Raw genomic sequence first — 572,199 nt, 5'->3', positions numbered from 1 at the left:
CCCTTCAGGTAGTTGTAGACAGCAATGAGGTCAGCCCTGAGCCTCCTCTTCTCCAGGCTAAACAACCCCAGCTCCCTCAGCCTCTCCTCATAGGGTTTGTATACTCTGATCCTGTCATTTTTTCAGGCTCCTCTCGCAGTGTGGAAGCCTCCTGGCCTTTGCTTCCCCTTCTTTCTAGCTCTGCCAGGATGCTTCATTTTATAGTGCATTTCTTTAGACCTTACTGCATGAATATTGTTCTACATAAAATCATAGAATCAACCAGGTTGGAAGAGACCTCCAAGATTATCCAGTCCAACCTAGCACCCAGCCCTCTGCAGAGCACCTGGCAGGCAAGGATAGCCCTGACATTAACTTGACCAGAGGAATCAAGACAGCAAGTCAAAGGAGCAGAGCAAGCAATTTACACTGTAAATCTCAATCTTCACAAAGCATGCAAGTGAGATTCAAATTTAACCCTCTTTGCAATACGAGCAGTCATCACTCATGCTCTCTGTCCTTCCTCCTGCTTCTTAGTGAGGTAGAGAGGCCAGTTATAAAACATTGCTGTCCCTGATCCCATCCTGATGGCTCCCAATGCAACACCGCATTCCTTCTAGCCGCTGCCTGAGCTTCTCTGGCTCAAGGGACGGGAATCCGGAAGGCTGATGCATGCCTGTGTTTATTTTTTACACACTCTTGCTGTTTTATGGTGTTTTTTGTGGTTGAGGGGTCAGCTGGGAGCAGAAATAATTTGCCTGCCTTGGGAAAAGAAACCTATCCATTAGTTTTCTTGGCTCTGATTGGAAGTGCTCTGCTCCTCCCTCCTCCCTGCCAAACAGCCGCAGGGACAGCAGACTGCTCACTGCATCCAAGTTGTGTCTGGCAGGATCAGACACCACCTCTGGGTTACGCTGTCAGAACAGCTCTTGGTGGGTCACTAACAGATACAAGTCTGGGAAATTTAGTCTGGGAAATTGGGAGGAAAGATGCTGCTGCCCTAGAAGGGAAGGGCAGCATCTCAAAAGGTCTGTTTCCTAAGTGGTAAGCTGAGAGGGGTTCTTTCATTTCCCTTGCCAGACCTCTGGAAATTGAACTAGCAATGGCCACACTCTGCAGGCTTCATTCATTTCCTCTCTCTGCTGTGCTGGGCATAGGTAACCAGAAAACTGCCTGAAACTCCTTCTGGTTTTTGTGAATTTAAACCTTGCCAGGTTACCTTCCCAGGGAATCCTTCCAAGTCATTCTAGCCTCTCTCTCCCTCTTGCCAGCATGACCAGTAGCAGTCTTCATAGCTGTTGATGAAGAGAACGCAGGGACCATAAGCCTGACCAGGCATTAGGATTCATTTGTTTAGCAGCCAAGAAAGTATCTATGGAGGAGGCACTTGAAGCATCAAGGTCCACCTTTAATAAGCTGGAGGCCACCCCATGATCTTGTATTTCAAAAAAGTATGTCCCAGCCCTAGAAGCCTGAGCCCTGCACCAGGACTTAGCCTTGTTACCTCCTAGGTCCTGAGAATCACTGTCTATGTTTTTCTGGCAGCCACAGGGCACAACAAAGGGTGAGACAAGGTCTCTCTGCAACTTCAGCACAGGGCAGAGGAGAGCCAGTTCTGAGCTGAGTCCTGAAGAGAAATTGCTTTAGACCAGCTGTTTTGGCCAAAGGTATCTTTCTGATCTGCTGCTTAGATGTTGTGCTACCTCTCCAGCCCCTTACCTTAAAGACTGCTTGGCTGTCAACCAGGCAGAGGGCCTGATAAGCTGGAAAATGCACAGGATGGAGAGGCGAGCCATGTGGAGAAGTTAGAGCAGAGATAAAAGATGAATCCTCCCCATGACATGACTTAGCTTTTTCTCTGTGGCTTCCAGTAACATGCTGACAGATGCTTTACTATCTTCATGCTCCTCCCTCTCTTAGAGTAAATTTTATGTCTGTGTATAGTCTCAGTTTGACAGTCTTGGAGAGTAAAATTCTCTCTTGCCCTTTAGAGGAAGGGAATGGGCAACATCTTCCCATACTGAGATTCTTGGGATACAGGCATGTGAGATCAGTGGAGTCCAGACTGTGCTCCACAGAGGGCCCACTGCAATCTGTGCTTGGTTGTCTTTTTTTTTTTTGGCAACATGATCTTGTCTCCTGTGAGCATTTCCACAGGTTTGAGGATAGTCTCTAGAGTGCACGCAGTCCTGTTTGACAGCTGAGCTGCTGAGGTTGTAAACTCTCACCATGGGACTGGTAACCATAAGATCACCATGGGACATCTTCCCAAAATGGAGATATTTTACTGCTGCCAGATTGCTAGCACACCTTGCTGAGAAATGTAGGAGTTTGATAATGCATCTCTTAACATTGCAAGGAGGATGTCTGAGCAGCCACATGTGCCTCTGACAACACTGACATTCATGGAGATGATGGATGTGACACTGAACACCTTGAGTGTACTTCTGATTCAAGAAGTTTGGGGATTTCCATGTATCATAGAGAGGAAATGATCCTTCAGTAATTAATCAAGGTAGTGATTAATGCATTTTTACCTCAGCTGAGATTTAGCAACATTATTTCTCAGTCACAGCTGGAGGGAAGGAAGATAATAAATCCTGAGTGGCAAGGGGGAGTGAGCACAGAGAAAAGTTGTTCGTTGTCCTTTCCAACATGAGTACTGGGGAACAATTAGTGAAATTAGGAGGTAGTGGATTGTAGGATGTTGTGGGTGATAAAGGATTTAATGGGTTAAAAAAAAAAAAGCTCCTAGAGACATCAATGGAAGCCCCATTTATTGCAGAAAGTCCCAAGATACAAGTCACAAGGCAGAGAAAAATATCAATTAGATATGCTGGCTCATGCTCCTGCTCCTCTCTTGGCATCTGCTGTTGGCTACTTTTGGATGCTGAGCTAAGGGGACCTTTGGGATGATCAGAAAAACTATGCTGCTTTCATGCAGCAGTTGATTGCAAGCTTGGTTAAATTCCAGATCTTTTGCCTTCTCCCCAACCTGAGCTGTGAGGGCAGCTCACACAGCTCCAGCTCTGATGCTGCTGCCGAGCAGCTCCCAGCTTTCTCCATCCCTTGGGTGTCTCTGGGTGATCATCTGCGGTAGCACAGACTGCAGAAAAGACAATCTTGCTCGTTAAGCGAAATGAGTCCAAGAAGGTTTGTCATTTGCATCACTGAGACTAAACAATACCCTTTATTTAAGAACATAATAAAATAAAATTAAATCATTACTAGAGCTCTTTCTTCAAACTTGCAGTGATAAACACCCAGGCAGAGCTCTGCTAAACAATCTTGCAGCCGCCCTTCTGCAGCAGGCGATAAAGCAGGAATAACAAACTACCTGGAACTGGCTGTGCACCAGCCGCCAGTCCGTCAGAACAGATAGGAGTTAATTGTTTCCTATCAGCTGACTAGGTCTGGGGAATAAGGAGCAGTGATTTCAAGGCTCTTCTTGTTAAGTAACAGTGGCAAAGGAAAAAAAATAAAGGGAAAAAAAACAGAGGATGTTAGGATTATTGTCAGCCTTTTTCTTGAAGAGTAACCAGGATGTTTAGAGCAAGGCAATTAAGGAAGAGGGAATTTCATCTCCTGCACCTGAGTTAATGAAATAAGAGATATGTCTCTGAGAGGGTTCCTTGAAAATACTGAGGATGATGCAGTTTTTCATGGAGAGGGTATTTGAATAACAAAGATTTCCAGCCCTTGTTGTAGTCAGATGGTGGATATGCATAGTAGTGAGAAAAACATGCTCAGACCTTGAGCTGAGCATGACCTGCAGGGAATCATTATACCATAGGGGCTACCATCACCACCACCTTTTCGCTTTACATCTTTCTCATCACACACTGCCCTGTCCCTCCAATGGCAATCCCCTTTTTAGGAGCCTTGAAAGTTTTGTCCTCTGTTTGATGGGTTACTCACAAAGGACTTGGTCTTCAGACTTCATGTGTTTCCCCACATGGTGATGGAGTGGAAAATGCATTGGGGGTTTGGTTCTGGGCAGCTCCTCTGCCCTAAGCTAACATGGGACACCCAGACCAGGGCCCTCCTCTTCCCATGATGACATACCAGCACTGAGAGCAAATGGGTCTACTTATTTTATTCCCACAATCCAGACCTGAGGCGAAGTATCTTCTCCATTGCTATTTCACTATGATGATCAAAGCAGACCAGTATACTTCACTACAATATTGGTGGGAAACTACAGGCAGGGATCTTAAAACTCTTTTCCTATACAGATGGCCTGCACATCAGGAGTTTCTCTCTCTAGACCAAGAATTCTTTCCCTGTTTCAGCCATGGCTCCATTAGCAGTGTGATTTTTACCAGTTAAAGCTGTGCCACTAAAAGGCCTTTGATTTATAGTTTTGGAGTTATTCCTCTTCACACATGGAAATAGTTATAGAGGCATAAGGCACCTTTATCCTGAGATAACCAAGTCCATGCAAAGGCAGGTTGCACCACTTTTAACAATACCAGCACTGTTAGAGAGCTAGCTATCACTTGCTAAATGCAGACAAGCCCTGTGTTAGGAACTGCCTTTTAAGACTGCTGGTTTTTATAAAAATGGTGCTCCATTCTTCCCTAAGACTAATGAAATATGATACAGGAAATCAACATGGCATCAGATATTTATTAGAAAGGTAACCTAAACCTGAGAAACATGTCAATGCAATAAAAATACAGATTTGAAAAGACAACAGAACATGACCAAATGCATCAAGAGAAATAAATCAGAGACTGCCTTCAGCTTTTATTCAGAAAGATGACTGCTCTTTATTCACTTTAATAATAAATTCCTCAAAAATAAGAACTCGTTCATACCAGGAATGAGCTGCCAAGGGTTATATTGCATTAACCTTCTAGGGATTTCTTCAGATATGATAGTCTAGGTTTCCTGGCTGAGTACGAGCTGCCAGACTCATTACCGGATGTCTGGACAGGTTGCAGTGAGGGGTTACGCTGCCTGAACCATCACCTGCCCCTTCTGGCCACACAATCCTTGACACAGCAAGTGCAGGAGCCCTCAGCTCTTATCCTAGCGATGGTGCTGCTGCAAAAAGAAATACGGACGTGTTCAGATAATTATTTATAACCCAGTTCACAAAGGTCCTAGTGTCAGGCATGGATTTATGGGAAGTCACACACATACATACTCACAGGCGTGTTACATCTGCCCTGGGACTGTGCCAATCGCACATTACCTACTATGCAGCCACCGATGGTGTTTATCATCTAAGACGGCAAAGCTTTATCATCCCCCTCTAATATCACTGCCTTGAAGTTTTGTTTGTGTGATCTGCACTCTATGTGTGTGTCTCTGAACAGCTTCGCTGTGAACTCGGGCACTCTTGTCCAGCAGGTTTTGCACGGTCATCCTGAGGGTCTTCTTTGTTGCCACTAGAAAACTGGGAAATCCAAGTGCAATCTGTGAGCACTGTTTGTTGAGGAGCAGCAATCCATGATCACTGTTTGTTGAGGAGCAGCTTTGTCTGTCAATTGTCTCCTGCTCTGTGCAAGGGCAGCCATGCTTGTGGTTAGAGTGGACTTCCATTGGATAGGTGTATGCATAGGATGATCACAGGAACTGCTGCAAATAGAATGCCAGTGTCCTTTGAGTAAGGGCTATGTGACTATCTTTAGCTGCTTGTGTCCAGGTGGACTTATTGGCTTTTGCACTGGTATTTGTGTTTAGTGGACCAATACCCCACTGAAGAAGTTGGCTGTGGATTTATACATCAGGATATTGACAGAAGTCCCTTGCCAGGCAAGGGGAAACCTGTGTGGCTGAAGTCAGTTTTCAATCTCAGGCAAAGAGAACATTTTTGGGGCTTAGCAATCACTTCAAGAAGTTGAAATTCCTCTTCAGTGTTTCCCCAGCCTCACGGACAGGCACAGACCTCTGCCAACCTTCCCAGTGATCCCCAAAGCTGATAATGCCAGGTCTCTCTTATCTACACTGCTCTCCAGCAGGTCAGACCCCAACCTGCGTTGGTAGATGCTCTTTCCCAGATTCAAGTCTCTGCACTTGCCCTTGTATATCAAACAAAGCACAATGCCACCTCCTGCTTTGGGAAAGCTGGCCAATGAGCTTAGAGAGGTCTATCCTTCTAAGAGTTCCACTGTGAAAATAGCAATCTGGTAGGCTTTGGGCATGACAGGAAGCAACAAAACTAATATCTAAACCACATCCAGAAGTAGACATGGCACATAAAATGCAGCACTATCCTCTGGGTTCCCAGGCAACCAGCAACAGAACAAGGGGCCACAGTCTCAAGTTGTATCGGGGGAAGTCTAGGCTGGATGTTAGGTGGAAGTTCTTCCCAGAGAGAGTGATTGGCATTGGAATGGGCTGCCCAGGGAGGTGGTGGAGTCACCATCCCTGGAGGTGTTGAAGCAAAGCCTGGCTGAGGCACTTAGTGCCATAGTCTAGTTGACTGGATAGGGTCAACTGGGTGCTAGGTTGGACTGGCTGATCTTGGAGGTCTCTTTCAACCTGGTTGATTCTGTGATTCTATGATTCTATGTAGCTGCCAATGTTCACAAGAGACTGCTCTACCTACACTAGGAATAGACACCTATGCACCAGTATTTTTAAGATGGTTTAGAAAATAAAATCCCATCAGGTCCAGCATCAGAATCTTTCAGAGGACTTGTCCTCCCACTTCATCTTTGGGATCTGTGCCATCACTAGCAATTGATAGTTTTGCTTACTGTCAGGAATCGTCTGTGACCAATAGTCCTGCTGGGCTGTCTGCCACTGCAGTGTAAATGCCTTCAGCATTGCAGGCTTTGGTGTTGCTCCTGATAACTGTGGTTTCTCTTCTAAGCACGTCAGATTTCCATATTGCGACCAATGTCTCTAAAAAGAACAACATGAAGTTTCTTACTCTTCAGCAGGTTAAGGGTCTCCTGAGCACGCTGTCCACTGTTTAATCTCTTCTCCACAGTGTCTGCTGCTTATCTGCCTCAGTTATTTGTGCCTGGCATTGAGACTGATCGGTCCAGCTGGGAGTGCTCAGATATGCACCTGTAAGCTTAGCTTTGCTATTATGGTGGGGTGTTTTGTTTTTTGTTTTGTTTTGTTTTGTTTTGAGAATAATATTTACATTTTAATTATTTTTCTTTTTAAACTGGTAGGCTGAAAAGCTGAAACACAAACTTCTGTTGTGGCTGTTACTTACAGATGCAACAGTTCTTACTTTGCACAGCTTCGAGGCTATACAGGCCAGACAGACAAAAGCGTGGAGGAAAACAACAGGAACAGCCTCCCAGCAGCGATCTGGCATTCCTCTCGGCCACGAGGTAACAGAAATGTTGCATGCCTTTCTAGCCCATCCCCATAAGGTAGTTTTCCCTGGAATACAACTGCTTGCAGAACAATACAGACCGTGCTTGAGCCCACCTTCCTGCAAAATTACATGGAAAGTTGGAAGCTGCTTCCTTCTCCAGCTTGATTTTTTTCCCTAGAAGATCTATTTAGGCTTGTTCTGTCATGTTGCAAATCAGTTATTTGTATGTCAGATTTTGATACGGCTGTATTGAACCATGAGGTCTGTTTTGTACCTGTACTGAAAGGTTGGCGCTGCAGCAGCATTTGTTCAAACTTGCCTGCAGGCAGCCTGTTATGCTGGAAGACAGCAAGGCTTCAGTCTGGGGCTGTTGGCTTGGATTTGGCTCTGAATTGCTGGCTCATCTCCAGTAGCTTAATGGTCTTCCTGCAAAGGTACCAAAGCAAGCAGAAGAGGCACAGAACAGAGGCTTTATTTACTATCGAGGCTCTTATCCATGCAGGGACCGAATGTCTGCAAAATAAGAGCTCACAGAAAGGCCAGACTTAGGCAGTGCTGACCCCAGGCAAGATTTCAGCTCCGGCCAGAACAACAACAATTTTGTTATGAAGCAACTTCTACATGCAGAGTGCAGCGTTGCTCCTCAGATTACATATCTGTAGCAGGAATTTCCCATAGGATAGCTCTAGTTGGAGGTCACCCCTCACCACAACCACATCAACACGTCTGCAGCAGCAGAAGTTTGCAGCCTATACTTAGCACTTGCTTTTAAGGCCTGGGCTGGAGGCTCAGCCTATGAAAGGTCGTTCAAGGTCTCTGATGCCTCTTTGAGAAAAAGAACATGCTACATCATCTGCACTATGAGAATTAAGTCTTGGCACAGAGGTTCTATAGAAAAGCTACTGAATGATGAAGGGCAGTAGGATGTCCCTGGAGTATGGGTGCTGCCAGCTATGGCTTAGAGCAGATACTCTGTGTGGCTTACTGCCATATCAAGAAACCCTATAAACCCAGAGAAAAGGTGTGTGGCACCCACTGAGGCTCATGACTGAGTCAAATCAGCGTATGCTTTGAGGGTAAATGTGCAATATTGGCATTGTTCCTGATATCTCCACTCAGGAACATGCAGCCTGATGACAGCACACCCATAGGTGAGTGCAAATGAGAGGCAAGTTGTAGTAGCAGCATCTTTGGTCACCACACATTGGGTAACTTGCTGAGAGAGGAGGGTTGTTGTAGCACGTCTGAGACCTTGGAGGGTTAGCATGTCCTAGCATGTTCTTCCAAATGCAGGATGAGTGGAGAACAATATTTTTGGTTTAGTATCCACCCTTTTGAAAAAATCTCCACATCTTCACTCCCCAGAACAATAACCAGTAGCTATGGCTGGTAATCCTTTGGCTTTGCACATCACACCTAGGTGATGCCCCAGGGCAGGGTCCCATTTTGCAAAGGAGACATGTCTGCCAAATACCAGCCTTTCAAGGATCATTATTCTTTGTCTGCTTTTCACAAAGCTTCCTGTAACTTGTGACACTGTGTTAGGAAGAGGGAACTAGTGAGCTACTCATTTTTTCTTCCATTCAGAAAGCACTGAACGTATGTTGCTGGTATTCCTCTTTCTTGGCAGGACTATTTCTCATATGTGCTTGTGACTGGCTTCAGTACCAGCAAAAGAAGCCATATCAACAGCCAGCTGCAGGGAATAACAGTCTCTTACCCTGTAGAAGAAATGTCAACAAAGACAAACCTCTTTCCCCACACAGTCTGTCCCATTTTGGACTTGGTTGCTCCCTCCTGAAACAAAAGTGCTTGTATGGATCTGAAAAGGGCAAACCGAAAAATCCCAACAAACCTCAGATACCATGGTGGAAGCATAGAGCAAACTTCTGTGGAAGCAAAAGCTTGCACTAGCTGTGCATCCCATCCCCAGCCAGGATGCATTAGTGACTAATCTTCAAAAAGCCCCAGGTAGGGGTCAATAAGAAAATGTTATCACCCAAGAGTGTGGCAGAGAAATTGAGCCTTTGTGACTCATTCAGCCATTGGCCTCACTGCTGAGACTGCAGCTTGCGGAGATTTCTGTGATGGAAATGCTTCAGGAGAGCATCTGAAGCAGGAGTTTCTCAAGTGAGGCACTTAAATGTAGGCTTTGGGCCCCAGGTATGTGGTCTGATTGGAAGCCAAGGGGAGCTGCAGTGGCAAATTGCTATTCTGCTCTGCCTCATGCAGACTGGTTGTTGCACAGCTAATGAAGCACGACTTGCACTGCCAAGGGTAAAATTTGACTTTGAAGTGATCTTTCCCTCCACAGTGCACATTTGGGGCAGCCTGACCCCATCCTTTGGACTGTCTGCTCATAGCACTGCCAGGTGAAGCCATGATACTGGTAGTCAGCAGGGATGCAGAGCTGTGTGTGCAATTCCCCTCCTGACGCAGCTGGATCCACAGGGCTGCTGGAGACAGCATTGTGCAGCCAAAATAAATGGTGCTCCTGTCAATACAGAAAACTTTCCAGCTGAGCTGAGTAGCCCTGAGAGAGAATTGAATTGCTCAGCAATGCTGGAGCTTTGGCGACTTCCATCCCGTTCGCCCTCTCTCATTGGACTCACATGTGGGCAGAGTTCAAGCTATCCAAGGCAGCATTCACCTGGGAATTTCTTGACTCTTCAGCTGCAACTTTTATCTGAATGACACATTTGGATTTTTTTTTTTTTTTTTTGAGCTATTAAAGCTACAGAAAAGACATTACTGTATCAGGCTGCCAGCTGCAGGCTGTAAATCCATGTGTGGTGGAGGGGCAGCAGCCCCAAAACTGAGGCTTTTCTATGCCTCTGCATGCCCAGACATGTCCCTCTGCCAGGACCCACGAAGCAGCAAACAAGTTGCATAACACACACACGCCCAGCCCGTGTACCCCTGAGGTCTGGGCAGATAATCCCCTACTGGGAGGATCCAGGCATATCTCTATTGCCTATTGGGGCAAGGTTTGGCTTACTGCCAACCTGATTGTCATTTTAGATGTCCAACGAGCCACGAATCTCGGCCCCAGAGCCTATAAAGAGGGGTGCACAGCAGCACCATGTGGTCAGTCAGTCAGTCCAGTCAGACGATCCAGACTGTTTATCAGTTCAGAAGCTTGGAGCTCTGATCCACAACAGCATCCTGCTGCCCTGACCCACTTGCATTGGCCTAGACACAGGATCTGGCCTTGCTCACTTGCAAGCATTACAGAGGCTTAGACCTCATTCATTGATCTCAAGGTGCAGCTAAGCTATCTGCAAGCCCTCTGAGAAGCAGAGCACATTCATGCCTGCACCATACATATTTGGGGAGCTGAGAACCCCCTGCCCAAAGCCTAGAGCTATCTTGATTCTTCTAAGGAGTTAAATCTCCCTGCAGCCCGGCATAGATATTGCTTGCCAGCTATCCTGTAACTCTGGAAAGACCCAGAGCTCAGCAGACCCTCAGACAGTCTGCAAACCTGCAAACGCAGCCTGCTAGCTGCCCAGACCGTGTCAGAGGCTACACGGACCAAATCCTCCTCCTGCACTGGGAAAAAACCTGCCAGCTGATCACCCCTGGACACTCACGGCTTCCAGAAGAAAGGCAGCACTGAGGCAGAGCCTACCTTCACCCCAGGAGAGAAAGTTAGAGAAATACTGTTACCCCAGAGACTGGGAAAACCCTTATCAATTCCCCTTGCAAGCTGGGACAAACCTCCAGCTCCATCAAGTCCCCAGAGACTGAGGTACATAGTATCATAGTATCATAGTATGAGGCAGACTCCTGGAAGGGTGATTTAATGATTGATACTCAAGAGCATAACACCTAAATAAGCTTTAATACCTTTGTAATATAAGTTGTCTCTATGTGAAGAGCACACACAGTTTCAGCCCTTGCTGGGCAAACACTAGAGTTGTTAAGAGGCATTAAGCCTAAGAATCTTTCTCTCTGTCAATAATTGTTGATAACTTGATATTTCCACTTAATAATCAATCCCTGTAAATATATATATATATATATCCCAAAGCTATTTTCATCAGCTTGCAAACGAACCCTGGATTTCATAGTGGTTGGGGGTGGTGTAAATTTGTAAATATAAAATTTAATAAATAATTTTATAAAAAATCAAAACCACCTCAAATTAATTTCTCACCTCCCCCTAACAGGGAAGGAATGGAGAAAACCACTCCATGACACCATGCGGGGCATTTTTCTGGACTTACACAAGGTGCCATTTGGAAAAGTGGGACTCATTGTTTAGGCTTTCTATGAGCAACACCACAGAGATTCATTTGTGTTTATAGTGTGTGAGGGTCTTGCAGCAACAAGTGGAAGTGGAAACTGTCCTTGTGCATGCAGCAATGGTGTCTGTGATTGAGTAACAAATCCTGCACTAAGGTTGACAAGGAGCAGTGGCTACAAACTGGAACATAGAAGCTTTCACCTCAACATAAGGACAAATTTCTTCATAGTGAAGGTGATGGAGCACTGGAACAGGCTGCCTAGAGAGGTTGTGGAGTCTCCTCCTCTGGAGACTTTTGGAACCTGCCTGGATGTGTTCCTGTGCTCTAGGGCATCCTACCTCAGCGTGGGAGTCGGACTTGGTGATCTCTGGAGGTACCCTCAAACCTCTAAGGTTCTGTAATTCTGTGTACTTCCTGAACCAGCAAAACTGGAGATGTTCTGTGCATCCCCTGGACACGTTAGAGTGCATATGTACATTTGTGTGTACCTACTCATATGTGTCATGCTATAAAGTATTTATTGTATGTGTGCAATGTGCAAGGGTGTGGGACTGCATATGCAAGTGCACCTGCTGTCTGTCTGCAAGTGCGCCACCTGTGCACACAAATGGTCAGCTCACAGGCATTGCCTCCTCCTGTACAGCTGCAATGACTGTTGCTGCATGGTTGGGGATAAGCATGTGTGTATTTGTGCGTCTTCATGGGATGTGCAGGCATCCTGCTCATCTCTGCCTGTTGCCCTGGTAAATTAGTGTTTGCATGTGCGGTGCTCTGGGCACTGGAGCAGATTGAGCTCCCCCTCCATGCACTGCATGTGTTTCCTTGTGAGCTGTTCATTCCTCCTCTCATCTCCCACTCGTTTCCAACCACCACTGCTCTACGCCTGAGTGGGGAATGCTGAATAAATGGTGTAAGCATCTCTCAGTCCCTGAAAGATACCTGCATGGCTTTTCGGTGTGTGCTAGTTTGAAGCAGGGTAGAATGTCTTGGTGAGAAAAAGTAGATAATTGGCTGTGAAAAGGAAAACAATGGTGATGTCTCCTTCCCTCAGAGTCTCCCAGAAGAAGAATGTAAACATTAGGTAACACTCTGGCCATTTTGCCTTCACTCTCGGGCTGGGCTCTGGCTGAGCTGCATCTCCCTAACCTCTCCTGCCACTCACCTTTGCTTTTTAACCTCTTGGCTGAACCTCTATACTTCCTTGGGACTGGGGTAAGGTTGAGAGGGGCAGGGGGAAGGTGCAGGGGTGGTTGAGAGCCCCTCCTGGGAACTCAGGTTTCTGGGAGGGGAGTTGTGTTTCTGTATTACTTTTTACCTGTCGCGGAATGCAGTTTCACGAGAAATTCATGGGGAAAACACGCGAGGCTGACTTGTAAAGAACAAGTGATTTATTGCTAAAATGTGAAGATTCCCCTCCTGAGAACTAAGTCACCCACGTGAATTCTTTGATGAGGCTAGAGTAACATTTCAGAAAATGGTAAATAAAAGAGAGTCTATGATTTTCTTAAAGAGTTCTTTGAGTCTTTGAAGTTGTTCAGTCTTGATTTTAAGAGTTCATCAGTCTACTCACAGTCAGGAGCTTAGCAGAGTTTTGGAGCACCACTAGGGTGTTGTATAGGGTTAACACTCCTGGGGGAGTAACCCTGAACCTGACCCTAGGGGTCTTGGCCCCTCCCCAGGGGTGGGCCACACTCCAGGTGATGGTTAGCCCACTCCCCCCACTTCCTGTGGTATAAAAGAGGAGCACTTCCTGCTCCTCATCCTCTTTTCCTGCGCTACCTCTTGACCACACACACTGATACTGCATACCAGCACACCATGTGGCAGCCACGAGGCAGAGACGCTATCACATTACTCGGGTTGTATCCATCCCTTGTTGTATTTTGCTGTTTTTCCCTTCCTTAGCCTTTGTAAACTTCCCTACCTCCAATACCTTTTCTAAGTTATTGTTAAACTTTTCCTTTTTAACTTCCAAATCGAGTGAGATTGATTTATTTGGGTGTCCCTACCTTTCTCTCTCTCCCTGTCTTTTGGGAAAAGGAGGGGGAAGAGGGGAGGGCACTCTATAAATTCTATAAATTGTCATTGGGTCTATTAAATTTATTAGAGTCTCTGGGAACCTGCATTTAAACCCAAGACAGGCATTGTCCCTTTTCTCCGGCCAGGATTGGGTCCAATCTGGCCCTCGGCCTCTGAGGATCGGGCGTCAGCAGTCTTACACCAAGCTGAGGCCGAAACAGGCAAGCATGCTGGAGCAGGCTGATCAGCTGGAATGGGCCGCAGGCAGGTAGCTGGCTTGGTAGCTGGTAGGTAGGTGTTGCGGAGAGCAGGAATTAATACGTGGCCGAGTCGGGAATTTATCAAAAATAGTTATTTTTATTTTCCCAAAAACCCGCCCCCACAACTATATATACAAAGATTAATTTAGTTTAATAAGCAGATTCAGTTGCATGAGAATTAGCCTACAAGGATACCATCAATAATCTGACTATTTTGGAAGTCAGAAGTTGGAAAATGTGTTAGCTATTAATTAATAGCGGTTTCTTACTAAATTAAGCTGAGCCAAATAACTCACTCAGGCTGACTCCTGCGGTCTGTCTTCCTCTTCTTTTCAACGGCTGCAGGTGAATCGTTAAGAGGTCGTTAAGGGTCGTTAGGCACACAAAGGTGTCAATAGGAAAGCAAATTCCTGAAGGTCTCTCTGCAGTCCAGGCACAGGGGAGTGTGTGAGCTCAGGCAGACACATACGCCCAGGCACAGACAAACTCCAAAGTGGGAACCCCAAAGGCGGGAAGACCCCCAATATTTATAACCTTCGCTAGACAAAGGGCAGAGTTACCACACCTTAGGCGTGAAAGCGCACGGCCAATCCCAGCCTGGCTCCAGCGCGGGAACTCACAGGGCAGTCCTCCCCCCCTTCACGGGGCAGTCCTCCCCCCCTTCACAGCTTCAGGGCAGGCGAGGGGGGAGGGAAACCAGGCGGCTTTTCCCCTTTTCCCCCGAAGTCCGGGCAGGAGAGGAATTTAGGGGTACAGGACTCCAGGACAGGTGGTAACAGCAGCGACAACAGCATACAGCAGCGTACCCCGATCCAGACAGACACACCATTTTTATAATGTTCAAGAGAGCTGTGCTCACCAGTTCTGACAGTTTTTACGATATTTTTACAGATTGGTACAAAGTTATAATCAACCTGTATAATTGGGCAGTTCTTACCAAAACAACCTGTAGAACCACCCAAAGTTCATCCCATCAGCAGGTGGTCAGTGTGCATGAGAACCAAGGCAGAAAGCTGGAAAACATTGGCTGATGTTTACCTTTTATCTTCCCTAGGGAGGAAACTTCTCATGGGACTAGAAGATTGTTTTGGTTTTACGATGCTTCTGGCTTAAAATGTGAGACACTGTAACTTACATGACATAGGGACCTTTCAGGGGCTTTGCCACCCTCCATGACATTACCTTGTGTATTTCTGTATATAACTGTATATACTGTAAATATCTGCTTGTATATTGTGCTAGCTGTAAATAAATAGCTTCATTTGTATTACCAGCGCCCGGCTGAGTCTAACTGGGGACTTCTAAAGTGTGGGGGGGCGGGGAACACCCAAGCCACTACACTGTGCTTTTGCTGGCTGCAGCAACTGCACACTGAATGCAACTGGATTTTGGCTGGAGGCTCCAGCACCTATTAGGAAAGCAACATCCAGCACACCCCTTGGCCTCATTTCCAGGCTTTCACCACACAGATTTCTACCCCTGATGTGTGCAATGGAGAAAGACAACTTAGGCAGGCTGGTGTCGGTAGTGTCCCAGCTTTGGGTCAAAAAATGGTCATCCGTAAGGATACACAGACCTGATTTTGCTCTTGCTTAACAGCCCTAATTCTTCTCACACTTGTTGCTTGTGTATGTCCCATTGCAGGCTGATAGTGCCTAATACAAGGCTGGAACCAGGCAGCTGCAAACGTTCAGGATCCTGAAGCTTCCAGGACTTACGGTCAACAAGCTAAGCCCTGGTGCAATCTCTGCTTGTGGGCTGTCCCTCAGGCCAGGCCACCCCAGGCACTTCCTGGTGGAAAGGATCCAGTCCTGGACACAAAAGTAATTGCTGTGGCAAAATCATGCAAGGGAGAGGACTGCCAATAATAACGCCACTGCCTGGCTAGAGGCATTTCTTTTAGGAAACCATGGTTTCTCAGTTCATTGCAGAGTTAGATAATACCAAGTATGCTCTCCCTGCTGAGGCAGGATTGTCTCCCTCCTGGACAGGTATGTGTTTAACCTTTATGTAGATGCCTCAAGAAACAAAGACTTCAGTTCTTTCCCACATAACTTGTCCTACCACTTCATTATTCCTAGTGTTAGAGGTTTCCTACCATTAAATCTGAACCTCCCTCATAGACCAGGACTTCTTGTCCCTTCCCCAGTGTCCACAGAGAATTCCTTTCTGATTTGAAACAGCTTTTTAAACCTTTAAAATACATGCTCATGTCTTGGGCTTCTCTTTTCAAGACTAAAAAGCTTCGATGTCTTTGATCTTTTCTTACATTGTTTTCACTGCTTTCCTCTGGACAGCTGCCAAAAAGTCTGCGTGTCTCTCTCTCTCTCCTGAAATACTGCACACACCTTGGACACAATTTTGCTCATATCTGGAAGTCCAGGTTTCTGGACCATTGCATCTGTTTCAAATTCAGGTCACATTTAGAGCAGTTTAGGTCTGCAGAAATGACTGGTAGAGATGAGCAGAGGAATGTCCTGAGAGAAATCCTGAATCTGTGCACCTGGGTGCATTTCTCTTCTCAGTAAAGGATGAGAGCTCAACAGATGGGAGCTATTCGTGAGGTGTACTGCTGGTTCCCAAGCACGTGGAACTGCTCTGACTGCTGCTGAATTTCATTCCCTGTTCATCATCGCAGCCAGGGCAAGTTCAGCACACTCAACATCTTGTCTGGCATATCTCCAGGCTCTCCAGCAGATGGAGGGGCACTGCCCTTCTCCATCCCCTGGTGCCTGCACGGCAGAGCAACCGGTGGCCTTCTGAGGCATCAGGATTGAATGCCAAGCTGGCAGGCATTCAGAAGACTCACGTGAGAGCAAAGCTCCATTATTCAGTGGGCATTCTGAAACATTTGACTGCCTCCTCGGGGCAGTCTGAGATACCATGACAAGGCATTAGGGATGTGATTTCCAAGGGATTCACACTTGTGGTTTCTTGCGAGACCCATTTTCATACCACATCCTCAGCAGGGCAATCCAGAAGCCATAAAATCCTTGTGAAATACAAAGTGCTGTCTATACTGCGCTCTTTTGAAGTATGAAGGATGAGAAATGCCTCTGGTTCACAAACTCCAATCAGATCAGAAAAAAACACAGTAACAGCACAACCCCATGCCTTCATGGCACATTACTTACCCGTGGGATGCACTTTCTCCCATGGAAAGCAGAGTGACTGCTGCAGCATCTCTGAAATCTCTTGTCCACTCACTAGTAGGTGCTTCATTGAGATGTTTCTTTTGATGAGAGCAAACCAACTCCACTGGGAACTGCCATGGCAGGAATTTCCCCCTGTATCAGTAAGGTGTTCAGCTGTTGGGTTGGGGTTTGTTTATTTGGTTGATTGGTTGGTCTTTTCATGTTTGTAGGAGTTTGTTTGTTTGTTATTTGGGGGGAGGGTGTTGCTGTTTGTTTGCTTTTTTTCTCTCCTTTTCTCTCTCTCTCTCTCTCTCTCTCCTTTTTTCCCTTCCTTCCTTCTCCCTGTTCATTCATGGACATTTTTCTTTAAAATGAGAAGGGGGAAAGAAAGCGAATGAATGAAAATCCATTAAATCTAACTGGTAGCTTAGATGTTGATGCCATGTCTAACTGCCTGATCCCACCATTACTTTCTTCTGCATCCTGCTGTACCTGCAATTCAAGAAAATTGCCTCCCAAATTGCTGTCTTTAGTTTGAGATCCACGTACAACTTGGCTGTAAGCAGTGGATAGAAATAAAATGGACTGAAAATTCAATCCAGACAGGATTTCCTTGCATTTTTCAATAGTCCTTGCTGTCAAGTCGTAAAGTCCTGCTTATTAAAGGTCAAGTATATTAGAGAATGAGGCAGGGAGAATTACAGAAACTGACATCTTTAGCAGTGCAAGTAAATAAAAAAAAAATTGATCTTTGTTTGCATCTGCACATTTGCCTCTGTATACAGACAGAGAGACCTACAGGAAGTTGTTTTTGTCACAGTGACATGCACATGCAGAAAGCTTTGGTGGAAAGCCTCAATATTCAGTCTGTACTGAGATGTGCCCTTAGAACTGGCTAAAATCCCCCTGCTTCACACTTTAGTGCTAGGATTTCACCTCTTAATTTGGCCTAACCATCTCCAGAAATTAATGAAAATTTCCCTGTAGGTGTTTTGGCTCTTTTTTTTTCCTCAAATGAAGTAGGCTTCCATGCAGAGAAGGGCGATGAGGCTGGTGAGAGGTCTGGAAAACATGACCTATGAGGAGCGTCTGAGGGAGCTGGGGTTGTTTAGTCTGGAGAAGAGGAGGCTGAGAGGGGACCTTATTGCCCTCTACAACTACCTAAAAGGAGGTTGTAGTGTGGCTGGAGCTGGTCTCTTCTCCTGAATTCCTAATGATAGGAGAAGAGGAAATGGCCTCAAGTTGTGTCAGGGGAGGTTTAGGTTGGATTCTCAGAGGACGTTCTTTACAGAGCAGGTGGTCAGGCACTGGAAGAGGCTGCCCAGGGAGGTGGTGGAGTCACTGCCCCTGGTGGTGTTTAAAAGGAGAGTGGATGTATCACTTGAGTCTATGGTCTAGTGATTAAGGATGCTGGGATGAAGGTTGGACTGGATGATCCTGGTGGTCCTTTCCAACCATAGAGATTAATTCATAGTGATTAGATGTTGTGCTGAGGGATTAGGTTTAGTCAAGGACTTGTCAGTGTGAAACTAATGATTGGATTTGATGATCTTGAAGGTCTTTTCCAACCTAAGAAATTCTGTGATTCTGTTGTTAAAAATACTCCTCATGGAAGCATGGTTCTAGTTATTACCCCTTTATTAGGGATTTTCTAGCTAAGCCACCACTGTCCTAGTTTCTAGTAAATCCACAACTTCACATAGAGTTGCATACACTGATGCCTTGACCTGTTAAACTGGCCTTCTTATCATCTGCACTGAGTTCTCTAGTTCCTAAAGGGCAACTTCTTTTTGCTAACTCTCTTTGTCTTTCTTTCCATCTTTTCTGCTCTTATCTTCCATTCAATATTCACTTATTTTCAGGACCATTACTTTGAAGCTTCCAAAACTTGAAGGCATAAAATACAAATGTAAATAAATCCCACCAAACCAAACTCCTCATTGCTTTGGAGGGTGGTAGTGAGCCTAGGGAGAGATGAAGAATAAGGAAGGAAAAGAAGGAAGGAGGAAATTCGTGGAAGAATGGTTCTGCAGAGAATCCTTATTTTCCAATGTATCATCAGTGGCTCAGGGTCTCCCTCCCTCACAGGTTGCTTATGTGACTAGGACAGTAAGATTGGCTTGCTCTTCTAATCTTGTCCAGGTATCTGCTGATGACCATCTTTAGTAATGGGACATGAGATTTTTGGTCAGACCCACTTGTAATGAGAGCTGGAGCCAAAGAACTGAACAATTTTGGGATGCTCCTAAGAGGAGTCATACCTGCAGACTTCTAGCTGAGGAGATAACACCAGGGCTATGCTTCATCTCAATAAGACCTTAGGGAGATACCTCCAGATCCTCAGTCCTCTGGAGTCTCAATCATGTGCTGGAGTTAACCACCACTCTGAGTGCAGGAAGGACAATGGGTTTCCTACCAGTAAGTGGGCTATGTCACCTTCTTGGGTACAGTTTGCAGAGCTGATTGAGTGTCTGGTGAGGCAGCCCCCATTTGCTGACATCAAACAGCAATCACCTTGTGGACAAGGGCATGCATTTCTGAATGACCCTGCTCACTGTCTTGTTCCACATCTGCTTGCTACCTCATCATGCTTCCACAGAAAAGATGGGCATGATAAATATTCATAGTGCACTTATGGGTCTATTAAAAGCTACAGCTTCTTTTTCTTTTCTCCAAGTTAGGTTCATCTATTCTGATTATGCTAAGGGCCTAACCAAATCACTCTCTCTAAATACGCAGTCGCCCTAGTAATAAATGCAGCTGCTGGAGTGGGTCCTTTCTGACGTTAATCGAAACCATTAATGAAGTCAGTGTACTGTTCATATGCATTAAAATGCTTGGTCCCAGCCTGAGGAGAAGCGATACCACTCTGGACTCTGCACCAGACATAAATAAAGCACTTGAAGCCCATGTTGGGAAGGGATGAATATCTATTTATTGCTGCTCGTCCTTTTAGGCATGGCCTCTGTTTTTTATTTCACATAGGAATGTGACGTGCGCCTCTGGTAATACCCATCCTAGGATTACACAGGGAAGTGGCACGGATGTGCTCTAAGGACTATGGGCTATTTGTTTTCTCTCGCTCCAAATGGTGTACTCCAGCCTCCCAACTCCCATTACAGACCGTTGTCTTCCCAGTCATGAAAGGATGTGGCCAGTAGGACGAGGGAGGTTATTCTTCCCCTGTAGTCAGCGCTGGTCAGGACACACCTTGAGTGCTGTGTCCAGTTCTGGGCTCCTCAATTCAAGAGAGATGTTGAGGTGCTGGAAAGTGTCCAGAGAAGGGCAACAAAGCTGGTGAGGGGCCTGGAACACAAACCCTATGTGGAGAGGCTGAGGGAGCTGGGGGTGTTTAGCCTGGAGAAGAGGAGGCTCAGGGGGTGACCTCATTGCTGTCTACAGCTACCTGAAGGGATATTGTAGCCAGGTGGGGGTCGGTCTCTTCTGCCAGGCAACCAGCAACAGAACAAGGGGATACAGTCTCAAGTTGTGCTGGGGGAGGTCTAGGCTGGATGTTAGAAGGAAATTGTTGCCAGAGAGAGTGATTGGCATTGGAATGGGCTGCCCAGGGAGGTGGTGGAATCACCATCCCTGGAGGTGTTCAAGCAAAGTCTGACTGAGGCACTTAGTGCCATGGTCTAGTTGACTGGCTAGGGCTGGGTGCTAGGTTGGCCTGGCTGATCTTGGAGGTCTCTTCCAACCTGGTTGATTCTATGATCCTATAAAAGTTGGATATCTTGGGCCATGGTGCCTGAGAACTACTTACAGCATTATATGATTGTGATGGGTCAGGAACTTTAGCCCCTGCCACTACTGAAATTTACCAGAACAGCTCAGATGGGTTGGAAGTAAGATGAAGCTGTATTTACAGCAAAGCTAAATTTACAAGCATATATACACAAGATATTTACAAGTATTTACCACCATGCACAAATTAGAAATAACACAGAAATCTAAACACCCTCCTGGACAAAGAAAACACTGCCCAGAAAGGGCTCAAAGCTACCCCCTATTTCTCCCTCCATTTTCCCAGACAGACAAACAGTATAAGCAGCAAAGATTATGTTGTTTCCTATTGGCCAAGCTTAGTAGAAAATATAATAGAGCTGAGGGAGGGAGGAAGCAACCCAGCATCATAGACCCTGAGTGGGGCAAATTGTTGACATTTTGGCTTTTTATCCCTCTCCATAAAACGATGATTGACACAGACTTCATCATTATTTTCTTTTTTACAACCAACGATCTACTTTCTCTCATTAAAGTGTTCCAGTGAGCCTCAAACCAACACAATGCTGCCTCCAGAAAACAGAGAACTGGAGGGAAAGTCAGAGTTTGTAATGAGCAAGCAATTCCCTCTTTTGATGATAGAGGTCTTATATGATATTTTGGTAGACAGACAAGACCCAAAGGTGTAACAAGCAGAAGCCAGAATTAGAGCAGGGAAGGTGTTTTTAACTGTAGGAACAGTCAGTGAAACTGCTCCTCTAATGCTGCACACAAGAATTACACCAGAGTGGAAGACAACAAAATTTTCTTTGAGGCTCAGAGCTAGGCAGAGAGGATGAATATTGAATGTCTGCTTTGGCATGTAGATAGTGGGATATTTTCCAAGGGTGGTTGAAGCAGAAGTTTTCTGAATTGCTGGCTACAGTGTAAGGACATGAATTCTGTTTACTTTCCTTGTCACCTACTTGTGCTGGTTTGAGGCTAATTCATAGAATCATAGAATCAACCGGGGAACAACTTCAGACTGTGTCCCCTTGTTCTGTTGCTGGTTGCCTGGCAGAAGAGACCAACCCCCTCCTGGCTACAACCTCCCTTCAGATAGTTGTAGACAGAAGTGAGGTCACCCCTGAGCCTCCTCTTCTCCAGGCTAAACACCCCCAGCTCCCTCATTCTCTCCTTATGAGGTTTGTGCTCCAGGACCTTCACCAGCTTTGTTGCCCTTCTCTGGACATGTTCCAGCACCTCAACATCTCTCTTGAATTGAGGGGTCCAGAACTGGACACAGCACTCAAGGTGTGGCCTGACCAGTGCTGAGGACAGGGCAAGAATAACTTCCCTTGTCCTACTGGCCACACTGTTCCTGATGCAGGCCAGGATGCCATTGGCTCTCTTGGTCACCTGGGCACACTGCTGACTCATCTTCAGCCTACTATCTGCCAGTACCCCCAGATCCCTTTCCTCCTGGCTGCTCTCCAGACACTCTGTCCCCAGCCTGTCATGCTGCTTGGGGTTGTTGTGGCCAAAGTGCAGAACCCTGCACTTGGCCTTGTTAAATCTCATCCCATTGGCCTCTGCCCACCCATCCAGCCTGTCCAGATCCCTCTGCAGGGCTCTCCTACCTTCCAACAGATCAACACCTGCTTCTAGCTTTTTGTCATCCTGTTGCTGCAACCTCTTCTAAACAATCTCTCCCCAGCCGTCCTACAGATCCACTTCAGATATTGGAATGATCTTAGAATCATCGAATCATAGAATCAACCAGGTTGGAAGAGACCTCCAAGATCATCCAGTCCAACCTAGCACCCAGCCCTAGCCAATCAACTAGACCATGGCACCAAGTGCCTCATCCAGTCTTTTCTTGAACACCTCCAGGGACAGTGACTCCACCACCTCCTTGGGCAGCCCATTCCAATGTCAATCACTCTCTCTGGCAACAACTTCCTCCTAACATCCAGCCTTGACCTCCCCCGGCACAACTTGAGACTGTCCCCCCTTGTTCTGTTGCTGCTTGCCTGGCAGAAGAGAACTTTTCTTCTCGCTGTGTGAAGACTGTCTTTAACTTGGACTACCTGTCCTGTCCTTCCAAGCGCTGAGCATCTCGCTAATCTTTATATCAACCACTAACTTGATTAGTAGCAATTTTGTTTTCCCTCCTAGATCATGGATGACAAGACATAGTCATGCCTGACTTCCTACCAACTCCTTACAGACCTTACCTCCTCAGAAACACCCACACCTGCCCTTGATGCTTCATAAACAACTACTTTTGAGCAGCCCTCTTAGTAGCTCTTAATCCGTTTAAGGAGCTCTTTATGGATGTTGCACCAGACTAATTTTTTAATCAAACTGTCATGAGCTGAAAAGTCAAAGCTTTATAAAAGTCTAAACATATTATACCTGGATAGTCACCTTTATCTTCCCAACTTTTTTATCTCATCAAAGTGTGTTTGACAAGTCCTATTTTATATTACTCTGTGTTAATTGGCCCTAATTATGCTCCCATGTGTTAATTCTGTACCGGTTGACTGCAGTATTATTTTTTGCCTTACTGTGATGGGATTATGTCAGACTTGTCACTTCAGAGCTGCTTGGGTCAGACCACTTTCTCTTTTCCAATACTGGCAAGTTATGAGAGCTCTGACTCTTCTGGAATTTCCCTAGTGCTCCAGGAGTTATCCAAGACTGATGTCAAGAGGTCAGAAATTTCCTCAGCCAGTTCTAGGAAGACTCTTGGCTGCAAATTTGTAGATCCTGCTTGTATAATATGTGTTTATCCCTAGAAGAAGTTGCTTAACTTCCTTCTTGGTTGCTAGTAGAGTGGAAAGTATTTCAACATCCTTGTGTGATATAAACATAGCCTCTTCTTTCTTTCCAAAATCAGACCAAACACATTTATTGAACATTTCTGCTGTTTCTAAATCATTGTTCACGTGGTTGGTCCGTGACATCTCTAGTATTTATTTTTCCTAATTAGCAAAAAAAGCTTTCCCTAATTAGCTAAAAAATAAATCTATTCAATAATTTGGATCTTTCCTTGTCAATTTTATCTTCTTTTTGCTCTCTGTACTTTCTATCTTAGCATTTATACTGATTTGCATTTCTGTTTCATGTCCTTTTTCTTTGCTGTTCAAGGGCTAATGCATCAATATCAATGCTGAACTAAAATGTGTGGTTGCCCCAAACTGCACTGTTCTTTTTCTTATAAATCCATAGCTAATAAGCTCTCATAAATGGCCATTTCACCACTTCTGATAGATATACTTATATATCTTACATACTTATCTGTATCTATATAGATATGTATGTATGCACATTGTTCCCCATGTTAGTTAAGCTCATGCTTTCTCTCAGCCTTGAGAAATTGTTCTCTGAAGACACAGCACACATCTTTCAGAGGTAAATTGTTTTCATTATGTGTCATGAACAAGAGTCTAAAGAACCAATCACTTGAACAGTTCATGCATTGGAGAGGGTGTTTTGGTGTAACTCCTCTATACTTTGTAGACATATGTATAGGTGAACATAGAATCATAGAATAGGTTGGGCTGGAAGGGATCTTCAAAGGTCATCTAGTCCAGCCTCCTCTGCAGCAAGCAGGGGCATCCTCAACTAGATTAGGCAGCTCAGAGCTCACTTTGAATATCTCCAGGGATGGGGCCCCAACCACCTACCTGGGCAACCTGTTCCAGTCTCACCAGAGTAAAGTGGCTGAATCACCTCTCAGGATCTGCTGCAAATGTATCTTCTGGTGAAGTTCAGGGTGTGATTTGTAAGCTCACCCTGTCAGCTTCTTGTCCATCAGCAACCCCAAGCCCTTTTCCACGTGGATGCTTTCTATCACATCATCCCCCAGCCTGTATTGATAATGAGAATTGTTCTGGCCCAGGTGCAGAACCCTGCACTTCCTCTTGTTGAGCCTCATGAGGTTCACCTGGGCCCACCACTCCAGCTTGCCCAGGTCCCTCTGGATGACATCCTATGCCTCTGGTGTATCAACAGCATTACACAGCTTGGTGTCATCTGCACACTTGCTGATGGTGCACTCAATGCTACTGTCTATATCATTAATAAGAACACTAAACAGCACAGGTCCCAGTATGGACCCCTGAGGCACAGCACTTGTCACTGCTCTCCATCTGGACTTCAAGCTATTGAACACTACCCTCTGGATGTGACCATCCAGCCAATCCCTTATCCACTGAACAGTCCACACATCAAATCCATATCTCTCCAACTTGGTGAGCAGGATGTTGTGGGAGACTGCATCAAAGGCCTTGCAGAAGTCCATACAGATCGCATACATAGGTTGTCCCTTGTCCACTGGCATAGTCACTTCATGATAGAGAGCCACTAGGTTAGTTAGGCACGATGCTCCTGGTAAAGCCATGCTGGATGTCTTGAATCACCTCCTGTCCTTCATGTACCTTAGCATGGCATCTGGGAGGATCTGTTCCATGATCTTCCCAGGCACAGAGGTGAGGTTAACAGGATGGTGGCTCCCAGGGTCCTCCTTTCTGCCCTTTTAAAAACTGGCTGTTTTGTTTTCTTTCTTCCAGTCCATGGGGGCTTCATCTGACTGCCAGGACTTTTCAGATATCATGAAAAGTGACCTGGAAACTGCATCAGCTAATTCCCTCAGGACTCTGGGATACATTTTGTCAGGTCCTATGGACTTGTGTATCTTCAGGTTCCTCAGATGATCGTGCACCTAATCTTCACTTACAGTGGGAAGGACTGTGCGCTGGGGTGCATCAGGAGATGTGTGTCCAGCAGGTCTAGGAAGGTTCTTCTCCCCCTCTACTCTGTGAAACCACACCTCGAATGCTGTGCCCAGTTTTGGGCTCCCCAGTTCAGGAGAGACAGGGACATGCTGGAAAGACTCCAGCAGAGAGCCATAACTAGGGGACTTGAGCATCTCCCCTACAAAGAGAGACTGAGAGCCCTGGGGCTGTTTAGTCTGGAGAAGAGAAGACTGAGAGGAGATCTGATCAATGTCTACAAATACCTGAAGAGTGGGTGTCAAGTGGATGAGTCCAATCTCTTTTTGCTGGTCAGCAGCAATAAGACAAGAATAAATGGCTACAAATTGGAACATGAGGAGAAACTTCTTTACAGTGAGGGTGACACAACACTGAAACAGGCTGCCCAGAGAGATTATGGAGTCTCCTTCTTTGGAGGCTTTCCAAATCTGCTTGGATGTGTTCCTGTATGAGCTACCCTGGGGGATCCTGCCTTGGCCACAGGGTTGGACTGGATGACCTCTGGAGGTCTCCTCCAACCCCTAAAGTTCTGTGATTCTGTGACTTTGTCTTCCTGGTCTCCATCTTATGTGACATAGAATCACAGAATCAACCAGGTTGGAAGAGACCTCAAAGATCATCCAGTCCAACCTAGCACCCAGCCCTATCCAATCAACTAGACCATGGCACTAAGTGCCTCATCCAGGCTTTTCTTGAAGACCCCCAGGGATGGTGACTCCACCACCTCCCTGGGCAGCCCATTCCAATGCCAATCACTCTCTCTGTGAAGGACTTCCTCCTAATATCCAGCCTATACCTACCCTTGCACAACTTGAGACTGTGTCCCCTTGTTCTATTGCTGGTTGCGTGGGAGAAGAGACCAACCCCCACCTGGCTACAATGCCCCTTCAGGTAGTTCTAGACATCAACATGAGAGCCATGAGGAGAGGGGTTGCCAGTGAGACTGAGGCAAAAAGGTTGTTGAGAATTTCAGCCTTCTCCTCATCCATTGTTAGTAGTTCACCATTATTGCACAGATCACAGAAGAGCACATCCAGACAGGCCTTGAAAGTCTCCAGAGAAGGAGTCTCCACAGCCTCTCTGGGGAGCCTGTTCCAGTGCTCTGTAACCCTTAAGTAAAGAAGTTGTCCCTTGTGTTGAGGTGGAACCTTTTGTGCTGCAACTTACATTCACTGCTCCTTGTCCTATCACAGGGAGCAAGTGAGCAGAGCCTGTCCCCCATTTCTGACCCCCATCCCTCAGATGCTTATAAACATTTATTAAATCCCCTGTCAGTCTTCTCTTCTCCAGACTAAAAAGCCTCAGGTCCCTCATCCTCTCCTCATTAGGCAGTGCCTTTCTGTCTCCTAATCATCCTTGTAGCTCTCTACTGGACCCTCTCCAGCAGATCCCTCTCCCTCTTAAACCAGGGGGCCCAAAACAGAATACAGTACTCAAGATGAGGTCTCACCAGGACAGAGTAGAGAGGGAGGAGAACCTCCCTTGATCTGCTGGACACACTCTTCCTCATACACCCCAGGATCCCATTGGCCTTCTTGGCCACAAGGGCACATTGATGTGCCATTATTAACTTGTTATCCACCAGCACCCCCAGGTCCCTCTCCACAGGATTGCTTTCCAGCAGATCACCTCCCAGCCTGTACTGGTGCAGTTTGTTATTCCCCCCCAGATGCAGGACTCTGCACTTGTTGAACCTCATCTGGTTCCTCTGTTCCCAGCTCTCAGTCTGTCCAGGTCTCAATGGATGGCTGCATGCTTTTTTTAACATCCCACCTCCCTCAAAAAGACCCCCAGGATTACAGTAAGTCTTGAGTCTAAAGAACTCCTACAAGGATCACAGATATTTTATACCTGTTCTCAGGACATTTTTTCTGACATGTAACATTTGCAGTTGACTGAATGTCAACATGTCCTTTTCATAAGATTCACTTGTAGTTCAGATATGTGTGACCAGGAATTCCACAAGTTTGAATATCATAGAATCATAGAATCAACCAGGTTGGAAGAGACCTCCAAGATCACCCAGTCCAACCTAGCACCCAGCGATATCCAGTCAACCAGACCATGGCACTAAGTGCCTCATCCAGGCTTTGCTTCAACACCTCCAGGGACGGTGACTCCACCACCTCCCTGGGCAGCCCATTCCAATGCCAATCACTCTCTCTGGCAAGAACTTCCTCCTAACATCCAGCCTAGACCTCCCCCAGCACAACTTGAGACTGTGTCCCTTTGTTCTATTGCTGGTTGCCTGGCAGAAGAGGACGACCTCCACCTGGCTACAACCTCCCTTTAGGTAGTTGTAGACAGCAACGAGGTCACCCCTGAGCCTCCTCATTATCATTCCAAGGAGAGGAGACAGCTTAGGTAGCTGGAGGGAAAAGCTCTTTCACGCTAGCAACACGTGAAGGACAAGATGGATTTTGTTAATCTGAGTCCTTTTTGAAGGTTGCTGGACTTGATTTGTTGAATGAGTCAAAATGGTTTAGTGGTGAACCTGGTAGAGTGGGGTTAAATGGTTAGACCTGATGATCTTAAGGGTCTTTTCCAACCTGAGTGGTTTAATGATTCCATTCCATGAAAATGACCCTAGGTGTTGGTAATACTCTCTGCTGGATGATCTTGGAGGTCTCTTCCAACCTGGTTGATTCTATGATTCTATGATTTGCTGGGAATTCAAACTTTGTACAGCTAATATGTCTTTTCCCTAGTTATGAATCAGAGGACTGCTTACTGGTGACAGTTTGCAGTCTCCATGTGTTCTCTAAGGTCTGTAAGGATGCCAGAAGATGCTTGATGAGGTTTCAAGCTGAAGGAATACGAGGAACCTTTGGCAAAGCGAGATGAAACCGCAGGTGAAACAACTGGCGTAAAGCAGGTTGCGGTTGACAGGCACAGTCTTTGAATCATTACAGGCAGATTTCAGTCCATGGAAGGAGTAAAACTCAGTCAGCTCAGCAGTAGTCAATGAGTCTGAAGTGGATGGCTCAAGTCATGGTTAATTTATTCAAATTGGCTTTCTCTCTTGGTGTGATAGACAGGTAAGATATGCCTATCCCACTCCAACATTTTAAAGAGTTCTCACAACGATGCGTCAAATTGAGTTTCACCACCAGCAATCATGCAGAACTTTGACCTGTGACATTTGAAAACGAGTGATGGGAGCACAAATGCACTCCTCAAGCAGTCACGCTTTTCACATAGGTGGAACATTTTTGTTCCAACAGCCGTTTTGTTCCAGCCATAGCACCCAAGTCATGTCAATCACACGGAGGATTCGAAGAGCTTCACTTGTTCAAAACAAACAGAAGGGAGCAGTTCCTCTCGAACATGTAATTAAGCTGCCAAACAATTTGCTTCAGGTTGATGTGGGTGATGAGAGTTCATGTGGGTTTAAAAGGCGGCCGGACAAATTCATGGAGGAGTATGCTAGCAGGGGGTATTTAGCATGATGTCCTGACCTGCCTCAGAGTGTCTGTGTGATGGAAGTTGCTGGAGTACACACGGGAAATGTCACTAAGCCCTTGCCTATTTCCCATGTAGGCACCTGCTGCTGGCCACTGCCAGAGATAAGATGATGTTCTAATGGACTTTTTTGTTTGAGTAAGTGCTCCCATCCTTATATTCTTAGTCAAATCCACCTGAAATGCCTGGCCATGATGGGCTTGGTATTGGGCTGAGGGTACCTAGAAGTTTGATGTGGCAGCTCTTCATCTGAAAGTATGTCACAAGAGCTGATGTATAGCTTGGTGCAGCACCGCATCAACAACAAAACAAATGTCCTTCTTGGACTGGGATTTCGTAGCTGAGCTTGCACTCTCCTTGGCAAACACGATCTTAATGGTGAATGAACTTCAGGGTAGACTGAATTTGATGCAGGATAGCAGTCATTATTCAGGCTAACATTGACAAAATGACAGAGTGGTAAAATAATGGCACATTCCTTGATACTGCCTTCAGGGTCACAATACTCACTGTTACAGGATGGCTTATCCATTGGACTTGCCACTTTTAGAACCCAGACAAGATGTCAGGAGGAAGCTGCAGCTGGAGAATAGCAGCAATTAAAGGATTTTGCATTGGTCTGTGGACAGACAGGTTTCTTATGGTCTCTGAACAAATGATCTGAAACCAGTGCACCTCCCAGATGATGATACCATGGATAGAAGGTACTTTCATAGCCAGCAGCTTTCTTGTGGCTGATCTCATAATTTTATTCCTGTGGGCTTCTAAGAATACCACATAGAGGGATGGATTTCATTTTGGAGCCCACAGTGACACAAAAGAGCAGCTCTGATTTCATAGCTGCATGCATTCCTCTAAAGAATGAAGGTTTATGCAAAGTCTTGGTGCACAAGGAAAGATGCCAAGCCAAATGTATTTTTAGCTGTTTGGCCAGCTGGGTTTCTTGTGTCTGTACAAATTCACTGCTTTTCCCCACAAGGATGATCAGAAACATTGCTCTTGCAAAAGTTCTCAGTGAAACATCTGTAAAAGTTGCTGAAGCCAAAGGTGCTGTGAACCTCCCAGACTTTTCTCTGTGGCCCATCCAGCAATGGTTGAGGTGCTGGAATGTGTCCAGAGAAGGGAGACAAAGCTGGTGAGGGGCCTGGAACAGAAACCCTATGAGGAGAGTCTGAGGGAGCTGGGGGTGTTTAGCCTGGAGAAGAGGAGGCTCAGGGGGTGACCTCATTGCTGTCTACAACTACCTGAAGGGAGGCTGTAGCCAGGTGGGGGTTGGTCTCTTCTCCCACACAACCAGCAATAGAACAAGGGGACACAGTCTCAAGTTGTTCTGGGGGAAGTATAGGCTGGATGTTAGGAGGAAGTTATTGGCAGAGAGAGTGATTGGCATTGGAATGGGCTGCCCAGGGAGGTGGTGGTGGAATCACCATGCCTGGAGGTGTTCAAGAAGAGACTGTCTGAGGCACTTAGTGCCATGGTCTAGTTGACTGGATATGGCTGGGTGCTAGGTCGGACTGGCTGATCTTGGAGGTCTCTTCCAACCTGATTGATCCTATGGTACAAATGCTTTAGTTCTATGGCTATTCTCTCTGAGGAGATGATGTATCCAAGGTGTTGCACTTCAGTGAACTTTCAGTGCTTTCTCTGCAGCCCATCTTCTCAAGAACCAGCTAGCAAAGACCAGCATTGCCCATGCAGCCAGACAGGTCTAAGCCTAATATATCCACCAAGAGATTAGTGATGTAAGACACCAACAGGAAGAGGCTGAGTGCCCCAGCTAAATATGCAAAGTAAATGTGTTACAGATAGACTAAAACGTTCTAGTCAACACCCTCACAAATACAAAACAAATTGCAAGCTCTATTTAAGGCGAACTCCATAAACATCCTGGCACTCTATGTCCTTTTCAACAGTTCATTAATTAAAGACAGATGACATTTGGTTTTGATTATTATTTATTTTTCACAGTTTGATGCAATCAACAACAAGACATGAAGAGCTGTCCTTTTTTTAACAAACAGGACAGAGGTACCAGAGAGAGAGATAAATGAGTGAATCAACTTGTTAGACATTTTTAAAGATACCCCTGTGGAGCTTGAAATCTAATCTGGAGAAGAAGTAAATTGCTTCAGCTGAGGTGCTGGTTTGAAAGTTCATGGTTTAGATACCAAAAGATTGAAGCTGAATTGAAGTACCAGGCAGCTTTCACCCAGGTATTCTTCAGAGATCTGAGGGAGAGTTTCACAAGGACTTCCTGAACACAGGTGTGGTCAGGGTGACCACATTATTTCCAGAACTTCATCAGCATCTAAAAAAAGCCTAAACAAATAAACAAACAGATTTTAACAAACAAACAAATGTTAACAAACAAATATATATATATATATATATATGCATATATATATATATATCAGAAAGCAGCTACTTGCACAAACTGTGTCTGTGCTAGTTTGAGCCTAACTGGGATATTTTAGTGAGAAGAATTAGAGTATAGGCTGTGAAAAGCAAACAGTGGTGATGTCTGCTCCTCTCATGGGCTTGCTGAGATGTGTAAAAAGAAGAACACAAAACACAGATAAGGGAGTTGTTCTCTCTGGCTCTGGCTGCATGGCACTTCTCTCTGTAACTTGCTGCCTAAGTAATCTGTCTGCTTCCTAACTGCCATGGCCGATCCTCCAAACTCACCTTGAATGTAAGGCAAAGTCTGGGGTAAGGTAGAGGGGTGGGAAGAAGGTGGAAGGGTGGTTGAGAGCCCCTCCTGGGGACTCAGGTTTCTGGGAGAGCTGTTGTGTTTCTGTATTACTTTTTAACTTGTCTGTTTCTGTATATAGCTGTAACTACTGTAAATACCTGCTTGTATGTTGTGCTAAGCTGTAAATATAAGCTTCATTTCTTTAATGTCCAGCCACTGAGTCTAGTCTGGGTGATTTTCTTAAGTGGGGAGGCGGTGGGTAACACCCAAACCATCATAGTGTCCATACGGATAACACTTCTGTGAACTGCAGAGGTGATGCATTGCAATGAAGAGATGCTGAAGAGCAGGCGAATGTGTCAGTGGAATCAAACTGTGTGTTCATAGGGTGATCAGGGATCAGGACACAAGGGCCTCACTCTGATGCAGCACCCAGCAAGGTCAGGATGGGCCCTGGCTCTGCTGGACCAGAAAAATCGATATTCAGATTAGCCATGAGGTTCCCAGATGTGACAAAGTTCCTCAAAGAAACCGTGAGGCATAGCAAGCAGGGTTGACTTTCTGTGTGCATGGAAAAACCATCTTAGCAGAACTATTAACTTTCAAGTCTTGCTAAGGCTGGGTGTTTTGCACATTTTCTTGGCTGAACAACCAGTAAGAAAACGGATTTTACGAGAGTGATATAAACAAAGCCCAAAGAAAACTGTCCTGGATAGTCCATCTGGTGTCTTTTTTGGTGCCTTTCCATCATAAAAGGCAGCACTGGTGTAAATACAGCTTCTGTGCGAGGAAAGTAAGGATGATCTGAGCAGGAAAAAGCTTTATTTGCCTTTGATTCTACACATTTTTCCTGCCTGCCTGCAGAGTTCAAGCAGGGCTGTATACTGTTCTGGAGTGTTGACTTCAGATAGCTTAATCCTTTGCTTTATTGTGTCAGTTTTGGCAGGAAAAGGCTATCTGAGGCGCTTCAGCCTACTCCTGGTCAAAATCTGTGCACGGCAGATCAAAGCAGGACAGACACTGCCTGTCGTTTGCCAAGATGTCCAGGTGGCAGAAAGCAGCTCACATGGCAGCAGGCACTAGGAGAAGTTTGGGAAATGGTTATAGGCAGCTGACATCTTCATGGAGAGCTCAGGCATCAGCTGTCAGGGGTTCACTGCACTTCCAAGCGCGGCTGCTGTGGAGCTGGGGTACATGCAGCTGGGTGGGATGCGCGCTTGAGCAGCAACACACACATTTTCCTGGAGTGGGCCAATGCAGAGATGACAACCAAGGGCTGGTTAGGAGCAGAGGCAGATGGCAAGACAGAAAGAAATATGTGTTCTCGTACCCAAGATAATATTTTTTTCTTTCTTCAGATCACAAATAAGTGTTTAGAATGAAGTTCATCCTCTTCCCTGGGTTGCTTTGGTGGTCTGGAAGAGGTTCCAGGAATTGCCTCTAGTCAGCTGTCTGTTCCTATACTCAGCTCAGTAGATGATGCCCCAAATCTTAGTGGAATTTAAATGGAAAAAGGGCAAAAAGGCTAATCCAGAGAGGGAGTCAGGAAGACATTTAGAAGCAGGAACAGAGTAATGCAAAATTACTGTTCCTAACAAGCACTTTCAGACTCCTCCCTACAATCAAGAATTAAATGGGACAGAGAGCTGCTGTGATTTGGCTTCTGCTCTTCATATGTTGAATTTTATTTTTGTGTTCAATTTTTTTTTTTAATTGTCTCTCTCTCTTCTTTTTTTCCCCCTTTTCATTTGGGAAGTGACCCAAGAAACTGTGTTTCCCACATAGTCATTTCAAAGGAAATTTGATGCTGCAACAAGGGCCCTGGGGGAAACACTTTGGGAAAACAGCTCTAGCTCTGTGCTTCCTCTCTGTTTTTCTTTTGTTTTGGGTTTGCATTTGTTTATTTGTTTGTATTTTTGTTCTGCTTTGTTTTCTTTCTTAGGAAGGGAAAAAAAAGAGAAACAAAAAAGATGGAGAAAGGGAGAGGAGGGGAGCCCTCGTTGTAGTGAGATGTGAAGTTGGGGAAGATTTGGTTTCAGAAAAGCAGGCAGTGTAGCTGTTTTATCCCATTTCTTGAGCCAAGGACTCTCAGCCACAGAAATGTCTCACTCTTCAATGATCTTAAAGGTCTTTTCCAGCTGTAATGATCTGATGATTCTAAAGCTGGCATTCTTGTGATCCTTTGTTTTATCCCTTTACCTTCCTATCTCTACTGGAAGGATCCATAAGAACTCTCCTGATTTGGCACTGTCCACCACAAAGCTTTCTGGACATTTCAACATGGTGACATGGTCCCTTATTTCCTTGCCTAGGAGATGGACATTTTGATGGGGAGAAATTTATGCTTCATGGTATGGGCAGGCACACTTTGGCAGCCTCCTCGGGGTTCAGAGGCTGAACAGTTTATGCCAAGGGGTGTAAGTATCCTGCAACATTTAAGGTATCCCTAATGTCTGCCCGCAGAGCAAAGATCTGAGTGTTTTCCAGGTTCACAGTGTGGTTGCCCAGCACAGAAGCAATGGGAGCCACGAGGACACCTCAGGGACTGATCTAAACTTTCAGTATCCTAAAGAGAGGGATCTCACTCCCCATAAAGTCTCAGTTTTGCAAAATGACCTCTCCCAGCCATGATAAAGTTGTCTGAGCTCAAAGAAAGGAGAAAAGAGGCTTTCTCCAGTAGGACCACGTCCTGCTGTTTACATTGTCCTGGATAACTAAAGGGCTTTGAATGAGATTTCATTGGCATGAGCACCCATCCCTGCCTCTCAAATGCAGCTTTCCAGCTCAGAGAGACATAGTGTTGGTGGCTGGAAGGTGTCAGTGCAGTCTATGAGGATGCCTTTCCTCCATGCTGTATGGTTAGCAGAGGACCAGGCATTAGGCATTCTCACCTCAGTTTCTTGAGCCACCTCAGCTCCTAGACAGCCTAGGCTCAGGGAGCTCAGGGACCACCAACTCTAGCAGTGGCAAAAGGATTTGTGGATATCAACCTCCAAAGGCTGAAGGGACAGATCTTGTCTCACAGCCTGAAAGAGACTCTGACCTGACAGGTCAAGCAGAACTAGAGAAATGTTGGTATTCTGCCAGCCCATTCTGTCATTCTGCTGTGTAGGATGGGAGTGGAAAGAATGGCAGCACATGCCTGGGTCAAACACAAATGCCCCAATGCAACCAACAGTTGCCTAAATATTTGCCTCAACTTGAGCCACGGGAGGTTTAGATTGGATATTGGGAAATATTTTTTTGCTGTCAGAGTGGTCAAGCATCGAAATGGTCTGCCCAGGGGAGGTGGAGGAGTCAGTACCTGAAAATGTCCAAATAAAAGAACAGAAATGGCATTTCAGAACATGGTCTAATGGCCATGGTGGTATTAGGTCACCAGTTAGACTCCATGATCTTTGAGGACTTTCCCAATAAAGAGAGATATGATTCTGTGATGAATCTTCAGGATCCTCTCCACCCATCCTTCACACTCATGATGACTCACAGAGCATTGCTGACTGATGCTGTGAGCCTTGGTGGATCTAACGCCTTCAGACAATGAAAGCAGAAGTCCATTTGTCCCACCCTGAGGATGCAGAGAAGGCAGAGTTGCTCAATGCCTTCTTTGCTTCAGTCTTTATACCTAAGGCTGAACTCCCCTACGGACTCCAGACCCTGGATAAAGGAGAGGAAGCCTGCAGGAGACAATGCTCCCCACTGCTCAGTACAGACTGGGTTAGGGATCAATTGTGCAAACTGAACATTCACAAGCCCATGGGCCCTAATGGGATGCACCCAAGGGTGCTGAGAGAACTGCCCGAGGTTAGTGGATTATTGCTCTGCCCCTCACCAGCAATGTTGCCAAATGGTGGCAGACAGGAGATGTGCCTGAGGACTGGAGGAGAGCCAATGGCACTCCAGCCTTCAATAAGGGCAAGAAAGAGGTTCCAGGGAACGATAGACCAGTCAGCCTCACTTCCATCCCTGGAAAAATGATGGAGCAGCTCCTGTTGGAGAGCATTTCAAGGCACTTGGAAGAGATGGTTATCAGGAGTAGTCAGCATGGTCTCACTTGCTCCCTGTGATAGGACAAGGAGAAATGGGTGTAAGTTGCAGCACAAGAGGACCCATCTCAATACAAGGGGGAAGTTCTCTACTGTAAGGGTCACAGAGCACTGGAACAGGCTCCCCAGAGAGGTTGTAGAGTCTCCTCTGGAGACTTTCAAGGCCTGTCTGGATGCATTCCTCTGTGATCTGTGATAGATTGTGTGGTCTTGTTCTGGCAGGGGGGTTGGACTTGATGACCTCCTTGGGTTCCTTCCAACTCCTAATATCTTGTGATCCTGTGTGAGAATTGTGCTGCAGCAGGAGTGTCTTCCATAACTTATTTTCAGGAGCATCCTGGAGTCTCCTGGAGTCACTGAGTGGAAAGGGTGTTGGATGCCTGCTCCCCAGCTGTTCCTCATTATGCCATAATGATATGGCACACAAGGGTGCACAGATCTGCCACTCACAAAGCCCTGCAGGTCAGACTGATGTCAGAGCAGGTGGGCAGCTGTGCCCTGATCAAGCTGATGAAGTCCCTAATGAGACATGCAAAAGAGTTCCTCCCCATTAGCTCTCTCCTTGTCCTCTCGGCCTGAATTCACGCAGCTCTAGAGAGCTGCTGTAACCCCTTACAGGTCTGTTTGAGCTCTGAAATTCCTGCAGGCTGACAGCCTGCCCCAGTACACTGCCAAGTACTGAACATCTGTAGCTGCTGTTAGAATAATAAGATTCATAAGACTAGAAACATTCAATGGTTTGGGCTGGAAGGGACCTTTGCAGATTGTTAGGTTCAACCTTTCCACAGTGAGCAAGGACACCTCCAAATCACAGAATCATAGAATTACCAGGTTGGAAAAGACCTTTGAGAGTCCAATCTATCACCTAACCCTTCTAATTAACTAAACCATGACACTGAGTGCCTCATTCAGCCTCCTTTTAAGCACCTCCAGGGATGGAGACTCCACCACCTCCCCAGGCAGCCTATTCTAACACCAATCACTCTTGCTGTGAAGAACTTCTTCCTAACATCCAGCCTAAACCTGCCCTCCTGCAGCATAAGACTGTATCTTCTTGTTCTGTCACTGGCTGCCTGGGAGAAAAGACCAACCCCCACCTGGCTACCTCCTTTCAGGTAGTTGCAGACAGCAATGAGGTCACCCCTGAGCCTCTTCCTCTCCACCCTGAACACCCTCAGCTCTCTCAGCCTCTCTTCACAGAGCTGTACTCTCTTCCCCTCACCAGCCTTTGTGCCCTTCTCTGGACACATTCAACCACCTCAACATCTTTCTTAAATTGAGGGGCCCAGAACTGGACACAGTACTCAAAGTGTGGTCTGACCAGTGCTGAGTACAGGGGCAGAGGGACTACCCTTGTCTTGCTGGCTATGCTATTCCTGATACAGGGCAGGATGCCATTGGCCTTCTTGGCCACCTGGGCACACTGCTGGCTCATCTTCAGCTACTGTCTACCAGCACCCCCAGATCCCTCTCTGCCTGGCTGCTCTCCAGCTACTCTGTCCCCAGCCTGTCTCCTTTTCTCCATGATAAATAACCCCAGTTTCTTCAATCTGCTTCTCATAGAATCATAGAATCAAGCAGGTTGGAAGAGACCTCCAAGATCATCCAGTCCAACCTAACACCCAGCCCTATCCAGTCAACCAGACCATGGCACTAAGTGCCTCATCCAGACTTTTCTTGAACATCTCCAGGGACGGTGCCTCTACCACCTCCCTGGGCAGCCCATTCCAATGTCAATCACTCTCTCTGGGAAGAACTTCTTCCTAACATCCAGGTTATGCCTCCCCTGGCACAACTTGAGACTGTGTCCCCTTGTTCTGTTGCTGGTTGCCTGGCAGAAGAGACCAACCCCCACCTGGCTACAACCTCCCTTCAGGTAGTTGTAGACAGCAATGAGGTCAGCCCTGAGCCTCTTCTTCTCCAGACTAAACCACCTCAGCTCCCTCAGCCTCTCCTCAGAGGATTTGTGTTCCAGTGTTGTGGTAGGCCTCATAGGCCCAAAATAGGCTTATACATCTCCTGCCTTGCCTAGACATATTTTTCTGCTCCAGGAACCTGGAGACACTGAGTCTGGTGTGCCCAGCGGCCTGTGGTAAACAAGGTACATACACTTAGCTTGTGCCTGCCTAGTGCAAGGCTCGTGTTTTTCCCAAATCAGTGAAAAGTGAGCCTATGGTTTTGCTTAATACAGCATGGTTTGGCTAACTGCTATTCTGATTGGCTATTCTTGTGTCTAAAGGACAATTAATCTCAGCTCACATTGATAAAAGGAGATATGCAGGTGAACAACCTGCTTTTGCTTCCCTGCTCTTTGCCTGCTCTTTGCTGTGCTCTCTCTGCTGTGCCCAGCCCTGCTGCTATTGCACACTGCCTTAATGCTTGCCTGGTAAACTCCACTGCTGTGAGCTACCAGCAGCAGACCCTGGATGTCTGCATGGGATCAGCCTGTGTGGCCAGCGTGACATGGTGCTGAGACTGCACAACATCCTGCCTCTGCACCTGAAGGTCCTGCCCAGAATCCCTGCACACATACACAGAGCATCCAGAAGAAGCCAGGAGAACAAGGTCAGAGATTGTCTGCCTCCTTTCCCAAAAGCTGGGAAGATTCAAGCCTCAATGTCCAACAAGACAGAGACCCCTGAAAGCATTTGGGCACTGTCTGGGCTATGGCTAATCCCCACAAGTGGGTAATAACAATCTGTGAGTAAATGCTCAATGCCTCTTTGTAATTCTCTATTGCCTTCTACCACAGAGCAGAAAGAGTTTGGGCCCAGCTACTGGGCAAGTGGTGCATTGCCCACAAGCCAGTTCTTAACCCAGCAAAGCATCCTCTCATTCAAGCCATGAGCAGCCAGTTTCTTCAGGAGGGTGCTGTAGAAGACAGTACGAAAGGCTTTGCTGAAGTCCAAATAATCATCCACATTCTTTCCCTCATCCACTAAGCAGGTCACCTTGCCATAAGACTTCAAGTTCATTAAACAGGACCTGCCTTTCATGACCTTGCTCTGACTGGGCCTGATCACCTGGTTGCCCTGCACGTGCTGCACGATGGCACTCAGGGTGATCTTTCCTGGCACTGAGGTCAGACTGATAGGTCTGTAGTTCCCAGGGTCCTCCTTCCGGCCCTTCTTGTAGATGATCATCACTCTTGCCAATCTTCAGTTAACTGAGACCTCCCCAGTTATCCAAGTCTACTGGTAAAAGACAGAAAGTGGCTTTCTAAGCACTTCTGCCAGCTCTCTCACTACTCTCAGGTGTATGTCATACAGTCCCATAGAACTGTGTTGCCTAAGTGGCATAGCGGATCACTGTTTCCTCTTGGATCATGGGAGCTTTGTTCCTCTCCCCATGCTTACTAGCACACCTTCCTATTCATGGGGATGGGTATCCAGCCAACAACTAGTCCCACTAATAAAGATTCAGGTGAAGAAGGTATCGAGTACTTTAGTCTTTTCCTCATCCTTGACCACTATGTTCCGCCATGCATCCAATAAAGGACAGTCTACCAGATGAAGCCAGATAGACTTTTTATCTGGGCTTTCTTTTTTTTTGACAAGGTCTGCCACAAGAAGCTCCTGGCCAAGCTGGCAGCTCATGGTTTGGACAGATTCACTCTGTGCTGGATCAAGAACTGGCTGGATGGCAGAGCCCAGAGAGTGGTGGTGAATGGCGCCACATCCAGTTGGCAGCTGCCACTAGTGGTGTTCCCCAAGGATCAGTGCTGGGCCCAGTCCTGTTCAATATCTTTATTGATGACCTGAACGAGGGGATTGAGTCCAGCATCAGTAAGTTTGCAGATGACACCAAGCCCTGCAGAGGGACCTGGACAGGCTGCATAGGTGGGCAGAGGCCAATGGGATGAGACTGAACAAGGCCAAGTGCAGGTTTCTGCACTTTGGCCACAACAACCCCAAGCAGCAACACAGGCTGGGGACTGAGTGGCTGGAGAGCAGCCAGGAGGAAAGAGACCTGGGGGTACTGGTAGATAGTAGGCTGAAGATGAGTCAGCAGTGTGCCCAGGTGGCCAAGAGAGCCAATGGCATCCTGGCCTGCATCAGGAACAGTGTGGCCAGTAGGACAAGGGAGGTTATTCTTGCCCTGTACTCAGCACTGGTCAGGCCACACCTTGAGTACTGTGTCCAGTTCTGAGCCCCTCAATTCAAGAGAGATGTTGAGGTGCTGGAACATGTCCAGAGAAGGGCAACAAAGCTGGTGAGGGGCCTGGAGCACAAACCCTCTGAGGAGAGGCTGAGGGAGCTGGGGGTGTTTAGGCTGGAGAAGAGGAGGCTCAGGGGGGACCTTATTACTGTCTACCTGAAGGGACATTGTAGCCAGGTGGGGAGTGGCCTCTTCTCCCAGGTAACTAGCAATAGAACAAGGGGACACAGTCTCAAGTTGTGCCAGGGTAGGTATAGGCTGGATATTAGGAAGAAATTCTTCACAGAGAGAGTGATTGGCATTGGAATGGGCTGCCCAGGGAGGTGGTGGAGGCACCGTCCCTGGAGGTGTTCAAGCAAAGCCTGTCTGAGGCACTTAGTGCCATGGTCTAGTTGATTGGTTAGGGCTGGGTGCTAGGTTGGACTGGGTGATCTTGGAGGTCTCTTCCAACCTGATTGATTCTATGATTCTAATTTTTCCACTGCATAGTTTTTCCACAACTTCATAGTTCTCCTGTGTGCTCTGCCCCTTTTTCCAATGACCACAAGATCTCCCTTTCTCCTTAAGCAGCAATCAAACCTCTCTATTTATCTGTGCCAGCTTTCTTCCTCACTGACTTATCATTCAGCACATGGGGATGGCCTCTTCCTGTGCCTTTGAGACTTCATTCTTGGGCAGTGTCCAGCCTTCCTGGAATCCTTGGCCTTTCAGGACTGCCTTCTAATGAACTCTGTTTTGCATCAGGAATGGTGTGGTCAGCAGGAGCAGGGAGGTCATTCTGCCCCTGTACTCTGCACTGGTTAGACCACACCTTGAGTGCTGTGTTCAGTTCTGGGCCCCCAGTTTAGGAGGGACATTCAGATGCTTGAGCGTGTCCAGAGAAGGGCGATGAGGCTGGTGAGAGGCCTTGAGCACAGCCCTACGAGGAGAGGCTGAGGGAGCTGGGATTGTTTAGCCTGGAGAAGAGGAGGCTCAGGGGTGACCTTATTGCTGTCTACAACTACCTGAGGGGTGGTTGTGGCCAGGAGGAGGTTGCTCTCTTCTCTCAGGTGGCCAGCACCAGAACGAGAGGACACAGCCTCAGGCTGTGCCAGGGGAGATTTAGGCTGGAAGTGAGGAGAAAGTTCTTCACTGAGAGAGTCATTGGACACTGGAATGGGCTGCCCGGGGAGGTGGTGGAGTCGCCGTCCCTGGAGCTGTTCAAGGCAGGATTGGACGTGGCACTTGGTGCCATGGTCTAGCCTTGAGCTCTGTGGTAAAGGGTTGGACTTGATGATCTCTGAGGTCTCTTCCAACCCTGATGATACTGTGATACTGTGACCAGTCTCAGCAGCAGGCCAACACCATGTTGGTGTCCAGAAGATCTGACTGTGCATTTCCACACTTCCATTGATCCCATAGGTTGAACCTGGCTGAGCAACCTATAGTGCGTGCAGGAGGCTGGAGATGGCAGATCAGGGGACTGCAGGCACCATGCTCATAGCCACAGAGACATAAGACATTTCTTCAACAAGTGTGAGCTTGTTCTCAGTGTACATAGATGTGTGCATATACACAGGAGGAAATTCTTTGTTTATGCTGGGAGTCAACTCAGCCACATCAAGCAGTGTGGACTGACAAGCTCCATCTGCTTTGCCCTTCACCATCCAGTTGGTGAACCACAGAGTTAGGGACATCTTTCAGAGCAGGAGAAGGCTTGGCAGCATCCTGCATGCTCTCTTGCCCTCACACAGTGCTCCAGGCAAAGGGTTTTAGAGAAGATATGCCTTTTAGGAGATGTGTCTTTTTTTTTTTTTTGGTAGAGATTTGCTCATCAGTGATGGGCAGAGATTAATTTCAAGAGTGGCTCTGAAGAGCCATGACACAGAAACAACTTTCAAGTGATCTCAGCCTGGCTGTATCTAAGCAAATGTCATGCAGGCCTGATTTAATTTCTAATTCATCCACCTAGGTATTTCAAACACATCGCCACTGCCACATCTCAGTCTCAGTTTATCACCTTATCCCATTGCATATTCCCAAAGGATGTTAAATAATGTGTCTCAGATATTACTTTTTAAGCAACTTTAATTGCCTGATTTTTTTGACATGTTTAAATTGCATTTTCCCCTGAAACCTGAGAGGCATCAGAATTATACAGGTAGGATTTCACTGGGAAGTATTTTTGCCTGCTCATTTGGCGACCTCCCCTATTGGAGGGCTTATGCACAAGGGGGCAGAGCTAAAGCTTCTAGGGGAAGAGCAACTTCTGAATTTCCTGAGGTTTATGAAATTAAAACCTCACATTTAATGCTGCATTAAAAGAGAACTGGCAGGTTCTATTTCACAGAAGATGCTGGTTTTGTGAAAAGTGCTTTTTACAAAACATATGTCCAAGGTAATTGTTTGGGGAGGGGGAGGAGGAGGAAGAGGGAGTTATTCCAAGGAAAGTAATGTCTTTTGAACAGCTCTGTCCTGAAGAATTTGGAGCCCTCAGTTAATGTATGAAAATGAAGCAGACCTCACAGACCAGTGAGCGTTAGCTTTCCTGTTTTCTTCGCTGGGTGAGAAAGAAGCAAAAGCAAGCAGGCTACCTGGAGAACAGTGCAATGAGGTACCTCAGCACGAGGCTTGAACACCTTTCATAGAATCATAGAATCATAGAATCAACCAGGTTGGAAGAGACCTCCAAGATCATCCAGTCCAACCTAGCACCCAGCCCTAGCCAGTCAACTAGACCATGGCACCGAGTGCCTCATCCAGGCTTTGCTTCAACACCTCCAGGGACGGTGACTCCACCACCTCCCTGGGCAGCCCATTCCAATGCCAATCACTCTCTCTGCCAACAACTTCCTCCTAATATCCAGCCTACACTTCCCCCGGCACAACTTGAGACTGTGTCCCCTTGTTCTATTGCTGGTTGCCTGGCAGAAGAGATCACCCTCCACCTGGCTACAATGTCCCTTCAGGTAGTTGTAGACAGCAATGAGGTCACCCCTGAGCCTCCTCTTCTCCAGCCTAAACCACCCCAGCTCCCTCAGCCTCTCCTCATAGGGTTTGTGTTCCAGGCCCCTCACCAGCTTTGTTGCCCTTTTCTGGACATGTTCCAGCACCTCAACATCTCTCTTGAATTGAGGGGCCCAGAATTGGACACAGCACTCAAGGTGTGGCCTGACCAGTGCTGAGGACAGGGGAAGAATAACCTCCCTTGTCCTACTGGCCACACTCTTCCTGATGCAGGCCAGGATGTCATTGGCTCTCTTGGCCACCTGGGCACACTGCTGCCTCATCTTCAGCCTACTATCTACCAGTACCCCCAGGTCCCTTTCCTCCTGGCTGCTCTCCAGCCACTCAGTCCCCAGCCTGTAGTGCTGCTTGGGGCTGTTGTGGCCAAAGTGCAGAACCCTGCACTTGGCCTTGTTCAATCTCATCCCATTGGCCTCTGCCCACCCATCCAGTCTGTCAAGGTCCTTCTGCAGGGCTCTTCATGGCTGGAGACGCACCTGAAGCTGGGCTGAAACATCACAACACAACCGGCGAAGGCCAGTTTGCGCATGGATGCGTTTAATAAGCAGCACACTGCTCATTACACGCCTTCACTTTACATTATGGAGGATTTCATGAAGGCTTTCCCTTTCCGAACATATGTACACTGGTTGCTCCCCTTTTAGGTGGCTTTTGTGTTCACAACAGAGAGAAATGCTCAGTCAGGCTGAAGCTTCAGGCTGACATCAGTGGGAGCTTTGGCTAATTGAATTACTGTTTTGTGGCAGAAATGTTTTAAAAATAAGCGGAAATGTCCCACATACTTTTTTTGGCTGAGAGATCAAATGTATCCAAAGGAATTCAATAATATTCCTACATCTGTGAGTCCTGCCTGTCCCTGGAGGAAGGGAAAAAAAAAACACCCCAGCAAACCCCCTCAAATACAGTCTCTACCATTGTTTGTGTTCATTATATTCCCTTATCGCCTTTTTGGCTTGTGGGCAACAGCAGGGAACTAGCAGAGTTCCTCGGGCCTCAAATGGAAGCCTATAGAGTCATATGCATATCACAAGAGCAGGAAGGACAGTATCAGAACAAAAGACTCCTCCACTATCCATCTGAATGAGAGCCATGATTTGCTTTGAAGGCGTTTATCCCCATTCCCTCCCACCCCCCAAGCTGCTTTCTTTTCTTGTGAGTACTTACTGCAGCCAAATTCAATCCGAAAAGGTATACTTAAACAAAACAAAACTTGAGGTGAGATTCTTTGAACCTGCATTTGCGTGCAGAGCCACACGTGGACATGGACTTTCAGGCAAGTGTATCTTCAGTGATGTATTGGCAGGCCAGCCCCAAAGCAAGTACTTGGTCTTGTGTGAACTGATGAGGATTTATCTGAGAATTTGCAGGCAAAAGCATACTCATGTGAGCACTTACTCAGAGATAGCCTAGCAGGGAAGTACTTGTTCACAGGCTTGTCCACAAGTGCACCAGCTACAAATTCATAGTTTGATAGAATGGGTTGGGTTGGAAGGGACCTTCAAGATCACCTAGTTCCAACCTTCCCCACCCATGGGCAAGGACACCTCCTGCTAGAGCAGGTTGCTTGAAGCCTCATCCAGCCTGGCCTTGAACACCTCCTCCAGGGAGGTTGTAGATCACAGAATCACAGAATGTAAGTACTCATGCTACAATCCCGCCATGCATCCTGAGCAAGGGAACGTGTGTGCATGGACTGATGAGCAGGACAAGCAACAAGCAAAGTCTGAGAGGAAAAAACTGAGAGGAAAATGGTGTTGAACACTTGTATAAATGAGACTGGGTACTCATGCAATGGCTGTGTAAGTGTGCAACCTGGGATGCTGATGCTGTTGCCTGTGCAAGCATATTTGGACATGGCTTTCCTATGACACATGTTCATGCATATTGGCAGTGCAGCTAAACATTAATGCATATCCATTTTCCTGGCCACTATTCAGGCAATCAGGTATTAACTTTTGATATTATGATGGCACAGGAAATCAAGAACTGGAAGGGCTGGAGTGACTAACCCTTGACTGGCTGCTTGGGAATCTTTCAGGGGTCCTCTTTGACAAAAGAAGGGGCAAAGCCACACAGCTCACATCCAGAAGAGAAACAGCCTCACAGAACTCACAGAGAAAGAATCCAGGTGTAACCAGCCTGCCAAGTCTTGATGTTGAGATGTCAAAACAGAAAACATGAATGACATCAAATACTTCTTGATACAATTGATCTCTTCCACCATCAAAATTATGTTGGACATCTCAGCTTAAAACATTCTGCCCATAAACAGCTAAAATCTCCCTCTGACATCAGCTCTCAGCTTCAGCATCAGGTCGAGTTTCATTTAAGCTGCCTTAAATGGACATTGCCAAGCTGGAAAGAAAAATAATTCCATAACACATCTGATACTTAAAAAGCAAAGAGTTGTTTCTGACAAAGGCAGTGCTCACTCCATCCCCCAAGAGCAAACTATTCTGCACCACTGTCTTGTGGGTGGAATTTGTCAAGGGAAATAAGGAGTTGAATCTCCTCTGTCAGAAGGCTGCATTGCAGGAAGGTCACACTAGTCACTGGCAGGCTTTCCATTGATCATAACAGGCTTCAGGCAGCTGCAGATAGTTCAGCACTGAGTACTATTTGTTGATGATTTAAAGCCTATCATGCCCTGTGTACCCACAGAGGGAAGTGAGCCATACAGCTCCAGAGGAACTGTTATGGCCCTGACTGCTCACACTGCCACCGTGACCACAGAGACCTGCTGGAGATACGTGCTGCAGGCTGTGCCCACATCAGTGCTGTGGGCTTAGGAGAGTTGCTAGTGGTCAGACTGGATAGAAGAGCAAGAGGGCAGTGGGGACAAGAACGAATACTCCATGGATCTGACTTTGGAAAAACTCTCCTGCTCACATGCTGCCTTTATCTATCTCCCTCCTTTCGTGTAGCTCTGCTTTCCATTTCTTTCCAGTACGTGCATGCCCTTGTGGCCAGCTCACCTTTCCCCACACGCCTGCAGGAGTGCAGAATGCAAGCACATATTTCTGATCATCGAACATGGGCATGGAACCTTTCCACACACCCTGTGCAGAACCAGCCAGCCAGGCTCTCTGAATGTGAACTTGGGGAGTTACAAAAAGGTAGATGTGTTTTTCAGGAACACAAGCAGCCCAACTGAGCAGAACTTCAAGGGGGCCACTTTTTGCTCCCTTTCGTTTCCACTCCAAAGAGTGCTTGAATGATGTCTGATGGGAGCAAGCTTGCCAAGAGAAATGCAGCTGAGCTGCTGTCGTAAGGGCTGTGTGCTTCACGCCATAAAACCAGAGTGTGAGAGCCGTGTGAGAAGCTAAGACCCTCACGCACAGACTGTAATGTTCTTTTCTGCTTTGAAGTGGATTTAGGGCTGGCTCAGTCTCTCTAGGGGCTGAAGGCTGCTGCTTATGCATGCAGCCTAGCAGCAGCAATAAGCAGCAGAAGGTCCTCAAGCCTCCTCTGTAAAGAGAGCAGAGAAAGCTTCACATCCCTCTTCCTCCAAAGCATTAACTGCAACCAAAAAGTCACAGGATGGATTCTCACAAAACGTCCACTCACTTTTGTCTGGCATGTTTCAGACCTGAACTTTCCCCCTCAGAGGTCTGTTAGCATGTCCTCGTTTTGATCCCCTTGTCATGGCAAGGAATGTGTTGCAGGGCACCCTGGATGGGACCTGGGTCCTCTGAGACCACCCCACAACCTATCTGCAGACAGAGATCCTCTGGAGAGCATGCCTCAGGTTCTTGTTTGGGGCTGAAGGGAGGCTGGTGCTGCCAGGTTCTCTTGGCATTTGCTGGCTTCACTTGGCATACACTTCCCCTACATTTTTCCTATATATAGGAAGATCCTGGGCATTTTCCTGCTTTCTCCTTCCCGATTAAGACATGGATGTTCAGCTGGAGATGGACTCAGGGCAATTCTTTTCTCCAGGGTCCAAATTACCAAGGTCTGTCAGCAGTTGCCAAATGATCACACTCATACAGCTAGCCTGGGGACTCATGGCAGAAAGGAACAGCTCTGGGCAGGACAGGCACTGCTCACAACAACTCTTCCAAACTCTCTGCTCTAACTAGTGGGTGTGCTTGCTGCGATAGTCCATAGAAGCTGGTCACTGGGCAAGAAAGCCCAACAAGAGGATGGCTAAGTTCTGTGGCAGAACTTATCTGTTGAGATGTTCCTTCCTGACCCCTTGTCTCTCCTCATCAGTGGCTGCCTATTCCTGGCCAGGGCAGAAGTATAAACCCCATGTTATCTGAAAGCTTGCCTATGGGAAGAGGAGATTTTAGAGGAAATGCCACTTTAGATGTTTGGGTTACTTGCTTCACTGTGAGCTAGTGCTCCACAGCTGCACAGGGTGGTGACCACAGCACACACATACACAATAGAAAAAAGACCATCCAGGGCTCAGATTCCAAATCCTGTTTTGGTCCTAGAAGCTAGCTACATCTTCCTACAGCCTTCTTGGCAATGAAGCTGATGAGAGGCCTGGAACACAAGCCCTGTGAGAAGAGGCTGAGGGAGCTGGGGGTGTTTAGCCTAGAGAAAAGGATACTCAGGGGTGATCTCATTGCTGCCTGCAACTACTTGAAGGGAAGTTGTAGCCAGGTGGGTGTTGGTCTCTCCTCCCAGACAACCAGCAACAGAACAAGAGGACACAGTCTCAAGTTGTGCTGGGGGAGGTATAGGCTGGATGTTAGGAGGAAGTTCTTGCCAGAGAGAGTAATTGGCATTGGAATGGGCTGCCCAGGGAGGTGGTGGAGTCACCGTCCCTGGAGGTGTTGAAGCAAAGCCTAGCTGAGGCACTTAGTGTCATGGTCTAGTTGACTGGCTAGGGCTGGGTGCTAGGTTGGACTGGCTGATCTTGGAGGTCTCTTCCAACCTGGTTGATTCTATGATTCTAAGAAGAAGTAGCTACTAATGTGTGTCTTCACTTCACTAGATGCAGCCACCTGAAAGGTCAGCATCTGATTTGCACTTGTCATTTGGGATACCTCTTGTTTGTAGAACACCTTTTGATACAAATTCACCCTGTCTGTTGAGCACCCTTGTATGAAGAAGGACTTCTTTCTCTCATTACCTGGAGGTATCTGTGTCTCTCCACTGGCTGTGAAAGGAACAGACAGCAGCTACAGTGCAGATCAGGAGAACAGTATTAGCACATCCAAAAATATGTGGGATAAGCCCTCTGTGTCATGTAGGAGGTCATCTCTGTATCTTGCTGCACATCCTTTCTCACAATTTGTCTATAAAAAGAAATTTCTAGCAGTTCTGGCACTCACAGATTTCAGGAGTTACGCTTTGGCATTTCGAGTATAAACCTCCAGATGCCTGGGAGTGGCAGAGGAAGAGAAGACGAAACTGAGATTTTTTTTTCCCCCCAACAACCTTCCTAGGATATAAGGTTGTAAATTATGTGTCCAGCCTCAGAGCTCCCCAATCCCCCATGTGTGCCCTGATGATCCCTCCTGCCATAGGGATGGTTAGGTGTCAATAATGCCCACCCCAGAGCTGCCACGGTTTGCAGCTTACCACTTCATCAATGTCTGTGCAGGGTCACTTCAGCTAGTACTAACGTGGTTTGCTACTATGGTTCAGGAGACCTGTAAAAAAATAACCTGCTGTAACCACCGAAGCTAAATGCACTGCCAGTACTTGAGTGCTGTGTCCAGTTCTGGGCCCCTCAATTCAAGAGAGATGTTGAGGTGCTGGAACATGTCCAGAGAAGGGCAACAAAGCTGGTGAGGGGCCTGGAGCACTAATCCTATGAGGAGAGGCTGAGGGAGCTGGGGGTGTTTAGCCTGGAGAAGAGGAGGCTCAGGGGTGATCTTATTACTCTCTACAACTACCTGAAGGGGCATTGTAGCCAGGTGGGGGGTGGCTTCTTCTGCCAGGCAACCAGCAACAGAACAAGGGGACACAGTCTCAAGTTGTGCCAGGGTAGGTATAGGCTGGATGTTAGGAGGAAGTTCTTCACAGAGAGAGTGATTTCCCATTGGAATGGGCTGCCCAGGGAGGTGGTGGAGGCACCGTCCCTGGAGGTGTTGAAGCAAAGCCTGGATGAGGCACTTAGTGCCATGGTCTGGTTGATTGGTTAGGGCTGGGTGCTAGGTTGGACTGGCTGATCTTGGAGGTCTCTTCCAACCTGGTTGATTCTATGATTCTATGATTCAGAGGAGTCTTCATGTGTGCTTCATGACCTTTGCAACAACAACAACAACAAAACCCCTCGGTGCTCCTCTCAGCACGGCAAGCGCAGGCTGGCTGCCTTCAAGCCAGGCATCTGCAGCAGGAGTGCCAGTAGTAATGACCTTCCTCCCAGTCAGCTCTGCTGCAGAGTTCTTGTTGTGTTAATGAGAGCAGGGATTCCTGAGGACAATTAAAAGAGTTGCTGCTGGCAGAGGCAGCGCATGTGCGGATGCACAGCCGTCCTTCAGAGGTTAGGGAAAGGCTGATAAAGCCAGCGCCAAAGAAACACTTTTTCACTCAATTACAGTAGTTCAGAGTAAGGTTGAAATCTAGGTTCACCACTATTCCCCAAACACGCCTACCATAGTTCATGTCTGAAACGCATGCATTCGATACGTTCAGATGGGCTGTCGAGGCTGATAGCAGGCTTGGGGAATGACCTCGGGTTGAACTGCAGGGAAAAGGAATTGTTTCCTCATTAATATTTCTGCAAAATAAATGTCAACTGGAAAAAAACAGTTTCTGTGTAATCAATCTTGGTTCACAGACACTAGGCTCTGACAATTCCTCTTGTGGAAAGGAATATATTTCCCATACCTCTGTAGTGTTTCATACATTATAGCTTTCATAACAGCAAAAGCCAGTGCTTGGGTTACATCGAGCTTCTCTTTCTAACCCTTGGTTTCACATGATCATAATTCTCTGAAAAATTTCTTTTCTCAGGCTAAAACTTTCACACTTTGTATAGGGCAAGAAATGATGATTTTTCTTTTACTGAAGAAAATCCTTTTAGCTATCTTTGATTTATTGGAATGTGTGTAGGGGAGAATTACACTTTTATGGCTTTTTAAAATGTATTTTTCTTCTTGGCAACTAACAAGACAAGAAAAGCCCTTTTGCTAACCCACCTGGCATCTTCCTTCCCAAGGAGCTGAGGTTTTGTCGGGGGTGGGCTGGGGAAATCATCTACAAGAAAAACAGCATTTGAAGAATCACCTCTGAGCATTCCTAAATGAGATATACTGAGAATTTAAGGGGAAGGGGAAGAGAAGTATTTAGATCTATTTCTTGCAAGACATTATCATGGTCAGAACTGGACTCCTGAAGTGGCAGATGGACCCAGGGACCAGTATAATCCCCCTGTAATCCACGAGGAAGAAGTAAGGGACCTGCTGAGCCACTTAGATCCTCACAAGTCCACGGGACTGGATGGGATCCATCCTAGGGTGCTGAGAGAGCTGGCAGCTGAGCTGGCCAAGCCACTCTCCATCATTTATCAGCAGTCCTGGATCACTGGAGAGGTTCCCAAAGACTGGAAGCTGCCAATGTGATGCACATCCACAAGAAGGGTCAAAAGGATGAGCCAGAAAACTACAGAGCTGTCAGCCTGACCTCAGTGCCAGGCAAGGTCATGGAACAGGTCATCTTGAGTGCCATCACAAAGCACCTCCAGGATGGCCAAGGGATCAGGCCCAGCCAGCATGGGTTTAGGAAGAGCAGGTCCTGTCTCACCAACCTGATCTCCTTTTATGATCAGGTTCCTGCCTGGTGAATGTGGGGCAGGCTGTGGATGGAGTCTACCTGGACTGCAGCAAAGCCTTTGACACTGTCTGCCGCAAGCTCCTGGCCAAGCTGGCAGCTCCTGGCTTGGACAGATTCACTCTGATATGGGTCAAGAACTGCATGGATGGCAGAGCCCAGAGTGGTGGTGAATGGTGCCACATCCAGTTGGCAGCTGGCACTAGAGGTGTTCCCCAAGGATTAGTGCTGGGCCCAGTCCTGTTCAATATCTTTATTGATGATCTGGATGAAGGGATTGAGTCCAGCATCAGTAAGTTTGAGGATGACACCAACCTAGGAGCAGGTGTGGATCTGCTGGAAGGTAGAAGAGCCCTGCAGAAGGACCTGGACAGACTGGATGGGTGGGCAGAGGCCAATGGGATGAGATTGAATAAGCCCAAGTGCAGAGTTCTGCCCTTTGGCTACAACAACCCCAAGTAGTGCTACAGGCTGGGGACAGAGTGGCTGGAGGGCAGCCAGGAGGAAAGGGACCTGGGGGTACTGATAGACAGTAAGCTGAAGATGAGGCAGCAGTATGCCCAGGTGGCCAAGAGAGCCAATGGCATACTGGCCTGCATCAAGAACAGTGTGGCCAGCAGGCTGAGGGAGGTTATTCTTGCCCTGTACTCAGCACTGGTCAGGCCACACCTTGAGTGCTGTGTCCAATTCTGGGCCCCTCAATTCAAGAGAGATGTTGAGGTGCTGGAATGTGTCCAGAGAAGGGCAACAAAGCTGGTGAGGGGCCTGGAACACAAACCCTATGAGGAGAGGCTGAGAGAGCTGGGGGTGTTTAGCCTGGAGAAGAGGAGGCTCAGGGGGGACCTCATTGTTGTCTACATCTCCCTGAAGGGAGGTTGTAGATAGGTGGGGTTGGCCTCTTCTGCCAGGTGGCCAGCTACAGAACAAGGGGACACAGTCTCAAGCTGTGCTGGGGGAGGCTGGATGTTAGGAGGAAGTTGTTGGCAGAGAGAGTGATTGGCATTGGAATGGGCTGCCCAGGGAGGTGGTGGAGTCACTGTCCCTGGGGGTGTCCAAGAAAAGCCTGGCTGAGGCACTTAGTGCCATGGTCTAGTTGACTGGCTAGGGCTGGGTGCTAGGTTGGACTGGGTGATCTTGGAGGTGTCTTCCAACCTGGTTGATTGTATGATTCTATGATTCAACCTGCAGGAATGTGTGAAAGCACAACCTGGCAACACACTAACGTTTCTCCAATCTCACTGCACAAGACTGATTCCCACCATTCTCTTCAATCTTTTGTAGCCACTCAAGGCAGAGGCAAGTGATTGTTAAGTCACTGGTCAAGTGGCCCTTGAGGAGGGGTCCTTCCCTGCTGAACCCTGTGCCACAGCACCACCAGTGTCACATGCATGCTACTCCTGTTACTTACGCACCACAACGGATATTTGGAGTCAGGAACATTGAGAAAAAAATGTCTGCAAGACCTGCAATGTATCAAGGTGAATGAAAGAACCTCAGGTTTTTGATAAGCAGCTATATTTAACCAATAATGTGTCATTCATGCAGACTGGCCAGTGGATTTGAATGCCAGACATTGACAGCTTGAAGAGCTTGCTTGTTTTTGAGGGACAGTAGGACACAAGAGAAAAGCAAACCACTGCACAGTGCTTTCTTCTCCTCATTTTTTTTTCCTTCCTAGCAGAAGGTAAGATAATGTCATGCAAAATTACTCCATTAATGTGACAGTGGGATTATACATCCATTCAGTGAAGGATGGCTGGAAGTTGAGAGGCTGATCGCATCTCAGCCACATTAATTTACAGCCCTTATTTGCTGTGCTGTCTGCCTCCAGTCCCAATGACTCTGGCAGGTAATTCTAGCAGAATTTCAGCAAAACTCCAGGAATCTTAGCTGAAAAGCAATTTTTTTTTACCACCACTGGAATTTTAAAGCACATGGGAAATTGGGGTCAACATATTGCCTTGCTTTCTGACCTGTGCAGTGCAGCTTCTTCTGTTGATCTAGTCCTTTTGCCCATTTCTTGCATACCTCCTACATCCTGTATTCCTTGCATCCATAGTATCATAGTATCATAGTATCATCAGGGTTGGAAGAGACCTCACAGATCATCAAGTCCAACCCTTTACCACAGAGCTCAAGGCTAGACCATGGCAGAGACTGGATTCATCCTGCTACCTCGCAGCCCTTCTCTATGAGATGTCTACTTTCTATGAAGAAAATTCTGGGTGACAATTGCAACTAGATCCCAGCATTGTCCCAGTCCATGCAGTTGACCACCTCACAGAGTGCCCTTCACATTGTAATGTCTCTCTTCAGAAATCTTAGATGTAGACCTGTTATCATTACCTATTGCTATTTGAGTTTAAACTGAAGCTGGCAGAAATTGCTTGCTCTCAACCTGCTTTCTGCAACATGTTATTTCACAAAACTGGGAAGAAATATAATGAAATAAAAGAGGGACAATTGTAGAGTCTTGCATATGAAAAAGAACAACCTCAGGTACTGGTATAGGCTGGGGCCTGTCGGAGAGCAAGTCTGTGGCAAAAAGACCTGGGAATCCTGGTAGACAGAATCATAGAATCATAGAATCAAACAGGTTGGAAGAGACCTCCAAGATCAGCCAGTCCAACCTAGCACCCAGCCCTAGCCAGTCAACTAGACCATGGCACTGAGTGCCTCAGCCAGGCTTTTCTTGAAGACCTCAAGGGACAGTGGCTCCACCACCTCCCTGGGCAGCCCATTCCAATGCCAATCACTCTCTCTGCCAACAACTTCCTCCTAACATCCAGCCTATACTTCCCCCAGCACAACTTGAGACTGTCTCCCCTTGTTCTGTTGCTGGTTGTCTGGCAGAAGAGACTAACCCCCACCTGGCTACAGCCTCCCTTCAGGTAGTTGTAGACAGCAATGAGGTCCCCCCTGAGCCTCCTCTTCTCCAGGCTAAACACCCCCAGCTCCCTCATCCTCTCCTCATAGGGTTTGTGTTCCAGGCCCCTCACCAGCCTTGTTGCCCTTCTCTGGACACATTCCAGCACCTCAACATCTCTCTTGAATTGAGGGGCCCAGAACTGGACACAGCACTCAAAGTGCTCAAGGTGTGAAGGATGACCATGAGACAGCAATGTACTCTTATGGCCAAGAAGGCCAATGGCATCCTAGGGTGCATTAGAAGTATGTGGCTAATAGGTCAACAGAATTTCTCCTGCCCCTCTACTCTGCTCTGGTGAGGCTACATCTGGAATGTTGTGTCCAGTTCTGGGCTGCTCAATTCAAGAAAAACATACAACTGCTTGAGAGAATCCAGCACAGAGCCACAAAAATTGTTAAAGGAGTGGAACATTTCCCTTGTAAGAAAAGGCTGAGGGAGATGGGGCTGTTTAGCTTGGAGAGAAGAAACTGAGGAGTGACTTCTTTAATGCTTATAAATACATGAAGGGCAAGTGTCAGGAGGATGGAGCCAGGCTCTGCTCGGTAATGCCCAATGACAGGACAGTGGGCAAAGGGTGCAAGATGAAGCATAGCTTCCATGTAAACACAAGGCAAAACTTTTTTACTGTTGGAGTGACAGAACACTGGAACAGGCTGCCCGGAGAGGTTGTGGAGTCTTCTTCTCTGGAGACATTAAAAACCCAACTTGACACATTCCTATGTGACTTGTTCTGGATGAGTCTTCTCTGTCAGGGGCATTGGACTAGACTGTTTTTTGAGATCCCTTCCAAACCCTAACAATCTGTGATTCTGTGACATCTGTGGTCTCTGATACCTCACTAATGTCTCCAAGTATTTGGGAGGAAGTCTGCCTTCTCTCTGTTCTCAGCAATCTTGACTGACTATAGTAATTGAACTGGGAAAAATCTATTGGAAGGATTGCCAGTGATATGGACAGAGGAATCAAGTGCACCCTCAACAAGTGTGCAGATGACACCAAGCTGTGTGGCACAATCGACTTGCTAGAGGGAAAGGATCCATCCAGAGGGACCTGGACAGGCTGGAGAGGTGTGCTCAGGCCAACCTCATGACATTCAACAAGGCCAAGTGTAAGGTCCTGCACCTGGGTTGGTGCAATCCCAAGCACAGATCCAGGCTGGGTGGCAAATGGCTGGAGAGCAGCCCTGAGGAAAAGGACCTGAGAGTCTGGGTTGATGAAAAGCTCTACATGAGCCAGTAGTGTGCACAGACAGCAACCCTGTGCTGGGCTGCAGCAAGAGCAGTGTGGCCAGCAGCGCAAGGGAGGGGATTCTGTCCCTTCACTGCTCTCCTGAGACACCATCTGGAGTCTTGTGTGCAGTTCTGGAGCCCCCAGCACAAGAAGGACATGGAACTGTCAGAGTGAGTCCAGAGGAGAGCCATGAAGATGCTCAGAGGGCTGCAGCAGCTCTGCTATGAGGACAGGCTACAAGAGCTGGGGCTCTGCAGCCCGGAGAAAGAGATCTTTTAGTGGCCTTCAAGTATCTGAAGGGAGCTTACAGAAAGGCTGTGGAGGGACTATTTACAAGGTCTTGTAATGACAGGATGAGAAGTAATGAGTTTAAACTGGCAGAAGGAAGATTCAAACTAGATGTTAGGAAGAACTTTTTTCCAGTGAGGGTGGTGAGACACTGGCACAGGTTGCCCAGGGAGGTTGTGGATGCTCCCTCCCTGGAGGTGTGCAATGCCAGGTTGGATGAGGCAACCTGTTCTAGTGGAAGGTGTCCCTGCCTATTGAAGGGGTTTGGAACTGGATGATTTTTGAGGTCCCTTCCAACCTAAACCATTCTATGATTCTATGGTTCTATGAAGAGATGCATTATTCACAAACTGTCAGATGGATTCCTCCAGCCTTGAGGTTCTTTATCACATCAACTCAAACTAGAGGAGAGCCTGGTGTTTTATGGGCAGTAGCAGACATTTTGGAGGGAAATAGGAGATGACTGTGGTGGAGGGGCAGCAGCCCCAAAACTGAGGCTTCACCATGCCTCTACATGCCCAGACATGCTCTTCTGCCAGGACCCACGAGGCAGCAAACAAATTGTGTAACACACACACGCCCAGACCGTGTGCCCCTGGGGTCTGCCCAAGTAATCCCCTATTTGGGAGGGTCCAGGCATGTCTCTACTGCCTATTGGGGCAAGGTTTGGCTTATGGCCAATCTGATTGATCATTTTAAATGTCCAACGAGCCACGAATCTCGGCCCAGAGCCTTTAAAGAGGGGTGCACAGCAGCACCACGTGTTTGTTCAGTCTGCTCAGACGGTCCAGACTGTTTACCAGTTCAGAAGCTTAGAGCATTTAGACTCAGCTCTGATCCACAGCAGCACTCTGCCCTGACCCAGCTTGCATTGGCCTAGACAAAGGATCAGGCCTCACTCACCTGCAAGCATTACAGAGGCTCAGACCTCATGCATTGATCTCAAGGCGCAGTCAAGCTACCTGCGAGCCCTTTGAGAAGCAGCAGAGCACATTCATGCCTGCACCATACATATAGGGGGAGCAGAGAACCCCTACCTAAGCCTAGAGCTATCTTGATTCAGCTACAGAGTTAAATCTCCTTGCAGCACGGCATAGACCCTGCAGCCTAGCATAAATACTGCTTGCCAGTTAATCCTGTAACTCTGGAAAGACCCAGAGCCAGCAAACTCCTTTCCACATGGTTTGCAACCCTGCAAACACAGCCTACTAGCTACCAGATCATATCAGGGGTTACACGGACAAATCCTTCTCCTGCACCTGGAATCCTGCCAGCTGATCATCCCTGGACACACACAGCATCCAGAAGCTGCAGCACCAAGGCAGAGCCCACTTCACCCCAGGAGACCTGCTGCTCACAAATAGAGAGGGGCTGGTAGGGGATGTGGTGGTTGGAGGCTGCCTGGGGTCCAGTGACCATGAGATTATAGAGTTTTCAATACATGGAGAAACCAGGAGGGGCATCAACAGAACCTCCACGCTGGACTGCCCAAGGGCAGACTTCAGCCTATTTAAGGAACTAATTCAGAAAGTTCCCTGGGAAATAGCCCTTAGAAACAAAGGGGTCCAGGAAGGTTGGACCTGCTTCAAGAAAGAACTCCTGAAGGCACAGGAGCAGGCAGTGCCACTGAGCCAGAAGATGAGCCGACGAGGGAGGCAGCCAGACTGGATGGGCAGGGAGCTGCTGAAGGAATTAAAGATTAAAAAGAGAGTGTATCACCTTTGGAAAAGAGGGGAGGTGTCCCAGGAGAAGTTCAAGGAAGTTGTTAGGTCTTGTAGAGGGAAAATTAGAGAGGCAAAAGCCCACTTGGAGCTCAGGCTGGACACGGCTGCCAAGGAAAATAAAAAGTGTTTCTTTAAATATATGAATGGCAAGAGAAGGGCCAAGGGCAACCTCCAGTCCTTACTAGATAGAGAGGGGAACATAGTGACAAAGGATGAGGAAAAGGCAGAGGTGCTTAACACCTTCTTTGCCTCAATCTTCACTAGTAGGACAGGTTGTCTCCAGGACAGCTGGACTCCTGAAGTGGTGGATGGAGTCAGGGACCAGTACAGTCCCCCTCTAATCCATGAGGAAGCAGTAAGGGACCTGCTGTGTCATTTGGATCATCACAAGTCCATGGGACCGGATGGGATCCACCCTAGGGTGCTGAGAGAGCTGGCAGCTGAGCTGGCCAAGCCACTCTCCATCATTTATCAGCAGTCCTGGCTCACTGGAGAGGTCCCTGAAGACTGGAAGCTGGCCAATGTGATACCCATTCACAAGAAGGGTCTTAAGGATGAGCCAGAAAACTACAGAAGCTGTCAGCCTGACCTCAGTGCCAGGCAAGGTCATGGAACAGGTCATCTTGGGTGCCATCACAAAGCACCTCCAGGATGGCCAAGGGATCAGGCCCAGCCAACATGGGTTTAGGAAGGGCAGGTCCTGTCTCACCAACCTGATCTCCTTTTATGATCAGGTTACCTGCCTGCTGAATGTGGGGCAGGCTGTGGATGTAGTCTGCTTGGACTTCAGCAAAGCCTTTGACACAATCTGCCACAAGAAGCTCCTGGCCAAGCTGGCAGCTCATGGTTTCGACTGCCACATCCAGTTGGCAGCTGTCACTAGAGGTGTGCCCCAAGGATCAGTGCTGGGCCCAGTCCTGTTCAATATCTTTACTGATGATCCGGACGAGGGCATTGAGTCCATCATCAGTAAGTTTGCAGATGACACCAAGCTAGGAGCAGGTGTTGATCTGTTGGAAGGTAGGAGAGCCCTGCAGAAGGACCTGGACAGCCTGGATGGGTGGGCAGAGGCCAATGGGATGAGATTGAACAAGGCCAAGTGCAAGGTTCTGCACTTTGGCCACAACAACCCCAAGCAGTGCTATAGGCTGGGGACTGAGTGGCTGGAGAGCAGCTAGGAGGAAAGGGACCTGGGGGTACTGATAGATAGTAAGCTGAAGATGAGTCAGCAGTGTGCCCAGGTGGCCAAGAGAGCCAGTGGCATCCTGGCCTGCATCAGGAATAGTGTGGCCAGTAGGCTGAGGGAGGTTATTCTTGCCTTGTCCTCAGCACTGGTCAGGCCACACCTTGAGTGCTGTGTCCAGTTCTGGGCCCCTCAATTCAAGAGAGATGTTGAGGTGCTGGAACATGTCCAGAGAAGGGCAACAAAGCTGGTGAGGGGCCTGGAGCACAAATCCTATGAGGAGAGGTTGAGGGAGCTGGGGGTGTTTAGCCTGGAGAAGAGGAGGCTCAGGGGTGATCTTATTACTGTCTACAACTACCTGAAGGGGCATTGTAGCCAGGTGGGGGGTGGCCTCTTCTCCCAGGCAAGCAGCAACAGAACAAGGGGACACAGTCTCAAGTTGTGCCAGGGTAGGTATAGGCTGGATATTAGGAAGAAGTTCTTCAGAGAGAGAGTGATTTCCCATTGGAATGGGCTGCCCAGGGAGGTGGTGGAGGCACCGTCCCTTGAGGTCTTCAAGCAAAGCCTGGATGAGGCACTTAGTGCCATGGTCTAGTTGATTGGTTAGGGCTGGGTGATAGGTTGGACTGGCTGATCTTGGAGGTCTCTTCCAACCTGGTTGATTCTATGATTCTATGATTCTATTTACCCCAGAGACTGGGAAGACTGGGAAAACCTTTATCATCCCTGCAAGCTGGGACAGACTCCAGCTATACCAAGACCCCAGGTACTGGGCACATGCTGAGACAGATTCCTGGGAGGGTGATTAATGATTAATACTCAAGAGTAGCACACCTAAGTAAGCTTTAAACCTTTGTAATATAAGTAATCTCTACCTAAAGAGCACACACAGTTACAGCCCTTGCTGGGCAAACACTAGAATGGTTAAGAGGCATTAAGCCTAAGAAATTCTTTCTCTGTCTATAATTGTTCATAATTTGATATTTTCATTTAATAATCAATCCCTGTAAATATATCTCAAAGCTATTTTCATAATCTCGCATAAGAACTTGATTTCACAGTGGTTCGGGGTGGTGTACATTTGTAAATATTAATTTCAATAAATAATTTTATAAACAATCAAAACCACCTCAAATTAATTTCTCATGATTCTATGAATAGAGAAATCCCCTCCACGACAATGATGGCTGCCAGATAAGTCCTGTGGTTCTTCCACTGATGCCTAAGGCATGAAGAACAACGACCTTCCTAAAATGTCTTGTCCCTAAGATTGGGAACTCTTGGTATTATATTACCTGTAGAAATAACCCTGGACAAGAGCAAACATCCATGAGCTGTACTTTGGATCTTGCTGAGCTGCTCCTCTCAGGATCTTCTTTTGGCAGGGAGCTGCATCGCTTGATGCCCTTGTCCTGCAGCCCATGCTGCATCCAACTCTAAATTCGTGGGACAATTTACAGGGTTTTAATGGTGTACTGACCTGGGACTGCACATTGTACATTTAAAATACAGCCAAAGAGGCTGATTGTGAGGAATTGTAGACTCCACAGCCAGGTAGGAACATATTTTAAGACTACAACACTGCTTATTAAAAGTGTATTTACAACATAATAAGCCAGGCTGTATATTTCAAAGATCAATGAGAAGGGGCCAGCTTTGGTGACGTTTGAAGTCTATCTCCTGGGCTGTCATATATATTCAAGAAATGCCTGCTATACATTTAGATCAACCCTCATCCCAAATGGAGGGGAATGTGGCTCTCTCTCTCCATATGGGGCTAATCTCCGGGAAGGCGGCGCGAGCACATGGTACCAATTCCTGCACAGTCCCTTAACTCAGTCCTGAAGGCAGGGAGCTGAGATGGGGGTAGGGGTAAGAGCCTGGCGTCACTCTTTCATCCTTCCAGGAAGGGGTGCCTGCTGCTCACAGGTGATCAGTTTCTCTTTGCTGCCATAGCAGGGGAGAAATACGAGCGGTCTAATCCCAGGGAGGGACAGCTTGGGGCACGAACGGCTCCTGATGGAAATGCAGAAATTTCAACTCCCTCTCACATTCTGGGGCAACAGCAAAAAGAAAACCGAACCCAGAATGAGCTGCCACCTCTACCTGCAGTTCCTTTGTAGCTGAGTCCTGCAAACCCCACCACATTGCTAAATAAGTATGTTGCACACAAACAGCAAGTTAGTAGAGAGAATTTAGATTTCGGGGTAGTGGGTCACCTACCATCAGAGCTGCTCTTCAGCTGCAGAGGAACTGGACTGAGCCCACAGGAGCCATGGGCAGCAGTACGCTATACACACAGGGTGCAGGTGTGGGAAGCAGCCAGTTAGTGCTTGTGTTAGAGGATGTGTAAAGAAACGTCCCTTCTGGCAGGGGGGAAACTGCAGTGGTGATTGCACTGGGAGGCCTGAGTGAGACCATAAAACACTGTGTGGAAGGAAAGAAATACCCAGGCTTTACAAAAACACATTTTGCCCTGTAAGACTCCAAAAGTTGTTGCAGCAATATTTTCTTCTCAATGGCATATTAAGTAAAGTGCATCCTCGTTTTGTCAGTCATGAAGCATTTTCTGTTTCTTCATCTCCATTTCTTTCACATGGAAGAAAAAAAATTACAAAGAGGGAATGAGTAATAACATGAAGGAAAGTTGCAAGAAGCAGCAATGCTAATGTCCTTAAACCTAGAAAACTACCATTTTCAAGGGAACACAATACTAGGGGAGTGGGTGGGAGGAGGGTCTTGCTTAAAATCTGGAACCAATAAATACTGATATATTTTTACTGATTTTTCCAAATTTTGTTGATTTTTACTCTTGTAGATGTACTGGAGAAAAACAGGTCCTAGCAAAATCCACGACGAGACAAGAGAATCAGGGCTGTGAAGCGTAGGAGAATTGCTCACCTTCCTTAAGAGGCGAACATTAAGTGCCTAAGCCGTTTGCATGAGGATTGGCATAAGCTGATCTGTACCATGATCATCAGACCCTTGGAGAAAAGTCTGTGCCTCCAGGCAAGGGGCTGGAATCCACTGAGAGAAAACCAGCTCAGCCCTCCTTCTGCTACAAAGTGGGCTTTGCCGCAGGGACGCATATTTTTGGTGCAGAGATTTCTATCTGTTTCAGGTGTTTTGCCCATGCCTTTCAGAAGGAAACGAGTTATTTCTTAGCAGTCCTACCTCCCTTTAGGCATCAAAAAGTGGGTTTTCTTACTTAAAGCTCGTGTCCCCTACCCAGCAAAAGCAGAAGTGTTGAGAGGATGCTCCACCACCCTTGGAGAAGTTGACACTTCAGCTGGAGGAGCTGCTGGACCTCAGATCTGGAGGACAGCTCACTTTCACGTCAGTAATTTTCGTGTACGTGGCAGGAGAAAAGACTCTTAGCCTGTTGTTAATGGTTGCTGTACAGTCTCAAGGATGTGAAATGAGTTCTGTCAGCAAAAATGAGAGTTGTTCACTTCCATGTCCTGTCATTCTACATCTCTGGAGGATCAGAGCTATCTTGGGGTGGTCCTGTTTCTTTTTCTGGATATTAGGAAGAAGTTCTTCACAGAGAGAGTGATTTCCCATTGGAATGGGCTGCCCAGGGAGGTGGTGGAGGCACCGTCCCTGGGGGTCTTCAAGAAAAGCCTGGATGAGGCACTTAGTGCCATGGTCTAGTTGAGTGGCTAGGGCTGGGTGCTAGGTTGGACTGGCTGATCTTGGAGGTCTCTTCCAACCTGGTTGATTCTATGATTCTATGATTCTATGATTCTTTTTCCATTCCTTCCAGAATCTGTTGGCTCCCTGCAGCAAAAAATGACTCAAAGACAGACTCCACTTTCTATCCGAGACCCAGCAACTGCTGTCAGGCCTCAAACTCTTCAAGCAGTTTTGTCAAACTTTAATTATGCAAGTACAATCTATCCAAGAATTTTATGACATTAATAGGAATGTTCCTAATTAGCATTTATTGTTTATATTATTGAAATTCCAAATTACACGACCAATTGATTTTCCCCCATTACTCTCATTAAGTTGCAGAGAAATGCATTTTAAAATAGATTGGCATTTAATTCCTTCAGAAAACACTGATTAGATCAAGTGCCTATTTCACTGCCTTTGGTTGCATGAAGTTGCATTAGAGTTTAATTTCTCCTTGTTAGTGCAAAGCTGAGTCACCAACTGAGTTCCTCTTCCCCTGCCATACAAGCACCTGCTGGAAAGAAAATCCCCCTCTTGTGTCTCAGAGCAGGACTTTGGAATAAATGAAAAGCAAAACAAATGTCTGCAGACAGTGGATTCAACGTGAGATGAAACACAACGCTCAGCTGGGTTTTGAGATTGTTCAACTTGATTCATGAGTCAACAGGATAGGGAAGGAAACTTGGAATTATGAAGGGGTGTTCGGCTAAATACTCAGATGCTGATCTTTTCCTGTCTTCTTCAGGAAGAGTATGTCACAGAATCATAGAATCAACCAGGTTGGAAGAGACCTCCAAGATCAGCCAGCCCAACCTATCACCCAGTCCTATCCAGTCAACTAGACCATGGCACCAAGTGCCTCATCCAGGCTTTGTTTCAACACCTCCAGGGATGGTGACTCCACCACCTCCCTGGGCAGCCCATTCCAATGCTAATCACTCTCTCTGGGAAGAACTTCTCCTAACATCCAGCCTAGACTTCCCCTGGCACAACTTGAGACTGTGTCCCCTTGTTCTGTTGCTCATTGCCTGGGAGAAGAGGCCAACCCCCACCTGGCTACAGTGTCCCTTCAGGTAGTTGTAGACAGCAATGAGGTCACCCCTGAGCTTCCCTGCTGACTGTCTTCTGCCTTCTTCTCCCCACCACTTAGACATGTCTCTGGTTCATCCTGCAGACCTGTGAAAACTCAGGGTATAGAAGGAGAGGAAGGGTAGATCTGTGCCTGCTGACTGTCCTCTCATTCTCCCCACCACTTAGACATATCTCTGGTTTGCCACACAGACCTGTGAATATTCAAGGCATAGATGGAGAGGAAGTCAGCCAAACAGAATGCATCTCTGGTTGAAACAGAAGATCCTTGCTTAGCTTCATGAAATTGTTTGGTCCTCATTAATATTCACTTCCATATAATGACATAACAGTGTCTCCATGTCCCATGTGTTTAACATGAGGACCTCCACACTTTCATAAATATTAAAGCCAGCTTTCCTCTCAGCTTGTTGAATCCCACAAGGACAACTTGCATGTTCTTGGAAGTGCACCTTCTTGACCTCCTTGCAAATCCTGAAACATGGTCACAATAATGTCACACTGTGGCAACTACAAACAGGAATTGCTGGTTTTCATTACATTTCCTGGGTGACACTCAAGTACCTCTGCAGGCAGTGAAGTGCACAGCAGATTGGACACTGTGCTGTGGCAGGAGATGATGTCTTCCATCCTGCCTAGCACTTGGCCAGCAAGATGCTAAATGTTGGGGTGGGATGATAAATTTTGGGGTAGGATGCTAAATTTTGGGGTGAGATATAAAATGGAGATAAGATGCTAAATGTTGGGATGGGATGCTAATTTTTGGGATAAGATGCTAAATGTTGGGGTAAGATACAAAATGCAGATAAGATGTTAAATTTTGGGGTAAGATATCAAATGGAGATAAGATGCAAATTGAGGTGAGATGCTAAATTTTGGGGTGAGATGCTAAATTTTGGGGCAAGATGCTAAATTGATGTAAGATGTGTCCCTGCCCATGGCAGGGGGTTTGGAACTAGATGATGCTTGTGGTCCCTTCCATCCCTGACCGATTCTGTCCTAAATTCTATGCTAAGTTCAACACAATCCTGTCTATGTAATATGAGTTTTCTTCCAGATCAGCAGTATAGCCATGTATATCAGTATAATCATGGCAAAGCACATTCTTCAAAGGCCTTCCTCTTTCATTGCCCATCATATCTCTCTGTATCAAACATGTCAAGATCAATAAATCATAATTTATCCAAACTAATGTGCTGAGTGGGGATGGCTTACTTCTTCCCAGCTGATGACCAGATCTTCTATCCTTGTTATGTATTACATTTATCATAGTCCTGTGCTGGGCTGTGCTTGTGCCACTGCTGGAGTAGCTCTGTGTAGGGGTTGGTGGCAGTACGTAGCAGGGTGCTGATGTGGATGTGTTTGCACAGATGCAGCACTGCATGAGGCATAGATGTGCATGTACATGCAATGACAAGGGGAGAAACATGGAGGATGAAAGTGGGCCTGTCTGTGGCTGAAGAGGGATGCTGAAGGGACACTTTCTTCTGTATTCTATTTTACAGAATGCAACTTTGCTCCCAAGTACAACTGAAGGCACTGCCCAAGTCCTCTTGCTCCTGCAAGGGGATACGATCTTGCCCTCAGGAGCAGCTCTTCTCAGAGGTCCTGTCAGAGGTTTTCCGTCCCTTGTGCAGGGCTGATTCACTCTTTTGTCTTTATAAAATCAGAATTTGAAGGTCTCAAGTTGTCTTTCAGGCAATGCCACTTGCTGATTTCAGATTGTGCCTGCAGCTGCATGTGCTGAGGGTGTGCATGGGGCTGGCAATGCAAAGTGGCTTGTCCCAGGACAGTGTCACCATCAGCTCCTGCAAAAGCAGCACTGAGAACACAAGCAGTAATAAAACCACCTGATGCTGAGATTCCTTTCATGTTGGTTTAACATGTGAAACTAAACAAAGGACAATATTTATCATTGTTTTTATGCAAATTTTATTTTTTTTTTTGTATGAAAAAGAGGTTTCTTTCCTATTTTTTTTCCAGGGGTGTCTTTCCCCAGACTGCACAACTGCTCCAAACAAAACAAGGAATTGTCTGCTTAAAACCCTACCAAAAGCAAAAAAAACTACCCTCGTTTGCACATACAGAAAGAAAGCAACACTGCTCTCTCCTCTATCAGTGACACTCAGCTACCAGTAGAATCTGTGAGTAAAAGCAGAGTTTCCCTCCCCACCCCCACCCCCCAACATTGGCAATGCCAGCAAAACCAGCCGAGTTAGTTTGGCATACATACTCTGTTTTGCTACCTAGTTAGCTCAAATCTGGCTGAGGCACTTGGTGCCATGGTCTAATTGACTGGCTAGGGCTGGGTGCTAGGTTGGACTGGCTGATCTTGGAGGTCTCTTCCAACCTGGTTGATTCTATGATTCAAAGCAGGTTCTGAAAGGCCAGCTTACCTGTGTGACGAGCTACTCTTGCATCTCCATCCCTGCCCCAGGCTGCACCCAGGAAGTCCTGAGTTTGCAATGGACTGCTCTGAGTCCTTGAGCAGAGGTATTTTACAGCACAAATTTCCCTGGGCTGGAGCTGCAGAGGTCAGTACTGCAAGGAAGGTGTTGTAGTGCTTAGCAGGTCGTGAGATGCAGGGGTGATTGATAGTAGCAGTGACTGTTTTCAGCTCTCTGATAGAGGAGGATAATAGGTTGGACTGGGTGATCCTGAGGGTCTTTTCCAACCTGTGTGTTTCTGTGATAGCATTTTGTGCTGTCAAGGCACACAAAAATGTAAGTTCAGTATCTTGCTTTGTAGTAGGGGAAACTGAGTCACAGAGCAAAAGAGTATTTACTCTGGAGCTGTGCCAGAGCTGGGAAGGAATCCAAGCATCCTGATCGTCAAGGCTTCAGCCCAGACACCGCCCCATGCTGCCTCTTTATTAAGCATCCTCTAAGATGTCTTTTAAAAAGGTCTTACAAAAAGGCTCTCTTGTTCTTTTGCAAGCTCTATATTAGCATTTGAAACACCCGTGCTAAATTTGAGGAGGGGAGGGGGAGAAGAAAACGCATGAGTAACTACTTTGATTAGGTAATAAAGTATCAATTTATTTTTTATAAATACAGAGAAAATTCAAACCAGCTGGAACTTACAGTACCTCTTTGCACGCCACATTTCTAGCAAAACTTCCTCTGATTCCCTGGAATCTACCCTGTGCATTATCATGCCTGAGAATGCGCGGCCACTCTCTTTGCTGCGTCTCCCCTGCCCAGCCAGCCACATGCAAAGGCAAGGAATAGGGAGACTTTTTTACAACTGTTATCACTGAATTTCACTGCTCTTGAATGCTAAGGGGATTTTCCACAAGGACTGCACAGCACACGGCAGCTGAGGCTTTGGGAGAGCTGGTTATTTCTCTGACAGCTCAAGAGACTCGTGTCGCTGCCAGCACCTTCAGTACTGGCAGATAAAAGGGCTGGACGCAGTGCGTGCAGGCGTGGAGCAGCACATAGAATTTCATAGAATCAACCAGGTTGGAAGAGACCTCCAAGATCAGCCAGTCCAACCTAGCACCCAGCCCTAGCCAGTCAACTAGACCATGGCACTAAGTGCCTCAGACAGGCTTTGCTTCAACACCTCCAGGGACGATGCCTCCACCACCTCCCTGGGCAGCCCATTCCAATGCCAATCACTCCCTCTGCCAACAACTTCCTCCTAACATCCAGCCTATACCTACCCTGGCACAACTTGAGACTGTGTCCCCTTGTTCTCTTGCTGGTTGCCTGGCAGAAGAGAACAACCCTCACCTGGCTACAACCTCCCTTCAGGGAGTTATAGACAGCAATGAGGTCAGCCCTGAGCCTCCTCTTCTCCAGGCTAAACACCCCCAGCTCCCTCAGCCTCTCCTCATAGGGTTTATGTTCCAGGCCCCTCACCAGCTTTGTTGCCCTTCTCTGGACACCTTCCAGCACCTCAACATCTCTCTTGAATTGAGGGGCCCAAAACTGGACACAGCACTCAAGGTGTGGCTTGACCAGTGCTGAGTACAGGGCAAGAATAACCTCCCTTGTCCTACTGGCCACACTGTTCCTGATGCAGGCCAGGATGCCATTGGCTCTCTTGGCCACCTGGGCACACTGCTGGCTCATACTATCCACCAGTACCCCCAGCTCCCTTTCCTCCTGGCTGCTCTCCAGCCACTCTGTCCCCAGCCTGTAGCGCTGCTTGTGGTTGTTGTGGCCAAAGTGCAGAACCCTGCCCTTGGCCTTGTTCAATCTCATCCCATTGGCCTCTGCCCACCCATCCAGCCTGTCCAGGTCCCTCTGCAGGGCTCTCCTACCTTCCAACATGCAAGGGCATGAAACCCCATGTGCACATGTCTCTGGGGTGTTCACTTCTCTGTGTCTGAATATCTACCTGTGTTACCCCAACACAGGGAGAAATAGAAAGCATGGAGCTGAGAGGAATAAAAGGCTGTGTAGAGACAGGAGAGTAGTCATGGGGCTACAGGGAGGGTGGGAGAGACTCGCAGCCATTGGACAGGAAAGAAGAAACAGGTTTAAACGGCAGGAAGGGGATTTCAAGTAAGATACGAGTAAATCAAAGTGACAAGAATTAAGTGTTTGCTGACTGTCTGGAGAGAGGGAGGCTTGCTATTTTAGGGAATCTTTGAGAACATGTCTGCCAGGAAGGGCTGCAGAAAGACTACTTCTGCAGAGGGAAATGACCGATGGCTCTCTGCATCCTTTCCGATCCTTTCAGCTGTGACCCTGTGTTCCATAAACTACGGCAGGAACTGAGCTGTTGTGGTGCTGGTGGGAAGAAAAACTTCTGAGAGCAGCCCAAAGGCAATCCCCACTGTCCTCTTTCCCCAGCTCCTCACAGCTTGTACTGAATTAGGCAAAAAACCGTTGATCCAGGACCTCCTAAAATGCCCTTTCTGCCATTCTAATCCAAAGAGATTACATCTTCTGATAAAGCTTGTTTTAATCATGACACTTAAAAGCAACTATGGCTAAAGGAATATACAGGCCCCCATCTTCATGCTGATAAAAAACGAGGGTGGAACAGCACAGAGTGGGAAGATTCTAACAGTGGAGGGTATTTCTTGTGGAGTATGACTTCTTGGGCCTGATCCTGTGGAGGGGAGGCAGAGGTGGGGCTCAGTTCTGCAGTTCTCCAGCTCAGGTTGCACATTACCTCACATTCATAAGATCTTGTCTGAATCTTTCCCTTTCCACATTTTCCCCCTCCTACCTAGGAGAGCTATGTTTTGTAACATACTGAATCCACAATCAAACTGGGATTCTATTTTGGACTCCAAATTGAGGTATTCATCTGGTAAGGAAATTAGCATGGATTAATTAGAGGGAAGATGAGAGACTTCAGTGAGCAGTGTTATGAATAACAGCCTTTAGTAAAGCTTCACAATATATTTTCCTCTTACCGTAGGATATAGCATGAAATTCATATTAGATGGGAGCAAACCACTGGCTGGGGCTGACAGGATGGTAGTGGTGCTTAACTACCAGATGCCTTGCTTAGGAAAGTGCTCTTTGGTTGCCAGAGGTAGTTTTGTACCCTGACACCCTCTTCCAGGCATCCTCTCCTCCATGGCTCCAATCAGCTCTGTAGCCTCTCACAAAACGTCAGCCTCATATAAACAAGTCCCTGTTCAGCTTAGCTGACAGAGGCTAATAAGCAATCTGATAAGCAATAGCTTAGCTGGCAAACAATTAATCACAGCAGCAAAAGTGTTTAAGGGGGAGAAAAGGGAGGCAGCCAGTAACCCAAAGCTCAAGAGTTTAGCTGCTGTGAGTTGTTAGTAAGGGCAACACAGGGAATTCACAAGGGTCTCTACCTCCTTCTCCACCTTCTTGTGCAGCTCAGGCATTGGACTCTGCGCTTCCCAGAGTTTCAGCTGAGACTGGCAACCTGTGTCACTTCAGAGCTCTGACTTCTGGCTGTTTTTCAACACTCTGGAAGGGCATAAGGACACACCTGCTGAGTTAATGAAGTTTGGGGCAGTTAATTAAAGTAGATCTGACTGCCCTATAACCCTGCCCTCAGCTCACGTTGTCGTTTCTACAAGGTAGACAAAGTTCATGTTACACTCAGGCCCTGCAGGACAGCAGATGATTTTAATGAGAGATCATGTATTTTTACCCACATACATTTAAGGGACTCACTTTGCTCCTCAACAATACCCTCTTTCACCTCCTCTTCCTCCTCCTGCTCTTTAATTGCTCATTTCTACCCCCTGCTGCTCCCTCAGACCAATCAACTTCCTTCGGTTTTCTGATGCATGTTATATCTTTCTGGTTATTTGGGTTTAAGCTGCTAACTATTTGCTGTTTGAATTCCCTCCTGGCCTTCAAGTTTCCACCATAAATGTGATAAGTTACAACATCTGTTCTGCCGGGGCTGGACTTCCACTCTCAAAAGTCTGTTGCTTTGCTTTAGAAAAACCCAAAGCAGTGCAAATCCCAGCTCTTGGTGGTTTTTAACTCCCTTTTCAAGGCAGCACCACAACTCCCTGCGTGGCACCTCTGTGGGCACGGGAACGCAAGGACACAACACCCTTTGGGTGCAGCTTTCTGCAGTTGAGTGTGATTAGCACATCTGGAAGCTTTGTGTCAATTTTTTCAGTTAACCTGGGTGAGAAAAGATGCTGCTTCAGTCATAAATAAGACCTTCAACAAGCACTGAAACTGCACTAAAATTGCATCCTGACTTTTCCCACATGAAAGCTGGAAATTTCAGTGTTTGGTTTTGTTTGGTTTGGGGTTTTTTTTTTGTTTGGTTTTGTTTTTTCCTTTACAGAGATTAAATTAGGGAATGTTGGGAAACTCTAAAATGAAACAATTCAGTTTCCTTGAGCCTGGAGTATGATTTTCACCTTTCAAATTCACCCAGTTTTACTTCTGTGGCAAAAAAAAAACCAAACCAACCCCAAACAAAAACAACAAAACTTTTCAACTATGTTCTCCAAGCAGGCTTTTAAAAAATGGAAACATCTTGGTTTATACTCCAGTAATGAGCCTAACATCTCTTAAGGGGTTGTTTATTTGCTGGCTGGGATTTTGTATGCTAACCAGCAGCAGAGCCTTGCAGGGTGAGGTGCTGCAGGACTTCTGTATACCGGGAGACACCTCAAGGAATGAGGCAAGTCAAAGTGGAAAACGTTGCCCTCTAAAGGGCTCCCAAATGCTGTAGAAAAGATGAGGCAAGGAAAAAAAAATATCTTCCTTCAGGGTGGCAGCAAAAAGCACGGTCCTTTGCTTGCCTGCCATCAGAACAGAATCACGGAGTTGCAGAACCTTAGAGGTTGGAAGGAACCTCCAGAGATTGTCCAGTCCAATCCCCCCTGCCAAGGCAGGTTCCCCTAGGGTAGTTCGCACAGAAATGCTTTCAGACAGGTTGTGAAAGTCTCCAGAGAAGGAGACTCCACAACCTCTCTGGACAGCCTGTTCTAGTGCTCTGACACCCTCACTGTAAAGAAGTTTCTCCTCATAATGAGGTGAAACCTTCTATGTTCCAGTTTGCAGATGCTGCTCCTTGTCCTATTGCTGCTGATGAGTGAAAAGAGGTTGATGCCAGCCACTTGATACCCACCCCTCAGGTATTTGTAGACGTTGATCAGATCTCCTCTCAGTCTTCTCCAGACTAAACAGCCTCAGGGCTCTCAGTCTCTCTTTGTAGAGGTGATGCTCGAGTCTCCCAGTCACCCTCCTGGCTTTCTGATGGACTATTTCCAGTAGGTCCCTGTCTCTCTTGAACTGAGGAGCCCAAGACTGGGCACAGTATTCTAGGTGTGGCCTCACCAGGGCAGAATAGAGAGGGAGAAGAACCTCCTTAGACCTGCTGGACACACTTTTCTTGATGCACCCCAGGATGTCATAGACCAACATATTTGACCCCGGGTTTGGAACAATACACAGGCTGATGGTAGCAAAATAAGTTGGAAGACAATCATAGAGTCATAGAATCAGTCAAGGTTGGAAGGGAACACAAGGATCATCTAGTTCCAATCCCCCTGCATGGGCAGGGACATCCTACACTAGATCAGGCTGGCCAGAAGCTCATCCAGCCTGGCCTTAAACAGAATGCTAGGAGTGACAGAGAGCTGGTCCCAATCAGTGCTGCTGTCCTGGTAGAGTGGATATATGTGATGCAGGCTTTGCGACGTGGGCTCTCTGCTTGTTCCCTGTGCTGCTCCTGAGCTTGCAGAGCTGGCATGGCTGCTGTTGCCCATTGTGTCTTCAGTAGCAAAACTCAGAGCTTATCTTCAGGATAATTTGTGGAGCCCAGCATTTTCTCCTTCTGCTTAGTAAAGGATGGGCAAGTTTTTTATCATCTCTGTCTTTTTTTAGCAGAGCTCAGCATGGGCCAAAAGAATTATCTAGGGCAGCTGGAGAGCCAGAAGATAACCTTGGTTCAATATGTTGGCCCTTAGCACAGAAATTATCCCCAAGAGCAGGGAAGCAGTTGTGTGGGAACCTGGGGAAAGTTTGATGATATTAAGAGGTTTTCCATTCCAGAATGGAACAAAAACCAGGGAGATTTAACCATCTTCTTGAAGGAAAACAGCAGGGGAAAAAGAAAAGATGTGGGGATAACTCAAGGGTTCTGCTTCAGTTTCTGCTTTTTTCATTCTTCATTTGGTTTTACAAGGCACTTCCCTTTTTGAAACAGGGGAAGAAGTCATCTTGAAACACTGCACTGCAGGAAGACCCAAATGAAGCATTTCAACCATATCAAAGTGTTCATTCTCCTTTTTTCCCCCTCTTTTTTTCTTTCTTTTTTTTTTCTTTTCTTATTTTTTTTTTCTCCTCAAAATGAGTTTTGTCCCAAAGGCAACACTTCTAAATGAAACACTTTGCTTTGGATGAAATGACCTTTTCCACTGAAACACTGTTCCAGCAGAAGAAGGTTACACAGTCTGGCAGGACGTCTGGCAGGCTATCAGTGCCCACACCACTGAGAAGGGGACTCAAATACCACCACAGCCCTTTCCCATTGGGTGAGAATCACCTGAGACAGTACCATGAGATCACAGGCAGTCAGGTGTTAAATTCATCTAAATAATCTTTCCCAGGGCAAGCAAGGTCCTCAAGTGTATGCATCAAATCAGGACCAGCACATCATGATTTTTCCTGGGGATGATTGTCAGGCTTGCAAGGAAATATTCCAGGATTAAGCAGTTTTTTATTAGTTATGCTCCCTATGAAATAATGGGAGTGTTTTCATATAACACTTAACAACTTGCACCACCTACAGCATCCTTTGTCAAGAAGTTACACAAATTAACCTTCACATATGAAGAGCTAAACCCTTTTGCATCCCTTGAACATGGTTCCTTCTAGGTTCATGTGCTGCTGTCTTAGAGCCAAAAAAGCATCCATCTCCAGCTATCTTTTCTATGCTGTTCAGACTTGCTGGACTCCTATCGTACCTTTAACTAGCTCTAGAGAGGTAATAGTGAAAATAAAACATAGATGAAAGCTGCATTAGCTCTCTCAGCCACACCAGTTTCTAAGCGCAGAATAGAAAGTGATGGAAAATACAATTCCATAGAATATAGAATCATCCAGGTTGGAAGAGACCTCCAAGATCAGCCAGTCCAACCTAGCACCCAGCCCTAGCCAGTCAACTAGACCATGGCACTAAGTGCCTCATCCAGGCTTTCCTTGAACACCTCCAGGGACGGTGCCTCCACCACCTCCCTGGGCAGCCCATTCCAATGCCAATCACTCTCTCTGCCAACAACTTCCTCCTAACATCCAGCCTAGACCTCCCCCCAGCACAACTTGAGACTGTGTCCCCTTGTTCTGTTGCTGGTTGCCTGGGAGAAGAGACCAACCCCCACCTGGCTACAGCCTCCCTTCAGGTAGTTGTAGACAGCAATGAGGTCAGCCCTGAGTCTCCTCTTCTCCAGGCTAAACACCCCCAGCTCCCTCATCCTCTCCTCATAGGGTTTGTGTTCCAGACCTCTCACCAGCTTTGTTGCCCTTCTCTGAACATGTTCCAGCACCTCAACATCTCTCTTGAATTGAGGGGCCCAGAACTGGACACAGCATTCAAGGTGTGGCCTGACCAGTGCTGAGGACAAGGCAAGAATAACCTCCCTCAGCCTACTGGCCACACTATTCCTGATGCAGGCCAGGATGCCATTGGTTCTCTTGGCCAGCTGAGCACATTGCTGGCTCATCTTCAGCCTACTATCTGCCAGTACCCCCAGATCCCTTTCCTCCTGGCTGCTTTCCAGCCACTCTGTCCCCAGCCTGTAGTGCTGCTTGGGGTTGTTGTGGCCAAAGTGCAGAACCCTGCCCTTGGCCTTGTTCAGTCTCATCCCATTGGTCTCTGCCCACCCATCCAGCCTGTCCAGGTCCCTCTGCAGGGCTCTCCTACCTTCCAACAGCTCCACACCTGCTCCTAGCTTGGTGTCATCTGCAAACTCAATCCTCTCGTCCAGATCATCAATAAAGATATTGAACAGGACAGGGCCCAGCACTGATCCCTGGGGAACACCACTAGTGACAGCTGCCACCTGGATGTGGCACCATTCACCACCACTCTGGGCTCTGCCATCCAGCCAGTTCCTGACCCAGCGCAGAGTGAATCTGTCCAAGCCATGAGCTGCCAGCTTGGCCAGGAGCTTGTTGTGGCAGACAGTGTCAAAGGCTTTGCTGCAGTCCAGGTAGACTCCATCCACAGCCTGCCCCACATTCACCAGGCAGGGAACCTGATCATAAAAGGAGTTCAGGTTGGTGAGGCAGGACCTACCCTTCCTAAACCCATGCTGGCTGGGCCTGATCCCTTGGCCATCCTGTAGGTGCTTTGTGATGGCACCCAAGATTATCTGTTCCATTACCTTATCCGTCCTTAATCATTAACCAGACTTTACACAGACTGAAGAGTCCAAATCATAGAATCATAGAATGGTTTAGGTAGAAAGGGACCTCAAAGATCATCCAGTTCCAACCCTCTGCCATAGGCAGGGACACCTCCCACTAGAACAGGTTGCTTAAGGCCTCATCTAACCTTGTCTTGAACACCTCCTGGGAGGGAGCATCCACAGCCTTCCTGGGCAACCTGTGCCAGTGTCTCACCACTGAAAAGAACTTTTTCCTAACATCTAGTTTAAATCTCCCCTCTGTCAGTTTAAACCCATTATCCCTCATTCTGTCGTTACAGGACCTTGTAAGTAGTCCCTCCCCAGCCTTTCTGTAGGCTCCCTTCAGATACTGGAATGCCACTACCAGGTCTCCTGGAAGCCTTCTCTTCTCCAGGCTGCAGAGCCCCAACTCTCATAGCCTGTCCTCATAGCAGAGCTGCTGCAGCACTTTGAGCATCTTCATGGCTCTCCTCTGGACTCACTCCAAGAGTTCCATGTCCCTCTTGTTGTTAGGGGCTCCAGAGCTTCACACAGTACTCCAGGTGGGGTCTGACTAGAGCAAAGGATGAGAATCACCTTGATAGTAGTTGCAGCACTGCTTCTATTTCCACAGGCAGAGTTGTGGCTCCTTGCCCTCAGCTACTCTTGAGTTTGACAAAGTCCCACCTAGCCCTAATCCTCATGTTTCAGGAAGGAAAAAGGGGGGGAAAAGTAAAAAGGGAATTAGAAGAGGTTCTACATCTCTCTACCTCTGATCTTGCTGGTAGTTTTTCCTTCCTTATTTAGGAGAACACATATCTTGAGAGTTTTTTACACAGAATGCCAAAAATGTCTCCATTCTGAGTTCAAGCAAGTGCGTGGGCTTTTATTTATTTGTATTTTAAATGAATGAATGAAACTTTCCCTCTTTTTCTTCCAGAAACACACTCTGGACTGGTAGAGGTAGTTCTAATATTTGTGTTGATTTTAACCAAATGCCTTCAGTCTGAAAAGACACTGAAGGGTATTTCTGAAGGGTTGGAACAGCCTTGGTTATTCCTTTTCAAGCTGAAAGCTTTGGATTCTTCTTTAAAATGGTATTTCATTTAAATTCAGTAGGGAGAGCAAGTGATTTCCTGTTTGCTTAAGGAGGACTTATGCCTCCTTGCCATAAAGAGAAAGTAGTGTAAGAAATTTGCTCTTTTGCAGCATTGGAGGGGATTTGTCAGGCTGAAGCAAAGGATCCATAGGCTGGAAATGAACAAAATGTCAATGTGATGCAATTTGCCATCCAGTTTCCAACTGACCAAACTGTCTGCACTGAAGTTCTTTCTTTCTTTCTGAAAAAAAAAAAAAGCTCTCATCCCCCCCAGTCTCAGTCTGACAGGCTAAAATGACCGAGCTCCCTGCAGGACGCTGGTGACATTCTGTGCGCTGCAGCTTTTACATACCTTCCCACTCAGAAATTACTGCTCTTAGGAGAAGTGGTCAGGCTGCAATTACAGGTTCTTCAATAAGTGCCCAACAACCTGTTGGCTCTCCTCAAATGAATCACACTCTGAAATGTCAGCTCCTCTCTCTGGGCTGGTCTTTCTTCAGAGGATGTGATCCTCAGACTCTGGAGCGCTCCTGGTCACGGTGCAGGCAGCAGAGCGAAGAGGTAAAGAACAGGGAGAGATTCTTGTTCCCAGCATTTCTGAGCCACTGTTTAAATCATCTGATGATGAATAAATTATGATGTAATTTATCTGCACAGCATTTCATGCTCAATTAGTGCCACTTTAGAAGGAAGCAGTTCTCTATGGAGGGTGAAACTTGGGAATTTCACTCTGCATTGGTGTATATGGGGAAAGTATCTTTTAAAGATAAAGGAGTAGCCATGGCAACAACACAATTCTGGGAGAAGCTAGGAGGAGAAGAGCGGCTGCAGAGGAGGAGAAGGTAGATAAGAGACAGGCCATTAATAGGTCTTATTTGAGAAACAGATATATCTGCTGGAGAAATGGTACTACCAGCTGCTGCAAACAGCATTTCTGTAGGAACCCACCAGTTGTCACTCCCAGCCAAATCAAGCCCAAAAAGTGATCAAGGGAAGGTGAAGAAAAGACAGGAAGCCAACATGCCACAGGAGAAACCTGGTGTGGAAAGCAGAGTGGGCTAATGGTCATAGCAGAGCTTGGAGACCACTGCTGGCCAGAGGTTTGCATCTATGGAGGTGCACCAAACAGCAGTGACTATATATCCATCATACTCACCAAGAACTCAGGAGCAGTCCTGTGGGAAACAGTATAAGATGTCCAGGATCCCTGGTGAGCCCATCCCACTTCCTCCTGCTCATCTGCCTCACCACTCAGACCTGAGGCATGGGAAAATAGAGCCATCCAAGAGTCCTGTAGGGTGAAGCAGCTTGGGACTGAAGACCACAAGAAGGGTTCATCTCCTTCCCAGCCTACAAGAACCGAGTACCTTGAGGTCCTAGGGATAAACAGAGCACCCAGAAACATCCTCTGAATGATGCCAAATAGTGGAACAGTGGCAGCAGTGCTGGGACAGTCCTGATTTTGCACAGCTTGAGACATTGGTTCCTCAAAGGGACATTTCTCCTTGAACTCAGAGGCTCACCAAGTGCATCTTAAGCAACCATGTCCTCATTCAATGCCTAAGGAGGCTATTCCCTAGAATAATACATCTATGTGACAGAAAACATTTCCTGATGTTCAGATACAAATTTTCTTGCTTGATTTCACTCCCTTCCTCTCAGGGAAACCGCCAGGGGACCCTTAATAACCTTCCCCCTCCTCACAAGTTCTTACAGGCAGGCAAGGCCCGCTTTTACTCCTCCTCCTTCAGGCCTTTCCCCACAGACCTTTCATCACTCCTGCCCATTTCTGAAATGCCTTCATGTTTCCAGCAACTTTATGGTGTCCAGGAAGTCACACAAGCAGTGTCCCCAGGAGAGAGGTCTGATCCAGATGGGTCCTGTCTCCAGATGTCTCCTTGCACAAGACCTGTGTGCAAGCAGCAGCCCATTCAGACAGTTCCTCTATGAAGTGCAGAATCAAACCTACCCATGCTCTTGGCCTTACCTTTGTTGTTAATTTAAATATTAGCTGAAAAAAAAAAAAAAAAAAACAAACCCTCAGCCTTTTTTCCTTCACCTTGGCTTCCTCCTGGAGTACCAGCCCCTGAAGTTCACTTCTTCTGCCTCCCACTGCATTTGAGTCCCTCCTGCAATTTCAAGTCATGGTGTATTTAGCTGCGGTTTGAGTCAGGAAGAACCTCTCAAGAGGTGTACTCAATGCACCTCATAGTCTGTCTCGCTGAGGAGAAGGTGAGGCTGTGCTGCAGAAGATGATCATGGCTGGGAAGAAGTTAAACGAGCACACAGCAAAATAAAGCTTTCCTAAAAGGGAGCACAGCATAACTCTCCTTCTTTAACAGACTCCAGCAGCTCTGGGAATAAAACAGGAGCTGTCCTACAGAGATTTTAACCACAGCTATGGAAAATGCATGGGGAGCAAGAGGCTGTGCTTTGAAATGACAGGCAGCAGTGTGGGGTGAGTGCAGTCACTTGAGTAGCAAACACGAGAAAGCCAAGTACGCCACAGTATCGAGATAGGACAAAGGAAAAGGAATGCATATGTGGAGTTAGGGCTGTAGAGAGGATATAATAAACTGCTCAGTGAATATGCCAGCAGTTATGGAATTAAAAAGAATGAGATGCAGCATAAGGTATTCAAACATCCTCTTCCAGCCAAGTAATTTTGGAAGAAAGCCACAGGTCATCTGTCATGACCTCCTTTATAGCACAACCCTCTTATGTGGAACTGGGACTTGCATCTGGTTTCTACTGAAGAGCATCCAGCAACATGTACTTGACTGGAGCATCTTACAGAAAATCATCCTCTGCTTTAAAGATGTGAAGAAATCACCACATCCCAGAAGTTACCACATCTCTGGGATTTTGTCTGAGTGTCTGGTCACTTTTTTTTTTTTTCTTTTTTTCTTTTTTTTTTTCTTCAAATCAGGGCCTTAAGTCTTACTGGAATTCGTCTGACCTTAATTTCCAGCTGTTGGCTCTTTTGTTCCTTTCCCCATGTGACCCAAGAGCCTTTCACACCTTGTATTTTCTTCCTGGGAAGGTACTTACACACTGCAATCAGTTAAAACTCAATCTTCTTTTTGATGAGCTAAACAGATCACGATTTTCTCAGTCTCTCATTGTAAGGTTGCTTTATTTCCAGCTCCTCAGCCATTTTTACAGCTCCTTCCTGCACCCTGGTTCAACATTCGGCATCTCATTTTCCTGCCCTCATCTTCCTCCCCAACAGTTTCACTTGAGACATTGAAAATTAGTTTCTCTGAAGCATGGAGCGTGCATGTATATGTGTTTCCCAGGTCAGGATTGTCCTCCCAAAGGTGCAATAAATAACATTAAATTACCATTGCTGATTCCAAGCAATCATCAGTTTCCAAAAGCGGTGATGTTACTGATGACTCTGTGCTTACTTAATCTGTCCTTTTTACTCACACAGTGCTCAGTGAAATACCTTTAGAACTGGGTAAGGCAGCACCTCTAATTTTAAGCACTTGCCTGAAGCTTCCTTGGAGGAGTACAACATCTCCGAGGGAACATCTAGCCGTGGAGGAATAGGCTACTTTGTACAGCCTTTCATGAGTTGAAATGCAGGCTCTCAGAGGGCTGTGCCATGTGATTGCCCCCACTTTTCTGCCTCTCACTGTTTCATGGCATTCATCTCATGTTTCCTGGGTGGCTTCGACATCTAGACCCCTGTCTACAGTTCATCTCTTGACCTTGATAACAAAAAGCAAGCAGTTTTGCAGGGTCAGCCCTTGCTCTGCAAATTCCTCCTCATGGCTCCTCTTGGCTCTGTCTAGGGAGTTGCACTGTTTAGTATCATCCCAAGTTGTTATTAATGTGTTGTTTACTTCTCCCTCACTGTCATTAATAAAGATGTTAAACTAAGCCAGCGCTAACATTGATCCCTGTAGCACCTTCTGGACACCTCCCTACCCACGCAGCCCCCCGCACTTTATCATGGCTCTGTGTTTGCACACCTTAAGCCAATTTTCCATCAGGTGTCTCAGCTTGTATCCACTCCAATTGGAATTCATTTGCTAGGTACGATTTTGCAAGGCACTGCATCACATACTTTATTAAAGGTGGCCTCTAGATACTTGCATTTTTCTTCTCTTAATACAAATGGCTCCATCTGAAGAGATAACTCACAGGTTTGAACAGGCATTCAGAAGAAGATAGGCCCAGTGTTCACATACAGGCAGTGGTTATCAGTGGGGCTGTTATCAGTTTGGAGGCGTTAGGGAATGTTAATTAGAATTGCCCATGCTTCCTGCTGCCAGGTGTTCAATCCTGGTCACCATTCCTTGGTGTGAATGGTTCTATTTCTTTCTGACCAAAATGCAACTACCTTTTTTTTAACAGCTTGCCACATCACACATCTGATGTGAGAGGTCTCCAAAGTACAGACAGACACTCAGCATGGTGCATATCCTGGAAAGCATCAGTTTTCCAAAAAGCTCTGGTTTGAGGTGTCTGACATCACTTGCAAATGTGGACCAAACTTAGCAAAGAAGGGCATAGGAGGGGATGTCTGTCCAAGGTAGTGCTACATCCTGCCTGCTTTCAGTGTGAAATGTTTGATTTCCAGGACAGAGCACCTGTGTGAATGGTGGAATAAAGCCAAAGGATGGACTTGCCATATGGACAGGCTTGAGACATCATTGTCTCTCCATGCTCTTCTTCTGGGAACAGGGAGCCCTGCTTCCTTCCACTGGAGACAGCTGTGAGGGCTGGCTCCTGGCCCACATTAACCCCCTCTGTGCTGCTGAAGGAGGCTGGCAGCTCTCACAGCCTGCAGACCTGGGAAAGGGTAGCCAAATCTGGCTGACCTTCGCCTAACACTGCAGAAAGGTGCCCTTTAGAGTATGTAGGTGGCACAGGGACTAGTGCCAGGACAAATGTTGATGTGCTGCAGGCCGGGTCTGCAGTCAATAAGCATCACAGTAGGTCAGAGAGGGATCACATTCCCTTTGCTCTACTTCATCTTTTCCTCCTCCTTCTAGTGAGGCTCTACATTACACAATGTACGAGCCAGGCAGAATGTCCCATCTCCCCGCATTCGTGTACATCTGTCCGTGTGTGTGTGTGTGTGTGTACAATCATTTTTCTCCTCTGTCAGAAGGCAAAGCCAGCTTGTGAAGAAGCCATTAATCTGAGTCCATGCCTTGTGCTCCGTTTCTGCTGTGCAGGACTCTGGAGGACGTGCTGGAACAAGCCATTCTGCTGTGCTAATGCCTCCTAATCTTCCCCTCTACCCTGATAGTCTCCAGCAAACTCTTGCTGAGCTCTGGGGCTGTATGTCTTCACGGCTGCTCACCAGGGGCATCATTAGGAAGGGGCTCTTAAATGTCTTGACATTCATGGCTTCCCAGAGGAATGGAGCCGCTGACAGATTTCTCCATTTGGAATATGAAATCTATTTGTTCAGATGCATAATGACCGATTTGTCTTCTCAGAGGAGCTGCTGCTGAGTCCTGGGACAACTAGCTACAGTGCTGCAGGCCAGCAGCTACGTGCTGAAACCACAGCAGGGCCAGCCCTAAGTGACACTGACTAGAGAAGAGGGTAAAAAAAATGGCAGGAAAAGGTGGGAAATGATAGGCCTTGTGTAGAGCTGAGAAAGTCTGGAAAAAGAGAGAGACTCTCAAGACATCCAAGTGAGACTGTGTGCTGGTACCCACTGAAGCTAAAGAGCACAAAAGACAGCAGAGCCAGCCTGGAGGAGATGCTAGGTCATGGTGCTATTTCCCATAAAGAACCTTGACCATGGTCACATTTTGTTGTTTGCAAGCAGCACCTGAGTACTCCTCCTGAACTGCACCAATTCTGACACCAAATGGCAATGGGCACTGCTGGTTTCTTTGCTGCTAGTCAGAGTAGTGTGGACAGTGAGGTGGCACATGAACTTTCACAGTGCACTGCTAGAGACACAGTGCTTCAACATTTCAGGCTTGGACAGGAAAGGTGTGGGGGTAGGTACCACTGCACCTCCCTCTTTCATACCATCAAAAGCTGTGAGCAGCAGCAGAGCAATGAAGGAGACTTTGCAAGCAAGGAAAGGGCAGAGAGCCCTAGTGAGGAAGCAAAGAAGAGATAGGAGACCCCAGAGGGGACTGAGGAGAAAAAAAAGGTCATCATATTTAGAGTGATGTGGTCAAGAGTAAAAGGAGGACACAAAAGGGTAAATGTCAGAAAAGCTGCTCCTCTACTCTGTCCTGGTGAGGCCACATCTGGAGTGCTGTGTCCAGCTCTGGGCTCCCCAGTTCAAGAGGGACATAGAACTGTTTGAGACAGTCCTGCACAGAGCCACAAAGGCAATGAAGGGAATGGAACATCTCTCTTACGAGGAGAGACTGAGGGAGTTGGGACTCTTTAGCTTGGAGGAGACTGAGAGGTGACCTAATCAGTGTTTATAAATATGTAAAAGGTGAGTGCCAGGAGGATGGAGCAGAAGCATAGGAAGTTTCATGTAAACCTGAGGAGGATTTTTTTTCACTGTGAGGGTGATAGAACAAAGGAACAGGCTGCCAGGCAGGTTGTGGAGTCTCTCTCTCTCTCTGGAGATATTAAGAACCTGTCTGCACCTGTTCCAGTGTGATCTGGCCTAGGCAATTCTGCTCTGGCAGGGAGGTGGACTGGATGATCTTTCGAGGTCCCTTCCAGCCCCTGACATTCTGTGGTTCTGTGATCTGAAACAGCAGACAACTTTCCGAGCCCTGGAAAAGAAACCTGGAGACAGAGCTTATTCTGCAAGTGAATTGCACAGAGCCAGCATGCTGACTGCCTTATATTGCCAGCACTGGGAACTGCTGGCAGGGGGCAGGCTCTGTCTCCCGAGCAATAAGAGCAGGAGATGCCTAGGCCACTGAAGGCTTCCTCACAGTCTTTGCCAAAGGGCCCAGCTATGTCTTAGGAACCCCATCCCCTGGCACTATCCTGCTGCAGCCGAATCTAGGCACTGACCTCTCCCACTGAGACATGGGATTTTCGCTCCAAGGAGAATCCCAACATTTCAGTGTCTGCTTGGTTTTTTTTTCCCCCAAAAAAAGGAACAGAACAGTTGCCATTTCGAAATTTTCCACAGAGAGATAATTAAACAAACAAACAGGAACAACAGAGAGCTTGGGCTCAAGCAAAATGTTTTGATGCTGTGAGAAGGTCCAGCAGAGACAGGCTTATAGGGTGTAAAAAAAGGCAGGCTGGGGGAATATGAAAAGCTGATGAGAAATTATTCTCAGACCTGAACTCCCCTCCAACCCTGTGGTTTGGGATCCTCAGGTCAGAAGAGAAAAAGGCATCTCAGGACAGTGCTGTACCTGCCACTTCAATGCCAAAGCATCTGTACTTGGTCTGCCTCCCACCTTCCACCACGGATGAATTCATTTTCACAGCAGAAAACAGCCGAAGATGCCTGGGCTTGTCCTACACTGATGAGAGAGCTTCCCAGGAACACAGAATCCTGACTGCCATGAATATTCTCCATCCCTGCTGCCTGCTAAATCAGAAACACGTTAACTGAATCAGAAGAACAGGAGGAAAGAGACACTTCTCTGCTCTTCTGTGCTCCATCAACAGACCAATTGGCTATTTGGGGCTTTTCCAGGCAGGCTTTGGCAGCACTGAGTGCAGGATTGTTTTCCTCTGTCATTACAAACAACACCAAGGAGATGCCCGATGAGATCAGGGCCACCTTTCATATCAGGATTTCTCTGTTTGCATTGAGTTCAGTGTACCATGAATTTCTGGGTGTGTGAATTAGGGCAGATGCCAGCTGGGGACCAAAGCAGGGGAAAGCTGCTGGGAATGCCAGTCTCCCTGAGTTTCACAGCAGACAAGCCCACGCCAAGCACTTGCCTTGGCCACTGTGGCTAGATGAAGAGTCTGCTAGGGACATGGTTTTGGCTTTTGTGCAGCTCACTGAGGCACTGCCGGATGCGGAGATGCTGAGCATTCAGGGTTGAGGCAGGATTGGGTTTCTGATTGGGTTTAAAATCAAAACAGCCTGGAATACGTAGCCTCCACCACTATCTTATGACCTGCAGACACAGCTTGTACCTTAGGCAGCCTTCTGGGCTTCTGCTTTGCTTCTCATCCTGTCAGGGAAGCTAAAACGAGGATGGTAGTGTTGATTGACATGCAATGCCCTAATCGCTGCCCTGTTGCTGTGAGAACAGCTTGGGAGGAGGCAACAAAATATCACGTAGTAGGGGCAGAAGCACCAACAGGGAGGAGGAAAAGGAGGGGAGCAGGCAGCAGAGCTCAGCCAGGGCACCTGGAATACCTATATATCAGTTGAAATAGCTCTTGGATGGGAAGATTTTCAGGATGTTGAGACATGGCCAGCAAACAGCCTACATGTCTGTTCTTGGCTAGAGGGAAGAGAGAAGGAGGTCTGCACCACCCAGACCCAAACTCTGAATGAGTGTCACATCCATTCCAAGCTGAGGCACCACGACTGTAATGAGGTACAGATAAGGGCAACAAAGCTGGTGAGGGGCCTGGAGCACAAATCCTATGAGGAGAGGTTGAGGGAGCTGGGCTTGTTTAGCCTGGAGAAGAGGAGGCTCAGGGGTGATCTTATTACTGTCTACAACTACCTGAAGAGGCATTGTAGCCAGGTGGGGGGTGGCCTCTTCTGCCAGGCAAGCAGCAACAGAACAAGGGGACACAGTCTCAAGTTGTGCCAGGGTAGGTATAGGCTGGATATTAGGAAGAAGTTCTTCACAGAGAGAGTGATTGGCATTGGAATGGGCTGCCCAGGGAGGTGGTGGAGGCACCGTCCCTGGAGGTGTTCAAGGAAAGCCTGGATGAGGCACTTAGTGCCATGGTCTAGTTGGCTGGCTAGGGCTGGGTGCTAGGTTGGACTGGATGATCTTGGAGGTCTCTTCCAACCTGGTTGATTCGATTCTATTCTATTCTATTCTATTCTATTCTATTCTATTCTATTCTATTCTATTCTATTCTATTCTATTCTATTCTATAACAGAGGAGCATGAAAGTGGCTTTCTCAGACTGTACAGAGAAGTAACAGTCTCAATACATGGGCAGAAACCTGAAGGACCATGGGTTGAGATGCCACCCATGTGGATGAACAAGGATGCAGCCTTGTGGTATCCTGAAGCTGGTGGAGCAGTCCTCTGAGACATAACACAGTTCTCACACACTGTTCTCTGAGGACTTGTGCCTTAGCTCTCTGTCTGTGTAAAAGCACAGGCATCCCAACAGGGAGGCTGCCTCCTCTGCCAGCACAGAGGAAAAACGACCCAACACCCTCTCCTCCTCTCCAAAACAAACCAAACCCGACAAGCACAGCCTTCCTTACCAGGCTTTTCCTTGTTGCAAGAGGGTGAGAAAACAAACATCGTGTCAGGCAGATGTTAGCTAATGAGCTGGAAGGCGTCCAGGGTGCAGCATCCGGCTGGAGTCACACCAGAAGGTCTGTACAAGTGTGATAAACCCCGGGTGTGGGCATTAAGCGAGCAGGCTGTGAAATGCAACTGCGAGGCATTTCAAAACCCAGCGATCCTGCTATGCTTTACACACAACATCTCCACGCCTCATTGTGAGAGGAATTTATTTCCTTCCTAGTGGTCCCTTGCAGGGTGCTAAGGCGTTACAATCTCAGCCCAGCTGGTGCCAGTTTATTCTGGGGCAGTTTACTTGAGGAGGGAGGTTTGGGGATTGTGTTGGCTTTGTTTCTGTTTTCTTCCTGCAGTTCTGCTTCTCAGCAGCACAACAGCTACGTCTTTTTGGTAAGCTGTGTCCTGAGCTCTTGTGTCAGGGGTGAGCAGAGCTTTCCATAGGGTTTGTGTTCCTGCCAGGTAACCCTGAAGGAGATGATCTGGCTTTACGGCAAGGGCTCTGTTGCCTTCCCACTTTCAATCCAACCTGCTGGGTGGTTTCAGACATGGCTGGCATTGCCACCCCAGTTTGCAGTGCCTCTCTCAAAGGTAAGATTTAAAGGTAACTGCTGGATTTTTTACTCAGAACTTAGAAATTTTCCATTGAATTCTTAATGTAATTACAGGAAGAGAAGTAACAATGAAGAGATGCCTGTGTCTGCACTGTTCAATGTCCTGACTGTATACAGTTTAGGCCAGTCTGAGGTCTCTCTCTGAGACCAGACCAGCCATGTCCCTGCTAGAGGTGTGTCACCCCTGACCAAACATAGAATGCTGTAGGTCCCTGGCTACTCTAGCATCCCTTTGTGTCACTGCCACAAGACTGACAAGGACAAGTCCCACTAGCTTGGTTTTGCTGTTCACTCTGTATTCTTGAGGACACCCCTTGGGTGAGAGAGGGTTGAGGAATGCCAGGAGCAGAACAGAGCCAAGAGCCGGATGGGATCTGCTCTATTCCATGTGCTGGAGGTCTGCATTGCCTGCTAACTCCAGCTTCCAGTTGGGGGTGCAGAGTGACTGTAGAGTCTGAGCTGAGATGCTAAGTTGATACGAGAGGCTCCTACCTGTGCCTGAGATTTCTCCACAGACAGGTGAGTCAAGGGAACACCTCAACGACACCACTGACCTTCAGCTATAAAATCACTATAGAACTATTTTGTCCTTCAGCTCCACAAAACCCAGCTGCCACAGTGGTACAGACACCTTGCTATTACCGCAGGCGTGCACTAATGCATTCGTCTTGTCTCACTCTCCCTATCACTGTCAATCAGGACTCTTCCAGGTGCTTAAAGCATCAGTACCCCAGGGCCACCTTGTGGTATGCCTCCCTGCTCCTGCAGAGCCATAGAGTGTACTGCAGACGTGGCTCCACATTGTGCATTTGACCCAGCACCATTTACTTCTCAAGGACCAGAACCAACCTGCTAAATAAATGCCTTTAGAGCTGGTTTCTAGTGTTGGGAACCTTTTGGAAACTTCCAGCTGCAATGTAAAAGGATGTATTTGCTATACTTTTTTTATTTCTCCTCTTTATTATGGGATTTTGTTTCCCCTTTAACTGTGGTACAAGTGCATCTGCATGAAAGATTACTCTTTCCCCCTCCCCCCCCCCTTTGCTTTCCTTTGGCATCTTTACGACAATTCTCCAGCTGAGCTCCCTGTGTGGAATGATTTGTTACCAGGATGATAGTCATAGTACCACAGGGAAGAGTCTGATGGAGGACCTGTGTGACTGAAGTGAGCTGGGCATCTGCTGCCTGCCAGATACTATGTCTGGCTCCACTCCCTTGAAGGGACAGGTAATGTTGTGTGAAACACAGTTTCTTCTGCAGGTTGTAGAAGCAGATGTGTCACACACATTAAGAGACAAAGCCCACCTCTAGTCACTGTAGTCATTGAAGACCCCTGAGTTCAGGGCTCTAGTTTGCAGCTTGGTAGTGATAGCAGCTAGGCAGAGGGAGTAGTGTAATGCTGGTTGGGATGGATGACCCTGCAGCTGCACTTGCTCTCCAAAGCTGAGCTTTGTTTGTGTATCCTTTAGTTACAGAGTTATGCACCTGGGCAGGAACAATCTTCACTATCAATACAGGCTGGGGGATGAGAGCATAGAAAGCAGCCCTGTGGGAAAGGACCTAGGGGTGCTGATAGATGAGAAGCTGGACATGGGCAGACAGTGTGAGCTTGCAGCCCAGAAAGAGAATCACACCCTGGGCTGCATCAGAAGATGCATTGGCAGCACATCCTGAGGGGTGATTCTGCCACTATGCTCTGGTGAGACCTCATCTGGAGTACCTAGTCCAGCTCTGGAGCCCTAAATATAGGGAGGGCACGGTCCTGATGGAGTGGGTCCAGAAGAGGGTCACAAAAAAGACCAGGAGCTTAGAGCACCTCTGCTATGAGGACAGGCTGATTGAGCAGTGTGCCCAGGTGGCCAAGAGAGCCAGTGGCATCCTGGCCTGCATCAGGAATGGTGTGGTCAGCAGGAGCAGGGAGGTCATTCTGCCCCTGTACTCTGCACTGGTTAGACCACACCTTGAGTACTGTGTTCAGTTCTGGGCCCCCCAGTTTAGGAGGGACATTGAGATGCTTGAGCGTGTCCAGAGAAGGGCGACGAGGCTGGTGAGAGGCCTTGAGCACAGCCCTACGAGGAGAGGCTGAGGGAGCTGGGATTGTTTAGCCTGGAGAAGAGGAGGCTCAGGGGTGACCTTATTGCTGTCTGCAACTACCTGAGGGGAGGTTGTGGCCAGGAGGAGGTTGCTCTCTTCTCTCAGGTGGCCAGCACCAGAACAAGAGGACACAGCCTCAGGCTGTGCCAGGGGAGATTTAGGCTGGAGGTGAGGAGAAAGTTCTTCACTGAGAGAGTCATTGGACACTGGAATGGGCTGCCCGGGGAGGTGGTGGAGTCGCCGTCCCTGGGGCTGTTCAAGGCAGGATTGGACGTGGCACTTGGTGCCATGGTCTAGCCTTGAGCTCTGTGGTAAAGGGTTGGACTTGATGATCTCTGAGGTTTCTTCCAACCTTGGTGATACTGTGATACTGAGCTGGGTTTGTTTGGCCTGGAGAAGAGAAGGCTCCAGGAAGACCTAATAGCAACCTTCTGATACCGAAGGGAGGAGTACAAGAATCACAGAACACAGAATTAACCAGGTTGGAAGAGACCTCTAGGATCATGGAGTCCAACCTGTCACCTAATCCTTCTAATTAACTGAACCATGGCACTAAGTGCCTCATCCAGCCTCCTTTTAAGCACCTCCAGGGATGGCAACAGACTGTTTACAAAGACCTGCAGTGACAGGATGAGGGGCAATGGCTTCAAACTAGAGGAGAACAGATTTTGATTGAGTTTTAGGAACAAGTTGTTTATATTAGGGTGGTGGAACACTGGAACAGGTTGCCCAGGGAGGTGGTTGGGAACTCATACCTGGAGATAATCAGGGTGAGGCTTAACAGGGTTCTGAGCACACCTGATCTAGTTTTGAGGATGTCCCTGCTGACTGCAGGGAGTGTTGGACTAGATGACCTTTGAAGGTCCCTTCCAGCCTGGACCTTTCTGTGATGCTATATATAGCACCAGCTCAGGCTCCCATGCACCATAAGCAGTGATTGATGGCTCTGTATCATTGCCCTCACATTTCCTCCCTAGCTCACCCAACAGTTGCACAGACAGAGCTGTGCCAAGCCTCCACAGCCATCAGGGTTGCTGCCCTGGCTACACAGGGCCAAATACCATTTTATCTATGTTCATTCAGTTGCTTAACATGATGAAGCCCAAAGGGCAATCACAAGTAATGATCCTCTTCCAGGTGCTTCTCAAACACTATCACCCGCTTCCCTAGCTGCACCAAGGCTGCTGATGAATGTAGGCAATGCACAGATGTGCAAGGGAACCACCATCTGAAGTCGCTTGTGTTTTAAAACATCACTCCAATGAGCCCCTGGAACAAAAGGTCTTGGATGCTCACAGTATTCTGGACACAATGGGAGCCTCCAGGATGGAGTTTATGTATAGCTCAAACATCATGTCTCTATGTAGAGTGACCTCACAAGCTTTGGGAGAACAGTTAAGTGAAGGGGGACACTTTTCACCTTGATAAAGAAATATCAGTGCACAACCTGCCCTTCTGCTACCCCTGCAGGCAGCAGGAGATCACTCAGATAGAGCCAGGCACACATGTAAGGATGCTCTCCTGTGATTTTTGTGTTGGTTTTGGTCCTCCCCTCACAGTGCTTTTTGATGTCTCACCTGCTTTTGTTCTCCGGGATCCACATACTGCTGAGGCTCCTTTTGTTCACTCAGTGCTTGTTCTCCTCCTCCCTCCCCGGACTTACCATGGCAAATGGATTTTGTCTGCCTTTACCCAGAGATCAAGAGCTGCTCTCTCTCATTAGATGCAGTATTTGTTGTACTAGGACTCGAATGACCCCTGTGCAGAGAACTATGGAAGAATCCCTTTAACTGCTGTGCTGAAGACAAATATTTGCTGGCACAGAACACTTTGGATAATTTTATAGGGAAGATGTCTCCACACATCAGATGTACAGTAAAACTGTCATGCCTTTACACCAAGCCACAACTACTCTGTCACCTCCTCTGTTGGAAAAGATGGAAAATAACAGTTTTAATTTTACAGGGGAAAATATACTTGTTAAAAGCCTGCTGCCTTTCAACTTTTTTCTTCCTGAAGTGGAATGAAACCAAGGTTCTTAATTTTATTTTTAATGGTTGTGAGAAATTAAATGAAAAGAGCAGTACTTGAGACTGGCCAACAGCCCACAACCACTTCTTGGTGTAGAGAAGCTGAAATGAGTCTCAGCCAGGTCAATTCCCCCTTGCCCACACCGAGTTCTCTGGCTCCTCTGCTGCTGGCTACTTTGCATCTTTTGATTTTCATTACAGCTCTAGTCAAGGACCTGTTGAATTTTCCCATTAAGAATATGATCACACTTGGTTCATTACCATTGCAAGTTTCAGTCTCAAAAGTTTATTTTCTCTTTTTTTGAATGTCCTTCACAAGTAAAAAGAAAATTAATGACTTTTTTTTCAAACTGAGAAGCACACGTAGAAGGGGCACTTTTAGTGTGTTTTTTTCCTCTCACTCCAAATCTTGGCAGGAAACAGCAAGAGGTGAAATCAAGTTAACATTCCAACTGCAGAGACTGTGAGCTGAGCAAGCTGGGTTCTGAGCTTTGAGGGAAGGATCAAGGTTCTTTTCTAAAGCACCACATCCTGCAAAACAGCATTTCTGTGTGTAACCACGCAGAGAGGGAGAACCAGAGCATGGATGCTTTCCAGGCTGCAGTTAGCAGGGGGCCAGATTTTTCAAAGAGATGGCCACAGGTTGCTTGTATGTCAAGAGCTGGAGCAGATTTCGTTTCCCAGACAATCTGGCCTGCGCTGTGGATGCTGAAGACAGAGAAAGCTGTCTTCTGCAGCTGGGAGCAGGTGGGATGGGGAGGTCCCTTATCACAGCTGGCTTCTTCCAGGGCTGCTTTCCTTTTTGGGATGCTCATTTTTAAAGGCTAACGAGACATGCTGACTCCACAGTTGGGAAACTCTTCCGTAATAATGATTGTCATCCTTGCCCTTCTCTATCTAGCTGATTCTAGTCCAACACCACAATGTCTCCATCCAGTAATAGATCTTGTCTTGCCAACCCTTCAGCAGGCAGATAGGTGATCTGCATTTCACAGACAGGGGAAAAGAAGCCTGGATAAAAATAATGGAGGTTTATTCTCCTCACCAACATCTTCCCCAGATCCTCCTCTTAACAGACTGGTATTTCTGAGTGATGGATGCTCGCTCGTGGTGAGGTGTGCTAGTTTGAAGCAGGGTAGAATGTTTTACAGTATCACAGTATCACCAAGGTTGGAAGAGACCTCACAGATCATCGAGTCCAACCCTTTACCACAGAGCTCAAGGCTAGACCATGGCACCAAGTGCCACATCCAATCCTGCCTTGAACAGCCCCAGGGACGGCGACTCCACCACCTCCCCGGGCAGCCCATTCCAGTGTCCAATGACTCTCTCAGTGAAGAACTTTCTCCTCAACTCAAGCCCAAATTTCCCCTGGAGTAGCTTGAGGCTGTGTCCTCTTGTTCTGGTGCTGGCCACCTGAGAGAAGAGAGCAACCTCCCCCTGGCCACAACCTCCCCGCAGGTAGTTGTAGAGAGCAATAAGGTCTCCCCTGAGCCTCCTCTTCTCCAGGCTAAGAGTGAGAACTAGATTACAGGATGTGAAAGAAAAACAATGGTGATGTCTACTTCCCTCAGAGTCTTGCTAAGGAGTATGGAAAGAAGAAATGAAAACATTAGATAACACTCTCGCCCTTTTCACTCACTCTTGCTTGGGCTGCTGACTGAGCTGCATCTCTCTAGCACACCCTTCCATTTGGCCTAACTCACTTTGCTTCCTAACCCCCTGGCTGAACCTCAGTTCTTCACTGGGACTGGGGTAAGGTTGAGAGGGGCAGGGGAAAGGTGCAGGGGTGGTTGAGAGCCCCTCCTGGGGACTCAGATTTCTGGGAGGGGAGTTGTGTTTCTGTATTACCTTTTACCTTCTATATTTCTGTATATAACTGTATATACTGTAAATATCTGCTTGTATATTGTGCTAGCTGCAAATAAATAGCTTCATTGATATTCCCAGAGCCTGCTGAGTCGAGTCTGGGTGATTTCTAAAGTGTGGGGGGTTGGGGAACATCCAAACCATCACATGAGGTGAGTGTAACTCATCACTTGTTCATGGTGAGGTGAGAGTTGGCTGATGCATGCCAGGTTGATTTCCCCACTGCAGTGTGGAATTCTGAGTTTCATAGCATGGATTAAGGTATCCAGCTGTTAGGCTGAGTCCTCCTACTGGGAAGCAGATCCCTCTCTTTTGGGACTGGTTATGCTGCATACAAGGTCCTGAAGTGCCCATGCTGATACTTGCCAGGGCAGAAGCATAACAGCACACTGCAGCTGATTCTCACACCAGCCCTGCTGGGTGACATGAACAAGCATGGTCTAGCAAAGAAAAGAGAAGAAATGCACCACTCCAGACTCAGAAATCCTGCCAGGAAGAAGGAACAAAAAAACCCCAGATGAACCTGGTGCCCAAGTGAGTTGGGCACAAAAAGAGCTTTACTGCAACATGTTGGGGCATGTCACAGGCAGTGTGAGTGAGGAACAACTGAGCAGCTGCCGGCCCCATGTTTGGAAATGAGCTGTGTCAGGGGAACTGAGCCCTTCTTGCCTGGGATAGAGCAAATCAGCTGCTCCTCTGGGCTTCCTCCTCTACCTTCAACCAGGCAGGAAAAGGAAGAATTTTCCTGTATTCTTTCCCTCTTACCCCAGGTCTCACACAAATGTCCAGGTGTGAATATCATCTCATGAGTCTTAAGGGACCACACTGTGCCACTCTCTTAATGCAGCAGCAAGGGTATGGAGACCAAGTTATGGGAAAGTATTTACCCTTCTTGTGTCACCTTCCAGATGCACTGACTCTTAGTGATCTCATCCCTGGCACCTTCTCATCCCCATTATTTGCTAGGCAAAGGGTTTAAAGAGAATCTGAAAGCTTCTGGTTAACATTCTTAGTTGCTGGGTTGACATTACTAACAAGGTAGTTTAGCCAATGTAAGACTTTTGGAATACAGGAAAGGTCTAAAAATAAGTAAGATAATCCTCAAAGACAGAAACCCCAATCTCCCTCTTAGATACCACTGTGCTCAATTTGCTGAGCATCAAGAGGTTTTGGGAGGTCTTTGCCAGAGCCCTGCTGTTACCAGCATTACTGAATTAGCACTCTCAGGGTTCCAAACCCTGCTCCATTCATCACGCAGTGCCTAACCCAAGAGTACTGAGAGCCAGAGAGAAGAAAATGCGATTTGATTTTCCATCTATCCACTCTCTGATACCTCTCTTAAAGCTACATTCTGCCCTTTGCCACTAAGCAGATGAAACTGTGACTATAATGGGTAACTCCTTTTCCCATCCAGCTGCTTGGGATCTCATAATGACACTATGAAGTGTCTCCTGCTCTGCAAATTCTCCTTTCAAGATACATTAGGGTCAATTTTTTTTTTTTTTTTTTTTTTTTTTTTTTTTTTTTTTTTTTTTTTTAGTGGAAAGAAGCAGAGAAAGCAGGAGAGAATGATCCTGAGGGAAAGAGATAAATAATCTTCAAAGAGAACAATTAACAATCAATTGTAGCACCCCTGCAGAGCAGAGATAGACACCTTTTTCTGGCTTTTATCTCTGTTTAATGAAAGAAAGAGACCTGGCATCCTCCCCCCTCGGTCCTGAGAAACTGGTCTCCTGATTATGTCACAAGTGATCTGCAATTGTTTTCTCTGAAGATTATTTATCGCTTTCCTTCACGATTGTCTGCTCTGAGACCTTAATAAATTGGATCCAGCCAGCAGCATTGCTTGCTAATTTGTCCCTGAAGAGGATTTGAGTTTTTGTCAAGCTCCTAGGACATCTGCTCGCTTGGTTTCTGTTGCCTTTTAAATGGTTGTGTTTAAAACATCGTTTTCCAGCGCTGCAGCATCAAGGTTGCTGGTAGTTATGTGTTAGTACTGGAGGAAATCATGAGCAGGGCTCAGCACTGGTTTCAGCCCACTCCTAGATGCTGTATGTAGGTGACTTTGACAAATCAGTTTTGTAGGGTCCTATTACCATATGCTATGGAGAATCATAGGATCAACCAGGTTGGAAGAGACCTCCAAGATCACCCAATCCAAACTAGCACCCAGCCCTAGCCACTCAACTAGACCATGGCACTAAGTGCCTCAGCCAGGCTTTGCTTCAACACCTCCAGGGACAGTGACTCCACCACCTCCCTGGGCAGCCCATTCCAATGCCAATCACTCTCTCTGACAACAACTTCCTCCTAACATCCACCCTAGACCTCTGCCAGCACAACCTGAGACTGTGTTTCTGGTTGCCTGGGAGAAGAGACCAACCTCCACCTGGCTACAACCTCCCTTCAGGTAGTTGTAGACAGCAATGAGGTCCCCCCTGAGCCTCCTCTTCTCCAGGCTAAACACCCCCAGCTCCCTCAGCCTCTCCTCAGAGGGTTTGTGTTCCAGGCCCCTCACCAGCTTTGTTGCCCCTTTCTGGACACATTCCAGCACCTCAACATCTCTCTTGAATTGAGGAGCCCAGAACTGGACACAGTACTCAAGGTGTGGCCTGACCAGGGTTGAGAATGCCTTGCTCTGTTCCCCAGCTGTCAGAAAAGAGGTGAGATGGGGCAAGACTGACAACATCTTGAAAAAACTCTAGAGGCTGAGCCTGCTGGGTCCCAGATAAAGTCACAGGATTAATATCAAGCAGTGGATTTTGGGGTGGTAAAGGAAGGCAGTGCATCAACTGATAGAGAAAAGCTGCTCCAAGCCAAACCTATGGCACAGCCAAATACTTGCTTTCAGGAGTCTATGGCTGTGGCTTCAGGGATGGCTAAGTAAAGGCAGAGCCACTCCAGCCACACAGGTTTGCAGCCCTGAAATTCCAAGGAGGTTGGCTATGCTGTCCTGGGGCTTGCAATGCCTGTAGCATCCTTACAGACTTTCTCAGTATGCCAGGCAAACTGAGGGCCAGGTCTGCAACAGATTTCTCTTACTACCACCCTGCAAGATACTTTCCGTGCTGAATTCAAACTGTTGTATGGACACGCGGAGAGAGTCCTTTCCTAGCGGAGCCATTCTTCTTCAGGAGGAGAAGGAGGGGGAAAATGGATAGTGTCCATTTTTGTGGGCAGCACAGAGGTGTCAACACACTTGTTTATTGCTCTGCAAGTGTAGATTAAAGATTTCTTGCCTTGTTCCCTTCTCATTCTCAAGGCAAGCCTTCATGTGCACGTGGCTCTGTCTGCACGGCTTCTCTGTTACTGCCTGCACCCACACAAGAGTCTATCTTGCATTAATGCAGTCAGATAAGGAGGTCTCCTCAGGGAATCATTCCTCACTGTTTTTATTTTAATATGACAAACACTGCGTGCTTGAGTGGTAAATGAGGTGGTGTTATTTCCCTGGCTTCCTTTATGTTCTTGTCCTAATCTTCCCTCTTCTTTCAAGTTGTTGCTACAATCTCTTTCCTTCTACTCCCTTTTCTCTGGAATCCTCATCCTTCAGATGTTTAGGCTAAGTCCCTAGGTGGGGTCTGATGGGATCAGCTTCATAAACCTTCCTGCTCTTAGGTTTCTGAGGAGAAAGGCCATGGGAAGGAGCGTTACCAAAGGCCACGCTATCCCCAGGGCCGTATACTGTAGCCTGCTTTGTGATCTGTCCATTTCCTCTTGGTTGGAGTGATGAAAGCTACAACCTCTAAAAAACCTGCATAAATATTTCAACTTGAAAAAAAAATAAATGGGGGGGTGGGGGTGGAAAAATGATGAGAACGGAGAGCCTACTCAACACCAGCTCCGCTGGAGACGGTGAACCGGGACATGGGCTTTCTAAAGGTCACCCTGAGCCAGAGAAAGCCTCCACTGAATTCAAAATACTTCCCCTCTTTATTGGCAGCAGCACATGTGCTTGCAGATAGGAGGGTTTTTTTTTTTCCTTCTTTTTTTTTTTTTTCTTTTTCTTCCTGACCAGGGTCAGTCCTCAGCTTGCACAGTGATGGAAGCTCTCTCTGGTTTCGGGCTGACACAGCCTGATGTGGTTGGATGCAAATAAAGTTCACAGAGTCAGTCAGGGTTGGAAGGGAACACAAGGATCATTCAATTCCAACCCCTCTGCCATGGACAGGGACACTCTACTCTAGATCAGGCTGGCCACAGCCTCATCCAGCCTGGCCTTAAACACCTTCAGGGATGGGGCATCAACTATCTCCCTGGGCAACCCATTCCAGCCTCTCACCGCTCTCATGCTCAATAAATTCTTCCTCACATCCAGTCTGAATCTCCCAACCTCCAGCTTTGCTCCATTCCCCCTAGTCCTGTCACTCCCTGATAGCCTAAAATGTCCCTCCCCAGCTTTTTTGTAGGCCTTCTTCAGGTATTGGAAGGCCACAATAAGTTGTGCTTTCTCAGACCCATGCAGCTAGACCTGACAGCAGGAAACCCAGTTGGTCTCACTCTCTGCAACACCAGCCATGCCAGCAGTCAGGCAAAGTAGCTGCTGTGATAATTTCCAGTTAAGAAATTCAACATTCATTGAATAAATCCCACCCCTGCCCTGCTCAGGTGGGGAGATGTCTTCCCATCAACTCACTGCAAAATCCTGCAGAGGTGCAAAGCCACCCAGCCCCTTTGGCCACCAGTGTGGTCCCAAGGCTGTGAGGAATGTCTGGCTGTCTGTTCTTACCAGCATCAGGAGAGGGTATCTGAGGGTAAAGCAGCCAGTTTTGTCTTGAAATGGGATATGGTTATTAGTGAGGCTGCAGCACCCTGTGGGTTTTAAACACCTTGATTTAGGATTAAGTTGGTATTTAATTCCAAACCTAGATGGTATCATCATTAAGGGAAAGTGCTGCTCACACAGCCTTGACCAGTGCTTGGAAAACTGTCAGGGGTAGAAGAGTTGTACTTCAGGGATAAAGTAAACCCTGAGTTATTGACAATTCCTCAGCTGGCAGAGGTCAGCTTACCTCCTGTGTCCAGTTCTGGGCCCCTCAATTCAAGAGAGATGTTGAGGTGCTGTCTGGAGCTTCCACGGGCACAGTCACGCTGGGAACGGCAGCTGGGGCGGCGGCTGGCCGGCAGCGCCTTGGTCAGTTCCCTGGGCTGGTGCCTTGGGCTGGAGTCATGCAGCAGTGGTGGTCCCCAAAGGCGGCTGGAAGCGGCTGGCAGCAGCAGGTGGAAGAGGGTGGCAGGATAGGAGCGAGGTGCGAGATAGAGCAGGGACACTGAGTTGTCCCCTTTATGAGTTTTGACCCCGCGATTGATGGTCCTTGGCCACAATTCTGCCCAATGGGGACTTGGCAACAGGCCAAAACATACCAAATAAGGTGAAGTCCAGGGGTCTGGAACTCCCAAATATGGAGAGGGCTCAGGTGGATTCCCCACCCTAGGTGCGTGAGCTTACACAACGTGTTTACTTCAACCTTCGAGGAGGCAACCCAGACTGGAAGGCACCAAGGCTATTGTGTCCCTTTGTCCCCTTTAATTTGTTTACCCCAAGTTTAGGCAGGGAAACACCCTTTGGGGGGACAACATGTCCGGGCATGAATAGGTCTGTAAACATAGTCATTTGAGGCCTGTGCAACCCTCCACCACATCCTGTGGACTCCATGTCAGTCTTGGTAGAGTAGAAAAGAAACAATCATACTAGGGTTGAGAGTGAAAACTTAAGCCCAGGTCGCAAGTGACAGATGTCTCATCTTCCAGCTCTGTCCTCCTAGCCCTAAAAGACTGCATGGCAACCTATCTCAGGCACGGGCATACTGGCCTGGAGGCCCACACAGGTTTTGGCCATGTGTGATGTTTTGAGGGTTCCCCACCCCCCCCACACTTTGGAAATCACCTAGACTGGACTCAGCTGGCTCTGGAAATTGATTGAAGCTTATATTTACAGCTAGCACAATATACAAGCAGATATTTACAGTATATACAGTTATATACAGAAATATACAAGGTAAAAATGTAATACAGACACACAACAGCCCCCCCCGAAACCTGAGTCCCCAGGAGGGACTCCAACTGCCCCTTACCCTTCCTTCTCCCCCTCTCAACCTTACCCCAGTCCCAAGGAAGAATGGAGGTTCAGCCAGGGGGGTTAGGAAGCAAAGTGGATTAGCCAGAGAAACAGAGGGTGAGGTTAGAGGGAGAGAGAGATGCATCTCAGAGCAAACCAGCAGCAGAAGTGCCTTTATCTATGTTTTGTTTCTTATTTGTATATCTCTCAGCAAGCCTATGAGTGAAGCAGAGATCACCACTGTTTTCCTTTCACAGCCTGTAGTCTAGTTCTTCTCACCAAAACATTCTAGCCTGCTTCAAACTAGCACACAGTGCTTTCCTACTCTAGGCACCAGCACTGAAATGCCAGCTTCTAGGTACTGAAACTTGAGCTGTCATCACAGGTTCTTCTTCACATCTGTGGAGAGAAATTAGGTTTTTATGTCCCACGATCAGCCTCACCTTAGAGCAGGGAGCTCACACAAGACTTGCAATCCATGCATAGGAAAGGGAGGTGAAGATGGTTTGCTTAGCATTAAATATCTTGGTTTTTTTTTTTTTTCAGTGTCCAACTCTGGGAAGGTGGGATCTGGTGACCCTGGCATCTCTTGGCATCCTAGGGTTGTTCTACTGGAAGCAGCTCCATGGAGAAAGACTTTGAGTCCTAGTGGGCAGCAAGTTCTCCACGAGACAGCAATGTGCCCTTGCAGCCAAAAGAGCCAACAGCATCCTGGATTGCTTTAAGAAGATTGTGTCCAGAAAGTCCAGAGAGGTTGTCCTCCTCACTTGCCCTGGTGAGACCACACTTGGAATATTATGCCCAGTTTTGGGCTCCCCAGGTCAAGAGAGACAGGGATCTGCTGGAGAGAATCCAACAGAGAACTATGAGGATTATTGCTGGACTTGAACATCTTTCCTAAGAAGGAAGACTGAGTGAACTGCAGCTGTTAAGGGAAGGGAAGGGAAGGGAAGGGAAGGGAAGGGAAGGGAAGGGAAGGGAAGGGAAGGGAAGGGAAGGGAAGGGAAGGGAAGGGAAGGGAAGGGAAGGGAAGGGAAGGGAAGGGAAGGGAAGGGAAGGGAAGGGAAGGGAAGGGAAGGGAAGGGAAGGGAAGGGAAGGGAAGGGAAGGGAAGGGAAGGGAAGGGAAGGGAAGGGAAGGGAAGGGAAGGGAAGGGAAGGGAAGGGAAGGGAAGGGAAGGGAAGGGAAGGGAAGGGAAGGGAAGGGAAGGGAAGGGAAGGGAAGGGAAGGGAAGGGAAGGGAAGGGAAGGGAAGGGAAGGGAAGGGAAGGGAAGGGAAGGGAAGGGAAGGGAAGGGAAGGGAAGGGAAGGGAAGGGAAGGGAAGGGAAGGGAAGAGAAGAGAAGAGAAGAGAAGAGAAGAGAAGAGAAGAGAAGAGAAGAGAAGAGAAGAGAAGAGAAGAGAAGAGAAGAGAAGAGAAGAGAAGAGAAGAGAAGAGAAGAGAAGAGAAGAGAAGAGAAGAGAAGAGAAGAGAAGGTTGAGAGGGCATCTTAACAATCTCTATGAATATCTGAGAGGTGGGTGTCTAGATGAAGATGCCAGTCTCTTTTTTGGTGGTGCCCAGCAATAGGAAACAGCAGGTGCAAGATAGAACACAGGAGGTTCCATCTTGAAGAGTTACTTCTTTATGGTAAGCGCTGGAAAAGGCTACCCAGAGAATTTGTGGAGTCCCCTTCACTGGAGACTTTCAAAGCCCACCTGGATGTGTTCTTGTGCAGCCTACCCTAGGTCATCCTGCTTTGGCAAGGGTTGGACTCAAACTTTGATGGTCCCTTCCAACCCCTAACATTATGTGATTCTGTGACACTCCTGTCACAGTATCACAGTGTCACAGTATCACCAAGGTTGGAAGAGACCTCACAGATCATCAAGTCCAACCCTTCACCACAGTGCCCAAGGCTAGACCATGGCACCAAGTGCCACATCCAACCTTGCCTTGAACTGCCCCAGGGACGACGACTCCACCACCTCCCCGGGCAGCCCATTCCAGTGTCCAATGACTCTCTCAGGGAAGAACTTTCTCCTCACCTCCAGCCGAAATTTCCCCTGGCACAGCCTGAGGCTGTGTCCTCTTGTTCTGGTGCTGGCCACCTGAGAGAAGAGAGCAACCTCCTCCTGGCCACAACCACCCCTCAGGTAGTTGTAGACAGCAATAAGATCCCCCCTGAGCCTCCTCCTCTCCAGGCTAAACAATCCCAGCTCCCTCAGCCTCTCCTCGTAGGGCTGTGCTCGAGGCCTCTCACCAGCCTCGTCGCCCTTCTCTGGACATGCTCAAGCATCTCAGTGTCCTTCCTAAACTGGGGGGCCCAGAACTGAACGCAGTACTCAAGGTGTGGTCAGACCAGTGCAGAGTACAGGGGTAGAATGACCTCCCTGCTCCTGCTGACCACACCATTCCTGATGCAGGCCAGGATGCCACTGGCTCTCTTGGCCACCTGGGCACACTGCTGGCTCATGTTCAGGCGGGTATCAATCAGTACCCCCAGATCCCTCTCTGTCTGGCTGCTCTCCAGCCACTCTGACCCCAGCCTGTATCTCTGCATGGGGTTGTTGTGGCCAAAGTGCAGCATCCTGCACTTGGAGCTATTGAACTCCATCCCATTGGACTCTGCCCATCTGTCCAGGTGGTCAAGGTCCCGCTGCAGAGCCCTTCTGCCCTCCAGCTCAGTCACATCTGCCCCCAGCTTGGTGTCATCTGCAAACTTGCTGATGACTGACTCCATGCCCTCATCCAGATCATCTATGAAGATGTTAAAGAGGATGGGGCCCAGCACTGATCCCTGAGGGACACCACTAGTGACAGCCGCCAGCTGGATGTGGCACCATTCACCACCACTCTCTGGGTCCGGCCCTCCAGCCAGTTCCTAATCCAGCACAAAGTGTTGCCATCCAAGCCATGGGCTGACAGCTTAGCCAGCAGTTTGCTGTGGGGGACAGTGTCAAAGGCCTTGCTGAAGTCCAGATAGATCACATCCACAGGCCTCCCCACATCCACCAAGCAGGTCACCTGATCATAGAAGGAGATCAGGTTAGAAAGGCAGGATCTGCCCTTCCTATACCCATGCTGGCTGGACCTGAGCTCTTTGCCATCCCTCAGGTGCACAGTTATTGGCCCCAAGAGAACCTGCTCCATCAGTTTCCCTGGCACTGAGGTCAGGCTGACGGGTCTGTAGTTCCCAGGTTCCTCCATCCGACCCTTCTTGTGAATGGGGACCACGTTGGCCATTTTCCAGTCTCCTGGGACCCCTCCGGTGAGCCAGGACTGCTGGAAAATGATGGAGAGTGGCTTGGCCAGCTCAGCTGCCAGCTCTCTCTGCACCCTGGGATGGATCCCATCTGGTCCCATGGACTTGTGGGTGTCCAGATGACTCAGCAGGTCCTGAACTAATTCCTCATGAATTTCCAGGGGAACACACTGCTCCCCGACCCCATCCCCCAGTTCAAGAGGCCACTTGCCTCCTCCTCCTCCCTCCTTACTGTTGAAAACTGAGGCGAAGAAGGCATTCAGGACCTCTGCCTTTGCTTCATCATCAGTTATAGTGTTCCCCTCCTGGTCCAGTAAGGAGTGGAGGCTCTTCTTGCCCTTCCTTTTAGCATTGATAAATTTATAAAAGTGTTTTTTGTTAACTTTCATGGAAGTGGCAGCCTAAGCTCTAGCTGAGCCTTAGCCTCTCTAATTTTTCTCCTACATAGTCTGGCTACCTCCTTAAACACATCAGGAGAAGCCTTCCCCTCCTTCCAGAGGTGGTACACCCTCTTTTTCTCCCCCACTTCCTTCAGGAGCTCTTTGCTCATCCAGGCTGGTCGCCTCCCCCTGCGGCTCATCTTTCGGCACGTGGGAACTGCCAGTTCCTGTGCCTCCAAGAGCTCCTGTTTAAAGTATGTCCAACCATCCTGGACCCCTTTGTTCTCAAGGACTGCTGCCCAGGGGACATTGGAAATAAGTTCCTTGAGCAAAATGAAGTTTGCCCTCCTAAAGTCCAAGGTGTAGGTTTTGTTGAAGTGCCTCCCTACCTCCCTGCATATTTAAAACTCCACTAACTCGTGATCACTACACCCCAGGCAGCCTCCCACTATCACATCTGTCATGATGTTGATCTGGAGTTGCCCCTCTGAGGGAAATGCATATGACCATCCAAGTGGCTGAACTATTAAATCTTGCCATCAGCATTCCAACAAATGGACAAGGAGGGCATCTCCTCAGTTCAAGAGACATGTTGAGGTGCTGGAATGTGTCCAGAGAAGGGCAACAACACTGGTGAAAGGCCTGGAACACAAACCCTATGAAGAGAGGCTGAGGGAGCTGGGGGTGTTTAGCCTGGAGAAGAGGAGACTCAGGGGGGACCTCATTGCTGTCAACAATTACATGAAGGGAGGTTGTAGCCAGGTGGGGGTTGGTCTCTTCTCCCAGACAACCAGCAACAGAACAAGGGGACACAGTCTCAAGTTGTGCTGGGGGAGGTCTAGGCTGGATGTTAGGAGGAAGTTGTTGGCAGAGAGAGTGATTGGCATTGGAATGGGCTGCCCAGGGAGGTGGTGGAGGCACCGTCCCTGGAGGTGTTGAAGAAAAGCCTGGATGAGGCACTTAGTGCCATGGTCTAGTTGGCTGGCTAGGGCTGGGTGCTAGGTTGGAGTGGATGATCTTGGAGGTCTCTTCCAACCTGGATGATTCTATGATATGAAATCCGTAGCTGCCCCGGAATCTCCACATCGGCTAGTCCAGCCCAATGTGTTTGAACTGAGGAGGAACTTTAAGGGCAACCTTTGCTCAGGAGAGATGTGATGTCTTGCACTCCCTCCCTTCTGCTGCACATCTCCATCAGACAGGGTGATTTGCCCACAGAAAGCAGAAGGCTGGAGAAATAATTCTCTCCATGGTGGGTAGCAGCCATTAGTTGGAGCAAATGCCTGGAAACACCAGGGCTGTGTAGCCTTGCTCACTAATGGGGAGATCTGGCCTGGAGACTGCAAAATACATTATTTTTGGAACTTCCATCCCCGCAACTACCAGGAGTATAACAGAGAAGATTATCTTGACAACACTCTAACCTTATCCTCTCATTACAGCTCACCCAGCAAGGATGTGGGGGGGTGGCGGATAGTGAAGCGGTTTTAGGAGCCTGTGCATTTTTTATGGTTATGTCTTATGATGTGTTAATTTGCCAAATCAAATATATGTCTCAGCACTTCCACCTTTACCTCCTGCATGCCTGCAAAATAAATAGTCATATTAATCACACTTTGCCGTTCACTCCGGGGATTAGAAAGCAATTTGCGAGGAATGGTTAGAGCAGCCTCACTGGATCGCTGTGAGCATGTACCACAGCCACCCTGCAGCCACCCTGCAAGCTGAGCCACAGGGAAAGCAGAGCAGCTTGCCTGGGGTCAGACAAGATGTGAATGGTCTAATTCAATTTCCCCAGCCCCATGTCCCCTACATGGAATGAAAGTGGCCAAGGGCAGCCTGGAAAGGACCCAACAAGGGTTTTAAATTGAGCACTTGCTCAATGGCATAGCCCAGCACTGGGTGACGGAGGGAGAACGGTTGAGGGGCACCAGAGAAATGAAAAGGAGCAATGAGGGAAAACAATCTCCCTGTAAATCCAAATGAGAGCAGAACGTGAAGTAATTGTTCTGATGCAAGCAGCTGAGGCTGAAGCCAAGTGGCAGCTGGGTATTCAGGAGAGAGGCTTTGGTGCTTTTATAAGGAATCTGTCCTTCTTCCCCTTCTCTCCCCTCTCACCTGCCTGACAAAATAATCTTCCCCCCACCCCTTGCAGCCCTGGCTTTGCCTGCTTTTACTCTTTCTTAGTCTTTGATGACTTCATTTAGACTGGTTCCCTGTCTGCTGACACCTGCCATCAGCTCTAAGCCTCTGTCTGCTGGAGCAGGCTGTGACCCATGGGCTCCAGCACGGTAGAATATGTTATTAATAAAAATAATGTCATCCAGCAGTGTTGCAAGCCAGAAAAAAAAATTTGCTGTCAACTGTTCCCATTAGTGAAGATGTTCCTGGGGATCTGCAATCAGAAAAGTCACTCTATGTTCATGCTGATCTGAGGTGGCCACGTTTCTGGACTGACTTCCTAGGAAGAAACCAGTGTTGCGCACTACAGCCCATGTTTTTGGGAGTGTGTGGGCTGTGGGACTGCAATGCTGAAGACAATTTCCAAGAATTTAAAATGTGGTAAACATGAGCTGGAAGGAACATCTCTCTGGATGTCCTGCCTTAGAGTCATTCTTATGTTGGTTGCCTGGTAGAAGAGACCAACCCCCCACCTTCAGGTAGTTCATAGAATCATAGAATCAACCAGGTTGGAAGAGACCTCCAAGATCAGCCAGGCCAGCCTATCACCCAGTCCTGTCCAATTAACTAGACCATGGCACCAAGTGCCTCATCCAGGCTTTGCTTCAACACCTCCAGGGACGGTGACTCCACCACCTCCCTGGGCAGCCTATTCCAATGTCAATCACTCTCTCTGTGAAGAACTTCCTCCTAATATCCAGCCTATACTTCCCCTGGCACAACTTGAGGCTGTGTAGTGCTTACTACCAGCATACTGTTGCACATCCAAGATGTAGCCAGAAAACCTATGTATGCATCAAATCTGAACAGCCTTTCAAATGAGGGAGCATTCTAGATGCTAGAGGGAAGATCAGAGAGGTTTGGATGGTGTCATGTGCGTTGTCATCTCTCTTGTAAAGGACCATGTACATCCAACACCTTGACTTCTCTGGAAGCATGGCAGGTACATCCTTCCCTGGAGCAATCCCACTGAGTTGCCTGGTGAAGAAAGGACTGCACCAGGGTGTAGCTGGCAGGGGATATTTTTGCAGGACACCTCACTTTCTATTCCAGAATATTTCCAAGTGTAATTGACTGTAATTGGTCCTCTTGGTGGCACTGGTTTGTCATCTCTGTGTGCAGTCATGGAGGACATCCAGATGAGATTAGGCTGAGCAGGAGAGGAGTGGGAGGGAATTAAATGAGTAACCCTTACACAATGCATAGGAAACCTATGTTTTTTGACTGGAGGTGAAAAGACATAAATAGTGCCAAGGATGGAGGTGAACTCTTCAGTTACAGGCAAAATACCACTGCCTTGGCTTATCTTTCAGGCATTCAGGGGTGCTGGCTGCTCTCCAGATGCTCTGCTCTCTCCATCCCAACATAACCATTGCAGCTGTTGGACAACTGTCCACAGATATATATGGAGAAACACTGGTCTCCTGCTCCCTGGGATGATGCATCAAGTTTCCTTAATGAAAACAGGTTGATGAATCACTACCAGCAAAATCTGCCAAAGAACTCCTGGTTCATACTGCAGAGGAGACCCAGTATAGTGAAAGTGGTGTGCCTTCTGGGTTCTGATGGGTGGGTCAAGAACCAAGGCCATACAGTATAAGATCAATGTGCTTTATTATTTTTCTGAGGCACAACCTCTCCCAGTGCTGGCAGCAACGTGGAAGATGGGTCATGTTTGTTCTGGGTGCCCTATCATGTCTTCCACAATGAATAGCACTTTCTCATACCCCTTGTCCAGGCTCTTAGCAGGCCACCCGGTTCCTAGCACCTCTCTGGTACCTTGTTTCAGTGTCCTGTGTAAAGGACAAGATATAACTGCAAAAACCTGACAAGCCACCTACCCTTACAGCATGGCTGAGTTCCCAGCTTTTTTCCTATTATGTCCTTTGTCTCAAGCAATTTGCATCAAGGTCTTGGGATGAGAACATGTAAGATCAGAGGCTCATATATCCCACAGTGGTTCAGAGAGAGAAAGTGGCTAAGGCAGTTGAGGACTCCATCGGGTGCTTTACATTCAGGGGAGAGCAGAAACCAGCTGCCTGCACCACAAGGGGCAGAAAATGCTGGAGATGTCTGCTTCCCTGCCTGTGCTTGAAATTGCAGTTGCTCACCAGCATTGTTCTGCAGCAGTTCTGGGAGGGAGGGTGGCACCTTGCAGCTCCACATCCCCTTGGATGCCCAGGGAGGCAGAGCAGGTGTTTTGCAAATGTGCTTCCCTGGAGGCACTGATGGGCTGAGACCAGCTGAATGCTGATGCAGCTCATGTAGACACTGTCATCTGAATGGCTTGTGCAGAGCGGCATGGCTGGGGATGGAAAGTCTCACAGGAATTAAAATGACTGTCTCTGGATTATTTGTGAGCTGGGGATGGAGGTATCCATCAGTAAGTTTCTCTGTAGAGTACAGCTCCCCAACTGCTCTGCGTTTTCTGCTGTAATGAGTGCACATGTCTTACTGCAATGGGAGGCATGGCCCTCAGTGCCCTTAGGGGCACTCCCAGAGACCCAAGACATCTGCACAGGGCTGACAGATACAATGGAAGGATCAGTACCTTGCACCCATATGAAGGCCTGGAAGGTTCTGGACATCTTTCTGGGAGGCTGGAAACCTCCACTGGATATATGAACTGCTCTCTTGAGGTCACAGAGTGGGAAAGCAACTGAACCTGGTGGGGTTTTTTTTTGTTGTTGTTGGTGGTGGTGGTTTTTTGTTGTTTGTTTGTTTGTTTTAAACAAAATTCCTTTTCCTAATTACATCCTAGATACTGTTTTCAAGAATTCCATCTGGAAGGAAAAGATTATTTTCATTTCAGGAAACATTTTCTTAATGTTCTCAATTGCCATGTACACCAACAGCCAGGACATCCTCAAGCCCTCCATACATTAACTTTTTTTTTTTTTTTTAATGAAAGACAATTTGTTAGCTAATGTATTAAGTACAAAATGTAAACATCTTCTGAAAACTGATTAGCATTTTTGCAAGCAGTTGCAATGGTTACATGGTCCTGGGCTCCGTGCTGGCACAATTGGATGCAACTCTTGTTGTCCCCGTGCTTACTGCTGGTTTGAATAACTGATGCCATGTTCCCATTTGGTCTTAAGATGTTAAAACTTCTGTCAGTGCTCTAAAGCAGCTCTACCACTGTTAAAATGCCAGCACAATGTGAGAGGCTGCAAAGTCTGAGCCTGGGTGTCCAAAAAACCCCCAAAAACTAAACTAAATCTCTCCCCCCCCCCCCCCCCAAAAAAAAAAAAGCTCTAAGCAACCCACAAACCATCAGAATTTCTGCTTGATCCTCAAATCAGGAGTCAGGGGAGAGAAAGGAGTTTTGAATGCCCCAAGCCCTGACAGCACACCTGAAGAGTGGGGAGTTAGGGCTTAAATAATCTCATTACTGCTTGTTTCCAGTTATCACATTGTTGTGGAGGGTCTGGAGGCCCTAAAATAGGCTTATTTATGCCTTGCCTTGCCTGGACATGTGTTTCTGCCAGGAACCCTGGTTGTAAACAGGTTGTGTAAGCCCCCACACACCCAGCTTGTGTCTCCCTGGTGTAAACCCATGTAATCCCTATATTTGGGAATGTCCAGGCAAGTGCTTTTGCCTATTATGGTAAGGTTTGGCTAACTGCCAACCTGATTGGTCATTCTAGTGGCCAAGGAGTCATTAATCTCGGCCCACAGTCTATAAATAGGAGTACAAAGGTAAACAAAGTGCTCAGACCCCTGCATAGCTCAGACACTGAGACACTCAGAAGCTCAGACCCCTGCTGGGACACCATTGCTCACATTCGGAGCCTCACTTGCAGCTCAGCCCCTCATGCTCTGACTCACTTGCAGCTGCCTGCCTGTGTACCTTAGTTGCAGAGCTCACTTAAGCCTGCCTATATATATATATATATATATTTTTATATATATATATATATATATATGGAGTCTATAGTCTCCTAGCCAGCTGTGCACATCTGCATGCCACAGTGTTATCAGGACCAGATCCTGTATTGCCTGTCTTTACCTGCAGAGCTCAGGCTCCTAAGCAACGCACACACTTTGCATGCCTGCTGCCTATCATTGCCTGGTAAGCGCCGTTGCCACTGAGATAACCAGAAAGCAGACTCTGAATCGTCTGCACATGCTATCGACCTGCTAGCCATGTGAGATCATGCTCAGCCTGCACGATATCCTCCTCCTGCACCTGAGATCCTGCCTGCTAAGAATCCCTGGACAAAGCATCCAGAAGAAGCCAGCAGCACAAAGGCAGAGATTGCATCCTTTGCCAGGAGAACCAGGTCAGAGACCACCATTTCCCTTTGAGCCGGGAAGATTCATCCTTTCCCCTCAAGCTGGGAGGATTCCAGCCTCAAAGACCACGGGCAGAGATCCCCTGAAGTTTGGACACTGGCATAGGCTGTGACATAACCCTGGAGGGTGATTTATAATTAATAAGAATTGTGAGTAATTGTTTTGATGCCTCTGTAAATATCTGTTGCCTCTGCCACAGAGCAGAATCAGTTTCCAGCCCGCTCTGCTGGACGAATAGTGTATAGACCCCAAACAGGATTGCTGAGGGGAAAACTCCTCTCTCTGTTTATAGTTTGAATGTTTGCTAGTTTATTAGTAAGTCACTGTAAATATTTTATCCTAGAATGTTTCCATGACCATGTAGAACATATATTAATATTAATATACAGTGGTTAGGGGTGACAAGAGTTCAGAATATTGAGTTTAATAAATATATATGTTTATATAATATTATCTCACCCCAATTAATTTCTCCTCTCTGCCAAAAATCAGCGTAGGCAGCAGAATACCCCTCCATGACACACATCCTGCAGCTAAACCTGGAGAGCCATTGCTCCAGTGATCTGCCATGGAAGAAATGGATTCTTCTGAGGACACTGTAGAGGCTTTTTGAGGATAGGGAACAAGACTGATGCAACTTATTAAAGCAGCTACAGGAGAGCCAGAATGCTGTTGAAATGAGAACTCTCTATATCTCGCTGGAGACAAAAAGCCATCTGCTTTGACTGCCAACATGCTTCTGCTGCCGTTGGGGAGAAATGCTTCTCACCCCTGACCCTGGCTGGAATTTCTCACAGAAATAGTGTCAAGCAGCAAAATGCAGGAGTTATCTATGTGTTTTCCAGTGTAGCAGCTGGAATATTTTTGTTATCAGCATTAAGAAAAACGTTTAAAATACTGTAACTTGAATGAAGAGGAGTTTAAGAAGTAAGAAGGGATAAGTCCCTACTCGGCCAGTTTTGTTGATGTCCATAAGCAAAGCACTTTGTGTTTGAGAGGGGCTAAGCTCCCCATCAAGGTCAGTTGCATTTGTCTGCTTTGCAGGGACATTGTAGGGATAAGTACTCAGAAGTGGTGAGGTACTATAGCAATCCCGCATGCATTTGAACTAGATGGGTTTTGTGTTGCCCAGAGGTATTAGTTGGCCAGTTGGAAACTCAATGCATCAAGAGGTTTTGCTTCAAAGCAAACTCAACAACAACAGCAAATGACATCCCAGCAGGTCTGGAAGTGAGGAGCTCTAATGTCAGGCTTTGAACACCTTTGAAAGTCTTGGTAGTCATGCTGGTGAGTGGAGAGCACTGCTGAATGCCTGGAAAAGGTTGTTATTTGCTGCTTGTGATGTGTTTGTTGGAAAGCAGGCTCTGCCCATGAGACAACACAGGCATCCCAGACCTTTAGCTTAGATAGCAATAAGGGATACTTTTTTCCCTGGTTTCTCTCAGCATATATTTGAATGAACTTAAAAATATGAAGGATGATGAACAGCAGCAGGAAACATGTGAAAAGTGAAGGCTATGGGAAAGAGACCGCATGTTTGAGAGAGCCTTGGACACTCAGAAGCAAATGATGGCTCCCTTCCAGTCAGGCATTGTCAAGAAAATTTGTCAACTTTCAAAGGCAGTGCAGAACCCAAAGTGTTAAATGTTGGCAAACTTAATTTAGAAAAGCTGAGTCAGGGGGAAAAAAATCAGGAAAAATTTATTTCAGATTTTATTTCATTTGCCCTGGTTGTGGATAAAATATTATTGTAGCCTTTGACTTCAGACTTTTGCAAGCTTTGAAGTTACTGCTCTGTGCCTTGCCATCAGGGCAACTCAGGCTTTATGGTCATCCTCTGGCCAGATGAAGGGCACTTCATCTTGGGAAGAGTGCCACCAGTTTGTGACAGGGCAGGTTGGACCCTTGCGTGCATACAGAATGTGCAGCAGTGTGGCATGCAAAACACCAGCCCAGCAATGCCAGTTTTTGGCCCTTGCTGCAGCCTGACAACACACTGTGGCCAGCAGACAGAAACATAGCCAGGAACACACCATGGCCAGAAGATATATCATTGCCAGAATGCAGACAGCAGTGTGCGCTTGCAGCCAAGCAGGAAAATGGGATCCTGGGGAGCATTAAGAGGAGTGTGGCCAGCAGATTGAGGGAGGTTCTCCTCCCCCTCTACCCTGCCCTCGTGAGACCTCACCTGAAATATTGCATTCTGTTCTGGGCTGCCCAGTTCAAGAGGTACAGAGATCTACTTTAGAGGGCCCAAGGGAGGGCTGCAAAGATGATTAAGGAGCTGGTGCACTGCCCTGTGAGGAGAGGCTGAGGGACCTGGGGATTTTTGGTCTGGTAAAGAGAAGACTGAGAGGGGATCTAATCAATGTTTCAGTGTTTATAAATATCTGAGGGCTGGGGGTCAAGAGGGAGGGGACAGACTCTTCTCAGTTGTGCCCTATGATAGGGCAAGGGACAATGGAAGTAACCTACAGCACAGGAAGTTCCACCTTAACATGAGGAGGAACTTTACTGTAAGTGCCACAGAGCACTGGAACAGGCTGTCGAGAGAGGTTGTGGAGTTTCATTCTCTGGAGACTTTCAAGACCTGACTGGATGCATTTCTGTGTGACCTGCACCAGAGTCTATGGTCCTGTTCTGGCAAGGGGGTTGGATTTGATGATTTATGGAGGTCTCTTCCAACCCATAATATCCTACGATCCTGTGACATGCTGCAGCCAGGCTACAAACTCTGTTCAGGAAACAGCTATGTCCACACTATCTAACACTACCTGAAGATAAATCTTCTAGGCTTTTTGGTTGTTTTCTTACTCTGCAACCTTCTTCCTCACTAGTGAAAAGACTCAAGTTCTGACTGTTACCATGGTGTCTGGGGCAGCAGGGTCATCTTCCCAGCTCTATCAAAGCCCTTCGTACAGCAGACTGCTAAAATCACTGGGAACCTCTGAGCATACAGCAAAATGAGGGTTACAGCTCTCCTTTGTCCCTAGGACAGATACATCAAAATATCTAAGTGTTTTATGAGTCCAGCCTCAGACCACTTTTTGAATGACTTGTGCAACTTGGAAGCAGGACTGTCCTTATTCTGATGCCCCTTAGTGAGCTCTCCTTGTGTCTGTGGTGGCATGAGGGATCCGCTCCCATGTGATCCTCACAGTTGCTCATCTCACACCCTTAGGAGGGGTACAGAATGGCAGCAATGTGCATTACAGCAAAATTCTTTTACACCTCTAGGTGTTTCTCTCCTATCCTCTCCCATATCTGGCGGCACAATGAAGCAAGACTCACTCTTGGATTAAGAGTGGGTTAAGATCTTCACTTTCCAGTTTGGACATGAGTTTTTCAGAGATTGCTTTTAATTTGCCTTTTTCTCAGCTCTAGCAGCTGCTGGTCAGTGCTGGTCCCTCCTTTTACCATATGCTGTGGAAGAAATCTTTTTCTCTCTGCTAGCTCAAGTTCATGGCTGCAGAGTCTGCGTATAGTAGAGGCAGGCTTCCGTGGATGCTCAGTTTTGTATTTATCTGACCTTAACAATTCTCCAGGTGCTCCATCACCCAGTTTGAGCAAAACCTTCTAGGCTTTCTCACACTCCTTCATATTTCTTACCTCCTTTCATTGACTTCTTTCCTTCTCACATTTACAAATAAAACCCTGAACAGTTTGATGTCACCTGGGCAGATTTCAGCTCCTGAGCTGTTCTTTGCTTCTCTGAACCATTAATAAGTATTTTTCAGTTATACCCTTCTCAAAGCCAGTCAGAGTCCCTCTAGCCTCTCTCATTTGACCTCCCTCTGCTCCAAGGATCGTTTATTCACCCCAGCCCTTCGTATCTCATTGTCAAGCAGTTTTTGACCCACAACAGGATGCTGCCCCTTACCCTGTAGATATTTATTTTCCTTAAAAGTCTCCGGAGTGACTCCATCAAAAAGCCCTTAGAAAAATCCAAGTAAATTATGTCCAGAAGTGCCCTTTATGCTATTAGCTGTATTAACTCTTTCCCAGGTTTTGGGAGGCTCAGAAGTTGCAGTTTTCTGGGTCTGCTCTGTTCATGCTTTTCCCTGTATGCTGACTGCCAAGAAATGACCTGATTTCTGCAGGGCTGTGATGCTGCAAGGGCTTCACCCAGCACTACATTCCTCAAAATCCTGCCAAACTAAAGACGCAAAGGACCTCAGAACATGTGTGGTCAGTAGGACAGAGGAGGTTATTCTTCCCTTGTACTCAGCACTGGTCATGCCACACCTTGAGTACTGTGTCCAGTTCTGGGCTCCTCAATTCAAGAGAGATGTTGAGGTGCTGGAATGTGTCCAGAAAAGGGCAACAACACTGGTGAAAGGCCTGGAACACAAACCCTCTGAGGAGAGGCTGACGGAGCTGGGGGTGTGCAGCCTGGAGAAGAGGAGGCTCTGGGATGACCTCATTGCTGTCTACAACTACCTGAAGGGAGGCTGTAGCCAGGTGGGGATTGGTTTCTTCTGCCAGGCAAGCAGCAACAGAACAAGGGGACACAGTCTCAAGTTTGCTGGGGGGAGGTCTAGGCTGGATGTTAGGAGGAAGTTGTTGGTAGGGAGAGTGATTGGCATTGGAATGGGCTGCCGAGGGAGGTGGTGAGTTGCCATCCCGGGAGGTGTTCAAGAAAAGCCTGGCTGAGGCACTTAGTGCCATGGTCTAGTTGACTGGCTAGGACTGGGTGCTAGGTTGGCCTGGCTGATCTGGAGGTCTCTTCCAACCTGATTGTATCTATGATTCTATGCTACCACCTTAACACAGGGAGGATTTTTGTGATATAGACAAAACTACAAAGACCAGATTAAAGTTCCTGCTCTCATTAGCTTTATTTCCCCAATGGAAAGAGTACAAGGAAGAAGACAAAAATCACTTCCTTGCATATTTTCAGATTAATTCTTTGTATTTTTCCTTGGTTTTGTTTTAACATATCTGTTTATTTAGGACTTTGTTAACTTCACGTCTTTGTTATGGGATCTTTTTAGGCAATCATAAAGTCTCCTTGAAAAAGAAGAAAATCTTTTCTAAACAGGACAAAAAAACCCATCCTTTTCCAGCATTACAGTTTCAGAAACAAGTATATGTGAACTTCAAGGAAAAGAGGAAAATATATTATCATTTTTCAAACCAGCCGATGATTATATTTTCCTGCCTGGGATGGGTTTGCATTAAGATTGAGACAAAACATAGTTTCTTGGCATATAAAGCCAAGATCTTTGATTGAATGTTGCCTTTAAGTTCAGTGCTCAGCTTTTAGACAGATGTTAAAAACTGAATGAGTGAACAAAAGAGCTGTAAAAATGATGGGAGGCCTAGGGGAAAAAAAAAACCCCACCACCAAACCCTTGGAAATGAGTGTGAAGGAAGTTATTCTACTTAGCCTACCAGAGTGAAGGGTAAAAAGCAATCTGACCTGTAGGTATCTACATAAGAAGATGATATTTGATATTACAGCATTTTTAATTGAGCAGACAAAGGAAATGAGGCCCAATGGCTAGAAGTCAAAGCTGAAAAAATTAAAGGTGGAAATAAGGTGCAGTTTTTCTTCTCTCTCTCTCTCTCTTTTTTTTTAATAGACAGAGCAATTAACCACTGGAGCAATTTGCAAGAACGGAAAATATTATCCATCATTTGAGGTCTTGAAGTCAAGACAGGATGGCTTTCTGAAAGTGCATATCCCACGTCAGTGCCTGGTCGTGTGTGCTGTGTGGGACCACTGTAATTCCATGGATCAGGTCCTGCAGGAGGTCAAACTCAATTACCATAATTGGACTGTCTGACTCAAATTCCCTGAATCAAAATGGCCCTTTCTTCACTGTGCTTCTAAAACATGGTTATTAAGAGCTGCACAGTGTAAACTCCTTTTTAGGCTGAAAATATATGCAGAATGAAAAAATACCATGATGTCCTTTTCCTTTGCCCTCTGCAGATGGCCTTTGGGGATGCAGAAGCAGCACTGCACCTCATAGCATCTTTCATCACCATTCTTGTCTCAGTTGCATACATATGGAAGGGATGCTGGAGGCTGATCCCTCTCTGCCCATCACCATCTAAAGCAGGACCATGAATTCCCACCCAGCATCCTTTATCCATCCTGGGCAGTCCCTCAATGGAGGTTGTCTTTCTCAATTCCCTTCACCATGCTGGATTTTGCTGAGGTATGTACCCAAATATTGGTAAACCACAGCTTCCTCTGCCCTAAGGCCACTCTCTGGATCTGGTCTCACTGTTTTCATGCATTTTCCTTAAAAGTCTGCCACTTCCCAGTGTTTCATACCTTGTGTCAGGAAAGCAAAGTTTCCATGCAGACCTGAAGCTGGTCCTTCTAGTCCCGCTGCCTACTTCTGACGGTAGCTGAAAGCCAAAGCAAAGGATGAGAAGAGGAATTGGATCCCATTTCTAGGAAACTCCCTTTGTTGTGTGTTTATAGAGCACTTCACATAACTGGCCTGAAATGTGAGTTCCCCAGGAGCATGACAAGAGGAGTCATTACTATCAATTACTGCAATTATTGCGATTATCATAATTATTATTCTGTCACTTAAATTTCAGCAATTAATTTCCGGAGTCTTCTGTAAGCCCTGTTCTCTCTGCCAGATGCTGATCACAGCAAGAGCAAGGTGTAGAACTTGCTGCTGGTCAGAACCTGCTTTAACTCATGAGGCACCACAGAGGAAGGTGTGTGGTAAAGTGTGACTAGTCGTGGGTCTCCTTGACAGGCTCAGAAAGTAGCAGCTGGGTGTGCAGTGCAATCTTCATGCTGCAGATCAGGTATGACATTAAGCTGAGAACTTGAAGGGAGGTTGTAGCCAGGTCGGGGTTGGTCTCTTCTCTCAGGCAACCACCAACAGATCAAGAGGACACAGTCTCAAGTTGTGCCAGGGGGCATACAGGCTGGATGTTAGGAGGAAGGTCTTCACAAAGAGAGTGATTTACCATTGGAATGGGCTGCCCAGGAAAGTGGTGGAGTCACCATCCCTGGAGGTGTCAAGAAATGCCTGAATGCTGCACTTAGTGCCGTGGTCCAGTTGACTGGATAGGACTGGGTGCTAGGTTGGACTGGATGGTCTTGGAGGTCTCTTCCAACCTGGGTGATTCTGTGTGTGATTCTGTGTGTGTGATTGCAGGCTAGAATAAGACTACAGTAAAGTGGACCAGTCTTACTCAAAGTTGAGATGCCCAGGACACCAGCTTAACAGTTTATCAGACTAATGTGAAGGGTGAGACATGTTATTCATCTGTAGGCAGCTAGAGGTTGTGTCTCTCTGAGCTACATTAGTTGTCCAGCAAAGCAAGAAGAGAGACTGCCCCTGCTGAGTGTACAATTCAACACTTCCCTGTAGAAGTGCTTCTGAAGAGTGCATCACCTCATTCTTTGGAGATGCCTGGAAAAAAAAATCTTCATTGACATCAGTGAAGCCCAAATGATGTGTATAGATAAGACACCTAACTGAAGTTGGAGGGGGTGAATCCTACTTTTCGTGTTCTCAGTGTTAGGTTTGGTGATGAGAAACCTTCACATGTGAGAGTGATCCTTCAGTCCAGAAGTTTGAGAAACATCAATTCAACTGTAGCAAAGGAAAATCCAGTAACTGTTCCCCTTCTTGTGAAATCACCCAGACTAGACTCAGCCAAGCTGGAAGTCAAAGAATGAAGCTTTATATTTACAGCTTAGCACAATATACAAGCAGATATTTACAACATATACAGCTATATATAGAAATATACAAGGTAAAAGCAATACAGAAACACCATACCCCTCCCAGAAACCAGAATCACCAAGAAGGCCTCCCAACCACCCTTCCACCTTCTTTCCATCTCTCTACCTTATCCCAGACTTTGCCTTACATATGAGCTGAGTTTGAAGGATTTGCAAGGGGGTTAGAAAGCAGAAGGATTAGTTACACAGAAAGCAGGCCAGCAAGAAAAGCTAAGTACAGACACCCAGAAACACACACTGACTGTGTTATCAATGTTTATGTTCTTGTTTTTGTAGATCTCAGCAAGCCTATGAGTGAAGTAGACATCGCCATTGTTTCCTTTCCACAGCCTATAATCTAATTTCACAGGTTCACAGGGTATTAGGGCTTGGAAGGGACCCGAGGAGATCATCGAGTCCAACCCCCCTGCCAGAGCAGGACAATCCTATCTAACACAGATCACAAAGGAACACATGCAGACAGGCCTTGAAAGGCTCCAGAGAAGGAGACTCCACAACCTCGCCAGGGAGCCTGTTCCAGTGCTCTGTGCCCCTTACAGTAAAGAAATTCTCCCTTGTGTTGAGGTAGAACCTCTTTTGCTGCAACTTATACCCATTGCTCCTTGTCCTATCCCAGGGAGCAGTGAGCACAGCCTGTCTCCCACTCCTGGCAGCCTTCAGATACTTAGAAACGTTTACCAAATCCCCTCTAATTCTTCTCGAGACTAAGCAGCCCCAGGTCCCTCAGTCTCTCCTCATAAGCCATGCCCTCCAGTCCCCTCATCATCCTTGTAGCCCTCCACTGGACCCTCTCTAGCAGATCTCTGTCCCTCTGAAACTGGGGAGCCCAAAACTGACACAGTATTCAAGATGAGGTCTCACCAGGGCAGAGTAGAGAGGGAGGAGAACCTCTCTTGATCTGCTGGACACACTCCTCCTAATACACCCCAGGATCCCAGCACAAGCAGTTTTCTCTCATCTCCCAGTGTCAAGTGACACTAGTAGCACACTGCTCTGGCACAAATGAATGCACAGTGCCCAGGTCATCTCACTGAGTGACAGCTCTGTGACTTAAAATGAGTTTCACTTGGACAGGTCGATTGAGAAGTATTTAGCCATTTCCATTTGCATCAGCTCAGAGCTGGCTTAGCCCATATTCAGGATGTAACATTAATCTCATACAATGAAATACTCTTTCCTCAGGCGTCTCGGCTGCTACCATTAATAAGCCCTCTCTTCTATTGCAAACTCTGTTGAGGAATTTCACATCCAGGCCAGCAAATCTTAAAATGAAGGCAAGGAACTATATCTCAGAAGGCAGTCACTCTTGAAATGACTGAAAGTTCATAATAGATATTCAGTTCACTGAAGGCTGCCTTTGCACTACTATAAGGAAGGAAGTGAATGATATCTTCTAATCTTTCAGCCACAAGACAGCAGGCAGGATTGCTGCTGTCTTCTTACTTAATATGTGTCCAATTCTGGGTTTCCACTTTAAAAAAAAAAAAGAGTTTTAATTAATTGGAAGAGGATGAGAAAATTGCTGCTGTAATGACTTGATTTTGGTGAAGGTTGTCTTCTGGTGAGAAATTCACTTATGTTATTTATCCAAGGGAAGATTAAGAGGCAATTTGGTCATGGCCTATGGGTCTGAGCACTGAAAAAAAAAAAAAAGTCTAAGGAAATAAATGGCACTTTAATCTATTGTAGAAAAGGCAGATAAAAATCCAGTGGTAGGAAGCAGAAATGCAGTTCACACTAGGAAAAGTGCAGAAACTGAGCAGATAACCTGAACAGGGCTTTACAAGATGTCCCTTACTCATCTTGAAGTCAAAACTGGGATGTGGCTCTGGCTCACACAGATATTATGTGCCTGATGCAGAAATTAGGAGGGCTGTTCTTTGCTCTCTTTTCTGTGGTGCGCTGTGCTGGATTCTCTGGTTGGATACCCAGGGCTACAAACTCTTGCATTAGTTCTGATACAGACACAAAGCCTTTCTCACACACCACAGAATGAGTTAACAGCATAGCAAATAATCTGCTGGTTAGGCACCAGGGACAATATCTGGTCTTTAAAAGATGATGCTTCATTTATGTGCTTGCTTCAGTGTTTCTTGGTGAACCATGGAAAGACATCTGGAGAAAAATTAAACTAAATGGACCAGAAAGCAGACATGAAATGTCTTCCTTTCAAATAAAGAAAAAGACTTTTAAAAAGGGCCAGCTTCTTCAGGATGGAGCAGTAAAGGACAGGTTTAGGGCCATGTAATCTAGGGCAAAGCTTTCTATCACTTCAGTATCTTTTAAAGTGAAACTTGCTTTAGTGAATGCGAATTTCCCTTTAAAATTACATGGTTCATGGCAGAGAACAAAAGGCTTCAGGCTGAAACCCAGGGCTGTGAGTGGGGTTCCCAGGGTGGCCCTAGGGAGAGGCTGGACTCTTGCTCTGCTCTCACTGCATGTGTTTGAAAGGCTGTGGAAGAGCAAGGCGGGGGAGCTGGTAATAACAGATCTCATTACATGAAGGTAAATCACCCAAGAGATAGAGATGTGTGGTAAATCCATCATGCAAACACCTTCACAAAGAGAAAATACCTTTTCTTTAATATAGACAAGGATGGTACCAGCTAGAACCAACAGCTAGGATTCAGTTCAGGAAGGCAACATTCAATTCAGGAGCAAAGCACAGTTTTTTTCACTGTGAGGCTGATTAACCACTGAAATGAGCAATGAAGGAGTTGGTGGTTTATTTTCCAACCCTGCTCCCTTATTAGCCTGGTTGCGATCCAAATGGGGGATTAGCCACATGTGGATCCCAAGTGGGCTATGTAAGTGTGGTGGAGGGGCAGCAGCCCCAAAACTGAGGCTTCTCTATGCCTCTAAATGCCTGGACATGTTTTTCTGCCAGGACCCACGAGGCAGTAAACAGATTGTGTAACACACATATGCCCAGTCTGTGTACCCCGGGGTCCGCCCAGGTAATCTCCTATTGGGCGGTCCAGGCATGTCTCTACTGCCTATTGAGGCAAGGTTTGGCTTATGGCCAACCTGATTGGTTATTTTAGGTGTCCAGATGAGCCACGAATCTCGGCCAGAGTCTATAAAGAGGGGTGCACAGCAGCACCACGTAGTCAGACGATCCAGACCGTTCAAACCATTCAGAAGCTTAGAACATTCAGACTCAGCTCTGATCCACAGCAGCACCCTGCTGCCCTGACCTGCTTGCATGGCCTAGACACAGGATCAGGTCTTACTCACTTGCAAGCATTACTGAGGCACAGCCCTCCTGCATTGATCTCAAGGTGCAGTTAAGCTGTCTGCGAACCCTTTGAGAAGCAGAGCACATGCACACCTGCACTTCATACATATATGGGGAGCCGAGAGCCCCCTGCTTAAGCTCAAGAGCAGCCATACATACTGGCTTGCTGCCTTACATTTATCTATGGAGATTGTCTCCCTGCAACACGGCATAGACCCTGCTTGCCAGCTGTTCTGTAAGTCTGGAAAGATCCAGGCCCAGCAGACCCACAGACTGTCTGCAAACCTGCAAACACAGCCTGCTAGCTGTGAGACTGTGTCAGAAGCTGCACAGACAGATCCTTCTCCTGCATTGGGAAAACCTGCCAGCTGATCATCCCTGGACTCGCACAGCATCCAGAAGCTGCAGCACCAAGGCAGAGAACACCCCAGGAGAGAAGGTTAGAGAAACTTTATTTAACTCAGAGATTGGGAACCCTTATCATCCCTGCAAGCCGGGACAGATTTCAGCTTCACCAAGACCCCCATACTGGGCACACGCTGTGATAGAATCCTGGGAGGGTGATTAATGATTAATACTTAAAGCAACACATCTAAGCAAGCTATAAATCTTTTGTAATATAAGTTATCTCTATCTGAAGAGCACACACAGTTTCAGCCCTTTCTGGGCAGACACTAGAGTTGTTAAGAGGCATTAAGACTAAGGGAATTTCTCTCTACCTATAGTTGTTAATAATTTGATATTTTCATTTAATATTCAATCCCTGTAAATATATCCCAAAGCTATTTTCATAAACTTGCAATACGAACCTGATTTCATAGTGGTTGGGGTGGTACAATTTTGTAAATATTAATTTTAATAAATAATTTTATAAAAAATCAAAACCACCTCAAATTAATTTCTCACCTCCCCCTAACAGGGGAGGAATAGAGAAATCCCCTCCACAACAGTAAGGTGAGGGAACAAACTCCCAGGAATGATAACCAGATTAACCTGTGTCCTTTGTGTTACCACTGGCCAGGGAGAGTGATTGTGTGGTCAGTACCTTTGTCCAAACACAGATTTGACTTTCTAACTAGGAACATGCAGAGAAGCATTCCAGCAGGTTCTGCTTAGCTACAATTGCATAACGATGTGTTTCTGTTTAGTTCAATAACAGGGCTTCATTAAGAGCCATTATAAACCAAAACAGTAACCAACCAAAGGTTCCTGACAAAAAGAAAACAGCAAAGTAGGAAAATGAGATTTTTTTTTACATAGCAGGAATGTGTGAGTCCATTTCTATTCCAGTGAACAAAGATTCAGCTTTTTCCTCTACTTACAAGGACATTTAGTGCTTATTTGCATAATAATAGCATATGCATGAAGCAGTGTAAACCCAGGGAGGTGTCAGCATTTCCAGAGTTCAGTCCTGGCTGGGATGGAGCACATCCAGCTTGTTTTACAGACTGCAGTGAGGTAGATGTGAAGGCCTGGGGGGTGATGGATGCATCTGTAGCATGGGGTATAGAAGAGTGAGAGAAACTGCAGTGTGATACTGCAAAAGCGCAAGATCCAGCCTTGGCTACCTGAGAGGAGCCCATTTTGAATTCTCTGTAGCATGAGCCACATAGGTGAATGGTCCCAGAGGCAAGCCTGAGGTGGATGGTGCCTCAGCTGCAGGTGATTCACCCAGAAACATGTGCACAGCTACTGAGCCATTACTCCTTCTACATTCCTAATCAAAAAGGTGGAGGCACCATGCAAAACATCCCAATCCCCCTGGTGCTTCTCTTATTGGAAGGCAAAGGTCATTGTCAGAGTCTAAGACTTGGCACAACTGCTCACCAGGAGGAGCCCTCAGCTGTGCTTGGTCTTGGTCCTTTTTACTGATTGCATCTGCTAGTGGAGAATCACAGAACTTCAGAGTTTGGAAGGGACCTCCAGAGATCATCTTGTCCAACCCCCTGCCAAGGCAGCATCTAATCTACTCTCAGTCTCCTCTTCTCCAGGATAAACAGCCCCAGGGCCCTCAGTCTCTCTCTGCAGGGGAGATGCTCAAGTCCCCCATTCACCCTTGTGTCTCTCTGCTGGACTATTTCCAGCAGGTCCCTGTCTCTCTTGAACTGGGGAGCCCAAAACTGGGCGCAGTATTCCAGGTGTGGTCTCACCAAGGCAAAGTAGAGGGGAAGAAGAACCTGCCTAGACCTGCTGGCCACACTTTCCTGATGCCCCCCAGGATGCCATTGTCTCTCTTGGGCACAAGGGCACATTGCTGCCCCATGCAGAACTTGCTGTCCATCAGGACTCTAACATCTTCCTCCACAGAGCTGCTTTCCAGCAGGGCAGCCCCTAACCTGTACTGGTGCCTGTTCCTCCTCAGGTGCAGAACCCTGCACTTGTCCTTATTGATCTTCATATGGTTCATGAGAAGGGAGGCTGGCGAAGCCTTGTTACAGAGGGGGTTTCTCTATGCCTCCCTTATTTAGGGGAGGTGAAAAATTAATTTGAGGTGGTATTAATGTTTTATAAAAATATATTTATTAAAATTAATATTTGCAAACTCTTGCCACCCCCAACCACTGTGTAATAATATGTAGCTCTAGTGCAAAGTTATGAAAACAATTAGGATATGATATATATACAGGGATTTGGTCAATAACTGGAAATATCAACTATAGACAGAGAAAGAGATTTCCTTTTGGCTTAATGCCACTTAGGAGCTATGCTGTTTGCCCAGCAGGGGCTGAAAACTGTCTTCTCTGAGGCAGAGGTAACTTATATCATAAAAGATTTGAAGCTTACTTAGAAGTGTTGCTCTTAATTATTAATCACCCTCCCGGGGTTGTGTCACAGCCTGTGCCCAGTGTCCGGACTCTGTGGGCTGGAATCTTCCCAGCTTGAGGGGGAAACTAGGTGAATCCTCCCAGCTTGAGGGGGGATGATAAATCTTCCCAGTCTCTGGGGTAAACAGGTTTCTCTAACCTTTTGTTCTCCTGGCATGGGATGGTCTCTGCCTCGACGCTGCTGCTTCTTCTGGATACTGCAAGTCCAGTAGATGATCAGCTGGCAGTATTCCAGGAACAGGAGAAGGATGTTGTCCGTGCACCTTCTGGCATGGTCTTTCACAGCTAGCAGGCTGTGTGTGTATGTGTGTTGGCAGACAATCCAAAAGGTCTGCCTTCCTGGTCCTCTTACTAGGCAAAGCTGGGAGTCTGAGCTCTATAGATAAATGCCAGATAGGTGGCTGGTATGCACGCTGGCTCTTGGCTTAGGGGGCTATTGGCTCCCCATATATGTATCAGGTGCAGGCTTGAATGTGCTCTGCTTCTAAGGTATGCAGACAGATTAACTGCAAGTTGAAATCAAAGTAAGAGGTCTGAGCCTCAGAAAGCATGCAAGTGAGGGCAAGACTCTGTGTCTGGGCCTTTGCAAGTAAGTCAGGGCAGCAGGACACTGCAATGTGGATCAGAGAGCTGAGCTGCGCTGCAGGCAGGGTCAGAGAGCTGAATCTGAACCTGAACACATCTGAATCTGAACATGTGGTGCACCTCTGCACCCCTCTTTATAGACTGTGGGCCGAGATTCATGGCCCTTTGGCCACCCAGAGTGACCAATCAGGTTGGCAGTAAGCCACACTTTACCTTAATAGGTAGGAGCTGTTTGCTTGGACTCTCCCAAATATGGGGATCACATGGGCGGACCCCAGGGATACACGGGCTGGGGGTGTGTGTGTTACACAATCCTATTCACTACCAGGGGTCCTGGCAGGAAAACATGTCCAGGCATAGGGAGGCCTCTGTTTTTGGGCCTATGGCCCCTCCACCACAAGTCTGTAAAGGGATCCTTGCAGTCACAGTGGTCTCTGTAGTTTAACTTCTGCTGGCCATCAGAAATGTGCAGTCCCAATTCTCCCCAAAGAACAACATCTCGAGGCAGCCCACACCAGGACTTGGAAGTTCTAGGAAGTTCTAGGGCCACTCTCTCATATGAGAGAACAGAGTGCAATTAAAACATGCCCAACAGTGAAATGTTTCTATCACAGTAACTTGTGCGACAAAATATGCCATTGGGAAAGATCTGTTAGGCTACTGCAGTCACTCATCCACAAGAACCAAACCCTCAAATCCCATTAAGAAACTTATCTTTCCTGATGGACCAAAAAAAAAAAACCAACCAAAAAGCTTTCTTCCAACAAAAGTCTATTCTGATGGAAATCTTTATACCAGAACTCCTTCTGTTTCACAAAGGGCCAGGGTGCAATCCGAGCCTTTGATGTTGTGTTTGGAGTGTAATGAAAGGCATTAATTTGAATAGAATTATTGAAATGGCATGTCTGTTTCTGCTATTAATAGAAATGAGTCTTAAAACAATGAGCAGCAGAGATGGGGTCTACTGCAGCGAACAGAAACGAAGGCAAAACATTTTGCTTTGGTGGTTATATTATGGGAATGGCCTGAGGTCTCTAATGCGCTGTCCTCTGTACAAAGCAGAAATTACAAACCTTGCAGGAGGTTTTAAGAGAAAAATCTTGGGACCTGGGTTCTGTCTGCAGATCTCTCACGACTCAAGAGCTGCAGGGCATTAAACAAAGCTGGCACTGAACAGATTCAAGAGAAATCAAGGTGACAGGTCTTCATTTAGATGTGGAACTCTTTGCCAGAGGATGCTGTGACTGCTGAAAGTTTACCTGGGTCCAAGGAGAGATTGAATGAGTTCATGAAAGAAAGTGCCACCGAGGATCAAGCCTGTAAGTCTCTAATATTTGCAGCCTGAGAACAGTGCAGGAGCAAGGCATCTTACCTGCTTGCCATGATTTTATGTCTTCCCTACACATCAGCTTTGATGAGGATGCTGAGCTATCTGGGCTTTGATCTGACTTAATAAAGATGCTCTGATGGTCTTGAGTTTTTCTGATCCCTGTGTGTAAAGAAGTATTTGTGTTTTTATATCTGTGCAGCACTGCATAATAAGCTGAAAAATCGTAGAAGTGAGTGGATTCTGCAGTGAAATAGAAGCCAAACAACCCTTCCCATGGGCTTGAATTTCTAATGAATTGTCTCTTTGCTATTCGTGACTGCTTTCCAGCAACTGGCTGGCAAAGTAACTCCACCATTCCTGCTCGTATGATGGCGATGGTGGAGCTGAATGTTTACTATTAATAATCAGGGCAAAGCCAAAAAGACAGATATCTTGGTGGGAATCTGTTATAGGCCACCCCACCGGTGTGAAGAGACAGGTGAAATATCTTTAAGGCACCTGGCAAAAATCTCACAGTAGCTGGCCCTCGTTCTTGTGGGAGACTTCAGCTTCCCTGATGTCTGCATCAGGGAACACAGCAGAAAGGAAACAGCCCCAGAGCTTCCCACGGAGTGTAGGGAATAACTTCCTGACACAGCTGTTGAAGGAGTCAACTAGGGAAGGTGACCTGATGTTTGTGAACAAAGAAGAATCTGTGGGCCGTGTGGGCAGCTGGGGGTCATCTTGGGCGCTGCAATAGATAAGAGTTCTTAGTTGGTAGAGAAGTAAAGAGGATAATCAGCAGAGCTGCCACCTGGGGCTGCTGGCAGGCAGACTTTGGCCTGTTTCAGAGACTGGTGGACAAAGTCCTTTGGGAGACAGCCCTGAGGGGCCAGGGATCTAGACAGGCTGGATCAATGGGCTGATGATAATTGTATGAGATGTAAAAAAGCCAAGTGGTGAGTTCTGCACTTAGGTCACACTAACCCCATGCAATGCTACAGGTTTGGGGCAGAGGCTGGAAAGTTGCCTCTTGGAGAAGGACCTGAGGGTATTGGTTGACAGCCATCTGGACATGAGTCAACAATGTGCTCAGGTGACCAAGAAGGCCAGCAGCATCCTGGCCTGGAACAGGAATACTGTAGCCAGGAGGAGTAGGGAAGTGGTTGTGTCCCTGTTATCAGCACTGGTGAGGCCACACCTAGAATACTGTGTTCAATTTTAGGCCACTCACTGCAAGTAAGACACTGATTTGATGGATTATGTCCAGAGGAGGGCCACAAAACTGGTGGAGGGTCTAGAGAACAAATCTTTTGAGGATCAACTAAGAGAACTGGGATTGTTTAGTCTGAAGAAGAGGAGGCTGAGGGGAGACCTCATTGATCACAGAATCACAGAATTAAACAGGTTGGAAAGGACCTCTAAGTCCAATCTATCACCAACATCTTCTAATTAACTAAATCATGGCACTAAGTGTCTCATCCAATCTCCCTTTAAACACCTTCAGGGATGGTGACTCCACCACCTCCCCAGGCCACCCATTCCAGTGCCAATCACTCTTTCTGTGAAGAACTTCTTCCTAACTGTGATGGTTTGGGTGTTCCCCACACTCCCACACTTTGGAAACCAAACAGACTAGACTCAGCTGGCTCTGGAAATCGAATGAAGTTTGTATTTACAGCTGGCACAATATACAAGCAGATATTTACAGTATATACAGTTATAGACAGAAATATACAAGGTAAAAGGTAATACAGAAACACAGCAGCCCTCCCAGAAACCTGAGTCCCCAGAAGGGGCTCCCAACCACCCCTTCACCTTCCCCCCTGCCCCTCTCAACCTTACCCCAGTCCAAGGAAGAATGGAGGTTCGGCCAGGGGGGTTAGGAAGCAAAGTGGATTAGCCAGAGAGACAGCAGAGAGGCTAGAGTGAAGTGCAGCTCAGGCAATGCCCCAAGAAGAAGAAGTAGTGTCTTATCTATGCTTGGGTTCTTGTTCTTATACCTCTTAGCAAGCCTATGAGTGAAGTAGACATCAGCCTTGTCTCCCTTTCACAGCCTGTAATCTAGTTCTTCTCACCAAAACGTTCTATCTAGCTTCAAACTAGCACACTAACATCCAACATAAACCTGCCCTGGTGCAGCTTGAGGCTGTATCACCTTGTTCTGTCACTGGTTGCCTGGGAGAAGAGATAGCCCCCACATGGCTAAAATCTCCCTTCAGGTAGTTGTAGACAGCAATGAAGTCTCCCCTGAGCCTCCTCTTCTCCAGAATGAACACCCCCAGCTCCCTCAGTCTCTCTTCAGAGAGCTGTGCTCCAGCCCCTCACCAACCTTGGTGCCCTTCTCTGGTCACATTCAACCACCTCAACATCTTTCTTAATTTGAGGGGTCCAGAACTGGACGCAGTGCTCAAGGTGTGGCCTGACCCGTGCTGAGCACAGGGGCAGAAGGACTTCCCTGGTTCTGCTGGCCACACTCTTCCAGATACAGGCCAGGAGACCATTTGCCTTCTTGGCCACCTGGGCACACTGCTGGCTCATGTTCAGTAGCTATTGACCAGTACCCCCATATCCATCTCTGCCTGGCTCCTCTCGAGCCACTTTGTCCCCAGCCTGTAGCACTGCATGGGGTTGTTGTGGCCAGGGTGCAGAACCTGGCTCTTGGCCTTGTTAAAACTCATAGCACTGGACTGCAGCCATGTATCCAGCCTGTTCAGGTTCCTCTTCAGATCTCTGCAACTACCTGAAAGATGGTTCCAGAGAGGTGAAAGTTTGACTCTTCTCCCCAGTATCAAGTGAAGAAATAGACTGAAACGGTGCCAAGGGAGGTTTACATCAGATATTAAGACAAAAATTCTTTACTGAAAGAGTGGTCAGGCATTGGAACAGTTTACCCAGGGAGTCACCATCCCTGGAGACATTCCAGACATGTGTGAGCATGGCACTTTGGGATGTGGTTTAATGGCTGTGGTGGTGTTAGGTTGATGGCTGGATTCAGTAACCTTTGAGGTCTTTTCCAACCAAAACAGTTCTATGTTTCTATGCTTCCATGATATTCTGGTGTAACTTGGGACCAGAGCCAGGGAGGAGCATGGGCTTACTTATACCAGTTCCTCAAGAAGTTCACAAAGAGAAACATCTTGAGGAAAGCTGTGTGCATGGACTGAAGTAAGATGCCTGCTCCATGGTCCAAGAGGAGATCTGACTTTACCACAGGATGTGACATTGCAGCGAGTGCAAGAGCATAAGAAGTATTCTCAAGAAGAAAATTCCTAGTGGCAGATGCTACAAATCCCACTAATTTTCTCAGTAGCTGTTTCCAGGAGGGAATAATCACAGAATCATCCAGGTCGGAGGAGACCTCCAAGATCAGCCAGTCCAACCTAGCACCCAGCCCTAGCCTGTCAACTAGACCATGGCACTAAGTGCCTCAGCCAGGCTTTTCTTCAATACCTCCAGAGACAGTGACTCCACCACCTCCCTGGGCAGCCCATTCCAATGCCAATCACTCTCTCTGACAACAACTTCCTCCTAACATCCAGCCTAGACCTTCCCCCAGCACAACTTGAGACTGTGTCCCCTTCTTCTGTTGCTGGTTGCCTGGCAGAAGAGACCAACTCCCACCTGGCTACAACCTCCCTTCAGGGACATGTAGACAGCAATGAGGTCACTCCTGAGCCTCCTCTTCTCCAGGCTAAACAACCCCAACTCCCTCAGCCTCTCCTCATAGGGTTTGTGTTCCAGGCCCCTCACCAGCTTCATCACCCTTCTCTGGACACGTTCCAGCACCTCAACATCTCTCTTGAATTGAGGGGCCCAGAACTGGACACAGCACTCAAGGTATGGCCTGACCAGTGCTGAGGACAGGGCAAGAATAACCTCCCTTGTCCTACTGGCCACACTGTTCCTGATGCAGGCCAGGATGCCATTGGCTCTCTTGGCCACCTGGGCACACTGCTGGCTCATCTTCAGCTACTATCTACCAGCACCCCCAGGTCCCTTTCCTCCTGGCTGCTCTCAGCCACTCAGTCTCCAGCCTGTAGCACTGCTTGGGGTTGTTGTGGCCAAAGTGCAGAACCCTGCACTTGGCCTTGTTCAGTCTCATCCCGTTGGCCTCTGCCCACCCATCCAGCCTGTCTAGGTCCCTCTGCAGGGCTCTCCTATCTTCCAACAGATCCACACCTGCTCCTAGCTTGGTGTCATCTGCAAACTTACTGATGCTGGACTCAATGCCCTTGTCCAGATCATCAATAAGGATATTGAACAGGACTGGGCCCAGCACTGATCCCTGGGGAACACCACTAGTGACAGCTGCCAACTGGATGTGGCACCATTCACCACCACTCTCTGGGCTCTGTCACCCAGCCAGTTCCTGACCCATATCAGAGTGAATCTGTCCAAGCCATGAGCTGCCAGCTTGGCCAGGAGCTTGTTGTGGCAGACAGTGCCAAAGGCTTTGCTGCAGTCCAGGTAGACTCCATCTACAGCCTGCCCCACATTCACCAGGCAGGGAACCTGATCATAAAAGGAGATCAGGTTGGTGAGACAGGACCTGCCCTTCCTCAGCCCATGCTGGCTGGGTCTGATCAAGGAAGGATCAAAGAAGGATCACAGGGAAGTATGTGAGTTTATTCCCTGCCTTATCAGGGGCTTTTTACAGCTCTTTGACCAGGATAAACTCTTTGCTTCTATCCACTAACTCCACTTACGGAGCAGGGTCAATGGGCACAGGTTGATGCTAGTCCTAGACACAGTTTTGGTAAGAGGATAAGAGCATCACTTGTGGCATGCAGCATTGGGACCAGCTGCACGAGGACTGTGGACAAAGTCCATCCACTTTAAAATGCCTCTTCCCATTGTTTCCCCCTGTTCCCCATCACATGTGATGCAAGAAGACCTGCATGTCACAGCTCCTAAGAAGCCCTCACACAGTGTTGCTTGTGACCCAAAGCACCAAAGGCCAGACTAGCAATTGCCTCCCTTCTTTCGCTCCTAGGTGCCCCTGACTTGCAGTGCACACTGTTAGGGTTTGAAAACGTGTATGCACAGGTCCTGGCAAGCTTTGGCTAAAACTAATCAAGGGTAGGAACAACCCAGGGGACATCTGGAAAGGAGAGAAACTTGCAATGGGTTCACAGGGCAGAGGAGCAAGAGACAGGGGTGGGAGGCTATTTAAAAGGAAATCTGTGAAACAGGGGAGACCAGAAGCAGCTGAGATCAGAAAGTTCAATAGCTCCAAGTGCAGGGTGCTGCACTTTGCTACAACAACCCCATGGAGAGATACAGGCTAGGGTTGGAGTGGCTGAAGAGCAGCCAGACAGAGAGGGTTCTGGGGGTACTGATTGATACCCGCCTGAACATGAGCCAGCAGTGTGCCCAGGTGGCCAAGAGAGCCAGTGGCATCCTGGCCTGCATCAGGAATGGTGTGGTCAGCAGGAGCAGGGAGGTCATTCTGCCCCTGTACTCTGCACTGGTTAGACCACACCTTGAGTCCTGTGTTCAGTTCTGGGCCCCCCAGTTTAGGAGGGACATTGAGATGCTTGAGCGTGTCCAGGGAAGGGCAACGAGGCTGGGGAGAGGCCTTGAGCACAGCCCTACGAGGAGAGGCTGAGGGAGCTGGGATTGTTTAGTCTGGAGAAGAGGAGGCTCAGGGGTGACCTTATTGCTGTCTACAACTACCTGAGGGGAGGTTGTGGCCAGGAGGAGGTTGCTCTCTTCTCTCAGGTGGCCAGCTCCAGAACGAGGGGACACAGCCTCAGGCTATGCCAGGGGAGATTTAGGCTGGAGGTGAGGAGAAAGTTCTTCCCTGAGAGAGTCATTGGACACTGGAATGGGCTGCCCGGGGAGGTGGTGGAGTCGCCGTCCCTGGGGCTGTTCAAGGCAGGATTGGACGTGGCACTTGGTGCCATGGTCTAGCCTTGAGCTCTGTGGTAAAGGGTTGGACTTGATGATTTGTGAGGTCTCTTCCACCCCTGATGATACTGCGATACTGTGAAGGTAATAATGCAAATTCTCATCTTTGTTGCTCTGGTTTTAATTATGTGGCAAAGCCTCCTGTAACTTTCCCATCCTTCTCATTCATTGTGCTGGGGTTTCTTTCCACTAATTACAGCAGCTGAAGCCAGTGCAATGCTTTACCTTCCCTGTCTTGGGAGAACAAGACTGAAGATTTTCATCTGGGCTATGAAGGGAATGGGCAGCTTGGCAGACAGTACTGTAGTGTGCTGCTGCTGTTATGTGTGTGTACCACAACAAGGAGTCTGCTCTGTATCAGTCTGCTTCTGCTGGGCAGGCCAAGCAGCCATCCCACCAGCCATGCTCTGTGAGCTAATGCAGCCACTCTGGTCCCTGCAGGAAGGTGCTGGATCTGTCTGTAGGCCAGAAACCAGCAGCTGGTGGCTGCCTTATAGCATTTACTGCCTGGGCAGATGTTGCAGTGGCAGAATGTATTTCTTCACCACTCTTCAGCAGTGACACAGCCCAGACTCCTTGCTTGAAAACCCTGAGCCACTACCAATGCTGAATTGCTACTTTCGCATGCTACTGAGGAGTGATGCTAGACAGACTAACTATCAGTGTGAGCAACTTACAGCATGCCTCTGTGTCCTCAAGAGCATAAAACAAACTTCAATGTACAGGAAGATCAGCTAGATCACCTGGGAAGCTGGAAGAATAATACAATCATAGAATCAACCAGGTTGGAAGAGACCTCCAAGATCACCCAATCCGACCTAGCACCCAGTCCTAGCCTGTCAACCAGACCATGGCACTAAGTGTCTCATCCAGGCTTTGCTTGAACACCTCCAGGGATGGTGACTCCACCACCTCCCTGGGCAGCCCATTCCAATGCCAATCACTCTCTCTGACAACAACTTCCTCCTAACATCCAGCCTAGACTTCCCCCAGCACAACTTGAGACTGTGTCCCCTTCTTCTGTTGCTGGTTGTCTGGCAGAAGAGACCAACTCCCACCTGGCTACATCCTCCCTTCATGTAGTTGTAGGCAGCAATGAGGTCACCCCTGAGCCTCCTCTTCTTCAGGCTGCACACCCCCAGCTCCCTCAGACTCTCCTCATAGGGTTTGTGTTCCAGGCCCCTCACCAGCTTCATCACCCTTCTCTGGACACGTTCCAGCACCTCAACATCTCTCTTGAATTGAGGAGCCCAGAACTGGACACAGCACTCAAGGTGTGGCCTGACCAGTGCTGAGTACAGGGCAAGAATAACCTCCCTTGTCCTGCTGGCCACACTGTTCCTGATGCAGGCCAGGATGCCATTGGCTCTCTTGGCCACCTGGGTACATTGCTGCCTCATCTTCAACTACTATCTACCAGTACCCCCAGGTCCCTTTCCTCCTGGCTGCTCTCAGCCACTCTGTCCCCAGCCTGTAGTGCTGCTTGGGGTTGTTGTAGCCAAAGTGCAGAACCCTGCCCTTGGCCTTGTTCAGTCTCATCCCATTGGCCTCTGCCCACCCATCCAGCCTGTCCAGGTCCCTCTGCAGGGCTCTCCTACCTTCCAACAGATCAACACCTGCTCCTAGCTTGGTGTCATCTGCAAACTTACTGATGCTGGACTCAATGCCCTTGTCCAGATCATCAATAAAGATGTTGAACAGGACTGGGCCTAGCACTGATCCTTGGGGAACACCACTAGTGCCAGCTGCCAACTGGATGTGGCACCATTCACCACCACTCTCTGAGCTCTGTCATCCAGCCACTTCCTGACCCAGCACAGAGTGAATCTGTCCAAACCATGAGCTGCCAGCTTGGCCAGGAGCTTCTTGTGGCAGACAGTGCCAAAGGCTTTGCTGCAGTCCAGGTAGACTCCATCCACAGCCTGCCCCACATTCACCAGGCAGGGAACCTGATCATAAAAGGAGATCAGGTTGGTGAGACAGGACCTGCCCTTCCTAAGCCCATGCTGGCTGGGCCTGATCCCTTGGCCATCCTGTAGGTGCTTTGTGATGGCACTCAAGATGACCTGTTCCATGCCCTTGCCTGGCACTGAGGTCAGGCTGACAGCTCTGTAGTTTTCTGGCTCCTCCTTACGACCCTTCTTGTGGAAGAAGGACACCTGCCTTAAGTTGCTGTGACATGAAGCTGGTTAGTCCTGTGATGTATCTCCTGCAGGAATGCAGCTTTCTACTCCAGAATAAGCCCTGCTGCTTGATCATGGGTAGGAATGAGAAAGTTATTCCTGACATGGACATGCCTGAGAAGTGGGCCTATGTGAACCTTATGAGGTTTAACAAGGCCGAGTGGTCCTGTACCTAGGTTGTGGCAATCCTCAGGATCAGTAGAGGCTGGAAGATGATGTGACTGAGAGAAGCCCAGTGGAGAAGGACTTGGGGGTACTGGCAGATGAGAAGCTGCACATGAACCAAAAATGTGTGCTCACAGCCCAGTGTGCTAGTTTAAAGCAGGCTAAAATGTTTTGGTGAGAAGAACTAGATTACAGGCTGTGAAAGGAAAACAGTGGTGATGTCTACTTCACTCATAGGCTTGCTGAGATGTATAGGAACAAGAAATAAAAACCTTAGATACTCACTCTCACTTGGGCTGCTGGCTGAGCTGCATCTCTCTAACCTCACCCTCCATTTTGGGCTAATCCACTTTGCTTCCTAACCCCCTGGCCGAACCTCCATTCTTCCTTGGGACTGAGGTAAGGTTGAGAGGGGCAGGGGGAAGGTGCAGGAGGGGTTGAGAGCCCCTCCTGGGAACTCAGGTTTCTGGGAGGGCTGTTGTGTTTCTGTATTACCTTTGTACCTTGTGTATTTCTGTCTATAACTGTATATACTGTATACATCTGCTTGTATATTGTGCTAGTTGTAAATATAAGCTTCATTCATATTTTCAGAGCTGGTTGAGTCTAGTCTGGGTGATTTCTAAAGTGTGAGGGGGCAGGGAACACCCAAACCATCACACCCAGAAAGCAAACTTTATCCTGGGCATCACTAAAAGCAAGATGAGGGAGATGACTTTGCTGTTCAAGCCTGCTCTGGTGAGACCCCACCTGGAGTACTGTGCACAGGTCTGGAGTCCTCAGCGCAAGATGGGCATGGACTTTTTGGAATGGATGCACAAGAGGACCACAAAAAGTGTCAGAGAGATGAACACCTCTCCCATGAGTAAAGCTGCAGAAGAGAAAGCTCAGGAAAGACCTTATTGTGGCCTTTCAGTACTTAAAGGACACCTGTAAGATAGAAACAGTCTTATTACCAGGGCTTGTTGCAATCAGACAAGGGGAAATATTTTAATCTAAAAGAGGGTAGATCCAGACAAGGAGGACTCTTAGGACAATGAAGCTGGTGAGAGGCCTGGAACACAAACCCTATGAGGATAGGCTGAGGGAGCTGAGGTTGTTTAGCCTGCAGAAGAGGAGGCTCAGGGGGGACCTCGTTGCTGTCTACAACTACCTGAAGAGAAGTTGTAGCCAGGTGGGGGTTGGTCTCTTCTGCCAGACAACCAGCAACAGAACAAGGGGACACAGTCTCAAGTTGTGCTGGGGGAGGTCTAGGCTGGATGTTAGGAGGAAGTTGTTGTCAGAGAGAGTGATTGGCATTGGAATGGGCTGCCCAGGGAGATGGTGGAGTCACCGTCCCTGGAGGTGTTGAAGCAAAGCCTGGATGAGGCACTTAGTGCCATGGTCTGGTTGACTGGCTAGGGCCGGGTGCTAGGTTGGACTGGCTGATCTTGGAGGTCTCTTCCAACCTGGTTGATTCTATGATTCTATGATTTTTCACATGGGAACAGTGAAACACTGGCACAGCTTGCCCAGTGAGGTGGTAGATACCCCGTCCCTGGAAGTATTCAAGGTCATGTTGGACAGGGCTTTAAGTAACTTGATGTAGTTGAAGATAACTCTTCTCATTGCACAGAGATTGGACTAGGTGACCTTTAAAGGTTCCTTGCAAGCCAAACCTTCCCATGACTCTGTGATCCCTGGGGCTTGCTGCGTGCAAGAGATGTTTCATCCCTGAGGCACTTTGCAGCCAAACCTGCCCCTAGCATGCATTTTCTTTAATGCTGTGTTTAATTAATCCCCCAGGCACTGTGCTATCCCCTCCGTCTCACAAGGCTGCCTTTGAAGCAGAGCTCTGCAACGCTGTTTTGTTGGTTGACATAAAACAGATATTGATGCTTGCTGCACCTGAGGAGCTTGCAAGCTCTAAACCTTTCTCTGTTTACTAGCCTGGGTGGCTGATTGCTAGGTTTTCACACACACTTTCAGAAGCCTGGTCTCCAATGAACACTAGTAAAAGGAACTGAAAACCCACGTAAAATGGCAATGGAGTCAAACTGAGCATCTGCAACAAAGGTAGGCACAAATGTGATACCAAGGATGCATTTTAAGGGGTACCCCTTTACTCAGAATCAAAGGGAATTGCAATGAGCTTTCTGAAGCCTTCTTTCTTCTTCTTACTCTTCCCTGGAACCTCTGTTGAAGAAATGACAACACCTGCAGCAGATGGGAGGACAAGAGCATATCACAGTATCACAGTATCACAGTACCACCAAGGTTGGAAGAGACCTCACAGATCATCAAGTCCAACCCTTTACCACAGAGCTCAAGGCCAGACCATGGCACCAAGTGCCACGTCCAATCCTGCCTTGAACAGTCCCAGGGACGGCGACTCCACCTCCCCGGGCAGCCCATTCCAGTGTCCAATGACTCTCTCAGTGAAGAACTTTCTCCTCACCTCCAGCCTAAATCTCCCCTGGCATAGCCTGAGGCTGTGTCCTCTTGTTCTGGTGCTGGCCACCTGAGAGAAGAGAGCAACCTCCCCCTGGCCACAACCACCCCTCAGGTAGTTGTAGACAGCAATAAGGTCACCCCTGAGCCTCCTCTTCTCCAGGCTAAACAATCCCAGCTCCCTCAGCCTCTCCTCGTAGGGCTGTGCTCAAGGCCTCTCCCCAGCCTCGTCGCCCTTCTCTGGACATGCTCAAGCATCTCAATGTCCCTCCTAAACTGGGGGGCCCAGAACTGAACACAGGACTCAAGGTGTGGTCTAACCAGTGCAGAGTACAGGGGCAGAATGACCTCCCTGCTCCTGCTGACCACACCATTCCTGATGCAGGCCAGGATGCCACTGGCTCTCTTAGCCACCTGGGCACACTGCTGGCTCATGTTCAGGCGGGTATCAATCAGCACCCCCAGATCCCTCTCTGTCTGGCTGCTCTCCAGCCACTCCCACCCCAGCCTGTATCTCTGCATGGGGTTGTTATGGCCAAAGTGCAGCACCCAGCACTTGGAGCTGTTGAACTCCATTCCATTGGACTATGCCCATCTGTGCAGGTGGTCAAGGTCCTGCTCCAGAGCCCTTCTGCCCTCCAACCCAGCCACATCTGCCCCCAGCTTGGTGTCATCTGCAAACTTGCTGATGACTGACTCCATGCCCCCTCACACAGTGCCTGGGAGAGGATCAACAGCAGGCGATGGTTCCATGTTATAACCCAGGTACAGGTTCACTAGAGACTGGCAACTTGCCTATATGGTAACTGCTGCTGCCCAGATCATCTCTGTGTTAGTATCAATGCAGTCCCACTGTAACTCCACCTCTCCTTTAGCATTGCTCACCACCTCACTCCTTTCTGCCCTTTTGTAAATCTGTCCTGCACGTTTGAAAATGATGAGAGAAAGCTCCCAAAACACAGAGGCTTTGAGCAGGTGTTGGATCTATTGATTTGTCTGCTGGCCTTTCAGTTGGCAGGGTTTGCATCTTCAAGTTCAGCCGTGAAATCGCAAGGGTTATAAATAAAACAAACAGGTTGAGGTTTTTCACATGGCTCCAGCCACGAGCAGCTTTAAGAAAATAAAGCACCAAGCAGTACAAAAGTCCCCAGGATGCGAGTCAGACTACAGCCCATGAACACTTCTCTTATCAGCCAAGTAGAAGAGCACATCTCTCATCATCTCCTCTGTCTCCAGTGGCCTTTCTCCCCTCTACACCAGTTTCCCAGACCAATTGTGAGGCCAGACACTGAAATGGAGCTGATATGGCTTAAACATGGCTATACGTGAGCATATCTCTGTTATGATACATACATCTATAGAGACAGTTTGCTTTCTTCCAGTTCCCTGACTGGGCTTGTCAGGTGGCTTCAGAAAAAAAGGGTTATTTCCCATCAGTTCCATTATTTGCCATGAGCAGCCATTGTGATCTGTCTACCCTGACTTTAAATCATTTAAGCAGTGCATCCTCTGACACTTTCCCATGGAGAGGGCTCAATAGCTAAAACCAGCTCTCATCCAGAGCACTCATCCATAACCTTCAACATGAGTTTCCTTTGCCCTCTATTTTATGCAAGATAGCTGTGGCACAGTTGGTGGTTTACTTGTGGCAGATATTTTAGACAAACCCCTCTGGTGCTAAATACAGCAGCTGCTGTGCAAAAGTGGCTTGTTGCAGGAGCAGAAGCTGAAAGAGGAAATCTAGGGTGGGCTTCTCATGGTGGCCCAGGGTTGCCAATCCAGGAGAGATGGCAGTGCCTGGTGGAGGAGAAACCTGGCATCCTCAAAAGATTCTTATGATAAGATTAAAGACAAATGAGTGCAAGGAGACAAAGCTCAGCAAAATGATCTGTGGCAAGGCTGTAAAGTGATGTCAATGTCACGGAACATAATTTCATGAAAGGAGTTGAAGACAACAAGGATTCACCAATAGGTGCTGAAAGTCATAGAACCATAGAATCATAGAATGAACCAGGTTGGAAGAGACCTCCAAGATCATCCACTCCAACCTAGCACCCAGCCCTAGCCACTCAACTAGACCATGGCACTAAGTGCCTCAGCCAGGCTTTGCTTCAACACCTCCAGGGATGGTGACTCCACCACCTCCCTGGGCTGCCCATTCCAATGCCATTCACTCTCTCTGCCAACAACTTCCTCCTAACATCCAGCCTAGACTTCCCCCGGCACAACTTGAGACTGTGTCCCCTTGTTCTGTTGCTGGTTGCCTGGGAGAAGAGACCAACCCCCACCTGGCTGCATCATCCCTTCAGGAAGTTGTACACAGTAATAAGATCACCCCTGAGCCTCCTCCAGGCTAAACACCCCCAGCTCCCTCAGCCTCTCCTCATAGGGTTTGTGTTCCAGGCCCCTCACCAGCTTTGTTGCCCTTCTCTGGACACGTTCCAGCACCTCAACATCTCTCTTGAATTGAGGGGCCCAGAACTGGACACAGCACTTGAGGTGTGGCCTGACCAGTGCTGAGTACAAGGCAAGAATAACCTCCCTTGTCCTACTGGCCACACTGTTCCTGATGCAGGCCAGGATGCCATTGGCTCTCTTGGCCACCTGGGCACACTGCTGCCTCATCTTCAGCCTACTATCTGCTGGTACCCCCAGGTCCCTTTCTGCCTGGCTGCTCTCCAGACACTCTGTCCCCAGCCTGTAGCACTACTTGGGGTTGTTGTGGCCAAAGTGCAGAACCCTGCACTTGGCCTTGTTCAGTCTCATCCCATTGGCCTCTGCCCACCCATCCAGGCTGTCCAGGTCCTTCTGCAGGGCTCTCCTATCTTCCAACAGATCAACACCTGCTCCTAGCTTGGTGTCATCTGCAAACTTACTGATGCTGGACTCAATCCCCTTGTCCAGATCATCAATAAAGATGTTGAACAGGACTGGGCCTAGCACTGATCCTTGGGGAACACCACTAGTGCCAGCTGCCAACTGGATGTGGCACCATTCACCACCACTCTCTGGGCCTGGCCTTCCAGCCAGTTCTTGACCCACATCACAGTGAATCTGTCCAAGCCACAAGATGCCAGCTTGGCCAGGAGCTTTTTGTGGCAGACAGTTGTCAAGGTCCAGAGGACAGAGATTAACAGTATCTCTGTCCAGAGGAGCAAAATCTGTTCTTATGGATTTCCACATTGTTAAATTTAGGTGCAAACGAGACCATAGATCACCACAGAACTATTTATTAAAGGATACGGTTGGAAAAAACAGAGGGAGAGAGGGGGAAGGGGGAGAGAGATAAAGAGAACGATGGAGAAGGGAAGAAGCAGGGAAGGAAAAGAGCTGTGATCATATTACCCTTAGTCACAGGTGGAGGGGAGAGGGAGAGATGGGTGCATGGCCCAGGGATGAGCTTCTGTGGAGTCTGTCAGAGGTTCTTAGGGTGGTGTGCAGCTTTGGTGGTCTGGTGGAGGTGCCACTGGTGGTCTGCTGGGAGTGCCACCCTTTGACAGGCATTCCTCCTGCCTTTTTATACAGTTGTCTGCTCAGTGTGCAGCTGCAGCTCCCCAGGAAATATTCCTGTGTATCCTCCTGCATTCGCAGGGGTGCGGCGCCACTGGGGAGAGGGCCTCCGCCCCCTCCCTGGCTGTACCTGTCCATACCCTGAATGCACAGAAGCCTTTTCTCTTTGGGGTAGCTGAGGTAAGATGTAGGCATCCTGGGCATTCCAACCAGGCTGAGGTGCAGGAGTTTCCAAGGCTTTGAATCCTCATGGATTACAGGGTGGCTATACTGGTCCCTGCCTCCATCCACCACTTCAGGAGTCCAACTGTCCTGGAGACAACCTGTCCCACTATTGAAGATTGAGGCAAAGAAGGTGTTAAGCACCTCTGCCTTTTCCTCATCCTTTGTCACTCTATTCCCCTCTCTATCTAATAAGGACTGGAGGTTGTCCTTGCCCCTTCTCTTGCCATTCATATATTTATAGAAACATTTTTTATTCGCCTTAACAGCAATGGCCTTATCTCCAAATGGGCTTTTGCCTCTCTCATTTTTTCCTACAAGACCTAGCAACATTCTTGAACTCTTCCTGGGATACCTCCCCTCCTTTCCAAAAGTGGTACACTCTCTTGTTTATCTTTAATTCCTTCAGCAGCTCCTTGCCCATCCAGTCTGGCTGCCTCCCTCGTTGGCTCATCTTCTTCCGGCTCAATGGCACAGCTGCTCCTGTGCCTTCAGGAGTTCTTTCTTCAAGTAGGTCCAACCTTCCTGGGACCCTTTGTTTTTGAGGGCTGTTTCCCAAGGAACTTTCTGATTTAGTTCCTTAAATAGGCTGAAGTCTCCCCTTTGGGAGTCCAGTGTGGAGGTTCTGTTGATGCCCCTCCTGGTTTCAAAGGTTGCTTTGCCTCACCCAGGCACTGCGTCCCAGTTGAGCTGCCTTAAGGTGGGTTGGTGCAGCCAAAGCTAACAGATGAGCCAGAAGCCTCTGTTCATCTGCAAGTGAGGGTGTTGCACACCTGACCTGACAGCAAAACATCCTCCTACCTCCTGTCACTGACAGTCCACCCTGTGAAAGCTGCCCTATGACAGAAGTGTTTATGCTAAAATTGCCTGCATAGGTCAGGGTGACATAAGATGGGGTCAGTATGCTGTGAACAGTGCATGTCAGTGCTTGGTGTTTTACTGCCACCTGGGACTCCATCTCCCTTCTGGATAATCACATAATTGTCAGGGTTGGAAGGCATCTCAAGCATCTTCCAGTTCCAATCTCCCTGCCATAGGCAAAGACAGCTTACACTGGATTGGGTTGTTCAGAGCCCCATCCAGCCTGGGCTTAAAGATCTATGATTCTATGTTGATTGGATAGGGCTGGGTGATAGGTTGGACTGGATGATCTTGGAGGTCTCTTCCAATCTGGTCGATTCTACGATTCTATGATCTCCTGGGATGGGGTTTCCACTACCTCTTTGTCAACCCATTCCATGGTCTTGGCACTCTTATGCTGAGGAACTTCTTCCTGACATCCAATCTGAATCTACTCACTCCTAGTTTTGTCCCATTCCCCCTAGTCCTATCACTACCTGATATACTAAAAAGTCCCTCATCAGCTTTCTTGTAGGGCCCTTCAGATACTGGAAGGACACAATAGGGTCTCCTCAAAGGCTTCTCTTCTGCAAATTGAATAGCTCCACCTCTCTCTGGCTCCAAAGGAGAGCAGCTCCAGCTCTCTGATCATCCTTGTGGACCTTCTCTGGACACACTCTGGCATGTCCATATCATTCTTGTAACTGGGGCTCCAGAAGTGGACACAGTACTCAAGGTGGGGGTCTCACCAGAGTGGATTAGAGGGGGAGTATCACCTCCCTCAACCTGCTGGTCACACTTCTCTTGATGCGGCCCAGGATATGGCTGCCTTTCTGGGCTGCAAGTGTACACTGGTGGCTCATGTTGAGCTTGTCATCCATCAGTACCCTGCCCCCAAGTTCAGGGCTGCTCTCAAGCCAGTCACTGTCCAGCCTATATCAGTGCCTGGGGATTACCTTGACCCAGGTGTAGGAATCATAGAATCATAGAATCAACCAGGTTGGAAGAGACCTCCAGGATCATCCAGTCCAACCTAGCACCCAGCCCTAGCCAGTCAACTAGACCATGGCACTAAGTGCCTCATTCAGTCTTTTCTTGAAGACCTCCAGGGATGGTGCCTCCACCACCTCCCTGGGCAGCCCATTCCAATGCCAATCACTCTCTCTGTGAAGAACTTCCTCCTAACATCCAGCCTAGACCTCCCCTGGCACAACTTGAGACTGTGTCCCCTTGTTCTGTTGCTGGTTGCCCGGGAGAAGAGGCCAACCCCCACTTGGCTACGATGTCCCTTCAGTTAGTTGTAGACAGCAAAGAGGACTTTGCACTTGGTCTTTTTGAACCTCACTAGATCACCTTGGGCCCACCTCTGCAGCCTGTCAACGTCCCTCTGGATGGCATCCCTTCCCTCCAACATGTCAACTGCACCATGCAGCTTGGTATCATTGGCAACCTTGCGGAGGGTGGACTCAATGCCATTGCCCATGTCACCAACATAGATGTTAAACGAGGTTGATCCCAGTATTGATCCTTGAGGGAATTCACTTGTCACTGCTCCACTTGGACATGGACCCATTGGCAGCGATTCTTTTGGTGTGGCCATCAAGTCAGTTCTTTATCCACTGACTTGTACATTCATCGATGCTATATTTTACCAGCTTGAAGACCAGGATGCTGTGCAGGACAGTGTCAAAAGCTTGAGAGCTTGTAATTGAGCTTCCTCCTCCACAGCCTTTGCAAGCAGCACTACAGGCTGGGGACAGAGTGGCTGGAGAGCAGCCAGGAGGAAAGGGACCTGGGGGTACTGATAGATAGTAGGCTGAAGATGAGGCAGCAGTGTGCCCAGGTGGCCAAGAGAGCCAATGGCATCCTGGCCTGCATCAGGAACAATGTGGCCAGTAGGACAAGGGAGGTTATTCTTGCCCTGTACTCAGCACTGGTCAGGCCACACCTTGAGTGCTGTGTCCAGTTCTGGGCCCCTCAGTTTAAGAGAGATGTTGAGGTGCTGGAACATGTCCAGAGAAGGGCAATGAAGCTGGTGAGGGGCCTGGAACACAAACCCTCTGAGGAGAGTCTGAGGGAGCTGGGGTTGTTTAGCCTGGATAAGAGGAGGCTCAGGGGGGACCTCATTGCTGTCTACAACTCCCTGAAGGGAGGCTGTAGCCAGGTGGGGGTTGGTCTCTTCTGCCAGGCAAGCAGCAACAGAACAAGGGGACACAGTCTCAAGTTGTGCCGGGGTAGGTCTGGGCTGGATGTTAGGAGGAAGTTGTTGTCAGAGAGAGTGATTGGCATTGGAATGGGCTGCCTAGGGAGGTGGTGGAGTTGCCATCCCTGGAGGTGTTCAGGCAAAGCCTGGATGAGGCACTTAGTGTCATGGTCTAGTTGACAGGCTTGGGCTGGGTGCTAGGTTGGACTGGCTGATCTTGGAGGTCTCTTCCAACCTGGCTGATTCTATGATTCTATGAATGCTTTGTACGTGATTGATACAGAGGTTCTGCATTATGTTGGGGCAACTCTTCTGGTATTTTCATTGGGCTGGAGGCTGGAGGGCTTGGTGCTGAAGCTGGGTAGATTCTCCTTTGGCTAGTAAACTGTAAGCACCACCATCACCCCGCAAGGCCTTTCTGTCAACAGGACTACTAACAGGACTTCATCTGAACTAGCTGATTACAAGATTACAGAAGCGTCTTGCTCTTCACATCCCCTCCCTTCTGTTGAATAGGTCGAAACTAGTCTTTATCCTCCAAAATGAAGAGGGTAGACACAGCAGCAATGCACAGGTTCAGTACCTGAGCCTGTTCCTGAGTAAAATGGAAAAGGAGAGCGTTGGTTGCCTCACATTGAGGAGCTGGTGTCCACTGGAGGGATGAAAATTGTCCAGGAAGGTATAAGGACAACTCAACAAGGCAGGTGGTAAAATGTAATTTTGGATTCTGTGCAGGCAAATGAAAAGAGAAAAGAGACTGAGAAGACAATTATTTGCTGGTTTGGAATGCTTACTTTTTTAATCTTCTCTGAGTCATTTGCATAATCTTTTTTTTTTTTTTTTGGTGTGTGTTCAATTTTGTTTGTTGTTGTTTTGTTCTGTTTCAGGGATTTTTTTTTTTTTTAGTATTTCATTTTAGGTTTTGCTTGGTTGGGGTTTTTTGTTGTTGTTGTTGTTTGTTTGCTTGTTTTTTAAACACAACCTGTCCGTGCTACTTTGCCAGCCTCTGTTTGAACACCAACAAAACATTCTGTGTTTATTGCCATTAGAAAGCTCCAGCTCTGGGAGTCTTTCAGTGCAAATAACCAAAGTCTTGAAACAGGGAGAAGCTGAGGACAGAGAGGTCACCACTCTGTCTGGTGTCACCACCAACATGGAGCATATCCTTCCTGCATCCAGCTCCAGCTCTCAGTGCAGTAGCCTGCATATACCTGAAACCTGTTTCCTCTCTAATGGACCATCCTGAGCCCTGCTGGCTTTAAAGCTCATGGCTCTGGGTGCCCAGTGGAGGTGTTCCAGGCAGAGCCAAATCCTGCTGATTTGATTCATTCAGCATTTCTCCTGATCAAAAAGTACTAAAGCCCAAAAGCTGTGAATGAAGGATCTGCCAGACTGTTTCAGCCAGTTGCTGAGACCCCTTGCTAGGCTCTTTCAGCACTTTTTGAGGCTGAGAAACATTAAAAAATGGAGACATTTCATTTAATTATTTTTTTGCTGAAACACAACATTCATCCTCCTCTGCAAGAAGATGAGATTAAACATCTCCACTTGGCTTGGAAACACTTGGCCAAGTTTAATCTGAAAGTTCATTACACCCTCACCCCACATACATTTTCCAGTGAATAAACAATTTATTTCCCTCTCATTAAAATAAAAATAAATAAACAATTAAATCTGTCTCATTGTCTCCTGCTGTAACTCCAGACCTTGGCACCTGTGTTTGGGTACAGAGACAAATTTGCCCTGAATCTTTCCTCTTCCCTGCATGTCCACAACTGGGCTTGAAATCTCCAGAAAATGAGGTTTCAATCTTCTCCTGGATAATAGGGAGACCATTCCAACAGGGAAAAAAAGTAAGGAAAAAAAGGTTTAGTCATTAAAAGCCACAATCTAGCCCAAAAACTCAAAAAAAAAAGAGAGAGACAACAGTCTATTATCTCTCTGGTTGTCTTGATGCAGCAGGGAAGTGATGACTAGCACAGAGCTATCCAAGCACTTCAAGTTCTGATCTCCCCAACCCTTCTCCTGACGGGGAATACTTATTCTGTGTTGACAGAAGTGTGCTCCAGGGTGGGAGCTAATATTAATTATGTGACAAGCACATCCTTGGGCAGTGATATCCACACAGCCTTACATCAAACAACTCAAGGTCCTACAAAAGCGAAGTTGAGCCTGTTCCCGCTCCCTGATGCATATTGAATGAATCCAGGCATGATATTAGTCTGCTGTGACCTTCAGTAAGGTCTGAGCCTGTTCTGAGCCCCTGCACACCCACACAGGTGATTGGCTTTGTGGATGTGGCTGGCATGGACCCGGCAGACTGTCCTGCTGAAGCTGTTTAAGCAATTTGGAGAACCTGTTGTGAAATACTCATGGGGGGTGCAAAGGCACGTGGTGTTGCAACCCACAGGCCGCCTCCTTAAACTGGCTTTATATTTACAGCTTTATCATCTGCAAAGAGCAGCTGGTGCATCATCCCACTGCATGTTCTGCAGTGTGACTCTCTGAATTGTAGGCTAATTTATGGAGCATGTCTTGCTTTCCTCGGTGAAAATTATGAACTCAACCCACAGAAAATCAAAAAGTTGCTGGATCTGTACTCTGGCATTGCAACTGACATGGAGAGCCAGCCAGATCCTGGGCTGCACTGGGAGAAGTGTGGCCAGCAGAATGAGGGAGGGGATTCTCCCCCTCTGCTCTGCTCTGGTGAGACCCCACCTGCAGTACTGCATCCAGTTCTGCAGCCCCCATTACAAGAAGGATGTGGATGTGCTGGAGCATGTCCAGAGAAGGGCCACTGGGATGCTCAGTGGGCTGGAGCAGCTCTGCTATGAGGACAGACTGAAAGAGTTGGGGCTGTTCAGTATGGAGATGAGGAGGCTCCCAGGTGACCTTCTTGTGGCCTTTCAATATCTGAAGGGGGCCTACAAAAAAGCTGGGGAAGGACTTTTCAGGATATCAAGGAGTGACAGGACTAGGGGGAATGGAGCAAAGCTGGAGATGGGCAGGTTCAGACTGGATGTGAGGAGGAAGTTGTTGAGCATGAGAGTGCTGAGCCTGGAATGGGTTGCCCAGGGAGGTGGTTGAGGCCCCATCCCTGGAGGTGTTTAAGGCCAGGCTGGATGAGGCTCTGGCCAGTCTGATCTAGGGTAAGGTGTCCCTGCCCATGGCAGGGGAGTTGGAACTGGATGATCTTTGTGGTGCCTTCCAACCCTGACTGATTCTATGATTCTGTGTAAAAGGACAGATGGGAAAATACCTGATGAGAATGAAGGAAGATTCTGCTACATGGAGGTCTGTTTCAAATCCCCATGAAGCTATCAATGCCTTGGTGAGCCAAGTGTGAAAGTAACATGTTTCCAAAGCCAGGTGCCAGCAGAGGAATAGCCCAGCTACACAGGGCCTCATACCGAAACAAATCTGACGTGTTTGGAGTGGCCCAGACAAGTGATATCTGATCCCAGAGCTGACTCTTACTTTGCTTATCCATTTCATTAGCCATGGTTGCTTTTAACTGACAGAAGACAAGGAAAAGGCACCATGAAATCCTCTGGCTCAAAGAGATGGGTTTGGAGATGTTTGGGAAATCTTGTGAGTTTGTCCCTCATCCAAAAAAATAAATAAACTCTGTTCTCTCAGAACCAAAATTTGCCTTGGGATATGTTTGGGATTGATGAATTTCCCAACTCTAAATGTAATTGTTCCAAATACCTTTCAGAATTCTAAAACTAAAGGTCTCTGAATCCTTTCAGTGCTCACTTAGAAATGCAACCCCAGGGTAACAGAAATGTTTGAGGCAAGAGCAGAGCAGTCAGCAGCAAGAGGAGGAAAATACTTTGATTGTGCCAAACCAGTCTCAAAGAATTATTGTTCCTGATCTAGGCCAATATTGAATAGACATTTTGTTTGTTTTATATTTTCCTTTATTTTTCTCCCTGTCTTAAAAATATTCATGGGAAAATAGCTCTGGACTAGGCTCCTGTTCTGCCACAATCTCATCATCTCTGTGGGGACTGCATGGACATGCCACTGGTAGGAAATAATTGTAGGTAAAGGATGGAGGTATAAAGAGTGGCCTTAAGGACAGTGTAGATTATCAATAAGGAGTGGTTTTAGAGAACAATTCCCCATGCCCCAAGGGCATAAAACTTGGGAAACTCCTGGCTGAAGCTGGAGAGAAGGAAAACCATCACACATATTAAACCAATCTTTTTCTGAGTGGCTCCACAGAGGGATGAAAACTGTGACAAGAAGATAAGTATGAACCATTTGTGTGGCATGTCTGAGGGAAATTCCTTTCAAATGTCCATCACCCATAAATGAGACCTTTGTGGTTTCTCATACCTCTATTTTACTTAAACTCTTTTCTTCCACAACCAGTAGTTGCTGATCTTTTGTTTTGCTTTGAAGTTTCAACCTTCATCTCCATCCCACTGGAAGAATTTGGATTTTTCAATGAAATTGTGCAGTTCTTGCTAGTGCTCAGACCTATCCCTCTGTTAGAAACATCAAATCATGGAATCAACCAGGTTGGAAGAGAACTCCAAAATCACCCAGTCCAACCTAGCACCCAGCCCTAGCCAGTCAACTAGACCATGGCACTAAGTGCCTCAGCCAGGCTTTGCTTGAACACCTCCAGGGACGGTGCCTCCACCACCTCCCTGGGCAGCCCATTCCAATGCCAATCACTCTGTCTGACAACAACTTCCTCCTAACATCCAGCCTAGACCTCCCCCAGCACAACTTGAGACTGTGTCCCCATGTTCTGTTGCTGCTTGCCTGGCAGAAGAGACCAAACTCCACCTGGCTACAGCCTCCCTTCAGGTAGTTGCAGACAGCAATGAGGTCCCCCCCGAGCCTCCTCTTCTCCAGGCTAAACACCCCCAGCTCCCTCAGCCTATCCTCATAGGGTTTGTGTTCCAGGCCTTTCACCTGCTTTGTTGCCCTTCTCTTGGGCACATTCCAGCACCTCAACATCACATCAAGGTCACAGTCCTGGCAATGTTGGGAACACCATAGGGCAAGGTGGAGGGTGGACTTTAGCTGCAGATGATGGAAACCTCTCCATCAGTTACAGACAGATGTAAAGCTTGTCCAGGCACAATCATCAGAGCTCTCTCCCAGTAAGGGCTGCATAAAGAAGTCCTCAGGACATGGGGACTTTGTCATTCCTTGTTGATGTAGAAAACCTCACGATAGATGCTTCTGAGACAGAGTCCACTAAGGATGGACCAATTTAAGGGAGACTGAAGAACAAAAAGGAGGGAATGAGGGGGAGATGTTGTCTGATGGTATGAGCATCCACTATCAGGTAGTAGAATAGAAAGGGAAGACTGAAATACAGAGAGCAGAAAGAGAGTACTCTGAAGATGAAAGAGAGCAGCAGCTGCCAACACAAAATGGTTTTGAAGGAGGGAGGACATACACAGCTGCCAAGTTGTGGTTTGTTGGAGGGTTTTTTTTGGGGGGGAGAGCTATTTTTGTTTGTTTGTTTTAATTTCATGTGTGGCAATTCATGTGAATTATTTAATGAGCAAATTTACATATTTTCAAGTAATTTGCAGCTTCCTTTCCCATTCCTTCTTACACATTTGCTGTTGCTGAAAGCTGCTGCTACTGCTGCTAATCTTCAAGCTCTTTTTGTGTAAAGTTGTATAATAGATGCTCACTGAGACAGAGTTGCTCCTTCCAGAAACACACCAGGATGGGAAAAGGCTCAGGAAAGGGATGAGATTTCTCTTAGGACCCACATCAAAATCCCATTTCCCAGGGAAATCACAATCTTTTATGGACTTCATACTCCTGTCCACCCAGGGTAGAAGAAACTGAAGGTGAGCTTGCTATGGTGTGATGGCCAGAGGCATTAAAGTGGGGGGAGCAGACAGGAGTCAGTATCATAGAATAGACTGCAGAATAACAGTAAAAAAAAAAAATAGTTGTGGTATATTGATGAAGGTCAGGCATGACTTTCTATAAACACATCTGAGGAGTAAGCACCATGGAAGGAGGAGAGCTGTTTCAGTCAAAGGACAGCACTGGCATGAGAACAAATACATATAAATTGGCCATGGATAAACTGGAATGGAAAGTAGCAAGGCCTTCAAACCATTAGAGCAATTGGGTTTGGAGTAGTTGCCCAGTAGGAGCCAGAAGGGGCAGAAATCCAAACAGCTTTCAAGACAGAGCAAACTCCAGCTCCAAAAGGGCGTTGTAATGTGCTGCTGCAGCAGCAGGGATTGAATTTGGCAAGTCTAGAGGGCCCTGCCAGCCCCACGTTCCTGTATTCCAAGAGCTTGGGAGGTTTGACTTCTTTTTTTTTTTTTTGTAGACAAACATGTCTTTGAGAGCAAAAGCAAATAAATTGCTTGAAAAAAAAAAACAACTGAGTATTTTTCAAGGTATTTTAAGACAAAAAGATTTGAAAACAGAAGTTGAAAAGCCAGCTTTTACCTGGAGTGCTGTGATAGCCTGGGGTGTCTGTCCAGATGGAAGAAGCTGAGAGGAAGACAGAGAGAATCTCATCGATTTATATAAATATCTGAGGGGAGGATGTAAAGAAGTCAGAGCCAGGCTCTTTCCAGCAGTGTACAGTGACAGAACCACAGGCAATGGGCACAAACAAACACACAGAGTTGCCTCTAAATATTAGGAAACACCTTTTTAACGTGAGTGTGACCAAGTGGTGGAATATGTTGTACAGAGAGGAAACCCTATCCATTGAGATATCCAAAAGCCATCTGGACGCAGCCCCCGGGTAGCCTGCTCTACGTTGTCCTGCATGGACAGAGAGATTAGACAAGACGAGCTGCAGACATCCCTGCCAGTCTTAGGCAGATTGTGCTCTGTGCAAGGAGTTCTGCAGGCAAATGATGCCCTGTAGGGAAGCATCTACTTTATTTCTAATCTGCCACATACAGTTTTCATTTGATGTCTCCTTATCCTTTCACAGTTTAAAGACCAGAAAACTCTGCATCCCTTCCTTCCACATCACAATCTTGCAGGCCTTACTCACACCTTGGCTATGAATTCACCAGATCTTAGTGTTAGCTTGCTTGGTTGTCTTCACACAGCTGCTATTCTAGTGCTTCACTTGTTTTATTTTTTTTTCCTTTCTCCAATTCTTTCCTGAAAGTATTCACACTGGAGAAGCATCATGGTGCTAGGAATTCATAGAATCATAGAATCAACCAGGTTGGAAGAGACCTCCAAGATGACCCAGCCCTAGCCAGTCAACTAGACCACAGAATCATAGAATCATAGAATCATAGAATCATAGAATCATAGAATCATAGAATCATAGAATCAACCAGGTTGGAAGAGACCTCCAAGATCAGCCAGTCCAACCTAGCACCCAGCCCTAGCCAGTCAACTAGACCATGACACTAAGTGCCTCAGCCAGGCTTTGCTTGAACACCTCCAGGGACGGTGACTCCACCATCTCCCTGGGCAGCCCATTCCAATGCCAATCACTCTCTCTGGCAACAACTTCCTCCTAACATCCAGCCTAGACCTCTCCTGGCACAACTTGAGTCTGTGTCCCCTCATTCTGTTGCTGGTCACCTGGGAGAAAAGATCGACCCTCACCTGGCTACAACCTCCCTTCAGTTAGTTGTAGACAGTAATGAGGTCCCCCCTGAGCCTCCTCTTCTCCAGGCTAAACACCCCCAGTTCCCTTAGCCTCTCCTCACAAGGCTGTGTCCCAGGCCTCTCACCAGCTTTGTCACCCTTCACAGGCTATAAGCAGTAGAGGACAGACACAATGAATTTATAGAAGATAAATTTTAAGTCACAAGACTAGACAGGAGCAACATTTACTGGCAAGCTGATGAACCAACAGAAAGATTTTAGATACTGACTCGACTCTACTTTTTTCCACAAAAAGGATCACTCCTATGAAGAAGTCGAGGGAGGCACAGGCAATGGCTGGATATTGGGAAGAAGTTCTTCATAGAGAGAGTGATTTCCCATTGGAATGGGCTGCCCAGGGAGGTGGTGGAGGCACCGTCCCTGGGGGTCTTCAAGAAAAGCCTGGATGAGGCACTTAGTGCCATGGTCTGGTTGATTGGATGGAGCAGGGTGATAGGTTGGACTGGATGATCTTGGAGGTCTCTTCCAACCTGGTTGATTCTATAATTCTATGATTCTAAGAAGCTTCAAGTGGACCTCCTAAACTAGATGGCTAAGCCCCATTAAACTGCTTCCTTTGGGACAAGTGATGAACCTCTCTGAATTCACTTCTAAGAGACTCTGGATTGGTATCATTGAGATTCAGCAGCCATTCCTTAGAGTAAGAAAGTTAGAGTCTTTCCATGGCTCTCCTACACACCTCCTCTCCTTCTATCAGTGAAGCTCTCTTTGTTTAGACCCATCAGTTCCTGGCATGTGAATGGGCAAACAGCAATTGCCAGGAGTGCTGAAGCACTGTAATTTAGCTCCTGGTTGCTGGGCAGCAATTTAAACCACTGTAATTTCAGGGCACCCTTAGAAGAACCCCTCTCTAATTGAGCCTTTTTGCTCCAGTCACTCAGGGATACTTAGACAGATGACAAGAAGTGACTATAGGAAACATCAATATGAGAAGTCACTGGGAAGCGACAAGGCAGAGTCTTAGCTGCCCAGAAACGAACTGTAAATTTCAGTTCAGCAACATCATTTCATAAAATCAACCTCCTTTAACACATTTTTGATAGTTGCTGGTTAAAAAAAGTCAGATGGTGACACACAAGAAAATTGGCAATAGCAGTTCCGTTGTCTTCCTTGGAAGGTGTTTTCTGGTTCATGGAGACGTGGGAAAGAAATTATGAGGCAGTCAAAGAGGACTAGGAGCTTCTTTCACTAGTGGTGTTCCCCCAAGGATCAGTGCTGGGCCCATCCTGTTCAATATCTTTATTGATGACCTGGACGAGGGGATCGAGTCCATCAGTAAGTTTGCAGATGACACCAAGCTAGGAGCAGGTGTGGAGCTGTTGGAAGGTAGGAGAGCCCTGCAGAGGGACTTGGACAGGCTGGATGGGTGGGCAGAGGCCAATGGGATGAGATTGAACAAGGCCAAGTGCAGGGTTCTGCACTTTGGCCACAACAACCCCAAGCAGCACTACAGGCTGGGGACAGAGTGGCTGGAGAGCAGCCAGGAGGAAAGGGACCTGGGGGTACTGGTAGATAGTAGGCTGAAGATGAGGCAGCAGTGTGCCCAGGTGGCCAAGAGAGCCAATGGCATCCTGGCCTGCATCAGGAACAATGTGGCCAGTAGGACAAGGGAGGTTATTCTTGCCTTGTACTCAGCACTGGTCAGGCCACACCTTGAGTCCTGTGTGCAGTTCTGGGCCCCTCAATTCAAGAGAGATGTTGAGGTGCTGGAATGTGTCCAGAGAAGGGCAACAAAGCTGGTGAGGGGCCTGGAGCACAAACCCTATCAGGAGAGGCTGAGGGAGCTGGGGGTGTTTAGCCTGGAGAAGAGGAGGCTCAGGGGGGACCTCATTGATGTCTACAACTACCTGAGGGGAGGTTGTGGCCAGGTGGGGGGTGGCCTCTTCTCCCAGGCAACCAGCAACAGAAGAAGGGGACACAGTCTCAAGTTGTGCCAGGAGAGGTCTAGGCTGGATGTTAGGAGGAAGTTGTTGTCAGAGAGAGTGATTGGCATTGGAATGGGCTGCCCAGGGAGGTGATGGAGTCACCATCCCTGGAGGTGTTGAAGCAAAGCCTGGCTGAGGCACTTAGTGTCATGGTCTAGTTGACTGGCTAGGGCTGGGTGCTAAGTTGGACTGACTGATCTTGGAGGTCTCCTCCAACCCGGTTGATTCTATGACTCTATGTTTCTTGCCTCTGACAAGTCACAGAGTGAAGCCACAGCTCCTCACCTAAACTCCTGGTTAGAGCAGGAAGCCTAGAAGGGTGGCTTTGAGGCAGGGCTATAGAATCACAGAATGGTTTAGTTTGGAAGAGACCTCAAGGATCATCCAGTTCCAGCCCCCCACCATAGGCAGGGACAACTCCTGCTAGAACAGGTCACTCAAGGCCTCATCTAACCTAGCCTTGAACACCTCCAGGGAGGGAGCATCCACAACCTCCCTGGCGCATCTGTGCCAGTGTCTCACCACCCTCACTCTAAAGAAACCTTTCCTAACATCTAGTTTGAATCTCTCCTTTTACAAGTTAAACCCTTTACCCCTTCTCCTGTCATTCAAAGACCTTGTAAATAGACTCTCCTCAGCCTTCCTGTAGGTCCCCTTCACATATTGGAAGGTCACTATAAGGTCTCCTCAAAGCCTTACTCCGAGACCATCTTTGCTTTGAATCTGTGATAGCAAATTACAGAATATTAGGGGTTGGAAAGGACCTCAAAATCTCATCCAGTCCAACCAGTCTGCCAGAGCAGGATCACCTACACAAGATCACACAGGAACGTATCCAGGTGGGTCTTGAATATCTCCAGAGAGAAACTTCACAACCCCCATGAGCAGCCTGTTCTAGTGTTCTGTCACCCTCACAGTGAAAAAGTTTTTCCTCATGTTCATGGAACTTCCTATGCCTCAACTTTCACCCACTGCCCCTTCTCCTGCCCTTGGGCATCATCAAGCAGAGGCTGGCTCCATCCTCCTGGCACTTACCCTTTACATATTTATAAACATTCATGAATCTGAGTCTCCTCTTCTCCAAGCTAAAGAGCCCCAGCTCCCTCAGTCTCTCCTAAGGAAGATCTTCCACTCCCTTAATCATCTTTGTGGCTCTGTGCTGGACTCTCTCAAGCAGTTTTATGTCCTTCTTGTACTGAGAGGGACACAGCACTCCAGCAGCAGCCTGACCAGGGCAGAGTAGAGAAGGAGGAGAACCTCTCTCCACCTACTAACCACAGCCATTCTAATACACCCCAGAATGACACTGGCCTTCTTGGCCACAAGAGCACACTGCAGACTAATGGTCATCCTCTCATCCACTAGGACCTCCAAGTCCTTTTCCCCTTCACTGCTCTCCTGCAGGTCAGTCCCCAAACCTATACTGATCCCTGGGATAGTTCCTTCCCAGGTGCAAGACTCTACACTTGCCCTTGCTGAAGTGCATTCAATTTCTCCCTGCTCAACTCTTCAGCCTGTCTAAGCCTTGCTGAATGGCAGCATAACCCTCCTATGTGTCAGCCACTGCACCCAGCTTTGTGTCATCAGCAAATCTGCTGACACTGCACTCTGTGCCCTCATCCAGGTAATTGATGAATACACTGAATAGTACTGGTCCCAGTACTGGCACCTGAGGGATTTCACTAGATATAGCCCTCCAGCTAGACTTCATCCCATTGACCACAACTCTCTGACTTCTTTTCTTCAACCAGTTCCAAATCCATCTGTGATGGTTTGGGTGTTCTCCTTCCCCTCCACACTTTGTAAATCACCCAGACTAGACTCAGCTGGCTCTGGAAATTGAATGAAGCTTTATATTTACAGCTTAGCACAATATACAAGCAGGTATTTACAGTATATACAGTTATAGACAGAAATGTACAAGGTAAAAGGTAATACAGAAACACAACAGCCCTCCCAGAAACCTGAGTCCTCAGGAGGGGCTCTCAACCACCCTTCTCCTTCCCCTCTCTACCTTACCCCAGATGTTGTCTTGTTCTCAAGGAAGAATGGAGGGTCAGCCAGGGGGTTTAGGAAACAGGTGGATTAATCAGGTTAGGTTAGAGAGAGAGATGCAGCTCAAAGCCCAGACAAAGAGGGGCTCCCTTATCTATGTTTGGATTCTTGCTCTTCAACCTCTCAGCAAGCCTATGAGTGAAGTAGACATCACCACTGTTTTCCTTTCACAGCCTATAATCTAGTTCTTCTCACCAAAAAAAAGCTTCAAACTAGCACACCACCTCACTACCCAACCATCCAGACCACACTGCCTCAGTTTACCTGCAAGAATATTGTGGGAGAAGGTGTCAAATGTTTTACTGAGATCAAGACAAACCACATCCACTGCTCTACCGTCATCTATCCACCCAGTTGTGTCCTCATAAAAGACTATCAGATTGGTCAAAGATGACTGCCCCTTCTTAAAGCCACATTGAGTGCTCCTAATGGCCCTCTTGTCCTTGATATGCCTAATGACAGCACCAGGCATAGATTGCTCCATTACCTTTCTGGGGATGGAGGTGAGACTGACCAGTCTATAGTAACCTGGACTCTCCTTCTTACCCTTTCTGGAGACTGGAGTGACATTTGTCTTCCTCTACTGCCCAGGTACCTCCTCTGTCCACCATGGCTTACCAAAGATGTTGGAGAGTGATCTGGCGATGACCTGTGCCAGCTTTCCCACGCATTCACAGGTGCCATCAGGAGTCATGGATTTATGGATGTCCAGATTATTGAACTGTTCCTTAACACAGTTCTTATCAACTAAGGAAAACTCCTTTGTCATGTCTTCTTCTGGGACCTCAGCAATATGGGGCTCCTGAGGACAGTCTCCAGCAGTATAGATGGAGGCAAAGAAGTAATTTAGTAACTGTGCCTTCTTTGCATCCTCTGTCACCAAGACACTGAGCCTACACTGCCTCTAGTGTTAGTTTTTCCTGCAGTGTGTTTGAAGAAACCCCTTATGCTGTCCTTGGTCTCTGTTGCAAGGTTCAATTCCAAGGAGGCCTTAGCCTTCCTGGTTGCCTCCCTACATCCTCTGACAACAACTCTGAGCTCTGCAAATCTAAAACTCTGCAAATCTAAAACAGTCAGGTTCATCCATGTGTGAATATAATGAAGTTTTGAATTAACATAAGCCTTTGTGAAACTCATAAATCATAGAATCAGCCAGGTTGGAAGAGACCTCCAAGATCATCCAGTCCAACCTAGCACCCAGCCCTAGCCAGTCAGCTAGACCATGGCACTAAGTGCCTCATCCAGGCTTTGCTTGAAGACCTCAAGGGATGGTGCCTCCACCACCTCCCTGAGCAGCCCATTCCAATGGCAAATCACTCTCTCTCTGAAGAAGAGTAGGAAGTATGCCAGCCAGTAGGACATGTGGCCTCAGCTCAGATTGTACCATTTGTCCTTCCTCATTAATGCTAGCCCTATTTCCTTGCACTGCCCTCAAAGCTCTGACCCCTTCTCTCCCAGGCTGCTGAAAACGCTATTTAAAAGCGATCGCCCATCAGTCCCTCTACGGGACCAGTCCAGCCCAGTTAGCAGGTGAATGTCTGTTCAGTATTCATCAAGTTTCACTCTCTGTGCTTGGTGACAATTTTATCTCCCTCTGGGGACACAAAAGAAGGGAAGATGATGTTGCTGTAAAGAGATGCTAATCGTGCCGTGGGGATCTCCTGAAGAAATCGCAGAGCTCTTTGTTGCGGGATGCTGGGTCTCGTTGTCCCAGCCTCTTTGTTTCTCCTCTGATTTCTGTAAGATACTGTGTGGGCAGGAAGGGAGGGTAGAATTGATAAAGAAACTGAAGGGCAAGGGAAGGGCAGTGCTTGCATTGCGGAGACTGCTACAAGCTGGTTTGAATTTGAACTGCCTTCTTGCTGTAAGTGTGCTGTGTCAAGGTGATGGGGACAGGTACCTTCTCTCACCTCACGTCAGTGGGATGACTGGTTTTGTTACTGTTATGATTTCTGGTATCCTTATGGCTTGCCAAGAGGTGTAAATGGATGGTACCAGTCTCTGAATGTCTGGGAGGCTCTGGTCACACATCTGCATTTCCTCTTCTGGAGTTTGAGAGGAGTTTTTGGAAGAACTTTGTGGAGAGAGGTGTGAAAGGAAGATGCATCTGGACTGACAGTGACGAGCAGCTTCAGGCGAGTGTGTTTGCTGCAACTCTGCCAGCAGCACACACTATTTCCTAACAACAAAACCCACAGGCCACAGGCTCCTCCAATGCAGCATGTACAGCCTGAGATCACAGTCTGTATCCAGGTACGTCCAAGATCTGCTTCTCTGCTCCCAGATGTCTGCTCATGCCTTGATTGCAGAGGACAACAACCAGCTAGACTATAGGTTGCTGCTGGAAACCAAGTGCTATGCTTGCAGTTCCTTTGGGTGTTGCTTTGCTGTGTCAATTAACAGTGACTTCAGGTCATTCATCACTCCCATAAATGAAGCTCCACATGCCTTGTTTGGCTTGCAACTCGGGTCCATGCCTGAGTGGGTCTCTTACCTCTTAGCCAGCCTGGCATGTCCTGACAGTGCCAGCCCTCTGTAAAACCTTTTACCTGTGATGACCAAGTATTGCAAGACAAATCCCAGGGGCGTCCCCAGTATGCTCCATGGACTGATATTTTCAATACCTGAGTAGGTCTTTAAAGAGTTAAGATCCCTCCAGATATTCTCAGCAGCTCCCTGAGATGGGAGACTTGAAACAGGGTCCATCTATACCACAAAAGAGCAATGAGTGGAATAAACCATATGCTTCTGCATATGAATAACAGCATCATTAAAATCCTGAACCAAGAACTCAAAGGAGCATTTGAAGAGTACATAGCAGCAGGTCCTGAATCCTAACTATTAGTTTCTCTTCCCTTTGAATCCTTTGCATGGGCTGAATGTGACAGCAAAATGTATACTCAATCACAACAACCCACTTCGCTCCTCTTCAAAGGACTCTCCAGGCTTATGCTCACCTCAGGAGCTAGCTATAGTCTGTAACAGCAGGGAAACAACAGAGAGTGAAATAGTACAAAAGAAAGAGGGTGAGGGAGAGAGGGAGAGGGACCTTGGTCACCGCTTAAACTTTGCTTATTTACAGCAGCAGCATACATATGAAGATCTATAGCACTTACACCCAAATAAATTCTCCCCTGGAGACAGGTGGCAGATTTCTCCCTCCATTATTTACAACCACTTCTCAGTGAAAACTGCAAGCTGTAAAATGCCCATACAGTGCTGGAGAGATTTATAGTCCTCCTGTATTTCACACACTACCTTGCCCCACTGTGCTGCCTTTGGGGAGACATGGCAAATGGACTCCAAGGTGTTTGACAAAGATGAAAACTCATTTATTACTTGATGCTTTGGAGAGAAATATTTGTAAGCAGCAGCCTACATGGGTGGCAAAGGTTAATCCTCTCCTCTCCTGTCAATTCAGCTTTTTATGAGTGAGGGGAAAGCAATGTGTTGGAGAGGAGAGGAGCAAGGCAGGAGAGCCACTGAGCAGCACTGGTGACCTGTGACACCCTGGGCCCATAATCAGTGACAAAGGAGGCAAAAGGCTTCACTGTGCCACTGACCCATCATCCAACCAAACTTGATCTAGGCTTTTTCTTGCACAGAACTTGTTCCTAGAGGAGGACGACTGACATCCTCACTTCCCTGCAGCAGATGGGTTTTCCTGAACCTTGCTATTAGAGGAGACTTTTGGCTTGTAGATGACCCACCATCCTGAAATCCCAGTGTGATGTGCCTGACTCCCTCTGTCATGACAAGGCACAAAACATAAGAGCTTTTGGACCATTTGGCTTCAGAGTATCTGAGTCTAGGTTGGGGCACTGGAAATATATCCTTTGTTCTTTTCTGTTGGCAGTGCCAACAATTCTGCTCCCTCATCTCTAAAGGTGATCCCTGTGAGTGGAGTTGAGGAAGAGAGCCAGCATGTTGCCAGCAGGCTACTAACATGCTGCCATCTCTGGATACAGACACAGATTTCCATCTCTAAGGCTGTCAATGGAATGCTTTTCAGCAGCACTAAATTCTGACAGAAATTCAGACATGAAAACATAAAAATAAAAACACAGTGTAAAATACACACAATAAAAAAATATAATACCAATGTATCACTTAACTAAAACTGCTGACCTAGCTGCTCTGATGTTAATGCATTGTCTGTACCAACACAGCATTTCAGCTGAATACTAACTGGTTGCAGAGCCTCAGCCCAGCCTTGCCTCAGAGGTTTCTGATTTTACCGCTCTGATTTCTGCAGTCAGTCTTCCTCTCCTGGGGTTTGTTAGGTCTTCTACCCTGTCTCAACCAACTAAGAGATGTTTTCACTTTCTCCCTGATGTTAATTAAAGCTGGGGTGGAGCAATCCCCAGAAGACTCCTCAGAGGAGGAGGAAGAGGGAAATTGAGCGCAGCATGGTGGTAGGGTTCGATCAGTGAAGAGCTGTGTTAACAAGAGCCCTATGGATGTGTGAGGGATGAACAGTCGGTGGGGAAGATGGGAACAGATGGTACCCAGCTACACAGAGCACGGCTTCAGAGGTCTGCAGGAGATATAGAAGCTCATACTCACTTCACAAGCTGCCTCATGCCTAACGACAGCATCAGCCACAGCTTCTGCAGAGCCATCTCTAACTGTTCCTGCATGCAAGACAAGAAGATACATCATCAGGGAACTGCCCTGCTCCAGCTATTGCATGCTGGTTGCACAGAGTCACTCAGAAGTCGCAGATACCTCTTTGACAGCAAGATATAGGGATCTCCCTGTGCAGGCCTGATGTAAGAGTGGCAGATATACACAGTTATTCGGTGTCTGGGTGCCAGAGAAAGGCTGAGTCTGAGTGAACGCCTAGTAGGAAGCAAGACAGAAAAGGGACAGTACTGAACTGCTGTACCTGAAGGCAAAGCCTGTGGAAGATGCATCAGTCACTCCAAAAGATTCAGGATGGAGAGCCTGCACAGAGTTTCAGTCTCATCTGCTGAGGTGGCTGCCAGATACAGAATGCAGGAAAGAGGTAAGAATGTCCTCTTTACTGATTAGTCAGGTCACTCCACTGTGGCAGCAGCCAGGGACCAGAAATTGGGGCAGGACACAAACTGAAGGGCTTCATCCTGGAGACTTTCACAGAGTACAGTCTAAAGATGCTGTCTCAACTGCAGTCAAAAATGCCATTCCCAGAGGGTGATGGTCCTGGTTGATTCTGACCCAGCTCAAGTCCCTTGCTTGAGACAGCAATTGTCAAACAGACAGCTGAGCACAGCTATGCAGAGCCTGTAAATCCATAACATGAGCAGCTCCAGCCACACTCTGTCCTTGCACTTCAACAAGTGAAGCCACACAGAGCAAAGTGATCCAAATTTTTCATGCCTGCAAGGTCATGGTGACCACTGTCTCTTCAAAGGATAGCAGCCCATCTGTGCACGGCTGCTTCATGATGCAGAAGGCAGGTGGTCCCCCTACTGTCCCTGGCTTAGCCAACATTTTCATTCATGCCCAATCCTCTTCCAAAATACATTTTAATTCTCTATCAGAAATCTGAAATCAAGCATCAAATAAAGCTGCCACTATGCTCTGTGCCTCCATGGAGCTTCTCTCTTGGCCACCTCCCTACTGCTGGAAGTATATTCCTGTCCTTTCTTTCAGTCTTCCATCTTTTTCCTGCCTTAGTACAGACAGTAGTGCTGGGCAGAGGTCATAGTGGACAAGTGGATATGTGCTTGCTGCCCTCAGTCATGCAGCAGCAGAAAAGAGTAAAGCTGCAGCTGGGTCATGCACTGACAGCAGTGGAGCCTCTTCACAACTCTGAATTTGGATGCCTAGGATGGTTGGCCAGCGTGGAGAGGAAGGCACTCATTAGCTGAAGATAAAAACAATCTACTGTGATTTGGTAGAGAAAGTGTCTCACCTGATCCACCATAATGATTAAGTTTTGCAACTTATTCATCATTTCTGGTTGTTATTTGCTCTTGCTTTAACCTAGATCTTGGCCTTAAGTGACTCACTCACAGCAAGCTTCACTCCCACATTATGACACATTATGGGCTTGAAAAGCTGTGTAAAACTCTTTTGTTCCTCTAGGTCCTCCAAAGTGTCTAGTGATGATGCCTCTTGATAGCAAGGGATATGATTTGGGGTCAAGAGGAGGAGAAATGTTTCCCAGTAATGTGTTGAGTAGGGAAATTCCTCTAGTAAGTGCATCTATCTGCCCACTGGTGTCAGAGAGTAGGAGAGAGACACCAACACATAGAATCATAGAATCACAGAATCATAGAATCAACCAGGTTGGAAGAGACCTCCAAGATCAGCCAGTCCAACCTAGCACCCAGCCCTAGCCAGTCAACTAGGCCATGGCACCAAGTGCCTCATCCAGGCTTTTCTTGAACACCTCCAGGGATGGTGACTCCACTACCTCCCTGGGCAGCCTATTCCAACTCCCACTTGGCTACAGCCTCCCTTCAGGTAGTTGTAGACAGCAATGAGATCAGCCCTGAACCTCTTCTTCTCCAAGCTAACCAACCTCAGCTCTCTCAGCCTCCCTTTACAAGGCTGTGTTTCAGGCCTCTCACCAGCTTTATCACCCTTCTCTGGACACATTCCAATGTATCAACATCTCTCTTGAATTGAGGAGCCCAGAACTGGACATAGTACCTGAAGTGTGGCCTGACCAGTGCTGAGTACAGGGGAAGAATAACCTCTCCTGTCCTCGCATTGAGGGTGTGGTGCTTGTCTGCCTGCCTCTCTTACTCATTCCTGGATTCAGCACTGTTTCCTGCAGCAGCTCCTGAAAATATTGTCCCATGCCATAGCCCATGTATGTCCTGCACCTTCAGAGGACTGAGATGACCATCTCCCATCTACTCTGTCATGCTCCTTACTCCCATGAGAAATCCCAGAGGAGCATGACACTCTGTGGAGGGCTCCAGCTTGTCTTGCGTTGTGTTGTTTGCAGTGTCTTGCATTGGAAGTGCTCCCTAGTTTTAATTAAGGCTTTGAGGACCCAAGTCAGGCAGAAAGAGGAAAAATGCTAAGAACAGCTAATTTCTTAAACTGCTCTCTGGCACCTTTTGAAACTTACCTCATGTAGCAAATTAAAAATGCTAATAGATGGCCAATAAAAAAGAAAAAAACCTAAACCTCTTTCTTCTCTGTAATTTCAGTGAGCTGAGTGGCTCTGTGCATCAATTAGTGGTGGGAAATGAGATTTTGTCTATTGGGTAAGGAGCAGAGTGGAGGCACAGACCCACAGGCTTGCTTCTGAAATAGTTGACTCCCCAGGATGTCTTTAGTGAAGGCACATGGAGCCACGCTGAGATGCTCCTCCTGTTACTGAAGAAACACAGATGTAGTACTTGCTGCTTTTTGTCTCAGGGCAGGCTGCAAGTCTGAGCCTTTAAACAGAGACTTGGAGCAAGCACTGTGGCTTGTTTTACAGAGGCCTTGATGTCATCTGTGTATTGCTTTAACTGCAGTAATTAATACAAAATTAGAACAAGCACAGGTAGGCACTACCCTTGTGCTGCCTTAAGCTGTTCTTGCAGAGATGCTCTCTGTTAGGCTTCACAGCTGCTTGCTGGCAGAACCCATGGCTACAGCAATCTCAGCTTGTGCTAAACTGGGATCAGAGCAAGCTTTATGAGTTTAGAGAGCAAGGAGGCTTTGAAGGTCTTGCAGATCCCAGAGATAAAAGACAGGAAAATCTGCTATCTCCCCCATCCACAGTCTGTCACTACGGGTTTGCAAATGAAAAATATATACCATCCTTTGCCCCAGTCAGAGACTTGAGCACAAGGCTCCTGCTGGCAAAACAAGCACTGTATTAGGCCTGAGAGCTTTGGAAGAAAGATAGATATTGATGAATGGCAAATGGTTTATCCAAAGCAAGACAGTCACTGGAATACAGACAGTGATGGACCCTGTCTCGTGTGTACCTGGTCTCACGTGTACCTGCATAGGATAGGAATGAACCAGGGGAGAGATGGACCTTGGGTCTCCCACTCTTATGAAGCTGCTAATGTGTCATGATGACTGCATGACAACTGAAACATGCAAAAATGATCTTTCAGGCTCTGTGTGGTTAGCATGGGATTCCTCCTGTGGCAGTAAGTGGGACTGTGTTCATAGAATCATAGGATCATAGAATCAACCAGGTTGGAAGAGACCTCCAAGATCAGCCAGTCCAACCTAGCATCCAGCTCTGTGCAATCAACTAGACCATGTCACTAAGTGCCTCATCCAGGCTTTGCTTTAACACCTCCAGGGATGGTGACTCTACCACCTCCCTGGGCAGCCCATTCCAATGGCAAATCACTCTCTCTGTAAAGAGAGAATAACTTTCTCTGTTACTTCTACTCAGAATCATAAATTTACACCCTTCTTGAACCACTTTTACACCCTTTTTATTCTTGTTTCCCAGTTGTCTCTTTCCATAAATACCCATCAGTGATTGACAACTTGGAGGCCCAAGATAAGCACTCAGTTAAATATACAGCCCCAGCATATTGATTTTACAGGTCAGCTGTAACACCTTGGAGGTAAAAAGTCCAGGGAGCCTGAAGGAGGTCATGGACAGCATCACAGTCACACAATTTGGCCAATATCCAATGGCTCTGTACTTAAAAGCTTTTGTCCAGCTAAAAGCAGCCTTGGAGCACCAGCAGATCTGAATAATAACTCTTGAGTATGGTTAATGAAGTTTCTGAGTTTGATGTAATTCATTCATATTGTGTGTTCCTTCTCCTTCCTCCCTCCCATCATTGCAGTGGAGGAGATGGGAAAGAACGAGAAAAATTGCAAGTGGATGCTTCTACTTCCCCTCTGAAATTGTCTTGACTTTTTAATCCCTTGAGGCTTTCATGAGTGTGCCATATGGCAGGCCTGGCCAAATGAGCAGTGGTACCTTCATAACCTCACAGGGCAGGGAAGGCTGCTTGGCAGGGGCAGAAAGTGAAGACATCTCTGGGGTCCATGACATGTTCCTCCATCCACATAGCAGAAGCAGAGGGAGAAGGACTATAGGGCAACATTTGAGATGGTAGAGAGGCAGAGGAGCTTCCATGTAGTAGCAAAGTTTCCACTCATTACAACATCTTAGGTGCTTCAATGCCATGGTTTAAAGGCTGCTGTGGTCAGAGAATCTCTCTGCAGCAGCATAAAGCAAGAGAATCTGCTTGACTGTAAGACAGTTAAGACAGTGTTAATGCAAGAGGCCCAGCTGCTGTCTCAGCTGGGTGCAGGCAGGCTCACAAGCTTTAGTCCCTAGGGAACAGCAAAGGAAAGCACAAAGCTGTCCAGATTTGGGGGACCAAACATTTCTTCTCATGGCCAAAAGACAGGACCAACCTCTCTATTCTTGAAACCACTCACATTCAGTGCACCACTCCAGACACTATCCAAAGGCAGGTGTCTCCAGGAGCAGGCTACCTTCCACTGCTGGAGTACTGCCACAAAGTTATTTTGCCACTGTTTTTGCAGCTCTGTAGCAAATATGCTTTGGGCTCACCACTAGCTCCATTACATTCATGTAGAAGAGAAGGGAAAATCTACAGCTCCAGCTGTGTCCAGCAAAAGAGAATGAAACTAGCTCAAGCTTGCAGGATCTTGATGACCTATAGCAACTAGTGGATGGATGGTCATGGTATTTAGCATCACTGAGGAGCAGAGCCATGTGCAGTCAGATATGGTGGAAAACTTGTGAAAGCAGTGTTGTGATTGCTTTTGAAGATTCACCTTCACTCATGGTGGGGCATGGTGCTAAGCTGAGGCTTTGAGAGCTTCACAGTGATAGTTGGTATCTTGCCTTATTTTCACAGTATCACCAAGGTAGGAAGAGACCTCATAGATCATCAAGTCCAACCCTTTACCACAGAGCTCAAGGCTAGACCATGGCACCGAGTGCCACATCCAACCTTGCCTTGAACAGCCCCAGGGACGACGACTCCACCACCTCCCCGGGCAGCCCATTCCAGTGCCCAATGACTCTCTCAGTGAAGAACTTTCTCCTCACCTCCAGCCTAAATCTCCCCTGGCGCAGCCTGAGGCTGTGTCCTCTCGTTCTGGTGCTGGCCACCTGAGAGAAGAGAGCAACCTCCTCCTGGCCACAACCACCCCTCAGGTAGTTGTAGACAGCAATAAGGTCAGCCCTGAGCCTCCTCTTCTCCAGGCTAAACAATCCCCCAGCTCCCTCAGCCTCTCCTCATAGGGCTGTGCTCAAGGTCTCTCACCAGCCTCGTCGCCCTTCTCTGGACATGCTCAAGCATCTCAATGTCCCTTCTAAACTGGGGAGGCCCAGAACTGAACACAGGACTCAAGGTGTGGTCTAACCAGTGCAGAGTACAGGGGCAGAATGACCTCCCTGCTCCTGCTGACCACACCATTCCTGATGCAGGCCAGGATGCCACTGGCTCTCTTGGCCACCTGGGCACACTGCTGGCTCATGTTCAGGCGGGTATCAATCAGCACCCCCAGATCCCTCTCTGTCTGGCTGCTCTCCAGCCACTCCCACCCTAGCCTGTATCTCTGCATGGGGTTGTTGTGGCCAAAGTGCAGCACCCTGCACTTGGAGCTATTGAACTCCATTCCATTGGACTCTGCCCATCTGTCCAGGCGGTCAAGTTCCCGCTGCAGAGCCCTTCTGCCCTCCAACCCAGCCACATCTGCCCCCAGCTTGGTGTCATCTGCAAACTTGCTGATGACTGACTCCATGCCCTCATCCAGATCATCTATGAAGATGTTAAAGAGGATGGGGCCCAGCACAGATCCCTGAGGGACACCACTAGTGACAGCCGCCAGCTGGATGTGGCACCATTCACCACCACTCTCTGGGTCTGGCCCTCCAGCCAGTTCCTAACCCAGCACAGAGTGTTGCCATCCAAGCCGTGGGCTGATAGCTTAGCCAGCAGTTTGCTGTGGGGGACAGTGTCAAAGGCCTTGCTGAAGTCCATTTTGTGTCACTTGCAGACATAAACTGTTGCAGGACTTTGATTTCTGGAGCTTTAGCTTTTCTTCTGTCACTACTCTCCAACCTTACAAAGCAGCACAAGTGTAATAACCACAAGGGCCACTTTGCCTAGCACACTGGCCACGATAAGCTTCTGTGCTTGTCCTGAGCAGAGTCCACAGCAGACTAGAACCAAAGCATCCAGGACAATAATTTCCTCTATCTTACACAAACATTACATTCAATTTAATGCAAAAGAGGGAAAAAAAGAGATTTGTATCTTCCAGATTTCTGGTGGCCTGGGACACAAACTTAATTAGAAAAACTGAAATGTCATCAACTCCTAGAGGAGGGTGAGCATATTTTTTCCATACTCCAAGCAACTTTCTTGGATGCTCTGACTAGTCAAACAAAAGTGATCTGCTATGTCTTAAATGGCAATGTCTCATTGTAAAGACTAGGGAAATGACTTCTCAGAATGATCCTCTTCTCATACTCTAGTCCATTTGCTGACCTATCCTAGCCTTACCTAGATTGCCCAGTTTTTAAAGGTAATCCTGGGCAAGACTGTTCTTTCACTGCCATGAAAAGCCCTGAGGGGAGTCGAAGGCGTAGCATCTTCAAGCTGTGGGGCTGTGGCAGCAGCTGCAGGCAGAGCAGAGAGCATATGAAGAAACACAGATCAGTGCCTCATGGTGCCTGCCTTAGCTCTGCAAGGCATGAACTGAGCAGAGCCACAGTGACAAGCAATGATCTTTAACTAGTACACACCAACATCTCCTGGGGCCCTGTGATTTTCTACAAGTGATTATTTAATCTAGTAGGTGATGAGCTGTCTGACCTGGGCACCTTTCTAATGGCTTAGGTATGCTTGCAGGATATCAGGGTTACGGCTCCCAGATGAGGACCTGATGTCTATGGCATGACAGGGAAGTCACAGCAAAGGACCTTGCAAGCCCTATGAGGAGAGGCTGAGGGAGCTGGGATTGTTTAGCCTGGAGAAGAGGAGGCTCAGGGCTGACCTTATTGCTGTCTACAACTACCTGAGGGGTGGTTGTGGCCAGGGGGAGGTTGCTCTCTTCTCTCAGGTGGCCAGCGCCAGAACAAGAGGACACAGCCTCAGGCTGTGCCAGGGGAGATTTAGGCTTGAGGTGAGGAGAAAGTTCTTCACTGAGAGAGTCATTGGACACTGGAATGGGCTGCCCGGGGAGGTGGTGGAGTTGCCGTCCCTGGGACACTTCAAGGCAAGGTTGGATGTGGCACTTGGTGCCATGGTCTAGCCTTGAGCTCTGTGGTAAAGGGTTGGACTTGATGATCTGTGTGGTCTCTTCCAACCCTGATGATACTGTGATACTGTGATACTGTGAAGTTATCCTGGCAAACTGTACTACTCAGTGTTTCTTTCTCAGGGGTAGAAGCAGCCTTAGAATATCTTGCCTCTGTCATGGGATGAGAGTCATAGTCGATCTGTTCCCATGGAGCAGACAGGTCATGGCAACATGTTTGTATAGTGTTTCATGTTTTCCATTCCAGAACTGCCCCATTCCCTGCAGCATCTTTCACAGCACAGGAAGAATATCTGCACAATGGAAAATCAGAAGGATGCAGGATGTTGTGCTAGTGATGGGAAACAGAGGTAATGACTGACTATGATTTGTAGGTGAAACCAAGGGGTAGAGGCTTGATTGTATCCTAAGTAATTTTGTCTGTGGATGTGACTGCTGGGCAAGGTTTTATTCTTGTGACTATATGCAATGTAATAACTGAAAGTTAAAGGGAAGAGATCAGAAGATGCAGGTAGTGAAATAGATCTCCACCCACATTGTGGCACCAGGCTGTGTGCAACTGGACCTCAGAGGGTAGGGGAAAAGTCATCGTGTAAGTGATAAAGTGGAGTGAGGAAGAAGAAATGACCCTTGGGGGACTTAGACCACCACCTTCTCTATTATAGCACAAGAGGGACATAGAGCTGCTTGGAAGAGTCCTGTGCAGAGCCACAAAAATGATTAAGAGAATGGAACATCTCTCTTATGAGTAGAGCCTGAGGGAGCTGGGGCTCTTTAGCTTGGAGAAGAGGAGACTGAGAGGTGACCTCATTCATCAGGCAGTGGTGATGGGAAACAGAGAGGATGAAAGTTCAGGTCTTCTCCAAAGATGCTTGATTCTGCCTCAAAGGGAGGGAAAGAGGGAGGGAAAGACTAGATTAGTAAAAGCAATACCTTTAATGATTCCAGATCATACAGTGCTGATGTCAATACCTGTTTTCAAGCAAGCTGGAAGAATAATTTCTATGAAGACATTTTCATTCAAAGAGAGAAGGAGCTCTTCTAGCAGAACTCATAACTGGGCACTACTACATGGGACCACAAGATCCCCTGCTGAGGTGAGAACAACCCAGCCAAATCCTATCATAGCAGGACATAGGATGGTAGGACTCCATGTGTGTCATGGTGTGACAAGGCAGTGTTGGCTTCCATCAGTTGTCTAGCTGTTGTCTAGCAGTTGTCAAGTTGCCAGCATGGCTTTAGGAAGGGCAGGTCCTGTCTCACCAATCTGATCTCCTCTTATGATCAGGTTCCCTGCCTGGTGAATGTAGGGGAGGCTGTGGATGTAGTCTACCTGGACTGCAGCAAAGCCTTTGACACTGTCTGCCACAAGAAGCTCCTGGCCAAGCTGGCAGCTCATGGCTTGGACAGATTCACTCTGTGCTGGATCAAGAACTGGCTGGATGGCAGAGCCCAGAGAGTGGTGGTGAATGGTGCCACATCCAGGTGGCAGCTGTCACTAGTGGTGTGCCCCAAGGATCAGTGCTGGGCCCAGTCCTGTTCAATATCTTTATTGATGACCTGGACGAGGGGATCGAGTCCAGCATCAGTAGGTTTGCAGATGACACCAAGCTAGGAGCAGGTGTGGATCTGTTGGAAGGTAGAAGAGCCCTGCAGAGGGACCTGGACAGGCTGGATGGGTGGGCAGATGCCAATGGGATGAGATTGAACAAGGCCAAGTGCAGGGTTCTGCACTTTGGCCACAACAACCCCAAGCAGCGCTATAGGCTGGAGACTGAGTGGCTGAGAGCAGCCAGGAGGAAAGGGACCTGGGGGTACTGGTAGATAGTAGGCTGAAGATGAGCCAGCAGTGTGCCCAGGTGGCCAAGGGAGCCAATGGCATCCTGGCCTGCATCAGGAACAATGTGGCCAGTAGGACAAGGGAGGTTATTCTTGCCCTGTCCTCAGCACTGGTCAGGCCACACCTTGAGTACTGTGTCCAGTTCTGGGCTCCTCAATTCAAGAGAGATGTTGAGGTGCTGGAACATGTCCAGAGAAGGGTGATGAAACTGGTGAGAGGCCTGGAACACAAACCCTCTGAGGAGAGGCTGAGGGAGCTGCGGGTGTTTAGCCTGGAGAAGAGGAGACTCAGGGTTGACCTCATTGCTGTCTACAACTACCTGAAGGGAGGCTGTAGCTAGATGGGGGTTGGCCTCTTCTGCCAGGCAACCAGCAATAGGACAAGGGGACACAGTCTCAAGTTGTGCCAGGGGAAGTCTAGGCTGGATGTTAGGAGGAAGTTGTTGTCAGAGAGAGTGATTGGCATTGGAATGGGCTGCCCAGGGAGGTGGTAGAGTCACCATCCCTGGAGGTGTTGAAGCAAAGCCTGGCTGAGGCACTTAGTGCCATGGTCTAATTCACTGGATAGGACTGGGTGCTAGGTTGGACTGGATGATCTTGGAGGTCTCCTCCAACCTGGTTGATTCTATGATTCTGTTGTCTTGCTGTCTAGCAAGGCAGGGCTTGCAAGCTGCTGGATTCCATCAATGGTGTAAGCTGTGATGATGGGGCTTTCAGAGGTGAATTCTTGTTCTCTTGGGATAGGCAGCAGTAACTGCATGGACAACCTGCAAGTATGGTTGAAATCACTTACAATGTTATTTATATTAAACAGATATGCAGTGAATCTCAGGGCAGGCGGGGAAGTCTGTGACAGGATTGACTGAGGAGCATCTTCCACATGATGTTGTCTGAGAGAATTAAGGTATGAATGGACACAGACTTAGTCCAAGCAGGCTTGGCTTGACCCCTCTCCAGGTCATTCTTGGATATGCCTTTAAAAATAGAATCATAGAAATGCAGAATCACAGCATGTTTCAGGTTGGAAGGGACCCACAATATCTAATCTAAAGATACCTCTCTCCATTTAAAATCCCTTCTATCACTACACTTTGATCAAGAGTGCCTCTTCATCTATCCTGTAGGTTCCCTTTATGTATTGGAAAGCAAATATAAGATCTGTCAGGCTGATCAGATGACTGATTAGCTTGTTGATCTCAATATGCCTTGCTGAAAAGTCAACCTGCAAGACCTGGTATCCAATCACTCTGGAAAGAAGGTGAGCCACAGATACATGCCAATGTGAAAACATAGGCTAAGCACAGCCAGGAGATAAGAAGGCCTTTCCAGAGAGGTGTCAAGCTGGACAACACAGACAAGGCACTGCCAAGGAAGGCTGGGGTGTACCTCTAGTGCTGTGATCTAATTAAGATAGGTCCTAAGCCTTGTGACCAACAGCAGTGGTCTCCCTCCCACAAAGCACACTCTCCTCACAGCTGAACCCCATTAAACCATCAATTTCTCAGTTTCCCCTCAATTACTGAGATCAATGACCCCTTAGCTCTGCTTTCCTCCATACATTTCCTGTGTCTTCCAAATGTGGAGCAGTTAATTGCAGTTCACTGCTCATCCTAATGTTTCCTCCCTCACTCGCTTTCTCTCTCTCCTGTAATTTACTGGCATTTCCTAAGCACGTTTAGGCTATGTTGGCAGCTGGATTCTGTGATAAGGTTTTCTGACATCCAGTGATTGTTGGTCGATAACATTTCTATCCCATAATGAACAGAGGAGGGGGACAGGGAGGGCAAGAGAGAAGAAGGAGTGATCTTCAACAGTTAGGAGATGAGATCATTATGACTTGGAAATATAGGAAAGGCAGAAGTGAGAGCGAAGAGGAAAGGCTGTCATCACAGCTGAGAATAACCTAATCATCACCTTTCACAAGGCAGGCAGTGCTAGGTACAAACACAGGTGATGCAGGCTGCTCTCTGCTTTCCTGGCTCCCAACACAGGGTGTCTCAGGGAGGGAGTCTGATCATCTTGAAGGGGATGTGGCCAGAGACAGGGAAACACAGCTCTTGCATTCCCTTCAGTTAGCTGTGTTGCTTATTGTTATGTCTGCCCATCTTTGTCTGAGTGCTAGCAAGCAGCCCCTCCACTGGTCAGGTTGCCAGGGCAGGAGGAGATAGATGAGCCTCATCACCCTGATGAGTTGGGGGATTCTTGTTCTCTCTTTCATCTGATCTAATTTAAGACCACATCTTCACTGATAGACCTGTGCTTACAGATTCCATCCTGGTTGGTGAGCTTAGTGTAGACTGAGGCAACAGTGTCTGCTCCACTGGTGGCTCGGGGGAGGTAAGTAACAATGAGTTGTGTGCTGGAGAAGAGGCAAGACATGGCATATCAGGGAGGGAGGCTAACAGGAGCCTTCAGCCTATTACCCTGCAGCACACTGGGGACACACAAGAACTCTTTAAATCTTGCAAAGATGGACCACGAGGATCAAGCAATGAGGAATTAGCCCATGCAGAGCTTACTGATAGGTTGGGGAGCATGGAAGGGGTTGGGAATGGTGAGACAGGAAGAGTGGAAGCTAATGGACTAACTCCCTCCCTGAAATGCTTATACACCAATGCACAGAGCATGGGGCATAAGCAGGAGGAGCTGGAGATCTGTGTTAGGCTGAATGACTATGGCATAATTGCCATCACTGAGACATGGTGGGACAGCTCCCATGACTGGGATGTTGCCATGGATGACTGTGTACTGTTCAGGAAGATAGAGCAGCAGGACGAGATGGGGGAGTTGCCCTCTATGTGTGAGAGCAACTGAAATGTGCTGAGTTCTGTCCAAGGCAGGGGGCAGAACAGGTTGAGAGCTTGTGGGTAAGAATTAGAGGATGTGGAAAAGGAGATGAAATTGTTGTAGGGGTCTACTATAGACCACCAGACCAAGAGGGAGATGTTGATGAGGCCTTCTACAGACAGCTTGAGGTAGTCTCTGGAGCTAACTCCTTGGGACTCATGGCAGACTTCAATCACCCTGATATTTGCTGGGAAGATCACACAGCCAGACACAGTCCAAAAGGCTCTTGCAGTGTATCAATGATAACTTCTTGATGCAGATAGTGGAGGAACCAACAAGGAGAGGTGCACTGCTGGACCTTGCATTAGCTAATAAAGAGGGACTGGTTGAGAGCATTAAGGTCGGGAACAGCCTCGGGGACAGTGATCATGACATGGTGGAGTTTAGGATTCTCCAGAGTAGAATCAGAGCAACAAGTAGAATTGCAGCCCTGGACTTCTGCAGAGTTAACTTTGTGCTCTTCAGGAACATGCTTGCAGAAATCCTATGGGCTAAAGGTCTGGAGGGTAAAGGAGCCCAAGAAAGTTGGCTAAATTTTAAAGACCACTTCCTCCAAGCCCAAGCTAGGTGTGTTCTCCCAAGTCAAAAATCAGGTAGATGTGCTTGGAGACCTGCATGGTTGAATAAGGAGCTCCTGAAGGAAATCTCAGGGAAGAAGGAATCTTACAATTCATGGAAGAGGGGATTGGTCACTTGGGAGAACTATAGAGAAGTAGTCAGGGCCTGTAGGAAAGCAACAAGGAAGGCCAAAGCCCTCTTAGAACTGAAGCTGGCAGAGGAAGTAAAACAGAACAAGAAAGGCTTCTTCAAATACATCAGTAGAAAAAAGAAGAACAGGGAAGGTGTGAGGGCACTGCTGAATAAGAAGGCAGCACTGAGAACTGAGGATGCAGAGAAGGCAGAGTTCCTGAATGCCTTCTTTGCTTCAGTCTTTACACCTAAGATTGAACTCCCCTATGGACTCCAGACCCTAGATGAAGGAGAGGAAGCCTGGAGGAGGGGATGCTCCCCACTGGTCAGTGCAGATTGGGTTAGGGATCAGTTACATAAATTAAACATTAACGAGTCCATGGGCCCTGATGAGATGCACCCAAGGGTGCTGAGAGAACTGCCTGCTGTTATTGCTCTGCCACTCTCCATCATCTTTGCCAAATGGTCGCAGACAGGAGAGGTGATTGAGGACTGGAGGAGAGCCAATGGCACTGCAGTCTTCAAAAAGGGCAAGAAAGAGGTGCCAGGGAACTATAGACCAGTCAGCCTCAAATCCATCTCTGGAAAAATGATGGAGCAGCTCCTGTTGGAGGGCACCTCAAGGCACTTGGAAGAGCAGACGGATATCAGGAGTAGTCAGCCTGGATTTACCAAGGGGGAGTCATGCTTAACTAACCTGATAGCATTTTATGATGCCATAACTGAATGGGTAGATTCAGGGAAACCAGTGGATGTGGTCTACCTTGACCTTAGCAAGGCCTTTGACAGCATCTCCCATGACATTCTAGTGAGCAAGCTGAGGAAGTGTGGGATGGAAGAGCGGATAGTGAGGTGGGTTAGGAACTGGCTGCAAGATAGAGTTCAGAGGGTGGTGATCAATGGTGCCAGGTCCAGCTGGAGAGATGTGGCTAGTGCTGTCCCCCAGGAATCAGTGCTGGGGCCAGTCCTGTTCAACATCTTCATCAATGCCATTGATGAGGGCACAGAGTGTCTGCTCAGCAAGTTTGCTGACGCCACCAAGCTGGGAGGCTTGGCTGATAGAGCTGAAGGCTGTGTGGCCATCCAGAGAGACCTGGACAGACTGAGAGCTGGGCACAGAGGAGCCAGATGAAGTTCAACAATGACAAGTGCAGAGTCCTGCATCTGGGGAGAATAACAAACTGCACCAGTACAGGCTGGGAGGTGATCTGCTGGAAAGCAGTCCTGTGGAGAGGGACCTGGGGGTCCTGGTGGATAACAAGTTAACCATGGCACAGCAATGTGCCCTTGTGGCCAAGAAGGCCAATGGGATCCTGGGGTGTATTAAGAAGAGTGTGTCCAGCAGATCAAGGGAAGTTCTCCTCCCCCTCTGCTCTGCCCTGGTGTTGCGGAGGGCAGTAATAATTCGTGGCCGAGAAGAAAATTTATCAAAAATAGATATTTTTTATTTTTACAAAACCCGCCCCCACAACTATATATACAAAGATTAATTTCGTTTGATAAACAGGTTCAGTTGCATGAGAATTCTACGAGGATACCATTAATAATCTGACTATATATATTTGGAAGTCAGTTTTTGGAAAAGGAGTCTGCTATTAATTAATAGCGGTTTCTTACTAAATTAAGCTAAGCCAAATAACTCACTCAGGCTGGCTCGTGCAGTCGGTCTTCCTCCTCCAGCGGCTACAGGAGTCGTTAAGAGTCGTTAAGGGTCGTTAGGCAGACAAAGGTGTGCCTAACACCAAAGCAAGTCCTTTATCTCTCTGCAGTCCAGGCACAGGAGAGTGAGCGAACTCGTCCAGGCACAGGCAAAATCCAAAAGCGGGAAACCCCAAAGGCGGGAAGACCCCCAATATTTATACCCTTCGCTAGACAAAGGGCAGAGTTACCACACTTTAGGCGCGAAAGCGCACGGCCAATCCCGGCCTGGCTCCAGCGCGGGAACTCACGGGGCAGTCCCCGCCCCCTTCTCGGCTGCAGGGCAGGCGAGGGGGGGGGAAACCAGGCGGCTTTTCCCCTTTCCCCCCGAAGTCCGGGCAGGAGAGGAATTTAGGGGTACAGGACTCCAGGACACCTGGTGAGACCTCATCTTGAATACTATATTCAGTTTTGGGCTCCGTGGTTTAAGAGGGACAGGGATCTGCTGGAGAGAGTCCATTGGAGAGCTATGAGGATAATCAGGGGACTGGAGGGCATGGCTTATGAGGAGAGACTGAGGGACTTGGGGCTGTTCAGTCTGGAGAAGAGAAGACTTAGAGGGGATTTGATAAATGTTTGTAAGTATCTGAAGGCTGCCAGGAGCAGGGGGACAGACTCTGCTCACTTGCTCCCTGTGATAGGACAAGGAGCAATGGGTGTAAGTTGCAGCAAAAGAGGTTCCACCTCAACACAAGGGACAACTTCTTTACTGTAAGGGTCACAGAGCACTGGAACAGGCTTCCCACAGAGGTTGTGGAGTGTCCTTCTCTGGAGCCTTTCAAGGCCTGCTGGATGTGTTCCTCTGTGATCTGTGTTAGTGTTGTCCTGCTCTGGCAGGGAGGTTGGACTCGATCATCTCCTTGGGTCCCTTCCAACCCCTGATATCCTCTGATCCTGTGTGAACAGAGTGTGAAGTTCCTTCTTCCTAGGTGCCATCTAAGCAACTGAAGTCAGGAAGTATCTGCTGGGTTATTAAGACCCAGCTGCACCTGATTGGAGATGGCAAAGCTTCAAAATCTTCCACTACACGATGTGGGCTTGCTCTGCTCTGTTTGTGATGGACATGCCCTGAACAAGTTGAATGAAGCTTGATGCAAACACTATCACTGATGAAGCAGCTGAGGCATTTAGTACAAATGCTCTTGGATGGGCCGGGGACCAGAGATAGGGGATCATTTTCTGTGACACACATACTTTGAGCAGACTTTGCTGAAGACTCTCTTAGCTCTTTTGTTTCTGAGGCTGCAGAGTGGTGAGACTTCATAATCAGAAAGCTCTTATGGCCAAGGGCTGCCTATTCTGAGCTTGTCTGGTATGTCAGTTTTTTTCCCTGAGCTTCCAAGTTGATACTTTCCAGCATATACCAAAGCTAAAAATTCTTCCATGACCTTCTGCTTGTGGTACAGGTCTTATGCTGCTATATGAGCCTTCCAGGACACTGACTCATGCCTTCAGCTCTCTGCAATGTGTGTGTGCTGATATTGCAACAGCAACCTGAACTAGACAGAGAGACACAGCCCCCTCATGAATGCACATTGCTTGACGCTCACATGAAGCAAAGGGAGAAGACACAACATATTGCTCCTGAATCCACACCCAGTCATGTCTTAAGCTGAAATAAATCTGCTGAGATCCACAGCATGCTGGAATCCAGCACACAGCTGGGCTTCTACCTATCATGGGCTAATGGCATTGAAGCCTTTTGCACTTGCACAATTAGTGGTGGAGGTAGCAAAGAGACAACTGCTCAATGCTAAGGAAGTCCCACAGCAACATACCTCTGTTGGCAGGGAGAATATGCTAAGAGAGCACCACTACATGCTTGTCCTACTGCATTTGTTTGAGGTGAACATTACCAGCTGCTGTCAGTGACTCCTGGTGAGCTCCAGTGTGGTCGTCATCATCAACTGCCCTGTTACAGTGCCTGCATCTTTACTGGATGCAAAAAGGGTTAAAAGCAATGGCACATCTTGTTAAGGAGTCAAGCTGAAACACAGCAGCTGGCTGAGGCTGGACTTATGTTTCTTCTTCTACCTGAGAGTCTTTTTATTGCTGAAGCCTACATGCTGCTTATTTCTGCTTCTCCCTGTGATATGTCCCCAAGCCCATTCCATGGTTCTACCAAAGAGCATAATGACAGGCAGTGAACCAGCCTCCTCCTCCCAAACCTGCCCTCTGCCATTTCCCACTAGTGAAATATTTGGCAAGAAGCACAAGAGACAAGGCACATATGGCCATGCTCTCTCCACTCCCACACCTCTCAAGATGACATATTGGCCCTCAAGAGCTCTTGATAGCATCTTTTTTCCACTCATGTTGCTTAGTTGTTTTTTGAGGATAGTTGAAACACCTGTCATCTACAAGATTTGCTGGCAACAAGCTCCAACGTTTAAATACATATTGGGGGAAAAAAAGCACCCTTTGGTGTTCATTTTAAGCTCATTGTCTGGTGTTGCATTCCCAGGCTGATTCTTTGCCCTTGCACAGTAAGCAACAGCAAGAAGAAATATTTTATTCGATCCCTTCTTTTAACCTGCCAGATTTTTCCCAACATCTCCACTCAGGCATTTTCCTGAAAGGCAGAATCCTGACTGGTGTAGTCACTTTGGGTTCCGAGATGTTCTGTGACTCTGATCAGTCCTGTCACCTTTCCCTTGGCTGTTTCCAAGTCTGTGTCTTGTTTGAGACAGAAGTTGAGGCCACATGCTGAATCCGAGGTGTGGCTTCACTGCAGTCTATGCAATCACACAGAAACCTTCTCCATTCCTCTGCTAACAAGGCAAATCTTTCTGTTTGCTTCTTTGTTAATGGACAGGAGGCTAAAACTTTGGTAACACCTGCCCACGCCAAATCCACTCTCAGGAGTGAAATAGCTGGTTCTCTGTTAGAATCAGCTGCATATATAATTTGGTTTTTATTTGGGCTTTCTTCTCAGGTCGATCACTTTGCATTTGCACAAGCTGTGCAGAGCCAGCAGACATACAGGCTACTCCTTGAAACCTCCCTGACGCAGTCAAGTCACAGTAAAGAAAACAACAAACCTAATCAGCCACAGGGGTTTCTGCACCCCAGATCAGGCACAAGAAGTTGAGACAGAGCTTGCTTTAGGTGGATAAATAGAATCATAGATCATCCAGTCCAATCTAGCACCCAGCCCTAGTCAGTCAACTAGACCATGGCACTAAGTGCCTCATCCAGGCTTTGCTTGAACACCTCCAGGGACAGTGACTCCACCACCTCCCTGGGCAGCCCATTCCAATGCCAATCACTCTCTCTGCCAACAACTTCCTCCTAACATCCAGCCTAGACTTCCTCCAGCACAAATTGAATCTGTGTCCCCTTGTTCTGTTGCTGGTTGCCTGGCAGAAGAGACCAACCCCCACCTGGCTACAATGTCCCTTCAGGGAGTTGTAGACAGCAATGAGGTCACCCCTGAGTCTCCTCTTCTGCAGGCTGCACACCCCCAGCTCCCTCAGCCTCTCCTCACAGGGTTTGTGTTCCAGGCCTCTCACCAGCTTTCTGGACACCTTCCAGCACCTCAACATCTCTCTTGAATTGAGGGGCCCAGAACTGGACACAGTACTCAAGGTGTGGCCTGATCAGTGCTGAGTACAGGGGAAGAATAACCTCCCTTTTCCTGCTGGCCACATGTTCCTGATGCAGGCCAGGATGCCATTGGCTCTCTTGGCCACCTGGGCACACTGCTGGCTCATCTTCAATTACTATCCACCAGTACCCCCAGGTCCCTTTCTTCCTGGCTGCTCTCCAGCCACTCTGTCCCCAGCCTGTAGTGCTCCTTGGGGTTGTTGTGGCCAAAGTGCAGAACCCTGCACTTGGCCTTGTTCAATCTCATCCTGTTGGCCTCTGCCCACCCATCCAGCCTGTCCAGGTCCCTTTGCAGGGCTCTCCTACCTTCCAACAGCTCCACACCTGCTCCTAGCTTGGTGTCATCTGCAAAGTTACTTATGCTGGACTCGATCCCCTCGTCCAGGTCATCAATAAAGATATTGAACAGGACTGGGCCCAGCACTGATCCTTGGGTCACACCACTAGTGCCAGCTGCCACCTGGATGTGGCACCATTCACCACCGATACCACACATGGTAAATGTCTCTGCTGGCTGCTGAGCTGTTTTGTAAGGATGCCTTAAGAGATCCTCCTCTTCCCAGACCTGCTGCTGTCCCTGCTCGACAATGCAAAGCCTCAGCTTCCTCAGCACGCTCTTTATTCCTCTTCCCACTGCTCTTAATTTGGACCCTCATTTATTGGGTCAAGGAACAGGAAATATCCTCAATGTTCTTACCAATCATTCGAGATAAAATTAATGGGATCTCAAGCTGACAGGACTCAGAAAAGGGTATTTTATCTGGCTGAGAAACATAACCACATGCCTCAGACTAATGAAGAATTACCTGTTGAGAACCAGGCGAGGTGCCTGATGTCCTGTTTGGTTGTTAATATCATCCAGCTTCTGAAATCCCTTAGTTATCAGATTCTGTGGATCAGCTTAATAAAGAGTTCCAAGGTCTAAAAAATAGTAAGCATTTGCACTTTTGCTATTTACGGAAAAGCATCACCCAGCTCTTCTCTGCAATCAGAAATGTAAAGACTCTACTCCATAAACTGACCAAAAAACCCAAACACAAAACCAAAACAAACAAACAAAAAACCTAAACAAAAAAATTTAAGCTGAAATTTCCTGGAAGTAGCCTGTTTCCACCACAGGTAAAGCATTAAGAAAAAGAGACACCATCAAATAAACTGATTAAATGTCAGGGCCTGTGCATTGTCATATCATCTGTACAAGCTAACAAGGGAGCAAGGAGAGAGATAAGTGATGCCTTGTAAAAGGTGTTTCTGGAGGCATTTGTGGGGAGAATGCTCCAGGAATGGAATGGACATCTGATTTTTGTGTCCTCAGATATGAAAACGAGCTCAAAGATACTTCTTCATCATCCTCCCAGCAGAGGGAACTATCGGTCCTTGCTGGAGGTCAAATTTGATCTGGGAGATTTTGCAGATCTTCAGGTCACACTTAGTGAGGTAGCTGCAGTCTGAGCTGGGGGCCACAAACTGCTAGCTCATGTGCTGAGGTGTCAGGAGATGTTTGCAAGCTCATAATCCTCTTTCATCCTCCAAACTAGAATCTGTCTGGAATAGGACAAGCCCTACCTGGTCTTGGGTAGGGTGATGGTAGCTCCTGCTGCCTCTCTTAGTCACCTCCTGCACAAACTTTTACTCTACACACACATCCCCATAATTCTCTGGGCAAGAAACCATCTGGATGGATGAACACAAAGAGTGGTGGTGAAATGAGCTGAAGCCAGTTGGTGGCCACTCAAAAGTGATGTTCCCCAGGGCTCAGTACCAGGGAAAATTTTCTTTCATATGCTTATCAACGATCTGGTTGAGGGGATCAAATGCACCCTCAGTTATTGCAGACTGCATGAAGTTAGGCATGAGTGTTGAACCACTTGAGGGTAGGAAGGGTCTGCAGAGGGATCTGGACATGCTGGATCAATGGGCCAAGACCAGCACTATGTGGCTCACAGTCCTATGCAGCATTACAGGCTTAGGGAGGAGGAGTGGCTTGAGAGCTGCCTGGTGGAAAAAAATCTGGAAGTGCTGTTTGAAAGCCAGCTGAACATGTGCCAGCAGTGTGCCCAAGTCAACAGCATTGTAACCAGCAGGACTAAGTAGTCACTGTAGCCAGCACTACTGAGACCCCATCTCAAATATTGCATTCATCGGGCCCCTGGTCCCTCACCACAAGAACAACATTCAGTTGCTGGAGCATGTCCAAAGAAGAGCAAAAGAGCAGGTGAAGAGTCTAAATCACATGTCTCATGAGGAGCAGCTGAAGGAACTGTCATTTAGCCTGGAGAAGAGGAGCCTGAAGGGAAACCTCATTGCTCTTTACAGACACTTGAAAGAAGGTTTTAGTTGGTGGGTGTTGGTCTCTTCTGCCAAGTGACTAGTGATAAGACAAGAGGAAACAGCCTCAACTTGCTTCAGCTTAGGTCATATGTTAGGAAAAATTTCTTCATCTGAAAGGTTGTTAAGCACTGGAACTGGCTGCCCAAGGAAGAGGAGAAGTCATTCCTGGAGGTATTTACAAGACATATTGTGATGGTTTGGGGGTTACCCCGCCCCCCCACACTTTTGTATTTGCCCCAGCTAACTCAGACGGACCCTGGGAATATAGATGAAGCAATTTATTTACAGCTAGCAGAATTTACAAGCAGCTATTTACAATATATACAGTTATATACAATTATATACAGAAATATACAAAGGATAAACAATACAAAAGCACAACTCCCCTCCCAGAAACCTGAGTCCCCAGGAGGGGCTTTTAAACCACCCCAACACCTCCCCCCGGCCCTCTCAACCTTACCCCAGTTCTCAGGAAGAAGAGAGGTGCAGCCAAGAGGTTAGGGAGCAAGGTTAGTAGGAGCAGGGTTAATGAGATGTGACCAGGTCTAAGGCAAAAGCAAGAGTGAGAGACAAAATGGAGAAAAAGTCTTTCTTCTTCCCAGAGCTCTCAGCGAGACTGTGAGAGAAGTAGACACAATTGTTTTCATTTCACTGCCCGTTATCTAGTTCTTCTACCAAAACATTCCAGCTTGCTTCAAACTAGCACACATATAGATATGGTGCTCAGTGAGTGTCAAGATGAAGGTGCCAGTCTGTATTTAGTGGTGCCCAGTGATAGGACAAAGACCAAGGAGTACAAGCTAGAACACAGAAGTTTTCTCCTCAAGCAGACACTTCTTTAAGGTGAGCATGATGGAGCACTGGAAGAGGCTGTCCAGAGATGTTGTGGAGTCTCCTCTGGAAACTTTCAAAACCTGCCTGTGCGACCTGCTGTAGGTGATCCTCTTTGGCAGGGGGAGCTGGACTCAATGATCTCTGGAGGTCCCTTACAACTCCTGACATTCTGTGAATCTGTGATTCTGTGACTCAGTAGTGCTAGGTTACAAATTGGGCTTGAGGATCTGAAACATCTTTTCCAGCAAAAAATTATTCTATGATTCTTTGGTCTTTGTAAGGAAAGCAAAAGGAAAATGGATACTCTGTCTCTCCCCTAATACAGCCCCTGTACAAACCCAGCATGATTTTGCCATCTGATGCTCAAAGCTCATATTAGTCTTGCTTTCCTCCCACCACCCAAGGGGCATCATAAAGTGCTGGACTGCTGCACCTATAATATAACCTCATTTTCATTTAAGAGGCATCATAAAAGTGCTACAAGCAAAAATCAACCAAACAACCCCCCCCAAATCTACAAGCCAAGAGCTGTATATACAGCAGCAAAGTGAAAAACACCAGAGCAAAACAAAACCAGAACAAAACAAAACCCAATACAAACAAAAAAAACCAACCAACACCCCACAAAACACCAGATTTGCTGTTGCCAGAGAACTTTACTTCTGTCACTTCCCACTTACGATGCCTCTGACTGCGTTCAAATTCACTGTTTTCTATGAGTTCCCATACCTCATTGAATCCAGGAGGCAGATGCATAAAAAGGACAAATCAGAGTTACTCAGATAACCATGAGTCCCAGTTCTTGCCTGTTTGACCCTGCAGCCTGCTACTTTCAGAGCAGATTTTATGTGATGCTGCTCTAACCATACGCGAAGCCAGCCACACACACACACGCACACACTGCAACCATGCTTGCGGTGCAAGCCGTCTGCTGGGGTCTGCAGGGAGGTGAGTGACTCCCAAAGAGCAGATTACACCTCTCTTTGCAGGCACGTGAAAACGTTCAGTGAGCCTCAAGCACAAGCAAATGGCTAATGAGAGGAGGAAGCTGGTGTTTTATTGTACAGAACAATAAAATACCACAGCAAAACACAATAAAAGGCAGACAGCCATATCCCCGCAGCATAGACCTGGCTGGGCTGTGGAGCACTTGGGGTCTATTACATGAAACTCCATGGCCTGGGGAAGGCAGAGGATTTCAGCTCCATTTACTGATATTAAGCAGGGCTGCTGTTAGCTTAGGGTCACCTAGTCACAGCCACTTGGTAGGCTCTTCTGCATGTTGGCTCTCCCTGTGATATCCCTGGAACTATTCAGGATATCCACCTAGGAGGGCTGGATGCTCCTGTAGATGGCCACGACAGTCACAGCCAGTCCTTCTGCCGTGGAGGGGATTTCTCTATTCCTTCCCTGTTAGGGGGAGGTGAGAAATTAATTTGAGGCTGTTTTGATCTTTATAATATTATTTATTAAAATTAATATTTACAAATTTACACCACCCCCAACCACTATGAAATCCAGGGTTCGTTTGCAAAGTTATGAAAATAGCTTTGGGATATATTTACAGGGATTGATTATTAAGTGGAAATATCAAATTATTAACAATTATTGACAGAGAGAAATGTTTCTTAGGCTCAATGCCTCTTAACAACTCTAGTGTTTGCCCAGCAAGGGCTGAAGCTGTGTGTGCTCTTCAGACAGAGACAACTTATATTACAAAGATATTAAAGCTTACTTATGTATGCTGTTTTTAAGTATTAATCATTAATCACCCTTCCTCGGGATCTGTCTCAGTGTGCGCCCAGTCTCTGGGGACTTGATAGAGCTGGAGATTTGTCCCAGCTTGCAAGGGGAATTGATAAGGGTTTTCCCAGTCTCTGGGGTAACAGTATTTCTCTAACCTTCTCTCCTGGGGTGAAGGTAGCCTCTGCCTCGGTGCTGCCTTTCTTCTGGAAGCCGTGCGTGTCCAGGGGTGATCAGCTGGCAGGTTTTTTCCCAATGCAGGAGGAGGATTTGGTCTGTGTAGCCTCTGACACGGTCTGGGCAGCTAGCAGGCTGCGTTTGCAGGTTTGCAGACTGTCTGAGGGTCTGCTGAGCTCTGGGTCTTTCCAGAGTTACAGGATAGCTGGCAAGCAACATCAATGCCGGGCTGCAGGGTCTATGCCGTGCTGCACGGAGATTTAACTCCACAGATGAATCAAGAATGGGCTGCCCGGGGAGGTGGTGGAGTCGCCGTCCCTGGGGCTGTTCAAGGCAGGATTGGACGTGGCACTTGGTGCCATGGTCTAGCCTTGAGCTCTGTGGTAAAGGGTTGGACTTGATGATCTGTGAGGTCTCTTCCAACCCTGATGATACTGTGATACTACTACTGAGAAGATAGCTCTAGGCTTTGGGCAGGGGTCTCTCGGCTCCCCAGATATGTATGGTGCAGGCATGAATGTGCTCTGCTTCTCAGAGGGCTTGCAGATAGCTTAGCTGCACCTTGAGATCAATGAATGAGGTCTAAGCCTCTGTAATGCTTGCAAGTGAGCAAGGCCAGATCCTGTCTAGGCCAATGCAAGTGGGTCAGGGCAGCAGGATGCTGCTGTGGATCAGAGCTGAGTCTATGTGCTCCAAGCTTCTGAACTGATAAACAGTCTGGATGGTCTGATCGGACTGACTGACTGACCACATGGTGCTGCTGTGCAACCCTCTTTATAGGCTCTGGGGCCGAGATTCATGGCTCACTGGACATCTAAAATGACCAATCAGGCTGGCAGTAAGCCAAACCTTGCCCCAATAGGCAATAGAGACATGCCTGGATCCTCCCAATAGGGGATTACCTGGGCAGACCCCAGGGGTACACGGGCTGGGCGTGTGTGTGTTATGCAACTTGTTTGCTTCCTCGTGGGTCCTGGCAGAAGAGCATGTCTGGGCATGCAGAGGCATAGAAAAGCCTCAGATTCGGGGCTGCTGCCCCTCCACCACACCTTCTCAGCCTGGCTGTCTCTTGGCTTATCTAAGTGTGGCTTTCACAAAAAAAAAACAAAAATGGGGATTGTGCTTGCAGACCAGCCCCAGCAGCTCAAGGTTCTCCAGATGGCTGCTACAGCCCAAGCCATGGCTCTCATGGTGCCATGGCTGATGGCTCTTCTTTGTTTGACTTCTTGCCAGCCTGGTTCAGATGACAGATGAGCTATGCTAACCAGGAACTGGTCCTATGGAGGGGTCTGGGGGATGACATACATGCCTGTGCTTTGATGTCTCATAAGGTGTGTCACACCTTGGAAAGGGACATTCAGACCTCTGCCACACTAGAGCTGATTCATGAGCGTTCACTAGATGTGTATCATTCTTAAGCTGCAAGGACCTCTGGGCACTTTCATATTGTGCTATTCAGCATCTCCACATGCAAAACCTTTTCCTTTTTTCTTTTTCCCAGACTCGTGTGAGCTTCTCCCCACTCCTGACCACTCCTTCTCCAAAGCTGGGCTCCTGGCCATGCTCTGTTGATGATAGACCTCAACATCTCCATCAAAGAGTCAAGAGAAGGTGAGTTTCCAGCTGCACACAAGCTGCCAGAGCAGAGGTGACCTGTCCTAGGGAATTTGGGTTTGTTCTTCCACAGGGGCCTGCCCACAGCTCTGCAAGCACACACTTGTGTTTCTACTCTTTCACATTCCCAGCTACTCCTTTTGCCACTGAAGGCTCCCAACCTAGGTAGCTGCTCCTCCCTGCAAAACCCATCCCTCTGTTCATTCTTGTCAGCATCTTTTAAACCTTTTCCACCCTCATCTTGCTGAAAGATGAGGAACAGAGCTGCAACCCATGCCACAGGTGGAGGGCATATGTGGTTCTACCTCCCACTATAAAGGCATCAGCAAATTCTTCCTAATTATTTCTTCCTCTCCCTTTGCAGCTTTCACCACCAGTTTGCCATGGTGACATTTCACAGAGGTGTCTGTACTTCTGTGTGGGAATACCTTAATCAGAGCAAAAGGAAGAGCTCTCAAAACCTAAGGAAGCCTTTTAAAAATCCTTTCTGTAGGCTGATGGGGCAGTGAGAGGGATGTCTGAGTAACACCTGCTGTATAACATACATAAGTACATGCTTCAGAGTCTGTCCTCTCTTCCTGCCATCTCTCCACTCCCCACGGCCAGGTTTCACATGGGGAGCAGTGTTCTCTATAAACTCATTGCTGCTCCAGGCTCCAGGCTGCCAGCACAAACCTTCCCAGCAGGACAGAGTTTGAAATCAGTCAAAGTTTCTCTTGTATTTTTCCCTCCCTAAGAGCAATGAGCACTCCAGATGGGACAGGGCACATGTATGGGCATGCAAGAAGCCAGCAAACAAGGAACTGTGACACTTACTATAGGAAAGTGGCTTTCCAGGAAGGCTTCTGGGAGCAGAATCCCACTGAGAAGCAAGAGCCATGCAGGGAAATGACAGCACTACTCTGAAGGCACTCATGGCATACAAAGTTCAGGGAAGAGGGGAAAAATTCAGCTCTGTTGCTGTCCACATCCAGCTTTCTGGCAGGATAGAATCATAGAATCAACCAGGTTGGAAGAGACCTCCAAGATCATCCAGTCCAACCTAGCACCCAGCCCTAGCCACTCAACTAGACCATGGCACTAAGTGCCTCATCCAGGCTTTGCTTCAACACCTCCAGGGATGGTGACTCCACCACCTCCCTGGGCAGCCCATTCCAATGCCAATCACTCTCTCTGCCAACAACTTCCTCCTAACATCCAGCCTAGACCTCCCCCAGCACAACTTGAGACTGTGTCCCCTTGTTCTGTTGCTGGTTGCCTGGCAGAAGAGGCCACCCCCCACCTGGCTACAGCCTCCCCTCAGGTAGTTGTAGACAGCAATGAGGTCACCTCTGAGCCTCCTCTTGTCCAGGCTAAACACCCCCAGCTCCCTCAGCCTCTCCTCATAGGGTTTGTGCTCCAGGCCCCTCACCAGCTTTGTTGCCCTTCTCTGGACACATTCCAGCACCTCAACATCTCTCTTGAATTGAGGGGCCCAGAACTGGACACAGCACTCAAGGTGTGGCCTGACCAGTGCTGAGTACAGGGCAAGAATAACCTCCCTTGTCCTACTGGCCACACTGTTCCTGATGCAGGCCAGGATGCCATTGGCTCTCTTGGCCACCTGGGCACACTGCTGCCTCATCTTCAGCTACTATCTAGCAGTAACCCCAGGTCCCTTTCCTCCTGGCTGCTCTCCAGCCACTCAGTCTCCAGCCTGTAGTGCTGCTTGGGGTTGTTGTGGCCAAAGTGCAGAACCCTGCACTTGGCCTTGTTCACTCTCATCCCATTGGCCTCTGCCCACCCATCCAGCCTGGCCAGGTCCCTCTGCAGGGCTCTCCTACCTTCCAACAGCTCCACACCTGCTCCTAGCTTGGTGTCATCTGCAAACTTACTGATGCTGGACTCTATCTCCTGTCCAGATCATCAATAAAGAACAGGACTGGGCCCAGCACTGAACCTTGGGGAACACCACTAGTGTGATGTGCTCATCACATGTTTTCTAGTGTCTGTCTCTCTGCACCATTGCTGCCTTGCTGCATGTTGTAATGTTGAGTTGGAGAAGCACAACTCCACACAAGACCCCTGAAGGAAGAAAGGCAGTGAACGTGTCTAAAATTATGAAGCCTCCAAAAAAAAACCTTTGTATCATGGATGACTGTGCAAGGGAGGGTGGAGACAGGACTGTGGGAAGAATCATACAATGGGCTCAGTTCAGGTGTGTGCTTGCTAAAGCATATGGGAAGCTGGCTGCATAGAAGATGCATAGCCAAAGGAAGCAGCAGGCCTCAGAGAAGAGGACAAGGGCAGTTCAGATACAACCAGACAGGCAACAGAAATTAACAGGTTAACAAATTCTGCCTAAATATAACCATCATGCTGCAGGGTGGCTAGGGCCTTGCCCCAGCAGGTCATTCTGGTCCTGGCCTGACCCAGTCACAGAGACATGAATAGCCATCTGTGAGTTCTGGTATGGAAAATACTACTAATTAAAACTAGAAAAAGGAAAGCAAAACATCTGCACTCAGCAGCATTTGTCATTCTTGCTTCTTTAGGGCATCATGCTTGGGAACTTTAAAACCAGAGGGTATTTTTAGTTCAAAAAAACCTGAAAATAAAAAGCATAATTTTACAATTAAAAAAAAAAAAAAAAGAAGCTGGTTTTCTTTTTTCCTTCTTTCCTTCCCTCTCCCCCTCCATGCAGCTACAGAGAGGCTCTCCAAGCACCCACCAATGAGCTAAGTGTGAAGAGGAAGCAGGTATGTGAGAGGGCTAGGGTGGAAGTCACATCCCTCCACATAGAGACCTGGCTTACTGCTTCAAAAAGGAGAGATGTCTGAGTGAGGATAAGGGCTGCCTCCAGGGCTGCCTCTGCTCCAACGTAGTGACAGCATCACACACATTAACTGCAATGTTTTGCTAATTAGGACAGAGCTGGGTGGAAGCAAGGGGAAGAAACTGGGCAACCTTCAGGAGTCTTCATATTGGAAGAAAATAAATGAGTAGATGTCTATGTCAAGCGGCGAGAGATAATTCCAACCCTGACTGATTCTGGGATAACATTCATTTAATTAAACAAGTGCCAGTGGCACCCCAGGGTGCATTAAGAAAAGTGTGTCCAGAAGGTCTAGGGAGGCTCTCCTGGTGAGATCTGGGTCTCCTGGAAGACCCTGGTGAGACTGCACCTGGAATATTATGCCCAGTTTTGCTCTTCCCAATTCAAGAGAGACAAGGAGATACCCAATAGAGAGCTATAAGGGTGACTCCAGACTTGAACATCTCTCCTGTGGAGAAAACCTGAGAGACCTAGGGCTGTTTGGTCTTGAGGAGAGAAGGCTGAGAGGGGATCTAATCGACTTCTACACATATCTGTGGGGTGGGGGTCAATATGAAGGTGCCACTCTCTTTTCAGTGATAGGACAAAGAACAAAGGGTACAAGCTAGAACATGAGGAGACACCTGTTTATAGTGACAGAGCAATGGAACAGGTTGCCCAGAGATGTGGAGTCTCTCTCTCTAGACTTTCAAAATCTACCTGGAAGCATTCCTGTGCAGCCTGCTCTACATGATACTGCTTTGGCAGGGAGGTTAGACTCAATGATCTTTTGAGGTCCCTTCCAGCTCCTAATGTTCTGTGATTCTGTGAATCTGGTAGGAAAGACCAGGGAAGGTGGATAAGAAAGAGGTTGACACCAGACTAGAGGCAAGTGTGCATGTACTTCGTGAGCTCCTCGATTGGTCACTGCCCTCATGGCCCTAACTCAGCCCCACAGTGCTCCCCTCAGTCTCTCATTGCATCTTTGTACCCCAGTGACATGGTTCTCAGCCATTATCCAGAAGTGCCAGGTTCTCAGAGGCACCATGCACTACTTCCATCCTCCAGAGCTATGGAAAAGGGGAAAGATAAGCCAAATTCTTTTCCAAGCACCATTCATCTTCCCTAGATCCATACCTCCCATAACCCTCCTCTGTCCTGCCCTGTAGCCCTCACTGCCTGCTGTCAAACCCTCATACTTTGGATATGGAGGATCATCTGCCCAGAGAGAGCCCCAGACCTGTTCTGCAGATCAGTTTGATTCTTGCAGCATCTGGGTTGAGGTAGCTGGGAAATGAAAAGGCTTTTCTAAGGAGTGGAAGAATTGGTTTCAGTTTTTCTCATGAATATTTTCTGGATTTTTCACTTTCATATATTTAGCAAATGGTAAAACTACCCCAAGGCTTGTGTGGCTGCCTGCTTTGACCTCCAGAATCTTGCCATCTGCAATGTGGAATCTGAAAGGTTCTGACCGGAGCAGAAATCTTTGTCTGGAGTGCTAGGGTCAGCAGTAAATACAGAGAGCCCGAGGAGACAAGGCTGGCAGGGAGGTTTGGGCTGCTCCCTAACACCATCCATCACTGCAGGATGCTGGCCAAGACAGAAGATCCCTGCAATGCCCAGGTTCTTGTGTACCACATGGATCAGTTGCTTCCAGGGCTTTCATCAGTGGATTCACCATTTCCTGGCTACTATCAAGGCAAAGAGCAGATATCCGTCCTGACCACCCAAGGCAAACCTAAAGCTGGGGATATCCAAACAGAAAATGCCAGGATTTATAAAGGCCAGGCAAGGCACAATTTTCCATTCATTCACAAGCGTTTCTTTAGTAGGCAGGCTCAAAAGAATTATAGAATCAAGTAGGTTGGAAGAGACCTCCAAGATCAGCCAGTCCAACCTAGCACCCAGCCCTAGCCAGTCAACTAGACCATGGCACTAAGTGCTTCATCCAGGCTTTGCTTCAACACCTCCAGGGATGGTGCCTCCACCACCTCCCTGGGCAGCCCATTCCAATGCCAACCACTCTCTCTGCCAACAACTTCCTCCTAACATCCAGCCTAGACTTCCCCTGGCACAACTTGAGACTGTGTCCCCTTATTCTGTTGCTGGTTGTATAGCAGAAGAGATCACCCCCCACCTGGCTACAATGTCCCTTCAGGTAGTTGTAGACAGCAATGAGGTCCCCCCTGAGCCTCCTCTTCTCCAGCCTAAACACCCCCAGCTCCCTCAGCCTCTCCTCACAGGGTTTGTGTTCCAGTCCCCTCACCAGCTTTGTTGCCCTTCTCTGGACATGTTCCAGCACCTCAACATCTCTCCTGAACTGAAGGGCCCAAAACTGGACACAGGACTCAAGGTGTGGCCTGAACAGTGCTGAGTACAGGGCAAGAATAACCTCCCTTGTCCTACTGGCCACACTGTTCCTGATGCAGCCCAGGATGCCATTGGCTCTCTTGGCCACCTGGGCACACTGCTGCCTCATCTTCATCTACTATTTACCAGTATCCCCAGGTCCCTTTCTGCCTGGCTGCTCTCAGCCACTCTGTCCCCAGCCTGTAGTGCTGCTCGGGGTTGTTGTGGCCAAAGTGCAGAACCCTGCACTTGGCCTTGTTCACTCTCATCCCGTTGGCCTCTGCCCACCCATACAGCCTGACCATGGCACTAAGTGCCTCATCCAGGCTTTTCTTGAATACCTCCAGGCATGGTGACTCCATCACCTCCCTGGGCAGCCCATTCCAATGGAAATCACTCTCTATGGCAACAACTTCCTCCTAACATCCAGCCTATACCTCCCCTGGCACAACTTGAGACTGAGATTCTGTCCCCTTGTTCCATCGCTGGTTGCCTAGCAAACGAGACCAACCTCACATGGCTACAGCCTCCCTTCGGGTAGCTGTAGACAGCAATGAGGTCAGCCCTGAGCCTCCTCTTCTCCAGGCTAAACAACCCCATCTGCAGGAGCAATGTGGTGTCTTAGGGGAGGCTATCTCCATCATTACTCCCTGTAAAAGGCAAAACCAAAAGATAATTGCACTATGAGGACTCTGTAGTTCTGCAAGATGCAACTCACCTCTCTAAAGCAGCAGGGAAATTGAGATGATAATTCAAGACATAGGTGAAGGAGGAACAGTGAGAGAACATGGGGCAATGTGTAGCTCCAAAGCTCTCTCTGCTTCCCAGACAGACTGCACTTGGCAGAGGCTGCTGCTGTACTGATCGTGCTTGAAGTCTGACTTGGTTTCCTAAAGGAGGGCAATGCACAGATGGGAAGTCATAAATGCTCCCTGCCCAAAAGTCTCCCTGATATCAATGAAAGCTCTTCCCAAGCTTGGAAATGCAGTAATCAGGCTGCATTTTGGGCAGCAGTTACCAGTTTGTTGTTGTAGTGTCACTTGGGAGCACAATGAGCAAGGGCAAGGCAATGTACTCAGGGACAAACAGCAAGTGCCAGAAGGGAAGGGCACGAGTTGTTTAGTCCCTGTTTCTCAATAACTCACATGGTGGCAAGCTGCCATTCAGAGGGTTTGGGAATTTTGGCTGTTTTCTGGCAGTCTCCTGGCTCTACCTGATCATGAGGTGGGATGTGCCAGTCGTGTTTGGCCTGCGTGTGTGCACAAGGAGACCCCTTGTGAATGGGAAGCTGGGGAGCTGTTGCAGGGACAGGACCATAGCCCCGCGTTGCCTCAGCTGCAGCCCATTAGCTGACCATGCTCTCTGCTCCTAAATCATTTCCTGAAGGGCTTTTTTCAGACCAAAAAGAAAAAAAAATTCAGTTTGGGGGGGGTGGGGAGGGTGGGGGGGAAATGGTGAAAAGTTCAAACACAGCCTGGTGTCCTACAGATATTTTCGTGCCCAGCTCCATCTACCAGGAGCCTTGCCTGAGTGTGCAAAAGGTAACACCAAGCATTGCCAAATTATCCCCCCGGTGGGGGTGGGAGCTCAGGGACCCAGACTGAAGCTTTTGTCTCTCTTTTTTTTTTTTTTCCACTTTTTTTTTCTTTTTTTTTTCTTTTTTTTCCCCTGCTTGTGACTTTTTAGCAGTCCTTAGGGGACATTCCAAGTATGTGGCCAGGCATGGAGATAGTTTAAAACACATTAAGTTCACGGACAAGGTGTCATTAGGGCTTCTTTGGAGGGGGAGAGAGGGAGGAATTATTTGAAGTTCATTTGCCCAGAGGGAGTGCTTTCTGAAGAGGAATGGTTTTGGGGCACAGTGGATCTGTTTCAGGGATTTTGCTCTTCCTGCGACTTCGAGGAGTTGTTTCTTTTGAAGATGTCGACTGTTAGGGTGCAGGACGGGGAACAAAAAGCATCAGAAGTAATTCTGCCTGCTCTGCCTTTAAAGTCACTCTCCCCAGACTATCTAGGAGAGCAGGTCCGAGCCCCAGAGTCCTGTTTCATGGGAAATATTGACCTCTTTGTTGTTGTTGATCCAAATAGGAATGAAAAATGTAAATTTCTGGTCAAGCAAACACTCCTCAGGGCTGTTCTGGAAAATTGAAGTGACACTTTCTCAGCATTTTTGTGATATTAGAATTCAGCATGCAAATTAGGTGTGTGATATATATTGCATAACATATTTTGAGGGGGTCACAATAGAATATAAAGTATAAATCTAAACTTCAAATTGAATGTTTTCCCACAAATACGTTACAGAAGAGGAGGCTCAGGGCTGACCTCATTGCTGTCTACAACTACCTGAAGGGAGGTTGTAGCCAGGTGGGGGTTGGCCTCTTCTCCCAGGCAACCAGCAATAGAATGAGGGGACACAGTCTCAAGTTGTGCTGGGGGAGGTCTAGGCTGGATGTTAGGAGGAAGTTGTTGTCAGAGAGAGTGATTGGCATTGGAATGGGCTGCCCAGGGAGGTGGTGGAGTCACCATCCCTGTATGAGGCACTTAGTGCCATGGTCTAGTTGACTGGATAGAGTTGGGTGCTAAGTTGGGCTGAATGATCTTGGAGGTCTCTTCCAACCTGGTTGATTCTATGATTCTATGATTCTAAGTGATAACTTTCTGGCAAAATGTTTGGATTCTACTGAAGCAGCTTCTCCTCCGTTGGTTTTGGAAAACTTGCCTGTTGGAAATAAATCTGAGCCATCCACAGGCATTATCCCAAGCCAAGCCTGCCCTTCCTCAGAGTCATCTTTCCACGAGGGCCATCTTCTCTGGAAGGAAAGGGTGACCTTCCACTGCTCCCCTGTAAACTCAGGTTTTCAAAGCACTTCTTTGTGGAAGGGTTGGTCTGGTGATCTTTGGTTTCATCTTGATACTGGTTACCCACTTTCTGGAGGAGGCAGGAGAAAACTGACCTGATCTAGAAAGACATTTTCCCTGGAAGTCAGCAGTAAGTCCTGTAACTGAGCTGGTTTTCAGGAGTTTGGATATTTTTTTTTTTACTTTTTTCCCTTGTAATTCTAGTTGGTTGGGTTTTTTTTTTTTTTTTTTTTTTTTTTTTTTTTGGTAAATTTGCTTGTTTTGGTGTTGTTTTCCAGCTAGGAATGACAAATTAACTTTTTCTAAGCACTCCCATGAAGAAATTTACTATGATGCACGTACTAAAGCATGTCCTGGGTGTTGAGGAAGATGTGTAAGATGAGGAAGTTTGTTAAGCCTGGTGAACTTGGCAAGAGCTGATTCAGCATGTTGCATTGCCTGATGGCCACTCAGCAAGACAGGGGTCTGGCCAGCACTACAGAGCGAGCCCTTGGTCTGCTCTGAGACATCACAGAATCAACCAGGTTGGAAGAGACCTTCAAGATCATCAAGTCCAACCTATCTCCCAGCCCTATGCAGTCGACTAGACCATGGCACTAAGTGCCTCATCCAGGCTTTTCTTGAACACCTCCAGGGACGGTGACTCCACTACCTCCCTGGGCAGCCCATTCCAATGCCAATCACTCTCTCTGCCAACAACTTCCTCCTAACATCCAGCCTAGACCTACCCCGGCACAACTTGAGACTGTGTCCCCTTGTTCTGTTGCTGGTTGCCTAGCAGAAGAGACCAATCCCCACCTGGCTACAGCCTCCCTCCAGGTAGTTGTAGACAGCAATGAGGTCACCCCTGAGCCTCCTCTTATCCAGGCTAAACAACCCCAGCTCCCTCAGCCATCATTGCAGAAGGCACCAGCTCAGCATGATCTTGCCTGGGCATCTCATTTTCTCTAGCCCTTCTGGATTTCATCATTATAAAATAAAACCAAATGTAGAGATTGCCTTGCTTCCTTCAAGATATGACCTTGTTTGGGTTGTGACTGATGAACCCGCCTGCAGACTTCATCTGTGCACCTCCCATGCTGGAGCAATATGACCCAGCTGCAGCTCAGCAGGCCTTGCCAGTGTTGGAGTAGGATCATATGTGGGAATAAGAACATGTCCCAGAGCGGTTCTGTCAGTATGTCCATGGAAGACTGAGCTGGCATGACACTAGGCTGGGCACTGTGCTGGTTGGTGCACCTGCCTGCAGCTCAGCAGCTATTCCTTATGTCTATGCCACTGACTCATTGCATAGAATCATAGAATCATAGAATCAACCAGGTTGGAAGAGACCTCCAAGATCAGCCAGTCCAACCTATCACCCTGCCCTATCCAATCAACTAGACCACGGCACTAAGTGCCTCATCCAGTCTTTTCTTGAAGACCCCCAGGGTCGGTGCCTCCACCACCTCCCTGGGCATCGTCTGGGGCACATCATGTACTTGGCCCTGCCTCATCTCTCAGCATTCGAGAGATAAGAGAGGAAAATATCATCCTGAACACAGCCTCTGGTGAGCTACTCTTGCTAGGTCATCACTGGAAAGTGTTTTTTCCTTGTCCTTGCTCAGGAATGACTCTGGGCTAAGGAGGTCCACAAAGCTCCATTCCTGTTCCCACCATTTTGGGATCAGCCCTGTGTGAGAAGGAAGATGCAGCACTTCACTGCAGGACAACAGTAGGCTGTGTTTGTTCATATCTAGGCAGAGCTGGGTAGTGATAGGTACAAGCCCTCGAAGCACATGTGTAACAAGGTCCTGATGGGCTTGTAGCATCATCAACACCTCATACAGATCTGCAGTGAGCAGAAGGCTGACTTGTGGCAGGCTAAGCACAGTCTGACCGTAGCAATGTCTGGGGTTGCAAATAGCCCTGATATGTGTGAAAAGCCATTAGGAGGCAGGGGAGGGCTGTTTTGCTCTGGAGCTAATCACAAGAGGAGAGTAGACCTGGAGTGACTTCTGAGCTTTCCACATGTGAGTACTTTCTCCATTACTTCAAGAAGGGAAAGAACAGCTTTTGAAGGCATGGCTGACTTTGTGCTCACATTGCACATCAAATGGGCCATAACTGTTGTGAATCCTCCACAGGCTCAGAAAATATGTAGACTCCCATATCCCTGCATCTCACAGAATCACAGACTGTAAGGGGCTGGAAGGGACCCTGAAAGATCATCCAGTCCAACCGCCTGTTAGAGCAGCATCACCTGGGCCAGATCAGACAGGAACACATTTAGGTGAGTTCTGAATATCTCCAGAGAGGGAGATTCTGCAACCTCCCCTGAGCAGCCTCTTCTCAGTGAGTCTGGGGTGACATGATTCCATGGGGCTTGTACAGACTGCAATGCAGAGCTGAAGGGGCAACTGAAGTGCTCCTATTCACTCCCAAACCATATCCCCAAGCACCACATTCAAATGACCTTTAAATACACCCAAGGATGGTGATTCAACCACCTCCCTAGGCAACTCATTCCAGTGCCGACCGCTCTTCCTGCGAAAAAAGCATTTCCTAATGTCCAGTCTAAACCCACCTAGTTGCAGCTTGAGGCCATTGCCTCTTGTTCTATCACTGTTTCCCTGTAAGAAGGGACCAGCAGCAGCCTCTCCACAACATCCTTTCAGGCAGTTGTAGAGAGAGATGAGCCTCCTCTTTTTCAAGCTAAACAGCCCCAGCACCCTCAGTCACTCCCCATCAGATTTATTCTCCAAGCCCTTCACTAGCTTCACCGCCCCCACTTTGCACTTACTCCAGCACCTCAATATCTCTCTTGTATTGAGGTGCCCAAAACTGGACACAAGACTTGAGGTATGGCCTCACCAGAGCCAACTACAGGCAGACAATTATCTCCTCCCTACTCCTGCTGGAAATGGGTAGCTTGAGGAGGGGCATTTTTCAATTACTATCACTCCAGTGAAGGCAGCAGAAGAATTTCTGATCTTAGCCTGTTGTGTTTCTTTTTTTTTTTTTTTTTTTTTTTGGCCTCTCCAAAGAAGGCATCAGATTGGCAGGTTAAATCTGGGGCAGGGTGAAACATCCCTACAAAGCTGAAGTTGAGTGGGACGGAACCTGAGCCTAGCTTTGCCAGAAAGAAAGGTGTTAGTACGGCTCCAGGAGGGCACTGATTTAAAACATAAAAACCCTGAAATGTTGAAAAAACGTCTTTGTAACAGTAAAAAAGGCAGCAGGAGGAGTGTGGGGTCTTGGATCAAACTGGTTGTGATCAAAGCCTCACCTAGAAAACTCTTAGCTGTAAAACGGCATTTTGATGTTGTGTTGCTGGTACAGCAGCAGGCAGAGCTCCCCTGGAGCAGGCATCACTGCAGCTCTGCAGCACCCACACGGCAACAGCACTTCTCTTGGCGGGGCAAACCATGCCATAGAAGAGATTATTTAGCTCTTTGGGTTAGTGCTCACACAACGAAAACAGGCACTGTCCCTATCCATCAGCTAGCCCTCCATTCCAGTGTGCCCAGGCAGAGCTAGCAGCTATAAAAGGCGCAGACCTCATCTGGTGAGGAGCCTGGAGCACAAATCCTATGAGAGGTTGAGGGAGCTGGGCCTGTTTAGCCTGGAGAAGAGGAGGCTCAGGGGTGATCTTATTACTGTCTACAACTACCTGAAGGGGCATTGTAGCCAGGTGGGGGGTGGCCTCTTCTCCCAGGCAATCAGCAATAGAACAAGGGGACACGGTCTCAAGTTGTGCCAGGGTAGGTATAGGCTGGATGTTAGGAGGAAGTTCTTCACAGAGAGAGTGATTGGCATTGGAATGGGCTGCCCAGGGAGGTGGTGGAGGCACCGTCCCTGGGGGTCTTCAAGAAAAGCCTGGATGAGGCACTTAGTGCCATGGTCTAGTTGATTGGTTAGGGCTGGGTGCTAGGTTGGACTGGCTGATCTTTGAGGTCTCTTCCAACCTGGTTGATTCTATGATTCTATGATTCTATGGTGTCACTGTTGTGGAGGCAGGGAATTATTTAATGCGAGATGCTATTGTCCACATTTACTATTAGTGTTGCTATTCAGAACTCTTGCCACCCCCCCCCTCCCCTCCCACTGATTTTAATAATATTTAGGTTCTTACATGGTTATGGAAACATTCTATGGATAATATCTACATCTAATATAACCAGCAAAATATATAAACATTAATTGAACTGGAAGAGACTATGCTTGAGCCACTTGCCCAGTAGATGTGCCCAAGCTCTTTCTGCTCTATGGCAGAAGGCAGTAGAGAATTACAAAGAGGCATTGAGCATTTACTCACAGGTTATTATTTTTACTCTCATGGGGGCTAGCCACAGTCCAGACAGTGCCCAAATGCTTTCAGGGAACTCTGTCTTGTTGGACATTGAGGCTTGAATCTTCCCAGCTTCTGGGGAAAGGAGGCAGACAATCTCTGACCTTGTTCTCCTGGCTTCCACTGGACAATCTATGTATTTGCCCAAGGATTCTAGGCAGGACCTTCAGGTGCAGAGAGCAGATGTGGTGCAGTCTCAGCACAACATCACACTGGCCACACAGGCCAATCGCGTGCAGACATTCAGGGTCTGCTCCTGGTAGCTCGCAGCAGTGGAGTTTACCAGGCAAGCAGTAAGGCAGTGTGCAATAGCAGCAGGGCTGGGCACAGCAGAGAGAGCACAGCAAAGAGCAGGCAAAGAGCAGGGAAGCAAAAGCAGGTTGTTCACCTGCATATCTGCTTTTAACAATGTGGGCTGAGATTAACTGCCCTTTGGACACAAGAATAGCCAATCAGGATGGCAGTTAGCCAAGCCTTACCACATTAGGCAAAGCCACAGGCTCACTTTTCCCTATTTTGGGAAAAACATGGGCCTTGCACTAGGCAGGCACAAGCTAAGTGTGTGTACCTTACACCACAGGGCCCTGGGCAGGCCAGACTCAGCAGCTCCAGGTCCTTAGTGTCCGTTTCCACGCTTGCCTCTCTGATGGAGCAGAAAAACATGCCTAGGCAAGGCAGGACATATATAAGCCTATTTTGGATCTATGAGGCCTACCACAACAGTCACACAAGGCTATAGGAAGTTCCTGATAGTCTGTTCTGCTGCAGCCAGCCACACTTGGACAGATACTGTCAGGAGAAGGGGAATGAATCGTCATGGAATCACAGAATCACAGAGTCATGGAATCACACAACGTTAGGGGTTGGAAGATGCCTCAAAAGATCTCCTAGTCCATCGGCACTGGCAGAGCAGGATCACCCAGAGCAGGCTGCACAGGAATGCGCCTAGGTGGATTTTGAATGGCTCTAGAGTAGGAGGTGTCATAACCTCTCTGAGCAGCCTGTTCCAATGTTCTGTCACTCTTACAGTAAAAAAGTTTTTCCTTATGTTCATGTAGAACCTCTTATGCCTCAACTTCCACCCATTTTCTCTTGTCTTGTCATTGGGCACCATTGAGAAAAGCCTGGCTGCATCCTCCCAACACTCGCCCCTCACATAAACATTAATGAGGCCATCCCTCAGTCTCTTCTTCTCCAAGCTAAAGAGACCCAGCTCCCTCAGCCTTTCATCATAAGGGGGATGTTCCATTCCTTTAATCATTTTTGTTGCTCTGCTCTGGACTCTCTCAAGCAGTTCCCTGTCCTTCTTGAACTGGAGGGCCCAGAACTGGACATAATATTCCAGATGCAGCCTCACTAGGGTGGAGTATAGGGGGAGAACCTCTCTCCACCTACTAACCACATCCTTTCTAATGCACTTCAGGATGCCAGTGTCCTTCTTGGCCACAAGGGCACATTGCTGACTCATGGTCATCCTGTTCACCACCAGGACTGCCAGGTCCTTCTAAAACAAGATGGTTAATATCGTTCTGCTATCTCCACATGGCACAGTCCAGGGAGAGTATTTGCTCTGAAGGGCTTATAGTTTCACTGTGTGGACCAGCAGGAAGTCAGGTGATAACTGAATAATGTGACAAGCAAATTATTTGCACGTGCAGGAAGAGGGTGGTGGTGGTTTTGCTGATGTAACAATCCAAGCAACTGGACAAAACCAGAATTTAAGGGAAATGTAACATGTTCTGTAGGGATAACTAGCATAGCTGGGGAAAAGTGACTGGGTTTGGGGCACTAAATTTGAGACCTGGGTTTTCCAAGTCTCAAATAAAAGAAGCAGACTTCAAAGAGAAATGTAAATAGAGAATCATGGCCGGCAGTTTAATTGGTCTTGTTATCCAGCTAGACCATCACAGTGAAGCAGCAGTTGATATCTGTGCTATGGTTCTACAACTGTATGGGGACAGAGTGGCTGGAGAACAGCCAGGAAGAAAGGGACCTGGGGGTACTGCTAGATAGTAGCTGAAGATGAGGCAGCAGTGTGCCCAGGTGGCCAAGAGAGCCAATGGCATCCTGGCCTGCATCAGGAACAGTGTGGCCAGTAGGACAAGGGAGGTTATTCTTGCCCTGTCCTCAGCACTGGTCAGGCCACACCTTGAGTCCTGTGTCCAGCTTTGAGCTCCTCAATTCAAGAGAGATGTTGAGGTGCTGGAACGTGTCCAGAGAAAGGCAACAAAGCTGGTGAGGGGCCTGGAACACAAACCCTCTGAGGAGAGGCTGAGGGAGTTTGGGTTGCTTAGCCTGGAGAAGAGGAGGCTCAGGGGTGACCTCATTGCTGTCTACAACTACCTGAAGGTGGGGTTGGTCTTTTCTCCCAGGCAATCAGCAATAGAATGAGGGGACACAGTCTGAAGTTGTGCTGGGGGAGGCCTAGGCTGGGTGTTAGGAGGAAGTTGTTGGCAGAGAGAGTGATTGGCATTGGAATGGGCTGCCCAGGGAGGTGGTGGAGTCACAGTCTCTGGAGGTGTTGAAGCAAAGCCTGGATGAGGCACTTAGTGCCATGGTCTAGTTGACTGGCTAGGGCTGGGTGCTAGGTTGGACTGGGTGATCTTGGAGGTCTTTTCCAACCTGGTTGATTCTATGATTCTATGATAGGGGACAGACAGGTCCTGCCCCACCAAGTAAACTATGCAGAAGCACAGGCAGGTCAGCAGGTTGCACTGGATTGATTCTTTAATTAAATAAATAAACAAAATCAGGCCCCAAGCAGCAGGTGCCCTGGGGGCAGGCTCTGCACAATTTTGCTGGTGCATCTCCAGTCTTCACTAGGTGCCAGGATCACGGCTTGACTACAGGGGACACAGCTGCATCACATGTTGCTGCAGACCCAGGTTGGATTAGGATAACTACTCTGATGGGTGGCCTCACTATTCTTCACAGACACATGCGAGGTGACCAGAGATGGGAGACTGTCTTTCTCCTGAAATCTCTGATTTGTCTCCAGTAGAGGCATCACCAAAGGCCTCACTGAGCTCTTGCTTTGCCCAGATGCAGGAAATCAGGAACCACCTTATTTCTGTTTGCTGAGAGTCCACTTGGGATACACAGTCTCAGGGCTGCTGCTTGAGGACTTCTGCCTGGTACTGCTGAACAGAAATAGACAGGCTTGCCGCCACGGTGGGAGAACAGGAAGCTGTAAATCCTGGCAACACCTGCTCCCAAGAGGGAATTGCATTCAAAAGCTCCAGTTATGAGAAGCCTACCAGTCTCATTTTCACATTTTCGGTCACTACGCAACAAAACTTTCACCTTTCCCAGCCTGAAGCACTCTGATTTAACTTTCTGAGCCCACCCCAGGTGATTGGAGCTGGGTTATCATCTCATTGGAGTTGGGTGTTGCTTTAAACTTGTTTCCCTTCAGGACCCCAGATCATAGCAGGACCCCAGTGCCTATTATTCTCACTGAATCCTCCTGGTTACAGAGCTGCATCTTCCAGTGTCTCCCTGTGTCACTGGGAAGCTTGTCTGGGGCAGTCTGTGCCACGCTGTGAAAAGCTGGGCTTTTAGAGGGAAACTCTTCCACAGGAGAAGTTAATTCACCAGGTCTAGGAAACACAGCCCAGCCCTTTGCAAGACCACACTAGTAAATCTGCAATTTCTCATCCCTTTTGCACAGCAAGAAAAGCTGCAAGACAACATCTCGCCAACCTCCAGATGCAAATCTGGCATTTCAGGAGGTAGCAGAGAGCAGAGCTTTTTGCTGGGGCAGCAGCAGCAGTGGTATGCGACTGACAGGAACTGATTTGAATAATTGGGTGTCACGTCTCTATTTTTCTTTCAGTTTAGCTACATGTGCAATTAATTAAAATAATAACCTAAGCAGTCTCCTGCTGGGGTTGTGTTTGCTGCTCTGCTTCAGTCTGCCATCAGAGCTGCTGAAAGAGTTTTATCAAGAGCTGCTTCTTGCTGAGAGGAGCTCAAGTAGAGAAGGGCTTTCCCAGAAGAAAGACCTTTAAAGCTCATGGTGTCTTTCCTCTTCCCACCAATGCTGTCTGAGTGGAGGGCAGACATCCAATAGTCCCCATTCTGTATCCCAGACAGCTTGGTAGTGCTACAGGAGGGCTTGTGGTGATGCTTTGAAATCAGGACACCCCCACGTGTAAGCACAGGATAGCCCTCTGTGTGTGTATCTGATGACACATACAAGCTAGAGGAACACAAGAGTTGTGCAGCCAAGAGGTACCCCAGCATCAGACCATAGACTGACAGTGTGCCCAAGGCTCTGGACATTAAAGTTTTCCTGGAAGTGTCATCTTGTCCTCTTTGAATTAGCTATCTCCATCACATCTCCATCACATGTGTAGCTTCCTCCAGACCCCAACTGTACAACTTTGTCTCTTTTTTTTCAAGCTGCATTCCCTTTCTCACACCTTCTCTGCAGCCCAAACTCCCTTTATCTGTGAGCACCTGCTGCTACAATAGTAGTGGAAGCACACCTTAAAAAAATCAGGGTGCTTAGATCTGAAGTCTCTTCCTTCCTGCCACTTTCATTGCTGGTACATGAAATATTGTTTCCTGCAGCTGAGAGCATTCACATCTCATCTTGTGACTATTTTTTTTTTCAGTTGTTTTGCTTGCCTGGCCAATTCCCCATCAGCAGCCAGCACTAATCTATCCCTGTCAGTCTCTTCCCTCTCTGTTTTAGTTTTAAGGATGCTTGGGATACAGGGTATTGACCATGGTTGTGATTATGGTGCCAACTAGCTCCTCACTTCACAACCCTTGCCTGCTTCTGGCATGGCTGACAAAGAGTTTGGGTGGAAACTGGTAGGCAAAGCTACCTGTCCTGAAATGGCCCTTTTTATATGGGTTTGCTTGGAAAAGGCTGAAGCAGCCTGAACTATATGGGCAACAGAAGACAATGTTAGAGATTAAAGAGTCTGACTGGCAGGAGCAAGATAATAAACTTGTCCAGAAGAAATTGAATTGGGATTTAGTTGAATGGGAAAGCAATCGAAATTCAAAGGTTTTTGGCTTAAACCAACTGACCGAAGCAGAGCTCCCAAGCCTTTAAACAGCATTCATAAGGTTTAAGGCCAGCAAGGACCATTTTGATCATCTGGTCTGACTTCATGCTTGGTGCAAACCTGATCCCCACTGCCAGCTTGAGGACTCTGCATCAGGCACAGGATTTTTCCTTTTACATTTTTCAGGAAAACAGCATGCATTGATACAGAGGGGTCAAGACAACAGTGAATTTCCCATCCTAGTTGAGATCTGTAAGCAGAAGTCAAGCTGACTTACCAAGGATGCCTTGTGCTCGCTGCAGAGATAGTGAGGACCTGCTTCTACACCCACTTTGAGCCTCTGGGCTCCCAAAGAGTACCAGGAAGAAAAGCCAAAATACTGAGCCAGAGGACAAGGTGAAGGAATCCAAGAGTTTCATCTACACTGCATGGCAAAATGTTCTCACTGTTCTCCTCTCAAACAATTACCTGAAAATAAGAGTTTATGTGCTTTTGTCTCCTTCCCTGCTTAAACTAGCACTGTGGGGACACCTATTAATACCCAGTGCACCTTGACCAGAGCCAAGTGGGTTCACTAGTGGGGACAAGATGGAATCTAGCATACTGAGATCTAGGCTTTCCCAGCCTCTTAAGGAAATCTGATTGCCTCTCAGATCCCTGACCTCTTCTCTTGCCTCTGCTTGCCTTATCTGATAGGTTGCATATCCTTCAGGCAACACCAGCCTTACCAGCTCTCTGCAGGCTATCCATTACTCCCATCTTCTGTCTCCAAAGATGTCCCAGGGCCATTTCACAATCAGATCAAAACCCACAAAATCCTAAACCAAAGTACACACTCCCAGGTGGAAAACTTATAAATTCTGACAGAGCAAGAGCCACTTGGAAGGGTGGAAACTGGCAAGAACAGGTGAAGGATAAGGGATGGATGTAAGAACAGCACGTGGTCATCCTGAGAGCTTCTCAGAGACCTTTACATATAAACTATGCTGCAGTGCCCAGCACAGAACCACAGAACCACTTATGTTGAGAGGGACCATTAAGGGTCATCTAGTCCAACACCCTTGCACTGAGCTTGCACATATTCAGCTAGATCAGGTTGCTCAGAGCCCAGACCAACCTGACCTTCAATGTTTCCAGGCATGAGGCAGCTACCATCTCTCTGAGGAGCTTGTCCTAGCATTTCACCACCCTCATTGTAAGAAACTCCTACCTTTTATTTAGCCTCAATCTATCCTCTTTTAGATTAAAAAACATTACCCCTTGTTGAATTGCAACAGGCTCTGCTAAAAAAGACCCTTTAAATACTGAAAGGACACAATAAGGCTTCCCCAGAGCTCTCTCTTCTCAGGCTGAATAGCCCCAAACGTCTCAGCCTCTCGCCACAGTGAGGTGTTCTGGCCCTTTGATCATTTTCGTGGCCTTCCTCTGAACCTGCTCCAACGGATCTGTGCCTTCACTGTGCTGTGGACTCAGTACTCCAGGTGGGGGTCTCACAGAGTGTGGTAGAGGGGCAGAGTAATCTCCCTATCACTCTTCCCCTTCTGTTCAGGCAGAAGACTTAGCAAGGATCTTCTGCCATCCTGCTCTCCAGGGAAATCTCTTCTAGTTTAGAAGCCTCACATGCAGGGCATTAGTTACATTAATGCAGGAAAAGGTCTGAGAAAACGTTTTGGGGTTTTGTTTGTTTGGTCAGTCGTTGTTGATGATTTTTTTGTTGTTGTTTGCTTGTTTTCTTTTTGGTTGGTTTGATTTGTTGGGGTTTGTTTTGTTTTGGTTCAGTTTAGTTGTTTTTGTTTTTTTTGGGGTTTTTTTGCTGTTGTTTTGTGGCTTTTTTTGTTAGTTTGGGTGGGTTTTTTTTTTTTTTGTGGTGGCGGTTTTGGTGTGGGGTTTTTTTGCTTGTTCGTTTGGAGGTTTTCTGTTTGTGTTTTGTTTGTTCACTTGTTGGTTGGTTTTGGGGTTTGTGTTTGTTTGGTGGTGGGTTTTTTGTTGTTATTCTGTGTGTGTGTGTGTGTGTGTGTTTTTGTTTGTTTGTTTGCTTTTGCAAGCTTAGCTCCTAGGCACTCAGCCTGGCAGGTTGGAGGAGGCAGATTAGGCAATGCATTGCCCTCAAGAAAATCGTTCCCACCCTCAACCCCGCAGCCGCTCCGAAAGCGCAAAGCATCGGCAGGAGGTCCCTGGGCAAGCCCTGCCGGGAGATGGCACTGCAAGCAAGGAGAATCATCCCCGGCGCACAGAGGGTGTCAGGAGCTGCCGATGCGAGAAACTGTCTTTTCGGTTTTATTTTACCCTTCTTCCCCTGAGACCCTGCTGGAAAAATACTCCTCTCGACACCTGTAATGCCTGCGTTCTCGCTGCTTTAGTATAAGGGTGTGGTTTTTTTTTTCATGCCCCGTGAAACTCGCTCCTAGCGAGGCAGTGGGGGCAGGAGAGAGGTGGTTGGAAATAATCCGGTACATCTCTAGCAGCATTCAAGCAAAGAGGGACAGAGGGGGCAAAGTCTGTACCCGTCCTTAGAAGATAAGGACATCCCTCTCCACGTAGAGGGCTTGCAGTGTTAAACCCTTTTCCCAAACCCACCAGAGCACCATTATTTCAACTGCAGCTTCTTCCAGCTCCAAAACCATCCCAAACTGCCACCGGAGTTCTTTTTTTTTTTTTTTTTTTTGGGGGGGGGGGAGGGGTTATTGTTTGTTTGATTGTTTGTTTTCAGTTTAAACAAAAAAGCTCTACAAGTATAATGAGTTCCCTTGTCTAGGTGGGACTTTTTTTTTTTTAAGTGGAATCAAAATTGGCAGCACCTAAAGTTTAGCTAACTCACTGTTTTGCATCAAACTGCCAGGGGAGACGTAGATTTTCTAGCTTCTCACGAGAGTTCCAATCTCCACCTGGATAAAACAGAAACGTTGGCAGCCCAGTTTCCCAAGGAAGTTTCATGGGCTTCTCGGTACCCTGTCAGATTTTTCAACACCTCTCAGGAAATCACAACTTAACAGTTTTGTTTTCAGGGAGGATATTTGGACCACTGGGTCTTCTTGGCAGATAGTTGTTGTATGCTCCCTGGATTGGTGTTTCTGCTTCCCAGTTGTGTGTTGCCACAGTATTTCCTAAAGAGGCAACAACTACCTGAAGGGTGGTTGTGGCCAGGAGGAGGTTGCTCTCTTCTCTCAGGTGGCCAGCACCAGAACAAGAGGACACAGCCTCAGGCTGCGCCAGGGGAGATTTAGGCTGGAGGTGAGGAGAAAGTTCTTCCCTGAGAGAGTCATTGGACACTGGAATGGGCTGCCCGGGGAGGTGGTGGAGTCGCCGTCCCTGGGGCAGTTCAAGGCAAGGTTGGACGTGGCACTTGGTGCCATGGTCTAGCCTTGAGCTCGGTGGTAAAGGGTTGGACTTGATGATCTGTGAGGTCTCTTCCAACCTTGGTGATACTGTGATACTGTGATCATGAAAATCCAGCCAGTTCCCTTGTCAAAACAGATGTGTTTGGGCTCAGATAGAAGATTCCCAAGCTGAGGTTGCTTGACATTTTTTCTGGGGGGAGGGGGAAAAAATAAAAACACCAAACCCCCCCAAAATATTTTTAAAAAGAATAAATTATCAAAAGTGAAGTTTTGAGAACGGGAATTTATTGGTACCCTTCCTGCTCTGAGGAGACAATAAAAAGCAGTTATGCAATTTGTCTTAATGTCCTTTTCTGGCACGTTTTGCAAAGGAAGGGTCTTCATTTTGATTCTGAATAGGAGTAAAGTGAATCCATAAGAAAAACAAACAAAAATGACAACAAGCAACCAACAAAAAAGGAGCAGTGTTCGGGGGTCACAGCAGAAACATTTCAACTTGAGGTAAACAGGCAGGTGTGCCTAATATCCTGTGATTTCATGAAGGTTATGGTAGGGGAAAGCAAATATTTGTCTACTTTGATCTTGGCAGTGCTAAGGTAAAAAAAAAGAAAAAAAGATGGCTGGGACATGGCTAATGGAGAAGATAGTGGAAGAGGAAAAATGGCAAAGGGTGAAGGAGCAGCAAGAAAAGGGAGTATTTTTCTTTTGCTATGGACTATGCAGTGCATAGCTGTGTCCATACTGCCTTTGTTAGTGAGCACAGGAACTACCCATTCCCATGGTATAGGCACACTCCACAGAGAGGCACCAAGTAGCTATGTGGTGAGACAGGGCTTAGCTCAAGAGGGTTTCTTTCACTAGCTTGATTGAGCTTCTGGGTTTCCTGCAGTTTAATCTCAATGCTAAGGATGAGAAAGTCAGTAAATATATATATATATATTTTAAGCAATGTATCTTTAAAAGGTTAATATTCGTTGAGAGCCACATAGTGGAGAGCACAGGAATGGAGGTGGTGGTGGCATGGGCGGTGACTTTCCACTGCGGCCCTTCCCTCTGAATACAGCAAATGAGGAAGTCATGAGAGCTGCTGGCAAAGATGGGGACCTCTCTCTCCACTCCCTCCCCTACTCTCCACACCTGGCATGGATGTTTCCCAGGTGTTTTTGCCTTGCAGAGATCAAAACTGAATCACCTTTGAGTTTTCCTGACATTTCACAGACATTTTCTAACGGCAATATTGTATTTATCCTAAATGTGAGTTTCTGAAGGAATTGTGCTCTTTGACTAAAGGGAAAAAAAGAAAGAAAGAAAGGGAAACAAAATTACCCTCCTCCCTCAAAAAGCCTCTTTGAAAATCATGAGGGCCAGGGTTCACAAATTCCTCACCAAAAGGCATTCAAAAACCAGCTCTTTCACTTTTTTTTTCCCCCCATCCCTTTTAAATTCAACCTTTTAATGCTAAAAACTTCAAACCATTCTAATCCCTGGCTTCTGCATTCTATGCAAGGAAGATGCTTTGTGAGAGAAGCCAGTCTCACGACCAGAGCAAGGAGCTATGCTGCAGCAGATGTTGGCCTGCCTTGAGGTGTTAATCTGCAAGAAGATCACGGGAGATAAACCAGCCATGCCACCGTGGGCCACATTTTGGGACAGACTTACACATGGCTGGTGACTAGCAGGGTTTTGTGTCAGGGGTTCCCCATTCAGGCATGAGCCGAAACTGTCAGGACATCTTTGCTTTCTCAACGGCAAAGAGAGCACCTCTGCCATGTGACTGCAGATGCTGTGGTGGTTTGGGTGTTATCCTGCCACGAAAAGGGCTAAGGCAGGATGTCTGGGTAACCTCATGAAGATTCACACTACCCTTTGTGTGTCCCGTGGCAGCCACATCCCTCTGGACAGCTTCGTGGCCCCCAACTCTGCCAGTGGGACAGCACTGGCTCGCCTCTGTAAGATGTTCTGATTCACAGGGGGAAAATAAGCCAAACTAACAAACACACTGGATTATGGTGCTGATTTCCCAGCTCTGCAACACCTGTCCTGTAATCCAGGCTATTCATGAAAGAGATGCAAAATACGATTGCTGCACGGTCTTGGTTCTTACCTGAAATTACATAGGGTTACGCCTATGGCACCAAGGGAAAAAAAGTGCTGAGAGAAACCTTTTACAAACCCCTCCTGTTGTTCCTCTCTCAGAAAGACATATGCAAAAATGTATTTTAAATATGGCTTTCATTCCATGCTGAGCCCCTTCTGAGTGAGAAACTAGCAGCAGTGGGCCATGTGCTGAGTGGGTGATGGGATGGACGTTATTTATAACAGGTGTCAGGCGGTACTTTGTCATCGAAATCTTACCCGGCAGTAGCAGTGAGGGGTCTTGCCATATGCCAATCTCTGTTTTCCAGGAGTGCTTTGATAACAGTGTGCACCAAACCCGACAACCTTGTGGCACATGGAAACTTTGCCCACCTATTTTAGCTTACCAGTGGGACCCGACTCCCTCTGCACTCCCCCTGCATCTCAAATCACACTACTTACTCGTGTCCAAACCACCTGATGCCTATGATCTGGGTTGCATCTAAGGACAGGATTTTTCTCTTGCACACACCTTTGTGTGCACATACGGCTACATCTCACCCTCTCCGGGCTCTGCGAGGTCCCCAAGGCCTCTCCTCACCCGCACTTTGCCGTGTGCATGCATGCAGACGCTTCCACCATCACCCTTCCCAGGCAAATGGGTAACAGGCTGAAAAGCTACAGCCAAGTCCTGTACTCATTATCTCGGTCTTTGTCTTTCGCACGCACCTCCTGCCGCTCTCCACTATCTACACAGGAAGAAGTTTGATAAACGTAATAAAGACAAGGTGAAGTTTTACATAAAATAATCTCTCCTGCCATGAGTTCTGAGGAATTTTAATCAGTCCAGGAGTACCAGCAGAATTCCTTTGCCTGCAATCTTTTCATGATCTTGCTTTCCCCTCTTGTTCCTCGTGGGGAGCATTTGCTCAGAAGATGATTAAATCGGGCTGGTAAAAAGCTTGTCGGCTCCGTAGCTCCCATCTTTTCCTGCTTCTTTGCAAGATCATTTGTACTTTTTTCTGGCCTGCAGCATGCCAGGTCAACCGCTTTCTTTGCCTAGCCTGTACTTTCCTCACCATTGTTGTAGGGTTTTTCCCCCTCTGGAGAAACTCTTTTGTGCAAAGGCAAGAGACAAGGCTCCTAGCTCAGCCTGCTGTGTTGTTGTTCTCCTGAAGTCCAGCAGGAATTCGAGGAATGGTTCCCCACGTCTCCTATTCACCTTGCTCCCGCCGGTGGCAAGAGGTCGGGCAGGGGGTGGATATTTTGGGGAAGCCATGAGCAAAGAGTGCAGGATTAAGGTCAGATGTGAAATCAGGGGTTTGGGAGGACTGAAACTCATCTGCGCCTTGCATGCCAGCATTTCAGTGCAGGAATCTGGGCATTTTGCTTTGACCAAATGATTCACCAGTAATCATTCAATCAGCTCTCCCAATGGTTGAATAATCTGTGAGCAATTTAGGCAGATGTTTGCCATGAGGTATCAAGCAAATGCCTTGCAAAGACACTGGCTCAGACTCTCGCCTTTTGTATACTCACATTTGGGGTACAATCAGGCAACTACTGTCCCCTCAGCTTTGACCCCAGGCATCCAAGGGATCTGTGTTCCTTTGCAATTGGTCAGGTTCAGCCCACAGTTCAGCTACGTTGTACTCCCCATGCAGCTGTGAAGCATTCACTGTTCTGCCTGGGGTACCCCCACTGTTGGGGATAGCATGTATTGGGCTAGAGTGACTTTTTTGATGATAGTTTCCTAGTTGAACATCAATGTAGAGGCTTATGATGAGTCCACTGCTTTCTCCAAGTGCCTTCCACCAGGGTACAGTGGATGGAAAAGCAGTGCATGGTGATGGCCTGATGCTTGCTAAAAAATGTAGAGAATCATTTCCCTGCATCCAGCTCTCCTTCTGGACCTGCTGGTGCTGCAGCATCTTTCTATTCCTATCACCATGAAGCCACCTGCTCCCCTGACACATTTCCCAGCAGGATCTTAGAGCTGCTTCTTCCTGAACAGCTCTTACTACTAACTTTTCAGACCTGATTTTGCCTGCCAGGAAGGCTGCAGGGATGAAGATGGAGAAACAAGGGTTAGGATTTTCTTTCCTTTTCTTCTATTTCATGACTATTTCAATCTGCTCAAGACACTCTGTGCAGTGGGTCAGTTCCAGCTCTGATGCAACCTGCTCAACAGCCTTGGACATACCCTTGCTCTGCTTTTAGTTTTCCCTCCTGTTTTTCTCTCAAGATCTGGTATCATCTATCACAAATTCCCCCAGAATCCCAACATACTGGTTATTCTTCATGGATAAAAACAGATAATTTATTGTGGACCTTTGTTTGAGACACAGCATCATTATTTCCATCCAATTAATAGTGGCTTTTAGTAACATCAATATAAAACCAGACAAAACCTGGTTTCCACCCAGCTCCCTTCCTTTGCCTGTGTGACATTGTCTGTGTGAGGCCAGGACTACAGGGAGAGGTGGTATCTTTAATCTGATCAGCATATATTTGCTTGGAAAAGTATAAACTGGCTTTCATCATTCTGCTCAAAGATTATCTTCTCCTCTCACCTCATTCTCCTCTTTGTCACCCCCTGTCTGTGTCCATCCCTCACCTTCCTGCTCCCCATTTCCTTTAACAGGAAGATCAGGAAGAGTTTTGTTACTACCGTTGTTTCCTGCAGACCAGCAGAAGTCCTGGGATGGCAAGGAAAGTGGGAACATGCCAATGGGAGTATTTCTACCAAGTCCCCTCTGCAAAGTTTTCTTGCATGTGTTGTTTCCTGAGTCACAGGGATTTGCACTGGGAATGCTTGGATATCTGAAAGCTGAAACAGCTGACCTGAATGCTGATGTTTGGGTAACAGCACCCCAGCCTTGCCATAGCCCCTCAGGTAAGGTCCAGGGCAGAGGGTTCCCTAATGAGTTGCAGAGTTCCCCAAAAAGCCCCCATCAGCATTGGTCTCTACCCTTTGGTGGCACCTGTCCCCCAGCATCAAGCAGGCTGTTCCTCCGTGGGCATTTGTCTCTACCAGGCTGGGGAAACAGAGGTATTTGCATGCTAGTGACGAAGCATGGGATGTGACTGGGAAGGGTTTTATACCCCTAAACTCCCTGCCCCATTGTGCACCTCAGCCAGTGTCACCACAGTACCAACTAACCTTCCCCAAATCTCCCCCTCTAGGTGTTTCCAGTTGCCTGTGCAGATGGCAGGAGCTGGGGGGAGCCGGAAGCCCTGTGAGTGTTTGCCTCCTGCCCACCCTGCCCTTCCTTGCCCTGAGGCTGCCCCGCTGTCCTTGCTCACCCTCCCCTTTGGCTCCTGTTTGTTTGGCCTCGCTGCTGCTTTAATTTTAGCAATTCCTTGGAAAGAGTCATTTTCCATAACTCAGCTCACAGCGAAGCCCTCTGCCTGCCAGCTCTGCCTTCTCACACGTGTTGCTGGCGTGCCCCAGCAACACACGCCGGCACCTGCCCAGCCAGGCCTGCCTGTCTCAGCCTTTTGCACACCAAAGCCTCACACCCGGCTCCTGTATCCCCTTGGCACATCTAATCTTGGCACTCCCGAATTCTGTTTTGCCACTGCTGGAGTGAGTGTCCTGTCCCGGGCTGCACATCCACCTCTGAGCTTCAATCGTGTCAGGAGTTGTTGTGCACAGCACAAGACGTCCTCTGTCCTCTGTGACAGCTCACAGCCATTACCTGTGGTGGGAAATAGGAGGATTCCAGTGTCGTGGGGGTCCGATGGATAGGTAGGGTAGGGTTGTTTGGCATGCAGGTTGCATTGGAGTGGGAAAGCGGAGTGCTTGTCACTCCTGCATTGCCTGTGCAAGAGGGTGTGAGAGTCTTAGGTGCACTGGGTATCCAGCCGTGCTCTGTGTGAGAGGCGAGAGCAGTGCTTTCATTTCAGTCTGGCTCTGCCTGTGGCACCTTAGCTGTGCACTCTGAGAGGGTGTTGTAGCACACGGGTGTGGAACTCACAAGTGGGGCTTGCACAAGGATGTGCATGGAGGTGTGCATGAAAATGTTAGTGACGGTGTGTATGGAAACGTTATTCCAGTGTGTTCACTTGGGTCTGCAGCCCTTGATGAGTGGGAGCGTGTAGACAGGGCATTGTGCAAGACACCGTGTGCACAGCCTCACGCGTGTAGGGTATGCATGAGCATAGATGTGCATGTTGGGGCTGCGTGCCTCCTGCCCTCACTCGAGTCTGCACCTCGAAGGGGGCGCTGGGGGACTTGCAGCGTGCACACTCTGTTCTTGTGTGTACGTGCGTGTATCCGTGCTCACGCTGCTTTCACGAGTGTGCCGCTGCACGGGGAATAGGTGATGTGCGTGTGTGAGGTGCCTCCATCCAGCTCAGCATCCACGATGCGTGTGCGTGTGTATGTGCGCGCTGCGTGTCCTCGGCGGCCACGCGTGTGCGAGCGTGTGTATGTGTGTGTGTGTGTGTGTGTGTGAGCGTGTGTGTGTGTGTGCGGGCGTGGGGCGGGTGCGCGCGTCGCGGCGGGGCCGGGAGCGCGTTCGCGGCGCTGTGCCGGGGGGTGCGGGCTGAGCTCATCGCTGGCTCCCCGGCGCTCCTTACCAGTGGCTTCTGCGGTCACATGGGTTATGTGCTGGAGTTTAAAAGAGCTTATAGCCCCCGAGCCGGTGCAGAAGCAGCCGGTGGTTGCATGGGGTTAGCGCCGGGAGTGGCGCCGAGGAGGGCTCCGTGAGTACTGGGATCGGAGGGTGGTGCGGGCTGTCTCCCCACCCGCGGGACGGGGGAGGCGGGGGTCTGCGGAGGCGAGCCCCAGTGTCCGTCGACTAAGAGGCGCTGGTTTTCTGGGAGACGAAAAGTGGGGGGGGGCGGGAACGCTTGATTTAATTCCCCCCCTTTCGTCTGGTGTTCCGCCCTGCCGCCGCGCACCTTTCCCCAGCGCGCCCACGCGTGTCCGCCACCCCTCACATACACACTCCCCTCTACCCGCTCAGGGCAGCCGAAGCAGGGGCGAGCCCCGTGGGGAAACAATTTGGGCAACTTACTTTGCTCTTTTGTCGTGCCTGTGTCTGTCCGGGCCAGGCGTTCCCGGCGGGGGAGGGATAGGGGGCATGGGGTTGGAACAGCTCCGGACCCCTACAGGGCAACGGGTCCGCGGCGAGGAGTCACGGCAGGACACCCCTTCCGTGTCCCCATCGAGGAGGGCATAGCGGAGCTGCGAACGGCATCAGGTTGAAGGCAGGGCAGGGATGATCCCTCCTGCCTGCTGCATTGCATGAGCCGGGCTGGAGCTGAGGCTGCGGGGTAGCTCTTTGTAAACTGGAGCTTGTGGGTTTCCAGGGCGGGAGAGCAAGAGGTTTTCATCATTTCTCCAAGGGCGCAACCTGCCCGTTCCTCAGCTGTGGCAGTGCTGATTTGTTTTATTGTTATTTCGGGTTTTTGAGGGGGTGGTGTGATTTTATAAGAAAAGCGGCCGCATGGCGCTTCTGTGGAACTGCTGTCCCCAGGCTCGCAATTCATCCCGAGCGTGAGTACGAGGGCTGCTTTCCAGAATTGCATAATACACACCGATCCCTTCTCTGCACAAACGCCCTGACATTTGCAGATCTTGGTGACTTCCCTCACTGCGATCTTAAAACCGGGCTGGGACTCCCAGCCAGCGTGTGAGCTGGTTCGTGCTGCCTTTGCAGGGGACAGAACCTGGTCTGCCTGTTTCAGTTTCTCTGGCTTCTCTGGCAGTTGTTTCTTAATCCGCTAAACTTTTTTTTGGTGTAAAGATTGGAACTTCTTCACTCTTTTAGAAAGCCTCTTTCTTCCCCAACGCATGCTTTTAGGCACGTGTGGTGTCTGTACAGGGCACAGGTAGCCGGAGTAGGATTGCCTGGAAAGTGGTTTGATTTCTTTTTCACATCTCTCGGTGTTTTACTTTGTCGGATAGTCCAAGGAGGTCCTTTCATCAGATTGCTTTTTGCTCGGGAACTTGGTGACTTCTGGAGGGATTTGCTAATTTAACTCCGACCGTGCCAGTTCTCAGTGCAGGCACATTGCTCACCTCTGTGAGGGACAGGACCTGCACAGCCTGCTGCCGGTCCTGTCGGCTATCTGTGCAGGCAGTAAGGCACGGACACTGGCAGCAAAACGTGCAGATATGTTGGAGCAGCCGTTCTTGCTCCCGGCTCCCTGCCCTGCCCCTCCCTGAGGAGTTAGAGCCTTGCTGTGACGGCTCGAGATCCGTAGGGACTGCTCACATCAGACAGGGCATCTTTGTAGGACTGGGTCCTGGCATCAGAGCGTACTGGAGAGGGTGGACTTTTCTGAGGTGGGCTGTACTTTAGAAATGAGAACCCTGTGCCTGGCAGATTCGTTGTGATGCCTCTTTTAGGCAACTTCATCAGATCCTGTTGTCAGAGCAGGCCGCACCATGTCTGACAGTCATGCATTACCTGATCTGCCCCAAGAACCAGGGCACTTCAATCCTACTCCCATAGAAGATGCCCAGCACCTTCTGGCCTTTGGAAGGAAGAAGCCCTGGTACCTCCTGGAGCTGCAAAGCTTGTGATGCATATATATGCAGGCATAACTGCAGCCAAGTCTCAGCTTTCAGGGATGCGTCCAATTCTCCAAAGCCAGCAGAGGATTTTTGTGGGTGCAAGCACCAGCTCCCAGCCACTCTCAGTTAAATCCCTGGCAAGCAGGAGGAATGCATCCTGCTCCAGCTCAGGCGGGGGCTGGGTGTGTGCCTGGGGAGGCTGCCTCTCGGCTCTGTCGTTTATTACTGCTGCCGGTGCCATTACGCCTGACAAATGGGAGTTGCTGAGTAATGTGCTGCTTGTGTGTAAATATCTGAGTGCTCGCAGCTGAGCTCACTCCTGCGACTTTGAAGGAAGCCATCTCAGCACCTTCCCCCTCCCATGAAGACTGACGAGCGCAAAGGCATCCTTCTGTGGGCACCTTCTCGCAGGTCCCGGCAGCTTTAGCTTTCGCTCACTGCTGCTTTTCTGCGGGCATGAAGGCTCTGTCCTCGGGTTAGCGTGGAGAAGCTGTTGCTTTTCTGAGCGTGAGTCAGGAGTGGGAAGGGGGTTTTTGTGTGTATGCATGCACACCTTAGGCAGCAAGACATGCTTGGTCTCAAGGATTCTTGTCATAGGCAGAAAGAGTTTTGGGGACTTTGTTGTTTTCATAGAGACAGCCACGCACAACTAGGAAAGGAGTTTTATTTTTGATTGTTTTGAGGTTTTTTGGTTGGTTAGGGTCTTTTTCTTTCTTTGTTTGGTTTGGTTGGGTTTTTTTATTGGTTTGGTTTGCTGGTTTCTTTGGTTGGTTTATTGTTTGTTTGTTTTTCTCCTACCTTCTCAGATCTGAGTTCCCCTTAATATCATCCCATTACTGCTGAAGATGTTAAATTACTCCTTTCTGTATCGTTTTCATCCCATTTGCAGATTAGCATCTGACTGCTTCTATCAGTACTTGCTCAGACCAGCTAGACGGATCATAGCTCCTTTAGCTCTTTTAAACTGGCCTTGTAAATCAATCCCTTCTGCTTCCTGATCATTTTTGTCGCTCATTTTCCTGAAATCCCTCCAATTTGTCCATTTTGTGTCAGTGACGTATGGCTGGCCCTAAACATGATGTATACCAGGCATGGCAGCGTGAGGGAAGGATACCTCCTCCCCTCTCAACCCCGCTGGGGCTTGTGATGCTTTGTCAGCACTGAACTGAGTTACTTCCCCATTATTCTAAGCTATAGTCGCTGCTCGGTGTTGCAGAAGAAAGCAGCATACCCAGGTCAGTACCCCGGGGAGAATTCCTCCAAATTTTGGCAATGAGCTGTTGAGGTTTGCTTGCATGCTGCCAGCATATGCTGGAAGGGGACATTGCTCTAGGTGTTGTTCGTGGGGTGCCTTTACCCACAAAAGCTAACAGCTGAATGAGGAGGGATGGGCAAAACAAGAGAGGACAAGCTGCATTGGGGCTGCTGGCCAGATGGGGAAACTGAGGCACGTGGATGTTTTTTGTGCTCACATCCAGCACGCACCTCTAGTTTAGGTGCTGGGGGGGTGGGTCTGGTCCTAGTTGCACCTATTAATATTGCAGCTAGCATGGGTGTTTTGTTAGAAGATAATGGGTCTTGTCACTTGGTCAGATCAGGCAGGCAGGGATGATGACTTTTGGCTGGTTTTGTTCGTTGCTTCTCATGCTAAGGGCCACAGCTCAATGCCACAGGTGCTTTCACAAGAAAGAGGCTGGGACTTCATGCAAAGGCAGTGGTATCTTGCATTCATGCACTTTGAAGTTTTGTCACCCCAAACTCTGAGCTCCTAGCACTGAGTGTTCCCATTCCGTGGAAGGGCTGTGCCCTACCAGGGACCATCTATTTTTAGAAGGAATTGTATTCTGGACAGTGTCCACCGTAGATGCTCTCTGCCTCCTCCTCTTGGCCCCTTTCCAGCAACACCACTTCGGCTATCTGCTGGTGGGGTCAGGTCTTACCGAGGATTTGGGGGAATATAATGCAAGTGGCACTATGCTGGGCGTGGGGACACTTGGGAGGCTATTGCTGCCCCAGAGATGTTTGGAAGTGACCGTGAGCTCACTGGGACTGTCAGAAGTGGTGTTTAATTGTGCCCTGGATTATCTGCAGGACATGGAGCCGAGTTTACTGTGGCAAGGGTACTGCCTGAGCTAGGTGGTACCCAGTGCCCGGTGGCGGTCCCTTCGCCAGGATGACACTAGGGGGCACGAGATCTGCTGGAATCCCGTTGTCGGGGATGGGGAGGGTGGATACAAACCTGGTCTTGACCTTTCAAGCCCGTACATCGTTCCCCTGCACTTTTTGTGGGCATCCGAGTGTTAACCCCCAGAGGCTGCCTGGGTAACTCGTCCTGCAGCCAGGGTTGGACGCGGCTCTTCGGCTGCCGCTCCCCCGGACCTGTGTGTTACCAGCCGTGAGAGCAGCAGGATGGGAGCTCTCAGCCGGAAACATCTCCTAAGCGAGGAGGATTTGGAAGCAGACAGAGTGCCAGGGAGTCTCCGGGGAGTTTGGGAAATCCAGGAAAACACCTAGCATGTTTTTAATGCCTCTCTGGAGGCATTGTCCAGAGTAGGGATTAAGTTAGATTGAGGGTTGGCTATCAAGATGCAGCGTGTTATAGTTTCGTTTTCTGCTGGATGTTCCTGCCTGATGTCTCCTCAGGGTCATGTTTTCCCAAAGGAGCAGAAACTTCAGAGCCTGCTTTAATTAATGTTTCCGAATGACCTGAGACGTGGTGGGGTGTGAGCACACACATAGATAATTATGTATAAAATACAAATGTGTCCGTGCCTCTGTCTAGGTAGGGTGCAAAGAATGTGTTTTTGAAGGTATGTTTTGGCATTTCTGCATGCATTCAGCTGTAATACTGTCTTTTGTCCTTAAAAATCTATTATTCCAGCTGTGAATGCATGCACGTATATTAAAATACTGTATAGTGGAGTCTCTCTCTCTCTTGTTATAATAAACCTCGTGAAGAGCAAATAAAGAGACATTGTTCTCATAGCAGGCTTGGAAGAGCTCAATATTTATCTTCTGTGTATTCTGATAGTTTTTGTTCAGTGTGCTTGCAGTTACAATGGTGGGGTTTTCAGCCTATCTGCTTAAAATTTTGTGCTAGTGGGAAACTGAAAACATTCAATTTATTCATTACTTAATGAAAACAGAAATCAGGCTTCTGGACTGAAACACTGATACTCGATAACATTCTGGCATATTAATTTCTAAATGGTTAGGGGGTTTTAATGCCTTCTGTTGCCAGACACTGGGCAAGCCCACAGGCAATATTTTTAGTAGGACACTGATGCATCACAAACACTCTTGTTCTCCTATGAAAGGTTTTGCTGACTGTTGTTGAAAGTAGCACTAGGGTGGCTGGAAGTGAGAGATCAGAGGAGGAGGATGCTGTGTCAGTGTGTTTGCTTCATGCCTCGGATGAGGTTTTGTGCCTGTGCAGATGTGAGAGCATTTGCCCACCTGGTTTCTGAGCCAGTGCTGAGGAGCAGGGGCTTACTTATTTTCAAGTGGAAGGAGGTCTAACAAGAAGTGCCAAGCCTACTTTTAAGTAAATTAAGGGTCATACCCAGAGATGTGATGTAGTTTGAAGAGGAAAGGATGATTTCTCTGAAGGTGTTACTTAATTAGAGGGTATAGTCAGGGCTCTAATTAGCCATGACACCCTAAAGATGTCATCGAAGCCCTCTTGAGGCACCGCTGATCCAGCGGCAGAGTGACTACGAGCTCCCCGAGCAGCATGGCTATGCACAGCCAGGGCTGCTGCCCTCCATTTCAGAGGCAGCCCAGATGCTGGCACTGGGAAGAAGCTGTTGTCCTTCAGGCAATTTATGATGCCCTCTGGGGCTGCTGCCAGCATCGAGTGATGTTTGTAAGGTCACAAAATGAGAGTAAAGCTGCATCAGTTGGAATGCATACTGGTGCCCATTGTGTGGGAGATGTCCCTTCCTTTATCCTTGGGAGATCACTTTCTGCTGCTACCCACTCAGGGGAGGCTGGAGGAGGAAGGCTGTAGGGGTTCTCAATAAATGATGCTGTGCTGCGGTTGTGAATCTGTTTGCAGCAGCTGGTGGAAGGCTTATGACCCCTCTCTTAGTGTTTCCTTGAAACAGGGGACACGGAATCGACTGAAATCTGACTTGCCCAGGCATGGTGGCATTTAACAGGGTTACACACCCTGTGAAGGAGGAACTGATGGGGGAAGTGGCACAAGAAATGTTAGGTGAGAGAGAGAGACTGCATAGAAGGCTTTGCCCTGGTGTTGGAAGTGACTTGCAACGTGAACTTCCTCTGACCCAAACCTGGGTGGTGGGCAGCTGGTCACCTTTTGAGAGGAGTGACTGGAGGCTGATCTGTGGCTGCTTAACCTTCCTGCTCTTTATCCATGAGGTCAGTTGGCATTTGCTGAGTCAGTTCACTCCACCCTGTGAGGAAAGCAATGAGTTGACCGTTTCTACAAGCAATGCTAAAAGGCAGTAGTAGCCAGGTGGAGCCAGGGAGTTGGCTGGTGGATGAGTCTAGGGAGCAGAGCTTGTTGTCATACCCGGCATCAGTGAGAGAAAGCATCTTTTGGTGGTGTCCAGCGATAGGACAAGGAACAACAGACACAAGCTAGAACATAGAAGGTTCCACCTCCATGCAAGGAGGCAGTTCTTCAAGGTGAGTGTGACAGAGCACTGGAACAGGCTGCACAGAGAGGCTGTGGAGTCTCCCCCTCTGTACACTTCCGAAACCTACCGGGATGCATTCCTGTGCAGCCTGCCTTAGGTGATCCTGCCTTGGCAGGGGGTTTGGACTGAATGATCTCTAGAAGTCCCTTCCAACCCTTAGCATTCCGTGATTCTGTGGCTCTCCTCTGTTAAGATTGAAGTCCCTAGTGTTACCAGAGTCCTCTGATTTGCAGAGTGGGTTTGAATCCAGCCCCTCATCACTGCAGTGTCTCTAAGGGTTATGCTCACCTCTGGGAGTAGCAGTGGCTGGCTCAGACCTCTGTGGGTGGAAGGAGCTACTGTCTTTCCTGTTTCGGTGGGAAGAGAAGGAGATCTTCACAGTAAGGCAGGGTAAGATGCTTGTTACATCGATGATGTGAGCAGCCTTGCTCTGCAGAGGAACTAGGAGCCAGCTTTGCTTTTGTACCAACTATCACAGACTCGGTAAAGCAGATGTAAAATGAAGCACATCTCTGTGCTAGCAGTTACAGAGGGATGCACCTGCTTTTAATTATGTAGGTGTTAAGCCAGTGAATGCATTTTGCTCAAAGTTGCAGACTGGTATTTTTCTGCTTGTGGTCTCTGGTGTCTTTCACAGTCTCTGGAGTGTGGGTAAGAATAACTTGGAGACTGGACCTAGTAATTCACAGGACTTTTTGGGCTAACCCACCTAGATAGCCCTGCTGCATGGTATTGCCATGACTTCCTAAGGCTGCAGGGGACACTCACTTCATTTTGGAGTGCCATATTACAGGTAATAAATAGGAAGGCAGCTGCTTTTTGGCCACTGCATTTTCTTTGCTCTAGAAATAGTTTCTTGTGAGGTGACCACCAAGGCTATGTACTTTGCAAATGCCCAAGGCTAAGTACTTTGCTAATGCCCAGCAGCACAGTGGTGGACAAGTCAGGATGATCCTTTCCTGAATCCAATGGAGGCACAGCAGCTATTGCATGTGGCATGGGATCATCTGTGAGAGGTATAAAGCTCCCTTTGCTGGAGCTTTGCAGGCTGATCAGTGCAGGAGGGAGAGATCTGCAGCTGCTGCCTGCCTGCTTCAGAAAGGCAGGCGAGGGTGGATTTCTGAGGGCTGGGAACAAGCATTCACTTGTGAAATTAAACAGTATTACACATAATAACATAACTGTGTCTGTTTGGAATACAGGTACACTCTGCACTGTGGTCCTTCAGTACATGTCCTAAAAAAAAAGGCTAATTATAATGAGGAAACATCCTCTCCTGTGGTTAGAGCGTAGTTCTCAGATGCAAAGGGCAGGCATCTCGTCAATGTGCAGTTTACCCTCCTCTGAGCATCTGAACTAAAGGCTTGAAAAATAAATACATTAAAAATGGGGAAAGAGAACAAAATGCTGTTGCTGTACTGAGATTCATAAAAAAAAATTCTCTGCCCAATCCTCTGGGCTTCTCAGATAGCAAAGAGCTTTAAAAAGAACAGCACTACAGCAAAGGTGCACCCACAACCCACAAATAAGTATGGATTTGGAAAGGGGACAGTTTTGCTCAGGAGGCACATGCACAAAATGCATTTTGGGTTTCTTTTTGCTCCCAAAAGGGTAGGTAATTCTCAGTCCCTGACTATGAAGCCCTTCAAAGCTGCCTGGAATTGCTCAGCTTTGAAATCGTTGCCTAGCCTGTTCTCTGTGCCTGATCCACTAAACACTTGCATTGGTGGGAGGCTGTTTGATTTGGGAGTCCAGCTTGAAGGGGTGGGAGCAGTCAGACCAAACAGCAGCCTCTGTTTTTCACAGCTCTCCCGCGCCGCAGTTTGGAGCAGTTTCCTCTCGCCCCATGCTCTGGACATGTGTGGGATAGCCAGTTCCCCACATGTGTTGCACAGACACATTTCTGTACTGGCTCTTTGTGCCTGCCTACCTATTTGCAGCTGGGAGAGCTGAAGCTGCTCTTTCTTGTGATTCATAAAAAAGTCTTTCTCTGGATGGAGTTGTCTGTGCTTTTATTGACCTGGTTCCGGGAACGACAGAGGCTTTTCCGTCTCCTGGATGCGTGATTTCTGCAAGGGCTCTGGAGCAGGGGTCGGCTCTTAACTGCTGGTGTGTTTCCAGTCCTCCTAACAAGATGTAGTTTGACAGGCCCATTGGGTATGTTGGCAAGTCTAGTTTTCATTTTGTGCATGTAAGTACTGTGACAAGGCACAGAGCTAACACTGAGATCTATGCAGGAGTGAGCATACCGGCTGGGCAGTGCTTTTGGCGATGCCACAGATGTGCTGTGCCACCTGGCTAAAGCCTCTTTACAGTTTAATGTAGTATTTCTGCAATGTGGCAGAACATTTTGCAGGATACCCTTTTTTGGTACTTTGTCAGTAGGTGCAGGCTGAGCTCTTCGAAACTCAAGTGTTGCAGGACTTCCCAAACGTGCACCTGAGGACTCCCAGTGAAGGTACCCATCCTTTAGAAGTCCATCAAGCTGCCATCAACCCCACTTGCTGGTTTGGTATGCCTATCCTTCTTCTAGCAATGTTGAGACACACCAAGATCTTTGGGCTTGTTTAGATGAGATGAGGACTAGGAGGGGGATCATTGATGCTCCATACCCTCAGTCTGTGCAGTGCTTTTTTGCTGTGTACACGTTTGCTGCACCCCAGACCTTCTTACTTTGGATCAGTGACTTCATGTTCACCCAGCCTACTCCTCTACAAAGCAGGGATGAAAAGTTAAGTTCTCCAACAGCTGTGGTCAGTCACTGACTTCAAGGGCATGCAATATTTGTGTTTGCTAGTTTTGGCCTTATGCACTGGGTAGAGACAGGTGTACTTTGATGAGCTTGCTATCTCCTCAGGGCTGTCAGAGGAAGGAAGGAGATGATGTGACCAGAAGTGTCAATGGCAAAGGAAATGGATTGATGATTTTGACACTCTGTCTCTACAAGGAATTAGGATGGTCTGACCTACCTTTGGATCTAGAACTTAAGAAGATTTTCCTATCGCATTTAGTCCTGGAGGGTTTCCCAAGGCTAGTTCTGGTAGTATGTTAACAAGGGTCAGCCTTTAACCTTGCCACAATCTGGGAGTGCAGGGTAGTGTCATTGCTTGCAAAGAGAGCAAACCAAAACCTGGAGTGGCTTTGGGATTTCCTTGATACTCCAGAGCAGAACCAGTGGCAGAAAAAGAGATTTCTTGAGTTCCTCATGGTTCAAGCCAGCTGCAGATCACATTAGTAAATATTCTGCATAGGCCAAAGCAGGGCATCTGGCTCTCTACGCAGGACTGTGTGCTTATAGCTGTCTTGTCTCTAGTTCTCCTGGCAGCCAGAACCCTGATAAGACATTTAAAGGTTTTACATTTTTTCTCTCTTGCCAGTTCCAGATCAAATTTGCTGAGCTGTCAATCTGAAGACCTTTTTTTTCTCTTAAGTGCTGGCCTTGCAGCAGCTCATCCTACTCCATTCCTGCCTTGGAGGAATCCAGCTGGATTCCTCTTGCCTCTGCTGTCACTAGTAGTAATGAATGGGTGTTAGAGCAACAGCTCTGCTAGTGAATGCATGAGGAGAAGATTTTTTGCTTCTTTTTTCCCTGTTTCTCAGGCCACACTAGAACCAGCTGGCAGTGGGTATTCAAAAGCAGAGAGAGATAGGTCTTGCACTGGAAAAGAGGTGTTGAAGCTTGTGTCTGACCTAGGTCTTAGTGCCAAGTGTGCACATGTGCAGTAGAGCAGGTGGGTTCTTAGAAGTGTCACAGTATCACAGTATCGTCAGGGTTGGAAGAGACCTCACAGATCATCAAGTCCAACCCTTTACCACAGAGCTCAAGGCTAGACCATGGCACCAAGTGCCACGTCCAATCCTGCCTTGAACAGCCCCAGGGACGGCGACTCCACCACCTCCCCGGGCAGCCCATTCCAGTGTCCAATGACTCTCTCAGGGAAGAACTTTCTCCTCACCTCCAGCCTAAATTTCCCCTGGTGCAGCCTGAGGCTGTGTCCTCTCCTTCTGGTGCTGGCCACCTGAGAGAAGAGAGCAACCTCCTCCTGGCCACAACCACCCCTGAGGTAGTTGTAGACAGCGATAAGGTCACCCCTGAGCCTCCTCTTCTCCAGGCTAACCAATCCCAGCTCCCTCAGCCTCTCCTCGTAGGGCTGTGCTCAAGGCCTCTCACCAGCCTCGTCGCCCTTCTCTGGACACATTGAAGCATCTCAATGTCCCTCCTAAACTGGGGGGCCCAGAACTGAACACAATACTCAAGGTGTGGTCTAACCAGTGCAGAGTACAGGGGCAGAATGACCTCCCTGCTCCTGCTGACCACACCATTCCTGATGCAGGCCAGGATGCCACTGGCTCTCTTGGCCACCTGGGCACACTGCTGGCTCATGTTCAGGCGGGTATCAATCAGCACCCCCAAATCCCTCTCTGTCTGGCTGCTCTCCAGCCACTCCGACCCCAGCCTGTATCTCTGCATGGGGTTGTTGTGGCCAAAGTGCAGCACCCTGCACTTGGAGCTATTGAACTCCATCCCATTAGACTCTGCCCATCTGTCCAGGCGGTCAAGGTCCTGCTGCAGAGCCCTTCTGCCCTCCAACCCAGCCACATCTGCCCCCAGCTTGGTGTCATCTGCAAACTTGCTGATGACTGACTCCATGCCCTCATCCAGATCATCTATGAAGATGTTAAAGAGGATGGGGCCCAGCACAGATCCCTGAGGGACACCACTAGTGACAGCCACCAGCTGGATGTGGCACCATTCACCACCACTCTCTGGGTCTGGCCCTCCAGCCAGTTCCTAACCCAGCACAGAGTGTTGCCATCCAAGCCATGGGCTGACAGCTTAGCCAGCAGTTTGCTGTGGGGGACAGTGTCAAAGAGTCCCACCATGCAGGGTGTCTGCCTCAAGACAACCAGGACAATGTACACTAATCAAGGGCCAGCCTGCTGGTTTTCAGGAAGGAAGGCAAGCACTGGTCTTTGGTAAGTAAAATGCTCTCTTGTCCCTGGAAGCTGTCACTCAACTGCTTTGCCATGCTCTGCTGACAGCGGCACCAAAGGGTGCATCTCTTTTGCTTTGACTGGAGATTTTGCTTTAACTCTTGAGATGGTGTCTTGCTGCTGTCTGCCTCGGGGACAGTGTGCCCAGGTGGTCAAGAAGGCCAATGGCATCCTGGCCTGTATCGGGAACAGTGTGGCCAGCAGGACCAGGAAAGACCTTCTGCCTCAGTACTGGTTAGGTCATACCTTGAGTACTGTGTCCAGTTCTGAGCCCCTCAATTTAAGAAAGATGTTTAGTGCTTGAACATGTCCAGAGAAGGGTACCAGGGCTGGTGAGGAGGCTGGAGCACAGCCCTGTGAGAAGAGGCTGAGGGAGCTGGGGGTGTTCAGCCTGGGGAAGAGGAGGCTCTCAGAGGAGACCTCATTGCTGTCTACAGCTACCTCAAGGGAGATTGTGGCCAGATGGGGTTGGTCTCTTCTCCCAGGCACCCAGTGACAGAACAAAAGGACACAGCCTCAAGCTGTGCCAGGGCAGGTTTAGGCTGGATGTTAGGAAGAAATTCTTCCCAGCAAGAGTGATTGGCATTGGAATGGGCTGCCTGGGGAGGTGGTGGAGTCCCCATCCCTAGAGGTGTTTAAAAGGCAGCTGGATGAAGCACTCAGTGCCATGGCTTTGTTAGAAGACATTAGGTGATAGGTTGGACTTGATTATCTTAGAGGTCTTTTCCAACCTGGTTAATTCTGGGGTTCTGTGACACATGTCTTCATCTGGAAGTCAGCTTGTGGAGAAAAGAAACCTCTCCAGAACATACATTTGCAAGCTCTGGTGCCGTGTCATAGCCTTTCCAGGCAGTTGCAGTCTTCTCCAACTGTGTAAGCTGAGAGCAGAGGTTGCTGGGCTTGGCACCTATTTCCTGCTGTGAGTAGAGGATGGCATCACTTCTCTGGAGCAGCTGGTGCAGGCAGCCAGAGGTGGCTGCCGATGCTGGAGCTGGAGCCAGAGCCATCCCTTGGTCTCAGCACATGTAACCAACTCCAACTTCAGTTCTTAGAGCATTTTTGAGAGCTTTGTCTGGTATAATTTAAAATCTACCCCTTCATCTTGTACAGTTCTCCTCCCTGATCAGGCCTGATGATAAAGTCAATCCTGAGATAGCAGCAGCTTACTGGCTTTTGCCAGGCTTTCACCTCCCACTTTTATACCCACCAGACCCTCACAGAGCAGAATTTTGCTGGAGGGATATCAGGTCAGAGACTACACAACTCAGTAGAGTGATGCCAGCTTAACCTGGCACCTGGTAGGGGGGTTGGACTGGATGATCTTTTGAGGTCACTTCCAGCCCCTGTCATTCTACGATGGTCCTCCTGCAGTTCCAGCACTCACTGCTGTGACCATAGAAGACACCAAGCAGAGACATGAACTGATCTGCATCTTGGCTTTCGAATGTACAGTCAGCACATGTGGATGGAACAAGGCTGTGACACAAGCAATTACAGTGCCTTCAAGGAGTAGAAGCCTGAGGTTGCTCCTGTCACCCAGGCTAGGAGATGGACAAATTTAATTATTGTTCTGACTTCTTCCAAAAGTAGCTCTGATGCTTCAGCAGCAGACTGCTTTCTAAAATTGAAAGGGCCAAAAGACCTCTCATTTTTCTGAGTCCTAGCCAGTTAGCACCATGACCAAATGGTGTGACACAGATCCCTGGGGCTCAGAATCATCTCACTGGAGAAACCCTTGGGCACAGCTATGTCCACAGAACAGCACCTCCTTCCTTCTGCAGAAGTAGGACCTACCCTAGGTAAAGCCTCTGCCTCAGTAGTGCTTGGTTTCAAAGCTCTGCCTACAGGCTGTGCCTCCATAATTGCTGCTGTGGTCATTATTTTTTCCCAGATTTCTGCTTCCCTTTGAATATCTCTGCTACAGACCATTATCCTTGCAAATATTACCTAATATTTTCCTGAAGCTGAATCTTGTGCCATAGCCTCCCTGTCTTTCTTTGATTTCTCTTACTCCTTCTTCTGTTATACACCTAAACCCACCTTGGCCACTGTTTCTGCTCACCTTAGAGGAAAATTCTTTACCCTTCTTGTTTTGAACAATTGTAAGAGAGGAGGCATTGACCTTTAAAAAAAAAAAAGGAAGAGAAAGCCTGCTCACCTGTGTCTTACTTAGGACTTCCCCAGCTGGAGAAAAGAGACTGAAGTCCCGTGATAACCAGGGTGGGAGGATAAATCAGGTGTTCTAGGGGTGGGGAGTGCCTTGCAGGGAATGAAGGGCTGCAAGGACTGAGCAGGCTCCTAAGGCTGGCAGCAGTCTGCAAGGGCTGTGGGTGTAGCTCCTGGCTGAAATGGTGATCAGAGGTGAGTTGGGAGCTGCTGAACTGGGGGTCTGAAAAGCCAAAAGGCGATGTTTAAGGGTGAGGCTACAAGGAGAGGCTTGATAAGAGAAGCTTGCAGCTGTGGGTTCATTCTGGGGCATAAAAGTTAGTTAGCTTGCCCTTTAGCAGTGCTTTTCTGAAGTTCTCTGTAGCTTCCAAGTGGGACCTTATTCTAGGCTTGAAGTCACCTCCATGTAGTCTGTTCCTCTAGTCGTGTGTGCTACTCGAGTTGGGTCTGTATGTGGGCATATGAGACAACTTTTTTGTGGCTCCTGGTTTAGGTCTTGTCACCTCAATTTCTAGTTGTTTTTAACCTCTTACAGCTGCTGTTCTTGCCTGCCTCCTCTGAGGGGCTGGGGGATTGCAGTAAGTGGGATGAGATTGCTGTGGATCCTCTGATCCCCACATTGTGCCCTAAACTGGCGTCAGAACATCCCTAGTGCTGGGTGCTCTTACTTTGTCCTAGTTCTCACGCAGCTGGCACCTCCAAGGAGGGGCTGGTAGCCACGTTTGCAGGAGGAAAGAAATGCTGGGTTTTTTTAAGAGGTTAAAGTGGGAAGAGCAGCTTTTGCTATATGGACCAATGAGCTTGTTTGTGCACTCCTCTTTTTGGCCTTATCTTCCTTCTGCCCTTCATCAAAATAGCAAGGCAGTGCTGCTTTCCCCAAAGCCCAGTGCTGGGGAACTACCAGCTCAGGAGCCACATAGCAGCTTAAAGACTAAATATATCTGCTGCTGCAGCTCTTGGCTTCTACAAAAATAAATCTTACAGACGTAACTTTTTGCTGTGCCGCTCTCAGGGTTGGCTCTGCTGTGGTTTCCACTGAGATAGCATTTGACTAACACAGCCAAAAGTGAGTGAAACAAGCCTGGAGCTGTATAGAAGGTGATTAAGATAAGGCAGGGTTATGATTTGCCTGTCTGATCCTGAAGCTTTGTGCATTATTTAGTGTGTGTAGCAGGAGGTCAGTAGCCTCCTGATAATTTTCATTAGATTAGTTGGGCAGGATAATCACCTTCTCAGAGAAAAAGAACTTGACACTGTCTGTTGAATAGTTGGATTTAACTGAAAATAAATAGCCTTGTAATTATAAGGACACTGCCAAGGTCAAGAGGCTCGAAGATTCACTTTCTTTTTTCCTCTGATATGTTTACAGAGATCCTGCAACTCTTTGTGAGACATTTTCTTTTCTTTCTCTATTTTCTTCTAAATTCAAGCTGAGAGCTTCAAGGCTCTTTAAGGAAATTCGCCACTACCACAGCAGTGAACGTGAGTGGTGTTGCAATGGACAAGTATTTCTTGTGCCCTGCTGCAGCTGGGTGACCTGATGCTAATGAGAAGGGCACTTATTAATGAATTTGGGCCACCAGCCCAAGCAAACCTACCCAGGACAGAGATGCTCTTTCCTCATTGTCTGCACTGTGGGATGGATCCATCCCAGAAAACCAGACTGCATGTTTCTCCCAGCTTGTGTGGCAGGTGCTATCCCTCCTTGGTAGCAGTCAGCCCAGCACATGTGCCACCCTATTGAAATGAGAGCATGCATTAGCTCTCAGAGGTGACTTTGCTGCTGCAGTTAGCTGCTTCTTCCAGAGAGTTGAGGAAGGAACAAGTGGAGTGAAGCCTGTTCCAGCTGATGCCCAAATCAGTACCAAGAGGCTCTGCAAAGGGCACTCTGTAAGGAAGCAAATATGATATTAAATCTGGGGTTGGTGCTTATGCACTGCTAAAATGCCTGCCCTTTTCCACTCTGGAAGTGACTGTGCTTGCTATTTATCTTTCTCAATCACATGCAAAAATAAAGCTTGGAGGGATATTTGTAATCTTCTAATCAGGCCAGCTGCAGGGCTCATGCTTGCTGGGTGAGCTCTGGGCATGGCTTGCAGGTGTTCATGGGAGGTTCAGAGCTGATAGTGCCAGAGCTTGCTAGGTCCATGCTTTGTGCTGTGGCTCCTCAGCAGTACGTGGTGATGGCAGGCACCTTGCTTAATTTTAACCGAGCAGTAGTATGGAATACATGAGGGGAGCTTGCTGTCCTGAGCTTGGCTGTGAGCCAGGAGACCTGCTAGCTGTGTGAGGAGGCTTCAAACCTAGCAACCTTTATGGCAGAAAGGCAGTGCTGTGTGCTTGTGCCAGCTGTGTGTCTCTGCCATGGGGGGACAAGGAGCTGCTGATGTGCCCAGATGAGCAAGTGCACTGATCCTTTGCTGCTCTTGAGTTTTGTTTTTCCCCCAGCCCTCTGGCCCACAAGTGGGGATTCTTGTCAGCACATCTGATGGGGCTCGTGTTCTGTCCATCTCTGCCATGCATCTGCTGGTCTTGTTTCCTGTCACAGGCTTTGACGGATGCCCGAGGGAAAGGGAGGGCACAGCTGGGCCCAATGTGCCAAGTGACTGATGGTGTGGTCTGATGACTGATGCCACGCGTCTGTGGCAGGCACGTGAGTGCTCCCTCGCCCTTCCTCCATGCGAGATGGAAGGAGAGGGGGCTGCCTTGACAGCTTGTTTTGAAAGCAAAATGACTCCAGGGCTGGATTCTTCTCCCCTGCTTCATCATTTCTTCCCCCTCCTTTATCCCCCTCCTTTTTTTTTTTGCTTGACAGAAAAAGCATAACTTGTCTTTGTTTAATTGGTGCTTTGTGCCTGTCTCCTGCCAGAACTCAGCAGAGAGGGGGCTGCCTGGATCAAAAAAGCTCGAAGTTGGGAGGCTGTTACATGTCTGGCCTGCCTGTTTCAAGCGAAAAAGCCAACTTTTATTTCTCTTCCCTCGCTCTGAGTTGTAAGCCAATTCTTCATGCGCTGTAAGAGCGAAGCAGTGGATGCGGTTGCAAGCCCTCCTCAGAAGACAGCCTGTCAGAGGAGCCTGATTGACGTAGGGAGAGCGTGGCTGAATGCCCACAGGACAGCACACCATGCACTTGACCTTCTGCTGCGTGTGGGGCCTGCAGCATCTAATTGACGTTTTCGTGTAAGGCTTCAGAACCGTTTCATGATCTTACAAATAAGAGCTGCCAGCGCCTGAAACGCAACGCAAAAGCGTTGTGGGTCGGGTGGAGAAGTCTGCTGTCTCTGCTCTTTGGGCAGTGCCACAGCATGCTGGCAGCAGGGTTGATCAAACCTGGGCATGCTGCTTGCTTGGCAGTGCTTCCTGTGTAATTAGGGCAAAAGTAGGGTTAGAGCAGCGCCCCCAGGTCTCTAGGAAGGTCCCTTCAATTGCCCTGCCTTGCTTTCCATCTCTAATGTTATGAGGCTGGATAATGTCTTTTTGGGGTGGGTAGTGGGAAGCAGTCCATGCCCTTGTACTATCTTAAAGCTCTAACTCTGACAGAAAATGGCATGGGTTTGCCTGCAGTATAAGATAAGGGCAACGAGGCTGGGGAGAGGCCTTGAGCACAGCCCTACGAGGAGAGGCTGAGGGAGCTGGGATTGGTTAGCCTGGAGAAGAGGAGGCTCAGGGGTGACCTTATTGCTGTCTACAACTACCTGAGGGGTGGTTGTGGCCAGGAGGAGGTTGCTCTCTTCTCTCGGGTGGCCAGCACCAGAACAAGAGGACACAGCCTCAGGCTGTGCCAGGGGAGATTTAGGCTGGAGGTGAGGAGAAAGTTCTTCACTGAGAGAGTCATTGGACACTGGAATGGGCTGCCCGGGGAGGTGGTGGAGTCGCCATCCCTGGGGCTGTTCAAGGCAGGATTGGACGTGGCACTTGGTGCCATGGTCTAGCCTTGAGCTTTGTGGTAAGGGGTTGGACTTGATGATCTGTGAGGTCTCTTCCAATCCTAATGATACTGTGATACTGTGATCTGCTGGAGCTTCTGTAGGTTGGGCTCACCCTAGTTTTGAAAGAGCAAAAGGAGTCAAATAGTTTGGGCGTGGGTGAGTACTCCTTCCTTCAAGGGGCTCCAATCCTGGGCTGCTGGAAGGGGCTGGGTGTCTCTTAGTGCTGCTTGTTCCAGCACGATGAGATAGTTGGGTAAGGAGCCCTTCCTGGGAGGCGGGGTATGGCTGAGATGTCATTTTGAGGTCACTTCTAGATGGATCCGTCCCTGTTCAAGGGGACAGCAAAAGAAGTAATTTCCTTGAATTATTTATGTTCATCTCTGTTATGGAGTTTGCAGGTGTTTTTGCCCTTACTGGGCAGGGGCAAGGCAAGAATTTGCAGCTTGTTCCAGTTTGGGGGCCTGACTTGGCTGTGCTTCTATCTCTCTGCCTTTGCACAAGGTAGCTTTTGTTACAGATCATTCCTGGCAAGTGTGGAGCATAGGAAATGGAGATGATTCTAAATGTTCCATAGAAGTTGCTTGGTCATTTTTGAGGCATCAGAGCAAACCTGGTGTTGGGAAGGTGCTTGTGTAGGTGTTTCTGGGGCTTGGGCTGCCCAGGGAGGTGGTGGAGTCACTGTCCCTGGAGGTTGGACTTGATGATCTGTGAGGTCTCTTCCAACCCTGATGATACTGTGATACTGTGTGTTCAAGAAAAGCCTGGATGAGGCATTTAGTGCCATGGTCTAGTTGACTGGCTAGGGCTGGGTGCTAGGTTGGACTGGATGATCTTGGTTGATTCTATGACAGGAGCAAAGCATCAAGTATCTTGTCTAGAAACGTTAGACTGTGGGCAACTTGAATAATCTTGGTATGGTGGTAGGCACTGTTTTCCTTTGGGTGAAAAGAGATATACTGGTAAGTGGCTTGGAGAAGGATGCAAAGAAGGGAAGGAGCATTTGCAACTGGAGGCTGGTGGGACCTGGATGAGACCCACTTGCCCAAGGAAAGGCAGATGCAGTGATGGATGTGTGAGAAAGGGGAAGCCTGGAGGTGCAGCTGGAGGGGAGGGGTGCTGTTACAGTTGCTACCATTGCACCAGGGATGTACCATGGTGAGCAGGTGTTTGGTGGGGTGGAAGTAATGTTGCTGTGGTGGCATCTGAAGAGAGACTCAGTAAATTGTCTTGTACTGGGATAAATCAAAGTAGCAGGCAGCTCTCCGTGAGATGTCCGTGATCCTGCTGCAATGTAGCGATATCGAATAGCTGTAATTGGGGTCTCCTTCGTATTTGGCAGGTGCTTGCCTACAAAGAATTGAGAAAAGGACTAGAGCTGATCCCTGGCTGGACTGATGAAAGTACAGAATCACTCTACTGTGGTGAGTGGTGCTGCTACAATTACGTTGCTCCACTCTTGAGATAGGCAAAGAGATGAATCACCATCTGGGAGAGATCAAAGCACTGATGCGCCCTGTGTGTTGTGAGAGACGGAGGTGCTTAGCTTGTAGACAAGGCTGGATGCCCAGAGGAAGAGGCATTTGAGGGAAACAGATCCCTGGGGCTTGTTCCTTACTACATTTCCTACGGGAGCTTTGGACCCTCTTACCGGAGGGAATAAAAAAGCAAGTAGCAGCTTCAACACAGTAAAGCCCCAGTTTGTCAGATCATCCTTTTTCCACTCTGCATACAGGATATTTTTCATACTTTTTTGGGGGGCTACTTCAGGCAGACTGCCTCATAAGTGGTCTCTTTGCTTCTATCCACAGCCCTTGCAGTCGCTCAGAGCCTTTCTCATCTTAGTCTCTGCTATGGGCTGAGCAGAGCTCTTAACTCTGAATTAGTCTTGCTTCTGAATTGGTGCAGTCTGTTCAGCAGATCAGTATTTGAGACCCTCACTAGAACTGGTTATGGCTATCTGTATGTGCAGCAGCCACTTGCGTGGGCCACTTCTCTCATTTTTAGCCCCAGATCCACAGTCACAGCATGTTGACAGCTGTGGTTGTCTTCCTCGTGGCTGTCCTGAGAAAAGAGGGCAAGTTTAAGGGGTGGTGCTATGAGTTTTGCCTGCTTTTTCCATCTGACAACTCCTGAGCGTTAGTTACTGCTTTGTTGCCAGTGGAAAATCACTGGTGTCACTATTCTTAAATTCCTGAGGAGTCTTAACCTTATTTCTAGGCTTGAAATACCATACTCTGTAGGGCAGAAATTGGGAGCTGCCAAATATCTGATGGACAGTAGTTCATTAATCCTCTTCCCAGGCTCTGGACAGCAGAGAGAGGAAACAGTGGAGGAGTGATGCCTCTCCAAGCAGAGGAGGTTTGGTTAGGAACTTTGTGTTACGCTTTGCCAGACAACCAATTATCTCCTCCTTCTGCCTGAGGAGAGCTAAGCCTGTTTCAAGTTCTTGTTTGTGCCTTCCTGGGGGGTGAAAATGGGGGGGGGGGGGGGGGGGGGGGGGGGGGGGGGCAGAGAAGGGGATGATGCCTTACTACATCCCTCTTTCCTGTCAGTGGGATTCAAAGGTAGGGTTGGTGTCCTTCTTGCAGAGGTGAGTGGGGGCTCTAACTGCCCCTCTTCCCAAGGCTCCTGTGTGTGTTAACGACTTATAATGGGATGGGTTGTGTTAGCCTATTAAGCCCCAATGGGGTTCCTTGTCGACTTAAAAGTGTGAGGAATTTCACTCAACCACTTTAAAACATTTCCACCCCCTGTAATAGCTGCACGTATTGATTTAACCCTGTGGCAGCTGGGGCTATTTGCTGGGAAAAGCCATCTGGCTCTCCCCAGCCTCCTGTCCTGCCTTCATGTAGCTACTTTAGCCAAAGCCTGCATTTCTAAGGGAACTTATTAGCAGGAGGGCTGCTCTAGCTCTTGTCTTTGCAGTCCTCCTTGTGGCCAGCTCCACAGGTCCGTTGTGGGAAGCATACATGCTGAGCATGGCCTTGCTTTGCTGCTCCTAATGAGAGCAATTTTGCACTGGCTTATATTAGCCACAGCCCACCTGTGCTGCCAATTACACTGGTGGATTTGGTGTGACCTGTGGAGCTGGAATCGGCCTGTGGGAGGTTTAAGTGTTTCTAAGCTGCAAGGTGTGAAAAATCTCACCAGTGTTGAAATGGAGAGGGGTGGGGGAGCAGGTTTCTGGGTTGTGAAAGACCTAAGGACATGCCGGTATCAGGTGCGGCTGATCTCTGGGGAATTTAGAGAATCAAGGGCTTGCTAATTTGCAGGCATGTTGCCAGCATGTTGGGAAATAAATTCTCCTCTAAATCACAGGCTGTGAGCCCTTTCTTTCTTTTTTTTTTTTTTCCCCAATTTGTTTTGTAATTGAATTAGATGTGCATTGTAACAGCTCTGTGCCTGGGTAGGCTGTGTGTGCAGACCTGAAGCGTGTGCATGTGTGCAGACAGGCTGACAGGGGCTCTCCAGGAGCCGGGGTGGTGGTTCTGCTACATAAACACCATGCATCTGTCACACATTTCCCATTTCTGGAGAAGCTGGCACACAAGCCAGCATGTGCCTTGCTCTCACTGATCCAGGCACTGTAGAGGATCACTTTTTGCAGCATCCGTGTAGCCGTGACTTCCTTCTGGCTGGTAGCCGATGCTCAAATTTGTTAGCTGCTTCCTTGTAAAAACTGTTGTTATTGTCATGCTTTGAGTCATTGCAGGGTAGGTATGAAGGAGAATGCTGGCTGGACTGGTATTAGCCTGTATCCTTCGAGGCTCCGGGCCAAAGGCAGTGTTGGGGGTGTGTAGAACAGCATAGCTGGGTGATTGCAACACCAGTGAGCGCTGTCCTGGGGCTTGGTGCCTATGCTGGTATTTCTGTACCAGTGAGAGCAGCCCTGGTGTGCAAATGTACTGGTATCTGAGGCATGCATTTAAAGTTTTGGCTGATTCTAGATGCACTTCTAGGTTCCAGCATCTGAGGGAGAAGACAAAGCATTTTGGAGGCCGAGAGTGCTGTGCTCCCTCTTTGGTGCAAAGCAGGCAGCAGAGCTCACGAGGACAAGGATCTCTGGCAGCCTGGCTGCATGTAAGATATCTTACAGCAGTGACAACTCGTGTTGATTCTTGTATTGCCAAGGTTTCTGGTTCAGGGAGCAGCTTGTTGCTAGCAAGCAGTACACAAGAGACTGCCCACAAGAGTACTTGGTGGATTTTAGGGCAGAAGCTGTGCTGGCTCTTGTCCTGTGTGTGGATTAGCTGTCTCCTTGGTGTGTCCTTCAAAAGTGCTGTATTCCATAATTAATACTTTGCAATTATGTGCTGGGAAAGGAACCCCACAGCTTCAAAATGGGGCAGTTAGAGGGAGGGCTGCAAATGAATGAGGTGATGTTTGCAGGCTCTGTCCTCAAAGTAGGAGGGGAGATGTTTGAGAACTGGTGCACACTGAAGAAATGGAGAGATTGTGTTGATGGAGATTAGCTTCTATTTGAAAGGCTTAGACCTTTTCTGAACACCCTGGCATAGCCTGGCCTGGGTCTATTCTTTCTTCTCAAGTTTATTCTTGAAAATGGAAATGCTGGCCTGGTGACCTTTTATGTCTGGCTGATGGAAGAAATGTGCTGAGCTGAAACAAGCATTTCCAGAGCTGAGGTCTTGGGCTTAGACTCTGTTGATCTGTCCCTGCAGAGATGCTGGAGTTGGCAGCTGTACTGCAGTCCATCTTGAGTGCCTGGGTTTATTCCCAGCCCAGGCCCATCAGACCACTTGTGATATGGGCTTGCTTCTGACTCTGAAGGTCAAAAGGCTTGTAGCAGAGTGACAAAGAGGCCCTTGATCTGAAAGAAAGGTTGTTCTAGTGCCTGTCTCCAGGAGGGGGTCTTGTGGGCCAGGATGCATGATGGCTGAAAGGAATGCTTAAAATGCTCTTTCTTTGCCTCTGTCAAAAGCCCTTGCAAATGTGGATCAAAATAGCTGCCCCAATGCTTTCCTGCTACATGCTTCAGGGTGGCTTCTTTCCTGAGAACAGCTTGGTCAGTACAGCTAAATATCCTGAGGTCTTGGCCCTGACAGCAAACAGTAGTGGACATGCAAGGAAACGCCTAAGAACAGGGCAAGCATTGCACTCCATAGATCCAGTCTTCGACAGCCTATGGTTTGAATTACCTCAGCAAGAAGTAAAGAGATGTTTTGATGTAGGATTTTTTTATTTGTCTTGTTATTCTTCTCCTCTGCAAGTCCAAGTGCATAGATTCAGGTCTTGGTCACCTGCAGGATCTTCCTGTTGAGACTCCCAGCACTCTGCTGTGTGTCTTGTGAAGAGCTGGTCTGTCCTGGGTTAGGGACACCCTGCCCACTGGCTTTTTCTGTTTCCTGCTGTGGGGGCTTGCATGCTGCCAGGGGCTGAGTGGGAGATTCATGCCTCATGCTTCACCAGTGCAAAGCCTGTGCTTCTGTGCCTCCAGCCCTGCAGCTCTGCCACTCTGTGCTGTGAGGACTCTTCACAGAAATCACACAGAATCGCAGAAACATTCAGGTTGGAAACGACCCTGTGGATCACCAAGTCCAACTGAGAACCCTACTTTACAAGGTGCACCCTGAACCATATCCCCAAGCAACACATCCAAATGGCTTTTGAACACATCCAGAGTTGGTGGCTCCACCGTCTCTCTGGGCAGCCTGTTCCGATGCCTGACCACTCTTGATGGGGGAAAAAAAAATCTTAATATCCAGTCTAAACCTACCCAGTCTCAGCTTGAGGCCATTCCTTCCTATTCTATCACTAATAAACTGTGAGAAGAGTCCAGCAGCAACCTTCCCACAATGTCCTTTCAGGTAGCTGTAGACAGCAATGAGGTCTCCCCTCAGCCTCCTCTTTTTCAAGCTAACCATCCCAGCTCCTTCAGTTGCTCCTTAACAGATTTATTCTCCAGCTTTGTTACCCTCTTCTGCACTGTCTCCAGCACTTCCACCTTCCTTTTGTAATGAGGTGCCCAGAAGTGGACACAATACTCAAGGTGTGGCCTCACCAGAACAGAGTACAAGGGGACAATCACGTCCCTGCTTCTGCTGGACACAGCATTTCTAATACCAGCCAAGATGCCACTGAGCACACTGCTTGCTCAGACTGAGTTGCTTGTCAGTTACAGCCCTCAAGTCTCTTTCAGGTAGACAGCTTTTATCTTCATGATATTGTGCGCCCCAGCTTTGTGCTGCATCACTTTTGTGCCTGGTAATGCCTTGTCAAGTGTCTCCAGGCACATTTCATGCTGTTCCACAGATATCTGGTTGGACATTTCTAGTGCCAGTGTATGGCAGTTGAAAGATCAGTTTGTTTCCTCAGGGAGGCAGTGGCTGTAGCCAGGTGTAGGTTGCTCGTGGAGTTCAATGTGTTTGTGCCAGGCTGTTGTGCTGCAGCTGAGAGACTCATCCCAATTGCATCTCACTGAGATTTCCTTCAGCTTTCTCTGTTCTTGGAGCTTTGCTTAGTTACATTTTGGCAATGAAGCAACAAAGAGCTCTCATACCAGGCAAACAAAATGCCAGCATCTTGGCCTGAAAAATGTCTCATAAACTTATCTATATGACTTTAAATTAAGAAAAGAAAAGCAAAAGTGCACACTGGAAGCATCAGTTCTAGTGAGCCTTTGACAATGTCCTTTTGACTGTGAGGAAATGGAATTGGGTTAAGTTTTGCATTGCAGGAAGTTGTGCTGGGGCTGCAGGGAGGTTGTGATCATTAGACTGATTATCTGTTTTTGGTGATGGTGTGTTAGCTACTGTCTTAATGTGTTAACATGCCACTCACACCTGTCACACCCTTTGCTTCCTGCAAGCTGTCCTGAGGGTGACTGTCATTCCTGTCACACAGGCTGGGAATTGAAGGCAGTGTGCATGGTCCAGAGAGGCAATGAGTCTACTTATGCACGTCAAAGGGTTTGCCAGTTGGAGCAGTGTGGCCCATATTGCATTTGTAGCCTGACTAGCAAGATTCCTGCTTTGCCTCTGCTGCAAATGTGGCTTTCTACCATCTGCTTGCCCTTGAGCTGCAAAGTGTGGCTCTAGGCTGAAGCATTGGCGTACAAGGGATGAGCTGCCTTGTGCTCTGAGAGGAAACACCAGCAGGATAAGATGCTGAGAGCTCTTAGAAATCCCGTATGCCTGTTGTGCTTTGCTAAGAGTGATGCACAAACAGATGGAACTATTTTGGTCTTGTTCCTTAGCTGCTCTAGGTCTGTACTGCTGAGCTGAAGGCAGAAATCTGCATTCTCTTGCTCCCTGTGTAGATTGTGGCAGACTTGTCTGGTGCTTTTGGGTTGAGCGAACTATCACCTCTGCCCTAGCCTGCTGATGTGGTGGGTTGCAGGGCTGGTAGCAGTGTGCCTACATGCCTGGTTAACCAAAAGCTGAGTGTTTCTAAGTATTCATTTATGAAAGAAAGCAAATGCCCTGCTGACTCATGCACCCCTGGGTGAGCAAGGTCTGAGCAACTGGGCCAAAGACAGTGGAAAGCATGTTCTTTGCCTGCCAGTAAGTCTCACATGTTGCTATTACAGCTGGATGTGAGGTGCCTAGGGGATTTTTTTTTCTGCTTTCTCTTTGTAAGTGCAATGCAAAGTCTATACTATTTAAGATGCAGGTCTGTATCCACTTCCTCCACCCTGCAGCTCTAGGTGGTCACTTAAAAATTGCCTCTCTCTGTTCACACAGAACTAAAGGAAACTGTGACATGCAACATTGTCCAGGAGATGCTGTACAGGCAGGTGAGGGAGAGGAGAAATCTTTTCATTTTTTTGTTCCTTGTATCCTCCCTTAGCCAGAACTGTTCAGGGAGTAGATGATCAAGAGGCTGGCAGAGATGACTGTCAACGGGTCCATGTCCAGGTGGAGGCCAGTGACAAGCAGAGTCCCTCAGGGATCAGTGCTGGGACCAGTCTTGTTCAACATCTTTGTTGGTGACTTGGACAGAGGCACTGAGTGCACCCTTAGCAAGTTTGCTGATGACACCAAGCTGTGTGGTGCAGGGACCTGGACAGGCTGGAGAGGTGGGTGCAAGCCAACCTCATGAGGGTTAACATGACCAAGTGCAAGGTCCTGCATCTGGGTCAGGGCAATCCCAAGCACAACTCTAGGCTGGGCAGTGAGTGGCTGAAGAGCAGCCCTGAGGAGAGGGACTTGGGGGTGCTGGTGGACAAGAAGCTCAACATGAGCCAGCAGTGTGCACTTGCAGCCCAGAGGCCAACCAGATCCTGGGCTGCATCAGGAGAAATGTGGCCAGCAGGTCACGAAAGGTGATTCTCTCCCTCTACTGCACTCTGGTGAGACCCCACCTGGAGTACTGCATCCAGTTCTGGAGCCTCCATTACAAGAAAGATGTGGACATGCTGGAGCATGTCCAGAGAAGGGCCACTGGGATGCTCAGAGGGCTGGAGTACCTCTCCTATGAGGACAGACTGAAAGAGTTGAGGCTGTTCAGGCTGGAGAAGAGGAGGCTCCCAGGTGGCCATATTATCTGGAGGGGGGCTACAAAAAAGCTGGGGAGGGACTTTTCAGGCTATCAGAGAGTGAGAGGACTAGAGGGAATGGAGCAAAGCTGGAGATGAGTAGGTTCAGGCTGGGTGTGAGGAGGAAGTTGTTCATCATGAGAGTGATGAGAGCCTGGAATGGGTTCCCTAGGAAGGTGGTTGGGGCCCTGTCTCTGGAGGTGTTTAAGGCCAGGCTGGATGCGGCTGTGGGCAGCCTGATCTAGGGTAGGGTGTCCCCGGACATGTCAGGGAGGTTGGAACTAGATGATCCTTGTGGTTCTTTCCAACCCTGACTGATTCTATGGAAGGATAAGGGCAAACTGTCGCTTGACAGTGACACTGGTCCAGAATACCCAAGAAGTTTGTGCAGAGCCGGTGGAAGATGAAGCGTTTGGGTTGTCAGTGGCTGATGGATAGCCCTACTCTGCCCAGCTCTCTGAATCTGCTGACCCAAGTGCTCTTCCCTGGGCTACAGGGGCCTGCCAAGGGTCACTTTTGCTTTCCTTTCTGTTGTTCTCCACAGGACACTCACATGCAAAGCTACTAGGTTTCTTCAGCACCTTCCCACTCCTCGGAGATAGGCATGGCTAAACCCATCCAGTGCTGCCTGCAGTCCCCCTGCTTGTCCTTGATCCTCCCCTAAAAGCTGATGAGCATTGCAAAGAAGCAGAAAGGAGCTGTCTGGTGTGCTTGACTCTTCTCTAAATTGATCACAGGATATTAGGGGTTGGAAAGGATCTACAGAGATCATTGAGTCCCATCCCCGTGCCAGAGCAGGACCACGGAATCTAGTGCAGGTCACACAGGAACATATCCAGACAGGTCTTGAAAGGCTCCAGAGAAGGAGACTCCACAGTGAAGTGCTCTGTGACACTTACAGTAGAGTTCTTCCTCATGTTGAGGTGGAATTTCCCATTCCATTGGCCCTTGTCCTTTCAGAGGGTACAAGTGGGAAGGGTCTGTCCCTTCCTTCTTGGCCCCCCAGCCCTCATCTATTTATAAACATTTATTAAATCCCCTCTCAGCCTTCTCCCCTTCAAACTAAAAAGCCCCAGGTCCCTCAGCCTTTCTTCATAAGGCAGCTAATCAGCAATCCTGGCAGGTTCCCTGTGCCCAGGAGTGAGACTACCATGGCAATGCAGGGAGCAGAGAACAGGAGGTAAGAAAGGGGACTGGGAGGTCAGGACTCAAATCCATCCAAGGTTCATATCACCCTAAGTTCTCTCAGGGTATCTGGGCAGAGTCCAAGGGGATGGAGTTCAATAGCTCCAAGTGCAGGGTGCTGCACTTTGGCCACAACAACCCCATGCAGAGATACAGGCTGGGGTCGGAGTGGCTGGAGAGCAGCCAGGCAGAGAGGGATCTGGGGGTACTGATTGATACCCACCTGAACATGAGCCAGCAGTGTGCCCAGGTGGCCAAGAGAGCCAGTGGCATCCTGGCCTGCATCAGGAATGGTGTGGTCAGCAGGAGCAGGGAGGTCATTCTGCCCCTGTACTCTGCACTGGTTAGACCACACCTTGAGTGCTGTGTTCAGTTCTGGGCCCCCCAGTTTAGGAGGGACACTGAGATGCTTGAGTGTGTCCAGAGAAGGGCGACGAGGCTGGTGAGAGGCCTTGAGCACAGCCCTACGAGGAGAGGCTGAGGGAGCTGGGATTGGTTAGCCTGGAGAAGAGGAGGCTCAGGGGTGACCTTATTGCTGTCTACAACTACCTGAGGGGTGGTTGTGGCCAGGAGGAGGTTGCTCTCTTCTCTCAGGTGGCCAGCACCAGAAGGAGAGGACACAGCCTCAGGCTGTGCCAGGGGAGATTTAGGCTGGAGGTGAGGAGAAAGTTCTTCCCTGAGAGAGTCATTGGACACTGGAATGGGCTGCCCGGGGAGGTGGTGGAGTCGCCGTCCCTGGAGCTGTTCAAGGCAGGATTGGACGTGGCACTTGGTGCCATGGTCTAGCCTTGAGCTCTGTGGTAAAGGGTTGGACTTGATGATCTGTGAGGTCTCTTCCAACCCTGATGATACTGTGATACTGTGATCTGCAAGACAATATTAATGTGTAGGCAGTGCAGTTGCTCTCACTGTGATCTCTTTAGCAGAACACTTTCAGAGACACTAAAAATGAGGTCTCTGGCCTCAGGTACATGCTCTAGACCGGGCTGAAGGCAGCCTGGCAGAAATTGTTGCATCATGGAGGAACACAAAGCAGGTTTCTTGGAAACACTGTGGAAGGAAGCGAGGACATGTCCCCTCCTACTTGTTTCCAAATCCTCTTCTGATAAGATGGGTTAGACTGATTGTATATAGCATGGCAGTGCTATAGCTGCCCAGATGACAACCTCAGCTTTTTCTTCTTAAACAGTAAGAGGCACCAGCAAAAGTAAAAAAAAAAAAAACCAACAGCAATATTTGCAGAAAACGAATGGTAATAAAAAATTAGGCACTTACTGTTTTTCTTTCCCCAGAGCAGGTTGTTGTTCGTCAGACCTTTGATTGTACAAGAGCTGAGGCCAGCAGAAACTTGGGCAGAACAAGCTCCTGTTCTGGTGCTCAAATGCATGAGTACTCCTTGTCCTGTTGTTAAGGCTGGAGTGCATATATATATCACCAGTATCCCTGCTGCATCAGAAGTGGTGGAAATGTTAAGCCTCCGTAAGTTATAAGGCTGCTTTATTTCCAGGTCTTGCTGTGGCCATTAAGACCTGAGGCTGTAGAACAGCATTTTTTGACTTTTAAGGGCTACCTTATTCCTCCTCCCCAGCAGATATCCATGGTCTGTCTTAATGATGTATCTTAACACTGCTTATGAGCTTGCTGTCTACAGCTGCCTGAAGGGAGGCAGTAGCCAGGTGAGGGTTGGTCTCTTCTGCCAGGCAACCAGCGATAGAACAAGGGGACACAGTCTCAAGTTGTGCCGGGGTAGGTCTAGGCTGGATGTTAGGAGGAAGTTGTTGGCAGAGAGAGTGATTGGCATTGGAATGGGCTGCCCAGGGAGGTGGTGGAGTTGCTGTCCATGGGGGTGTTCAAGAAAAGCCTGGATGAGGCACTTAGTGCCATGGTCTAGTTGACTGGCTAGGGCTGGGTGCTAGGTTGGACTGGCTGATCTTGGAGGTCTCTTCCAACCTCGTTGATTCTATGAACACCATTTTTTTTGGAAGTCATTTGAGTGAATTGGAAGCAGTGGAATACCATGGGTAAGGCAGTGAATGATATGCCCAGTTTCCTCCACGCTACCAGCTGTGGTAGCAGAGTAGAAGCAACCAAAGCTTAGCAGCAGAGAAGAGCTCCCTTGTGCTCATGCAATGGAGGAAAAAAAAAAGGGGGGGAGAATTCTGAAGAGGAGGAAGAACTTTTTTTCCCAAGTAATCATTTTTTAGGCTGCCCAACAAAGTTCTGTTGCCAAGATGAGGAGGCAGCTGGAAGGAACGGCGGACAAAACCCACATAAGTCAAATGCGGGTGGAAATTGACCTCTGCCTCTGATGTTCTAGGCACTGCCCAGCTAAAGCTATTCTCTTGCTTAAGCTCTAGGAGGCAAATTTAGGCTGTGTAAATGATAGACTTTTGATGTCTTGCCTTGAATATAAGCCATGTGTCTCTGTGGCTGTAAGTCCTTCAAGAGCTCTTCAGTGGCTCAGTTTGTTTTGCAGCATTCTCAGTAGGTCTTCTACCTATTGTCTCTGTGCTGCAGTTTTTCCTGTTTGCTTGGAGCTGGTGGAGACCAAAATGAGCCTCACAGCTTGCAATGAACATGAGTAATATGGATGAGGAGTTCTGCAGGAAATGATGTTTTCCTTCAGTTATCTGCACCTGTTACTTGTGGCAAGGGGAGGAAGTGCCCTTGAAGGTGAAGGGGAGGGTGGAGTTCATGCAAAACCAAACCAGCCTTTTCATGGCTGATTTCTTCCCTCCTTACTCAGGCAGAGCTCTCTTTGTACTGAGGCCTGGAAGTCGTAATTGCACCAATGTTTGAACTGGGTTGTTCCAACCTCCACCAGTCCCACAGAAATGGTTGCAGCTGAGCACATTGGGAGGTGCAAAAGGAGCAGATAGCATGGTCTGCTTGGTGGCCTGCAACTAGTTGCCTTCCTCTCTGACCTGTGCTTTTTTTTTAACACACATGCTGAGTCTGCATAGGCTATAAATCTCTTTAGGCAGGGCTTCTTGCTGTGCCTGTGGTGTTGGAGCTGCTGTCTCAGCTAGAGGCTCTGGGCATACTGCAGAGACAAGAGCTTAGATAGATAGTGGGAACAAGATGACTTGGCACTGTCCCGGCTGATGCAATGAGCTTGAGATATTGCCATTGAGGTGACAACACTGCAAGTAGACAAATATCTGGGGACCAAAGAGCTCGTGTTGGTTCTAGCTGCCTTCAGGAGAAGGTGATGGGAAGGCTGTGGTCAAGCACTGTTACTGGGTAAGATGTGTCTGAGGCAAGTTTCTTGCTGGGAGGTTGTAGGAAGCTTCTTACATCCCCAGGGTACGGTGCCCAGCTGCGTTTTTAGGTCGGCAATTCAGTGCATGGGGAAACTGTAAGTAGAAGATGAACTTACAAATTACAGGCTCTGAGGAGGGTATGAAGTGACCCTAGAGGGTTGCGTCAGGGAAAGGATCAAGAAAGGGAGAAATTGAAGAGACTCAGTGCAGCAGTGAGGGCTGTTAAGCAGTGATGGTACATGGGATGTACCATCCCTGGAGTTGTTCACAAAGCATGTAGATGTGGCACTTAAGAGCATGGTTTAGTGGTGTACTTGGCAATGTTAGCTTAACTAACTTGATGGTGGAGGCACCGTCCCTGGAGGTGTTCAAGCAAAGCCTGGCTGAGGCACTTAGTGCCATGGTCTAGTTGACTGGATAGGGCTGGATGCTAGGTTGGACTGGCTGATCTTGGAGATCTCTTCCAACCTGGTTGATTCTATGATTCTATGATCTTTGAGATCTTTTCCAGCTTTAATGATTCTGTGAAAATGGGTAAGAATAGAGGTGTGCTTGTTTGGGTTTCTGGAGAGCCAAGGAAGAATGGCCGAGGCACTGAAAGCTTTCAATGTCTGCAGGGATGATGCTGGATTCCAGAGAGGAGCATGGGCTCTGTTGGAAGCAATGGGAAGAATCTTCAAGTGATATGGAGGTACCTGAGTTGGATGATCTCAGTCCTTCCAGCTGGTGATGGAAAGAGGGAGAAAGGCTTTTTCACAGTACTGCCAGGGAGAAGAAAATGTAAGAGATGCAACTGGTCTATTAACTATAATTGGTTTCTCACCAATTTCTTTTCCCTTCTGAAATGACTGAGATCCTCACCATCTCTTTATACCTGTCTTTAGCAAGATTAAAAGCCTGAAAAGGTGTGGGGAGACTGGGAACAAAAGATGACTGTACAGAAATAGCTATTAAGGAAAGCTTGAGGGTACTTTGCAAGCATCTCAAATGCTTGGCTGACCTCAGTAAATACTCTTCAGGGCACTAGGGAATTAGTGATTGAATGTAAATACCCGGTGTCCCCTTGCTATAAAAACAGGCAGTTTGGTGCGGGGGTGTTGACAGTGCAGGGTGGGTATCAATCTGCGGGACAAAACAGGCTCGCAGTTTGTTGTTTCTGCCCCTGCAGGAAGCGGTGTGATAGGTGTGCTCTCTTGCTTGCAGCTTGACTCCAGGATGCAGGCTTGCAGCTTGACTCCAGGATGCAGCTCTGTGGTGGGATTACAGCCCCAGACTGACAGCAGCTGATCTGTGCCGTTTGTTACTCAGCTCAAGTAGACATCCTGGGCAGCGTTGCTTTAAAGGCGAAGTAAGCACCGTAATTGAAGTGAAGAGGGAAGAGCAGGTTTGGGTGTTGCAGCAGGGTTTTAGAGCGGTGTTTGATGCAGAGCTTCCCTAGTGAAAACGTTCTGCCGCGGAAGCAGGAATGAAAGGACAGTGGAAACTCGAAGTGCTGGAGGAGCATGCAGGATGGTTGTCCTGACCTCTTAAGGTTGGTCCTATGTCCAAATTGATCCTCCTCCTGATCCAGTGAGGATGGCTGACTTGTATTTTGGAAACAAGACAGCCTGCCTTCCCTTCCTCCAAATGACCCGTGGCCTGGCTGCGTTTAGTGAGAACATGGTGTGTCTCCTTTGGTGAGTCTTGCATGTGAAATGAAGAACTAAAGGAAGGTACAGAGGGATGTCTCAGGGTGGGCTGTCAGTAGATGCCTTTGCTGTGGCTATAGAATTTGCCTTCTGGTTTATCTTTACTTAGTTTGGAGGGAGGGGACTGGGGCATCTTCATTGTTTATGCACCCTCCACTTGGGTCTTAAGAGTGGGGTGGCTTGCAATTGGAACTGAAACTTGGGCTTAATATTTTGTAGCCCAGACCAGTTTGTTTGCTGTCTTACAACAAGCCACAAACCAAATTGTGTACTTTGATGGGTAGGATATCAGCAGCTCAGGAGATGGGGGTGGGGTGGTCCCACTGCCAGCAGAAATCTTCTCCCTGTGCTAGCACTTTTGTAGGGGGTGATGTGATGATCTGATCATCTCTTGGCTTAGTTGAACAGTTGAACCAATTGAGCACTTGAGCAGGGTTTCCAGTTCCAGATTCATTCTCCTAATGCTTCTTGGAATCTTTTACACTTCTACCTTTATTTTTTGTTTGTTTTGTTGGTTTTCTTTTTTCCCCCTCTTTCAGTTTTGGATACCAGCAGCCAGAAATAGTCTCACTGTGCTCTAGAAAGAGCTAATACTAAACTCATGCTGTTCAGGATGCTCCCTGCAGCATGCAGGGTTGTATTTTTTTCCTCTTAATTACACTACTGCTTTTGAATAGCCTGACTTACGTGTCGAGGAGCCACAGGGGAGATTTGGAACTGCATATGGGGCACTTTCAGAGCAAGGAGTGGGTGGCAGTATTTGTCTGTGCTGTCACACATGGTGTTCAGACTAGGAGAGGAGCTTCAGCAAAGGGGACACGGCAAGGTGAGCCAGTTGCCCTTGTGACACTAGGTTTGCAGCTGATGAAGTGGAGCAGGGTTTGGCTTATGCTGTGGCCTTGCATCTAAGGGTATGGGTGAAATAGTGATGATTACTTGGGAGGATCAGTTTTCCGCTGAGCAAGTAGGTGGAAAGTCAGGCAACAAAATTAGCTGAATGCACAAACAGTCTGGGCTGGAAGAGGTTCTCTCCCCAGGGAGAGATTAAGGCATGTGGTGTCTTACGTAGCGGTGATGGCCTGTGTGCTCTTGCCGTGCCTTGGCGCTCTGAGCTGACAGTTGTTGAGCTGTTGGCTTTGTGCTTTGTCCTCACTGCTCCCAGCCGCTTTCCGGTGACCAGCTTGGGTAGAATATCTTGTGACACATGTTCAGTCCTCCTTGCAGCTCTTTTCCCACAGGCTCTGCCCCAAGCCCTTCCTTCCTGGGAGCTTGGGTGCTCTGCCCCAAGCCTTTCCCTCCCTGGGGCACTTAGAGCTGAGTTTCATGGCTTCCCTGAGTCCGTATGCAACTCTCAGGGTGTGAATAATGCTGTGAGACAGGCAGGGCTCTGCAAGCCCTGTGCCCGCTACTCTGTGCCAATAAACCTTTTTAACAGAAGGGGCTGTACCTGTAAGCATCACATGAGACTTTAGAAATAACTTCGGTTGTACTTAGCCTCCCTGTGCATCTCTGTGTTAATGTCAGCACTTTCAGTCCTGAGCCTTGGAGTAATCAGCATCTCTTGCCTGACACAAAGGGTTGTACTGGGAAAGGAGGTGGGTGCAACAGAGCATAGAAATAGTAATCTGCAGGTCCTTAGTTGTTTGGCTTCTGGAAATGTAGAAATTGGGAGGATTGGTCCTGGCAGCAAGCTGGTGTGCAGTGATTTTTCTTGGCTTGCTGTAGTCATGGGTCTCCATGGGAGGCTGTGGCTGACCAGGCAGTAGCTCAGTTTCCTGTGCAGATCTGGTAACATCCTACCCAAATTCCATGAAAGGGAAAAAATAAAGAAATAATCTGTTGCCTTTTTTTCCTTTTCCCCCTGCAAGTGGGTCATATCTGCTCTTCAGTGTCAAAAGACCTTAAGAGGTGGAAACGTTTTGCAGGAAACAATGCAGGAACAGAAAGCTGCCAACAAAGCCTTAAGATTGTCTTATTTCTGAGAAGGAGGAGAGCTCTTTCCCCAGACTTACCAAAGAGGATGTAGATAAACACTTGGCAAGGTGTGGTTAAAATCCCATGGTGGGTCAGAATTCAGTGTTTTGCAAAGCAACAAGAGGCTTGAAGGTGTCTGAAGTAATGTTGCAAATAATACCTCTAATTCTGCTTTTAATTTGTCTGCTAATAAAGCAGGGGAGGAGTGGCAGAAGTTTTAAACTCGGCTCGTGTAACTTGGAAAAGGGAATGAAACTCGAGGAGCCATTAGGGAAGAAAAAAGGCAAGAATGTGAAAAAAAAGTCTAAGGAAACTATAACCTGAAAGGATGAGAAATGAAAACTGCAGGCTACTGCAAGGAGGAGGGATTTCAGTCCTAAAGTGTAAGGACTTTGGACATTTCCTGTGCTGAAAGCATCAGGCTTCAAGTGTTTTGCAATTGGAGTACAGGGGCCAGGTTTCCTTGTGCAGAGCTTGCTGTGTCCCATGCTGGGTTCCCATCAGCTGCCTGGCTCCAGATGTGGAGTTGTTCTGCTCAGGCATTAGTGGGGATGGAAGGAAAGCTCTCTGGTGACCTCCTTTTGCGTGCATCTCTGGGGACTGTGCCCCTGTTCTGAGGCTATTTCTGGGCAGAAGTTAATATTGTGGGTTTTCCAGGTTCTTGCAGATAATAACTCAGCTCTGTTCTCCAGTGTCTTTAAATAAAAGAATCACTCTGACTTGCATGCTGATTATTTGGCAGCGTTTAGCACAGGGCAAGTAACACTGGTGTCTTGTAGCAGCTTTGCTGTAGGTGTGTGTCACTAGAAAAGTGGTAAGGAGTGTGGAAGGAACAGGTCTGGATTTTCTGTTCCCTTTATCCTCCTATAAACTCGCTCTTGAGAGCCTTTAGGAGGTGCCTGGAAGTGGAAATCACAAGCTAGAGAGGATTAGGAGTATGTTCTTCAAGGCCTGAAGGTGACATGTGGCTCTGGCATTGAAAGCCAAAAAGCCCTTAGCTGTGCAACGTGGGGGCTCTTGCCCTGTCTCCCCCAGACCTACCAAGTGGAGCAGGGTCTTACAACTGGGAACCTTAAACTATTTAGTCTTTGGCTCTCACAGACAGCCAGTGTGAGATGTTGAGTTGCTTCTGTTCTCTCTCCCATTCACCCGGAGACCTTTGTGTCATTGGCTACTAAATGACCAGCCTGAACCCTCTCCATAGCAAACTGCAAGGTAAGTATTCTCTTGTAGAAACCTCTTTCCAAGTTAAATCAACCCTCTTGGTATTTTAATGCATTTCAAAAAGTCGGAACAGTTCACAATTGAAAACAAGCAGTGTTTAGTGCCTGCTGTGAAGGGAAAGAGTCAGGCACCAGAAAGACTGTCATTTTAGCCCTGCTCTTACAAAAGAGGGTGTTACAGTAAACTTGCTTATTTCACTGAGGGGGAATTCAGCAGGCTTGATGGGAACCGGATGAGACAGGCACAGTAAATGGATTTTGCCAGCCGAATTGAAAGGAAAGGAACATGCATGTGCGGTGGCTGGTCAGAAATTGACTGTATCTTGCAGAAACCAGGAATGAATTAGGGGCAGAGAATTAGCAAACTCTGAAACGACATCTCTCTGACTATATTCAAGGTCCTTCTCACCTTAGGTATGCCTCCAATGGAGGCTGACTGCAGCAAGCAGGGTGGCTCTATTTAATTGCCTTCCTGCCTTTTAGCTCTGTGTTCTGTAGGTGCAAGTCTGGGGTCTGCTTGAATGCTGCTGTTGGGTTTCTGCAGCTACCAGCGTTGCAGGCAAGGCAAGCTGAGGGACTTCCTCTAGATGTGACATTCCATGTGATCAGCACCAACTGCCCAGCGCTGGTGGGGACCTCTGGGGTAGAGCAAGGGAAACAGATGCATGTCTGATGGTCCCTGATCCCTGGGTGTAGATTAATACCCAGCCTTACTTGGGGAGGGTTCTCCACTGTTTCTCTACCTTTTAGAGCGTGGGTTTAACTCCCCAGTGAGTACCATGCATTTCATCCCTTACTGTTAGAAAGTGTTTTCTCCCTGGTTTGGAGGCAGCAGAGCTGTGGAGATGAGTACTGGAGAGATGCACAGTACTTGTGACCTCTTCTGCAACAGCTTACAGAGAGTAACAAGAAATCAAGCATCGTGTACTGGTGTCCTGATGGCCATCATCTCTTCTGCTCAGGCAAAGCTAATTGTTGCATGGCAAGGTTTCACTGCTGGGAGGGAGCTATAGGGATGGTGTCTGTGAGAAGCTGCTAGAAGCTTCCCCTGCATCCAGTAGAGCCAGTGCCAGCTATCTCTGACTACAAGATGAGCTCGTTACTAGCCAAGTCCAAGCCCATCTGTGACCTTGGTAACACCTCTGTGATAATGTATTTAAGAAGGGGAAAAAATGCTGTACAGAAGCAATTGCAGCTGGAGAAAGGAGTGAATATATAAGAGAAACAACTCTGCAGACACCAAGTGAAGGAGAGATAAGAGGTACAGAGATGCCTCTACAGCCCATGGAGAAGACCATGGTAAGACAGGCTGTCTCTCTGCACCCCATGGAGGATCCCATTCTGGGCCAGTCCTGGGTTCATCAGTTCAAGAGAGATGTTGAGATGCTGGAACATGTCCAGAGAAGGGCTACAAGTCTGGTGAAGGGCCTGGAACACAGCCCTGTGAGGAGAGGCTGAGGGAGCTGGGGGTGTTTAGCCTGGAGAAGAGGAGGCTCAGGGGGGACCTCATTGCTGTCTACAGCTACCTGAAGGGACATTGTAGCCAGGTGGGGTTGGTCTCTTCTCCCAGGCAACCAGCAACAGAACAAGGGGACAGTCTCAAGTTGTGCCAGGGGAGGTCCAGGCTGGATGTTAGGAGGAAGTTGTTGGTAGAGAGAGTGATTTGCCATTGGAATGGGCTGCCCAAGGAGGTGGTGGAGTCACTGTCCCTGGAGGTGTTCAAGCAAAGCCTGGCTGAGGCACTTAGTGCCATGGTCTAGTTGACTGGCTAGGGCTGTGTGTTAGGTTGGCCTGGATGATCTTGGAGGTCTCTTCCAACCTGGTTGACTCTATGAACCCGAAGAAGGTTGTGATTCTATGAGAAGCTAATGATGGAGAAGGATCCTGGTTGTTCCTGTGACCTCATGGGGTGCAGCCCATACTGGAGCAGATTTGCTGGCAACACTTAAAACCCCATGGGACACCCTTGCTGGAGCAGTCTGTCCCTGAAGGATTATGTCCTGTGGAAAGGACCCAAGCTGGAGCTGGTTGTGAAGACCTTCAGCATGGGAGGGTCTCATGTTGGAGAAGTCTGTGGATAACTGTCTCCTGTGGGAGGGACCCCACATTTGAGTAGGGCAAGAGTGGTAGGAGTCCTCCCTGTGAGGAGGATGGAGTGGCACAGACAACTTAAACTGACTTGTAACCCTCATTCCTTGCCCTGTGCAACTGCAGGGGGAGGTGGGTAGAGGGATCAAGAGTGAAGCTGAGCCTATGAAAAAGGGAGGGGGTTTTGAGATTTGTTTTCATTTCTTATTACCTGACTGATTTGATTGGTTAAATTAAACTAGTTTCACAAAGTCTAGTTGGATGGTAAATGGTGAATGATCTCTCCCTGTCCTTAAGCCATGGGCTTTTGTTATATTTTCTCTCCCCTGTCAATCTGAGGAGGGGGAGCAATAGAGTAGCTATGGTGAGCACCTGATGTCTAGCCAGGGTCAGCCCAGCACAGGGGACTCCTTTCCTCTTGGAGACACAGAGAGGGCTCTGATCTTCATCCTCTGAGGATTGGGAGCCCAGCAGGATGGTGAGTGGCACAGCTGGATGTGGTGTGCTCTCCCCAGCCTAATGAAGGAGCTTCAGATTTGCTGGGGGCTCTAGTTAGTGTGTAAGAACAGCTACAGCAAAACAGCATCTTTTGGTGTTATCCTAAGGTAAATCAGCTTGCAGGGAAAAAATCCAAAGGTCAGAGTGAAATGTCCTACTTCATCACACACCAACATATTCCTCTAGCAGAGTCTCTTCTTGACTAACACTGACCATGTTCAATGCACAACAGAGGGCTGTGTAGCAAATCTGACCCAAAGTGAGAGGGAGGTGGGCTTAGTTATCATAGAATCAACCAGGTTGGAAGAGACCTCCAAGGTCATCCAGTCCAACCTAGCACCCAGCCCTGTCCAATCAACTTGACCATGGCACTAAGTGCCTCATCCAGGCTTTTCTTGAACACCTCCAGGAATAGTGACTTTTGCCTCTCCTACAAGCACTGATGTAAAAAAGCATGCTTGCTTATTAAAAATACTATACCTCTTCGTTGTAACTCTGCTTTAACAAAAGGAAACTCTATTCCCCAGCAGGACAAGTCAGGAGTAGTTGTTAGTGCTGTGTACCCTGGCAGGCTGCTAAACTCCAGCTACAGATGAAGAAGCAGGGGCAGTATTAACTGTATAACTAAAGAACAAAGCAGAGGCTCTCAAGATTTGGGAGACTGCTTGCATACAGGCAGCCTGTGAAATGCTTAGGGAGTGCCTACTAACATTAGAGCAGTACATCTTACAGTGTCACCCGTGGTGCATTTTGGTGACTCAGAAATAGCTCTTGGTCAGTTGGCTTGCATTTTCTTTGCATTGGAAGTCAAAACACCTGAAGTCCTTGTGGGTCACTGATCTATATGAGGTGCAAAGTGGAGATGGAGTCCAGCATCAGTAAGTTTGCAGATGACACCAAGCTAGGAGCAGGTGTTGATCTGTTGGAAGGTAGGAGAGCCCTGCAGAGGGACCTGGACAGGCTGGATAGGTGGGCAGAGGCCAATGGGATGAGATTGAACAAGGCCAAGTGCAGAGTTCTGCACTTTGCCCACAACAACCCCAAGTAGTGCTACAGGCTGGGGACTGAGTGTCTGGAGAGCAGCCAGGAGGAAAGGGACCTGGGGGTACTGTTGGATAGTAGCTGAAGATGAGGCAGCAGTGTGCCCAGGTGGCCAAGAGAGCCAATGGCATCCTGGCCTGCATCAGGAACAGTGTGGCCAGTAGGACAAGGGAGGTTATTCTTGCCCTGTCCTCAGCACTGGTCAGGCCACACCTTGAGTGCTGTGTCCAGTTCTGGGCCTCTCAATTCAAGAGAGATGTTGAGGTGCTGGAACATGTCCAGAGAAGGCCAACAAGGCTGGTGAGGGGCCTGGAACACAAACCCTGTGAGGAGAGGCTGAGGGAGCTGGGGGTGTTTAGCCTGGAGAAGAGGAGGCTCAGGGGTGACCTCATTGAAGTCTACAACTACCTGAAGGGAGGTTGTAGCCAGGTGGGGGGTGGCCTCTTCTGCCAGGCAACCAGCAACAGAACAAGGGGACACAGTCTCAAGTTGTGCCAGGGGAAGTCTAGGCTGGATGTTAGGAGGAAGTTGTTGGCAGAGAGAGTGATTGGCATTGGAATGGGCTGCTCAGGGAGGTGGTGGAGGCACCGTTCCTGGAGGTCTTCAAGAAAAGCCTGGATGAGGCACTTAGTGCCATGGTCTAGTTGACTGGCTAGGGCTGGGTGCTAGGTTGGACTGGCTGATCTTGGAGATCTCTTCCAACCTGGTTGATTCTATGATTCTAAACTCAAATGCTTAATTACCTGGGTCTGTGTTGGAAATGAATAGACCAAGAAGTCTATTTAATCTGGAGACAGATGCTGGCAGTCTCTGTTGTTGATTACTAACACAGACTGGCTCGGGATTGTGGTTGGTGTTTAGTTAAATGGAAGTCACATACTTCAGGAGGAGGATGGCAAGAATCAATCTTGCATTGATTTTAGTGGCAAGGGTAAGCTAAGTGTGTTGCTGCTTCACCAAAAAAAAATCACTGTTTTCAGCATAGTTTGGTGCTGTGTGGTTCTGTGTGGTCCCACCACTGTTTTCCTTTGGTCTTGTCCTGTGCCAGCTGCCTCCTTGTACCCAACGTGGCATGGGCAGTGCCACCCTTTCTTCTACTCTTTCTTCTGCCTGGGTGCTTCCTGCATTGCCCTATCTGGCAGTAAACACCTGCCTGGAGATTGCTTAGTGCTCCAGAGGGATTTGGAGGTAGATGGTCCCTTGGGGAGCAGAGAAGCTATTACCTTGCAGTTGCTGTCGTGTCAGCACGGGCTTGCAATAGAGCCACAGCTGCTGTGGGGCTGATCTCTGTCTCGATGGAGGGTTTCTTTTTTCTCTCTCAGCAGCCTCCTTTGCTGGCCCTGTGTTAAAGCATTTGATCAGATGCGGTCTGGAAAGGCAGGGCTCCTGGTGAAGCATGCTCATAGAGGTATCTCTTGGCTTATGGCTGCTTATTAAAGGGTAGCAGCAGGATTTTCACCTGGTGGCAGTGTGCCTGCACTTAAAAAGACTGTGAGAAGGTTGACTGGACCCAGAGTCATGCTTGTCCAGCTGTACTGGTGGCTTTTGCAGCGTTGCTGAACTCTGTGCTGCTTCTAGTGCCAGAGGGCGCTCTGCGGGGTGGGCAGTGCAATAGGTGTAGTGGGGTCTGGCTGTCAGGTTATGTCCTCTCCAATCATCTAGTTCTTTGGTCTTTCCTCCTGCACCAGAAAGATAGACAAGGATCTGCCTCCTCTGGACACTGAAAGATCAGGGCATTTTCACTATGAACTTCCTCTGTGCCCTTCACTGACTGAAGAAATGTCCTAATTTTTATGTTAATGCCCTCCACAGGCTTCCCTATTCACTTCTAGCAGGGCTGGGCCCCACTGCCCCACACATTTTGATCTAAGAGCTCTTCCTTTTCTCTCCATCTCTTTGCTCAGATTCCTCTACCCCAGCCTGCTGGTGCTGTGAGGAGAAGCATCCATCTGGGAGCAGGTACCAGGCAGCAGTGGGATCAGCAGAGACGTTCTCTTGGTGCATGACAGCCTGTATCAGTGCCACCTATGGATGCCAGCCAAGTGCTGCCAATGGCTCCTATCTCCTATGGGTGAGAGGATGTAGTGGCAGGGATGGGAAGGCCATCGAGTGCCTTTTAGCAGGAGGCCAAGGCTTCTTCTTGAAGCCAGAAGGACAATGAAGGCGCTGAAGCAGCCCGAGCGCAGCTGGGGGCAGAGGGGGACAGGCAGCAAGAGGAATCCATGCAAATGGCCACTTTGATGTGACTTCGAGGAGGGAGCAGGGCCGGAGCATTGTTCCTATCACATCACATCAGTTTCACATTCCTCATGCAGGAGTGATCAACGCTTTCAGGGCCAGACAAAAGAGCGGGGAGATGAACAAAAGCGAGGAGGGGGGGCGCTTTACCTACTGCAGAATAGAGGCAGAGGATGAATTGCTCTCTTGGCAAGCCATGGAGATGGGCTGGCAGTTGCTGTGCTTTAAAGCACCAGCTTAAAATTTTTCTCTTTTAAAAGAGGGAAGAGGGGGGGGGAAAAAAAGTAGGAGGAAGGGTTTCCTGTGTGCAGAAACAGGAATAAATGAGATAGCATGGCAAGTGTCTCTGGTCTAAGGCATTCCCTTGACTGGTCTCTTTCAAGTGATGACCCTCAGCTTATCGCAGAAGTGCATTGTGTCCTCCTGAGATGAGGTGTTGGCAAACATGGGTTTGACCCAAACTGAAAGGTGAGAGTGCTTTTAAAGGAACCTTCTTTCAAAGCCAGAAACTTAAGTGAGCTTATACAGAGGCTGAGCATATACAGCTGGGAACAGAGCTTTGCATCACCGTGGAGGGTGTTGACATCGGCTATGGTCCAGGAGGAAAAGCCATGTTGGAGGGAGCCATGGATTGTGCCCAGCTTTCCTAAACTATGCTGAGAGAAGGAGCATGGAGGAGATGAGGAAGTATCTTTGGCTTTTCTGCTGTCTCTACTGAGGATCCTGTCTCTTGCTGCAGAGTAAACTTGCCGATTCCCCTTTAACTGGGATGGGTTCTGTTGGACCAGAAAGCAGAGACAAGGGACAAAGCAGAGTATAGCACAGGGTGGAGATGTCCGCATGTGTGTGCCTGTGTGTGTGCTGCCATCTCAGCTCTTGCTCCAACCTCAGTGGCTGAGCCCAAGGTCTGTGTGCTCTGGCTTGACTTGCTTGCTTTCCCATTCCTGATCCCTCCTGGCTCTGTCCGGTCACTGACTGCTTTTCTGTCTCTGAGCCTGGGGTCTCCCTTCTGCCTTGTCCCCAGTTGCCTGCTTTCGTGTACTCTGCTATCCACTTAGCTTGGGGGAAAGTGCATTAAACCAGCTCTCTTTTTTTTTTCCCTTGTATGTGCCATCTGCAGTTTGGCTCGTGCAAGTATTAAGTGGAACTGCATCCCCCAAGGATGCTCAAGCTTCTCTCGTCCTTCCCCAGAAACCTTTTTCCTGTGGTAGCACAAACTGAGCATCATTCTCACCTCATAGCAACCCCCTTGCTCTACCAGCCCCAACCACAGCTCTGGCTACCCCCACCTTAGCCCTGACACATGGCCCCCTCCCTCCAGCCCAGGGCCTCTCTCTCTGAAAGGCTGTCAATCAGGCTGAATTGTCTGGTGGTTTTGTGATGTGGAAAGACTCCCACCAAGGAGTCAAGGGCCAGACTGAGACCTTTAAACTCGATTCCATTTGTGTCTTAAATCAAACAGGAATCCAGGTCCTTGGATGGAGGGGGAGGTTTAAGGGGATGAAGAGGCTCAAAAGCCTCCGCTGCCCCCCCTGAGTTTTCCTGGAGCCCCATCTCCACCTGCCCTATGTGGAGGGGGGGATGTGCCCATACCTCTGGGCTTTTGGACTTGTTTCCCTCCAGAGCCCTTTGGTCTGGGGCTGTGCTGAGAGGTTGGGGGTTGACAGTCCTGCTTCATTTAGTAGTGGCCTTTTGAACAAACCCTGCTGCCTGGGGAACGTGGCAGGGAGAGTGCTTTTGCAGTGAGAGGGTTAAAGGAGATACTGAAAAATGGAAACACTGCCCTGGGGAAAGGGGAGACTTCTGAGATCCGTTGTTGAGCTCTTTGTTTCTGGGACCTGAGACTGGGCAGGTGAGCAGAGCTGTCTTCCTAGTGTCTCTAGTCTCATCAGTTTGTGATGGCTCCTGATGCAGAGGAGGATGACTGATGTCCTACAGACGGTTGCAAGGTTAAAAACAGTGTTTTAGCCTCCTCCCAGAACTGCACAAACAAGCTTGACCTTTTTGGACTGTCGTTACTGTAGAGAGGAGAGTGCCCTGGTGCCTGTCCCCAGTATGCCAGTGTCTTGGTGCTTGAGTGTCAGATACTGCAATCATCCAGAGTCATCCAAAGGCAGGGTAAAACCATGAAGCAGTGTGAAAGGTGTCCTGAATTTCCCTGCCAGAATAGGGCACTGGGGCAGGTGATGTTCACAAGACACTCTGTCTTGCCCCTGCTGTATGTAGGGATGGGCTCAGCCTCATCTTAAGTGGCAGGTTGATATTTCTATTCTTTTCTTCCCTCTAGAAGAGAAGTTGACAGCAGTAGAGCTAAGGCTGCCTAGTTTGACCTGGGGTTGTGCCCTGTCCCATCTTGTAGGGATTGCTGGGGGGTCCTAAACTTAGTGCTGCTGGAGAGAGGAGGTAGAGGAGGCCTGTGTGGGAATCAACTTTTGCAGTTCAACCCATGGCTTTCTCTGCTTGCTGGTGAGCAAAGAGTTTGCTTTTCTTTTCATTCTTTCTCTCTCTTTTTTTTTCCTCTTCCTTTCTTTTCCCATCTTCTTTCCAAAGTCCACACAGGTGAGGTATTTCATTTTGTCTTCCCAAGGGGGAAAGTTGCAAATCTCTCTTTCCCTGACTGAACTGTGTTTTCCAGGAGAAGCCTAGAGCTGCCTTAGGACATGTACAGGCTCAAAAATGCAGTGGGCTGTGTTTGTTTCTGCATTCTGGGCAAAGTCAGGGCTGCTGCCACTGCTAAGTAAATACAGAGCTGTCCTAATGAGTGACTGCAGTAGCCAGGGTTGTGCTTGCTGCCTGTGTCAAGCCAGATGGATCTATCTGGGGACTTGAACAGCAGCTTTCTTGCAGCTAGCAAAAGCAGAGCCACTGGCATTTGGATTACCAGCTCTCCTGTGCTTTTAACAGAGTGCCAATGTTTGACAAAACCATTAAGTTAAATTAAGCCCTACACGTTTAAAATGGATTTGGAGACTACTGGCTGACTTGCTATTAGCAGAGCTGTCTCTTCTCTTTCGTCTTCCCCCCCCCCCCCCAACCCCCCTTTCTCCATTTAATTCCCTCTGCCTATCTGGTTTTACTGCTGACATTTAAAAGCAGCATGCTGGGACTGAAGGAGAGACCTGGCACAGGGGATGGCGCTGGTTGGAGCCTGGGCACGCTTGATCCCATTGTGGTCGGCAAGTGGGATGCTTAGGCAAGCCCCATGTCTTGCAGAGCCTGGGCATAGGTTGGCTGGGAACGCTTTGATCCTTGCAGAGCCTGTGGCTGCTCTGCTCTTGGTCATTGCCAGTGTTATTTATGGCACAGGCTGCTACTTTGCTGGGTCGTTTCCAGAGAATGGAGAAGGATGCTTTTGGCTCCGAGGGGCTCACAGCCAAGGGCGGGGGATATCAGAGAGCATTGGTGTGAGCAGCAGCAGCAGCACAGTCTGAGTCACCTTGACTGGCCTTGGGTGAAAATGAAGGGCTCTAAAGAGGCATAGGGTAATGACCTTGTAAATGGACGTGTAGCCTAAGTGCTCCCCGGTGTTGTCAGCTGCTTTGTGTCCCTGATACCACTCTTCATGTCTGTGGGGAATCACTGGGGCTGGGTGGTTGCTGGGGTCTCAGTTGCACAGCTGCATTTCAATAACACAAGCTCTGTTACTCACTGGTATGAGGAAATGCTGTCAGCTCCCCTGTGCTCATCTAACGTAGCTTTTCTGGTGCAGAATCCTTGTGAAACCACCCTGTGGCCGCTGGTAAAGCGATTGCTGCTGCTGCCCTGGAGCATATTTTGGGAGTGGGCTGTGAAATTGAAGAGGGTGAGTAGGAGGCATGGTTGTGGCACCCCAGCCCAGCTGTGCAACTGGAATAGGGAAGGATGGATGGCCTCTGCTTGGGGAGCAAAGGCAGCTGCCTCACTGCAGCTGCACTGGAGTGTGAATGCAGTTAGAAAAGAGAAAGAGTGGTGGCATGGGGTGGGCTTAAAGACTAGGGATAAAAATACCCAATGGTTATTACAGTACAGGAGTGAAAGTTTTCCAAGTAGTGAATATACTGAGGGGTATCTGATAGAGCTTGTGGATCAGGTAGGAGATACAGCAATTGGATTGTGGACCAAAGCTGGACATGTGTGAGAGACCTGCAGTGCTCTTAGCTGGTGTCCTGTAATCCTGATCTGTGGAAGCATGTTGTGCAAAGTGCTGGCCTGGCACAACATCCCACCTTCCTCTGCCTACTGGCTTCAAAATATTAATTGCAGATGATATGGGGGCTGCCAGCTGGGCTGCACTGCAGAGGCAGCTTTCCTGCTGAGGAGGTCTTTGCTCTTTACATTGAAATGCCCTCAAGCACCTCTGCTCCTGTTCACCTTTTGCCTCTTGGTCTTTGCTGCCTTTGCTTCGTGGTTATTAGGTCACTCTAAGATGTTGTTTCTGGATGTGTGCAGCTTCCCTCTTGCTCTCTTTGTCACAGTTTGCCTGAAGAGAAGCCAGGAGCTGCTGGAGATACTTCAGAAGAGCAACATGATTGCTGTTGGATGTGCAGTTCTGGTGTGTTAAAGTGTGGGAAGCACCTCTGGGTGAAGACCTGGAGGAGAGCCGACATCATGGAGCTCACTCCCACTGGCACCCAGCACATGGTGCCTGTAGCTGTATCTTCCTGCTGGATGCAACCCCCACCCCCCACCAGTGTCTTGTTTCTCTGTGTGTTCTGTCATTATTTCCATGTTCGTTAATGCTGATACGCTCAATTGCATCAGCTTGTTTCCAGGGACCAAGTGCAACCCCACGCTTTCATTTGTGTCCCTGCTGCCTAGCTGTTGCCCAGGCGATGCCAGGTGCTTTGACATCATTACCCAGCTGACTGGCATCCTCTCTGCCCCATTAACCTTGCCATAATTGACTTCAAATTGAAGGAACGGGGTTGGGGGTGGTGATGAAAGTGTGTTGAAATAGCAACTGTGCTTCACTGTGGAGTAGGGCTCTTTGTTTTGTGAAGGAAGAACTGGCAGTCAGTTACAGCTACAACAGGGTTTGGAAAGCATTTCTTACCCTCTAGGAAGCTATGTAGCTTGTCCTGGTCTACAGTATTTTCCCACCACCATCTCCCGTGGGAACGTGACAACAAAAGTAATTGGTGGTTGTCAGCAGGGAAACTTGGAGTTTGTGGAAGAGAAGGATGCTGTCGGCGATGCTGAGACCCCAGTGGGTCTAGGGAAAGTGAAACAGAGTGTGTGTGTGGGGGGGGTCTTGCTCTGTTTTGAGCCCCTTAACAGGTGAGGAAAGGCAGGAGATGGACTTGCTTTCAGAAACACCTGGAGACAAGGCAGCAGACAACAGTCTGCTTTGGAGTGTCTAATTGCCTGTCAGGCACTGACAAGAATCTTATGAGTGTGGTCAAAGTGTGGAGAAGAGAAGACTTAGAGGGGATTTGATAAACGTTTATAAGTATCTGCAGGCTGGCCAGGAGCAGGGGGACAGGCTCTGCTCACTGGTCCCTGTGATAGGACAAGGAGCAATGGGTGTAAGTTGCAGCAAAAGAGGTTCTGCCTCAACACAAGGGGGAACTTCTTTACTGTAAGGGTCACAGAGCACTGGCACAGGCTCCCCAGAGAGGTTGTGGAGTCTCCTTCTCTGGAGCCTTTCAAGGCCTGTCTGGATGTGTTCCTCTGTGATCTGTGTTAGATAGTGTTGCCCTGCTCTGGCAGGGGGGTTGGACTCAATGATCTCCTTGGGTCCCTTCCAACCCCTAACATCCTATGGGCCTGCCCATGCTGTGAAATACTGTAACAGGGATAAGAGACAAGAGCAGCATAGCTTTTGAGATGCTCAGCCGTGGCCTGTGGCAGCCTCTGTGTGACCTGAGCTGACTGGTCCTACTCCACCTGCACGGCATTAGGTTGAGATTTGGGTCAGTCCACATTGTTCTACATCTCTGAACCTAAATCCATTCTGGTGACTAGCTGCATTTTCTTGTTTCTTGATTAAACTATTTTTAACATTTGTTTTGAAATATTTAAATAGCATAACACTTCTCCAAAGTTTGGGTTCTTTTTTTTTTCCCTGTTTAAAGGTGTATTAAGGGCTCTGCAGCGGGACCTTGACCACCTGGACAGATTGGCAGAGTCCAATGGGATGGTGTTCAATAGCTCCAAGTGCAGGGTGCTGCACTTTGGCCACAACAACCCCATGCAGAGATACAGGCTGGGGTGGGAGTGGCTGGAGAGCAGCCAGGCAGAGAGGGATCTGGGGGTGCTGATTGATACCTGCCTGAACATGAGCCAGCAGTGTGCCCAGGTGGCCAAGAGAGCCAGTGGCATCCTGGCCTGCATCAGGAATGGTGTGGTCAGCAGGAGCAGGGAGGTCATTCTGCCCCTGTACTCTGCACTGGTTAGACCACACCTTGAGTGCTGTGTTCAGTTCTGGGCCCCCCAGTTTAGGAGGGACATTGAGATGCTTCAATGTGTCCAGAGAATGGCGACGAGGCTGGTGAGAGGCCTTGAGCACAGCCCTACGAGGAGAGGCTGAGGGAGCTGGGATTGTTTAGCCTGGAGAAGAGGAGGCTCAGGGGTGGCCTTATTGCTGTCTACAACTACCTGAGGGGTGGTTGTGGCCAGGAGGAGGTTGCTCTCTTCTCTCAGGTGGCCAGCACCAGAAGGAGAGGACACAGCCTCAGGCTGTGCCAGGGGAGATTTAGGCTGGAGGTGAGGAGAAAGTTCTTCCCTGAGAGAGTCATTGGACACTGGAATGGGCTGCCCGGGGAGGTGGTGGAGTCGCCGTCCCTGGGGCTGTTCAAGGCAGGATTGGACGTGGCACTTGGTGCCATGGTCTAGCCTTGAGCTCTGTGGTAAAGGGTTGGACTTGATGATCTATGAGGTCTCTTCCTACCTAGGTGATACTGTGATACTATATTTTCATGTTTTCTTTTTGCCACCTTTGGAGCTCAAGTCACCCAAACCGATGCTTTGCTGCAGAATCTCTATCACTGAATTGGTATCTTCCAACAGTCTTTACTGTGCAGTTTTCTGTCAGCTTGAGTCAATGTTATCTATTTGCCTTCTGCTTGCACAGCGCCATGGTCACCAAGTCTGCCTGTATTTCCTCGTGACTTGTGCTGCACATAACTTGTTAGGCTTAATTGAGCTACCTGAGACTGGATGGATGGAGACGTCTGCATCAAGCAGCTTGCTGGCCAAACCCAACAGAACTGGTTCTGCTCCAGCACAGACCCAGCAAAAGTCAGGTCTGTCCACTGAGGGCAAGTGTTATGCTTCTCTGTGTAGAGAGGAGCTTCCCATGTGCCTCATTCATAGCTGGGTCAGAAGGCTGCAGTGCTTCAAACTTTACTACTCCTTATTAAGGCATTATTATAGAATCATGGAATAGTTTAGGTTGGAAGGGACCTCAAAGATCATCCAGTTCCAACCTCCTGCCATAGGCAGGGACACTTCCCACTAGAACATGTTTCTCAAGGCCTCATCCAACCTGTCCTTGAACACTTCCAGGTAGGGAGCATCCACAACCTCCCTGGGCAACCTGTGCTATTGTTTCATTATTACTCAGTGTTTATTAATTTTACTGTTTAATTTACATGTTACCTGCTACTTATCAAGAGAGAAGATATTCTGCACTGTGTTTCTGAGCTTTGCAGAAGGCAGACCTCAGACACTTGTGGCAGGAGGAGTTTCTCTAGCTTTTGGGATTATTTCTGACCTGATTTTTACCTACCCAGCATGGGCTGATTCTTTTTCTGCTTCGTCTCTTTATCCTCTGCAAGATAGAAGACTGAGGAAAATTTGGGCTTGTTGCTGTGCAAACCTAGAAATGCTGTTGCAGTGTGATGATCATAGAATGGTCTAGGTTAGAGGGGACCTCAAGGATCATCCAGCTCCAGCCCCCTGCCATAGGCAGGCACATCCTCCACTAGAGCAGGTGATGTTACTGTGCAAACCTAGAAATGCTATTGGTGATGGGGAAACTGTATTCTCTCCAAGGAAAAATGCCTTCATTGATCTGGAGAACCATGGCTATAACCCCTGATTGCTCTATTATAAAAAAAGTCTGGTGGAGGCCACTGCTGACACTTATGGGTGATGAATTTGGGCTCACACTTGGGTCTGACTGTATGCTGGGAGAGGGTGTTTTGGACTTTTGTCAACTTCTTGCAGCAAGAGGTGAGCTTCCCTTCTCTGTCCACATGATTTTGGACTTTTGGTCTTAGACAGATTTGAAGTGGAAGAAGTGAAGTATTAAGAGATTCCTGGGCTGGTGTTTGCAGCTCGAGCTGAAATTGATGCTGTTGTGTCCCCAGCAGCTTTTCTGGGGACCTCAGTCCCCTCCACACTGCATCTGCAATCGGTGAACCACAGTTCTGTTTCTGTTTCCCCTAGAGCTAACAGAGCTTAGTATCAATTAGCAGCTTAATTTGTAATTAATAACTTGATATCTTTTTTTAATGGTTTGCAGAGGGGGCTGACACAAGAGGCTCACTCAGCCTGCTGTGTGCTGCCATCAACTGCTGAGAAGCATCCTGAGATATGAGGGGGGTGGGTTTGGATACAGAGGTTGTTAGAGAGCAGAGAAACAGCTCCATCAGTGGGGTGTGATGCAGGCTGTACTGCAAGTGAGTCTGGGCACTTGGAAGTCTAATGCTTTTCTGTCCTAGTATCTAGGAGTGCTGGCTGCTCATCCTGGGAGAAATCTTGTTTGTGCTGTGCAGCACTATGCAGGGATCCACGATGAGAGCGTTTGGCCTCGAGTGAGGGGCATCCAGACCAGTCTGGGTGCTTCATATCCTACTGTGACAGTCAGCCCAGAAGTGTTAGAGGTTGACTGTGTGTTCTGGAAGCCACTCTGAAGGTCTGGCAGAACCATTGCTTTCTTCTGCATGTTGGTTGCAGTGTGTCCTGGAGCTGTGGTCTAGCTTGGGGTTTCTATTTGTGGGGTTGACATATGTCATCTTCTTGCAGCAAGAGATGGGCTTCCTTTCCCTGTCCACATGGTTTATTGCTCTTCATACACACCAGCTTGTAGTGGAGGGTGTGTTTGTGGGAGGGGTGGGGGTAGCGAGGGATGTATGGAGACTCCAGACTGCTGTCTTTTGCACAGGGAACAAAGGTTCCTGCAGTGAAGAAACTGGGGCTGCCCTGCCAAAAATGGCAGTGAATGAAGAGAGAGGCAGCCCACAGAGATGCAGCTGGCCCAGGGCCACCCAGCAGGGATGTACTTGGCTGTTGTCATACCCTGCGGCTGTCTACTACCCTTGTATCTCTCAACGTTCTGGTGCTGGTCTGCAAGGAAGAACTTGATGTGATAGTGATGATGATCCTCCTTTTTCTTACTCCCCATTCAGCTCCATCCCTCTCTGGCATTCCCATTCCATATGAGCAGTTCAGAGGATTCCTGTCTTTTTGTGTTCCTCCTATCCTCTGCACAAACTATCCCTCTTATTTTTCTTGATGTCTCTATTTGTAAGACAGAGGAGATGTGTTCCTGTCTCTACAGCATTTATTCCTGCTTCTTCATTTTTTGAGAAGCCAAGAAAGTGACTGTGACATTTACAGGGAGAAAAATGCTTTTATGCTTCACCTTGCAGAGCAGATGGCACAGAAAATGTAGAAGGGATACATACAGTCATGGGAACCATCCAAGAATGCGGGCAGGATGCCAGCAGTGGGGGATGCCATGCACGTCCCAGGTTAGGTGGGACACCCATGTCTGAGTGACATCTGGTCTTATGTCACTCAAACCTTGTCCTGCCCGTTCCCTGTGTGAGTGATAAAGCTGGATTTGAGTGAGATTGTTTGGTTTTGGGTTAGGTTTTTTTTTATTTTGGTTGGTTGGTTTGGAGTTTTTGTCTGTCTGTTGGGGGGGGTTGTGGTTTGTTTCTGTGTTTTGGTTTTTGGTGGTTTTTTTGGTCGTTAGTGTTTTGTGTTTGGGGTTTTGTTGTTGATGTTTGGTTTGTGTTTGTTTTTTTTTGATTTCAAGGCTTCTCAATGCTCAGCTGTTTGGATCAAGTTTTGCATTTGAAGCTCTCAGTGCAGGGAGAGATTCACATCTGAGTTGCTTGGCATTTGTTTGCCATCCAGTGGCTCTAATGTCTGGAAAGGTGTGCAGTCAGGGCAGAAGCTGAGTTACCCTGCACTGTAAGGCAGGCACACTTTGTTTTACTTGTTGTTTGTTTTTCCTTCTCCCAGAAATCCTGTTTGAAGTACCTGTTCTCTTCTATTATTGAAGCCATATTAGAGCATGACAGCTTCCTTGAAAGGCTGGGAAAAGAAAGAGCTAGGCTGAAAGATGCAAATTAAACCTGTGCTCAGCTTTAAACGTCTTTTTCGTTGCTTCTCCAGAGTTTTGTAGCTCTTTGCCTGCAACTGAGAAGGAAATTCTCACAGAGACAGTCTATGGGAAGCAAAGCAGGCCTCAGAGTTCATTTTGCAGGTAGAATGGATGAAATCCTTCTGAAAGTCATGGAGGGAGTGTCAGAGACTCTCTAGCTCTCATCTGAATTAGCTCATGAAATGATCAGAAGGGACATGCTATTTTGGTGCAGTTTGCCTTGGAGAAAGGACACTCAAGAGCATCTGGGTCCAAGAGGTACTCATCCTGCAGAGAGCAAGGGATGAGTGTGAGGAGGTGGATGAAGTGCTGCACAGGATGGAGGTGTTTTAGTTGGTCTGGAACTTGGTTATAAGTTCCAACTTTGGTTACAAAACCTCCCTTTGTTCTCCCTTGTAGAATCATAGAATGGTTTGGGTTGGAAGAGACCTCGAAGATCATCTAATTCCAACCCCTCCCACAGGCAGGGACACCTCCTGCTAGAACAGGTCACTCAAGGTCTCATTCAACCTAGTCTGGAATACTTCCAGGGAGGGAGCATCCACAACCTCCCTGGGCAACCTGTGCCAGTGTCTCACCACCCTCACTGTCAAGAACTTCTTCCTAATATCTAGTTTAAATCTTCACTCTGCCAGTTTAAACCCATTGCTCCTCATCCTGTCATTACAAGACCTTATAAATAGTCCCTCCCATAGGCCCTCTGAAGATGCTGGAAGGTGACTACAAGGTCTCCTCGAAGCCTTCTCTTCTCCAGGCTGAAGAGCCCAGCTCTTGTAACCTATCCTCACAGCAGAGGTGCTCCAGATCTCTGGTCATCTTTGTGACCCTCCTCTGGACTTGCTCAAACAGTTCAATGTCCTTCTTGTGTTGGGGGTTCCAGAACTGTACACAGTACTTCAGGTGGGATCTCATGAGAGCAGAGGAAACTCAAGACCTGAAGAGCATTTCCTGTGAATCCCATAGTTGGTTCCTCTTGTGGTTGCCCTGGAGGCCACTGTCAGCTCCTGGCATTGTATGGTGTTACTGCTCCTGGCTGTGCATCCTGGGGACCAGTCACCACCACCAGCCCTGTGACTATGGGTGTAGCAGAAGGGCTTCTGATAGGCTGGGGCAGAGACAACAAAAAAAACCCATTTCTGTGGGGAAGGCAGTTCTGTCTGCAAGTCTGTAGAGGAGCCATAAACCCTGTTTGCCATTAAGAAGCTGTTGGTGACTTGTGGCTTCTCTGTGCTTTGGAGATGGTGTGTGCGCAGTCCCTAAGTCATCATAGCCTGGGGGTACCACTGAGGCCCAGAATACCACTTTTTCATGCCTGGCAGCAACGTTGTCAGTGCTTTGACAATTAGAAGGTGGTCACTGCAGACTGGCATCAGCTCTTGAGTTACCCTTCATTTCCCCTTGCCTCCTGTCCAAGCCCAGAAGAGAGCTGGGAGAGGTACCCATTGGTGCTGCCAGGGCTGCGCAGCTCTCCTCCAGCAAAGAGGCTGGTGCTGGTGGAGAGCTGGCCATGGGCTTTACAGGGTTAAGCAGACATTGACAGTAAACAGGAAGAGAGGACAAAAGCAAGTCTGCTGTAATTATGTAGCATTTATTATTAATACATTAGAATTGCTGGAAGCAGCTTCTGTAATGTGAATACTGATACAGAGGTTCAGAAGACAATTTAGCTCTCATCTGTCTGTTTATTAGCTCCCTTAGCTCTGGCAGGCAGTGAACAAAAGCTTCATTTGCTACTGTCTTGTTGCACCCCCTGCTTCTCCTCCCCCCTCCCCCAAACTCCTTGCTGTTTCCATAAAGAAACCTGTTCTTTGTTTATCCTCCCTTTGGGCACTGCAGCAATGCAAGATGTGGTCTCAGACAGCAGCACAAACTTTAGCCAGTGACTTGAGCTTTCCTGGTTTGCAAGGCAGGGCCCAAAGCACGACAGTGGGGTGTGCAAAGATGTTACCTTTCTGAGAGCAGCATGGCCATGGCTGATGCTGGCTTTAGTCATCCCAAGGTGCTTATCCTCAGGGCAGCAGCTTTCAAGGGGAGCACGTTGCATGGACTGTCACAGCTTGGGTTCCCCAATTTGTAGTGAGGTTGTGATGAGGAAAAGGGGCAGGGGAGCTATGCATTGCTTGAGGAAGCTGACTAGGAAGCAATTAAAGGCTGCTGGGATGGAGAGAGCAAGAGGTTAACCTGTCAGGATATGTAGCAAGCTTCCTTTTTCTTCCATGGTCATTCTAGCTTCTGTATAAGCTGGTGAGCTTCAGCCTGGGTATTCTGAGCATATAGGGCATCCATTTCTTGATGTATTATACAGTAGTTTAAAGAGGATTAAGACAATAGCTAATCTAAATTATGAATTATGTAGATGCTCAGCCTCTGAGCCACTGGGTTTTTTCTTGCACACAGATTAGTCAGCTCAGTAGGTAAATATTGGGGCAAACAGTGTAAATCCATGCAGATAAGCCTCTCTGGCTTGAATAGGATAGAAAGATCTTGAAATGGGCTTTGACACCACTCTGTGTCTTGTCACTGTGTCTGCAGACATTGCTGACAGGATGGATGGGGAAGGAGGCCCAGTGGCTACTCTGGCACAGGCTGGGTGGGTGAGGAAATAAAGCATCCAGCGCTTCTCGGTCGATGCCGTTATCGGATACAGATGGTGGCAGGAGAGGGAGGGAATCAGTGCTGCCTGCCTCTCTGCCACCAGAGCTGGCTGTTTACTTGTTGAAATGGGGGACCCAGATCGAGCCTCAGAAACAGCAGCTTGAAGTGGGGTAATGTGGGCTGGTGGGGTTTGCTTGCATGAACAGGCTGGTGTGGCTGGTACCTGCTCTCTATGCTAGCATTAGCACCAGGATCATCATCATCATCATAGAAGCAACCAGGTTGGAAGAGACCTCCAAGATCAGCCAGTCCAACCTAGCACCCAGCCCTAGCCAGTCAAACAGACCATGGCACTGAGTGCCTCATCCAGGCTTTGCTTCAACACCTCCAGGGACAGCGACTCTACTACCTCCCTGGGCAGCCCATTCCAATGTCAATCACTCTCTCTGCCAACAACTTCCTCCTAACATCCAGCCTAGACCTCCCCTGGCACAACTTGAGACTGTGTCCCCTTGTTCTGTTGCTGGTTGCCTAGCAGAAGAGACCAACCCCCACCTGGCTACAGCCTCCCTTCAGGTAGTTGTAGACAGCAATGAGCTCTGCCCTGAGCCTCCTCTTCTCCAGGCTAAACACCCCCAGCTCCCTCAGCCTCTCCTCAGAGGGTTTTTGTTCCAGGCCCCTCACCAGCTTTGTTGCCCTTCTCTGGACACGTTCCAGCACCTCAACATCTCTCTTGAATTGAGGAGCCCAGAACTGGACACAGCACTCAAGGTGTGGCCTAACCAGTGCTGAGTACAGGGCAAGAATAACCTCCCTTGTCCTACTGGCCACACTGTTCCTGATGCAGGCCACGATGCCATTGGCTCTCTTGGCCACCTGGGCACACTGCTGGCACATCTTCAGCCTACTATCTACCAGTACCCCCAGGTCCCTTTCCTCCTGGCTGCTCCCCAGCCACTCTGTCCCCAGCCTGTAGCGCTGCTTGGGGTTGTTGTGGCCAAAGTGCAGAACCCTGCACTTGGCCTTGTTCAATCTCATCCCATTGGCCTCTGCCCACCCATCCAGCCTGTCCAGGTCCCTCTGCAGGGCTCTCCTACCTTCCAACAGCTCCACACCTGCTCCTAGCTTGGTGTCATCTGCAAACTTACTGATGCTGGACTCAATCCCCTCATCCAGATCATCAATAAGGATATTGAACAGGACTGGGCCCAGCACTGATCCTTGGGGAACACCACTAGTGCCAGCTGCCAACTGGATGTGGCACCATTCACCACCACTCTCTTGGCTCTGCCATCCAGCCAGTTCTTGACCCATCACAGAGTGAATCTGGATGGTGCTGGCACTCCCAGGAGCATGACCTAGAGGAGAGAGCTTATAGCGGCATGAGACTGACTGCAGGTTTTATTTAAGCTCTGAAAGAGAAAGGTTCAGATATTTTGTATATATGGTCAGTGCTGTCAGGCTTGTGTCAAATATATTTAAAAAGGCAAAAAATGCCATTTGCTTCAAATTAATGAAAAAGAGTTTGGGTTTGGAGCTTTTTTTTAATTATTTTGTTGTTTGTTTTGTTTTCCACAGGAACTGAAGGAATTGCAGTTTCAATTTCAAACCCAAAAAGCTCTTCAGGAAAAAACAAACAAACAAACAAAAAAGGCCCCAACAAACACCTGCCAAACAAAATGAAAAGAGACCTTCTGTTAGTTGTCAGAGTTGGCTGTTAGTCTCTTGGCTGATGTCTTGGATCTGTGGGAAAATGGGGATCTGGAGAGCTTTCAATGATACAGCATCTCTTTTTATGAAGCTTTTTTGTTCATGTTATTCTAATAATGTTTAATGACAGTGATTTCTTCATCTTAACTAACTATGTCTTTTCTGAGTCTCATGTAATTTTAGTCTGTCCCTGACTGGTTTAACTCAGGATAGACAGAGCTGTCCTGGTGGTCGTCTCATCTCTCCTGGTGGGGGTGCAGCCCTCCCAGCTTCTGGCTGAGGGTTGTGTTGAGATAAAGCTTGCATCAGGACCAGCATTTGTCAGAGGACCTGTTCTCCTTGATTTTTCCCTGCTTTTCTGGAAATAATTTGTTTTCTGCCATTTACCACATTGTTTTGTGACTGTCATGGTGTGGCTACTGCTGTGTCTAGCCAGAGGTCTGGTGGCTAGGTCCTATCTTCTTCCCTTTCCCTTTTCTCAGGTTGTAAAACCTTCATCTGTTCAGTGCACCCTGATGCAGAAGGGCTTCCCCTTCTTTTGTGCTTTATGTGGTCTCAGTACTCCCTTTCTGAGATGTGAGGACTAGACTGGTTGTGAGGATCAACTGTTAGAGGTTTCACAGTAGATTTGTATGGTACTTTAGTGTTCTGGTTTGGGGTAGGGGGTTGCTGGCTTCCGTGGCATAGCTTTTTGGCTCTGCATGGTGCAGGTACAGGCTCTGCACAGAAGGGCAGCGTAGATCTGCCTGAATTCTATCTGTGGAGAAGAGTTTGGGTGCCTCAGTTGCTACTGCATGTTGAACCCCTCAGATGGCTGCATAGCATGGGACTGAGATGAAGCTGCCATGGGGAATGAGGTTGTCTTGGGGGTTTTTCATTCCACTCACGAGACTCAGACCAGGCTGGTTTTGCCTGGATCCTCCTCTTTGGGTCAAGTTTTTCTTTCTCCACAACCTACTTCTGTGCTCAGCAAGGGAGACCCATGCTTAGGTACCAGCTGAGAGAAGGGCAGGAGAGTGGGACAAGCCTGTGAACTCTCACCACTCACAGAATCATAAAACTGTTTTGGTCGAAAAAGACCTTTAAGATCATTGTTATTTAACTTTACCATGTCTGCAGCTGAACCATGTTCATTATCATCACTCCTGTGTGTCTCTTAAATGCCTCTAGGGATGGTGATCCAAGAACCTTCCTAGGGAGTCTATTCCAGTGTTTCAGAACCCTCTCAGAGGAAAATGTTTCTTCTAATATCCAATCTGAATCTTTTATAATGCAATGTGAGGCCATTTTCTCTCCTCCTATACCTTGTTACTAGGAGGAGAAACCAACCCCCACCTCACTGCAACCTCCTTTCAGTTCACTGTAGAGAGTGATAAAGTCTCCACTCAGCCTCGCTCCCTGCATCTGAAAGGTTTGTCTCACGCATCCTGAGTCAGGATCAGGCTGTGCCACAGCCTGGTCTCCTGCCTTAGACTGTGTCCCCTGGGAGCTGTCAAGAAGCTGCTCGAGTCGTGTGGTAACACAGGTCTCAGGGATGCAGGCAAGGTCAGATGTCTGCTCAGAAATGAGATTGTCGATGATGCCACCGGTGCTGACAAATGGCTTGTCTTTAATCTCTGACTCATGGCAGTGGAGAGGGCACTGGTGGAAGAAACCCATGAGGTCATTCACAGTCTCTTTCCCCAGGGAGCTGCATACAACTTCCAGCCTGAGATGTTCTCGGTGGGGTGGGCTCCCAACCCTATCGGTGTACGGTCTCTTCCTAAACCCCTCCCTCGGCTGTGTTTCTGTGCAGATGAAGATGTATGGCATTGCTTTGGTCTAGCTCCAGTCAAACTTCTGAATGTCTAACGTGGCCCCGTGTTGCAGACAGCACCAGCCTTGCATGTCCTGTTGAAGACCAGATTCTGAATTGTGGCATAGCTCTAGTTCAGCAGTGGTGCAAGCAGGACAAAGTTGGAAACAGTGCTTGTGTTACCAGTGTGTTTCAATACCATGTGCCACATGAGATGCTGTGCTGCTGAGAGATGCTGCAGGGGAAGCGGGGGAGACCAACCTGGGATGCTCAAACATTGGCCGTGCTCCCCTGTGTTGGGCCATTGCCCAGAGCCAACTCTGCTGGGTGCTCAGCCCTCTCACTGAACAGCCTTCACATCCTCACTTGCTTTTTGGCTGTCTTTCCATACTTTATTTGTAGAAAATAGTGCTTTTTTTTCACTTGCAGAGACTCCACTGAGGTTGTAGCTCGAACAGCCATAACTTCCCACGCTAGTGGATGCTGATGGAGACCTTGTGTTCACTGCTTGGCTGTGCTGATGAGATGGACAGAACTAGGCTGCACTACAGGGCTGCTGTAAGTCAGAGCTCAGCAGAGATAGGGGGAACAGGTGACTTTCTCTTCCAAATTGTTTGGGTTGTTTTTGACCTCTTTAAGGAAAAAAGGAGACACAGTTATTCCATCTCTGACTTCCTCCGGACACTTAAACCTCTTGGCTAGTACTGGCAAAGTGATGGGCAGCAGGAGATGTGGGCTTGTCAACTGGGGTTCCTTTTGCGTGGTAGAGTGGAGGAGAAGTAGCGTGCCTGGAGGAGGAGCTGGTTTCAGGAGCGTGAGTGCTGCTACGAGCCCGGGATGCTGCAGGAACGGCAGAACCCCTGCTGTGCCTTCAAGGTCCCTCTGCCTTTGCCGAGCTACAATTTCATTTTTCACTTTTCTTCCATCCACTTTTGACTGGAAGAAGTCCTAAATAAAGTTGCTGTCACTTCTATTTATGGGTGCAGGGGAAGAGACAGACAAAAAGCCTGTGTGCTCCTGACAGCTACAAGGCAGGCGGCTGTTTTTCTTCGCTCGCGTTGGCAGTGCCATTGATCCGGGTGCAGGCAAGAGCCCTTCTCAGGCCCATGGGGCTCCTGTGTCCTGCCTGGCCTGGGGGGCTTCGAGAGGATGGACAGAGGAGGCTCCACATCCTGGCTTCTGGCCACGGGGGAGGGGGCTGTTGCAAAGTTCAGGTTTGCCCAGCAACACCTGTCCTGAAATCCTGGAGCCCTGCAAATAACAGATGCATGAACTTGTCTGCCTTAAAAATCCATCACAGGCTTCTTGTCTCCATCTTGATTGGTTCCAGCGAGGTCAACTTTTTTTAATAACTTCTGGACTTCGGCAGGGAAAACTATTTCCTTCAGGAAATAATATAATTAAGGTTGCCTGACACTTCTGATTATAAACCCCTGTCTTCAGTTGCTTGAAACTACGCCAGCCTTTAACCATTTGGACTGAAACTTCACATGTCTGTGCCTCCGGCTGCATTGTTTTTGTGTTTTGGTTTTGTTTTGGTTTGGTTTTTTTTTTTTTTGGGAAAATTTCAGCTAAGAGGGTTTTAAGCTGCTCTCAGAACACAGTTTGGGGGAGACAAAGGCATTAGTTCATCCACAGCTTAAAAGAAAAGGCACAGACACACAAACCCAAGGCAAATCCTTGCAGTTGTTGCGCTGGAGGAACTCAAGTTATCTCTGTGCTGTGAGACCGGGTCTGATGGAAGGGTTTGGTTGTTTTTTTTCCAGCCAGGTGTCAGGAATCTGCTTGTTGCTGACGCCACGAAAATCCACCTCTCCTGTGCCAAGTTGTGAGCCTCTGGAAAAAGGCTGCTGTGTGGGTGTATTATATATAGTGTGTGTGCAGAGAGGCAGCAGCCACTCCGCTCCCACAGCAGGATCTGCGCTGCTCTGAGCCGCTTGAGTACGAAACCTCTGCCCCAGCTCTCTTGCTTTGCCTCTGGGCCCTTTCTGTTCCTGCAAGTAGAACTTACTGATCCCTGACTAGTGCAGGCCAGGTTTGTGCTGTGGAGAAAGATTTTTGGCAAATGCAATGTGTTCATTCTCCCTTTTCTTGCTTTTCTCCTTTCCCTCCCCCCTACCCCTCCTTTTTTTTTTTTCCTTTTTTTTTTCTCTAGATTTTTTTTCCAATTTTTTTCTTTTTTTTAACCCTTTTCTTTTTTCATTTTTCATAAACTTTCTCTCTCTTTTTATTATTTTTTCCTTTTTTTCTCATTATTTTTCCTTTTGCTTGCCTGAACAGACTGGTGTGGCCCTCTCTCCCAGCATCAGCACCACGAGAAGTGTAGCCAGCAGGTAGAGGGAGGTGATTCTCTCCCTCTACTCTGCTCTGTTGAGACCCCACCTGGAATACTGCATCCAGTTCTGGAACCCCCATTACAAGAGGGATGTGGACATGCTGGAGTGTGTCCAGAGAAGGGCCACTGGGATGCTCAGAGGGCTGGAGCAGCTCTGCTATGAGGACAGACTGAAAGAGTTGGGGCTGTTCAGTCTTGAGAAGAGGAGGCTCCCAGGTGACCTCCTTGAGGCCTTCCAGGATCTGAAGGGGTCTACATAAAAGCTGAGGAAGGACTTTTCAGGATATCAGGGAGTGACAGGACTAGGGGGAATGGAGCAAAGCTGCAGATGGGTAGGTTCAGGCTGGAAGTGAGGAGGAAGTTGTTGAGCATGAGAGTGGTGAGAGGCTGGAATGGGTTGCCCAGGGAGGTGGTTGAGGCCCCATCCCTGGAGGTGTTTAAGACCAGGCTGGATGAGGCTGTGGGCAGCCTGATCTAGGGCAGGGTGTCCCTGCCTATGGCAGGGACATTTGGAACTAGGTGATCCTCGTGGTGCCTTCCGACCCTGACTGATTCTATAGCGTTGACACCCTCAAGAGCATGACCCAGAGGAGAGAGCTTGCAGTGGTATGAGGCTGACAGCAGGTTTTATCTAAGCTCTGAAGGAGAAAGGTTCAAATATTTTATATTTTTGGTCAAGACTGTCAGACTTGTGTCAAATATATTCAACAAGCAAAAAATGCCATTTGCTTCTAATTTATGAAAAATAATAATTTAATTTTTTTTTCTTAAACTTTTTTCTCTCTTTTTTTTTCCATTTTTTTTCTCTTTTATTCCTTTTTATATTTCTTTCCTTTATTCTTTTTCTGCCAAGAAGTGGTACAGTTAGCCTTTAGACCTTGCTATAGTGTGCAGGTGCTTCATGTAGGACATACAGCAGACAGGGGATCCTGGGCTTCCCTCAGGGGCTTGCAAGGACCTGTTTACACATTGCTTTTGCAGCACTGCACCACTTGTTGCTACAGAAATGGACAAAATGTATATTTGTGGGGAGGAGCCCAGCCAGGTCTTATCGAGCAGGTGTGACATTGATGAAATGTCCTGACCGTGGCATCGCTGGCACCTCAAGTCCTGATGATGTGTAGTGAGCTTGGGACTGGTGGAAGCCCTCCTGTAGGCAACTGCCCCAGGCTCATCCCTGCTTTGTGGTGATATTTGTTCTAATACTTAAGTTTGCCTGAGCTTGTCACCAAGTCTCTCCCCTGTTTTGGATGCCATTCTAGCTCACACGTCTTCCTACTGGTTCAGGGCCCTGAGGCAGATCTTTTAGCTGGCAATCTGCTTTGGGCGTGCTGAGCTCCTCCTGAACCTAACTTGACCTCTATTTGGGGTTCTTTAGAAAGCAAATCCATGCTTTGACTTCTATGGGAAAAGCTTCTGCTGCTGAATCAGATGGCTTGTCTCATAGAATCAACCAGGTTGGAAGAGACCTCCAAGATCATCCAGTCCAACCTAGCACCCAGCCCTGTGCAATCAACTAGACCATGGCACTAAGTGTCTCATCCAGGCCTTTCTTGAACACCTCCAGGGACAGCAACTCCACTCCCTACCTGGGCAGCCCATTCCAATGGCAAATCACTCTCTCTGTGAAGAACTTCCTCCTAACATCAGGACAGAGTGGCAGGGGCTGCCTGTCTTTTACATGGTAATCAGTTTCCAGGGACATCTCTCAGCAAAGTCATCAGGATTTTGCACTTCTTACCCCCCATAATGTAGTGTACCTGTGAGAGCTATGTCCTTCTGGCTTGAGCAGAGTATTGTAGAAAAACCTCCCTAAGGGTGCTTGGTGCTAAACCCATCTCTCTTGTCATATCCCTGCCAAGCCAGAGTCACAGCCCTGGCAGGTAGTCTTGCTGGCTTCTGTTCTTCATTTCTGGGAGGTAGGGGGAACAAACAAAAGAGAAAAGAACCAACCCATGAAGAAGAACAACAACAAACCCAACTAAACAAAAAAAAAACAGCCAAACAAAACTCTACGTAAACCTGAACTGTTTCATCATTGGCATTGCAGAGCAAGAGGAGACTTGGTGGGGAGGAAGCATTTCCTCTCCTTTCCCTGCACTGGTACCTGCAGCATCATGGGTGTGATGAACTTCCCTGAGATGTCCTGTGCTGAAAGGGGCTTCATCACAGGCTCACAGGATGTTAGGGGTTGGAAGAGATCGAGTCCAACCCGCCGCCAGAGCAGGACAATACTATCTAACATAGATCACAGAGGAACACATCCAGACAGGCCTTGAAAGTCTCTGTAGAAGGAGACCTCACAAACTGTCTGGGAAGCCTTCATTCTACCATCACCACTGGCCATGGTCAAGGGCTTGTCCCCCTTTTGAGACCTGTGCATATGGAGCTGTGGTAACAGTGTTGCTCCAGGAGAGATTTGGGGTCATCATCTGCCAGTCAGTTGTCAGCTCTGGGGGGCTTGGCAGAGCAGCTTTTGAGTGATGGGGCATTGCAGGTGTTGGGTTTGGAACAGCTGGAGTTAAATTTCTCAGTGGCTGACACCTGGCAAGCATGATGAATTACAGCACACTATGGCTGCCGACGTGACAAACAGTCCACTTCCCTCCTTTTAAGCTCTGGGAAAACTTGGTAATTATTTCCCAGTGCTTTGCAAATGAAGGTTTCTCCATCAGGCACCCAGTGGACTTTAAGGGGGATTAATTATTTATATAGGTTTTGCAGGCGAGTAGGGACTGGATGGTGGTTGTAGTTTGGGTTTTTGTAACAACCTCCTACTGACTTGCCTGGGCTTTGGATGGGGTCTCAGCAAAGACCATGGAAAAGCTGATCAGCTTGGGATTGGGTGGCAGCTGAAGCACACGGTGTTCCAGGCTTGGAGTTGCTGTCACCCTTGGGAAAGCATCTCCATATGAGTGACTCCCAGACTTCCCCCTTGCCAGTGGAGTTTGAATCCTATTTTTCATAACACAGATGTTTTTTTTCTACTCTCTTTTTTTTCCCCCTCTCTGCTTCTCAAGGCATTTAAAAGAGGTGGAACAAAACAAGCTCAAACCACAAGAGCTAGATAATGAACATGGATCTTGGCTGATAATTTGTTTGCCTAACACATAATGCATACTTGCTGCTGTAACTGAAGGCACTGCTGGGTGTAGTAACGCCTCAACCTCTGTCTCACTAGGCAGCATGTCAGATGTAACACAGCAAGTCCCTCTCCCGTTTGCAGCCCTCAGAGTCTCTGCTGCAAAGCTGTACGTGCATGCTTTCCTCTTCACGCTCATGGGTTCGGGCGAATTGGCCTCTCCCTGCATGGTTTAATACGCGTGTGAGGCTTTGCAGGATTAGGGCTTAGGCAGTGCAAGACCTCGTGGGCAAATGCCTTGGTGCTGTGCTGACATTTTAGAGCTGCTGTGCTGTTTTGCTGGGGAGCGTTGCTGTCTGTCTCCAAAGAAGATCAGAGATGCCCCAAGCTGCAGTATGTCTCTCCCCCTCTCCCCTTTCATGTCTTTACATCGAAATAATTAAGCAAATGCGTGCTTTGGGGCTGGGCTATGATGCTCACGTGGGAGGGCTCTTCATCTAAACTAGCTTCATATTTGTACTGGTTGCCACCAGCTGTCAGGACAAGAAAACAGAAGCCACTCTTCTTTGCTTGTTTTCCAAACCCAAAGAGTTTCCAGAGCTTCACCTGGTAACCTGACACATTGTCTCTTCTGTTTTGTTGAAGAAATTCACAGATCTGAGCAGTGAAGGTTGGTGAAACAGACAGAAGTATCCCCCAGACGTTGATGAGAAATTTGGGACACCCTAAGGCCTCTGGACCAGTGGAGAGGTAAGAGACGAGTTAAAACACTTCCTCACACTGTTTGTCTGTGCTTGGTGTGTTGTGGGGCTCCAAGCCTATGTATCTTTTGGCTGGGATGGTGTTTTCAAAGTGTGTCAAATGGCTGCTCCCGGCTCTGGTGTGTGAGCAGTCCTGTGGCTGCTGTGAAAAGAGGGCAGATGCTCACAGTAATGATTTAAGTTATAGAGGACCAGGTCTGGATGAACAGCTTGGAAATGTAAAGGGGAGAATTTCTCCACGGAGAATCCTCCTGTTTTTGAAGGCCCTTAGAGCAGCTTGGAGATGTATAATCCAGCTAGGGTAGCAGAGGCCCTGTGGTGGCTGAACTACTGCAGAGGAGGTTAGTGCTACTCAATCCTGCTTTGTGGTGGGGGGTGAAGTGCCATCTCTCACAGACAAGCACAACTTTTAGGCTCCCAGACAAGCTAAATGTTCTTTCTGCCTTCTTGCACCAGTACCTGCAGCATCATGGGTGTGATGAGCTTCCCTGAGACATCCTGTGCTGAAAAGGGCATCATCCCTTTCCCCTTCATCCTACCATCACCACTGGCCATGGTCAAGGGGTTGCCCCACTTTTAAGACCTGTGCGTATGGAGCCGTGATAATGATGTTGCTTGAGGAGAGATTTGGAATCATCACCTCCAAGCCCTGGTGGCCCTGACGGAGCAGAGAAGGAGCCTGTGGATGAGGCTACTGTTTCTGAAGACACAGACCCTGTAGAGCTGTGCAGGGGAAGCCAGCACTTGCTGGTGTTGTGCTTGAGAAACGAAAATGATGAATTAAAATTTAATAAGTCTCTAAATGCCAGGCAAGGACATCTTAAGTGGGAATTGTCACTGCTTGACTAGCACAGCCTCCACTTAGCTAAAACTGCATGGATTTTGTTATGCTCGTCTTGGAAAAGCAATAGCTTACACTGAAGAGGAGAAATTGTTGTCCAATATATCACACAGTGTTATAAATTTTCCTTGTAGCTTCCCCACCCTCTCTCACTACACCAAGCTTCCCAGGGGTGCTTTTGCAGCCCCTTTAAACCTGGGTCATCACAGTCCCGTATCCTCTGAGCCACAGGCAAGGACAGAGGTATTCCTTGTGTGCAAGGCTGCATGCAGGCTGTGGAGTTAAGAGCTTAAGGGACCTCGGAGACAGGCAGCACCTGATGAAGCAGGCTGGGGTCTGGATGTGCAGAGCAGGAAATCATTGCCCTTGGCATTTTTCAGTAGCGTCATCCAGAGTGGCATGGGACAAGGACCCCCTTCCCATCCTTGGCCCACCCATGGGACTCCTTACAGCTCTGCAAATAGAGCAGCTTGAGGAGGCTACGTTGCTAATAATACCAATTACTGTTACATGCTGGCTACAAGGTATACTGGCAGTAATGGGATCCAGGGGGATGAAATGAAAGCGATATAATATGGTGAGATAAATTAGCGTTGTAAAATTAGCCATGGCTCTAGTCAGGGATCTGACAAATGTATCATGGCTTCAGTACAAGCTCCAAGCACTGCTGAATTGGATTTAGTGGCCCAGAGCAAAGCAGATGGGAGCAAAGGAAGAAAAAAAAGGCGTTTATGAGGGGTCTCGGCACACACATGCTAATGGTTATTGCTGCTTGTTTCTTCCTTGGCTTTGCTGAATGATGTATCCACTGGTGCCTGCTTACATGCAGCAGAAGAATAAAAGCCCAGCCCAAATGATGTGCTGTTAGAGTGGCTTGAGCCTGGCAGAGAGATGGGAAGGGGGTTGGAGAAGCAGCAGCAGACTGGGGTACTCCTGCCAGCCTTGTTTCCTAGCTGCTGGTCCCTGCCTTGCATCGTAACTGCAGGCTTCTTTACCCGTGTGTTCTCCCAAAGGGAGTGCCCACCAGTGGGGTTTGTGTGGCATGTGTAGCAGGCATTTGCACGCATTTTAGCCTTGCAGAGGAGCCAGAAAGCCAAATTCTGCTTCCTGTGTTAAGGCCTGATCTGTTGTCCCATGCCTAGCTGAGCTCTGGGTCAGAGGGATGGCTGGAACCAGGCATCCTGCAGCACAGAGGCTTTGCCTGTTCAACAAGGGTGTGCAGGCAACTCTCTCCAGTCCAGGTACGTGTTAGCCTTTTCTGAGGCAAGAAGATGGAAGCCAGAAGATAATTTTTTGTGCCTTAGGGAGGCTGTGGAATGGAGGTAGCCAGTTCCAGAGGGATCTGCTCATCAGGACAGGCTCTGCTGGAGGGAGGAAAGTGGTCCTGTCTGTGATTACAGATTTGGAAATGCAGCCTAATTGCATATTTAATGGCTCATGCATTACACAGGGTCTAGGGGAGAGGCAGGCATGACTTAGGTCTGCTTTGCTTAGCCATGTCATGTGGCCCACTGAGTAGTAATAGAAAATGGGAGAAGAGAAATCTGAACATGCTTTGTAGTACTCTGTGGTGGGGCTGTAGGAGCAGAGGACTTGCAAGGGAGTCCACACTGCACCTCTCCAAGTTGTGCCATCATGATCTAAGGGGTGCGGTGGGTACACAGCAGAAAGGTTTCTGCAGGAGCAATCTGGCTTCTCACATCCATAGAATCATAGAATGGCCTGGGTTGGAAGAGACCTCCAAAGGTCATCTAGTCCAGTGATCTCTGCAGTAAAAACGGTCATTAGCCAACTAGATCATGTTGCCCAGAGCCCTGTCAAGTCTCATCTTGAATAGCTCTAAGGTTAGGGCCCCAACCACCAACCTGGGCAACCTATTCCCATGTTCCACTACCCTCATGGTAGAGAACTTGTTCCTAACATTTGCTCTAAATCTGTTCTTCTCAAACTTAAAGCCATTTCCCCTTTTCCTGTCACAGGCCTTTGTGAACAGTCTCTCTATATCCCTCTTGTAGACGCTCTTCAGATTCTGAAGGTCTCCCCAGAGCCTTCTTTAATCCAGGCCAAACAACCCCCAGCTCCAATTCCAGATCAGCTCTTTACAATAAGAGTGGTAAAATACAGGTTCAGTTTGCCCAGGGATGTGATTGAGGCTCTGTCCCTGGAGACACTAAAGATCATACTTGATGTGGCTCTGGGCAGCCTCATTAGGTTAAAGGTGTCCCTGCTCACTGCAGGGGGGTTGGACAAAATGACCTTTGAGGGTCACTTTCAACCTGATGCAATCTGAGAAGCTATGAATACTTGAGGATGAGATTGCAGAGGGCAGGCTGCTTCCCTGTGTGATTCTGCAGCAGTACCAGGTTGCAGCAAATCCCAAGGAACCAGCTCAACATTGCCTGGAGCATCCCAAGAGTGCACTTGTGTGGCGAGTCCACATAGATGGAAACCAAAGAAGATGAGCACCAGTTTGTGGAAGTCATCCTAGTCATTTCATAGAATCATAGAATCAACCAGGTTGGAAGAGACCTCCAAAATCATCCAGTTCTTGACCCATATCAGAGTGAATCTGTCCAAGCCACGAGCTGCCAGCTTGGCCAGAAGCTTATTGTGGCAGACGGCGTCAAAGGCTTTGCTAAAGTCCAAGTAGACTACATCCACAGCCTGCCCCACATTCACCAGGCAGGTAACCTGATCATAAAAGGAGATCAGGTTGGTCAGGCAGGACCTGCCCTTCCTAAACCCATGCTGGCTGGGCCTGATCCCTTGGCCATCCTGTAGGTGCTTTGTGATGGCACTCAAGATGAGCTGTTCCATGCCCTTGCCTGGCACTGAGGTCAGGCTCACAGGTCTGTAGTTTTCTGGTTCCTCCTTTTGACCCTTCTTGTGGATGGGCATCACATTGGCAGCTTCCAGTCTTTGGGGACCTCTCCAGTGAGCCAGGACTGATGATAAATGATGGGGAGTGGCTTGGCCGGCTCACCTGCCAGCTCTCTCAGCACCCTGGGATGGTTCCCATCCAGTCCCATGGACTTGTGAGGGTCCAAGTGGCTCAGCAAGTCCCTTACTTCTTCCTCATGGATCACAGGGGGACTATACTGGTCCCTGACTCCATCTGCCACTTCAGGAGTCCAGGAGACAACCTGTCCCACTATTGAAGATTGAGGCAAAGAAGGTGTTAAGCACCTCTGCCTTTTCCTCATCCTTTGTCACTCTATTCCCCTCTCTATCCAATGAGGACTGGAGGTTGTCCTTGCCCCTTTCCATCAGTCTCTGCATGCTCATGCTGCAAGCAAGGTGCAGTGGTGACACTCTGACCCCAGCCATCCCCAGGTCAAAGCTGTCTTGGGAAAACCAATGAGGTGGTGAACTGCAGCACTAGAAGGAGCTTTTTCCCTTGACTTTGCTGCTGGAGAAGCAGTGATATGGGACTGTGGCAAGGAGCAGCAGGACAGTAAGACTACAGTTGAAGTGCCAGTGGCAGCATAAATAAAAATGTGACTTCTTGGGTTCTTGTGCAGCCATGACACATCTTGTTTCTATTGACTTTCTTAAACCTCTGAAATACATTGTAGATTGATCTACAGATCTGCAAAAAGCACCTGTTATTTTTAAAGTCTAAAGCAATTTTCTACCAGCTCCTTGTGGTTGGCTCTGAACAGACACATGTTCTCTTGTCCTATTTGAGGCTGGCGTGCTGCCACCGTGGGAGGAAGTTTAGTAATACTTGAGCTTGGATCGATTCAAGCCCATTATCTGCGCTGCCTGGGACTCGGCGGCGAAGGGGAAGAAAATACTCTGCCCAAACGCATCAAAGCCCCGCGATAAGGACACGCGGTTAAGCTCTATTTATAGAGGGACAGATGTCTTGCCAAAATCCTGCTGCTGTCATTTGGTTATGCAGTTTTTTAGCAGTAAGCAGCGTTTGGGTCTGAAGGAATACGTGCTGCCTTCAGGATTAGGTGTGTCCTCTTCAGGGAGACCCCACAGTGGGTTCCTAGGTGGGCTTTGTCCTTCCTTTGAGCAGACATGTGGTTTTCTAGATGGGGAAAATGATGTGACTGAGAGGACTTTAAGGTGCTTCTAGAGATGGTGACCAAACAGGTCTGATCAGTAATCTCTTGTCTTGTTCATGCACCTTTGTAGATATGCGTGGACTTTCACAGAATCCCAGAATTAACCTGGTTGGAAAAGACCTTCAAGATCATTGAGTCCAACCTATCACCCAACGCCTTCTTATTAACTAAACCATGACACTAAGTGCCCCATCCAGTCTCCTTTTAAACACTCCCAGGGAGGGTGACTCCACCACCTCCCCAGGTAGCCCATCCCAATGCCAGTCATTCTTGCTGTGAAGAATTTCATCCTAACATCCAGCCTGAGCCTGCCCTGGTGCACCTTGAGGCTGTGTCCCCTTGTTCTGTTACTGGTGGCCTAGGAGGAGCAACCAGCCCCTGCCCTGGCTGAAACCTCCCTTCAGGTAGTTGTAGACAGCAACAAGGTCTGCACTGAGCCTCGTCTTTTCCAAGCTGAGCAACTCCAGCCCCCTCACTAGCCTTACTGCCAGAGCAAAACAGCCACCAATAACACATCAGCTCAGTATGGCTGTTCATCTGAGTGTCCACAGTTTAAGCATGGGTACCCCACATCCTCTGAGGCACCTGATCCTCAACTGTGCCACCTTCACAGCAAAGATCTTTCCCCCTGTTTACAGTAAGCCTCCCGACAGCAACATGTGGCCACTACCATGTTGTATCTCGTGAGTTTTCCTTCTTCATAGAATCATAGAGTCAACCAGGTTGGAAGAGACCTCCAAGATCAGCCAGTCCAACCTAGCACCCAGCCCTAGCCAGTCAACTAGACCATGGCACTGAGTGCCTCATCCAGGCTTTGCTTGAACACCTCCAGGGACGGTGACTCCACCACCTCCCTGGGCAGCCCATTCCAATGCCAATCACTCTCTCTGACAACAACTTCCTCCTAACATCCAGCCTAGACCTACCCCGGCACAACTTGAGACTGTGTCCCCTTGTTCTGTTGCTGGTTGCCTGGGAGAAGAGACCAACCCCCACCTGGCTACAGCCTCCCTTCAGGTAGTTGTAGACAGCAATGAGTTCACCCCTGAGCCTCCTCTTCTCCAGGCTAAACACCCCCAGCTCCCTCAGCCTCTCCTCATAGGGTTTGTGTTCCAGGCCCCTCACCAGCTTTGTTGCCCTTCTCTGGACATGTTCCAGCACCTCAACATCTCTCTTGAATTGAGGGGCCCAGAACTGGACACAGCACTCAAGGTGTGGCCTGACCAGTGCTGAGTACAGGGCAAGAATAACCTCCCTTGTTCTACTGGCCACACTGTTCCTGATGCAGGCCAGGATGCCATTGGCTCTCTTGGCCACCTGGGCACACTGCTGCCTCATCTGTGTTGCTGTTAAAGAGGCTGTGCTTTTTTTTCCCTGAGTTATGACCCGAGGAAACAACAGCCTGATGTTACACTGCAGCCACGGTTTCTTGTAACACACTTGCAAAACCATTGCATTTGGATTCTGAGAGGTCTCAAGTCCAGCAGAAACTCTGCACTGAGTAGCAGACTGAGGATGGTATGGCTGGTCAGGGCTTTATCCAGCCAGTCTGCTGCTGAAATCCCCTATGGATGGTAAGAATATAGGCTGTATGGGTGACTGTTTCAGCACTGGTAAGCACTCAAAGAAGTAGAAGTTTCTCTTTTGTACAGTGGGAACCTTTTGTTTTACCTCCTGCCCACCAGAACTCATCCTTTCAGTCTTCTCAACAACTTCCTTGTCCGCTGCTGCGTCCTGTGAATAAAATACTCCAGTCAATCACTGTATGTCTTTTCCCAGGACTCCCAAAACTAAAAGTGATGTCTTGATGTGGTCCGAGTGCCATGTGAGCTGCTGGCTGTGCTGCTGTGCGTACCCAGCGAGCTGCTGGCTCCTTTGCTGCCAAGGGCGGGCAGTGGGCTTGTGTGAGGTTCACTGCCTGCCAGGAGCCATGCTGTTATAGTCCTGAACCCAAGTGCTTTTTTTTTGGTAGTGTTGCGTGGTTGTTTTGTTTGGGATTTTTTTTTTTTTGGGAGGGTTGGCTTCTTTTGTGAGTGTCTGTTTGATTTTGTCTTTGTTAATTTTGTTTGTGTGTTTTTCTGTGGGTTGTGGTTTGGGTTTGTTGAGGTGATTCTTTTTTTTTTTTTTTTTTTTTTTCCCCTTCCTCCAAGTTTCAGTGGATTGTGGTTGCAGGAGGGAAGGAATTTTCTAAGGGCAAGTTTGGGCACCAAGATCTGACATTTTTGTCTGGTTGGGTTTTTTGGGGTTTTTTAATCTGTTTGTTTGGTTGTTTTGTGTGTGTGTGTGGGGGGGGGGTTGTTTAATATGTCTTCTTGATCAAGTGCAGTATAGTTACATGATGGCTTCTCACAGTATCATCAGGGTTGGAAGAGACCTCACAGATCATCAAGTCCAACCCTTCACCACAGAGCTCAAGGCTAGACCATGGCACCAAGTGCCACGTCCAATCCTGCCTTGAACAGCCCCAGGGACGGCGACTCCACCTCCCCGGGCAGCCCATTCCAGTGTCCAATGACTCTCTCAGTGAAGAACTTTCTCCTCACCTCCAGCCTAAATCTCCCCTGGCGCAGCCTGAGGCTGTGTCCTCTCGTTCTGGTGCTGGCCACCTGAGAGAAGAGAGCAACCTCCTCCTGGCCACAACCACCCCTCAGGTAGTTGTAGACAGCAATAAGGTCACCCCTGAGCCTCCTCTTCTCCAGGCTAAACAATCCCAGCTCCCTCAGCCTCTCCTCGTAGGGCTGTGCTCAAGGCCTCTCACCAGCCTCGTCACCCTTCTCTGGACACGCTCAAGCATCTCAATGTCCCTTTTAAACTGGGGGGCCCAGAACTGAACACAGCACTCAAGGTGTGGTCTAACCAGTGCAGAGTACAGGGGCAGAATGACCTCCCTGCTCCTGCTGACCACACCATTGCTAATGCAGGCCAGGATGCCACTGGCTCTCTTGGCCACCTGGGCACACTGCTGGCTCATGTTCAGGCGGGTATCAATCAGCACCCCCAGATCCCTCTCTGTCTGGCTGCTCTCCAGCCACTCCCACCCCAGCCTGTATCTCTGCATGGGGTTGTTGTGGCCAAAGTGCAGCACCCTGCACTTGGAGCTATTGAACTCCATCCCCTTGGACTCTGCCCATCTGTCCAGGTGGTCAAGGTCCCGCTGCAGAGCCCTTCTGCCCTCCCACCCAGCCACATCTGCCCCCAGCTTAGTGTCATCCACAAACTTGCATGCCATTTCCAAGCCTGGGAGAGGAAAAGTTTCTCCTCCCCAGGTTGTTCTACAATGCGTTCATCTGCATGGCTCCCGCAGAGCGCTCTGAGCATCCCTTGCTTGATTTTAGTCTGTCTCTAGGGTGCTGCTTAGCTCCGCTCATATATTCCTCTGACGAGTGGGCAAGACAGGAAGCAAATACTTTTGTTAAAAAACCACATATGGACTTTCAGGGGTTGATGGCACTTCCCCAAGCTATCTGTCTAGTGGATGTCCTTTCCCTCAGTTGTTTATATTCACAAGTTGCATAGCTGCTCAGGTGGGCCATAGATGTCAAGTAAGCTGTCATGTCAGGAGAAGGCTTTAATGCAATGCTTCCTGCTGTTTTGCATGATGGATGGTGGATGAGACCTCAGCATGCCAAGGACTGTGGGTATGGAAGAGAGACTGTCTGCTGGTTCCGCCACAGGAGCTGTGGCTCAGGAGAGAGGCAGCAGTGGTGCTTGAGGTGACTTTACATGCCGAGCTGCAGCATGGTTGTTCAGTAAATGAGTGCTCTGACTCAAGCAGTGGTATTTTTCCTCCAGCTTAAAGAAATAACCATCACCAAGAGGGAGCAAACTTCCTTTTAAGACCATTTCAAATGGTGCCATGGCTGCTACGAGTCTCATGGCTCAAAGGGTTATGGCAGTGGATCCCCAGTGTTCTGTGTAGTAGAGGTGGGGATCATGGGGTGACAGATGTGAGTTGTGTTTGCCTCTGGTGACAGCCATGAGAAACCACTGTCGTCCCATAAGTGGACATGGCTTTGTAAAGCAGTACCCCCCAGGAGAAGCACAGACCTGCCCCTTCACAATTCCTTCTAATGCCCAAGGAATGTGGATGCTGGTGGAGATCTGCTGAAGAAGATGTTCAGCTGCTACAGGGATGGGCAAGATGCCATATCTGGATGGAAAGAGAAGCGAGAGGTTCAGGTCCACACACCCGCAATCCCTTCCACGGCCGTGATGCTGCCAGGATCATGTGTACTCAGTGCTAGCAAGGCTGTTCCTAGAGGAGATTGACTGCAGCGCTGATGACATCCCTTAGCAATGTCTATTGTATTATTTTTCCCTGTAGGATGACTCTTTTTAACCTCTGAATAGCTCTAGGAAGCTTCCACTGAGGCCCCACGTCTCCAGGGCATTTTACAGCACACAGCAGCCCCTCCACATTCATTACAACGAGGACGGTTCAGTGCTGTCCTTCAGTAAGATCAGATATTACCAGCTCTTTTTTCCTTCCTCTTGCCCTAAATTGTTGCACTTTACATTGACTAGGAGGGGCATGCAGGTGGGGGCCAGCAGGATTTATGGATCAGAGATTTATATGCCGCTGCGACACCGTATTTTTTCTTCACAGTGACGCTTTATTGCCACAAATCACCAAACAGGCAAGGTTACACGAGTGACAGCAGGCAGAGCTGTAAAGGACAGGAACAAATGGCAGCAGGGGAGGCACCTGGAGGAGAGGGGGAGGTTGGGTACCAGGCAGAAATAAAGCAAGGCAGGAGGTGGAACGAACATCAGAAATCAGCTTGCCTTGCAGTGAGATACGTGGGTGAAGCCTGGGAATTGGTGTGTGGTGGGGTCACAGTATTTTTTCACAGTATCACCAAGGTTGGAAGAGACCTCACAGATCATCAAGTCCAACCCTTTACCACAGAGCTCAAGGCTAGACCATGGCACCAAGTGCCACGTCCAGTCCTGCCTTGAACAGCCCCAGGGACGGCGACTCCACCACCTCCCCGGGCAGCCCATTCCAGTGTCCAATGACTCTCTCAGTGAAGAACTTTCTCCTCACCTCCAGCCTAAATCTCCCCTGGTGCAGCCTGAGGCTGTGTCCTCTTGTTCTGAAGCTGGCCACCTGAGAGAAGAGAGCAACCTCCTCCTGGCCACAACCACCCCTCAGGTAGTTGTAGACAGCAATAAGGTCACCCCTGAGCCTCCTCTTCTCCAGGCTAAACAATCCCAGCTCCCTCAGCCTCTCCTCGTAGGGCTGTGCTCAAGGCCTCTCCCCAGCCTCGTCGCCCTTCTCTGGACACGCTCAAGCATCTCAATGTCCCTCCTAAACTGGAGGGCCCAGAACTTAACACAGGACTCAAGGTGTGGTCTAACCAGTGCAGAGTAGAGGGGCAGAATGACCTCCCTGCTCCTGCTGGCCACACCATTCCTGATGCAGGCCAGGATGCCACTGGCTCTCTTAGCCACCTGGGCACACTGCTGGCTCATGTTCAGGTGGGTATCAATCAGCACCCCCAGATCCCTCTCTGTCTGGCTGCTCTCCAGCCACTCCCACCCCAGCCTGTATCTCTGCATGGGGTTGCTGTGGCCAAAGTGCAGCACCCTGCACTTGGAGCTATTGAACTCCATCCCATTGGACTCTGCCCATCTGTCCAGGTGGTCAAGGTCCCGCTGCAGAGCCCTTCTGCCCTCCAGGGGAGTGGCTGATGGTCTAAGTCCAGATGCTGCAAATCCTTAACTATGTGGGGCTGGTTTTGTTTGTTTGTTTCCTCCTCCTTGTATGTAGTTTATAGGTGCTTTTGCAGGCTTCTTTTGCTGGAGTAATTGTAAAGTCATGGAATGGTAGCATTTGGAAGAGATTATCTAATCCACTCCACCTGCTAGAGCAGGTTCACCTACAGCAGGTTGCACAGGATCACATCCAGGTAGGTGTTGAATATCTCCAAGGAAGATGACTCCATGGCCTCTCCGGGCAGCCTGTTTGAGGGCTCTGGCACTCTCAAAGTAAAGAATCTTTTCCTCACATTCAGATGTAACCTCCTGTGTTTTAGCTTGTGCCTGTTGCCCCTTGTCCTATTGCTGGACACCACCAAAAAGAATGACAGAATTGTGGGTTTCAGTTGGAAAACATCTCTAAGACCATCACATCCAATCATTAAACTCACACTACCATGAACATTAAACTGTGTGCTCAAGTGCCTTGTCTACACATTTTTGAACACCTCCAGGGATGGTGACTTCACCACCTCCCTGGGAAGCCTGTCCAATGCCAGACTACTCTTTCAGTAAATAATTTTTTGCTAATAGCCAATCTAAACCTGCCCTGGCACAACCTGAGGCCATTTCTTTTCATACTATCAGTAGTTACTCAGGAGAAGAGACTTTAGACCCATCTCACAGCAACCTCCTTTCAGGTAGCTGTAGAGAGCAATGAGGTCTCTCCTCAGCCTTCTCTTCTCCAAGCTAAACAATTCCAGCTCCCTCAGCAGCTCCTCATAGGACTTGTCCTTCAGACCCTGTGTCAGCTTCATTGCCCTTCTCTGGGCACACTCCAGCAACTCAATGCCCTTCTTGTAGTGAGGGTCCCAAAAGAGTCTGGCCCCATCTCCTCGATACCCACCCTTTAGATAAATATAAGCCTGGGTAAGATCTCCAACTCTTTGCAGTGTTTCACTTGCTGAAGTCTTTCCTCTTGTGTGCTTAGTGTCAGCAGGGAGAAGCATCCTCAGAAAGCAAGTCTTTCTTTCCCATCTAAGCAATCTTTGTCCCCAGTGATGTTCAGGCTGTGGCAGGGGTGCCTGAGGAGGCAGTGGTGTCCCTGAACTTGCTTCTGTGCTAACAATCAGGAAAATGCTGAAGTGATCTGAACCATACAGAGCAGGCAGATTCATCTCTCCAGAGGTGGAAAGCAGCAGACTCTTGGCTTTGTATCACAGTATGACCAACGTTGGAAGAGACCTCATAGATCATCGAGTCCAACCCTTTACCACAGAGCTCAAGGCTAGACCATGGCACCAAGTGCCACGTCCAATCCTGCCTTGAACAGCTCCAGGGACGGTGACTCCACCACCTCCCCGGGCAGCCCATTCCAGTAGCCAGTAAGTCTGGATGAGATTTTTTTGTCACCCCAACCATGGCACTAGCAGGACTGGAGGCAAGGCTGTTCTAGACAATCTCAGGAACAGTGTGATTCTCATGAGAAAGTTTGTGCAGCCTTGTTTTGTCAGCTTGTTTTTCAGCACTCTGCCTATGTGCTGGAGGTTCTGTCATCACTCCTGGCTTCCTTTGGACATCAGGCTTGGATCTGGAGGTTGAATCATAGAATCAACCAGGTTGGAAGAGACCTCCAAGATCACCCACTCCAACCTATCCCCCAGCCCTAGCCAGTCAACTAGACCATGGCACTAAGTGCCTCATCCAGGCTTTGCTTGAACACCTCCAGGAATGCTGATGCCACCACCTCCCTGGGCAGCCCATTCCAATGCCAATCACTCTCTCTGGGAAGAACTTCCTCCTAACATCCAGCCTAGACCTCCCCTGGCACAACTTGAGACTGTCCCCTTGTTCAGTTGCTGGTTGCCTGGCAGAAGAGACCAACCCCCACCTGGCTACATTGTCCCTTCAGGTAGCTATAGACAGCAATGAGGTCAGCCCTGAGCCTTCTCTTCTCCAGGCTAAACAACCCCAGCTCCCTCAGCCTCTCCTCAGAGGGTTTGTGTTCCAGGCCACTCACCAGCCTTGTTGGCCTTCTCTGGACACGTTCCAGCACCTCAACATCTCTCTTGAATTGAGGAGCCCAAAACTGGATACAGCACTCAAGGTGTGGCCTGACCAGTGCTGAGTACAGGGCAAGAATAACCTCCCTTGTCCTACTGGCCACACTGTTCCTGATGCAGGCCAGGATGCCATTGGCTCTCTTGGCCACCTGGGCACACTGCTGCCTCATCTTCAGCTACTATCTACCAGTACCCCCAGGTCCCTTTCTGCCTGGCTGCTCTCCAGCCACTCAGTCCCCAGTCTGTAGTGCTGCTTGGGGTTGTGGTGGCCAAAGTGCAGAACTCTGCACTTGGCCTTGTTCAATCTCATCCTGTTGGCCTCTGCCCACCCATCCAGCCTGTCCAGGTCCCTCTTCAGGGCTTTCCTGAAAGCTAGTGGCATCAATTTTTCTGCCTCTTTGGTAGAGGGAGAGAGGTGCAGGGAAAGCAGGCTGCATTCAGAAAGTTAGTAAGAGGTGTTCTGACTTCAAAATGGTTGCCCTATTTCCTTGCTTTGTGGCTGTGGAGGAAGGAAATGCCCCAGGCTTGCTCTTTGTTGGGACAGGATGGGCGCTTACAACCATCTATATGAATACATTCAATATACATTTCGGTGTAAGGGAGTCAGGCACCAGTCTCAGGCACAGTGGCATCTGCATTGCTGCTGAGCATCTGTGCAGCCCTGCTGTGAGATCCTTTGGCTTTGGTTGAGTGACTCCGTCTGTGCCCACTCACCCAAGTTAGATCAGCTTAACTTCAAACGAATGTGAAAACTGGAAAGCTTGACATCAGCAGAGGTATTAAGGTTGCCTTTGAGCTGGAGATGCTACTCAAAGCTGCCGGGGAGCTGTCATTCTATTGTTGTTGTCACAAAACTCTATCGGAGGAGCTGAGAGCCACAGAGGCTCCGGAGCTACATCCAAAATAGTATTTAACTCGCAGAAATGTGCTACAAACACCCGGGCTTGCTACACCAGTCCTAGGAGAGCCACCGCTGCTATGTGCTCCCCTCCCAGGCAGCAAGATGGGACGGGGATTCAAGTTGCCTTTGCACCACAATGGGCCATTGCATAAGGCAGTTTAACATGTCTGTTCCCATGCTTGTAAAAGGTAATTTCCCCTGAATCCCAATGCTATAAGCAAGGTATTTAATCTTGCTTGAAAGGAGCATGTCTAACACATGCAGGGCATCACAAACAATAGTAAGCAATCAATAGGCTAAATCCTGAGGTCTCTTACCCAGACTTTGCTGGAGTAAAGGTTGACAAAGTGCTGAGTAGTTACTTGAGACTTCAGCCCTGCAACGAGGGCAGAAGATGTGATTGACTGATTTATTGATGATGCATTTCACTATGAATCTAGTCTTGTCTTCTAGTCACAAATGCTCATTTGAGCATAAATCCAGAGCTGCTGTGAGCAGATAGCTTCTCCTACAGCTGAGCTGGGCAAAAAGATTTCAGATGAACATCTTATTTGGTGAAAATAAAACAGTTTTGGATCAACGAGAATAGCTTGTGTTTCTGTGTTGTGCTTGGCAGAGAGCCTCAGCAGAAGAAAGTGAAAGCCTACTTGTGAAAAAGATCAAGTGGTGGGTTTTGACATGATGTTTAGAACTTCTTTCAAAATGGTTTTAGATTTTTTTTCCCCCCTCCCAAAATCAAAGAGCCAGCTGAGTTTCAGAAGATCCCTCTGAAACCCTTTTTCCTCACCCTCCGTGCCTGGCTTCTGCAGTGAAGCAGCAGAACGTGGCACTGCTTAAATCTGGCGCTGAGTTGCTGCAGACCTGTACTTCATTTATTTTTAGCTCACCCGGTGGTGTGAAGGCTCAAGGGCTGGCAGGCATTCCTTCGGTGCTGCTAAGCTGGGGGCTGGGAGGTGCAAGGTGGCTGTAGAGGGACAGCCCCTGCCCCACTGGGTTTGCTCCCGTGCTGTGCCACTGGGTTTATCCTGCCTTAACGGATGCATCGGAGGCTTGAACGGAGCAGCAGCAGCCAGCAGTGCTTCATCTCTGTTTGCTACTTCTGCAGCAAAAGACTGTATGAGCCCTTTGGAGGTGTGCTGGGGTGAAGGTATACTTTTACCCTAAAGCTTCAGCAGCTGGGACGTGGCTTGCTTTGCACACTTCTTTAGTCATCAGCCTTTTATTGATCCCTTAAACTAAGCTGTTTCTTACTAATTCAGGAATAAGACTATGCTACTCTATCACCTCCATGGCTGTTTGTTTGTTTTTTTGGTGTGGTTTTGTTTTGGGTTTTTTTTTTTTTTTTTTTTTCTGGCGGGGGGTTGTTTGTTTGTTTGGTTTTTTCCTTCCCTGTAGTGTTGACTTTGCTTTGTTTTGAGCCTGGCTTCTGCCGACTACCTCTGCTGCTGCTCCCAGAGCCTGCGTTCGCGGTTGCAGTACATGAATGCGCCCATGATAGGTGCTGTCGGAAACAGCTCAGACAGAGCCGTGCATGTGTATGTGGCTCTCTAAGTATTTCCCATTAATTAATGGACACTGGAGTCTGTCGTCTGTAACGAGCACTCACTGGCGGGTGATAAATTGCTTGTATGACAAGATGGCAGTGAAAGCTGGGCAAGCCGCGGCTCTCGGCGCTGGGCTTAGGAGTGAGGGGCGCACATCAGTCAGTACCTGGGTGGGAAAAGTGATGTCAAAAAGCACAGCAGCTGCTTGCAAGATCCCCGAGGTACCATGCCTGCTCATGCTGGAGGAGCTTGTGCTATAAATTCCAGCAAAAGAATGGTAAAGCTGCACTAGACCCCATGATTCCCCAGGCAAATCCAGCCCCATTGCTGCGTTTTGATGTGGAAGGAGGAGGAGGAAGTGGATTGCACTGTGGTGGCCTCTCTTACTCTGCAGGGATGCTCAGAGGAGTTTGGATGGATACACTGAGAGCAGCCTTTCCTGACCCGCGCTGGGTTTTGCTGCCTTCCCATGCCCCAGAGAAGAAATTCTGTGCCAGGGCTTAGGAGCTGTGCTCTAGTAGTGCCACAGCTTCTGGTAAATGCTGTTTGGCAGATGAAGCACCCCAAAGTGGTGCTGGCATCTGGTGTACTGTGTCTGCTGGCACTGTTGTGCAAATGTGGCATGAGTCTTAGCTGGGCATCTCTAAGACCAGGGATTTTTTTTGGTGTTTCTTTTTTTGACCTTACTGGGCTGCATTCATAGGAGCAGTTTGGCCTATACCACCAGCAGCTGGGTCTAAAATGACCAGCAGGTGTTTTAGGGGCCCCCTGTTTCAGAGCAATAGGAGACTTTGTGGGTGTGCCTGAGTGCAGGGCTAGGTGTGATGAATCCAAGATGCTGGTGTGCACAGCCTGTTCATAGTCATGTAGTGAGCCCGAAGTCTGAGTCCCATGCAGGAGACCTGTCCTAGGGAAGCAGCTTCAGCAGTGGAAACTACAACCTCCAGGTGAGCAGACGTAGGACTGAAACTTAATTCTTGCTGCATCCTCAGTGCTACTAATCCATGCTGCAGCCCTCTGGAGCACACTATGCAAGCTGTGCACTATAGATCCATCTTGTCTTGGGTTCAAATGCAAGTTCCCAGAGACTCTTATAAATTTGGTAGACCCAATGACAATTTATAGGATTTATAGAGTTTATAGAGTGCCCTCCCCTCCTCCCCCTCCTTTCCCCAAAAGACAGGGAGAGAGATAAAAGGTAGGGACACCCCAATAAATCAATCTCACTCGATTTGGAAGTTAAAAAAGGAAAAGTTTAACAATAACTTAGAAAAAGGGATTGGAGGTAGGGGAGTTTACAAAGGATAAGGAAGGGAAAAACAGCAAAATACAAAACAGGGATGGATACAACCCGAGTAGTGTGATGGTGTCTCTGCCTCGTGGCTGGTATGCAGTATCAGTGTGTGTGTGCGGTCATGAACGCAGGTAGGGAGCAAGAGGGCGAAAAGAGGAAGAGACAGGAGAACTCCTGTCTTTTATACCACAGGAAGTGGGGGGAGTGGGCTAACCATCACCTGGAGTGTGGCCCACCCCTGAGGAGGGGCCAAGACCCCTAGGGTCAGGTTCAGGGTCACTCCCCCAGGAGTGTTAACCCTATACATTCCACCCCTTGGTTAGACCACTTCCACCTTCCTAAGAACAGTCTTCTTCTCCAAAGATGGGAAAAGTGTCCATGGGTTAAGAGTTCGTGAAGTCCTTCTTGGTCCCCGGCTGTATCCCAAGGCGATGTGTTCCTCTGGTCCGGTGCAGGTTGCTGAGATGTGAGCAGGGCAGGAACGGAAGAAAAGTCAGTGAAACAGGAACAGTTCTTGTTGGAACTCAGGAAAGTCTTTTTCCTCTGTGAAGAAAAAACATCAGGAACAGTCTCTCTTGGTGTCTGGCATCAGGGGAACAGGTGTAGATGAGCTGGCTGTAGACATCCTCTGGAGGGAAATCAGGAACAGTCTCTCACTGCAGGGCATCAGTGACGAATCAGATGCAGGGTTCTGGTTGGACGCCGTGGTGTGATGCGATGCTGTAGGACTCTGGATAGCTGCTGCTGTCATGTAGGTTCTGTTGGACGCCGTGTAGTGGTGAGGGTATAACTACAAAAACAACTTGTAACCCCTTATGAACTATAATACAAGTATTGCACAACTATGATACAACTATTATACAACTATAATACAAGATAACCTGAAATATCTGGAACACATGGAATCAACTCTGAGATTTCAAAACCTTTTCAGCTAAAGAGAGGTTTCTCTGAGGGACACACTCGATAACACCAGTTTCCATCATCACCCAGTATGTGTGACCAGGACCCTCTGCAGATACCACCCCTTTGATAGGTTTTCCCCCACCAGAGGCAGGAGCAACCCACACAGTCTTTCCCAGTAGATTCCTTTCACAGACTACAGGAACTCCATCTCCCTCAACTGTGGGCAGTAGGGCAGACTGAGCAGGACCAGCTCTGTTAACTGATCCCCTGCTGTTCACCAGCCAAGTGGCTTCTGCAAGGTGCTTCTCCCAGTTTCTGAGAGTTCCACCTCCCATAGCCTTCAGGGTGGTTTTCAGCAGACCATTGTGTCGCTCAATCTTTCCTGCAGCCTGTGGGTAGTATGGGATGTGGTAAACCCATTCTATCCCATGCTCTTTTGCCCAGTTGCTTACAAGGTGGTTCTTGAAATGGGTCCCATTGTCTGACTCAATTCTCTCTGGGGTACCATGTCTCCACAGGATGTGGCTCTGCAGACCCAGAATGGTGTTACGGGCAGTAGCATGAGGTACTGGGTACGTTTCCAGCCACCCCGTGCTTCCCTCCACCATGGTTAACACATACTGCTTGCCACTGCGAGACCGAGGCAGAGTGATGTAATCAATCTGCCAGGCCTCCCCATACCTGTACTTTGACCACCTTCCCCCGTACCACAAAGGCTTCATGCGCTTGGCTTGCTTTATGGTGGCACAGATGTCACATTCATGGATAACCTGAGTTATGGCCTCCATGGATATGTCCACGGACCTGTCTCGGGCCCATTGGTATGTGGCATCTCTTCCTTGGTGACCAGAAGAGTCATGTGCCCACCGAGCTAAGAACAGTTCACCTTTGTGCTTCCAGTCCAGGTCAATCTGGCAGATGTGGGCAGCCTGGTCAGCTTGGTGGTTATGCTGCTGCTCTTCAGTGGCTCTGCTCTTTGGGATGTGAGCACTGATGTGTCGGATTTTAACTGGCAGTTTGTCCAGGCGTGCAGAAATGTCTTGCCAGAGATCAGCAGCCCAAATAGGCTTCCCTTTTCTCTGCCAATCATTTCTCTTCCACTCCTTCAGCCACCCCCATAAGGCATTTGCTACCATCCATGAGTCGGTGTAGATGTATAGCATTGGCCACTGCTCTCGTTCTGCAATGTCCAGGGCCAGCTGGATGGCTTTCACCTCAGCATACTGGCTGGATTCGCCTTCTCCATCTCTTGCCTCTGCAACCCTGCGTGTGGGGTTCCAGACGGCAGCCTTCCATCTCCGCTTGCTGCCTACCAGGCGGCAGGATCCATCTGTGAAGAGAGCATATGCCTTTTCCTCCTCAGGAAGGTCACTGTATGGGGGGGCTTCCTCGGCACGGGTCACTGCCTTCTCCTCTGCTGGCTTTCCAAAGTCAGTGCCCTCTGGCCAGTTGGTGATGACCTCCACAATGCCTGGACGCTCGAGAGTCCCCATCCTAGCCCTCTGAGTTATCAGAGCCATCCACTTACTCCAAGTGGCATCTGTGGCATGGTGCGGAGTCGAACCCTTCCCTTTAAACATCCAAGTCAGGACTGGAAGCCTTGGAGCTAAAAGGAGTGGTGACTCCGTCCCAATCACCTCAGAGGCAGCTCTGACTCCCTCATAGGCAGCTAGGATTTCTTTCTCTGTGGGGGTATACTTGGTCTCTGAGCCTTTGTACGCCTTGCTCCAGAACCCGAGTGGGCGGCCTCTTATCTCATCAGGAGCTTTCTGCCATAGGCTCCAGCTAGGACCATTCTCTCCGGCTGCTGTATAGAGAATGTTCTTAATCTCTGGGCCGGTTCGGACTGGTCCCAAGGCCATGGCATGGACCACCTCTCGTTTGATCTGGTCAAATGCCACCTGCTGCTCAGGTCCCCACTCAAAGTTATTCCTCTTTCTTGTAACGTCAAAGAGGGGTTTCACAATTTGACTGTACCCGGGAATGTGCATCTTCCAAAAGCCCACAAACCCCAGGAAGGATTGTGTCTCCTTCCGGTTAGTGGGTTCCACCATAGTGGCCACTTTATTCACCACATCCATAGGGATGTGGCGTCGGCCATCCTGCCAGCGAACTCCCAGGAACTGGATCTCTCTGGCAGGCCCTTTCACTTTGCTTCTCTTAATGGCAAAACCAGCATCCAACAGGATATTAATGATCTTCTCACCCTTCTGGAAGACCTCCTCTGCTGTCTCACCCCATACAATGATGTCATCGATGTACTGCAGATGTTCTGGAGCGCCACCCTTCTCCAGTGCAGTCTGGATGATGCTGTGGCAGATTGTAGGGCTGTGCTTCCACCCTTGAGGCAGTCTGTTCCAGTGGTACTGGACTCCTCTCCAGGTGAAGGCAAACTGTGGCCTACATTCTTCTGCAATGGGGATGGAGAAGAAAGCATTAGCAATGTCAATTGTGGCATACCATTTGGCCTCCTTCGTTTCCAGTTCATACTGCAGCTCCAACATATCAGGCACGGCTGCGCTGATTGGAGGAGTCACTTCGTTCAGGCCTCGGAAATCCACCGTGAGTCTCCACTCCCCTGTCTCCTTTCGCACTGGCCATATCGGGCTGTTGAAGGGCGAGTGGCTCTTGCTGATGACAAGCTGCTGCTCCAGGCGGCGAATCAGCTGCTGTATGGGTAGCAGGGAGTCTCTGTTGGTGCGGTATTGCCTGCGATGAACTACACGAGAAGCAATAGGTAACTTGACATCTTCCACCTTGTGGGTACCAACCACGGAAGGGTCATCTGACAAGCCAGGCATGATAGACAGCTGCTCTTTGTCTGCAGTCTCTACAGCTGCTATGCCAAATGCCCACTTGTTCCCCTTCGGATCTTTAAAGTACCCTTCCCGGAGAAAGTCAATCCCCAGGATGCAAGGTGCATCAGGGCCAGTTACTATGGAGTGCTTCTCCCACACATTCCCGGTGAGGCTTATCTCAGCCTGCAGCACAGTCAGCTCCCGAGACCCCCCTGTGACTCCTGCAATTGTAACAGTATCTGTCCCCCTGTGGCTGGAGGGGATCAGAGTGCATTGGGCACCGGTGTCTACCAACGCTCTGTACTTCTCGGCTTCAGAAGTGCCAGGCCATTTCACAAACACGTCCCAATATACTCTGTTATCCCTGGCCTCCGCCTGGCTGGAGACAGGGCACCTCTAATTCTGAGCAGTGTGACTGCATGAGGCACATGGACCTGAGTTACTGGCTTCACCACCCCTTGAGCGAGAGCGCTGCCTGCGGGACACTGGGGCAACCCCTCTTCTGGAGGAGTTATTCCCCGTGTTTGTTCCCTGCAGTTCCCTTACCCTGGCCCATAGAGCTGAGGTGGGCTGGCCATGCCATCTATCCATGTTTTCCCCATGGTCACACAGTGTTCTCCAGAGTGACCCCCTGTGTGTACCCTGTCTGCTCTGGGCTGGTCTCCTGCGGGGAGGAGGAGGAGCACGGCGGCGTGTGTTCCTTACAGCTGAGACTTGCACCCATTCTGAAGGTGAAGAGCAGTCCTCCTCTGCCTTCTGCATTTCAGAGAAAGAGGCTTTTAGCTCGTTCATTTCTTGGGTGAGGGTCTCTACAGTGGCAATTAAGGTTTTCCTCGACAAACTGTCTTCAAACTGTCTTAGGTCATTCACAAACTCCCTGATTGTGGGAAGGTTGTTGGGGTCTCTGCCCAGCAGCAGTGCTCCCAATGTGGGGGCATATGTGGAAGGGGCACACTGAGTCAGTTTCTTTAAGAGGGCTGGCTTCATGCGGACATCATCAGGGTCCGAGGGCCTCTGGTCGGCTCCATAAATTATCTCTTGAACCGCCATTTGCCTCAGGTATGAGATACCCTGTTCCATATCTGTCCATCTAAGGGGATGGAAAATCATGTCATCCTTAGTCGGGTACCTGTACCTCACAGCTATCAGAAGCCTGGCCCAAAGTGAGTGGGTACCATCGAGCCTTCCCAGCTCCTTATCCACACCTCCATCCCTCGACAAGGATCCCAGCTGCTTCGCCTCCCTGTGATCTAGGTCCACTGTTTCTGCTCCTGCATCCCAGCATTTCAAAAGCCAGGCTAAAAGGGACTGTCCGTTTGCCCTTGCATACTCCTGCCTTATGTGCCTGATTTCCTTTCTGGGCGTGGAGCTGATAAGGATCACTCCATTATCAGGTCCATTTCCAGCTGGTTGCTGTTGCTGGGGGGTGCTGGTTCCCGAAGAGGTCCCTTGCCCTGGATCGGTATCTGCGGGAGGGTTTTGATTTGATCTTGCTGGCCGCGTCGTAATTGGTGCTAGGTGAAGGGGGCTGGGCTGAGGGGGCAGGGTCCGGGGGGCTGCCCTGGGCGGGACCGGCGGCGGAGTTCGGGGCGGAGCCGCGCTAGGGGCGGTCTGCCCGGTCTGCCCTGTCGCCCAACCCCCGCAACTGCAGCTCGGGCAGTGAGGACCACCCCTCCCCCTAAGCACCCTAATGGCGGCGCCCACCCGATATTTCCACGTGTCCCAGTTCACCGCTATCTTATTAATTCCCAAACCCAAATTTACACACAGTGAAATAACAGCTATCCAGTACCATTTTTCCCCCAAAATATCTGGAGCTTCTGTGCTCCAATGCATATACTCAGATTGATTCCATGTTCCAGAAACATTTCTAAACACAGTGATATTACTAACAGAATTCAGGAAATAGGCATAGACTCGGGCAGGCAAATGCTTAGAATATTCCCAGAGCATATCAATGACAATCCAGAAGACATGGTAACTTATAAACTTTAACAGCCAGCCCCACAACAGCCATGCAAAAGCGTTAATGATTAAGACTTTCAGAATATCCATTTTTTAACTTCCAAATCTTCTCTGAAAGAATTCTTTCTACCTAGCCCCACGTTGAGACGCCAAATAAATTGTCTTGGGTTCAAATGCAAGTTCCCAGAGACTCTTATAAATTTGGTAGACCCAATGACAATTTATAGGATTTATAGAGTTTATAGAGTGCCCTCCCCTCCTCCCCCTCCTTTCCCCAAAAGACAGGGAGAGAGATAAAAGGTAGGGACACCCCAATAAATCAATCTCACTCGATTTGGAAGTTAAAAAAGGAAAAGTTTAACAATAACTTAGAAAAAGGGATTGGAGGTAGGGGAGTTTACAAAGGATAAGGAAGGGAAAAACAGCAAAATACAAAACAGGGATGGATACAACCCGAGTAGTGTGATGGTGTCTCTGCCTCGTGGCTGGTATGCAGTATCAGTGTGTGTGTGCGGTCATGAACGCAGGTAGGGAGCAAGAGGGCGAAAAGAGGAAGAGACAGGAGAACTCCTGTCTTTTATACCACAGGAAGTGGGGGGAGTGGGCTAACCATCACCTGGAGTGTGGCCCACCCCTGAGGAGGGGCCAAGACCCCTAGGGTCAGGTTCAGGGTCACTCCCCCAGGAGTGTTAACCCTATACACATCTCCATTTTGGCTGCTACTCTAAAGCTGAGGTTCTCAACCACCTGTTGTGCTCATTAGAACTCCTACAGTTGGAGCAGGAATCACACTCGGAAGGACAGGCACCGTCCCTGGAGGTGTTCAAGAAAAGACTGGATGAGGCACTTAGTGCCATGGTCTAGTTGATTGGATAGGGTGGGGTGATAGGTTGGACTGGATGATCTTGGAGGTCTCTTCCAACCTGGTTGATTCTATGATTCTATGATTCTATGACAGCATGGGTGCTGGACATCCTGTGGGATCATCTCTGCCCTGTCAGTGTCGTTCTTGCCATGTTGCAGTGGGAGCAGTCTGCATTTGCTGGGAAACTGGATTATCTGCTTTCCTGAGTGGGGAAAATAATAATAATTTAAAAAAATGCCTTCCACTAGGTCATGAGCCATTACCTCGAGGGGCCCTTCATCAGCTGATGAATTCTACTTAATAAAATAAATACTGAGAGAAAATGTAATTGGATTTCATTTATTACCCAGTTCCGCCTAGCAGCCTCAGATTATACAAAAGCAATTAGAGAAAGCTCTCCATTAATAGCTATCTTCAAGCCGCCCAATGGGCTCATTCGATCAAACCTTCTGGCTCGTGTAATTTCCTTTCTTGGAGCTCGCTCCTGGCTGGAGGAAGATGTGGGGTGCACGGTGCCATTGCCAGCAGCCTGTAAACAAAAGCAGCCCTGTCTCTAGCGCTTACGCAGCATCGTTTTCCCAAGCACGTAGCTCTGCCAAAGGGTCTCCTGGTTTAAGGCGGGAAGCCAGAGCACCTGGGCAGTTTGGCTGCTTGCTAGGGCTTGGTTGTGCCTTCCCTGGGCTGGGAACATCCTTCCTCTCTTTGGCATTGCTGCATGGTGACTGTGTCTCTGATGCCTGTCAGTGGATATGCCAAGGTCCCACAAGGAGTATCGGGTATAATGCTGTTTTCTGGTGCTGATCTTTCCCCTAATGCCAGCAAGCCCCCTAACAGCCATTATCTCTGCCAGTTTGCAGGGACACAGCAGAATACTTCCAACTTCTTTCTGTAGTTTTTTTTTGTGTGTGTGTTTTGTTTTGCTTGTTTGTTTTGGTGGGGTTTTGTTTGGGTGTTTGTTTTGATTTGATTTTTTTCTGGGAGCTCAAGAAAGGCCTGAGGCAGCTTGGTAAGGTTGAGTGGAGAACATGTCATACAGTCACAGAGTACCAGGTTAGAAGGAGGAAACCCTGAGGATCATCTGGTCCAATGCACAGTTGGACAAGATGGTCCAGCGCTCTGACCAGCTGAATCTTAAGAATGTCCAAATGTTGGGGACTTCACCACTGCCCTGAAGAGATTATGCCAGTGGCTGATTGTTCTCCAATCAAAATCTCCCCAGGAATAACTTGTACCCATTACCCCTTGTCTTTTCCATACAACTTCTTGCAAAAAGGCATTCTCCATTTTCTTTGTAGCCTGTCAGTCGCTTTTAATAGACCTCTTCTCAAGGCTGAAGAAGCCAATTCTCTTAGTCTTTACTTGTACACCTCATAGCATCTCTAAAAGTCTTAGAGCAACACAGGGGAAACACATTTGAGGCCTGTCACAGGGCAAGAATGAACGTCTGGCACTTCTTCTGTTACTGAGAACAATGTGCATGTTAATCTGCAGCAAAGTCTTAGCCCCATATTTTTATGCCTAATCCCTGGTGGCAATAGCAGAGGAGGAAAGACGATTATGGTGGAGTTGACTCGAGGCAGGTAAAGATGCTGCTGGATCCTGATGCATGATCAGAGATGAATGGTCCAGCTTGGCAGGTGGGAGTAGGAAGAGATGTATAGTGCATGTGCGCAGCAGTGAGAGAGAACAGTCTTCTACTCCAATATTCCCACCGCTGCATATACTGCCCTGGAGGGAGGCTGTCTAGCCATGCTGGCTTCTTTTTGGGACAGTCTCATTTTTGGGGTGGCCTTTAAGGACAATCACAGCAGGCCTGGGGCTGGATGGAGAGAAGGGACTTTGAAGGTTGGTCCCCTTGCAGTTTGTATGGGGAGAAAAGGCTTTGGGGCCAGGGATGCTTTGGGCTCCTGCCTGACAGTAGCATCAACTTCTTGTTCCAGTTGCACTCACCCAGAGGAGAAGCCAGTGCCTTTCTTAGTTCAGACAACTGACTGTTTATGCTTATGGTTTGATGGCACTGGAGTGGTTCAGCAGGGATACACCAATCCCCCTTGCCTGTGGAAACCTGCCCTCAACTCTGGCATCTTTTGATCTCCCCAGGTGCAAATGTATTCATTCTCTTGCCCCCTCTTGCAGTCACACTTCCTGTCTCACTTTTCATTCCCTCCCTTTCATGCCTTCTTTAGCCTCACCATGCTTGGCACAGAATGAGGACAAGGGGGAACAACGTGGCTGGAAAGGAGCTGATATCTGGATTCAAATGACAAAGAGCCTAAGGTGTATTGAAACTAGGAAGCCATCTCAGATGGATAGGGGTAGCAAGAATATGTGTCTCTTTGTCTTTGTTACATAGCTGTTGTCTGTGGTCTTGCATCTGTGCTGCTTACTGCAAGGGAGGAATGGCCAGTGAACACAGATGTGCAGGGAGGGTTTTATTTGCATGAGTCAGGGTTGGTCCTGCTGGATGATAAGATAGAGAAAAGCAGAAGGGATTTATTAGAGGAAAGCGAAGCAGAGGTACAGGGAAGGATGGGAGGGAGATGCAATGGAAGACCAAAAAGAGGCAGAAAGTTCTCCTTGATGCACATCTTGGAAATGCCTTGCAAGTGCAAGCTATCTGTTCACCCTTTGTGCACTGAAGAAAGAAGCAAAGGAGGGTTTGAGAGCAGGGGTGGGGGTGTGATTGAAGGTAATACAACTGCAGAAGCAGTGGACTGGTCTTGACTGATGAAATGGAAGGTGACAATGGTGAAACTGTAGATCTAAGAAGAAGTCTGATATGTGGAAGAAGGTGGAGACCTTTCTACAGTGGGATGGAGTGGCAAGATCAAACATGGGCTATGGAACTTGTGTTGGTGTTCCTTCCCCTCCACACAGGAGCTAGTCTTTGGCCGGGAGGAGGGGGAGGGTCTGGGGAGTGACCTTGGCCTCAGCTCTGAGATGACAGGACAAGCTCTGAAAGAAGTAAACTCATCCTCAGAGAAGACCTCAAAACTTTTTTTTTCCCTTCTAAGCCAGCCAAATACAGCAACCACATAAAAATTTGCTTTTTAATCTCGTTGTTTGTTTTTAACAGGGGGCTTTTATCTGTACCCCCTTAACATACATGCTGTTAAAGCAGCCTTATTAGGATGCTGCCCTTCACCAAGGAACTCTGCTCTTGAAAAAGAGCATTAAAGATTCAACAAACAGCTGAGAATTGGGATTGATCCTAACCTCCCATAAATGGGAGTACCTTCCCCCATTAATCAGCCTTGGTTTTCACTTACAGGATGATGGCCTCAGTGCTACACTTCTTCAGGACTAAAAGCACGTTAAATATTTATCACAGCTGAGTATTCACTTCCCCCTCTATTGCCAGCTAAGATCCACTGCTTAAGCCTGTGTTGGCTTGACAGGTTGTGTAGTGAGGTGGCATGCCATTAGGAAACCTCTTGTGCCAATGTGCTTCACTCATCTGCTGCGCTAAGCACAAAGAGATGGTGGCATCTCTCATCTTAAAGCATAATCAACATGAGGCTGTATTATAAAGGCTCTCTACTAACAATTTCACTGGTGAATTAAACATGCTTGGCTCTGCTCTTTAGCTGAAGTTAGAGCGTCCACATCCCTTCCTGTCTCCTTTAACTTCCAAAATAGGATTATTTACATCCAGACTGGCATATGGGAGCAGCCCCAGGTGTGTGCTCAGGCTTTGTCCCATACCAGACACTGTGTTGGCAGATTAGTGTGCAGCTGTTTTGCAGCAAGTGCCTGGATATGTTTCCCAGTTTATGGTCATGTGCATGACTCCTGTGTCATCCTCCTGTGCTGAAAGGATGCCAGCAGTGCTCTTCATTTCCTTGGCATGCTGGGAGAGAGTTCATTAATGCTTTGTAAGGCTGGAAAGGATGGCAGGGCGTTTAGTGATGCAATTGGCCTAAACGCATGCAAGTGTATGTCCTTGGTAGTTGTGTCAGGTGTGCCAGAGCACTTTGGAGAGCAGTCATTCTATGAATGTCTTGGAAGCTGCTTTTGCTTTTGCTCTCTAGTCCTGTGCCAGCGTGTCCCAAAAGAGGATTCTGACTTTGAGAGTTGCTGATAAACCTCAAAGGTTGAAAAAGAAATGGGCTGCTCCACACTAGCGCCCTGAGGTGCTGCTTCAAGCAAACCCTGAGCTCTCCAGAGCCACGATGCTCCTGCCCTGTTTAGCTGCTCAGAAAATGCTCCCTGTGATGCTGGAGGGAGTTTTCTGCATTGGGTCCTGGACAGACTCTATGTGGCCAACTCCAGCAGATGAGATTGAGCTCTTATTGCTGAATTAGTGCTCCTTTTTTGGGTTTTTCTTGTCTTTTTTTTGTGGTGGTTTTTTTTTTTTTTTTTTAATACATTAATTTACTGGCATTGTCATGATGCATCTCCCTGTCCTCCCACTCCCCCCCAAACTGTTTGAGTAACTGATGTGCTGATGTGCGCAGCCTTGTTACAGCCATTTACACGTACAGGCTCACAATGTGTTTCATTATCCTTGTATCAAACTTGTTTTGCTGCTGTCACGCACCAGAAAAGTTAAACACGTCTGATCAAAGGCATGTAAACACAGCTTCAAAACAAATGCCCGCGAGTCCTGCCAAAAGCACAGAGCTGTCTCCCGGCAAACCACGTCTAGTATTCCCCCGCCTGTGCCTCCTGCTCCTTCTCTAAGCGGTTGTGCGATCTCAGAGAGCCTCGTGGGCTGCCGTTTGCAGTGGGGAAGTGCTGCTCACTGACGAAGTGAATCTCGGCGAGGTTCTTTGCTGAGTGAGGCAGTTGGGAGAGGCTGAAGAGTAGCCTCGGCTGCAGGTTGGGAGGGAAAAACTTGCCGCATCTTTGCACATGGGAAACAGCAAACCCCCGTGGTCTGCACTTTGCAATGTGCTGCAACTCCAGTGGGTCAAGGGAAAGTACGATATGCTTTGGCTGGAAATAAAGGTGCTGAGTGTGCTTTTTTCCAGGTCTCCTTTGGGGCTTCAGCTGGTGTGTTATCCTGATGCAGGAGCCACAGGACCCAGGCGCTGCTGCCTGAGCTTCTAGGTCTAGAGTTAGGGCTTGGCTGGAAGCAGAGGCAGCCAGACGTAAGTGGAATGAGAGAGATTTGAGATGGTCCCAGACCATGAGCTGCTGGTTCTCTAGCTGGCTTTGAGTCTTGGTTTTGCAGGGAAGGATAAGGGAGACTTGCACCCTTGGTTGGTGAGCCCTGCTATCCGCGTAGTCTCCAGCAAAACTGCTAAAAGGTGAGGGATGCTCTATCGTGGCTAACAAGTCAAGTTTTCATTTTATTCCCACTTTTGGGAGGAATATTTGTGCATCTTAAATGGGAATGGAAATCTGTGTGCTTTTGCAGCCTCCAAAGACAGGTGTTTTCAGAAAACTCTAGCTCCTTTCGAACCTGCCAAGAACCTATTCACAACTTGGCTACGGGCATGGCCAGTGAATAGCTTGGGAATTCACGAGCTTGTGAGCTGACCCGGACTCTGCAAATGAGTTGCCCAAGGTCTTTGCCAAATGCCTTTGAATAATGGACATGTCAGAACCAGATGGAGTTGCAAATGACGGGTTATTAGTGCCCGCTGCCTGTGCCAAGCAGTGCTCTGTGTGTGCAAGCACGCGGCACGAGCGGCGCTGCTGCGTGCAGGGCTTGTACTGGGACAGAGGGCAGGAGAATTGTCTGGGTGGGTGCAGTTAGGATGATCCAGCAAAGCACCTAATTGTGGTAAAGGGAGAATCAAATGGGATCATCCCCCCCCCACCTCCGTGTTGCTACTGGATAGTACTGGGGAGGCTGTGAAATGCCCTGTGGGCAATGGGGACGTGGTCAGAGGTTAATGACAGCGTTCGCCTTCATAAATCATCTCTAATGAGACCTGGGAAAAAATGCTGGGATGGAACCTCTGATGGACAGCTGCACTGAGTTGTCTTTCCTTTGCTTTGGGCTTTTTTCCCGTTTGTTTTTAGGGTTATCTGGGTGGAATTTTTGTGACGCTGGAGGTGCTGGAGGCTTTCCCACTACTGTGAGTGGCGAGGGGTCCCTGGCTCTGCCCAGTTCCTGGAAAGTACTGGCTGATGTCTTGCAGATTAAATAAATTCCTTCTTCCCACCCTTTTCTTTTATATTTTTTTTTTCTTAGTCTATGAGCAAATAGTTCAGGTGTCTCCAGGATACCAGAAATCATAGGCTGTAGGGCATTACCTCGTTCCTGGCATGGAAGAGCAGCACTGCTTGCTGATGCCGAGGTTGACATGGTTCTGGGTAAAGCCTGAGTCACAAAACCTGTGGGCAGTGTCCTGCCCTGCCCCCAGGCAACCAAAGGGCTGTGGGAACCTTCAGTCGAGGAGTTCTGCTCGCCCTTCTTGCCATCACGAGGACCACATGCTGTCTCCAACATTTCACCCAGGAGAAGCCTCTCTGGGATGCAGTACCTTAAATAAGATCCTTGCAAGGTAGGAAGAATCACCAGGAAGAAGGATTTTGGGGTTCACGCCAAAGGCTACCTCTGGGGCTGGCAGGGGTGAACTGCTCTAGACCGTGTGTGGTCCGTGCAAAAAGCTGCCAGCCACCGACTGGGACACTGGGAGGAGCGAAGCAGGGTATAGTGAATATTCACTCCAACGTATTATTTATAAAGTACTGTCACAGCCCTGGAAGTGTTTGGACTCTGAAAAAAGCTGTAGGAATGTACTAATTAAAGCACACAATGGGAATGTAAATTGGGAAAGCTCCCTAGGGGGAAGCAACCCTGGGGGAAGCTAATTTGCCTGTCCCCACTCCTCCCCTGCAAGCTGGCTGAGACACTGGAGCAATTAAGAAGGAATTTGAGTGTTAAATATAATCTGGAATTGTGTTTTTGGCTTTTTTTTTGTAATTGGTTTATTTTTCTCTTGGGTAACTGTGTTTCCAATTCTGTCATTGGGACTTTAACCCTCTGCTCTGCTACAATAAGGACTGGCCTTTTTCGTGGTTTTGTATGTGTGTGTGTGTGTGTGTGTGCTTGTTTGATGTTGAGTACAGATTCAGGTGATGCCGCTGGTGCCGAGGTGATGCATGGCCTCTTTGAAAGTGATAAAGCTGAATGGAGTGGTCCCATAGATGGCGTTGCGGGACATTTGCAGCCCAGGACAAGTTTGGGAGACTTGCAGAGGGTCACTTCTTAGACTGCTGTAACTCCTAACTGGAGTGATGAAGACAACACGGTACCAAGGCAGGGCTAACAAGGGGCAACCCAGTGAGAGACAATCCTTGGCTGTAGAGTAAAATATCAGTCAGAAACATCTTCTGAAACCCTTCCTAAGAGTGTGGCTGTTTTGGTTGGTCTTTTCACCGGTTCATTTCTCTGCTGTGTGGTCTGCCTTGACCTTTTGTGCTGTTTTAACTCATCTTGCCCTGCTTAGGAAATGCATACAGTTGGTATCATTTGAACTGTGGCTAGTAGGGTGAATCATAGAATCATAGAATCAACCAGGTTGGAAGAGACCTCCAAGATCAGCCAGTCCAACCTAGCACCCAGCCCTAGCCAGTCAAATAGACCATGGCACTAAGTGCCTCAGCCAGGCTTTTCTTGAAGACCTCCAGGGACGGCGACTCCACCACCTCCCTGGGCAGCCCATTCCAATGCCAATCACTCTCTCTAACAACAACTTCCTCCTAACATCCAGCCTAGACCTACCCTGGCACAACTTGAGACTGTGTCCCCTTGTTCTGTTGCTGCTTACCTGGCAGAAGAGACCAACCCCCACCTGGCTACAACATCCCTTCAGGTAGTTGTAGACAGCAATGAGGTCCCCCCTGAGCCTCCTCTTCTCCAGGCTGCACACCCCCAGCTCCCTCAGCCTCTCCTCATAGGGTTTGTGTTCCAGGCCCCTCACCAGCTTTGTTGCCCTTCTCTGGACATGTTCCAGCATCTCAACATCTCTCTTGAATTGAGGAGCCCAGAACTGGACACAGTAAACTTGGGGCAGAGGCTGTAATATCTTTGTCTTTTTCTGTAACTTCCCTTAGATGTTCCAGGACAATAAAACAAATAAGAAGACTCTCTCATAGGTGCAAAGTGAAGAGATGCTGAGCTGCTGTGATCAGTGGAAGGTGACCATCATCTCATGTGGTGTTTGATGGGTTTGTTATGTTAGATTTGCAGGTCAGCTGTGTCTCTGTGGCTGGGTTTGCAGTTAAACAAAGTATTTGTCTTCTTTGGTTTGGCATTTTTTGCTTCCCATCATCTTTAGGAGGCCCCTTAATGTGATTTTTTTAAATTATTATTATTACTGGAAGGTGTCCTCAAAGCTTGTGGAAGGGCTTTGAGGAGAGAAGCTGGTGTGCCTGCAGATGGGGTTTCATGTGATAGCTGTTTTCTTGGTCTTTTTAAGATGGTGCTCCCCATGTCAGGCAGGAGCTAGTATGTTGCAGGGTCCTCTTTCTTCCCTTCCTCTCTTTGATTTGGATTTTATATATTTTTCAATTAACATTAGTTGCCTAAGATTTTCAGCCATTTCTAGCTCTTGTTGGTGGGGGCTAGAGGGTACTCTAAGCTGAGACATAGGAAAATGTGGCAGGTGTATTCATGTGAGTACAGAATGATTTTGCATAGCTGTGGGGGCTGACTCACTAGAGCTTTGTCATACAATAGCTGCCCTGCTCATAGCCCTGAAAAACCTGAGTGCAGCCCAGCCTGCTGAACAGCACTGCTCCCATCCACCCAGCCTGTTGCAATGGGTGGTTTCTGGAGCCACCAGACCAGGGTCCATCACCTGAATCATAGAATCATAGAATCAACCAGGTTGGAAGAGACCTCCAAGATCAGCCAGTCCAACCTAGCACCCAGCCCTAGCCAGTCAACCAGACCATGGCACTAAGTGCCTCATCCAGGCTTTTCTTGAAGACCTCCAGGGACGGTGCCTCCACCACCTCCCTGGGCAGCCCATTCCAATGCCAATCACTCTCTCTGGCAACAACTTCCTCCTAACATCCAGCCTAGACCTACCCCGGCACAACTTGACACTGTGTCCCCTTGTTCTGTTGCTGGTTGCCATGATACCCTTGTCCTCCCTGCTGAGGCTTCTTCACCACAGACCAGCAGCTCCTTGCCTCATCTTCCCATCCAAATCCAGTAGCTGAATGCAGTGAAAAGTCACATTGAGCCTGGGAGCTTGGGAAGAGCCCTTTCCCAGTTGGAGCTGGACAAGATGCTCTGTGTCCAGGGCTAGAGGGTCACCTAGTGGGGCTAACGCTGCGGATAGTCCTTGCCTCTCACTGGGGAGAAATGAGGCCTGGGGTTTCATCAGTGTCAGGAGATTGCCACCAGGATTCAGAGCTCTCCCAGCAGTTTCCCTCCAAGGCTGCCCATATTTATTAACATTTGTTCTGCTTTATTTTTCCAAAAATAAAAGCTGGTTGAAGTAGCACAAAAGCTTGGGAGGAAACAGGCTGAGGGAGCCTGGGGAAACAAAGACTCAGAGATTGTACTGAGTCCTCCCCCTCCTCCTCCTTACCCCATCTCTGGAAAATACATGGAGTTATACTTCCTTCTGTCTTTATTTTTGCTGTAGAGCCTACAAACTCCATCTATTGCCCACAGTAGGTAGTCTGGGGAGGCAAAATAAAGGAAAACTAATATTTTCCCTTATATTGGAGGTCAGCAGGGCAGAGCTGGGAACAGCTTTACCCCTCCTGCTCTTCAGACCTCTGGAGCCAGGGCTGGGGAATAGAATTGGAGCCAAGAGCATGGCCCACACCTCCCTAATCACTGTCCAGCCTCTTCTCTTCTGCCTGCAGCACCAGGGACAGTTGTCTGGGGACCAGGCTGGAGCCTGCCAACACTTGGGGCTGCATCCAGGTTCCAACATGGTGTTTTAATGTGTGACGTCTAGCCAACCTGCCCCAGGGTGTTCAATTCCATCTGGATCTGGTGTGGATCATTCTCCTTCCTCCCTCCCTCAACCATCTGAAGTTAGTTTCCTCTGGATGTCACGGGGTCAGGAGTGCTTGGGTGCTTTCTTGGATCAGGGTCATGCATTCCTCCTGTCCAAAAGTATGTGGTCTCCTCCTGGGCTGCAGTGCTGAGGGGATTGGACTCGATGATCTCCTTGGGTCCCTTCCAACCCCTAACATGCTGTGATCCTGTGATGCTATACTTGTGAATGAGACCCAAGTGGCACAGCAAGCCCTCTTGCCTGTGGTCACCACCTCAGCTTTACTGCTGGCAGAGAAACTTGCCTCAATGCAGGGGCAAATCAAAACTGAGGAGTAACTGCTATGTGCTGTGCTGGGTTAGGGTGACAGTGGCTATCAGTCCTGACCTGAGCCAGCTCATTTTATGTGCTGGTCTGAAAGACGTCAGCGTCCTACTGGGAAACAGCACTTGGCTTTGCTTGTCCTGTCTCTGGGCAAGGAAGAAGGCTTCCTGGAGGCAGGGGGTCTGCGATCTCGGCCGAGGGCCAAGGTAAGTCACCTCAGCAGGGTTGTTTGCACAGCTGCGGGTGGCCATGCCAGCTCTAAGAACTCCACATTCTTGCACTGAATATCCAGGACAGGCATCCCCTTGCTCATTTCTCTGCTTGGGAAGCTTCACTGAGCATCCAGACATCAGGGCTGACCCTCCATCCCTCTGGGCCTATTTGCCTGGCTGATGGCAGCATGATGCAGCCACTGGCACTGGGCCTTGCAAGACCACCAGTATTTGGTGCCTGCTGGAGAGGAGCCCTGTGTGCTTTTGAGTCCATGTGCAATTGCTCCCATCCTACTTGTACACACCCCATGGTTCCCTGAAGGCTGCGCCGGTGGAGCAGGATGCTCTCCACCACCTCCAAATGCTGACAGCCTTCCAGTGCAGAGCCTCTGCTGTCACCCACAGTGTAGTTTTCTTTCTCACCAGCCCTCCTGCTGACCAGCAAGACCTTCACTGCATGTGGATTTTGTGGCAGTACCTCCGAGACACTGACAACCTGCTGACATCCCTGGGTTGTGTTTTTTTTCACTTGGTTTGCTGCTTCTGTCACCCCAAACCCCCAGCACTGAGCTCAGCTCCTTGCTAGCAGTTACTATGAGGTGTTTATGGTTTTTTTCTGTTTTCTCCTGCTTTGCAGGGAGCTTTAATGCTGCCCTGTTTGTCCTGAGACTCCGGGAAGTGGCAAGCGTTGTGCAGACAGCTTGCCGGGGCAGCTGTCTATGCTGGCCCTGGGATTTGCTACAAGCAGTTTGTTTTCCCAAGGAAGTTAGTTTCCAAGATAGCATCTGTTTTTTATGAGGTCTGATCGAACAAGGTGGTATGCATGTGACCAGAGTGAGTGGTGAGGTGGTGGTTGAAGGGTTGTTTTTGTGTTTGTACATGTATTTTTACCTTTTGATAACTAGTGGAGTGGCAAGTGGCTTGCTTCCTCCAGCACTGCACCTCTTGCTACCATGGTTTTGCTGAAATGATTACTGCATCCAGAAAGCAAATTGTTCCTCTGAAACAAAATATAAGGGCAATATAGCTACTCATACCCTGCAATGTACGTAGTAGTATTAGGTGCTGGTTTTTCACCCCACCAGTGCAGAATTGTACTTTAGATGGCTCCTCCAGAGCATGAGAGGCAGTCAGCTACAGTGGTTACAGCTGAAAACCAAATAATATTTGCATGCAACTTTCTGGCCCATTGAGACTCTTCAGCAGACAGTAACAGAGACATAAGGCTTGGGCTTAGTTTGCAAATAATTTGCCTGAAATAGAAAAGGTTGAAGGTTTGATTGTGCTTTTGTGGGAAGAGCTGGAGAGAGAAGCTACCTGTCAGTTTCCAAATGGATTTGGGCTTTTATCAGTGCTCAGCGAATACAAGTCCACTGATGATGCAAAACTGTGAGTGGTTGCTGACACTCATCAGACTGTGGAGCCATCCTACAAGACCTGGGCAGGCTTGACCGCTGGGTGAAGGCTACCCACATGAAGTTCAATCAGAACAAGCACAGAATCCTGCATCTGGGGAGGAATAATGACAGGCACAAGTACAGGTTGGGAGCTGCCCTGTAGGAAAAGAGCTCCATGCAGAAAGACCTTGGAGTGCTGGTGGTCAGCAAGTTCTGCATGGGCCAGCAATCATAGAATCATAGAATCAACCAGGTTGGAAGAGACCTCCAAGATCAGCCAGTCCAACTTATCACCCAGCCCTATCCAGTCAACTAGACCATGGCACTAAGTGCCTCATCCAGGCTTTTCTTGAAGACGCCCAGGGACGGTGCCTCCACCACCTCCCTGGGCAGCTCATTCCAATGGGAAATCACTCTCTCTGTGAAGAACTTCTTCCTAATATCCAGCCTATACCTACCCTGGCACAACTTGAGACTGTGTCCCCTTGTTCTATTGCTGTTTGCCTGGGAGAAGAGGCCACCCCCTACCTGGCTACAATGCCCCTTCAGGTAGTTGTAGACAGTATGTGTCCTTGTGGCTGAGAAAGCCAATGGCATCCTGGGGTGCATCAGTAAAAGTGTGGCCAGCAGGTCCAGGGAGGTTCTTGTCCCACTCTGCTCTGCCCTGGTGAGACTAAACCTAGAATACTGTGTCCAGTTTTGGGCTCCCAGCTCAAGGGAGACAGGGACCAGCTGGAAAGAGTCCAGCAGAGAGGCACAAGGGTGCTTGAGGGACTTGAGCATCTCCCCTACAAAGACAGACTGAGAAACCTGTGCCTGTTTACCCTGGAGAAGAGAAGACTGAGAGGAGATCTGATCAATGTCTACAAGTACCTGAGGGGTGGGTGTGAAGTGGATGAGGCCAATCTCTTTTTGCTGGTCAGCAGCAATAAGACAAGGAGCAACGACAACAGACTGGAACATAGAAAGTTTCACCTCAACATGAAGAGAAACTTCTTTATTGGAATAGGCTGCCCAGAGAGGTTGCAGAGTCTCCTTCTCTGAAGACTCTCAAAACCTGCCTGGATTCATTCTTATGTGAACTACCATAGGGGATCCTGCCTTGGCAGAGGGGTTGGACTCAATGATCTCTGCAGATGCCTTCTAGCTTCTAATGTTCTGTGATTCTGTGTGAGTCCTGTGTGGAAAAAAAAGACTAGATGTAAGCTTGCACTGGAGTTGCTTCTTTTTGTTTCTTTTAAAACTTCAGTTGAGAGAAAGGAAAAGAGAAATAAAGATGTACCTCTTGGGTGACAGCTTTTGGGGGATTTTTTTGAAGTAAAATTGGTGAGGGAAGGAGAAAAGGCTAAAAAATACTGTAGTGATAGAAGATGGGGCTCTGCTACCTGCAGCCCTTTTGTTAAAGGGTGATTAATAAGTGATGTGCTAATGGTATGTGGGGACCTGGTTACTTGTGGCTTCCCATCTGGGTAGGTTTGAAAGTATTTATATAGCCATCTTGTCTCATTTATATTTTAATGCCATCATCTCACCTCTTCCTTTTCTCTTTCTTCCTCTGTGCAAATCCCCTTCACTCCTAGGCTGGCTGTGCTAGAACCAGGTAGGCACCATCCCGTGGCGCAGGGTTTTCTGTTCCATGGGAAGCCTGGCCAGCAGAATCCAGCCAGGGACACCACCAGTACATTCATCTTCTCCATGTCCCACCAGTGCTTCAGCCAATGATGCAGCTTACAGGGGTAAAGCCATCCCAGTGAGACCTGCCCTCCTGTTGGTTCTCAGAGCAGCTTCTCTTTTCCCACTGCCTTTACAGAGGTGCATCTACTCATCTGGATGCAAGCACTTTCTCCTGTGGTGACCCCTGTGGAGCCCACCCTTTTGATAAAGATAGCACTACACTGCAGCTGCCCCTCAGCACATCCTCCAGCTCTGGGATTTGCTTTTCATTTCCTCTTGCTCTCCCCAGTCTCCCCCTGTGAGACATAAGAGTTTGGCAGAAGATCCTGTGGCCCCCTTTGCTTTCCTGCAGAGAAATCATTTCTTCAGGGTGTTGTGTTAGCAGCAATGGAGATCTGAGCTTAAACTATTAGATGTCTTCTCAGAGAAGACAAGGAAATCTGTGCTGTGCAACCTAACCTTCTGCCTCCTTTTCACTCCCCTGGAGACCACTACCAGCTTTTCTAGATCCTTCTTTTCTTTGCTGTTCTGTGTGCATTAGTGTTTCTAGAAAATGTTTTTAGCTGTTCCTAGAAACATGTATAGAAAGAAGAGACCAAACATCACCCCTGTGAGACTGATAATATAGCTGCCACTTCCACTGCTTTAGAGCAAGTTGGCATCAATCAGCTGGAGCCAGAATTTTCCTTGCACTATAGGAAAAGATTTGCCTAGATGCAAAAAGAACCCCACCACCAGATACCCCAGACAAACCCTACCTTCTTGCTGAGAGAGAGTATTATCAACTGATTTATCATCTGTACCCAGGCTTTGTTGCTCAGCTAAACCTGCATCCCAGAGTCACTGCAGTCATTTCCAGTTTGGTACCAGCTGTCCTGCAGGCATCTCTCAAACAGTGCCTACATTATGAGAATATGATGCTGCATTTAGGCCCTGGCTTTTATGAGGATCAGAGCGGCCAGTCAGGAGCAACTGACGTCTCACACAATTCATTTCTCCACATTCTGCTCCAGGAAGCAGTTCCACATTAGAGAGGAAGGATTTGGGGAACAAGGAGCTCATTCTCTTGTGTGTGCTTGTGCATTTATAAGGGAAATGGGAGAGGTAAAGCTTTTTGGTAGTTTGATAAAGGGCCTGAGAAAATACAGCCTCGAGCTTTGTCTGGAAGCCAGGCTGCTGCTTTACCCAGAAAATGCTACTTGCTGTTATTTGCACTGCTGCGAGTTATTTGCCTGCTGCCTGCTGCCAGAAAATATTTACATTGCTTAGGAGCACCTTGCCAGGAGTTTTCAGCAGCAGAGACCTGCCTTGTGCTGTGTTTTCTGGTTGCTGATGAGGCAGCCCGCCCTGCCTTTTGGGACAAGGATGCCAGGATGAAGGCGCTGGGCTCCCTGGAGAGAGGGCATCGTTGGAGGGCTTTTGATGCTTGAGTGGCTCCTGCTTTAGGTATTTTTAGGGGCACAGTGTCCTTCCTAGAACCTTTGCAAAGTCTTTCTCAGCACAGGCAGGAGGAAAAGCACCTCCTCCTTTTTATCCCTCTGCTCTGTTTACGCCTTGTCTCACACGTGAGGGTGAGGATTGTCTTTCTGCATCCAATCTGCCAAAGTCATGTTAATGTCTGAGTTCAAAACCTTTCTCTGAGCATTTCATAGGCTAGATGATCTTTCAAGGTCCCTTCCAACTCCTAGCATTCTCTGATTCTGTGATGACCAAAGGCTCAGGTATCTAAAACTCAATGAAAGTAATGGGACCTATCTCCCAAATCTCCTGTACAATGCTTGAATCCTCTTAACGTGTAAACAAGACATCTAGTTTGCATCTGGCTTTCAAGTCTACCAGAGGAAAACTCAGAAGCTTTGAAGGTAAATGAGGGGGATGCTCACAGAGAAGGGGAAAAGAGCAGTGCCCTGTTCCTGGATTAATGCTTTGCTGTCACAGAAAAATGATTGTCAAAATTTGAGGCAAATTGGGTGAAGAGTGTCAGGACCCAAAAGGGCCATGCAGGTCGGTGTCACCATCACACCGATCCCTTTGAAGCCTCTGTAATCCCATTGTTTGGCCTCTGCAAGGAGACTTCAACTTGCAGGAGTCTCTTAGGCACTCACAAAGGGTTTGTGTGCACTATTGGGTAACCTTGCATGGGAATACTCTCCCAGCCGTACTTGTCCCACTGTACAAAAAGTCACAGCTGAAGGGAGATTATTTGCATTCAAAGCTGTGCCACCCCATGGTGGGTTCCACCACTCACAGATCACAGAAGGGGCAGCTGAAGGGAAGACATGTGAGCATCTCTGTGCAGCTACAAAAATCTCATTTGATCCTCAGTGGTGGGAAAGGAAACGGAGCAATAACCCCAGACAGTTTAATAGAGTTTGGGTGAAATACGGTTGTTTTTGTAAGCTGGTCTCTGTGCAGTGAGGGCTCTTTAGCCCGATTGTTGTGCTTGGCTCTGCTCTGGATGTTGGCACCAGCTGCTCTGCAGGTGCACGTGTCTTTGGCAGGAAACTGGGATCTGGGGATTCGCCTTGGTTGCAGGGGGAGAAAGAGTGGGATAAAAACAATGAGAGATGATGTTTGTGACTTGCAAGTGAGGAAGACACATTGGGGAGGAGGAAGGACACAGCCTGGGGGTTCAGTCCTGTCTCAGAGAGCCAGCTGAAGGGAAGGGCAGAGTGCTCTCCCAGTGGCTCCTCCTCCCTTCACCAGGATGAAGAAGTAGATCCTGCAGGCTGTGGTGTGGCAGAGCCTGGATGGGACCAACTCACGTGAGCAAGTTTGCCCCACAGTTGTGACAGAGAGCAATACTAATCCCCCCTCCCCCAAATCAAGAAAATGTGGGCACAGAGCCGTTTCCAAAGCCTTCATGGGTATGTAGAAAGTAGGCATTTATGGGACTGCTTGTCCTGCACCTTTCAGTTGTTTCCACCTCTGCCTTTGCTTCCTCCTTCCCATCTCATACTATGGCAGTGAGTCAGTCCTGGGGACCAGCACCTCAAAGCCACAAAACTCAGGTGTCCCTGAGGAGGTGGTGATGACAACAAGTGATGCTGACTATTTCACACTTCTGGCTGGTGGCAGGACAGTGTTCCCAGACTAAGTGGTCACTATGGCCCTTGGATGTGGTTTGTGGGGGATATCAGTGTGCTGAGTGCTCTTGCACTTGCAGTCTTGAAGCAAGGGGGCCGATAGGAGCAGACTGGGAGCCCCTGCAGCCTCCCAGACAGGGGCTGATTGGTCAAACAGGCAGAGGAGGGGAAGGGGATGATGTTTCCCTTAGTGCAGTCGAGCCAGAAGCGGCAGACCTCTGCACGCTGGCACAGACCCAAGGCGCCTTTGCTTCCTGCCACCCTTTCAAATTAAGCAAACGATTCATTTTATCTCTTTAATTTTCCAAATGGAAGTGAATTGGCTGCACTGGCAGGTGCCTGATTGACGTTCCAGAGATGGTGGGGACTGGGGGGAGCTCACCACTCCATGCCTGCCACCGTCCTCGTTGCAGCTCCATCAGGGACACAGCGCTGCCCCTTGCCCAGATCAGTGAGGCCACTTAGTCCTCCTATGAGCAAGCAAAAGATGCCCAGGTTTCATGGCATGGGTAAAATGATTGCAAAGCCTGTGATCATTTGAGGTCCTTTCAGGGCAGTGAAGAGAGCCATGGCACCATCAGTGCCCTCTATTAACTCCTGGCTTTTGGTATTTTATGAGTGTGGCTTTTCCTCTTGCTTTTATTATGCTTTGCAGAGCCTTTCTCATGCATCTGCTTAGTCCCCTGCCTGCCTCAAGGCAACACTATCAATAAATGACACTGGCTTCACTTGGGAAGAGGACTGAGTCCTCCCTTGCAAGGAGACTTTTCAGGTGGGATGCTCCCATAGGGCACCCACAAAGACAGCCACGCACCCTGCCCAGAACCACCTCTGTGCACCCTTGCTGCAGGGCTTATCTTGATGCGTGTATCTGCATCTCTAAACCTTCCCAACTCTGCTCATGGGTGCAGGGCTTTCTGCAGAGCCAGATGCGACTCTCCCTGCAGTGAAATAAACACTGGGAGATAGTGAGGGGAAGATTATCCCCACTACGTGGCAGCAATTATCAAAGCTACGCACTGCATCGGTGAAACAAACAGCAGCCGGTGGCTTGCTGCCGGAGTGTGTGGCGTGTAATTAGGTCTAGCTCCCCAGTCTCTGTTAAATCTCAAAGATCCCTCCCTAATCTCTGGCACCACAGCCTCTCTTGTGGCTTTTTTCGCCCTCCTGCTGTTTTTCTCAGGGCTGTCTTTCCTCCCAGCTGCTGTCCCCTGGTCTCCTGGTAGGCAGCCTTTGGATAGAAGTCCTTCCCCGAGCTGGGCTGTGGTGCTGGAAATGCAAAATCACAGGATTTTCAAGGCACCGTCGGCTGCCCTGCAGCTGAATCCGCGCTCCACGGTGCTACTGCGTGCCCAGGGCTTTTTCACCTTCCCTTTGTCCTCTCCTGAGCTTCCCCGCAGGATCCCCGGGATGGTCTGTGGGGCACAGCGGCCTCGGATGAACTTTGCATACCTCTGAGCCGCCCCACTGAGGACGGGGGAGAAACGTGACCGTGTCACGGTGGTGATGGCAGCCTGTGTATTAACACTAGCAGCTTAATTGGTCGTCTTGCCGAGGTGCGGGGGAGGAGCTGTCATGCTAACTGCACCTGCTTTCAGCAAGGAAAGCGAACTCCCCTTGGCTGCAAACATACCGTGTCCCCGGGGGCCTCCGCTGCTCTTTCTCTGCTTAGCAAAGGTGCCACCAGCACCCAGGCTGTGTGTGCTGATGGGGAAATTCAGGCATGGCATGGTCTAGTTGACTGGATAGGGCTGGGTGCTAGGTTGGACTGGATGATCTTGGAGGTCTCTTCCAACCTGGTTGATTCTATGATTCTATGATTCTATGCTAATGCTCCAAGTGCAGGGTGCTACACTTTGGCCACAACAACCCCATGCAGAGATACAGGCTGGGGTCAGAGTGGCTGGACAGCAGCCAGACAGAGAGGGATCTGGGGGTGCTGATTGATACCCGCCTGAACATGAGCCAGCAGTGTGCCCAGGTGGCCAAGACAGCCAGTGGCATCCTGGCCTGCATCAGGAATGGTGTGGTCAGCAGGAGCAGGGAGGTCATTCTGCCCCTGTACTCTGCACTGGTTAGACCACACCTTGAGTCCTGTGTTCAGTTCTGGGCCCCCCAGTTTAGGAGGGACATTGAGATGCTTGAGCGTGTCCAGAGAAGGGCGACGAGGCTGGTGAGAGGCCTTGAGCACAGCCCTACGAGGAGAGGCTGAGGGAGCTGGGATTGTTTAGCCTGGAGAAGAGGAGGCTCAGGGGTGACCTTATTGCTGTCTACAACTACCTGAGGGGTGGTTGTGGCCAGGAGTAGGTTGCTCTCTTCTCTCAGGTGGCAAGGACACAGCCTCAAGCTGCGCCAGGGGAAATTTAGGCTGGAGGTGAGGAGAAAGTTCTTCACTGAGAGAGTCATTGGACACTGGAATGGGCTGCCCGGGGAGGTGGTGGAGTCGCCGTCCCTGGGGCTGTTCAAGGCAGGATTGGACGTGGCACTTGGTGCCATGGTCTAGCCTTGAGCTCTGTGGTAAAGGGTTGGACTTGATGATCTGTGAGGTCTCTTCCAACCTTGATGATACTGTGATACTGTGATACTGTAATGCAGTGCATGTCAGGCTGCTCAGCCTGCATCCTGTGCCAGCAGAACTCGAAGTGAGGCAGAAACAACTGCTTTTAAGTTAGAATGTATTCTTCATCAGCCAGGACTTCAGCTAGTCAGAATCTTCACAAAACCCTGGGGCCTGCCTGATCGAAGGGAGAGATGCACAGAGCCATGTCCTGAGTGCCAGCATGTCTCAGGACCATCCTGTGGGTGGCCATTATATCCTATACGTAGCCATCTCATCTCTGGGTGACCTAGTTTTGGTAACTCCTGTTTCCTTCTTTCTTACTATGTGTTATTGCCCCTGCACAGCTAACTCTGTCAGGTTCATACTGCTGAGACCTGTGATGGTTTGGTCTCCCCCACACTTTAGAAGTTACCCAGACTAGTCTCAGCTGACTCTGGAAATATGAATGAAGCTGTTTATTTGCAGCTGGCACAATATACAAGCAGATATTTACAGTATATACAGTTATAGACAGAAATATACAAGGTAAAAGGTAATACAGAAACACAACAGCCCTCCCAGAAACCTGAGTCCTCAGGAGGGGCTCTCAACCACCCCAGCACCTTCCCCCTGCCCCTCTCAACCTTACCCCAGTCCTAAGAAGAATTGAGGTTCAGCCAAGAGGTTAAGAAGCAAAAGTGAGTGGAAGGTGAGGTTAGAGAGATGCAGCTCAGTCAGAAGCCCAAGGCAGAGTGAGAGACAAAATGGCCAGAGTGTTATCTAATGTTTTAGTTTCTTCTTCAGCAAGACTCTGAGGGGAGTAGACATCACCACTCTTTTCCTTTCACAGCCTATGATCTAGTTCTTCTCACCAAAACATTCTACCCTGCTTCAAACTACCACAGACCTCTGAAGACTTTGTCAGTAACCTTGGATGTAGGTGCCTCCAGGGTAGACATCTAACTGTGAGTTAGATGCAAGCATAGTTCTGAAGCTCCTTGTTTGTTTCCAAAGGTTCCAGAATTAATGGAGGTGGGAGAGGGCAGCCCACGGAACACCTACGCCAGTGCTTCAGAGCAACGAAGTGCCACCGGCACCACCCCTTGCTGCAGCATGCCCCACTGTCCCAGCAACCATAAGATCAGATCTGCAAGTATCACAGTATCACAGTATCATCAAGGTTGGAAGAGACCTCACAGATCATCAAGTCCAACCCTTTACCACAGAGCCCAAGGCCAGACCGTGGCACCAAGTGCCACGTCCAATCCTGCCTTGAACAGCCCCAGGGACGGCGACTCCACCACCTCCCCGGGCAGCCCATTCCAGTGTCCAATGACTCTCTCAGTGAAGAACTTTCTCCTCACCTCCAGCCTAAATCTCCCCTGGCACAGCCTGAGGCTGTGTCCTCTCATTCTGGTGCTGGCCACCTGAGAGAAGAGAGCAACCTCCTCCTAGCCACAACCACCCCTCAGGTAGTTGTAGACAGCAATAAGGTCACCTCTGAGCCTCCTCTTCTCCAGGCTAACCAATCCCAGCTCCCTCAGCCTCTCCTCGTAGGGCTGTGCTCAAGGCCTCTCACCAGCCTCGTCGCCCTTCTCTGGACACGCTCAAGCATCTCAATGTCCCTCCTAAACTGGGGGGCCCAGAACTGAACACAGGACTCAAGGTGTGGTCTAACCAGTGCAGAGTACAGGGGCAGAATGACCTCCCTGCTCCTGCTGACCACACCATTCCTGATGCAGGCCAGGATGCCACTGGCTCTCTTGGCCACCTGGGCACACTGCTGGCTCATGTTCAGGCTCATGTATCAATCAACACCCCCAGATCTCTCTCTGTCTGGCTGCTCTCCAGCCACTCTGACCCCAGCCTGTTATCTCTGCATGGGGTTGTTGTAGCCAAAGTGCAGCACCCTGCACTTGGAGCTATTGAACCCCATCCCATTGGACTCTGCCCATCTGTGCAGGTGGTCAAGGTCCTGCTGCAGAGCCCTTCTGCCCTCCCACCCAGCCACATCTGCCCCCAGCTTGGTGTCATCTGCAAACTTGCTGATGACTGACTCCATGCCCTCATCCAGATCATCTATGAAGATGTTAAAGAGGATGGGGCCCAGCACAGATCCCTGAGGGACACCACTAGTGACAGCCACCAGCTGGATGTGGCACCATTCACCACCACTCTCTGGGTCCGGCCCTCCAGCCAGTTCGTAACCCAGCACAGAGTGTTGCCATCCAAGCCAAAAAAACCCAGCAAGAGTTGTGTCCTCCCTGTGGAAGCCACTGTCCTCCTGGCTTTTGTGACTAACCATCAGCATCTTGAAAGAGGATGGGCAGAATGCAAGCTGTCAGCAAGCTGTGTGGCAGTGGGAAGGATGCAGATAAAACGCTCTGCTGTCTGCCACCGAGATAAATTTTATCTCTGGCTAATTCAGGGGTAAAAAGGAAAGTTGGCAGCTGGGGTTTGTGCTCCTGAGCGGATGAGGTTTTCTGGGAGACACTGAAGCAGGCTCATTTTTACGTGGGCATTAGGGACCTGATAACTTAATTGAGGAGAGTTCTCCAGAGGGGGAGCAGGAATCAATAGGTGTTGAGTAAGGTGCTTGTTTTAAGATAAAGTCTATTTGATAAATTATAGTAATTTGTCTCCTCGCTGCCTCAAAAGCAGTTAATTGTGAGTAGCTCAGAGGAGCGGCGTGCGCTGCCTCAGCTTGAAGCCCAAGTGCCAGCCGTGCCCTTTGAATGCCCGGGATGGAGACTGCTGGCGGTGCTGCCAGCTGGCGGTGCTGCCAGCTAGTGGTGCTGCTGCCGCAGTTTCTGAGCTCCGAGGGAGGCTGAAGGTTATGAATTCAAGCCCTTAAGCGTGTCCTGTAATCCCTTTTCTGGCCCGGAGGAGCAGCAGCCTCTTCAATTACCGGGCACAGAGGGCTGCAGGGTATGCATTTCCCAAAGGCCAGCCCAAGGCTACAGAGAGAGTGGCCAAAAATACTCAGCTTATTTGGGCACCATGGGGGCTTGCCTTACAAGGCAGGACAGTATTAAACAAAACAAGCCAACCTGCCCAGGGACCAGAGGTTGAGTTTTGTTGCATGCTGGAGTGGAGGGGAAGCTTTTGTAGGCTCCCTGGGGCCAGCTGTGCCCCAGGTATATGTGTACAAATCTCCCTGCTTTTGTCCAGGCCCTGCTGGAGCACAACACTCCTAGAACTGATGGTCTTTAAGCTGTTGCTCTCTGAGGCATTGGGTTGACATGGTCTAAACTTAGGGGAGTATTTCAAACAGGAGAAACTTGAAGATACTGCTGCTGTTCCTGGATGGGTTTGAAGTGGGGGAGCTTTGGTGCTGCCTAATTGATCATTTCCCCCTGGTGCATGCTGGCGCATTCTGCAGAGGTGCTGTGTGCTCACAGCAGCACCTGGCACTGTGGCTCTTCAGGCCACTTTGGTTGGGCATGGATCTACCAGGCCACCAGGCATATTTGTGCATGAAACTGCCAGATGAAGGTGAGATGCCTGGGGATGGTGGGGAACACCTGTCAGAACTGTATCCACCAGCCCTGCACAATTCCCAACACCCCCAGAAATATCTGCATGCATGTTTATTTTTGCAGGAGATAGAAGGTCTGGACCAGTGCCATGTGTTTTCCAGTTAACCATTTACTTAGGGCATCCTTTATTTTAATGTTTGTTCTCCCTGCCTTTTCTGGCTCTTTTGTTGCTCCCTAGCTGTGCAAGCACAGCTTAGTGCCACTCAGTGAGACCTGCCTGATGCTGTGCATCCCATGGACTGCCTTTCAACCTCTCTGGATTCACCCTGCCTAGCTCCTTACCAGTGTGTTCACATGGACATCCTCAGCACTATTACTTGAAAGCTCTCCAAGGAGGGCAATGCACAGGAAGGATAGGAGAAGAGTTGCCCAAATTTGCTCTTGGTCATCTGGGAGTGAGGATCTCCACTCTGTAAGGAGCTTAAGGCAGTTTACTTCACAGGCCAGTGGGCCAGGGCTTTCAGCTCTCTGTACTGGCTGTACCTGGCTCCCCTGTCTGCTTTCATTTAATTACCCAAGCCTTGGCCCCTGGATGTGGTGCTTGAGGGTCAATCACTGAAGTCTGACAACAGAATAAGGCTTTATCATCCTTGTGGTTTCCATAACGAACAGCAGTTTTGGCGTGAAGTGTTCAGCCACCATTCCCAAACAGGGAACAACATTCAGCCCTGACTCAGAGCAGGCATAGCTGAGCATAAAGCAAGGTGATTGGTGAAGGGGATGTGCTGAGGTCAAGGGCATTTGCAGGTAGGTCTTGCCAGGGCAGTCAGGGAGGTCTTTGGCATCTAAAATGGAAGCATTGGCACCAAGCTTTGTGTTTGCACATGCAGATGGGCACATATGCTCACATGTGCACATGCTTGGAGGAATGGGGACAATGTCCATACCTTGAAGCCTGGAGTGAGGAGGTGGTTCCCTCTGCTCACAGCCCTCTTGGGGAGCACGTGTGATGGTCTCTGCATCTTGCACACTGTCCACATTGATCTCATGTGCTGAGATTCTCACAGGCACCCGAAGGAGTCGTTGAGCTGCACGCCAATCACTGCATGCTGCCAAAATCATGTGGAATCTGCTCCCCTGTGTCACCTCTTCCCAGGTCAGCATCAGGCTTCACAGCAGCAGGTGCTGAAACCCATTCCTCCTCAGGACTTGCCTCCCTTGCTTTTCCAGCACATTTTCTGGAGGTCAATCATCCCCTCCCCACCACTGGGTTGCTTTCCTACTCTTTCCCACCTGCTCCATCCACCCAGCATTTTTTGGGGGGATGGAGAGAAACTACAAGGGCGTATTGTAGTGCAGGTATCACGAGTTCAAAGGAGAAATCTATCCTGTCCTGGCTGGACCTGAATCTTGGAAACACTGCTCCAATCCAGCGGCTCTCGAAGAACCAAGGCTGATCATGGTACTAGCTATTTCTGGCTGCTGGCAGCTATTTCTGGCCCTGACCCCAAGGTCAGTCCTTTTTTCCTCACCTCCTTCCCCACATGCTTGGGTGAGCTTGGCGTGGCGTGCACGCTCAGCAGGCTATAAATAATGGCAGCTGTGGGAAGCCTTTGGGAAGGGCACTGGGGGAAAGCATCCCTGGTTCTGTGGGCAGCCAGGATCCTCTGCCCCAGTCCAATAAAGGTCAATGGGAGTTCACCCATGAGGTGAAGTGGGATGATGCAGAGCCATCATGGTGTGTTTTCCACAGAGTTCCAGAGTGCTGCTCTTTCCTGCATACAGCCACAGGGGCTCTCAGGCCCAGGCAACCAAGAAAACCAGTGGTATCTTGGCTTGTATTCTAATACAACAGTGGCCAGCAGGAGCATGGAGGTGGTAATGCTCCTGCACTCAGCACTGTTGAGGCCACACCTCGAGTACTGTGTTCAGTTCTGGGGCCCTTACTTCAGGAAGGATTTTGAGGTGCTGAAGCATGTCCAGAAAAGGGCAACGAGGCTGGTGAAGGCCCTGGAGCCTGTGGCCTATGGGGAGCATCTGAGGGAGCTGGGGTTGTTGTGTCTGGAGAAGAGGAGACTGAGGGGAGACCTCATTGCTCTCTACAGCTACCTGAAGGAAGGCTGGAGCAAGGAGGGGGCAGCCTCTTCTTCTTAGTGGCAAAGAGACGGGACTAGAGAAAACGGTTTCAAGCTGCACCAGTGGAGGTTTGGGCTGGGTATTAGGAAATACTTCTTCATTGAAAGGATTATCAAACATTGGAATGATCTGCCCAGGGCATTGGTGGAATCACCATCCCTGGAGGTGTTGAAGCAGCCTATGGACCTGGTACTTAGGGATGTGGTTTAGTGTTGACCCTTCAGTATTGCATTGAAGGTTGGACTGGATGATCTTGAGGTCTCTTTCAACCAGACACATTCTGCAGTTGCTCAGGCATAGGTTGGTTTATTTTTTTTCAGTGTCACTTGTGAGCAGCTCAAGATGGACTTACTGCCCTGCAAGACACATGGGCTAGGTTATCTTTTTTCCTCTAGATCTCTCTTTTCTGGTGGAGAGGATTGAGCAACCTGATAGGTAAAACAGAGTGACCATCCAGGTGGAGACAATTCCACTAGAGCCTGCATGCAGCCACAGCCTGAAGTGTCCTGAGCAATTTTCTCCTTCCTCACTCATCCTTCTTCTGTTCTCAGTGCCCTCACTTTCTCCCTGCTATCTTTCTCCCTTGCTTCTGCTCTCACCTGTTGTCTTCCTTAATTCCTCACTATACTTTTCATCCATCTTAAGCTACCTCACTCCCCTGTGCTCCAATGCCCTCTTCTCCCTATTCCCACTATTTTTGCCCTTCTCCTATCCCATCCCCTTCCTCCCCTCAGTGCTTACCCCAGCTGCACTGTGCAGCAGGGTACTGTTTTGCTCTGCCAACACCAGCTGCCTTTTTTTTTTTTTTTTTTAATCTTGTGGTGCAGCAAATGTTTCTTCAGCACTGTGGAGATTGACAGAGCAGCTGAACCAAAGGACCTTTTCATTTAAGCAGCGGGATGCAGAGTGATGCTGGCCCAAAACGCTGGCACTTAGGTGATTCTCATGCCTGCATCCAGCCACCTGGCTGGCCATTTCTGGCCAGGAAAGTGGCAGAGGAAACCTGGTGGTCTCGAAGTCACTCTGGGTTTATTTAGGAGCACCCGTTTTGTTTTCGTTTGTTCCCCCTCCTGCCTCTGCTACTGCTGCTGCAAAACTGGTGTAATTGGAGCAGGAAATTAAACATTTGAAGCGCTAATGTGATAATCTGCTGGTTTCAGCTCTGCAGGAGGCCGGGAGCTGGAAGTGAAGCATGCCGCTGCTGCCCAGTACGCCAGGAGGTAGAGGGCACAGGGCACCCACCCACTGCTCACCCACACATCCCACCCTCTTGCCCCAGGCAGGAAGGCTGCAGGAAGGCCTCTTTTTCAGCTGGCTCTGGCATCCAGTGGCTTTTAGATTCTTGGCTAGGATGGTTGCATGTTTCCTTTGGTCCAGGTAGCCTTTTCTTCATGCTGGTGGGATTGGGACTGAGGCTGGTGTAAGGCTCCACCTATAACCTGTGATGAGTTTAGAATCATAGAGTCATAGAATGAGTCAGGGTTGGAAGGGACCACAAGGATCACCTAGTTCCAAATGTCCCTGCCATGGGCAGGGACACCCTACCCTAGAGCAGGCTGCCCACAGCCTCATCCAGCCTGGCCTTAAACACCTCCAGGGACGGGGCCTCAACCACCTCCCTGGGCAACCCATTCCAGCCTCTCACCACTCTCATGCTGAACAATTTCCTCCTCATGTCCAGTCTGAATCTCCCAACCTCCAGCTTTGCTCCATTTGCCCAGTCCTGTCACTCTCTGATAGCCTGAAAAATCCTTCCTCAGCTTTTTTGTAGACTCCCTTCAGATACTGGAAGGCCACAAGAAGGTTGTCTGGGAGCCTCCCCTTCTCCAGACTGAACAGCCCCAACTCTTTCAGTCTGTCCTCATAGCAGAGCTGCTGCAGCCCTCTGAGCATCCCAGCGGCCCTTCTCTGGACACTCTCCAGCACATCCACATCCTTCTTGTAATGGGGAGTCCAGACCAGGTAGGGTCTCACCAGAGTGGAGAAGAGAGAATCACCTTCCTCAACCTGCTGGCCACACTTCTGATGCAGGTCAGGATCTGATTGTCCCTCCGGGCTGCAAGTGCACGCTGCTGGCTCAGTGTGTTTCTCAGTGCTTTGCTGCTGCTAGGGGCAGATGAACCAGTCAGGGATCTGCTTATGTCCCACATCCCAAGGCCACAGTCTGAGAGTGATGAAGCTGGAGAATAGAAAACCCAGAATAACTGTAAACTTCCAGAGAAGCAAAGAGCTTCCTGAGAAACCAGCCCTCATGTCTTGGAGGAATCAACCTTGAGCATAAAATTCAGCAAGGGAGGTTCAGGCTGAGTTCCAGGAGTGCTGATCCTCATAGGAAGGGCCAGTGGACATCCAAACTGACTGGCAGGTAAGTATACTGAGGTCTCCATCTCTAGAGACATTGAGGAGCTGAGTAGACTTCCACCAGGATGGCTGAGCCAAGATGTCCCAGGATCCAGTGGAGGATAAGTTTGGACATCAGGTAGGCAATGGACAATGGGTGTGCCAACGCCTTCCACGAGCTCCTCAGTGCTCTGAAAAGAAGGCTGGCATGAACCTATTATGTTTTCTTAATTCCTTTCTTTATGTCAGGCTTGGGTTGTCTAATAGATGCTTGCATCGTAATTTTTTACTTTAATAGGAGTCATTTGTAGAGAGATCTGCTGAGCTCAGCATCCCGGCTAGAGCTTTTGCATTATGGAGAGTTGCTGTCCTTGCAGATGGATGGGTTTCAAGGATTTCTAAATACACAGGCCTATCTGTCTAAACAAAAGTTCAAATGCTGTGAGTTCACTGGCTCGGAGCAGATGTCAGACAGGCAGGACCAGCCTGTCGCTGCTAAACAAACCTCTGCCCCTTGTCTTTTTGCACTTCCCACGAAATCCTGCATGGATTTGGTGTGATTGACACATTTCTATTTATGGGGTGAAAAAAACCCAACAAACCAACAGCCTGGAGCAGAGCTCTGGGATTTTTTTTGTTTTTGCTCTGCTTAGGGCTACAGGGGTGTCAGAGGGAGGAGCAGTGCCATAACTGTTAGAAACCCCTTCCCCTTCCAAAAGCCCTTTCAAGGAGGAGATTCATGACTTTTGCAGGGAACATCAGTCTCTGCTGACCTGAGGTGCTGACAGAGATGATGACTTTCATGAGGATCTCTATGAGGATGAGGGCTCTCTGAGGTGCCTCTTAGGAACAGAATAGCAAGCAGGATCACAGCCTTGGACTTCATCAGTGCCAACTTTGGCCTTCTCAAGCAATTGCTGGGGGAAATCTCATGGGACAGGGTACTGAAAGGCAAAGGGTCCCTTGATAGTTGGTTAATGCTCAAGGACCACTTCTTCCACCCTCAGGATCAGAGCACTCCAGCAAGTAGGAAATTGAGAAAGGGAGCCAGGAGACCTGCATGGTTAAGAAGGGAATTGCTGAGCAAAGTCAAGTGGAAGAAGAGAGTCTACAGATCATGGAAGGAGGGTCTGGGCACCTGGGAGCAGTATAAGGACCATTGTGAGAGGATGTAGGGAGGCAGTTAGGAAGGCTAAGGCCTTGGTAATTCAACCTTGCAAGGGAGGTCAAGGACAGCAGAAAGGGCTTCTTCAAATACATTGCAGGAAAAACTAACACTAGAGGCAAGGCAGGCTCCCTGCTGAGCGAGGGGGGTGCTCTGGTGACAGAAGACACAAAGAAGGCAGAGTTACTGAATGCCTTTTTTGTCTCCAACTACACTGCTGGAGACTGTCCTGAGGAGCCCCAGTCCCCTGGTGCCCCAGAGGAAGGCATGCCAAAGGAGGAGATTTCCTTGGTTGATGAGGCCTGAGTTAGGGAACTGTTAAGAAATGGGGACATCCATAAATCTGTGAGTCTTGAAGGCATGCACCACAGGTGCTGAGATAGCTGGAGGAGGTCATTGTCAGACCACTCTCCAGCATCTTTGGTAAGTCATGGTGGACAAGAGAGGTGCCTGGGGACTTGAGGAAGGCAAATATCACTCCAGTCCTCAAAAAGGGTAAGAAGGAGAACACAGGAGGACCTGTCAACCTTGCCTCCATGCCCAGAAAGGTAACAGAGCAACATATTCATGATGCTATCCTTAGGCACAGCAAGGACAAGAGGGTCATTAGGAGCAGCCAACATGTATTTACCAAGGGGCAGTCATGTTTGACCCACCTGATAGCCTTTTATGAGGACACAATCAGGTGGGCAGGTGATGGTAGAGCAGTGAGTGTGATCTATCTTGATTTCAGTAAAGCATTTGACACATTGTCCCGCAGCATCCTTGCAGCTAAACTGAGGCAGTGTGGTCTGGATGATCAGGTAGTGAGGTGGATTTGGAACTTCTTGAAGGAAAGAAGTCAGAGAATTGTGGTCAATGGGATGGAGTCTAGTTGGGGGCCTGTAACTAGTGGAATCCCTCAGGGGTCAGTACTGGGACCGGTTCTGTTCAATATAGTCATCAATTACCTGGATGAGGGCACAAAATGCACTGTCAGCAGGTTTGCTGATGTCTCAGAGCTGGGTGCAGTGTCTGATACACAGGAGGCTTGTGCTGCCATTCAGAGAGATAGACTGGAGAGTTGGGCAGGGAGGAATTGAATGAAATTCAACAAGGGCAAGTGTAGAATCTTGCACCTAGGAAGACACAACCTCAGGTATCAGTACAGGTTGTGGACTGACCTGCTCGGGGGCAGTGAAGGGGAAGAGGACCTGGGGGTCCTAGTGGATGGAAGAATGGCCATGAGCCAGCAATGTGCTCTTGTGGTCAAGAAGTCAAATGCCATTCTGGAGCACATTAGAAGGGCTGTGGTTAGTAGGTCGGGAGAAGTTCTCCCTCTCTATCCTTGTGAAGCCACATCTGGAATATTGTGTCCAGTTCTGGGCCCCTCAGTTCAAGAAGGATGTAGAACTGCTTGAGAGAGTCCAGCACAGAGCCACAAAGGTAATTAAAGGAATGGAACATCTTTCTTAATAGGAGAGTCTGAGGGAGCTGGGGCTCCTTAGCTTGGAGAAGAGGAGGCTGAGACTCGTCAGTGTTTATAGACATGTAAAGGGTGAGTGCCAGGAGGATGGAGCCAGGCTCTGCTTGGTGATGCCCAATGACAGGAGAAGGGGCAATGGGTGGAAGTTCAGGCACTGGAAGTTCCACATAACCATGAGGAGAATTTTTTTCAGTAATAGACCACTGGAACAGGCTGCCCCAGGGGGGTTGTGGAGTCTCCCTCTCTGGAAATATTCAAGATCTGCCTGGATGCATTCCTGTGTGATCTGGTAGAGGTGATCCTGTTCTAGCAGGGGGGTTGGACCAGATGATTTGCCATTGGAATGGGCTGACTAGGGAGGTGGTGGAGTCATCATCCCTGGAGGTGTTCAAGCAAAGACTGGATGCAGGCACTTAGTGCCATGGCCTAGTTGATTGGACAGGGCTGGGCAATAGGTTGGAGTGGATGATCTTAGAGGTCTCTTCCCACTTGGTTGATGCTATGATCTTTTGAGATCCCTTCCAGCTCCTAACATTCTGTGATTCTCCTGGAGCAAGACCAGACATTTTCTCTATCACCTTGTCTTTCCATAAATAATACCCTGAACAGGAGCTCTAGAACCACTGGCCAAAGAAGAATAAACTCCTGGTGCATCTCATGAGTTTTAACGTGCTGCACCCTGTCTGGGAAAAGCAAAAACAAACAAACAAACAAAAACAAAACCATAAAATTAAAGGATGGTTGCTTGCAGGCAGGGCTGTCAACAGGACATGCCCAGGTGTAGTGTTAAAATGCCTAACCCCACGTCTTTCTCCCTTTGCTACAGTTCTGAGGGTAGGGGAAAGGGACTGTGTTTTTCCTGGGGATGTTTGGGATAAAAACACCTCCAGTGATTGATATTTGTCACTGAACCATGAGATAATATCTTGGCTGGGTCTCACATGCACAGCAGTTTGTGTCAGCATGGACATATTTGAGTCCTTCAAAGCCACAGTTTCCAGGTGCTTTTGATACCAATGGGCATGGACAGGTGAATCCTATGTTGCTTCTCTGCACAGTCCACAAGCTTAGGGAAAGAGAGGGTCATCTATGGATATCAGCCCCTCAGGAGAAGTCTTTGTGGGGTGGAGATAACAGCCTGGTGTGGGAGAAGGGAGACTTTTTCCTCGACACCTGCATGTGGTGCGGCTTCGGCACAGCCTCTCACATCCGGTGGTTTTTTTGTCTTTTCTGGAGCATTTTGTTTTTGCTCCTTGGCCAGTGCTGGGAGGCCTGGATTGGAAAGGAAAGGGATTTTCATACTTCATCTTTTTCTCACCAGGGCCTGAAACGTGAGCACCTCTGAGGCATTGCCGAATGAGGTGGTAATGTGTTCATCAGCTGGGAAATCACCGGCCCTCAGTAAAATGGACAGAGGAGAGATGGAGAGGGGTTGTGTCTGCCCATCTGCCCCTGGGCAGCTGTGGTTTTAGGATGCAGCTGATGGATGTGAGGGGTACAGTGTTGAGAAGCATCCCGGTGTTGTTGGGGAAGATGGGGAGCTCTGCCCTGGCAAGCCGTCTGGACCTCACTTTCATAGCAATGTGCTGGAAGCAGTGGTCCTCATCAAAGGTTGAGGGAGACATGTGAAGAGAGAGAAACCAAGTCAACAAATACCTAAAACACCACTGTGAGGTGCAGGGCACAAGCATCTACCTGCTGCCAGACATGGGCTGAACCTTGGCTCTGCCCAGGCAGGAGCAACCTCCTTCAGAGAACAGCTCATGTTACCCTGGCTGGACGCAGGTTTTGTCTGTAAGAGCTCAGGATGTTCTCTCCCTCAACCTTGCTGCTTTTTCCATGGCATGGTCCTTCCTTCATCTACGATCTGCCAGTGCCACCATGCATCAATGAGTGTCCTTAGATTTAGCATTTAGCTTGTACTCTTAGGTCTTCCTAGTTGTGAGTCCACAGGATGCTTGGAGATGGCACAGCTGTGCTATGTGTGTGTAAATCTTAGAATCATAGAATGAGTCAGGGTTGGAAGGGACCACGAGGATCATCTAGTTCCAAATGTCCCTGCCATGGGCAGGGACACCCTACCCTAGAGCAGGCTGCCCACAGCCTCATCCAGCCTGGCCTTAAACACTTCCAGGGATGGGGCCTCAACCACCTCCCTGGGCAACCCATTCCAGCCTCTCACCACTCTCATGCTCAACAATTTCCTCCTCATATCCAGTCTGAATCTCCCCACCTCCAGCTTTGCTCTGTTCCCCCTGGTCCTGTCACTCCCTGATAGCCTGAAAAGTCCTTCCCCAGCTTTTTTGTAGGCTCCCTTCAGATACTGAAAGGCCACAATAAGGTCACCTGTGAGCCTCTTCTTCTCCAGACTGATCATCCCCAACTCTATCAGTCTGTCCTCATGGCAGAGCTGCTGCAGCCTTCTGAGCATCCCAGTGGCCCTTCTCTGGACATGCTCCAGCACATCCACATCCTTCTTGTAATGGGAGTTCCAGAACTGGATACGGTACTCCAGGTGGGGTCTCACCAGAGCAGAGCAGAGGGAAAGGATCACCTCCCTCGACCTGCTGGCTACACTTCTTTAAGTCTCCTTTTCACTTTTGTCCACTCTTCTGCCCTTGCTGCATTCATGCAAATGTTGGCTGTCTTCTGTTACTCCCTGCACCTCCTTCCTCTTCCTGTTTTTCTGCCTCCTTTGTAAACTGAAGCCCCAAACTCTGCTCTTTCTCTACATTTCATCACTTTTGTTGCCCATCTCTGAACAGCAGCTTTTCTTCATGCAGAATGTCCAGGACTGAATGGAGCATACCACTGATTTACACAGAGATCTATTTTATAATCCTGGGTCTTTACATGTTACCTGGTGTTTTGTTTGCCCTATTAGCTGTGGCTGCAGAGCCAAGGCTGACATCACTTCCCTGGCTGTTTGCAGCTAGTTTAGACTGCAGCAATGTGCGTGAATAGTTCAAAGCCTCCCTTGCAGTGTGCGGTGCCTCGCATTTATCTCCACGCTGGGCTTCCTACCTGCCTGCCACTGCTGTTCACGTTGACGGTCTGCCCTATCCATCATATTCTTGATTAGCTTAAACAGTATTGTCATCTGTCAGGTTTTTTTCCTCCTCGTTGCTCAGCCCTCTTCAAAGCATTAACAAACTGCAGCATGCTAAGTCTCATGCAAAACACCTAGGTGCAGAGAGCTGACAGTGCTGCGCTCAGTCCAAGCTGCTGCATCTGATTAATACATTCGAAGCCTGAGACATGAGGATGGTAATGGCAAAAGGAGGCAGGGAAAATGCCATTAGTTTATTATAAATAAAAAGTGCTTCTATTTTTGGACATGCCTGCGACCTTGTCCTATTAGTTTTATGAATGGTTAATGCCATTCTGCATAACCAAATATGCTCTTAGTGCTTATCATTTCAAAGGCAACCATCGTTCACTTAAATGGCAAGGGCCTTTTTAGGGAAATGCTGAGGAGTTTGGTGTCATGGGAGTAGCATAGTTAGATATGAAGAAAAGGGTGGAGTGCTGTTGATGTGTAATGGGGTAAAATTATGTATGTGGACATATGCTTGCAGTTAGATCAATAGATGTTATTAATGTGCAAAAATATCATTTCTGTGTTTCTTTTTGTTTCCAAAGGGTTTTGTGGTTAGGTTATGTTTTGAGCTTATTGATGAAAGAATAGTATTTATTTTGAAAAGTCAATGATTCAAATCAGGGCAATTTTTTTTTTTATGGGCTGTAACTTTTAAGCAGCATATAATAAATTTCATCTGTCATTTACAGAAGTATTTCCTCTTTGTGTTTCAAGATGAATGTGGCAGGCTTCGGGTCAATGGCTCTGGGTTTTTTTTTCCTAAGGTAAATTCTGGAGCTGCTGAGCTGGCCTCTTCATCTTGGAAGCAGCTTGCAACTAAAATGCCTTTAAAATTTGTATTATTTGGGAAAGGAAGGAAGAAAAGAGTGACCTCAGCCCTGTTCAGAGTTTTCTTCTGCCTTACCCAAATCAAAATAAATGTAACTCTTAAAGAGCATAGGAAACATGGCCGAAGGAGCACATCCATGCACTGATTTGTAGCCTCTCTGCTGCTTGCAAGCAGCTGCTGCATTGGCAGATCTACACTTCTTGAAGGTCTCTTCACTTCTTCAACAAGATGGGTTATTTTCTCATACAGTATGCCCTGAGAGTGACTTCTGCTAGATTTTGCTGTATGAAAGTACTGTGGGAATTGTGTCCTATGATTACTGTAACCAACTGGTTGATGATTGCATCCTGGGCAGCCTGTGATTGCTATTCTGGGTGGAGTAGCATCCAGTTTCTCCCTTTTGCACTTTGGCCGCAACAACTCCAAGCAGCGCTACAGGCTGGGGACAGAGTGGCTGGAGAGCAGCCAGGAGGAAAGGGACTTGGGGGTACTGATAGATAGTAGCTGAAGATGAGGCAGCAGTGTGCCCAGGTGGCCAAGAGAGCCAATGGCATCCTGGCCTGCATCAGGAACAGTGTGGCCAGTAGGACAAGGGAGGTTATTCTTGCCCTGTACTCAGCACTGGTCAGACCACACCTTGAGTCCTGTGTCCAGTTCTGGGCTCCTCAATTCAAGAAGGATGTTGAGGTGCTGGAACGTGTCCAGAGAGGGCAACAAAGCTGGTGAGGGGCCTGGAACACAAACCCTATGAGGAGAGGCTGAGGGAGCTGGAGTTGTTTAGCCTGGAGAAGAGGAGGCTCAGGGGTGATCTTATTACTGTCTACAACTACCTGAAGGGAGGATGTAGCCAGGTGGGGGGTGGCCTCTTCTCCCAAGCAACCAGCAATAGAACAAGGGGACACAGTCTCAAGTTGTGCCAGGGTAGGTCTAGGCTGGATATTAGGAAGAAGTTCTTCACAGAGAGAGTGATTTCCCATTGGAATGGGCTGCCCAGGGAGGTGGTGGAGGCACCGTCCCTGGGGGTCTTCAAGAAAAGCCTGGATGAGGCACTTAGTGCCATGGTCTAGTTGAGTGGCTAGGGCTGGGTGCTAGGTTGGACTGGATGATCTTGGAGGTCTCTTCCAACCATTCCAATCATGATTCTATGATTCTATGATTTTGCTTCCTTTGCCTTTTTTGTTTGTTTGTTTGTTTTCCATATCACTTCACTGTGAGGAGCACACTGCAGCTTTCCTGCTCCTGCAAATCTCTCTGTAACCTGGTTCAAAATGCTAGCTGGGAAGTGATAGGGTAATATTGGTGGCCTTATGGGTGCCAGGCCCCGTCTTCCATCTTCAGCTTCCTTCATGGCTCAGGCATGCTGTGCTGCTCATAACCATGAATTAAGAGCTGCTCAGAGACGAGGGAGAGATGCTAAAAGGGTTTGTTTTCATCTTTGTACCAGTGGGACCAAATATCTGTTCTGACCCTGATTTTGCCTTGTGTCCTCGCTCTCCAGATGTGCACTTCACGCTGGAGCTGTCGGGAATATTTGTTCCTCAAAAACCTCCATTCCAGTTGTAGAGGATGATTTTTCTCTCTTCTTTTGCTTAGTTAGTAGGATGAAAACAGATGATGTCATTGGTGTCTTTACAGGGGGATTTGGCCTCCATTTTCTGTTTGCTCAGGCTGCATTGGTTATGAATAATATCGCTTCAGACTGCTCACTTTGAGCAATTTATTCATGGGATTTGGCCTGCTTACTGTCTGAGAGTTGCCTGCCAACAGAATCTGATTTTTAAAATACACTTTAAAACATGCAGTCATTTGCCCAATCTGTTTGCAAACATATCCAGGCCTCTGGGTGCTGAGCAGATGCTCAGCCCCATGTAAAGGCAGCACAGCTGAGCTTCAAAAAGCACTTCCTGGGGTTTTTGTCTGTGGATGAGCAGCAGTGATGTCCTCTGAAGCAACTAAAAGAAATGGGAGACAAGGAGTCATGGGAGTTTTTTTAATGGTCTTCCTTCTCTTTTTGTCCCTGAGGACATCATTTTGTGAGGCTGGAGGCATACACACCATCCCAGACCTTGAGAAAGGATTCCCTCCCCAAACTGAAAGAGATGGCAACAATTTCTAACTCATTTCTTGCTGTCTGAGAGATTTGACATCTAATTTTTTGCTCTGTCACATCTCTGTAGAATTATCATTGATATATATATATAGCAGCCAAGTCTAAAACAAATGCTTTTTCTGGATACCCATATTCTCTCTCCCCATACTTGAACAAAAAGGCCAAACAAAAAAAAACACCCAACCTCAAAGCCCCCCTCACTTGTTCTGATGTTTTTATGGAGGAGAACACAATAGTCCATGGCTTAGTCCTGCTGACTGACTGCTGGCACCACGTGTACTGCACACTGCTCTCTTCCAGGTTATTCCTCATTTGATTGATTGCTTAATATGTGTCCAGCTACTGTAGTGCTGGACTGAAGGATTTTATTCTTGGGAGACAGTTCAAGCTCTAGGATGGTTCCTGAGAATGTCTGAGCTAATGTTCCCGTGGGTCGTACTTGGAAATCCCAAACATTTCTGCTTGACCGAAAACACCAGTTGATTTTAAGGGACATTTTGGTTGTGTTGATGTGCAAGTGTCAAGAAGGAAGAGGAAGAGGAAGAGGAAGAGGAAGAGGAAGAGGAAGAGGAAGAAGAAGAAGAGGAAGAGGAAGAAGAAGAAAGAAGAAGAAGAAGAAGAAGAAGAAGAAGAAGAAGAAGAAGAAGAAGAAGAAGAAGAAGAAGAAGAAGAAGAAGAAGAAGAAGAAGAAGAAGAAAGAAGAAGAAAGAAGAAGAAAGAAGAAGAAAGAAGAAAGAAGAAGAAGATCCCAATCTGTGCTCATTAAACAGCAGGAGGTTTACTTCTCTTCCGTGTAAGCTTCATTTTAAGGCTTCAGTCAGGCTTCTTGCACACAGGTTTTCACTAACTTTAAGTTGGGTGGTAGTTGTCATACAGTGTTGGACAGCTATTTTGTCTTAGGGTTGGTGGGATGCAGGCCAAAGATGATGGATGTGTGCCTCAGGGGTCCATCCTGGGACCAATGCTTCTCGGTGTCTTCATCAATGATATGGATGGTCGGATCGAGTGCACCCTCCACAAGTTTGCAGATGACACCAAGCTGAGTGCTGTGATCAATATACCAGAGGGATGAGATGTCATCCAGAGGGACCTGGACAAGCTGGAGAACTGGGCCCAAGTAAACCTCATGAGATTCAACAAAGCCAAGTACAAGGTCCTACACCTGGCTTGGAGTGATCCTCATTGTCAGTACAGGCTGGGGGAGAATGAAATTTAGGGCAGCCCTGCAGAAGGACTTGGGGGTACTGGTGGATGAGAAGCTGGACATGAGCCATCACTGCACAAATTGCAGCCCAGAGGGCAAATTGCATCTTGAGCTGCATCAAAAGAAGTGTCTCCACCCACTGCTCTGCTCTTCTCTTGTGAGACCTCATGGAGTACTGTGTCCAGCTCTGGGGCCCTCAACACAAGAAGGACATGGACCTCATGGGGTGGATCCAGATGAGGGCCACAAAAATGATCAGAGGGATGGAGCACCTCTTCTGTGATGACAGATTGAGAGAGAAGGGGTTGTTCAGCCTGGAGAAGAGAAGGCCACCCTATAGCAGCCTTCCAGTACCTGAAGGGGATCTACAAGAAAGCCAGGAAAGGACTGTTTACAGAGGTGTATAGCAATAGGATGAGAGGCAGTGGCTTTAAACTACAGAAGGGTAGATTTAGGTTGGACATTAGAAAGAAGTTCTTTACAATGAGGGTGGGAGAACACTGGGACAGGTTCCCCAGGGAGGTGGTGGCAGTCCCATCCTAGAGACATTCAAGGTCAGGCTTGAGGGTGCTCTGAGCAACCTGTTCTATTTGGGGATGTCCCTGCTTACTGCATAGGGGTTGGACTGGATGACCTCTAAGAGCTCCCTTTCAACCCACTGCCTCCTATAATTCCTGCCATCTGTCTCCATTGCCTGAAGTTTCAGATGCCGTCCAGCTCCTGTGCTGAAAATAGGCTTCTTGTTTTATTACAGAGTAATTTATGCCAGGAGCCAGTCCTGGATACCTTGTGTTGCTTCCTCTCTGTCTGTAGAGGGATTTTGAGAGAATCTTGTCCCAGCTAAGACTGTGAGGATGCACACTCTTCCCTAGGTACCACACCACAACTGAAAGTCTTGTTACTTTTTGACCCTTTTCTGATCTTTTGGGCAGGGAGAGCAAACCAGGCAAGGTTGAACTTTCTTTCCCCTCCATGTCCGTGTTGTAATAGGTGCCCTGGTGTTGCTCAGGGTATGAGAGACCACAGGGGCAAAGACCCTGCTCTCCTCTGTTTGGAGCAAGGAAGTAATTTCCACAGCATGGTGAGCACCCACTGCTTGCTCCGGCAAAGTTTCTGGTTTCAACTTTCTTTCATCCAATAGGTTCATCTTGAAATATCTCCCTTCCAGGGAATCTGCAAGTGTTTTTTCTCCCCATCCTGTGCAAAATCACACAGTCAACAAAATCCTTTCCAGTGCTAATCCTCAGCTATGCAGGAGGACTCCTCCAGCCGTGCAGTAGTAGGAGAGAGACAGATGTTCAGCAGATAATTAGTGCAGTTGTGCAGCGCCTTCCTGCTCAGAGCCTGAATGTCAGAGCCCCCAAGTAAGTTGCTGCGTGCCTGCCTGTGTTGCTTTTTGCTGCAAGACATCTTTGGGAAACTAGAGCTGATGAGACTTGCTACTTTTAGGGCAAACTGTGCTCCTTGGAAGAGTCTGCTTTCACTCTGGTTCCCAGAGCCATTTCTGTTCCATGATCCATTTAAGTCACTGCTGAACAGCTTTGAAAACCCTTTCCTATGAGTTATTCCCCAGAAAGGTAGGTTCCTTCCTCCCCTCCTTCCCTCCCTTCCCTTTCAGGAGGTTTTCAAAGTTTTGGGACAAAATCAGCTTTTTCTTGATGAGGATAGCACCACTGAATGCAGGGAAGTGATAACTGAGAGAAGCCAGTGAGCCACCCTGCCAGGGTGGAATCTGTGTGCTCAGCTCACTGCCTGCAGTGCCTGTACACCAACACAGGCAGCATGGAGAATAAACAGGAGGAGTTAGAAATGCATGTGCAGTCAAGGGGTTATGATCTGGTGGCAATTACAGAGATGTGGTGGGACAGCTCACATGACTGGAATGTGCTCATGGGTGGCTGTGTCCTTTGTGGGAAAGACAGGTCCACAAAGCGAGGTGGTGGAGTTGCTCCTTACAAGAGGGAGCAGCTAGAACATATTGAGTTCTGCCCAGGGGTGGATGAGAGGCAAGCTGAGAGCTTGTGGGGGAGAATTAAGGGACAGCCTAGCATGGGTGATGCTGCTGTGGGTGTTTATTACAGCCCACCTGATCAGGACAAGTTGGTGAGGCCTTCTACAAGCAACTGACAACAAGCCTTGGTTCTCATGAGGGGTTTTAACTACCCAGATGTTTGCTGTAAGGTCTACTCAGCCAGCCATAGTCCATGAAGTTCCTCCAGTGTTGATAGCTTCTTGGTGCAAGTAATGAATGAGACAACGAGGAGAGGAGTGCTACTGGACTTGGTTCTCACCAATGAGGAGGGTCTGGTTAAAGCAGTGAAGGTTGAGGGCAGCCTTGGCTGCAGCAATCATGGGATGGTGGAGTTCAGGATCTTGTGCAGCAGGAACAGAATGCCACAACCTTGGACTTCATCAGTGCCAACTTTGGCCTTCTCAAGCAATTGCTAGGGGAAATCTCATGGGACAGGGTACTGAAAGGCAAAGGGTCCCTTGATAATTGGTTAATACTCAAGGACCACTTCTTCCACCCTCAGGATCAGAGCACTCCAGCAAGTAGGAAATTGAGAAAGGGAGCCAGGAGACCTGCATGGTTAAGAAGAGAATTGCTGAGCAAAGTCAAGTGGAAGAAGAGAGTCTACAGATCATGGAAGGAGGGTCTGGGCACCTGGGAGCAGTATAAGGACCATTGTGAGAGGATGGAGGGAGGCAGTTAGGAAGGCTAAGGCCTTGGTAATTCAACCTTGCAAGGGAGGTCAAGGACAGCAGAAAGGGCTTCTTCAAATACATTGCAGGAAAAACTAACACTAGAGGCAAGGCAGGCTCCCTGCTGAGCGAGGTGGGTGCTCTGGTGACAGAAGACACAAAGAAGGCAGAGTTACTGAATGCCTTTTTTGTCTCCAACTACACTGCTGGAGACTGTCCTGAGGAGCCCCAGTCCCCTGGTGCCCCAGAGGAAGGCATGCCAAAGGAGGAGATTTCCTTGGTTGATGAGGCCTGAGTTAGGGAACTGTTAAGAAATGGGGACATCCATAAATCTGAGTCTTGAAGGCATGCACCACAGGTGCTGAGATAGCTGGAGGAGGTCATTGTCAGACCACTCTCCAGCATCTTTGGTAAGTCATGCATGAGGGTGACAGAAAACTGGAACAGACTGCCCAGGGTCTTGTGGAGTCTCCTTCTCTGGAGCTATCCAAATCCCTCCTGGATGCGTTCCTGTGTGATCCGGTGTAGGTAATGCTGCTCTGGCAGGTGGATTTGGACCGGATGAACTTTCAAGGTCCCTTCCAGCCCCTAACATTCTGTGATTCTGTGATCTCAGCTCTTTCTAGAACTTTTCTTTCTTAATGATGTTTTTCAGTGGTTTTTGGAAGCAGACAGAAGTGACATAAGCCAGCAGCGAAAAGGAGTCCCAGTTCACATGTGACAAAAGGCATGATGCTGGGTTGCAGATGTTTTGCAGACACCAGGCCCTCCACTGGGCAGGTGGATACTTTTCTCATGTTTCTGCCATGGTCATGAGATCTATGGTCAGCTTAATTGTTTCCTAATTGGATAGTGTGTGTGTGTATGTGATGGCATCTTTTTAAAAGCAAGCCATTTGCAGAGTGCTGGGGTGCAGCTGGGCAGTGCAGTGCAGTGCCAGCCCCCTGCTCCTTGGCTTGGCCCTACACCAACATCTAAGAGTAGCCATAAGAAGAGGCTGGCAGCAGTGGTTATCAGAGGTGCCCACCCTGATAGAAGCATTTTAGCCCTCCTGCAGAAACCCTGATTGATTCTCCCCCCTCCTTATTTCTGTCTGTGAGGGAGGGAATGGAGACAGGGAATGCAATTCAGGTTTCAGCATCATCTCCTGAAGATGGGCACCCACATTCTTCTTAGGATCAAGAGGACCTGTCCAAATTGCCCCTGTGGCCTTCTCCTTCTGTCTTTTCTTTCTGTACCTCTATTTGGTTTCCCATTGGGATAATTTGCAGAGCTCCTACTCCCCAGTTCTGGTCCCTCAGTATCTGCTCCCCTGGAGGAGTTAAATAATGCAAGGCTGTGCCTGTAGTGGCTTATCAGGGTTCTGATGGGAACTGGCAGCTCATTGCATTCATATGATGGCACTCTGGCACAGGAAGACCTATAACAGGGCACACTCCTTGAAGACACTCACAAGGAAATTCAGTGCCATCTGTTAAAACTGTGTTACTTATTGAGGCACAGAAGTGGTGCTTGCTTTTTGTGTGCATATGTGGGATGATGCTGACCAGAGAGGCAGGCAGACATGTTTGGCCTCAGCAGTTGGAAGAGTTTTCAGGCTGATGAGTGAGATAGCAACTGGGGAAGCCAAATCACTTAATCTTTTTCCTCCTTTGGGCAGCTTTATAGCTTGCTCAGTATACATTCTGCAGCACAGACTGACTCTGTGCACAGCACCTAGTGTTGTGGGATTAGTCTTTAGACTTTTTTCTTTGTTTAAAAGAAAACCTCTCCAAATTAAAAAAAAAAAAAAAAAAGGTGACTTTTGATCTCAATCAGCGCTCCAGGCTGGGGACAGAGTGGCTGAAGAGAAGCTAGGAAGAAAGGGACCTGGGGGTACTGATAGACAGTAGCTGAAGATGAGGCAGCAGTGTGCCCAGGTGGCCAAGAGAGCCAATGGCATCCTGGCCTGCATCAGGAAGAGTGTGGCCAGTAGGACAAGGGAGGTTATTCTTGCCCTGTACTCAGCACTGGTCAGGCCACACCTTGAGTGCTGTGTCCAGTTCTGGGCCCCTCAATTCAAGAGAGATGTTGAGGTGCTGGAATGTGTCCAGAGAAGGGCAACAAAGCTAGTGAGGGGCCTGGAACACAAACCCTATGAGAAGAGGCTGAGGGAGCTGGAGTTGTTTAGCCTGGAGAAGAGGAGGCTCAGGGGGGACCTCATTGCTGTCTACAACTACCTGAAGGGAGGCTGTAGCCAGGTGGGGGTTGGTCTCTGCCAGGCAACCAGCAACAGAACAAAGGGACACAGTCTCAAGTTGTGCTGGGGGAGGCCTAGGCTGGATGTTAGGAGGAAGTTGTTGTCAGAGAGAGTGATTGGCATTGGAATGGGCTGCTCAGGGAGGTGGTGGAGGCACCGTCCCTGGAGGTGTGCAAGAAAAGCCTGGATGAGGCACTCGGTGCCATGGTCTAGTTGACTGGCTAGGGCTGGGTGCTATGTTGGACTGGCTGATCTTGGAGGTCTCTTCCAACCTGCTTGGTTCTATGATTCCATGGTTCTATGATGCCTATCATTCTATTCCTCTTGCATATGTTCATTTTTTGATCCAAACACACTGTCAAAAACCATTCTTCTCTCGCAGAGCAAGGTCCCATGTCGAAGAGCAGAGGCTGTTTCTGCGTGTTTGTTTTTACCAGAACTCGAAATAATTTGTGAGTTAAAACCACAAAAGGTGTTGAAAAAAACAAAAAACAAACAAACAAACCAAAAAAAAGGCCTAAAATCCTTTTCCTGAGCATTAATCGAATAGAACCAAAAATAACAAGGTAACAAGCAGCTCTAACCTTACCTTAATTAACACATCATTAAGATCAAGTGCACATAGGGGTAGCAGCTCTGTGCTGCTGTGCCTGGCGTGTGGCTCTTACGGATGAACTGGGAGGCTTAGCAACCCAAAAAAATCATTGCAATTTATTTCTCCTGTAAGTTCCTTAGCCCTGGTGAATAATTTAAAGTGATTTCTCCAGGGGAGACCTGCGATGCGCTCATCTCTCACAGTTTTCAGGTATGGGAAGAACTGAGAAATAGGAGAAAGGGCAGTGTGTGATGGGCGAAGGCTTGCTCAGAGGGAGGCCTGGTGTGAGCAGGTCTCGATGTGGATCCTCTGCTGCTCAGAGCAGTCAGGAAAATGGGAGATGACTGAAAGCTTTTAGTGCCAGAGTTATTTGTTGATGTCCAAGGCAGATCGCTTTCTGATCTCATCTCCCTTTGCGCTGAGCTTGGAACTAGAAGGAGAGGTAAATGGGTCAAGATTCCCAGGGGAGTGGTGAGAAGGGCCAAAAAGCAGGCGTCCGCTGGGGGAAAACAGTCGATTTGGCAGGTCTGGAGTTCATTGAGAAGTTATTGCTTTGGAAGGCACAGGAATATCTGTTGGGAGTCATAGAGGAGTTATTGGTGTTGGAAGTTATGATGTAGAATTATGGTGGAGGATATAGAGACCCTTATAGAAGCTCAGCAAACCTGTGAATCCATCCATCTAAGCACCCTCAATTCCCACTGAAATCCTCTTGGAACAATAATAATCATTTAACAAAGGAAATGGTTTTTGACCCAGACAACTAAATGCATTTCCGCTTAGTGCTTCCCAGCCCTTGCCTGATGCTCAGCCGTGTGTTGAGGTTGCCTGTTATTTTCCCAGACATCAAAGGCTTTGAAGGGGAAAAAAAAAATGCAGCTTGGGAAAAAATAGATTGTTTGCCATGAAAATCTCTCCTGAAGAGAGCAGTCTGAAGAGCAATTAGCCAGAGGCATGTGAGCAGATTGCAAAGCTCAAATGCAACATCAGGGCACAGATGAGGATTCCCCTAGGAGAGGTGGTGCAGTGCCCTGCTGGTGCAGGAGCAGTTAAGGAGGATGAGGGCATTGCAGAGACCTTAATTCTTGCCGTTCATCGGGTTTTATTGTAGCCAGTATCAGAGGGAGATCCACTCCCAGGCAAATCCTGTCAGGAGGGAATGGATGGAACCTAGAGCTTTGCTTTGCATCTGGCACATCAGGACTTGACTAATATAACAAAAGCCTGAAAAGCACCTGGCCCTGGGTGGAGGGACTGATCTGATGGTGTCCTTTCTCCTTCAGCTGGGGAGCAGGGGCTCTGAAACACTACATTTCCTGTAACTGAAGGTGATGATACCCATGCACCACTGCTGCTAGAAATTTCTAGCCTGGACACCTGCATGGACCAGCTATCTTGCTACAAAATCTTGGTTAGGTGATGAATATTTATAGCTAGATGTTAATTTGGGGTCATGAAAGCAGAATTTCCGCGGTGTAAAGTGATGGAGAAATAAATCCAACCTCATAGAGTTGTGTCTGCAGAAGACATGGCGAGCGGCTGGGAAGGAGCCAAGTCCTCCTGCAAAGCCAGGGCCGTGGGGCCACGTGCAAGTGCTGAGTTCATTTTGCCACTGCTTGCTCGTTCCTTTATTTTGTGTGTGTTTTTGAACCCAGAAGAATGATTGTTCTGAGAAAGGATCAATAGCTCAGCTGAGCGTCCAACTTATTAACTCACAAACAAACAGCATCAGGGCTGATAGGAGGAGGAAGAATGTCAATTCTCTGTGCAAACATTATTGCGTGGAGCCTTCAAGGAGTGTTTTATTTAGCAAATAGGGCTATCAGAGGCAGCTATTCCCGTGTTGGGTGAAGGGGGAGAGCCAGGGAATCAAATTATGTGTCTGATAAAGTGTCTCAGAGGGGGTTGACCTTCAGGCCGAGGGTCGCTCTGAAGGGACCAGATGGGGTGGGATGTAATGTGTGAGGATTCCTCTTTCCCTAGCCATCTGTCCATCTAGGTTTGCTTCCACCAGTGGAAAGGGCTCTCTGATGAATTCTCTCTGTCCTTTTCCTGTGTTTTTGTGATGCTTCCTTTCACAGGCAAAGGAACATAAACCTGCCCTGATGTTTTCTACAAGGGGGGAAAAAGTGGCTTGGCCTATTCGAGCCATCTTCCCTTAGAGGTGAGTAGTAAGAGATGAAGAGTCATTCACCCATCCTTAGGGCTATCCACAGGGGGTGTGGAAACTCTGTGCCTCAACCTCTTTGGAATCCCTAGCCCTGATCTGCCTAGTCTGGCATGCGAGTTCTTTACATCGCCTCAAATTGTTTAAGTCTTGCTTCCTTGTGCCTGTAATGAAGAGTGGCAGAGCGGTTGGAGGGCCAGGCAGGCAGCTGGGGCTGTCCCAGTTCGTAGGAGATCCAGACATGCACTAAAGCCTTTGAAATCACAGCCTTTTTTTCCGCCGTTGTTCGCAGTGTTGGCAGTTACTCAGTACATAAAATGTATTAACAAGGTCGAAGCTTATGCTTTGAAATCTCAGCTGCCACAGAGGAGGTGGTTTTGCAATATGTAAAATGTAGTTGGTATCCTGCCACATCCCAAACTTGCAATGTACCGTGCAATGCGCTCGCTTGCCTGAGATTTTGTAAGTAGAGGGAGAAAATCTCTATTTCATTCCCCTTCATTCACATTTGTCCTGCTGCTAAACTGCATCAGACCCAGGGAGGATGAAGTTGGATATTTTTAAATGCTGTGGTGTGGATCTGTCTGGTTGAAGTTTTTTGCAGCTTGTGCGCTTAGGCTTCATTCCACAAGGGTATGGCTGTGACATCAAAAGGCGCTGTGAGGGCATCGACAGGGGAATCCCAGGGCTGCGAGCTTGGGGTTAATCACAGGACACTCTGCACAGAGAAGACGTTGCCTAATGAGCTTGCAGAACTTGGTGTTGGTGTCAGCCGGTGCCGTCCTTTCTGCTCCTTTCTGCACATGAAGCTGCGTGCCGATTTTGGATGGGCAGTGCCCTGTCCTGACCTGGCAGAGGTGAAAGAGGAATGCATCACAGCCATACCTGCCTGTTCAGTCCTCTGGCCTGGCACTGCCAAACACACCCTCCTCTTGCTTCTGCTGGTAGAAACCTGTTGGCTGTCAGGTCCTCAGGAAAAGAGAGCCTGACGTTTCCAGGCAGCATGCAGCTACTTTGCCTTTACAAGCCTGTAAAAGCAGATTAGAAAAGCACTGCCATGCAGCCATCTGACATTTAAGAACAACGCCTGCATGTTAAGAATGGATGTTGTGTGCAATTAAAACAGCCATCCGCTGGGGTGGGTTAGCTCTGCACAGTCTAGCCGTTGCAATGGCTCTGTCTCTATCACCCTGTGGGAGCCTGTGGGCATGTTGGTCAAACCTGTGCCTGCTGCAGAGGGCTGTGGCTGCAGTGATGCAGCACGGCATGGGAGCTTCACTGTCCCACAGAGCAGCCCTGAAGCAGACAGCTTGTTTTGGGGATTCAAGGTTACACAGCGCTGATGCTGTTCAGGTGAGTAAGGCAGAGAGGATCTGTGCTCCTAGACCCCAACCATTGCTTCTCTGCTTGATGAGGTGCATGTCTTAAGATGGATTTTTAAGGCCCAAATGTCCCAGTTGCTGGAAGCAACAGAAGTCGTTGTCTCCCCGAGGCTGAGCCCACTTGGCTGTACCATTATTCCTTCATGTATCCCTTGCTCACACATCTGCATGTCCTGGGAAAGCTCCTGTGAGTATTGCAGTGTCTTACCGGCTTGAAAAAAAAACTTTTTCTTTGGCTTAAAGGTGAAAAAATAGTGAAGGATGAAATTGGACTCACATCCAGCGAACTTCTCCCTGATCTGAAGTACAGCATCATGCTGGGCTCTTGTGAGGACACACCTGAAGTGGGTGATGCCTTGCTGAGCAGGAGTTGTGTGGGAGAAAGCAGTTGCCTTCGCTTTTGTGGCTGACCCAAAATATCTTATTTTCAAACACAGGCTGAGAGCAACTTGCAGCCATGCACGTCGTGTGGTGGCTTCTGTGCCAGAGGAGCTGGGGAAGGGTGGGCAGAAACAGAGTGCAGGGCAGAAGAGGCCATGCATAGCAGGCAAAACGGCAAAGGTTTTGTCCTTGGATGAAAACAAGAAAATCTGTCCATAAATCCTAACATATTATTCCATGTGCAGCAATCCCTTTAATAAATAAATAAATAAATAACACAAGCCCTTAATCTTTTAGCAGAGCTCTGGTCCCAGTCGAATAGCTGGACTGGGGTGGGGAGGGGAGGGGAAGAATTAGAAAATGGGGGAACAATCTCATGTTAGTCCGTTGGGAAAGTTAATAGACATTTTCCATCCCAAGTTTGTAGGATTCTGGGCTCCTCGCAATAGCTGCTCCACTGAAACCACAGCTCTGTGCATTGCCTCGCTCAAACTGACGGCTCCTTCCCCTGCAGCGGCCCCGCTTGTCTCATTAAAGCTCCCACTTTTCCGCTGCTCAAGTGAAGATCGACAAAGGGAAATTTAGGCTGGATATCAGGAACAATTTCCTCGAGTTGACTGTGAAAATGCCTCCAGGGAGGAGCAGTGGAGGCTCTGTTGCTCGCAGCCCTTTAATGGATTTCCCATCTTGGCATGGGAGGGAGGGCTGACCAGGCTGAGAGCTGACTGGACAGTGCTGGGCATCCCTGTCTGATGGCAATGAGCTTGAGGGTTTTTTGACCATTTCCCAAGGGAGGATCAGAGAGGTGTTTCTGCTTCTCCTTCCCTGCTGTTCTCACTGCAGTGCTGCACGTGTGTCGGCGCGGTGGCTTCCCCCATTAATAAATCCTGAGATAACTCCCTACCTGGGAGAAGGACCCAAGCACATTTGGCTTGAAATAGCTTGTACTCTCTAGCTGTCCAAAAAACTGATTTCAGGTGAGAATAACTCCACATGTGCGCTGGAAAAGCAGGCGCCTTCATTTAGTGACTCACATCTTTTGTGTCTCATCTTTAGCTCCACGTTTGCTGGTGGGGTGTTTTGATCCCAGTTTTGCTGTCCCAAACCAGCCTGTCCTGTCTCTTCTCTGTGCTGTGATGAGTGCTTGGCTGTACCACTGAGTATTGCTGTTCTTGTATTTATTGTGTGACTGGGAAAGTGTTTATCCAAATGGGGTGCGGGGTCTTAACTCTGTGTCTCAGCATGGTGAATGCATTGAGCACAGTTTCTGATGGACTCTAGCATCATGCTGCAACACAGAATCATAGAATCAACCAGGTTGGAAGAGACCTCCAAGATCAGCCAGTCCAACCTAGCACCCAGCCCTAGCCAGTCAACTAGACCATGGCACCGAGTGCCTCATCCAGGCTTTTCTTGAACACCTCTAGGGACGGTGCCTCCACCACCTCCCTGGGCAGCCCATTCCAATGGCAATCACTCTCTCTGGGAAGAACTTCCTCCTAACACCTCTGTGGTCTCTAAAGGACAAGCACCAGAAGGACTCCCAAAATATTCTCTGGTGGGTAGGCTGACTGTAACGTGTTACTGAGTTGGACCTTTGTTTTCAAACCAAGCTTGTAAACTGCTTGTTTCAAATAGAAACACAACATATCATGTAGATGCTTTTGATCCAGATGAAGGGCGCAGGGGTGGTGGAGGAGCTGCCACTTCTCCAAGATCAGTTTGAATAGAGTGAAAGTTGTTCTGCTGGAGGGTGATTGGATACTGGAATGGGCTGCCCGGGGAGGTGGTGGAGTCGCCGTCCCTGGGGCTGTTCAAGGCAGGATTGGACGTGGCACTTGGTGCCATGGTCTAGCCTTGAGCTCTGTGGTAAAGGGTTGGACTTGATGATCTGTGAGGTCTCTTCCAACCCTGATGATACTGTGATACCATGATGCTTTGGGGTGGAGAAGGCCTGGGAAGAAGCAGTAATAGGAAGGGCACACCAGTCATTTACAGCTATCAACCCAGGCAGGAAGGGCACACAGACAACATCTACAGTGAAGGTGAAGTAAATACCCTGCAGAGCTAAGATGAGAGGGGCAGCTTGAGGCTTTGAGGAAGAAACAAAGCCCTCAGGGGCATGAAACCCTTGCCCAGGTTCCTGCAACATGTTTGAGGACTCCTTGGAGACCAGTAGTGCTGAGGAGCAGAGCAGATAAGCATCTCAGAAGGATATTTGATCTCACCTTGGATCTGTTTTAGCCTAGAAGCCTGATATGTAGAACAGAGTAAAAGAAAGACCTCATAGTGTAACATTGCATGAATGTATAGTTGTTGCAGGGGCTTCAAAGGGAGAAGAACTTTGGTGCTACAGTTTGGCTACAACAACCCCATGGAGAGATACAGGCTATGGTCGGAGTGGCTGGAGAGCAGCCAGACAGAGAGGGATCTGGGGGTGCTGATTGATACCCGCCTGAACATGAGCCAGCAGTGTGCCCAGGTGGCCAAGAGAGCCAGTGGCATCCTGGCCTGCATCAGGAATGGTGTGGTCAGCAGGAGCAGGGAGGTCATTCTGCCCCTGTACTCTGCACTGGTTAGACCACACCTTGAGTCCTGTGTTCAGTTCTAGGCCCCCCAGTTTAGGAGGGACATTGAGATGCTTGAGCGTGTCCAGAGAAGGGCGACGAGGCTGGGGAGAGGCCTTGAGCACAGCCCTATGAGGAGAGGCTGAGGGAGCTGGGATTGTTTAGCCTGGAGAAGAGGAGGCTCAGGGGTGACCTTATTGCTGTCTACAACTACCTGAGGGGTGGTTGTGGCCAGGAGGAGGTTGCTCTCTACTCTCAGGTGGCCAGCTCCAGAACAAGAGGACACAGCCTCAGGCTGCGCCAGGGGAAATTTAGGCCTGAGGTGAGGAGAAAGTTCTTCACTGAGAGAGTCATTGGACACTGGAATGGGCTGCCCGGGGAGGTGGTGGAGTCGCCGTCCCTGGGGCTGTTCAAGGCAGGATTGGACGTGGCACTTGGTGCCATGGTCTAGCCTTGAGCTCTGTGGTAAAGGGTTGGACTTGATGATCTATGAGGTCTCTTCCAACCTTGATGATACTGTGATACTGTGATACTGTGAAAGCAAATTCGCAGTGTGAGAGGAAGATGAGCGCTTTTGCAGTCCCGATTCCTCACGGTGCCACGTGAGCACCTGATGGCTGCTCCTGGGCTTTCCCCTTGTGGTGACCTTGTGAGGCCATAAATATGATGGAGAGAGAACCCTTAGGGTTTCTGGGGACCATCGTTTCAGGGTGTTGGCAGGTAGTATCCCGCAGCGATTTTTTCCTGGGTTGCACGTCCTTCCCTTCCCACTCTCCCTCCACAGCTGGTGCTGAATGAATACAGAGGAGGACATTTAATCCTTTCATTGAACGATTTCATAACCTAAGGCTAAAGGTTACAGATGAACATGGCCTGTGGGGGGACAGGGAACAATGGAAGGTCCTGGTCAGTGTGACAGGCAGTGGTGTCAGTGCAGCAGCCGCCAGGCCGTTTTAAAGCAGAACCCTCTCTAGATAGCTCTTAAAAATGTACGTGATATCTCACAAAAACATGGCCAGGGTGTGGATTCCAGCTGTGCACTTCAGAGATTTCCGATCTTTTGTTTCCCGTGCATGAACCCAACACACTAATCTGTAATTTGGGGTCTGACTCTGCTCTTTGCTTCAGTGGTGGAGCTGTGCCGGGAAGTGGGACGCCACGTGTGACCCACAAGGGCTCGGCAGAGAGCAAGCCAGGAGCAGCGAGGGGGAAGGGGAGCACATTGGGAATGATTTCTATGGCTCAGTTTGCAAAATGCTATCCTGCCGTGCGGGACGCTGTTGGGAGATGGGAGACTTGCCTTGAATGCTCTTCCAGAGACTGGAGGTCTTGCAGCAAGCTCTGTTCCCACAGCACAATAGAAACACGGTGTCTGAGCTCTCCTGGGCTACACTCACATCCCAGCTTTCTAAGAAGGTGGTGCTACAAAGGCTACAAAGACGTGCCTTGATGCCACTGGCTTTGGGCAGCCTCCAGGAAGAGAAAGCTGCTGCCAATGTGAGTGCAAGCTAGCCCTGAGTAGCGGCAAAAGTGGATCAAAACCCAGGGATCCTATTTTTCTTGTGCACTATGGTGGACCAGCACGATGGTGGTACCTTTTGCAGGCTTTCCCTCCATTAGCATTGTTCTTTACAACACTGAGGTGGGATCTAAGTGTCTGTGCCCTCTTGGACACAGGGGCTACTGGTGGGCTTCCCATGACTTCATGGGGGAAACCTTTGGAGCAGGATGGATGAACACATGCAGCACATCATGAAAGCCAACACCACAAGCAGCTGGGCCAGGCAGCTCAAAGCAATCTGGAGACACAGTGTACCAGCTGTGCAGGCAGCCAGGTACACAAGCCTGAAGAAAGGCTTTGTTTGAAAGAGGAAGCCAAGGCCGTATAATGCAATCAAGACTGCTCCTGTAGTATGCTATGGGATGGGAGTGATTCCCTTTGGGGACCCCAGACTCGACCCTGCAGCCTTTCCCCATGCTTTCTTCATTTCATCACCATCTTTAGCAGAGTCAGGGTTTCCATTTTGCTGGCTGTCAGAAATGCACCTCTTGTAATGGAAGTGGCATTTGTTCTCTGCAGTGGTGACACTTTGCCCTCACAGAGCCAGCTGAATTCCCACTAATCCTCCCTTCCCTCATTTCACACTTTTTTTCCCCTTCGTTTTGTTCCTATACTATGGTGCTTTGCTAAGCATCACAGTCAGCAACAGGTAATTTAAACACACATCTGCTTGCAATCTGGGAGGAAGGAGAGAGGCAGTTTGTCTTTGTTAGAAGCCCAGTGGTCACAGCTCTGTGCTTACCTGGTGGCATTAAGGCTTTCTTGAGGCTCTGTGGGGACCAAGTGGGAAACAGGGGCCGCATAGGATGGGGACAGTGTGCTTGTTCTAGTCCCTCTCCCAGGGCAATCTTTAGGGATGTCTGATCAGAGCTGATAGGCAGCATGATCCAACTCGAGAGCTGATTCCTGCTGAGTTTGACTGTCTCCATCTTCCCTTCCTTTTGATCACCTACTCGTTGTCTGCTGGGCTGTCAGCTTTGCCAACCTGCTGACTATTTGCAACTGTGTGTAATAGGCAGAGAAAGTCACCAAAGGCTGTGGCCAGGTCTGTGTTTTTGTTTCAGGAAAGCTCTGGAATTAGGACCCCTTCCTAAAGATGAGATAAGAGACATAAAATGTAGAGTCCGAGCTTGGAGCAATTGATGAGGGCATGAGGGATTAAATGGCAGAAGCCTGTAGGAAATCAGAGCTTGCTTCCTTCCAGTGCTTCAGGGCAAATCCTCCATCTCATGTTGCTATTCTCTCCATTGAATTTCCTTTTAATGTACCAAGCTGCTTGGTTTATTTTTGGAGCTGCCCAATCCCCAGCAGTAGCACAGAGATGCCAGGGCATCTGCACGTTGTGAAGGCTGAGGGTGGGTAGATCAGGAGACACTGTTGATTTTCACGTGGAAATGAAGATGCATTCTTGCATTTTCCAAGGAGGTGGACAAGTGGAGCAGTGCTGTGACTGTTCCGTCTCTACCACGTGTCTGGAGCTATGGAATGATACTGCAACACTGAAGCACTCCTCTTCACATGCACCCCTTGTAGACCTCTCCTTTCCTGTCCCAGACCTTGCAACTTAGTTTTTCAGTGCATCGAAGCCTTTTTTAAACGTCTTGCCTTTCCCCCCTGTGTCCCAAACCAGCTGCTGAATGAAAGGTAATCGTTTTCTGATATTCAATACCATAAGCAGGAGTGATTTGAAAATGTGTTGATTCCTTAGACTGTGGGAAAAAGACCTGTATGGCTGGCAACACTGGGCTGAAAATTAACATTTTTTTTTTCCATTTTGTTTCCCTTTTGTTTTTCTTTTTTCTTTTTTCCTTTTTCCTTTTTCCTTTCCCTTTTCCTTCTCCTTTTCCTTCTCCTTCTCCTTTTTCTTTTCCTTCTCCTTCCTTTTTTCCTTTTCCTTATCTTTTTCTTTCTCCCTCTCCTTTTCCTTTTCCTTTTCCCTCTCCTTTTCCTTCTCCTCCTTCTTCTCCTCCTCCTCCTTCTTCTCCTCCTCCTCCTTCTCCTTTTCCTTTTCCTCTCTTTTTGCTTCTCCTTCTCCTTCTCCTCCTTCTCTTTCTTCTTCTTCCCCCCCTCCTTCTCTTTCTCCTTCTCCTTCTCCTTCACCCCCTCCTTCTCCTTCTCCTTCTCCTTCTCCTTCTCCTTCTCCTTCTCCTTCTCCTTCTCCTTCTCCTTCTCCTTCTCCTTCTCCTTCTCCTTCTCCTTCTCCTTCTCCTTCTCCTTCTCCTTCTCCTTCTCCTTCTCCTTCTCCTCCTCCTCCTCCTCCTCCTCCTCCTCCTCCTCCTCCTCCTCCTCCTCCTCCTCCTCCTCCTCCTCCTCCTCCTCCTCCTCCTCCTCCTCCTCCTCCTCCTCCTCCTCTTCCTTTTCCTTTTCCTTTTCCTTTTCCTTTTCCTTTTCCTTTTCCTTTTCCTTTTCCTTTTTGTTTTCCTTTTCCTCTCTTTTTGATTCTCCTTCTCCTTCTTCTTCTTCCTGCCTCCTTCTCCTTCCTCTTCTTCCCCCCCTCCTTCTCCTTCTCCTTCTCCTTCTCCTTCTCCTTCTCCCTCTCCCTCTCCATGGGAAAACAAGTCATATTTCTTCATTGCTTTGAGTTTTCCCTGGTGGCTTCCAAGGGACTGAAGTCTTGTATTTCTATACACTTGTTTGCAGAGATGGCAAAATGCAGTGGATTCACACAACAGCCTGGGATTTGACAGTGTTGGAAAAACAAGGGTTTGCATAATGCTCTGAAACATTCTTATAGCTACCAAAGCCAGACATCTCAAGGGGATCCCAATGCCAAAGTTAGCTGAACTCAATAACCACATCAATGGAGCAAAATGGCTGTCCCATGGCAAGTGCCATAGGAGTTACTCTTCCTGGCCCTTGGTTTGACACAGATGCTTTGTGTCACACTCAGGCCTGCTGGCAGCAGTGCTAGGGCTCTTTACTCCCCACTCCTCCAGGCCATCCATGAGGGAATTGCTCCCACCATTGGGCTTAACCCTCCTGGCCAAGCACAGAGTGAGATGTAGATACCCAGTCTCAGTCCAGATGCTGTGCTGCCGGCTCTGCGTGGGCTTTCCTCCATCCAGCCTGCAGCCTCAGGTCCTCTAAAGACTGCGTGTTTGAGATATGTGTAATATTAGTCTGCATAAATCACATCAAGCCTATGGTTTCCAGCACTGCTGGCTTGGGTTCTTGCAGACTAGCTTGCTGTCACTCAGCCACGGGCTGTCTAGGTTAGCTTAATGAGGAAGCCAGACTAAGATGAAATAATTAATGCAGCTGTAGAGTGGAGTGTAGGAGTCTTTAGGGGATAAGAGAGCTGGCCCAAATCTTCCTTCCCCACTGGAGCACTCAAGGTCTTCACAAAGGTTTGGAAGTACTCTGTTTTCACTGGGCGCTGAAAGTGGGTCTGTGGTTCTTTCCGACCAGGGTGCTCCTGGGTGATCTTAGAATCAGCTGCATAGGCACAGGGGTCTGAACCAGGTTCAGGGCAGCAGCTGGGCTGGGGCTGTGAGCATCACGTGGGCCCATGGATGTTTTGGGAGACTATAACCCACATGCTAGGGGAGAGGAGTACTTTGCCAGGCTCTCAAGGATGCTGTGTTGTTGAGATGCTCTTCTTGGCCCAAGGAAATGGGCCAAAGACCTTCTCACTCAGGGCTGGCCCTGCTCCTGCTAGTGTGATTGGGCAGCATTGAGGAGGCATCTACTCCTGCTGCAAGGTCCTACCACTAGATGTAAGTCCGAATTAAACCAAGTTTATTTAGTAAACCCCTTCCAGGATAAAACTTTTGATTTACAGGCACCCCAATAGTGCTCCAAGGAGGACTTGTTCCACTTTAACTGCATTTTCTCAGCATCACACCAGCCCAATAAAAGAGAGTTCATATGCACTGCACAAATTCTCACTTCCAATATAAAAAAGGTTTTACGAGACTGGAAGTCTCACTGGCTCTGTGGGGCTGGGTGTATTGGCAGATACTCTGCGTGACAGACCCTCGATTCCTCTTTGAGTTGTCAGACTTCAGTAGCATTTACAGCTATTTAGCTATCAAATTTTATGTGCGGCTTTGAGAGAAATGTGTCTTTTAAACACTGCTCTGTCTCATAAACAGCAGTCTGTTAAACCATGTCAATGGTGCAAGCGGTTCGTGAAGCCCTCTGATGCAATCGCCTACAGCTCCGCTAGTTACCTGAGCAGCAGAGTGCTGAACAACTCACTGAGTTAATTTTCCAAGCCGCTTGTCTTGGCTGGAGATCAACTTGCTGAGTGAAAGCTGGTAATAACCATCCTCCAGCAGCCTAAATTTAGGTCCTCTCTTACCCCAGCGTACATCTCTTTTCCTGCTAGCCACCGTAAAGCCATGCTTACCTGGTGCTCGCTTGGGCAAGGATCTGGTGTTTGTCAGCTGCACTACAGTTGCATCCAGAGGCCACCAGTGAGAGAGCACATCCCTCATTTTCCAAACCAAGGCTTTGAAACTCAAGTTCCTCTCCTTTCCGCTGGAAGACCCCTTGGTCTTCCCTTTGGTGCTCTTCCTTGGAGGAGCAGCTGGGAGGCAGGAAGTTCCTGGAGTGCTAGCCATGACCTTGGCCATAACAAAATCTTTTTGTAACTCTGTCAAACCTCCTCCTAGCATATCCCCTTGCCACCACCTTCCCCCGCTGTGCTTTTCCCAGCAGTGGTGCAGGAGGACTGTGTGTACCGCTTTGAGTTTCTGTGCAATTTATTTGGTGACCCGAGATGAGCCTGTTTGTGCTGGATAGGGAACAGAATCTCAGTGGCCTTCCTTGCAGAGAGTGTAGTTGCACCAGCTCCAGCTGGGGGGGGGGGGGGGGGGGGGGTTGTTGGGGGGTGATGTATAATTTACAGACACTAGGCTGAGCCAGACTTGAGCTTTCAACTTAATTTTTATTTTCTTCTCTCTCTTTTTTTTTTTTAAATTAATTTATTTTTATTACTCTTTTTTAGAGCCAAAAGGTAACTTTGCTTGCATTTTCAAGCCCATGCTGCTTGGAAGGGTGCAGGTGGTGCGGAGAGCCCAGGCCGTGGGTGCCTTTGCCCAGAGGCACAGGGTAACAAGCGCTTGGATGGCTAATTGCTGCCGTGTGCCTCAGACCGGGAGGTTTGCTCTCTCACCACTGCTGTTTCCGTGTGCAATGAGCTGGGGGCCAGGGAAGAAAAAAAAAAAAATATTTGTGTGTGTGCAGCATGGTTATTTTCAAATACGAAATTGCACCTGCAAAAATAGAAGCCAGGAAGGGACTGGCGAGCAGCTCGGAGCTGGGAGGTGCAATGCGTGCGGAGCAGGGGATGGGGACAGCATCTCCGAGTTTCTTTCCCATGCTTGCGCCGCCTGATAGTTTTAGCGGACGTTACTTTTCCTTCCCCTCGCGTTTCAATTAATCATCGGCTTGTCAGCGCTCTCCCCTCCCCCCATCCCACCCCACCAGCTCCCCTCCCCGCCAAGTCTGGGGGAGCGCTGTGCACACATGCAAGCACCCAGGCTCCTCGGCCCCCTCGTTAATCGTTTGCCCGTGTCGCACAAGTCAGGCCGCATGGAAGGAGGTTTGGAAGAGGGGAAGGCAGGTGTCAGTTCGGTCTCCAGTTCGCCGATAAGAATGGCCCGAGCACAGAATGAGGCCCTGCTGCCTTACAGCACCCCACAGTCTACTTCTGAGCTGCTCCAGGCAGAGAGCAGATCAGATTCGTTCAATCAGATTTTGGCTTCCAGCATATTTGAAAGGAGCACTGAGTGCAGCCATTCCTCTCCAGGAATTCACGGGGGACTCTTTTGTACTTAGTTCTTCCTGACAATGGTGTGCTTGTCATTCCATCCAGGTGAGGAGTGACCTTAGACAGTCTCTGGTCCATCCTCCTGCCCCCGGTAAGGTGAATACTGAATGCAGATCCATTTAATTTCTCCATCTAGCTCTTGAAAACCTCCAGGGCTAGCAATCTCACAACCTGTGTGGCTTCATCTTCCAGCAGGTGACTGTCATGGGAAAACAAATCTGTCCTGCTGCAGCTTTTGCCTGCTGTCTCTCATCTTCCCACCATGGAGGTGTCAAGGTCCGGAGGAGCAGAGATGAACAGTATCTCTGTCCAGGGGAGCAAGACCAGTTCTTATGGATTCCGTGTTGTGAAATTAAGGTGCAAACGAGACCAGAGATCACCATGAAACTGTCTATTAAAGGATAAGGTTGGGCAAAACGGAGGGAGAGAGGGGAGAAGGGGGAGAGAGAAAGATCAGAACAGAGTGAGAGAGGGGAGAAGGGGGAGAGAGAAAGATAAAGAGATCGATGGAGGAGAGAAGAAGGAGCAGGGAAGGGAAAAGGCTGTGATCATATTACCCTCAGCCGCAGATGAAGGGGAGAGAGAGAGATGGGTGCGTGGCCCAGGGATGATCTTCTGTGGAGTTTGTCCGAGTTTCTTCAGGTGGTGTGCAGCTCTGGTGGTCTGGTGATGGTCTGCCCTCGGTGGTCCAGTGGGGATGCCACTGGTGGTCCGGTGGGAATGGCACTGGTGGTGCAGTGGGAATACCACTGGTGGTGCGGTGGGAATACCACCGGTGGTCTGCTGGGAATGCCACACTTTGGCAGGCATTTCTCCTGCCTTTTTATACAGTTTTCTGCTCAGTCTCCAGCTGCAGCCCCCCCCCCAGGGCATCTTCCTGTGCATTCTCACACATTCGCAGGGGTCCGGCGTCGCCGGGGGGAGGGCCTCCGCCCTCTCTCGGCTACACCTGTCCATACCCTGCATACACATCCCTTGGGGGTAGCTGAGATAAGATGGAGGCTTCCTGGGCAGTCCAGCCAGGGTGAGGTCTAGGAGTTTCAAAGGTATTGTCTGTTGATTTGCATCTCTGAGCTTTTGGGCCAAGCACCGAGTCTGAGTCCCAGAAGTAACAAGATTAAGGAGAGAGATGATGCAATCTTTGTTGATTAAGGAGGGACGATGCAATCTTTATCTTTGTTGATTAACAAGAGAGAGGATCAGACTCTCACAGGAGGGAAAGGGTCTGTCTCCATCATCTCAATAATCTTACAGTAGGCACCGTTAGATTGCTTCAGGGTGCCCCCCAAAACCATCCCTTCTTCAGGCTGGACAAGCCCAACCTGTCCTCACTCATCCCCATGTGCATCATCCTCGTTGCCACCCTGATGGTCCTTCACTGGACTTGCTGGAAGTCAGCAATGTCCAGCTTGTAGCACAACCCCAAAGCTCTGCACAGTTCTCCAGGTAGGGTTTAAATATGTCTTCTTTCATTGATTTTTTTTTTGTTTGTTTCCTCCATAGTGGATATTGCAGACCCTGCCTAGATGTATACCTGGCATCATATTTCCCCCCCTGGTTGGGAAAACTTGCTGAATAGTAATAAATGTAATAGAACAGTCATAAAACTAATAAATCTGTGTGGGAATTTGTGTGCACAGTTAATAGTAAAATTATTCCTGTTTGGAAGATCCAGCAGGAGTTTTTATTAATACTTCTCATGAATGTGTTTAATAACTACAGTGGCCTGCACAAACACGCTGCTCTGCTCAGAGGCTTCACCGCGACCCCAGCAGGGGCCATGCCGTCGCCTTGAGCTGCCTTTGCCTTCACTTCAGCCACAGAAAGTGAACTCAAACAGTTTCGCTTCCTAACCCCTTGCTCTACTTGCTCTGAACTTCTCTTAGTGTTCTGAGTTTTCATTTGCCAGGAGGAAGGGTTTGTTTTGTGGCTAGGCAGGATCTGCTTCAGCAAGGGCTGTTAAACATTGTGTTAGGATGGGCTGGACCCGCAAAGAGCAGCTCAATGGGAATGAGGCATTCAGCAAGAGGTGGAGAAAGAGAGCACAAAACCTTTAAGAAAGGTTAAAGAAGGTAGAGCAACCTAATCGGGGCAGGAGATGGAGCACCTCAGAGGTGGGAGCTCAGGGGAAGGGAGGTTTTCCAGAGGTAAGCATCCCTGTGAAAGTGTCCCCTGGCTCCTTCCAGAAGAACTCATTGGCTTGTTACAGAAAAGCTGTTTGAGGCTTTAAAAGCTAAAGGTGAAAGGGAGGGACCTAGCAGCACTGATGGGAGATGCATGAGCCACGGCAGTCATCCCCTCAATGGGACAACCTTAAGTCTGCATTGGAGTGTTTTCACCCTCCCTGAGTTTTGCAGAAGGATTTGCCTAGTAGCAGATCCAGGATGAGCCATCTCCACATCCCTGAGGTGGTGAGCTGGGATTTGAACTACAGCCTCCTGCCATGCCACTGGAAGTCAGGCTTCTGCTTTCCATCCAGGCAGCATCACAACAGATTCAGGCCACCCGAAAAGAGCAAAACCAGAGCCAGAAATGTGTTTCCCCACGTTTGCTGCTCATCTGTGGCTTTATCCTGTGGTAAGCACAGCAAGCTGATGACTACAAGTAGACCTGACTCTGGCTCAACTTCTCCTTTGTTCTCATGTTGATGAATATTTGGGGATTAAAAGTGAAATACAGTGCTTTTCCCTTCCAAAAGGGAAAAAAAAAAAAAAAAAAAGAAGGAATAAAAGAACAAACCCAGAAGGGAAGGGAAGGGAAGGAGCCCCTCTCATATGCTGCACCAGCAAACCCTGATCATCCTGTAGCAGGAGGCCAGCGCACATGAATATTCCTGTGCAATATGCGTGAGTGATGAGCCCCATATGCAAGCCTTGGGAGAAATTAAATGTTTTCTGTGGCATTTTCCAAAGAGCTTATTCTATCAAAGCCCTGGGTCAGGAGCCAAAACACCCCAGCTTTCACAGCCCCAGCTGGTTGATGCTTCTAAAACTGTTTTATTTTTAAGCACCGATTAATATTTTCTAATTAAAACCCAAGCCTCCCCCTAAACTGAGTCTTGCCCCAGTGGATGGAGTTCAGCCAGAATTTAAGAGTGGGGCTGCAGGATGCTCAGGGCTCTATAGGTGCTCACGGCTTCTGCTTTTTCCTGTTTTGGAGTTGCTGCAGCCTGCAGAAGGGTTGCTGAGGTAAAGCACGCACATGGCCTGCGTCTGCCCAGTCACACACAGTGGAAGAGAGCAGGGCAGGGGCTGGCAGCCTAATCCTTGCCTGCTGCCTGACTCTCAGATGAGTGCAAGCTGCATCAGCCTACTGGGATGGAGGTGACTGGGATACAGGTGAACTAGGGGACTTCCAAGCTAAGTTAGGCATTGCAAGGACTGTTTTACATGTGCCTGCAAAGGTGAGAAAGGGCAAGGACATGGCATGGTTTTGGAGGTGGAAGAGACAAAGTGATCGCTGGAGGGAAAGGAAACTCAAGGAGGATGGATAAACAGGATGAGACCTGATGATGCCTCTTGTCTTGATCACAGGGACAAAACTTGATAGTTTTAAGGTGTATGAAAGTGTTGCAGAGTTGGAGAGGAGTTCTTCTGTCAGGGTCACAGGGATGGGAAACAGGCAGTGGATCTGTGGACCGGAAGGAAAGGAGAGCCTAGAGAGCCGAGCAGGAGCCTGGCTGGTGGGCCATAATGATGAACAGCAGTGTGATGTTGCCTAGGCTGAATTTAAGCCCAAGTCCATTCTCTTTGAATGTGAGTCTTCATGGTAAGTCACAAAGCCTGCTTGCTTCCATGTTTAGCACCTGCTTGTGACAGTTTACTAGTAGAAAAAATGCCTTGGAGGAGCAATGCTGGCAGCAGCAACTCTGACCTCTGGCCTCTTCTGCAGTAGCCATGGGAATTGACAGCAGAACAGAGCTCAAGAGCAGAATACAGGTGATGGAGAGCAAAGCTGCTGTGATTTTGTGAAGTGAGACCTCTCCTAGCTGAGTTGTTTTTCTCCTATGTGGCCATATTGGCTTTGGACTGTTTTCTTCTTGCTGCACCCAGTGTTGGTGGGTAGGAAGTTGGCAGCATCCGCCTTGGATACTGTGTCCCACAAACCATCAGAAAGACATGATTCACTGTGATTTGGTGGTTGATTTATTAGTGCTAGGTTAATGGCTGGACTCAATGATCTCACAGGTCTTTTCCAACCTAAAAAATTCTTTGATTCTCTGAAGGAAAAGATATGCAAGAGTTCAACATTGCTAAATCCATTCCAGGGCTTGGTAACAATGTGTGCATCTTCCTTCCCTACAGGGCTGGAAGCAAATTTAATTTTAATCCAATTTCTCCTGTATTGAGTATTCATTTAATTCTGCTGGCTTTGCACAGCAAAATCTTCCTCCGAGTGTACATGTTCTTGGCTCTTTCTTTTTGGAAAGAGGCTGAGACCCAAGTGCAATCTTTTGCCGCAGTTCACCTGCCAGTAGCAGGATGCAGCAGTGCTGGGCTTGCCAGAGCTCGTCGATGCTAGGAAGAGCCACGCTCGGAGAGGATCCTCATTTCCAAAGGGGCGTTTTGTTTCCTCCATCATCGCTGAGCCCAGCCTTCTGCCCCGGCCCACGTTTCAGTGTACAGCCACTCTGCCCCCGTGGAGCCGCAGGGGAGCTGCTTCGCTGATGTCACTCAGCTAATACCTCCTAACAAACATGCTAATTTAAGAGCTGTTAAAGCCTGGGGGCATCGGGAGGTCACAGTCCACACAAACAGATGGTGTTTTGTCCCTGCTAATTAATTTTTCCTGTGGTTTTGAGTGAGAGACTTTTTGGTCTTTTATTTCAGCGAAGCTGCTTGGGATAGGCTCTTCTTTCATCCTCTTCCTCATCTCTTTTTCCACAAACACTGCTGGGACCCTGCGGAGGGCAAGGGTCCCACGGAGGTTTCAGAGGTGCCCTCAGTGGTCCATTGAGCTTGCTCCATGTTGTCTGCCAGCTCCTGGCTGCAGCAGTCAAAGCATCCCAAAGAGGCATTTGTTGGAGGCCAAGTGAGTGGCACCATCCCAGGTTTTGTGGTTGCTCCCATCCCATTTCAGCAGTGCTGGTAGGGAAGGGACCCTGTACTTCAGCCCTTCATGACTGCTTTTCCCCTTCCTCCAGCTCTTTACAAGTGATGCCAGTGTGGGGTCCTGCTTTGAACCAAGGCAGCAGTGACATCAAGACAGCTGCTAGCGCATGGCAAGTCTCATTATGAGAGTGAGGTCATCTGGGTGTCAGGAGTGTCCCTCTTACTTTTTACCATGCTGGAGACATGCATGGTGCTCATGAAAACTCATGAGCATGAGCTGTCATCTCTAACCCACTGTGATAATCGATCCTGCAGAGCTGCTGGTCAGTTGGAGGGGAGTCCAGGGCTGTGGAAGTGGGTTGGGCCAAGGTGCAGAGGGGCTTGAGGACTCACAGACAGTGCAGTAGGACAGGACCAGGAGTGGCTGCAGTGCAGCTGTATGCATTTCATGAGCAGATGTATGCAAAACAGCTTGGCAAGCATGCAAGCCAGCAGTGGAGATACTTTTGTCCCACTCACCCACCCACCAAAAGCAGCACTCCTTCTTTGGATCATCCCATGTGGTGAGAGCTCAGAGGACCGGAGTTCTGCACCCTGTGGGGTGGTGAGTGAGAAGGGAGGGCTGGGGTAGGCTGGGTCTTTAGACCCTCCTTATGCACATCCCGTCCTGTTTGCTGTTCCCTGTGGTCTGTTGTCCTGGGAAGAAATTTAAATGGCAAGGGATAGAGGGAGGCTCCAGGTCAGGTGGTTGGGTTGCAGAGAGAGAGGATCCCCAGCAGGGAGGACAACAGGCAGGAACTAGTGGGGAGCATGCATTCATGAGCTCCTCCCTGCTTCCAACAGCACTTATTGCCATCCATGGGTCCTGGAGGTTGCCCAGACCCTGCCCACTCTGTCCTCCTGCCAGCTCATACTGCAGGAGTGGGAGACAGATGAAGTAAAGCAGAACAAATCCTGAGGCATCTCTAGGGAGACAGCATCAGAGTCACTGGAGTGGAGTCCTCCATGCCAAGCTCTTTAAAAAGCCTAAACAAATAAACAAGCCAAAATTAAAATGCCCAGCAAACCCTGTGCAGCTCGATTCTCCCTCCCTTATGCTCCCAGCTGCTGAGCAAGTGTCATTCCCTCCTACAACAAGATGGGCTGCCAAGGTTTCTTCCAACACTCCTTGCTGCAATCCCGCTCGTGTTCCTGAGCCCCTGCAACATGGGCTCCAGGCTTCCATCCTCTTCTAGTTTGGTCTTGATGTGCTGGTGAAAAACCTACCTTGGGGACATCACCACTAGGAGGTTTTATGGGGCTAAGCCAATGTGGCCCTGCCTGTGCTAGCGGGAAGGAGTCCTGTGGGCTGCAGGGTGACAGTGGTTGGGTTGGGGCAGCACCTGCTGGCTGTGCCCCACTTTCCTCTCTACTTCTGCAGCAGCACAGTGCCCTTCACTGCCACTTCTCTTGGCAGCACCAACAAGATGTCTACACTGTTGTCTAACCCACCTAAGTGTGTCAGGGAACAGATTTCCAGAGGAGCAAGTTTGGGCTACTAAGGTGCAGTCTTCGTACTTGAAGCCAAACTCCTTTGTCCCTCTGTTCCCAGGTGCCACTGAGGAGTACAGTAAATCCCCACCAGCAGGTACCAGGGTCTTGAGCACTGGAAAGGCTTGGAACCACTCTGCTGCCCTGTGCCACAGGCACCCAGCTAATAGAGAAACTCTGAAGAACAGATTCTGCCTGTCCTCCCTTTTCTCTTTGTTTTCCTCAGAATGGAGTGTGACTGTGGCACAGTCTGGATTTTAGCACTAGGAGGCTTTTCTCTGCCTGAGAGCTCTGCATCTTAAGTGGCATTGGGGAGTTCATAAAGCAGCCTGGCCACAAACTTTCCTCAAGGCAAAAAGCAGGGTGATAAGAGGAGTCCTGAGAGGTTTGAAGGGCAACACAGCCCCACAGACAAAATTATGAAATGTTGCAAACATTTGCCAGAAAATCACAAGCTGAACCTGGCAGGAGGCAGCAGAACCCTCCTAAAATGTTTGGGGCTGTTTTGCTCAGTGATAGGAGCCTTGGGTTTGCTTTTGTGTTTTGTTTGGGCATTTGTTCCCTGTCATTAGTATTCTGTATTCATGAGTGGAGACTGGGAGTTGGCATGTCAAAATTCAGTATGACACCAAGAGTCCTCCCTACAGTAACCACATCCTGGGGAGGTGGTGTGAGCAGTGAGCAGGATCTGCCCCTCAAATGTGGCCCCTATCTCCTCTGTCTGTCCCTGGCATGGTGCCACGATGAGCTGGGGAAAAACAAATCAGCCCAAGACTCCACTTGAATGGAGGTTCCAGAAGAACACCACTGGATTTGGCACTTCTTTGACAGAAGCAAACACACAGTTGATTGCTGTGGTGTCTCTCTACAAGGAGCTCAGGGCAGAGGAAAGCTGAGTAAAAAGAGGGAGAAAATTACATTTCTTGTTGTCAGTCTAAGCTTTCTCCGTCTTGGAGGCTGTCCAGGCATCAGATGTGGCAGTTGTGCTGAGCTTCCTGCCCAAGAAGCACTGGCATCTTTGAGGAATAGGCCTGGGGCAGTCTTTCTCCACCACCTTTGCCATGGGGATTCAGGCCTCCTCTTGCCCTGCTGTGCTTTCTCCTGGCACTGATTTTGAAGTCGCACAATGCTCATTAGTATGCCGCGCTTGGCGTTGCTTTTATCGCCACTGGAGCAGATGGCTGGGCTTGGACTGCTGCCTTCTGCTTGCAGAAAGGCTGGTTAATGTGATGGTAGTTGTGAGGACAGGTAGGGGTTGTGAGAAACATCTCCCTTAAAGGCTCCAAGAGGAAGGCTCCAAAGGAAAGAGGTGATAGGTAGTGGGAGGCAGCTACCTGTGTGGCAGCATTGGCACCAAGGGCTGTCAGTAGGCAGGGTTGCTGGAGAGGTTCCCAGCAGTGTTACCTGTCCCAGCAATGCTCTCCTGGCATTGCTCATGGAGGTAGGTTGTGGCTGGTAGGGAACTGTGATTCTAGACATTTCCATGCCTGTTCTCAGGACAGAGAGAGGAGGCAGAGCATAGCACCTGATGTTTGTGTCACTTCTCCTATCAGGGACAAAGATGGGCTGTGGCATCCTGATGCATTACAGAACCAAGTAATGGGTTGGGTTGGAAGGGAACCTTTAAAGGTCATCTGGTCCAACCACCCTGCAGTGCACAAGGACATCTTCTACTAACTCAGAGCCCCATCCAACCTCACCTTGAATATTTCCAAGAGTGGGTCATCCACTGTCTTGCTGGACAACCTCTTCTGATGTTTCATTACCCTCGTTGTAAAAAATGCCTTCCTTATATCTAGTCTAAAGTTACCCTCTTTTAGTTTAAAACCTTTTCCTCCTGTCCTATTGCAGCAGGCCCTGCAAAATGATTGTGCCTCATCTTTCTTATGAGTCCTCTTTAAAGATTGAAAAGTCACAATAAGGTCTCCCTGTAACCTTCTCTTCTCCAGACTGAACAACCCCAACACTCTCAGCCTTTCTTCCTGGGAGAGATGTTCCATCTCTCTGATTATTTTTGCAGTCCTCCTCCAACATATTAATATCTTTCTTGTGCTGAGGACCCCAGAGCTTCTCACTTGATCAGTTTGGAGAAGTTGCAAGATGTGGTTTGAGAGGAAAAGAATCTGCCTTGCTCCTGGACCAAAAATCCCACAGCCTGTGAGCCTGCAAGGTGAGGACCACTTGGCTTTGTCAAATCTCATACAGCTGACCTTGGATCATCAATCCAGCCTGTGCAGGTCCCTCTGTAGAGTCCTCCAACACCTCAAGCAGACCAACACTACCTCCCAGTTTAGTATCATCTGCAGACTTACTGGGAGTGCACTCAATTGCCTCGTCTGGATCATGGATGAAGATATTAGAGAGAAAAGGCCCCAGAACTAAGCCCTGAGAAATGCTACTTGTGACTGGCTTCCTTCTCCACTATTCTTTAGGCCTGGCCAGCCAACCTTACATCTCAAACCAAAGCAGCTGGGAAGTTTTTTGAAGGCCACACCTCCACCTTCTGCCCATCACTCCTGAACCACAAGTACACACAGACACCTGAGGGTCCAGTGCTGCTCTCAGGGCTGGCCAGGGCACAGTCATAGAAGGGGATCTGCTTCCTCCAGAACACCCTCACACTCAGCATCTCTGCTTCGTTAGTGGAAAGGAAGGAGGTAGAGAGAAGAAGCTTGCAATCTGTGAGAGCCATAAGCAAATTATTTTCAGCTTGTCCTGGTCACCCCCGTGGTGCTTATGGTCCAGGCAGTAAGTGCTAATCGCCCTGTTGACAGTGGAGATTTAAATTAGGTTTAAGAAGGCTTTTGCAGCAGCAAGGACTCTGGCTCTGCAGGTAAGGCTTTCTGATAGCATGTATTAAGCAGATGATGACCCTCTTTTCTTTCCTCTTTTTAAGCAGCAAAATGGAGTTTAGTGCTGGTGAGGCATGGCAAGGCTGCTTGGGTTGTTACAAGTATATGACATAAAACAACACTGTTTCCCCCTCTCCTTTACCTCACTTTTCTTCCAGGGTGGCAGAGGAGTGCTACTGGGAGATGGCACTGAGTACTTTCAGGACCCCAAGCTTTGCCCTTAGGGCTGAACTGCTCCCCACAGTGCTGCCACGAGTGCTGCAATTACAGCAGGAACAGTGGCTAGAAATACAGGCTGGGGTGGGAGTGGCTGGAGAGCAGCCAGACAGAGAGGGATCTGGGGGTGCTGATTGATACCCGCCTGAACATGAGCCAGCAGTGTGCCCAGGTGGCCAAGAGAGCCAGTGGCATCCTGGCCTGCATCAGGAATGGTGTGGTCAGCAGGAGCAGGGAGGTCATTCTGCCCCTGTACTCTGCACTGGTTAGACCTCACCTTGAGTACTGTGTTCAGTTCTGGGCCCCCCAGTTTAGGAGGGACATTGAGATGCTTGAGCGTGTCCAGAGAAGGGCGACGAGGCTGGGGAGAGGCCTTGAGCACAGCCCTACGAGGAGAGGCTGAGGGAGCTGGGATTGGTTAGCCTGGAGAAGAGGAGGCTCAGGGGTGACCTTATTGCTGTCTACAACTACCTGAGGGGTGGTTGTGGCCAGGAGGAGGTTGCTCTCTTCTCTCAGGTGGCCAGCACCAGAACGAGAGGACACAGCCTCAGGCTGCACCAGGGGAGATTTAGGCTGGAGGTGAGGAGAAAGTTCTTCACTGAGAGAGTCATTGGACACTGGAATGGGCTGCCCGGGGAGGTGGTGGAGTCGCCATCCCTGGGGCTGTTCAAGGCAGGATTGGACGTGGCACTTGGTGCCATGGTCTAGCCTTGAGCTCTGTGGTAAAGGGTTGGACTTGATGATCTGTGAGGTCTCTTCCAACCTTGGTGATACTGTGATACTGTGTGAAATTGTCCTGCTCACTGTGGCAGTTCACTGCTCATCCCAGCAGCATGTCCTGCCCTTCAAGAGGGGTGACATCTTACTGGAGGAACCACAGATCATCAGGGCCAGGGAAGGCTGTGTCAGGGTCTCTGCTAGCAAGGAGCTGTGCTGAGCAATCAAGGATGGATTGGTAAGGATGTTTCAAAGAATCATTAAATCATAGAATATTTTGGGTGGGAAGGACCCTTATAGGTCATATAGCCTAACCTCCTTCACAGTGAGCTTGGACATTCTCAGTTAGAACAGCTCACTCAGAGCCCTTGCCCAGCCTGACCTGGAAGGCTTCCTGGGGTGAGGCATCTACCACATCTGCACCTAAGAGTACTGCAAGGCTGACAATCAGTGCCTGCAGGACAGGTGTACCAGAGCATTTGCAGCTGTTGTCTGCAGTACAGGTGTCCTGCAGCAGCTACAGTTGGTGTCTGCAGTACTGGCATGCTGTGGTATCTGCAGAAGAGGTTGTACCGTGGCTGCCTGCAGTACAGGCACACCACAGTGTCTGCTGCTGAGCTCCTTTGGAAGAGTCTTAGCAGCCTTGTGTGGCAGCCTGGCAGGACAGGTGTCTGGGAATGAAATAACTCCACAGAGGTCCTTTCTCCCCCAGGTCACCACCTCTAAGCCAGGCTGTGTGACAGCACCTGGTGGAGAAATGCCCAACAGAAGTCTTTTGTTATGAAAACAATATGTTTTGAAACAGTCTGGGGTTTTCATTTGGGTTTTCTTTGTTGTTGTTTAGGGGTTTTTTGTTTGCTTGCTTGGTTGGTTGTTTTGTTTTGGGTTTGGTTTTGGGTTTTGTTTGTTTGTTTGTTTTTAAACCTGGTAGGAGCCACCCAGTCCCAGAATGAGGTCTTGCTTATTTGTTCTTTCTGTGAGGGGGCTGTGGCAGGGGATAATTGCAGAGGAGTCTGGGACACAGCCCGTGTGCCTTGCCAGCTAGGGCAAGCTCTGCCCTGGAGCTGCCATTTCCAGATGTGACTTGGTACCCTGTTACCAGTAAGCATCTTCAAGGCTTTGAGGATGCTTCTAAGGGAGATCTGGAAAGGACCAATCCCTATTCCTACTTGGAAGAGGACACTGGGACTGTTCAGCAGATGGTGGCATCCTACTTTTTTTGCCAGGATATAGGATCCTCTTAGAATCATAGAATCATAGACTCAACCAGGTTGGAAGAGACCTCCAAGGTCAGCCAGTCCCACCTATCCCCCAGCCCTAGCCAGTCAACTAGACCATGGCACTAAGTGCCTCATCCAGGCTTTTCTTCAACACCTCCAGGGACTGCAACTCCACCACCTCCCTGGGCAGCCCATTCCAATGCCAATCACTCTCTCTGGGAAGAGTTTCCTCCTAACATCCAGCCTAGACCTCCCCCAGCACAACTTGAGACTGTGTCCCCTTGTTCTGTTGGTAGTTGCCTGGGAGAAGAAACCAACCCCAACCTGGCTACAACCTCCCTTCAGGTAGTTGTAGACAGCAATGAGGTCCCCCCTGAGCCTCCTCTTCTCCAGGCTAAGCAACCCCTCTTCTTTATTGCTGCCCACTTTGGGACTGTCCTCACCTCATCACACCACAATAATTAATGTCATGTCACTGTGCCCCTTCAATTCTGTTGCAGGAACACCTTCTAGGCTTGCCTTCAAGCAAGCCAAAAACTGCTTCTACGTAGCCTGACCTGGCTCAGGTAAAACATGACTGGAAATGCATTTGGTTTACACTGAGAGCTGGTGGAAGGAACCATATTCCTGTCTACACTGAGTTGTCTTCTGATGTGTGACCTTGACTGGTAGCCTCATTACCATTGGTACAGAGGGTCAAGTAGTAACTTTCCCAAAACAAGGAACAGTGAGAGGGCTTACCAGAGGTAGTTCCAGCTGCAGAGCTGCCATGCTGCTGCTTCTTGAGTGTCCCCTTGCCTCCCTCTGCTCCTGCCCAGGCTCCTCATTCCTCTGCACCACCAAGAAATGATTCACTAAAAGGGGGGAAGTGAACAGTCTACAACCTCTTTTTCCACAGAAGATTTGGTTTCCTACTGCTGGGTTTTCTGTGTAATAAATACGGTTCCTCACCATCACCTTTCAACTGATCCCTGCAGAAGTAGGGACACAGTCCAGGGAGCTGCACACCTGGTGAGCTGCTGCTCAGTAGCCCATGTGCCTGTGTGCTGTGGTGCTGCCTATTGCTAGAGAAACCATTAAATGAGCAAATAGAGCAACTGGAAACCTGTGAGAGAAGCATCTGCAGAAAATGCAAAGGTTTTGTTACGTGCTTAAAAAAAAAAAACAACCATCATCAACGTGGCTTTGGGCAAAAGAGGCAAACAAAGCAAATACTGCATGGGAAATTGCAATTCAAGTGGGGAAAAGTTGGTTTTCTGCCTAAGTTTTTCACAATAAAACAGCTCAGGCTGCGTCTACTGCCTGATGGCAGGGCTCGCCTTAGGGAAGAAATGGGGTTGTGTAGTGCAAGTAGGCAAGCAGTGAGGTCACTGTGCCAGCACTGGGAGCCCCTGCCTGTGTTCTGGCCATGCCTCAGAGACCCCAGGGACCTCATAGAATCATAGAATCATAGAATCAACCAGGTTGGAAGAGACCTCCAAGATCAGCCAGTCCAACCTATCACCCAGCCCTATCCAGTCAACTAGACCATGGCACTAAGTGCCTCATCCAGTCTTTTCTTGAAGACCCCCAGGGACAGTGCCTCCACCACCTCCCTGGGCAGCCCATTCCAATGGGAAATCACTCTCTCTGGGAAGAACTTCTTCCTAACATCCAGCCTATGCCTACCCTGGCACAACTTGAGACTGTGTCCCCTTGTTCTATTGCTGGTTACCTGGCAGAAGAGGCCACCCCCCACCTGGCTACAATGCCCCTTCAGGTAGTTGTAGACAGTAATAAGATCACCCCTGAGCCTCCTCTTCTCCAGGCTAAACAGGCCCAGCTCCCTCAACCTCTCCTCATAGGATTTGTGCTCCAGGACCTCATCTGGGTCCCTTCTCTCACTCTTTCTCAGCCTGCAGATAAACTGCGTCACGCTTGAGACTGTCAGTGCTTTGCAACATGAGCCATCCCTCGCCGTGTAATTGAGGTGCCTGCCTCTGTGCCGGGCTGGCCCTGGGTGAGGCTGCCAGGGACATGAGAAGGAGCAGCAGCAATTATTTTAACGACTGAAAAGACGAGGAACAGCAGTGGAGGGCAGGTGGCTTTGCTGTCTGGTAGGACTGAGACACAGAGCGTGGTGGTTGGTGGTGATGTTTGCACTGGCACAAGACAAAACTGAAGGCTACAGCAAGCAGATTCCACACTCTTCAAAAAACAGGGGGTCAGAAGGGCTCCTTTCCTGCCTCCTGTTGTTGCCACTGTCCTCAGAGACGGGGTGGCTATGCACATCCGGACTGTGATGCAGGAAGGACTCCTGTCCTGGTGCGTTTCCTTGCTTGTTTGAATTCCTGGTGCCACCCACCAGCTCCTAGGGCTATAGGGAGGGAATATGCAGTGGGAACTGAATCTGGGATTGGTAGGGAGAATTGACTTGTTGTTTGCCTCCATTTCACAAGCTGCTTGGGAACCTGCGTGCCAGCACGGCCCTGGGATGTGTCATTGCCACCTGCCTCGGGTCTTGGCCATCACCCATTAGCTGAATTGTCACTTGTGATCACAGCTAGTGCACAAGTTGGGTGGCACCAGGAAAGTCCTGCTGTCAGCATGGTGGGAACACATGGAGGAGGCAGAGTGGAGAGCAGACACACGTTAAAAGAGGAGCAGGAGAGAAGAAGCAGGAAGAACAACAGCAGTGCTGTAATTAGCACTCAGTGTTCCTTGCTCAGAGCTTTCAGAGGGACATCACCTTGTCTTTCTTTTTGCAGGCAGGGAAACTGAGGCGTGGGGAAGGCTGTGACAGTGATTTGCTCAAGATGATTCAGAAGGGTGAGACTGGGCTAGAAGCAGGGTCTGGGGCTGGTGTGTCCACACTGTGCAGCCCCAGGGTCACAGGAATGCCTTTCAGTGCCAGCACTCCTGGCCAAAACTCAGCGCTACAAATGCAGCATCATTCCCTTCTCTGCCTGTCTTCAGGCTCCCTCTCTTCAGATTCCCCTTCTGCCCCAACATTCCTGCCCCTGAGAGTCATTTGAGGCCATGCTGATCCAGCTGCACCCCAAAATCTGATGGTGATAACCCTCCCAGCCACTGTTGCCTTCTCTTCCAGTCCTGCAAAGCTTGTGTCCTGTAGCAAACCTGAGGCCATGTGGGCTCCTTTAACAGCCACGTTGGGTAATGGAATAGTTTTGTTAGTTTTTTTCCTTTGGCCAGTAAAGCTCCCCCTTTATTCACGTTTAAATGTATGCCATCTGGCTAATGAGTCCATACTCATGTTCTAGATTAAAAGGCAATCCTCTATGCATTACTGATATGGTGCTGGAAATTAGAGAGCTTCAAATGGTTCTGAAAGTGCAATTTGCTTTTCATGCATGGTGCTATTTACCTCCTGCTGGGTGGGCCAGCATCACCATTACTGTCCCAAACAGCTCCCTCTCAGCTCCAGTCTCCTCCACCAGCCCTCACTGCATGAGGAGAGCTCGGGCGTCTCCAAACCTGGCAGGGATATGCAGGGCATCCTTGTGGTTATTGCTCTGCCTTTTCTCCACTGCTGGTGAGGCCCATTAGAGCAAGAAGAGTGTTTTCTGTTTGTCCCTAAAACCCACCTGCCTTCTTAGCTTTGTCCCCCTCCACACCTATATGTCAGCATCCTTTGGGACATGGCATGACTCATGAGGATGGAGCAGCCTCTGTCCCTTTCCCAGCCCAGTAAGCTGGAGGGTTACTACAGTCCATTGGGGTGTTGATGGCAGGTGACTGAAACAGCATATAGCACCCGTGGGTCACTGCAAAGACACCAAGTGAGGGTTATGCTGTCCCCAGCATGCCCAGAAATGCTGCTGCTCCTGCATCAGGCTGGCAGACAGTACCACTTTTGGTGCTAGCTGAAGGCTCTACCCTAGAGCAGCAAGCAGCATATCCTAAGCACTGGGTGCTGCTGTGAAGTTCCTGGATGTGCTCCCATCTCTTCAAAATACATCTGCAACCTACTTGCGGAGAGTGTCTGCTTCTGTGGTGATGCTGCAGGTGCCAAGGAGAGCCCAGCACCAGGATTTTGCTTTTATTAGGGGAAATGTTGAAAATGAGATGAGGGCAACAACAGCAATTCTGCAAGGCATGTCTTTGCATGCAGGCACCTAGTTGTGTTGGCACCTCCCGTGGAAAGTGCCGCAGGCTGCTGGGTAACGAAACACGTGCCAGCAGAATACCTCGTTTTGCAGCAAGTTTCCCTGTGGATGAGATGAAGTTGTGCTTCATGTCCGCCTCCTTTCAGTCCCATCACACCATCTGGCTCCCCAAGAGTGACCAGCTCTTGGCATGCCGTGTGCAAGGCCTCCTAAGGGCAACTCCTGATCAGTCCTGCCTGTGTTTTCTTCCACAGATGGCTAACCCTGTCCCATCAGCCTGCTGCATGGTGCTCGCCGTGGTGGTGGTGGTGTATGCCCAGAGACACAGCCAGCCGGGTGAGTCCACACATCTCTCACCTTGAGGGATCCTGATAAACAAGAATGCCATTCCTCATCCTCTCTCCTGGAGCAGCCACGTGCACTCTGGGCTTGTCTGCTGCATCTGTGTCACTATGAACGTTCATCAGCTGAGCCCTGTGTCACAAGTGCTCTAAAGATTCTGGTGGGCATGGGTTGAGGGTTATTCCAGGTTTTGCCACTAGATCACCATGTGTGTAAGAGAGAGCTGGTAAGTGAGAATAAATGCAGAGAAACATTTCTAATGATGTTTATTGTGCCCTTGTGAGTTGGGGCAGTAGTGCTATCCTTTTTTCACACACGTGGAATTGAAACATAGACAGCCAAAGTACTTTACTCCATCTCATGGGGGAAGGCTGCCAAAGACTACCTGAAAGGGCATTGTAGCCAGGTGGGGGTGGCCTCATCTCCCAGGTAACCAGCAATAGAACAAGGGGACACAGTCTCAAGTTGTGCCAGGGTAGGTCTAGGCTGGATGTTAGGAAGAAGTTCTTGCCAGAGAGAGTGATTTCCCATTGGAATGGGCTGCCCAGGGAGGTGGTGGAGGCACCGTCCCTGGGGGTCTTCAAGAAAAGCCTGGATGAGGCATTTAGTGCCATGGTCTAGTTGACTGGCTAGGGCTGGGTGCAAGGTTGGACTGGCTGATCTTGGAGGTCTCTTCCAACCTGGTTGATTCTATGATTCTATGATTTCTTGATGTTGCCGCTTTTCTCTATGGCACATGTCCCCTCCTGCCCACTGCTGTGGCATCTGGACATACTGCATTCCCCCAGCTGGTGCCCCTCACCCTATTCACATCCCTGTGTAGCCCAGGGTGCTCCTACAGCCCAGGATCCTTCACCCCACCTTTGCTGTATACTACACTGTGCAACCCAGCCATGAAGGGATGGACAGATGCGATGAAGCAGCAGCCTGATATTCCAAACACTAGGACCATAATGGGTGCTTCACCCTGCTCTCATGTCCTTGAGGTGACTTAGTCCCCATTGCCACCACACATCTGTGCTCACCACTAGCTGACCCTGCTCCAGGATGGTGAAGAATTCAGGGTTTACCTTAGAGATGGCTTTAGAGAAGCTGTATTTTAGAATACTTTGTGACATTGATGGTTGGAGGGCTCCATATGATTATGAGTCTAGGCAGAAGCAGGAATTTCATGGTGGGGAAAGGGGGAAATGAGCCCCATTGTAAGGTCACCTGCTGTGGCAGCACTGTAAAAATGGGACAGAATGGGGGATCTCCAAAATTCACTGAATTTCCTGGCAGTAAGCCTGTCTGTAGTTGCTTTTGGTGGATTATAGAGGGGAATTACAAAAGGGAATTTTGCTGATTAACTGTAGTAGAGTCACCTGTGCATCCCTGGGCTCTGTTGGATTGAGGAACCCAGACAGAGTGTCCAGTTGAGCTGCCCTAAATCCTATTGGGTGGGTTTATATTGCTAAAAGCTGCCAGCTTGGACACGAAGCAGCTGAGCTTTGGCAGCACATCTCCATCACACAGGGACAGCCACCCTTCAGACACAGAGGGAACTTGGTGAGTGGTGTGACAGGAGCATTCCCAGCTCCTTCCCAGGACACCTGCTTGCAGCACTTGGGTGCTGAGCTGTGTGCTGCTCTTGGTGATGAGATGCTTTCTGCAGAGAAGTGATGCTGCTTGATTTCTGTTACACTTGCAGCACTGCTGCCTGGGAAGCCTTGAAGAACCCAGTGTCAAGGCTGCCAGAGCATTCTTGGGTGCACTGTGGTGCTTCTCTCTGTGCTGTGGGGACACCAGCCCAGACCTGTTTCACGGGGTCATGCACAAAACACAGAATCAGGGTTACACGTCCTTGAAGTATGTTGTCTAGACAGAGAAATCAACTCTGCTCCCTACCAGCACTGGTCAGCAGCACACACTTCACTGCTGGCAGCAGCATACTGGTGCAGAGAGCATGGCTTCAGGTAAGACACCTGGACAGACACCCTGCGACAGCTGTCCTCTTCTGCTCTGTAATCCAGCAGGACTCAGGGATTCGGCAACATGACCACTCTGCCCCTGTGTCCGTCCTCTTATCCCTATCTGACTGCATCTGAGAGGGAGATGTCCAGGGCACCAGCTTGAAACCTGAGCTGCTGAGACCTGAGTGCACCAATCAGTACCTGAATGGGATGCGCAGAGTGAGGCAGGGCTTTCCCCATGTTCAGAAGCCAGAGTGGCTGCTCTGCACTGCAGGATACTAAAAAGAGTGTGGGGGAAATGGCATGTCAAAGCTGTGGGTAGGGCACTTCCAGGACTGTGCAGTTTGTTTCCTGGAGGCACCATGTGTCCCTTTTGAGCACCTTTCTGAAACGCCAAGGCGATGCTCTAGGCACGATCTTTGAAGCAGCAGGTCTCCATGCTCAGCCTGGAGGGGCTGCAGGTGAAGTTGGAGAGCATCTGTCCCACACAGGAGACCCAAGGGGTGTGAGTCTGCCCCCCACGCTCCCCCAGGCTCACCCCCTGCCCCGTCGTAGCCCCTATTCACCATCCAACCCAGGGGCTCAGCCCTCACCATCCAGGCACTTGGACTGGGAAAGCAGAGCAGAAGTGGGATGGGAAGATGGATTAATCACACTGGTGGCAGGGACTGGGTGGAGTGGGGGAAGACGCTGGCATAAAGTCCATTTATCATGCACTTGAGGCACGCTCGACTTTAATAGCTCATGAAGCACTTTAAAAGATGCATTAGCACTGCATACTTGAGTGAGGAGGATGTGACAAGCTGTTAAGCGAGCCCGAGCGTGGTGCAGCCAGCCCGGCCACCCGCTCCTGGCTTTCACATGCACCCTGATGATTACTGGAGCATCCTGCAAAGTGCCACATGAATTAATAAAAGCAGCGCTGGGCTCAGTGGAGGTGAGGCTGCTCATGCATTAACTCTCACCTTTGCTCCTTTTGTTTGGAGCTTGCTGAGCAAAGGGTGCGTTTGGCTGGGGATGCTCCCCAGTGTTCAGAGAGCAGAGGGGAGGGCTCAGAGGTTAGCAGATTTGGGTACTCTGCCTCTCTCTGGCTGCAGAGCTCCCTTGAAAGTGGTGCCTGCACCATCCCACTGGACATCACCACTTCCAGCTACCCACAGGGGTGGGCACCGTGTGGTGGGGGAGTGGAGCGATAACGGAGGGATAGTCAGGGTGTGGCTGTAATGTGCTTGCTCAAGCAGTGTGTTCTGAGTGTCCTGTTGCAAGGAGTGGCAGGCAGGCAGGAAAAGAGGATGTTTGTGAAGGATTCTCTCATGGTACAGCCCTTTGTGTCACGTTTGCTGGGGGACAGAACCATAGAATAGAATCATAGAATCAACCAGGTTGGAAGAGACCTCCAAGATCAGCCAGTCCAACCTAGCACCCAGCCCTATCCAGTCAACTAGACCAAGGCACTAAATGCCTCATCCAGGCTTTGCTTCAACACCTCCAGGGACGGTGCCTCCACCACCTCCCTGGGCAGCCCATTCCAATGCCAATCACTCTCTCTGCCAACAACTTCCTCCTAACATCCAGCCTAGACTTCCCCTGGCACAACTTGTGACTGTGTCCCCTTGTTCTGTTGCTGGTTGCCTGGGAGAAGAGGCCAACCCCCACCTGGCTACAATGTCCCTTCAGGTAGTTGTAGACAGCAATAAGGTCCCCCCTGAGTTTCCTCTTCTCCAGGCTAAACACCCCCAGCTCCCTCAGCCTCTCCTTATAGGGTTTGTGTTCCAGGCATGTGCATGTGGTGGATGTCACCTGCAAGGATAAACATCTCTAGTTTCTCAGGTTGTGTATTCACTCCAAGAATAGCTCAAGTCGTCACATGGAAGTTGCTTCTAGCACAGAGACTTTGGTTACAGCTTTTTGAGACAGCTGTGTTGGACCATGGGTCCCACTGGAGCAACCAGCTCTGCCATCATCTGGGAGCTGCATTGTGTGCTCATGACTAATCCTATTGCTGCTAAACCAATCATCTCATGCTGCTTAGCCCCTCATGCTGGGTAGCTCTGGCAGGCTCCACCACTGTGCTCAATGTGGGTGAGATTGCTGATGTTGCGATGAAAATGTGCTTAACTGGAGACCCAACCTGTCTGGGGCAGCTGGCACAGGGCTGCTTTGAACACCCACCTCAGTGCTCTTCAGCTTATCAAAAAGTCAAAGCACTGGGTAAAATTGGATTCAAGGGGTAAGGAGATGAGACTTTCCAGGGATTGGAACAGGATAGAGCTAAGTCTCACATGAGGAGGAGACAGGGCAATAAGTAGGATTACAATCCTGGACTTCAGGAGGGCTAACACTGCCCTCTTCAAAGATGTAGAATCATAGCACCATAGAATTAATCGGATTGGAAGACACCTCCAGGGTCAGCCAGTCCAACCTATCCCCCAGCCCTAGTCAGTCATAGACCATGGCACTAAGTGGCTCATCCAGGCTTTGCTTCAACACCTCCAGGGATGGTGACTCCACCACCTCCCTGGGCAGCCCATTCCAATGCCAATCACTCTCTCTGCAAACAACTTCCTCCTAACACCCAGCCTAGACCTACCCCAGCACAACTTGAGACTGTGTCCCCTTGTTCTGTTGCTGGTTGCCTGGGAGAAGAGGCCAACCCCCACCTGGCTACAATGTCCCTTCAGGTAGTTGTAGACAGCAATGAGGTCCCCCCTGAGCCTCCTCTTCTCCAGGCTAAACAGGCCCAGCTCCCTCAGCCTCTCCTCACAGGGTTTGTGTTCCAGGCCCCTCACCAGCTTTGTTGCCCTTCTCTGGACATGTTCCAGCACCTCAACATTTCTCTTGAATTGAGTGGCCCAGAAATGGACTCAAGGTGTGGCCTGACCAGTGCTGAGTACAGGGCAAGAATAACCTCCCTTGTCCTACTGGCCACACTGTTCCTGATGCAGACCAGGATGCCACTGGCTCTCTTGGCCACCTGGGCACACTGCTGCCTCATCTTCAGCTACTATCCACCAGTACCCCCAGGTCTCTTTCTGCCTGGCTGTTCTCCAGCCACTCTGTCCTCAGCCTGTAGTGCTGCTTGGGGTTGTTGTGGCCAAAGTGTAGAACCTATGTATTTGGGCAAGGTAAAGGGGTGCCAAGAGAGCTGGTTAATATTCAAACATCACTTCCTCTAAGCTCAAGACAGGTGCATTCCTGTGAGGAAAACACTGAGTAGGGGAGGCATGGATGACAAGGAGATGCTGAAAAAAAGTCATGTGGAAGAAAGAATTTCACAGTATGTGGAAAAAGAGTTGGGTCACATGGGAGGATTGTAGGAATGTTGTCAGGCAATTTAGAGATGCAACAAGGAAGGCCAGGACCTTCTTGGAATTTAAACTGGCAAAAGGAGCAAAAGAGAAGAAGGGCTCCTTGAAGTACCTCAGTAGCAGAAGGAAGAATAGGAAAAATGTGGGCCCATTGCTGAATTAGGCATGAGCCCTGGTGGCAGAGGGTGCAGAGAAGGCAGAGTTGCTGAATGTCTTCCCTGCTGCAGCCTTTACTGATAAGACTAGCTCTCAGGAATCCCAGACCCTGGAAGTAAGAAAGTCTAGTGGAAAGAAAGCTTTCCCTTGGTTGATGAGTGCTGGGTTGACAATTGTTTCAGCAAACTCAACACGTAGAAATCCATGGCCCTGATGGGATGCACCTGTGAGTACTGAGGGACCTGGCTGATGTTGCTGTGCCAATCTTCATCTTTTTTGAAAGATCATGGAGAATGGGAAAGGTTCCTGAGGACAGGGAGGAAGCCAGTGTCACTCCAAGCTTCAAAAAAGGGCAAGAAGGAGGACCTAGGAATCACAGATTCACAGAACTTGACCTCTGCACAGAGAATACAGAACTTGAGGCCCCACTGAAGGTGGGGAGATTCAGCCTGGACGTGAGGAGGAAGTTGTTCAGCATGAAAGTGGTGAGAGCCTGGAATGGGTTGCCCAGGGAGGTGGTTGAGGCCCCATCCCTGGAGGTGTTTAAGGCCAGGCTGGATGGAGTTCTGTCCAGCCTGCTCTAGGGTAGGGTCCCCCTGCCCATGGCAGGGGGGTTGGAACTTAATCATCCTTGTAGTCCCTTCCAACCTTAACTGATTCTATGATTCTAACTTTAGAGGTTGGAAGGGACCTCTAGAGAACATGGAGTCCAACCTCCCTGCCAAGGCAGGATCCCCTAGGGTAGTTTGCACAGAAATGCATCCAGGGAGGCTTTGAAAGTCTCCAGAGATGGAGACTCCACAACCTCTCTGGACAGCCTGTTCCAGTGCTCCATCACCCTCACTGTAATTAAGTGTCTCCTCATGTTCAGGTGACAGTTCCTGTGTTCTAGCTTGTACCCACTGCTCCTTGTCCTATTACTGGACACCACCAAAATGAGACAGGTACCTCCATCCTGACCCCTACCCCTCAGATATTTACAGATGTTAAGATCCTCTCCTCTCAGCCTTCTCTTCTCTCTTCTCTTCTCTTCTCTTCTCTTCTCTTCTCTTCTCTTCTCTTCTCTTCTCTTCTCTTCTCTTCTCTTCTCTTCTCTTCTCTTCTCTTCTCTTCTCTTCTCTTCTCTTCTCTTCTCTTCTCTTCTCTTCTCTTCTCTTCTCTTCTCTTCTCTTCTCTTCTCTTCTCTTCTCTTCTCTTCTCTTCTCTTCTCTTCTCTTCTCTTCTCTTCTCTTCTCTTCTCTTCTCCTTGAAGGGACATTGTAGCCAGGTGGGGGTTGGCCTCTTCTCCCAGGCAACCAGCAACAGAACAAGGGGACACAGTCTCAAGTTGTGCCAGGGGAAGTATAGGCTGGATGTTAGGAGGAAGTTGTTGGCAGAGAGAGTGATTGGCATTGGAATGGGCTGCCCAGGGAGGTGGTGGAGTCACCATCCCTGGAGGTGTTGAATCAAAGCCTGGATGAGGCACTTAGTGCCATGGTCTAATTGACTGACTAGGGCTGGGTGCTAGGTTGGACTGGCTGATCTTGGAGGTCTCTTCCAACCTGGTTGATTCTATGATTCTAAGACTGAACAGCCACAGTTCTCTCGATCTTTCTTCATAGGAGAGATGTTCATGTCCTGCAATTGTCCTCATAGCTCTCTGTTGGGCTCTTTCCAGCAGACCCCTGTCTCTCTCAAATTGGGGAGCTCAAAACTGGACACAATATTTCATGTGTGGTCTCATCATGGCAGAGTAGAGGGGGAGGAGGACCTCCACAGACCTGCTGGACACACACATTTCTCACTTCCATCCATGGAAAGGTGATGGAATGGCTCATTCCTGAGGTCATGTCTAAACACATGGAAGAAAAGGAAGTTATCAGGAGTAGTCAGCACTAAGGGCAAATCATGTTTAACTAATCTGGTAACCTTGTATGATGCTGTGACTGAATGGGTAGATGCAGGAAGAGCAGTAGATCTTGTCTAGCTTTACTTTAACAGGGCTTTCGTCACTGTCTCCTGTTGACTCTTCATAGGTAAGCTCAAAAACTGTGGTTTGGAAGAGAGGACAGTGAGGTGGATTGAAAACTAGCTACACAACATTGCTCAGAGGGTTGTGACCAAGGGTGCAGGGTCCAGTTGGAGACCCACAGCTAGTAGTGTTCCCCAGAGGTCAGTGCTGGGTTCAGTTTTGTTCAACAAAAATTTGTTCATCAACCTGGATGAAGGAACAGAGTACATCCTCAGTTTGATGCTGCTAAGAAACTGTGAGGAGTGGTTGCCACACTGGGAGGCTGTGCTGCCAGGAGATCTGGATAGACTGGAGAGCTGGGCAGAGAGGAATCTAACAAAGTTCAACAAGGCTAAGCGTGGAGTCCTGCACCTTGGGAGGAATAACCCCATGTATCTGTACAGATTAGGGGTTGAGCTGCTGGGAAGCTGCTCCATGGAGATGGACCTTGGAGTCCTGATGTACTAAGTTCAGTGTTCAGTTCTGGGCCCCCCAGTTTAGGAGGGACATTGAGATGCTTGAGCATGTCCAGAGAAGGGCGATGAGGCTGGTGAGAGGCCTTGAGCACAGCCCTACGAGGAGAGGCTGAGGGAGCTGGGATTGGTTAGCCTGGAGAAGAGGAGACTCAGGGGTGACCTTATTGCTGTCTACAACTACCTGAGGGGTGGTTGTGGCCAGGAGGAATTTTCTCTCTTCTCTCAGGTGGCCAGCACCAGAACGAGAGGACACAGCCTCAAGCTACGCCAGGGGAGATTTAGGCTGGAGGTGAGGAGAAAGTTCTTCACTGAGAGAGTCATTGGGCACTGGAATGGGCTGCCCGGGGAGGTGGTGGAGTCGCCGTCCCTGGAGCTGTTCAAGGCAGGATTGGACGTGGCACTTGGTGCCATGGTCTAGCCTTGAGCTCTGTGGTAAAGGGTTGGACTCGATGATCTATGAGGTCTCTTCCAACCTTGGTGATACTGTGATACTGTGAAGTTATCAATGAGACAGCAATGTGTCCTTAAGGCCAGTTGAGGGAGGTCCTCCTTCACCCCTACTCTGCCCTAGTGAGGCCACATCTAGAGTACTATGTTGATGGGACTGAAGCATCTCTTACAAGAAGAGGCTGAGAGACCTGGGACCCTTTAGCCTGGAGAAGAGAAGACTGAGAGGGCATCTTATCAATACATATAAAGGGTGGGGTTAGTGAGGATGGGACTGAGCTCTTTTCAGTGGAGTCCTGTGATAGGACAAGGGGCAGTGAACACAAACCAGAACGCAGGAAGCTCCACCTCAATGTGAGGTAAAACTTCTTTACTATGGGGATGATGGAGCACTGGAACAGGCTGCTCAGAAATGTTGTGGAGTCTCCTTCTCTGGAGAATTTCAAAACCACCATGAATGCTTTCCTATGTGGCCTGCCCTAGGTGACCCTTCTTTGGCAGGGTGGCTAGGCCCAAAGGTCTCTAGAGACCCTTCCCAGACCCTACTATTGTATGATTTTATGATGAGCTTCCTGAACAGGTTAGTGCAAGATGGTGTCTGGCTCTGCTGCTGGACTCACTGAGCAAGTGGTCCATGGATGCTTCCCCGGTGCGTGGGTAAGCACTGAAGGCAAACCAGCTTCAGAGAGGGCTGCCAGATGGAGGACAGCTTGCCTCCAGAGATAGGCATTGCTCTGGGTTGTCACAGGGCTGTCACAGAGCTGTCCCCATCCACACAGCTCCCAGCCAGCACAAAAGAATGGACAGGAACTGCAAGAAAAATGGCGATAGACAGAGGAAGAAGAACAGGCTGAAGACCATGCATGAGAGCCTGTTGTCCTCCCCAGCTCAGTTTTCTGTCTGATGTTTCTTGCTGCCAATTCATTTCAGAGTGGAGAAACATGATGGGGAAGGCTCAGCGGAGTGCAGAAACAATGCTGCCTGCTGTGACACTTGCACCTTTGCTTGACCAGGGACTCCGCTGTGTGAAGCAGGGCTGGTGTGGGGCCCTGTGGTGCAGAGAACCCCTCCCTACCAGAATTTGGGCACCCTCAAAGTGAAAAGTGCATACACGGTGGAGATGGCTAGCCAGGTGTCAGGTAACAAAGTGCACCTGCCCTTGGTTGGCTGCAGTTCTTTCTATTCCTTGCTGTGACTGCCTGTGGCAGGGCTTAGCTGTTCACAGTAGATCCAAGTGCTTACAGCAGTCCTGGGAAGAGGGAACCATGCTTTTCCCAGGCTCCTGCCACAACCAAAGCATCTTCCCCGTCCTTCAGCTCTGCCAGAGTTATGTCCACGGCTATCCCAGGCTGAGATTTCTCTGCTTTTAAGAGAGGAGTAATTCTGCTTTATTGATCCTCACCTTGCTGGCTTAACTCACGTTTAAACAATAATTATGTTTTCACCCAGGAGAGGAGACAAAGAGATGAATGTCTCTGGAAATGAATGCATTTCAGATGCCACATGCCTGGGTTAATTTATTGAAGCTACTATCTCCTCTCTCTCGCTAGCAACAAGCAATTAGCCCCCATCATTCCTCAACCAAGGAAAAGAAAGAAAGGTTCTGTTTCACTGCTTTCCCTTCCTTCTTGCTCTCTTAAACCCTGGCGCTAATCTTTTGCAATCGGTTCTGCTGCAAAGCCTCTCGGGAGCTCCAGTTTGCATGAGCCTCGTTAGAAAGGCTGCACACATTTCAGCTAAGACAAAGCCTGGGCCTGCAAACAGTATCACAGTATCACCAAGGTTGGAAGAGACCTCATAGATCATCGAGTCCAACCCTTTACCACAGAGCTCAAGGCTAGACCATGGCACCAAGTGCCACGTCCAGTCCTGCCTTGAACAGCTCCAGGGATGCGACTCCACCACCTCCCCGGGCAGCCCATTCCAGTGTCCAATGAGTCTCTCAGTGAAGAGCTTTCTCCTCACCTCCAGCCTAAATTTCCCCTGGTGCAGCCTGAGGCTGTGTCCTCTTGTTCTGGTGGTGGCCACCTGAGAGAAGAGAGCAACCTCCTCCTGGCCACAACCACCCCTCAGGTAGTTGTAGACAGCAATAAGGTCACCCCTGAGCCTCCTCTTCTCCAGGCTAACCAATCCCAGCTCCCTCAGCCTCTCCTCGTAGGGCTGTGCTCAAGGCCTCTCACCAGCCTCATTGCCCTTCTCTGGACACGCTCAAGCATCTCAATGTCCCTCCTAAACTGGGGATCCAAAACTGAACACAGTGAAACAGCTTTCAAAACGCATAGCAAAGCCATGCAAATGGGCTTGTCAAAGAGAAACTAACAGCAGGTATGTCCCTCACTACCCTACCCACATTGCCTGGCCTTCCCCATGTGGCATTAATTGACTAATAGGGGTGCAACCTGCTCTTCCTGGATCCTGCTTCCTCCCACATCTATCAGTCCGTGAAGCTCCCCAGACCATCTGCCTGGCAGAGTTAAACCAGTGGCTTTTGTTTTGGGGGTGTTCTGTGGGTTTTATGAGTAGGAGTTATCTGTGGATTCACACAGGAATCTGAGGTTTGTTTACAGACATCTGAGTAGGTTTTGATTGTTGTGCAGATGTGCTCAGTTAAAGCGCCTGGATTCAAGCGGTGTGATGGATCTGATGTGGGCAGGTGTGACGGACCTGGGTTTTGAGACTTGGCCTCATGCCTGTAAGGTAGAAATCATAGAATCATAGAATCATAGAATCAAGTAGGTTGGAAGAGACCTCCAAGATCAGCCAGTCCAACCTAGCACCCAGCCTTAGCCAGTCAACTAGACCATGGCACCGAGTGCCTCATCCAGGCTTTGCTTCAACACCTCCAGGGACGGTGACTCCACCACCTCCCTGGGCAGCCCATTCCAATGCCAATCACTCTCAGGCAAAAACTTCCTCCTAACATCCAGCCTAGACCTACCCTGGCACAACTTGAGACTGTGTCCCCTTGTTCTGTTGCTGGTTGCCTGGGAGAAGAGGCCAACCCCCACCTGGCTACAGCCTCCCCTCAGGTAGTTGTAGGCAGCAATGAGGTCCCCCCTGAGCCTCCTCTTCTCCAGGCTAAACACCCCCAGCTCCCTCAGCCTCTCCTCACAGGGTTTGTGTTCCAGGCCCCTCACCAGCTTTGTTGCCCCTTTCTGGACACATTCCAGCACCTCAACATCTCTCTTGAATTGAGGAGCCCAGAACTGGACACAGCACTCAAGGTGTGGCCTGACCAGTGCTGAGGACAGGGCAAGAATAACCTCCCTTGTCCTACTGGCCACACTGCTCCTGATGCAGGCCAGGATGCCATTGGCTCTCTTGGCCGCCTGGGCACACTGCTGCCTCATCTTCAGCTACTATCTATCAGTACCCCCAGGTCTCTTTCCTCCTGGCTGCTTTCCAGCCACTCAGTCCCCAGTCTGTAGTGCTGCTTGGGGTTGTTGTGGCCAAAGGGCAGAACCCTGCACTTGGCCTTGTTCAGTCTCATCCTGTTGGCCTCTGCCCACCCATCCAGCCTGTCCAGGTCCCTCTGCAGGGCTCTCCTATCTTCCAACAGATCCACACCTGCTCCTAGCTTGGTGTCATCTGCAAACTTACTGATGCTGGACTCAATCCCCTCGTCCAGGTCATCAATAAAGATATTGAACAGGACTGGGCCCAACACTGATCCTTGATAAGTGTTCAGAGAAGACAAGGGCAACAAGGCTGGTGAGGGGCCTGGAACACAAACCCTATGAGGAGAGGCTGAGGAAGCTGGGGGTGTGCAACCTGGAGAAGAGGAAACTCAGGGGGAATCTCATTGCTGTCTACAACTACTTGAAGGGACATTGTAGCCAGGTGGGGGTTGATCTCTTCTCCCAGGCAACCAGCAACAGAACAAGGGGACACAGTCTCAAGTTGTGCTGGGGGAGGTCTAGGCTGGATGTTAGGAGGAAGTTGTTTGCAGAGAGAGTGATTGGCATTGGAATGGGCTGCCCAGGGAGGTGGTGGAGGCACCGTCCCTGGAGGTGTTGAAGCAAAGCCAGGATGAGGCACTCAGTGCCATGGTGTAGTTGACTGGCTAAGGCTGGGTGCTATGTTGGACTGGATGATTTTGGAGGTCTCTTCCAGCCTGGTTGATTCTAAACCTATAAATCTATGAAGCAGTCATCCTGTGCTGCAGGAGTAGTCTTTCCAAATATATATGCAGAAGATCCTCTCCAAATATATATGGATAAGATCCTCTCCCCTCTCCTCTCCCCTCTCCTCTCCCCTCTCCTCTCCCCTCTCCTCTCCCCTCTCCTCTCCCCTCTCCTCTCCCCTCTCCTCTCCCCTCTCCTCTCCCCTCTCCTCTCCCCTCTCCTCTCCCCTCTCCTCTCCACTCTCGCCTCTCCCCTCTCGCCTCTCCCCCCTCTCCTCCCCCCTCCCCTCTCCCCCCTCCCCTCTCCCCCCTCCCCTCTCCCCCCTCTCCTCTCCCCTCTCTCCTCTCCTCTCCTCTCCTCTCCTCTCCTCTCCTCTCCTCTCCTCTCCTCTCCTCTCCTCTCCTCTCCTCTCCTCTCCTCTCCTCTCCTCTCCTCTCCTCTCCTCTCCTCTCCTCTCCTCTCCTCTCCTCTCCTCTCCTCTCCTCTCCTCTCCTCTCCTCTCCTCTCCTCTCCTCTCCTCTCCCCTCCCCTGTCTCCTCCCCTCTCCTCCTCCACACTCCATCACCACACTATTGGAGCACCCTTCAGCCATACATTAATTGACAGGACTACCATCTGTCGTTCATTGTTTGTTCTTCCACCCGATCCCCAGGGCAGGATGCATGTGCAACAGAGTGTTTGGGAATTTCTGCAACTGCCAAGGTGCAGGCACTCACTGGGGAAGGCAAGGTCAAAGGGACTGCATGTGTGTGTGTGTGCTGAGCAGCCAGCTGGGAGGCTGGAAATGGTTTGTTCTTCCTGAAAAGCATGGGCTGGAGACAGTGTAGAATAAAGCTCAGTCTCCTCATTACGTAGCACCTTCCCCACCACGACATCACCTTGTGTCCCGAGCCAAGTTTTGCTCTCGTTATCTCACGCTGGCACTTCCCTGGGTGGCTCCTGCCAAGACCTTAGCAGCGTTGTCCTGCTGCCTTCTGTGCGTCTGACCTACATTCCTCCACTAGAGATGAATGGACTTGTGTTTGGCTGCACAAAACACGTCCCCAGGCTGAGGGAAAGCTAGTGTATTAACTGCTCCAGAGCTTGGTGTGCAGCAGACTTGTCCTTTCCATAGATACATCAGCCTTGTGTCGTCGGTGAACTTTGCCAACAACAGTTTTATGTTGCCTTCAAGATAATTGATAAGACGTATGATTAGCAGTTGGCCAAGAACAGATCCCCTGTGGGCCCACACCAGGAACACCCCCCTGCAATGATGGTTCCCCATTAGCAATTAATTTCCCATTAGCAATTACATTTTTTAATCATTTCTAATTCTGGATGTTCTCATTATCCAGCTGGCTGAAATACCAACCTCGTTCCAAACTGCAGCCTTGTTCAGCATGTGAGCTGGTTTTGAAACATTTCCAGGACCTCCCTCCAGTTAGGAAGCAAGGTCTGGGGCAGCTTTTTACTGCCCCACCATCCCTCACTCTCTGTAAGCCTGCTTGAAACCAAAATGTTCTTCATTTTCTTTGTGAAGAGCTTGGAGTTCCAGAACTGAGGCATGATGCTAGATCCATAAACAGATAGGTCTTGCTGTCGGAAGGATTCTGTCACTGTTTGTTCAGTGCAGTCAAAGTTTGGATCTTAGCTCACCCTGTCCTCAGGCTGACTGAGCGTGGTGGCATTCTCATAGTGTGCTAAAGGAGCTATCTTTGTCTTGAAAATCTTAGTCCCAAGATAGGTCATGAATAGATGGTTCTACATTGAAGCTGCACGAAGAGACAGATATGAGCAACCTGGGCAGTAGGGAAGATCATTGCTGAAGCTGTGGGCACCCCTGGATGGCAGCATCTGTAGCAGAGTAGAACTGCCTGTACCTGTGCTGCCCCCAGCAGTCATTATCACTTCTGTAGGCGGTTCATGTACCCAGCAGCTGAATCAACCTGACTCACTGGGGACACATCACCCCTCACTTGAAGGCTCCAGTGCTATCAGTTTATGGGCAGGGATTAGGATTTCAGTCTCTCTGTGAGACAGTCTGCTTAAATCGTTCTGAAGGCTGCCATTCAAGGCCAGGCATCTTTGCCTTGCTAACTGCTGCTCAGGTCTAAACTAGTTGGCAATCTGCTGGAGACCAGCATCATCCTGGTGGGATTGCTGCATCTGCTGACAGCTGATCTGCTGTCCCATGCCATGCTGGCCAGGGCAACCACCTGGCTGTAATTCAAATTGCCCTCTGATGCCTTTGCAAGGAAAGTCCATCATCTCCATCCTTGGGCATTCATTACCCTAGTGGTTTCCCCATTGCCTTTCCATCATCCCTGCTACCCTACAGCTACAGGGAAGTAACAGAGAAGGCAACTCACCCCACCTACAGTGATACCCTATCAAGCTCTGCTGCATGCTGCTAGGGCATTAAGAGCTCATCAAGTTTTTGGATCCCCCTTGCTGCTTCTCTGCCCTACATAGTGAAGTTGAGTCCGTTTGATAAGAACACCAGACTCAAACAGGCACAAACTTTTTCACCCTGTTTTCCTCTGTCTATCACAGAACACTTGGCTTTTCTTTTTCTTGGGTTTTTGTGTTTGGTTTTTTTTTTTTTTCTCCCCTAGCACAAGAAGCATCTCCCAAAAGTTCCCTGCCTGCAGAGTAAAAGAAAACAGCAAAATTAGCCCCAGGTTCTGGAACATCTTTCTCTGTTACTGGACATCCCTCTGAGCTCAAGTATATTTCCTGCCCGGACACAGAGCGAATTAAAGCCAGGCTCTTGGAAGCTGACCTTGTGGTGAGCTGGAGCACAGGCTTGCTAATAAATGTGGTCAGAACCTACCACAAACAGCCTATTTTTAGTGCCTGTGTTTCCTTGCCCACTGCCTCATCACCCTGCAGACCTCGGAGCCGAACATCCCTGAGGAGTCGAGCTAGCCATGCAGGATAGCCCCACAGAGAGCATGCCCAGGCCCCAGGAGGGTTGCTGTCCTTGCAGCATCTATGAACTCTGCACTGCAGAAGGTCACTAGAACACAGTGTCACAGTATCACCAAGGTTGGAAGAGACTTCATAGATCATCAAGTCCAACCCTTTACCACAGAGCTCAAGGCTAGACCATGGCACCAAGTGCCGCGTCCAATCCTGCCTTGAAAATGGTGGCCTATCCTTCTTGTTCATACTGTGGGAGCAGAGCTCAGGCCTTTCTACAGAGTGGGAAGAGCTCACAGCTGTCAGATGCATGAGGAGAGATGCTCTTAACGTGCAGACTGGTCTGAAAGGATGGCAGGAGGGAAAATAGAGGGACTGGCTTTCAAGTAAGAGGGAGCTCAGTGGCTTCAGGGCTTTGAAGACCTGCTCTTTGGAAAGTTACCAAAGTTTGGAGACATGGAAAGAACATTGCAAGAAAGCTGCCTGCTTTCAATGTGCAAGTATGTCTGGAGGCACTTGCACTAAAACTGACCCTTTCTGGGGGTGGGAGAAGTTATTTGAAATGGGGCTGGTGGAGATGAAGTTCTGTGGTAGAGTGAGAATATGTCCGCAGGCTCCCACGAGCTTGGAAAGAAATCTAGGTGGCAATATCTGTGATGCTAGCAAAAAACAAATATGAACCTTTCCATCAGTTGATGGAAAAGAATTTAAAATCCCAGACAAACAAAGGAAAAAAACCAAACCCATACAACTGTGGAGTGAGAGTGGGGATCTGGCAGATTTTGAACAAGCTTGTGCTCCCACAAAAACTGGTAACAGTAGCTCACATCTATGGTGAGAAGAAGAAAACATTGGAAGGACTGTAGTCTGCCAGGATTCATTAATTCTGTTAGTGGCAAGGAAAACCACGTCTCAGTAGTCCAATTAAATATATTAACAAACAATGAAGGAGGAGGAATGGAGTTTATAGTCTACCCAGACAGTGAGAAGACCTTTGGATGTAGAGCGTTCAGCTCACGATGAGCCAACAGTTGCTGTTGACATGGGCAAAGCTGCTGCAACATCCCAGAAGGAGACAGGAACTCCTGGTGTGGATGTGCAGAGTGGACAGTGTAGGACAGGAAGCAGGACTCAGTTCATGGCCTATCTGCATAAGACAACTGGGTCCTTTCCTACAAATCCTTGCTGAAACCTTCTGGTGGAGAAGCCCTACTCTCTGGGGAGAGGCTGGGAAGAAGGGCTTGGATAAAGGTAATTTCATTCTTGGGATGGTATCATCCTGCTGTGTGGAGCAGGGCTGTTGATTCCTTTGCTAGTGCTCAGTTGTAAATTAAAGCATTGACATACCAAGTGGGAGCCCCCAGATACTGGTGGAAGCCCAGTTTTCATTTGCATAGATTTTCTTACCCAGGGAGCTAATGGCATAGCCCAGCATATGGGGACCAGCCTTGTGCTCTGCCCTTTGTGTGAGCTCTGACTGCCACAGAGGGGCTGTGCCCCCCTTTTGGCAAGGGGAACAGCAGTCCTTGTCTAGGGGTTATGCTTGTTGGGTTTTTTATGCCTGTTTTTACATTTTCAAAGGCTTCCAGAAGTGGAAGATATCATAAAAGAGTGACAGTTGGAGTGGAAACCTTTAGTGCTTCAGGGGTTTGGCTTCAATTAGCCTCCAAAAGCTTGGAAAGGTCTCACCTTGTAAGTCAAATGTGCCTGTCCCAGGGAGCCAGCCGTCTCACATTTCCAAAGCAGCCTGGTCTCTCTGCCAGTCTGTTCAGAGACACGTGGCCAACTGAACTTGGACTGAAAGTGCCACTCATTATTTATCCCCTTTGAAAGGCTTCCAGGATCTGAAGTCCTGGGTTGTAGGCTGCCCTGGGACTGCAAAGCTAACCTTCAGTCACACTGAAAGGGCAAAGTGCTGCAGCACCAGGGGCAGCTGGGGCACTGTTTGTAGGAGTCTACAACCTTAGCAGAAGGGAGCTACAAATCATCCCTGAGGTGTGTCAGAAAAGATGTGTGGCAAACACAGTGACCAAAAGGACAGGCAGGGCTGAGGCTGAGACATTCAGGTCACACACATCCATCAGTAGCATTGGATATGGAGTGAGTCACTTGCTGCTGTCCTTAGGCCACCTGTGACATGTCTGTGAGCAAGAAGAAACACAGATAATGGGAGCAGAGCCACAGCAAGATGCAGCCTGAACATCATCATCTCTGCTTCCTGGGAAAGAGGGTTTTCCTAGGGTAAGACCAGAGCACAGGAAGCATAAAGCATGCTCAGGAGAGCACACGCTGGATCATGACATGTACAAACCTTTGTCATCACAGTCTTTGGGGAGGTTAATTTCTCTGAGCAGTCCCTGTGCTTCTGTGCAAGGGGTAATACCTAATACTCCTATTCCTAATCCAGGTGGAAGATGCTGGAGTGTGAAAAATAAACAGAACAGCTCTCAGGATATGCAGTCTGTCCTGTGGATGCAAAGAGCATCTTTAAGGATAAGCAGTCTTGGGCAGCACTAAATGGAGTGGATCCATGCAGAAAAGCCAATATGATTGTGGCATGTTAAAAAGAAAAGGAGAAGAAGGATTGAGGAGGATCTGTGGCAGCCTCATTACAGAGGGGGAAAGCGATGTGTGTCACCTTGTAATGAGTGCTCCAGGAAGGTCAGTCAGGTGGAGGAGTGAAACCACAAAGCAGACGACGGTGATGGAGGCAGGAGGGGTTACAGCAGCATTAGTCTAGCTTGTGGACCATTGATCTTTTTATGTAGGCAAAAGATTTATATTTAGGCAGAATATTGATATTTAGGATTAGCTGCTGCTAAGTGCTAATTGAAGCTGAGGATTCAGAAGCCTCATTGCACTGTCTTCCTTTGCTTAGAGCTTGCACTGGGAAGGCCAGTGTTGAAGTGTTTTGTTCATAGGATTCACAGCATGGGGATAAAACAGCCTTTGTCTCCACTCAGGAGAAACAGGAAGGGGCTAAAAGCTTTTCCTCACACAGTTGCATGCACCTGTGTGCAGGGTGACTCTCTGTCAAGATACATACTCCACGTCCTGGTGCAGAATTTCCTGTGGACAGGGCAGAGCCTTGCTGCAGGGTGCACACAGTTAGCAGAGCCTTACTGTACCAGGTTCAACACACTTAACCTTTCCAGCTTTCTTAGCTTGCAAAGCCTGAAGAATTTTCCCCAGTGTAGATCTGTGATAGCAGATTTAAGCCATCTGCCAGTAGCCAGGCTCTTCTTAGTTATCTATTCTGAAGTGTTGTGAAGCAGACAGAGTTCTGCAGTGTCAATGCTGAAAACACTGACCTGCCAGGCTGGAAGCGTGGAAGACTTCTGCCAGCCAAGATCTGTGTGCTTGGTAAGGAGAAGAGAGGCAGCTATGAGGAGCTGACTGCAGTATGCAAGCTGAAGCAGAGCTGCAGCATGTAGCACGTTTTGATTGATTTCTGCTGAATTTTCTAAGGTGTGGTGAGGTGTGCCTCTGTGTGTGTGTGTGTGTATTTGTGATGTCCAGGAGTTGTGTGCTTGGCTGAGTTACACGGCTCTGCTGGTGGAGAGCTGGAAGGGAGTGGGTGTTTTGCAGTGCCAGTGCACACCTCTTTTCTGTGCCCTTCCACTCAGTGCTGCACCTGCTACCTGCATGATCCAAACTGAAATAAACCCAAGGAAGCTGTGGAGCATCTCTCACAGGGGAAACAGAGTTACACAGAGAGATTAGGGGTCCTGGCAGGCAGGAGGGCAGATTCACAACAGCAGTGAATGCAAATGCACAGATCTGCATTGTGCAGACCCTATGCACAGGGGTCTGCTGCTGAGGGCTTGTTCTGGTAGCCTCACACGCATGCATCTGACAGAGTGTGGATCTTTTGCAAGCGTGCAAGAGAGCTCAGCTCACTGCCTTCATTGTTTATGCACAAACCCGCTCCCAGGGGACAGTAAGCTGATCCCAGAGTGCTCCTGAGGGGAGACTCTAGCCATAACCATGAGCTTAAAGCTTTATAGGCTGAGTCACAGAGAGCCTCTGACTTCAGCCAAGCCACAAGCTCTGGCAGGTCAAACTCTGCTGCATCTGTGGCTTGTCTGTATTGCTGTGTAGTTGTTCCAGCTGACAGCATGCTGTGCAAGTGAGAAACTGAGGCACACAGGAGTGAGAGTGCATTATATTCAGAAGCTAATGTCTGTCTGTCTACTCCTCTCCCTGAGGGAGTGGATATAAGAACTCTCCATGTCTGTCCACAACTGGGCACCTAGAGACACACCCAAGGCTAAGTCAGCTGCTGGGACAACTGGAGAGACTTGAAGCAAAGCAAAGAATCATAGAGTTGTTTTGGCTGGAAAAGACCTTTAAGACTATCAAGTCCTACCATGACCTAACTCTGCCAAGGCTGTTGCTAAACCATCGTCCCTCAGCACCACATCTATGAGACCTTCAAACTCCTCCAGAGATGGGGATTCAGCCACTTCCCTGGGCAAGGCTATTCCAGTGTCTGAGAACTGTTTCAGTGAAGTAGTTTCTTCTGCTAACCAATCTAAACCTTCTCTAGCTCAGCTTGAGTCCATTTTCTCTCATCCTCTCTTTTGTTACTAGGGGGAAGAGACCAACACCCACCTCACTACAACCACCTTTCAGGTAGCTGTAGAGCCCCAGAAGGACTCATCTCAGCCTTCTTTTCTCCATACTAAACAACCCCAGTTCCCTCAGCTGCTCTTCAGAAGACTTCTTCTCCAGACCTTTCATCAGCTTCCTCGCACTTCACTGAATACATTCCAGCAACTCAGTGTCTTTCTTGTAGTGAGAGGCCCAAAAATGAACACAATGCTTAAGGTGTGGCCTCACCAGTGCTGAGTACAGGGGCACAATCACTTCCTGCTCCTGTTGGTCACACAATTTGTGATACAAGCCAGGATGCTGTTGGCCTTCCTGGTCACCTGAGCACACTGCTGGCCCCTATTCAGCGAGCTGTTGTTCAGCTCTCCTAGGTCCTTACCTGGTGGGTAGCTTTCCACCCTCTCTGCCCCAAGCCTGTAGCATTGTAGGGAGATACTGTGACCCAAGTGCAGGACCCAGCACTTGACCTTGTTCAATCTGATGGCCTTGGCCCATTGATGCAAGCCATCAAGATGCCTCTGTAGAGCCTGCCTACACCTCAAGCAGTATCACAGTATCACAGTATCACAGTATCACCAAGGTTGGAAGAGACCTCACAGATCATCAAGTCCAACCCTTTACCACAGTGCCCAAGGCTAGACCATGGCACCAAGTGCCACATCCAACCTTGCCTTGAACTGCCCCAGGGACGGCGACTCCACCACCTCCCCGGGCAGCCCATTCCAGTGTCCAATGACTCTCTCAGTGAAGAACTTTCTCCTCACCTCCAGCCTAAATTTCCCCTGGCACAGCCTGAGGCTGTGTCCTCTTGTTCTGGTGCTGGCCACCTGAGAGAAGAGAGCAACCTCCCCCTGGCCACAACCACCCCTCAGGTAGTTGTAGACAGCAATAAGGTCACCCCTGAGCCTCCTCTTCTCCAGGCTAAACAATCGCAGCTCCCTCAGCCTCTCCTCGTAGGGCTTTTGCTCGAGGCCTGCAGACTTCCTAAGGGTACAGTCAATGTCGTTGTCCAGATCATTGGTAAAGATATGGAACAGGACTTGCTGAGCCCTGGGGAACACCACTTTTGACTGGCCACCAACTGGATTTAACTCCATCCACCTCCACTTTTTGGGCCTGGCCATCAGCCAGTTTTATACCCAGTGAAATGCCCACTCATCAAAGCCATGAGCATCCAGACTCTCCACGAGGATGCTATCAGAGATGGTATCAAAGGCTTTACTAAAGTCTGGATCAGCAACATCCACAGCCTTTCTCTCATCCACTATCTAAGTCACCTTATCATAGAAGATCAGCCTGGTCAAACAGGACCTGCTCTTCATGAACCCACAATGACTGAGCCTGCTCACCTGATTGCTCTGCATGTGCTACATCATGGCACTCAGGATGATCTGCTCCGTGACAGTTCAGTGATGTTGCTCAGGAATGGGAATGGGCTTCTGAACCCTGTAGGACTTCTGCTGTTGGGGGCAAGTGCAGCATTATCTGCAATGCAACAAGGTGCCTGGTTGGTGGTCATGTCCAAGTTCCTTGGCTGGTGGTCACATCCAAGTTCCTGTGCTCATCAGGAAATTAGTTTTACTTTTGTAGTGAGAAGGAGAACCCTTGTGTTTGTGTCTTTTTTTTTTTTTTTTTTAATTTAGATGAGTATTCCTGCTGTGTGGCATAAGGAAAGGGCAGTTCAAGAGCTTGGATCCCCTCTGGTCCCTCCTAGCTCTCAAAGCATCACACCAAGCCCCTTGTCAGTGAGGTCAACTGTGACCATTGCCAATGACCACAGGCTCACTCACTAGAGAGCTGCAACACCATTCCCACTGGTGGTCCACCTGGAGGGCCATTCACTTTACTGAAACTCTACCTGCTTTTGCCCTTGAGGATCCTCTCTAGTTTTGCCCACTAACACCCACTCCTTCCTTTGCCCTCTCCCAGAACTCCTCCATGATCTTAAAGGACCTCTTGCCAGACCTGTCTCAAGCATCCTTCTCTTGGCCTTCCTTGAGTGTGAAAGCTCTGCCAGATCCGTGGTTCCTGTTGGTGGAGAGTCTGCAGCTGCCTTATTGCCCTTCCCATCGAGTCAGTGGCACTTTGCTGATTTACAGACATGATGCACCGGGTCTGCCCCTGCACAGGGGCTTGTCCAGTTCTTAGTCCTGAGATGGACACATCTGTCCATCCCTCCTTGTTTGCAAAGAGAGTTTCTGTTGTTTTCAGTCCAAAATTATGGGAGACTGATCCTTGATTTTATGGAGAGTGATCCCTGAATATTCAGGAAACAGCACTGAACTCAGTGTGACCATAGTTGGCAGGTTCTGGCCCTTAATTAATTAGCATTGATTGTACTTCAATTGCAACTGTAGAGGAGGGAGACGCAGCTCAGGGAAGCAGTGAGGTGTTGCAGCATAATCACTGTAGCCATTTTCATGCTGCCAGTCATTGCTCTTCAAAAGTTACACAGCTGCAAGACAGAAAGAAGAATCCTAGGGGAATAGTAGTGATGTGGGATTTTGGAAGCTGTTATTTAGAAGAAGGAGCATTTTTTTATACATTTATGCAGTGCTGAGTTTTTTTTCCCCCCTCTTTTTTTTGGGGGGGATGGGGTGGGGAGAGTGATATGTGTTTTGTTTTGTTGTTTGTCTGTGGTGTATTCTTTTGTGGTTTTATTTTTTCCCTCTGCTCTTTGCACTGTCTTAGCTTGACATAGCCTTAGTGAAGGTGCTGCTTGTGTCTAGTGCACAGTGGCAAGGTCAGTGCAGAGTTCTTCAGCCCACCAGGAAATTCAGCTATTGAAGAATGGGACCTTCATGCCTCTCAGCTCCCCTGTCCAAGTGCAGTAGCAATTTTCTAACCTTTGGTTTACCAAGGAGTACAATTTAGAAGTGGGATATGCATTGTACCCCAAGAGACTTGGAGGACATTGAGGTTGGACCAGTCACTTAAGAATCATGGAATCATAGAATCAACCAGGTTGGAAGAGACCTCCAAGATTATCCAGTCCAATCTATCACCCAGCCCTATCCAGTCAACTAGACTACGCCCCTTCAAATGTACCCCAGGATCCTATTGGCCTTCCTGGCCATGTGGGCACATTTCTGGCTCAAGGTCACCCTTCTCTCCACTGGGACCCAAGGTTACTCTCCTTCAGAGAATCAGAGAATCAGAGAGTCAGTCAGGTTGGAAGAGACCTCCAAGATCAGCCAGTTCACCTTACCACCCAGCCCTGTCCAGTCAACTAGACCATGGCACTAAGTGCCTCATAAAATCATAGAATCATAGAATCAAGCAGGTTGGAAGAGACCTCCAAGATCAGCCAGTCCAACCTAGCACCCAGCCCTAGCCAGTCAACTAGACCATGGCACCAAGTGCCTCATCCAGGCTTTGCTTGAACACCTCCAGGGATGGTGCCTCCACCACCTCCCTGGGCAGCCCATTCCAATGCCAATCACTCTCTCTGCAAACAACTTCCTCCTAACATCCAGCCTAGACCTACTCCAGCACAACTTGAGACTGTGTCCCCTTGTTCTGTTGCTGGTTGCCTGGGACAAGAGATCAACCCCCACCTGGCTACAGCCTCCCTTCAGGTAGTTGTAGACAGCAATGAGCTCTGCTCTGAGCCTCCTCTTCTCCAGGCTGCACAACCCCAGCTCCCTCAGCCTCTCCTCATAGGGTTTGTGTTCCAGGCCCCTCGCCAGCTTTGTTGCCCTTCTCTGGACATGTTCCAGTCTACCCTATCTGATCAGGGTACCCAACAGACTTTCTCTGTGTTGGTAAGCCTTCCCTCCACACAAAGCTGTTCATCTCACTCTGTAATCTGGGCAAACCTTCCACAGAGCTCTTTGAGGCCATGGGCTTTTGTATCCTTGATACCTTATTTTGCTCCAAGTTTTTGAAGTTTCAATTCTTGGCATCTCTGGAGGGATAGCCCCGGGCATCCTTCCGTTGATATGTGAAGAGGTCTTTGGTATATAAGCCCAGAAGGAAGATCTCAAAATTTAGATAGGAAGATCTACACTTGTTGCATTCTTTATCCTGCCCTATGTCACACCTCCAGAGTGAGGACTGCCCAGCTAAAGCCACTCCCAGCATTTGTAATACACTGCATGATGTTGCAGAGACACCTCACAGCCTGGTGAATATCAAACCCTCTTGCAAATATGAAGCCTTTCATTCCTGCCGTGGGCTGGACCAGCATCTGCCAAGCGTATCCTTGCACAACCCATTCCTTGGGGGTCTTAGTCAAGCTGTGACTTTGTGCTGGGAGCCTCAGGCTCTGGTGAACTTTCTCTCCCACACAGCACGTGTGCACAGCTGCCTTGCCAAGGTGTTGGGAAAAGCAGTGCCAGGGCTGGAAGAGGGGTAGGAGGCAGATGTCATCAGGCAGAGACTTTCAAGTCAAGCCCGGTAGCGTGAGAGATTAGTGGATACAGGCTGTTAAGTGACTTAATTGTGTTTTCCTTCCTCCAGTGAGTTTGGGACATTTTTCTTCACTTGCTTAGCCCTGAGGAGATTTTTAGTATAACCAGTATTTATAGAAAGTGTTTTGCTTTGCTGCTTCAGAGAGAATCACCAAGGCACACCACAGAAGCCATCCCATAACCGCAGGAGCCACCAACGCAGCATTTGAGTCCTGGTGTCCTGAGGGGCATACAGAAGTTCAGGAAGGATAAAAAGACAACAGTTCAAATGAATTCTATGCTTTGGGTGTTTGTATTGCAGCAGGGGCAGGAGAGCCTGACCAAAGCCTGGTCTTGATGCACCCGATGCTACAGGATCACAGGCAGGGAGGAGAATCAGTGTAACTCTGCTGCATACAACTTACAGAACCCTTGGGCCCATCATGTTGTCTGCTTGGAGGACTTCATGTAAGATGGGGAGGTGATGTTCTTCTCCTTCATCTCACCTGTTTACGTTGTCAGCTTGTTACTGCAAGAGATGCATCTTGCACGGAGCAGTGGGTGTGACAGGGTGCCTATTCTGCAGGAGCTAGGAGTCCCTTGCAGTGGGACTCTGCACTTCCCATGAGGACCATCTCTGTCAGGAAGCAAAGATCTTGCTGACAGTCTATGCTGAGCATCAGATGTGGAAAATCCTCGGAGGAGCTGTTTTCTGTTGAAAAACTAAGCCACATCAACATCCAAATGTTTTACAAAATCATACTTTTTTTTTTTTCTCTCTCTCTCAGAGGACTTAAAAAAAGAAAAGATACTTGAAGAGAGATGTAGCTTGTTCCTTTTAATATCTTTTTTTTTCAGGAGTGTTTAGTATCTTCACTTTGAACTGACACCCCCCATCTCCCTAAACTGCCACACAGTGGAGTGGTTTTGACAGAAGCACGTGAAACCCTTTTGTTTCCTTCTGAAGGAAAGAACTCTTCTATTTTGCTTTTTTTTTTTTTTTCCTCTTTAATGGAGATTTTTTTTTGGAAGTTTGGACTTTTTCCCTAGTGGGGCCAGAGTGGTGTTTCCAATGTGGAGGCTATGAGCTGGGGTATCTCCTCTTGCCTGACCCCGTGCAGGCAGCTGCACTTCCCGTCACCGTGTCCCACAGGCCAGCAGCCACTCTTCCTGGGTGGGCTGCACAGCATTCTCTTTTTTGATTTGCTTCAGTTTGTTTTCTATTCCAAGCCTCAAGCTGGAGATGGGGGAAGAGTGGCTTGCTGCCTGTAGCTGCTTTTCATGCACGTGTGCGTAGATTTGCACTGATTTTCTCTCCTGGCGGACTCTCTCCTATTCCCCTCTCAAAGGCAGCGTGTGCGGCTGTTTTCAGGCTCCTGCCTGTGGGCAGTTTCAGTGTGACCTGTGATAGATTATGTGGTCCTGCTCTGGCAGGGGAATCCGACTCGAAGATCTCCAGAGGTCCCTTCCAACCCCTACCATCCTGTGATCGTCCTTACTACCATCCACTCCCTCATTCCTTCTTCTCTTCCCCCCTCCTGATGCAGACAGCCTCTCACAGCCGACTCATTTCAGAGATGTTTTTTTTCACTGCCCAAGCCAAGATTTTTCTCTCTCCCATCACACTTAGTCTGGAAATGGGAGGGGAGAGCAGGTTTTGAGTTTGGTTGGGGTTTTATTCAGCAATAAATAATTTCAACATGCTGAAGAGGCAGGAGAGCAAGTCAGTGTTGGGCTACATTGAAATGCTCCATTTGTTCTGGGAGTCTTTCTCTCCCTCCAGAAAGCTTCCTCTAGTGTTTAATTTTGAAGCAAGTCACTATTTTTTCTTTTGGGGTTGTTTCCCTTTCCAGAACAGATTCCTGTACTACTTCTGCTTGCCTGGAGATTTCCTTGCACACCAGAACTTTTTGTTTTGGCTTTTCTTTCCTTTTTTTGCTTTCCTTTTGCTGGAGTTAAAAGCCCCAAGTCAGCAAGGTACTTAAACACATGCTGAAAGTTAAGAGCCTGCCTAAGTGCTTTGCTGACTTGGAGCCAAAGATATTTTCTCAAGTCCTTTAAATGCTTCTGAACCTGAATTCAGAATATTTCACAGAAATTCCAGAATTCAAGTATCTCTTGTGCTAATAATAGTTGCAATTCAGTAGTGCCTTTAGATAACTGGAACTCTAGACATGATGAGCTTCTGTATAGTCTTGCTTTCAAAAAGTAAGCTTTTTCCTGCTTCAAACCCAATAACCCTCCAGAGAGCTGGGCACATTTGTTTGTATTTCAGTCAATGAACATACCTGACCTTTTATCTGTTGTGTGGCAGTAAGACACTTGGAGCTTTTGAGTGTTGAAATTTAGGAAATAATGGGCAATTAGTTCAAATCACACTGAATGAGTGTCTGCTCTTGAACTAACATTTGTTCATCATCCCCAACACAGGGAAGAAAAAATGCCCCAAAACTTGAGGGCTCTCTGAACCAGCAGCATCAGTAATTGGAGGTTAAGAGATGCTCTCCAAGGCAGGATGAGCTCTGGTTTCACTGAGCCTGAAAGCAGCACTGCTTCAGAGAGTTAAGTCAGAGAGAATAGCAACAAAAGTAGTGCAGAGAGTGAACAACAGGTGGGATCAGGAAAGACACTGTGGAGGAAGAGCTGTTTCCAGAAACAGAGTCAGCCATCACGGGGTAGCAACTCTGACATGGTTGCTTTGGTCTCTGCGTGATCAAGCCAGGAGTCTCTGTTATGAGCCAGCCACTGGGGTCTGCTTGGAAATGTTCAGCTGCTTGATGAAGAGAATTTTCTTCAGAGCTTTTGAAAAAGGTGCTGGGCGTTGTTATTCAGGGCCTCAAGAAGGGAACAGGACCGGGCAAGAGCTGGTTTATTTTGTAACCCACCAAGGAGCTGGATGCAGCCTACTCTGAGAGCACTCTGTGATGCTGGTGGGAATGGGAAGCAGCCAAGAGCTCCCAGCTTGCCTTCCTCATCTTAAGGCTTTCTTTTCAGAGGTGGTGCAATCTCTTGTGAGTGTGCTAGTTTAAAGCAGGCTAGAATGTTTTGGTGAGAAGAACTAGATTACAGGCTGTGAAAGGAAAACAATGGTGATGTCTACTTCACTCATAAGCTTGCTGAGATGTATAAAAACGTAAGTCAAAACATAGATAACACACTTGGCACCGCTCTCACTTGGGCTGCTGGCTGGGCTGCACCTTACTCTGTAACCTCACCTTCCATTTTGGGCTAATCCCTTTTGCTTCCTAACCCCCTGGCTGAACCTCCATTCTTCCTTGGGACTGGGGTAAGGTTGAGAGGGGCAGGGGGAAGGTGCAGGGGTGGTTGAGAGCCCCTCCAAGGGACTCAGGTTTCTGGGAGGGCTGTTGTGTTTCTGTATTACCTTTGTACCTTGTGTATTTCTGTCTGTAACTGTATATACTGTAAATATCTGCTTGTATATTGTGCTAGCTGTAAATATAAGCTTCATTCATATTTCCAGAGCTGGTTGAGTCTAGTCTGGGTGATTTCTAAAGTGTAGGGGGTGGGGAACACCCAAACCATCACAGTGGGCTTCTGTGCAAAGCTTTGCAGGTGTATGTGCACAACGGGTGTGCAAAGCCTGTCTGTACACCCCAAGGTGTTGTGTGCTTTGAGTCTCATGCTGTTTCATAGGCCTGTGTCTTCCTGCAGGGATCGTTGCACAGAGGATTCTCTCCTGCCTGCCTAGAGAGCTACAAAAGATGGTGCCATCCTCAAAAGCTCCCTAACTGTAGTATAAATTGCAAATACTCAGGGAGACTGTGTGTTTGTGGGGTTCTTGAATAGTGCTGAGCCCCTGGAAGAGCTCAGAAACCATTTGGGGACCACAGTCCTACAGTCCTGTCAGCCCTGGCTTCCAGACCATAATCAGAGACCCAAGCTTATTCAGGCTCCAGCTGTTTCAAACCTCTGTTCAAGATCCAGGGTGTCTGTCCTGGGGTCCTGTTGCGATCTGAAATGCTGCTTTAGCTACACTTAAGGATTTATTTTGATGACTGTGATGGAAGTAGTGCTCTTTCCAACGTGCCACAGGTCTGGTGAGTTGCCATCTTTCACCCCAGAGGTTCATGCACCCCACAGATGCTCTGTATGATTGTCAGGCTGTGGCTGTACACAGCTGTGTCATGGCTCAGCATGTGCCAGTGATCATTTCCAGGCTTGGCTTTGCTTGAGGATCCTTCACAATGAAAAGCATGAAATGCAAATGCAGTATCTTGCTATTACCAAGGCAAATCCTGAGCCTTTGTCTTAATTGTTCCTGCAGACCCTGATGGGCAGAGCAGATGGGTGCCTTGTTAGTAATATTTCTTTGAAATAATCAGCAGGCTCCAAAAGTGCAAATGTTACTTAGAGAAGTGAGTGATGGTGGCCAGGTCAGAAAGAAAAAGAGAAAGATGCTTCTCATTTTATCAGCATCTATTCTTCTCATTTTCTGTACACCAGGCCATGCCAGCTCAGTTCCTCTGCTGTGTCTGAACCACCTGTGAAAAAGAATGTCTTAGTGTTAGTGCAGGAGGAAGAAGCCTCTCTTTTGAGATGAAATTAAATATGGAGTAGAACTTCCAGTGGATGCAGGCTGGAGGGAAAAAGTATTGAAGTTTCTGTTGGGAGTTCCTGGGCACAGGATGTCACTGGGACTACTTCAGTGATGCCCTGTCCCCTTGTGTCTTAGTGGTGCAGGTTGCACCCCTGCTTTTGATTTCTAAACCAAATGATGCCTTTGTGCCCTAGCCCTTTGTTCAGCATGCCTTGTACCTCCTTCTTGCTGGGGCTGGGCCATAAGCAAGAGGATGAACCTGCTGTACCTGTGATTAACAAATTGGAGGAGTTCCCAAGCTCTGTTCCAAGCATCCTCAGGCTGCAGAAGTTCATGTGTTAAGTTGCAACAGTCCCAGCTTCGAGCCCAGCTGCTGTTGATCCACCCAGGGGTGTGAGTATTACATCTGTAAGCGACAAGCCACTGGCCTACAGCAGGCAAAAACCCAAGCCAACAGACAGAAAGAGCCTAAGGGGCTGAATTTTAGAGCTATTAAATGATTAAATGTAAGGGGGAAAAAAAGTTAATTTAACATCGCAGTTGTGATTTTACACACCCAAGAGCCTGGAAATTGAGAGCTCTGCTTCTCACACAGGGATTGTAACTTGGCACTGCACAGATTGTACAGTGTGTAAAATTAGACCAGAGAAATAGTAAATACGCTGCAGGGACCAATACTGTCTTGGCAGAAGGAGGATGGACTGAGTGGGACCCAACAGGTCTTTTACTCCTCTGACTTCAATAATTCTGTGCTAATAAAAAAAATACTGCACTGTGCCTGATGCTAATCCAGAGCCCTGAGAGGGCTGAAGTGGGAGCTGGGTTGTTACATGAACAAACAGCACTCGTCCCCAGTGTGTTGGTGAGGGGCAAGCAGTTGCTGGAGGGCTGATACCTGGGCATTGGAAAGCAGACTTGGGCAGTGTTCACTGTGCAGTGGTCTTCAAGGGCAGCTTGTGGTCGCTGGGGTGTGAGGCATCCTGGTGTTTCTGTCTGGCTCTGCTTGCCTCCCCAAAGCTCAGTAAATGCAGGGACACAGTCTCAAGTTACAGTATCACAGTATCACCAAGGTAGGAAGAGACCTCATAGATCATCAAGTCCAACCCTTTACCACAGAGCTCAAGGCCAGACCATGGCACCAAGTGCCACGTCCAATCCTGCCTTGAACAGCCCCAGGGACGGCGACTCCACCACCTCCCCAGGCAGCCCATTCCAGTGTCCAATGACTCTCTCAGTGAAGAACTTTCTCCTCACCTCCAGCCTAAATCTCCCCTGGCGCAGCCTGAGGCTGTGTCCTCTTGTTCTGGTGCTGGCCACCTGAGAGAAGAAGTTGTGCCAAGGGAGGTCTGGGCTGGATGTTAGGAGGAAGTTCTTCACAGCAAGAGTGATTTGCCATTGGAATGGGCTGCCCAGGGAGGTGGTGGAGGCACTGTCCCTGGAGGTGTGCAAGAAAAGACTGGATGAGACACTTAGTGCCATGGTCTAGTTGACTGGCTAGGGCTGGGTGCTAGGTTGGAGTGGCTGATCTTGGAGGTCTCTTCCACCCTGGTTGGTTCTATGATTCTATGTTCTTCGCACTGTTGCTGCGCCACAGCCTTTCTTGTGGTCAGGGCTGTGATCATAGAGTCATAGAGTTATAGAATCATAGACCAAACCCCAGATCTTAATGATTTCCCCTGACAAGACTGATCTAAGCACTTTTTTGTGTCCTTGAGTAATTTGTCCTTCCTGCAGGCAAAAGCAGGACCATAAAACAAGCCTTTAATTCATGTGTGGTGCTATCGCCAGACACCCAGGCAGTGAGGGGCAGAGAGTGTGGGCACAAGTGAGCCTGGCTTGGAGGATATTGGTGGCATTTTCCTGCTGCGTGCTGATCCCATTTAGTGCCATTTATCTCTTTCTGGCCTTCCAAGCACCTTCCCCTCTGTATCATGCCACCCCACATGTTGGGGCAGTTGTGACATAGATACAGGGCCTGGAGGAGTTACTGCTTCACCAGACACTCTTCCTCTGGGCTAGTTATCTCACGTTGACTTTGGAAGGCAGCCAAATGAACAAGGTCCCATCCAGCCTTTCTTTTGCCTTAGGATGAAAAAACGGTGACATAGATCAGCATGTCCCAGCAAGAAGAGTGCTTGCTCAGGACAGAGGCATTTTCAGCCTAGAAGATCCAGGTCATCCAAGTGAAGGCCTTTCCAAAATCTCTTGATGAAAAATATATCAACAGATGAGCTCAGGTCGCCTTCTGGGATGCAAGAACAGAGTCTCTGACAATAAAAAAAGTCAAGATCACCAGCTCAGCAGCATGCCAACCATTTTGCTGCAGAGCAGCTGGGACAGAAAAGAAGTAGTAAGTTTGCAGATGACACCAAGCTGGAAGCAGGTGTGGATCTGTTGGAAGGTAGGAGAGCCCTGCAGAGGGACCTGGACAGGCTGGATGGGTGGGCAGAGGCCAATGGGATGAGATTGAACAAGGCCAAGTGCAGGGTTCTGCCCTTTGGCCACAACAACCCCAAGCAGTGCTACAGGCTGTGGACAGAGTGGCTGGAGAGCAGCCAGGAGGAAAGGGACCTGGGGGTACCAGCAGATAGTAGGCTGAAGATGAGGCAGCAGTGTGCCCAGGTGGCCAAGAGAGCCAATGGCATCCTGGCCTGGATCAGGAACAGTGTGGCCAGTAGGACAAGGGAGGTTATTCTTGCCCTGTACTCAGCACTGGTCAGGCCACACCTTGAGTGCTGTGTCCAGTTCTGGGCCCCTCAATTCAAGAGAGATGTTGAGGTGCTGGAACGTGTCCAGAGAAGGGCGCCAGGGCTGGTGAGGGGCTGGAGCACAGCCCTCTGAAGAGAGGCTGAGGGAGCTGAGGATGTTCAGCCTGGAGGAGGCTCAGGGCACACCTCATTGCTGTCTACAACTACCTGAGAGGAGCTTGTGGACAGGTGGGGGTTGGTCTTTTCTCCCAGGCAACCGGCAATAGAACAAGAGGACACAGTCTCAAGCTGTACCAGGGCAGGTTTAGGACATTAGGAAGAAATTTTTCACAGCAAGAGTGATCGGCATTGGAATGGGCTGCCTGGTGAGGTGGTGGAGTCACCATCCCTGGAGGTGTTGAAAAGGGGACTTGATGAGACACTTAGTGCCATGGTTTAGTTAAATAGAAGTTGTGAGGTGGTAGGTTCAACTCAATGATCTCAGTCTTTTCCAACCTGGTTAATTCTGTGATTCATGAACAGAAAACAATCAGTGCTAATGGTATGCAACCATTTCTCACTCCTACCCTGAAGGTATGGGAAAGGACAGCTTTCTTGAGGTTTCCTACTCATGCTTGGCTGGAGAGACTCCATAATTGAAGCAGAATGGACTTGGTTACTCTTCACAGATTTGTTTGTCCCCTTCAGGCAGGGACAAGCTGGCACTGGGGAGAACACACTGCTGTTCAGCCACTGCTACTGTCTTCAGGAGCTGGCTGTGATGTCATGCAGGGAAAGAAAGGTGCCTGTGTCGTGCAGCCCTTTTGGCTCGCAGCAGGGAGCACCAGCATCGCGGTGATCTGGGCTGGTGTGGTTTGTCACGTCCCAAGAGCTGCGTGAGATGCTCTGCCCCAGCATCGGGCTGCTAGAACTGCATCGGGACTGGTATGAGACAGACGTAGCCGTTCTGTCCCAGCACAGGGAGGGCACGCTGGGCACTGCTGAGATCCCACTCTGATGGGGACAAAGCCATTGATTCAGCCAGCGTGCTGGTGTGATACAAGCAGAAAAATGGCACTGAAGTTCCTTGTCTGCTAAGGCAGTTTCCCCCATCCTGCTGCCACGTCTCCCAGCCAGGGCTCAGCGTGGGACCACAGCCCACAAGACATGGGGAGCTGCCGCATCCCTTGGGACTGAGCCAGTGATGCAGCAAGAACTTGGCCTTTGCTTCTGCTCTGGGTTTGTGTTGCTTCTGCTTCCAGCTGCGGGTCTCTGTTCTGTGGTTTCCCACTAGGTTTAGCACTGTGTTTTCTTCCCAGGAGGGTGCTTCTATCCTGCCACTGTGTAGCTTTGTGGCCCCTGTGCATGATCCATGCAAGTGCCATCATCCTGGCTGTGCCACCTGAAGCTCAGTCTTGGGGACAGCTTGTAGCAGAGAAGGCATCATGCCTCCCACTGCTGGACCATCGGGTTCAGTATCACAGTATCACACAGTATCACCAAGGTTGGAAGAGACCTCACAGATCATCAAGTCCAACCCTTTACCACAGAGCTCAAGGCTAGACCATGGCACCAAGTGCCACGTCCAATCCTGCCTTGAACAGCTCCAGGGATGGCAACTCCACCACCTCCCCGGGCAGCCCATTCCAGTGTCCAATGACTCTCTCAGTGAAGAACTTTCTCCTCACCTCCAGCCTAAATCTCCCCTGGTGCAGCCTGAGGCTGTGTCCTCTTGTTCTGGTGGTGGCCACCTGAGAGAAGAGAGCAACCTCCCCTTGACCACAACCACCCCTCAGGTAGTTGTAGACAGCAATAAGGTCAGCCCTGAGCCTCCTCTTCTCCAGGCTAACCAATCCCAGCTCCCTCAGCCTCTCCTCGTAGGGCTGTGCTCAAGGCCTCTCCCCAGCCTCGTCACCCTTCTCTGGACACACTCAAGCATCTCAATGTCCCTCCTAAACTGGGGGGCCCAGAACTGAGCACAGTACTCAAGGTGTGGTCTAACCAGTGCAGAGTACAGGGGCACAATGACCTCCCTGCTCCTGCTGACCACACCATTCCTGATGCAGGCCAGGATGCCACTGGCTCTCTTGGCCACCTGGACGCACTGCCTGTGGCCTGGATTATCATTTGTGACAATGGCATATTTGATTACAGTAGATACTGCACTAAGCTTCGTGGAAGAACAATCACCTCCTTGCAGCTGAGTGCTGTAAGGGCCATGAAGGCCCTTTTTGCCCCTCAGTGGACATGGCTAGCTAGCTGGGTATGGGTGTAGCTGGAGAGGGAAGTACACTCAGATGCAGAGTGGTAGTGAGAGGTCAAGCTGCTGCAAACCTGAAAGAGAGCTTTTTGGGCGGCTGCAGGATGTTGCCAACCCTCACAGGAGGGTGTTTTATTGTCACATCCAGGCCAAAGGAAGAAGCTAGAAGCTCTCCTGCCCTAGAGCTTGCCCGGAGCCAAGCAGGTCAGAGGGGAAAATGCCTCATTTACAGCATCCTTGAAATAAACTGAGGCCTGCTTCCAGGCTATCGTGGAGTGATTAAGTATGAGTCCTTTAGCACCCTTCTGTTATCTCTTAATTAAAGTTTCCTGCTAATTATTTTTTCTTGTCAAGAGAGCAAAGCTGCTGACTCCAGGGATTTACCAATATAGAGCAAACAAACACAGGCTCTGCATGCTGCAATTTTTCATTAATGGGCAAAATTAACTTGGAATGGTCCATATCTTTGGCAACATCAGTGACACTTAATTACACCTGTTTCCTTGCTAAGATGCATCTTGTTTTAAATCACTTGTGGAAAACCTGCCTCCTTGAGCATGAAAGTCCTTCTCCTTGAAGGGAAGGTGTTAACTGGCAAAAAAAAACCCCCTCAACCAACAACCAAAAAACTATGCATACAAAGACCAAGCAGTGCCACATAGAATAGATGTGAGGAGATCAAAGGTAGGGTATGCTTCAGGAAGCTGGTGTCAGGAAACCCTCTCCAGTGCTAGAGGCTCTTTCATCAGGTTCTGGAACATGTCCAGAGAAGGGCAGCAAGGCTGGTGAAGGGCCTGGAACACAAACCCTATGAGGAGAGGCTGAGGGAGCTGGAAGTGTGCAGCCTGCAGAAGAGGAGGCTCAGGGGGGACCTCATTGCTGTCTACAACTACCTGAAGGGAGGCTGTAGCCAGGTGGGGGGTGGCCTCTTCTCCCAGGCAACTACCAACAGAACAAGGGGACACAATCTCAAGTTGTGCCAGGGGAAGTCTAGGCTGGATGTTAGGAGGAAGTTGTTTGCAGAGAAAGTGATTGGCATTGGAATGGGCTGCCCAGGGAGGTGGTGGAGTTGCAGTCCCTGGAGGTGTTGAAGAAAAGCCTGGATGAGGCACTTAGTGCCATGGTCTAGTTGACTGGCTAGGGCTGGGGGATAGGTGGGACTGGCTGATCTTGGAGGTCTCTTCCAACCTGGTTGATTCTATGATTTTATCTCAAGAAAGGCAGACAGGCAGACCTCAGAGACATGAAGATGCAGATAGGAGTGGAGCCACTGACATTCTTGGACATGGTTGGTGTTGCCCAGGATGGTGAGCATGGGTGCTAGAGCAAGAGAAAGACCACAAGGTTGTGCCACCACTCTGTCCAATGGCTGGAGAAGGCCAGGAATGCCTCCCCGCACCCCTCCAGAGAAGATATGATCAGGCCACCTCTAATTCTCCTTGCCCTCTCCACCCTCTGGTGCCCCCTGCTTGTCTCCTGTGGGTTTATTCATCTCATTTCATAGAATCATAGAGTCAACCAGGTTGGAAGAGACCTCCAAGGTCATCAAGTCCAACCTAGCACCCAGCCCTAGGCAGTCAACTAGACCATGGCACTAAGTGCCTCAGCCAGGCTTTGCTTCAACACCTCCAGGGACGGTGACTCCACCACCTCCCTGGGCAGCCCATTCCAATGCCAATCACTCTCTCTGGCAAAAACTTCCTCCTAACATCCAGCCTAGACCTACCCCAGCACAACTTGAGACTGTGTCCCCTTGTTCTATTGGTGGTTGCCTGGGAGAAGAGACCAACCTCCACCTGGCTACAGCCTCCCTTCAGGTATTTGTAGACAGCAACAAGGTCACCCCTGAGCCTCTTCTTCTCCAGGCTAAACACCCCCAGCTCCCTTAGCCTCTCCTCATAGGGTTTATGTTCCAGGCCCCTCACTAGCTCTGTTGCCCTTCTCTGGACATGTTCCAGCACCTCCTCCTTGAATTGAGGAGCCCAGAACTGGACACAGTACTCAAGGTGTGGTCTGACCAGTGCTGAGTACCACAGGAAGTTGAAGGGTGCAAGACCTCACCAGTTTAACTGCTTGGGAAGCTCTCAGCATAGCCCTGAAGCTGTGTTAATATGAAGTGTATAATTTATGAATACATGCAGAGAGCTAATTAGCTGCTGAGATGTTTATTTGTGGCCAGTTGCTTTGGGAGGTCCAAAGGCTAACGAGGTGATGCAGAGGTCTCTCTGTTCGTAGGCACCTGTGTAATTTTCCTTCTCACTGCAGAAGTGCTCCACATCCTGTCGAGGGAAGTGAGGACATGGCCTTTCCCACTGCCTCAGTTTCCCCACCTGCAAAAGAGGGGCTGAGCCAGAGGCTATGCATCCTGTTTGTGTCTGTTCCCAGCTACGCTGCAGTGCCTTCCTTTTGCTTGCTCTCTGCCGATCTCGGCAGCAGCCCTGCTGTGCATTCGGTCAGGCAGCTCTGGGCAGAAGATTTGGCCCTGACTGACTGCAAATCTCTGTGACTGTGAGAGCAGTTTTGGCCTCTGTGTGCATGCTAGAGGTTGGCTTCCAACAGACCTGGCACAAAGAGCCCCATTGAAGGGCTGTGGTGAGCAATGATGCCAGGAATGCAAACTGTCTTCTCCACTTCCTCTGCTTGCTGCTTGAAAGACCCCTTGGGCATCTGGGCACAGACATCTGAGACCACATCCCTGTTGTGGCTCCATGCATGCTGCACTGGGCAATGCCTGGTGGCATGCTTACCCTGGCAGCTGTCCGTGCTGGCAGAATGAGAGCCTAAGCAGGAACAGAAGAAGAGCAGCCAGTGGACATGAAGGGTCCCATGAGTTTTGCTCCTTCTCATCGTGGCCCATGCCAGGGCAGCAGTGCTCAGGTCTGCAAGGTTTCCCTGTGTTGTTGCCCTTGCAGTCTCAATTGAAGTCACTCTCCATCATTTTTGGAAGGTCATAGAAAGTACCTAAGGATTGGAGGAAAGCCAGCATCTCTCCAATCTTCAGAAAGGGTGAAAAGGAGGACCCAGGACACTACAGGCCATTCAGCCTCACCTCCATCCCTGGAAAGGTGATGAAAGAGCTCATTCAGGAGGTCATCTCTAAGTGTGTTGAGAAGAAGATTATCAGGAATAGTCAGCGTGAATTCGTGAAGGGAAAATCATCCTTGTCCAAACTGATAGCCAACTGTGATGGTGGGACCAGCTGGGTAGGTGAGGGGAGAGCAGCTTTGGCAAGGCTTTTAACACTGTCTCACAGAACGCCCTCAGAGGGAAGCTTAGGGAGTGTGGGTTTGGTGAGTGGTCAGTGAGGTGGATGGAGTACTGTCTGAAGGATGAAGCTCAGAGGATTGTGATCAATGGTGCAGGATCTAGTTGTAGTCCTGCAGCTGCTCCCCAGAGGTCAGAACTGGGTCCAGTTTTGTTCAACATCTTCATCAATGACCTGGAGGAAGGAACAAGGTATAACAAGACTAGGAGGAGTGGCTGACAGCAGAAAGCTGTGTTGCAATTCAGTGAGGCATTGTGCTAGTTTGAAGCAAGCTGGGATGTTTTGGTAACAGAACTAGATAACGGGCAGTGAAATGAAAAACAATTGATGTCAACTTCTCTCACAGTTACGCTGAGAACTCTGGGAAGAAGAAAGACTTTTTCTCCATTTTGTTTCTCACTCTTGCTTTTGCCTTAGACCTGGTCACATCTCATTAACCCTGCTCCTACTAACCTTGCTCCCTAACCTCTTGGCTGCACCTCTCTTCTTCCTGAGAACTGGGGTAAGGTTGAGAGGGCCGGGGGGAGGTGTTGGGGTGGTTTGAGAGCCCCTCCTGGGGACTCAGGTTTCTGGGAGGGGAGTTGTGCTTTTGTATTGTTTATCCTTTGTATATTTCTGTATATAACTGTATATAACTGTATATATTGTAAATAGCTGCTTGTAAATTCTGCTAGCTGTAAATAAATTGCTTCATCTATATTCCCAGGGTCCGTCTGAGTTAGCTGGGGCAAATTCAAAAGTGTGGGGGGGCGGGGTAACCCCCAAACCATCACAGGCATAGACAAGCTGGAGAATTGGGCAGAGGTGAAGCACATGAAGCTAATTCAACAAGGGCAAGCATATAGTCCTGAACCTGGGAAGGAGTAATCCCATGTGTCAGTACAGGGTAGGGGTTGATCTGCTATAGAAAGCTTTGCATAGAAGCACCTGGGAGTGCCTGTGGACAGCAAGGTGAGCCAGCAATGTGCCCTCGTGAGAAAGAAGGATAGTGGTATTCTGGGGTGCATTACAAAGAGTGTGTCCCCTCTGCTCTGCCCTGGAGTATTGTGTCAAATTTTGTGCTTCCCAGTTCAAGAGAGACTCTAAACCACTGGAGAAAGAGTCCACAAATATGATTAGGAGGTTGGAGCATGTCTTTGATGAGGAGAGGCTGAGAGACCTGAGGCTCTTCAGTCTAGAGAAGACTGAGAGAGGATCTTATCCATGGTTGTATCTAAAGACTGGAAGTCAAAAGTGTAGGGCTTGGGCTCTCTTCAGTGGTGGTCAGTGTTAAGACAGGAGGCAGTGGATACAAACAAGGACACAGAAGGTTTCACTTGGAGTTAAGAAGACACTTGATTGTGGGGGTGACTGAGCACTGAAATAGGCTGCCCAAAGAGGTTGTGGAGTCTCCTTCTCTGTGGACTTTCAAAACCCACCTGGACATGTTCCTTTGCAGTCTGATCTAGGTGTGCCTGTGCTAGCATGGGTGGTTGGACTAGGTGACCTCCAGAGGTGTCTTCCAATTCCATGCATTCTTTGATTCTCAGAGGGGCTACTCCATATTCATATGGCAGTGCTGTTGGATAGAACTCCAGAGTCTGGCACAGAGGAGGAGGGGTGTGGGTGCCTGGATTGAATCCAGTCAGAGGCACAGCCAACCTGGCTGGGAAATGCCTCCTCTGAAGTTTTGCTTTGGGTTTCTCCTTCATCGGGGGCTTTAAATTACCACCTTGGATAGGGAGCATTGCTTTCAAAGATCTGTCTTCCAGGAATTGTTTTCTCCACCCTTCTGGATGAGTTCCAGTGTGTTTACACTGTGTTTAAAGACAAATAGGAAATAATTCAGGGTGCCTTTTCCACTTTCCCAACTTAGTTCCTGCTGCCACCAGCTACAGCCACAGTCCAGAGAAGCAGAGCTGGATGCCCCAGCATTTTCAGCTGCTCTCAATTTTTTTCTGAGGGTAGACACTGGGTAAGCAGGGGCCAGGCAAAGCAGGCAGGTCTGTGGGTCCATTGATTCACTGAGTCTTTCTCCACACAACACTGGTGGGTGTTGTAGCATCTCCAGGGTCTCCTCTGAGTGGATCCCCAGGTGTGAGACTGAGAGAGTCAATGGTTTTTCATGAGCCACCTGCAAAGAGAAAGAGAAAATGTCTTTACATTATGAAATAGAAGAATTTGAAAGGGAACTTGAGAAAGATGTTTAGACTCTCACTTCAGCTCTGTTAAAACTCTATCACCCATCTGCCCAGTCATGTGTCTGTCCATCCATCCATCCATCCATCCATCCATCCATCCATCCACTTGCATAGTCATTCATCCTTTCATCTTAATACACTTCCCTTCATCCCATCTGTGCTCATTCAGCCAGCTGTCCATCCATCTGTGATCACACACATTCACTGACCCATCCACTCATCCATCTTCTTGCATACTTCTTCCTGTCTGTCTGCTTATCTATTTTTCCCCTGGTCATTCTAGCTACCCCTTCTCATACAGATGCCTCATCTTAGATGTTCTCCCCTCTTTCTACCTGTTAGTGTACACTTACAGCTTTTTTTTAAGGCACTTAAAACACATTTGTCTGATCAGGACAGTTTCTTAAAGGTCTCCACCCTTGATTAGTGTCTGAAATGATCCTGAGGCATCTCATCAGCATTTTACTCTCTGCAGGACAAATTTTCCCCATCTGTTCTTATCACTCCATTTCCCAAAGGTGCTGTTTGCCTGTCAGGAGTAGGTGCCCTGACAGACTGTCTGCAGGAAGCCCCAGATCTGCCAGGGACTTCTCCAGGGCCAGCTGTACCCTGGAGCTCTCTCCCTTGCAGAAGATGAGCTCAGGCTGTGGTCTTTCACACAAAGAATGGCTGTGTCAGGTGGTCTAGAGAGAGAGAAAAGAGCAGGACAAACATGGAAGAGGCTTCTTCCATCTCTCTCCACCATCAGCTGCCTACAACCTCCACAGACTCCCTGGGCAGATTGGTGTTTTACCTCTTTGGGTGTGTCTTCTACTATAGATTAATAACCATTTCTCCTAGATGTTGACATCCACAGCATCTTACAAACATGGGATTCTGTAACTTGGTCACACTTGGCTTTTGCTTGTTTCCATTGGCTGTCCTTTATTTTACTGGGAGAAGAAGCAAGCAGTCCTCCTCTATTCCTCCTCATCATGTCAGTCATCATTGCTCAGGTGTCTTCATGGAGCAAAGTTGGGGGTGGGTAGGTTCAGACTGGACACGATGAGGAAGTTGTTCAGCATGAGAGTGGTGAGAGCCTGGAATGGGTTGCCCAGGGAGGTGCTTGAGGCCCCATCCCTGGAGGTGTTTAAGGCCAAGCTGGATGAGGCTCTGGGCAGCTTGATCCCTGGGTGTCTGGTTGGAACTAGATGATCCTTGTGGTGTCTTGCAACCCTGACTGATTCTATGATTCTATGATTTTGTCTATCACAGTTGTCTCCTTTCATGGATGAAGGGAATGAGTTTGCCCCTTACATTGGGGCTGTTCTAGCTTTTGCTATTCTTGCTTTCTTTCTCTGCTCTCTTCTCGTCTGAGCTGTGCTCATAATGGTGTAGGAACAGAGTTGTGCATGGCTTTTAGGGTGTGATGTTTCCTGGTTTGTTCTCAGTCCCTTCCTTAACAATTCCCAGCATAGAGCTTTCAGGTTTGATCACAACTGAGCTGATGTTTTCAGGCAAGTGAGTGTAGTGACTTCAAGGTATGTTCCAGTGGATGCTGCAGCTCACTTGGAACTATGAGTGCATAGGGGAAGCAAATATTTGTTTTCCCTGCATGCATCCATCTGTATTTGTCAACATGGTGTTACTGCCTGGTGGGTTTACATCATGATGTCCTTCAGGAATACTTTTGCACCCTGCTGTAATTTGGCTGCCCTGACAGTCTCAGCAGCATATTGTCTCCTCTCACTGTCTCAAACCCCCTTTCCATATGAGTTATAAAGGTGTTGGGCAGCTGTGATCTGAACTTGGCCAGTGACATCTTCTTCTACCACATCTGACCACTTGTCCTCAACTCTGGTTTCCTAACCTTTGACTGCTGTAAATCTTTGCAAGGACTTCCCTTGTGTGTCAGAGCTACTTGGGGTCCTTGGGAAGGACATTGTCAAATGTGTTTTTGAAACCCAGGAGTATTTTGAGAACTGAACCACCACTTTCCCTGTGCACAGAGGCTTTGACACTGTCTGCCACAGCAAACTCCTAACAAGGCTGGCAGCCTATGGCTTGGACACAGACACTCTGTGCTGGGTCAAGAGCTGGCTGGATGGCCAGGCCCAGAGAGTGGTGGAGAATGGTGCCACATCCAGTTGGCATCTGGCACTAGTGGTGTGCCCCAGGGATCAGTGCTGGGCCCAGTCCTGTTTAACATCTTCATTGATGATCTGGGTGAGGGGATCGAGTCCTGCATCAATAAGTTTGCAGATGACACCAAGTTGAAAGCAAGTGTTGGTCTGCTGGAGGGTAGGAGAGCCCTGCAAAGGGACCTGGACAGGCTGGATAGATGGGCACAGTCCAATGCCATAAGATTTAACAAGGCCAAGTGCAGGGTTCTGCACCCTGGCCACAACAACCCCATGCAGCACTACAGGCTGGGGAAAGAGTGGCTGGAGAGCAGCCAGGCAGAGAGGGATCTGGGGATGCTGGTCGACAGTGACTGAACATGAACCAGCAGTGTGCCCAGGTGGCCAAGAAGGCCAACAGTATCCTGCCCTGTATCAGGAATAGCATGGCCAGCAGGACCAGGGAAGTCCTTCTGCCCCTGTACTCAGCACTGGTCAGACCACACCTTGAGCACTGTGTCCAGTTCTGGGCCCCCCAATTTCAGAAAGATTCTGAGGTGCTGGAATGTGTCCAGAAAAGGTCACCAAGGCTGGTGAGGGGCTGGAGCACAGCTCTCTGAAGAGAGGCTGAGGGAGGTTGGGGGTGTTGAGCCTGGAGAAGAGGAGGCTCAGGGGTGCTGCCTCAGGGAGTTGCTGTCTACAACTACCTGAAGGGAGGTTGTAGCCAGGTGTGGTTTGGTCTCTTCTCCCAGGCTACCAGTGACAGAACAAGAGGACACACTCTCAAGCTGCACTAGAGCAGGTTTAGGCTGGATGTTAGGCAGAAGTTCTTCACAGCAAGAGTGATTGGCATTGGAATGGGCTGCCTGGGGAGGTGTTGGAGTCACTGTCCCTGGAAGTGTTTAAAGGCAGGCTGGATGAGGCACTTAGTGCCATGGTTTAGTTATCTCAAAGATAACTTTTCCAACCTGGTTAATTCTGTAATTCTGTAACTGATGAAGCCTTTAAGGAACTTGATGCCTTGCTCATCAGCCTGTCCTACTTTACCCCATGTCATGCACTCACACACCTTTTTTAACTTTGCCACACACAGCTTAGCACAGCCAGTGCAGCAACACGGGAAAGAGTCAGTTGCTAAGGATCATTAATGAATGTCAGTTCAAGCTCCAGCCCAGAAACCTGAGAAAATTCAATTAGGCAGCTGGTGCCCAGTGAGCTGTATTGCACCACTAGCAAGATGCTAAATCAACCAGCTCAGCAAGGTGTCCTGTTATTGTAGAGAGTGAAGGAAAGCCAGGCAGGGAGACAGACAACATAGTATGCACCGAGCAGCTGCCCCTTTCCAAAGCCCAGCATGGGTAGGCTGCAATCCTCCCACCTGGTATCCTAGGCAGGGAAATGCAAGGGTAGCTGCCTACTTCCCACTGCCACCAGTAAATAACTCACATTTTCTGGTGACAAGTCCTGGGGCTCTGTCATCTCTCTACTGCAAGTTTCTGATGTGTGCATTCGGTTTGAATCCTGTGACAAATCACATAGGTGAAGGAGTAGCAGTGGCTTATTGGGGTGGCCATGCTGTGGGGCATCTGGCTGGGTAATCATACATGCAACTCTAGCCTGTCTTCTCCAACGTGAAGATCAGAGGAAAGAATCCTGTAAGATGGAAGTGGTTCAGGAGTTCTGATCCACTGGTCTTTTCCAGCCAATCCAGTCTAATCTAAGATTAAAATAAATCATCACCAGGGTCAGGAGGAGAACTTTGAATCATGGAATCAACCAGGTTGGAAGAGACCTCCATGATCAGCCAGTCCAACACCCAGCCCTAGCCAGTCAACTAGACCATGGCACTAAGTGCCTCATCCAGGCTTTGCTTCAACACCTCCAGTGACGGTGACTCCACTACCTCCCTGGGCAGCCCATTCCAATGCCAATCACTCTCTCTGCCAACAACTTCCTCCTAACATCCAGCCTATACTTTTCCCAGCACAACTTGAGACTGTGTCCCCTTGTTCTGTTGCTGGTTGTCTGGGAGAAGAGACCAACCCCCACCCAGCTACAGCCTCCCTTCAGGTAGTTGTAGACAGCAGTGAGGTCAGCCCTGAGCCTCCTCTTCTCCAGGCTAAACACCCCCAGCTCCCTCAGCCTCTCCTCATAGGGTTTGTGTTCTGATCCACTGGTCTTTTCCAGCCAATCCAGTCTAATCTAAGGTTAAAACACATCATCACCAGGGCCAGGAGGAGAAATTGTGCTTCCCTGGCCACCAACACAGTGCCAGCCCATGTCCTAGTCCTTCTCTCACTTTTCAGACATGAGAGACCATGTCTCCAAGGCATCTGACCTTACCTGTTTTTTAACCCCTTCCTTCCCACAGACAGCCACACCCAGTATGAGCGGGTAGGTGCAGACGTGACCATGAAGTGTGGCTCCATGGACTGGGATGCAGCTGTGACCTGGATGGCCAACGGCACCGACATCGACGAGTCCCACCTGAATGGGTCCTACCTGATCCTGAAGAACGTTGGCCTGACTCAGAGTGGTCAATACTCCTGCTACGAGGGCTCCTCTTGGCACCTTAAATACCAGACCAACCTGAAAGTGGGAAGTGAGTACTTCAACCTGTGACTTTGAGGGGCACAGAACCATGCCCTTTGTTCCTGTATTGACCCTTTACAGCCCTCTCCTGCCACGCCAATCCCTGTGCTTTCAACCCATAGAGTTGCCTGGTGCACTGCACCATAGAAGCTCCCCTGTGTCATACTAATTCCAACAGCAGGATGCTGGAATGATCCCCTCCTGCCCTCAGCTTTACATCAAAGCTGGTAGATTAATTGATACCCCAGGAGTAATCTGGGAGGGAATTATTGCTTTTCTGTCTTGCCCAGTGCCATGACCACCATCCCTGCAGGTGGTAAGAGTTGGGACTGAGCTGCCAGAGGAGGTTGCATCTGGGATGGAGGAGTCCTGGATGGAATTATTACAACATGGCTGTTTCAGAGGAGCAGCCAAAAGGTGGTAGCAGTTGCTGGGTGTTTGCAGGAGCCTGTGTGCACACACAGCTGCATGTTTCCCAGCATTTTGCATATCTTAAGTATGAGATATGCTGATCCGCAGGTCTCAGCGTGGCAGATAAGAGTTGTGCCGTATTTCAGATGATTCTGAGAGCTGATAGCAGCTGGGTGCTTGGTGGGCTGCTGTGTTTGTACAGCTGATAGCAGCTGTATGTTTCACAGCACAGCGACTGCCACTGGCAACAGCGAGCGTCTGCGGGCAGCAGCTGGTATTGCTGGCTGTGGGATGGTGACTGCTGCAGAGGATGCTGTGGGGTGCCACCTGGGAGCCCCACTGTTGTGTAGGTGACCCTGTGTTCCCAGGTTTGTTTGACGTGGCAGAGCCTTTCTCTGTTCTTTGTCTCACCTTCTGCACCTTACATCAAAGACAGGATGGCACTTCGATCCTAGGCTGTGGTCCAGGATCAGAGGGTCACAGAGGGATCAGCCACAGCCTGCATAAGCTATGCAAATCAGGCAGGAGGGTCTCATTGCACCTATAGGTCAGACTGCAGAACTGCAAGTTTCAGAGACACTGCATGTTGTTCAACTGATGGTTTACGGTCTGCTGGGAGGAATCCCAGTACATGGATGAAGAGAAAGAGGAGATTGAAGATGCTAAATTGCAACATGAGAAGCAGGCAAGGAAGGAGCAGTCAGTGTGGCAGGTATGGCAACGAGTGGAGGTCAAGGCTGGGGGCATGACAGACATACAGGCAGACGAATCAGGGGCTCTCAGCTGTGCTGTTGACATAAGGAGCTGTTCACAGGTAGTTTGGAGGCAAGGGAGGCAGCTGCTGGGTGCTATGCAGGCTGCACCTGGAGGAAGCTGCACTGCTCCTCCACTTGGCCACATGTTCACTAGGTGCCATCTGGAGGGAGATCCCAGGCCATGCCAGTGTATGGGGGCCTTCATCCCAGATCATGAAGAAACAAGGGAACCAGGGAGAGGAGTGCAGCCTCCAACCACCCCCTCTGCAGCTGTGGCATGGCTGTGACTTTGCAATGCCTTTTCCATCTGCTAAGCACCTTGCTGATAGTAAGCTCTGTCAATCCACTCAGGGACTTGTGGGAATTGCTCAGCTAGAGTCCAAATCATGCTGTTTTCTGCTACCACATGTTGCTATCTGTTGGAAGCTCACAGGCTCTCTGAGCAATAGGCTGAGGAGCCTGGTTGGACACTGCAAGGAACACCAGCCCCAGGGGAGGGATGGCAAATAAATAAGTGAATGCCTGGTGTTAACACAATTAAGTATGCAAGGAACTAATCAGGTGAGACAGTTCTAGTGGTAATTAATTTAATTGCTTGAATTTTAATTTAATGTTCTCCTTGAGATTTCATTTCCAAGCACTGCCATCCCCAGGCCCCACCTCCACCTCCTCCAACTTTCCTACTTCCATAGAGCATAATTTTATTCCCTGGATGTATTGCTGTTGCTGAAGAGGAGCAGGTTTGGGAGCATCCCAGGAGGAGATGGGGATAGAGGTGAAGATGGAGATAAATGAAGGTGGAGATGACATGGATATGAGTATGGTGATGAAGGTGGAGATGAGCAGCTCATGGGAAGCATAGAATCAACCAGGTTGGAAGAGACCTCCAGGATCATCCAGTCCAACCTAGCACCCAGCCCTATCCAGTCAACTAGACCATGGCACTAAGTGCCTCATCCAGGCTTTGCTTCAACATCTCCAGGGATGGTGACTCCACCACCTCCCTGGGCAGCTCATTCCAATGCCAATCACTCTCTGTCAAGAGCTTCCTCCTAACATCCAGCCTAGACCTTCCCTGGCACAACTTGAGACTGTGTCCCCTTGTTCTGTTGCTGGTTGCCTGGGAGAAGACACCAACCCCCACCTGGCTACAGCCTCCTTTCAGGTAGGGAGACAGCAACGAGGTCACCTCTGAGCCTACTCTTCTCCAGGCTGAGCAATCCCAGCTCCCTCAGCCTCTCCTCACAAGGCTGTGTTCCAGGCCTTTCACCAGCTTCCTTGCCCTTCTCTGGACACCTTCCAGTATCTCAACATCTCCCTTGAGTTGAGTGGCCCAGAATTTGCAGAGGTTTGCAGCATGGCCCTGTGATAGCTTCTGTGGTGCAGCTGAATGTACTGGGAGCCTAAACCTGGGATTTGAGGTGTCTTGGACTAGTTTTGTTTGGGAAGATAAATGGAAACAGGCCTGAGCCTTCATATTCCCCTCTTATTGGGGCAACAAGAAAGATGACAGCAGCAGCAGTGAAGGTTTTAGGGGATACATGCAGAAGAGTGGTAGGGATATCATTAAATAAGTGATGGTACCAGCAGCATGTCTCCCAAATAAGGCAGGGGCACTCCTGGGCAGAGAACGCTGTAAGAAGGATGTGAGGAGGGAGCAGAGAAGCAGTGAGGACCAGGAAACGGTGTCAATTAGCAAAATGAGCTCTGTCTTGGGAGTCAGCAAGCACAGGGATAAAGGGAGGCCTACCAGGAGTCAAGCTGAGTGAGAGCTTTCAAAGGAAACGAAAAGGAGGGCTAGCTGTGTAAATATGGAGCAAACGAGGAGAGAAAAGCAGAGCTGGCTCTGCAGCCAGGTTTCAGGGGAGATTAAAGGTAAGCTTAGCAGAGCTCTGTCCTGAACAGACCCCGCTGGGTCTGAGCAGCAATGCTGAGAGTGAGGGCAGGGCAGGCTGGGGGAGAGGAAGGGAGATAAAACCTGGAAGCAGTCCTCCAGTCTGGAGGCACCTTCAAAGAAAACAACACTTTGAAGGCTTAGAGAGCACCTCATCCCCAGGTGGGGACTGCTGCTGCTCATTAGCAGCAGAGAGGTCAGTGGTGGCACCCTGTGCTGTGGGGAGAGGAGACATGTCTCCTGTGCTTGAGAGAAAGAAAAAATGCTTATCAGACAGCCTGACCCCACAGCACAGCAGGGCTGTGTGGCACACTCAGAAGAAGGAGCAATTAAAGACACGGAGACAAATGGAAAATGGGAGGAAAATGCAAGGGAGAATTGCCAGGGATATATCACACCAGATTAATGTGATAGCTCTCTTTGATAAGGGGTCTGATTTCCACAGCCCAGAAATGTGGTCAATGTAATCTGTCTTGTCTTCAGCAAAGTGTTTGCTATGATGCCACGTGGGAAATTATGAGTTAAACACAAGAAAATGTGGGTTAGTACAAGAGTTGGAACACAGCTTAGGAAATGCCTAAAAGGGATCAGATTGTACTGAAAGGGGAGCTGCTGGGTGGGATGGCTTCAGCATCTGTCTTTGGACCCCTCTCAATGGTGTTTCCCATAATGACTAGCCCACAAGGACCAGTGAGCCTCTAGTGGGATGTGCCAGTGGCTGTGTGGGCACCTGGGGATTTATGGGGATAGGATGTCATGCTGGAGGGGCCAGAGTGCTACAGAATGCTGCAAAAGGCACAGTGTGCAAGAAGGTGTCTCATTAGTGTGCATCAGCAGGTGGGCAGGAGGACATGGGTAGCTGAAATGATCCTTTGGGGGTGGGTTTGTCAGCCAGGTCCACATCATGGGAGATGTGGCTGGGGAGCCCAGCAGCACGCTGCAGAGACTGGGGGTAGCCAGGCTGTTTCACCACCTGCAGAGGCAGGAACATTGACACATATGCAGTGAGGACTTGTGTGCATCCAGGGATAGGGTGATCAACAGATGGAAGCCTGCTGAGGACAAAGTCCCCCCACGGGCTTGCTTATCCTTAAGGTTACCAGATCAGCCATCTCTAGGACATACACCATCTCAAGCACAAACCAGCCCAAGGTGGGCTCCCTCTCCTGGGAGGCTCCAAGCAGCAGTCTGTTGCTCTGTCTCCTTTTTTCAAGCAGCTGAGCAGGGGGGGAAGCACAGGAGAGTTACCAGGATGCTCTGTGTTTATTTCCAATGGATCACCTGCTCAGCAGCCTGGACACCAGTGGGTGCCCACACATGGCCAGAAGCAGCAAACAACAGAGCCAGGGCTTTTTGCCCACTGGGCATTCCTGGCCCGAGCCTAGGGCTGAGCATCAGGAGCAGGCAGGAGAGGGAGGAAGGCTGTGGGTACCAGGAGCACAACACTGGGCTCCCGGCTGCCCCCATGAGCCACGGCTCTGCATTTGGAAACGCGTGGCCGGGGGGCCTGGGGATGGATATAACAAAGGCATTGGGAAATAATGCGCTCTTGAGGTTTGGCACAGAGCTCCATGCATTACAGAATGTTATAAAAATACTACTAATGGGCCAGAGAGGAGTGGAAATGCGCAGCAGAAAGGCTGCCAGAAGCTGGAGAGCGCACATGGGAGCAGGGAGGCCTTATGTGCAAAGAGGGGAGGGAGGGAAGCAGCCAGGGCAGGCATCTGTCCCTTTCTAACCTGCTTATCTCCATCCTGACCTGATGGCTCTGCCCGTTTGTACTGCTCCCTTCACCCCTCTGCCTGAAGGCAGTGAAGATGCCCAAGCACTGCTGACTGTGATGCTGACCCACCCTCACTCTGCCTCCTGCCTGATGAGGCTGATAGCCCGGGGTGCAGGCAGGGATGGGGTCTGCAAAGGAAAGAAAATACATCAAAATCCCCCCAGCAGCCAGGACACGGCTCAGGATGCAGGCAGGGTAACTGCCCTCCACATCACAGTGCTGTCATGGGGGTTCGTAGCCTGGTATTAGCCCCAGCTCTACCGCATGGGCAACGCTGGCTCGCAGAAGATGGTGGGAAAGGGACTGGCAAAGGGCAAGCAGCTCCAGGCTGGCTTCCTTCTTCCATGTCTGTCACTGCAGTGGCTGGCAAGAGAAAGGGGAAAAAACATGCGGTTTGACAGAAAACAACATGGAAAAACAACCAAATTAACAGAAACACAAACAAAGCAAAACCAGAGAGAGGGAGGGGGGAAGGGACACAGCAACAGGAACCACATGTGAGCAGGGAGGCCGGGGAGAGCCCAAGTGTGTCCTCTGGCCTGATTAGCAAGCGATCAAACATCAGCCACTAATAAATAATCAGAACCTCCCTTTTCTCTGCCTTAGAAGTCACTTTCCTCCCAGCTGGGTTCCAGCTGCAACTGGAGGGTTGGAGTGGAGCTTGCATCTCTTTCTTGTTGTTGTTGTTGTTGTTGTTGTAACTTTTTTCACCATTCAAAATGAAGAAGAAACAAAGAAAGAAACAACCTCTAGATATAAGGCATGCATCTCTGGCTCTCTGGAAGAAGAATGAGCATCCCCATCGTGGGCACTGGCTAAAGAGTGGAGGAAGGCAGTGCCTGCAGCCAGCAGGCAGTCTGGCTGCCTGCTTCCATAGGTTGGTTTGGTGGGGAAAACTACAGGAGGACACTGCCAACACGTCAGCTTGGGGAAACAGGTTTGACTGGCTCCAGCAGCCAGTCAGGGTGATGCCTCTGCCTCAGAGTAGGGTGCCACAGCCACAGGTCGAGCCCGTGCTCCTGTTGCTGGCACAGATGCTGATGAAGGAGCACAGGCTCAGGATCAGTCCATGCAGATATTTCTCTGCTTGTGTCCAGTGATCTATGACGCAGGACTTGTTTTTTTTCAGAAAGTCTTTTTGATGGATTTTTCCCTTATGAACTTGTCCAATCCCTTCCCACAGCCATGTAAACTGAGGCTATTTCGAGAACAGCAAGTTAAACATGACTGCAACCATTCCCTGGCACCAAGGCCAGCTGGCAGGGAGCAGCACCCACCCTTGCAATTCATCCCTCTCACCCTCCAGATGTTCTTCTGCCCCTTGGGGACAGCGCTGTGCACAGTCAGCCCTAAAGCTCTGCCCAGGCAGTTCTTGGGGCAGGACTACCTTAACCTGGACCAAGCCCATGGCAGGGGTGGAGCTAGTAAATGTAAGCACCTGTCTCTGACATTCCAGCACTGGGAGATGCACCCCAGAGCTGTTTGGTTTATTGCTATCCATGTGGTTAGCTTTTCCCCACATGCCTGCAGTACTGGGAGCTGGGTAGGTGCAGTGACTCTCAGGGGACTTGAAGTACAAACATCACTCCCTATTTCCCAAGAGCCATGGGGAGGGAGTATTACAGAGGAGGTCCAAGCAGATTGCCAAGATTGCTTTGTTCATTGCATGGTGCATGCAGGCTTTCCAATCACTCTCTCTCTGTGCTGAGCTGTTTGTTTGTGGCTGGGAAAACTCAGCGGCTGAACTTTGCTTCCTGTGCCCAGATCTTGGGTCTTGGGCCACCTGGGAGCTGAAAAGGCAGGCAGGGTAACAGTACTCCTGTTGCCATCACAGCTTTTTAAGGAGAAAGCAAAAAAAAAAAAAAAACCCAAAACAAAAAACCCAACCAAACCCCAACCAACCCACCCAAAACCCCCACCGTGCTCCCAAATGCAATTAGTCCTAATCGAATTAGGAGCTGGACTAGAAAAACAAACACATTTGCAGGCAGCAGGTGACCTTTCTGCCCCGTCCAGCAGGACGCAGGCGGCCGCACGGCAGCGGGAAGGGCTGAATGGAGCTGTGCCCTGTGGCCTCCCCGTGTGCACCACTCACACGCTTGCCCCCGCGCCTGCATGCACCCGCGCCCTGCTGCGTTTCTCCTGTCCTTCCCTTCGCTGGGCTGGGCAGCCTGCCCAGCTGCAGCATAGCAGAGTGATGCTTCTTTGGCTTGCTGCATAAAATATGATAATCTGGGGCAGCCAGTGTCAGAAACAATAAAAATACTCCCTCTCCCATCCTTGCGGCCCCCAGCTTCGTGCGGGGAAGCTGGGGGTGGAGAGGAGCGCGCGGCAGTGGGGTAAACGGAGAGGCACGTGGCATTTATTAGGTGCCGTGGCATGGGGCCATGGTGCTGCTGCCCGTGCCTGTGCCCTGGCTCAGTGAGCCCCACGGAGCCCTTGCCCAAGGGATGAGCATGCCTGGGAGGCAGCCAGCATGTGTGAGATCCTGTGTCCCAAGAGCCCCGCTGGTAGCTGAAGGGATGTGGTCCCATGGTTAACCTCACTGGCCAAAGTGCTCCCTCTGGATTGGGTGCTGTGGAGAGCTCATAGCTTCACTCATACGCTGGCAGGAGATCTGTATGGCATGAAAGCACTGAGAAGTAACGAACATGGTCACATCTTTGCCAGCTCATTCCCCAGGGAAGGGCAGAGGTGAGGGTGTGCTGTGGTTACCAGTATCAGAGAGACATAGGAATGAAGCATCCGTTAGAGGGAGGGTGCTCAAGGTGTAAGGACCTCCCTAGTGAGCAACTAGCAGTGTCCTAAGCTTTGTCCCTGCGAGTGAAGCAAGCTCAGAGGCTCACTGCTCAGATAAGTGTGGGGCAGGAGGACAGCCTGGCTCCTCTTCCATGTCGTGTCCCGGCAGCTGCTGAGCTGGAGAAGAGGGAAAAGGGCCTTAGGGCTTGGCAGCTTCCTGAGAAACCCTTCCCCATCCTTGTCCTCGCCTAACACTAATGCCGAAGGCTGCGTGCAGCAGCGCAGTGTCCTGTGTCCTGGATGGATGGCAATACAGCCTTCTCCCACTCTCCTGAGGTTTGTTTATCCTCCTTAGCATGACAAAAACAGCCCTCTAATTGAAGAAGTCCAATTCCAGTCTAAACAGCTTCCCACAGCCCCCTGCTTCACAGTCCTGTGAATTAGGGATGCCCAGGGCTGGGAGAAAAAAGCCTCTTTGGCTGGTGAGCAGTGGCCATGAACCGGGATTGTGTCTGCCAGAGGGAGTGGAGGAGACACACACTGGTTTCTGCACCAGGAAGGATTTTGTCTCGGCTGCTCTTAAGTACCCCTTGTCAAAATATTTGTCATGAGCTTCCTGCTGCCTGCCGGTGGTGGGTCCCCAGCTTCAAGGGCTCTGGAACAAGAAGGACCAGCCAGGATGCAGTCATCTCCTGTCACTGCAACCATGAGATAGGGAGCAAAGAGGTTACAGAATCACAGAATGCCAGGTTGGAAGGGATCCCAAGCATCACCTAGTCCAACTTTCCTAGCTGATGGTATAATTTAAATAAGATGACCCAACACCCTGCCAAGCTGAGTCTTAAAATTGCCCAGTATGAGGGAATCCACTGCATCCCTCGGGAGATTATTGCAGTGTCCATGCTTTGTTTGTGAATGCTGCTTTTCCCTTTCCATCCGTGGCTGTGCACAGCTGTGGCACCTAAAGAAAACCACAGTCATGCTTCCCAGATGATGCCAAAAGGAAAACCCCTCCCTATGACACCAGCACGGGGAAGAGCCCTTGCCTATCATTGGCCACATGTGCCCATGTCTAGAGGGACCTAGGCCAAATTGTCTTATGAGGGGTGGGAATGCATTGCAGTGGAGTCTACTGTGGGCTTATTCCTTCCACCTGGAAGGTGAGGAGATAGGGGGCACCAACAAATCCTCGTGTTTTCCCAGCTTCCAGCACTTCTCCATCCCTCTCTCAAACTGCTGCTGATGGCTGGGAAATGTTGCAGGGCCCAGGCAGGCAGTGAGGACCTGGTTGAGGCTGTAACAGGGTCAGGCCAGGACCAAGTGTACTTCAGTGTGAAAGATATCATCATTATGGTTTCCCAAGTCGATGCATCTGCTGTAAATAATTAAGCAACATAGATATGTGCTAACAGCATGTCAGGGTGGGGAGGAGAGGGAGCAGAGTTTGGGGTCTGGAAAGCTAGGAGAGGTGCTGGGAATAAAGTGAGATTATTTTCCTCTCATTAGCAGGACAGGGTGGTGTCTCCCTCCGGAAAAGGAGTCAGAGGGTTCCCATGCCCGATGGATCCCTTCTCTCCCTGGTCCCCTCCCAAGCTGTCAGCATTGGTACCAGAGGCAACTGCAGGACAATTTCCAGTTGCTCTTGCTCCAAGCACTTTAATGCTGTTTAAACAATTATGCAGTTGATAAATTTTGACAAGAAGAGATAGAAATAGCCTGGGAGAGCCATGCTGTAGAAATGGTCTAAACAGATGTCCCTTTTCTCCCCCCCGCCTCTGCTCCCTGGGGGTCTTTATCATTTGCTGCCAACTAAACAAGACAGTGTTTGCATGAGTTTGGATGGTGGGGAGGGGGAGAAAAATGTCTTATTAAAATGGTTCACAATACCATCCCTAGGCCATTTTTTTTCTCTCCAGGATGGTCTCTGCAGTGATGTGAGCCATGCACAGCCTGCTGTGTCCAGTTGTGGCTAATGCCAGGCTATTGGTTCCTCTCCCCACCAGCTCAGATTGGACAGCCAGGCTGCTGGTGATTCAGGGGAGGGAGGGGGGTGCACAGCATTTGCCAAAAGCAAGTGAGCAATGACAACCTGCTCTGCCAAGCCACATAGAGAAATCTGGTCCCACTCTGAGGACAAGCAGAGACAAACAGTGCCTGTGCAGAACTTCATGTGGCAGTGACCAGCAGTGGCTTCCCAGAGCTCCAGTTTGTGAAGAGAGATGTGGAGGATAGAGCAACCACAACACTAGGGCTGGCTACAGTCAGGTCCACAGAGGAAGCTTGATGTCCTGCATAGCTGAGCTCAGATGTGTAGGGTGAGGTTATGGGTGCTGCTGTTCATCTCTGGACACCAGGATATCACTCAATGGGTCAGGAGGCCAGGAGCTACAACTTGGCACTGTATTTTCACTCATGTTGGGCTGCCTTGTTCCAAGTGCTCCCAACTCCAGATGTCTTTGCTTGCTACAGCCTTCTAGTGTGTGCTGAGCACACCCCAACTCAGTGTGTGTTCCACAAGGAGCAGCCTTGCACAGTGTGGGATGTCAGATATTGCAGGTGCATGCACCCCATCTTCTTCATCAAGGAAGAAAGCAGACAGCTGTGAGCAGCTTTTTTGGCTACTTTCTTCTTTCTGGATGCTGTGCAGCCTGTGTTGGTCAGAGATTTGCCTGAGCACAGAGCAGAGGGTGCTGGGCAGAAAGATGCTCTTGCAGATGTATCTGTGCAAGAGTCTGTCTGGGGCATGACAACCTGCCCGTGTGTACCTGTGCCTTGCTGCCCACACACTGCAGAGCCCTGTGTGTACAGTGGTGTGGTTTCATGGCCCAGCAGGCAGCTAGTTGCTTCAAAGGTAGTATGCAGTGGATTCGGATGTGCCTTTGCAAAAAGAGGCACCTTCATATTTCCTGCTTGACTAATGCATAGAACTCCAGTGATGGATCCGAGTCTGCTGTCTGCATAGGGACCCAAGTTGCACCCTCTCCCCTCTTTGGCTGACTTTACTGAGTCACCATCCATGGGCAACTGTTCTCTGCCAAGTTGTTTTTTTTCCTCATCAACTTATTCCTCTTGTTCTTGCTTTGTCTTTACTGAAACTCAAGGGTGCAGATTCCAGTGCTGCACTGGGGACACAGGGCAGCCCCTGTCACCTCCCATACCCTGCCTCTGCCACCTTCCATTTCCCACCCCTGCCAGAGAGAAGTGCTCCTCACTAGAGTGCAGTACAGTCAGAGCCTAAGTGAAAAGGCAGAAGAGGAAATTGAGGCACAGACTAGGGAGCAATATCCTAAAGCAACACAACTGGGCTGAGAAAACAGACTGGTGATTCAGTGGGACAGCACATGGGCAGCTGACCTGGAGGCATTGCCCATGGGCAACCTCCACACCTGCTGCCATTTCTGCAACAGCCTCCATCTTCTAGCATTTCCTCCCACAGCTCTTCCTCCTCCTGCTACTCAGCCAAATAAAGCAGAGCTGGCTTATGCCTGGCTGGCTGGCATGTAAGTTTGCTTCTGCTTCCTTCTGCCCCCTACAAATAGGTCCCAGTCTGCAGCAGGAAGATGGAGCTGTGAAGCCCAGGGAGGGGCAGAGTCCCATATCTCTGCTTGAACTGCTGCATTGAATGTAAATGGTGACATGAAGTCCAAAATCAGATTCTCGCATAATTCCTGGAGTAGAGAGCATGGGTGAAGGTACCTGCTTCCCATAGCCACCCAGGTGGGACAACACTGCTCGGTTGTGAGGCTCTGCAAGACTACCAGGCTGCTACCTACTGCAAGTGTTGGTAGTGACAGGTGGCTTTTTCAAACCAGGTTTGCTGTGCTGGATCAGTAGGAGAGCCCTGCAGAGGGACCTGGAGAGGCTGGATGGGTGGGCAGAGGCCAATGGGATGAGACTGAACAAGGCCAAGTGCAGGGTTCTGCACTTTGGCCACAACAACCCCAAGCAGCACTACAGGCTGGGGACTGAGTGGCTGGAGAGCAGCCAGGAGGAAAGGGACCTGGGGGTACTGATAGATAGTAGCTGAAGATGAGCCAGCAGTGTGCCCAGGTGGGCAGGAGAGCCAATGGCATCGTGGCCTGCATTAGGAAGAGTGTGGCCAGTAGGACAAGGGAGGTTATTCTTCCCCTGTCCTCAGCACTGGTCAGGCCACACCTTGAGTGCTGTGTCCAGTTCTGGGCCACTCAATTCAAGAGAGATGTTGAGATGCTGGAATATGTCCAGAGAAGGGCAACAAAGCTGGTGGGGGGCCTGGAACACAAACCCTGTGAGGAGAGGCTGAGGGAGCTGGGGGTGTTTAGTCTGGAGAAGAGGAGGCTCAGAGGTGACCTCATTGCTGTCTACAACTACCTGAAGGGAGGTTGTAGCCAGGTGGGGGTTGGCCTCTTCTCCCAGGCAACCAGCAACAGAACAAGGGGACACAGTCTCAAGTTGTGCCAGGGTAGGTCTAGGCTGGATGTTAGGAGGAAGTTGTTGGCAGAGAGAGTGATTGGCATTGGAATGGGCTGCCCAGGGAGGTGGTGGAGGCACCATCCCTTGAGGTGTTCAAGCAAAGCCTGGATGAGGCACTTAGTGCCATGGTCTAGTTGACTGGCTAAGGCTGGGTGCTAGGTTGGACTGGCTGATCTTGGAGGTCTCTTCCAACCTGGTTGATTCTATGATTCTATGAAGCATCACTCAAGTTTTTTAGCTTCTAAGTCAGTATTTGTGGGTGTGATTTTTGCCATAGCGGTGTGGTCACTGTGGCATCAGTCCACAGAGGATGCTCAAGTTTTTGTCCGGAAGTGAAAAAGAGTGGTGGGACTTACTCAGGGGTGTTAAAATGCTCACAAAGCTGGTGTGACACAGCCATTGTGGACACCATTTTGCTTTATTTTCTTCTCCTGATTCCCTGTGTCTCAGTGACTGCTGGATTAGAGCACCCCTCAGGGATGGGTCTCACTTGGGGCAAGCACAGCAGCTGCCCAGGGGTGGTGGCAGTGTGAGGTGTGTGCTGTCACACTCCTCTAGGCCTTCCTTATGCTGAAAAAAAGGCAAAACTGGGGAAAACACAGAAGACATCTCTTGCAGGAAGGTGTCAGGGTCAAGACATCCCAAACTGTGAGTTTATATTGTGGCAGTCTGTCCAGAAAGACCATTCTGGGGCCTTTGGAGCCAAGAGTGAGCCAGCTTTGCCAAATGCTCCATATGTACAACAAAGAAACAATTTTTACCTCCTTGCAAAGTGGTCCTGGGATGTTACAAGAGCAGTAACTTGAGAAAGACTTTGGAAAAGCAGGGAAAGTGAAGAAGCATGAAAAGTGAACAGGGAGAGCTGCCATAAAGAGAAAGATATAAAATACTTTGTTCAGTGTTTTCAAAAGGAGCTGGAAAGATGCCCTGACTCCTGTTGATAATTACCTCTGAGTGGAGAAGATACTAGGTACTAAACCAGCAAGCAGAGCCATAGCTAGAGCCAATGACTGGAAGCTGTGCACAGCCATGTTCACATTAGAAAAGAGGCTCATATTTTTAATAGAGAAAATGATTAAGCATTGTAACAAGCTGCCAAAAGTGGTGGCTGCTCCTCTGTTCCTTGTTATCTGCAGAGCAAGGCTGAGTGCCTTGCTGAAAGATGGTTCAGTCAAACACAAGTTATTGAGCTCAACAGAGTAACAGAGGGGTGTAATGGCCTGTGCAACCCAAGAGGTCAGGTGAGATGAACTAATTTTCTCCCATGGCCTTCAAGTCAGTGAGTTAAGGAAGGTGCATGTCCCTGTCTTGCAGATTTAGCTTCACTGTGGCTGCTCTCTTTTGCCAGGTAATGTGACTCGGGTGTGTGGTGGTGCATAGCAGGGCTGCAAGGATAAACGTGGAGCACAGAAGGCTGAGGGGCGTTTGGAGGATGCTGCATGTACCTACTTGGGATGGCTCTGAGACCATGCCTGTCATCCCCTGCTTTTTCTGAGGTCCTCATAGATGGCCTGAAAGACAGCAGGAGAGTGTGGAGTTTCTAAGGAGGCAAAACGAAGGAAGTGGAAAGGGTGGAAGTCAGGAGCAGTGCTGCTCTGTCCTAGCTAGGATGCCTCAGCTTTGTGTGCACCCTGCCCTTAGCTAGAAGGAGCTGAGTGATGGCTCAGCTCCAGCAGGTCTGCAAGGCGTGCAGAAGGCAGAAAATCAAAATGCAATGAGATGGCTTTGGGCTGAAATGGAGAGGGGGGGAAGGGAGGAAAGATTCACGTGAGACATTAGCGTGAAGAAGAGGAAGCTCCCACAGCCCTCCTCTGGAGAAAGGATTGACAGAGCTTTTGATGAAGAGCCAGATGGAAATTATGTGCCATCAAATGGTGGTGGGGAGGGAGGGAGGCAGGAGCAGCTCCCCACAAGCCCCTGCCTCCAGTGTGCAGACAGGAGCTTGGCACAGTGCACCCAGAAGCACTTACCTCCCTTAATGGCTGAGCAGAGCCTCCCAGACTGCCCCATTAGGAACCACCGCCCCAGGCAAGCTCGCACAAAGTAGTTCAGCCAGCCCAGGGGGCAGTCAGCCCATGGAGCTGGCAATGCACCCACCTGGTCCTTCCAACTGGGCATAAGGCAGACCCTGAGAGTGCAGCAGGGCAGCACACCAGTTTGAGGTGAGATTGGGTTAGTTCTTCACTTTTTGAAGCTTTCTGAATGCTCCAAGAGCAATAAGAGCCTTGCATCACTTAAGAGTGCCATGAACCCTGAGGGTTGTGGTGCCATGTCCTCATCCAAAGGTTGCAGAAGGGGACACAGCCCAAGACAGGATGAATTGGTGGCCCTAGATACCAAGTGGGCTGTGCTGGGCTTGCAACTGAGCTGCAGCTGTACAGTTTCAGGTATTTCTCATGAGCAAAGCAGCACCCACTAACCCAAGAATACACTGGGCACAGGTGAGCTGGTAGGGGCTGGGCAAGTGCAGCAGAGACACGAGAGGTGGGTGTGCAGACACAGTGCAGGGCTTCTTATCCAAATTAAGGAAAGTGACACACTGGTAGCTGCTGCCAGGCGTGATCTGGGGAGCGTATCAGCAGGAGGTGCTGACCCTTCTTATGCTAGGAGGGTGGCAAGTTGAGTTCACCTACCCCTTCAGCAGCACTCCCAGCTTTGTATGAAAGAGACACTTTGATTGCTGACATCTGTAGACAATCAGATAAGAATTAGCATTATTCCTCTGGGCATAAATGGTATTTCTAATCTCATAATCCCTTAATACTGTTCTCACCAGGATGTGGCCACCACTAATCCCTCAGATTTTGCTCTTGGGCAAATTTCAGGGAAGCCAGAGAGGTGCAGGAGGAGTGGTTTGGCCATCTTCTCCCTCCTTGCCCCCAGGATCCCTCCTGAGTATAAAGCAGGTGCAGAGGAGCCAGTCAGGCATCAGTCCCTCTTGCCAGCCAGACAGTGCTCACGTTGAGATGGAGATGCTTGCAGGGCACTTTCACCACTGCTGCAAAGATACCCTGGAAGTCTTCCTGTCTGTATCATTGCCCTGGCTTAGTCTCCTGGCTGAGCAGCTCTGTGGCACCAGCAGCAGGCTCCAGACTGCTTTTGCCACTTGGCTGCTTTCCGAAAGCAGAGGCTGATCCCTGAAGAGCAGCTTAGGACCTCTGTTTGTGTGCTGGAGAGATACAGACAGAGTAGTGTGCTGCTGCTATGAGGCTACAAACACTGATATCCCTATGCAGCTGGCAGTAGCTGCTTTGTAGGGACCTGGGGCAGCCTTTGGCCCTAATTTTGCATCCTTCTTGTGCAAGAGTGGGGGCAACCACTTGAGTTGCTCCTTATCTCCTGTCCTGATATTGGCACACTGGATACAGATGTGTTGCCTCCAGCAACCCACCATAGCCTTGTCTCCTGGCTACCTTGCAGACATGGCCAAAGTGGAAAGAGGCTACCCAGAACAGCCAGGGATTTCCTTCTCTCTGCACTGCAATGGCTCCATTGGCTGATACCACACCAAGGGCTCAAACACAAGCTGCCAGCAGGAGCTGGGATGAAATCCAGCCTGCATGGTATCAGGCTTCCTTATTATCTTTAATCTGTGGTGCAGGGCTGAAAGTCCCAGGAGGTTCCAACCCTCCCCAATGTGTGAGGGCTGAGCTAGAAGCCACTCAAGGGAGCAGCTTGCAATGCAGAGGTGAGCAGAGGGGCTGGGTTTGCCAGGTGTCTGCAGACATAGCTCTGTGCTCTTCTGAATCCTTTCTGCTTTAAAGAAGCCTTTGCTTCTTTTGACACTTCAAGGTTTCCCTCCCTTTATTTGCCAGACAGGTTGGAGAGGCAGTGCAAATGATTCAGGCGTGTCCTTGGCATCTTCACCTTGGCAAGATGAAGGTGTCAGAGGTGGCTTAGTAGCAATAAATCTCCAACCAGTCTCTGTCTGTCTGTGAGGTGTAGGGAGCCCTATACTACTGGTACAACGTGCCCACAGCACAGGTACACAGCAGGGCAGAGTGCAGGAGGAGGCTGCTTCCTCTGGGAAGCATGCTCTTCACTGTCCATTCCATGCTCCTCTCCTAGCATCCTACCAGCTGGGGTACCACCATTTCTCACCCCTGATGTGCATAAACCTGCAAGTGCTCAGAGTATAGGTACATTCTTCCATGCAGAGGGAGCTCAGATCTCTGCTGAGCTGAGCTCTCCCTCTCCTTTCCACACAGCTAGAATCAAAGGAGAGGGCTTGGCCTCCGGCCCAGGCATTGCAGAGAGTGCCTTGGGGACGCCATGATAGCACCATTCAGGACACAGGAGTACAATGATAGAACTTGTCTGAGAGTCCCCTTAGCATCTTACAAACAGCAAAACTCTGTAAAATCCCTGGCAAGAGAGGAGTGGATGGGGTTGGCTTGTGAGGAGCCAGTGTAACACCACAGTGCATTTCCCTCCTGCTCTCTGAAGACTGGCAATTGGAGAAGGAGCTAGAAGCTACCCTCATTGCACTAGGAGATGTTAGATTTCAAATTCCTCAGGGTTCTGCAAAGGAAAGGGAAATGAATGGGTTTTGCTGTTTAGTGGTAACTTCAGAAAAGTGCCCTGAAAGTCAGAGCCAGCTGAAGTTTGTTTTTTGTTTTGGTTTGGGTTTTTTTTGTGAATCAGGAAGTTAGAGAATTAAGTTTTGGGGTTTGAGATTGTGCTCATTTTGTATTTTGATGGAATTGATGTGAGCTCCAAGCAGAAAATGCTTGGAAACTCAATCTTTCATTTTAAATCACTAGAAGCAGAAAACTGCTGTTATTGTCATGTTTCCATTAGGAACAGAAGTGCTGCAAGGCAGACACAAATGTGCCCACTGGCACTGGGACCTCGTGCCTCTGCCTCTTCCCATGCTGAGATGGTGCTCTCCTGGCTTAGTGTGATCTTCTCTGCAGGGCCACCACCCCTCTGCCTGGAATTTGTCCTTGCCCTGTGCCAAATCCTGGGCAGAGAGCTCCCGAGGGCAGGTTGACATACCAGCCTGGCCTCAGGGACAGCTTCAGCTGCAAGCTGTGCCAGCATACTAAAAGATGCTAAGGGCATCCCATCTGCAGTTGGAAGGCATTGCAGCATCCCTTAGACTTTGATGACCTCCAGAAGTGGAGTGTGCCTGTGTTATCTCCATCCTTGTGGACAACCCAGTCCCTGACTCTTAAAGCTTATTCAAACCAGCCCTTTTTTTCCTCGGGGCTGAGATAACATCTCCACACACAGCCAAATACCCTCCTGACTCCACAGTAATCACCCAGCGCTGCCCCAGGAAAAGCAGATAATTAGATTCAGGCCCTCGCTTCTGCCCCAACAAACAGATGCAGAGAGATGTCAGTCCTGCAGAGACTTTATTTGGGACAGGGGGCAGAAATTTGGATCTTAATTTTCCCAATAGCAGCTGACAGTATGTGGCTGCTGAAATGGGGACCTGATCCCCCCCATCCAGCCATGCCTCACTGGCTTATCATTTCCAATCCTATCAGAAACAAAACTGCTGCTGCTTAATGCTTCATTACAGGCTGTTATGTGTCTCCTGCACTGCCCAAGAGAGCAGCAAGGAAGGCTCTGACTCTATTTAATAACTGTTTCATGGTTCCTAATTGACAGATAAAAACGCTACTAACTCAGTTTCATCGAACATAATCCATGGGCAGGAGCGGCGGTGCCCTTCTGGAGCCCAGGCAGCCAGGATGAGCTTTGATCCATTATTTTGATATGGGAAATGCACAACATGCCAGTCTGCCATTGCAGTGACAGATTTGTGCCTCACTTTCTGCTCTGCTGGTTGTAGCTTTTGCAACCTTGAGCAAAAGCTTTGGGGAGCGATTTGGGAGAGGGTAGCTTGGGGCAGACAGAGGGAGGGAGCTGCTGGCTGCTGCTTCACATCAGAGTCTGGGGGCAGAGTGGCTGGAGAGCAGCCAGGCAGAGAGGGACCTGGGGGTACTGGTAGACAGTGACATGAGCCAGCAGTGTGCCCAGGTGGCCAAGAAGGACAGCAGCATCCTGCATCAGGAACAGTGTGGCCAGCAGGGCCAGAGAGATCATTCTTCCCCTGTACTCAGCACTGGTCAGGCCACACCTTAAGTCCTGTGTCCAGTTCTGGGTCCCTCAATTTAAGAAAGATGTTGAAGTGCTGGGATGTGTCCAGAGAAGGGCAACAAGGCTGGTGAGGGGCCTGGAACACAGCCCTCTGAGGAGAGGCTGAGGGAGCTGGGGGTGATTAGCCTGGAAAAGAGGAGGCTCAGGGAAGACCTTGTTGGTCTCTGAAGCTACCTGTAAGGAGGTTGTGGGCAGGTGGGGGTTGGTCTCTTCTCCCAGGCACCCAGTGACAGAACAAGAGGACAGAGTCTCAAGCTGCACCAAGGCATGTTTGGGCTGGATGTTAGGAAAAAATTCTTCACAGCAAGAGTGATTGGCATTGGAATGGGCTGCTGCCCTGGGAAATGGTGGAGTCACCATCCCTGGAGGTGTTTAAAGGGAGGCTGGATGAGGCACTTAGTACCATGGTTTAGTTAATTAGAAGGTGTTAGGGGATAGGTTGGACTCAATGATCTCAAAAGTCTTTTCCAACCTGGTTAATTCTGGGATTATGTGCAGCACCCCTGTCACAGTGCTTTGCTTTGCATCACATCTCTGTGGGGCTCTGTCTCTGATCATGTCTGGGTCATGCCTCATTCTAGAAGGCCCAGGGGCCTATGGCTGTCAGGCTGAATGACACTTGTACCCAGTACAGATGTGCCAAGCCTTTCAGCTCCAGTAGGAAAGTAGCTGTACTTGCTCAGAAGCAACAGGAAGGGAATTACTCTTGCAAATTCAGAGATGTCAGGAAACCACAGCATTCCTTTGCACATGGTGCAGTTAACAGGGTCTCATCAGCGCCTGGGGGCTTCCCCTGGCTCTTTTTCCTGGTGCAGGTGGCTCAGGCTTCTTCCATGCTCTGCACAGGGGAACACTAGCCAGACAAAAGCTCGCTGTCCCGGGGGAGACGCACACAATCTCAAAGCCAACATTACAGGGCCAGGATGTGCAGATAGTACAATGAGCGTTGCAGAGAGGGGGATTCAAAAGCCACACACTGGACCTGGAATCTGCTATTCAGCTCAGATGCTGACAGATTTGCTTTATTGGTTCCCACCTGGGACTGGCACTTACAAGAAGTCTTTGGAAATGAGATTTTTTCAGGGCTTTTTTTTTTCCTTCCATCACAGTGACTGGAAACTTAAAACACCAGCTGGGAGTCCCACAAGTATTTGTGACCACTGGAGGGGTTGAATTGCACCCCAGGTAGAAGCAGACTTGTTCCCAGGTGCCGTGGGCAAAGGAGAAGTGTGGAGGGCACATAAATCCATGCAAAGCAAAGCAAATCTGGCCAGGGCTGAAGACATCCTGGGAGGAGGAGAGGTTATTATTAGTGAGCACTTCAGGGATAACATGGAAGATGCTGATTTAGATTAAAAAAATCATCGTAACTGTAGCTTCAACAGGACATTGTGGGTCACTTGGAGGAGAATCAGAGGGAGCAGAACTCCAGTGCTGGCACACTTGGAGCATTTCCTAGCCACAGATGTCGTGCTGGAGAGAGCCAAGGGTGCTCCCCATGTTCCTGAACAGACCAGAAGCATGGATGCAGGCGGTGTGCCAGGGTGTACGGCACACACTGGGCTGTCCAAAGAGCATCACTGCAATGAGGTGAGAGGCTTGACTTACCATGACCCACAAGGCATGCCAGACTGCAACGCAGCTAGGAGCCACAGTGCTGGGAGATGAGTATCCATGCTCTCAGCTAGTTGCAAGGCCTTGAAGGAGATCATATTCCCATGCTGTGAGTCAGCTGCATTCACCCCAAGGTCAGCGAACTGCGCTGGGCTTCCACAGTCTCCACAGTCTCCAGCCTCAGCACTTGCAGTGACTAACTGTGTTGAGGATTCTTGGTTTGGGAGGACAAATCAAAGGCTAAAGGGCTCCAGCCAGATGAGGACAGCTTCATCTGGTCATCCATAGGACAGGTGAAGACCAGCTTCTTAGTCACTCTTCATACTAAATGTGCTTTTGTCAGTGGGAGGTGAGGAGGTGACAAAATTCTACCAGGTATTTCCATGGACAAGTGGTGTCCCTCAGGGGTCAGTGCTGGCACCAGTGCTGTTTAACCTATTTGTCAGTGATATGGACAGAGGAATCAAGTGCACCCTCAGCAAGTTTGCAGATGACACCAAACTGTGTGGCACAGTCAACTTGTTAGAGTGAAGGGATCCATCCAGAGGGACCTGTACAGGCTGGAGAGGTGTGCCCAGGCCAACCTCATGAAATTCAACAAGGCCGAGTGTAAGGTCCTGCACCTGGCTCAGTGCAATCCCAAGCACAGATACAGGCTGGGTGGTGAATGGCTGAGAGCAGCCCTCAGGAAAACGACCTGGGGGTCTGGGGTGATGAAAGCTCAACATGAGCTGGCAGTGTGAGTGCAGCCCAGACAGCAACTGTGTGCTGGGCTGCAGCAAGAGCAGTGTGGCCAGCAGGGCAAGAGAGGAGATTCTCTCCCTTTACTCTGCCCTCATCAGACCCCACCTGGAGTACTGTGTGCAGTTCTGGAGCCCTCAGCACAAGAAAGACATGAAACTGTTGGAGCGAGTCCAGAGGAGAGCCACAAAGAAGATCAGAGAGCTGCAGCAGCTCTGCTATGAAGAGAGGCTACAAGAGTTGGGGCTTTTCAGCCTGGAGAGAAGAGAAGGCTTCAAGGAGAACTTGTAGTAGCCTTCCAGTATCTGAAGGAGGGCTGGGGAGGGACTATTTATGAGATCTTGCAATGGCAGGATGAGGAGCAATAGGTCTAAACTGGAAGAGGGGAGATTCAAACTAGATGATAGGAAGAAGTTCTTTACAGTGAGGGTGGTGAGACACTGGCACAGGTTGCCCAGGGAGGTTGTGGATTCTCCCTCCCTGGATGTGGCACTTGGTGCCATGGTCTAGCCTTGGGCACTGTGGTAAAGGGTTGGACTTGATGATCTGTGAGGTCTCTTCCAACCTTGGTGATACTGTGATACTGTGATACTGTGGATGAGGCCTTGAGCAACCTGTTCTAGTGGGAGGTGTCCCTGCCTATGGCAGGAGATTGGAACTGGATGACCTTCGAGGTCACTTCCAACCTAAACCTTTCTATGATGCTATTATATACAGCTAATCCCTTGCTATGTATTTGTTGTTAGGGTATCCAGCAGACTCCTACAGTTCCCTGTAGCTGTCTGTAACTCCTGTACAGCCACTTGCAATGCCAGCTGCTCTCATGGTGACATGTCCTGCCCTGCTACTGGCAAGCAGAGACACAATGCAAGACAGTAGCTAGGCTGTCAAGATAAACTGAGTCTTAGCTCAGCACAGAAGGGTTTCTCCACTCCAGGTATTTTACTGTTTGAAATTTTTGGAGTGATTCCTACTGATCACTGTGCTTCCATGGGAATCAGACATTTTGCAGAGGAAACCTTCTGTGCCCTTAAGCTTTCCAACCAAATACAATGAGCAGACCATCTGCCAGACCTGCCACACAGACAGCACAGGCTGCAGCAATAGGTAGATTCACATTACCAGACCTCTGTCTCTTCCTGCTCAAGGGAATTTAAACCACCTGGAGCAGCTCCCTCAGCAAGGATACAGCTACCCTGGGGCCAGCTAAAAGCTGGGAACTGTGTCAAGTGCAGGGTTCAGTCCAGTGTACTAATGTATTAGCATGGGTGCTTGGAGATACAGATCCAGTTTGGATCCTTCCCATTGAGTTGTCTGAGGAGAATTACTGACCTGCTCAGCATTGATTGTTCTCTGAGGACAAGAGAAGACGGGCAAACACACCTGCTTATGTAGCTGCTGGGAGTGGACAGAAGCCAGCAGCTGTGGCTCTCCAAGCTCCCCAGTGCTTTCTGTGGGGTTTTCTGTGGTACTGCAGTCTCTGCTTGCACTCAGAGTCTACATACAGACAGTCATTCAGGTTTAATGTCCCCATAATGGTATGTGTGGGTTTTTTCCCAAGTCAAGGTATGGACACACTGGTACGGTGCTGCTGGTGCTTTCACAGTATCACAGTATCACAGTATCACAGTATCACAGTATCACAGTATTATTAGGATTGGAAGAGACCTCACAGATCATCAAGTCCAACCCTTCACCACAGAGCTCAAGGCTAGACCATGGCACCAAGTGCCATGTCCAATCTTGCCTTGAACAGCTCCAGGGACGGCGACTCCAGCACCTCCCCGGGCAGCCCATTCCAGCCCTCCAGCAGCACTACAGTGCTCTGCAGCCTCCCTGAGGTGCTCAGTTCATCACAGAAAACCCCAAACGGGGCAAAACCTACAGAGATGATGAACAAGCAGCCAAAATCCAGCTGCCTGGGGCTGCACAAGCCCTGCTGTCAGCGAGTCCCAGCTGGCAGTACTACGAGCCTGGTGTCAGGCAGCATCCGCGGCAGGGATAAGGATATTTCCAGCAGTTTACAATGCTGGGATGTTCTCCAAGAAAACCACTTGGGTTTGTATTTCCACTAACCCACCTCATTTCCTTATTTGTTTTAATCTCCCAGAAAAAAAAAATTAAACCCTCGGCTGCTTTGACCAGCTCCTTGCCTGGAATTAAATGACTAATTCCTAACTACTGGTGGTCCTGGGCTGACTTGTCCCAGAGAGAGCATAGTAGAGAATAAAATTGCAGCCAAGGATCTGTGGCTAAACAAGCAGCCTAGTCTCTGAGCACTGCAAGGTGACTGACCCAGGTGTCCTCTTGCCATGGGTAAAGGCAGGTGTGTGCAGAATGCTTCTGATGTGGAATGTGAGAGAGACACAAGGGACCATTGCAGCATGGCCCCTGCTAGGGCACTGCCCTGAAAAAAATCCTCCTTTAAGTACAGCAGAGCTGCCAGGAAAGCATTCAGCCTCTATTTAAACACTTACAGTGTCAGAGAATCCACTGGAACCTTTGATGAGCTCTTGCAGGGATTAATTATTGCTGCATCAAATATGTTCACCATTTGTGTTGATGGAATATGGCACAGTTTTGGCTTAGTCTGCTTGGGTTCATGCTGAAAGCATGCTCAAGCACACTCTCCACAGCAGAGAGTCACAGCCAGCCTGGCTTTTCACATTGTTCCCTCCCTCAGCAACAAAGGCATTTGGTGAGCATCATGTTTTCAAAGTCAAGGGGCTTTCTACCATGAGTGCATTGGCTACCTTCCCTGTTCAGCCATGAAAACACTGCATGCACTTGTGTACCCCACACAGAGGAGAAATATGATTTGCCTTCCCCAGGCACCTGTCTGTTCCCATCTAGCACAGCAAGAGTGGAGACAGATTGCCTGGCCCAGCTAGCTCCCTTACAAGTTCTTATAGATGGATAAAGGCAACCTTGAGAGCATCAGCCCAGCCTTTTGAAGAGGCCCAGCTCTCCATGGCCTCACTGCAAAGCCTGTCTCACTGATCTTGGATCACATTGGGCTATCATCTGGTACCGCTGGTGTCCCTTCCAACTTGTCACTTGAGAAGGACAGAATCTGCCCTGCACTCCTCCATCACTGAGGAAAAGGCACTCTGGAAGGGATCACTGGGTTGAATAAGCCTAAGTTTCTGGATCTGTAAGCAGAAAGAGATTCTGGGCCAAAGTGGACAACGCCGGGGAGGGCACAGGCTTTTCATTTAAGCCACAAGCAGAAAGTGCACTGCAGCCACAGGCAGCTGTAGGCAGGTCCCGGCGGTAGCCAGCGACAGCCCATCATGGGAACATCATTAGCATCCTCCTCATACAACCTCACTGTCACCAACCTCTGGACTACGAGCAGCACAAGGCCCCTGGCAACCTTGTTATCCCAATAGCTGCCCAGCAAGACCCTCCAGCACTGCACGGAGTCTTGAACCTCAACCTGTGCCTCAAGTTTCCTAAATCCTGCCCCATTCCATGCCTTGAGAGTGTTGCAGAGGGGGATTTCTCAGTGCCTATGCCTATTTGGCAGAGGAGAGAAATTAACTGGGATGATATAAATTTTATATAAAAATATATATATATTAAATTCAATATTCTGAACTCTTTGCCACCCCCAACCACTGTATATTAATATTAAAGGTCATACACAGTTATGAAAACAATTTAGGATAAAATATGTACAGGGATTTGTTAATCAACTAGTAAACATTCAAGCTATAAACAGAGAGAGGAGTTTTCCCCATGGCTTAATGCCATTTGGGATCTTTATGCTATTTGCCCAGCAGGGTGGGCTGAAACTCTTTCTGCTCTATGGCAGAGGCAACTTATATTACAGAGGTATTAAAGCTTTTACTCACAACTCTTATTAATTATTAATCACCCTCCGGGGCTGTGTCACAGCCTGTGCCTAATGTCCAAACTTCAGGATCTCTGCCTGTGGACTTGGAGGCTGGAATCTTCCCAGTTTCTGGGAAATAGGTTTCGCTAACCTTTGTTCTCCTGGTGAGGGACAATCTCTGCCTTGGTGCTGCTGGCTTCTTCTGGATGCTGTGTCCAGGGCTTATCAGCTGGCAGGACTTCAGGAGCAGGAGAATGGTTGTTCATGGCTTCAGGCCATATGTGTGCAGACAATCCAGAGTCTGCTTCCTGGTTATCTCAGCGGCAGTGGCTTTCACCAGGCAATGATAGGCAGCAGGCATGCAAAGTGTGCATGGCTGCTGGGAGTCTGAGCTCCGTAGATAAATCAATGCAGGCTCTGGTTCTGGTAGCAATAGCGTGCAGATGTGCACAGCTGGCTTAGGAGGCTATAGGCTCCTTATATATATATATATATATATATATGTATCACAGTATCACACACAGTATCACAGTATCACCAAGGTTGGAAATATGTATATATATGTGCAGGCTTAAATGAGCTCTGCGTCTAAGATACACAGGCAGGTGTGCTGCGATTGAGTCAAAGCATGAGGTCTGAATCTCTGAGCATCAGAGCTATGCAATGGCATCTGAGTGTGGGGTTCTGAATGTCTGAGCCATGCAGGTGAGTCAGATCTGAGCTGAGCTGTGGGTAGGGTCAGAGCACTTTGTTTACCTGTGCACCCCTATTTATTGAATGTGGGCTGAGATTAATGGCCTCTTTGGCCAGTAGAATGACCAATCAGGTTGCCAGTTAGCCAAACCTTACCATAATAGGCAGAAGCTACTTGCCTGGACTCTCCCAAATATGGGGATCACATGGATTTGCCCCAGGGAGACACGAGCTGGGTGTGTGGGGGCTTACACAACCTGTTTACAACCAGGGGTCCTGGCAGAAAAACATGTCCAGGCAAGGCATGGCATACACAAGCCTCTTTTTGGGCCTACAGACCCTCCATGACAGAGAGATGCATCCTGCATCTTTGGAGGCTTTTGGCCTCGCTGAGGCCAGCATCGCTGTCTTGGGTATAAATTCTCCGCTGAGGCAGAGCCTTCCTCCTGTTTCCACTTCTCTGGGATTTCAGGTGGCTTTCTTTACCAATACCTATTGGTAAAGTTACTTTTACTAGCACATACATGACACTGAGTGGGATACAACACTCTAACTCTGGCTGGCACATTACAAATCCCAGTGGTAAAAAAAAAAAAACCAACAAAGGGGCAGGAGGGTGGGGGTGAAAAAAAGCAGAAGGAAGAGACTGTTTCCCTAGAGCCCAAAGCAGGCAGGGGTGTGGACCAGGAAAGGCAGGGTAGCACAGCTTGCCGGGGCAGAGCGTACAGTTGTTTATACTGGAAATGAGTTTCTGTTTATTGCAAGCTATGGTGAGGAGACCACAAAGTGAATGTAAAATGAAATGGGAAGGGTGTGGGGAAAGTCAGGGGAGGGGGAGCGGGTGCCTTTGACAAACTCCAGAAGTCACGTCCAGTAATAAATCAAGCTGGGATCCGTCGTGGGATACAGGACCCAGAACATCTGCTTGGGCTGCAGGGAAGGAGGGTGGGTGGGTGAGGAGAGCTCTCTCAGCCCTGTCTGAGGCTGGCCCAGGGGTTTCCACAGCTCAGCCACCTATGGGTGCTGATCCCAGCGGTGCTGACATGCAGGCAGAGTTGGACTGAGCACCTGAATTCACCTGGACACACAGGGTCAAGAGACTTGGTTAGCATCCTCAGTCAGCCTCTCCATCCTCAGTGGCCATCCCATAGCTGCTCTGTGCCTCCATTTCCTCGAGTGTAAGGTAGCACAGGGTGCTTTTCTCCCATTTATCACTTCTCCCAACCTTTGCAGCAAACACCACATGGGAAGGCAATTCCTGCAGTGTCTTTAGAGGTGAGGCAAGCATAGGTGCCCCTTCATGGCAGGGAGGTCCCATGTCCTCTCCCTGGGCAGCAGGAATTAGTGTGTTAATGGGCCTGCTGGTGAAATCGGAGACAAATCTCTTAATAACCCCACTGGGGCTCGTATCACATCCATTCTTTATACAGGCTTTGAAGGTATTAAGTGCTAAGGATTTTGGTTTGACATCTGAATCCAGCTGCATTGTTGCGAGAAGTCCTTGCAGATTATTGCTCTAGACCAATCTTTCATACAGTCTGTTGCTCTGGGTTTAGTGCTTCAGAAGAGGTGGTGGACATTTGTTTTGCCCATTTAAGCGTTCCCCTCCTGCTCTTCCTTTTCCTCTTACTTGGAAAATAGACCCTACTAACTGCTGCAGATGACACAACACATGCTGATACATTTGCAATCCATTTGGCTTGCAGCAAGAGCTGCATTTAAGCTACAAACTTTCCCGAGGGTCCGAGTAAAGCATCAGGATGGGGAAGAGAAAAAAAGACTCTGTGTCTGCCCTTCAGGTCCTTGCCCAGATCTTGCCTTTCCAGCCCATATTAGTGCAGAAAGCAGGAGAGACAGCCACGGAGATGTATGTGTGAGCTATGACCTCAAAAGTCATTTGTATTCCATTATATCAGGCCATGGGTGAGTTGCTCTGCCATGATGCTGTGAATGCTGCTATGGGAACTGATCTCTGAAAATGCCTGTGAGCAACTTTCTGAGTACAAAGCAGGTACCAAGCTGTGCCTCCAGCATCACCCTGTTGCAAACAGACGTCATATCCTCCCATACTAGGTCCTGGGCAGGCTCAACCCTGTGTCACTGCTGGAAAAATCATACACTTTGTGCAGCGTCACAGCAATTCTCCACTTACTCCAGGTGTGCTGCCTTCCTTCCCATGCTGCTAGTGGCACATATGTCATGAAGCAGGCTTAGCTGCATTGGCATTAACCCAGCCAGGTCTGCTTTCTCTTCTGCATGAGAGGATGGCAAGGTTTATTTGAGTAAAATTAGACTCTCCTGCCCTGTTTGTTTATGCCCAGCACATATCTGCAGCTGTCACCTGCACCCAAGCCTCTGCTCTGGGACCTGTTTCCACTGCATACCTTATCTGAGAAGGATGCTGAGCCATCTGCACGCATTGAGGGAAGAGCTGTCCCTGTTACAGGAAGCATCTGCAGAGCAGAGGGCAGTGGTGTGCTCCAGGTCTTATCACAGGGCAATAGCGCTCATGTGAGCCAGGACACTGCAACGTTCTTCTGCTGCTGGCAGGGTCCACACCATGGCTGGCTCCTCTGCAATTTTCTGTGCAATGCTTCAGGGAGCACAGCAAAATCCTTCACTGCCTCTAATAACATTTCCCTCCAAAGCTCTAGGGTATTTCCCCCCTGTCCCTGTGAAGTCACACTTCAAGTCTGACTTGAAATCCTGAAGTATTCCTGAAATCCTATCAAATACCTCCTGAAATCCCCTAGAGCCCCTACTACAATTTATAAAGAGTCCAGGACTGTTTGACCTTGGAGGCAATGAGAAAGGCAGGGAAGAAAGAGCAGCCCCTGGCTTCCCTGACAAACTCCTTGATCCTGTGCTGAGTCTCTTTCAGAGACCATGTCCCAACCAAAAACCAGCCCTAGCCCACTGGTGGGGTACCTGGGCACCATGTCCTGCTCCCCACTCTGCCCTAGGTCTCTTGAGGGTCTCTTGCTGTGCTGGGCAGCCTGGCTGTGTGTGCTTCGATGTGCCTCCCCCAACAAACCCACAGTGTCCCAATCACTTGTCAACAGTACCTTTCCTGGTATCCTGCCCTCCTCAACCTGCCAGAAAGAGATTTAAGGACTTTTGGGTGACAGTTCAGTCCCTGACATCTGTCCTTAGCATTTGCAGGAGGGTTGCCCAGCCTGGGGGAGCTCTGTGCCAGGGATTCCCAGCAGCCCTCAGGAAATGAAGTATTCATGCCATTAGTTTTTGTAACATAACTGGGGTTTATTTGTTCTTCGTTGGAGGCATATTAGTGGATGTGTGAGAAACCAGCATCGGTGTCCCTCAGGGATCAGTGCTGGGCCCCATCCTCTTTAACATCTTCATAGATGATCTGGATGAGGGCATGGAGTCAGTCATCAGCAAGTTTGCAGATGACACCAAGCTGGGGGCAGATGTGGCTGGGTGGGAGGGCAGAAGGGCTCTGCAGCGGGACCTTGACCGCCTGGACAGATGGGCAGAGGCCAATGGGATGGAGTTCAATAGCTCCAAGTGCAGGGTGCTGCACTTTGGCCACAACAACCCCATGCAGAGATACAGGCTGGGGTTGGAGTGGCTGGAGAGCAGACAGACAGAGAGGGATCTGGGGGTGCTGATTGATACCCACCTGAACATGAGCCAGCAGGGTGCCCAGGTGGCCAAGAGAGCCAGTGGCATCCTGGCCTGCATCAGGAATGGTGTGGTCAGCAGGAGCAGGGAGGTCATTCTGCCCCTGTACTCTGCACTGGTTAGAGCACACCTTGAGTACTGTGTTCAGTTCTGGGCCCCCCCAGTTTAGGAGGGACATTGAGATGCTTGAGCGTGTCCAGAGAAGGGTGACGAGGCTGGGGAGAGGCCTTGAGCACAGCCCTACAAGGAGAGGCTGAGGGAGCTGGGATTGTTCAGCCTGGAGAAGAGGAGGCTCAGGGTTGACCTTATTGCTGTCTACAGCTACCTGAGGGGTGGTTGTGGCCAGGAGGAGGTTGCTCTCTTCTCTCAGGTGGCCAGCACCAGAAGGAGAGGACACAGCCTCAGGCTGTGCCAGGGGAGATTTAGGCTGGAGGTGAGGAGAAAGTTCTTCACTGAGAGAGTCATTGGACACTGGAATGGGCTGCCCGGGGAGGTGGTGGAGTCGCCGTCCCTGGGACTGTTCAAGGCAAGATTGGACGTGGCACTTGGTGCCATGGTCTGGCCTTGAGCTCTGTGGTAAAGGGTTGGACTTGATGATCTGTGAGGTCTCTTCCTACCTTCGTGATACTGTGATACTGTGAGACAGACTCTGCTGAGCATCCGAGTTACCACAGCCAGGGCAAGGCTGTTAACGGTGCCACTCCCACCACTGATCTGGTGCCGGTGCAGCTGAGAGAAGTGCATTCAGCTTCTAGGGGTTTCCTTGTTAAAAGGCCATCGATAAACGGAAAATTGATTACAGGATTAGAAGATAACACATGACCTAAAGGGGAGATTGAGGGACTTTAGTGAGGTGCTCGCTGCAGAGCAGAGCTGGGGGGAGCAGGGAGGGAAGAAAATGAAAACAACCTTGCAAAGATTCTACAGGTGATGATTAGAGCAGGGGAAAACGTTGCTGTGAGTAATCCAGTTGGCTTGTGCTTCGCGCCTCGTTTTGCAGATCGTCTAACTCACACACGGGTGGGAAGGGGCTCCGGGGGCCCCTCGAGCTGTTCGGGCTGCCCTGGCCGTGCACACCAGCAGCATCCCACAGGGTTTGCTCACTGCCGCTTGTGGGGATTTAAGCGTCGAGCCAGGATTTGAGGAAGATGAGCACCATTTTCATAAAGCAAAGAGCCTTTTTTAAGCTCTGTTTTCTTCACAGATGGGCTGGATAATGGGACCTCCCTTGAAGTCGGCTGAGTTAAGGATGCAGCTATTACTTCCAAATGCAGCGAAGTCTGGGGTTGTGTGGCTGAAACAGAATCACAGAATATTTTGAGATGGAAGGGACCTTTAGAGGTCATCTAGTCCATCATCACAAGGATCTCATTGCTGTGAGATCAGAATGAGGCCAGGGCCCGATTTAGGTTTAAGGACTGAAAAATAAACCCAAACCAACTACATTTATAAAGAAAGCAGTGATGTTGAGCAGTGGTGTTAGCTGAGCTGGTATCTCAGCTTACCCCTTCCAGAAATGCCATGCTCCTCTGGGTTTCATCCCCTTGAAGAACACACTTTGGGTGAGCTGCAGATGCTGTGCAGCTGGACCCCACCTCTTTCCTGCCCTAACTCCATGGTACCATCAGCACAGGGGAAGATAAAGGCTTGACACAGGAATTCTCCTGCTACTAGTGACAAGCCTGACTTGTGTTTTCTCAAAGCCAGACAGTGGCCAGCTAAGGGCTGCCGTGGTGACCACATGTCATTCATGGCCTAGCAACATCCCCGAGCAGCATCACCAACTGGAACCCTCCCCCTAGGGCTTCCACCTCAGCCCCATTGCCACCAGAATCCAATGGTGCAGAAGGGTGTGAGTGATGGGCTAGTTATCTTCACTATACAGGCTAGGAGGGCTGATTCCTGCTGTGGGGAGATAAATTGAATTCAAGGTGAAAACAGCTCAGAAAAAAAGCCATATGAAACTCTTTTTGGCCTTGAAGCAGCTCCCTACAACCAGTTCTTGCTTCTCTCAGTTGACCTCTGCATTCAGCCCAGCAGTTTCCAGAAGACACCTGCAGCTGGACTCTGTCAATGACATGCAGCCCACTTTCAGGTCTCTTGTCTTGAATGAATCCAAAGTGGAGCAGCTTGTGTAGACTGGAAGGTGCCATGGGGTCTGACTTGTACAGCGATGGAAGCACAGTCAGCAGTGTTTCTGCTAGCAAAATGTGAGAGGAAAGAGGAGAGGGTAAAAGGGTGTTTTTCCACAACCACTACAGGCTGGGAACAGAGTGGCTGGAGAGCAGCCAGGCAGAAAGGGACCTGGGGGTACCAGCAGATAGTAGGCTGAAGATGAGGCAGCAGTGTGCCCAGGTGGCCAAGAGAGCCAATGACATCCTGGCCTGCATCAGGAACAGTGTGGCCAGTAGGACAAGGGAGATTATTCTGCCCCTGTACTCAGCACTGGTCAGGCCACACCTTGAGTACTGTGTCCAGTTCTGGGCCCCTCAATTCAACAGAGATGTTGAGGTGCTGGAACATGTCCAGAGAAGGGCAACAAAGCTGGTGAGGGGCCTGGAACACAAACCCTCTGAGGAGAGGCTGAGGGAGCTGGGGGTGTTTAGCCTGGAGAAGAGGAGGCTCAGGGGGGACCTCATTGCTGTCTACAACTACCTGAAGGGACATTGTGGCCATGTGGGGGGTGATCTCTTCTTCCAGGCAACCAGCAACAGGACAAGGGGACACAGTCTCAAGTTGTGCCAGGGTAGGTCTAGGCTGGATGTTAGGAGGAAGTTGTTGTCAGAGAGAGTGATTGGCATTGGAATGGGATGCCCAGGGAGGTGGTGGAGTCACCGTCCCTGGAGGTGTTGAAGCAAAGCCTGGATGAGGCACTTAGTGCCATGGTCTAGTTGATTGGACAGGGCTGGATGATAGGTTGGACTCAATGATCATGGAGGCCTCTTCCAACCTGGTTGATTCTATGATTCTATATGTGCTAAAGGGAAGTTTGCTTTAAAAGCCAGTGCCAGTGCAAGAAGAAAATTGATAGGGGCTGTGTTTGGTTACTGACTGCTCCTATCAGCTACTCCTCCTGTCCAGACAGAAGAGGAGAAGCCCAAAAATACCACTTTGTCTCCTCCAGAGAGTCCAAAATCTCTTACTTCTCCCTCTCCATTCCTCCTGAGTACCTCTCTAACTGGAGTAGCACATAGAACAATCTAGGCAAGACCAGAGCAGAGAAGGAGATGTATCGAGACTGCATCTCAAGAGGGATGAAGAGACAAAAGGCATTTTTGGAGAGCTGCTCACTGCTGGAGGCAGCCCACGCCCCCCCACTGGGAGTGTTAGCTGGTAATATTCATGGCTGGGCTGTTGCTCGGTACATGACAAAGTGCTTGTAGCTTCCCTCTGGAGGTTCCTCACAGATAAACATAAAATTTCTAGGAGTTCTGCTGGGACAGCTATGTTGAGGATACACGGCTGCTGATGGTCCCAGTTGTGTCTGATTGCACCTGGTATTCCCCCTGTCTTCTCCATCTGGAGAGGTCAGGAGGACAGATTGCTTGCTGGTGGCCTTTAAATAAGGGAATGGAGGGAACAGGGGCATTGAGTGGTGTAGATTGTTCAGGGGATTAGTGCCTGGGAGCTGGAAAAAGAGGGAGGAGAAGATGCCGAGTTCTATTCTGCAAGCCCTGCAGATATTGAGCCAGGGGGCTGCCAGGGCACAGACCCTCAGGCTCCCCAATACCTGTTGGGGAGCCTCCAGGCACACCTCACATACCCCCTCAACAACTGAGCTGGGGAAGACACCATCCTCTCCTACACAGGCAGGGCTGTTCCCTCTGGCTGGCAGCTTTTCTGCCTGAGCTCAGGGTTCTGCACAGACTTGGGCTCCAGGGCTGTGTGTTGCTCACAGCGGTGTGGGCTGGAATGGAGCACAGCACGAGCTGGCACTTCAGAGTAGTTTTGTCCTGCTCTGGTCAAGCCTTTTATCAAGGTGTACCAAGAGAGGCAGATACTCCTCATTGGAGATAAAAATCACAAGCTTCTTGGGGTGAGGAGAAGCTGCTGGGGGACCACTTGTACATGCTAGGAAATATTTTCCCTCTGCTTTGCCTTGGCACGGTACATCCAGCCCCGTGCTAAGATGGGTCCTCTGGAAGCAGAAGCTGTTTCAGTAGAGACTGGAGAATCCCATGCAATTCATGCCTCTCACCCTTCCCAGCTGTTTTACAAGAGATAGGCACAGTGTTTGGGTGGCAGCTGTGTTGCATCAAGCTCTCCAAAGCTTCCCGAACCCCCAGCAGTGGAAATCTCTATGGCTGCACTGAGAAAGGAAAGAGGACATCACCTTGCTACTATCTGTTCAGGGGTTTGACTCCCTTCCCCCACTGGCTGGGCACAACAGCCCGGCACCCCGGGATGCTCCAGCACCCAGCTGCAGGCGAGGATGTGCTGTCCAGCCTTGCAGCCTCCCTCGGCTCCGTTTGCCAGCACTTTCCCGTGGGAGCTGGATGGAAGGGGGGGGGTGGGGGGTGGGGGGGGGTGGGCGGGGGGCGCAGCAAGCGCAATCCCAGAGCAGCCGGTAACAAGATTTGGTCATTACTGCCCGGGGCTATGTGCGAACCAGTGACTTGGCTCTGAAATGGTTTATGTTACATGCAAATCCCCTCGCAGAGGTGTTGGGGGAGGAAAGCCGGCCCCGCCGTGAACTCCCTGGGCTGGAGAGCAAACCCCACTGCTGCGAAGGGCTTCCCGTGCCCGGCGCGCTCGCCACGCAGCAGCATCCTGCCTTACCGGGGTACCAGTCCCGGGTGCGCTGCACCAAGCAGCGTGGTCCCCGGCCTCGGTCGAGGGCTGGCGGTGCTACCGTTATACACAAAACAATAATCAGCTGCCGTAACGAGGATGCAGAGTAGCTGATCTGGCTTCCCTGCTGTTGTGCCGGCTCCAAGTAGAAACAGCTGCGTTTGGTTTGGTTAAATGTTTTATTTACTCCCAATTATCCCAGATAACAGATTTGCTTTCTTTTGTTCAATATTTAATACTGTTTCGGAGCAAAGCTGCTTTCTGGTTTCCAGTGGAGGACAAGAGGGTTAGGAGAGATTTCCTGCTGTGGTGAAGGCTGGAGGCGCCCTGCACATCTGTCCCTAAGGCTTCCAGCCCAGCTTTCTGGCCGGTGGGACAGGGTTGCCTGCAGGAGAACAGATGAGTTTAATGTGCCAGTGTGCCGAGTAGGATCACAGAATCATCTAGTCCAGCTATTCTGCAAGGACATCTTGGACTTGATCACGTTGCTTAGATCCCTGTCTAGCCTGACCTTCAAGGTTATCAGGGCCGAGGCACCTACCACCTCTTTGGGCAACCTGTGCCAATGTTTCACCACCCTCTCTGTGAAATGTCTCCCTTATGTCTAGTTTAAATCTACACCCTCCTTTAGTTTACAACCATCACTGCTTTTACTGTCATGACATATGCTGCTAAAATTTTTGTCCCAGTCTCTCTTATAGTCTCCCTTTAAGTACTGAAACCCTGTAATGAGCCCTGCCCACATCCTCCTGGGATCTCCAGGGATCCATGTGAGCATCACCCTGGGACAGCAATGCTGCCCAGAACCGGTGCTGCTGGAGGAAGCTGTCTCTGTGTCCAGGAGCAATGGGGATTGCCATGGGGGCAAGATACTGGAATGGGCTGCCTGGGGAGGTGGTGGAGTCGCCGTCCCTGGGGCACTTCAAGGCAAGGCTGGACGTGGCACTTGGTGCCATGGTCTAGCCTTGAGCTCTGTGGTAAAGGGTTGGACTTGATGATCTGTGAGGTCTCTTCCAACCCTGATGATACTGTGATACTGTGATACCTGATGGCTCTTCACCTGCCTAAATCACCTTCATGCAGCAGCCTGCACCTTGGGGAGCATCTCCAGAAAGGGCTACCATGCCAGTCCTCTGCCACACCTCATGTCACCACTGCCAGAGCCTCTCTCCTCTTGCTCTCTCTCTTACTACTTATCCAGGCTTGCCTGCTAGTTTTTTGAAGGCTTCAGAGCTGTCAGGTTTCAAGAGCGCCTCTGCTGTGCTGTGAATAGCGCGGCCTCGTGCAGCGTGGGATGAAACAGACTCCTGTGAGCCTATTATCACACCATCCTGCTGCGAGGCAGCTTTTAGGGCTAGGAGCTTGCACTGCGATTTGGGCTTAAAGCAGGGCTTTGAGCTTTCTTTTCCCTGTGAGTAATGCCTCACCCCAAAATTTACAGTGCTGCCTCAACGCGCATGCTGAATTTTCTGCAAGGGAAATGAGAAAATCCATAGCTTGGTTTACGAGCCCCAATTAGAGTAAAACAGGGCCTTTTAGAAATTTATCTTTTGCTGAGTCCACCTTTTTCTCTGGCATCTTCAGGGGAATAAATTCTTTTCTCTTTGAGCCGAGGGAACTGGCTCCTAGATCGCAGCAGGGGCCAGGGGACTTCGATTATGTCTGCAGGTGTCCCTGGCCCGTTCAGGGAGCTCTTGTGGAGATGCTGCAGCATGAGGCTAGGTGCTTGCTGAATGAGGGTGACTCTGCTCTTCAGCTGGGGTGGCTTGCACTCCAGAGGGTTACATCTTCAGAATGTTTCCCTGAAAATGCCCCTTGCTAAGGTGTGAGTGGCTTGGACCAGGACCTAAACCCTGTCTCCATCACTTGCCCAGGTCACCCAGGAGATCAGCCAGGGGTGAGCCCATCCTACCCTGTGCCCCTGAGTTCTGTGGGTTTTCTCTGATGATAATTTTGCTGTATTAGTATTTTTAAAAGTTATGTTAAATCTTTCTTGAATAAGCAGTGATTATGAAGATAATGTTTCCAGAGCACAGCAGCATGATGCCGGGAAGCACCCTATGGCTCAGTCCCATCACGCTGCTGTCCTCATCCTCACTGTTATCCAACAACAGCCTGGACGTGGGGAAACAGAACAAAATGGACCTTCACCATCCTTCCTTTCTCCAGCATGGAAGCACAGCTGCATTCCAGTGTTTGAAGCCATGAAAGGGACCACCTCCATCCACAGTCATGCTGCACTCCAGCACAGGTGGTGCATGGCAGGTGGAGGCACTCCCATTCACCAGGCAGCAGAAACTGGATTTATTTATCATTGCTTTCTTTGTTGTTTCCTTTGTCTGTTGTGCTCAGACAATTTTAGAGGAGCAGCATCAGATAAATAATACATGATGCTTGCATCAAGCGTGTGTCTGACAAAAGCATCTCCTGGGGTGTGTGTCCAGATATACAGAGTGTGGTGCTCTTGTGCATGTGCAACCACATGCTCAGGGCTGACATCTCCTTCCCAGGTGGGTCGCTGTTGTGCCCTCTAGCCTCTACAGCTTTGCTTGCAGTCACATGGATGCCTTTTTAGTTACCAGCACATATTCACCACCTGCAAGACTATGGCTGCTCTGCAAAAATGTCAGTGGCTGAGGATGTGGAGGGTACATTAGGCACAAGCAGGAGGTGTAGGACAGTGATCCTGCCCTGGGCACTCAGGAGAGGCAGAAGGTAGAGGAGGAGGAATCTGATGGCAGGACAGCATCAGTACTGGGGCAGTCCCACAGTGTGGGGCAGGCTGTGTCATGGCTGTAGCTCTAGCACATGCCACTGTCAGGAGCCCTGGAGGCTTTGCTTGCCTGAGACCAGGATGCTGAGTACTGCAGGGGATGCCACAAACAGGCAGTGGGATCAGTGTCCCCTGCAGCCCAGTAGAGGAGTGTGCCCCCTGTGCACCAGGAGAAATGCCTGCTACAGAAGTGTGTGAGAGGCCTCTTAAAACTTTTATTTGCACTGTTTTTTGTATCCCTTCACCTGTGGATCAAGGCATCTTTAGTACATTCATCTCTCAGCAGGAGAGGAAAATTATAACTGATCCATTTCAGAGACCTCTAAAAATGACCCGAAATAACTTTTCTATATATAAAAATGGCACAATTTTAATGTCCATTATCTCATGACCTAGCAGGACTAGGAAAAGCTATTGTAGATCATTTTTAGTGGTTTCTAAAATGGATTGGTCACAATTTCCCTCTGCACAGTGGGACTGAGGGTACAAGTAGGACTGTGCTTTAGAGGTGGAGAGGGAGAGAAAAAACCTCTGTGTGTGCTGCAGCATCCAGAGCTGTTTTATCCCCAGGGACCACTTGTACTCTCTCCACATGAGCAGAAAGGCTGGAGTCAGTTGACTGACACGTATTTCCAACAAGCTATAGAGACAGTACTGAAATGGAGCTCTCAAAACAAGGACATCAAACTGTTGGAAAGAGTCCAGAGGAGGGCCACGAAAATGATCAAAGGGGCTGGAACACCTCTGCTATGAGGACAGGCTACAAGAGCTGGGGCTCTTCAGCCTGCAGAAGCAAAGGCTTTGAGGAGACCTTGTAGTCTCCTTCCAATATCTGAAGTGGATCTACAGGAAGGCTGAGGAGGGGCTGTTTACAAGGCCTTGTAATGACTGGATGAGGAGTAATGGGTTTAAGCTGGAAGAGGGGAGATTCAAACTAGATGTTAGGAATAAGTTCTCTACGGTGAAGGTGCTGAGACACTGGCACAGGTTGCCCAGGGAGGCTGTGGATGCTTCCTCCCTGGAGGTGTTCAAGGTCAGGTTGGAGAGGCCTTGAGTGACCTGTTCTAGTGAGAGCTGTCCCAGCCTATGGTGGGGGGTTGGAACTGGATGACCTTTGAGGTCCCTTCCAACCTAAACCATTCTATGATTCTATGAAAGCCTGGGGTACCATGTGGACCCTTGCTTGCCACTCGTCTTCTGCAAAGTCTTTGAAGACATTGACCCTAGCATCAGCTTTCACTGCCTGTTACAGCTCTGAATTTTGCAGGAGTGTCACACAGCTTGTGATCAGCATGCCCAGGTGGGATGCACCCTGCTCTGTTGCAGCTTTTCATCCTTTTGTCCCAAGCTTTTGAAGCAGAGCAAGTTGCAGCCCAAGCTGCTGGGAAGCTGGCATGGCTGGGTATTATACATGCTGGGTTTGCAGAGAGGGCATCAGCAGAGTTCAGGGGAGAAGTGGCTTCCTGCCATGTGGGAGGTTAATAGACAGATTAGAGAGAGCAGGTGCTGGTGGTGGTGAAAGGAAAGGAGCTCTGCCTTTAAAGGTTCCTGCAGCTCCATGAAGCAACACAGCAGTAAGTATTTGCCAGGACCAGGGAAGCTGTGTGTGGGAGCCCAGGGAGAAATGCCCTCGCAGGAGCAACATGTTGCTCTGGCTGGTTTGGCTTCAGGCAGGAGCTCAGAGCTGGACATCAGCTGGAAAAGAGTGGAGGATCTGGGATTGGGACACCCCACACCCGGAGGCACTGCCTAAGCCTCAAGGCAGAAAAATTCTTTAATGCTCCATTGATGGCTTTGTTTTCCTCTGCTGCTTTTCTTGCTCTCTTCATTGGCCTGCCTGGCTGGCCCACCTCCAAAGACAGCATTACAGAGCGCCGGATCGATTGGAGCCTGCAATTTTATTTGCTCTCTTTAAGAGCTTTTGATGGTCAGAATGAGCTGTGCCGGCAAGCACCTTTCTAGGGAGAGGGGCTGCAAGCCACCATTTCCCACAGGGAGGTGGGGACCCTGCCACCAGCTTGGGGGAGACACCATGGCAAGATGGGCATCCTCCTGATGCACCATGGCTGTTGAGAAAAGGGCTCCATTTCATGGCATCTGGGGGCTCACAGTTACCCACATGGTGTCATGGTCACAGCTCTGAGTGGCACATCACATTGGCCCCGTGCTCTCCCATGGTGTGGATTTTCTGCCCATGAAAGTGGGAAGTGGGACAATTGCATGACAGCCCCTCTCAAGACACCTGTGGCTGTGGGACTGACAGCTATTTGGAAAGACAAAAGGTAGCAGAAGTGTCCACATAAGACAATCTGTCCCTGCCCAGAAACAGGGGATGGTGTCTGAGGTGAGATAAGCTTCATACACCAACATCTCATTCAGCTGCAGGTAGCTGAGGATACTGCTTGGGCACCAGGGTGGCAGAGATACAAGAGTCATCTTGTTTCCTTTTCCTAAGCTCCCCTTCCACCTCTGGTTTGCTAAAAGGCACCAGAGGGTGAAAAGTGGAAGATGCTGTGGGCACAGGGCCTTGTGACTGCCATTGGGGCCCCAGTGGATCTTTAAAGCATTCAAGACTGGAAGCAGTAAGCAGTTTGGGCAGTTCCCCTTCCTCCCAGAAAAGCAAACCTGGAGGCATGATCCCACCCCAGCCTTCTAGGTGGAGGAATTAGCACAGATCACTCAGATCAGATCAGTATAATATTGGAGGCAGCAGAGACAAATTATCCCCAGATGAGCTAATTGTGGCTTGGTAGCAGCGCAGCATCCGGGGCTGCGTGATCAGGACAGAGGCTCCTCATCAAGGATGCTCACTGATGTCTTGGAACCCCAGCTGGGTCCTGGTGTCGTTTGGGGCAGGTGTGCCCAACTGGCAAGTGGGTGAAAAGTCCACGGCGGTGTCTCTCCCCATCACCCTGCCCCTGTGTGGTGGTGGAATCCCTGACCCACTTTGCTGTGTGCCAAGCGGGTGCTGTTAGCCCACACTGCCACCACGCGGTCACTCGGACCCCAGAGGCTGTGTCTAGATCCCCTGCACCCCATCAACCCTTCTGAAACACCTCCTGGGAGTGCCCAGCCCTCCCACTGCCCCTTGCTAAGGGCAGTGCTGCCCTGTCTTTGCTCCCGCCTCACCCCGTGACAGCTGCGGAGCAGGGAAGGGGTTAAGGAGCCGAGGAGGAGGAGCAGGAGGAGGAGGAGGAGGAGGAGGAGGAGGAGGAGGAGGAGGAGGAGGAGTGGGAGGGGGAGGAGGAGGAGGAGGAGGGGGAGGAGGAGGAGGAGGAGGAGGAGGAGGAGGAGGAGGATGAAGCTGCAACAAGGATCAGGCCCTTGCCTCTGGCCTGGCAATCAGCCACTCTGTTTTGCTGTGGAGGGTCTGCCTGAATAATTTAGCTGGGAGGCTCATTAACCAAGTTCTGGCCTTCGTCTGCCAGCTGAAAGCTGAAATAGTCATTAGGAGGAACAAGCGTCACTGACCCGCTCAGCCTCCCCTCCCTGCTGGCCCCTTCTCCCTCTCCCTGCTCCCTGACTCTCCTGACCTTGGCTCTCTTGTCACCTGCTAGCTCATGCTCCAGCCCTGCCCCAGAGGCGCCAGTGCGCAAATCCCGTGCCTGCATTCCCCCTCTGTAGAGTGCAGTAGGGTGCTGCAGCTGGAGCTCATGGCACCCTCCCAGGAAGCTGTTCCAGTGAGAACCCTCATTACCTTCTGGACATGGCTCTGCCACGGAATGCAGAACCCAGTGGCCCACCCTTGCAGGCTGTACTCGTGGCAAATCGGCTGGGTTGGTCCTTTCCAGAGGGCACAGTCAGGCTGCTGGTTTCCATCACATCCCCAAGGAGTCCCAGAGCATACTATGCCAGTGAGGTCTGGGCTGTGCCCAGAGGGCAGGCATGAGAAGACTTCCAGGAGATCAGCAGCTCTGAAGCACTGACCTACACGGGCATGGCTGCAGGGATCAGGGAAAGTATAGGCTGGATGTTAGGAGGAAGTTCTTCCCAGAGAGAGTGATTTCCCATTGGAATGGGCTGCCCAGGGAGGTGGTGGAGGCACCGTCCCTGGAGGTGTTCAAGCAAAGCCTGAATGAGGCACTTAGTGCCATGGTCTGGTTGACTGGATAGGGCTGGGTGCTAGGTTGGACTGGATGATCTTGGAGGTCTCTTCCAACCTGGTTGATTCTATGATCTTAGAGTCATGGAATGACTTACCTTAAAAATCATCCAGTTACAAACCCCCAGCATTGGCAGGGACACCTTCCACTAGAACAGGTTGCTCAAGGCCTCATCCAGCCTGGCCATGAACCCCTCCAGGGAGAGGGTACCCTCAACCTCCCAGGGAAACCTGTTCCAGTGTCTCACCACCCTCACTCTAAAGAAACTCCTTCTAATATCCAGTCTAAATTTAGCCTCTTACAGCCTAAAGCCATTTCCCCACATCCTATCACTGCAAGCCCTTCTTCAGCTTTGTAGGGCCCCTTCAGGTACTGGATGGCTGTTATAAGGTCTTCCTGGAGCCATCTCTTCTCCAGGTGGAAGAACTCCATCCAGCTCTTGCAGCCTGTCCTCATAGGACAGCTGCTCCAGCCCTCTGATCATCTTCGTGGCCCTCCTCTGGACCTGCTTCCACAGTTTGGTGTCCTTCTTGTGTTAGTGACACTAGAACTGGACGCAGTACTCCAAGTAGTGTCTCACAAGAGCACAGCAGAGGGGAAGAATCACTTCCCTCATCCTGCTGGTCACACTGCTTTTGGTGCAGCCCAGGATACAATTGGTTATCCAGGATGCAAGTGCACATTGCAGGCTCATGTTGAGTTTTCCATCAGCCAACACCCCAAGTCCTTCTCCTCAATACCTGTCTCAAGCCACTCCTTGCCAGCCTGTATTTGTGCTTGGAATTGCCCTGACCCAGGTGTAGGACTTTGCACTTGGCCTTGTTGAACTTCATGAGGTTGGCATGGGTCAACCTCTCAAGCCTATGCAAGAGCCTTACCACATTGCTATGACCTTTCAAATATGACAGAGGGGAATTTGACAGCTTCATCTATCAGTTCCCTCAGGGGCTGTGGATGGATCTCATCAAGCCACATAGACTTATGCACTTTCAGGTTCTTCAAGTGGTCTCAGATCTGGTCTTTGCTTATAGTGGATGGATATTCCTTTTCCCCTCCTTTGCCTTCTGGAGCTTGGGCAGTGCAGCTAGAGCCCTTGCTAGTGAAAACTGAGGCACAGCAGTCACTGTGTACCTCAACCTTGTGACCAGGTCTCCATTTTCCACCTGGAGAGGCCTCACATCTTCCCTAGCCTTCTTTTTGTCACTGATGGATGTACCTGAAGAAATTCCATGTTGGTTTTGTTTGGTCATTTTTAATGGCCATCATGTTGAGAGAGCAGACTCTGCTGCTTGCCTCCACTCTGGTGAGACCCCATTTGTCATACTGTGTCCATCTCTGGAGCCCTCCGTGCAATAAGGACATGGACCTCTTGGAGCAGGTTCAGAGGAGGGCCACAAAAATGACCAGAGGGCTGGAACACCTCTCCTATGAAGAAAAGCTGAGAGCTTTGTGGTTGTTCAGCCTGGAGAAGACTCTGGGGGACACCTTATTGTGGCCTTTCAGTACTTAAATGGGGCGTATAGGAAAGATGAGGACAGTCTGTTGCAAGACCCATTGCAAAAGAATAAAGGGTGATGGTTTTAAACTAAAAGAGAATTTATTCAGGTGAGATGTAAGGAAGACAGTTTTTACAGTGAAGGTGGTGAAACACTGGCACAGGTTGCTCAGCAAAGCAGCAGATATCCCATCGTGGTTGGCAGTCTGATCTAGTTGAAGGTGTCCCTGCTTATTGCAGAGATGTTGGACCAGGTTACCTTTACAAGTCACTTCCAACCCAAAGTGTTCTGTGATTCTATGGTTGAGGCTTTGGCGTCTTCCTGCTGTTACTGGGTCACTGGTGTAGCAAGAGCATCCTTAACTGACTTACTGCATCCTTTATTTCTCTGAAAATGGCATGCAGAGGAGTATTAGGCTGGTGAAAAGCTCCCCTGACAGTATGGGCTGCTCCACAGGAAGACAAGGTGCACACACAAGGAATTTCCTAGCCTAGAGATGCTCCCTGAAGTCTCACATCACTGCACTCTGGTTTGTGTCTCATTTTTGGTCACAGCCATGCCTAAGGTCACAGTAACAGGGAGGAGAACAGTTAACCATGTGGTGCTGATCACTTCTGGGACCACAGTGTTGTGGTGAGCAGTGATGCTTGTGCAGAGGGATGAAAGAAGGACTACAGAAGGATCTAGAGAGACTGAATCCATGGGCCAAGACCAGTCATATGAGTTTCAGTAAGGCCAGATTCCAGGTCCTTCACTTCAGCCACAACAACCCCCAGCAGTGTGACAGGCTCAGGGAAGATGGGATGGAAAGCTGCTCAGCAGAGAGTGATCTGGAGGTATTGATAGAACATGAGCCAGCAATGTGCACAGGTGGCCAAGAAGACCAACAGTATCCTGGCCTGTGTGAGGAATAGGGTGGCCAGCAGGAGCAGGGAAGCAATTGTGTCCCCATATTCAGCACTGGTGGGGTTGCACCTTCAATACTGTGTTCAGTTTTGGGCCCCTTCTTACAAGAAGGGCACTGAGGCTCTGGAGTATGTCCAGAGAAGGGCAATGAAACTGGTGAAGGACTTATAGTAGATGTCTTATGAGGAGCAGCTGAGGGCACTGGGATTGTTTAGTCTGGGGAAGAGGAGGCTGAGGGGAGGTCTCATTGCTCTCTACAATGACACTGAAAGGAGGTTGTAAAGAGGTGGGAGGTCAATTTGTTCCACCAAGTAACAAGTGATAGGACAAGAGGAAAGTGTCCTCGAGTTGTGCCAAGGAAAACTTCAATTAGATATTAGGAAGAAAACTATACTGAAGGAGTTATGAGGCATTGAAGCATTTTGCCCAAGCAGTGGTGGAGTGCCCATCCTGGAGGTGTCTACACATAGATGTAGTGCTTACAGATGTGGTTTAGTGAAGGACTTGTCAGTGGTATGTTAATGATTTGATGTGCACTTAAAGGTCTTCTGCAGTCTAGGCAATTCTGTGGTTCCATGGGAAAGAAAACAGGGTTTTGTGGTTTGTTTTTTTCTTATATTAGGAGGGAATTCTGTACCATGAGGGTGATGAAACACTGGTACTGGTTGCCCAAAAAGGTGGTAGATGCCTCCTCCATGGAAACATTCAAGGTGATGTTGTACAGGGCTCTAAGCAACCAGATACAGTTGAAGGTGTCCCTGCTGACTGCAGGGGTGTTGGACTAGATGACATTTGAAGGTTCCTTCCAACAGAAGCCATTCTGTGATTCTGTGATTGTGCTGAGGCTGCTTGGTCTGCTAGGTTTCCAAACACCTGCTTGAGAAGAGCATGTCCTGGGGCATCTTGGGTGGATGTACAGGGGATGAGGGCTGAGGAGGGGAAGAAAAGACAGACCACCATGGGTTCAGACAGCATTTTCAAGAGAACCCTGGTGTATGTGTGTATTTTATGGCAAGGTTCTGTGCCTATGTGCTGCAGTTAGAGCCAAGTTCTGCTCTTAGAAATGCAAGTGTCCATATACCAGGGGGAGCTGACTTTGGTGTCAGTTCAGTTAATATTTTTACCAACCTGCAAGTGCAAACTATTCACTGAAAGGTATCACATCTCAGTCTTCCACATGGACTGGCCCTTGACATTTTGCAGACTGCTCCTGCAGCTCTGGCTGTGCTCCTGGAAAGTGCACAGGGTGCACATACATCCAGAAAAGCCAAAGTGCAGTGTGAACATTTGGTTGGGTTTAAAATCCTTTAACCTGTAGGACTAGGTCACAAAAACAGAGGAAGGCTGCTCCCCTCTGCACATTCTCATTGCATTTCCAGTTGCCTCCATGTCTGCTGGGAGGCAGGGCCCTGGGATGAGGTGCTCTGCCATGCTGCTGAAAGTGTTAAGACTGCCAGTCCTCCTGCAGAACTGAATTTTCTCTGCTGGTTTCAAGCTGTTCATCCTCATCTTGGTATAAGCAGTCCTTCTTCATCCCTTTCAGGATTTCTGGTCTTTCAGGGAATCATCCCTCAACAAGTTTATCACTCCCCAGAGACATGGCAGAGAGAGCATGAGCTCTATAGCTTAATGGGGTCAGGAAAGCAGCACCTCCTCCCCATCAGTGATGCTTCTGTCACAGCCCTGAAGACAATTTTCCCTGATATCAGCCAGCCTACTGTGGCACTCCATCTCTCATTTGAGTTAGTGGGCTGCCAGTGCAGGTGAGATGCTGTGCGCAGCATCATCCAAAAGAGGTCTCATTGAGTGCCTCAGCAGCAGATGTAGGACAAAAGCCCCCAGACATTTTGAGCAGATGATAAACACAGACTAAGCTCCCTTTGGAATCTATGTCTCATCCCAGGCCAGCAGCATTTGAAAGCAGAGGGACATCCCCTTGTTCAGAACCCGGTGATGATTCCACCTCCACAGGTAATTGTTCTTTCTCTTTCCCTGCAGCCCCTCCGAAGGAGCCAGTGCTGATGTGCCGGTCCAACAACTACCCAAAAGGTTTCTACTGCAGCTGGCACCTGCCCACTCCCACCTACATTCCTAACACCTTCAATATCTCTGTCATGTAAGTGTCCAAAGAGGAAGGGTGCAGTGGGGTGAGTTTTTGCCCCTGCAATCTGTACTAAGTCCCAAGTAGTGCAATGAAGCTTTGGGGCAGTGAGTCTCACCTGTGCTGAGCATATGGGATTGATGTCCCAAAAACAGTTCCAGAGAAGGATTCTGAAGGGGCATCCAAACTGAACATCTGGCATGGGGGCTTTGTCCAAGAAAGTCACAATTTCCCCAGAGGGGACCAGTGAAGTCCCCATATCCCAAGTCCCCTTTCTAAGCCCCCAAATCCATCCTTTTTGCACCTCTTCCACAGTGGAAGTTGAACCCACATGTGGCACAGCTGTGCTCCCTTCTGCTGTACACTAGCTGTGACTGAGCAGTAGCAGTGTCCCTCACTCGGTGCCCAAGGCTTTGCACAGTCTAAGTGACTAAGTGTCACTTAGAACTGATCATGCTATTGTCCCTCACTCAGTGCCCAAGGCTTTGCACAGCCCTTACACAGGCTGGTGCTAGGCATTATCTGCTGGAGCTTGTCACCAGCAGAAAGGAGACCCCATTCCTCTCACAGCACCAGTAGGCCCTCATCCATTCCTTGAGGACAGCACGAGGATGTTCACCACAGACTTTGTGCGAGCTTAGCAGAACATCTGTGGACATGACCCTGCAAGTTCCCCAGCAAAAGGAAAGCAGCCCTTCAGCTGTGGCAAGGTCTGGTGCATGGGTACCATAGGCAGACTGGGGACACGACGCTGCTCCTTCTACCTCCTCCTCACAGCAGCATGGGTGCATCCCCACCTAGAGCACTGCTCTGTAGGTAACAGCTCTCCTCACCTCTGCTTTTCAGACACGGCACGAGAGAGATGGTCTGCGAGAAGGACGTCTTTCCCAAAAACAGGTGTCACATCCGATACATCCAGCTCTTCTCAACAGTGAAGTACAAGGTGACACTGACAGTCACGAATCCTCTGGGCAAAAACTCCACCACTCTCACCTTTGACGAGTTTGCCATAGGTAACTTTCGCAGCAGTAACTGGTGTCTCCAAGATGGTGTGAGGGTTGGCTTGCCCTGCACGCAGCACCACCCGCCAGGCTGATGGGCCAGGGAATCGGCAGGCTCTCCAACTGAAGCCTCTGCCTATCCATGTGTGAGGTGGAGCTGGGGTCTGAGCCACGCTGGCATCCTCCCCTTGCTCCCCTGATTCTCATGGCTCTGGTGTAACTGATGCTGGCACCTGAGTATTGCAGGGGAGCCGGAGAGCATGCCCACAGGCATCCCCCATGCTGATCCCATCCACAGCCTGGTGCCTTGCCTGATTCCATCCTCTGCTGTCCAGATCCCCACGGTTGCTGAATTCCTCCCTGTTTGGGGGCTGGAAAAGCTGCTTATGTGTATCAAGTTGTGAAAGAGATGTGGTCCAAAGGACATTGCCTTTCTTGCCCCTGTGAGCGTACCTAAAAGACAATTTTAGTGTTTGCAATCGAAGCAGAGTTAAGGAAGTTAGGATTGAAAGAGAAATTAAAATGTCCCATCCTCTTGCCCCTATTCCTGGGCAGGATGTAGCCCTCCCAAAAGCATCCTCCACCAGCCCTTACATAGCATGCTCCTAAGCACTCTATTCCTCAAGTTACACCTCTTCAGTGCCCCATCCGGGAAGTGGGCACTGTGCAATGTGGGGTGGGGAGCAGCTGAACCAGGGGACTGGGGTGTCTGTGCCCCTGACTGTTGCACAGAGATGCTGCCTAGCTCTGTGTGTGGTGTGGATGCTCCTCTGACTGTGAAGAGTCGACATGAAATGGGCAATTCAGGAAAGACAAGGAGCTGGGCACAAAGCTTTTTCCACCAGCCAAAGACAGATTGCAGCTGATGCCATGACAGGAGAGTTTATCCTCAAAGAATAGGAAAATGGGAGAGGATAGAGTTCAGGAACACATTGAAAAACAATTTTCTGGTTACATGTGGCAATTACTGGACCAGAAAAACAAATACATGAATCCTTGAAGTGCAGCCAGCAGTCAGTCTTTGCCTTCAATGTGCTGCATGTCCCAGTACTGAGCGGCTGGAAGTGCCAGAGTGCAAAAGGAGCTCCACTGCTGCCCCAGATTTTCCTTTTCCACCTCGAATTTTGGAAAGCATCAAACAAGAAACAAGGTGATACCACTGCAAAGAGCAGAGAAACTTATTTTGAAGCAGGGACTGTCCTGCCATGTCCCTGCAGCTGTGGTCCATAGCTTGTATTCATCAGTGCATTGTAAGCATTGATAACAAGGCAAGGAGCTTAGTAGGGAAGCGGTGGAGTTTCAGTCACTTGGGTGCCTTTAAATGGAAACTGTTGTATTTGTGGAAGGTCCACTCCTTAAAATTGAAGGTAACCTCCAGCTTGTGGGGCCCAGAGCGGCAATTAAACTGCATTTTCCAAGTTCCTTGCATTCCCTCTTGCAGGCATTCAGGGCATCATCCTGTAACATCTGCATCCCACCCATGCCCTGCCTGGCTTCCCAAACATCTGGTCCTCCATCCAACACACAAGGGCAGCCCCTTAGGGAAGCACACCCAGATGCAAGCCCCAGGCATCCCAGCACTAGCACAAACCGGATCCAGCCCAGCAGTTTGAGCTCGGCCTGGGCTGGAAGAGCAGTCGGCAGAGGCCAGCACTGCCCTGGACCAGCTGTTAGCACGGGTGCAAAACTTCTGTCTTTCTCAGGAGTGCCTGGAGGGGTGCAGGGTGCTTGGACACATCGCTGTGGTTGCAGTGGAAGGTGAGATCCACTCCCTGCATCACACGGCAGATGCTCTAACACCCTCCAGGACAGCACTGGGGAAAAAGACAGTAGGCCAGTGCTGATAGAAAGGGCTGTGTCCTGCACACCAGAACCATCCCATTCCCATAAACACTTCAGTATCTAGTGGCCTTGAAAGCTCTACCTCCTGTACAGCTACAAGATTTGGTACAAGTACTGAGCATAAGAAGCATAGATGCGGCGGTGACTGAGTGCTCAAGCAGGCAGCTGACAGGCTTAGCAGAGTGATTCAAGAGTCAACTCAGCTCTGTCACTGATCAACAGCCACCTACTCTGCATGGAACTTCTCCTTGTGCTGCCCCAGTGTTTGCAATCGAAGTAAGTGCACTGTGGTAGTGTATTTTTCCTGCTCAGTTTTGCCCCAGGTTGCCTGCTCTCTTTGTAGATATTTCTGCATCAGTGTTTCTTTTAGCTCCCTCCTCTGTGGCTGCAAACCTGGGATTGTGTCACACTATGACGGGTGCTGGCAGTGTGGATCTAGCATCCAGCAGGTTCTAGGGGAATCTACCAACATCAGATGGGCTGAGATCTCTTCTCAGAAGTTGTGCTGGGTTTTACTCTGCAAGGCAGAGGGGTGGAAAGCCTCTGGCTCAGGACAAAACCATTACCCAAACTTGATGGAAAAATGCTGCATGGGAATATTGTGACATGCACTCAAGCTACTGAAATTGAAAGACAGTGTCAATCAGCAACTGCATAATTCTTCTGCAGCCCCAGGGCTGGGAATGTCAGAGCCTGCCTTATGTTCTCCCTCCAGTCTAGAGAAAAGCAGCACACCTTGTGCATAGCCCTAATCTCACGCCCTGATGGAGACAGAGCAGCCTGCAGCCGGTGTGAGAGCAATGCAGAGCTGGCAGCTCTCTGTTCCATCACCATCTGAGCAGGGAGCAGACCCACTGCTGGGTCAGACCACCCACTCAGCCTGAGCAAACACAAAAAGCCCCTTGGGGAGGAGTGACCTCCTTTGGTTTTGCTTCCTGTCTCCTTCCTCCCTTGCTGGAGCCCCCAGCAGAAAAACCCTTCCCCAGACACTCAGAAGATGGGCTCTAATTGAGTGGAAAATGACTGGTACTTTCTTTTGCTATCCCAAGTCCATGCCTTGCTGGCAGTCGTACTGTGCTGGTTATTAGCAGCCAGCTGTGAGGGGTCACTGCATTGTCATCTTCAGTGATGACTGGGAAAGCTTTTCCAGCTCCCTGGCCCCCATCTCTTATTGGTAGGACATCTGGGCTGTGTTCTTCCTCCTGGAAATTGTTTTCATAATTGTGTCTTCTGCAAATATATTTCTATTAATAAAGGTGACATCAGAGCTGCAGCCTAAGGCAGGAGGAGGTGGGAAAGAGGCTGGAGGCAGAGGAAGGTGCTAAGAAGCAGTAAAGTGGTATGTCAAGAGCTGCCATGTCCCTCATGGCTAGAACAACATGGAAACATTTGTGGCCCTGCAGGACACAACCCCAACTTCCTTGCTTCTGTTTCAGCCCAGGAACCAGGTAGTTGGCACTTACATTCCTCAGAGGAAGCAGGGACAGCACTACCATGACACCCTACCTCATCATTCTTCTCATGAGAGCCTGGAGCAAATAAGCAGGAAAGGATGCACAGCATTAAAAGGAAGAAGGCAGTTGGATGAGGCCTTGCAAGCATGAGTGCCTTCCCCATATCTGCTACCTATTCTTTGACCTTGGGAAGATCATTTGAGCCTTCTAGTTTCAGCTCTGGGACAATTAAGATGCAGAGCATCTCGGAGGGTCTGCATGAGGACAAATGTGCCAGTGTCTGTATGAAATTCAGAGTCTCTGAACATGAGTATACAGTTGCCTAGGCAGAAGGTCAGTTCAATTCATACTACTTAGGGAGGCAGAATTAAATTACCTAGACTGACATTTGGCTAAGACATGGAGTTTAATATCCCCCTGCTTGTGGAAAATGCCAGGAGATATTTAACAGCCACAAGGGATCCATTTTAGCACTTGTTGGAAAGACAGGATAGGTGACAGGCCCCTCTATGCTGGAGGGTCTCAGCTGCCTTTCTGAACCCCTGGCTTCATTGTGAGATCTGTCTAGTAACAGCCAGGGGCAGTGGACAGCTGAAGACTTCCAGTCCAGCGTGAGCATGCAGAGGCTTTAGGGAAAGCTGCTGCCTTGCACGCCAAGCCCTTGCTTGGACACCGCTGCCGAAAACCAAGCGAGAAGAGCTGTGAGTCACCTCCCTGCCAAGTCCCCTTCCTAGGAATGTCTGATGATGCTCCCTTAGCTCAGTGGGATAATATTACATCTGGTTTCGTAGCTGCTTAACCAGTACTCAGCCTAATGCCCATCGTCCATTATTATTATTACTGTTATTGCTTTTATTACGTTACTGCCTGCAGGCCCTCACCGAGGACAGGGCTCTATTATGCTAGCTGATGTACAGCCAGAAAGCTCCTGCCTTGCCATGTGTGGGCTAAGTGGAGGCAGACAAAGGCTGGAGAAAGAGGAGCACTTGTTCCCATGTGTGGAGCAGGGACCTGGGAGGCTGTGAAACATAAAGGACACTTTCAAGGTCACATAGAAATCAGGGAGCTGGACACACCCTGTGTCCCCTCAACTGGCCCCTGCAGGACAAGCCCTGATGTTTCCCTTTGCTGAGCACAGTGTCTGTAGTCTGTCTAAGAAACAGTCCTCACTGGACCTTCCTCCACAGGAAGCAGTCCTGATTCCTTGCTCAGGTGTGACCAGAAGCAGCTTTGGCTTCGTGCTTTTGGAGGAGCTGACACTGCTGCAGTTTCTTGCCCAGCACGAGCAGCTGGGTGAGAGGACACCTGGGGAGGCTGCAGGGGCTGCTGGTTTTCCCATTGAACCCCAGCACCCTCCAAAGGCACGCAGCAGATGGAAGCACACATCCTTCACTGGCTCAGCTCTGCCCATCTCACTTGGAGCCAGAGACAGTCTCCAACCCGCAGGCCTAGGGGTGCCATCCCTGCAAAGTGAACAGGTGACCCACCTCAGCATAAGGGCATCTTTGGATTTCTTGCTTTCCTCCAACCCAACACAGTGGCATCTGTCATTGCTGCCCAAGCACATGGGCCTTACCCAGCACAACTATATTCAAGCATCCCTCTTCCATGGCTCCAGGCTGGCACACCAAAAAGCAGGGCCACACTCCCTGCATTAACGCAGAGTGTCCCATGGCACACATCCCCATCCCACTGCTTTCTTTCCCACTTCCTTGCTGCAGAGCCACAGTTTGTAGTCACCTGCATTTATTCAGTTGAACAGACTTTTGTTTTGCAAACCCAGTCAGCCGAGCCAGCACTGGATTTATACTTTTCCATATGCATTTGGACTCCAAGTCCCTGTCGATGGAAGCTGGTGTCCAGCCCAAGCCTGGGGATTCAAAGCAAGCAGAGGAATTACACAGCCATCTGGAGTAGCTCAGCGCAGCACAGCCCCAGCAAGTCATTCCTCCTGCTGAGGATGAAGCTGTATATGAAAATTGTGCCACAGAGAGTGGTCAGTGGGACCCAGGAGGTGGCACCAAGCACCCGTATTCAGGTGCCCACCAGCTGCTCCCCAAGCCTCCAGGAGCATCCTCTGGATGCTAGGTGCAATGAGGATGGAATAAGTTATTCAGCCCTCCTTGCAAACACTGTTGTTGTTGGGGTGGTGGTGAAGATGATGAGAAAGGAGGACTGCATCAGGATGTGTGTCAGGGTGCTGTGTGGGAGGGCTGAAGAGAGGGAGGGGATAATGGGCTATGTCTGAGAGGAAACATGGCCATTTCCAGATTCCACAAGATGATGGGGGATGTGGCACCATTTCACCATTCTGCCTCACCTGTAGCCAAGAAAGCAGGTCTGAATGCATCACAGACTGGTTTCTTGTAATAGGAGCAAGTGGTGATGGTGCAGGAAGGATGTCATCTCGGACCAGAGGTGGCAGTGAACAGCACATAAACGACTCTGCATCAGTGCCTGCTCCCACACAGCTTCAGGTAGAGGGGGAGGTGTTCTTTATGCATAGGGTAGAGCTACAGACAGCAGGCAGGTAGGCTGGTGAGGGAACAACTCATGCACCATCTCCTTTCTCTCCCAGGAGAGGTGAAGGCCCTGTGTGGACATTACCTCTCACCCACAGAGCTAAGTTCCTGGAGTCAGCATGGAGAAGAAGGCCTCTTAAGAGACAGAGATCGAGTGCTGCCAGACAAAGGAGGTGCTCCCCGTGCCCTCAGAACCCTTAGAATCATAGAATCATAGAATCAACCAGGTTGGAAGAGACCTCCAAGATCATCGGGTCCAACCTATCACCCAGCCCTAGCCAGTCAACTAGACCATGGCACTAAGTGCCTCATCCAGTCTTTTCTTGAAGACCCCCAGGGACGGTGCCTCCACCACCTCCCTGGGCAGCCCATTCCAATGGGAAATCACTCTCTCTGTGAAGAATTTCTTCCTAATATCCAGCCTATACCTACCCTGGCACAACTTGAGACTGTGTCCCCTTGTTTTATTGCTGGTTACCTGGGAGAAGAGGCCAACCCCCACCTGGCTACAATGCCCCTTCAGGTAGTTGTAGACAGTAATAAGATCACCCCTGAGCCTCCTCTTCTCCAGGCTAAACAGGCCCAGTTCCCTCAACCTCTCCTCATAGGATTTGTGTTCCTCTGTGCTTAGTGGAATTTGATGCTTGCACTTTCACACTCACAAGCTGCTGGTTGAGGTGATCAGAACCAGTGGACCATTACTCAATCCAAATATTTTCAGGCCAGGAGTGATCCATTTTTCTGCATGTAGACTTTGTAGGAGGCCAAGAGCCCTCATGGGGCAGAAGGACTCTTGCACATTACTATTCTTAGAGCCTTCTTCAACGCACTGCACAGCTGTGTGCCTAGCTCCCCATGCCCACCTCCTTACTGACCATGAGAAAAGGTGTGTGGTGTACCCAAGTCTCAGTCTTTTTGCAGCTTTGCTGTTGCAGATTGGGAATTTGAGCTGTTAGTAGCTGAGCAAACCTGGGTGAGGAGCAAGCTTCACCCTGCAGTGTGTGATGCAGTTCAGCATCGCAGCCTGTCTGTGATTTGCTCCCAGCACTCTCAAAGTAGTTGCAACTTCAAAGCAGGTTGCACAGATCACAGCCAGTTAATATTCACTTAAAATGCTTGCAAGAGAATATCCTTGTATACCAAAACCAGAGTGGACTCGAGAGAGATAACTTGAGTGACCACAGCAATCCTTCACCATTGGCAGATGCAATGTGCCGATGCTTTGAATCCCCAAAACCCCAACACTAAACACAAATGCCAAACTGCTTTATTACTCTGAGGTAAGCAGGTCTGACTGTGAGTCAAATTCCCAGGAATCAGAGGTGTGAGGAAAATGTAGGATTTGGGCTCAGTGGGCTCCTTGGCCTGACTCAAGTAGCCCAGGGGAGGAAGGATGCTCTCTGCCCTGGCCAGATTCTTTTTGTGAGTCTCCAGCACTGGCATCTCTTTAACGGTGGTTATTTTGAGCTGGGACAGATGTAGCACTGACCTGGACAAGGAAAGGTGATTTGCATCTAATTAGCTTGGGAAAGGAACGTTCTGCATGTTGGCTGCTCTCCTTGGAAAAGTCACGTTCACGAAGCCTAGCCAGATGAGCTGAGATGTGAGGGAGGATGCCACGTGCAAAGCTTTACCAGCCTCCCTCTTCTCTTCCAGTAAAACCAGACCCTCCAGAGAGCGTGGTGGCCAAACCTGTGCCAAATAACCCTCGGAGGCTGGAGGTGTCATGGCAAAACCCCTCGTCTTGGCCCGACCCTGAGTCTTTCCCTCTCAAGTTCTTCCTGCGATACCGGCCCCTCATCCTGGACCAGTGGCAACATGTAAGTGATGCTTGAGCTGGCTGAGACTGGAGGGAGTGGAGGGAGATGGTGACTGGGAACAAAGTGCACTGGGAACAATCGGTCAGAGACCAAAGATGATATCTGCTTCCTGCACAGGCAACCCCGACCCTTTTCTTCTCCTTCTCTGTCTCTCCTCCCTTCTTTCTTCCCCTCTATCTTTCTTTTAACTCACATTCTGCCTACGAATGGCTCTGCAGGCATTCCCTGCTCCACACTTTCATCCACGGCCCTTGTCTGCTTTCCATACATATGTTGTATATAAAACCTGCCAACGAGACGTAAAAGGCATTTAAAGTATAAATGTCACCACATTTAAATGTGCCTCTGCCACATCTAGATTTTGAAATGAAGATAAAATACCGCTTGCTGCAACTCGGAGCACAGTCACAGAAAGATTGCTGTGATGTTATCGTCTTCCTTACTTTTATTCCTTGTTTCTTTAAAAGTAAAAAAAAAAAAAAACCCAGTGAAATCTTGGGCAGCTCAGAGGACAGATTTCATTTGTTAGCTGCAGGAAGATAACAAACAGGCTTGCTTTTTTTTCCCCCCTTCTCTCCTCTGTGTGCTGTTTGCATGCTCTGCTCGTGAAGGGAAGCCATCCACCATTCGAGGAGAAGGTCTGCTGTGCTGGTGTGGCTCACCCAGCACCCACGCTGTACCAAGCCAGGCCAGTCAAAAGCTGATTAGGTGCTTTGCTTCATAAAGCATTTGCCTCCCATCCAAAAACAAAAACAAACAAACCACAAACTCAAAGCAAAACAAACAAACAAACACAACCCCCCAAAAAAAAACAAACTAAAAACAAAACCAAACAAACAGCAACCATCATTCAGTCCTTAGGGAGCTCACCTGTGTTGTGGAGCCAAGTAGGATTTTTTTTTTGCCAGTCAGCTTTTCTTGAGGAGAGAAACAGCTGGGGAGGGAGGATGTGAGGCTTTGTTCATGTCTCTGCAAGATGTCGGTGTCTCAATGACTTTTTCTGTTGGTTGGGTTTTTTGATTAGGCAGCACCACAGGTCGTGCTTCAGACTGAAGTGCTCCCTGGGGGCTTGGAAAATCAGAGAAGGGTTGGGAGAAGGTTTTCCTGATGGTGTCTTTGCCCTTTACTTCCCTCCTGAGAGCAGGAGCATCGCCACAGGGAAGGAAGCAGAGATGGAATTTGGGTGTTTAGTTTGCTTTGTATATTATTTTCTTTGAGGAGAAATGCTTGAATTGTAGAAGCTGTGGGAAAAAAAGGGGGTTGAAATTAATGGGAAATAACAAATGTAATGGTTAGTTTTTTCAAAGGGTGAAAAAGCTGTTGTGGAAAAAGTTGATTTTTTTCACCCTAACAGAGACTGATCCAGCCAAGCAGTCTGCAAATGCAGACATTTACACTCCAAAAATGGTGTGAGAGTCAGTGATTTGCCTCCCACCTTGACACCTTCAGAGTGGCCAGTCCTTCTATTGCTGGATATTAGGTACTATATTTGTGGGGTCAGTCTGTGCCAGTCCCCTTTCTGCAAGGCCTCTGAGAGGACAACGTAGCCTTTCCATCAGTGCTCAGTGGTGGGAAATACATGAAGATGTTGGCTACACCAGTGTCAGAGCCACTCAGGCTAGAAAAGACAGTGGTAAGGCAGTAAAATCTTGATTTCTCATGTTCAAAGATAGCCAGAGCTGCATAGAGAGCTCAAGGCATCAGCCCTTATGGTGGGTAGAAGGAGGGCTGGTAAGGGCACATCTCTGGGCATCCTAGGAAGGCAGTAGACCCGGGTACTGGTTTTAATCAATATCCCTTACAAGACACCAGTCCCACTTCACTGGCTGATGGAGAAGTGTGTTTGGGGAATAATTTTCTCAGCAAGCAAGTGCAAGCATTCAGTGATTGAGGGACCAGCCTTGTTTTCTGATTCTCTGCCCCACTACCTAGGTAATGAAAAATCTGATTTGTGGATGATTTGAGGAAAACTGCCACTATTCATCAGTTGGATTATTTGCGAAGCCTAATTCAATCAGCTCACAGACACCGGGGCATGGCAGCCTTGCAGCAGCCAGAGCTGCTCTGACCCCGACTCCCTTGGCACACTCAGTCTGCTTAAGCCCAGATGAGCATCCTGCAGATGGCAGAGGTTTGCAACCGAAAACAAACCCCACAGACGCCAGCATTCTGGGAGCATGCTGAAGCCATGCTGAGCTCTGCTTTGCTCATGCTGGCATCTTGGAAGGTGCCACCCTTCCCCTAAATCCAGAGAGGACTGGGAAGGACAAAGGACATAGTTTGGTAGGGCCAAGCCTAGCTCAGCCATCCATTTTGCCCTACAGTGGGCAAAATGTCACCTCCAAGGGACAAGTGCCCTGAGAAAGGATGCTTGCATGGGGACATCTTAATCCTTGCCAAAGTGAAGGTCCCCTGACACAAACAATCCCCCATTTTGGCTCTTGCTATCCCTACCAGCTGCCAGCACAAAAGTCATTGCACACAACCTGCTTGCTGACAACAGGGCAGCTTGAGAGCCTGGCAGGTAGAGAAGACTCCTCCAGCAGGCGGAATGAGCTGGGTAACCTCGTAGTCTGTGACAGCTCTGCGTGCCCCAGGGTCCCCATGCTGAGCCCCACTCTGCCTCCTCGTGGCAACCTACCTACGTACCAGCTGTGGGTTTGAAGCATCTCCTGCCACACCCTCAGCAGCCCAGTGGGAAATCCAGCGTCCCTGCGGGAGCAAACCCGCAAGGGAGCACTGGAGACTGCCCAGGGACAGGAATGTCAGTGCAGGCCCTGCTCACAAGTGGCATTTCTTGGCAGAGGAAGCAGGTCCCTTTTCTTCCCTCTGCCTCCTGTTAATCTTTGCAGGGTCTGATTTATGCACAGCACCTCGGCAGGCAGGACCGAATGAGCGCTAATAGGATCAGATGGATGTCGAGCTGTCGAACACCGTAAGGCCTGATTCAATCAGCGTCTGCTTTCTTCCAGGCTCTTCCTTTCAGGATTTTAATAATGCCAGGGCTTGGTACCAGATGAAGCCATCCATGGCAGGAACAGTGGATCTTATCTAGGCCACCACTGCACAAGCTAACCATAAACTTAGTTTCCCCTCCAGAGACAGATGGGCAATGCTTGGCTCAATCAACCACTCCCATCAAGTAACATCTGGGGCTGACCAAGAGCTAGTGGGACACCCTCATCCCCTTCCCAGAGCTTAGCTAAGGTGGGTTTGAGCCCCAGTGTGCTTATTGTACTCCCTTCCCCTACTAAGCAGTGGCCTTTCCACTCAGGCCACTTAGCAGCTCTCATGTTGCAGTTTGCTCTGGGAATTACAATGATATGCCCTGGGAATGATTAATGTATAGAGATGATGATTCTATGATAATGAGTTTCCATGTGAGCCTGCAGCAAAGCATGTGCTGGATGCTCCTTGCACCACCGTGCTGTCCCACAGCAGCTCCCTCAAACCTGCGTACAGGCATTTGCCAGGTGTTCAGGATGCAGCCATGGCACACCACGGCACACCACGGCACACCAGGTGGCCACCAACTCCCCTCCACCTCACCAGCACTGAGCTTGCTATGAAACTCAAGCAACTGTAAAGTAATGCTGCTCCCTTTCTGGAAGAGGCTCTGGTGGTTTCTCTGCTGCCAGAAGAGAGATGGGATATTTGCAGCCTGAACAGGTTTGTTATCCTCTCCTTTTGGCAGAATCTCCCCTTCTGTCTCCTAAATATAAAACATTAAATGTTTAGGGTATCCTTTATTTTTCTCCTGCTTTTAAGTTTGTAATTCAAGCCAGATTAGCATGGTTTCCTCTTCTGTTTTATAGCCCCATCCTGGCCCCAAGCGAGCACTCCTAATGCTCTCAGATGTTCCTCTAATGGCTTACCTAGGCTGGAACTGGATACCCTTTCCTAATGGATTGCTAATAGCCTGTTTCTGGTTTTACAGGCTCCTTCAGTTAACTTGCAACAGCAGCAATCGCCACGCTCGCACATGCGATCTCCCTGCGAGCACATCTGCACGCCCACCCCTAAACGCAGGCGAGTGGCCAGAGAATGTCCTGAGCAGATTTGGAGTCCCCAGGGCAGACCTTGCACCAAATCCTCTCCCGCTCGCCCCCCAGGCAGTTTCTGCGGGGAGATCCCCTGCACTGAGCACCGGGGCAGCTCAGCGCACATCCCAGAGCGCAGCGAGGCTCAGAATGTGTTTCTTCGTCAGCGTCAGAGCTGGCAGACAGGCCGAGGGAGGATTTCCTCCAGTGGCTTGCCAGCACTTTGCAGATGCCGTCGTGAAGTCTAATTGAACCCACTGGCCACGCTGACAACATGAAATGTTAACGAACCGTGAGGCGGGCTGTGCCTCAGATCTCAAGATTTGCAGTAAAAGGTCATGAGATATTTAAAGCTAATAATGTGGTTGGGTTCTCTCCCTACTCTTCTGTTCTGCGAGCATTAGATCTACTTCCATCAGCATTTGCAAAGGCTGGAAATGTCCCTCTTTGGGAAAGCAAGCAGAAGTGCTCCCTCTATCCCAGGGTTTTAGGAGCTGGAGTCACAGAGCCCCCAGTGCAGGCTTCTGTGCCAGCTTTGCCTCTGAGCAGCTCTGATCTGGGCAAACAGTGATAGAATTATTTTGGTTGGAAAAAGCTTGTAAGACCAGCAAGTCCAGCCATCAACCTAAAACCACCATGCCCTTTAAACCGTGTCCTCCATGGCCTTTAAACCATGTCCCAAAGTGTCATGTCCAAATGCTCTTTGAGCACCTCCAGGGACTGTGACTCCACCACCTTCCTGGGCAGCCTGTTTCCATGCCTCTCCACTCTTTCATCAAAGAAATTTTCCCTGCTATCCAATCTAAACTTCCCATGGTGCAACTTGAGGCCACTACTCTCGTTCTGTCACTTGATACTTGGGAGAAGAGAATGACTCCCACCTCCCTCCAACCTCCTTTCAGGTAGTTGTAGAGAGCAATGAGGTGTCCCCTCAGCCTCCTTTTCTCCAAATTAATCCCAGTTCCCTCAGCCACTCCTCATAAGACAAGTTCTCCACACCCTTCATTAGCTTCATTGTCTTTCTCTGGACGCACTCCAGCAGCTCAATGTCCTTCTTGCAGTGAGGGTCCAAAACTGAACACAGTAAGGGGATCTGGGGACAGGAATGGGCAATCTGTGGCCAGGTATTTAGTGGCTGGGTTTGTTGGTGTGAGAAAGGCATGGTCCTCTGTGCTGGCCACCATCCCTCATATGTTTGGGCTGGCTGCCAGGCTCACCTCCCAAGGCAAAGCAACATTTTTTGGTCAAACAAGTGAATCTCACAGTCTGCCTCTGGAAGTCCCTGACTGGAATAACCATATAGCATGCTGATTCGTATGCAGCCTGCGGTGGGCCAGGGGGAGGGACGGAGCTGGGGAGGGCAATTAGTGCCACTGCCTGATGCAGCTGCATCCCTGCTGGCGCTGTGGCTCTGTCACTTTGCAGTGGGTGGACTTCTTTGCGCCTATTTGCACCTCCCCATGCCTCTGCTGCTTTTCTTGCACCTCCTTTCTTTTCAAGGCAACTTTAGCAGGGAGGTCACCCTGAGTGGGCTGGGTTACAGCTTCACGCCTGGTAGCTTTTATTGCAGCATTTCTCTCCCTTCACCTGCTGGCTCCAAAGTCAGTGATTAAAAAAAAGGAGGGGAAAAAAATTAAAAATAGATGTGAGAAAAGCGATGAGGCTGTAATAGCATCGTTCACAGCTCAGCAGGGGGCAGGCTGGGCTGGAGCAGAAGGAATCTCAAAGGAGGATGGGAGGTGGGAAATGCTAAGAAATCACCTTTCCTATCTCCTCCTGCATCTCCAGATGCGGACTTGGGCTCAGGACCCTTGACTGGTACTGTCTGGGTTCTCTCAGTCCCTCTGTGGAGTGCTGGTGACCTAGAAGCACTGAGCACTCAGTAAGATCTAGCCTCCAAAGGCAGATGCAAAGGTGCCACTGGGCAGCAGAGCACATATGCTGTGATTATCTGCAAGCCTGCACAGGTACACTCAGGTAGGGTGCTGCCAGCAAGCTTAGCTTTCCATGCCCACACGTATGCCATGCCAGGCATGTGCCTGTGTCCTCTGGTGACCACTAGCTGCATCCATCTGCTTTCACTCCCAGCCCACTGCACCAGTGTGGTAAATGCACCTGCAGGCGGCAGATGACAGCCCCGGTAAGGGTTAGGGCTGGTGCTGAGGGCCCTGAACATCCCCAATCCCATCTTCCCCACAGCCACAAGCAAAAGCGAGCGCTGCCAGTCGTCACTTGGCAGGAGGGGACAGCGCATCTGGAGAAAGAGTCCCAGTATTAACGAGCTTGCTGCTCCGCTTTCAAAGTTGCTCTTTATTTTAAGCCAAAAGGGAGCCGTTCGGCCGCATCTGGTGTGACACAGCCCAGGCTGCAGCGGAGCCCTGCGATAACTCGTCCTGCCAGAGCCGCAGCAGGGCTGAGCTACGTGCAGCAGCTGCGCAGCAGCCTTTTCGGGGACGCAGAGTAGGGGGTGGGGTGGTCACAGCAGGAACCGCAGCTCCGACTTAGCTGGGTTCCTCCACTACTCAGCTGGCAGAGAATAAGGAAGGTCACTCCCTTTTCCCAACCTTTTATTCGTTCCAAAGTCTGGGCAGAAAGTTTTGTCTGGGGTTAGCCCGACTGATTCCTGCGGCGTTGTGGAAGAAGGAGGTATTTGGGGGCTCGTTTCTTAGTAATGAGTGTCAGACCTCTTTGCTCTCCAGATGTGGCTTTGAAAGGCAAAAAGCAAAACATTTCTTTTCTTCTTGGCAACATCATTTTCACAGGGTGCAGTGGCTCTTTGCAGCTACCCTCCTGAACTTCCCAGCAGTGGAGTGGCGTGCTTGGGGTTTAGTCCTGCCTTCGGTTTAGCCTTTTCCCCAGGGCAGGTGGGAGCCCACCTGGTTCTCTTTGGGATCACATGAATAAAAGGCACCCGAAACAGTAGTGATTTGTGTAGCACGAGTACCTGCTCAAAATCCTTGCAGCCAAGTGCCAGGATCCAGATAGTTGTTCTAGAGAAAAGAAGCTATGAAACTGATCCCACTGCAGTGCCCTGTCCCCCTCCCACTTCCCATCGGCACCATTATTGATGTTAACCTTGGGAGCGCCCAGAGTTGGAAGATGCTGCAAGGACACAAGATGCATGCCAGACTTGTGCTGTGCTCTTACAAGGGCTTTCCTTCTGCCTTGCCCCCATAGCTGTGGGATGGTACAGGCTGTGTGAACAGATCAATTTCGCTCTGCAATAGCTAGGGTGCACCTTTTGTTTTGGGAAATACTCACTCATCCAGGATTGATACAACTTGGACAGGCACATAGTCTCTGTCCTGGCAAGCACAGAGGTGGCCCACTCCTGGTCTGAAGAGTGCTGGCCCCCATCCTCACATTGCCAGCTTCCTGGCAGTGAAAGACTCCCCTCTTACAGTGGGAGCTGCGCTGGGGAGCGGGAGGTGTCAAAGAATGGAAAGCAGAGCCACTGCCACCACAAGGGAGCCATCAAGCACATTTTCATGTGGGATGCAGAGAAAGAGGCATCTGATCCCTCCATCCCCCCCACCTCCTTCCAGCACACATCAGCTGCTGGGGCAGGGATGCTTGCAGTTTTCTCCCCTACTCCCATCCCTTCCAAAGGCCATCTGGGCTTCAGACCTGCCTCTGAATCACCCTGCTTGCAAATAATTGCTACCTGGTCATGCTGGACTAGGGGCAGAGGCTGGGTGGGATCAGAACACAGTGACCTTTTTTACTGCTAGGGCACCTGGCAGGGTGGGCTGGACAGGAGCAGGGGGACCCCAGGGGAGGACTGGACGATCTTGGAGGTCTCTTCTAACCTGGTTGATTCTATGATTCTATGAATGTCTTCCTTAACTCCTGTTGCACTGAGCACTAAAGGGCAATGCCACCAGTCTGTGGGCAAGCACTGGAATGAGGTTGCATGGTATGTGTGACATGTGGATGTTTCCACATGTGCATGGGAGAACAGCACAGGCAGGGGACAAGGGCTGGGAAATCCTCTCCGCCACCTACGTTGTCTGTCCCCATCCCATGAATGCGGCACCAATGTGGAACTATCTGTTCTTCAAGGGACACATTATCTTTCCAAGCAACTGAGTGGTGGTACATGGCCATGGCAGAGGATCCCAGCCCATGCTGTCCTCAGCAAGCTGTTGGCTGAATTACTGGGCTTTTTTTTTAATTTCTCTCTCTCTCTTCTCTTCCCCCCCCCCCCCCCCCCCTTTTTTTTTTTTTCCCTCTTTGCAATGCTAATAGCTCCGCATTGCACTGGCTACTTATCCCTCATTAATCTGGGCAGCACTTCACAGCCAGCCAGAGTGACTTTTGGCAGGTGCACAAAGGCAGGCAGCGACAGGCAGAGCCCCCGGCCAAAAAAATTACCATGTGCAGCCTTCCTCCAACTGTTGTCTCTGTGTGGCGGGGACGCAGATTAAGGAATTTCTCCCACTGCCTTTGATGCTGTGTGTCCATCCGTCCCTCTCAACCTCCCCAGCGTGCCCCCGCCCAGCTCTCCCGGTCTGTGTCCAGTTGGACCCGGTCCTTGTGTGCTTTCCCATCTGCTGCTGCGCTGCTGTGCTGCTGTGCTGAGCCACGGGCACCTGCCCAGGGACTTTCTTACCCACCAGTGCAAATGTTGGATGTATGCCCTGGCTGCCCAGCTCAGAAGTGCTGCATGCAGACATGGTATGTGTGGGGAGAGATGAATGCCTGTCATCTGTTTCCTGCTGCTTAAAGAGGGGTTTGGGGTAGCATCCTCCTAAGTTCTACAATGAAGGTCCTCCAGCCCGGATCCTGGGGGAACATCCCTCCCTGGGCAAGGCACAGGCTTGGCTCTGTTATGCCTGTGATGTCCCATCTGCAAACACTCAGCTGCAGGCTGGCTGCGGCTGGGGAAAGGCAGGAATTGCTCCCAAGAGGAAGCACTTAGCCAGCAGGGTTCTTTGGGATGGAGAAAACTATCCGGATGGAGCAACAATCTGGCTAGGCCTGCAGCCTGCTTGCTGTGGGGCTCAGGGAGCAGCTGGAAGGGCTTGGAGGATACTGAAAGACCTACAGAGATCTACACATGAGCTAGATAACTCTAGCATCTTGCTCTGCTTCCAAGGCACCCCTGGCCTAGCATAGGCCAAACTGGGAGAAACAAGCTTGCAGGAGGCTGGTTTCATTTCATCTAACTGTCATTAAGAATGAGTTGAGGTTCATCACCTTGGCATTGATGTCTAAATTGGTGGGTGCCACTGAATGGGCAGGTCCCTTCACAGTGCTGCGCACAGTGCATCCCTGTGAGCAGAGACAGGAGCTGGTGGCAGAGGCACGAATCCTGCAGTCTGGGTGGCAGGGACAGCCTCACTGCGTGTCCCAGTTTGAGGCCACCAGCTCTTGGAGGAGCAGTGGCCTCAAACTGGGACACAGCAGTGACTGGAGGACAGCAGTGGCTCCTACTCCTTTTGAAGGTGCTGCACTCTGATTGGAAGTCTGAAAGGAGATTCTGTTTACTGGTGCAAATATGCAAAGGGCAATTAGGTAGAGTGGATACATCCACAAGCTAGGCCAAGTCTAACGGACTAAATCTGTCTAGAATCCTCCACCCTTTCCACCCTCATCAGGCCTAAGAGTAGCCCATAACTGCTCCTCCCCCCCATATCAGCAGGCCACATAACACAGCTTAAAATTCCCTGCCAGCTAGAAGCCATCTCTCCTACACAAACCATCAGATAAGGAAGGTTATCAGTAAGTTTGCAGATGACACCAACTTAGGTGGCAGTTTTGATTTCAGTGAGGGTAGAGAGGCTCTTCAGAGGGGCTTGGATAGGCTAGATCAATGGGCCAACATTAATGGGATGAGTTTCAACAAGGCCAAATGCCAGGTCCTGCACTTGGGTCACAACAGCCCCAAGCAACACTACAGGCTTGGGGCAGTGTGGATGGAAAGAAAAGGGTCTGGAGGCTGTAATAGACAGGCAGATAGGAGGAGGTTCTTCACAGAGAGAGTGATTTGCCATTGGAATGGGCTGCCCAGGGAGGTGGTGGAGTCACCATCCCTGGAGGTGTTGAAGCAAAGCCTGGCTGAGGCACTTAGTGCCATGGTCTAGTTGACTGGCTAGGGCTGGATGCTAGGTTGGACTGGCTGATCTTGGAGGTCTCTTCCAACCTGGTTGATTCTATGATTCTGTGATTCTATGAATATGAGCCAGCAGTGTGTCCAAGTGGCCAAGAAGGCCAATGGCATCCTGGCTTGTATTAGGAATGCTGTGGCCAGCAGGAGTAGGGAGGTGATTGTCCCCTTGGACTTGGCTTTGGTGAGGCCACACCTCGAGGATTGTGTTCAGTTTTGGGCACCGCAATACAAGAGAGATGTGAGGGTGCTGGAGGGGGTCCAGAGGAGGGCAACAAAGCTGGGGAAGAGCCTGAAGAATAAATCTTATGAGGAGCCGCTTAGGGAGCTGGGGATAGTTAGTTTGAAAAAGGGGAGGCTGAGGGGAGACTTCATGGCTGCCTACAGCTACCTGAAGGGAAGTTGGGAGAGGCTGCTGCAGGTCTCTTCTCACAGGTAATTGGAGACAGATCGAAGGGGAATGGCCTCAAGCTGAGAGTGGGGAGGTTTAGATTAGATATTGGAAAAAGCTTTTCACTGAGAGAGTGGTCAGGCACTGGAATGAGCTGCCCAGGGAGGTGGTTGAGTCACCCACCCTGGATGTGTTTAAGGGTCATTTGGATGTGGTGCTTAGGGATATGGTTTAGGGTGAATCCTCTAGAGTTACAGGTTGGACTTTGTGACCCTGAGAGGCTTTTCCAACCTGGATATTTCTGTGATTCTATGATTCTGAGGGACATGCACTCTTCCTGGAGAGAGATGTGAAGTGGGAAGAAGAGAGGGGAAAGGAGACTGATATCATCCAGGCACTGCCTTACAAGCTGTGATACCAGAACACAGAATGGAATAACAACATTGCAACATCCTGGGATGACCAGGTCCAACCCCTGGTATGGGTCTCAGTCTCTGTAGTTCTCTTAAGGGAATCTGGGACCCCCTTAAACTACCACACTGTGCCACGAGGCTGTGGGGAGGTGCCTTGCAAAGCGTGGCACTTGTCATGGGCCAGGTGGTTAACAGTCTGATATATCTCCTGTCCTGCCTGCCCATCTCTGGGTGCCTCAGGCATGAAGATGTGTTCATAGAATTGAAGAATCATTAAGGTTGGAAAAGACCTTTAAAATCAAGTCCAACCAGAATCCAGCTACCAAGACTACTAAACCATATCTTGAGGTGCCACATCCCCTGTGAGAAGAGGGTGCAGAAACTATCTCAGCTCTGCTGGATCCAGTGGTGGGTACAAAGAGCCCATCACCTCTGAAGACCCTGATCCAGCTCCAGTTTTGGTCCTGGACTGAGGAATGCTGGAATTTAATATTGGGATGAGTCTCATCCAAGAAGCCCCAGAGGTTGAAGGATAGATAGCCATGTCATGCAGGAGAGACCAGTATCTTCTTCACCTTCTTTCCCCCATCCTCCCTTCTGCCCAGACCTCATGGGATTTCATTTTTCATCTATCTCTTAAGGGTCAAAACCTTTTCCCTGCAGGATGAGTTGTGCCTGGCTTTTGGATGAGAGCGGCCACCCCTCAATGTAGACTCTGCTGGGTACCTGCAAGCTGCTGAATTAAAATACTCCAATCCTGACCCCACTGTTTGGGCAACAGGCAGCACCTGTGACCAATGGCTGGCTCTCAGAGTGCTGGAAACTCAGAAGGACCCTTCATGGAGGCCCACTGGGGTCACTGGCCTCACCTGTGCACCATATCTAGCTCCAGCCAGCCAGGCTCTGACCTCAAACAACCTTGGCAGGCACCTTGCATAGCTGCCTTCATGCCAGCAGGCCAGAACAGATGCTGAAACCCATGGCATAGTGAAAAAGTGTCCCCTGGATGACAGGTGTGCATGCAAGCACCAGTTGTCCCACTGATGGAGGTTAGGGCTTAGGCACATCTCAGCTTGGTGCAAGCCCTTCACTGGAACCACTGGCACCCTCTGTTTGCATCCCACCAACACTGAGTGTCAGCCCTGAGTTCACTGAGAGGAGAGGTAGAGCTTAGTCTCTCCACCACACCACCCCAAAACTGGAAGCAGTGAGGATGGATGCATGCCTTCTCAGTGTTCTTCCCTGATGGCTGAGGGGTGATCTGCCTGCAGATGTGTTCCAGATGTGGAGCTCCTGTGGGCTCAGGTTAGGCAGTGTAAGCAGCTGGGAGTGCAGAGCTCAAGAGCCCTGAAAGCAGTCCTAGGAGAGGGAATAGGAAAGTCTCACCTAGAACAAGAAAGCATAAGTGCCCCCTCTACCTGGTAGGCATCCCCCCTGAGCAGCTGTAAGAGCCAGGAGGGGCTGTAGCTTGCATGCCAAAGGGATTAAATCTATGCTGGGATGTTGCATATGCTGTACTGAGGGAACTGGGAATGAGGTTGGTCTTTCTTGGGGAGAGTCCCCCTACAAGTAGTGAAGTGATAAGATTAACCATGCCTGCCACATTCTGGGCTGTCACATGCATTCTTGCTGTGCACACCATCCCCATGTGTGTTAACCAGCAGTGACAGAGTAGCCTTGTCCTGCATGTGCAGGTATCCTCTGTGCACCCCAATGATGTAGCCTTTCTCTCTGTGCTTCAAGATGTGATTATGGACAAGGCAGAAGTTTTGGGGTCCATTTTGCTCCTGTCATTGAATGATATTCTTAATAAAACTCAGCTGTGGGTATTCTTTGAGGCTGCAGCATCCTGTGCGTGACCTTTTCCTGGGTGGCTGGGGAGACATGGAGGACCCTGCATGGGTTGTGCCATGAAGTTACCTCAACCCATGAAGGGTCACTTCTGCTCAAGGGTGAGTGCATGTCTGAGCTGCATCAGACCTGCACCATCCCTCATCCTCTCCAGCATCTTTATTATCAACATGTATCTGGAGAGACGGTGATTTGTGTCTGCCAGGGTACTAGGGAAGGAGAAGGGTTGTCCCATGTCCCTCCCATGCAATGCAGAGGCAGCTCAATACTGAAATGAAGCTGGCAGTGTGTTGGTCCTCAGTCTCAGAGACTGGATGGAGGGCAATCTCCCATTCAGCCTCTGTGAGATGCTTCTGCCCTGGTTTCCTCCCTGCCTTTAGAGCCCTGAGGTCAAGCCTGGCTCCATGCCTGGAAGGTCACTTGGGTGCTGAGCCCCTCCTGCTCTGACATTTAAGTGTGTTTGCTCACTGGTGACCTTGCAGTGGGGGTACATTTCTGCTGCGTGCCTGAATCTCTCTCTACTTCAGCCAAGCTCTGAGTGGGTCAGAGATGCCTGGAAGGTGTGGACACAGTCTGGTGTTAAACCTTTGCACCAGCGGCCACATGCCCAGGAGGATGACAGGACCTCCCACGCCCAGGCAGGCCTGACAACAGGAGAGAGGGAATTTTTCTAGGAAAGGCAGCTGGATGTTTTGATCCCTGTCCAAGGGCCCTGCCAGAAGAATGCAAGCCGAGCTGGTGGGATGCCAACAGGCAGAAGACATGGGTCACTGGAGATGCGGGGTGAGGGGGAAGCCTTCTCTCAGCCCTTGCAGTGATGCCCAGAAACCTGTGCCCAGGGTGTTCAACTTCCAGCTGCTGTAGCATGTCTGGGCAGAGCGTGCACATCCGCTAGTTTCTGGTGACCTCTAGAGGAAGCTGCTGTGCTCTGGCATCGAGCGTTTAGGAGCAGGACAGGGTCTCACCAAACCTTTGACTTAGATGCAGCTGGAGCATTCTCGCCCTGCGCCCCTGTCCCGAGCTCATGCTTCTGCCCGAATCCCTGCAGAACTTCCCACAGCGCTGTGAAAATTCAGTTCTCATTCTCTGGCTGAGGTAAACACGCTCGTGGTACACCTCCCAGTGCCAGGGCTTTCCCTGACCATGTTTCCTCCCTGCCACTGCCCTCAGGTTGAGCTGTCGGATGGGACATCGCACACCATCACAGATGCCTATGCTGGCAAGGAGTACATCATCCAGGTGGCAGCCAAAGACAACGACATTGGCACATGGAGTGACTGGAGCGTGGCCGTCCATGCCACACCCTGGACAGAGGAACCCAAGCATCTCACCACTGAAGCCCAGATCACAGGTGAGACCCCCTCCTCCCAGTACAAACAGTCTGTGCCTATGGCAGTGGGGGAGACAGAAATTGTGGGTGAGGTCTTCCCCTATCCAGCTCCGTGCAAGTTTCATCTTCAGCCAAGGAGATGCCCCCCACACCCAGTGGGGCTGCAGCCCTTCATTCTGCACTTCACCCCCCACCCATGGGCTTGGCAGCAGATGCAACCATGGTCCAGGAGATGCTGACTAAGCTTCACCTAGCTTTGGCATCCTCCTCTTCAGGATGCTTGGGATGTAACAATGAAGACAGAGGGGTTTTATTCTTGTTTATTATTGCTGTTATTATTACTATTCCTAGGAGTATTGCCTTCCCCCATCCTTCCCTCTCCTGTCCTACCCTCTCCACACCTTCACCCCTGCACAATGGCTCGGAGTGATGCCAATTCAAAATAAAAGCCACAAAGTTAACAAGCCTCTGTTTCTAGGAAAGAGCTGGGACTGTGTCCAAATGGGTGTTATCAGCCCTCTGTTTCCCAGAAGGGCTGGAGTGGACCCTGTGCTAGTTCCTCTGGACTGCACTGGTGGCAGGGCCGGGGAAGCTCTGGCATGCTGACTGGCAGTGACCAGGCTTCTAGCTGGCACCACTCCCGTGAGCTAGCCAGATGTGTGTGTGTGGGGAGAGGGATTCAGTGTGCCTGTCCTCCAAAGCCTACGTTTTGTGAAGACACCAGCAAATGCATTCAAGCCAGAGCTTTGAACAAACCCCTGTGAGCCCTGGAAACGCTCTCTGCTTGGGGATGCAATAGGTGCAGGTCACACTGCTGACAAGTGGAGAAAGCACCCAGCAGAGCACGTGCAGGGGTTGGCAGCAGCAGGGGTTTGCAATCCCTCATCCTCAGGGGTTGCAAGCTTTGTATGCCTTGCAGCAGCACTGGTGCTAGACTGCTACACTTGCTTCTCTGTTTGTCTGCATTGTGCCCGCTGTGCCACTTCCACCAGCACCTGCCTGCTCCCTGTGCAGGCACATGCATGTCCTCACACATACACACACACACACACACACCTGGCTGCAGCAGGACTGTTGTGAGACACTCTTGCTCTGGGGCTGAGCCTCACCATGACACATCTGTGGAATCAGAAGGTCATGAAGACAGACCAAGACCCACTGGCTCACCCACTGCCCCAGGTGTGACATCTGTTATCCCAGCCTTACTGCTCATCCAAGCTCTCTCTGCAGTCCTGAAGGCCTCTGCAGAGACAGGCAACCCATCTGATCCTATGCAGCAAAAGACAAGCCCTGTAAGCTAGACCAGCAGCCACAGCCATGCCTGGAATATGCCCTGGGAATGTTCTCTGCTGGAGAACTGTGCCAAGTCATCAGGACTTCATAGCCAGAATTAGCACAGAGCAACCAGGCTGGGGCACAGTGGGGCTGGCTGGGAGGGATGCCCATCTCTGCCAAATGGTGCAAGCATCTCTGAGCAGTACATTCAATGGCAGAGCAGGGGATGTCTTATGGACCTCACCCTCACCTGGCTCATTGTCCTGGCCTCCCATCTCAGCCCTAGTGTGGCACAGCAGTGAGAGAAGCAACTGGGGGACAGGACAGTGCCATGTCCGCATGGGTAGGGAGCAGGACTATGCCGTAGGCATCATCAGGCACCCCAGCTCCTCTCATCATCCACTCTCCCTCCCTGCAGAGACAACAAGCACTAGCACCTCCTCTTTCATGCCACCACCCACCACCAAGATCTGCGACAAAGGGGCTGTGGTGGGCAGCGGGGCCGTGGCAGTGTGTTGGACAGCTGGACTGGTCTTGGCTGCCTATGGTGTCCTCTTTATTTAGTGAGTATCTCCCAAACTGGGGTGTAAGAGACAGGGTGTGGGTGCTGGGAGGGAGCAGGAACATGGGAAGCCATGGGTATGTTCCATGCTGTGGGTCAAGGGCACTGTAGTCTGAGCCATTTGGGGTTGGCTTTTGTTTTTTCTTTTTTTTTTTTTTTTCTGTAAATGACACCAAAATCTGGTGGGTTTTCCAGACTCTGTGTTCTGGTGGAGATCTCAAAAATAGCTTTTCAAACATTTTCTGCTCAGCCTGCAAAGGGATCAGTCTTTGATGGCTTGTTCCTTCCCACTGTAGATTTTTTGGAGGCAAAGAAATCACATGGAAGGCTAAGGCCTTCTCGTAGTGATGGAAGAAAAATTGCCTGAGATAAGAAAATCCAAAGATGCATCTCAAAAAAGCCTTTGGTTTGACTTTAGAATGGAGCTGACAGCCTGGAGAGCCCCAAAAAGCCCCATTCCACTCTGGGACATGTTTGCTGTCTTGTAGTTGTCCCCAGCCCTTTCACTGTACCCACACTGCCTGAAGACTGGGAGATGGCATCCATATGTGTCACTTTGGAGGGTAAAGGATGTGCCCAAGGAAGAGCCATTCAAGGCAGCTTCCATGGATACGGGGTCCAGTTGTGTCATTTCCCTATGTAACATTAGCAGTGCCAATGGGAGGGGATGGTAGCATACAGCCAGATTGGGTGGGCAGAGTGCACACCTGGGAGGAGGAGGTGATGGGTTTGGGCAGCTGGGTTCTGAGTGAATGTGGAAAGAGGCCAGATTCTGCTTGGCATGTCCCACTGGTGGCTGGGCGCCGCGACGCCGAGCGCGGCACAGTGACCCCTCTTCTCCCCAATTGCAGATCCCCATCTGTTGTTCCGTCGCAGCCCAGCGCAGACACCTTCCCACCAACCGCCACCACCCCCACCTCATTGCTCCCCACCCCCTCGGGTTGAGTCTCTAATCTCTTCAATTTTGCACACGTTTGAGGACGTATCATGCTTCTCACCATCGCTTCGGAGGAGGACAGAGCTGCCGCCCTTCCCTGGGGAGCCGTGAAATCCTATCCCAGCCCAGAGCGAGGAGTCGCACTTGTCCCCGCCAGCCCAGCTCCCCTTTGCCCAGCAAGATGAAGTGAACCCAGGCACCCTGCCACAGCTGAGGACCCCGCTCATACAGCTAACCCCCCCCCACGCCAAAGACGTGCCTGCTGCCCCGCCACCTGCTCGGGTGATAGGGAGCGTATTGGTGCGCCGAGAAAAGGGGATATGAAACTGAGGGGGGGAATGGTGAGGGGAATGATGCTCCCAGCTGTGTACCCTTTACAGCAGAAGGCAGTCTCCCAAGAACCACTCTTGCTTCCCCAAGCTCACAATGGCATGGCGAAGCTGGAGGGGTGCATGGGTGGGGGGGGGGGGGTCTTCTGACCCTTCCTCTGAGGGGATGACGGTGGGAAGAACTGATGTCTTTCACAAGTGTGGTGGGGAGTAGGGAACTGGCAAGGTTCTAACAGAACAGAAGGAAATGAAACGCCAATAACACCCCCCCCCTGCACCTTGCCAAGCACCTGGGAGAGCTGTCCCTCCAGCGCCCCATCGGCAGCACCCTGCAGGAGCCTTCGCCACCCCCAAACCCATCCCCTCATCACCCCCAAACTTTACAGGGAAAATCACCCTTGTTGACATCTCTATCTCATTCTCCCAACAAAAGCAGAAGAGCTCTGCTGTTGCCTTTAGAGCTGGATCCCTGCAGACCTGTCCCTTGCTATCCCCTGTTGTTCCCCGGCTGTCCCCATGCCTGCTCTGCTCTCCTCCCCATCCTACCCCAAGCCCTGTTTTGTAAAGACACCTCCTCTTGCCCCTTGCCTGGACCCAAGCGCAGTATTTAATACCGTACGTCCTAGTATTCCCACTGTTGACATGCTGTATTTGAATTTTTTATAGATGTATATATATAAAAAAGGAAAAAAAGGAAAAAAAAAAAAGGAAAAAAAAAGGCAAAGAATTTAAAAAAAAAATAGAGGGGATAAAACAAACAAAAAAAAAAAAAAAACAAACAAAAAAACCCACACAGAGACAATGCACACACCACACACACACCACACACATGCACCAGGAGAGACGGTCTTCATTAAATGATCATTTCATGATGACTGGCAGCTCTGGGTTTTATTTCCCCGCTGGGTGGAGTGGGTGGGTTTGGCTGCTTGCTCCTTCCTGCACATGGAGCTGGCTCTGAGGAGAAAGACATGGGGATGGCAGTGGGGGACACACAGACATAGTGGAGACTTGGCTAGAGCTCGAGCTCACCGTATCGTGATCTGCTTTTATGATCAGGTTCCCTGCCTGGTGAATGTGGGGCAGGCTGTGGATGTAGTCTACCTGGACTGCAGCAAAGCCTTTGACACTGTCTGCCACAAGAAGCTCCTGGCCAAGCTGGCAGGTCATGGTTTGCACAGATTCACTCTGTGCTGGATCAAGAACTGGCTGGATGTCAGAGCCCAGAGAGTGGTGGTGAATGGTGCCACATCCAGTTGGCAGCTGGCACTTGTGGTGTGCCCCAGGGGTCAGTGCTGGGCCCAGTCCTGTTCAATATCTTTATTGATGATCTGGATGAGGGCATTGAGTCCAGCATCAGTAAGTTTGCAGATGACACCAAGCTAGCAGCAGGTGTGGATCTGTTGGAAGGTAGGAGAGCCTTGCAGAGGGACCGGGACAGGCTGGATGGGTGGGCAGAGATTTAACAAGGCCAAGTGCAGGGTTCTGCACTTTGACCACAACAACCCCAAGCAGCACCACAGGCTGGGGACTGAGTGGCTGGAGAGCAGCCAGGAGGAAAGGGACCTGGGGGTACTGGTAGATAGTAGCTGAAGATGAGGCAGCAGTGTGCCCAGGTGGCCAAGAGAACCAATGGCATCCTGGCCTGCATCAGGAACAGTGTGGCCAGTAGGACAAGGGAGGTTATTCTTGCCCTGTCCTCAGCACTGGTCAGGCCACACCTTGAGTCCTGTGTCCAGTTCTGGGCTCCTCAATTCAAGAGAGATGTTGAGGTGCTGGAATGTGTCCAGAGAAGGGCAACAAAGCTGGTGAGGGGCCTGGAACACAAACCCTGTGAGGAGAGGCTGAGGGAGCTGGGGGTGTTTAGCCTGGAGAAGAGGAGGCTCAGGGGGGACCTCATTGCTGTCTACAACTACCTGAAGGGACATTGTAGCCAGGTGGGGGTTGGTCTCTTCTCCCAGGCAACCAGCAATAGAACAAGGGGACACAGTCTCAAGTTGTGCCAGGAGAGGTATAGGCTGGATGTTAGGAGGAAGTTGTTGCCAGAGAGAGTGATTGGCATTAGAGTGGGCTGCCCAGGGAGGTGGTGGAGTCACCATCCCTGGAGGTCTTCAAGAAAAGCCTGGATGAGGCACTTAGTGCCATGGTCTAGTTGACTGGCTAGGGCTGGGTGCTAGGTTGGACTGGATGATCTTGTAGGTCTCTTCCAACCTGGTTGATTCTATGATTCTATGATTCTATGTCTCTGGGAGGGGATGGGGGACTCAAAAATGAGTCTTCAGGACATCCTGAAAAGGTGCAAGGAGTGTGCCTATCCTGGGAAACACCTGGTGATGTAAAGAGGTTGCCACCATTCCCTGTGACACCTGTGCTGTGTTGAGGAGGTGCCACATGTCATTGTTCATGTGGCCCTTGATTCTGCATGTCCCCAAATTCTGGCTGCACCCTGACAGCTCTTGGGCAGGCAGGAGGATGGAGACCTGCCTGTGGCTCGCTGCTGCCCAGAGGCTGGAGGTGGCACGTAGACCAAATTAATGCACTTTCCTTGTCTGGTTAATAATTTCACATTAGGAAAATGTCACTGGCCCAGATGCTGTGAATTAAACATGCATCAAGACAGGGTTCGCTGCCACCCACTGCCGGGGCAATGGGTGCAGCAAAGCACACTGTGTTGGGGTCTGGGCTCACCCCATGTGCCCTGCTTGTGTGTACCAACTGGAGCTGAGATATCTTTGAGAAAAAACCAACCTGTTATCAAATTGTGTGCCCAGTGTGCCAACAGGAGGGAAAGAAAGGAAGGAAGGCAGGCCAGAGGACAGGAAAGAAGGCAGGAAGCAAAGGAGGGAGGGGGAAAAGAAGGGGGGAAAGGAAGGAAGGCAGGCAGGAGCACAGGAAGGAAGGCAGGAAGAAAGGGGTGGGCAGGGGAAGGAAGGGAGGAAGAAGGAGGGGAGGAAGGGAGGAAGAATGAGGGGAGGAAGGAAGGGAGGGAGAGAGGGAAGGGAGGGAGAGAGGAAGGAAGGGAAGGGAAGGGAAGGGAAGGGAAGGGAAGGGAAGGGAAGGGAAGGGAAGGGAAGGGAAGGGAAGGGAAGGGAAGGGAAGGGAAGGGAAGGGAAGGGAAGGGAAGGGAAGGGAAGGGAAGGGAAGGGAAGGGAAGGGAAGGGAAGGGAAGGGAAGGGAAGGGAAGGGAAGGGAAGGGAAGGGAAGGGAAGGGAAGGGAAGGGAAGGGAAGGGAAGGGAAGGGAAGGGAAGGGAAGGGAAGGGAAGGGAAGGGAAGGGAAGGGAAGGGGAGAAGAAGAATGGGAAGGAGAGTGGGAGGAGGGGAGAACCAGGGAGGAAGCTGAGGAGGAGGTGAAGGAATCAGAGCCTCAGCTCTGCAAAGCCTGAAGGCAGCACTAAGCTGGTCACTAGCTCCAGCTGGGTACTTGCTGTGATTTCACCATTCTGGGGGGGGTTATTAGAGATTTCAGTCCCAAGCAGACCTACAACCAGCTTGGCTGTGCCAGCAGCAGCACTGTCCTGTACAATGCTTAGTTCTCTGCTTAATGTTCCATTACCAGAAAACATGACTCCATCATTTATTAATGTTTCATTAGTGTTAAAAACATCTGGTAATTAATTATGCACTAATTATGGATTCACAGTGCTAAAAGCTGGGATAATCTACCATAGCAGATGGCACTTCAGGGCAGGGAAAAGGGACAGCTCTTAGCACAGATGAAAATGTCAGGCCCAGCCCTTGCCTGGGGGAAGCATCCTAGATAGATCGCCTTTTCCATGCCTGATCCCAGAGGTGTGCTGTGTCAGGTTATTGAACAGAGAAGACCTGTCCTTCTCAAGCTGTTTCAGGGACCAAGGGAGCAGTGCTTCCACTGCCCAGAGCAGCTGTATGAGAAGCCATCTGAGAGCAGGGGCCCTGGGCACCCTCTGGCACCTAGAGCTAGCACTCAGCCTGCTGCTGGCTCTAGGATGCTGCGTGTCAGTCCGTCCACGTTGCCTGGCTGGATTTAATGGAAGTTCATAAAGCAAGGGGTGTCATAACAGCCCACTCATGAAGTGCCCCAGCAATATTATGTACAGATGTGCAGAGATGTTTCCAACTGGGGAAGGTCCCAGGGGGGTATCCCTGCCAAGCAGAAAATCCATCCACTTAAGCAAAATAAGTCCATACAGGAAGAAAGAAGGAATTACAGTGCTCAGAGAGACTTGAGCGTTGTATAACCTGAAATCCAATACATCAGCCAGACCCAACAGGTCCCTGCATCTTCCCAGCACATATGTAGCAGTGAATCCCACCTTAGGTGTTGTTTTCCACTTTTGCTGATGTGAGACCAGCCTTGCGCTGTGCTCCCCAGGCTCTGCAAGAGGGATCATGAGTGTGGCTGGATAGCAGGAGATATTTCCTGACCACGAGGCATCATAGGAAGCAAAAAGACCCTTAATTGAGTGATGGGCTGAACGCTGGAGCACTGCACCTCCTGCATCCTTCCCTAAAGCAGGTGCCAGCAGAGATCTCATCCTCCCCAACCCAAGAGTTAGAGAAGCTCCCTGCTCTCACACCAGCCTCCCAGGTGCCTGGAGCCCCCAGGTGATAATAAGCATTAATTTACAACAAATTATCCTGACAGGAATGAATCACAGAATTACAGAATTAACCACGTTGAAAAAGACCTTCAAGATCATTGAGTCCAACCTATCACCCAACACCTTCTAATTAACTAGACCACGGCACTAAGTGCCTCATCCAGTCTCCCTTTAAACACCTCCAGGGATGGTGACTCCACCGCCTCCCTGGGCAACCCATTCCAATGCCAATCACTCTCTCTGGGAAGAACTTCTAAACATCCAGCCTAAACCTGCCCTGGCACAGCTTGAGACTGTGTCCCCTTGTTCTGTCACTTGGTGCCTCTGAGAGGAGACCAACCCCCACCTGGCCACAACCTCCCTTCAGGTAGCTGTAGAAAGCAATAAGGTCTGCCCTTGAGCCTCCTCTTCTCCAGGTTGAACAACTTCAGCTCCCTCAGCTGCTCCTCGTAGGGCTGTGCTTCAGCTTCCTCACCATGGGCCATGGGAATTTGATGTGGCACCATGTTTTGCTGTATAAATGAGGAACAGTGGTCTCAGTGCTATGTTTCAGCTGCAGTGGGGCTTTAGTCCCACTGAGAGGACTAAAGTGAGGGGCACTGAGGCAGACAAGCATCAAGGCAGGCTTTGATGACAAGAAAGCATATTGATATCTGCACTGCTAGGCTCAAACAGGAGTTCATCCTGCTAAGTCAGGTGCACAGGGGCACACCTGGTCCTCAAGGGACAGATGTCCTTCTCCATCACAGCAGCAGGGAGAGGTGGGAGGTGGAAGTTAGCACAGTAGGGGCTGGTAGAAAAGCAGTCCCCAGGATGAGAGGGTGAAGAGCAGCATGTGCAAGGGGTGAGGGTGTATGTGATGTCAGATTGGCTTGGAGGAGCGCAGGCTCCCCTAATCCTCAATCTGTAATGGTGTCACATCCAGCAAAACACAAGAAGACACCCCAAACCATGGGGCATTGGTTCAGAAAAATATCTATATCTCCTGCACAGAGATATAGCACCCTTAGCAGCTTCTAGCCTTCCACCCAGGATTTTCTTCCCCAATGGCAAGAGGGAAAGCTCAGACACCAGGGGCTCAAGACAAGAAAAGGCTCCTGCCCGCTACCAGTGGTGCAGGGATGAGCCTGGGAGCTCTCAGGGATTCAGTCACCACAGCGCAGAGAAGAGCCAGATGGAGCTGCAGGTGGGTCCCTGTGTGTAATAAGAGACCCAGGCATTCCCACAATGCTGCAGGGCAAAGGCTTGTGGCAGCAGAAGGTGACAGATCAGGATTCAATGCCTGTTTGAGGAGCATCAGATTAGCGATTCTGTTGTTATGCCCAGTCTCTGCCCTAGCACTGTGTTCCTGGTCCTCAAGCACCTCTGTCTCATCCTCTCCCTTCCTCATCAGATCAGCTCTGACACCTCCTCACCCTAGCTGAACTCTATCTGGATGGGCAGCACCTGCCATAGCCTTCCCAGGTGAACATCTTCTACCCAGCACTATGACCTCCCTGCTCACCTCCAGTCCACTGTCTGCTCTGGCCAGGGTGACCCACACAGGCCATCTGCCCACAGCATCCCAAACCTCCCTGCATGCAGACACAGCAGATGACTGCAGCCCACCCAGCTCAGCTGCAGCATGGAGATCAGACCACACCAGAGTCCCCTAATAAGCAATTGACTCTTTTTTCCCTCCCTTTCAAGAAAAAGCCAAGCATTAATTTGGCTTCTGCCACTCTGTTTATCTAATAGCATTGCTGATTGATTGTCTTACTTATAAGCCAGATCCGGTGTCTGGGCTGCTCACAGAGACAGAGTGATTGATGGAAAGAAGACAGCCAGAGGGGGACTTAATGGAACTGTGTGGCTGAGCAGCAGAGTAGTGGCTTAGGCATGAAATGAAAGTGTCTCCCAGAAGTCTGGGCTCCTCTTCTTTCCTGCATGGTTCCCCGGGAAGCTGCTAAGTGCTGGGAGAGAGCAGCATGCTTCCTACGCCCTGCCAGGAGTGATCAGGGACTGTACTCATGTCTTCTCCAACAGCCTGGGGGAGGACAGGCCAAGGGGACATGGCCAAAAGGGACTTGGACTGCTTCCCACGAAGGCGTCGTACAGTCTCTGGGAAGGTTTTTCCCTTCCAGGATGGAAGGAGTGGTGTGAAGGTGTCAGACAGCCTGTCCCTTCCCAGCCCCTAGCCTATTGTCAGGATGCCTGTCTTGCAAGTTGAGAATCAGCCCATGCACAACCGGATGGTGCAGAGAAAACTCTTTCCTATGGGTGAAAATATGCCGCTCAGCAGGCTGGCAGCATCTTCCAGAGGTCTCCATTTTGTTCAAGGCTGAGTTGAGATGCTCCCATATCCCTAGAGTAGGTTTCCCTCTCCCTCAGGCCCACTGGGCACAAACCCCAACAACATCACCAACCTATGAGTGAATGACCCCATGGAGACAATCACTTCCATAAAGCACCAGCAAACAGGAAAGGAGCCACAGCCCCAGGAGGTGGCATGCCATTATTCAGGGTCGTGCTGGGGATGTGTGACAGCCTGGACATGTCTCAAACCTCCAGGCTGTGGACTTAGACCAAAGCATCCTGTCCTCCAGCCGCAGGGCTGGGACATGGTTAGGAGATGGCTGACAACTCCAAGTCCCCAAGAAGGCGTACAGCCCAGATCTGAGCCAGAACTAAATCCTCATCTTGTCCATAAAGATCAGTTTGGGAAGGAAAAACAACATAGTGGTTCAGTCAAAATATTTCATTGCTGTTTAATGGCCTTTATTTCATGTCTGATTGTAACAGATAATCTAATATAAGCCTAGAGCAAAGCCAGACACAGTTGTTTCATTATGAAGGACCCCATCAGCCAGCTTTGACATGGCCAGGCTCCACTCCCTTCCTTAGTTTTTTGTTTTCCTTACTTTTTTTTTTCCCCCCACATGTGAGAGAAGCCAAAGCAGCTTCATAAACACTGCTGTTCCAGTAGAATGAATGAAACCAGCTTGGGGATGGGTCTCTCGCTCTGGGCATATTGGTGTTCCCACTGCCAGTGCCTAACAAACTCTATCCAGTGTCCTATGGTACAGTTTTATTGCTTCCAGGAGAAACACTCCCCCACTCCCCGTCCTTAGAAAGTCCTCCTGGACCATCCAACAGACACAAGCAGGCTCCCTTTGGCTGTGGTGTCCCCAGACGTGGTGGTCCCTCTGTTGAGTGAGGACACTACTGCTTTATCATGCATTTGAGGCTGTGGGGGTAGGAGGGAACCAGGATGGGGCAGTTCTTGCAGGAAGTTAGAAGATGGAGAGGCCCCCCAGCAGCAGAAGCAGAAATGGCCTTTGATGTGGAAGCTCTTCTTTTGCGAACACAATGAGCTGCAGAGGGGTTTTATAAACATGGCTGTTGTTGCTCCATGCCTTTGGTGGGAACAGATGGTCCAAATGCTCTGGTCGGCCTCCCTCCCTTTCCCTCGCCCCCCCACCCCCCTACCCCCAGCAATAAGGCCCCAGCAAGTCCAGCACCGCTAAGGTTTTCCCAAGAGGTATCAATAAATAAATGTAATAACAACAAAGGGGCCCAAGCAGACCAGATTGGGTTACAAAGAGGCCTCAGCCCCCCCCTCCCCCTTTCCGGGTGAGAGTCATTGTGTGCAGGCACTCCAGATGATTCGGGAAGAGGCTGCTTCATCCCCACTGTCTGTGCGAAGCAGGGACAGGAATCTTCCTGCTGATAGAGGCAGGCATCTCCTGGAAGTCCCATCCTGTGGTCAGACATGGCAGCTGGTGGCTGCCTCCCAGGTCTGGCCACAGGACACTGTGGCTTCCAGCTCTCCATGGGCATCTCCTCCACCTCTGGAAGTCACCTGCTGCAAGCATCCCTTGGGACAGGCTCAGCCACTTCTTCCAAGAATTCCTGACCAAGCAGTTGTCCAGATTCTTTCCTAGCAGGACCCACTCAGCACAGGACAATCAGGAAATGGCATCTGGGCTTCACCTTGGTTCATATTGTGCCTCACTCTTGCCTGACACCAGACCAGGTAATCTTCTGGCATCTGAAAACCATTGGTGGCTCTGACCTGCTCCTCAGGGGCACAGTGGGGTTTTATGCAGGGCTAGGAGATAAGAGGCAGAACAGAGAAATCTGAAGACAGATACTCCTAAATGCTATCCATGATACTGCAGAGCAGGACAGCAGCTTCTCCAGGAAGGTTTGGAAGCAGCCATGGTATCTCACCAGGCTTTGCATGTTGGTAAAGTCATGCTATCGTGCTGTCAGGAGAGAAGGCTCTCCTTTGAAGAAGCAGAACACAGGCTCAGCAGAGCTTTCCAGGGACTCATCTACGAAGAAAGGGCTGAGCCTGGAGCAACCCCACAGGCAGCAACCAGGGGGAACTTTGATGATGTGCAGGAGGTGCTGAGCAGAGAGGGTTTGATCTAGAGAGGTAACTCCAAGCTCTGCCACCTCATCACTGCTCTCAGCAGGCTGCTAGCAGCCACTGTTAGACCCCCTCCCCAGCTGCTCTCCACAATTCAGAAGTGATCAGACACCATTTCTATCTGTGCAGGACTCCTGCAGCTGGGGATCAGGGGAACAAAATGTGTCTCACACATGCACATGCACTGCTGCCTCCCTCCTGAGCCTCCCTGGGAATCCACTCCTCCCTACAACCCCTCACCCATGAAAGCATTAAAATTCTCTGTATCATCCCATATAAACACGGATTTGAGGCCCTGTCAGTCACCAGACACGTCCCACAATCTGCACTAGCTCCAGACAGCTGGAGGGGTTTGCTAGAGGACCAGAATGACTTCACTCTGCCTCCCACAGACCAGAGGTTACCCAAAGCCTGGGGAGGGAAGACAGGGGCTGGGAGCACTCAGCCCCATCCTTGCCATGCTCCCACCACACGATGTCCAGGTGGAGGCTGGCCCAAAGAACGGCCCCAGACAGCAGCAGTGAAGCAAGCCCAGGATGTGGGGGCCATCCCCACAGGCACATGTGAGGCAGCTGGCCCAGGCTCCAGTGCCGGCAGAGTTTACGGAGGCTGACCCCTCGCAGCGAGTGCCTGGGGCAGGATAAATCCCACTCCATGCTGGAGTGCAGGTGCACAGGGCTGACAGAGATGGGCAGGGACTACAGATGCATGGGAGATCCGGCAAGGGGGAGCCGGGGCTGGCCTCGAGCTGTGTGCAGCTTTGGGTCTATCCCTGTGGTGGGAACAGTCTCTATCATTTGCTCTAAAGCCTGATCTGTTGACCTGTGGGTGCCCTTGCAAGGGCTACCTGAACACAGCCTACCATGGCAATGCCCACTGGTAAAGAAAGATCTACAGAATACCCCGGGATGCCCAGAGGAGACTCATGGCATCTGAGAGAAGAGCAGGTGACTGTTGATATCTCTTGGGTAACGCAAGTGTTTGAGTACCCAGAACCATAGCTGTGTGGCTCACTCCTGGTTTAGGTCCTACCAAGGACCTTTTGGCCACTGTGATGAAGGAAAGAGGCAAGATCTGGAAAGATCATCTAGTCCTTCTTCTTTCTGCCATCCAAGCTAGGCAGCATGAAACAAACTGTGCCAAGTGTCTCACGACAGCTTGCTAGTCCTGTCCACAGCCATGGGTGCTCCTGCCCCATGCTCTCCTCAAACACTGGGAGACAGTTGAGACCTGCACTGGGAAGGACATCCAGGATCAGACACAACTCACAATCCTGCAAGAACCATCTCTGGCAGTGAGTTCTGCTGGAGTTTGGCCATAGGAACCACCGTGCACAGGCCTGGCAGGGAGCTTTGCAGAAGCAATAGGGATTCCAGCCCACAGCCCATCTCCCCCATTCATTTCATGGAGAACTGTTCAGAATCCATGCCTCAGCAGCCAAGCAGGGGGTTGGGAGCCTGTCTCTGAGTGAATTATAATAATTTTGTTTTAATTAAAATAACTCAAAGCAGGTGGCTGAACGTGAAGGTGGATAAATGCCCAGCAGAGCACCTAGACAAGGCCAAGTGCAAGCCTGGTTTTGGTCTCTTTGATGTCAGAGCATCTTCGTGCTCTCAGTGGGTTTTGGGCTCCAACTCTCTGTGCGTGCCTTCTACCAATACTGTGGTAATTTATAGACATGCAAGGCTATCCAGGAAGCATCCCTGTGAACCTCCAGCATCAACCTAGTCCATCTGGCCAGGTCATGTTTGCCTCCTGTGAATAGCTCAGTAGGAGCACTGTGCAGCACAAATCACACCCAAGGGCAAATCACAGAATCGCAGAACATCAGGGATTGGAAGGGACCTTGAAAGATCCTCTAGTTCAAAACCTTTGCCAGAGCAGGATCACCTAGAGTGGGTCACACAGGAACACATAGAGGTGGGTTCTGAATGTCCCCAGAGATGGAGACTCCACAAACTCTGCGAGCAGCCTGTTCCAGTGGTTTGTCATCCTCACAGTGAAAAAGTTTTCCCTTATGTTCACATGGAACCTCCTATGCCCCAGCTTGCACCCATTGCCCCTGTTGCCCCTTGTCCTGTCATTGGACTGAGACATCACTGAGAAAGCCTGGCTCTGTCCTCCTGACACTTGCTCTTCATGTATTTATAAACATTAATGAGGTCACCCCTCAAATTCCTATTCTCCAAGCTAAGGAGACCTAGCACCCTCAGACTTCCCTCATAAGGAAGATGTTCCACTCCCTTAATCATCTTTGTGGCTCTGCACTGGACTCTCTCAAGCAGTTCTATGTCCTTCCTGAACTGAAGGGCCCAGAATTGGACCAAATATTCCAGATGTGGCCTCACCAAAGCAGAATAGAGGCAGAGGATAACCTCTTTCAACCTACCAACTACACCTCTTCTAATGTACCTCAGAAAACTATTTGCCTTTCTGGCCACATGGGCACATTTTGGCTCATGGTCACCCTTTCATCCACTGGGACTGCAGGTCACTCCCCTTTGAGCTGTTCTTCAACAGGTCAGTCCCCAGCCTATACTGGTACACAGAGTGGTTCTTTCCCAGTTGCAAATGCTAACACTTGGTGTCCAAATCATGTTTACAGACCTGCTATATCCTTCAGGCATGAGCGTCTCTTGCTGCATACTACTTACCACACCTAATGGGCAACCCATTGACTAACAAATGTGTGCACCCTTTAATTACAGCCTCGTGAATCCACTTAATGCTGTTTTGTTAGACAGCTCATCTATTCGAGGAGCTGGAGCAGTACTTGCTCAGCTCAGCAGCCTTAATCTCTGGATTTTCAGGGCTCTAATATTCACTCTGATCTGTTCATAAGTTATTCATAGGGAGTGGGAAATGCCTCACAAGAGAACTCACTCCAAATTGCAAGTGCTTCTGAGGCATCTTGCAATCTGCTTGCAGAGGGAAAGGAGGGGAAAGTAATGAATAAATGATTGTTTACAAATTATTTACTTGTCTCCACTAATTTCTGCACTGTTTATCTGTCAGGAGTCTGAAGTCAGAAACAGTCAGAGAAGACTTTCTCCTGGCACATCAGTGTCTGGAAATTGTGAAACATAAGACAAAGAAGGCCAGTGCAGTGGAAAAGTAAGGAGCTGATTTTGACTGCCTAAATTGGCCATTAAGTGCAGTCTTGCTTGGTCTTCACAGTCAGGAAGGGATTATCATGGATAAAATCTCAGCATAGCAGGACCAGGTAGCTCCTCCAGCTGCTTCTGCTCAGCCAGCCAGCACCATCCCTTTCCAACAGATTATAACCTGTTTTCAAAGTGTATTTCAAAGACATCTGGACAGATAGACAGCAGCCTACAGACACACCACCGTGTAGTGCACGTTCCCAATATCTGGCAGTGGGTAGCAGCAACAGTAGTGCAGGGCTGTCTCTTTTGTTTCAGCCCACCAAGACACACAGAGTCAAATCCAGGATCATCAAGGCTTAGTGAGGCTCACAAAGTCCTCAAGAATACTGTGCTCTAAAGAAGATGACCAGGCCTTGCTAGGAGTCCTCTCTCTGCTCCCAAAGGCTTTGTAAGGAAGACCAGAAGAAGATCTCTCCTATAAGCTATTCAGCATCAAGACAGGGCAGGAAGGCTGACCTCTTGAGACATCATCAACAATGCTGGGTCTGCAAACGCAGGGAAAGTGACGTTAACAGCCCGCAGCATGTTGCCCAAAAGTGCAAATGGGAACTCTGCCTGGGTCACCCCAGCAGACAAAATCTACCTGAGGCTGGCAGCAGAATGAGCCTGTCCTACTTAAGACCACTTCAGATTTATCAATCCCATCTCAAGCTTATCTCCTGCAATAAATCAGAGACATAAAATCACAGAGGATAGGGATGGAAAGCAAAAAAGTTAATACACAGATGTCCTTGAGGAAGGGAAGAGATGATCTGGCAACGTCAAGAAAGCAGAACAGGCTGGGAACTGGTCAGTTGTAGCTGGGCTGATGTCTCCTGCAGACCTCCCTACAGTTTGTTCCTCTCCTGTTGCTCAAGCATTTGTGAATTACCTCCAGTTGAGTGCTTAGATCCTGGTCCAGGCTGGAGCATCATCCTGGGCAGACATGGTTCCAGAGGGAGACACAAGATGACTGTAGGTTGGAGGGGGATGTGCAGATTGTGAAAACACCTGCCAAAGCTTGAACTTGGACTGCCATCAACTGCTGGCAAAGCTCATGCAACGACTCAGGGCTTGGATAATGCAGATAGCCAGCATGTGGCAGACTCACCCTGCAGGACAGTGACTGCAGGAAGCAGAGGGACACGATGTGTAAGTTACTAACTAGGTGTACAGAAAGGGCAGGTGGAGGGCAGATTATCCTGCTGCAGCTTGCTGCACACACACGCAGAGCAGGACAAAGGGTAATGGTTTAAAACTAAAAGAGGGTATATTCAAACTAGATCTAAGGAAAGCTTTTTTTCACAGTGAGGCTGTTGAAACACTGGCCCAGGCTACCCAAGGGGTTGGCAGAAGTGCCAAGTCTGTAGACCCTCAAGGTCAGGTTGGACAGGGTTCTGAGAAATCTGATGGGGGGATGCATGGTTGGAAAGCTGCAACTTGAAAAAGGGCCTGGGGTTATTGGCTGATAGTTGACTAAATATGAGTCAGCAGTGTGCCCAGGTGGCCAAGAAAGCCAATGTCATCCTGGCTTGTATTAGAAACACAGTGGCCAGCAGGAAAAGGGAGGTGATCATCCACCTGTATTCAGCACTGGTGAGGCCACACCTTGAGCACTGTGTTCATTTCTGGGCCACTCACTGTAGGAAGGACATCAAGGTACTGGAGTATGTCCAGGGAAAGGCAACAAAGCTGGTGAAGGGCCTGGAGCTAATGGCCTACGAGGAGCATCTCAGGGAGCTGGGTTTGTTCTATCTGGAGAAGAGGAGGCTGAGAGGAGACATCACTGCTCTCTACAGCTACCCAAAGGGAGGTTGGAGCAAGAAGTGGGGCAGCCTCTTCTCCTTAGTGGCAAAGAGACAGGACTAGAGGAAATGGATGCAAGCTGCACCATGGAATTTATAGGGTGGATATTAGGAAATATTTATTCACTGAAAGGGTTACCAAACATTGGAATGGTTTGTCCTGGGCAGTAGTGTAGTCATCATCCCCAGAGGTGTTCAAGCAGCGTGTGGAGCTGGTGCTTAGGGACACAGCTTAGTGAAGACCCTGCTGTGCTGGGTCAAAGTTGGACTACCTGATCTTGAAGGCCTGTTCCAACCAAAGATACTCTGTGATTCTGTGATCAAATTGAAGATGCTCCTGCTGACTGAAGACAGGCTGGACTAAGTGACTTTTAAAGAACCCTTCCACACCAAATCATTCAGTGATTCTGCAATTAGCTATCACAAAAAAAAAGGTGTATGAGGTGGATAGACTCATGCCAGCAAGACCCACACCCAGGCTGTCTCCAGTGTTCACATCTGCCTGTGCTACGTCCATACCCTGAGGACAGACTATGCTGTCCAAGCTCATAGGCTGCAGGAAGGTAAGCAGGGTGCAGGTATACCAAGAATGGAGGTGGAATTTGGGGTGCCCAATGTTCTCACCAGTAACCTGAAGAAAGAAAGATGTCTGCAGGCTGTGAAACTCCTTTGGGGCCTCGTCTCCTCCACCATCCTCCCAGGTCACAGCCACTCTTCATTCCCTCCCACCAGCCCTCACGCCTCCGTGTCCCAAAATGCTTGGCACCGACCCTGCTCCCTGAAGCCTTCCAGCTCATTGTTCTCTGCAAACAGCCTGTAAATCATCCTTGTACACACATCTCCCTTATCCTTGAAGAGATGGAAATTATCCCCATGGCTCAGCTGTCAGAGAGACCTCCAGCTGCCAGATGTCCCAGCATGAACTAATTGCTGTGGTCCTCAGTGAGGGTGCAAAAAGCTGGGTGCTCTGGTCAGGAAGCAGAGAGGCAAGAAGGGACTGCAGAAAGGAATTGCAGGTTAGGAGTCTCACATACGCTCTGGCTGGTGGGAGAGCTCTGCAGCATCCAGAGCAACAAGCAGCAGCCAGATGATTCAATATTGCCTTTACCTCTGAAAGTTGCTGGCACGTCCATCAGAGATGCTGGCAGAAACACATGCAACGTGGGCAGAACCTCTTTTCAGTGGCCTGAGGAAATGGTACAGCCAAGGAGAGAAGGGGGGAGAAGGACATGGAAATGCTTATAGGTCTCTCAGCCACCATGTGGATCTAGTGGGGAATCTTCTGGGTGTCATCTCAAGGAATATGGAAGAAAATAAAGTTATGATAAGTAGTTAACATGGATTCACCAAGTGGAAGGCATGTTTGACTAATCTGAGAGCATTCTACAAGGGCATCACTGAATGGATAGATGGGGGGGGAGGAGCAGGCAGAGTCCACCCTGACTTCAGGAAGGCTTTCCACAGGCAAAGTTTGGAAGCATGGGCTAGAGGAGTAGACAGAGTAGACAGAGGGGTTGACTGACAACATGCTGAACGATAGAGCTCAGTGGGCATTGGTGAGTGGCATAGCTGGAGACCAGTAAGACGTGGTGACCCTGAGGGGTCAGTACTGGGTCCAGTTCTGGTCAATATATTCATCAGTCACTCAGATAAAGGAGCAGAGCATAACATCAGCAAGTTTGCTGGTGATCCAAGGCTAGGAGAGGTAGCGGGCACACCAGAGGGCTGTGCTGCCATCTAGCATGACCTGGACAGGCTGGAGAGTTGGACAGAGAGTAACCTCACAGAGTTCAGCAAGGGCAAGTGCAGAGTCACAGTATCACAGTATCACAGTATCATCAGGGTTGGAAGAGACCTCACAGATCATCGAGTCCAACCCTTTACCACAGTGCCCAAGGCTAGACCATGGCACCAAGTGCCACGTCCAATCCTGCCCCGAACAGCCCCAGGGACGGCGACTCCACCACCTCCCCGGGCAGCCCATTCCAGTGCCCAATGACTCTCTCAGTGAAGAACTTTCTCCTCACCTCCAGCCTAAATCTCCCCTGGTGCAGCCTGAGGCTGTGTCCTCTCCTTCTGGTGCTGGCCACCTGAGAGAAGAGAGCAACCTCCTCCTGGCCACAACCACCTTCAGGTAGTTGTAGAAAGCAATAAGGTCACCCCTGAGCCTCCTCTTCTCCAGGCTAACCAATCCCAGCTCCCTCAGCCTCTCCTCGTAGGGCTGTGCTCAAGGCCTCTCCCCAGCCTCGTCGCCCTTCTCTGGACATGCTCAAGCATCTCAATGTCCTTCCTAAACTTGGGGGCCCAGAACTGAACACAGCACTCAAGGTGTGGTCTAACCAGTGCAGAGTACAGGGCCAGAATGACCTCCCTGCTCCTGCTGACCACACCATTCCTGATGCAGGCCAGTGTGCCACTGGCTCTCTTGGCCACCTGGGCACACTGCTGGCTCATGTTCAGTCCTGCATATGGGGAGGAACAACCCCATGTATCAGTACAAGCTGGGGACGGACTTGCTAGAAAGAAGCTCTGTGGAAAAAAGAGATGTGAGTCCTGGTGTACAACAGGATGGCCGTGAGCCAGCAATGTGCCTTTGTAGCTAAGAAGGCTTCCTGGGATGCATTACAAAGAGTGTGGTAAGCATGCTGAGAAAGTTTCTTCTCCACCTCTACTCTGCCCTAGTGTGGCCTTATCTGGAGTACTGTGCCTAGTTCTAGGCTCCCTAATCCAAGGACAGGGAATTGCTTGAGAGAGTACAGCAAAGGGCTACAAAGATGGTTAGAAGACATCTGTCTTACAAAGGAAAGCTGAGTGACTTGGAGTTTTTTAGCTCAGAGAAGACTGAAGGAAGATCTTATCAATGCTTATAAATACTTAAAGGATGGCTGTCAGGAGGATGGGACCAGTCCTCTTTCAATGGTGCCCAGTGAGAGGTAATGGGCACAAACTTGAACATAAGAAGTTCCATCTAAATATAAGGAGGAACTCCTTAATGTTGAAGGTGGTGAAGCACCAGAACAAACTTCCCACAGTCTGTCTCTGAGTAGTCAGAGCCCACTCAGACACCACCATACACAATCCACTCTAGATGAACCTGCTCTGGCAAGGGGGGGTTGCATGAGATGATCTTCAGAGGTTCCTTCCAATCCCTATCGTTCTGTGATTCTGTAATGCTGTGAGAAGGATTTGTGGCTGGGGGAGCTTGCTGGGAGCTGGCAGTAGTTCAGTCACCTACACCAGTCTGCTGATCTCCTTCCAAAGACCCCCAGGGTCTGAGCCTCTGGTGTGAGATGAACACTGAGTGAATACCTCTTTTTTTTTTCCCTCCCACAATAACCCTCTTTAACTTTTCAACTTATCACCTGCATGGAGGTTTATAAAATTTTAAAACTAATGGCATCTCCAGTAATGATACTGCAGATGTACAAGCTGCATCCTGGGATGAATAAATTATAGGAGGCAGAGTGAATTGCAATGAGAAGGACAGCAGCTGCATGATGGAAACAGATGGCTGCACCGCACACCACAGCTTGGTCTCTGCATGGGGTATGTTCCTAAGGCTGGCCCTGAAGACCACCTGGTCACACCTGAGGCTGCATGTCCCTGGAGTAGCAGCAAATACTATAGCAACTGTGTGACTCTCAGCAGACATTTGGGTGCTGCTATGAGTCTGGGTTCCATGGTGGCAGTCCACAGGTCAGTGTAGAAGACCTGTTGTCCTTCTGGTGGTTACTGGGTTTTCATGCAGGAGAATCAGGAACTGACAGAGCAGTCGGTGACTTTCTTTAGGGACAGTGGCTGCAGTTTGATGTGTTGCCATTTTTTTTCCAGAAGACCTTTTCCTGCCATTCTCCATCCCTGCACACATGCAGAGGCAGTTCCCAGAGTGCAAGGATTCCTTCCCTGCACCATGACATGAGGTGTTCAGACATGGGATAAGGATGCACTTGTGCATTAAGAGCACATTTGTCCCCTGGTGGTATGACAAGAGAGTCACCATAGCTCAGTACTTGGGCTTCTTCATATCCAGGGGCTGCTGAAGTCCAACAGTGCCACTCTGGCTCTGGAAAAGCCAGAGCTCTGGTTTCAGCAGAGTGACAGGGATGGACTCTTTCAGTCCCAGAGAAGGGACAGGGTAACAGCAGATGCAGTTTCCAGGTCTGTTAAGCCATGCATCTGCACTCTCTGTGGCCGTGCTGACTGCTTCAGTGCTACCTTCCCCTGCACACTGTTTATGTCCCAGATGAACTCTTTGGATCTCCTTGTGAGTAATGTGGTCCTCTGGTCAAAGGCACACACTGTGGAATCTTCTGCCACAGGAGGCTGAGGAATGATGACTGGCTTGCTCCCAGAACTTTCAATGTCATCAGGGGCTCTCTGACAGAAATAAAGCTCTTTAATATCCAGTCAGCACAGGTCCATGTCTGAGGGAAGTTCATGCTGATCAACACCCTATTCACAATGCTGATGCTCCTGAAGTGGCCACAGAAAGCCAAATCCTCAGGGTGTCCCTGGCCCAGGTCAGGAGTGTGCAGGAGGAGTTCACCTTCCTCTGATCCTGCTGCAGGAGTGGCTGATGCACCAGAAGATTATGACATCCTGAGGGATCTTGACAGGCTGGAGAAATGGTCCATCAGGGAATTTTATGAAGCTCGACAAGCAGAAGTGCAAAGTCCTGCCCCTGAGGAGGAACAGCCTCGTGCACTATAAACTACATGGGGAGCCACTCAATTGGAAAGGAGCTTGGCAGACAAAGACTTGGAAATCCTGGTAGATGTTGAGCTGAATATGAGCCAGCAAAGTGCCCTTGCCACAAAGAAGCTACCCTGGGTTGCATTACAGAAAGCATTAACCAGCAGGTCAAGAGAGAAGGTCTTTCCCCTCTGCTCAGCACTGCTGATGTCTCACTTGGAGCGTAGTGTCCTGTTCTATGCTACCCAGTACAAGGGAGACATAGATGTACAGGATAAAGACCAACAAAGGGCCAGAGGCATGATGGGGGGACTGGAGTATTTCTCCAGTCCCTGAAAAGCTAAAGAGCTGGGCCTCCTCAACCTGGAGAAGGCTGCCCAGGAGGGATCTTACCAACGCATACAAACACCTGAAGTGAAGGTCTAAAGAGGACAGAACCAGGTTCTTTCTGGTGGTGCCTAGTGACAGGACAAAAGGCAGCACAAACTGGAAGACAGGATGTTCCCTCTGAACATCAGGAAATGTGTTGCCATTGTAAGAGTGACCAGTTGTGGAAGCAGGTTGCCTAAGAAGATTGTGGAGTCACCAGCTTTGGAGATATCCAAAAGCCGTCTCTTGTCCTGGTCAGCTGGATCTAGGTGGCCTTGTTTGAGCAGAGATGATCTTCAGAGATCTCTGCAAACCTCAGCCACTCTGTGCTTCTCTGAACAATTGTGCATGCATTACAATTTTCACATTACAATCTCTGCATGGCATTTGTTTGCATGCCTCCAGGTGGGAGGCTGGCAGGGCTTTGCCCAGACACCAAGCAAATAGGAAATCAGGCATCCCTGGAGATACATCCAGGCCTTAGCAGGAGGGAAAACACAGGATGCCCTAGGTTGGAAGAGACCTTAGAGATCATCTACTCCAACCTCCCTGCCATGGGCAGGGACATCTCTCAATTAGAACATGTCTAGGAGCAATGCACACCAACAAAGAGGAAAGCAGGGAAGAATGCTAGGAGGCCTGCCTGGCTGAGCAAGGAGCTTCTGGACACGATGTCACACAAAAAGAAACTCTACAAGGAGTGGAAGAAAGGACAGATGGAATGGTGGGGATATAAAGAAGCTGCCCAAGCAGCTAGAGATCTGGTTAGGAAAGCCAAGGCAGAGTTTGAATTGAATCTAGCCAGGGAGGTCAAAGGGAACATCAAGAATTTCTACAAGTATATTAACGGTAGAAAGAAGCCTAGGGAAGGTTTCCTCAGAAAAGAAACAGGTGAAATGGCCACAAGTGACATGGAAAAGGCTGAGGTTCTCAATGACTTCTTCACCTCGGTCTTCACTGCAAAGGCCTCCAGGCATACTCCTGGAGCAATGGAAGATAATGGCAGGGGGTGGAAGGTGTTTAAGGCCAGGCTGGATGGGGCTCTGGCCAGCCTGCCTGATCTAGGGTAGGGTGTCCCTGCCCATGACAGGGGGGTTGGAACTAGGTGATCCTTGTGGTCCCTTACAACCCCGACTGATTTTATGATTCTACAATTCTATGATTCTAGGTTACTCTTCATCCAACATGGACTTGAACATCTCCAGGGAGGAAGCATCCACAGCCTCTCTGGGCAACCTATTCCAGTCTCACCACCCTTATACTGAAGAACTTCTTCCTAAGATCTAGTCTAAAACTACTCTTCCCCAGCTTATCCTTCCCCCTTATCCCATTGCTGGACAGCCTTAGGAAAAGTCCTCCAGCTTTCTTGTAGGCTCCCTTCAAGCACTGGAAGGCAGCTATAAGGTCCTCTCAGAGTCTTTGCTTCTTCAGAGTGAATAACCCCAACTCCTCATAGCAGAGATGCTCCCGCCCTTGGATCATCTCTGTGGCTCTCCTCTGGACTTGCTCTAACAGCTGTATGTCCTTCTTATGATGAAGACATCAGAATTGGATGCAGAAATCCTCTCTGCAAACCTGTAATAGGAAATGGGAGCCCAGCATAAGCATGGTGGAGACATACGAGGAGAGGCTGAGGGAGCTGGGATTGGTTAGCCTGGAGAAGAGGAGGCTCAGGGGTGACCTTATTGCTGTCTACAACTACCTGAGGGGTGGTTGTGGCCAGGAGGAGGTTGCTCTCTTCTCTCAGGTGGCCAGCACCAGAACAGCTGGTGGCCTGAGGACACAGCCTCAGGCTGCGCCAGGGGAAATTTAGGCTGGAGGTGAGGAGAAAGTTCTTCACTGAGAGAGTCATTGGACACTGGAATGGGCTGCCCGGGGAGGTGGTGGAGTCGCCGTCCCTGGGGCTGTTCAAGGCAGGATTGGATGTGGCACTTGGTGCTGTGGTAAAGGGTTGGACTTGATGATCTATGAGGTCTCTTCCAACCTTGGTGATACTGTGATACTGTGATATCTGTGTACAGAGGGAAGCAATTCCTGTCCAGACCTAACTATGGCTTGACCTCAACAGCTCCTGCACCCGTCACTAGCCAAGGAAGGGACCTCCTGCCTCGGTACCTTTGGCTGGGCTCAAACACCACACTTGGGATAGGGCTGTGCACAAAGTCTCCCTGGGATGTCACGAAGCCAGTAAGAGCATCACCCAACACCGGCTGTGGCAAGGCTCACTGCTTTGTAAACAGCCTCACATACTGCCCCAAGGTCAAGGTCTTCAGAGTACTGGGCATGCAGCATCCCTCGGGCTGTGCTAAGAACAGCACTGGGAGGGCATGGAGTCACTATTCTCTTTGGACAACGTTTTACAGCCCTGGGTAACACCATCTAACTCCACTTTCTTTTGTGGTTTGACTGCCTCATTCCAGAGCGATTGCGCAGGCAAGCATGTCCAAGAGCAGATGGATCCGCTAAGCGCTCCTTTGCTGCACATTATCTCACACAGTTTGGGTGCAATAAAACTTCCAGGCAGAACAAATCTTCAAGCTTTTGCTGTGCCTTATTTTGAGCTGTGAAGTACGTCTGTTTTAGTGCTCTTAATCCCCTAGCTTGGTGGTAATTTATGGAGCAAGCTCTTGGCTCACTTGGGTCAGAAGATTTGTAGTAAAACTTTTATAAGTTGCGGAGATAAATCCCGTGGACTCCTGCGGTCTCAAGGGACTCTCCTCCAGAAGTGTGCTTTGCTGATCTCTTCCTCAGCATGGTAGCACATTTGGGCAAGAAAGCATCAGATGGCTGAGAATAAATCGTCCTGGGTTTCGTCACATTCTGCTAATTGCCTGGAAGGAGAAATCAGGGGAGGCCATGGATTCCCCAGCCTCAGACATGCCAGAGTTATGAGAGTGCCTGCTCAGCAGAAGCTGTTTGCTCCAGATCAAGGTCCTTTGCAGAATGCCCTGGCCAGCCCTAGGGATGAACTGCAACTTCAGGCTATGCCAGGCGTCGAGGTGCCTGATGATGGCTCTGGCTTTGATTGGAATGACAAACTGATTGCTCCTGCAGGGACACCTGCGAGCACACCACCTTTGCTGTTTTATCTCAGAAAAGGCTGTGACTGAGCCACTCAGGGCTGGAAGATATTTGGGCAGTAAAAAAAAAAATGAAGATGCTGCACACTGACTGAGAGTTTAAAGAGAGATTCTATTTACAAGAGCATATATACAAAAGGCAATCAGATAGAATAAATACATTCACAAACATGGCTACGTCTATCAGACTAAAACCTGTTACGCCCAAACAAGCCTTCTAGAATCCTCCACCCTTTCCACTCTCAGTAGGCCTGAGGGTAGACTGAAAGTGCTCTCCTCAGCTTAGGTCTACAAAGCCTCAGCATGCCACATGATACAGCTCAAAATGCCCTGCCAGCGAGGAGCCATCTCCTCCACACAAACCATGGGATAAGGAGGGACATGCACCCTTCCCAGAGAGATACATGAAGGCAGGAAAGGCAGGGAGGGGAAGAGTGCAATATTAACCAGGCACTGCCTTATAAGCTGTGATACCAAAAAGTAAAATAGAATAACAATGACACAATATCCTGGCACGACCAGGTCCATCCCTTGGAATGGGACTTCATCTCTGTGGTTGTCTTAAGGGAGCCTGGGACCCCTCAAACTACCACACTTAAGAATCAGAGTGGTAACAAATGTCTTTTCCCTCATTTTTGCGGGCTCCATTGAGGAAGGAGTTTGCAGGACCCTAGATGCTAGTTCCTCATCCCTGAAAGAAACTATGAAAAAAAGCTCCTGGGAGAACAAAAATTGTAAATGTCTACATGTTAAGTGGGTCAGTCCAGGCAATAATGCCTTGTGCAGACAAGTACTTGAGTTCTATACATCCTGGCCCATCAGAACATGCAAAGCAGAAGCAAAAGGGAACATTGCTTCTACAGCAGCCAAATATTGAGATGGATGTAGAGGGGCACACACAAAAAAAATCATAAAATCACAGAATCATAGGATTGTTTTAGTTGAAAAAGACCTCAAAGATTATTGAATCCAACCATCAACCTAACATCACCATGGCCTTTAAATCATGGTCTCCAGGGACAGTGTCCTGGAGGGCCTGTAGGCCTGAAAAGAGGCTTGTTTATGCCTCTACATGCCTGGACATGTCTTTCTGCTAGGACCCCTGGTTGTAAACAGGTTGTGTAACACACACACTCAGCTGGTGTCTCCCTGGGGCAAATCCATGTGATCCCCATATTTGGGAGAGTCCAGGCAAGAACTTCTGCCTATTATGGTAAGGTTTGGCTAACTGCCAACCTGACTGGTCACCCTAGTGGCCAAAGAGGCCATTAATCTCAGCCCACAGTCAATAAATAGGGGTGCAGAGGTAAACAACACTTCCTCTCTGACCCTATCCGCAGCTCAGCTCAGACCCCACTGCAGCGCCTTGCTGCTCTGACTCACCTCCATGGCTCAGGCACAGCTCTGACCCCCACGCTTGGATGCAATTGCATAGCTCCAATGCTCAGAGGCTCAGCCCTCATGCTTTGATTCAATCGCAGCTCACCTGCCTGCGTGCCTTAGATGCAGAGCTCATTTAAGCCTGCACATACATATATATAAAAGGAGCCTATAGCCAACTAAGACAGCTGTGCACATCTGCAAGCTATATTGCTATCAGGACCTGATCCTGCATCACTGATTTACCTATGGAGCTCAGACTCCCAGCAGCCGAGCACACTTCACTTGCTTGCCTCTCATCATTGCCTGGTAAAAGCCACTGCTGCTGAGAGAACCAAGAAGCCTGGAGAAGATGAGGCTCAGGGGTGACCTCATTGCTGTCTACAACTACCTGAAGGGGCATTGTAGCCAGGTGGGGGGTGGCCTCTTCTCCCAGGCAACCAGCAATAGAACAAGGGGACACAGTCTCAAGTTGTGCCAGGGTAGGTATAGGCTGGATATTAGGAGGAAGTTCTTCACAGAGAGAATGATTGGCATTGGAATGGGCTGCCCAGGGAGGTGGTGGAGGCACCATCCCTGGAGGTGTTCAAGAAAAGATTGGATGAGGCACTTAGTGCCATGGTCTAGTTGACTGGCTAGGGCTGGGTGCTAGGTTGGACTGGATGATCTTGGAGGTCTCTTCCAACCTGGTTGATTCTATGATTCTATGATTCTAAGCAGACTTTGGATTGTCTGCACACACACACACAGCCTGCTAGCCATGAAGAACTGTGCCAGAGACAGCACGGATATTCTTCTCCTGCTCCTGAAATCCTGCCAAGCTGATATCCCTGGACACAGCATCCAGAAGAGGACAGCAGCATCAAAGGCAGAGATCATCCCTCACCAGGAGAACAAAGGTTAGAGGAAAACCTATTTCCCCAGAAACTGGGAATATTTATCAACTCCCCCTCAAGCTGGGAAGATTCCAGCCTCAGAGTCCACAGGCAGATCCCCTGGAGTCTGGACACTAGGCACAGGCTGTGACACAGCCCTGGAGGGTGATTGATAATTAATAATAAGACTTGTGAGTAAAGCTTTAATATCTCTGTAATACAAGTTGTCTCTGCCACAGAGCAGAAAGAGTTTCAGCCCACCCTGCTGGGCAAAGAGCATAAAGCTCCCAAGCAGCATTAAGCTGCTGGGAAAACTTCCCTCTCTGTTTCTAGTTTGAATGTTTGCTAGTTAAATAACAAATCCAAGTACATATTTTGTCCTAAATTTTTTTCATAACCGTGGACTGAACATTATATTAATATACAGTGGTTGGGGGTGGCAAGAGTTCATAAATATTAATTTTAATAAATTACATTTTTATACACAATTTATATTGCCCCAAATTAATTTCTCTCCTCCGCCAGATAGGCATAGGCACTGAGGGCCCCCTCCAAAGCAGACAGTGACTCCACCACTTCTCTGCTTAACCTGTTCTGATGCTTGACCACTCTTCAGTAAAGATTTTTTTCTAATATCCAACCTCCCCTAGTGCAACTTAAGGCCATTTCCTCTCATTCTATCACTTGATTCTAGGGAGAAGAGACCGACCTCCACCTCACTGCCACTTTCTTCCAAGTAGTTGTAGAGGGCAGCAAGTGTGAGCAATGAGTAGCAAGCAGAACCCTCGCCTCCTTTTCTTCAGACTAAACAATCCCAGTTCCCTTAGCCACTCCTCATCAGACATGTTCTGCAGCCCCTTTGCTAGCATTGTTGCCCTTCTCTGGACATGCTCCAACACCTGTCCTGGAGTCCTGTACCCCTAAATTCCTCTCCTGCCCAGACTTCGGGGGGAAAGGGGAAAAGCCGCCTGGTTTCCCCCCACCTCGCCTGCCCTGCAGCCGTGAAGGGGGCAGGGACTGCCCCGTGAAAGGGGGCGACTGCCCCGTGAGTTCCCGCGCTGGAGCCAGGCTGGGATTGGCCGTGCGCTTTCGCGCCTAAAGTGTGGTAACTCTGCCCTTTGTCTAGCCAAGGTTATAAATATTGGGGGTCTTCCCGCCTTTGGGGTTCCCGCTTTGGATTTTACCTGTGCCTGGACGTATGTCTCTGCCTGAGTTCGTTCACTCCCCTGTGCCTGGACTGCAGAGAGACCAAAGGATTCACTTTCCTGTTAGGCACACCTTTGTGTGCCTAACGACCCTTAACGACCCTTAACGACTCCTGCAGCCGCTGGAGGAGGAAGACCGACCGCACGAGCCAGCCTGAGTGAGTTATTTGGCTTAGCTTAATTTAGTAAGAAACCGCTATTAATTAATAGCTGAGTCCTTTTCCAAAAACTGACTTCCAAATATATATAGTCAGATTATTAATGGTATCCTCGTAGAATTCTCATGCAACTCAACCTGTTTATCAAACGAAATTAATCTTTGTATATATAGTTGTGGGGGCGGGTTTGTAAAAATAAAAAATATCTATTTTTGATAAATTTTCGACTCGGCCACGAATTATTACTGCCCTCTGCAACAACACCTCAGTGTCCTTCTTGTAGTGAGAGGCTCAAAACTGAACACAGTATTCTAGGACCGGCCTGACGAGTGCCAAGTAAGGGGCACCATCACTTTCCTACTCCTGCTGCCACATATTCCTGATACAGGCCAGGTTACTGTTGGCCTTCTTGGCCACATGCTGGCTTATGTTCAGCCAGCTGTCAATCAGCACCCCAGGTCCTTTTTTGCTAGGCAGCTCTCCAGTCACTCTCCTCCCAGCCTGTAGCATTGCCTGGGGTTGTTGCCATCCAAGTGCAGGACCTAGCACTTGTCTTCATTAAACCTCATACAACTGACCTTGATTCATTGATCCAGCCTGTCCAGACCCCTTTGCAGAGCCTTCCTGCCCTTGAGAAGGGGGCCTAGAAGTCTAGAGAAGGGGGCCTAGAAGAAGCCTAGAGAAGGGGAGGCTCAGGGGTGACCTCACTGATGTCTACAACTACCTGCAGGGACATTGTAGCCAGGTGGGGGGTGGTCTCTTCTCCCAGGCAACCAGCAACAGAACAAGGGGACACAGTCTCAAGTTGTGCTGGGGGAAGTATAGGCTGGATGTTAGGAGGAAGTTGTTGGCAGAGAGAGTGATTGGCATTGGAATGGGCTGCCCAGGGAGGTGGTGGAGTCACCATCCCTGGAGGTGTTCAAGAAAAGCCTGAATGAGGCACTTAGTGCCATGGTCTAGTTGACTGGCTAGGGCTGGGTGCTAGGTTGGACTGGCTGATCTTGGAGGTCTCTTCCAACCTGGTTGATTCTGTGATTCTGTGAACACTTAGTGTTGTCTGCAAACTTAACTGAATGAGCTCTCAAGTTGCTCATTCAGATCACTGTCACAGATATTCAAGAGAACTGAATATCACAGAATGGATCACAGATTGGCAGAATGTTAGGGGTTGGAAGGGACCTCCAGTGATCATCAAGTCCAACCCCCATGCAAAACTGGACCACTTACTTAGGGCAGGTCACACAGGAATGCATCCAAGCAAGTTTTGAAGATCTCCAAAGAAGGAGACTCCACAACGTCTCTGGGCAGCCTGTTCCTGTGCTCTGTCACTTGCATATGAAAAGTTTTTTCTCTTGCCAAGATGGAATTTCCTGTGATTGGTTTACATCCATTGCCCCTTATCATTGGGTACCACTGAAAAGAGACTAACTGCATCCTTCCAACAGCCACCCTTCAGATAATTGTAGACATCTCCAGCCTTCTCTTCTCCAGACTAAACAGTCCCAGGTCTCTCAGTCCTTCCTTTTAAGATAGATGCTTCAGTCATAATTGTAGCTCTCTACTGAACTCTCTCCAGCAGTTCCCTGTCCCTCTTGAACTGGGGATCCCAGAACTGTACACAAAATTCAGAGGGGGTCTAACTAGGGCTGGAGAGAGAGGGAGAAGAACCTCCCTCAACCTACTGGGCACACTCTTCTTAACACACTCGAGTATCCTTGGCCAGCAGGACACATTACTGTCTCATGGACAACTAAGCAACCAGGACTCCAAGGTCCTCCTCTGTGGAGCTACCCCTAATCTGTACCGCTGCATGATGCTATTCCTTTCCAGGAATCTACACTTAGCATCTTAATTTTTTTACTGCCCAAATATCTTCCAGTCCTGGGTGGCTCAGTCACAGCCTTTTCCAAGATAAAACTGCAAAGGTGGTGTGCTTGCAGGTTTCCCTGCAGGAGCAATCAGTTTGTCATCCCAATCAAAGCCAGAGCCTTCATCAGGCACCTCGACACCTGGCATAGTCTGAGGTTGCAGTTCATCCCTAGGGCTGGCCAGGGCATTCTGCAAAGGACCTTGATCTGGAGCAAACAGCTTTTTGGCCTGCACCAGGAACAGTGTGGCCAGTAGGACAAGGGAGGTTATTCTTGCCCTGCACTCAGCACTGGTCAGGATACACCTTGAGTACTGTGTCCAGTTCTGGGCTCCTCAATTCAAGAGAGATGTTGAGGTGCTGGAAGGTGTCCAGAGAAGGGCAACAAAGCTGGTGAGGGGCCTGGAACACAAACCCTATGAGGAGAGGCTGAGGCAGCTGGGAGTGTTTAACCTAGAGAAGAGGAGGCTCAGGGGGGACCTCGTTGCTGTCTACAACTACCTGAAGGGAGGTTGTAGCCAGGTGGGGGTTGGTCTCTTCTCCCAGGCAACCAGCAATAGAACAAGGGGACACAGTCTCAATTTGGGCTGGGAGAAGTATAGGCTGGATGTTAGGAGGAAGTTGTTGTTAGAGAGAGTGATTGGCATTGGAATGGGCTGCCCAGGGAGGTGGTGGAGGCACCATCCCTGGAGGTGTTGAAGCAAAGCCTGGATGAGCACTTAGTGCCATGGTCTAGTTGACTGGATAGGGCTGGGGGATGGGTTGGACTGGATGACCTCGCTGATTGAAAAGGCAATGGCTATCAAAAGAAAATAGCCTTGTGGAACTTCATTAGGCTCATCTTCGCCCAGCTGCACAGCCTTCTGCTGTTTCAGCCACTCCTCCCAGTTTTGTGTCAGCAAACCTGCTAAGGAATACACTCTGTTCATTCATGCAGGTCATTGATGAATATTTTGAGGAAGACTGGACCCAGCACTGACCCTTGGGGAACACCACTAGCTACAGGTGTCCAGCTGGACTCTGTGCCATTCATCACAACCCTCTGCTTTGTTGTTTAGCCAGTTGTCAATCCATCTCACTGTCTGCTCTTCTAAGCCACAGTTCCCAAGCTTTCCCGTGAGGATTTTATGGAAGACAGTGCCAAAAGCCTTGCTACAGTCAAAGAAGGCAACATCCACTGCTTTCCCTGTGTCCACCCATTCAGCCATACCATCATAGAAGGCTATCAGATTAGTCAAACATGACTTTCCCTTGGTAAATCCATGTTGGCTGCTCCTGATGATCTTACTTTCTTCCACGTTACTCTCAGATGACCTCCAGAATGAGCTGCCCCATCACCTTTCCAAGGATGGAGGTGAAGCTCCATCTGTAGTTTCTTGGGTCCACCTTCTTACCCTTTTTGAAGACTGGAGTGATACTGGCATTCCTCCAGTCCTTAGGCAGTTCTATTCCATATAATCTTTCAAAGATGATGGAGAGTCCGAGACCAACATCAGCCAGCTCTCTCAGCACTCATGGGTGCATCCCACCAGGGCCCACAGATTTATGTGTGCTAACTTATTCAGATGATCTCTAACCTGGTCTTTACTGACTAGTGGAGAGTCAACATCACTTCATAATTCATTGAACCAGGAGGCTGAGAAAATTCAAGGAGCAGAGGAGTAGAAGAGGACCAAGACATGGATTCACCAGCAACCCCTTCCAGGTTCCACTGGAGATATAAACTCACAGGTAGGCTCCCAACCCAAACATCCAAGGATGGCCTGCAGCGTCAGACCTGGATTTCTTGGAGTCCAAATGCCTTCTAAAGCTGGCAGTGCTCAGAGAAACCCCACACCCCATTCCTGAGCCTTGTGTGTCCAACGAGCAGGAGGCACTTGGGTTTGGTCCAACAGCTGAGGCTGGAGCATCTGTGTAATCACTGCGGCACATCTTAGCGGGGAGGCCAGAGACTCGCCATCTGCACGTCGTGCTGCGATGGAGTGTTTAGATTCATGCAGACCTGTGCTTCTGAGCACTTCAAATTCCCAAGAGCACTCTTTCTGAAGAGAGGGAATGGTTCCAGGAGCTATAAAGGAAGGAAGGTCAAAACTAGAGAGGAGACGCTGCAGTTCTGCATAACTTTGTAACCCAAGCAGGTATCAAGGTTAGCTGCAGCTGACAGGTGGATGCTCTCCCTATGTGCTAGCTCCTCCAATATGTAGTAATGGTCCCTGTTCTTGGCAGAGGGGTACCTCTTGGACAGGGCAACCCACTGGTGCTGTTACTTGCTGTTGCAGTGGGGAGGATTGGTCTTTCTCAAATGTTTCTAGGTAATTTAGACAAAGAGAAGGTCAATCGATGCCCATATTTAGATCTTTTGCATCTTTTTGGTATCCTTTGGCAGATGCAAAAGACAAAGTCCATCCCACTGCAGCCTGTTGAGAACTGGCTGGTAGGTTGAAGTCCTGGCTCTCTTCCCAGAAAAGTACTTAACCCTTTCCCAGTGTCCACCAGGGGTCTTTTTCTTCTGAGAGGAAAGTCCTCCAGACACTACCTGGGAAATGTTGGGAAGTCCTCTGTGCTTTCCTGTCTTTAACGAATGGTCTCCTCGATAAGGAATGCCTGCCAGATTAGTAGCAGAATCCTGCACAAACCATCCCCTAACTGCTCACCCTTCCAGCTGGGAGCTAGTCCCAAAAGCTTACTGCTCCCTCTGGCAGCTCACAGCCCACACACACCTCTGCCCTGGAAGCTTTCCGGCCCTCATCTCTATCCTTGTAGGAGAAATGACAGTCTACTGTCACTCGAGAGAGCTCACTATCACCCTGGGCATCTTCCCCTCTGGCTCCCACCAGGCTCTGCACAGGCAGTGGGCTGGACAGACCTCCTTCCCAACCTCTACAAGGTGCTGCCAGCCAGCATGAGAACTCTGCTGGGAAAGACACTTTTCCAGTCCCTTTTCCCAGTGTGGTGGAGAGAGGTCACCTGTTTGTGCATGGCCCAAATTCTGGGTGGGCAGGGCTCCCCGGTTCAATTTATTTCAACTTCTCTCACATCTTTTCCTATTTTGAGACAAGTTTTCCTAGTGAATGAGCAGGATTCCTGAAGCCTGAGGAGGAAGATATGTAGCTGGCACCATGTGTGTCCAACCACTCTGGTCATTCTTCCTTATCCACCACAGGAATAAAATGTTTCCTGCACCAGCAGCAGGCATTGCAGCAGCTGCACCCATCCTGAGCAGCCAGGAACCTGATGAAGTGGGCAAGCTGGGCAAGGATCCGCAAAGGAACCTGTGCTGCTGCCTCGGCAAGCAGGTCTGCAGGCTCTGGTCTGCTTCTGCTCTGACTCTTGCTGTTCTTAGTCCTGTTGCTCCTAATCCTGCCACTGCTCCTTCTGCTGTTGCAGCTCCGGCTCCTACAAGCTGCTTCTGTTCCTATTCCCGCTTCTGCCACAGGCTGCGGTCTATGCTGCCCTCGCACGGCTGCACTGCAGGCTAGGAGAGCTGCGGAGGCGTTTCCTGGGCTGCACAACCCGTTCCGGCTCGGCTCGGCTCGCTGATGCGCGGCTTCTTTCGCTGCCTCCTTGCTAGAGCACTGTCTGCTCCCTGCAGTGGGGCTGGGGTGCGTGCGTGGGGTCTTTGCTGCAGCCAGCGCTGCAGCTCCCAGCAAACCCAACAGCACCTGTGTAGGCAGATCATGGTTTGAAACACATCTCTGCTCTCCTCATCATCATAGAAATGATCATCATCATAGAATCAACCAGGTTGGAAGAGACCTCCAAGATCAGCCAGTCCAACCTAGCACCCAGCCCTAGCCAGTCAACTAGACCATGGCACTAAGTGCCTCATCCTGGCTTTTCTTGAAGACCCCCAGGGACGGTGCCTCCACCACCTCCCTGGGCAGCCCATTCCAATGGGAAATCACTCTCTCTGGCAAGAACTTCTTCCTAATATCCAGCCTAGACCTACCCTGGCACAACTTGAGACTGTGTCCCCTTGTTCTATTGCTGGTTACCTGGGAGAAGAGGCCACCCCCCACCTGGCTACAATGTCCCTTCAGGCAGTTGTAGACAGTAATAAGATCACCCCTGAGCCTCCTCTTCTCCAGGCTAAACAGGCCCAGCTCCCTCAACCTCTCCTCATAGGGTTTGTGTTCCAGGCCCCTCACCAGCTTTGTTGCCCTCCTCTGGACACCTTCCAGCACCTCAACATCTCTCTTGAATTGAGGAGCCCAGAACTGGACACAGCACTCAAGGTGTGGCCTGACCAGTGCTGAGTACAGGAGAAGAATAACCTCCCTTGTCCTACTGGCCACACTGTTCCTGATGCAGGCCAGGATGCCATTGGCTCTCTTGGCCACCTGGGCACACTGCTGCCTCATCTTCAGCTACTATCCACCAGTACCCCCAGGTCCCTTTCCTCCTGGCTGCTCTCCAGACACTCAGTCCCCAGCCTGTAGTGCTCCTTGGGGTTATTGTGGCCAAAGTGCAGAATCCTGCACTTGGCCGTGTTAAATCTCATCCCATTGGCCTCTGCCCACCCATCCAGCCTGTCCAGGTCCCTCTGCAGGGCTCTCCTACCTTCCAACAGATCAACACCTGCTCCTAGCTTGGTGTCATCTGCAAACTTACTGATGCTGGACTCAATGCCCTCATCCAGATCATCAATAAAGATATTGAACAGGACTGGGCCCAGCACCTCATCAAGCAAATGCACTCATAGATACAAGCTGTGCTGCATGACTATCACAAAGCCTGCAGGACACCCCCAAAAAGCCATAGATTTACTAACACATGCTACCCCACTGGTGACGTCTATGAAGGGACCCTCACCCTGGGGACATTGACTAGGAGCTGCAGCAGGCACTCTCCACTGTGGCAGCTCACACAGCCCCTCAATGTGGTCCAGACATAATCTGTAAGGAAGGATACTTCCCAACACCCTCTCATCCTGACTCCAAGAGAGACACCCAGACCAGCTTACAAGAAACCAGCACTTCCAGTCAGTGAATAGCAGGGACTTAGTAGAGATACTAGTTTTACAGCAGGATGCATAAACCCATCTTTTCTGCTCACAGACTTCTTCCCTCCTCCTTGTGCACACAACCCATCACGTTGCTCACATTCCTGTGAATGGCATGCACTGCTCCACAGGTGTGGTTTCTCACCAGGGGGCTAACGAATCCAGCCATGCTCAGCTTTTCCTGATGTCTAACCTAAGTTTCCATCACCTCCTCCTGGTACAAGGACGGCTGCTGCTCCCTCCCTTTCTATATGGGTGGGTTGTTCTCCATCAAGACCTGTCCCTGCTCAAGGGATGGTTGCTATAAATTGCCAGCTCCTCATTTCCCCTGATGTATCTTAGTTCAAGGTCCATTTCTCTGTGACCTTGTGCCACAGAGGCAGATGCCCTGGATCATGCTTTTGCTTCTCTCCCAGGTGTTCCACTTTACTCACAGCAGCATCACCTTAGAAATGGGATGCTTTTGCTTTTTTCCAGATTGGAAAGCTGTTGCCTGAAGCATCATCCTGGAGGGATGTGGGGTCAAAATTGAAAATCTGTGTGGATTTTTGGAAGGGGATGGGGTATTGTTGAGAAGAGATGCCCTTCAGAAGTTCACACAGGGACCAGTGCTGTTCAACATCTCCATCAGGGACACAGGCAATGAGATTGAGGGCACTTTTCAGCAAGCTTGCAGATGACACCAAGTGGAGTGGTGCAGTTGACATGTCTGACAGACAAGATGCTTTCCAGAGGGACAAGCTGGAAAAGTGGGCCTGCTTGAACCTCATGAGGTCCAACACAGGCCAGTGCAAAGTCCAGCGCCTTGGTCAGGACAACCACTGGTATCAATACAATCTGGAGGATGAAAGGATTGAGAAAAGCCTTGCAGAGAAGGACTTGGTGGTATTAGTGGATGAAAAGCTGGACATGAGCCAGCCTTGTACATTTACATCCCAGAATGCCAACCATACGCTGTGCAGCACCAAAAGCAGTATGGCCAGCAGGTCAAGGGAGTACTCCCCTCTGGTTAGACCCCAGCTGGAGTATTCTGTCCATCTCTGGAGTCCTCAGAATAAGAAAGATGTGAACCTCTTGGAGCAAGTTCAAAGGACAGGCATAAAATGATCAGTGGGCTGAAGCACAAAGAAAGGCTGAGAGAGTTGGTGGTTTTCAGCCTGGGAAAAGAAGACTGCAGGGACACCTGCTTGTGGCCTTTCAGCACTCCAGACCTATGAGAGAGATGGGGACGGTCTTTTTAAGAGGGCCTGTTATGGCAGGACAAGAAATAATGTGTTTAATCTGAAAGAGAGGAGATATAAACTAGACATAAGGAAGACATGTATTACAATAAGGGTGGTGAAACACTGGAACAGGCTGACCAGAGAGGTGGTAGAAGGCTTATCTCTAGAAGCACAGCTCTGAGCAATCTATTCTAAGTAAAGATATCCCTGCTTATTGGTGGAGGCAGGGGACAGGAGTAGGTGGCCTTTGAAGGTTCTTTCCAATACCTAAGCTGTGATTCTGTGGCTTGGTCACAGGATCACACAGGATCACAGGATATTAGGGGTTGGAAGGAACCAAAGGAGATCATTGAGCCCAACCCCCCTGCCAGAGCAGGACCTCACAGTCTAGCACAGATCACACAAGAGCACACCCAGACAGGCCTTGACAGTTTCCAGAGAAGGACACTCCACAGCCTCTCTGGGGAGCCTGTGCCAGTGCTCTGTGACCCTTACAGTAAAGAAGTCCCCCCATGTGTTGACATAGAACCTCTTCTGCTACAACTTACACTCATTCCTCCTTGCCCTATCCCAGGAAGCAAGTGAGCAGAGCCTGTCCCCCTGCTTCTGACCCCCAGCTCTCAGAGATTTATAAACATTTGTTAAATCCCCTCTCAGTCTTCTCTTCTCCAGAATAAGCAGCCCCAGGTCCCTCAGTCTCTCCTCATCAGGCAGTGCTCCAGCCCCTAATCATCCTCGTAGCCCTTCGCTGGACCCTCTCCAGCAGATCCCAGTCCCTCTTAGACCACAGAGCCCAAAACTGAACACAGTATTCAAGATGAGGTCTCACCAGGGCAGAGTAGAGGGGGAGGAGAACCTCTCTTGATCTGCTGGACACACTCTTCTTAATACACCCCAGGATCCCATTGGCCTGCTTGGCCACAAGGGCACATTGCTGTGCCATGGTTAACTTGTTATCCACCAGCACCCCCAGGTCCCTCTCTACAGGATTGCTTCCCAGCAGATCACCTCCCAGCCTGTACTGGTGCAGGTTAATATTCCTCCCCAGGTGCAGGACTCTGCACTTGTCCTTGTTGAACCTCATTTGGTTCCTCTGTGCCCAGCTCTCAGTCTGTCCAGCTCTCACTGGATGGCCACACAGCCTTCAGCTGTATCAGCCAAGCCTCCCAGTTTGGTGTCATCAGCAAACCTGCTGAGCAGACTCTGTCTGTCTGTCTGCCCCTTCATCAATGCCATTGATGAAGACTTTGGACAGGGCTGGACCCAGCACTGATCACTGGGAGACTCCACTGGTTACAGCTCTCCAGATGGACTTAGCACCATCATCACCACTCTTTGAACTCTATCTTGCAACCAGTTCCTAATCCACCTCCGTGTCTGCTCTTCCATCCCACACTTCCTGAGCTTACTCACTGGAATATCATGGTCTGCCTCAGGAAATCTCCGACTCACCTTTGCGATGCCTGCCGGTCCCTGAAGCCAGACATATGCCTGTTGCTGCCTGGGATGAGGGCTACTACCTGCCTGCATTCTGCACAGCACTGCTGCCCTTCCCATCATAGCTCTTCTGACATTTTCCCCTTCCAAAACCTGGCTTCTCACAGTATGTTTTTCACATGGAGGAAAAAGCCCAGACAGGTATCCCCAAAGCTCTGGCTAGTTCAGCGTCCCACTGCAAGGGTCAGAGGCTCTTGAGAACGGGGAACCCAGGAGACCTGGAGCATAGAGGAGATGCATCCTGTTACCTGCTGTAGAACAAACCACCGTGGCCCCCCTGACATTAGATCATAGAATCATAGAATCAACCAGGTTGGAAGAGACCTCCAAGATCAGCCAGTCCAACCTAGCACCCAGCCCTAGCCAGTCAACTAGACCATGGCACTAAGTGCCTCATCCAGGCTTTGCTTCAACACCTCCAGGGATGGTGCCTCCACCACCTCCCTGGGCAGCCCATTCCAATGCCAATCACTCTCTCTGCCAACAACTTCCTCCTAACATCCAGCCTATACTTCCCCCAGCACAACTTGAGACTGTGTCCCCTTGTTCTGTTGCTGGTTGCCTGGGAGAAGAGGCCAACCCCCACCTGGCTACAACCTCCCTTCGGGTAGTTGTAGACAGCAATGAGGTCCCCCCTGAGCCTCCTCTTCTCCAGGCTAAACACCCCCAGCTCCCTCAGCCTCTCCTCATAGGGTTTGTGTTCTAGGCCCCTCACCAGCCTTGTCACCCTTCTCTGGACACGTTCCAGCACCTCAACATCTCTCTTGAATTGAGGGGCCCAGAACTGGACACAGGACTCAAGGTGTGGCCTGACCAGTGCTGAGCACAGGGCAAGAATAACCTCCCTTGTCCTACTGGCCACACTGTTCCTGATGCAGGCCAGGATGCCATTGGCTCTCTTGGCCACCTGGGCACCCTGCTGGCTCATCTTCTGCTACTATCCACCAGTACCCCCAGGTCCCTTTCCTCCTGGCTGCTCTCCAGCCACTCTGTCCCCAGCCTGTAGTGCTGCTTGGGGTTGTTGTGGCCAAAGGGCAGAACCCTGCACTTGGCCTTGTTCAGTCTCATCCCATTGGCCTCTGCCCACCCATCCAGCCTGTCCAGGTCCCTCTGCAGGGCTCTCCTACCTTCCAACAGCTCCACACCTGCTCCTAGCTTGGTGTCATCTGCAAACTTACTGATGCTGGACTCATTCCCCTCGTCCAGATCATCAATAAAGATGTTGAACAGGACTGGGCCCAGCACTGATCCCTGGAGCACACCACTAGTGACAGCTGTCACCTGGATGTGGCACCATTCACCACCACTCTCTGGGCTCTGCCATCCAGCCAGTTCCTGACCCATATCAGAGTGAATCTGTCCAAGCCATGAGCTGCCAGCTTGGCCAGGAGCTTGTTGTGGCAGACAGTGTCAAAGGCTTTGCTGAAGTCCAAGTAGACTCCATCCACAGCCTGCCCCACATTCACCAGGCAGGGAACCTGATCATAAAAGGAGATCAGGTTGGTGAGATATCAGAGTACACTTTGTCACCAGTGGGGGAAGGAGCAGCTTTGAGAACTGGAAGCCTGATACTGTCCTCAATCCTTCTGTGACTTTCTCAGCAGTGGAAGAGGAGACACAGGTTTCCAGGGGAAGCTCCAGTTTGATGGGTTGGAGTTGCCGGGAGGTTCTGGCCCTGCGTAGGGCGGAAAGCGAAAGCGCAGCGCAGGTCTGGTTTGTGGCCGGCAGAGGGCAGCAGCCGCCAGGCAGCGGCAGCCCGAGCCAGCGGGGCTGGGTCTGCGCCTCGACTCCTGCCTGTGCTTCCAGCCGCGTAGTGCCTGCGAGCTACCCTCTGGTCCAGCTCTCTCTAAGGGCTGCGCACACACCGGATTCACACCCATTCCCGGGGTGAACCGTCCTCCTCCAGTGACGCCACTCCCTGAGGGAGCACAGAAGCCATCAGGATGGAAGGTTCTAAGCCCTGGCGCTGAATGTCCTCATCTTGCCCCTGTTTCCCAGCTCTGCTCCACACTGCAGCATCACCCAAAGGCTTGGACCCAGATTCACGGAGGCAGCAGCCATGAGACTTCTCACATCACACAAAGATCTTTCCGTTCCATGTGGGCTGCCACCAGGACCAGCCTTCCAGAGCATAAAAGAGATCCTGTCCTGGCTCTGATTTGCAGCTGGTCCCAGGAATGGCTGCCCTTTAATTTTACACCAACCTGAGGAGGTCAAGGAGGTGTCTCCATAGAACACCTCTCAACAGCCAGAAGCAGAACTGGGACATTAGCGGAGCTGATTTGGAAGACACAGCACAAGCATCTCTGCCTGGAGAACCATAGACTCAGTCAGGGTCAGAAAGGAACACAAGGATCATCCAGTTCCTATCCCCCTACCACAGGCAGGGACACCCTACCCTAGATCAGCCTGGCCAGAGCCCCATCCAGCCTGGCCTTAAACACCTCCAGGGATGAGTCCTCAACCACCTCCCTGGGCAACCCATTCCAGGGTCTCACCACTCTCATGGTGGAGAACTTCCTCACATCCAGTCTGAACCTACCCATCTCCAGCTTTGCTCCATTCCCCCATGTCCTGTCACTCCCTGATAGCCTAAAAAGTCCCTTCACAGCTTTTCTGTAGGCCCCCTTCAGATACTGAAAGGCCACAACAAGATGAGTATTCCAGCAATAGCTGCGTTATTTTGGGTCTGCTGAGACTTGCTGGGGAGATGGACAGTTATTCTGCCAAGGGACTGAGAAGCAGGTACATGACTGATGTGTCTCTGTGCCTCAACAACCAAATGCCAGACTGCAGTCACTGGTGGCTTTGGGAGGCAGCTGAGCTGCAGTCACTGGTGGCTTTGGGAAGCAGCTCAGTCTCATCCATGGGCATGCTCTCTTTTGCAGCACCCAAGGGCTGGGGCTAGGCAGCATGCAGCTGCTGGGCTGGGCTGGGCTGGCACCAAGGAGATGCTGCCTGGAGCCAGAAGAGAAATCCGCCCTCCACAACAGAGAGGTGGAGTTCGGCAGCGTTTGAAAGAAAACATTCCTTTGTAAATAGCTTCTCATGTTCCACTTCTCTGGGTTGTTTTGTTTGTTGGGGTTTTGTTATTGTTGTTTTGTTTTGCTCATTAGCTCACACTATAAATTACATGTCTTCAGAACGTCTGGCTCAAATACTGTCATAGACCTTCAGTGAACCCCTGCCTGTGCTCTTTTTTTTTGATGGAAAACACAGAGATTTAAGATGCCTAAACACAGCAGAACCAGTACCAATCTCTACAGATTCCCTGTGTGCTCTCCACAGATTTGACTGTCTGTGGTTCAAACCACTCTGTCATTGATTTCAGACCCAAGTGCTTAGTCCTACATGGCGAGTTCTGGCACTCAGTTGCCTGCTCTGGGAGGAGGGCTACTAAATCACCCCAGATTTCAGGAGCTGGCTTGCTTCCCCCTGTTTGTCAGCTCACTAGCTTTTTCTCCCTTTAATAGCAAGGCAGCTCAGTGAACTGTGTGACTCCAGGGGGACCAGAAGCCCACTAAGCATCACAAAGTTTCATCTCATCCTCAGGTTGCTAGCTGATGGTTTTGGACTGAGCTCCCTAAATGCTATCCTAATCCTTGCTGCTGCCAGTTAAGTCCTGGCAGAAGGGCAGCCCCTATAAATAGCTGTGTTTAAAATGTCACCTCTCTCTGCTTCACTTCTTCAGCTGTGAGTTTGCCCATATATTGCAGCATGCAGTGCTTTGCTTGGGTGCTTACAGTGTTCAGTGGTGGGGAGCTAGCTGGAGTAGCTTGAGTTTCTATCTAGGCACTTGTCCCCAGCCCCACAGGATGGGCTCCAATCCTTAAACCTTGCCAAACTTCAACAGCCTCTAATCCTTAAACCTCATCCTTAAAACAATCATGTCACCACCATGATGTCCTCTCCCTGGCTGATATGGCAGCAGGGCTTGACACAGGATGTGTGATTGGCCATGGGCTACAAACACCTGGGGTCCTGAAAACCTGGTTTCAGAGCTGGTAAGCCCTGAAAAGCTGGTTTCAGAGCTGGTAAGCCCTAGGTTCTTCACATAGATATGGCAGCAGGGATGTGTCCCCTGTGCTTTCTTTCCAGGGGTGATAGAGTCCTGTAGCAGGGATGCACTTAGGGCAATAGTGGCAGCCATTTTGCAAAGCAGAGGTGAAAAGTCAGGGAGGATGCAACCAGACCAGGACATCTGCTAGTGCAGATGATGAATGTAGCATAGCACTGTGCTGGTTGTCCATCAGCCATTTCTCCTGGCATGGTGTGGCTGTATACCTCTGGGACAAGCCACACTAGTCTCAGACAGTACAACCATCTCGTGGCACTGAGCACCCCACCATCCCTCTCCAGAGACAAGACTTCTCTTAGCCACAGGATAGCAGTATGAATCAGAGCAGAGCAGGGCTGGCAGAGCAGGAGCCATGCTGCAGTGCTTGAGGTTTTTGCTGCCTTCTTTTTACAGTGTGGGCAGCCTGAGCTGTGACCATAATAAATAAAGCAACAGCCAGGGAGCGGAGCTCTCTGGTTTCCTGTACACCTCAGGCTGGCCAGGGTAAACACACAACATGCCTGCACTTCAAAAGGGCCCAAGCCTATGGCACATCATCCAGAGCCCTGCCGCACGCCCAGCCAGTGTGAGGGAAGCTGCTGAGTTGGACAGGTCCCACACAAGGCAAAAAGGCTCATAGAATCATAGAATCAACCAAGTTGGAAGAGACCTCCAAGATCATCCAGTCCAACCTATCCCCCAGCCCTGTCCAGTCAACTAGACCATGGCACAGGCCCGTTGCCCCATGATGCCATGGACTGAGGCACCTGTATCCCTAGAACAGTCACTCATACCTCTGGCCTCTAGGGCCACTTTATAATTAGCCCAGCCCCATCCGTGCCCAGGCTGCATGGTCACGGGCCATCCTCAGGCAGGCAGTGCTGAAGCAGGAGAGGCTACATTCCACCAGCCAGCACTGCACCCGAGGAGGCACATCATTGTGACATGGCACCTGATATCAGCATGATAAAGTTTGGTTCCGTGCCAGCTCTCAAGCTTCCAGACCTAAACTTCTCAATCTCCTCACCCAGTCCAGCAAGTGGGAGCCCAGTTCATGGTTGTGGTTGATTCTTCCCCGCAGAGAGGTCAGGGCATCTTTGAGCAAGTATCAGCAGCAAGTCAGGCAAAGCTTTGAACTGGCAAGGATAGCAATGCACGGCTTGTTTAGCCCCGGTTCAGCAGGTCCTGCATGAGTTTGTGATAGTTTAATACAACCCCCAGACATTGGCTCGTGTGTTCAAGTCTTGACCTGCCTGGACAAGAGCTGGCCTGATCTTTGCTCAACAGAGGGAAAGGGGGAAAGGAAACCTTACAGTCTCCTGCCGTGGATCAGGAAATTCACCCCCCTCCCCCCCAAATAAAATTTACCAGGCCAGGTCAGACAGCTTAGAAATAAGATAAAGATATATTTTACAGCAAGCTAAATGTACAAGCATATATACAAAATACATGTATTTACAGTTATATGCAATTATTTACAACTTAGAAATAACACCAAAATCCAATCCTCCCACCCTGGTGAACGAAAACCCAGAAGGGGCCAACACCACCTTCCTCTCTCTCCCCAGATAGAAAACCATCAAGGATCATGTGTTTCAAGGTTAGTGTTCATTATTGAGGAGTCAGAGAGGTGAAAGAGCAGCGAAAGAGACGGTGCCCAGAAGCTAGGAGAGCAAATTTGTTTATACATTGCCATTTTATCCTCCTTGGCAAACCAAAGAGTGATATAAACTATATCATTATTTTTTACAACCAATGTTCAAAAGAATGTCCAGAAAGTTCCTCTCTCTTGATTATAGTTTAGAATCAAAATAGAGTGTTAGCTCTTAAACTGCTACATCTCCAAACTCAGTCGTTGTGGGATGCTGAGAAGGGGACCAGATGCTGGATGGGATGGATGCTGCAGCCAGCGTGATAAATGGCCTTTCATAAACTCTTATGCTGTAGCAGAGCAGAGGAGCTCAGAAGTGTGTGGATGTTGTGATCCTCACATAAGCCTGAAGATGGAGAAGAGCTGCAACATCAGAGCTGCAGAGTGTGCCAGTCTCACTGGTCTTGTGCCATGTTAGTGCAGAGGTGTCCTGCTGTAGGGGCTTCAGGGTGCCTGCAACCACACTGAGCACCCTGCTCTCATAGGGGATCCCACACCACCTGTGCCAAGGCTGCCCCTTCTTCATCCAACACTGAGGCTTTCTAGCTCTGCTCAGAGCTTGTAGGCCAGCATAACCCAGAACCTCAGCAAATTTCTTGTCCCAGCAGCACTGTCATGTGTATCGACTCCAACTGCCTCTCACAGAGACCCCTCCAAATCCAAACTCTTCTCTCAGCTTCCCAGCCTCAGGGGTGGCCTCAGTCCATCAGAGTTGGGGGATTCCCCAGAATCCAGAGTTTGGCTCAGCTCTGCAGCACTACAGCAGTGCAGAAAGCAGCGTGTGGCTCCTCGCCAGCCCCGGCGCCACGCAGCCCAGCTTCTGGCGCCCAGCAAGCACCACGAAGTGCTGGGGAAAGCTCAAGATCTGCTCCTGGGGGAGGATCCAGGGCCAAAATCTTGCTGCAGCCAGCCCAGCTCTGCTCCTTCCAGAGAGGATGATCCTGTAAAGTTGCTGGGCATCGTGTTGACTCTGGTGAAGTGTGGAGAGTTTGAAGTAGAAAGTCAGAAGCTGGATTGAGAAAACCTCTCTTTGCTCAGGACCAGCCCCTCCTACATCCCTCACCTCCCGAAGTCCTCCAAGCCAACTAGCTGAGGCAGACACGAACAGGCTGGTAGAACCCATCCTGCAAAGAAAAACACCTGGGAGGCCATGTGATACAACTCACAGAAGGACATTGCCAGTCCTGATAACAGTCCCAGCTCTTGCAGCGCAGGCAGGATGGCTCTGGCCACATGTGGCTGACGAGGCAGCAGTCCAGACCACGAGCAGATGTACTATGCTGGGCTATGTGGCCATCAAGCCTGAACTGCAGCTGAGTTCAAGACCCACAGCACAACCAAGAGCCAGTGCAGGTACCAGGCAGGATGCAGACACTCCACACATAGCTTCCACCTCTCTCAAAGTCTGTATTGTGTGGAAGATCTGGGATGAAGGCGAACACCACTTTATTACTGCAGGGTTGCATGGAAGGTGAGCTGGTTCACAGGTCTGTTACTGCGAGGTTGCAGATAGGCCAGGGCAGTAGCAGATGTTAATGTGGGGTTACAGAGGTGTGCTAGGATGCAGGTAAGGATTGGCTTGTTATCGTAGGGATGCAGAGTGGGGTTGCAACCCTTTTGTTTCCTGCCAGGCCGCAGAATGGTCTGTTGTGGAAGGATTGCTCGAATGGTGCTGCACACACCTGGGGCATGTGTCCCTTATCTCCCCACAGGCACCATGCCCAGTGGAGAAGGTAATGTTGTGTCTTTGCCAGACCTCCAGCCTTAATGGCATCAACTAGAAGCTCCAGCATCTCTCAGAGGGACCCCAGAACACACCTGGTCCCTAATGCCAGTGGAGGGGAAAGTCCCCAGTGGGTCTTCACAGATTCTGAACATGCTTTTTTCCCTCTTGAAAACTTTCTCTGTGAAAACTGCAACCCAAGCCCATTTTCAGTGGAAATCAGATGGGGTGATGGAGGCATGCTGCAAAAGGGGCACGCAAGCATACACCAAAGCCATGAGTAGGAAGGAGGATTTTCTTAATCTCAGACATAAGGCCCTGAAGCCAGAATGCACCTTCCCCATCAAATAAACCAGTATAAAAACAAACCGCAAACAAATGCCCCTCCAAAGGACAAAGGAAATCGAGACTTGCCAGCCCTGGCTCCTGCAGGATTGCCGGCAGAGGGGCAGGCGGAGTGAGTGTTGGCGCTGCTTCTGGAGGGCACCAGGGAGGGCTCTGCACCCCATGGGGGGTGTCCCTGCCTCCCAGGAAGCCGCTCGTGGTCTAGGGGGATCCCGAATCCAATGACCACGGACGGAGTGGGATGGAGAGCCCCGGAGGAAGGGACACCGCGTGCCTCAGGACCACATCACGCACCCCGCTGAGAACCGCACATTCCGAGGTAAACCGTACCGCCCGCACTCCAGGTGGACACCGAGCATCGAGGGCGGGACTGCGCATTCCGAGGTGTCCCTGTACTCCCGGGGGAACTGCGCGTCCGTGCGACGGCTGCGCAGCCTGGGGGACATCGCGCACCCCGGCGTACACCACGCACCCAGGAGGGCGGCGGGAATCAGCGGCGGAGCCCGGGGGGCGGCTCGCAGACAGGAAGCGTCCCGGTGCGGCGGCGGCAGATTGGCAGAGCCGTGCTCCAATGGAGCGGCCCCGGCGGCCCCGGCGGCTTCGCACCGCCCGCGGTCCCGGTCCCGGCCCCAGCCAGCCCGGTGCGGGCGCCCCGCCGCCGACCCCGCTCTCTGCTCTGGCCCCGCTCCACCGAGCGCCATGGACACATAGCCGCTAAGCCACTCAGGAAGGTAGGAAAGTGTACCCCGGTCCCCACCCCGAGGGGAACGGCTGGCCGCCGCCGCCTCGACGCCGCGGTGAGAGGCAGGCGGCTGCCGGCGCCGCGCAGGGAGGCGGCTGTCCCGGCTGCTTGCTGCTCGTAAGGGTAAAGCATTGTGTGTCTGTGCGTGTGTGCGCCTGGATCCCCGGGCTCTGTAGCTGGCGGGGATTCGCCTCCTGCTTCTTCACCCCGCGCCTGCCTGGGGGTATCCGGTGCCGGGCTCCCCCCCCCCACACACACACCCTTTTTCCGCCTAGCCCGAAGATGCTTGAGAGATGTACAACGGAATTCCCGGGGTGGGAGCTTTGAACCCTTTCCCCCCAACCTCTGCAGACTCTCCTCCCGCCCCGAATTTGGACACAACTCCTCCATCTCCACGGAGAGTTTTGTAGAGAAAGGCTGGAACACCAGGCAAAGCAGAACTCTGGCAAGGCCCCCTCATCTCCTGGGGGGTCCAGAGAGAGAAAAGCTGCTCTCAATTACAAGAGGCGTGGAAAGAGACGCTTTCCCATGCGTGGGCACTGGCAGGACTCTCTGACTGCCTTGTCCCTCCTTGCCCTGGGATGCTATCTCAATCACGACTTCTCTGTCCTTAGCCCTTCGGGTGTCCAGCCCCAGGCTGTACCAACTTTCACACTGCTGGTTGTGTCACCTCCCAGGTCCCCTCCATGCTCTGACTCTGGGCTGATGGATGGTGTCAAAGAGGGCCTGGGGGCTGAGTTTGATTTGGACATTGCTGTCAGCAAAATGAGACTGCACTGTGATGGGGTCCTGTGAGTGCATTGCAAATCTCATTTTTCTTGTGCCAGGTCTCCATGGGAGGAAACTTAGAAGCTGCAGCAACTTGCAGATGTGTTGCCGTAACCAAACTGCTTTCAACCAGGCACCATTGGTGGTGTAGCTGATGCTGAGCTGCTCGGGCCTGGCTGAGCACTTCAGGTGCCAGGAGGTGCCAGCTCCTTGGAGGAGGAGGTGGGGTGTTTGCTCTCTGCTGCCTGTTTGTAGGAGAGCAGGTCAAAATATGATTACACACAGGGTTGCATGGAGACTGTGTCATTCCAGCCTGTAACAGAGCAGAGGAGCTTCATGGGGAGCTGTGCAATGGTGGAGGTCCCTCCTGGGATGGGACATGGTTCTAATGGCCTGCTAGCACCCATGCAGCACCCTCTGCTACACCAACCTGGCTGGGTTTTGGGGTGTGAAAGGGGGCATATCTCCACTCCAGAGAGCTGTGAGCTAACCATGGCAGCCAAAGTGCAACTGGACTTGGGGAACAGGGGCTGAGTAGTGGCAGTGAGGTTAGGCACAGGGTTGGACATCACCAGTGGTGGGTGAACAGCAGATGTGGGGTGTAGTAGGGTGGTGGGGGAGGGGTGCCTAGGGGTTACAGCTGAATGCAAAGGCTAGCTCCAGGAAGCTGGGAGAAGAGCAGCTCTAGTTTTGTTCTACCTCCTGCTACATGAACAGGAACCTCACAGGGAGGGGAAAACTTGACTTGATTATGCCTGATAAGCCACTTTTTCCCATCTCGGGGAGCTTTTGTGGTGGTGGGGGGAGGAGGATGCTTGGCTGAGTGCAGGCCCTGTGTGTGAATGAATGACTCACAGCGCATCGAGTCTCCCCCCTGTCTTCATCGTGGCAGACATGACAGTTCCCTTTTGCAGATCACAGAATCATAGAATCATAGAATCAGCCAGGTTGGAAGAGACCTCCAAGATCAGCCACTCCAACCTAGCACCCAGCCCTAGCCAGTCAACTAGACCATGGCACTAAGTGCCTCAGCCAGGCTTTGCTTCAACACCTCCAGGGACGGTGCCTCCACCACCTCCCTGGGCAGCCCATTCCAATGCCAATCACTCTCTCTGTGAAGAACTTCTTCCTAATATCCAGCCTATACCTCCCCTGGCACAACTTGACACTATGTCCCCTTGTTCTATTGCTGGTTGCCTGGGAGAAGAGGCTACCCCCCACCTGGCTACAATGCCCCTTCAGGTAGTTGTAGACAGTAATAAGATCACCCCTGAGCCTCCTCTTCTCCAGGCTAAACAGGCCCAGCTCCCTCAGCCTCTCCTCATAGGATTTGTGCTCCAGGCCCCTCACCAGCTTTGTTGCCCTTCTCTGGACACATTCCAGCACCTCAACATCTCTCTTGAATTGAGGAGCCCAAAACTGGACACAGCACTCAAGGTGTGGCCTGACCAGTGCTGAGGACAGGGCAAGAATAACCTCCCTTGTCCTACTGGCCACACTGTTCCTGATGCAGGCCAGGATGCCATTGGCTCTCTTGGCCACCTGGGCACACTGCTGCCTCATCTTCAGCTTACTATCTATCAGTACCCCCAGGTCCCTTTCCTCCTGGCTGCTCTCCAGCCACTCAGTCCCCAGCCTGTAATGCTGCTTGGGGTTGTTGTGGCCAAAGTGCAGAACCCTGCACTTGGCCTTGTTCAATCTCATCCCATTGGCCTCTGACCACCCATCCAGCCTGTCCCGGTCCCTCTGCAGGGCTCTCCTATCTTCCAACAGATGCTGGGTTTATCAGAAGACATAACGCTGAGTGGGTCCCCAGACAGTCCACACCTGCATCCCCTATTCTGCAGGTACCCAACCTCCTCAGCCCTTCTTCTCTGGCTTGCCTGGACCGTCCCAGGTGGGGAAAGCTTAGTGGAGAGTGACTGTGCACAGCAGCCTCACCTGTGATAAGCTAGCTGAGCACTTGGTTCAGACCCTCGCTTTGGGCTCAGCTCTTGTTCAAAGTCTACTCTGGACACTTACTGCTCACTCAGGGCTCAACCATCCTCCAGTTTCCTGCTGAACGCATTCCTGGAGAGCTAATTCCCCCATGGGTTTGTGCCAACATTATGCTTTTAGTTCAAGACCTCTTCTCCCTCTCGGGTGTTTACCCTGCTGTATTTATAGTTTTCTCTCTAGGTAAAACAAGCCAAAGGATTCTTGCTTCCTCTTTTCCTGTGGGTTTGGCTCTGGAGGAAAACCCCTCACAAGATGCATCCCGCAGGAGGGGCAGGTGACAGCTTGTGGCTCTGCTTTTGTCTCTTCAGAAAATGTCAGTACCTCTCCCAGCTTATTTACCTTCTTCTTGTTCAGGCATGGCAGGGAATGGCTCTGCCCCCACTAAAGATGTAGACAAGGACGGAGCTTGGATGGGATTGGAGCTCTTCCCTAGGGGCAGTGCACCAAGGCTTCACCAGCTTGTGGTACAAAGCCAGCATCAGGAATTAGCCTTGGGATGTCTGGGGTGACTGGCTGGGATGTTTAGAGAGCTTTTGTTTTTTTCAAGTGTTCCTGTGGTTACAACACCATCACATGTGTGAAAATCACCAAATCTCTCCAGTGGAGGATGTAGTGACCTTACCACCCAAATTCCTACCAGCACATCTCTCTGTCCCTCCCAGTGTTGGTTTTCTCCTCCCATCCAGGCTGCAAAGGTGAGGAAAGGTACAGATGCCCTGTAGTTGTGGTTGAGTTGTCTTCTCTAACAGACAGATATCTGTGGACCATTTCCATGGAAAGAGGAAAATTCCTCTGGAAATTAGAAGCAGGTTTGCAGTGTCGGGGATCTGCATGTTAATAGGAATTATCTCGCAAGTCTGTCTGCTTCCCGGGTCTCTGAGTCACCCTGGCATGGGAGTGGGATGGGATGGGGTGAGCGTCAGTGCTTTTGGTCAATCACAGTACACACAGCCCCTGGAGTAGGCGCCAGGCTTTCCAGTACAGACAGAGGGATAGGCTGAAAGGTGAAATTCTTCCATCTCTCCAATGATAAGAATTTTATACAGAGAAAAAACTTTGCAAACATTTCCTCCTCCTCTGGAGTTTGAAGTGGGGGAGATTCAGAAGAGGGATAAGAAATTTGTCAAGACCCAATTCACCTCCATCCTGCTGGGACCATGCACTCTGGTCTTGGGCTTGCTCCAATGGGAATTGATCTTTGCTGAAAAAGCTTATGAGGGACTTCAGAAGGGTCTGGCCAGCAGAAGGTCACATCTGCTGGTGCTCTGCTTGTGCATGTTTCTGGAAGATGCTTTTGGAGAGGACAAGCAAGCTGGAGAGATCTTGGGTGAGACCTGGCATGGCTGGATGTGGGGCTGGCCCATGCAGGTTGCAGTGGCCAAGGGCTTACAGGTAAGACTAGGAGAGAGGAAAATGCTGCAGGTATTTTGGAAATCAACCCAGGGCTCTCTGGAGACTGCTCAGCTCTGGTCCCTTCCTCTCAATATGGAGACAGCTGAAGTGGAAACAGCCTAGTAAAAAATAGTTATGGACCCATAGAGATTGCCTTATAGTGAGAGCTGGTAAAGTTTAGGCCTCCTTGATGGTGGAAAGAAGGTCATTTGGGCATTTTCTGCTTCACCTCACCTCCTAAAGCAAAAAGAAGAGATGCTGAGCTGTGCTGAAAAGCCAGTACTGGAGATGTGTTTAGAGGAAGAGGGCATAGGAGAAACTGCCAACTCCAGAGGAGCATCATCTGTGCAGCAGCTTGGGGAAGTGCTTCTGACTGACAGAAAGAGAGGCGGTCTCCTGTCCCACCTTGTGGAGAAGGGTCAGGGCTGCTGCCTATCATCGTGCTGGCAGCTCTAAAGGGTGTGGATGTCCCTGGAGAAGAGCACATGGGAAGCAAAGGAGCTGGCATGGCATCCTTGCAGCATATCGCTGTTGGTGGGTGCAGCAATGCCCAACCAGCTGTTTCCTTTGCCTTCCTGTGCTTTCACCAATCCCTTCCTTTGGGACCAAAAACACTATGTGCTTCATCCTGGCCAGACCGATAATGCAGCTGGAGCCAGCGACCTCGCCAGCCCCTCTTTGATGAAGGTCAGCGTGGGCATCAGTGCATCTCAGATTGAATAACACCATGAATGGCACAATTCAGCTGTCTCCTTCCTGCAAAAGTAACTAGGAAAAACCAGAAAGTGCTGTCACGCAGGGTCTCCATCGTGGGCCAGCCCAGTGCCGTGCTGATGTTGCGACAGAGCTCCCAACAGCTGTGCTGCAACAGCCTTCCAAATGTCCCTGGGCATGGCTTGGCTGCGGTGGCCCAGCTTGACTTTGCAAAACCCTCTGTCACGCAGGGTGCCCAAGCCAGCTGGCATCTCCCCAGACTTTCTTGCAGGGCCAGGGCCAGCCCCTGGGGAGGTCTGCAGGAGCCTTTCCTTTGCTTTCCATGAGTTTTGCTGAAGGCCTCAGAGCTTAGGAGGAGCTGGTGTACCCAACCAGCTATTGCTCCATCCTTGTCTTGCAAGGGCCAACATGCAACCCCAGGGGGTTCTTCTCTGCTTCAGCCACTTTTGATTTTTTTTTTTTTTAGCCCCTGTGAAGCTCCCAGAGAGTTTATTTGTAGCTCCAGCAAGGCTGCTCCATTTCATCCCAGCTTTTAGTTTTGAGGCCATATGCCTGGAGCATGGCTGAACCCAGGGAAGTATCCCTTTTGCTTGGCTTTCTTGACTCCAGCTGATACTGTGCCCATGGTCCTTACACCCCAGCACCCAAAACCAGCTTGGTGCCTCAGTGTCCCTGGCTGATGTGTTTCTCCTGCCCACAGTACCAGGGCAGATAGTGCATGCAGGGAGCAGAATGCATGCCCTCGATGCTTGTAGAATCATAGAATCATAGAATCAACCAGGTTGGAAGAGACCTCCAAGATCATCCAGTCCAACCTATCACCCAGCCCTATCCAATCAACTAGACCATGGCACTAAGTGCCTCATCCAGGCTTTTCTTGAATACCCCCAGGGACGGTGCCTCCACCACCTCCCTGGGCAGCCCATTCCAATGGGAAATCACTCTCTCTGTGAAGAACTTCTTCCTAACATCCAGCCTATGCCTACCCTGGCACAACTTGAGACTGTGTCCCCTTGTTCTATTGCTGGTTACCTGGGAGAAGAGGCCACTCCCCACCTGGCTACAATGCCCCTTCAGGTAGTTGTAGACAGTAATAAGATCACCCCAGAGCCTCCTCTTCTCCAGGCTAAACAACCCCAGCTCCCTCAGCCTCTCCTCAGAGGGTTTGTGCTCCAGGCCCCTCACCAGCTTTGTTGCCCTTCTCTGGACATGTTCCAGCACCTCAACATCCTTCTTGAATTGAGGGGCCCAGAACTGGACACAGCACTCAAGGTGTGGTCTGACCAGTGCTGAGTACAGGGCAAGAATAACCTCCCTTGACCTACTGGCCACACTGTTCCTGATGCAGGCCAGGATGCCATTGGCTCTCTTGGCCACCTGGGCACACTGCTGCCTCATCTTCAGCTACTACCTATCAGTACCCCCAGGTCCCTTTCCTCCTGACTGCTCTCCAGCCACTCAGTCCCCAGCCTGTAGCACTGCTTGGGGTTGTTGTGGCCAAAGTGCAGAACCCTGCACTTGGCCTTGTTCAATCTCATCCCATTGGCCTCTGCCCACCCATCCAGCCTCTCCAGGTCCCTCTGCAGGGCTCTCCTACCTTCCAACAGATCAACACCTGCTCCTAGCTTGTAGTTCTGCAGGTAGCAGCCAGTATGAACTCCGCGGAGGCTGGTCTCTCAGAACATCACATTTTGGTCTAGTTGACTGGCTAGGGCTGGGGGATAGGTTGGACTGGATGATCTTGGAGGTCTCTTCCAACCTGGTTGATTCTATGATTCTATGATTTTGACAACTTCTGGTCTGCTGCTCATTGCCATCTCTCCTTCCTAATTGGAAGCTGCTGATGGACACCAGACTCTGGCAGCTCCTATGTGAGACAGTTTGTCCCGAAGATGCTTTGGAGAGCTTTGCGCTGTCAGTGAGATGCTGAGTTTTGGGCTTGGAGTGGTCCAACAGGAGGATGCTGAGGTGCCTGGGCTTGCATGAAGAAGCAGCAGTACTCGTACTGTGCCTAGGATGGGCGAAGGACGTTATCAAAGCAAGGTCTGTAGGAAAGGTCATCTTGGTTTTCATCCCCAGGCTGCAGGTGGAAGAGCAAGACGGGTGCCGGAGCAGTGTGTCCTGCGCCCCCAGACAGTGTCCCCATGTCTCCCAGCAGTGTGGTTAATGGCAAGCAGGTCCAGCCATGCTTGGAGGATTTTCTTGCTCCAGTACCTGGAAAGGTCTCTGAGAGCTGTTTATTCACAATCTTTTCACCTTCCAGCAAGGGGAAGGGGTCCCTGCAGCAGCATGTAACCCTGCTTGACCACAGAGGGGATCTCAGCAGCGCTGCCAGCAGTGTTGCCACCGCATATGCATCAGCAGCGGCATTTCAGGGATGACGGCCAACGCCTTTCCACCAACCCTAGCCGCAACCAGAGGAGGGTGGAGCGAAGCCGGAGGCGGTGTTTGCGGCCAGCCCTATGATTTTACAATTACCAGCTCCCCTTGCCACCACTCGAGAGGTTCCCGCACCTAATCTTTTGGTGAAACGATCCATTTTCCTCAGTAATTTAATAGCCTGGGCAGGCTGCTTGCTGACAGAGAGCCAGCAGCCAGCAGCAAGGAGGCTGTGTGCTGGGCTGCTGGCCTTAACCACCTTCCCCGGGTGACACAGGAATGCTGATCTAATAGAAAAGTCATTTAAAGAGGAGTTTTGGAGAGCAGTTCAGCTCGGGTTCTGCTCACACACAGAGCTCTGGGCTGCAGTGGGCTCTCTTTCTCTCTGTGCACTGTCAGGTTCTGGGGACCAGTATGAGCAGAGGTGACATCCCCAGTGAGGGCTGGTTATCGTGATGTGAGGCCTCCTGGCTGTCAGTTGGCCAGATGATGCTTTATCTCCTGGAAGAAAAAGGCTGCTTCGAGGAGTCCATCACAACTTGAGAGCTGAAGCTGTGTCCAGCGCCCAGCTGCAGTCCTCCTCACGCTGGAAAAGCTGTGGTGCTTCGCTCTGACATTTTCCAAATGAGCTGGTTTGATTTTATGGTTGGTTTTGGTTTTGTTTTTGTTTTTGTTTTCACAATTTTTGTTTTATTCTCCACCTCAAGGTAATGCTTGGAAGCAAAATTTAGCTCGATTTAACTCCAAACTTTTTTTAAAGAGCAAAAACCACTGAAAACTAAACAAGGCCTATCATTTAGAACAAAATGTTTTGGTTTTCATGTTTCTTTTGGCTTGAGAAGTAGGAGCTTTTTTTCCCCCCCCCCTCCCCCTTTTTTTCCATTTTCCTCTTGACCTACAAACAATTTTATTGGGGTTTGGTTTTGTTTTTTTTTTTTCTGTTCCTCCTGGTTATTTCCCAAGACTGCATTTTGTGTGCTGTAGCCAAGGGACAGGCAAGCCATGAAGTTGTTCCTGGTGGGACAGGGGTCCCAGGATAGGTGTTTCCCCGTGGAGGCTGTAGGGAATATGCAAAGGCAGGCAGGAGCTGCTCTCCCCGCTGCCAGCGGTGACTCAGCCAGGAGCTCCTTGCAGAAAAGGGAAGCCCCCAGGCATGGGATTTGGGATTTGGGTCTGTCCCAGCTCTCCTAGGATGATGTGAACCCTGGGGCAGAGCCCTGCTGGTAGCCAGGCCGTGCTGGTAGCCACACTACGGGTGCTGTGCTCGTGTTGCTGGCATCCCCCTCAGGAAGGGTGAGCTCTGGCATTGCTTTCTCTCCTTGTTTATTCAGGTTTAAAATTAATCTGACCTTCCTCTGCTTAGGCTTGTGCAAACACAGTGTGTCACTGAGTAAGGAGCTCCTGCCTGCCTGAGGGGAGCCCTGTCTTTCTCTGGCTTGTGCTATAGCTGTCCTCTTTGGGTGAGGTCCTCGCTGGGACCGGTGCATTAGCCCCCTCCCACCAAAGGCACCTCCGGCCGTAAATCGGGACACAGTTAGTCCTCCATGGCCACATGACAGGAGGACCCATGCCCGGATCTAGGGTCCCTGAGCTCGGCTAGGGGTGTCTACAATGTTTTCTTCCTGAACAGGACCCCATGTGCTAGAACTAAACGACTGCGCCCCCAGCCTTGACCCCATTCCATCGCCTGCCAGCCCAGCCGTGTGTCCTCCATCCTTTGCCAAATCTCAGATCTCCTCTCTGCCTCGGCCTCCCTGGGCTTTGGGCCAGGCAAGGAGCAGGGAAAGGATAATGGGGAGCAGCACTGAGGCCAGCTCTGGTGCAGAAGCAAACACCCGGCGTATCCACCACCTGATTTTATTTTACTCCCCTTTCAGTGCCTCCCTGCATACCACAGCCGTGCTTTTTATAGCCCCCAGCTGCAGCCTCGGCGTGCTCCTGGCCAGCTCTCCGCCGCAGTCCCGCTCGCTCGGTGCCAGCAGCTCCGGCCAGAGAGGGGGATGGACCACATCCCTGGGGTCCCCGCAGCGGTTCAGCAAGAGGAGAGCTCGGGCTGCAGAGGAAGGCAGATAATTAAACCCTAACCCGGAGCCACGCTCCCGTGCCGGCGGAGGCATTTAAAGAGCCGCATTAGTCACCCCTGTTGTAGCTGGCCTGTGCTGCGAGCCAGATTGAAGGCAAGGAGCAGTGATCCGTCCCTTACTGTCCCCTCTGTGCTGCCCAGGGGTATTTCCAACCTGCTGGAGGCACCAGCTCCTTCCGTAAACCAATTTGGTGGGTGTTAGCTGTACCCTCTCCACCCTTAGTCTCCTCTTAAGTTCTGGCAGGAGTTGCACTGCTCTGAGAGGTGTTAGCGAGAGGCTAAAGGTTCCTGCCCGCTCCCCAAGAGCACTTTTACAAGCACCTCGGGCTTCCTCCTGCATTTCTACATGCCGCAGCTGAGACGTGTGCTGCAGGATCCGTAGCAAGGATTAGGAGGAGGAGATGAGATGTGCAGTTCTGCGGCAGGCTGCATCCCTCCTTTGGGATGTGGGATTTGCAGAGCAGGGGCGACCAGCCAGCAGGCAAGGAGGGAGCATCCTCGTTGGGAAGTCGGGGGGGGGGGGGGGGGGGGGGAGCTCGGGGGGAGACCCAGTGTCTCCCTCCCCATGCTTTCTCCAGACGTGATTTCACCACCGTGGGGAGGGAGCACAGCCAAGGGATGGGCCCTGCTCACCCCGACGGCACCCGGCTCGCTCACTGGGGCGTTAGTCATTTGGGCCGTGCCTGGGGACAGGGTGTGCCTGGGGTCCCTGTGAGCCAGGAGGACAGGGGGCTTGGTGGGCCTGGGCTTTTGGGATACTGCTGTGGAAAAGGAGTAGGAATGAGAGCAGGGATGGATGGGGGGCGGGTTTAGACCCCCTTGTCTCTACCTTGCTGGCCTGAGCATGGGTCTGAGAGCAGCAGTGAAGCCAGATGTGTGCCAGGCATTTCCAACCAAGCAGGTGGGGTCAGGACAGGGCAAGTTTTGCCTGGCTGATACCTGTGGCTGTTCCTCAATCCATTGGTGTGGCTTTTTGGAGTTGGACACAGTAGCATGGGGGCAAAGGAGGTGCTGTGGGGAGGCAGCATCCTGCTTCAGCAATGGATTTGGGGGAGCATTGCAAAGAGAGGTCTTCTGCAGATTTCTACATGTCTCTGTGGATGGAGAGACACCCCAAGGTGTCTGTCTCCTGGCATGGCCTTCTGGTCTGTGCAGGCATCTGGGGTGTTGGATGCCCAAGGCCAATTTAAACCTCGGCCGAAACACTGTTCAGCTTGTTCTGCCTCGGTCGCTGAAGCATGGAGAGTTCAGGCAGTGCAATGCTGGTGTTGCTGCCATGTGGCTGCTGCCAAGCAGCTGGAGCCAGGCAGCCTTGCCTGCACACGGGCCAGGCAGCGGGCAGGGGAAAGCAGGGAGCTATGGCAGTGTGGAGGAAGCTATGTGCTGGAGTGGATTTTCCAGAAGCGCCAGCTGTAATTTTAACCATGTGCGGGTGGCTGCAAAGGGTAGACCGCTGAAATCTGGCCCCCTCTGAAGGCACTGCTCTTCATTTCACGAGGGCAGGGGTCTTGCCAGCAGTGTCCCAGACCTTGGGTGAGCCAGGGGTGGCCAGAGGGGCTGTAGAAGGGGGAGCTGCTCATGCTGCCAGCCAGGTGTCGAGCATTCTGGGAGAGAGGAAAGCCTCAGAGACTAGTTCTGAAACAAGACTGCCCTTTTATTCTCCTTTACGACTGCATTTTAATATCCACAAACACCCCTCCCTCCCCGGGCTGCTGCCAGCATATCCTCTATCGCCTGTGCTTGGCCTGCCTAGAAACCCTGGCCAAACCCTGGGCCCCAGTGCAGGGGAGAGGATTATTTTTCCCTCTTTGTGTATTTTAATATATGTTTTCAATAGCTCTAATTAGATGGGCTTGAGCCCCAGCCAAAGCAAACACACCTGAGGGAGCCTTGCCTCGCAGACCCCATCTGCTGTGTCAGGGGCTCTGCTCCCTGCACAGCCGCTGCCTGGCCCCTTTATAAGGGAGGGGGCTGCTGAATGGGGGTTGGGTGTAGGACCACTCCCACACCAAGCCACTGAGCAGCCTCTGCAGAAGACGAGAACCCAGAGAGGTGTCGTGAGGAGATGGTGCAGAGGCAGCCAGGGCACCCGGTGGAGCCCTATCCCACAGGAAGACTCTCATCAAGCGTGGAGCTGAGGTATCTCCCCCGTCTCATGGTGCAGCATTGGCATGGGGATGCTGTCGGAGGGGGGTTGGAATGGGTACCAGGGAGGTTTTGCTCTCTTGGAGTGGCAGCATGGGTACATAAAGGGGTCACAGTCCCCAAAATCTGCTTGTACCCAGGGAGGGAGAATACAAGGGCTCCCCGTTGTGTCTGGGTGTGTGTCAGGCTGTGGGACCACCTACTCCGTGACACCCATCCAGGGACCTTTCGGGAAAGCAAGCAGGAGAAGTTGTTGTGCCAGGCCACCACAGTGGGTTGCACTGACAGCCAAGTCGATGCTGGGCTGAGCTTGAAGTGCTTCCTCCCGTGACTGGTGGCTTTCTTGTGGGGTTTTTTTGGATAGGCTTTTCTGCCTCGAATTGTTTCAGGGGCCACCAGAGGTGGCCAGCAGGCTGAGCAGTGTTGGCATGCCATGTCAGAGTCGCATGGGTTTCACACCACATCTATACCTAGCCAGAGCAAAGAGAACTCTTGGGGATGTCTGCTTGCCCATGTTGGGGTCTCACCTCTTCTGGGCCTGGGGCATACACACCAACAGTATGATGTGGGCTTGGGAGGAGCAGCAGCCTTGGTTGGCACCCAGCTGCAAAGCTGACATTTCTTCTCTGCACATACCATCTCCTCAGGATGTGCAGGGGACACTGCTGTGCCTCCATTGCATCCTCAGAGATGGATGCAGCACACCGTCCCCTCTTTTTCTGTCTGCCTAAGCAGTGAGCAGGTGACACCAAACAGGCACTGCTGCTGTAAACTGCCTTCCTGGTGCCTAGCATGCCACTATATCCAAGAAGAAGGAACACTAGCAGCCTCTTCACCCTCTCCTCTCTGAATGGTGCTGCAGAGATGCCACCTGCAGAGACAAATACTGCGTGCTTTGGAACAGATGACATTTCACACCCGTGTCACCATCTTGAAGCAATAATAACTAGTGACAACTTAAAATACAAGGAGTGGGATCTGACTTCACCAGAACCTGCTAGTTCTGTTCAGATGATGATGGGCTGGGCTAGGGAGGTGTACAGTCTGGGGCATGCCTCTGTGCCTCTCCAGCAAGTGTGCCAGGCTGGAGAGTCTCCCTGTGTGTGAAAGGTGCTTTGTGGCACAAAAGCTGCGGGTCCTTGATGCCTCCGGCTAGAGCCAGAGCTGTGCAAAGGGAAGCCTGAACATTTTGTGAAGGGTTTGGGAGCTGCCTTGGCCTCTGGTCAGAGCAGGCTGCAACGGGAACATTTCGAAATTCTTTTGGACGAGGAAAATTCCATGGGCAGCCCCCCTCTGGAGAAAGTTTGGGATGGCTGAAATGTTTGGAGTGAGAGGCTGCTTGCTTTTGTTTACGCTGAACTTAGAATATTGGATGGGGTGGAGGGGGGGGGATAAAAGAAAAATAAGAAGAGAAAAAAAAAAGGGGGGCAAGAAAGAAACAATAGGAGCCTGTAAACAGAGCTGGCTGAGCAGGGCATCTCTCCAGCATCGTGGAAGATGTGTCAGCACACTCACCACGTTACCCTGCTTTCTCCCTGCTCGGATACGATTGCACTTAATCTTTGAGGAGAACTTGGCTGAGGTTCATTTCCCCAAGTGGAAAGTGAGCCAGACAGTGTTTTTCCAACTTTCCCAACTTAAACAGGGCTTGGCCCCCCATTCCCAGTCTCAGTGGTGGGCTCCTGCCCCTGCTTTTCCCTCTTTCTTGCCCCTTCTCCACTTCTCCTTTTGGCTTAGGGGCTGCCATCTGATTGACGTGACAGAAAGAGGGGACCACAGGGGTGCTGCCATAGTGAGGATTTCACCAGCCTCCATCCCTGCCATGTGCCTCACACCCTGCTGCATCCCCTGAGTTGCCTCCCTTGAGCAAAGCAGGCAGAGTTACCTCCAAGCTTGAAGCCTGGAACTGACATACCCATACCTGGAACTGACATACCCACATCACTCCTTGCTGGGATTAGCAACTGCTATCCTAGCTCCGTGCAGCAACACTGTCAGTACCGTGTAAGGGGTTAATGGGTCGCCCCTTGATAATGGCTCTGTTTGGCTGCCCAGGTGACCCTTAAGGACATCTGAAATCCCTCTCAGGGCTGAAAGGGATTTTGTTTTGCAAAAGAAGTGAAGGCAAATTGCTATCTGAGGGCGCTATGGTGAGCTGTTTGTTTTGGCCTTGCTGCCTTGCAGCATTTTGGATGACATGGGTGCTTTTCCTGCCTCAGGGACGGAGCTGAGCCTGGTGACTCCTAGGCACCAGGCAGCTGGGAGGGGGTCCCTTCTCCTGTTCAAGGTTCTCAGCTCCAGACTGGAGTTCCTCAGGACCGTCAGGAGGAGCTGGGCTTGTCTGAAGTGCTCACATGTATGTGTACAGATGTAGGTTCATCCCCCGTGTATGAGCACACAATATTTGTGCCAGTTCCAGGGACAGGTTACCAGAGGCAGCTTGTTCTGGGGGGTGCAGATGCTGCAGAGGGGGTGAAATGCTGGGGCGCAGCCTGGTACTCAGCTGCATGGTTCTGCCAGGAGCTGCAAGTTCACCAAAACCTTTGCCAGGGCTGGGCTGAGCCCAAAACCAGAAAAAATACCCCAAATCTGAAACATTCCAGGGACAGGAACAGCCTTTCCCACCCTGCTGTAATCATAGGGTGGCCCAACTCCTGGCTGGCAGGTCCCACCCGCGTCCCTGGCTTTGGCACTATGCCCTTCTCCCTGTCCCGCAACCCTGTGGCAAGGCTAGGGGGGGATGCTGCCCCCCCCCCCACCCCGCTTCCCCCCGACTCCATCCTACCGTCCTATAAATAATCTCCCGCAGTGGAGGAACCCAGCAGCAGCAGCCGCAGCCCTGCAGCCACAGCTCCGATGGGTTCTGTACAGCCGCGGGATTATTTATAGGAGCCTCTCCAGCGCGTGGCTTCAGGGTGGGGATCGTGGGGGTGGGAACGGGGTGGGGGGGGGAGGGCAGCATCCCCCCTCTGAACGCAGCGCTGCCAGCTGGCATGGTGCTGGGGCTGCTGGCTGCTAACAGAGCCTTTGCTGTCTGGGTCCTTGCCGATGCCTCCGGTTACAACCAGGAGCCAGAGAGTTCTTCCCATGGGATGAGGCAGGGGAGGGCGGAAATCGGGGCGTTGGGGTGGGAGTTCCCGGCCGGGGTAAGAGCAGAACCTGACCTCCAGGAAGCTGCAGGCATGCCGAGGTGTGTGGTGGCTCCCTGGACCCCCAGCACTGGGTCCTGCTAGCAGCTGCCAGCCGCACAGGAGAGAGGTGACCCTTGGAATGTTGGGGGGGGGGGGTTAAGAGGAGGGTGGGACTTGGCTTTGGACACCAGTGGAACTGTAGTCAGTTGGGCATCGCCAGCTGATGCTGGGGGAGGCAGGGGGGTTGGTCTGTGCTGGATGGAGATTTTCAGTGCACCTGGCCGTGGAGCTGAACTGGTTCTTTGGGACGTGCCGGAGTTATCCCTGTGGGGTTAACCCCTGCTCCTGAGCTGTGCTGAGTTTAACCCTGGATTTGGACTGCATAACCCCACGTTTGGGCTGTGCTGGGTTTAACTCTGCGTTCTGGTTGAGCTTGGTTTAATATCACTCTTGGGCAGAGCTAGATTTAACCGTGGATCTGGACTGCACTGGATTTAATGCTGCTCCTAAGTGGAGTGAGATTTAATCTTTCTCCTGGGATGTGTAGGGTGTAAGACTGTGTCTGAGCTGCCCTGAAGTTAAGACCCACACTAGGACTGTACTGTCTTTAGCCCCGTGTTCAGGCTGTGTGTGAGGCATATTGAACTGCACTGGCCTCACAAGGAAAGGCTGCAGCTTGTTTTACTGGTTTAACTGGGGTAATTCCAGTGTGTGGGGTTGCACTGGCTGCTGTTGTGCTTGTATGTGTGTGCTGGCTCGGCTTAGCCTGACATGGTGCCCCCCACAGCAGGCGTGGGAGCCCATAGATGCTCAGCAAAGTGGTGCAGAGGAAAGCAGCCCCTGAAGCACTAGGGAGTCTGGTAGCAGTAACTGGGAGGGCTTCCCTTGGCCTCAGGCAACATCATACCAGCAGTGCTCCTGAGGACTGTGTGTAGTCCTGGTGGCCCTGGAAGTGGTGGAGGACTTGCTTCTCACCCTGCCAGCTCCCTTTGCTGGGCTTTCTCTGGGCTGGGAGGGTGTCAGTGGCATTTAGGAGACATGGCTGGCTGTTTGTAAATTGTTCCACCAGTGAGGTGAATGCTTTCCCCTGCCCCAGAGGTGCATATTAATGCATTGATGATGGAGATCACCTGTGCTGCAAGGGTGGGATGCTGCCAGGTTGGAGATCAGCAATGCCCCTTGGAGACAGGGGCCCCTTGGAGACCATACGGTGCTTCCACAGGTTTGCCAAGAGGAGAGGAGGTTAGGGGGGCTCTGTGCTCCCAACCCCCCAGGACATCAAGAGGAGGTGAAATTCCTGATCTTTTGAGATGCTGCCACCCTTGCCAAGGGTTAAGTTTCCCCACAGTGGGCACTGGCAGAAAGGATGACCTGGGGTGTGGGACCAGGGATGCTCCCCCAGCTCAGGGGCAGAAGTACAGTGTGATGCCATCTCTAGGGCATTAGATTTGGCTGGCATCAGGTGTTGTCCATTGCAGAGAAGCTTTACAGGCGGGTGACTCTGGCAAGGCCCCGCCTGCAGCAGGCAGAGCTGCCAAATGCTCTTGGATTGATTTAACCCTATCTCTCCAAGCTCCCTGTGCACAGTGGGGTGTATCTCACCACTGCCATCTTCATCTTCAGTCCTGCAGCATCACATCGGTTCCTTGTGTGCACCTCCCCTGCACCACCGCCAGTTCTGCCTGCAGCTCATTCTCTTTGAAGAGTGACTTCAAATAAACAAAGCAAAAAAAAAAAAGCCCCAACCAAACAACGAAAGAGAAACTTCAATACATGCTGCCTCTCAAAGCATCGAGTGCAGCAGGACGTTGGCCTCCACAAGGAAGCTGTGCCAGGCTTTGCCAGGTCACAGTGGGACATGGCATAGCACAGCCACGTTGGGCGCGCTGTCAACACCCTGTGTCGGTGTTGGTGCTGGTGCACAGGGCTGTGATTTTAGACAACGATTTGGTTTGCAGCATTTCAGTTTGAATGCAGGAAGAAGCTCCTGGCAGGATTTCTCAGGGCTCCTCAGAAAATTTGGGATGAGTTCAAGTTACACCCATCTGGACAGCAGGCTTGGTGCAGGATGGAGAGCATAACTTTGCATTCCTGGCTTGCACCCGTAGGTGCCTTGTCACCCCAGCCATGCCAGTGACAGGAGCATCCCTTGTCAAGAGAGCAAAGTCTGGCACCACTGCCCTTGCTGCCAGGGCCAAGCCATAGTCCCAGACTGGATCTGCAGTCGCCATGGGAGGTCACCCAGCCCTGGGCTGGCGCAGACACATCTCGGGCTGAGGCTAGCATGTGAGGAAGAAGAAAAGCTCTGATTGTTCCCTCTGTCCTGGCTCAGCCCCAGGACCTTTTTGCTGGTACTCCCTGTCTCCAAGATCTGCCACCACCAGTGCAAACGTAGATGGATGCTTCTTTGCCTGTGTGCCCACTAAGAAAGGTGACCTGGAAATGCATGTGCATGGGCATTAATTTGTATGCCTCTTTTGCTCTTGACAAGTGAGTTTGGTCAAAGAAAACAAAGGAATGCTTTCTGGGCAAGCTGTTCTGCAGCTCTGCCTGGCCTGGAGCTTCTGGGGCCCCGCCAGGGCTCCAGGTCTTCCTCTGCTCTGTCTCTTTACCCTTTTGTTTGTGGGGCCAATAAGGGTTTGCCTTGTTTCTTCTCTCTGTGGTGATGCTCAGTCCTGGCTAGGTTTTGGTAATGCTCAGGCAAGCCTTTTTCTAAGCCAGTTTGCTCATCCAGAGGGGGCTCAGTACTGTGCTGGCAGAGTAGGCAGCTGCCCAAACGATCCTGTTCTGGGGTGCTGGCTTGAGGATGGGGAGTGCTGTAGGAGGCCTGTGACAGAGGATGCTGAAGGGTGGGAGGAGGCGAAGTGGCCCTCAGAGTGAGCATTGGAGAACCAGGGGTTAGAATGAAGCCGGGAATGGAGTCTGCAAAGATGCCCTCTGCCACTACACAGGGGTTCTGAGTGCCTCAGGGTCTGCTGGCAATACCACCAGACTTTTACAGACTGCCCTTGAACCAGTCAGTGTCCTTAAGAACCTGGCAAAACTGTGCCAGCAGTAAGCCCAAAGCCCAGAACATGTCCCCCCCAGTGCCACAGAACACCATGGTGTGATGGATACAGCAGCTCTGCAGAAAGGCCCAGGGAGGTGCAGGAGCATAAATGATTTTATTTTCAAACTGTTTCTCTCTCTCTCCATGCTAACACACTCTCCTTTCTCCTGGACCTCCCCCAGCACCATCCCTTAACTCTGGCCCACATGATGCTTGAAGTTATTTTTGGTTACTGCTTTTAAGTGTATTTTAAGTCTTGTCTCTTTTTTTTCTTTTTCTTTTTCTTTTTTTCTTTTTTTTCCATCACCAAAATATTTTACTTTCAGGCAGAACATTCTCAGTTAGTTACCAGCATAGTTTTGACAGAGATCTATTCACTGATGTTTCTTGGGAACAATTCTACATGTGGTTTGGTAGGAAAAGATTACGACAGTCCCATGAACGAACTTACATCTGGGCTTGTGTGTAAGGCTGCCTGGTGTATTCAGGACAGAGCTGCTGTGGGATGCTGCTTGCCTTCCCCTGTGCACTCACTGAGTTGCATCACATCATCCTGTAGCTCTCACTCAGTTTAGTCTGTGGTCATGGGCACCTGCCCACAGGAGAGCACCTTTGCAGGGCTGGAGCATCCCTCCCTGAAACCCCTTGGTTGTTCAATCTAGGTGACTCAGAGCAATGTGGATTTATGCCCACAGGCTGCAAGCCTTGGGGCTGGCAGGGAGCTTGCTGCCTTGCGTGGTCTCAGTCCCAGCCCACCTGAAACCAGGAGTAGAGCCCAACAATAAGCTTGTAAATAACAGCCTCGCCCATTCATGAGAGGTGGGAAAGGATTCATCTGTGTGTGCCTTCTGGGACCAGGTGAGGCTGGCAGAAGGGGATGCTGTGACATTACTGATACTGATGGTGTGGTGATGACCAGGACAGATGTCTGTTAAATAATGTTGGCTGTTACAGACAGGGCAATGCTGGCTGATATAAGCAGGATGATGCAGGCTGGAATGGAAGCCTTAGAGAGGTGCTGGCTTCAATGGGCAGCATGATGCTAGCTGGTGCAGGCAGGAGGGTGCTGCCTGTGGTGAGCAGGATAATGCTGGGTATTATGTGGAGGATGATGCAATCTGGTATTGGTATCTCAGGGCAATGCTGGTTCCTATGGAGAGGGTGATGCTGGCTGGGTAGGACAGAGTAGTGCTGACTGGTTTGGTAAGGGTAGCACGGGCTGATATCTGCAGAACAGTGTAGGCTGGCATGGACATCTTGGGGTCATGCTGACTGGCACAGACAGGGTGATGCTGCTTGTGCTGTGATGGGGAAACCCCAGTCTGTGGCTGGAGTTGACCCATGAAGAGTTGAGTGCACATCCCTAACTCAACACCCCTCTCAGTTCTCATGCCAGAGCCACTGATGATCTTTGAGTGGGATGAAGGAACTTCACTGCTGCTCTCCCTGGGTTGAGGGACCCCAAATGGCGTAGCAAGGGCATAAACCTGCATAGCCCAGCCCTGCAGTGGGTGCAGGACCCTCAGCAAGTCCCCATCTTGTTACAGTCTGAGCTCTCACAGACCTGCTCTCTCTGTCTGTGTGAGTTTGTTCAGATCTTATTGCTGTCTTATACCATTTGAGCACAGGCTTTTCTCCTTGGTCCCTTTCTACTCCACCTGCGCAGGAGCAGGTCTCTGGACCACCCTGGGATTAGGAGCCCAGGCTGGCTCCCATTACAGGGCTACAATAGCAAAGAGCCCTCAGTCGTGCCACACAGCTCTGAACTCTTGGTCTGTGCTTGCCCTTAGCATCCCCCCTCCAGGCACCCCCGAGACTCCTTGGTAGCCAGGGAACCATTTGTGACTGTGGCACAGAGTCTGCCAGCTGTCACACCTGGGGCCCTGACGGTATGGTCTCCACCCTGTCCTCAACAGGATGGGGCAAGATGAGACGCAGACATGGAGTCTGTGGTCCTGCAAGGATGATCTGGGCTGTGGACCCTTCTGGGCACTCACTGCAGGGCATAACACCTTCTCCCTCCTCTCTCTGCCTCCTCCAGATGCACAGTTCCATCCCAGGCCTGGGCAGGGTGATGGTGTTCCTCGCAGCAACCCTGGCTTCAGCCTCCCTCACCGTCGCCAAGGGCTGGGAAGAGGAAGGTGAGCCCCTCCAAGCCCTCCATGCAGCTGCCCATCTCTGAGGTGTGGGGACTCTGGGGACACACCAATTCCCCCTAGGCTGGCACAGTCATACCAGAGTCAAGGCATAAATGAAACACAGTGCCAGGACAATGGGCTCCTCTGGCAAATTGTCCTATGCAGCTGCCCCAGGTGGGACCAGGCTTTTTCAGTCCCCCATGGTGGTGCCTGCATGAAGTAAGACCTCACAGCCCACGTCCAGCTCTCCAGGGAGGCAGAGCTCCAGGCTGCCCACTTCAACCCCCAACCCTGGCATGATGTGGCATGGAGTGTTCACACCCCTTTGGGGACATGTGTGTCCCTCCAGGTGTGCAGTATGGACAGGTGGGGACGGACATGACCCTGTCGTGCGCCGGTGCCCATCCCAGGTAGGTCTTCTCTGTGCATGCCAGGATATTTATCTGTCAGGGTGGTTTGCAGGGGAGGCCTGGGGTGACCCCACGTTCCTGTCCTCTGACACTACCTGCCTGGTCTCCCCTCCCTAGCTTGCCAGTGCAATGGAGACGAGCAGGTGCCACGGCACTGCCAGAGGGCTCGACCATCCGGCAGGGCACCCTGGTGCTGCCACACGCCAGTTTGGCCACTGCAGGAACCTACAGCTGCCACAGTGAGGACGGTGGCCTCCTGCACACCGTGTCCCTGCGGCTGGGGCGTGAGTAGTGTGTCGGCAGGCTGGGGTGTGGGAGGTATGCAGCTTTGCCAGGATGGGCCAGCAGTGCCAGCATGGCTGTCAGGAGCTTGTCAGCAGGGGACTCTGCAATGACACAGGGGTGCCTGCGTACTGGCTGGGCTGCAGGACGAGGGATTCTTCTCTGAGTGTCGCTTTCTCCTTGACCCCAGACTTGCCAGGCGTGCCCTTTGTGTCCTGCAGAGCATCTGACTATGAGAATTTCTCCTGCTCCTGGACCTCCAGTGTGGAGACCTTTCTTCCCACCAGATACATCACCACCTACAGGTGCTGTATCCCTACTGGGCGTGGGACTGGGGGTGGGGGGGTTTATGCAATGAGCTCCAGGTCTCAGCCAAGAATAACCACCAAATCTTGCTGGCTGTCTGACCCATGCTTTGTGTTCACCTCCTGCCCTAAGAACTGTGTCTAGGGGTGAGCAGAGCACTGCACATGTGCGTGCTCCCAGGGATACCCCCCAGCAGCACTGGGAGACTGGCACAGGCAGACTCCCTCCCTGCCGAAGGCTCTGCCAGCACTGGAGGGGCTATGAAAGAGAAACAGGTCATCTGCAAGCCGCTGAGCGTTTTGGCATGCTTCAGGATGAAAGGAGCCCTGAGAGCATCACTGCTTCTAATTATCCCGGCAGGCCAAATTAGTGGGCTGCTTTGAAGTCAGCCGGAGCTCGTAAAGCAGAGCTCTGCTGAAGCTGCAGGAGTAGAGGGGGCTGGGGATTTGGCAGGGAGTGGGATGTATGGGCTCAGCAGGGAAGGAGTGGTGGGGAGCAGGACACTTTTGGGGCTGTAGAAGGAGGGCAAAGCCAGCTACTAAGTAGCTGCTTTTGTCACTGTTACTGTACCGTTGTTGCAAAGTGAAACCCTTGACAGAGGACAGGAATCCTCTGGGGAAGATCCTTCTGGGCACTTCCCTGGGACCCTCAGCTCCCACTGCCAGCCTACTCGCTGGCAAAGCTGAATATGGTTTGAGCTCCATCCTCTGTGGTGTGTTACCTGTGTTCATCACTATAGGAGTGGGTCTCCAGTGAGGAGACCCCTGTCCCCACTCTGAGTCATGGTGGAGCTGGGTTCATGTTAGCCCCTCCTTCATATCTGTTTTTTCATCTCTCTCCATGGCAGGAAGAAATCGCTGACAGGTGAAGAGAAAAGGAGGTAGGACTGACTCCCAACCTCATCCTGCTTCCAGGGAATTAGACCCTATCACAGAGGCTCAGCCATTGTCCTCAGCAGGGTCCTTGGAGTGAAGACTGGGGATCCCTATGGGGGTTCCAGCTACCTAAGCCTGGGGACATGGGAGAAGGGTTTGCTCCTCAGAAGGACCTTTCCAGGAGGGACTGAGGGGATGAGGCTCCCTTTAGTCATGCTCAAAGGGATGTGCTGGGCTCTGGAAGGGCTGCCTCTTCCATCAGGCTCTGGGCATGGTCTCTCAATGTCCCTTGGCAGCACTGGGAAACTGTGTGTGGCTGGGGTCAGGGGACATGTCACCACCCTCCCTCTCCATCTGCAGGAACAAGAATGGGCACGTGGGGCCATGTTTGCAGGATCCATCCCGCCCTGGCACCTGCACTGTTCATGGATCAGAGTTCTGGAGCTCCTACCGCCTGAACATCACTGAGGTGAACCCCCTGGGCTCCAGTTTCCGCCTCCTCGATGTCACCATGCAGGCCATCAGTGAGTGCCCATCCATGCGTCTGTCCGTCCGTCCATCTGTCCATCCCAGTGCCCATCCATCCCTCGGGCATCCAGCCCTGGATGTCAGTGGGGAGCCCAGCATCCTTTCTGTGTGGCACTTCACTGTGATGAGGACTCCCTGTCCTCTCCCATGCAGTTAAACCAGACCCTCCGGAGGGCTTAGTGGTGGAGCCCATCCCCCTCGCCCCACGGCGGCTCCGTGTGAGCTGGAAGTACCCCTCCTCCTGGCCCAAGGAACCCCACTTCCAGCTCAGATTTCGTCTCCAGTACCGGCCTGTCATCCACTGCTCCTGGTCTGTGGTAAGTAGTTGACTAGGAATGGCAAAGCCAGCATGTAAATGTGGTGGGCGTGAGACCAGGGAGTGCAGCAAGGGGTGCCTCTGCCTGTGCCACATCTCCTCTCTGCCCAGTGCAGGTGGAGACAGTGAACCTGTCTGAGGTGATCACAGATGCCTTTGCCGGGCTGGAGCATGTGGTCCAAGTCAGCGCCAAGGATTTCCTGGACGCAGGAAATTGGAGCGAGTGGAGCGCTGAGGCCCGGGCAACACCAGCCACAGGTGTGAAACAGGCACAAGCTGCAGCCCCCTTAGCCCTAGCAGATTATCACAGTATTATCAGGGTTGGAAGAGACCTCACAGATCATCAAGTCCAACCCTCCAGCCCTCCTCAAAGACCCTCCAGCACGCTGTGCTGCCCCTCTCCTCTGCCCCTCCACAGCACCCGTTTTCCTAAATATCACCCAGTGCAGCTCCCAACTCCTGGAATCCCTTGAAGCTGACCCAAAAAGTTGGTCTTGTGCACTTTCCAGAAACAGGCCCCATAGTGGGAGGCATAGCTGCAAGGGGGCAAAGCATCTCCCAGCCCCATGACAGGCTGCAGCTGCGCCGCTGTCCTCTGGGGATGCCCCACTGTAGAAGCAGCCTCAGGGCAGAGCATAACTATCACCCCAAGGGCACCCTTGATCTCATGGAACCCCTGGGGCACAAGGACACCATCCTTTATTTCTCTCTGTGGGTTCCTGAGTTGCTTCCCATGCTTTTGAGTGAGTGTTTGGCATCCTCTCCTTCCTTCCAGACCTGGTCACCACAGCAAGTAAAGAAACCACTACAGATGGCAGCCAGGAGAACCTGGCTGAGGAACCTTCCCAGGCTCCCAACCCTGAGCCCATCAGTGAGTAGTCCTGGGAGTGGGGGGCAAGAGAGAAGACTGTACACTGGCAGCTGCCTACCTGGGCACATGTGCAACTGAGAGTAATGGGAATGACCTCTTGCCCTATGCTCATATGTGACTGGGGTGCCAAGGTGTCCAAGAGGGTCCCTTAGGTGCTGGGGACTCTGACATCCCTCAGCAGTGACAGTCTCTCTGTTCCAGACCACAGTGATCCTCTGGAGAAAATGGCTGTCCTAGTGTCTCTTGGGGTCTTTGCCTTCTTCATCCTGGCTTCTGTTCTTGTGATCACCACCCTCATCTGGTAGGTTGGGTTTTTGAGAGGGAGGGTTCTGCATGATTGTTGTCCTCATACTGCTCTGGTCCTTAAACCCTCAACATGAGGTGCCCCAGGTCCCCCAAGTGTGCTTTGGCATGGATGCCCAAACAGACCCATAAGGTGGTTTATGCTCCCCTTCCTCTTCTGCTACATCAATGCCCCTTTGCAGCACAGCCCACTGGCAGTGCCTAGCCTAGAGTCTTTCTTATGAGCCCACATCCATAGGATCTTTCTCCGTATCCCCCAAAGATGATGCTGATACTAGGATGAGCCCAAAGGCGTCTGCCTAGCTGGGGGTTCTCATGCTTCAGTCAGTGCAGAGGCCTTTCCATAGATCTTTGTCTCCTGAAAGCCCTGCCCCTGATCACTGCTCACTAGGCCTGTGCCCAGATTCCCTCTCGTCCTGCCATAGCTGGGCCTTCCTTGTCATGCTGTGGCTCTGCTGCAGGTCCCTGTCCCCAGCCCAGACCTGCTGCATCTCATGATGTGCTCCTGCTGTAGTCCTGGAGCTCACCTGCTGGAGTGGCCAGGCTGGATGGCAATGCAGAGCAGGATCACCAGTAATGGGGGCGGGGGGGGGGGGTGCTGCTGTGGGTACTCAGCCTCCACTGCTCTGTCACCAGGCTCCGAGTGAGGAAACACGGCAAGGACAACACCAAACCCCACAACTTCTTGGTTGCTGCCACCCACTTGAAGGCGCTGCCCAGTGAGTCAGGGTGCAGGGGGTGGTTAACGGAGAGAGTGTGGGGTAGGGAATGTGGGGTGGGGGAGGAGGTCAGTGCTGCTGTTGACTTCTTTCCTTCTCTCTCTGCAGAGGCACAGATTCTGTAGTGAACCCTGGCCCATCCCTGTTCCCTGTACCCGCTCACCCATGCGTGGGACTTGATGCCACTGCTGGTTCCCAAGGACCCCACGCCTCCTGGGTCCCCATGGCTGTAGATATTGCTGGAGCCCCTGTCAACCTGGAGGTGCAGGATGGATCCTAAGGAGAGAAGCTCTGCTGCCAGGAGCTTTGGGCTGCCCGTGCCCGTCGGGAGCTGGCTGGAGGCACCTTGAACTTGGGGCGATGGGCCAGCCCCACCGCTGACCGCTGCTGAACACATGGGGATAAGATGCTGAGCCAGTCCCACTTCACTGCCTAATGTCATGGGGGACCATGAGTGCAGGCTCCCAAGAGTGCCTTGCCTATCACTCCCCTCCAGCTGCCAGCAGGCAGAAGGGACACCTTCTTCACCCCCATCCCTCTCCCCACCTGACCCGTGCTGTGACTGGACTGTACAGTCTTGCCAATAAAGGGGATAGCGTTGGCACTGCCCAGGCAAGAAGACCAGCTTGCACATGGTGCTGAGAGGGGAGGTGAGTGGTGCCAGGTGTGATGCCAGTGTTGGGATGGTCCTTGCAGGAGGTGCACAGGCAGCAAAGCTTGTCCTCAGGCAGGTTAACCTCTGCCCAGGCAACTAGCAGCTGAGAGAACCTCTCACCTGAGCCAACATTTGCTGAGTGCCAAAGAGAATTCAGACAGCTGCCTAGGACATCTCCTGTGCACTCACCAGCCCAACAGCACGGGGGGACCTCTGCACAGCTCCTTTTGCTCAGCATGCTGCCCCCTCCCAACACCTCAACCCAGCCCCTCTAATGGCTTCCATGTGTTGGCACCTCCCTACCCTAGCACTTAACGCCAGCAGCCCGACGAGATCCAGATGGGTCTGGGTGGAAATTCAGGCAGCAGTGGTGTGAGGAGCAGAGCCAGCAAGGGCTGGGCCCCTGCACTTTCCACATCAGTGAGATATATCACTCTTGCCTGAGCCCCAGGGTTGCCCTTGAACCTCAGAGCATAGAGTGGGTCACAAAAGGGTCCTTGTGGGAATTGAGTTGGAAGGAAGCAGGGCATGGCTGCATCTTCTGCCATGGCTTTTGTGCCTGTGGACACCTCTCCTCTTGCTAGGCTCCCCTGTGCTCCCACACTGTGCAGAGACATGGGAGCTGCCCGTGCTAGTGCCTGGCTTTAGGGGATCCCAGCCCCTTTCTGCACCTGCTGGGCATACTTACCCTGGATGGGGGAGATGGGGGTCAGCCCTCTATCTGTAGTGTGCTACTGGGGTACTGTCTACATTATGGGCTGGGGACAGGCCCAGTGAGAAGTTCGCAAGAGCAAGGCTCTCCATGGAGTAAGGCAGGTCACCAAACTGGGAAGGTGTATGGGGCCAGATCCTGTCTTGGCTTCTGGGCCCAAGAGAAACATCTTCTCTCCCAGATGCATTCTAAAACTTGACAGCTCCTGCCATGCCACAGTGCTGTCACCTGCTGGTCCCTGGGCCCCAGCATCCAACCCAGACAATGCCCTTTCTGCTCGTGTCGTAGTCAGTCTTGTCTCACATCAGTCTCCAGCATAGCACTTTCCATTTGGAAACCTATCCTTATCACCACCAGGTCCCACTCCTCTCCCACTGTGGAAGGGCTCAGCAGTGTGGTTGTCCATAGGATGCTGTTGAACATGGGTGACAACCACCCCATTGCTGTGTTCCCTGTGTTGGCAAGCTGAGCTCAGTGGTTTCCCAGCAGCTGGTGCTAGTTTAGAAGCTGACACCTGCTCAGGTGTGCAACAGCCAGAAAATGGGAGAGAGTGTGAGCTGATGGCTCTGGCCCCTGTATGCTGCCTGCTTATAAACTCCAGAAAGTCCAGGAGTGTGTGGCTGCTGGCTTCAGGGTTCATAGACCACCAGAGTCTTGCACATCCACAAGGGCTTGTGTGCTTGCCTTGTGCAGGCAAGCTCAGCTGGGTAGATGAGAAATGACAGGCACAGGACACGTAGCTGTGCTGTCCCCAAATGCCCAGCCCTATGTCCTCTTAGTTGGGGTTTGCTTGTCTGACCCTGTGGTGAGGATACTCATTTCTGGTGAGCAAGGCAGATAGAGTGCAGAAGGTGCACATCTGGTCTTGCCTCTTGCTGCCCCTGGCTCTTGAGGGTGATTCTGAGGGAAGCTTAAGAGGTGGGATCTGCCACCCACTTGGCAGCTGAAGATACTGAGAGCAAGCGAGACATCACACCACTGCAAAGCCCTGCCTACCTGCTGGGATGTGCTGCAGCTCAGGTCTTTGCCTCAGCTCACTGCAAATGTGACACATGGGCATCTGAGACATCAAGGAAGCAGCACGTTCAGTTCTCAGGTGGGGGCAAAGACGCATGGTTCTGGGTGCTGCACTGCCAGCTGCCCAGAGAATGTCCTAGGGCTGGAGGTGGGTGAACAAGGCTCTCCTCTGGACCAGTGAAGATGCAAGGGGAGGGCTGGGGTGAGCTGCAATCTGGAATTAAAGATTGGGATCCAGATGCCAAAGTCAACTTTGCCTTCAAGCCATGAAGAAGAAAAACAGGAAGGGACCATGAGAGCAGTCCCAGTGCAGGCACCTCCCTGTCCCACTTCCTCTAGGCTCAGGCTCTTCATGGCTTGCGCAGCTGCTGACTAAGCAGAAGGCTTCCTGCTGCAGGCTGAAGCCCTGCCTGGGCACACCCTGCCCTGAGTAGACAGAGGCACTTCCAAACTTGGCCTTGCGGCTGTATCCCACCCTACCCTTGGTGGGTGCTGTGCCAGGATCACTGGGGGAGCTGGTACAAGCCAGGACTGGGGATGCTGAAGCTCTGCCAGGTTGAAGCAGCCTATGGGCTGCATCCACAAGGAGCAGGGATGGGTCCAGCTCCCTGGCATGGGACAAGGATCAGCTCAAGCCCAGCATGAAAAAAAGGCGTAGGAGAATATGGCCTTGGTCCTACTGAAGGTACAAAACTAGGCAGCAGAGAAGGTCCCAAACACCAAGGTACAAAAAGGCCCAATCTCAATGCAGTGCAGGGTGGCCCAGCCTAAAGCATCACTTGGAGAGGGTCTGGAATGCACCAAACACCCAGCTGTATACAGGGTTTGTTTGGGAAAGCAATAGCTGGGGCAGAAACCCTTGCAGCAGGGCATGGGTGTGTACAGTTGTGCAGCAGTGCCTGGGATGCTTGACTGCCGCCAACCCTGCCAAATATCTGGGCTGGCTTTCAGGCCTGGCCTCATCTCCCTGCTTCACTGCCAGGATCAGCTCACTTTTTATTGGGGAGGAGGAGTGTTGTGCTGGACTGAGAGGCAAAACAGTCTCAGTTTACCTCTCATGGCTCCTTCTCTTTTCCTTTTCTTCCATGTCCTGAGCCAAGGAAAGAAGTAAAAGCAGCACTATCAGATCATGGAAGCAATATGGGTGTGAAACATATGTATGTCATGAGCCAAAGGAGAAAATTAACTGTGCATACACAGTCAGTGGTTCAACATGGGGGGAAGGATGCATGGACTGAGGGAAAAAGCCATGCAGATATGTAGATGGATGCATGGATAGGTTGTCAGAGGGAGGACGAGCTGGATGTAAGGATGGATGAATGGATGTATGGATGCGTAGGCATTTTGGACACTTAAATACCGTCCTGAGCACCAAAGCAGGCAGGAGCCAGCTTGTGAAGATGGCCAACAGGCCATGTGTGTAAGGCTGGGCAAAGCAAGGAATATGTGGGAACAAGGGCCAGGTGTGGCTTGTGAACCCAGTCCCCATGGAAGTGGCATCACAGCTGATGTGAGAAGACAGAGCCTGGGCTATTACCAGTGCAGATCCTAAAAGCATCGTGGAAGGCTTGGTGCATCTCCAGGCCAATTACATCACCCTTAGGAGCCACTTCCATCTCATAGAATCATGGAATCAACCAGGTTGGAAGAGACCTCATAGATCAGCCAGTCCAACCTAGCACCCAGCCCTAGCCAGTCATCGACCATGGCACCAAGTGCCTCATCAGGCTTTGCTTCAACACCTCCAGGGATGGTGACTCCACCACCTCCCTGGGCAGCCCATTCCAATGCCAATCACTCTCTCTGCCAACAACTTCCTCCTAACATCCAGCCTATACTTTCCCCAGCACAATTTGAGACTGTGTCCCCTTGTTCTGTTGCTGGTTGTCTGGCAGAAGAGACCAACCCCCACCTGGCTGCAGCCTTCCTTCAGGTAGTTGTAGACAGCAATGAGGTCAGCTCTGAGCCTCCTCTAGGCTAAACACCCGCAGCTCCCTCAGACTCTCCTCATAGGGTTTGTATTCCAGGCCCCTCACCAGCTTTGTTGCCCTTCATGCTGGACACTGGGCATGAAGGAGCAGCAGAGATCCTGCTCTAGGGACACAATAAATCCAAACACAAATGCTTTAAAATCCTGGTGTGAAGCATTCAGCCTGGCCATAGCTTTCATCTCATCTGCACATGAGATACGTCTGCCTGGGGTCTTGCTAAAGGGACCAAGTGCCCAGCCCACTGGAGACCCCTGAGATCACCCATGCCCCACCTCCTTCACCTATCTCCCTTTCTAGCTGCCTCGGGCCTGCATTCTCCTTGCTCATATCTGCTTCTTCCTGATAGGAGGACGAGGACTTGCTGGCCAGGTCGGGTGTGTTGACACCCAAACAGATGTGGAGAAGGGAGCTGTGCCTCAGGGCTATTACTCGTCCTTCACAGCTGGGAAACACCAAGCACATGGCTGCAGAGCTGCTGGGAGGCTAGAGCCAGTACCTTAGCTGTACCCAAACACTGTTGCTCTGGTGCTTTCAGGAGATGTCTGGGTTTAGGAAGGGCAGGTCCTGCCTCACCAACCTGATCTCCTTTTATGATCAGGTTACCCGCCTGGTGAATGTGGGGCAGGCTGTGGATGTAGTCTACCTGGACTGCAGCAAAGCCTTTGACACTGTCTGCCACAAGAAGCTCCTAGCCAAGCTGGCAGCTCATGGCTTGGACAGATTCACTCTGTGCTGGATCAAGAACTGGCTGGATGGCAGAGCTCAGAAAGTGGTGGTGAATGGTGCCACATCCAGTTGACAGCTGTCACTAGTGGTGTTCCCCAAGGATCAGTGCTGGGCCCAGTCCTGTTCAATATCTTTGTTGATGATCTGGACGAGGGCATTGAGTCCAGCATCAGTAAGTTTGCAGATGACACCAAGCTAGGAGCAGGTGTTGATCTGTTGGAAGGTAGGAGAGCCCTGCAGAGGGACCTGGACAGGCTGGATGGGTGGGCAGAGGCCAATGGGATGAGATTGAACAAGGCCAAGTGCAGGGTTCTGCACTTTGGCCACAATAACCCCAAGCAGTGCTACAGGCTGGGGACAGAGTGGCTGGAGAGCAGCCAGGAGGAAAGGGACCTGGGGGTACTGATAGATAGTAGGCTGAAGATGAGCCAGCAGTGTGCCCAGGTGGCCAAGAGAGCCAATGGCATCCTGGCCTGCATCAGGAACAGTGTGGCCAGTAGGACAAGGGAGGTTATTCTTCCCCTGTACTCAGCACTGGTCAGGCCACACCTTGAGTACTGTGTCCAGTTCTGGGCCCCTCAATTCAAGAGAGATGTTGAGGTGCTGGAGCATGTCCAGAGAAGGGCAACGAAGCTGGTGAGGGGTCTGGAACACAAATCCTATGAGGAGAGGTTGAGGGAACTGGGCCTGTTTAGCCTGGAGAAGAGGAGGCTCAGGGGTGATCTTATTACTGTCTACAACTACCTGAAGGGGCATTGTAGCCAGGTGGGGGTTGGCCTCTTCTCCCAGGTAACCAGCAATAAAACAAGGGGACACAGTCTCAAGTTGTGCCAGGGTAGGTATAGGCTGGATGTTAGGAAGAAGTTCTTCACAGAGAGAGTGATTGGCATTGGAATGGGCTGCCCAGGGAGGTGGTGGAGGCACCGTCCCTGGGGGTCTTCAAGAAAAGCCTGGATGAGGCACTTAGTGCCATGGTCTAGTTGACTGGCTAGGGCTGGGTGATAGGTTGGACTCGATGATCTTGGAGGTCTCTTCCAACCTGGTTGATTCTATGATTCTATGATTCTTTCTTGCAGCAGCAGAAGGTCTTTGGATGAGCTCAGCAAGAGTGTGGCAGCACTAGGAGACACAGGCAGTCATATTCTCTGTCCACCCATCTCTGCTGTTCAGTCTGAGGAATATATCTCCTAACTGCTGTCTTGGTACTTGCTTAGAGGAGACAGTTTCCTCCCTTCCCTGTCACAGGAACCACATCTTCTCCTCCAGCTGCCTCCAGAGCTGTGAGGGTACTGGTAGATAGTAGCTGAAGATGAGCCAGCAGTGTGCCCAGGTGGCCAAGAGAGCCAATGGCATCCTGGTCTGCATCAGGAACAGTGTGGCCAGTAGGACAAGGGAGGTTATTCTTGCCCTGTGCTCAACACTGGTCAGGCCACACCTTGAGTGCTGTGTCCAGTTCTGGGCTCCTCAATTCAAGAGAGATGTTGAGGTGCTGGAACGTGTCCAGAGAAGGGTGACAAAGCTGGTGAGGGGCCTGGAACACATGCCCCAAGGGAGAGGCTGAGGGAGCTGGGGGTGTTTAGCCTGGAGAAAAGGAGGCTCAGGGGGGACCTCATTGCTGTCTACAACTACCTGAAGGGAGGCTGTAGCCAGGTGGGGGTTGGTCTCTTCTGCCAGGCAACCAGTGACAGAACAAGGGGACACAGTCTCAAGTTGTGCCAGGGTAGGTATAGGCTGGATGTTAGGAGGAAGTTGTTGGCAGAGAGAGTGATTGGCATTGCAATGGGCTGCCCAGGGAGGTAGTGGAGTCGCTATCCCTGGAGATGCTCATGCAAAGCCTGGGTGAGGCACTTAGTGCCATGGTCTAGTTGACTGGCTAGGGCTGGGTGCTAGGTTGCACTGGGTGATCTATGAGGTCTCTTCCAACCTGGTTGATTCTATATTGACCCTATGTTTTGAGAGCTTCTCTGAGGTGGAACAGGAAGCATCCCTGCTTGCTCTTCTCTCACCAACTGCAGCCTGCATCCACTGCCACATCATCTGCAGAGGCAGACCAAGTAGTATGGCCCAGCTGCTGGAGGGAGCTCCTCAGCTAAGTGTGAGACTCCAACACTCCCTGGGTTTCCAGGGTTTCATGGAGCAGGCAATGGACATACTGACATTCCTGTACAGCAAGACCTCTCTCTGCATCCTGAAAATGATGGGCCAGAGTTAAATGTGACTCTGGGAGTCTCATGTGGCTTTGGAGTGTTACAACACATGAAATCCTTCCAGCATACGAGCATCCTGAAGCCTCTGCTTCACACTGATAGATGTGGCAGTAGCTGAACTTCCACATCCATGCTGAGTGCTGGCATAGCCCTTTCTGCTCTGTTGGAACTGGAGCTGGTAAGGTACTAAAGCTGTTGTGCCTACACCTTGGATCTCCTGCAGAAATGCTGATAGAACCCAAGAAATGCTGATAGATCTGCTGACCTGGAAGACACTGTTGGCCAGGAGAATGCTGACCTGCAGAGCACCAGGAAGAGGCTGGCTTGGAAGACACTGTTTATCTAGTACATGGTGTTCTTTGTCCTACTCCAGAGGACTTTTTTTCAGCTCCCCAGTTCTGCTGGGCAGCAGCTCTGCATGTGAGCACTCCAGAGTCTGGGAATCCACACACAAACTGGCTGCAAATAGCGCGCTGTGAGCTGACTGCATGAAGCTGGACCAGCACCACCTTTCTCAGTTTCCATCCTCCTCGGAGGTCCCTGCTAGAGTGAGCTACCGCCCATCTATAGGCCAGGAGGAGCGTGGCCCCGCAGCTCCTGCCAAAACAACCCCAAGCCCATTCCTTCTGCGGGCAAGAAGGATGCCCAGGCATTATTTTCCCACTAGATGGCAAACATTGCCTTTGAAACAGCCTTCTGAGGAATTAACGTGGCTCCACTTGGAGAAGGAGCTGAGAAAGCCTTACCTCAAGGCAAAGACTGAGGTGGGGGGGGGGGGGGGGGGGGGGAGGGGGGCAAAGGACATCATGGTGCCGCTCAGGAAGGGGGCCAGGGGTAGCAGAGGCAGCTGACATCCTCCTCATCCTGTTTTTCTCTGTCATTTCTTTAACTGTTTTCCATTCACACCTGCCTGGTTTCTCCCTGGTTCTGAAAGAGCCATCTCTTGCCCTGTGATCATAGAATCATAGAATCAGCCAGGCTGGAAGAGACCTCCAAGATCAGCCAGTCCAACCTAGCACCCAGCCCTAGCCAGTCAACCAGACCATGGCACTAAGTGCCTCAGCCAGGCTCTGCTTCAACACCTCCAGGGACGGTGCCTCCACCACCTCCCTGGGCAGCCCATTCCAATGCCAATCACTCTCTCTGGCAACAACTTCCTCCTAACATCTAGCCCAGAACTCCCCCGGCACAACTTGAGACTGAGCTCCCTTGTTCTGTTGCTGGTTGCCTGGCAGAAGAGACCAACCCCCACCTGGTTACGACCTCCCTTCAGGTAGTTGTAGACAGCAATGAGGTCCCCCCTGAGCCTCCTCTTCTCCAGCCTAAACAACCCCAGCTCCCTCAGACTCTCCTCATAGGGTTTGTGTTCCAGACCCCTCACCAGCTTTGTTGCCCTTCTCTGGACATGTTCCAGCACCTCAACATCTCTCTTGAATTGAGGAGCCCAGAACTGGACACAGCACTCAAGGTGTGGCCTGACCAGTGCTGAGTACAGAGGAAGAATAACCTCCCTTGTCCTACTGGCCACACTGTTCCTGATGCAGCCCAGGATGCCATTGGCTCTCTTGGCCACCTGGGCACACTGCTGCCTCATCTTGAGCTACTATCTACCAGTACCCCCAGGTCCCTTTCCTCCTGGCTGCTCTCCAGACACTCTGTCCCCAGCCTGTAGCACTGCTTGGGGTTGTTGTGGCCAAAGTGCAGAACCCTGCACTTGGCCTTGTTCAGTCTCATCCCATTGGCCTCTGCCCACCCATCCAGCCTGTCCAGGTCCCTCTGCAGGGCTCTCCTACCTTCCAACAGATCAACACTTGGGGCTTTGTGTCTCAGACTTGCAGCAGAGGTACTTAGTTGATATAAGGTAGCATCTTAAACTTCCACAACCTCAAAGTGAACCACAGAAGCTTTTCTGGAAGTTTAGTTACTCAGTGGATCTCAAGCCAAATGTGTGCTCGTTTCTCCTTGCAAGCCCCCATATCTATGGTCAAGCCATTGTGTATGAATAAAGAAGGCAGGGATGAAGGATGTGCAGGTGGAGGGGCAGAACATTCATTCATTTGAATTCAGGGCCACTTATTTTTTAATGGTCTCTGCATTAACCTTGCACGGAAGTTCTCTGAGCAGTTGCTGCTGTCTCTGGCATTGTCAGTGGCATTGTGTGGTTAAACACAATGTGTCATAGCTAATGAGGGAGCTAACAGTGGATGGGAAATATGGACAAACCAAGCCAGACAGACAATGTTGAGACAGAAGTCTCTGCCAGCTTATTATCTGTATCTTTCCTGTGTGGAGGGGAGGGTCTGTGGAAGGCTGTAACCTCAGCTGCTATGGGATCAGCATCTCCCAAGGCCAGCTAAGGCTAAAAACACTGAATGCAGATCTTACTGCAGACCTCCCAGACCCTTATCTAGACAGCTTCACCTGGTGAAGAAGGCAGACTCTTAAGAGGAACATTCTGTTTCTGAAATAAAGACCTCTTTGTGGATAGAAAGCATGGCAGCTGACACTGGCATAGAGCTGGTAGAATGGGAAGTCTCATTCTTACCCCACTCAGAGCACTTCTTGGAGTTCCCTCAATGGGACTTTAGGCCACTCAACAGCTTGCTGCCTGCTTTTGTCACAAACCTGAGGCTGCAGATCCCAGCAGCTTGGAGAGGGGGACCAGAGAACCCTAACAGCTGGGTTCCTAACAGCAGTCCCCTCTAGAGCACTGACAAGCTAACAGCAGCAGCTCTGTGTCCACCGAAAAGCCCCTGGAAACCTTGCTCCTGGAAGCATCCTCTGCCCTTGCTGCCTCCAATAACTTCCTCCCCAGGGTCATTATTCCTTATCGGAACTGGGTAGGAAGAGTCCTTCAGGCATCCAGGTCGTCACTTCCTTCAGAAATTGCTGTGTCTTCCTCCCTCAGGGCTGGGAAGTCCCTCTTGGGGCTGTTTATAGTCAAAGATAACAATGTGAAAAATGAAAGGAAGAGGATAACTGGGGAACAGAAACTGAGAGCTGTCGGGAGCCAGTCTGCAGCATATGGCACAGGACAACAAACCACTGACCCATCATGACAACTGCTTAAAACCATGAAGCAGGTAGAAGACCCTTCTGGCCCTCCCCAGCATGTCTGGGCTCCCTGCCAGCTCTGGTGTTGGCATCTGCTGATGCCTGGGGACATGGGCTCAGGGGCAGAAGCAGTGACAATGCAGATGGTGTCGGCTTCGGTGCATCTCTGTGGCTTGAGGCTTCCCCATCCCTTGACAAACTCACAGCCTCTAAAGACATCAAAGCAGCAGTTCAAGAGCAGCTGAGGGAACTGGGATTGTTTGACCTGGGGAACAGGAAGGCTGAGGGAAGAATTTTTCACACTCTACAACAAAGAGAGATTTAGATTGGATATTAGAAAAAAGAGTGGATAAATACTGGAACAGGCTTCCCAGGATGCTGGTGAAATCACCATCTATGGAAGTCTCTAAAAATGGATAGGTGTTGTGCTTAGGGACATAGTTTAGTGCTGGACTTGGAAGTGTTGGATTTGATGATCTTGCAGGTCTTTTCCAACCTTAGCTATTCTATGATTCTAAGGTTTCCTGATCGTGCAGGAACAAGCATCCCGCATGGCACAGAGAAGAGCAGGGACCCTGCAGTCACATCTGTGCTAGGAAATTAGCTCTGCTGGAAACTGCTTTCCGGCCTTGGCCCACAAGCATGGGATAGGCTTCCTATCCTGTTAAACTCTCTTCACCCTCATTGTCTCCACCCAAACTGCCTGTGGGGGCTAATGCTTGCCCTGAGAGTCAACTGTTTGACCTGGGTCAACACTTGCCAGAGGCAAGGGGCACATCTGTGTCAGGGGCACATCAGTGCCGCCCTGATGATCTGCAGTCGGCGCCACTACGACTTCAAGGGGCACTGGGACAATTGAGAGGTTGGGATTGCTGTTTGTAGCATAGCTAAAGAAAACTGCTGAGTTGAGAAGCACGCTGGGAGGATAAACAGAGTACAATCTGCATGCTGCCATTGCTGGGATGGCAGCCTGCTGTGTTCTGACTGGAGGGGAACCCAGCAGAGACCGAAGCTCAGAGTGGAGGTAAGACAAATGACTGAGTTCTGTCAGTGGCTCAGATCCTGCAGTGGTTTCACAGGCTGAGCTCCCTGCAGGATTTTAGCTGTTTGCTTTTTCCTCTAACATAAGCATTTTGGTTGTGCTCCAGGCCCAAGTTCTGCAGTCAATAACCTTTTCCTTCCATCATAATCCTTTAAATGCAGCTGTGGCTTGAGCATCCATGATGAAGACTTAACAGGTGATCTACAGACATCTTCATCTCAGTGTTGCCTGCTTTGAAGTGCCAGAACCCAGTGACTTAGAATCATAGAATCAACCAGGTTGGAAGAGACCTCCAAGATCAGCCAGGCCAACCTAGCACCCAGTCCTAGCCAGTCAACTAGACCATGGCACTAAGTGCCTCATCCAGGCTTTGCTTCAACACCTCCAGGGACGGTGCCTCCACCACCTCCCTGGGCAGCCCATTCCAATGCCAATCACTCTCTCTGGCAACAACTTCCTCCTAACATCCAGCCTAAACCTACCCTGGCACAACACGAGACTGTGTCCCCTTGTTCTGTTGCTGGTTGCCTGGCAGAAGAGACCAACCTCCACCTGGCTACAGCCTCCCTTCAGGTAGTTGTAGACAGCAATGAGGTCCCCCCTGAGCCTCCTCTTCTCCAGCCTAAACACCCCCAGCTCCCTCAGCCTCTCCTCATAGGGTTTGTGTTCCAGGCCCCTCACCAGCCTTGTTGCCCTAATCTGGACACGTTCCAGCACCTCAACATCTCTCTTGAATTGAGGGGCCCAGAACTGGACACAGCTCTCAAGGTGTGGCCTGACCAGTGCTGAGGACAGGGCAAGAATAACCTCCCTTGTCCTACTGGCCACACTGTTCCTGATGCAGCCCAGGATGCCATTGGCTCTCTTGGCCACCTGGGCACACTGCTGACTCATCTTCAGCTACTATCTACCAGTACCCTCAGGGTCCTTTCTTGCTGGCTGCTCTCCAGCCACTCAGTCCCCAGCCTGTAGAGCTGCTTGGGGTTATTGTGGCCAAAAGGCAGAACCCTGCACTTGGCCTTGTTCAATCTCATCCCATTGGCCTCTGCCCACCCATCCAGGCTGTCCAGGTCCCTCTGCAGGGCTCTCCTACCTTCCAACTTAAGGGCTGACCAGGGTCTGGAGTCCGTAGGAAGTGTTATGCTTTCATTTCCTAGTGAAGGCAGACTCTTTGAAGCTAAAAAAAAAAAAAAAAAAGAGAGAGACAGAAAGGATCTCCTTCTTTTGCTAGGACACCTGCTGGAAAGGTAAATGTAAGTTTCCTTTGCATAGCCTGCAGCAGAGGCCAGGGCAACCACCACTGTGTACACTGAGGGTGGTGCAATAATGCCCACACCGTACCTCAAAGCACAGCTGAGATCCAGAAAATTAGACAATCTAAAAAAGATTGTTGCTCAAAAGCAGCAGAAACCTCACAAGGTACAAAGGAGGAGCACTGCCCAGACAGGCACAGCAATCCTGACGCACAGCAAGGGACGACCAGCCTCTTGGTGTCTCTAGGATCTAGACTTTGGATGTCACACAGCTCAGTTGTGCTTCTCAGCTTTGCAACCCCCATTGCTCCTCTGCTCCCTGCTTACGCCAGCAAGCAGGAGATAGAGCAACTAAGTACCTCTCCTGCTGCAAAACCCATCAGCAGCAGAGGACAAATTAGCATTGCCAACGAAATAAGAGAGCAGGCAGGGCTGGGACCTGGGGATTGCGAGCGTCCCTTCAAGGATAGGAACCTGCATCATACCACTGTGAGTGTTTATGCCAAATCACCACGGGCTGTGTGATCTGCCAATCTGAGCAGATTGTAAAAAGGAGGATAAAGTCCTGAGATCTCCCTTGAGCATTTAGATTTACCGTCACTTTTTTTCCTTGAAGACAGTTAGCACACTGAGCCTGTGTATCTTGTTCCCAATAAAGATATTAAAAGCCTGTTAATCTACTGCTGATAATCATTTTGCACTGTGGAGGTAAACAGCTCTGGTGTGAGATATCAGCTGTGCATGGCCCAGAGCTCACTGGAGAACACCCTTGATTAGGTGGGAAGTATTCGCTGACATGCACCAGCAGCAGGATAGCCTTGCCCCATCCCTGGCCCTAAACCTGGTGTCTTTCAGTGTTCTCATGTGGGTACAACAGGCCATGCACAACCTGGAGACAACCAGTCAGGCACAACAAGAGGGCGAGCTGTACTTCTAGGGTGTCAGCAAGGGAACAGCACCAGCACCTACCTGAGGGGTGGTTGGGCAACCTATTCCAGTCTCATCACCCTTATACTGAAGAACTTCTTCCTAAGATCTAGTCTAAAACTACTCTTCCCCAGCTTATCCTTCCCCCTTATCCCATTGCTGGACAGCCTTATGAAAAGTCCTCCAGCTTTCTTGTAGGCTCCCTTCAAGCACTGGAAGGTCCTCTCAGAGTCTTTGCTTCTTCAGAGTGAACAACCCCAACTCCTCATAGCAGAGATGCTCCCGCTCTTGGATCATCTTTGTGGCCCTCCTCTGGACTTGCTCTAACAGCTGTATGTCCTTCTTATGATGAAGACATCAGAATTGGATGCAGAAATCCTCTCTGCAAACCTGTAATAGGAAATGGGAGCCCAGCATAAGCATGGTGGAGACATACGAGGAGAGGCTGAGGGAGCTGGGATTGTTTAGCCTGGAGAAGAGGAGGCTCAGGGGTGACCTTATTGCTGTCTACAACTACCTGAGGGGAGGTTGTGGCCAGGAGGAGGTTGCTCTCTTCTCTCAGGTGGCTAGCACCAGAATGAGTGGACACAGCCTCAAGCTATGCCAGGGGAAATTTAGGCTGGAGGTGAGGAGAAAGTTCTTCACTGAGAGAGTCATTGGACACTGGAATGGGCTGCCCGGGGAGGTGGTGGAGTCGCCGTCCCTGGGGCTGTTCAAGGCAGGATTGGACGTGGCACTTGGTGCCATGGTCTAGCCTTGAGCTCTGTGGTAAAGGGTTGGGCTGGATGATCTGTGAGGTCTCTTCCAACCCTGATGATACTGTGATACTGTGATACTGTGGATGTGGAGCACTGATATGACAACAGTTCTGAACAGATGCAGGTTTACATCTACTGGCCTGTAAGGCTAAACAAGAGCAGCAGAGCCCCACTAGGACAGAGATTTGGACTTCTTCCCATGCTTGCTGTCTGCTGTGCAAGCTCTTTTACTGAGAACAGCAGGACACATATGGAGGACTCCCATGCTCAGTTCCCTCTACCTCCCTGCAACCATCACTGGTGCTGATGCTTTGGAAAATGTTTTTTTCTTTGCCCTTTTCATGTGAAAAAAGACCTGCAGGGAGGAAACCTTGCAGACCCATCCCAGCACGTCACGGAGTCCGTGAGATAGTATCTCCAGCAAAGACAAGCATTATGTGACCACATCAGGGTTCCTACAGCCTGATCGAGTGTAGCAATGTTCTCTTGGGATTTCAGAACAGTATAGAGGGAAACAAAGTGCCAAAGCATTTCCTACAGCCAGTGGCAGCACTCAGCGCCATGGCTTGGGCTTCCTGCACACTGCAAGGGGCATCAGCACGCTGACTTCAGAGGCTTGCCAGCCACATGTGCCTGTCCAAGCCACACAGCAGCCCTGACTCTTAAAAGTGGTGTCCAAAGACTCAGACCGACAGCAAAAATACTCCAATCTCAACTAAATACACCAGGCAGGGAATGAGTGCAACAGTTGATCTGTCACTCCATTATGCAGAGAAGGAGTGATACACACAGACCATGTCAGGGCCACAGCAGAAGCATGTGTCTGTTATCACTGCAGAAGCAAAGCTCTGCAGTCATGACCTACAGAACATGAGCTAGCAGACTACCCAGGCAGCCAAGAAGGCCAGTGGCAACCTGGCCTGTATCAGGAATAGTGCAACCAGCAAAACCAGGGAGGTCATTCTGCCCATGTACTCAGCACTGGTTAGGCCACAACTTGAGTACTGTATCCAGTTCTGGGCACCTCAGTTTAAGAAAGACGTTGAGGTGCTTGAATGTGTCTGGAGAAGGGCACCAAGGCTGGCAAGGGGGCTAGAGTACAGCCCTCTGAAGAGAGGCTGAGGGAGCTGGGGTGTGCAGCCTGGAGAAGAGGAGGCTCAGGGGAGACCTCATTGCTCTACACAACTACCTGAAAGGAGGTTGTAGCCAGGTGGGGTTGATCTCTTCTCCCAGGCACCCAGTGACACAACAAGAGGACAGTCTTAAGCTGTTTAGGCTGATTTTAGGAAGAAGTTCTTCACAGAAAGAGTGATTGGCATTGGAATGGGCTGCCCAGGGAGGTGGTGGAGTCACTGTCCCTGGAGGTGTTGAAGCAAAGCCTGGATGAGGCACTTAGTGCCATGGTTTAGTTAACTAGAAGGTCTAGGTGATAGGTTGGACTCAATGATCTTAGAGGTCTTTTCCAACCTGGTTAATTCTGTAATTCTGTGATTTCCCCAACAACTCAGGTGCTCCTGGGACTTAGAGCTGCAACCATATCTGCCTGGTACAGTCTCTGACTCAGGCAGGTAGCACTCTGCTCCTCTGGGGCTGCTTCTGTTCCGTGGGACGAGCTGGTGGCAAACAGTGTCTTTTCACAAGGTGACTACAAACCCTCTTGGCCCAACATAAATGATGTTTAAGATTCAGCAACAGCACCTCCAAAAGATTTAGATGGAGGACAGACATCTCTCAGAGCAGTCTTTTGTTCGTATCTCTGAGACTTGCCATGTTCACTGCAGTCATCCCTGTTTGAACAAATCACTCTTTTAAAATAACAATAGAGCAACAAAACAAAACAAAGAAAAAAAAACCCAAACCCACTACCCCCAAAAAAGCCAAGCAAAAAAAAAAACCCAAACAACCCAAACACACAAAAAAACAAACACCCAAAAGCAAACTAAAAATCCACCCCCAAAAAGCCCAAAACAAACAAAAAAATCCTCCCCTTTAAAAACAAAACAAAACACCACAACTAAAAAAAAAAAAAAGGCAACAACCAAACTGAAAAATACCTAAAATGTGTTGGAGTCACCCATCAGCAGATTTTCACTCCACAGTCAGCACCAGGCCGTGCTAGCTAGACTTGTCCCCCACCATCCTGCCTGGATAGCCAGGACCTAACCACTTCTCCACTGTAAGGTGTTGGAGGAGCCTATTGCTGTAGTACAGAATGACACAAGGAGCAGGCAAAAAGTCTGCCCAACCTGATGCATCGTGTTCCCCTGGAAGCCCTTGGGCAGAGCCCTCTCCAGCATGCTTTGCTCTGCTGCCAGTTAACACGGGTCTCTGGGATGCGCTGTCTCAGCCGGGAACAGCTCTGTGTGACAGCTAGACTTGGAGTTTGCCAGGTAGGTGGTTGCTTTTTTAATGCTGGCCAGGATTTTTCATGGAGGTGGTGACACTTAGGTGAGTGTTGCTAGCGCAGGGCAGAGAGCCAGGAGAGCTCTTGTTCCAACAGGACAAAGGTGGAAGGACCAGCACGCTCAGTCCTGGGCAATGATCACAGCTCTTCTGTCTGCAGCTACTTCGTCAGGGTATGAGGAACACTGGTTAGGTAAAGATCACAGTATCACACAGTATTATTAGGATTGGAAGAGACCTCACAGATCATCAAGTCCAACCCTTTACCACAGAGCTCAAGGCCAGACCATGGCACCAAGTGCCACATCCAATCTTGCCTTGAACAGCCCCAGGGACGGCGACTCCACCACCTCCCCGGGCAGCCTATTCCAGTGTCCAATGACTCTCTCAGTGAAGAACTTTCTCCTCACCTCCAGCCTAAATCTCCCCTGGCGCAGCCTGAGGCTGTGTCCTCTCATTCTGGTGCTGGCCACCTGAGAGAAGAGAGCAACCTCCTCCTGGCCACAACCTCCCCTCAGGTAGTTGTAGACAGCAATAAGGTCACCCCTGAGCCTCCTCCAGGCTAACCAATCCCAGCTCCCTCAGCCTCTCCTCGTAGGGCTGTGCTCAAGGCCTCTCCCCAGCCTCGTCGCCCTTCTCTGGACATGCTCGAGCATCTCAACGTCCCTCCTAAACTGGGGGGCCCAGAACTGAACACAGTACTCAAGGTGTGGTCTAACCAGTGCAGAGTACAGGGGCAGAATGACCTCCCTGCTCCTGCTGACCACACCATTCCTGATGCAGGCCAGGATGCCATTGGCTCTCTTGGCCACCTGGGCACACTGCTGGCTCATGTTCAGGCGGGTATCAATCAGCACCCCCAGATCCTCTGTGTCTGAGGAGTAAGGGACAGCCTTTGGTTGTAACCCCCATCCCAGCTTTACTGAGGGGCAGGGTGTTTGGAAAGGGTGGTAGTTTCACAGAATCACAGGTTGTTAGAGACTGGAAGGGACCTTGAAAGATCATCCAGTCCAACCCCCCTGCTGGAGCAGGATCACCTATACCAGATCAAAGAGGAATGCATCCAGGCAGGTCTTGAACATCTCCAGAGAGGCAGACTCCACAACCCCCCTGGGCAGCCTGTTCCAGTGTTCTGTCACCCTCATAGTGAAGATGTCAGAGGTTATACTTCCCCAGTCGGGTGGTCAGGCCACACCTTGAGTGCTGTGTCCAGTTCTGGGCTCCTCAATTCAAGAGAGATGTTGAGGTGCTGGAACATGTCCAGAGAAGGGCAACAAAGCTGGTGAGGGTCTGGAACACAAACCCTATGTGGAGAGGCTGAGGGAGCTGGGGGTGTTTAGCCTGGAGAAGAGGAGGCTCAGGGGTGACCTCATAGCTGTCTACAACTCCCTGAAGGGACATTGTAGCCAGGTGGGGGTTGGTCTCTTCTCACAGGCAACCGGCAACAGAACAAGGGGACACAGTCTCAAGTTGTGCTGGGGAAAGCATAGGCTGGATGTTAGGAGGAAGTTGTTGGCAGAGAGAGTGATTGGCATTGGAATGGGCTGCCCAGGGAGGTGGTGGAGGCACCGTCCCTGGAGGTGTTGAAGCAAAGCCTGGATGAGGCACTTAGTGCCATGGTCTAGTTGACTGGCTAGGACTGGGTGCTAGGTTGGCCTGGATGATCTTGGAGGTCTCTTCCAACCTGGCTGATTCTATGATTCTATGATTCCTATGCCTCATCTTCCACCCATTGCCCCTTGTTCTGTCATCAGGTATCATCAAGAGGAGTCTGGCTCCATCCTTTTGGCACTCACCCTTTACGTGTTTACAAAATTAATGAGCCTCAGTCTCCTGTTCCCCAAGCTAATGAGCCCCAGATCTCTCAGTCTGCCCTCATAAGAGAGATGTTCCATTCCCTTAATCATCTTTGTGGCTCTGTGCTGGACATTCAAGCAGTTGGTCCACCAGTGAGCCACTCCAGGCCCCTGTGTGACTGGTTATGGGGCATCAACATGGAAGGTGGGAGCCAGCTAACGATGCTCTCTGATGATTCAGAGGGGTGGCAATACATCTTACAAGCACAAGCAGATGTCATAAACACCAGGTGAAATTCAGCAGTGCAAAGGGCAGAGGAGACAACAGCAGTGCTGGGTCGTGACAGAGGCTGTATCATTTTATCTCTGTCCCTCCAGCCAACACCACTGCTAGGCAGATACAAAGTGTAAGAAACAGAGCAAATCAGAGACATCCTTTCCTGCCACCCCCTGCCAGCACCCAGGAGTAATTAGTGCAGGAGATCCATCAGGTTTCACGCTGAGGAAGCCACATGAGACGGCCTTGTCCATCACCCTGGCAGGGCGTGGAGCCAGCCTGACTTATCAGACACAGAAGACCCAGCCAGGGACTTTCCTCTCTTCGCTGCTGTACCCTGTCAGGACTACCAGCCTAGCACATCTTACTGTTTCAGAGACATTCACGGCTCCCCACCTTGTCTTGCCTTTGCACTCCTGGCAGCTCTGGCCCCACAGACTCAAGCTTTGCACTCTTCCATGGCCTTTTCCTGGCCCTGGTCATCCTCTGCTTGGAAATCTTTGGACAGGAAGGCTAGGAAGGAAGAAGTTGCTTTTAGGGGCAGTGCAGACCTTACTGTTCCATGGGGACGTCTTAGATACCCATTCACTGTGGCCTGCTTCAACTCCATGTGCAAGCAGCTGACAAAAAAGCTATCTTGGGAACTTCTACATTCAACTCATTTTCCATGCTGCTGGCTCTGGTGGCTCACACAAGTGTGGCATGGAGTTGCAGACACTATTCACAGCAGCAGTGTACCCAGACTCAATCCCTTTGTAATAGATCTGTATCAAATGACTACAGAACTACCTGCCCTCTCCCTTCACACATAGAGTCTGGAAGAGGAGAGCGGCTTCTGGAAGAGAAGCAGCAGTGATGAGCAGATTGGGACTTTCAGACTGGAAAGTACTGACCCAGAAGGCTTGTGTGAGTGCAATCACAAATGCCCTGTGAGGGGAGAGATCTGGACCAGGAAGCACTCCTTCCCGGACTGAGCTGAAGGGGTTCTGGAAGCAGAGAGAGCAATGACCTTCCTGAAGCCTGGCCAGAGCCCTTGTAGAAAATCATCTCACATTTGTAGGGTTTGATGCCCTGCAGGGAAAGAAGTTGTTCTCTCCCTGCACTTGTCTGTGTGCAGTCTAGGAAGGGCTGCAGCCTCAAAACCAGTGATGCAAACAAGACAGAGTCCCTCTGGATAGCTGCAAGCTTCTGCTCATCATGGACTTGTCTCATCTGCCAGCGCAGCGCATGATGAATGACTTCAGTGTGTTCTGGCACAACACAGCCCCCCAGCATTTACTTTAGATTGTGGCAGTACAAGGAAGACAAACGAGATCCAGAGAAACTCATCCTGCTGTTGGCCCCCTCCAACTCCTTTTACGTGTCTGTTTTCTCCTCCAAGGCCATGCATCTTCTTTATTTAGGAGTGTGTCTGGTGTTTGATCTTTTCCCAGATGTTTTCTACTCAAGCCCTTCCTCGTTCTCTCAAAGCACTGAGCATGAGCTCCTTAGGGCCTGCTTTGGTTAAAACTCCTTGACTCAGGTGCTTCAGACCTCATACCAACACAAACCCACAGCCTCCGTTTGGTACATGAGACAAACTCTGATGCCCTTCTACTTAAAAGTCCTTAAGTCCTCACAAGGGTGAGGGTAATGTACTGTTTGACATCTCTTCAGTTCTCTGAGGTGTCCAGAGAAAGAAAGGATCCCTCAAGGACTTTCTCCTCTCCATGGCACCCTCAGCCCTGCCCTTGCTTCTAGCCTGAGCATCAGGATCCAGGCAATGGACCCAGACACCCCACTGGAGCATGCAGTACCACAGCAGCTCTGTGGAGACTCAGCCCTGGAAGGCCAGGTGGTCCAGGAAGCATTTGGCAAAATGGGAACAGTGTGCCCTGCTACCTAGCTCTCCAACTTCAAACCAGCTTCTATCTCAGAGCAAGGCTCCACAGCTGCATTCAAAAGGCATTTAATGCTAAACTCTTTGGCTTCACATTCATCCTGAAGAGCTCTTTTATTTTCTCTCTTTGACTGATCTCTTTTTTTCCCTCAAAGCCAAATTCAAATTGTGCTGGTGAAACAGAGCCACAGCTGCCAGGGCCCTTGCCAGGAGCACACTAGCACGTGGCCCAGATGGTGACAGCAAGAATGTTGTTCTTCACTGGTGACAGCTCACACTGCTTGCTAGCATTTGCACAGCCTGCTCCACTTCAAAGGGGGCTCATGTATGCCACAGAAGATCTACTTCTTTCTGCCCAGTTTGCCAAGCTCTCCCCAGGATCCCAAGGCACCTTCATTACATGGTCACTAGGCCAATTCCTGGATTTGCACCTGAGGAGTGCAAATCACATCAGGCACACAACAAAGAGAGTGGGGACTTCAGAGGATGACTTTATCCTCCCACCTCTACCTTCTAGAGGGGTTGCCAAGATCATGGTCCCCATGGCTTCCTAAAGCACTCAGGAATAGCATGAGGCAGAGGAAGTTTGGCTTGTTCACTAGAAAGCTGGTATACCAGAATAACAGGGGAAAAGATGGATTAAGAAGGACCATTCCAGGTCATTTAATTTATCCTGTACTGAGACAGAGCCAGAGCCAGTACTACTTACAGCTTTTCAGCAGGCACTAGTCTATCTGTTCCCAGCAGTGGAGATACAGCATTTCTTCAGCTGACTCTTCCTCCTCAGTGGAATTCCCCCCTTGAAGTCTGACCCCAAGGATCCCGGTGGTTTCTT

At 49.6% G+C, this 572,199-nt stretch overlaps 2 protein-coding genes across 32 annotated transcripts; both read left to right on the top strand.

Moving 5' to 3' along the window:
• Positions 1-208,382: 208,382 nt before the first annotated feature.
• On the top strand, positions 208,383-483,320 carry CNTFR (ciliary neurotrophic factor receptor). 30 transcript variants are annotated; one of them, XM_064140035.1, is made up of 15 exons: positions 208,383-208,524; positions 227,437-227,518; positions 249,456-249,563; positions 250,173-250,257; positions 253,499-253,591; positions 266,637-266,765; positions 272,270-272,374; positions 367,636-367,717; positions 411,506-411,736; positions 456,470-456,587; positions 457,419-457,585; positions 465,048-465,211; positions 479,186-479,366; positions 481,039-481,183; positions 482,034-483,320. In XM_064140035.1, coding segments are annotated over exons 8-15 (1,089 nt in total). In that variant the 5' UTR covers positions 208,383-208,524; positions 227,437-227,518; positions 249,456-249,563; positions 250,173-250,257; positions 253,499-253,591; positions 266,637-266,765; positions 272,270-272,374; the 3' UTR covers positions 482,035-483,320. The 30 variants fall into 30 exon arrangements, with proteins under 30 accessions (XP_063996105.1, XP_063996107.1, XP_063996120.1 ...); XM_064140032.1 differs by lacking the exon at positions 208,383-208,524 and adding an exon at positions 222,260-222,363; XM_064140037.1 differs by lacking the exon at positions 227,437-227,518.
• A 42,822-nt stretch (positions 483,321-526,142) lies between these two features.
• IL11RA (interleukin 11 receptor subunit alpha) lies at positions 526,143-551,288 on the top strand. Of its 2 annotated transcripts, none has more exons than XM_064140454.1 (13): positions 526,143-526,249; positions 545,961-546,060; positions 546,407-546,467; positions 546,585-546,751; positions 546,940-547,054; positions 547,903-547,935; positions 548,291-548,454; positions 548,612-548,775; positions 548,891-549,032; positions 549,550-549,645; positions 549,847-549,946; positions 550,585-550,667; positions 550,776-551,288. In XM_064140454.1, exons 2-13 carry the CDS (start codon positions 545,961-545,963, stop codon positions 550,790-550,792), a joined length of 1,242 nt encoding a protein of 413 aa, XP_063996524.1. In that variant the 5' UTR covers positions 526,143-526,249; the 3' UTR covers positions 550,793-551,288. The 2 variants fall into 2 exon arrangements, with proteins under 2 accessions (XP_063996524.1, XP_063996523.1); XM_064140453.1 differs by lacking the exon at positions 526,143-526,249 and adding an exon at positions 540,897-540,997.
• Positions 551,289-572,199: the final 20,911 nt, after the last annotated feature.

This window comes from Pogoniulus pusillus, chromosome Z (assembly GCF_015220805.1).
Source record: "Pogoniulus pusillus isolate bPogPus1 chromosome Z, bPogPus1.pri, whole genome shotgun sequence".
In the NCBI taxonomy this organism is placed as follows: Eukaryota; Metazoa; Chordata; class Aves; order Piciformes; family Lybiidae; genus Pogoniulus; species Pogoniulus pusillus.
The sequence above is the reverse complement of the archived record's forward strand: the minus strand, read 5'-3'. Positions and strand labels throughout refer to the sequence as shown.

What these genes read in the sequence shown, in the direction of transcription:
- CNTFR (XM_064140049.1), top strand. Translation starts at nt 367,636, where the DNA reads ATGGCTAACCCTGTCCCATCAGCCTGCTGCATGGTGCTCGCCGTGGTG. An exon ending in CCAGAGACACAGCCAGCCGG is followed by an intron (nt 367,718 to 411,505) that starts GTGAGTCCACAC and finishes TCCTTCCCACAG; the next exon opens with ACAGCCACACCCAGTATGAG. An exon ending in CACTGAAGCCCAGATCACAG is followed by an intron (nt 479,367 to 481,038) that starts GTGAGACCCCCT and finishes CCCTCCCTGCAG; the next exon opens with AGACAACAAGCACTAGCACC.
- IL11RA (XM_064140454.1), top strand. Translation starts at nt 545,961, where the DNA reads ATGCACAGTTCCATCCCAGGCCTGGGCAGGGTGATGGTGTTCCTCGCA. An exon ending in CAAGGGCTGGGAAGAGGAAG is followed by an intron (nt 546,061 to 546,406) that starts GTGAGCCCCTCC and finishes GTGTCCCTCCAG; the next exon opens with GTGTGCAGTATGGACAGGTG. An exon ending in AGATACATCACCACCTACAG is followed by an intron (nt 547,055 to 547,902) that starts GTGCTGTATCCC and finishes TCTCCATGGCAG; the next exon opens with GAAGAAATCGCTGACAGGTG.